The sequence below is a fragment of the Typopeltis vanoorti genome, chromosome 12, assembly GCF_054136105.1.
Source record: "Typopeltis vanoorti isolate ZY-2024b chromosome 12, IOZ_Tvanoo_1.0, whole genome shotgun sequence".
In the NCBI taxonomy this organism is placed as follows: domain Eukaryota; kingdom Metazoa; phylum Arthropoda; class Arachnida; order Uropygi; family Thelyphonidae; genus Typopeltis; species Typopeltis vanoorti.
The window spans coordinates 22,355,252-22,890,573 of record NC_143560.1 but is presented as its reverse complement, the minus strand read 5'-3'; the positions used below and the strand labels follow the sequence as shown (position 1 = coordinate 22,890,573).

Below are 535,322 nucleotides of genomic sequence, written 5' to 3'. Positions count from 1 at the left end.
TCTCTGCAGGTCAGTGTCCTTCTCATAATAGCAGCAATCCTCTGTGTTACCTTCACCACCTTTGCAATATGTCCCCTAAACTTTAGGTTTCTATCAATCATCAACCCCAGATCTCTTGTCTCCCCTACTTCCTCCAGTATAACTCCTCCCATAGAGTATGCAGCATCCCATCGATGTTTCCCAAACCTCAAGACCTTACATTTTGCTGCATTAAACTGACACCCCATTCGTTTGCCCATCTATCTAGCTTATTTAAATCCTCTTGCAGGGCTACCACATCTGCACTATTACTAATAATCCTTCCCAGCTTCGCATCATCTGCAAACAACTGAATATCCCCCTGCAATCCACTGGCTATGTCATTGATATAAAGGTTAAACAATATAGGTCCTAGTACTGAGCCCTGTGGGACCCCACTTGTAACCCTCTGCCTCCTGGAAACTGCTCCACCATACACAACTCTCTGATACCTATCAGACAGCCAATCCTGAATCCAGTTGAACAATCTGACATCCAGACCCATGTGCTGCAACTTAAATATCAGCTTATCATGTGGCACCCTGTCAAATGCCTTCGCCAAGTCTAAGAAAATTGCAGTATATGCCTTTACCTCATCTAATGTTCTTGTAACTTTATTATAAAAGGCTAGCATATTGCTAAAACAAGAGCGTCCTTTCACAAATCCATGTTGATTCTCACAGATAACATTACCCTCATCTGCCCAATGCTGTACACGGTCCCTCACTACTTTCTCCAAGATCTTAACAACTACTGATGACACACAGACTGGCCTATAATTAGACACTTTCAGTCTGTTACCACCCTTATGCAATGGCACTATCTTACCTTCCTTCCATTCCCAGGGCACGTTTGCCAAAGCCAGACTTTCATTGAAAAGCCACGTTAAAGGTACTGTCAATTCCCTAGCACATTCTCTCAAAACTCGTGGCGAAATACCATCCAGTCCCACAGCTTTACTGACATCCAGAGTACTCAGTATCTGAAACACACTCTCCTCCTGTACCTCCAGACCTCGTACCAGTCCTATCCCTCTAGCATTAAAACTGACTCCTCTAGGATGAAATACTCCAATAAAGTGTTCATTGAACAATTCCACTATGTCCTCTGCATCAGTCACTCTATTCCCATTTTTATCCCACAATATCATTCTTCCACAGTCATTTCTCCTCCTACTGGCCACATAGCTAAAAAATTCCCTAGGATTTTCTTTGGATCTTAGGGCCAATCTCCTCTCATATTCCACTTTCGCTTTCCTTACCACACTAGTCACTCTTCTGGCCTGTGTCTTATATTCCTCATGCATCTCTTCACCTATCTCCTTATATCTCTTCCATAGCCTCTTTTTCGCATGCAATTCCTGTTTAATATTGTTTGTCATCCACTTTACTCCAAATTGCGTCCTCTTCTTCATGCGTGGTATACAACTTACCATTGCTGATAACAAATATTCTTTCACAATTTCCCACGCACTGGTGATATCCCGGCCTTCCAATTCCTCCCTCCATGAAACTTCCCGAAGTTGACGTCTAAGACTATTATAATCACCTGCCTTATAATTCCACATAAGTTCCCGTCTCTTTGATACTCCTGCATGTCTATTCATTTTCCAAGTCAACACCATATGGTCACTCTCTCCAACTGGTGGGAGAGACGTCAACTCAGTTATTATCAACTCTTCTGATGCTATAACCAAATCCAAAATTTTTGAACCTCTTGTTCCCTCTGTTACATGTTGCCTAAGACATTTGTCCCTCAAGAATTCTAGAAATTCCATTCCCCTATTGCTACATGCATCTTCCTCTCTCCAATTTATACTACTGAAGTTAAAATCTCCCATAACAATCATTCTTCTTGCACTTGCCAAACTTAGCTGTCTAAACATCTCCTGGTCCCCATCCTCTGTGCTCCTGGGTCTGTAGCAACACCCCACTAAATATCCTGTCTTGCCTACCTCTACCTCACACCATACGCTCTCAAAATCATTTGTCTCACTTCCTTCCAAATTCTCCACTCTTAGAGGACATAGGTCATCACTTATCATAAGCAGTCTTCTTTTTTTTCCCCTTTTTTTTTCCAACTTCTGTTTAATGATGCTGCTCATCTGCTAATCTTTATATCTTTTTTATAAAAATATATAAAGATTAAATATATTTGCCTTAACACTCTCTATCTCACCATCTAACTCATTACTTAACTGCCTCCACTAACTCTCATATACTCCTTATATTCACAAAGTGTTGATTATTTGTTAGTCATTCTACTATTAATTTTAAAAAAGTTGACTATAGTAGCCACTCCCCATTTTTGTTTACTCTGAACTGAATACTGGATACTCTTTAATCCTTGTTTTTGAAAAAGTCTTGTTCTTAAAAACATCTATCATTTGAGACATTAAGATGTTTAAGCCAAAAATGGATTATTTGAAATTAAGTTTGTGCTTTGTGAACTGAAAGTGTAACAGTTTTGCTTCCATAATACTGTTTTATTCTGCTATATTATTAAAAAAAATCAAATGATCTATGAATTCTTATAACTCTGTACAAAAGCTGCTCACACTTCCAAAATGGGATGCCATATTTTTCTCACTCTCTCTATATACAGATATCATTTGAACTCCACTCTAATATGAACAATGATGTAATAAAGTGATATAAAATAACAGAAAGCAGAGCCCTACATTCCATGCTCTTTGTTTTGTAAAGAAATAATCCTTCTTTAAACCAGTGTTTTTAGTTTTTTATTTTAAAATTAAGTCCATATTTAATAAGCATATTGTATATATATATATATATATTGTAGCATGTATATGCACACAGAAGATAAGGCCATCCATTTCATAATTTTTAAAGCACTGCCAGAAATTTATTTTTAAGTTCTTTGGGTTTGTTTTCTTAAAGCCTACTTAGTATTTATCTGTCTTTTAAAAAAGTTTTTTTTTTTAATCCTACAAATTCCTAACTTTGTAAAGTATAATGTATTATGCTCACATAAGTTCTGTTTTTTAATTGTTGTTATTGTTGTTGTGTATTTAAATGTTATGTATATACAAAAGAACACATTTCACTGAGTTTTTTTTTTTTTTTCAATGCAGCCACCCAACATTCAAATAACATTTTACAAAATCAGTCCATCATGTAGCATTCATATGAATATATTTAATGCTAATATGTACAAATTAAACTGGTCGTGTATTGTGCAATAAAAATGTTTATGCATCTGTTAGAGCTATAGCATATGCAGCTAATTTCATAAAAGAGTAAGATTTGACCAAAAAAATGTACAATTTATTTATTTCAATTCATTTGGTAACATCATCTGCATTTGGTCTTCTACATGTCAATGTTTGCAATAAAAATATTATTAAATAATATAGTTATTACATATGTCTTTATTTAATAAACAAACATTTATAATACATTCCAAGACATTTATTGCATGTATACAAAATTTTTACTTATTAAAAGAAAATGAAATTACTGAAATTATTGTATTAAGAAATTTAAAAAAAAAAGTCATTTAAAAATCTAAAACAGTTGGAAGTGACTTGTTTTCATTTCATTAGCATTACTCAATCCAGAGAACTATTTTGTTGAACATTGAAAAGTAAAAATTGCAAACAATTGGGTCGTCCTGTGGGCTGCAGCAAGATAAATAAATTTTATATTTAAATATGTGCTGATATTGTCTAATTGTAGATTAATTATTACTGTGGGATATATGAGTGTGGAATGCAGTGTTTGGATAAATTTGTTAGATTAGATTATATTATCATAAATTCATTGTTTTTGTTAGCACACTGATATAACATGGGTGAAAGGCAAATCATTGCATAGGTCCATACAAAAGACAAATAAAGCAGATGGCATAGAGTTCTCAAAAATGATACAGTGCTGTGAATGTAATATGTATGCATGGAAAGATGTCACGGATATTTATGTAAGAAGGCTGAATAAGAGAAAAGAACGAGTGTGGGAACGTAGGAAATGAGATATTCTGATGAACCATGAGGCTTGCTTAAATATGAATTGAAATAGATTAAATACAAGTAGGAAACATGGAATTGTAACTGACAAAGCAGTTGAAGATCATGCAAATGTTCAGAGAGTGTGCAAATATGATAGCAAGAAAAAAAGTTTGATTAATGATAAAGCAGGCAATAATGATGTTGAAAAAGAGAGTAAAATTAATGATAAAGTGGGCAGTGATAACATTGAAAAACAAAGTGCAGTTAACAGTAAGTTGGCAAGCAAGGTTGATGGCAAACAAGTGTGTGTATGTATGTGACTGGCATAAAATAGCAAGAGTGTAATAAAAAAAAAAGAGTGTAAAAAAAAAAAATAGCAAGAGTGAATGATAATGAAAAAAGAAAGGATGCAAGATTTGAAAACTGAGTTGGTGAAGATGAGGCAGATGCAGAGTAAAATGAAGAGAATTGTAGATGTGTATGAGAGAGTGAAGATGAAAACAAATAATGTCAGTATGAAAAAGGTAATGAAAGATTCATGAGTGGTGCTGTATGGTGATTCGATTATTAGAGATGTGGTAAATGAGAAGATGCACAAAGTTTGTTTTCTGGCAGGTAAAATTAATAGAGTGATTGATGGGTTGGATATGATGAATAAGTGAGGAAGGAGTTGGTAGTGGTAGTAGGGACAAACGACTTGATTGGGAACAAAGAAAATGTAAAATTGAATATCTATAGAAGGATATTGAGAAGGATAAAAGATAATAGTGTGATGAGAAAGGTAATCAGTGTGTTGCCCAGACATGACAGTGATGAGATGAAGCAGAGAGCAAGAATTATGAATTATATGTTTGTAGAAATGTGTGAAGAGAAAGAAGTGCAGTTTGTTAATGTGTAGAATGAGTTTGAAGGAAGAATTGAACTGTAGTTGAACTTGGGTTCAACTACAGTATCAAAGAGGCAGAAGGTTACAAGTGGGGGTCACACAGGGCTCAGTACTGGGACCTGTATTGTTTAAACTTTATGTTAATGACATTCTCAATGGATTGCAGGGGGATATTCAGTTGTTTGTGGATGGTGTGAAACTGGGAAGGGTTATTAGTAATAGTGCAGATGTGGCAATCCTGCAAGAGGATTTGAATAAACTATAAACTATGGGCAAATACTGGGGATGTCGGTTTAATGCAGCAAAATATAAGGTCTTGAGGTTGGGGACACATTGATGGGATGCTGCATACTCTATTGGAGGAGCTATACTGGAGGAACTAGGGGAGACAAGAGATCTGGGGTTGATGATTGATAGAAACCTGAAATTCAGGGGACATATTGCAAAGGTGGTGAAGGTAACACAGAGGATTGCTGCAATAATGAGAAGGATGCTGATCTGCAGAGATAAAAGAGTTATCATTCCGTTGTATAAGATCCTGATCAGACCACACTTAGATTATTGTTCTCAAATTTGGTCCCCAGGATTTGAAGGGGATAAATTAACTGTGGAAAGGGTACAAAGGCAGATTACAAAGATGGTTTCAGGACTGTACAATGTTAGTTATGAGGATCGGCTGAGAGAATGTGGACTGCGTAGTTTGGTAGATAGAAGGAGAGGTGATATGATTGAGACTTTTAAACTGTTGAGAGGTAGTTACAGGGTTGACAGTGGGAGTTCTTTCGCTTGGTGAAACAGCAGGAAGGAGTCATTCCTGGAAGTTGCAAAAGGAAGCTGTGAGCAAGAGTGTAAAGAGTGGTTTCTTTGTATGGAGGGTGGTTGAACTGTGGAATGCATTGCCTGATAGAGTGGTGTGAACAAGAACGGTCAATGAGTTCAAGGAGTGGTATGATAGGCTTTGTGTTTTCTAGGAAGAACCTCCCATGATGAGTCTCTTTTGACTCCATGGAAGCCTGAATAATAATAATAATAAGAGTGATGGACTACATTTGAATGGCTTTGGTGTCGGTCATCTGGAAAGACTGCTGCTGCTGGAAGGGAGAGCAATGAGCACAGAAAATTAATCTGAGCAAATTAGAAATAATGTGAAAGAGCAGAAGAGTAAGGAATGAGAGATTGAAATGGGTAATGTGAGTGGTCAGAATAAGAGAACAAGTGTGTGCAAAACAAACAAGAAAACAGGGAGGTTCAGAGTGACAGGGGAACATGAGAAAGGTTGGTGCTCCAAGAGGATTTGAATGCTTGCATAGACAAAAATGGGAAGAGGGTGACCTGGGATGTAGGGAAGACAGCTGGATTTAAAGAAGGTTCTGGGATGAGTAAGGAGGAAAAAATGGCTCAAGGAAAGTATGGAGAAGTTATATCTAATAAGTAGCATCAGTGAAACTTGTTATAGATCCAGGAATGAGCTGCTAAGTTTGTACATGAATGTTAGAAGTATCATAAACAAGGGAAATGAAATAGTCACACTGATTGAGTTCGTTCATCCAAAATTTGTTAGAATAAGTGGAACATGACAGGAGGAGGAGGAGGGCATCCTGACAAAATTAGAGACAGAAGGGTATGATGTATTTCATGATGATAGAAAGCATAAAAAGATATGTGGAGTGCTATTGATGATATAGAAAGAGTTATGTCCATAATTTTGTTAGAAGGGCATCCTGACAAAATTAGAGACAGAAGGGTATGATGTATTTCATGATGATAGAAAGCATAAAAAGATATGTGGAGTGCTATTGATGATATAGAAAGTGTTATGTCCATACAAGGTAGACATGCAAGAGGGAAATAGTGGTAATGGTTTTGAGGCAGTATGGTATGAGATACATGTGAATAGAATGAAATACTTTGTTGGATGTTGCTATAGACCTGGTAAAGTGGAAAGTAGTAACCAGGAAATACATAAGCGAATTAGCCAAGAAAATTGGGAAAGGCTGATCATTATGGGTTATTTTAATTGACCAGAAGTAAAGAAAATGAATTTCTTGACTTTTGGAGGGACAACTACCTCAAGTACTATGTGACAGAGAGCACACGAGAATTGAGGGTCTTGGATTTGATCATCTCATCAGAGGATATTATTATAAATGAGGGGTTAAATCTCCCTCCAGTTGATGAGAGTGACCATGAAGTGATTACCTGGGAGGTTGCCAGCCATGTGACGACTTCTGTGAGGAAAGGGTATATTTGGAATTACAAGGCTGGTGATCATGAGAAGCTTGGGAGACAGCTTGCAGCTGTAGCATGGAATGAGGAGTTGGGTAGAAAGAAGATCAATGCTACTTGGGTGATATTCAAGAACTGTCTAGTAGAAGCAATGTCTAATTGTATTCCAAAGGTCAGAAGGTTAAATAAGGTAGGTGTGGAATGGATGAATGAAGAGATTAAGCATACAATACAGAGGTAGAAGGTGTTATGAAATTAACAAAAGATGAGTAGTAATAATCAGTTCTATTAAGAGTACAAAGAACAGGTAAGGAAGGTGACTCAGTTAAGAGTAGCAAAGATGCAATATAAGCAGCAGTTAGCTAACAAAAAAAAAAAAAAAACTTAGGGAATTTCAATGTGTAGCCAGCAGAAAAAAAGAATGATTATGTTAGGATGGCATTGATTGTAGAAAATGGTATAAGGACAACTGCTGCAGAAAATTTTCATTGCCTGAAAAGATGAAAATGCATTGGAAAAAGTTCAGAGGCGATTGACTAAGGTGGTTTCTGGTCTCTGGAATGTAGAGTATGAAGACCGATTGACAAAATGCAATTTGCAGAAATTGGTGGATAGAAGGAGGAGGGGGGGATATTATTGAGACATATAAGCTGTTAAGAGGTTATTACCAGATTAATGTCAAGGAGGTTTTGCACAGAATGGGTGAGGATAGCAGGAGAACAAGAGGTCATCCCTGGATGAGACAATTTGCATGTCTCATCCAAGTATGAGACATGCAAATTGCAGAGTCTAGTGGATAGAAGGAGTGATGTATAAGTTGGTAAGGAGCAATTGCCAGATTAATGGGGATGAGATTTTTCATAGAATAGCTGGAGACAGAGGGAGAACAAGAGGCCATCCCCAGAATCTGTATAAGGATGGTGTGAGCAAGTAGGAAAGAGGAGTATTTTTTGAATGTAGAGTGGTAGATGATTGCAATGCATTGCCTGAAAATGTAATTGCATTTAGGCCATGGTATGATGAGCTGTGTGTATGGGTGGGTGGGTGAGTGAGAGAGAGAGAGAGAGAGAGAGAGAGGTCCCACACTCTCATAGCTGTGTGTGGGTGCAAGTGGGACCTCGCATAATGATCTATTGATTCCACGGAAGTCTGATGATGATAATAATATAATAATATTCAGCCCATGGTGAAGTATGCAATTAATGCAAAACAACCATCGACAAATTCAAATCTGGCTTCATAAAGTTGGTAGCAGAAAACTAACCTCCTATTGGAATAGAATACCTTCTGATCACTTGCGAAGACCATTGGACACAACTTATCGTGCCTGCACTTCCAACTCTCTCTCTCTAATCCAGATGGTACTACTGTTACACCACCTAAAGATAAAGTTGACATCCTGGAATCACCTCTTCTCCTCCACGAGGAGAAGACGTGATTCCAGGGTGGACTGAAAAGTTCTCGGCCTAACAATGAAAAAACCAAATTTATAATTTCAAAATTCTTTTTATTTTTCAACATAATCTTCCAGCGATGCTCCAGCCTATCCCTGTAGTGGTTCTCAGTAAGATCTGGAAAATATCCCTCTACAGCTGCAATTACCAATTGATTCGAAGAAAAATGCTAACCAGCGAGAAAGAAATTTAGTTTTGGGAAGAGATAGAAGTCAGAGGGTGCCAAATCTGGGGAATAGGGTGGATGTTCCAACAATTCATAGTGCAGATCCCTTAATTTTCCCATTGCCAAAACATCTTTGTGGGCAGGTGCATTGTCCTGATGAAACATGATTTTTTTTCTTCTGCAAACCGGGTCTTTTCTCACGAATTTTTTCATCTAGTCTGGTTAAAAGATCGGAATAATATTCCCCGGTTATTGTTTTAACCTTTTCAAGATAATTAATAAACAAAATGCCTTTAGCATCCCAAATCACTGGGTCAAGTTCCAAGGGAGTGGAACGAGGGTAAAATTGTTCCAATTCATAAGGGAGGTGATAAGAGTAAGGCTTTGAATTATAGACCAGTCTGTGTATCTGGAGTTGTGGTCAAGGTATCAGAGAAGTTAGGACTAAGATTCAGAATTGGGTTGACAACAGAAAAATACTCTTTGGCAGCCAGCATGGATTTACTAAAGGAAGATCGTGCTTTAGCAATCTGCTTGCTTTTTATAATAAAGTTACAAATGCAAAATCTAAATATACAGTGGTATATTTAGATTTTGCAAAGGCGTTTGATAAATTGCCACATGACAAGCTGGTAATTAAATTGGAATGGATGGGGCTGAACAATAGATTGGTTCACTGGATTGGAGATTGGCTGTCTGATAGGTATCAGCGAGTTGTCTATGGAGGAGCGATATCCCAGAAAAGGAAAGTTACTAGTGGTATAGTACCTCAAGGGTCTCTTTTGGGTCCATTGCTGTTTAATTTGTATGTAAATGATATTTGGAGAGGTCTGAACGGTGATATGCAGTTGTTTGCAGACGATGCACAGTTAGGGAGAGTTATCAGGAGTAGTGTGGATGCTGTAGTTTTGCAAGAGGACTTGAATACACTGAACTGAATGGGTGAATGAGTGGGGATGTCAATTCAATGTTTCAAAGTGTAAGGTTTTGAAATTTGGGAAGCAGAGATGAGATGTAAAGTACACAATTGGTGGAAATATCTTGGAGGAGGTAGTGGAGATGAGAGATCTGGGAGTGATTGTAGACAAGGACCTAAAATTTCGGGGACATGTTACTAAAATTGTGAAGACAGCAGATAATGGGAATGATGCGGAGGCCATTGACTTATAGAAGTAAGGATGTTATGGTTCCTTTGTATAAGGCTTTGATCAGGCCACATATGGATTACTGTGCACAAATCTGGTCACCTGGTTTTCAAAAAGATGAAAATTCATTGGATAAAGTTCAGAGGCGGTTGACTAAGGTGGTTTCTGGTCTCTGGAATGTAGAGTATGAAGACCGATTGACAAAATGCAATTTGCAGAAATTGGTGGATAGAAGGAGGAGGGGGGGTATTATTGAGACATATAAGCTGTTAAGAGGTTATTACCAGATTAATGTCAAGGAGGTTTTGCACAGAATGGGTGAGGATAGCAGGAGAACAAGAGGTCATCCCTGGGAGCTGTATAAGGAGGGTGTGAGCAAGGGAGTGAGGAGCAGGTTTTTTGCATGGAGAGTGGTGAGTGATTGGAATGCATTGCCTGAGAGTGTGGTAAGTGCAGAGACAGTGAATATATTTAAGGCACGGCATGATAAATTGTGTGTATAACAGTGGACCTCCCATGATGAGTCTTTGACTCCATGGAAGTTTTTATAATAATAATAATAAAATCACCGATGCCATGCCCTTTCCTGCTGATGGAACCAACTTTGTCTTCTTTGGCACTGAACAACTGGCTTCTGTCCACTCTTTTGACTGCTGTTTGGATTTTGGTGTGTAATGGTGAATCCAAGTCTCGTCCATAGTAATAAATTGATGCACAAAATCAGCTTTATTCTTGTCAAAACGCTCCAAGCACTGTTCAGGGATATTCATAAGAGCATTTTTGATCTGTTGTGAGCATGCGCCACACCCATCTCATGCAAAGCCTTTTCACTTGCAATTCATGCAAAATATATCCTACACGTTCTTTTGAAATGCCTATAGTCTCAGCAATTTCACACACTTTGACTCATCAGTCATCCAATACCATATCATGCACTTGATCATTGATTTTTGGTGGTGTTTTACACTTTTTGGACGTCTTTCATGTGAATCATCTTCAAGGCTGGAATGGCCACATTTAAACCCAGCAGCCCATTTCTTAATTGTCGAAAACGAAGGAGAAGAGTGCCCATAAACTTTTATGAACTTCGGATGAATTCCTTTTGGCGTTAAACCTTCTTTTACAAAGAATTTTATAACTGCATGATATTCAATTTTATCCATTTCAAGGGATATCGACAACACTTTTGCTTCAGACAGCTGTATAAAACAAACTATTTGATAGAATGACTGGCAATTTCACATGGATGCTCATGATGTACCAACTTAGAAAAAAAAAAATCTTGCTGATAGTGTTGCTATCTATGGTCGAGGCCGGGAAATTTTCAGACCACCCTCGTATTACTGTGTGACACCTCCAGGGAGTCCAAGACCACATCATGGGAGAGCACACCGCTCTACTTCGCTAAACACATCTCATCCTCTCCACTACTACCATCAACGACATCTATTGGCCATTATCACTAACAACAGTATTTTTTGTTTGAAATTGCGTGTGTTCTGAAGGCCGATTTTACTCTACACGGGATGAAAAACCCAAGTTTTGGGGGGGGGGGGCCTGATACCACCGTATGAGATTGGCTAACTCACCTTCAGCTGAAAAAACCCATACAAGGATTCCCCTCGTCATGACGAGAATTGAACCTAAGTCTTTTCCAATCGAAGGGAGCAACGTTCTGCTATTCTTCCAATTGCGCTACGGCGGCTATTTTTTTACCCAGGAAAATATGTAAACCTTTATTTTCAGTACCAGTACCATCAAAGCAATAAGACCACTTTTTACATAAACCAAAAACCTTACCCCATTTGTTTTTTGACATTTTGATTGTTAGATCGAGTTAAATAAGGCTCTGAATGAATAATAATAGTTTTATTATGACCAACCTATAAATGTGAGTGTATATATACTATAGTGAACAAATTAATCGAAATGGTCACATTTTAAAGAAAAATTTTAATTTTGCAAGAAAATAAGTAAAAAAAGTAAACTCCGACTTTGCCAAATAATTTATATGTGCTCCTTCAGTCCCTAATAAGTTATTTAATTCGCTTAGGCATGGACTCTACCAGTTTAAAGCACATTTTTATATTTCTGCATCTCGAAACTATACTTTTATAGTGGATTGTATTAAGTTATCCATTGTATAACAATTTAATTTTCCAAGTCTCTTTTTCACTATGGCCACAAATTCCCTATTGGGTTAATGTCAGGGAGAGTTACCTGGCCACTGAAGCAATTAGATGTTATGATTTTGGAGGAACTCTCACTTTTTTTGAAGTGTGGCATGGAGCAAGATCCTATTGGACGATGAGCTGTTTGTCTTTCTGGATCTGTGGGACCACCCTTTTCATCAATATTTTTATGAATTGGTCACTTTTCGTCATAGTGTCAACAGGCACAAGTAATTTTGGATAATAATGTTGAGAACAACCCCAGAACATCTTTTCAGCTGGGTGTTGTTTAAGAACTTGTTGAAAGTGGGTGGGAGAAGTCTTTTTAACTGCTGATTTGTTAACATAGGGTACTCGCTCTCCTTGCACAAATAAATGACTCTCATCTGAAAATATGACCTTCCAGTTCTCAAGAGTACTATCTTTGTACACTTTTGTCACTGCAGCCTCTTTTTCTGCACAACATTCTTCAATAGTTGTTTCTTTCTTTCTTTCTTCTTTTTTTTTTTTTTTTTGTCTGTGGGCAGTCCTCCCTGTTTCCAACAATATTCTGCAGCCTGTCATGTCAGAAACATTAATTCCACTAGCTACCAGTTCCCTATTTAAGTCTAAACCAGACAATCTTGGATTCATTTTGCTTTTCCTAACTACTAAAGGATCTTGAATAAGAGTACTTTTCCTTTTTCGCCCACATTTTCCTTTCTGTCAGGAGAAAAGGTACCCCTCTCCCCTAAACATCTTTAAAACCGTATTAACAGTAACCAAAGTAACACACACTCATTGGCGATTTCTCTTTGAGTCATGGATGTGCAGTAGCGCACTCAGGATTTAATCGTTGGGGGGGGAGCGAGTTGAGTAGACGATTTAAGAATACACACTACGCACGCATACGACCTATGACCGAGCATCTGCAATGATCGCTAATTCATAAGTAGTGTAGAAATAGAAGACACGACACAACATAAATAAAAAAATTAATTTTAATTAGGAAAAGATTTTTTTACAATTTTCTAGTGTTTATTTTTTCCTTTTTCTTTCGGGGGATGGGCCTCCTTCCCCCCCCCCCCTCTGCGCCACTGTGGATGTGTGTTGAGAAAGAGTACAAGTTTCTGAACGCTTTCTTGGAGATGTATCCATTTACGCACTCAACCAAAATAGTGAACTAAAACCAAAATTATTGTGAAGTGAAACAAAAACCTGACGAATATTCGGCTTGTTCTGATTAATTTGTTTCGTTTTATATTAATAAGTTTACCAATCAAGTTTAATATACGAGGGACATCCAGAAAGTAAGTTCCGATGGGTTCTCAGAAAAACAAAAATACACTTACAAAAAAACTTTATTGGAAATTAAAGTAGACATCTTTCACTACTGTTCTACATAATTTCTGCCATTGTTCGGGCACTTATCATGACTGGGCACCAAGAGTTGTATACCTTCGTCGTAGAAGGTTGTCGCCTGTGGCGTAAACGTATTGACTGCTTTTATGACCTCGTCGTCGAAAGTCGCTTGGCTCGAGGTCAGGACTATCTGGAGAATGATGGAATTGTTCCCAGCCGAAAGTGGATAGAAGTTGTGTTACGCCGGCCTTTTGTTGGCAGGCGTTATCATAATCAAAACAAAGCCCCTGGAAAGCATGAGAGAAGAGAATTTTCTGTCGAATCTTCTCTTCAACTGAGCGCACCAAAAAGTTAGTCACTAAAGGTGGTCGCCCGCTCCGTTCATCATCGTGCACACCCGTCCTTCGTTCATTAAAAAGTCTTACCCATCTTTGTACCATTGAATCACTCGTTCCATGTTCTCCATAAACCTCAATAATTTGCCGATGAATTTCAGCTGCTTTAACGTTCCTCGCATTCAAGAAACAGATAACTGACCTAATTTCACATGCGGCGGGCGATTCGATTTTCTTAGACATTATAAACACATACCAAGAAGCGTACACACTGCGAGAATGTCTGAAAATGGCACCAACGCCTTGCTAAGTAACCAACAACTCAGCACGCACGCATGCGCAGCGTTGCGATCGTAGAGCTGCAGGAAAATATTTAAAAACGGAACTTACTCTCTGGACGCCCCTCGTGTGTGTGTGTGTGTGTGTGTGTGTGTGTGTGTGTGTGTGTGTGTGTGTGTGTGTGTGTGTGTGTGTGTGTGTGTGTGTGTGTGTGTGTGTGTGTGTGTGTGTGTGTGTATTGTTGTGTTGTCTTTGTGCCATAATAAATGTGTTTCTTTATATACAATCAAATGAGTTTGTCATGCTTTCTGAGGATTGAGCTACCGTTTGAAAATTTACGTGCTGCGCATTAAGGGGGAAACCAATAGTGATATAAGAATCGGGACCACGACTGCATGCCTCATGATCCCTACAATTTCTTTAAGTACTCTTGGATATTGTATCAGAGTTTAGTTACCGGCTGGCGCAGTCTTTAATCAATACAAATTTGTCGGCAAACGAATATCTGATATTAAGTGATACAAAATTTAATGGTAACTGTAAAGTTAGAGTAAAGACAGTTAGAGATATAACAATAAGGCAGTCACATAGACACACAGCACACCAGACGACGCCAATATAACAATATATATATATATTAGGGTTACCGAGTAATTTTATAAGCTTGGTTATAAAATTACTTGGTAACCCTAATATACAATATCCCCAAGTTAAAAAAAAAAAAAAAAAAAATATATATATATATATATATATATATATATATAATGTAGAAAGTATTTTACCTTGGGTATAATAAATGTTAAAGATTCCAAGCTATTTTAAAGCTGGTTTTACTCCATTTCCCAAGTAAGCAAACAGACAAACAAGTCAAGTTTGCGCCTGCAAGTGTTGCAAGTCTAACTGACCCTGCACGTAGTGCAAGACCAAGGCAACTCATGGTAAAAGTAGAATAAGCTCCGATCACTAATCTTAATATTTACTCTTAATGCAAAGCACATCTCCTGGAGGAGATGTATGATGCTTTGTATTAAAGGTAAGGGGCCACTACCCAGACCGGTTTCGACCTTTATTGAGGTCTCATAAGTTGCCTTGGTCTTGCACTACGTGCAGGGTCAGTTAAACTTGCGCAACTTGCAGGCGCAAACTTGACTTGTTTGTCTGTTTGCTTACTTGGGAAATGGAGAAAATCCAGCTTTAAAATAGCTTGGTATCTTTAACATTTATTATACCCAAGGTAAAATACTTTCTACATTTATATATCCTCCTGAGATTTTTATTTAATAAGGTTAAAACAGAACAAGTTACCTTATGGTAACTTGTTCTGGTAAAATACTTATAAGCTCTGTATTACTAAAATCTTGGTATTTCTAGCCTGGCTCCCACTGATGCGGCCTCAATAAAGGTCGAAACCGGTCTGGGTATGGGCCTCTTGCCTTTAATCCAAAGCATCATACATCTCCTGCAGGAGATGTGCTTTGCATTAAGGGTAAATATTAAGATTAGTGATCGGAGCTTATTCTACTTTTACCATAAGTTGCCTTGGTCTTGCACTATGTGCAGGGTCAGTTAGACTTGCAGGCGCAAACTTGACTTGTTTGTCTGTCTGCTTACTTGGGAAATGGAGTAAAACCAACTTTAAAATAGCTTGGAATCTTTAACTATATATATAACTATATATATATTATTATTATTATTACGTGCAACTCCGAGGTGTCGATAGACTCATTGAGGGTGGCCCTAACATCATGTCAAGAACAACTGTTCGACATTCGCACAGTATCTATATATATATGTGTGTGTGTGTGTGTGTGTCAGTGGCGTCGCGTGCCATTTTTAATAAGGGTATTGGTTTCGATCAGTTCAAACGTGTTTCTCAGCGCTCTTCATAGTTAATGCAGCACTGATAAAATTTTTTGAGATATAATACTGATGATTAGTTCACAGTTCCTTTCTACATTAAAATAGTGATTGTTTGATGTTTCTCCTGTAGCGTCAACAGCGTGCTCGATCAGCAGAGCAGATAAGACTTATTTTCATCTCCAAAAAATTTTTCGGGCACCCCTCCTGTTCCCCACTCTATGCAGCACTTGGTGGTTAAAGGGACATGGCAGGTCCTGCCCCCCACTTCAAGATTTAATTATGGATTTACCATATGATGATCTCCCATTCAAGGAACGTGTAGCTATTTTTCGGCACATCGGAAACATTTTACACACGAAATGGCAAGGAAAGGTTGAAGTCCATCAGATTATGGAGGTAGAGACAAGATCCTCAAACCTCCGAACTTTCTCCCAACCTTACACATGACAGCGTTATTTCCCCTGCTACAACACGACGTAGATTCTAATGATTACCAGGAGGTCAGCAGAAAGAAGAGAAAGAAAGAGTCTCTTGCTGCAGATCCTGAATTAGCACTTCAAATGGACACATCAGCACTATCTGTTGCAAGAACAGAGACAGATATATTGACACAGCCTAAAGAGAGGATTCCACCAGTAATCTTGAGATCTAAAGAAAAATGGTCGTCACTTGCAGAGACGATGAAGAACAATAACATCAAGTTCTCATCGGCTAAAAACACAGACGATGGAGTCCGCATACAGCCCGAAGGAGCAACGAACTACCGCCAGTTCACCAGACTTATGGATAATCAGAAAGTCCCATATTACACATACCAACTGAAAGTGAAAAAAAATCTTAAGGTAGTCATCAGAGGTTTGGTAGAAAACACAACATCTGAAGAGATAGCTACTGACCTCAGATCACAAGGCTTGGAGTCGATCAAGATTTCTCGCATGTATCGAGCAGACAAACGCCCCATGCCTCTGGTCGTAGTGGAGATCAATAAAGATCAGAGAGAAATTTATGATCTTAGAATAGTCTGCAACTTGGTCATCAAGACCGAACCACTCAGAAGAAAGGCATCGGCTGGTCAATGCCATCGCTGCCAAAAATATGGGCATGCGCAAATGTTATGTAGTGCAGACTACAAGTGTGTAAAGTGCAGTGGCAACCATCCCTTTCACACTTGCATCAAGCCAAAGACCACACCTGCTAAATGTGCGAACTGCAGTGGCCCACATCCTGCCAATTATTCTCTCCACCCATCTAACCTCCAAGTCTAGACAGGAGTTAGTCCCGCCCATTCAGAAAAATATCATGAGATCTGGGCCTGAAATCAAAGCGCGGGTAGTTACGCCAGATAAATCTTATGCTTCTGTGGTTTCCTCGCGTAACACCGAGGTACGCCCTGCAACTAGCAGTCAAAACTCCTCAGCAATTCTCGCTGCCTCATTAGGGGAGATGCTAACGGCCTTTATCAAAACAAATCCAAGCCAGGCCAACACCAACAAATTCCTTAGGAATACTCAAGTCATCTTCTCCATGATTAATGACTAATCCGGCTTCAACATCAAATTCTATGCAGATAGTATTCTGGAATGCAAATGGTCTCAACAACAAAATTATGGAATGACAGGAACTTGCAGAACATTTACAAATTAATATTCTCCTCATTAACGAGACTCACCTACGTCCCTGCGATAATCCCAAACTCAGAAAGTACTCGTTACTTATAAATGACAGACTCAATGCCAGAGGTGGAGGCACTTCCATCTTTGTCAGAAGAAACATCCGCTGTAATTAGATTAAGAAGACTAATACATCTAACCGAGAGGAGACAGGAAAAGAAATACATACCAACAATGCAGGCAGCTTAAAGATTTATTCTGTATACAACCTCCCTGGAAAACCTCTCCTACCCTCTGATCTCTCTCAGCTACTCGATACAAATGAAGCAATAATTGTGGCAGGAGATCTCAATTCCAAGCATCCTCTATGGAACAGCAAGAGTTTTAACAACAACGGAATGATCCTCTACAATTTTACCTTGAAGAGAAACATTGTTATTGCAGGCCCGATCGAGCCAACACATTACGGAGCGACCGGCAGACCTGATGTTTTGGATTTTGCTATATTTAACAACATTTCTCATCAATTCCAACTTCAAGTGGTTGACGAGCTCAGCTCAGATCACAATTCAGTACTTTTAAGTTCAGGAGGAGATCCTGAGCTCATTCCCAGCCAATCACACACTAACTTTGCAAAATTCAAGGCTAAAATGAACACTATCATAGACTCAGTACCTACTATCTCCTCCCGTGAAGAAATTGACGCGGCAGTCAGCAATCTTGAATATAAAATCCATTCTGGCTTATCCGCAGCTTGTTCTATTTCCACCTCAGCTCAAATAAAGTTACTTCCTGAAGAAATCCTTACTCTAATCAGAAACAAAAATAGACTCAGACGCCACTATCACAACATTTCTATCTCCGCAAGACCGTCGAGAACTAAATAGAGCGTCCAACCTAGTCCGTTATTCATTAAAAGATCACAGGAACCAGCAATGGGAAAAAAAAACTTTTTTTCTCTCAAAACTGAAGATAATTCTCTGTAGAAATTGACTAAAGCTCTCCGTACGGATCGCTCTAACATCCAGCCCATTCACGGAGAAAGACACCTTTGACAATTAACATTTGTCTTTAGGGGTGAAGCAAGATGCTTTACATATTCCCCGCTATCTGTTGTGGTTACAGTGAGGGTAAAATTTATGAGCAGTTTGCTCGTCCTGAATGGGCATGAAGATTATGCATCGCTATAGGAGGCTAATATAGCTTTTGGTCTTCTATATTTGAATATGTCCGTTGCCTCGTATCGTATGCTTCAGCTTGTTGAACCAAATCGTTTCTGTGTGGACGTCTTTAGGGAAAATTTGGATGTTAAGGATTGTAGAAAAAAGAAAATATAGGGAACATTTTTATCTCTATGAAGTTGATTGTTTCTAACATACCACGGAGCATTCAGAATCATTCTCAAGCACTTCTGCACTCGTTGTATCTTGATAATGTTAGTATTAGAGGTGTGGCTCCAGACTGGAGAGGCATAGGTGATTATAGGACGAATCGTCATCTAGTATAGTTGCAATTTGATTCTGTTGCTGAGTTTGCTATTTCTATTAATTAGCGGATCTGAGCTATGGGTTTAGATGCCTTTGCGCAGGCAGACTTGATGTGTTGGTTGAAAATTAGTTTTTTGTCGAGAATCACACCCAGGTAATTTGTTTCTGTCTGCCAGGAAATTTTAGTGTTGAATAGTAACACATCTCCTGCAGGAGACATTGGCTTTTTTGAGAAAAGAACGGCTGAGCTTTTCTGGTAATGAAATGGGGTCTGAGAGATCTGGTTAGTATTGCCGTATCGTCCTCATACAGGGCCAAAATGGAACTCATCAGATTGTGCGGGATGTCTGACATGTATACGGAAAACAGCAATTGAGCCAGTAGAGATCCCTGCGGCACTCCAGCAAAGATATGGCACTGGGACGATGTAGAACCGTTGATTTTAACTTGCATTGATCTATTCTGAAGATATAAGTGGATTAGATGAACCATTTTTAGTGAAGTACCGGCTGAGATAAGTTTGTGCAGGAGTCCAAAATGCCAGATTTTGTCAAATGCTTTGGATAGGTCTAGGAAAACAGCTCCTGTACACTGGCACCAGTTGTAGCTGGTGGTGATGTATTCGACAAGTGTACTACTCAGCAAATCCACATGTGTTAACGTGTGGATTTGCTGAGTAGTAGTGTTGGTGTTGCCGAAAACCAAACTGTTCTTTTGGGAGGATGTTTAGGTCATTTACTGAGGTTTGGAGTCATGAGAGGATGACCTTCTCTGTAACCTTACCCAGATTGGAGATGAGACTGATTGGACTATAATTTTGAGGTAGGTGTGGATCTTTGCTTGGTTTATGTATAGGAATTACATCAACCAGTTTCCAGGTGGAAGGAAAATAGTGAAATCTTAAAATTGCATTTATTATACTGGTCAGCTGCACTACTGCTTTTCGGGGCAAAAGTTTGATCACCTGATTAGTAATGCCATCTGGCCCAGGAGCTTTATTTGTTCTTTAATTTTTTAATAATGTCGTATATCTCAGCAGGTGATGTTGGTGCAATATGGTCAGTGCTGGTGATAGGAAGTTTGAGCGAGTGTCTGACCTTGCTGTGAATCTTATATATGTGGTCAAAGTCAAGGTTTTCATACGAAGGCTTGCATTGCTCCTCCAAATTGTATGCTATAACTTCTGCGCTATCTACATTTGTGTGAGCAAGGCCCTGGTCAAAGAATATTGGGGGAAGGGATCTGACTTTGTTTTTGATATTTTTCAGTAGTCCCCAGATGGAGTGATCAGTAGGTGAAATGGAGGCTAACTTTTCTTCCCATACTTGGTCTCTGAGCTTTGAGCGCATCTCTTACTGCCTCATTTAATCTGTTTAGACTTGTTTTATCTTGTGGCGCACACGTGTTATGGAATCTTTTCCTAGCTCTGTTTTTGTCTCTGATCAAGTTCATGATGTCTTCAGGCAAACTATCTGGCTTGCTGGCAGATTTGTAGGAGGTCGCTACCGTTATAGCAGAATTAATTTGTTGTGTGAGATTTTTAACTGCAGTTTCTACTTCTTTTGTGCGTATGCGAGGAACAGGTCTAATATAATCCTTCAGTGCTGTTGATAGTCTTTCCCATGCTATTTAGGAGTGAGAAGGAGGAGACAGGTATTCTTGTTTTCCCAGCTGTAGTAGAATTGGGTTGTGATCGAATGATAGCTCATCCATGGATATAATGCTGTATTCAAGTTTGATATCCTGCAGTATTGCTATATCCAGGATATCAGCAGTGACGAACGTACTGAGATGAGGTGGTTCGGTGGGGCCTGCCACAATAGCGTTGCTTGATCCTAAGTAATTGTAAAGGATGCAATCATTCTTGTTGGTGGTTGAGCAATTCCACGCAGGGTGCTTGGAGTTCAGATCCCCGGCTATAATGGTCGGCTCTCTGACGCATAAGATGGCATTTAGGTCAGAGTGTAGTAGAGATTTTTGGGGAGGGTTGTAAGCTGAGTAGATTTTCAATCTGCCGTGATGACTACTTCCACGCCTGTGATCTCAAGATTAGTGGTTGAAGTGTTCACAGAGTGGTGCTTGATATAATTTTAATGAAGATGGCAGTACCACTGCATTTGTAGAGTAATCTATTATTTCTGTATAGGCGATAACCCCTTATTTTAGGATTGTCTGAGGGTCTTAAATGAGTTTCACTGATTAAAAAAACATCTGGTTAATACCTATATGTGAAATATCGGAGTTCCAGAATTTTGTTTTTGAGGCTATTTGCATTCCAAGCAACGATCTGAAGAGATGCTGGAATGAGTTTATTACTATTCATTTGAGAGCTGTGAGGATGACCTGCGTTTCACGAAGAAATCTTTTAGTGGAGGTTTCAGTAGGGTTTGATAGGCTGAAATTTTGTAGCATGTTTTCTAGTGAGGCCATAATAACAGCTGTTAGATTTTTCAGCGCTGTTGGTTGATTTTGTTCTGGTATTGGTCTATTTGTGAGGGTCACATCGGCATAACTTCTTGTTTGCTTTTGGGCGTCTCTATTTTTGGAGGTCTCCGATTGTGGCCGCTGAGTCTCTGGATTTGATGCCTGGGCCTCTGGTGTTCTTATACTGTAGGAGAAGGGCTTATTGACTGCCTCCATCCGTCTGTTCTTTGGGTGCTGAGTACATCCTTTGTAGTTCGCAGGATGAGGGCCACCGCAGTTGGCACATTTGGCCGAGGTGGTCCTTAGCTTAGTGCAGGTATTGGTTGGGTGGCTGTCCCCACTTTTCAAACATCTATATTCAGCTCTACATAGATTCTGGGCATGGCCAAGCTTCTGGCACCTGTGGCACTGCCCAGAAGATAATCTTTTGTGGAGTGGTTCTGGTGTGACGATGAGACCACAGACTGTTTTTAAGTTGTAGATATCCTTGTAAATTTTGTGAATCTCTACTAGAACTAATGGCATGGGAGTCTTGTCTACTTTGTACATTTTGCTGACCTTGACTGAAGGCAGATCCTGAGAGTTCAGGTCAGCAGCTATTTCTGTTGTGTCAATGTCTTCACAGACACCACGAAGGACCACTTTTAAGTTTTTTTCGGAGCTGAGCGCAAAGGTATGATACTGGATGCCACTGTCGTCCAGTTCTTTGGTCAACCTTCTATAGTCTGTCACTGTTTCTGGCTGGATCTTTATGCCTTCATCCATGTTTTTGGCCTTAATGAAGCCAATGTACAGATTGGACATTGTGGATCTTAAAGCTGCCCACTTCTGCTTTTCTCCTTAGAGAAAAGATGATGGGAGGCACATTTTCTTTGGGAGAAATAGCGGCGTCCGAACCCTGAGAATCCCGTTCCATTTCATTATTGTCATTGTGCGGTTTTTCTGTTGTTCTTCGTTTTTTGAGTGCGCGCACTTCTACAAAGTCTGAAGGAGTAGAAGGCACCAATTCTAATTGATCTTCTGTGACAACGTCTGTGACACTTTCCGGGGGAAACGTGTCGTAAAGTTTCACTTTTCCTGGCCAATTGTTGTTAAGTAGTTCACCTAGTCTTATAAATTCTTTGTATACCTCCTCGAATATTGTCTCATTTAGCTGTTTTTCCATGATTATCAATGTGAAGTATCTTAAAAAGAAAGGGAAAAAAAAACGCTTTCCGTGCAGTTGTAGTCTTACCGGCACTGCTACAAGACTCTGTACTGTTCTGGCAAGAACACTGAATCAAAAATTGCATGATCTTCAAGACATGTGTCTTGAAGATCTTGAATATAATAAACGCACCACAATTCCAAAACTGACTGAGGACCAAAGAGGCCTTGTTTACAGAGACGATGAAAAAGCCGAAGCTCTCGCAGACGCTCTTGAACTTCAGGGCTGTCCTAATTATGCACATGCGGATTTGGTCTTCATAGAGAAAGTACACCGTCGAGTCCGTACTGAGCTTCGGCAGCCTTGTAGCCGTAAAAATATCTGTCCCACCTCGCGTACAGAGGTCTATTCAATCATTGGGAAGCTTAACAACAAAAAACCCTTGGTCCAGATGAAATTACCAACAAAACAATTAAGGCCCTCCCACACAAAGCTGTCATGCATTTAGTAGCCATTATTAATGCAATGCTGAGATTAAATTATTTCCCCTCACGTTGGAAACAAGCTGATATATTCCTTATCTCAAGCCTGGTAAGGCACCTCAAATGCCACAGAGCTATAGACCTATCAGTCTTTTATCATGCCTGGTAAAAATCGCAGAAAGAGTCATTCTCAACCGACTTAATGAGGAGGTGAATAAAAACAACATAATTCCGAAAGAACAATTTGGTTTCCGTACTGGACATAGCACTACACAGCAAATTCACAGACTGACAGAAATCATCACTACAGGCTTTAACTGGAAACAACACACAGGGGCTATCTTTTTAGATGTTGCAAAAGCTTTCTATAAGGTGTGGCACAAAAGTCTCATCTATAAATTAATTTCAGCCAACATCCCTCTTTACCTTACTAAAATTATTGACTCCTTTCTAAATGACCGTAAAATCCAGGTCAAGTTGCGCGGAATTCGATCCTCACTGAATAAAATCACTGCTAGTATCCCTTAAGACTCGCTACTCTCACCGCTGCTTTTTAACATCTTTGTTTCTGATGTTCCTAGCACATCACTAACCACTATAGCTAGTTATGCGGATGATAAAGCAATTCTTAGCAGATCTCTCAGGCCACATATAGCTACGCAGCGCTTACAAACTGCAGCAACAAATGAAGAAAACTGGTTCAGGAAATGGAGAATATCTGTAAATGCCGATAAAAGCACTGCCATTCTCTTCACAAGAAGACAAGCATCTCACTTCGGAGAAGTTAAACTTTTTAACACAGACATCCCATGGAGATCTAGCACCAAATATCTAGGCATTCAACTTGATAACCACTTAAACTTTAACTCCCACATAGTTTATGCATGCAAAAAAGCAAACCCTGCAATTGTGCAACTCTATTCTTTCCTCAATCGAAGAAGTCGAGTCAGCACTGAAAACAAACTACGGATCTACAAAACAATTATCAGACCCTCTTGAACTTACGGATCGCTGGCCTGGGGTCACACCTCCCCCACGAAACATCAAAAAGCTACAAGTTATTCAAAACAAGTGCCTCCGTATGATTTTCAATGCTCCGTGGTTTGTCAGAAATGCTCTCTTACATTGCGATGCCGATATTCCAGATATTCCTACGTTTCTCCATAATATTGCCATTGCTTATTTTGCCAAAGCAGCTGTTCATCCCAATCAACTCATTCAAGAGTCATCTAACTATGACGAACACGATAGGTGGAAACATAACCTTAAAGCACCTCTACTCATCGGTTCAGGAGCCTCCGTACAGCCCTAAATAGGGTGAGCTAGGTGCTCGCTAACCTTTAATATAAGTCTATTTCACAGCGATGAAGGAATCAGAATCCATGGGATTGATATCCATCACGCCACATCAGTTATCAGTTATCAGCATGCCATTTTCGATTGGGTGTGCTGTCTTGTGAGTTATGCAACCGCGCTACAACATTCATGTCAATTTGAGCATACGATTTCATTTTTATCGATGTATGAAAGTTTTGAGAGTGCATAGCGCATCTTAATTGGTCCAATGCAATTAATTATAGGATAACTTTGAATACTTTAATTGATCAGTTAATTGTAACCAAATCTGCATAAGAGTGAGGGGAAACAATTTGTTTACAGGGCCGTCACCAGTTTAGATCGCGCCCTGAGACAAACAATTAAATATCGCTCCTAATGGATTATAAGACAAAAAATGTACCTTCTGACATTACCTGCCAGAGAATACGAAATTTAGTATCCCCTGCTTTTGACCTCTGCTGGCTGAAGGTTTCTTTGCCTCTAGCAATTCTCATCTGCTGCATTTACCAGTCTCTAAACTCTGAAAACCACAAAGACCGACCCAACCTTGTATCCTCTGGCGCTACAAATTGGGGTGATCTCCAGAACTATGCTCTTCTTTCCCATGGCATGACTATTGCTTCTGCTCTTCTGACCCGGACTGAGTGAGTCACAGAAATCATCGACAGTGGCATGAAGGCATTCATCCCTTATTCCATCCAAAATTCCCATCCACTTTCCAAGCCCTGGTTCAAGGGAAGATATATGAAAGCGATCGAAGAAAAAACTAAGCTTACACAGGTGGCTTACATCAAGATCTCAAGCTTCATATGCAGCACATACATAAGCATGTAATAAATATAAATCAACTACAGTAAATCCAACTTTATAAAGACCAATAGTAGAAAAATCATCTCTTGACCAAATGAGAGCCATGCCTTCTGGTCCCTCGCAAAAACCACCGAACGCAACTACTGCTCACCTGTGCTACCAGATCTCTCCCATCCATATGGCACCCCTGTTACTCCATTCAAAGGAGATAACAACCTCCGAGCTTCAATCTTTTCCTTTAACTCCTAGATAGACAACGAAGACCAATCACCTCCATTATCAGAAACTGAGCACCATATACCTCCTGTGGTCTTTTGGCAAAAAGACAAGAAGAAAAGTAGACAACCTGTACACTACAAAGTCGTCTGGTCGCAATGGCATCTCGACTATTGTATTCTATTGTCTCTTCAATCTTCTTATCTGATCAGTGTCGCTACAGATAAAGTGTATGCTTGCGCACGTTATTTCTGTATACGAAAATTTTATTATTGGTGAGGGTGAAATATTTTTGGTAAATCTTATTTTATTCTGTTAAAATAACATATAATTATTTATTTATTATAGATACAAGGCTGAATTATGACGTGTCACTGTTGAAAATATGAAAAGAAATATTTTCACAATTATCGTTACACGAAACAAATGCAGTGCGATCTAACGCAGTGTCGAAATTTCTGTACTCAGCTGGCACACCTATCCAATCTCATGGAAACTAACATATATCCAGCATATTCCAAAAAATAGGGAAAAAAGCAGTGGCAGCCGGTGAAAATTTTAATATGAGGGGCGCTGCATATACAAAATAAGAAAAATAATTATTTTTTCCTAATCAGTAACCAAAGAGCCTGTGTAGCTCAGTGGATGTGGCGTTTGCCAACCACGGCGCTTGGCCGCACGAAGGAAGACTTGGTTTCGAGTCTAGTCGGCGACTAGAGGAAATTTTTCTAAGCCTTTTTTCGACCGGTTCCCGAGTTAGTCGATCTCTGGCACGGGCAAGCAGGTTTTTCCTCCAGGAAACTCGGGTTTTTCGTCCTGTAAACTCAAGAAAATCGATCGTAGAACCCACATTATTTCAGACATTAAATATATTGTGTTAGGGTTAGGGACCACGAGATGGCGGCACATTTGAGCCGTCTCTCTTCACTGAGTACCGCTTAATTAGTGATAGCCATGGGCCATCTATCTCTGATTGGTACCAGTGGAGATTGAACTGCCCACTCAGTCTCCAAAAGTTAGATAGGGCTAAATGGCCTCGCCTACTCCCCGTATACGGGAATAAAAAGGCGTTAGCTGAATCAGTAACTAATTTATTAATAAATAAATTTACATATTAAAAAATTGCTTTATTAAAAATATTTGATCATCACCTCGAATATTCACCAATAATAAAAGTTTTGAATCTCACAGAAATAAGGCAATCAAGCATACTAATTATCTGTAGCGACACTGCTTTTTGAGCAGTGTCGGATTCACTTGTTACATGCAGGGACAAGTGCAAACGAATATCGGCGAGTGTAGCAGCAATTGGCCGAACATGATAATTCCGACACTGTGTTAGATTGCACTGCATTTGTTTCGTGTAACAAAATTGAGAAAATATTTCTTTTCATATTTTCAACATGACACATCATAATTCAGCCTTGTATCTATAATAAATAAATATGTTATTTTAACAGAATAAAATAAAATTTACCAAAAATATTTCACCCTTACCAATAATAAAAGTTTCGTATGCAGAAATAATGTGCGCAAGCATACACTTTATCTGTAGCGACACTGATCAGAGAGCAGTGTCAGATTCAGTTGTTGTGTGCAATGGCAAGTGCAAACTAATATCGGCGAGTCTAGTTGCAATTGGCCGAACGTGATAAGTCTGACACTGTGTTAGATCGCAGTGCATTTGTTTCGTAATCTAAAGGGTTAATCCAACAATTCCAATTATTAAGTATTCAATCAATGTCGAAACATAATCTGTAACCTTTAACATTTTTATTGCATTTATTTATTTTTGTGAGCATTGTTATTATTTATAAACACAAACAAAATTTAATTAAGTTTTTTCTTTTTTTCTTGGGGGTGCTGTAGTGTCGCAGTGCTTATGTAAAAGCCGCCACTGGACAAAAGCCTACTAGCCAACTACCGATCCAATTGCCATCAGATCAATTTTCTCAAAAATAATGGAGAAAGTTATCGATGATCAACTTCTTCACTACCTAGAAGCTCATCAGTTAATTAGCAGAAACCAGTATGGATTCTGTCAATTTAGATCCATGACTGATATCATAGCCTACTTCACTCGCCAGTGGACATGTACCATGGAAAGCTTTGGAGAAACGTGTAGTCCTTGAGATTTCCAAGGCTTTCAATCTTGTTTGAAATCAAGGCCTACTTTGCAAACTGCCTTACTTCAGTCCACCTGCTACTATGTGAAACTGGATAGCCACCTTTCTCTCTGGTCGTTCACTGCGTGTCGTGTGGACGACACCATCTCTTTGAGCTTTGCCACCAGTGCAGGAGTGACAAAGCTCAAGGCTTCGTTCTCTCACCTACCCTCTTTCTGTTACATAAATGACCCACTCTTAATCACTACTAATCCTATTTATAGCTTTTGTCCATTCATCTTTCTCCTTTGACAGACCACGTAGTTCCCAGGCATCACTTTCATCAAGATTATATGCAAACAGTACCTTAAACACTGATCTCTATACTATCATTTAGTGGGGCAAGGATAACCTACTCATCTTCAATACAGCCAAAACGCAATTCTGCCTTTTCTTTTACAAAAGGGATCCCGATTCATTTTCCCAACTTCTCAATAATACACATATCACCTGATAGGATGAACTATCTCTCGCTATACTGACATTTACCTCCAACCTCTCTTGGCACAAACACATCTCATCAATAGCTTCCTCTGCTACACTAGGCATCCTTTTCTGCTCATTCTACTAACTCTATATAATACGAAATCCACCTATCCTTAGAATTCTGTTCACACAATTGGGACAGTTCACGTAAAGCTTCTTTTAAAATTTTTGATGCTGTCTAGAGGAGAGCAATGTTTTAGCTCTGTGTCTCTTCAAAAGGTATTTCCATGGTCACGTCCAATTGGCAAACATCATTCCTCACTTGCTGTGTTAAAACAAGAGCAGAGGTTGTCGAACATCCCTTTACAGTACAACTGCAAACACATAGAATGGGGCTGCTTCTTTTCTTCATTTATTCCATCCCAACAATTTCCCAACTGTGTTTCCCAACAATTTCATCCTACTGCTCTTTAACAAGAAAGTCGATGGATTTCTTCTTTCTCAATCGTTGTTTGCGCCTTATACAATAGGTTCTTGTACCTCTCGTATGTGGTATTAATAAAAATGGGACACATGTCATCGAAGGGTTCAGAGAAACGTGCTATCACCCTTAATATCCTATTAGAGGAGAGGTCCTCTAGTAGGATGGAGGAGATTGAGACGTTTGTCTCGTCGATGGAGCGACCTACGACAGTAGCACGCACATGGCCAATGTGGCGATGAGCCTATAGAAGACGGCGAGCCCCCCCCCCCCCCCCCCGAAGAGTAGTAGAGAGAGTAGAAAGAATAAACTTATAGAGTAAACAAAGTTGGACAGTAGGTGCCCTCCCTCGATGAGTCTTTGGACTCCCTGGAGGTGTCATATAATAATAATAATAATATTTTCATAGCGTTTGATTGTGTCTAGTATTGAGGCCTGATGAGTAAATTGTCATCCTTCAGTCTTCCTGCCGCCCTTTGAAATCGGTGGCTAACTTTCTGTCCCAGTGGATGGCTTCATTCCTGTGAGCTTTACCACCAATGTTCGAGTAACTCGGGAGTGTTTTATCACTATCCTCGTTCTCCTATACATGAATGATTTGCTGTCGATCACCACTAATCCTATCCACAACTTACTGATGATACTATCTCCATTCGTCTCATTCAGTGAACTATGCAGTGTCTGAGCACTGCACTGTTGAATAACGTTAAATGGAGTAAATAATTAGGATGCACAAGCTTCGAGATTCTGCAATCAGTGCCTTAAACAATGGTCTTCATACATTTTTCAGTAGGGACAAGGTGATGTAGTCACTTTCAATGCTACCAAACTGCAATCTTGTGTTTTCTCCCATAAGCTCACCTACCCTTGCTGTCAGTAACAGGCAAAACCCAGACAGGATCAGATCTTTCTCTCCTTGTGCTGACATTTACCTTCAGTTTCTCTTGATATAAACACACCAAATCAGTAGTTTCCTCAACCTATAAAAAACTAGGCAACATTTTATTTCTACTCGGAATGCTATTTTTCACCCATCGTGCAACTAACTCTACGGAAATTCCAAATCTGCTCATCATTAGAATACTGTTCGCATGTTTGGAATGGCACATCTAAAACTTCCTTACAAAATTCCTGATATTGTCCAGAATAGAGAATTTCTGCTCATGTGCTCATGAATGATCCCTGTCTCACAGACTCACTTTAGTCTCTATGCCACAAGGTACACTGTTTCAACCTTTCCCACACCAGCACTTCCATGATCCCTGCTCCAATGAACTGGCAATCATCATTCCTCCTCTTTCGGTTTGACTTAATAAAACAAGAACAGCAGCTGCCAATTATCCCTTTTCAGTACTACTATGAACAAATTTAACCTGTTTCTTCTCTTCCTACTTTTCTCCATCCACCTCTGTCCTCTGGAATAGTTTTCATTACGAAGTGTTCCCCTATACAACCTCCAACTTTTCCAGTTAAATGTCTGTAAAATTCTTCCTTCCCAACCTGGCATGTACTATACGTACATCAGGTTGGGAAGGAAGAATTTTATACCCACCCTGCTACTAACTCTATATATATATAAATACCAAATCCACCCATCCTTAGAACAATGTTCACACATTTGTGGTGGTGCACCTAAAATTTCCTTAAACATTTTCAGTGCCGTCCAGAAGAGAGCAAAAAAGTTCGTCTAACGCTTTTATATGAAATCAAATAATAATAATAATAATTAATAAATAAATAAACTGTGAACCGTGTGATATCACTACACACCTGACTGGTGAGACTACTCACTAGTGTAGAAGTTGTCTTATTAAAGGAATAATAACTACACTGTGATTCAAAAGGTAAAGACGAACATAATTTCTGAAGATTACAACTGCGAATTCAGAGGAATTTCCGGTTGTAATTCAACTTGTGACAATTTGTATAACTGACGATTTCGAGGAGAAAGCGGGCATACATCCAAATTTTCAATTCACGTATAAAGGGATCACGTGGTAGCACTCAACAGTACAAATGGCAAAAAGGCTGAGATAAGCGAATTATGTTTGAAGAAAGTTCTTTTCTTGAAAGAATAAATTTACAAATTTAGATGTCTTGTATTGTCGCAAACACATATCTAAGTGACTTCAAGCTGGGAAGAATTATTGAAAAGCTTGAACAAGGCCACAAAATTACAAATATTGCCAGAGAGTTTGGAATATCACAAAGCGTTGTAGCCAAGCTCTGGCCAGTGTTTCAAACTAATGGAATGTGACCCAGACGTTTGCTATGAGGTCGCCATCGCTCCGTCACGGAGCATGAAGATACATTTTTGGTTATAACAGCAAGACGTAATCGACGCACCACAGCAGATCAGCTGGCAAGTCGAGTCCATTCAAGCACAGGTACCACAGATATCTCGAGAAACTCTGGCAAGATATATGCGATAAGTAGGACTGTATTGCAGAAGACCTGTAGTCTGCATCCCTTTATCCACGGTTCATCTATAGCACGTTTTCAGTGGTGTTGTATCCACAAAAAATGGACAAGCCACCAATGGGCTAATGTACTATTTACAGATGAAAGTCATTTTAGTATTTCCTGTGGTTCTGGACAACACTTGATCTAGTGTGAAAATGGTATTGCTTACCATCACGAAAGGGAGTATATACGGCAGTGCTTGGGTTATGGCGTAGGGAGGCATTATGCTTAATTGTAACACCGAACTAGAAGTGCTGGGAAAACGACTATGACTGGTGAACGATATTGCAACGAAGTTTCTCAACGTCATGTTTGATTGCTCTGTAGTACTGTATGCGAAGAATTCATTTTTATGGATGACAGGTACTTCGGAGACCGAGGATATTAATCGAATCGAGTACCCAGTACACTCCCCAGATTTCAATCCCATAACACATATGGAAATAGGGCGATGCATTGCTGCTCAAAAATCCCCCCCCCCAGAAAACAAAGAAGGTCTTATCTTGCTCAGGAGGAGGACTGGGTCAATTTGCCTCAAGAACTTTTCGATCACGGTGATAAGCATGATACGACGTTGTAAGAGCCGAATCGCAGTTCTGGGTGTTTCATATTCCATACTGAAATATCTTTCTGCATAGTTTTCTGTAATCATTGTACATTAGTTCCTTAACTACGTCCTTAGGAAATTTCCAACTTTTGCTAAAAACGTATTCCAATTTAATTTGTACAAAATGTATAACCTTTTTTTTGTGTAAAATAATTTATCATTACGCAGGCTATAAATTTATATCCACATTTCGTGTAGTCATAAAATTTTTTTCATAAATTTCGTGTAGTCATAAAATTTTTTTCATATACAGGTAAAAATGTATTTCGTTTTTAGTTTTGGACATCACTGTACATAATCTTTCTTGTCTATATTTTCTTTGACATCGAGAACAGTTCAAAGAACCCGGTTTGGCAGATTCATGTTGAAGGGAAGAAAGAAATAAAGGATGTACGAATTGGTCGCCAACACGCGAAATCACGTCCTTTATATGTAAAATTTCCCAACTGTTATACAAACAAAATAGTTAGCACTTTGAAAACTACCATATTCATAAAATAGTTACCACTTTTAAAACTACCATGTTCATAAAAGAAGTTAATTTTTCGACGTGTAATAATAAACAACTCATCCCACAAGACGGATTGATTACCCTATATTCGGAATGGATTCTCCTTCTGCTGACATGCGCAGAAGTGTCGAAGGGTCTAGTATCTCTGGACGTGTAGTATAATGAACAATTTTTCAATATGCCCTCTAAACTTCAACTCCCTGTCCATAATCGCCTTCAAGTCATCAGTATCCAACATCCCAGTTTCAAGAAGACACACTGTGTTCTATAAATTAAGGAACAAAGAGAAAAATCACAATAACTATATATCTATATGATGAATTTTTATACAATTCGTGAAAAGCAGTATGACCTGACATGGGAAAGAAGCATCTACAAAAATTGTAAACGTATAGACTCAACGACGAATGAATACATGAAGATAATGGTCAAAAGTTAGAGCACGAAATGAGATTGTCAAAGTGCCTCAATAAGGAATTTCGTCACTCCCCCTCAGCCATCCAGTGCTCACAGTGATTTTTAATACTGGTTATAATTGTGTCCAGGAGCTCAGTTGGTAATAACAGCCAGTGCTCTTGCAAAGCTCTCCAATGCCTCTAATGGTTTGGGGGAGGAAGAATCAAGCAGCAACATGTCTACTCTCAGCATCCCAGATATTCTCAATAGGAGTGAGGTCAGACCTAGCTGGCTAATCTCTACATGTGATAGTCTCTCCTTGAAGATATTGGGCCATGAGCTCAGCTCAGTTGGGATAAGCATTGTCACCTTGTATGATAAATGTCTTCACTATCGCACCCACATACGGATGAAGACGGGGGTCCAGGACCTCGTCTCTGTGACAGCATTCACAGTTCTGATAGGAAGCACAGTTAGTGCGTCTGCCCAATGAGATGTTTCCCCTAACCATTGCACTGCCCCACCGTAAAATGTCTCTTTCATGGATATTAGAGGGATGATAACATGTCCTGGGTTCTCTCTACAAAGTGATACCAGACATGCTCTGATCTGGAGAGGACTATGAACACGTTATTACCCATTTAATATCCATGAAAGGGACACTTATGGTGGAGGCAGGGTGATAATTTGGAAAGTCATCTTAGGTGGATGCACTGACCTGTATATGCTTCCTAGTGAAACCATAAATTTTGCAACTTATGGAGATGAGGTCATAGACGGCCATGTTCTTCCGTATGCAGATGAGATAAGCCATTTATCTTTCAAGAAGGGATCATCACACGCATGAACTGTCCAGCTAAGTTTCGTGACATTAATCCTGACTATATCTGGAATGCTCTAGGTAGAGTGTTGCTGTGCTCAATTCCCCCCCCACACACACACACACAATCTTGAGGAACTTTGGAGAGCTTTTGCAGGAGCAATGGTTATTATTAACAACTGAGCTCTTGGACGCCATTATAAACAATACGGAAGAACTTTCTGAACAATGTACTGCTGTAAGGGATAACAACATTCCTTATTGAAATAATATGATAATCTCATTTTGACTCTTGTTTTTGACCATTCTCTTCACGTGCCCATTTGTCACTGAATTAAACTATTTATTTACAATTTTGTGGGGGTATCTTTTGCATCTCATATCATACTGCTTTTCACCGAACTGAAGGAAAATTCATCATAGAGTTTTTGGGTGATACGAATTTTCTCTTCGTTCCTTAATTTATGAAAACCAGTGTAATACACCTTGTGATCTCTGCATCTAAAAGTGCCTTATGCTTTATCACATTAAACTAGCAGCCATTTTCCATTCCCTTAATCTCAGGCTGGCAGGATCTCTGTATCATGTTAAGTGACTTTTGCTATAATCAAATTTGCATCATTAGCCAACAAGAAGAGATTTTAACTGAATCATTTCCTATATGAGATGTATAATTATTCCAGACTTCTATGGAATCATATGACTCATCATGTGAAATCCAGCTTAGACAATACAAAGTCTATCATACAGCCCTTAAATTTGTTCACCGTCTGTACTCTCACTACCACCTCAAGAAATTCATTCCACGCTCTTACCATTCTCCATGTAAAAAGCTTAATTCTACTCTCTTACTCTGTGCTTCCTTTTGCACTTTCCAGAAATGACCTACTGTTCTTGTTCTTTCATTTCATTCCACATATGAAAAACCTCCCCAGTGTGATCTGATAAATACCTCTCAACTGCCTAAATATCTCGATTATATCATTCCTTTGTCTCCTTAACTCAGACTGCAGATTACACTCATTCTATTCTCATAACCAATGTTCTGTAGTCTAGATATAATCTTTTTATCAACCGCTGCGCTCAATACAATTATTTAATCACCTTCAAATCCCAGTGACCAGATCTGAGCACATTAAACCAGATGTTATCTAATCAAGGCTCCATGCAATGGAATTATCACCTTTTTTGTGTGCTGGTTAATGTCCTCGTCAATACTTCACAACCTTTACACTGTGTCCTCTGAACTTTGCATTTCTACCTACTATCACCCAAAATCCATTGCTTCTTCCAGTATAGCTCCACCAAGAGAATATTCAGGCTTCTGTGGATTCCCATTTCAAAGCTTCACATTTAGCAGTATTAAACCATTATCCCTAATCTTTACCAGGATACCTAAATGTTTAGTCGCTGTACTGCATCATCTGCATGAGTCACCTGACAACCATCACTATCATGCAAGGTCATTCATCCACAGTCATTTTTGCTCTTGCTGACTAAATAACAAAAGAACTCATTGAAATTCTCTTTGGATCACATTCTCTTTGGATCACAGTGCTAGTCTCTTTTCATATTCTTTTCTCTTCTCATTACACCAGTCTCATTATGTACTTGAATCTTATGTTTCTCATGTAGTACTTGTTCTCTCTCTGTTTAGATGTCTTTCAAAACCTTTCCTTCATCAGCAATTTCTGTTTGATTTCTATGGTCATCCATTTCACTCCAAAGTGCTTTATATATTTATCGCTTCTGACTTCAGATCTGTGTCATTGGTACTAACTTTTTTAACTAGCTCCATGCATTTCTGACCTGTCTTCTTTCAAATTCTTTCCTTATTTTACTGTCCCAAGGCAGTTTCTAAGTCGATTATAATCACATGTCTCATAATGATATAGGAAATAATCCGAAAGGATATATTCAGTTGTTTGCTGATGATTCAAAGTTAGGTAGAATAATAGTGAATCAAAGCGATGTGGAGAGCTTGCAGGACAATTTAAATAGATTGTCATTATCGCAAAATATAATGGGTGTCATGTGGAGGAATATAAAGTTATGCATTTTGGGATAAATAGATAAGCTTTGTACCACATTGATGAAACTGTACTCCAGGAAATAGACGAAGCTAGGGATTTACGGTGGTTTAAGATAGAGTGAGGACATATTGCTAAGGTAGGTCATAAGATCACTTTGGCTATTGAAGAACACACTAACAAGTAGAGACAAGAAAGTTATTCCTCTTTGGCCTTGATAAGGCCACATCTGGATTACTGTGCTCAAGTCTAGCCTCATGGATTTCTTGGAGAAGAGAAAGTGGTGAAGAGGATTCAGAGGTTCGCAACCAAGATGGTGAGTGGTCTCCACTCACCATCTCGGTTTGTGGAGTGCAGTGCAGAAGTTGGTTGATAGGCGAAAAAGAGAAGATAAGTATAGAACATTTAAGTTACTTAAAGGGTTTTATAGGATTGACACATGGTAATTGCTTCAGCATTTTGCTAGAAAACAGAACATGGGTCATCCCTCGAAGTTGAGTAAAGTGTGGTTATTAGGGGCGTAAGGACTCAATTTTTCATTTGGAGAGTTGTGAATGAGTGGAATGGGTTGCCAGTGTCATTTGTTATCTCACAGTCTGTTAATGGGTTCGAGGAGAGGTATGGTAGATTGGTGAATAAATGGGGTCTCCTGTGATATGGCTTAGAACCCCATGGAGATGACCATCTAATAATAATAATAATTCCAGATAAATTTCTTCCCTTTTTGAGACGTCTGAATAACTATTCGTTCTCCTAGTTCAGGCCAATATGATCACTCGCACAACTGGAAACAAATGAGATCTTAGTCACAATTCGAATTCTTTTAAAAAAATCGGCTAACGGCTTTTTATTCCCGTATAAGGAGTAGGCGAGGCCATTTAGCACTATCTAACTTTTGGAGACTGAGTGGGCAGTTCAATCTCCACTGGTACCCAATCAGAGATAGCTGGCCCAAGGCTATCACTAATTAAGCAGCACACAGTGAAGTGGCGGCTCAACAAGTACCGCCATCTCGCAGTCCCTAACCCTAACAGAATATATTTAACGTCTGAAATTATGTGGGTTCTACGGTAATTTTTCTTGAGTTTATGGGACAAAAAACCCAAGTTTCCAGGAGAAAAAACCCGCTTGCCCGTGCAAGAGATCGACTAACTCGGGATCCGGTCGAAAAAAGGCTTAGAAAATTTTCTAGTCACTGACTAGATTCGAAACACCAAGTCTTCATTCGTATGGTCAAGCACCGTGGTGTGCAAACACTACATCTACTGAGCTACACAGGCTGTAGAATTCTTTAATGCTATGACCAAAATCTAAAACCCTTGATCCTTGTGCTCCACTTGCTACCTAAGATATGTATCCTGCAAGAATTACAGAAATTCATTTACTTTATTACTGAATGTTTGTACTCTGTCCAGTTTACATTGCTAAGGTAGGTCATAAGTCCCCCATAATGATCACTCATTTTGTACCTGTCAAAGAAATTTGTCTGAGCTTCTCCCTCTCATCAATCCCTGACCAAAAGCAGAATCTAAGTGTCATACCCTGTCTACCTCTGCTTTATGCCATATGCATTCTTTGGATTTTTTTTCTTCTTTTAATAATAATCAGCTAACATCTTTTATTCCCTTATACGGAGTAGGCAAAGCCTTTTAACTCTATCTAGTTTTTGGAGACTGAGTGGGCAGTTCAATCTCCACCGGTAGCCAATCAGAGATAGCTGGCCCATGTCTATCACTTATTACATGTAACCACCAATGAAGAGACGAGCAAGCAAGTGCTGTCATTCACCATTACACACCACACTCCAAACAGTGGACAAAAGTGTTGTTCATTGCCAAAGAAGACAAAAGTCGATTCCACCAGCAAGAAAGGTCATGGCCAGTGGCACACTCAGGATTTAATCTTTGGGGGGGGGGGGGGAATGCTGAGTAGATGATTTGAGAATATACACTTTACGTATTACACATGACCTATGACTGAGCATCTGCAATGATCACTAACTCATAAGTAGTATAGAAATAGAAGACCGGACACAACATAAATAAAAAAATGAATTTTAATTAGGAAAAGATTTTTTGGAAAATTTTTTTTTTTGGCGGGGGAGGGTTGGCCTTCATCCTTTTCTAAATCCATTCTGTACTTCTAAAATAAAGTTTTTGGAATATTTCATTAGTTTGCTATTTAAAATTCTGGTATATTTTGTAACAGGAATTTAGTGTGCTTATACCTCTATAATTTTTAAGGTCATCTCTCTATTACCGTTTTTAAAGATAGGAATCACAATTGCTTTTTACCATTCTATTGGGGGATTACCAGTTGAATAAATTTTATTTAAAAATAATAGGAGTCTTTCTTTGAATCTTTTTCCTGCATATTTATACAGTTCTGAACCTAGTTTATCTTCTCCAGGTGATTTTCCATTTCTTGTTTCTTTCAGGCTGATTTCTAATTCTTCTTTAGTTATTTCCTTTTCATTAAATGTTTGCCAGTTGTCTTTTTTAAAAGATTTATCTGTCCACAATTCTGTGTAGAAATTCTTCTAATTTCAATTTGGTGTTTAATTTTATGTTTTCTTTAGTATCTGCATTTAAGTGTTTCAAAATCTTATATACACTGGGTCTTATTTTATATAAATCATGTTCTAAATTAGAAACAAATTTGTTCCATGATTCTCTATGTCTTTTTCTGACTTCTCTTAGCTATGGCTCTTATTCTTTTATATTCTAATTTATCTTTTAATCTTTTACTGCTTAACCATTTATGATAGGAGTCTTTTTTCATTTTGATTATTTATTTGATTGTATCATCCCAAATCTTCAGTTTTTTCTTTTATTGAATTTTTTTATCTTTCCTAAGCTTTCATTTGCTGCTGCATTTAGTATCGTTTTTATACTAAGCCATTCCGTTTCTGTTTCTTCATTTTGTTTTATTTTATCTGGATATTGGTTAATTCTTTGTTCATATAGCCATTGTATATTTGTGTCATTTAATAGCCGTTTTATAAACAAATGTTTTAAATTTTCTTTCTGTTCTTGTTACTTGTAGTGATTTAGGTGGTAATCTTAATTTTATTTTAAGGAGAAAGTGGTCACTGCTTATTTCATATCCTCTCTGAACTCTTGAACTCTAACGAAAACTTTGTCTTTTCATTTAAGATAAAATAATCTAATATTGATTTCTATCCTCTTGCTGCCCAAGTATATTTATGTATGTTTATAGAAAGAATTCATTAATTTTAGGTTATTATAAACTACAAAGTGCATCAATGTTTTACCATTCCTGTTTAGAGTATGTTCTCCATGTATTCCTATATTATTATTAATTTTCGTGTTTCCAAGTCTTGCATTTAAGTCTCCTGCTAAAATTACATAATCATTATATATATTTTGTAGTTGATTATAAAATTCAATATTATCCTGTTCTCTTCCTTCTTCTGGGGCATATAAACCAATTATTGTTAAATAACCTCTATTTTTATTCTAGCTTCTATTATTCTTTCATTCCATAATTTATAATGTTTTAACTGTTTTATCCCACATTATGTATGGTTGATAAACCTGAATTTCTGGCAGAAAAAATACACTTGCCCATGACAGATGGGAAGTGGTCAGAGAAAGGCTTAGAAAATGCTCCTCTAGTCAACTACTAGATTTGAACCTAGGTCTTCCTTAGATGGATAAGGGCCGTGGAATGCCAATGCCACTTCCACTGAGCTACATGGGAACCAAATTCTCATTCACTGACTTTATTCTTTGGAAGTCTTCCCCATAGCATTTTCCCAATTATTTCAACATCCCTCCCAGTTATTCATAAAATACATTCAGATTCCTTTCTTCTCTCTGACCATGCCCATACGTGACACTGTGTCATGTTATAAGTGTTAGTCTCTTGTGTTCATGTACTTTATATGTAAAATATATACTGTTTGATATATAATATATATAAAATATATATAGTATATATAGTATATATATATAAAATATATACTTTATATATAATGTTTAATGTCTGTCCATCTTATCCATATTACCAGCTTCATAATCCATTTGCTACAATTTGTATACGTTTTATGTAATTTCCTGTCGAATGTCTTCGCAAAGTAAGTCCAGCATCATCCTCATGTAGCCATTCCTTTAAGCTGTGGCAGTTGTCACCATCCTATAAAAATGAGCAAATTACTGAAGCTTTATCCCCTCACAAAATCATGCTGACTTCCATAGAGTATCATGTTTGTTTCTACCCAATTCTGCATTCAGCCTGATACCAACTTCTCCAAAACCTTAGCTATTACTTCTGAGGTATTGGCTGGTCTATATTTTGTTAGCTGTCTTGAAGCTGCCTTTATACAATGAAACTATTTTGCCCTTTTCCCATTCTGCTGCTATCTTATCCAACACTTGTACTGGCAAGTTGCAGTTAGAGATGGTGTTCATCAGAACATGGCTAGGTTAGGAAGGTTGAGATTTACTGTTATGGGCTATGTAAAGGTCCCAAGAAATAGGAATGATCGTCATAATTCCTATTCAGGTTAGTTAACTTAATGACAACATCTGAGTATTCTTTAAATATATGAAGTTGAATCAAATTCTGTTTCTTACATCAGTGCTTCCCAAACTTATGAATGTAAAGGTCCGCTTAGAAAAATTAAAATATTTCACGGTCCCCATTGAAAAAAAAAAAAAAAAAATCGTAATACAGACATATCATTATAATATTTATTGTATTTATATTCAATACAAAACATGCACAGTGAATACTGCAAAAATCAAATGCAAATATTAATTTTTAGCATCTTACATACACATTTGATATGGCACACTTAGTCTTAAAACATTTTAAAATTTGTTTTCATTATTTCACGCCCCCCCCCCCCTCAACAAAACTAACGGCCCACAGTTTGTCTGTTTTACTATCGACCACTGTATTCTATTAGATTAAATTCCATTCATTCATGAACCACTTGAATCAGTTCATTCTTTGTTGATTCTGTTGTCTATTTACATATTTAATTTACCGTCTTCACTAAAAGTTGTGCCTAAGTAGCTGATGTTTTACTTGTTCTATAGGTTCTCAATTCATGATGCAGTTGCTGATTTTCATATCAAATTTATTACACCAGTTATTCACTTTTAGTCAGGGAATCTTGCAGACTTGTGCTGGATTTATTTAAAAGTATAACATCATCTGCATCAAGTAAAGAGCTGATATTAACATCTCCAATTTTGATGTAAGGTTTAATACCACTTTCCTTCATAATGCAATCCATACAGATAATGAATAACAAAAGGGATAATGAACTCCTTGTCTGACACCTTAAACCATCTTCCAGTACTTCCTTCAATTTTAACTGCTGACTTAAACTGAAATAAAGACTAAATATCTTGGTATAATGCCCCATTGACACCATATAACTGTAGCATTTTGAATAGCTCTTCTCTTGGCACCTTGTCATATGCCTCTTACAGGCCTACAAAACTTAAATACAGATCTTTGTTATATTATCACGATTCCTCAACTATTTGTCACAAAGTGAAAATCTGATCCTGTCAGCCTCTATTTGGTCTGAATCCAGCTTGTTCTTCATGACATCCCTTCTACAATCTTTTCTTAACCATTTCCCAAGTATACCTGCGTAAATCTTATCAGGAACACTCAGTCGAGAAATACCTCTGTAATTCTCACATTCGGTTTTATTTCACTTTTTGTATATGGGTACTATGAGAGCTCTACTCCAATCATCTGGAATTCGTCCCTCTGAACTATGCTGTGCAGCCACTGCAAGACTTTTATACCTCTATACTTGATCATTTCTGGTCGAATATCATCTACTCAAGCTGCCATTCACATTTCAGGATTTTGATGGCTTTTTCTACTTCAAGTATGGATATGTATTCCTGATTGCATGCCTGGTCAGTGTTTTCTTACCACTGTGCTGTCACTGCTTGTTTCATATAGCAATTTTTCGAAGTAATCGCTCCATATATCAAGGATATCTTTTTTTTTCTCCAGTTTTCATGTCACCTTTATCATCTCTAATTCCTTTTACAGCACTCTTTCCTCCATTACTGAGTTTTTTCAACAGCTTCCAGAATATTTTCCCGCCCTCCTGATATTTATTTTTTATGTTCTTGCCAGACTTCCCATGACTTTTGTTTATGTAGTTTTACACAGTGTTTAGCTTTCTTACATTTGTCCCTGTATTCTCTAAGAGCATAAGCGGGTTTATTTCCCAAGAACTTTCGATATTATTATTATTACGTGACACCTTCAGGGAGTCCAAGGACTCATCAAGGGAGGGCTCCTACTCTACAGCTGTCCCCACCTCTCAAATCCACCAACTACATCAAACCACAACCACACCAACGCCATCTACTGCAAACCATCACTATTATTTTCACAGGTAATCACAAACATTCATGCCCATGGCAGAATTCGAACCCGCAGCCTTTTGGCTGGAGAGTGGACATGCTAACTACTCGGCCAACCAAGCTGGCATATGCTTTCTTCTTTTCCTTCACTGCCTCTTTAACCTCCTGTGTCCACCATCGAGTTCTGAATTTTCTATCCTTGCAGATAATCGCACCACATGTTTCTCTGAAAGAATCAATCAATGTTTTCTTCAGGTCTTGCCACTGAATTGCCTAGGTTTGGTTGCAATTTTCAAACTCTTTCTTTTTTTCTTGAATACTGTTTATATATTTTAGTCTACAGTTCACATCTGAGAGCTGCTCAACTTTTATTTGCTTTAAAACTATCTTACATGTTCTTTTCAATATGATATTCAATTTTATCCTGCTCATGACTAAATGGCATAATACTCTAGTGCCCTGCACCCGGGAGAAAACATTACTATCAACAATAACATAGTCAATAAGAGTTATCTTATTCCTTGCCTCCCCTCTCCATGTGAATTTGTGCACATCTTCATGTTGGAACATTGTGTTAGTAATAACTAGTCCATGTCCTGAGCAGAAACCCAACAGATTTTTGCTGTTCTTTCTGGTTCCTTGCCATTATTATTAGCTTTCACTTTTTCTCCAAACTTTCCCAAAATATTTTTGTATGTCTGACAATCATTTCCTATTCTGCTATTTACATCCCATAAGGACCAACATTTCCTTTTTCATTGTGTCAGTTGCTTTCTCTAAAGCCTCAAAAAATTCCTCCACTTCTACCTTAGTAGAACCTACTGTGGAACTATAGGCACATATAAGTCTCATTGTCCAGTTCCCCATTCTCATATTTGTCCACACCACTCTACTTGAGACTACCTGCCATTCAAGATTAGCCTTGTATTTTGTGTTGAATACTATGGCTACTCCTTCTTTTCCTTGATTGTCATTGCCTGAATATAACATTTTGTATTTATTGCTCAGAAAGATCTCACGAGTTTTGCCTTTTTTGTTTCTATCACCCCCTATTATATCGATCTGGTACTTATTCAATTCCTCAGCCAGCTCCATTTCTTTGCCATTCAGGCTTCATATGTTGATAGTACCTATCTTAAACTCTGTTGATGTTGAGTTGTGGAGTGTTTCAGGACTTGTTCCAGCCCAACTTTTTTGCTGTTCTTCCTGGTTCCTTGCCGAAAATAACAGGGGTCTTGTTTAATCGGGCTACGGCCCAACCGGCATGAAATTTTGTCACGTTGTACCATCATTTTATTTGTGGTTTAAGCCAATAAGAATACAATTTTGTTTGGCTAAATCCCAATTTGCTAGCCCATCCTCATTCGTTCAGTATCCAGGTAGATACCTAACAGGGTGCACCACAAGGTGAGGATTGCACATTAGGTCAGAAGCCCTTGTCGGTTCTCTGCATTTTTTAAAGGCTATGTGGAGGTCTCCTCTCTGCTTTGACCCTTAAGCAGCCCAATCTTCTTTATTGTAATATAAAATTGTTAAGTTTTGAGATATTTGATGTTTTGTTTAGACATTCTGTTTGCACTAACAAGTCATGTCAGTGATTATATAAATTCTTAATTGATATTTACATGGAGTGCGCATGCTCATGGAGTCTGATGGGTGATTGACAGCTGACAGAGACAGCATTCAGTATTGGAGTACTGAGAAAAACAAGTAAAGAGTTGATGGAAATTTGAGATCAGGAACTGGACAATTTCATTCTTATGAAGTTTTTAAGTTTACATGACAGTCGGGTGAATATTAATAGCAGATTCCAAAAAGGAATTTTAGAACTGTGAGTCTTTAAACTGGAAGAGCTGAGACTGTCAACAAGTATTTTGTACATAAAATATTGCAGTTGATGTACTAATTGAATTGGAAGTTTTTCCCCTTGTTAATACTATTAATTAATGATACCAAGAAATTATATACTCGGTTTAATCCTTTATCCAAATGTAAGCAAACAAAGTTTGCCCATGAAGTATTTTCAGGACTGGGGCAACAACACTTACGTAGAAGTTAATGACTTCACATCACTTGCCTTAGTATCCCATAATGCAAAGCACATATTCTTCCTGTTTTTGCAATCATAGCTTCCTCCTTAGCTCAGACATGTCATATCTTTGCAATAGATTACAATCTCGATTCTCTAACTCCATGTTTCATTTCATGCATTTGAAATTAGAGTGAATTTATTGACCCTGATTTATTCTTTTTGGCAGAAAAGCATAAAGGATAAAATGAATTCATCAGTTTTACATCAGTTTAACTAATTATATGTCATCAACATCAAATTCATCACATGTACCCTCAAGGGGTGTACGAGATATGATAGTACTACATGAAAAATTTACATCATTATTAACTTCCTATCTACAATATTCCTCCAAATCAGTCTGTTACTTGTCAGGACTCCAACATTATCAGATCTTATATTTCTCTCGTCTAAGGCACTTTGTACCGCATCAATCCACCTATATCTTGGTCTTCCTCTGAGTCGTTTTCCTGCCAACCTGGCAGAGAACAATTGCTTTGCTAATCTTTCCTCGCCCATTATGTTTAAGTGACCATTCCACCTAAGATTAGCTCTGCTAACACATTCCTGGATGCTGACAATGTCTAGTTCTTTCCTAATATCCTCGTTTTTAATATGATATTGCCATTGATGCAATCTGTTCATGCCTCTAATCTTTCTCAGGACTCTCATATTTACGGTCTCTAGTGTCTTTGGTCAAGTGTTTTACTTCTGACCCAGCTCTCAGATCCATCAGTTAAAACTGGTTTGAACACCGTCTTGTATACAGCTAATTTAGTGTTCTGACTAATTTCTCTCTTATTCCATATGAATTTATTCAATTGACTTCCTACCATACCAGCTTTCTTGATTCTGTTGTCTATTTCCATATTTAATTTACTAACCATCTTCAGTAAAAATCGTGCCTAAGTAGATGAAATGTTTTACTTGTTCCACAGGTTCCCCATTCAAAACACAGTTGACATTTTCAATGATTCTACCTATTTTCATTGTCTTTGTCTTTTTAATGCTGACCTTCATACCATATATATTATACAACAGTTATTTAATTTAGTCAGGGAAACTTGCAAACTTGTAGCGGATTTGTCATAAAGCAAAGAGCTGACATTAACATCTCCAATTCTGATATCATGTTTAATACCACTTTCCTTCATAATGTGATCCATATAGATAATGAATGACAGAGGGGATAATGTACATCCTTGTCTCACACCAGATGTAACATTAAACCATCTTCCTGTATTTCCTTCAATTCTAACTGTTGAATTGCAACTCAATTAAAGACTAAGCATTGCTGATATAATGCCCCATTGACACCATATAACAGTAGTGTATTGAATTGCTTCTCTCTTGGCACCTTGTCGTATGCCTTTTCCAGATCGATAAAACTTAAATACAGATCTTTGTTATATTCCCATGCTTTCTCAACTATTTGTCGCAAAGTGAAGATCTGATCCTGACAGCCTCTATTTGGCCTGAATCCAGCTTGTTCTTCACCAAGCTTCGCTTACACAATCCTTCTCAACCGTTTCTCAAGTATACTTACATAAATCTTACCAGGAACACTCAGTAGGGAAATACCTCTGTAATTCTCACATTCAGTTTTATTTTCCTTTTTATATATGGATACTATTAGAGCTCTACTCCAATCATCAGGAATTCGTCCCTCTGTCCAGGCCTTCTGAACTATGCAGTGCAGCCACTGTAAGACTTTTATACCACTATACTTCAGCATTTCTGGTCGAATACCATCTACTCCTGCTGCTTTTCCACATTTCAAGCCTTCGATGATTTTTATACTTCAAGTATGGATATGTATTCCTGACTGAATGCCAGTTGAGTGTTTTTTACCACTGTGCTATCACTGCTTGTTTTATTTAGCAATTTTTCGAAGTAATTACTCCATACTTCAAGGATATCTTTTTTTCTCCCATTTTCATGTCACCTTTATCATCTCTAACTCGTTTTACAGAACTCTTTCCTCTATTTCTAAGCTTCTTCAACGACCTGCAGAATATCTTACCACCTTCTTGATATTTATTTTCTATGTTCTTGCCAAAGTCCTCCCATGACTTTTGTTTAGCTAGTTTTACACAGGGTTTAGCTTTCTTACATTTGTCTCTGTATTCTCTAAGAGCACAAGCTGACTTATTTGCCAGGAACTTTTGATATGCTTTCTTCTTTTCCTTCACTGCCTCTTTAACTTCCTGTGTCCACCATGGAGTTCTAAATTTTCTATCCTTACAGACACCCTCACCACATGCCTCTCTGGCTGAATCAATTAGGGTTTTCTTGAAGGTTTGGTTCTTGTTCTCAAACTCTCATTTTTTTTTCAATAAACTTTGTGTATTTTAGTCTACAGTTCACATCTGAGAGTTGCTCAACTTTTATTTGCTTTAAAACTTTCTTACATGTTATTCTTTTCAGTATGAAATGCAATTTTATCCTGCTCAAGACTAAACAGTGATCGCTTCCAATTTCAAATCCTCAGTACGCTCTGGTGTCCTGCATCAGGGAGAAAACATCACTATCAACAATAACATAGTCAATGAGACTTTTCTTATTCCTTGCCTCCTCTCTCCATGTGAATTTGTGCACATTTTTATGTTGGAACATGGTGTTAGTAATAACCAGTCCATGTCCTGAGCAGAAATCCAACAGGTATTTGCCATTATTATTAGCTTTGCTCTTTTCTCCAAATTTTCCCAAAACATTTTTGTATGTCTAACAATCATTTCCTACTCTGCTATTTAGATCCCCAACAAGGACCAACTTTTCCTTTTTCATTATGTCAGAAGCTTTCCCTAGAGCCTTCTCCACTTCTACCTTAGTAGAGCCTTCTGTGGGACCATAGGCACAAATAAGTCTCATTGTCGAGTTCCCCATTCTGATATTTGCCTACATCACTCTACTTGAGACTGCCTGCCATTCAAGAAGATTTGCCTCATATTTAGTGTTGAATAGTATGGCTACTCCTTCTTTTCCTTGATTGTCATTTCCTGAATATAACATTTTGTATTTATTGCTCAGAAAGATCTCACCAGTTTTGGTCTTTTTTGTTTCAGTTATCCCTATTATGTTGATCTGGTACTTATCTAATTTTTCAGCTAGCTCCATTTCTTTGCCATTCAGGCTTCTTATTATGTTGATAGTACCGATCTTTAACTCTGGTGATGTTGAGTTGGAGTGTGCTTTCAGATTTGTTCCAGTAGCTGACTTTTCACTGTTCACTCTGGTTCCTTGCCAAAAACAATGGGGACCTTGTTTAACTGGGTGACGCCCCAGCCAACATGAAATTTTGTCATTTTGTACCATCATTTTCTATATTGGTTTAAGCCAATAAGAATACAATTTGTTCGGCTAAATCCCAAATTGCCAGCCCATCCTCGTTCGTTCAGTATCCAGGTAGATATCCAACAGGGTGCACCACGAGAAGATGAGGATTGGACATTAGGTCAGAAGACCTGGTCAGTTCTCCACATTTCTTGAAAGGCTATGTGGAGGTCTCATATCAATTATACAGCTTTGATCATTAAGCACCCCACTAAATATATGTTAAAATGTATATTTAGCTGAGAACTGATGTTGAAAGTTTTTTCACTTGGTTATAATATAAAATTAAAGTTGCCAAGAAAGTATATTCTTGGTAAATTTAATTTTCTGTAGAGAATTATGCCATCATATATTCGTCTTCTTCAACCTCTTGGTTCTGTCCACTGCCAGACAAAGGTCTCTCCAATGGTTTTCCAGGCCATTCAGGTTTTCAGGCTCACCCATTCATTTCACTCCTGTAAATTGTTCCAATTCATCTCTCCATCTTCTTCTCAGTCTTCCTCTTACCTTCATCCATTGATCTCCACTCTGTTGTTTTTTTAGTCCATGTTGTGCAATTGTATCTGGCAATATGGTCACCCCATCTCCATTTAGCCTGTTAATGTATTGTATGATATCCGTGACACCTGTTTGAGATCTTATACAGATATTTGTCTTCCTATCTCTTAATGTTATTTTTAGTATACTTCTCTCCAGTCAATGTTGTGTTGTTCTCAGTTTTTTTGTTTAGGGCTTCTGTTAAAGTCATGATAACATGTATGTTACTGATTGATATTCATGAATAGAACCTGACATGCAGAGTCATTATTACACAAATTAGTATTACTAGATATATACAAAAATCGTTAACAGCATGTTCTATTTTATTTCTCTGTAATATTTTACAATTACTAGACATCCGTAATGTAGAATATTTTGTCAGCAAATGTACTGGTAAAGTTTCAACTGCTGTATAAATTTATACAAATCTGCAAATAACCTGATGTTTGATCAAATAGAGGGGAATATCCAAAACAGGCCTCCTTTCTGAAGCTGTTGATGAAGGGTGGGAGAAAAAAGCTGTGGTGACCTGAACACTACCAGGTGTATAAAGAATGAATGTTTTTCGTTTTTAATTAATTGTTCATGATCATATTTGTACCTATTTCAAGCTAGGCTAGTCTCTTCTTTCTTACCACATTTGGCACAGATATCCATAGCAAGCACGCACTCTTTGCATACTATATGATATGCTTCTTTCACAGTCTTTCTTTGACATCTTGTACTAAAAAAATAAAATAAAATAAAAAACACATGCACAACATAAATAAACTTGAAGTATCTTATATAAACATCATTGTAAGTGGTGTAAAATATGCAAATTATTATAAAATGATTAAAAATTATCAATAGAACAGTACTTCACAAGTTCTTTCCTCTTCCCAACTAACCAACAAAAACAAAGTCCAAACATGCTGCTTGACAACAGTACCGATACGCTATAGGTCTTGTAACCTTTCATGAATGGGTGATATACACACACACAAACAAATACTAAGTCAAGTATCATTAGCAAGAGTAAATAAAAATAAACATACAAGCATCAGTTTTAATAAAAGAAAACTCTTGATATTAATGATTAGGGATGTTAACATAAATTTCTAGTTAGTTAATCATGACTGAGTGTTCATAGTTTGCAAGTTTTTTCTGATATACTGCATGTGAGTATTGTATTGTTTTCTTTTGTTTCAATTATGGTGGCTGCCACACCTATACCTCAAGTTCACTAATATAATGCTGTCCAATGTGCCACCATTTAAGGATTACATTTTGTACAGTATCATACAAGATTTTGTAGAATGCTAAGCTTGTAGTAGGTACACTTTTCATCAATTGAAAATGTGGCAAACAAGAAACAGGAGTGTGCATGAAATATAAACAATGGGAAATGTTGGGTGATTTTGATGTTAGTATCAAAGGTTTTAGTGGCAGCATTAGTAGTGCATTGGAAATAAGATGGCGAGTGCTAGCAAAGAGAGATGCAAGTAGCTTGAATGAGGTTGAGGAAGGGAAATGCAAATTGCTGATAGATTTAACTTTACACAGTGTGACCAAAAATGTAGTAGTTCTGAGGGATGATCCTCTGCATGTTGGTGAATGTCAAGCAATGTTAAGATGAGAGAGAGCAAGAAAGAGAGAAGAAGAAGACAGAGGTAAAGAAGAAGCATGAAAATTTAGTTGATGAGGATGTGAGAGATAATTTGAAGGACTAACCGACGTGAAGCAAAAAAAGAACAGACAAGATAAAAAAGTTATGGGAATGAGAGAACAAGGCAAAGAAAGGAAATGAGAAGTCAAGGGAATAAGGTGAAAGAGAGAGGGAGACAGGAATGAATGGAGTTGTGAGGAGAGATTCGATGATTCATGTTCTGCAAAAATTGCTTGTTTTGAGGAACAGAGTGTAACCATAAGTGAGGTGAGAATGTCAAAGAGAGTGATTGTTGATGTGCAAATTACATGAAAGGCAGAATGAACAGGATGGCAACAGTCAGTGTTAGAGAATGTTCAGAAGATACAGATATATGTTTTGCCAATGCTACTAGTTCTCATTAATGCAAAATGTTCCACAAATGCATGTCAATGCATTCATCACTAGCGTGCTAATGGGACTATCATTTATAATACCAAGAATATATTTGAAAATAAAATAGTTATTCTAAGAATGGTTCGCTCATCATTTTGTGCCAGATGTTAAGGCACAGGAGGCAAGTGCTGGACTTTGTTTAGACTTTCAACCAACATTATCAGTTTTATTAAAATATTAGGAAACTGCCATTGTCATCAAGTCATGCTCATTGAAATGCATTTACATATAAAACAGTAGTCACAGTTTTGTATTAAAAAAAGAAGCACCTTCCTTAAAGGAAATTTTGTATTACAAAAAAATAAACATTTTATGTATTTATTTTCTGTTGTTCATTTTCAGATTGCTTTAAAATCATTATCCTGTTTAAATTTCTATGGAAATCTCTTAATTATTTGCAACTTAACAATAGAGTGCAGGTTCTCAATATGCAAAATAGCCTATATTTGCTTAAATGAAAGTATATTAATAATTATAAAGTAACACATACTTAACTATTAAGAAGTGTTTGCAAAGTAAATAAAACCTGTAAGTACTGATGCTGATTGCTACAATTTTATGAAAAAACTAAAACAATACTGATTAGGCATTTAATGCCAGTCAACAATAATATAAATTTTCACTAGCTACTGTGAAACCAATCTTATTATAGGACAAACTTTTGTATGCTGTTATTTGCTTTTTGAGGTGAAAGGGCCAAAGCTGGATAACAGAAGTGGGTGGGGGAACCTCCATGTATCCCTATTAACAGGGTGCACCATATGTAAAAGTACAACCCATTAATAGGTATCTACCTAGATACTGAACAAATGAGAATGAGCTGGCAACTTGGGATTTAGCTGAACAAATAGTATTCTCAATGGCTTAAACAATATAACACGATCATACATGAGAAAATTTTATGCAGGCTGGGGAGTTGTCAAGTTAAACAAGGACCACATTATTTTTGTCAAGTAATGCTAGCCTGGTTAGCCGAGTGGATAGCATATCCGCTCTCCAGCCAAAAGGCTGCGGGGTTCAAATCCCACCGTGGGCATGGATGTTTCTGATTATTGTCTGTGGAAATACTAGTGGTAGTGGTCGGCAGTAGATGGAGTTGGTGTAGTTGCAGTCAGTTGGTGATCGAATCGTGGAGACGGAGTTGTAGAGCAGGTGCCCTCCCTCGATGAGGCCTTGGACTCCCTGGAGGTGTCAAATAATAAAATAAAAATTAGGGAGAACAGCAAAAAGTCAGCTACCGGAAAACACTTCAACTCGATATATCAGCAGAGTCCAAGATTAAGCACCATCAATGGAAAAGAAATGGATTTAGCAGAACTGGATAAATACCAGACTGACATATAAGTAACAAATACAAGATGTTATATTCAAGCAATAATAATAACTCGGAAAAAGAAGCTATAGTATACAACACTAAATACGAGGATAATCTTGAACGGCAGACAACATGAAGTATGTGCCCAATCATCAGAATTGGAAATTGAACAATAACACATTTGTACTTATGGTCAAAAATGAAGGATCTAATTAGGAAGAGGTGGAGGAATTTTGAGGCATTAGAGAAGGAAACAAACAAAGAAAAAGGTAAAGTAGGTCTATGTTGGAGATTTAAACAGTAGAGTAAGAAATTATTACCTACACGAAATATTTTGGAAAAATTCGGAGAAAAGAGCAAAGCTAATAACAATGGTAAGCACCTGCCAAATTTCTGTTCAGGACATGGACTAGTTATTACTAACACTATGCTTTAACATAAAGATGTGCACAAATTCACATACAGAGAAGATACATGAAATAAGAAGTGGTCTCACTGACTATGTTATTGTTGAAAGTGATATCTTCACACTAGCTCAGGAAACAAGACTATACAAAGGATTTGAAATAAGAGGTGATCACCATTTAGTTTTGAGTAGGATACAATTAACTATCATACTAAAAAGAAAAGCGTGTACAAAAGTTTTAAAACAAATCAAAGTTCATCAGCTTTCAGAGAGTGGACTCATGTGCAAATACATTATTCAAGAAAACAATCAGTCTGAAAACAAGAACTAAACCTTGGTTATTCAGCCTGAGAGGTATGTGATGAACTTGCTTGCAAGGCTAGAAAAATGGAAAGACTTTTTTGGTAAGCACATAGGAAATAAATATCAGGAAGATGCCAAAATATTCTGAAAGTTATTGAAAAGGAAAGGAGGAAATAAAAAAAGAATCAGAAATGATAAATGTGACATAAAAATTAAATATAAAGATATCCTACGTCTGGAGTGATCACTTTGAAAGATTGCTAAATGAAACAAGCAGTGACAGCACAGTGATAGAAAACAATCAACAGGTATGCCAATCAATAGTCGAAGTATCAAAAACCTGAAATATGGAAAGGCAGCTGGAATAGATGATATTCAACCAGGAAGGCTCATTTTTTTTTTTATGTTGCTCCCACGAAAGATTATTTGCTAACCTATAGTACATTTTGTACTTGAGAATGGGCTAAGGATTTTCTATTTTTTTATATTAATTTTATATTTTTTTTGTACAGTTGATCCTTGAACAACACAGTGGGTTTAAGGGTGCCGACACCCTGCATTGTTTGAAAATCTGTGTATAAGTTTTGGCTCCCAAACACTTAACTACTAATAACCTACTGTTGACCGGAAGCCTTACCGACAACATAAACAGTCGACTAATACATATTTTGTATGGCATGTATGTATTATATACTATATTCTTACAATAAAATTATTGTAAGAATATAGTTGGTTCAGTTATAGAATATAGTTAACCAGCCTGGCTGACCAAGTGGTTAACGTATCCACTCTCCAGCCAAAAGGCTGCAAGTTCGAATCCCACCATGGGCATGGATGTTTGTGGTTGTCTTTGGAAATGCTAGTGGCGGTCAGCGGTAGATGCTATTGGTGTAGTTGTGATCAGTTGGCGGACTGAGTTGTGGAGAGAGTTGTAGAGCAGGTGCCCTCCCTCGATGAGTCTTTGGACTCGCTGGAGGTGTCAAATAATAATAATAATAAAATAAGCTTAAGGGTCAAAGCTGTATAACTGAGAGGAGACCTCCACATAGCCTTTAAAGGAATGAGGAGTACCGACCAGGATTTCTGACCTAATGTCCAATCCTCACCTTCTCGTGGTGCACCCTATTGGGTATCTACCTGGATACTGAACGAATGAGGATGGGCTGGCAATTTGGGATTAAGCCAACCAAATTGTATTCTTATTGGCTTAAACCAATATAGAAAATGATGGTACAAAATGACAAAATTTCATGTCGGCTGGGGCGTCGCCCAGTTAAACAAGGTCCCCATTGTTTTCGGCAGGGAACCAGAGTGAACAGCGAAGAGTCAGCTACTGGAACAAATCTGAAAGTACACTCCAACTCAACATCACCAGAGTTAAAGATCGGCACTATCAACATAAGAAGCCTGAATGGCAAAGAAATGGAGCTACCTGAAGAATTAGATAAGTACAAGATCGACATAATAGGGATGACTGAAACAAAAAAGACAAAACTGGTGAGATCGTCCTGAGCAATAAGTAAAAAATGTTATATTCAGGAAATGACAATCAAGGAAAAGAAGGAGAAGCCATAGTATTCAACACAAAATACGAGGCTAATCTTCTTGAATGACAGGCAGTCTCAAGTAGAGTGATGTAGGCAAATATCAGAATGGGGAATTGAACAATGAGACTTATTTGTGCCTATGGTCCCACAAAAGGTTCTACTAAGGTAGAAGTGGAGGAATTTTTTGATGTGTAAGAAAAAGCAACTGACACAATGAAAAAGGAAAAGTTGGTCCTTGTTGAGGATCTAAATAGCAGAGTAAGAAATGATTGTCAGACATACAAAAATGTTTTGGGAAAATTTGGAGAAAAGAGCAAAGCTAATAATAATGGCAAATACCTTTCTGCTCAGGACATGGACTGGTTATTACTAACACCATGTTCCAACATACAAATGTGCACAAATTCACATGGAGAGAAGAGGCAAGGAATAAGAAAAGTCTTGTTGACTATGTTATTGTTGATAGTGATGTTTTCTACCTGATGCAGGACACCAGAGCGTACAGAGGATTTGAAATTGGAAGCGATCACTATTTAGTCTTGAGCAGGATAAAATTGAATTTCATACTGAAAAGAATAACATGTAAGAAAGTTTTAAAGCAAATAAAAGTTGAGCAGCTCTCAGATGTGTATTTTAGTCTACAGTTCTACAAAGATTATTGAAGAAAAAATGAAAGTGTTTGAGAACAGCAACCAAACCTTGGAGATTCAGTGGCAAGCCTTGAAGAAAACCCTGATTGATTCAGCCAGAGAGGCATGTGGTGAGGTTGTCTGCAAGGATAGAAAAATCAGTACTCCATGCTGGACACAGGAAGTTAAAGAGGCAGTGAAGGAAAAGAAGAAAGCATATCAAAAGTTCCATGACTTTTGTTTTTGCTTTAAGAAAGCAAAACAAAAGTCATGGGAGGACTTTGGCAAGAACACAAAAAATAAATATCAAGAAGATGGTAAGATATTCTGGAGGTTGTTGAAGAAGCTCAGAAATGGAGGAAAGAGTGCTGTAAAAGGAGTTAGAGATAATAAAGGTGACATGAAAACAGAAGAAAAAGATATCCTTGAAGTATGGAGTAATCACTTCAAAAAATTGCTAAATGAAACAAGCAGTGATAGCACAGTGGTAAAAAACACTGACCAGGCATGCAGGCAGGAATACATATCCATACTTGAAGTAGAAAAAGCCATCAAAGGCTTGAAATGTGGAAAGGCAACAGGAGTAGATGATATTCGACAAGAAATGCTGAAATATGGTGATATAAAAGTCTTGCAGTAGCTGCACTGCATAGTTCAGAAAGCCTGGACAGAGGGATGAAATCACGATGATTGGAGTAGAGCTCTCATAGTACCCATATATAAAAAGGGAAATAAAATTGAATGTGAAAATTACAGAGGTATTTTCCTGCTGAGTGTTCCTGAGAAGATATATGCAAGTATACTTGAAAAACAGGTGAGAAGAATTGTGGAAGAAAAGTTTGAAGAACAAGCTGGATTCAGGACAAATAGAGGCTGTCAGGATCAGAACTTCACTTTATGATAAATAGTTGAGAAAGCATGGGAATATAACAAAGAACTGTATTTAAGTTTTGTCGATCTGGAAAAGGCACATGACAAGGTGCCAAGAGATATTCAATACGATACAGTTATATGGTGTCAATGGGGCATTATATCAAGCAATACTTAGTCTTTATTTGAGTTGCAAGTCAGCAGTAGAATTGAAGGAAGTACAGGAAGATTGTTTAATGTTAAATCTGGTTTGAGACAAGTATGTACATTATCCCCTCTGGTATTCATTATCTATATGGATCACATTATGAAGAAAAGTGGTATTAAACATGATGTCAGCTCTTTGCTTTATGCAAACGATGTTATACTTCTAAATAAATCCGCTGCAAGTTTGCAAGATTACCTAACTAAATTGAATAACTGTTGTAATAGATATGGTATGAAGGTCAGCATTAAAAAGACAAAGACAATGAAAATAGGTAGAATTGTTGAAAATGTCAACTGTGTTGTGAACGGGGAACCTGTGGAACAAGTAAAACATTTCAGCTACTTAGGCACGATTTTTACTGAAGATGGTTGGTAAATTAAATATGGAAATAGACAACAGAATCAACATAGCTGGTTGGTAGGCAGTCAATTGAATAAATTCATATGGGATAAGAGAGAAATTAGTCGGAACACTAAATTAGTCGGAAAAGCTGTATACAAGACAGTGTTCAAACTAGTTTTAACTTATGGATCTGAGAGCTGGGTCAGAAATAAAACACTTGACCAAAGACTAGAGACCACAGATATGAGAGTCCTGAGAAAGATTAGAGGCGTGAACAGATTGCATCAATGGCAATATCATATTAAAAACGAGGATATTAGGAAAGAACTAGACATTGTCAGCATCCAGGAATGTGTTAGCAGAGCTAATCTTAGGTGGAATGGTCACTTAAACATAATGGGTGAGGAAAGATTAGCAAAGCAATTGTTCTCTGCCAGGTTGGCAGGAAAACGACTCAGAGGAAGACCAAGATATAGGTGGATTGATGCGGTACAAAGTGCCTTAGACGATAGAAATATAAGATCTGATAATGTTGGAGTCTTGACAAGTAACAGACTGATTTGGAGGAAAATTGTAGATAGATAGTTAGTAATGATGTAAATTTTTCATGTAGTACTATCATATCCTGTACACCCTTTGAGGGTACATGTCAAGAATTTGATGATGATGATGATAAAATAAGCTAGAGAAAAGAAAATGTTATTACAGAAAATCATATGGAAGTGAAAATACATTTACAGTACCGTGCTGTATTTATCGATAACGTAAGTTTACGTCATCTGCATTACGTCATTTACATCCTATTCAACTGTTTATAAGTTGAGTATGTCTGTCACTACCTACATCAATATTATTTTATATGATAACGAACACTGTAGATGTTCATACATATTACTAACACTAGACATCAAAAATGAAAAGATAATGTAAAAGAAATTATTCATATTTATTTACAGTAATAACGATTCATTAATTGATAATGAAGCAGTAGCAATATGACTGCTTTATCGTAGCCTAGTACAATCGATACAATCACTTCGCAGTAGTCTAGCTTACACTAATGAATAAATGGTTATAATTTTTTTATTTTATGCTAGTTAATTTAACTAATTAATAAGTTATTTTATGCAGTTATGATTTAATACTGCATCTTTAAGTTTGTTTACATTTCTCTAGAAATTTAAATGTACAGTCTGTAAAGTGTTTGTGTGAGTAAGTTTTGATAAATGAACTTTATTTTATAATAGATTTGTATATATTTTATGGTAGTAAATGATAAAATAGACTAGTATCTACATATATTTTATGCATTCATGCCATACCTAACTTTTTAATTTTTTCAATATTTCTAAGCTACGCGGTTTGTCTGTGAGTTTCTTCAAATTGTCGAAATCTCTAAAAAAATTTCCAATATATTTATTTAAAAAAAACTACTTATAAGTGAACCTGCATTCTTCAAGGATCAAATGTGTTACAAGTTAAGTTGTTACAAGTCTCTAGTAGGGCTTCCAGACTATGTAACACATAGTCTGGAAGCCCTACTAGAGACCAAACATGGAACTTTTTCAATCCTTTTCAGGTCTCCAATAAGCAGTGCAGTGGTCTCACACTGGGCAATGAAATTCATCTGCCACCTAAACACTATCACAAACATCCATGGCAGAATTCAAACTTGGAGCCTGCTGGATGGAGAGCAGGCACAGTAACAACTTAGCCAATGAGGCCAACTTTTACTGTATCTACACTGCATAATTCTCAAGACCTGGTCAAAGAGTTGAATTTCAGATGATGGGAGTAGTTCTCAATAGTATCCACCTTAAAAAGGAAAATAAAACAAAATGTGAGAATTAGAGGAATTTACCTACTTGGTGCTGCTAGTGTAAAACTCAATGTAGCTTGGAAATACCAAAGTGCTTTACATCGATTTTTACAGAGGTCAAGTCTCATGAGAACTGTTACAAAAATAACCTTGTTTGTCTCTATGTATATTATGTTAAATTTTAATGTAAATAACCCTATGGGAATTGATTGTATTTACTGTTTTTAACTAAAGTTTCTAGAATGTCAAAAACAAAGGCAATGCTTTGCCATCAGAAGTTTTGTATAATAGCTATGTATAAGAGCACAAGAAAGTTGTTTACGATTAAGTGTGTGAGAAAGTTGTTTGCGAGCTCTGTGCATGAACACCTTCAAAGTTAGTATCAAAGAGATCTGCTAGTTTCAGAGAAGTTTCCGCTGCCGACAAGACAAGGAAAAAGAGTGCACGGAGGAGATGAAAGAATTGGCCGGCCTTAACAAAAAAGATCAAGGAGAACTGCTGATTTCTTCAGGGTTTACAACCCTTGGTGCAAGGTCCCAAGAAGGCAAAAATAAAAGGTGGCTGAGTTGAACATCGACAGGAGAGTCCAGGTCCAGTTGCTGACAGAGGGGAGGCGAGGTCCAGTTGCTGGCAGAAGAACCGAGGTCCAGTTACTGAAGAAAGGAGAGGTGAGGTGCAGTTATCAAGAAGGGAGGCAAGCCGCAATTACTAAGAAGAGAGAGGCGAAGCACTGTTACTGAAGAGAGTCAGAGGCATTCGGCGGAAAACCAGAAGCAGTCGGACCCAGAGGATCAGACTTTACAGCGAACCCACGACAGAGGAAAAATTGAGAGAACAGCCTAAGCCAAGTGCCATACCCTATGGGAATTGATTGTATTTTCTGTTTTTAACTAAAGTTTCTAGAATGTCAAAAACAAAGGCAATGCTTTGCCATCAGAAGTTTTGTATAATAGCTATGTATAAGAGCACAAGAAAGTTGTTTACGATTAAGTGTGTGAGAAAGTTGTTTGGAAACTCTGCGCATGAACACCTTCAAAGAGTTAGTATCAAAGAGATCTGCTAGTTTCAGAGAAGTTTCCGCTGCCGACAAGACAAGGAAAAAAGAGTGCACGGAGGAGATGAAAGAATCGGTCAGCCTTAACAAAAAAGATCAAGGAGAACTGCCGATTTCTTCAGGGTTTACAACCCTTGGTGCAAGGTCCCAAGAAGGCAAAAATAAAAGGTGGCTGAGTTGAACATCGACAGGAGAGTCCAGGTCCAGTTGCTGACAGAGGGGAGGCGAGGTCCAGTTGCTGGCAGAAGAACCGAGGTCCAGTTACTGAAGAAAGGAGAGGTGAGGTGCAGTTATCAAGAAGGGAGGCAAGCCGCAATTACTAAGAAGAGAGAGGCGAAGCACTGTTACTGAAGAGAGTCAGAGGCATTCGGCGGAAAACCAGAAGCAGTCGGACCCAGAGGATCAGACTTTACAGCGAACCCACGACAGAGGAAAAATTGAGAGAACAGCCTAAGCCAAGTGCCATACCCTATGGGAATTGATTGTATTTTCTGTTTTTAACTAAAGTTTCTAGAATGTCAAAAACAAAGGCAATGCTTTGCCATCAGAAGTTTTGTATAATAGCTATGTATAAGAGCACAAGAAAGTTGTTTACGATTAAGTGTGTGAGAAAGTTGTTTGGAAACTCTGCGCATGAACACCTTCAAAGAGTTAGTATCAAAGAGATCTGCTAGTTTCAGAGAAGTTTCCGCTGCCGACAAGACAAGGAAAAAAGAGTGCACGGAGGAGATGAAAGAATCGGTCAGCCTTAACAAAAAAGATCAAGGAGAACTGCCGATTTCTTCAGGGTTTACAACCCTTGGTGCAAGGTCCCAAGAAGGCAAAAATAAAAGGTGGCTGAGTTGAACATCGACAGGAGAGTCCAGGTCCAGTTGCTGACAGAGGGGAGGCGAGGTCCAGTTGCTGGCAGAAGAACCGAGGTCCAGTTACTGAAGAAAGGAGAGGTGAGGTGCAGTTATCAAGAAGGGAGGCAAGCCGCAATTACTAAGAAGAGAGAGGCGAAGCACTGTTACTGAAGAGAGTCAGAGGCATTCGGCGGAAAACCAGAAGCAGTCGGACCCAGAGGATCAGACTTTACAGCGAACCCACGACAGAGGAAAAATTGAGAGAACAGCCTAAGCCAAGTGCCATACCCTATGGGAATTGATTGTATTTTCTGTTTTTAACTAAAGTTTCTAGAATGTCAAAAACAAAGGCAATGCTTTGCCATCAGAAGTTTTGTATAATAGCTATGTATAAGAGCACAAGAAAGTTGTTTACGATTAAGTGTGTGAGAAAGTTGTTTGGAAACTCTGCGCATGAACACCTTCAAAGAGTTAGTATCAAAGAGATCTGCTAGTTTCAGAGAAGTTTCCGCTGCCGACAAGACAAGGAAAAAAGAGTGCACGGAGGAGATGAAAGAATCGGTCAGCCTTAACAAAAAAGATCAAGGAGAACTGCCGATTTCTTCAGGGTTTACAACCCTTGGTGCAAGGTCCCGAGAAGGCAAAAATAAAAGGGGGCTGAGCTGAACATCGACAGGAGAGTCCAGGTCCGGTTACTGACAGAGGGGAGGCGAGGTCCAGTTGCTGGCAGAAGAACTGAGGTCCAGTTACTGAAGAAAGGAGAGGTGAGGTGCAGTTATCAAGAAGGGATGCAAGCCGCAATTACTAAGAAGAGAGGCAAAGCACTGTTACTGAAGAGAGCCAGAGGCAGTCGGTGGAAAACCAGAAGCAGTCGGACCCAGAGGATCAGGCTTTACAGCGAACCCACGACAGAGGAAAAATTGAGAGAACAGCCTAAGCCAAGTGCCATTCGGACGTCCTAGTGCTGCGGGAAGTCGACCAAAGCCAAAAGCTGCAGAGTGATCTTCAAGCCTGTATGCTGAAACTTCTTGCTGAACTTTTGAGTACCGGGAAGATTACAGTCCAAGATCTGCCAAATATTCCAATGAAGTGCCCCCTGAAACAAGACTCTCCGGACAGAAACCTAAGGCCTGTGATGATAGAAAAACCATAGTGACTTTGATGCAGGATCTTTGAAAGGTGTCATGACAAAGAGCCTCTGTAAGTGTATTACATCCTTTTAAGTACATTATTTTTGTAATCTAAGAGATATGTCATAGATGGACTGATAAGAAATATCTATAAGAGAGTCCTCTGATTTGTTGTTAACTGGAATATAAATTGTAAGATAACTTGCCATAGCTAGCTAATCTCTTTATGAGTAAATTAGTCTCGGCAATCTGATTTTCTTAAGCAGAGAAGTAACAGAGTAATTATATTGTATAGGCATTTAATATTGAAAAGGGAAAGTTTGTTTCTTTATACCAAAAGTATAAGGATAGGTAGAGAGAGAGAGAGTAACCTTCCTATCACTTATTTAATGTACTTTGTTTTTATTGTAAATAAAATGTGTTTTAATTATATGTCAATAGAGTGCCGCCTGATTGTTTATTTTACAATGCACTGTTCCTAAATAATGTGAACTTAAGAGTGGGAAATCAAGTAAGATAGCCAAAGTGTATAGTTAAGTGAAAATAGACCATGACTGTTTGTGTACAGTTTTACTGTGTTAGAGAAAGAGAGAGAAGTCAATCAGCTGTATTACTGAGTTTTATGTCAATTAAAAGATACTGGTGGCACAGTCTTATCAAATAAATTTTCTAGTATCCATAGGCATAAAACTTGTAGTGCGAAAGGTAGATAAAATAAGTATGCAATAGTAAGAAGGAATAGTGAGAATAAGAAAGGAATAAACATAAATAACAAGTAATAGCACACAGTTTACACTAGTAAGATTTATACAAGTATATCCGAAAGAGGCCAAGAAAGTTGTAAGACTTGGAGATAGACGGAGGTGACATTCTGATGACCTCTATTCCCAAATAGAAGTCATCAGAATAAGAGTTTCATTTTAAGACAAATAGTTCAGACATCATGGGAACATCAAGGATCTATATTTAAGTTTCATAAATCAGAAAAAAACATATGAATAAGTGCCAAAAGGAAAGATGTTCGAAATGCTACAATTATATGGTATAAATGGGACATTACATTGGGCGATACATTGTCCATATTCCAGTTGTAAATCAACAGAATTGAAGAAGACAGAAAGATGGTTTGATGTTAAATGCAGACAAGGGCACACATTACCTCCACTGTTATTCTTCATAATATATAGATCGCATTATGAAGTGGCATTAAACCAGATATCAAAACTGAAGATGTCAATTCTCAGCTCTTTACTTTATGCAGATGATGTTATACTCCTAAAGAAATCTAGTAAAAATCTGCATGCAGATTCCCTAACTAAATTGAATAACTGATGAATAGCTGTGCAACTGAGGTGCTTGGTGAAACATCCGAAAAGATTAGAGAGCAGAAGGAGGGTTGGTGGTGGAATAATAATTTACAAGAAGCAGTGACGGCTAAGAGGAAGGCAAAGCAGAAGTGGGACAAGTCGAGAGTGGAAGAGGACAGAGAGCAGTACAGAGAGAAAAAGCGAGAAGCCAAGAGAGTTGTTGCACAGGCGAAGGCCACGGCATATCAAGACCTTTATGATCAATTACAAACAAAGGAAGGACAGACAAAGATTTATCGATTGGCAAAATGTAGAAATAAGGCATCAAAGGACATCGTACATGTGAGGCAGATCAAAGACTCTGGAGGAAGGATATTAAGGAGGGTTGTGGATATAAGAAACAGATGGAGAATATACTTTGAAAGGCTTTTGAATGAAGAAAATGCAAGGACTCACAGAGAAGATGGGGGGGGGAGCCTAATGAGGGAATGGTGCAGAACATTAGTAGAGTGGAAGTGAAGGAAGCCATAAAGAGGATGAAGAATGGAAAATCGGTAGGCCCAGACAGGATCCCAGTGGAGGCATGGAAGGTATTGGGGGAAGAGGGAATTGACCTGCTGTGGAACCTGTTAATAAAAGTTTTTCAACAGGAAAATATACCTGAGGAATGGAGAGAAAGAAAGTACTCTTGTTCCCATCTAGAAGAGTAAAGGGGATGCCCAAGACTGTAAGAATTACAGAGGAATAAAATTGATGTCCCACACAATGAAAATTCTAGAGAGGTTTCTTGATGGAAGACTGAGGAAGGAGGTGGAGATTGCAAAGGAGCAATTTGGCTTCATGCCTGGTCGATCGACGACAGATGCTATCTTTAGGTTACGACAGATGATGGAAAAGTTTCAAGAGAAGCAACAGGAGCTACATCTGGTATTTATTGATCTGGAGAAAGTGTATGATAGAGTACCAAGACAAGAAGTCTGGAGGTGTCTGAGGGAGAAGAAGGTACCAGAGAAATATGTCAGGTTGGTGCAGGAGATGTACAGAAATGTGAAGACAAGAGTTCAAACCTGCCTGGGAGAGACAGAAAGTTTTCCAGTGACAGTTGGCTTGCATCAAGGGTCAGCATTAAGTCTGTTCCTGTTTAATATTGTGATGGAAATGGTGACAGAGGAGCTGAGAGAAGATGCGCCTTGGACTATGTTGTATGCAGATGACATCATGCTGTGTGCAGAATCAAGAGAAGTGGCAGCTAAACTGAAAGTTGGAGGAAAGTACTAGGAGAGAGAGAGAGAAAGAGAGAGGTATGAGACTGAGCAGAAGTAAGACAGAGTATATGTGTTGCAAAGTGGATGGCAGCCAGGAGACAGATCTGGAGCTGGAAGGAAATGTCATCAGGAAGGTCAGTGACTTTAGATAACTTAGGTTCAATAATGAAAAAGGATGGTGAGGCTGAAAAGGAAGTGGGATGCAGGATACAAGCAGGATGGAGGAATTGGAGAGAGATGGCTGGAGTGCTATGCAATAATAGGGTGCCGATCAATCTAAAAGGCAAAATCTACAGGACAGTAGTGAGACCAGCTATGATATATGCTATGGAAACTGTGGATCTTAGGAAAAGTAACATCAGCAGGATGGCGGTAACAGAGATGAGAATGCTTAGGTGGATGTACAGTGTGACTAGAAAGGATGGTCTGAGAAATGACTATGTAAGGGGAACGGTGAAAGTTACGAACTTAGGAGCAAAGATACTGGAGGCAAGGTTGAGATGGTTTGGTCATGTGATGAGGAAGGAGGAAGAGTATGTGGGAAGAAAGGTCATGCAGATGGATGTGCAGGGGAGGAAGCGCGGGCGGCTAAAGAAGAGATCGAGGGAGATGGTGGAGGAGGACTTGAGGATGAAGAACTTGGATGTGGCTACAGCCCAAGACAGGAGGTTGTGAAGGAGACTCACCACAAACAGCAACCCTACTTAAGTGGAAAAAGTTGCAGAAGAAAAAGAAGTAATAAATTTGGCATGAAAATCAGCAATAAAAAGACAGACATTGAAAACATCAACTGCAATGGAGAAAAGACAAACAAGTAAAACATTTCAGCTATTAAAGCAGAATTTTCAGTGAAGATGGTAAATTAAATATGGAAATAAACAATAGAATTAGCAAACTGGTCTGGGAGGAAGTCAACTGAATAAATTTATATGGAACAAAAGCAAAATTAGTCAAAATGCTAAACTAGCTGTATACATGACAGTGTTAAAACCAATTTTAACTTACGGATCTGAGCGCTGGATTAAAAGTAAAGCACTTGATCAAAGATTACAGACCACAGATATGAGAATTCTGAGAAAGATGGAATGAACAGATGCAAACAATGGCAATATCATATTAAAAATGAAGATCCTGGGAAAGAACTTGACATTGTTAGCAGAGTTGATCTCAGGTGGTATGGTCACTTAAACAAATTGGAGAGGAATGGCTTGAAAATAAGTTTTTTGGCAGGAAAAAGAGCCCAAGGAAGAATTAAAGTCGAGGTGGATTGATACAGTAAGCAGTGCCTTAGAAGACAAAAACATAAGATCAGATAATATTGGAGTTTTGAGAGAGAGAGAGAATTTGTATTCATTTAGAGACAAACAGTTAGTAGGAAGTTAGTAATGATGTAACATTTTCATTTAGTACTATCATAATATACTGTAACTCCCTCAGGGTACATATCAGGAATTTGATGATGACTTCTTTTTTATAAACTATTCCATTTATTTATAAAAATGAAGAAATTAAACACATTTATATGTAATTTTTTTTTGTCATTTGTGGAATCACTATGGAAAGGGAAGTAAAGTTTCATATTGCAAACTTTTCTAGTTGTTACTTGGCTAAAAGTAAAAGGTATGTGTATGTGTGGCAAAGAGTAACAGGATTTTACTTTTCTTTGACCATCCCATGATTGGTATCTTTAGAAATCTATTATAGATTACATAATTACTAATATAAATATAAAAATAAAATAAATAAAATAAAAAATATACATTAAGAAAAATAATAATAATAAAAATATAAATTCACTTGCACTATCAGCAATCACAATGCTTTCTGCTGAGTTATTCAGTATATTCAATTACCAGGTGTGGTATATATATTTTTCAAGGTCAGCTAACAATGGAAATATATTCACAAGTTTGGAATCAACTACTGTATTTTCATGGTGCAAAGAAATTATCATCATAGCTCATTCAGGAAAACCAAGGACTCAGAAGGTAACCCCCCCTTCCCTCAGAAGGGGGGGAAGTACCTTTCATACTCATGCCTAAAATACCTATCATATCTTTCTTTGAATACATTATAACCACCAAAGATATTCTTCCACCTCTTCCTATGACTCTACAGCCCAAATTAAGCCTTTGGCCTCCTGGGTTTGTTGCCTTCAAACCCTGTGTGTCCAGGACCTTACTTCTGCAACGTGGACACTACAATATGATGTTACTAACTTGACTAATGGTATTTATCCATAAGTTAAGGAGATAAAAATCCCCCCCCCTTAACTTATATCAACCTTGCCAGAAAAAAATAGCCGTTTGGCTTTTCTTCTTAGGTATTTATCCATCTTTTTCTTGGTTTTCCTTTTGGTCTTTTACCAAGAATATTAATATTTATAGTCTTCTTAAGAACACTCATTTTCTATATAAAAAACATGCCCTGGCAGCTGCAACTTTTCAAACTTGATTATACTAGATACTGTTGTAGGTTCTTTATAGAATTGATATAATTCACGGTTGTATCTGATCCTCCAGAAACCATTATTCAACGGGCCAAATATTTTTCTAAGGATTTAACTTTCAAAAGATGAAATCAAATTCTCTACCCTTGTTGTAAATATCCAGATTTCACATTCATGGGTAACAGTTGGACGAATTATTGATTTTTATATTTGTACTGGAGTCTTACAGTGAGTGATCATCTTCTGGGCTGAATACATATGAGAGAGAGAGAGAGAGAGAATAAAAAGCCTGATTATCCCTCTTCATCCAATTCTGGACTTCTACCATTTCAATTTTGTTCACTTGTAATCATTACATTACACTGTTGTTTTTATATTAATGTTTATTATAAATATTTTATATTTATATAATAATTAAATAATGATTAATACTAGGCAGAATCAGTTAACTGATTCTGCCTAGTATTAATCATTATTTTAGTTTTTGTTGATTAATTTTAGCCCTATCTCATATGCTGATTTTTCTAATTCCAAATATGTTTCTTCTGCTTTCTATTTGGTTCTTGGGATGATGTTAATGTCATATGCATATGCCACCAAAGACACGCTCAACATTTAATGGTAGCCCATTCCACACATTCACAACATGCTATGAGAAAACTTGGACCCCTATGTTTCCTAGTCACATCTTCCAGCTTTCAGGAATGACTCAGTTCTACTCCATCTGTGATATGGTGCAAAACAGTCTGTCATATGCATAACTGCACAAACTAGTTAACATCTTGGTTATCTGGTGGTAGATCTTTTCAAATGTCTCCCCATCCTTTTTTTTAACCCATATGACCATATTTCATGTGGATGAAATACTGCAAGATGTCCTGGTTGGCCGAGTGGCCACCCGACATGATTGACCAAGCGATTAGCGTATCCGCTCTCCAATCAAACGGCTGTGAGTTCGAATCCCGCTAAGCAGGAACGTTTGTGATTGTCTCTGAAAATACTAGTGGTGGTGGTGGTGGTGGCGGGTGGTAGATGGCATTGGTGTAGTTGCAGTTCGTGAATTGGTGGATTGAGTGGTGGAGACAGAGTTGCAGAGTAGGTGCCCTCCCTCAATGAGTCTTTGGACTCCCTGGAGGCGTCACATAATAATAATAATATTATTATTATTATTATTACCTTATTAACTTCAATGTTTCTAACATATGTCCTCTTCTCTATCTATTCCTCAAATTCTGAAGACCATGTTCTCTCAGTCTGTCATATGCATAATTGCACAAACCAGTTAACATCTTGGTTATCTGGTGGTAGATCTTTTAAAATGTCTCCCCATCCTTTTTAACCCATATGACCATATCTGTACACAGCAGTCCAGATATAGTCTTGTTTAACTTTTGTACAGTGGGAGAATAACTTTCTTAATCCTCTCTTCAGCACTGCAGTTATCTGAAGTGAAGACTTAACTACCTCAGCAATGACATTTCTAAACTCACTATCTACTATCGTCACGAGGTTCATCAGTCACTTGCAGATCAATGTTAAACTGACACTCATTAACATATGACCTGAGAACTAGTCCGTTCAACTGAGCCTACTCTACAGAGATTCCATATCAGGTTTATCTCTTATGACTCGTTCCAACTTAGAATCAGCAAATAACTAGATATCAAAATCTTAAACCTTCCCCAATATCACTAACATAGTAGTTAAACAAGAATCACTCAAACATAAAACATTCTGGAATACTACTGTTCATCCTCCTCTTAGACTCAGTACTGTCACATATCAGTTTGTGATATGAAGAATCATCAAAAGGTGCAAAAACTACTCAAGTTATTATTACCATTAAATTAATGAATTAAATGTCCCTTATTAGTATTATTATATAATCTCATTTTCCTTCTTTCTCGTCTTCCCTTTCTTCCCTCTCAACTTCTACCACCCTGAGACCTGATGTTCAGCTTTTTTTAGAAGCACATATTCATAGCTATGATTTGTTTGTAGTTGATTTGTGAATATTAAAAATATCTGAAGACTACTCTTTTGTTTATTTTCATGAGGGAGGAAAAAAAAGTATGCATATTTTATTTTTATTTATTTATTTTTTTGTAAGAAGATCAACATGAGAGGCTGGTCAATCTATAGTACATTAGTATTGTGGATGGAGAAGAAGAAACTTGTTCACATTTTATTTGAATTGTGGAATATATTTCCTGGGAAACACACACAATGGGAGAAATTTCAAGAGGCCAGAAACAGAACAAATTAGTGGATGTGGAGTTGACATGTGGAGTGGTCAATAGCTGCCACAAGTTTTAATGGATTTTAGTAGAGAATGGAAGAGTTATTAATGCAAATTTAGATGAACAGCTGGTGTAGGAGTATTTGTAAAAGATGCAAGCAGCAGAAACTGAACACCTGTGTGAAAGTGAGGTCATTAATCATACTAAATGCTCTTTTGCTGGAAGTTTTTCCACTTGGTTGTAGTATAAATTAAAGATACCAAGAAATTATATACTTGGTTAAATCCTTTATCCAAGTGTAAGCAAACAAGTTTGTGCCTGAACTATTTTCAGAACTGGGGCAACTCGTATAAAGAAGCTAAGACTTCACATCACTTGCCTTAGTATCCCATAATGCAAAACTCATCTCCTTGTGGACATGTATAATGCTATGCATTATGGGAAGGGTCACTACCCAGGCGGTTTCAACCTTTATTGAGGTCTCATCAGTGGGAGCCAGATCTAGAGGTGATACTAAGGTTGAAGTAATGCAGAAGTCATATTTTCATATGAGTAGCCAAAAGGTGGCTACTCGTATTTTATACCACAACCAAGTGGAAAAACTTCCAGCAACTTTCTCTAATCCAGAGTATTTTAATAATAAGGTGTGACATCTTTTGGCTACTTGTATATGAAAATATGACTTCTACATTAGTATCACCTCTGGGTCTGGCTCCCACTGATGAGACCTCAATAAAGGTTGAAACCGGTCTGGGTAGTGACCCTTCCCATAATGCATAGCATTATACATGTTCACAAGGAGATGCACTTTGCATTATGAGATACTAAGTCAAGTGATGTGAAGTCTTAGCTTCTTTATATGAGTTGCCCCAGTGCTGAAAATAATTCAGGTGCAAACTTGCTTGCTTACACTTGGATAAAGGATTAAACCAAGTATATAATATTCTTGGTATCTTTAATTTAAATGCTCTTTTCTGTACTGAATCAAGTATTTTTAGGGAGCTCAAAAGGATACAATAACAGACTGTTTGGTAATAAAATAATACATTGAGTGAAAGACAAATCCTAATTTTTTGGATGCTGTAAAGGCAACAACTGTAATACATTTATGCCAAAACTATACATAATAAATAACGGAAAAACTCACGTAGAAATATTTCTACGCGAGTTTTTCCGTTATTTATTATGTATAGTTATGTCTACTCACGGTTTACCTCTTTTAAAACTTATTTATGCCAAAAGAGATGGGGTTAGGGTAATTCCAAGAAGAAAAATTTTTTTTGGTTTTTTTTTCCAGAGATGTCTGTGTTGTCGAAAGTAAGTTTATGAGAATAAGGTTCTTTTTTTTTCTGATGAATAATATGCTTTGCCTGCAATGAAATGGACAAGGTTACACAAGCCCTAGTGAAGAATGAAAGAACAGAATTTAGAGTAACAGAGGTGGATGTTTTGAAGGTTACGATTTGTTCATTGCAATGAGGTATGCAATGTGACATCAACAACCGTGCATTGGATCAGTAGTCAGCTGGAATAGATCACTGATATATAAAAGGGAGAGAGAGAGAAAATGAAGCCTTGCAGAACAAGGCTCCTGCATAACATAAGGTACCCGTTATTACACATAGTGCATATGAAGCCAGAATGATAACTCAGTTGCAGAAGTTTTGTGACAGACCAAATGATGGCAACTTGCTTAAGACACTTTTGTCACTGATCTGGTCAAAGGCCTTGGAGATTAAAAAGAGCAAAAAAAAATTGAGATTTGTCACATTCTTCCTGGCTCTGAAAAAATACCATAGAAAAATTTGACAAATCTCGAGTGGTTGACTGTCAACTAATATCGTGATTGATTAGTTGTGCTGATGGTTCTTTCCATTACTTTAGAAAGAATTGAAGTGAGAGAAACTGACTGCAGTTTGAAGTTAAAGATTTGTTACCTTCTCAGGAATGGATTTAATGTGGGCTAATTTCCAGCCTGCATGATGCATACATTGGAATAAGATAGTATAAAAAGGCCGCATAGTGCAGAAGTCAAATTTGTAACAAACGAACTATTACAATAATCAGAGAAATGTCATCAGGACTAGGAGATTTTTTGATATCCATTGGACAACTGTTCTGAGTGCAATGAATAGTAGGTGCTTGGAATGGTTGGTGATACCAAGACTGTGTACGAATTTTAAGAGAAGTCAGGAAGTTAGTTTTTTCTGTGGGTGATGATATGATGAAACCATTCAAGTGTAACAAGGATAAGAGCAATGTTGGACACATTACAACAAAGACAAAAGTTAATTTTAATCAATTTATATTCTTTTAGAAGTAGGATACTTTTAGATATTCTTTTAATAACTGCTCTAAGCTTTAATCCATTAAAATAACTGGTTAAATTATATATATACTAGGGGGGGGCTCTTCCCCCCCCTCCTGATATAAGAGATTTTGGGACTTTTTAGATGTTAGATAGAAATTTATGTTCAAATAATGAACATCAGAATGATCAATTTTTGTATGCGATGTAGGATGTAACGTAACACTTCACACATGGTTATAACAATTATGCATTTGCAAGGAAATATGGCATAGCTCCTCCCATTTTATACTATAGACTTTAAAGCAACAAAGATTATTAACATAATAATTAAGAATTTAAACAATAGTTCATATATATTCAGGAAGTCAACAATATAAAAGTATCTTCCAAGCTTACCATCTGCGAAGAACAGTAAGGGGCTTGTATTTTTTAAACTTAATTTTCCACTCCAAGATATTCTTGCATCTTTGACACACTGAAGAAAAGTGCATGTCATTAAGAATCTTTGTCTGTTTACTGGTGTCATGTAAAGTATTCTTGAATTCTGTGCTATTTTGATGTTTCTGGGATCTGTTTCTAGAACTGTTACCTTTTTGTGTACTCATCTAGAATGCAAAGATTGTACTACCATGAATAGTTAATAACACAATTTCAAATTATCAGTAAAACAAATATATATATTCCAACAAATAAAATTATTTAATAAATTCAAATAAATGGCAATTTAGCAAATAATTAATGCATTTTTTAAATCTTTTATATTTTTTTCAAGCTTCCTTTTTTCTCTGAAGCCTTCTGGTTTCTAGTCCTGATGGTATTTTACTGGCTATGCTCAAGAGATGTACTCTTGAAATAATATATATTCCTGATCATCAATACATTATATTATATTACACAACTGGTATCCATCCTATAGCATAGACCAATCCCATAAACAGTTATTTCCAATGAAAGGTAATAAGTTTCTAACATCAAACTATTAATCTATTGATCTCACCTCAGTGTTGGGTAAAGTAATGGAGAAGGTCACTGACAGTCAACTTCTTATCCACCTGGAGAACTGTCTAATAAGTGACCAGTGTGAATTTTACTTCTTAAGATTCACAGCAAATATCCTCATTTATATCACCCTATCAGCAGACAAGTGACGAAAAGGTTTGGAGAAACCTATGCTGTTGCACATTTCAAGCCATCTGACTGGTTTCTGCATCAAGAGCTTATTAGCAAATTGTCAGGTGCATTGTGCCTCCTCCCCTTTGTAACTGGATTGTCAGCTTTCTCTCAGGTCATTCACTATAAGTAATGTAGAGGTTTTCTTTTCTTTTTTCATATTTTATGGCTAGAAGGTGTTCCTTAGGGTTGTTATTTCACCTATCCTCTTCCTCATTAACTTCTCTAACTGACCTCAAATCCTATTCATGGTTTTTCTGTCATCAGCAAAACCATGAATAAATTTTGGAAATTTTGTAGTGCTCAAACATCTCAGGCTTCAAGATCATCTACAATAAGTGTAACCAACAATGATCACTATAACATTCTTCAATGGACAATAACAACCTAGTCACCTTCAATGCTTCCAAGACTTTGTTTTTTTGAGGGGGGGGGACCCTTAGTCTTAGTTTACCTTTGATCTCACCAGATCTCACACACTCTCTCTCTCTCTGGACAGATTCTCACTCCTAGTCTTTCCTTGTGTGATCACATCACTTCTATGGTTCAAGACATTGGTTCCATTTGTCCAGCTATTAAATCTGGATGGGTCCCAGATGCATCCAGCCTTAGGTGGTGCACCTAAAGCTATCTAAAAATTCTTGATGCTGTTCAGAAGAGGGTAGTTCAATTGACTGAAATGTTCTTTTGCAGACTCTCATAGATGGCCAGTTCAGTTTCTGCATTGCGTGTTTTCTGAAAATATTTCCATGAGTACTGTTCAGCAGAACCAGCATCCATCATGCTCATCATTTCTGCTAAACCTACAAGCAATATGAGCAACAACTGCCCATATCCTTTTACAGAAGTGCTGTTGACTCACCAAACCTGCTACTTTCATTCATCTATCTCACTTCTGTGGAACAGACCTTGTCATGAAGTATTTCTCAAACTACAACTCTTCAAAAATAATATCAACAAATTATTTTTCTCTTAACTTAAGCTTACACACAGATTTAGCTTGAGGACTGTTTTTTTTTTTTAGTCAAACATCATCTTCATTTTAGCTGGAAACTTGTATTCAAGAAGAGACTAATAAAAAGGGAAAAGAGAATAAGAAAAATTGTGGAAGGGAAACTGGGAGAAAAATAAGGTAGGTTGAGCAGAAAAAAAGATGGTTGTTAAGATCAGATTTTCACTTTCAGACAAATAGCTGAAAACTCAAGAGAATATAACAAGAATTTGTATTTGAGTTTGGTAGACCTGGAAAAGCTGTTCAAAATGCTACTATTATTTGATATAAATGTTACATTATACTAAGCAATACATAGTCCATATCCAAGTTGTGAGTCAGCAGTTTGAACTGAAGAAGGTGCAGGAAAACAATTTGATGTTAAATAAGGCATAAGACAAAGATGCATATTATCTTCACTGTTATTCATCATATATAGATACTTTATGAAGGAAAGTGGCATTAGACCTGATACTGAAATTGGAAATATTCAACTCTGTTCTTTACTTTATGCAAATAATTTACTCCTAAACAAATCCAGTAAAAGTCTGCAGGATTTCCTAATTAAATTGAATAACAGCTGTAATAAATCTGGTGTGAAAATCAGCAATAAAAAGACGATATGTAAATAGGCAGGAAGACCAAAAAACTGGAGAACCTATAGAACAAGTAAAATATTTCTAGTTATTCAGACACAATTTTTAATGAAGATGGCAAACTAAATATGGAAAAAGAAAACAGAATTAGCAAAACTGATATGGTAGGGAGTCAAATGAATAATTTATATGGAATAAGAGAAATTAGTCAAACACTAAATTAGCTGTATATAACATAGTATTCAAACCAATTTTAACTTATGGATCTGAGAGCTGGGCTAGAAATAAAACACTTGATCAGAGACTGAAGGCCATACACATGGGAGTTCTCAGAAAGATTAGGGGAGAAAACACATGGCACCAATGGCAGAACCATATTAAAAAAGAGGATATTAAGGAAACTACTTGACATTGTCACTTAACCAGAATGGGAGAGGGAAGGTTAGGAAAACAATCTTTTTTTTTCCTTTGCCAGGATGGCAGGAAGAAGACCAAGATCAGGTGGACTGATTACAGTAAGAAGTGAATATAAAATGATGTAATGACAATGGAGTCTTGACAGATAACACATTAATTTGGAGGGAAAAAAACTGTCAATAGAAGCAAAGTGGATATTAGATGCAGCATTATTTCAAAGCTGAAAGTACAAACTATGAAAGTTTTGTTGGGTGAGTTTGACCAGAGAGCTTACGGGAATACACTTCCCCAGCATTCCCGAGTTGCCTTAGTGCAGATTACTTAGAAGACATAGGCCCTGTCCAAGTGTCTATATATTTGTCTTTTATCAGTCCATTTTGATAAAGTTTCACTGGCCTGACAGCAGAAACCTCAAGAGAGCAAAAACTCTCGTTCAATACTAAGGAACTTGAAATGTCTTCTAAATAGTCCACACTAAGGCAACTCATGAATGCCTAGGAGTGTATTCCCGTAAGCTCTATGGTCAACTTACCTTACGAAACTTTCATAGTTTCTACATTCAGCTTTGAAATAATGCTGGATCTAATATCTGCTTTCCTTATACAATTTTGCATCACCAAACTGAAGCCTTCTGGCTCTTTATTTTAGTAATTGCCAATAGAATATTTGTAATGATGTAAATTGTACATGTAGTGTTATCATTATATCCTATACACCCTTTGAGTGTATAGGATATAACTTTGAGAATGAATTTGACTGTGACTTCTATATTACAGTACAAAAAAAATTTCAGTATTAGTTGGCCAAGTAAAATGAAGATGATCCTAATGGGAGATTTTAATTATAGGAATGTGGACAGAAGACAGAATTTGTTGAGTTTCTGTAGGATAACTATCTAAAGAAGCATGTGATGGAAGGAACATGAGGTTCATCAGTATTAGATTTGGTGATATTCTCACAGGTTATGGTTGTGAATGGGTTTTCAATGCTGCCACCTGTTGGTGAAAGTGATCACGAAGTACTGGTTTGGAAGGTAGTCAAACAGAAAAGAGTTATCAAGGTCTATGTGTAAAACTATAAGGTGAGTGATATGAGAAGCTCCGTAGTCAATTAGCATCAATATTTGGGTTGATAAATTGTGTAGAAAGATGTTGACGGTGCATGGGAAATAAGGCAGTATCTAACACAAGCAATGCATAACTGTTAAGGAAACAGAGGAATGAGATGGATGAACAGTGAAATCAAGTAAGCAGTGTTACAAAAGAAGTTACGGAGGAAGTACAAAACAGTGTACAGTGAACAGATGCATGAAGAATATAAACTGCAGGCCAGAAAAGTGACAAGCATGGTTAAAAAACAAAACAAAACAGTAGAATATAAGAGGAGATTGGCCGGTCAGGTCAAAGCCAATCCAAAGGAATTTTTCTGCTATGTGGCAAGCAAGAGAAAAAAAATAATTATGGCAAGTTGACACTGGTGGATAGTTATGGTAGCAGAGTAGTGGAATTATTTAATGAACACTTCATCTGTGTATATCATAATGGTGTGAATGATGCTGTGCAACATGTGGAAATAAGGCTGTGGAAATTGATGACATATCACCATGTATTTTTAAAGAATGTGCAAAAGAGTTAGCCATGTCCTTGCCCTGGTTATTTAATGAAAGTCATGTAGTAGGGAAGGTTCCTAAGGAAAGTGGAAAGAAGGCAAAATAATATCTCTCTACAAGCATGGTTTGAGAACAGAAGTTTCCAATTATAGACTGGTGTGTATATCTGCAAATTGCAATCAAAGTGTTGGAAAAATTGGTTAGAAATAGAATACAGGACTGGGTTGACAGACATAAGATTCGCTATGATGGTCAGTATGGGTTTGTGCAAGGCAGATCTTGTTTTAGCAATCTGCTTATGTTTTATGATAAGATGGTGAATCTGTTAGATAAGGGAGAATCATATACAGTGATATTCTTGAACTCCTCAAAAGCGTTTGATAGATTACCATATGATAAGTTGGTGTATAACCTGCAGAGAATAGGAATAGATAGTATATTAGATGGAATGGAGATTGGCTCTCTAAATGATACCAGCAAGTTGTGTATGATAGAGGAGTGTCTCAGAAAAGGAAGATGACCAGTGCTGTGCTTCAGAGTTCTGTTCTTGGGCCCTTACTGTTTAACTTATTTGTTACTGATATTTCAAGTGGATTGACAGGGGATCTTCAAATGTTTGCCAATGGTGCAAGGTTAGGTAGAATTATCAGGAGTAGTGATGTGTTAATTCTCCCTAGGAAGATCTGAATAGACTTTTAGCTTGGACAAATGAGTGTGAGTGTGTGTGGGGGGGGGGGGGATGCAGTTTTAATAAATTAATAAATGGTTTCTCTGTATCCCAAAGTGTAACACTTTGGGATACAGAGATATAAGGTCACATACTATATTGGTGGAGCTTCACCCCCAATTCAGGATCTTGGAGTGATGGTAGACATTGGACTGAAGTTCCGAGGGCACATCACAAGTGTTGCAAGGACTGTACATCGCATTGCTGTTATGATAAAAAGTACACTGACATGTAGGGATAAGGAGGTGGTGGTGGTGCTTCTATATAAGCCATTGGTGAGACCACATGTGGACTATTGTGCTCAGATTTGGTTACCTAGTTTGTGGTGTGGAAACACTAGAGAGAGTTCAAAGATGATTGAACCAAGTGATATCAAAACTCTGGAAGGTTGGTTATGAAGAGCATTTGAGGTAATGTGGATTACAGAGGTTGGTGAACAAGAGGAAATATGATAGAGACCTTCAAGCTAGTTAAGGGATTCTATCAGATTAATACAGAAGGAATTATAAAGAAAAAAAAAATGGATGTTAAGATGGGAAGAACGAGAGGCCATTTCTGGAAGTTGTATAAAGATGTGTTAAAGAAGGCAGTGAGGAGTAGTGAGCAGAATGCATTGTTGGAGTGCATTGTGAATGCAGGTAGCATAAATTTCAAAGCAAAACTTCAAAGCTCATTATGATAGTTATATTGCTAGTTACATAAGCAACCTGTGGTGACTTTAACTCCATGAAGGATGCCAAAATATAATATTAAAAAAACTCAAACTTGTTCAAAAAATTTATAACTCTCATCTTCATTATATCCTCTTTTACCTTGCGGTGTCGAGGGTTTATTAATCATCGGACCTCAAACCGTTCACAGGATAAGGTGGTCAGCCCTACACCCTAAAAATTTATAACTGATTATTAATAATGAATTTAATTAAATACAAGAATAAATGTTCATTCTGGGTTATTCTGATATTAAGTAAACTTACTGTTTCAAATATATAACAGCATGTGTGTCTATATACAATGCTTTTTTTGGGGGGGGGGGGGATAGGTGCCAGTACTCATTCTTTAATTTTGAAATCTCATATTAAAAAAAGGAAGTGCTAACACAGACTTTATGGAGAACCTGTGAGAATTACAGGGATTTACTATCTTTCTGCTTACTTCAATCTATGCAGCCACACTTAAAAGAAACTACTGTACTGTGCTGTACTGTGAATTATTATAGATGGAAATGGCTTTTGACACAAGCTACATGAACTCTCTTAAGTAAGGAATAGAATGTACTGCAGCTGTTGACGGCTAGAATTTTGGAATAATACAAGAAGACAGCTTAAATATGAACAGTCAACCTTCGTCTGAAAAGAGACTAAGGTCAATAAAGGTAGAAACCAGTTTGTGTAGTGGCCCATTCCATAATGCATAGTATTATACACACTCGAAAGGATGTGTGCTTTGTATTATGAGCTACTAAGGCAATTGATGTGAAGTCATCAGCCTCTATATACAAGCAGCCCAGTCGTGAAGATAGTTCATGTACAAACTTTGTTTGCTTACACTTCAATAAAGGATTAATCCAGGAATATAATTTCTTAGCATTTTTAATTATAGATACTATTTTATCCTTCTTCCTTTCTTGAAAGTTTGTTATTTAAGCATACTCAAGGCTCTTATCTCCCTAGAACATTACTTTACCACATGCAATGTTATATCATCAAGACATTTATTCACATCGAGTTCACTTAACACCTCAAATATCTTTCACAAACTCCTTTGTAGTTAATTACTTTTAAGAGAATGGAATACCAAATGAAATGCATACTGAAGTATTTCAAGTATCATAAGAAAGATTCTGGTAATTTGACCACATGTTTATTAAGTTAAAAACAATAAAAAAATAAAAATAAAATAACTCTACAAGTTTTGTAAGTCATTTGACTTACATCTTCAGGGGTCAAAAGTAACTAAAAGTTTAAACACAAGAAATGAGAAATTACTCAAAATAGTTCATTCTATGCAGTTGTAGCCGTCTAACTGTTCATTAAATTAAATATCCGAATGCAGATTTAGTGCAATGCTAAGTTTGAATAATGCTGGATGCTGTCACGTTCACCTTGTCCGAGATCTGGCTTGGGCATATTTTTTATCAATGATGACCAAATTTGGTGTAGAGGATATACTTCAAGTATATCCTCTACAGAAACAAACTGAGTAGCATTCCCATAAGATACCATTCTACTAGCCACAAACCTAACACACTGCTGAAGTGCAAAAACAAGACCTCTCCTTCAGCACCTAAATGCCAATTCATTTTCACTGCATATACAGTACATTTCTATCCTCATTTCTTTCTTATAAAGCAAAAGGAATATTATGTTGGTGAAATTTCGTTAAAAATGAGTTTGCACTGAATCCAGAGCAACAATTATATTAAGAAAATAAGATATCTTTTTATGTTTGCAATTTAAAGCAATAAGATAAAACCATTTTGATTTTTAATCAATTTGGAAGTTACAGAAAGAGGATGAGAAAATTCACTTTTCTGTTTGCATTAAAAAAGCCAGAACCAAGACTTCAGATGTTTTTTTGTTCAAGACAAGAACTCATTTTTGGGGGAGGGGATTATGAATAATTATTATTATTACATGGGAATCTCCATGGAGTTTGAAGAGTTAATACAGAAAGCTCATTCAATGTTTCACACATATAACTGTTATAATATTCTCTTTGAACTCATTCACCAATAAAGCATTCATGATTGACTCTTCAACCTATTCACCACTCTCCAAGCAAAAATCTAGTCTTCATGCCCTTGCTAAAAATTTCTGTTTAATTTCCAGGAATAACCATTGTTCTCCTCACCAATAGCCAGAAAAATTTCCCTTTATCAATCCTATTAAACCCTTTAAATAACTTATGTCTTTATCATATTCCCCCCGCCCCACCACCACCTTTGCTGCCTATCAACCAATTTCTGTAAAAATCTAGAAATCTTCAATCAAGTCTCATAATGAACATTTGACCTGCTATCATCTTGGTCACTTGTTTCTGAATCCATTACATCTTACCCCCTCAGTGTGTTCTTCACTAACCAAGTAATCCAATGAGCTATTTCAGCAACTTTTGCAACCAACTATCTATCAATCCCCAAATTCTTACAGTCCACATTCCATCAAAGGAGTATAAACAACTGGCAATATTTTCATCACAAAATGCATAACCTTACACACTCCCACATAAGGCTGACAGACATTCTTCAATGACCATATTGCCAGTCTGTATCATTACTCCTACAAGATCTTTATTAACTAATACTCTATCCTGTTTTAAAAAATATCAAGTTGACTGCTGATGATTAAGCAATCAATTTAATATTTTCCCTGGGATCATTTCCTATATCATTAATGTACAAATTAAATAGCAACAATTTGAGTACAGGGTCCCACAGCATACTCATAGTCACTTCTTTTCCCTGGACTCTACTCTTCCAAATGACAACACTCTGATGTCAGTTCCCTGTTATACATATCACCAGAATCATAACCATCTCCATCTGTAAAGACCAGCAGTATCATTGTACAGTGATGATATTGCTAGACTTTGCACTAGCAGTATTGTGTAGCAATCTCCTTTATTATTAATGTGACACCTCAAGGAGTCATCGAGGGAGGACACACCACTCTACAACTTAAACCGCCAACTACCATCATCATCATCTACTGCCCACCACCACCACCACTAGTACTTTTTGTCTGCAAGTTGCATGTGTTCTCTTGGCCGATTTGTCTGTATGTGAGAAGAAAATGAGTTTCTGGGAGAAAAAAAAACAATTGAGGGGTGAAATGTACTGTCATTCTTCCAATTGTGCTATGGAGGAAACAGCTTTATCCAACACAGTATTATTATAAAAAAGTGAATAAATTAATGAGGCAGGCATTACCTTCATAAACCATATTGTCACCCACACAATATCATATTCCTTTCCACCAATTCTTGAATTTTGTCCTTAACCAACTTCTCCAGTACTTTGTCCACTATTCTTTATGTGCTGATCAATCAGTAATTTGCTACCTTTATCTCAACTTTGGTAGGGTCCCAAGGAACCCTACCAGAATTGAGACAGTCTGGCCAAAAGCGCTGCCAGTCGCCTAATATTGGCATTGCTGAAGCCGAGATTAACACGCTTGAAATTTATGTTATTTTCGACCACAAAACTAATGTAATAAAAATAACTAACACTGGGTTTATTGGTCATATAAAGGTTTGAACCTTTACGACCAATAAACCCAGTGTTAGTTATTTCTATTACGCTTGAAATTTCTTCTCGCACTCTGAACTTTAATTTACCATGCTGGTCATCCCGCTTCCAGTGCTTTTTGGCGCTGATTACCCACTTAATTTCATTTCACCAGAAAGTGTGTGTGTATATATATATATATATATTATATATATATTATCTGCAAATACACGTGTATGACATGCGTTCAGATTAACATAGTTCAAAATTCTACCGCCCCCTCCCAACGCGCACACACAAATTTAATTTGTTAGTTACAAACGACAGCAGTCATGAAGCACTTACCTATAATGTTTTTATACCACTTTCTATCGAGAATTATCATGAATTAGTACTTTTTTTTTTTTTTTTGCTTTTAAGTGCTTAGCAATGGGAATGCAAAGCACAAACCTTTCATGCCCAGTTCACGAGAAAATACTAACAACGGCATGCAATATCGCAATTAATCTCAACATCAGACTACAAACCACATCTCTGGGAATGTAATTAGTTTGTAGTCATTGTGACGATTTCACTTGAGCTATACTTCAATGACAGCGTAAGCATCTCGCCGTAGCATTGTGTGGATTCCAGGGTCTTACCGTATCCTGAATGTACGGCACATGACCATCGATATGCCATGAAATATTATTATTATTATTCCTGATACCTCCAAGGAGTCCGAAGACTCATCGCGGGAGGACACCTACAACTGTCTCTACACCTAACCTCTACTACGAATCATCTCCATCAACGCCATCTACCGCCCACCTCCAACACCACCACAACTATTCTACATATACTATATACTACATATACTACATATACTATACTACATATTCTACACGTTCAGTGTCATGCTGTAAAAACAATCAGTTGAGTAAGAAATTTTCGGTTTAGACCATATTATGATATAAATAAAGAGTTTAATAAAAATAAGCAATTAAATCCAGTCAAGTTTCGTAAGACTTACCGTATTTTTCGGACGATAAGACGTACCCCAAATTTGAGACGATTTTTAGAAAAAAATATTTTATTATATAAAGGTATTTACAAATTCTTACTTAATTTTTATTTATTGTTACAATCATTTGTATTAGCAATATTCAGTTCATCTTCACTCTCGGTACTATCACTGGTCTCGTTAACACGTTCATTGCCAATCGCGCGATGCGAGTTCTCACCAAACGGCCGATCACGCGTTATCGCGTGGACGTCGTTAACTAAATAAAAAATAAATAAAAAAAATTTGCCCACCACACGAAATTCCAATTTTCAGCTTGGCAATGAAAGTGTTAATGTCACCGTTCGTATTACTTTCGTCGGAACTATTGTACTCCCTTCAAAAACTGCGTCATCTTCGGTACCATCCATCGCATTACTTATCCCGCATTTCTTAAATGACTTTATAATCGTCTCTTCTTTTCACAGCTTCCCATGAATTTTTCACCCAGGTACACACTTCTGAAATTGTTGACCGTTTCATACGTCCTGTTGCTGTAACATCGTGATTTGGCTTTGCCATCCATTTGTTCCACTCCTCCCGCATAAATTTTCAGAAAAAAAAAAAAAATCAGCTGACTCCTTTTTATTCCCTTATACGGGGAGTAGGCGAGGCCATTTAGCCCTATCTAACTTTTGGAGACTAAGTGGGCAGTTCAATCTCCACTGGTACCCAATCAGAGACAGATGGCCCAAGGCTATCACTAATTAAGCGGTACGCAGTGAAGAGAGACGGCTCAAATGTGCCGCCATCTCGTGGTCCCTAAACCTAACACAATATATTTAATGTCTGAAATAATGTGGGTTCTACGGTCGATTTTCTTGAGTTTACAGGACGAAAAACCCGAGTTTCCGGGAGGAAAAACCTGCTTGCCCGTGCCAGAGATCGACTAACTCGGGAACCGGTCGAAAAAAGGCTTAGAAAAATTTCCTCTAGTCGCCGACTAGACTCGAAACCAAGTCTTCCTTCGTGCGGCCAAGTGCGGTGGTGTGCAAACGCCACATCCACTGAGCTACACAGGCTCCGCATTTTTGAATGGTTTATTAAGAGATCCATCCAAGGGTTGTAATTGACTTGTAAGGCCCCCAGGAATGAACAGCTAAGTCTGTATTCATTTCTTTTAGAAGCTTCTTGGTTGATTCTGTTTTATGCGCTCTGAATTGATCCCACACATCGCAGGCTTTTTAAACAACGCACCTGGACGTTTTGCCCATATCTTTTGTGTCCATAATTTCATTCCTGTATTGACCACTCAGCCTTTATCTTGAACGTGGATAATAATGCCACGAGGAATTTCATCTCTCGGTAACGTTTTTCTCTTGAAGATTAACATGGGGCGTAGTTTTGTTCCGTCAGCGCAACAAGCTAAAACTGCAGTGTAGTGAGTTTTTTTAGTGACCTGTTGTTTTGATCACTATTGATTTGGTGCCTTTTGAATCTACTGTCCGATTTGAAGGAACATCAAAAGTTAGAGGCATGTTCGCAATTTGATTAAGCTCAAAGTTAAATTTCCTTCTCACTGATATGACAAATCTATGGAATTCTATAATTTTAGCTTCATAGTCAGCCGGCATTTTTTGGGCTAGAGTGGTTTATGTACGCATGCATAACCCGTGTCTTTTCATACATCTAAAGCACCAAGACGGTGATCCGGTAAAATCTAAAATTCCATTAGCAGTTGCCCATCGTTTTGCTTCAAAAATTGCCATTTTCGTAGAAACAGATATTCCCATATTTTAAATTAAGGGGATATAAAATCCACAATGTTTCAAAACCGAATAAGAAACTCAAAGATTGGAATCGAATCAGAGAGTTTCATGCCGAATAAATATAAAGAGCTACGAGTTCCAACGAGTTGTCCGATATTGTACTACGTACTAGAGTTACTGCATTAGCTCACGCTAGTGTTTGCCGATACTATAGTTTTCTATATTCGGCATGAAACTCTCTAATTCGATTCCAATCTTTGAGTTTCTTATTCGGTTTTGAAACAATGTGGATTTTATATCCCCTTAATTTAAAATATTGTTTATATCGCAGAAATGAAACTTATTAGCTCTTTATATTTAAGATATTCTCATGTTTCGATGATTTGTTACCCAATTTTTCATTTATACTTCTAATTCTGGGCATTTTTCTAGGTGCGAACGGAATGTTTTCTTCTGTTTACACAACAGTTTTAATTGTTCCTCTTGTTTTCTCCACTCGCGAACTATTTTTCCTATTGGTGGTGGATCAAAATGTCCTTCTGCTGCTCTGTTTCCATATTGTTTAGCATAATTTATCACATTTAATTTATAACTAACGTTATATGAAAGTCTTTTTTGTTTTACACTCATTTTTTCTAATTTTAAGATAAAAATTTTAACGACTTATAAAAAATAATTCAAATGAACCATACAAAAGCGCATATGTTTACACACTAATGACTGTTGACGCTCTAAATCGGTGATTCACCGACATGCAGCGAGATAAAATGATAGAAAGGAGATAAAATGTAAATGATAGAGGACCTGAATGAATTGTTTGAGGTAGCAAAAGAAAAGAGTGAGAGAGTTAGGATGATTAGTCTTTCCTGCGATATGACAGTGAACAGTTTAGAAGGCGGGCCATAATTGCAAATGACTTTATGGGTGGGTTATGCATGACGAGTGTGGTGGAATTTGTGGAGTGAGTTCGATGGACGAACTCACTCCACACGAAGATGAATGGTTTGCATTTGAATGGATTTGGAGTAAGGAGGCTTGAAAAAGTGTTGTTGATTGAGGTGGATGTGCAGAATCAGGGAAAATAGATTTGTTAAGGGATGGGGGAAGTAGATATTCAGACCATAGGGAGGCAGTTGAGTGTATGAATGAGTATAATATGCCCGAGCGAATAAGGTCAACAAATCAGAATGGGATAGTTAGTATAAGGCATCAAGGTAGGAATGGGGCCAACGGAAGTCTGCAATTCATGTATACTAATGCTAGGAGTATTAGGAACCAGAAGGAAGAATTTTTGGCCTTGGTTGGCACTTCCAGACCACAGGTTATTGGCATTAGTGAAACATGGCTGACTAAAGATGATATAGCTGGTGGATTGAATATCAGGGGTATAGTGTGTTCAGGAACGAGAGGGAGAATAAAATGGGGGGAGGAGTATTACTGATGATAGCTGATGAGCTGCAGCCAAGGAGAATAGAAGTTGAATTGCAGGATAGAGAAAAGAGCACATTTGAGGCCATTTGGTGTGAGATTGTGGCTAGCAGAACAAAATATACAATTGGGTGCTGCTATAGCCCAGGCGATGGAAAAGATGGTGGAGATAGTATGCATTAGCAAATAGAAGAAATGAGTGGAAGGAGGGTAATTATTATGGGAGATTTCAACTATGGTACCATTCATTGGAGGGAGGAGAGGACGCATGGGAAGAAGGAATTGGATTTTATGCGGTTATTGAGGGATAACTATCTGCGACACCATGTAATTAAAAATACTAGGGGTCAGAGAGTGCTTGACCTAGTAATTGCATCTGAGGATCTGACTGTAACGAATATGACCACATTGCCACCAATTGGTGAGAGTGATCATAGGGTCTTAACTTGGCAGGTGGCTAAAGGTGTGGAATTTACAATTAGGACAGGGTACATATGGAATTATCGGTCTGGTAAGTATGACAAGCTTAGGAGTTTGATTGGTTCAGTGCCATGATATGTAAAACTGCAAGGGCTGGATGTTGATAGTGCATTTTTTTGCAATAGCTGACTGTATATCTAGAGTCCGAATAATAAATCAAGTAGGGATTAAATGGATTAATAACACCATTAAGCCTGAGCTGCAAAAAAAGGAACAACTGTGGAGGGAATTTAAGGAGAAAGGTGACCTGCAGGCACATGAACAGTATAACGCCCAGGCCAGAATGGCAACAGGTGTGGTAAGAAAAGCAAAAGTGGATTATGAAAGAACATTAGCCATGCAGGCTAAAGAGAATCCCAAACAGTTTCTTCGATATGTTGCAAGTAAAAGAAAAAATGTAATGGCAGAATGATTTTAAAGAATGACGATGGTAGCTACGTAACCGAATCAGTTGATATAGTAGAATAACTGAGTGAGCACTTTTCAAAAGTATATCATCCTGGCGGTGACACTGCAGAAATGGAAGAACCAACAGCTTATACGGAAATCGTGGTGAATGAAGTGGAGGTGAATAGTCAATTACAAAACCTCAATGCCAATTCATCTGCGGGACTGGATGGTATTCCATCTCGTGTCGTACGAGAAGCAGCTCAAGAATTGTCAGAGCCTTTGACCATTTTGTTTAATTTGAGTCTCGGGTCTGGGTTAGTCCCAAGGTGGTGGAAAGAGGGGGAAATAGTTCCACAGCATAAAGGAGGTTCCAAGACTGCTGTTGAAAATTACCTCAGATCAGAATATCAGGAATTGTTGTCAAGATCTTAGAAAAAATAGTCAAGAAAAAAATACAGGATTGGATAGATGAAATGGGATACTGTATGGGGGACAACATGGTTTTGTGAAGGGTAGATCATGCCTCAGTAACTTTCTCACGTTTTTTAACACAGTGACCACTGAACTAGATAAGGGTAATGGGTTTATAGTGATTCTACTGACCTTGCTAAGGCCTTTCACAGAATACCACATGGAATTCTAATCAGTAAACTGCACAATATGGGGATGGATATAGGGTTGGTGATGTCGATAGGAGGGGTGGTTGATGGAGAGATATCAGAGAGTGGTTTATTCAGGAGTAGAGTTCAAAAGACGGCCTGTGACTAGTGGTGTGACACAGGGTTCTGTTCTTGGACCACTACTTTTCAATTTGTTCATTAACGATATAGGAAATGATCTGAGACGAAGTGTTTACTTCTTTGGTGATGATGCAAAGTTGGGTAGGGCAATAGTGAGTGCACAGAATATCAAAATTTTGTAAGATGATTTGGATAGTTTGGAGGAAGGACTAAACTAAGGAAAATGGATGACAATTTAATGTGGCAAAGTGCAAGTTTATCATTTTGGGGTGAAAAGATTAGCAGCAGTATATCACTTTGGTGGAACTGTACTCCAGGAGATTGATGAGGCTAGGGATTTGGGAGTGTTGGTGGAGAGGGAGTTGAAGTTTAGGGGGACACATTGCAAAAGTGGCTAAATCAGCTCATCAAATCACTTGGCTGCTGAAAAATGCTTTAACAAGCAGAGACAAACAGGTTATTGTTCCTCTGTATCGAGCCTTGATAAGACCCCATCCAAACTAATGTGTCCATATATGGGCGCCAGGGTTTCTTCTCGATGGGGAGGAAGTGGAGAGGATCCAGTGACGAGTGACCAAGATAATAGCAGGACTATGGAATGAACCTTAGGAGAACAGGTTTAAGATTTGTGGGCTGCAGAAATTGGTTAATAGGCGAAAAAGGGGTGATATGATTGAGACATTGAAATTACTGAAGGGTTTCTATAAGATTAATTCAGAAGATATTTTTGAGAATAGGACTGGTAGTGGAGGGACTAGGGGCCATCCATGGAAGCTTGGTAAGAGTGTGGTTAGCAAGGGTGTTAGAGCTAGGTTTTTTACTCGGAGAGTGGTAAATGAGTGGAGTATGCTGCCGGAGTCTGTTGTGGGTGCCATGATTGTAAATGAGTTCAAGGTGAAGTATGATAGATACTGTGTGAATGTTGAATAGTTGGTCTTGACAAGATGTTGGGCCTCCCTCGATGAATCTAAGGACTGCTTGGAGCTGCCCGTAATAATAATAATAATAACTTAGGTACCTACCTTCAGTGGCGTACTTGCTAATTTTTTTAACATATTGCGCCAGTAATTGAACTTCCAGTTTCGGTACAGTGCGTCTTATGGTCCGGAAAATACGGTAATCATCTGGGGCTACTGGTACACAATAATAAATACACATATTAGAAGGTTTCTCAGTTGTATGTAACGGTTGTGAAGTTATCATAACGTCTAAATGCGTAATTAATTATTTATTGTAATTTGTTGTGTAAAACGTTTTGTAACGGTTCTCCTGATTAGGTACGACTTACGAAACATGTTGGGTTTTAATTGCTTATTTTTATTAAAATCTTTATTTACATCATAATGTGATCTCAATACCGAAACTTTCCACAGAACTGCTAAACCACAGAAACTTACGTTTTAAAGTCTTTTTACAAGTGTATCTGTGTATGTACTTGGGTTCAAGTCACTATCATTGGCGTTTTGAATTTGAATATTAAAGTGACGTTGTGCCTCAGCAGAAAAACTATTTCAGAAGTACCCAGTACTTCTAAACAGTCGTTTCATTTTTCGCTCATTAAAAAACGAATTAAAATAAAGGAGAACATTAAAATATACTATTAAAACTGATATAACGCAGAATAAAAACAGGTTAAATACCAATAAACGGATAACAATTTTAAAAAGGAAAATTTGGCGAAACCCTGGTCCGGGAGTAAAAGCGGTAAAAGGCTGGGCCATTCGATGTTGGAATTCCCAGCTCAGGTTTATTCAGGCGAACCGCTTCACACACATATTTGAATAAAATCAAATTAGAGTAAATTAAATTAATCATAATGATATGAAAATCTAAATTTCAAGGTACTGAAATCAATGGTCACACAGATGCCAACGTCTTCACCCAAGAGACATCTTTCGTGCTCCAAGAATCGAGAAAGATGGGCAAAGAAGCAGTTCTTACTTCAACCATAAATTAGGTCTTTCAGCTGTGGTATTTTAAAAAGTTTATTAAAAAATGACATAATTATTCCTCATCAGAGAGGAAATTCTATCAGGATCACCAAAGAGAAAGTTGGCACTGGAATACTGAGAACGTCAGCTGACTTCCGCATAACGCCCTGGCTGATGGACACTAGTAGACGAGGTGCACTGCAGTTTCAATACCACGGCATACGTCACGGAATGAATCACAATGTTAGAGCACTATTGAGATTTCGCCAGTTTCAGTGGAGATCCTCAGTAGGCGATCCGTCAAGCCAAACCTCAGTGAAAACAATGCATTCATCTGTTTTTGATATTTGAAGAGAGTACATCTTCATTCGTACCCAGATTAAGCGTTTCAAAATAGAAAAAATCAAATTTCTAATATAATTTTTGGGAATTAGTTGAAATATCCCTGAACCCAATTTGCTAGAAGTGTTTTTAGTATTGCATAAGGAGCAATACCACTTTTTCATCGTCTTCGATATATATATATATATATATATATATATATATATATATATATATATAGCAGGCAACGATGCCAAACATGTCAAAATAATGATACTATTGAGTGAAAAAAAATTACTGATTAATCGTATTAATACTGATGAATGTCATCCATTACTCTATTAGCACAGAAATAAAAGCTACGGCACATTGCTGCAGGCTTTGTCCTACTTATTGTAATTTAATATATATCCCCTCCATGGTAACTGATAATTTCACACATTATCTACGTCCCAGACTACGAATGTATGATTACTTTCACCAATTGGCAGTAATGTAGTCATTCTCATTACACACCAATCCTCTCACGGAATTACTAAATACAGCACCTTCAAACATTTGGTATTCTCTCTCTCTCTCTCTCACATGCTGCCTCAGGTAAGTATTCCTTGGCAATTGAATAAATTAATTTTCTTCCTACCACGTGTCCTTTCCTCCTTTTAACCAATGAGAGCATTGTTTGCTATTTCCCATAATAATCACTTAGGAGGAAAAACCCGCTTGCCCGTGCCAGAGATCGACTAACTCGGGAACCGGTCGAAAAAAGGCTTAGAAAAATTTCCTCTAGTCGCCGACTAGACTCAAAACCAAGACTTCCTTCGTGCGGCCAAGCGCGCTGGTATGCAAACGCCACATCCACTGAGCTACACAGGCTTAGACATATATATATATATATACTGTATATATAATGTAGAAAGTATTTTACCTTGGGTATAATAAATGTTAAAGATTCCAAGCTATTTTAAAGCTGGTTTTACACCATTATTATTATTATTATTATTATTATTTTATTTATTTTTTTTATTTATTTATTTATTTTTTTTATAATAATAATTTATTGATTGCTAAAATATTTATACATACAATAAACATCTTGTGTGACATTGCACCTTATAATTTTACAGAGTTCAGCACTAAGTGCTGCAATTCCTACATTGGATTTCAATTAAAATTTTTAATAATACTTTTTTGCCTTTATATTATGTATTTACAACACATGTTTTACCAGTCCAATTTTACCAGCGAACTCTACGCAATAATTAAAGCACTAGAAGCCTACTTAAATCTATCATCATCTCAACAATCTGAAGGAATTATAATTTACAGTGACTCAAGATCAGCTATGGAGGCAATCAAAAATGGCAATACCAAGCTCACACAAGACATCCATAAACTCTTAAATCATCTAAAGTGTTTAGGTAAAAGTTGCATTCTACAATGGATTCCTGCTCATGTAGGCATTGATCACAACGAAGCAGCTGATAAATTAGCAAAAGAGGCCAGAGAACTCAACCAAGAAACTCATATGATAACTCTTGCTGATGCCAATGCACTAGCAAAAGCTAAACTAATTCCATTGAAATCAGTGATACAACATCAAATTCCCGAGATCAATGCTGACAGAAGGACCTCCACTACGATAGCAAGACTACGAACAGGACATTATAGAGGAATGAAGATCAATACAGATGATACGAGAACATATAGAAACTGCAACAACTGCCCCAATACGGAACTGACACCCACTCACATCTTTACCTGTCCAGCAATTACAGCAGCCTTGCAAGAAATAGATCCTAATCCTGAACAACAGCTCTATACAAACAAAATCACAGACATAGCCAAAGCAGTACAAAGAGCGCACGGAAACATCTAAGACTCTTCAAAGGACAAGACAACAACAACAACAACACATGTTTTTTTTGTTTTTTTTTTTGAAGATTGAGAAAGAGTGATTATACATACAAATTTCTGCATTTGCTTATAAGGATTACTTGTAGATGAGTGAGGCAAGTTAATCCCACCTACTTCGAAGCTAGGGTTAGCTTTTATGAAGAGAGTGGGATTTAGCCTTTACTATTTGTGTTGTTGCTACTGTTTATGTTTGGGATGTAGGTATTGGATGCTAGTGATTTGTGATGTGTATATTAGTGTTAATGGTTTCTTAACTTTGTTGGTATATTTTCCAGAGTTCGTTTTTTAATGTTCTGTAGTTATCTACGTGTTCTAACTTTCTTGGTAGGTTGTTGAGTTGCGTGGGTATCTGATGTGATCTCACAAAAGAACCGTATGAGTTGTTGAAGGGTGTGGGGATGTAGAGAGTTGTTGTAGGTCGTGTTATACGATATGTGTCTCTGTTGTTTCGATAGGTGATGTTGAAGTAATTCCTTGTTAATGTCATGTAGTGTTTCAGGTTTTTAATGCTCAGAATTTTGTGTATCGCCATGTGCTTGTCGTATATTGTTGCCGATAAGGTGTCCAGATCACTGTTGACACGATTTTTCTGTGTAGTGTTTCTAATTTTGTTAGGTAGCTGTTTGATGTATTTGCATAGACTGTTATTCCGTATCTGAGTAGGGATTCGCAGATACCGTGATATAGGAGTTTTTTTATGTTGGGTGTAATAATGTCTTTAACTTGGAAGAGTTTTGCTGTGATGATCCGGAGTTTGGTGTTTAGGTATTCTATATGTTTTGTCCATTTAAGTGGGAATCTATATAGAGACGGAGGTATTTTGCGTGTGTTACAGGTTTGATTTCGGAACATTGGCAGGTATTTTTGTTGTTAATGCAGCGGTATGTGTGACAATGTATCGATAGTGATGTAGGGCGTATGATTCTTGGGTTGTGTTGATTAGAATTGCGTTTTGGTGGAAGTATGTTATGTTTAGGTCTTGTTGTGCTTTGCAGAGAGCTGTGTTAATGTCTCTGTGGATTGCTAGTAGTGCAGTGTCATCTGCCTATTGACATATTTGACTTCTTATGGATATGTTATGAACATCGTTAATGTATATGTTGAATAGAGTAGGTGATAATATTGCACCTTGAGGTACAACGTGTTTTACTTGTATGCTCCGACTGTGACATGTACCTATTTTTGTTACTTTTGTACTGTTTGAGAGGTAGTTCTTGAACCATGTATGCAATGTTCCTCTTATACCTATTGAGTATAGTTTAGTGAGTAGTATGTCATGTTCAAGTGTGTCAAATGCTTTGGTTAGGTCCAGCAGTATAAGGACAGCGTACTTGTTTTTGTCGAGAGCTTTGTTTATTGTGTCAGCGATGTCTTCTAATAAAGTAATGGGGCTTTTTGTTTTCTGAAAGCCATATTGGTTTTGTGAGATGATGTTGTACTTCTGTAAACAGTTCTGTAGTCTGGTGTGTGTTATTTTTTCTAGAAATTTTGAGATGACTGGTAGTGTAGCTATTGGTCTGTAGTTCTGAGTATCGTTTTTTTGCCGTGTTTGTATATTGGCGTAATTACTGCAGTTTTTAGTTGTTGTGGAATAATGCCTGTTTCGAATATTATGTTCACGAGTTTCAAAATTATTGGATTTATTTATTCAAAGTGTGTTATAAGGTCTGTGAGTCTTATTTTGTCTATTCCTGGAGTGGTCTTTGGTTTTAGTTGTAGGATTGCTTCTTTCAGTTCCTGTTTTGTTATGGGCAGAAAATACATCGTTTGTTGTTGACTTCAGCTAAAGTGAAGTCAACAACAAACGATGTATTTTCTGCCCATAACAAAACAGGAACTGAAAGAAGCAATCCTACAACTAAAACCAAAGACCACTCCAGGAATAGACAAAATAAGATTTTTTTTTTTGTTGTTGTTGTTGACTTTGTGTCGGTAGTTTTTTGTTGATCCTTGGTAGTTTGTCCTTTTTGAGTTGTGTGATGTTGTTTGTAAAAGCATGGTTGAATGCGTCTGCTAGTTCCTCTTGGTTTATGTCCTGACAGAAACTTTTTGCAATAAAATCTTGTGCTAAAGTTTTCTTTTTCGGGTTACTAATTCGTTGAGTGTAGCCCATATTTGCTTAATATTGTCGTTATATTCCATGAATTTTTGCAAGTAGTAGCGTCTTTTTGCCCTAGAATTTTTGTTGTTAGTTTCTTATGTTTTTGTATAAGGTTTGTAAATGTGTGTTACTGGGTGACTTTTTAAGTTTTTTCCATAGATTTTGTTTTACAGTAATAGTATTTAGCATGTCATCATTTATCCATGGATTGTTGTCTGTTTGTCTCCTCGTTTGTGTAGGTTTTGTTGCTTATTTTATATTTCTGTGAACTTTAGTTGAAAATTCTCGTATAATGTTACAGGATCGTTTATTTTAAGTAGGGTATTCCAGTCTGTATTTTTTACTTGGTTATCGACAATGCTCTTTAGTATGATCGAGTTTTGTCGACTTTTGTGGTGGTGCGAGGGGGGGGTAGGAAACGTAATAAAACGCAGGTGAGACAAACTAGTGATCGGCAATTTTTACGTTAATTATTGATGATGTATATGTATGGGCGGGAGCCCGTATGTTGATATGATCAATGCATGATTGTGTTAGTGAGTTACTGAGTATTTCTTCTCTTGTTGGGGAGTTAATGATAGGGTTTATGTTGTACTGACTTAGTATATCAAGATATGTGTTAGTGGTTGAAGAAGCGTGGTAAATAGTATTTATGTTAATATCTCCTATTAGGATGAGCCTGTGTGTTTTACGCGGTTGGATGCCGCTTAGCCATTTTTCTTAACTCGTGAAGAAAACTGAGTGGATTATTATCTGGGGGTCTGTATATTGTGTTTATTGTGTATTTGATACTGTTGTGGCTATTTGTGTGTTCCAAAATTAGTGTTTCCGCATGTTCGAAGTGAGTTTGTTTTTCTGTCACGTTGTATTTTTCTTTGATAAATACCACAATGCTACCTCCTCTTTTGTTTGGTCTACATAAGTTGTAGGTTTGGTAATTATTTATGTTGTATGCGTAAATTTCTGTGTCGTTTATTGCAACTTCGGTTAGTATTAGCGCATCTATATTTATCATGGTATAATTGACCTGTGTTATCAATGTAAGCCAGTGTTTTTTTTATGCTTCTTATGTTTGTGTGTATGATAGTGAAGTTGGTGTTGGTAGAAATGTTTTCTGACCATTTCTTCAAAGAGTCAAAGACATTGAAGTTTATGTTGTCTGACTGGAAATGTTCACCTATGTTTGAGATCTCCATTATATAGTTTTTAAATGAGTTCTAATCTTATTCTTAATGGTGTGAAAAGTTAGTGTTTTATATTGGTAGGCTGTGTAAGTCGGATTCACTTGTAATTATGTATACTCGAGTGTTTTCATTCTTTCTCAAAAATATCTGGAATTCTTTGTCCACAGGAACTCGTAGTTTTTCTCTGTTTTTGCCTTCCTTGCTTGGTATAGAAGATTTTTGAAGTATGGAGTCCAGTCTTCCGTTATATAGATTGGTGTTGGAAGTTTCTTATCAGTTAGAATCGTTGTTGTCGGCATTGTTTTCTTGCTTGCTTAAGAATGGAGTCTCTCAGATTTCTGTTAGTAAAACGAACGATGATTGGTGGCGGTCTCTCTTTATTTTTTTGTGGGCCTCGGTTGATATAGGTGATATCTGTGGTTGCGATTTGAATTCAAAAATTTGCTGACGATCAGTTGCATTATGTTGCTTAAGTCCTCTGTATTTTCTTTCGTTATTCCCTCAATTTGAAGTTCTTTTAATAATAATAATAATAATAATAACATTTTACAGTGCTTCAACTCTGACTGTGTATATACGTGTATTGAAGTATTTGTATACTTTCACTGCAAAACATTCAATATCAACTGGTAAACATTCGACAGCACACTGGAGATAATTGAGTACAATGTGTGCCCCACAACCAATACCGATAATCTGCCCTATTCAGTTCAGTTTCAAGTTTTTGCCATACATTATTTTTGCCAAGTCCTTTGCAACCACAAAAATTAGTGTTCGTGTTATCCTCACAAAGTAACAATTTCATTTTCCAAGGCAAATTTGTCACTTACTTCCTTTAATATAGCACACTGTAGGTCGGATGTTTCGCCACGAGAGGAAATAAAGTCTATAATTTTGTCTTAAACTCCCCACAATATATGAATAAGTATCACACAACGATTGGAAAACGCATGTCTTTTTTGTTTGATGCATCTAAACTGACTGTAATGCTTTTCGTTTTATTCAAATCATCAGTTACTTCGCCCAGAATGTATGGTGATAAAACGGTGGCAATTATTGCTTCTGCTTTGGTACGTGCTGAAGAAAATTTTGGTTCATAAATTTTATTTATCAATGTCGACAAGCAGTCATTTGCGCGAAAATTTTGGCCGCGACGCACAGTATAATAAGCAACAAGAGCTTCACTTGCTGCAGTTTTATCGCTTTCACTATCACCATAAACGAGCTGATGTTTTTATCTGAAGCCAGAGTCTTTTCAGCATCTTTGTGGTTCTGGCTACGTAGATGTTAGCTGATGTCGCTTCTGCCTCAACGAGCAACGGAAAAATGGATATTGCAATGTTGGCTCACCATTTTTGTTTCATCGCGACACAGCTTGTGCAGTTTAATAAATTTGAATGCTTTCTGGAGTTCGTCATTAAAACTGCAGTTTTGCCTCTTTGACATTGCAAGAATAGACTTAAAAAATATGAAATTTAAACCGCCGGCGTTGAATAACAAAGCCATTGGTTACCATACAAGTAAAACAAAATCTAACACTACAGCAGAACAGGCGCCGCGTCTGAGACGCACAAGTGCTGCCAACATGTATTTCTTTTTTTTTTTCTCTGAATAAATCATTGCAGATATTGGTATTTTGTATCGAACATAGCGACTCTATGGTGATACAAATTACTGGTATCCATGATATCTATATACGATTATAGGTTATGAATAATAATTAATGACTGACAAATATTAAACTATATTTACAGTTTTCATTAAAAACCGGGCGAAATTGACATTTTTATTACAACGACGGAACTGCCGGGAAATATGAAAAAAATAAATAAATAAATAAAACGGAACTGTCCCGTTCAAAACGGTACGTATGGTCAGCCTAGATTAAAGGCCTCACCTGCTCCCTATAAAAGAATAAAAGGCGTTAGCTGATTATTTATTATTTTTTATAATTTTCTTCTTGAGAGTTGTATATCCTTCACATTCTGTTTCATTAACTATTATACATCATATTCTATCAACATGTATCTTTCCTGACATAAGGATACATAGCGTTGTATCCTTATGAATGGTGAAGTGGAAATAACCAAATGCCAAAATAACTTCCTGCTTGTTTTGAATACTCCTGGAATTCGTGTGACATTGCTATTAGGCCCAGATATTCTTATGCTTTTGCACTTATACTATCGCTACTAAGTTAGGCATTTGTTGTGCATTCTCACACTCACTTGCCCACAGTTATGTATGGACTGAATGAACAGCTTCCCCTAACAGTCCTAGTTTTTCTAATTTTTCATTTGCAATCTGAATTTATCCCACAACACCTTTCCCAACTCCAAACACAATTTCCATTCAAGGGCAAATCGTACATGTAATATAAATCTTTTTTCTCTTTCAAGTACAGCCTACAACATCATAAATTCCACATTAGTTCTCCTACATAATCTTCACATTCAATCATTTGCTATTATTGCTATCCTTCTCAACTCACCTCTGACATATTGTGGAAACAGACCATTATCTTATCTTTCTCACTTTTCTCTTATGTTACTTTTAGTAGCTTTTACCTTTCCTCACATATACCATACTATTCTGTTTTCAAATCATTTGTTCCTTCCTGCCAAAACAATCAAATCAATCACATTTTCTCACTATTTGTCCTACATCCTAATAGCCATCCTAAAATTATTAATCTTCGCATCCAGAAAGTACCATTTCGCCACTTTCTAATCACGCACATCTATGTATAAAGAAACACCATACAGGATGTTTCTCTTCTTTGTGTTTCTCACTTAGTCAGGTATTCATTTATCTTTTCTCTGATCACATTGTTTCTGTTTCTCATCTGAGCCACACACCTGACATTTGTTCTAGCTCACGCTTTTTCCTGGAAATGACTCGACGTAATCAAACTATATATATCTAGTATTATATTATATACTGTAGTATTTTTAAACCTCTGAGAAGGCGTGACTAGGCGAGCTAACATTTTGAACTCACTCAGTACATGGCGTCTGTGATTGGTTATTGTGTCACCCAATCCAATTGAACGTTGTCACCTGTCATGAGTTGAGAGCTTTCTGTATGATGGCTGTATTACAAACAGCTGTTACATATGTTTCTGGAACTGAAAATTTGAAAGTGGATGCTAGGAGAAAAAAATCTAAATGTTTCTCTTGCTATGCGGTATAGCATCTGTTGAGGTTACAATTTTTTTTTAACGGTATATAGTCATTTTTATTCTAGTCTTCGGAAACAACAGATAGCAAAAAATATCTCTTCCTGAATAAAAATGAATATTCTATGTATTATAAGACATTGATCTACAACAAAATACAAGCAATGTGAGATTGATGAGACAGAACTGCTGATACTAAAAAAAATGAATATAGGATTTCTGAAAGTGATAATTCCGATAATGATCGGATGTTATGTATTCTCAGTAAACAAAAGAAAATTCTTGGAAAACGGAGCATATACACTAACCAGAGAAATACACATAACATGGGAAACAAATTTTACGAAATTATTGGGTGCTCCATCAAACCATATTTATTCCTGCTATACTCTTTGTCTCCTTGTAAGTTTTTTTTTTTAATTATGCCATCATAAATTCACTTATTCATGTCTAGACTTGATAGGCTCATGCTATTCGCTCTACCCAGCAACTTATAGGACACACATATCACAAATGTTAATTATTAATAATTCGTTTAGCATTAATGAAAGTATTTCTACTCACACTTATTCTTTCCTTTCATTTTCTATTCTCACATGTGTTATAAATGATGGTTCACATATTTTCATCTTTGAGCATTTTAAATATACTAACCAAATATAACATTCTCCTTCATTGTTGTTTTCTAATAAATCCGATTGTTCCCCTACTACAGAAGTATTCAAAGTTATCCTACAATTAATTGCACTGGACCAATTAATATGAGCGTTAATGTGCTATACACTCTAAAAATTTTCATACATTGATAAAAATGCAATCATATGGTCATGTGCGTCCTCAGAGCGGAGAACAACAGGGAACTCCCCACGGGATCGAGCAAAAAATTCCACAAATTATAATCATAAAAGCGATTGCGATATGTAACCTTAAATCCTCTACCATGAAACGCTCTTTCTGTCTTAAAATTTTATTATGGGTTGGCCTGCTTTGGCCCATGGCCGGGTAGCCATAGAACACATGTTTTATTGCAACAATAAAGCACATGTTCCTGTTTTTGGTTCGTAGTTCTCTGTGTCTAGGGAATCGCTGAGTGAAATGTGAATTGTAAATTTATAGTGAAACAAATTTAAACAGAAAAATACATTTTTAAAAGGTAAGTGTATGTAATTCAATATTATTTTACTGTTAGTTTTATGATTTTTTTGGTTTTAAACTGAAATAATTTGATTTAGGATTTGGGGATTAATTACTTGATTTTGAATAAAATATGTCGGTCAATTTTTTTATATATGAAATTGTGCTAAAAACTGTATTAATTCCAAATACTTTTTTCGTCCAAGAATTAAAGATCATTAAGTCGATGTAAAATGAAAATAATGTATTTATAGTTTACATCGACAAATAATTACATAAAAAATTCTAAAAGACGTTCATCGATATAATCATTAAAAAAAGGCGTTAATTGATTTAGGTTTGGTATCGTTATATATATATATATATATATATATATATATATATATATATATAGAGAGAGAGAGAGAGAGAGAGAGAGAGAGAGGGAGAGAGACTTTTGGACTAGTTTGCTACTTAGTTGTTGTCCGGCAGGGGCAATCAAGATTTTTCTTCCTGTAACTCAGGATTTTCGTCTCGTGAACTAAAGAAAATCGACTAGAGAACCCACAATATGTCAGATATTAAAAAGATTGTATTACGGTTAGGGACCAGAGATGATGGCATTTGTTAGCCGTCTCTTCACTGTGTGGCAAGTAACTTAGTGATAGCCATGGGACAGTTATATCTAATTGACTGCTGGTGGCAATTGAACTGCTCACTGTGCTCCCAAAAGCGAGATAGAGCTAAAACGACTCCCCTGGGAATAGAAGGCATTAGATGATTTATATATACAGGGTGTTCGGGATAAATTTGACAGTTTCGTAAGGAAAAAGAAAATCTTCTTTGTATCTATTAAATTTAATGAATTGACAAAAAAACATTACAGGCAGAGTTAATTACAATACTATCAACAAGATTTACTCAAAATAACCACCATTAGCATCGATCACAGCTTCAATTCTGCTTCGGAACCTCGAACAAGCTGATGCTACAGTCTCCCTGGGAAGGGCCGCAAAAACTGTTTTAATTTTATCCATTAACTGGGCTTTTGTATTACTGGAAGTGCGATTGGTGTCTTTTTCAACTGCGCCCCATACAAAATAATCCATGGGGTTAAGGTCTGGGGAGTTTGGAGGCCAAACATTTGGACTGGTGAAGTCGTAGAAATTTTCAGACAACCATTTTTGACTTTTCCCAGAGGTGTGGCAAGGGGCCGAATCCTGCTGCCATACATACGGCCTACCATTGGCTACCCTTGTTATCCAGGGCTTGACTACAGTTAGCAACTCCACGAACAAAGCCCGAATTCCAATGCCAGGGTTCTTCAACACCTGTTCCTGCAGATTTGCGAGGAATTCTGCTGTACGAACTCAATCAGATCGTCTGCTAGGGATCTTTCTTCTTGCTACATCCTCGTAGTCACCATTGCAAGTCTCTAGTTCATGCCTGATTGTTTTTACTGTATTCAGGGAGCATTGGGCAGCAGTCGTAATATCCTTATTTTGATGGTGGGCACGAATCATCATGATACAAGTTATTCTCTTCCATGATTCAGGTGGGTTCCAGCTATCCATCCTTTCTGACATCTTGTATATGAATGAAGAAGGGTCCAAACTTTTAAATGAAGAGAAGTGTGTGTTAATACATGTAACTTATGGAAAAATATAATTAATTATAAATATGTCAAATTTATCCCGAACACCCTGTATATGTAGAAAGTTTTTTACCTTGGGTATAATATATGTTAAAGATGACAAGCTATTTTAAATCTAGTTTTACTCCATTTCCCAAGTAAGCTAACAGTTGGGAAATGGAGTTAAACCAGGTATAAAATAGATTGGCATCTTTAACATATATTATGTTCAAGGTAAAGAACATTCTATATCTATCTCTCATCCTGAGATTTTTATTTAATAAGGTCAAAGCACCTTATGGTAACTTGGGTTGGTAAAATACTTATAAACTCTGTGTTCATTACCCTTGGTATTTCTATCCTGGTATTTCTATATATATGTATATGTATATATATATATATGTGTATATATATATATATATACATATGGGAATAAATTTTTAACTTGGGTATATTGTATATTAGGATAACCAAGCAATTTTATATGCTTGGTTATTTTAGCTCCTAATCCCAAGTATGCAAACAATTAAGTTTGCGCCTGAAACAAAGTTCAAGTCTAAAGATGGTACAACACCTGTGCAACTCATTGTAAAGGTGGGTAAAGCTCTGATCACTATTCTTAGTATTTTCCCATAATGTAAAGCACATCTCACTAGAAGATGTATACTGCAATGCATTATGGGTGGGGTCACTACCCAGACCGGTTTCAACCTTTTTTGAGGTCTCTTCAGTGAGTAGCTAGACCCTAAATACCAAGGTTTTAGTAATACAAAGCCTTATCAACTTTACCTATATAAGTTGCAACAAGGTGTATTAAGTTTTAATAAAAATCTCTGGAGGAGATATTGATGGGAATAAATTTTTAACTTGGGTATATTGTATATTAGGATAACCAAGCAATTTTATATGCTTGGTTATTTTAGCTCCTAATCCCAAGTATGCAAACAATTAAGTTTGCGCCTGAAACAAAGTTCAAGTCTAAAGATGGTACAACACCTGTGCAACTCATTGTAAAGGTGGGTAAAGCTCTGATCACTATTCTTAGTATTTTCCCATAATGTAAAGCACATCTCACTAGAAGATGTATACTGCAATGCATTATGGGTGGGGTCACTACCCAGACCGGTTTCAACCTTTTTTGAGGTCTCTTCAGTGAGTAGCTAGACCCTAAATACCAAGGTTTTAGTAATACAAAGCCTTATCAACTTTACCTATATAAGTTGCAACAAGGTGTATTAAGTTTTAATAAAAATCTCTGGAGGAGATATTGATGGGAATAAATTTTTAACTTGGGTATATTGTATATTAGGATAACCAAGCAATTTTATATGCTTGGTTATTAACCAAGTTATTAATAACCTTGGTTATTAATAACCAAGCATATAAAATTGCTTGGTTATCCTAATATACAATATACCCAAGTTAAAAATTTATTCCCATCAATATCTCCTCCAGAGATTTTTATTAAAACTTAATACACCTTGTTGCAACTTATATAGGTAAAGTTGATAAGGCTTTGTATTACTAAAACCTTGGTATTTAGGGTCTAGCTACTCACTGAAGAGACCTCAAAAAAGGTTGAAACCGGTCTGGGTAGTGACCCCACCCATAATGCATTGCAGTATACATCTTCTAGTGAGATGTGCTTTACATTATGGGAAAATACTAAGAATAGTGATCAGAGCTTTACCCACCTTTACAATGAGTTGCACAGGTGTTGTACCATCTTTAGACTTGAACTTTGTTTCAGGCGCAAACTTAATTGTTTGCATACTTGGGATTAGGAGCTAAAATAACCAAGCATATAAAATTGCTTGGTTATCCTAATATACAATATACCCAAGTTAAAAATTTATTCCCATCAATATCTCCTCCAGAGATTTCTATTAAAACTTAATACACCTTGTTGCAACTTATATAGGTAAAGTTGATAAGGCTTTGTATTACTAAAACCTTGGTATTTAGGGTCTAGCTACTCACTGAAGAGACCTCAAAAAAGGTTGAAACCGGTCTGGGTAGTGACCCCACCCATAATGCATTGCAGTATACATCTTCTAGTGAGATGTGCTTTACATTATGGGAAAATACTAAGAATAGTGATCAGAGCTTTACCCACCTTTACAATGAGTTGCACAGGTGTTGTACCATCTTTAGACTTGAACTTTGTTTCAGGCGCAAACTTAATTGTTTGCATACTTGGGATTAGGAGCTAAAATAACCAAGCATATAAAATTGCTTGGTTATCCTAATATACAATATACCCAAGTTAAAAATTTATTCCCATCAATATCTCCTCCAGAGATTTTTATTAAAACTTAATACACCTTGTTGCAACTTATATAGGTAAAGTTGATAAGGCTTTGTATTACTAAAACCTTGGTATTTAGGGTCTAGCTACTCACTGAAGAGACCTCAAAAAAGGTTGAAACCGGTCTGGGTAGTGACCCCACCCATAATGCATTGCAGTATACATCTTCTAGTGAGATGTGCTTTACATTATGGGAAAATACTAAGAATAGTGATCAGAGCTTTACCCACCTTTACAATGAGTTGCACAGGTGTTGTACCATCTTTAGACTTGAACTTTGTTTCAGGCGCAAACTTAATTGTTTGCATACTTGGGATTAGGAGCTAAAATAACCAAGCATATAAAATTGCTTGGTTATCCTAATATATATACATATATATATATACATATATATATATGTGTATATATATATATATATATAATAATTATAAATGTTTATAATTGTAATATTTATAATTATAATAATTAAAAATATATCATCATCATCAACATCATGCGTATCAAGTATTTTGGTGTAGCATGGCCTGTTGCAGCCTTAGAAATCACTATTTAAGAAGACATCCTGGTTTTCTTTTTCCTAATGGCTTGTACTTTAAGGGGTGGTTTTTAAATCTTTCTGTTTTAATTCTTTGAACGTGTTCCATCCATTTATATTTATATTTTTTAATTTTTTCCATTACTGGTTCTTGGTTTACTTCTTTCATAATTTCTTCATTTCTTTTGTGATTAAATAGGTTAACCTTTGCAGTTTTCCTCATAAACTTCATTTCTGCTGTTGTTAATCTTTTGTTTGTCTTTTTGTTTTATTGTTCAGATTTCACTTCCATACATTAAGACTGGTAGGGCTAATGTATTGTATACTTTTAGCCTGGTTTGTTTTTGAACTAGGTTTTGTTTAAAAATAGAGTTAATTACACCTGTTATTTTTAAATATTTTGCAATTTTTACCTTTATATCTTTTTCATTTTCATATGTGATCATACAACCTAGGTAGTTAAATGAATTCACTTGTTCTAAGATCTTGTTATCTATTACTATCTTAGTTCTTGCTGGATCTTGTCCTTTAAAGGCCATAGCGTTTGCTTTTTCTGTTGATATTATCATACCATAATCTTTGAATATCTCATTTAGATCTAAAATAGCTTTCTGTAAGTTATCTTCATAATTTGCAATAATTATTTAGTCGTCAGCGAAGAGGAGAAAGTTTAATTCCTTGATGTAAATTTTTATTCCATTTTATTATTATTTCATTTAAGTAGATATTAAAAAGAGTTGCTCAGAAGGGACATCCCTGTCGGACCCCTTGGTTTATCTCTATCCTATATGATAGCTCGTGATTTAATATTATTTCTATTTGATTATTTTCATATATACCTGTGATAGCTTTTAGGATATTATTTTGTATTTGTCTTTCTTTTAATATGTTAAATAATATTTCTTTTAACTGTGTCAAATGCTTTTTCAAAGTCAATAAATGCAATATGTGTTTCTAAATTGTATTCTCTTCTTTTCTCTATTATTAATTTTAGGCAAAAGGCTGGGTTTGCTACCTTAAGGCTTCTGAACTAGCCTTCTTCTGAATTTAAACCCACAGGAGGAATAGGGTATATTGAAGGGGGAAAGTGTAGATTATAGAAGAATTATAGTAAGATTTATTGAGAGGGCATAGTTGTAAGGCCAGAAATGAAAAGACCCCATGGCCCTCGTGTACTGTAATAGCATAAGGATCATAAAATAAGAAGAGTTGGCTGATAAGGCCTAATAGGAAAGATTTAAAGTAAGTAGATCTTCCTCAAAGTAGAAGAAGGAGAAGATAGATCCAGCTAGGTATTCATGGGAGTGCCGCTTCCCTTACAATCAAGGTGATTGCCCCTTATGGCTCTGTTGATCCACGAGTCCTTACTCACTATATTTGGACCACCCCACCACACACACACACACACACACACACGCACATGGTGGGCTCCCCTATCTGCCATCCAGGGGATGCGCTTTCTAGGGGTAACTGTGAATCAACATGCATGTTGATTCACTTGATTTTATCTGTACACTACGATACCTTTTTTCTACAGCAATCTTTTTAAGAGTTTTAGTAACATGTTGGTTTCAAATATCTAATGTCTCTCTGTAAAATAGCTAAATTCTAACAGTATTGTGACTTTTCAGGTGAAATTTTCTCCACTAAAATTCTGGCTATTAATTTAATGCCCGAGAGGTGACAATTTCTTGAAATATTTGAGGGCTTGCACGAACAAATAAGACTTTTAATTCACTGAGTCAAAAAAAAGTCTGGTTAGTTTGTGGAATGAAATTTCACAAGAAAAAAATGTTATGGTCTTCCTTAAATTTGTATAACACATCAGTGACACCCAATTTGTTCATTTAAATTTACACATTTCATTTGAGTGAAATATTATTTACAAATTGTATTTACTAAATCTAACATACAGAAAATAAATAAAGTGAAAAATACAATCTATTTTTTGTTCGTTAAATTTGCACTGTAGTTCAACGGTTCTTCCCATGTTTGTGGAATTGCCATTATGTGGTTTTTGACAACATGAATCCCATCTGAAAGTTAATTTTCATTTGGTGATCATTGGGAATTTATTACTGTAGTAAAATTAAGGGTTGCATATTTATTTTTTTGAAACCAATACATATATTTCTGAGCATTATTAAAAGCACAGAATCTTTTGTTATGTTTCCACAAACATTTAAAAGTACATGTTATGTTTTTATGTTTTGGACATCCAATTTCATTTAAATTAAGAACAGGCCTCCCTATTAACCTCATCAATATTTTTGATTTTTCTCCTCCTTTGGCGAGTAACATTTGATATTTGCATGTTGATTCCATCATCCAATTTCTTAGTTTGTCCAGTGATAGAGAACCAATTTCCCACTTCAGCCGATGGTTATATTTTATTAACCATCAGCTGAAGATGGTTAATGTTTTTTAACTCTTTCAGGTAATTCTTTCCAACTACAAGGTGATTTTGTCAATGCATACCTTACAATAATTCCATCAGAAATACAAATTTTTTAGGAAATAAATTTGTGGTCTTATTCAAAGGAAATTGTACATCAATTATAGCAATGATAACCGAAAATTTGTATTTTTCATCCAATGTAGATTTTGCATGTTCGTTTTCCTTCATTCTTCTTTTTACATTTCTTCTTTGGGCACCACAAATAAATCATTATTTATTATAATTATTATTATCCTTTCACTGATTATTAGGTGTGATCTTATATTTTATGTTAACTTTCTGTTACCAAATTCTGAACAATTAGAACTTTTCACAAAGAAACTTTCAAAGAATTTTGTGGCTCACCCATTATTTTTACATTACCGAACACAAAACACCACAACACAATACAGCAGCTGCAGTGGATGAACGATTACCTTAAGTCCAAAGTCACTCGACTCTATGGTTTTTCTTATAATACTGTTTACCCTGACTATGCCCTACCTTGACTGTTCCTTCAAAAATGAACCTTTTGCGCTGATGACTCAACAACATGTTTTTGCATGCTGTTGGATATAGTATTGGTGTGTTTTTATTTTACTTTGTATGGGAAAAGGTAAAATATGTATTTACGTTATCTGGAGAGTACAAACATTTTTTCTATACCAAACTTTAAGAGTTTAAGTCACGTTTATGGGTTAATTATCTGCTGTCTCTCTGTAAAACAACCAAATTCTAACAGTTCGGATTTTCGGTGAAAACGAATTATTTTCAGATAACTCAAACAATGTCAATAGGTAGCATTAGACAATTTCTAAAAAAATCAATTACATGGATATCAGTTTTTCAACACTTTTCCCCCATTCTTGGCATTAATTTCACAGTAGTGATTTTTTTTACAATAATTAAACAGAATTGCAGTAAGGTATAAAGTTGTGGATTCAAAGATCAATTTCTAATCAGAATAACTGAGTAAAAAATTCGCTGTGGAAAAACACAACAACAAATGCGCACATCTTTGTTCATTTAAGTTTACAAATGCATATTTTATTTTACTGAAATACTCTTTACAAGTATATTCACAGAGAAAAATTCAAAACATGTAATTACCTGAAAATATTTCACAATATTTAGTTTACACTCTTAACATTTTCCAAAGAGTTCAATGAATAAAATTTTTGTTACTCACTGTTTCTTGGTTACATTACATCAAAATAGCTGGTCATGCAAAACAGTTTTTAAATCTGATACCATGGTAAGCACAGCTCCACACATTTGATATTGTGTCAGTCTGGAAATGACACTATGCCTCCCTAAACATTCTTTGTATTCTTTTCTCACCAAATATACACAAACAGTTTTTGTAAAATGTTTGTAAATGTCCCAAAACAAAGAATCTTTATCGAATTGAATAAAATCTTGAAAATGTAATTTTAACATTGATGAATTTAAATAATTAGCGATAATTTTCCCCATGATACGAATAGCTGGTCATTCAGTTTTCAAAAATAGTAAATGATTATCAATGTCATACATTTTTGGTGAAAATCTCTGAGTTTCTTCATAACTAATAGAAAAAACTTTACTTCCATCAGCTCGTGTATCATCAAGTATTACTTCGCCATCTTGGCTTTTCAGAATATAACACTCACTGAGGTCCATTTCGTAGTCAACTCTTCTTTGTAACTAACCGAGAATATCAGACCATTTCCTGCATAACTTTTCCCAAGTGGTCCTGGATGAATACATCACAATGTATGTGTCTTCTAAAATAATAATCGGTTTCCATCCCTTTAAAGCTATGTGAAGAGTTTTGTCTCGTGCTATTTTCCTTTAGATAGAAAATTTCAATGACTTCTGTGGCTTTCCCATTATTTTTCTTTACTTTCCTGAACACAGAACACCACAACAAAATACAATAACTGCACTGGATAAACGAATTGCCATAACTGGGAAGACATGACTCGTTTGTTTTTCCTTATAGTACTGTTTACCTGACCCTTAACCCTGACCGTTCCTTCCAAAATGAAACTTTCAAGTAAATGATTCACAGACATGTTTCTACATGCTGTTGGATATGATGTTGATGTAAGATTATCTTACTTTGAGACATCAAAGGGCAAATCTTATCTCTGTGGCTGGAAGTGTACTCTATATTAGTTGTCTTATTATGTTAAGTATTTTATCCTCAAAAATTGTTTTAGATGTTAGACTATGTGACTAGTTCTCTTACTCATATGTCTGAAATTGTTAGGATGGGAAAAAATAGCATTAGGTGGTGGAAGTGAAAAGTTAGTCAAGAGGGTGACAGAGGTCATCCCTGCAATGCTCCCCACCCCCCTAACCCCATCATCTCCTATTCTTCCCCTCTCCTGCAGAAGATGTCTGCTCAGGCTAGTGGAGATGAGCGAGCTCATCATTTGCAGATATCTTTTAGTGATGTCACCTCCAAATGATACTGATAATTTTGGAGGGGGAAAAATTCCAACTGATACTGATAAATGCAGATTGAAAAAAAGAAAGAAACGCTTCCCTGTAATGCTACCCTACTCCATACTCTAACCCCTCATCCCTTCTCCTCTAGAAAATGTCTGCTCAGCCTAGTGGAGATGAGTGAGCTCCTCATTTTCAGATATCTTTTAGTGATGTCATCTCCAAATGATAATAATAATTTTGGAGGTAAAAAAACACGTTTTTCCCCTCCAACGCATCACGCAAATGCTAGTATTTCATTGTAGCACAATGACAGTATGAAAGGTTGTAACTGTGGTTGTCGTTGAGATATAGGGGTTGAGCATTGGCAGCTCATGGCTTGAAATCTTGGTGGTGCTGCAACTTTTGAAATATACATACACACTGTAAGTACAGTGTACATGCGTTTGGATAAAATATCAAAATTATGCTAAAAATTAAAAAAAAATGAAATATGAAACAATATTGATTATTTTTGATAAAATTATATAGGTTAGTATAATTAAAAATTACTTAAAAATAAAATCCATTATCATACCCCAAATAATATTCTGAAATAAAAACTATAACAAATGTTATGTCTTTAATTGTAATGTCAAAATATTTAAAGAGATGGAGTAAACATGATAAGCACTAGGAACATTCTACTACTGGCGCAAACTGCATATAAACAATAGTGGAACTGTGCGATAGACAGTGCCGCATTATGCTAATAGCTCGCATCTGACTATGACGTGCTTATGCTTACATGCATAGCAATATAACACTGTGTAAACACAGTGCTGCTAGCATCCTTCACTCTCCTAAGTTCTACAAGATAAATTTTTGTTATTTTTCATACAAAATAAGAGAATTGTTTAGGATTGTTGATGATAAAATTAAATATTACAAGCAAATATATAATAAATTATTAAATATATTTATATATCGAGAAAAATTAGGGGTGCTGCAGTTCTTCAGTGCCTATGCACGAGCTGCCCCTGGGGTTGAGAATGATTTCTTTTGATTCTGTTATCTTTCTTTCTAATTCGTTATGGCAAAGGAAAATGTTATTAGACTTGTCCCAACTGTATGGCTAAGGTATTCTTCATTAGAATCAGTCTAGAACAGAACATGAATAGACAAAGTACTGGCTCGCATTCTCCTGTAATTGACTTCTCTCTTATGTTCTTCAATGCGTAACTGGATCGATTTCTCTGTTTGGCCAAAGTATGGTATATCACTCTTGCACCAAATCTGGTTAACACTGAGATATTTAAGGTTGTGAGATCTAGGTTTTGGATAACTCACTAAGGTGCGGATTTTTTTGGAACAGGAGTAAATAAAGTTCTTACATAGTATATCCTAAGAACCTTGGCCAGTTTGGGTGAGACAGAGCATATCTATGGTATAGAAATATTACCTTTCACCCTATTAGTCTCTCTTCATTATTGAGAGCTGGTGGATTTAATAGGAATTTGTAAATTGTTTTTTGTGAATAACCATTTAGTTGAAAAGTAGACCTGAGAAAATTGAGTTCTTTCTTAAGTTCTAACTCCTCATCAAGAAGAGGTCGAGCACGATATGCTAGGGTAGAAATGATTCCAAACTTTTGAGGAGGATAATGATGGAGTTGACCATGGAATTCACGGCCATGTCTCCAAATCATGAGAATGTCATCAATATATCTTTTCCAAATTCTTGGTTTTAAAGGATAAGAAGAGATGGCTTTAACTTCCAGATCTTCTAAATAGATGTTCGCAAGTATAAGTGACAGCGTATTTCCCATTGCAAAGACATAATTTTGTTTATAGATGGTGTCCTGAAAATTAAAGTATCCTGAGTGGATGCAATGAGTAAGGCCATTAACTTTTTAGATAATTTATCTTTGAGTAGTACAAGAACTTCGTCTCTAGGAACATTGGTAACTAAGGAGACTATATCAAAACTAGTCATGATTTCATCTTCCTTAATAATAATATATTTTATACATGAAACAAAATCTACAGAGTTTTTAATAAAAGATGATTTACCAGAAAAACATTTGAGAGATTTAGACAGATATTTTGAAAGGTAATATGTCGGAGAATCAATCCATTACGATAGGTCGAAGTGGGGTATTTTCCTTATGAATTTTAGGTAGTCCATATAATCGTGGTATAAGCAGATGGAGAGAACGAAAAGAATGGCGTATTTTCTAGGTAGTTCAGAGGTAGTTCTCATAGATTGTTGGTCCGGTTGTGGAGTTCACGGGAGGGATCTCTTTCTCTCGAGGATCGAATAAGTGTCACTCCGTAACAATTCCATCATCTTGTTATGATATTAATCAATGTTAAGAACAACTTTGGCGTTGTCTTTATCCGGGGGGAAGAATAATTATATTCTTGTAGTTTTGTAACTTCTTAATAGCCTGCGTTCCGATGAAGAGATATTGTCTGTAGGGGGTTTGGCGTTATTGATGAGAAAATGGATTCATTGCGGAGCAGGTTTGCCTCCTGGGTAGGAAGAAAGCAGGTAGCTTTTGCGATCTTTGTAAGTAATAATTCTTTAGAAATAGATCGAGAAGATAAAACAAAATTAGGCCTTTACTGAGGACACTTTTCTCTGCATCGGAAAGATTATAACTTGATTTTTTAATAACAACTTTGTCGGGATGGATGTGTGGTTTCGAAGAAGTTGAGTTTCTTTGTATTTGTTTAAGGTCTTCGAATTTTCTAATAAGTTTCAGTTTATTCTCATTTTGAATCCTGGCGGCTTGAGATTCACTCCTCACTTTAAGAAGATTCCAATTGTCACTATCTAGTGATTGTTCAATTTTTCGAGATAACGTGTTTTTTTTTTACTAAATAAAAAAGCCAGAGTGCGTTTAGTATCAGATATCCTCTCGGTGAGATCTAACCTTGCTCTATGGTTAATCCTTCTAGCCCGTTCCATTTTGATGTTTTCTTTAAAGGAGATAAACTTAGGAAAGATGGCATGCAATTTACAGTGCTTGAGAAACACTAACCTGATGATATTCAGGCCTATCCTTCATGTCATAAGCTTGAAATTTGGTGTTAAATACGTTTTTTTAAATAACTTTAAAAGAAAAAAAGCGTTTTAGTTAGTTTGCTTTTTAAAGCCTTCAAGATTATTTTCGGACTGTTTTGAATCCTAAAAGGCTTTGGCTAGTGAAACAAACAAACAAACAAAAACATAAATCCAGCAAACACTAGTTCCTGACCAGCAGAGCCCTTGTCTTAATGGTTCAATGTCGAAGGTTGTTAGCTCATAAACTCTCTGGTCTCTTTATGAAACTTTCTTCTGTTTGTATATTCGATTATGAAATAAAGATAGATTTATAATATACTCTATTTCTGTTATTAGACTTAATAAAATGAAATATAAAGGTATTATTTCTGGGAAAATTCCCATGTTACTCCTCAAAAATAAACTAATCAAATTATTTTGATTATTTTTAATGGTTAATATTGCCTACTGTTGTTTAGGAATTCCCCCTTTTTTACTATGTGATTGTCTCTTTACCCAAAAAACTAGGGCATTACTGAAGTGTTATAAAACTAATATATGAAGAATAAAAAAATACAGGAGAAATTTTGGACATACCCTTTTGGATATTGTCTTCTGTTTCCTTATTTTGGTGATGTGCCTTCATATGCTGTTAAAAGAAGGTTTTTTTTTCTGGAGAATTGGGGGTAAAGCAATGTGGGAAAATTATTTGAAAGAAAACGGGTTTTTGATATATCTATAATAATATTATTATTATTAAGGGTGGGTAACGTTTTGGTAGGGGGGTGACAGAAGGATCTGAAGATAGAAATTATTTTTTTGGGGGAAAGAAGAGGGATTTAAGTTAAAAAGTCGGGGTGGGAATTATCTCCACTTCTCTCACGAGTTTCGAAACATTTGTTGAAACGGCTCACATAATTAAATCCCAAATACTGTGTGCTAAGTTGCCTGAAGATAGGAGTTAAGTTCAAGTCTAGTCTGTGACTGGAGGAACTTTTACTTCCTTTTTCCACCGGGGTTCGCTTGAGATAATCGATCTCTGCCATTGGTAAGTGGTTTTTCCTCCCTGTAATCAGGATTTTCGTCCTGTCAACTTAAGAAAAACATTATTAACTTTATTTCAGACAATAACATATCCTATAATGGCTAGATATCAAGAGATGGTACTATTTGTATGGCGGTCTCTTCATCAGTTGTCGCTTATAATGAGTGGTAATCATGGGCCACCTATTTCTGATTGGCACCCGGTGGAGATTGAAGTGCCCACTCAATTTAAAAAAAGACAGATATGGTTAAACGTAGGCGATCATATTTCCTCGAGACAAAAACCGGACATTGGGATGCCAAAAACGGGATGGAGGTTATGTTTGGGACTCTAAATTGTTTACAATATATTCGATGTTCATGGCTAATTCTGTAACTGAAATATTATCTTTTTCAATTAAGCTAATGCATACTTGGAATGTAGACACTTCATCTCTTGCAAATGACAGCCACAATTTCAAACAGGGATCTTCAAACAATTTTGGCAACATAACAGGAATTTTTTTTTTTTGAAAAAGAAAATAACAACGAAGCCCATCAAACATGCTTAAAATTCTTTCAATTGATGGAACCAAGGACAAAAATCTTGTATTTCACTCTTTAACAATGCGTAATTCAAACTCACAAAGGTTTTTTAGTTCTTCAACTCTGGCTGTGAATATATTGAAGTATTTGTATACTTTCACTGCAAAACATTCAATATCAATCGGTAAACAGTCGACAGCACACTGGACACAATTGTGTATAATGTGTGCCCCACAACCAATACTGATAATTTTCCTCTTCATTTAGGTTTCAAGTTTATGCCGCACATTATTTTTGCCAAGTCTTTTGCAACCACCCAAATTGGTGTTCGTGTTCTCTGCACATAAAGCAACAATTTTGTTTTGTAATGCAGATTTGCCATTTACTTCCTTCAACATAGCACACTGTAGATCGGATGTTTCACCAGGTAAGGAAATAAATTCTGTAATTTTGTCTTGAACACCACAATTTGGCAAAACGTACCGCATAACGAGTGGAAAAAGTTTGATGTATTTTTTGTTTCACTCATCTGAACCGACTATAATGCGTTTTGTTTTATTCCAATCCTCTATGACTTCTCCCAATACGTATGGTGATAAAACGTTGGTAATTCTTACTTCTGATTTGGTATACATGCTGAATAAAATTTTGGTTCATAAATTTTATTTATCAATGTTTACAAGCGATCATTTGCGCGAAAACTTTGACCGTGATGCACAGTATGATAAGCAACAAGAGCTTCACTTGCTGCAATTTTATCGCTTTTACTATCACCATCGCATCTCACCATAAACTAGCTGATGTTTTTAACTGAAGCCAGAGCCTTTTCAGCATCCGTATGTTTCTGGCTACGTAGATGTTAGTTGATGTCGCTTCTGTCTCAGCAAGCAACGGAAAAATGGACATTACAATGTTGGCATACCACTTTTGTTCCATTACTACACAGATTGTCCAGTTTAATAAATTAGAATTCTTTCTGGAGATCGTTATTAAAACTTCAGTTTTGTCTCTTTGACATTGCAAGGATAGAATTAAAGCTGTAAAAAACACAAAACTTTAAAAAATAAGACTAAAAAGTTTATAAAATATGAAATATAAATCACTGGCATTGAATAACAAAGCCACCAGTTAGCATACAGGTAAAACAAAAACTAACGCTACAACTAAAACTAAAGCAGAACAGACGTCGCATCTGAGACGCGCAAGTGTTGCCAACCGATATTTTTTATTTTCTCTGAATAAATCACTGCAGATATCGATATTTAATATCGAATAATGCGACTCCATGGTTATACAAATTACCGTTATCCTTGATATTGATATATGATTATAGGTTGTGAATAATAATTTATGATTGACCAATATTAAAGTATATTTAGAGTTTTTATTAAAAACGGGACAAAATTATTATTATTATTATTCCTGATACCTCCAAGGAGTCCGAAGACTCATCGTGGGAGGACATCTACAACTGTCTCTGCACCTAACCTCTACTACGAATCATCTCTATCAACGCCATCTGCCGCCCACCTCCAACACCACCACAACTAGTAATTTTTGTCTGTAAATTGCGTGTGTTCTAAAGGGCCGATTTGTATGTATGCGGGATGAAAAACCCGAGTTTCCGGGAGAAAAAACCCTGCTACCTCCGTATGAGATCGGCTAACTCACCTTCGATTGAAATCGACCAGATAAAGTTTTATTAAAAATTGACATTTTTAATAAAACGACGGGACAGCTCCGAAATATGAAAAAAAAAAACGGTACTGCCCCGTTCAAAACGGTACGTTTGGTCACCCCAGCTAAACGACTTTGCGTATTCATTCTAATTTAAGGGATAAAAGGTGTTAGCTGATTATTTTTATTATTATAAAAAAAATCAGCTTATGTGCTTCTTCACATAAGCTGATTATTTCATATGGAAAATGGTTAGCAATTTTCGATGTCCTGTTGGAATTCATCTCAGATGGCGCTGTATACAACTGCTTTTGTGAAATTTTCGAAAAGGGTGATGTTTGAGTAGCCGTGATGCTTTCTATTTGTTTGTTGTGTATGGTTTGTGGTAGTCGTGTTGTCATGCTGTTTTTTTGAAATGGAATGTCCCCATTTGAATAGATGTTTAAAATTTTTAAAGCCTCTTTATAAGAAAGAGCATTCAGTGTTTGAGTGGACGTGCTCAGGTATGTTGTACAGCTGTAATTGTTGGAAAGGGTATGATAATTTTCTTCGATAGTTAACTAGTGATCAAGAGATTCATCACACTGAAGTGTTTTATTTGAAAAAAAAAAAAAACCCAAAAAACTATATGTCTTTGTTATAGTCGTATTAGACGTTTTCTGCTGCAACTAGTCTTTTTCGTTCAAGTAATTCGATTCTTAACACCCGTATTACTTATTGGGGGTTAACCAATGGAAAGTTATCCAGCTTTCTGAAAAAGATGTGACCAACAAAATCTACATTTAAATGTGTCTCTATGCAACAGTCTTTCACTATCAAATCATGCTAATTATCGTCTTAGGCACTATATCTACATTGTTCGAATTTACTGTCAACATGTAACTCCTTTAAACTTGAATAATAAAGGATACGTGGTTTTCTTTTTTATCTTTCTTGTCAATTATTAATGTAATGAACGTTCCATTGCTTCGTGATCATTTTTAAATCAAAATAATAACACTTGCAAGCTTTTTTAAGAATTGATACGTTGGATATTCAGATAAAGATTATATGGCATCTCCACAGAGTCAGAGGACTCATCGCTGGAGGCTTGAAATTACAGTTCGCGATATTTTGAGGGGATCAATCTACATATAAGTATTGGGCTTACATTAAAATTTTTTTGTACTCAAATGCTAGGAGGTACCATATAAACATGTTTCAACAGGGAATAAAACAGGCTTGTAAATTACTCTGCAAAATTTTTTCTTTCTCTTAATCCAGCATATAAGTATCGTTATTATATGAATTTGCATTCATGCTTTGAAGATATTGCTAGTTAAAATGCAAGTAAAATACTATTTTTTCCAATTTCATAAATTTCTACCATATAATTCTACCATTATACTTTTTTGTGTGAGTGAATAGTACAATTCTAAAAAGTGGGATGGCAAAGTACTACATTTGCCTACCTATTTAACAGATGTATACCAACAAATGCACAATGGCATACCATTGTACCTTTGTTGGTATATTTCTGTTAAAAAGATTGATGTCAGATCTGTTCAACAGGTATTTTGCATACCCCCCCCTCCACACACACATACAATTGTTCTTTGATTTGTGATGTGACAGTCATCCTATTATCTTCACCAAAAGCCACTTCGCTCTTGTGAGATGTGGACCAGGGTATTGCTACCATTAAGGCTTTTTATGTTAATCTGTCATACATTCATACTCTGGGTGGGCTAAGGATTTTTCTATTTCCTTTATACATATATAAATTTTGTTTTTATTTATTTTTACATAGTTTTAAAACCTTGCTGTAAAGATGAAAAATTGAACTTTTTCAAGCCACTTATAGAGCTAGAAGCACAGAAAATTGAAGAAGAAGAAAAAGCAGAACAAGAAAATAAAGAAGTTGCCCCCCCCTCATGAAAAGTTTATAGGGGAAAAAACTGACAGTCATTTTCTTTTGTTAATAAAAATGGATTTCTGGAAATTGACCCTAACACACAGCAAGAGAGAGATTTAGCAAAGTAGACAGAATGATACACGCTGCAATTGCTTGTTGCAGAAAAAAGAAAAGCAAAATGTTCAGATTTTTAAAGAAGCCCATTCTCGCTCTCACCTCATTCTCCTGAAGATGAACCCAGATCATTCACAAATTCTGCATGTGGTGAACCATTCTCAGAATGCTTTGTTCCAATTCTTGAATTTGAAGATTTTTAATGTGGTTCCTGCCCATGAAATGTGTTGTTAGTAACTTATATAGGTTGGCTAAGGATTTTTTCTTCCATTTTTATCAATTATATATATATATATATATATATATATATATATATAAAATTTATTTTATTAATTATTTTTTTATTTATTACATAGTTAGGAAATCTTGCTCTAGAGACCAAGCACGGAACTTTTTTCAAGCCATTTCAGGCCTCCAATAAGTGGGATGGTGTTCTCACACCAGATGATGAAATTCATCATTCACCTAAAGGCTATCAAACATCCATATCCAAAGCCGGATTCAAACCTGCAGCCTGTTGGTTGGAGAGTGAGTATGCTTACCACCCAGCCAACCCCAGTTAATAATGCTGCAATTTGAAGAGTTACTCTTGTTCCTTGTGTTTCTAGATGGTTATTTTATATAAATATAAAGAACTACTACACACTCATGCTTCATTCCTTATTATACTTTCTATAAAGTAATTTTATGTTATGATTTGTACATTGTATTATTTCACTATACATAGAGTAAAACCAGTTAAAATATAACAAAGAAATTCATGTAAGTCAAGAACTGATTGTATATGAAAAGTATCCATCCACATACAAGTCCTGACTGACTTCCATAAGTCAGGACTGGTATGTGTGTGTATTATATACACTGGAATATCCTGTCTAGCCACTACTTTATAGTTGCTAGACAGGGTATTCCGAATGAACCATGGCAGATCATCCATCTGCTTTAACTGCCTGGAATGGTCCACTGCAAAACTTCTGCCAGGCATTTTCTAAATTTCAGCATAAGTAGATAACTCGCACTTCATTATTTTTGCTCTGCTATATAATTGTAGTTGTATTCTTCATATAATAACGTATTCCACAAGATATAAAAGTCCATTTGTAATCAGTATTTTTCATTTTGGTAATTTTGATCATGCATATATATATATATATATATATATATATATATGCATGATCAAAATTACATCAAAATATATATATATATATATTAGGAAAGGGATGAGTTTAATTCAGGCAATGCACTCACTGTATTTTATATTAATTTCTTTGGTCTGTTTGGAATCTTCTGATTAGTCTTAAGTTTGCTTTTGGTTTCCTTTCATAGTTACATGGTGATGCATTCAGTATGGTAAAGTTATGGAGATGACAGTTGTGGAGGAATAATTTTAATATAAACCAATATAATTACCTGACATTTTTGTTTTAATTAACGTTTTCTCTAGCCATATAGATAGCAGCACTCTAGCTTTGATGTTTTTTTTTCCTTTACCAGCAGTCAAGGAAAAAAACATTTGGTACAGTTGACAAATTAGTGATAATTTGGCATAGCATGCCTATTGTCTTATGTGTACTCCAGATAATATGACAGTCAAAACACTGAGTAATTATGCTTATCAATGCAAACCATAATTGGATAATTATGGTTTCTTAATTACTTTAACATGGTTGTCTCCATAATTTTACTGTAATGATTGTTTTTGGTTTAAGAACTAGAGTTCATCATTTGAGAAAAAACTTCTGCCACCATCTGAAAACCACCTCAGCTGAATGAAAACTCCTGGAAATAGTTGTATATTTAAATAATAATTTTTACCCAAGGCTTTTACACTTATTAACATAATTATTATTGACCATTTAATGATGTTCATTTTTACATAAACTTATCCACATCAGGGGTATTTTGATGTCAGTCAGTAAAAGCTGGTAATGTCTGAAAAATTAGATAATTATCAGAACTTTACATTGATTTTAAACAGTATGCTTTGTTCTTTTTGACCAATTACCTTGGAACCAGTTTTGTTAAAAATACTATCTATCTATACTATTTTAATATTTAGACACAAGAAACATTAATACTTTACAAATATTTCAGCTTGAAACCAACAAGCCATCATCGGTGTAGAAATAGTTATACAAGATAGAATGCTAACAGTGAATTATTTAAAATATTAGCTGTGTGTACATAAGATGTGACTACATCTAGATTATAATATTTAAAAAAAATAGTGATGACTAAGCAGAATGAGACTTCCATTATTTTTAGTAAAGACATACATACATACAGTCATTTTGATTTAAGTTCAGGAAGTGTAGTAAGACCTCGGCTCTTCCTTAAAGTAACATTGATGACAAGTTCATGACCAGAAGATTCTGTGTTCAGTATCTGCAACTTGCTAAGCTGAACTGACTTCTCAGCTTTAATATGAGCAATGCATGACTGATGTGCCTTATTTGTTTTTCTACAGAATGACCGGATTGTCCAAAATAAAGATTACAATGCTTGCAATAATGATAAATGTTTATAATGCATCAATACTTGGTAAATGTCTATAAGGGAAATAGGAGGCCATCTGTCCTTAAGAGAAAGGTAGGCAACATCAGAGTTTGAGAGGAAAGACCGTTGGTATCGAGTTATATTTCTTGGGGATTCTTGAAACAGATTCAGAGACACCACATGTTAGAAACTGGGACTTCGTGTATAGTTTCATGGAGTTGGTATATAGGAATCGGATCATGATATTCTGGTTGTTATGAATTTCTAGTTGATAAGTTTTGAGTATTGGAACATACAAACAGTATGCACAGGTTTTAGTAGATTTTTTATAATGTTGAGCTTTTGGGAAGGATGATGAGCTTGCTTAGGTAGAATGTAATGGCTATTGAAGGTTGGTTTTGGTATACAGAAGTAGTAAGTTCACCAGAAAGCAAAATTTCCAAAATAGGCCAGTTTACCTTCTATTTCAACTTCCAATATGAATTTTGCACAAGGATGTAGACCATTTATCTTTCTAGGAACATGAGGAGCATAATAATGCCAGATTGCAAATATATCATCAATGTAACGTACCCAGAATGATGGTTAGAGTTGCATTGAAGAGAATAAGATATCCTCAGAATGTTTCCACATAGAAATTAGCCAATGCAGAAGAGAGCGGACTGCCCATTTTCACCTGGAACATTTTAATTATATCTTATTCTCTTCAATACAACCCCAGCCATCCTTCTGGGTATGTCACACTGATGATATATTTGCAACCTGGCCTCATTCTCAAGAATGAACTCTGTGTTCCTAGAATAGATAAATTGCTACATCCTTGTATAAAACTCAAACTGTAAGTTGAAAAGGAGGGTAAACTGGCCTTTTTTTATCAGTTTGCTTTCTCCTTCTGGTGAATTTACTACTTTCATTCTGCACAAATCAGCTCATAATTTCCAAAAGCTGTACATCACAAAGAATCTCTAAACCCTGTGCATGTTGTTATTGTTGTTTGTTCCTGTCCTCAAACACCTTCAACTAGAAATTCATAACATCCAGAATATCATGCTCAAAAATGACTTCTTTAAAAACCAAATCCATGCTTTTTATACATCAGCTCAAAGAAACTAAAGAGCTGCAGTTCCTGACATCTCTAAACCTGCTTCAAGAATCTTAAAAAGATATAACTTGATATCAACGTTCTCTCTAATCAATAAACTCTGATGTTGACTACCTTCTTCTAAGCATTTTACCAAGTTTCATGTGATTGTAATCTTCCTTATTTTGATCAATCCAGGCATTCTGTAGAAAAACAATCGCTGGAGCATCAGTCCTATTTTGCTTATAAACCTGAGAAGCTTTGCATAATATGCTGTAGATGGCCCCTTTGTAGTGCATTTGGAAGAACAACAGTATGTTGCACCCTTTGGTTGGAAAAGACCTAAGTTCGATTCTCGTTGTGACAGGAGGAATCTTCATATGGGTTTTTTCAATTGAAGGTGAGTTAGCCAATCTCATACGGAGGTAACAGGGTTCCCTCCCCGAAACTCGGATTTTCATCCTGCATACAAGCAAATCAGCCTTCAGGACATACTCAGTTTACAGACAAAATACTAGTGGTGGTGGGCAGTAGATGGAAGTAACAGAGATAGTTGTAGAGTAGTTGCATTTCTATTGATGAGTCTTTGGATTCCTTGGAGGTATCATGAAATAATAATAAATACTGAGCATAGAATCTTCTGGTGTCACAAACCTAATTACTTCATTAATGTTGCTTTAAATATGAATGTTTATTTAAGGAACATGCTGAAGCCTAATTAATTCACTGCTCGAAGTTTAAAAATTGTATGTCTTTACTAAGATGTGGGAAAGTCTCATTCTTCTTAGTCATTACTGATTTATTTGTTTATTTATTATTATTTTTTTATATAAAGTATTATACCTGAGTGATTTAGAAATAGAGTAATTGTTGCCAAAAATCCCCTATTTTTTGAATATACATGGTTGAATCTCTACCTGAGTTGTGGATATTATTGACTGCTAGGCAAGAAAATGCTAGTCTCTGTAGAAATCCCCAGAGCTCATGCCACTTGGCACTATTTTAGTGCCTTAGGATATGAGGCTGGGAGGAGATTGAACTTTAAAAAAGGAGACTTGGATGAGGTTATAATCAGGGTCCTGTAAGTTCTGTTAATAATTTTCACCAGTCCTGTAGTTTTTTTTTTTTTCTATTTGTTGTGCACTGAATAGGCCTGTCTGGGAGTAAGTTACAGTATAAAGATGTTTTCTCTATCTTCAAATTTGCATTTGCTTGAACAGGATTTATTTGAAACCTTGAATGTGATTATCTCAGGTGATTTTTCATTTGCATAATTTCCTTAGAAATTTCTGTGATTTAAAGAAATAGGTTCTAATTTTGGCAGAAAGAGAGATGAGATCTTATAGATCTGTCTTTAGATATTTAATATATCTTATTCTTAGAGAATCATCTTGAAGACAATGACAAAAAAAAAAAAAGCCAGTATTACTTTATTTTTCCTGTGCTAAATTAGTCATGCAGCTTAGTTTTAAAATGGCAAATGAGATTTAAGTTATAGCAAGTAAATTATACTTGACAAGAATTTGTTTTATTCCCATATGAGTAAACAAAAGTTACATGTGAAGTAATTTTACAGCCAAGCTACTTATAGAGAGAGGTGACTCCACATCATATTTCTTTTTTAACTGAGATTTAAGTTATGTATAAATTAGTTTCAAATATTTAAATAAAGGCATATTCTAGTTTCCATGCAAAATAAGATCAGCAAGCATGTATTTTTTAAATCCCTACAATGATAGTTTTTGACAAAAATTCAAATTTTTTAAATTAGTTAGCAGTTTATTCACAAATATTCACTCTGCACATTATTAAAATTTACTAATGCTTTATGCACTAGTATAAAGCAAACATTAAATAATTAACATCTAAATGTGTTAAGTGCTGAATAAATCTAATCTAAATCTCAACCATAAAAACAGTGTATCCGCCCAGAAGACATTCCATTCCAATTTTGATTCTTGAATATGTTTATTTTACAGTGCTCTGATATGCATCTAGAACAAAGGGCAGATTTTGTATTTTGAATGGGGGGGGGGCTTAAATTTGAAATAAGAAAATATAAATTTGATTACTTGAAAAAAGAATTCATTCTTTTTACATATTTTTCATTGGTAATTTTGATTAGTGTTTGTCTTTAATACATGTCATGGAGGTAATCATGGAGCATAATCACAAGGTGAAGCTAGAACAAGGAATGTTAATCCTATTTACAGAGCTGAGCTATGTGTCGAATACCATCTGGTGGGTGGTTATTACAATAAAATAACATTGCAGTGGCCCAAATTATGTGATTTGAATTTAAATTAAATTTATTTAAATAAAGAAATGACAAGCATTATATTAAAATAATTAATTAGGATGAAACTCCCAATGGGCAAAAAAAAAAAAAGGAAAAAAAATTGTCTGTTTTTAAAGTTAGTTTGCATTCAACAAATTATAATTGTCTGACTCACATACACCCATAGTATAGTTTTTTTGTTACCATCTGATAGACTTACATGTAGGCCCACATTGTATTGTTGCTATCATCTTTTAATCACCCACATTCTATCGTCTTTTAATCCAACAGAAAAGCTTAGATGTAAATGGTTATTCATGACTTACTTTTAATGATGTTAACAACACCAAACAATTTTATCAAAAGATGTTTTATTAACTGCTTATACCTTGCTGAATTTCAAATCAGCATCATCAGAGCACAACACAGCTTGTATATGCAACAGTAAGTGAAACAATACAGTTGTAATGGACAGAAGATCTGAAGCCCTAATTTTGGTATACCCTCTAATGTTGTTAAAAAAAAAAAAACATTACTGCTATGTGGTAGTTGCTCTTAAGATAAGTGTCCCAAATTTTTTGGCAAATTAAGGCAACTATATTTATTCAGGTTAGGAGAATTCTTCAATGCCAAGGCTGACTCAAAAAATAATCTTTCAGATCAGTAATGACTTCTAAATAACACATTAGTTTTCTTCCATTTAATCCTGTGTGAAGGGGTGTCCAAAGCATGGTATGCCAGTCCTGACTTGTCATAATAATAGTAGCGAAAGTATTTTTTATGTTCTTCCAGGTGGATGTTAACTGATCATCCTGTTTGTCCGTAGTAGGCCAAGACACAGGGTACTTCATACACTCCAGGGTGTACTAGAGGGTGAAGTTTATCCTTAGGCGAGCGGATCAGAGTTGCAAGTTTAACATGAGGTTTGAATGTGGTGTGATGGTCATGTTTCATTATTACTTTGGCTATCTTTTCTGATGTATCTTTCACATAGGGAATAGAAATAGTAATGTTGTGTTCCTGGGTAATGGGGCTATGTAGTATTTTATCTATTTTGTAGGAATTGTAGCCGTTGGCCAAGAATGCATGGCACAGGCATTTTAATTCTGTGTACAGAGCTGTATTGTTAGAACAAATGGCTCTGTGTGTAAGTGTTTTTAAAATGCCATAATGTTAATGTAAATGGAAAAAGATAGTGATCCATCTGAAAGGCGGGTGACTAATGTGTCAAGAAATGCTCGTAGAAAGACTTATACATTGGTTATACATGATTACTAAATAACTTAAGGAATTCACAACGTGCGCTAGAATACCAAACCTAGTTCAAAAACAAACCAGACTAAAAGTATACAATACATTAGCCCTACCAGTCTTAATGTATGGAAGCGAAATCTGGACAATAAAAACAAAAAGACAAACAATGATTAACAACAGCAGAAATGAAGTTTATGAGAAAAACTGCAAAGTATACCCTATTTGATCACAAAAGAAACGAAGAAATTATGAAAGAATTAAACCAAGAGCCAGTAATAGAAAAAATTAAAAAATATAAACATAAATGGATGGAACACGTTCAAAGAATGAAAACAGAAAGATTACCAAACCATGCATTAAAATACAAGCCATTAGGGAAAAGAAAACCAGGACGTCCTCTTAAACGATTCAGTGATGACTTCTAAGGCCGGAACAGGCCATGCTAGGCCTAAATCCTTGATATGCATGATGATGAACTTTAATATATATTTCCAATATTTCGGCAACATCACGTTGCCATCTTCAAAGGAACTTAAGATAAAGACACATACATGCAGGCACTAAACACAGTAAATGAGGATGAAGCGAGGAAGCTATTGTTTCTCCTGAAAGTCCTGATGGTGCCCCCTAGCAGACTATGTAGGTATTCTTGGCCATTGGGCTGAAGGTCTCCTGATGTACGTCTCCCAAATTTGGGGCAGTCTCATGCAACCAAATTTGTTGAGGTTTGGCATGTTTCTTAGGGCTGAGGCTGACTCTATGAATAGTCTTTCAAATTTGAACTTGCTACAGTGTATTACTGTGGCTTTCTTGCACCATATTCTGTGGCGTGTATCCAGAGCATGGTCTGCAAGACCATGAATTCTGGTGAAACCAGATGTAGTTCTTGTGGTCTGATATTTGCTGTCCTGCTTGTTTGGCCAAAGTAGGACAGCTTACAGCTGTAAGGGGACCTGGTATACACCAGGTCGGTCTAGGAAGTGGTTGGTCTTTCGTGGAGCAGATAAGGGATGCCAGTTTTTTATATGGTCTGTAACAAGAGGCAAAGTCATGTTTTTTTAAGATTTTGGTAATTTTTTCCGAGGTGCCTTGGACATAGGTAATGGTGATGGATTTAGAGTAATCCATGTTGTGAAGGGGGGGGGGGGTTGTGGTTTACTGGTTTCAATATTTTTTGGATTTTTTTGGAAACCTTACTTTAAAGACCAAACATTGAAATTCATATCTATGCTTAGAGCAGGATTTGATCCTGCATCCTGTTGCTATAGAGTGAGCGTGCTATCCATTCAGCCAACTAGGCTGGAAATTTAAAAAGTGCACGAGTAAGTTTGCACTATGCAAACTTACTCGTGCACATTTCTGTTTTACCAATCCCATATGTGAGTTTGCAAAACCCACAACAGCATCTTGTGAAGTGATTAGGGAGAAAAAAAGAATTGGATGCTTTCTTGACCAGCTGGAGGTCACAGTCTTTGGCTGTCCCAAAGAACAGAGGAATATGGAATGAAAGCAGAGGATGAGAAGTTGGTTCAGTAAATTTGAAGCTGGACTGTGTATGAATGGACCAACAGTTGCTCAAGTTTTTATGTTTTGGAGGAATGATAGTAGCCAGTCTGAGTAGTTGTAGCGAGTTGTCCCAGTCCTGAAGATACTTCAGGCACAAACTTTGTTTGCTTACACTTGGAAAAAGGATCGTCTTTCTCTAATCCATAGTAATGTAATAATAAGGTGTGACACCTTTTGGCAACTTGTATAGGTAAATATGACTTCTACATTTCTTCAACCTTGGTATCACCTCTGGGTCTGGCTCCCACTGAAGAGACCTCTATAAAGGTCAAAACCAGTCTGGGTAGTGACCCTTCCCATAATGCATAGCATTATACACAGTGAGCTATGAAAATTTTAACAAAGGGCTCATATCGTCAAGCCAAAAAAAAAAAAAAAAACCTAATTTAGCCCTTATAATATTTATATTGCGACTTTGTAGAGTTGCTGACAGATATGATAATGCCTGTAGAATATCAATCATTAATGCTAGATCTTTTAAAAATTGAGAAGTCAATTTAAAAAGCTTTTATATTTATTGTTCGATGCAAAATGCTTGCATAAAGCTGGGTAATTTCTCCACAAAGCAAGAGCCATTTGGAAACTCCAAGCTGCCCATCGTGGTCTAAATACACAGCCGATCTTTAAAATTTCTATACCAAGGTCTTTTGCAATAGTATTTAATTCTCATTGATTTTTTGGTGATTGATGATATAAAGCATATAATTTATCTATAAATATTTCAAAACGATTTTTTTCTTTAATGTTTTTTTTTATCAAATCATCTAATGCTAAGTGTAAACAATGAGCTCAATGCCAAATCACAACGTTGGGAAATTTTTGTAGAAGTTTGCAACATCTGATTTGTTTCTTAACATTACGCTAGTTCCATCAGAACAAAATGCAATGAAATGATTTTTTATATAGTTATCAGAAAATCCATATGAATTTAAAGTAGCAATTATAGTAGCATGTATACATTCCATGGTAGTATTTTCTAGTTCTACAAGATTATTAAACAAGAAGAACATGGGGCTCTCAAATTTAACAAAGGGCATGTGCGAGCCCCTTATAGCTCACCATTGATTATACATGTCTGCAAGGAGATGTGTTTTGCATTATGGTATACTAAGGCAAGTGATGTGAAGTTTTTGTCCACCTTTGCCATGAGTTGCCCCAGTCCTGAATGTACTTCAGGTGCAAACTTTGTTTGCTTACTCTTGGATAAAGGATTAAACTAAATATATAATTTATAGTCTAACCAAGTGAAAAAAACTTCCAACATTTTGCAACTGCAAGGGATCTGGTAGTTCTAGGGAATGTGGCTGATCTTTGGTGGAATGGATTAAGGATGTGAATATTTTTTATATGGTCTGTAAGTGGTTGTAAGATTGTATTTCCTTAGGATTGTTAATTTTTCAGATGTGCTCTGGATATATGGAATGGTGATAAATTTTGTGTAATCTCTGCTCTGAAGAGGAAGGGGAGATGCAGTTTCAGGGTTTTAATATTTTGGGGGGATTTTAGCCATTGGCTAAGAAAGTGTTGAGAATATGGTCAAGTTCAGAATGCCTTCTGAACCCAAAAATTCTTAGGCCATAATCTTAAGACTTGGCATAACATTATTCTCATTAATATGAAATACACTTAAGTCATCATTCAATTTCTCTAATAGTATCTAATCCCTCTCTAATAGATTCTTATATTTCACAAACTTATCTGATACACTTTCAGTGACTAATTTCAAGATTAATTCTTATGGCTTAATGTTAAAGGATTTTATTTTCGTCCATTATAACCAAATCGTACTTATTTTTTTGCGATTCACTACAAGTAGATTTGCTTGATCAATAAATATTAGGTTTTTAACTTGTATACAAATATTTATTTTTACTAGATGTATTTCTTCTACATGTTTCACTGTTTCTTTGGCTAATAGCATCATTGGGAAGTAGCTTAATATAAATAAAAAATGACAAAATATTAAACGATTTCTAACAGCAGTTAATATCTAAGTTGAAAAGACTGGAATGATAGTGTAATCACTAGTTTCATTAGGTTTGTTATGTGCAGTGTCTCCATTATTTGTGTAAACTTTGTGATTGCTGGCATAAGACAGGTCTTTAATGTTATGTATATGTATAATTAATGACTTCCATTTCAGTCCAGATGTCATGAAGGATTATTCCTTCATTTCTATTTAGCATACCTTTTGAGCATATGACCTTGGAGGACTTGATGGACTCATGGCACACATCCTCAAAGAACATTACACAGTAAATTGGGAAGCATCCTCCATGTCTTATTTAGAAGAGAATTACTTTGACAGATTGTTCAAGGAGACTTCCTCTGTCATTTTCTTCAATGGCACACTAAATGTGAAAGATCAAGGAATTTCACCAGATGTGAAAGATCAAGGAATTTCACCAGATGTGAAAGATCAAGGAATTTCACCAGATGTGAAAGATCAAGGAATTTCACCAGATGTGAAAGATCAAGGAATGATCTTTCACATCTGGAAGTCACAAATTAACATACATAACATGGCTAATGATACTCGTGATTAGACTATTATTCCAGTTACAGATGTTAACTGCTATTTGAAATCATTTACTTTTTTTGTAATTTTATTTATGTTAAGCTACCTCCCAATGATGCTGTTAGCCATATAGACAGCAAAACATATAGAGGAAATGCATCTAGTATAAATGCTCATTTGTATATGAGTTAAAAACTTGGCATTTATCAATCAAACTGTAATTAATTCACTCATCTTAAGCCACTCTTCATTGTATTTTATCTGCTATTGTTTGATTTATTAGCTTTTTCAGCAATCTTCTGACAATTTATAATGTCTTGTTACATAATGGAAATAATAATTAAAAAACCAGCTCATTTCAGTGAGCCATTAATGTGGCAGAAACTGTTCGGTATGAAGAAATGCAAAAATTTTTCTTAGCTTTTGTCCTTATACTAGTATCAAATGAAGATTATCTGAAGGTTTTAATGTAATTGTACTTTGCTTGTTTTTAATTACTATATTTTCCAGTGTAATTATCTTGTTTTTCAGTCTGCAAGACAAAGAAGAGTCCATGGATATGTATTTATTGCGGTGTTGTCAACTGTGGCAGGTAGAGTATTAAAAATAATTTTCCCAATTTTGTATAATTGTAAATCTAGTGTATCAGTGTCTCTGAACTTTCAGATATACCATAAAAAGTTGAGAATTAAATCATATAAAATGTCAAAGTGACTTGTTTTATAAGCAGTAATTTTTCTGATAAAAATTGATAAGTGCAGTTGCTTTTATATCTATAGTTTAAAAAAAAAAAAAAAAAAGTAGAAATTTGTGAGATCCACTTTCAACAATAATAAAGTCAAACTCTAAGTTGTATCAACCAAAATTTATCACAAATTTCTTTGCAGTGTGAGAAACATATCAGCTTTTCCAAATTTGGATTTTTCAAAGTTGAGTTGCTGATCTCATACAGGTGGAAGTTTTTTTTTCTCCTAGAACAGTGCTCTGAGAACATTCTGAGAACAATTTATTCCTCATTGGAATAAATAACAATTTATTCCAATGAGGTTTATTCCAATTGTTATATATTCCAGTGTATTGTTATAAAAAACCTCATTGGAATAAATGTACTCATGGGAAGTCTCATTCCATGAACATGTCATGTTGAATCTTCATCTCATTCACACTCTTAGCATTCAAAAGCATATTCTGCCAATCATTCCACCCATTTATCAATTTTCATCTAAAATCCTCTCACTTCCCTCTTCACCACACGTTGACACAACTTCTAATGATCTTTCATGCTCCCCCTCTCATCCTTTGCTTTATATAATCCCTTCTTTCTTAATTTGGAATTCCCTTTTAAGATATTTATACAACATTAATACAATTTACATTTCCTCAGCCTCTTCCCATAACCAGCATTTCAGGACTCCTCAAATGCTTGTTAGGATCTAACGGAAACAAGGTAACCAAATTTGAGTTGTAATCTCACCAGTGCACAACCACTTCCTTAATTGTACTTGCCAATTAGTTCTTATTATAATAGCAACATGCTATGCAGTTCACAACACTTGCATATGCCTTTTGAACTTGGGCATCTGCTATCCCCAAGGTTCCATATCACATTTCCACCTCCTGAAGCATAGTTCTACCAGTACAGTGTGTCATTTATCAGATTCCTGATATATGCCCTCATGGAAGTATATGTACAGAACATTATGAACAGTATGATAGTATTACATGATTAAGTTTGTGCTTTTTGTGAACAATTTTCTTCCAAATTATCAGATTTATTTATTAGGTCTTCATTATATTCGTATCAAACATTTTGGTCTTATAAGACACTGCATAAATTCATCTTTAATCATCCATTGTCTTTTTTCTAGTAGTAAGGCTTATACGTTGGTCATACATAACTGGTAATTAGTTTACGGAATTAACAATGCATATAAAGTATATTAATTAAAGGTAACTTTAATAAATAACTTCTATATTTTGGCAACGTCACGTTGCCATCTTCAGGAACATAAAGATATGGTATGTGCATGCAGGCACTAACAAAAGCAAATGAGGAAGAAAGCAAGAAATTAATATTGTTCCTAAAGTCCTAATGGTGCCCTCTGGTGGGCTAATTTGGTTGACTTGGCAGTTGGGCTGAAGTTCTCAAAATGTAAGTCTCCCAAATTTGGGGTAGTTTCATGCACCCAAATTTGTTGAGGTTAGGAACGTTTTTTAGAGCTGCTGAAGATTCCTTTAATAATCTTTCGTATTTAAACTTGCTGCGGTGTATTATTTTTGTTTTCTTCCAGCGAATTCTATGGTGGGTATCTAAGGCATGGTCTGCCAGCCCAGACCGGCTGTACTGGTGAAACCGGATGCAGTCTTTGTGTTCTGAAATCCTGATATTTGTTGTTCTGCCTGTTTGGCCAAAGTAGGACAATTTGCAGCTGCAAGGGACCTGGTATACACCAGGTAGGTCTAGGGGAAGTGGTTGGTCTTTGGCAGAGCGGATAAGGGATGCCAACTTTTTATATGGTCTGTAACAAGAAGTAAGGTCATATTTTCTGAGGATATTGGTTATTTTCTCAGAGGTGCCCTGGGTGTAGGGGATGGTGATAGATTTGGTGTAATCTTTATTGTGGAGGGGGAGAGGGGGGGGGGTTGTGGTTTACTGGTTTGAGTATTTTTTGGACTTTTTTGGGGTTATAGCCATTGGCTAAGAAAGTGTTGTGGATGTGGTTTAGTTCAGTAGTTAGGGCCTTGTCATCTGAGCAGATTAATTTTGCCCTGTTATATAGTGTTTTTATAACCCCATATTGTTGTGGGGGGTGGATTGCTAGTGAATGTATCTGCCAGTATGGGTGGGTTTTCTGTAAACAGAGAAAACCAAAGACCCATCAAGCTGGTGGGTGATTAAAGTGTCTAGGAAGGGGAGGGTGTTGTTTTCCTCTTTTTTTAAGGTGAATTGGACTCTGGGGTGTTGGTTGTTTAAGTGTGTTAGGAAGGAGTGGAGTGAGTCTGAGCCATGTGGCCAAATAGCGAACACATCATCCATGTAATGAAGCCAAATAGTGGGTTTTTGTGGGGCGGAGTTTAAGGCTTTCTCTTCAAAGGTCTCCATAAAGAAATTGGCCAAAGGTGGGGAAAGTAGTGCATCCGGTTTCACCAGTACAGCAGCTCTGGACTGGCAGACCATGCCTTAGATACCCACCATAGAATTCGTTGGAAGAAAACAAAAATAATACACCGCAGCAAGTTTAAATATGAAAGATTATTCAAGGAATCTTCAGCAGCTCTAAAAAACGTTCCTAACCTCAACAAATTTGGGTGCATGAAACTACCCCAAATTTGGGAGACTTACATTTTGAGAACTTCAGCCCAACTGCCAAGTCAATCAAATTAGTCCACCACAGGGCACCATTAGAACTTCCTCATTTGCTTTTGTTAGTGCCTGCATGCACATACCATATCTTTATGTTCCTGAAGATGGCAACGTGATGTTGCCGAAATATAGAAGTTATTTATTAAAGTTACCTTTAATTAATATACTTTATATGCGTTGTTAATTCCGTAAACTAATTACCAGTTATTGTCTTTTTTTCTGGCATCATAAACCTCTTTTGTCAGTATTTCCTCTCTCATTCTGTTTATGTGGCTATTAAATTTTTTTTTTTGCTAACAATGAATGCTAGTAATTCAGGCTCCATCTTTATATCTTCATCTTTCATATGATTTTGCCATTGAAATTTTTCTTAAAAGTCTGTGGTCTCCAGCCTTTGATCAGTTGTTTTTTGTCTATTTCTCAGATCCATAAGTTAAAATTTGTTCTAACACTCTTATTTAAACACATGCTCCCAGATTACTTTCTTCTGGATCTTATGTAGAATTTTGGCATTGATAGTGGTTCTCTCTATTCCTGTATTCTGTAAAAGTAATATATTCCTTGCATTCTTGTTCCCATAAGTATATATTCATTCTAAGTGTCTTGCTAATGCTGATACTTTCTGAAGATATTCTCATCAAAGCAGCAAATTCTTCTTCATTCTTTATATTTATCATTAATGAACAAGCCTAATGACCAACCTTATAACTTATAGGTATTATTGCATCCTCTGCAGATTGCCTGATACTTATCAGCAATTTTCAGTTTAGATTTTATCTCCTGACTCACTTCTACAGTTGTCCTTATTTGTATGTTTGTGTGTGACTGGATGCGCACACATTCTCATGTTTCCATCCTCACAGTTTCTAATTCTTCACATCCATCCTCTTTAACTAACACTCTCTCCAGATTTTAATATCAGAGATAATTGAAATGTCTTCTGTAGTTCAGTTTGTAGCTGTCGTTTTGGTTAGAAAGACTGAGGTTTGAATCTTATTTAAGATGCAAAGAATCTTAAGTGCCTTCATTTGAAAGTATGTTGGCCAGTTTCATAGAGGAAGCAAGATCTTGCTTTCCAGAAAACGTTGAACAAGACAAACTGGACATAGAATTCCCTGCTGTAGCATTTAGCATTGCAAATCTAATAAGGAAGGGTTAGATGAGCTATTAGAGATAAAAGGCTGGTTGAGACACTGGAGATTTTACAGACCCAAGAAGTGGTTTGTCTCTGATGCATTTTAAATAATGTTATTTGTTCAGGCCCGGGGCAGAGCTGACTACTACCGGGTGCGTCCCCAGGTGGCGGATCGGGGAACAGCCTTCAGATATGGAGGCTAGCTGCGATATAAGCAGAGCAATCTGGCGAATAAGCAGCCGTGGACTAACAGCGACTGAGCTATCAGGGCGTGGGGGAGCAGAAGTGGCAACTCTGTTTCACTTAAAACCTCACAAAGCCCAATGACAACTCGGTGACATGGCGAGTAGTGCCGCCATTAAATAAGCACCTGCTGGGGTCACTGCCCCTGACATTGGGAAGCAGCATTGTCAGTACTGACACAAGGTTGAAGCCAAATGATGACAGAAAAGCTTGTGATCAGAGATTTGCAGATGGCAATATGATTATATTGTGTACATCTGTAATACTGCAGAGCAGAAAGCAAACAGAGAAACTACTGCTCTACCTTATCTCCAGAACAACCACCATGGCGAGCAAACCCTTACAATTGGCCCCAAGCTCCCGGCGTCCCTTAAATGGGACGGGTGCGAAGAATCTCCGGGCTCAAAATGGTGTCCACTTTTAAAATTGCAACTTGGAATGTCAGAACTCTGTATGAAGCTGGCAAATTAAGAAATGCCACAAGAGAAATGAAGAGGTTGGGCATCCGGATTTTGGGAATTTGCGAGACAAGATGGCCAGGATCTGGAAAGTGTCAACAAGATAATACGACAATGTATTACTCTGGGAATGATGAGAACAAACATCGACATGGTGTAGCTGTAATAGTAGATGAAGAAATCAATAAATCAGTAATAAATTGGATTCCATTTTCTGAAAGGATAATGCTGTTACAACTTAAGGGAAACCCAATTAACATAAATATCATCCAAGCTTATGCACCCACAGCTGACAAAAGTAAAGAAGATGTTGAAGAGTTTTATGAACACCTAAAAGAGATTAAAAACCTAACAAAGAAATATGATATAAACATAGTGATGGGTGACTTCAATGCAAAAGTGGGAAGAGGGGGTGATGGAGAAATTGTTGGCGAACATGGCTTAGGCACCAGAAACGACAGAGGAGACTGTCTAGTCCAGTTCTGTCAGGAAGAAGATCTAACAATAGCAAATACCTGGTTTAAACTTCCACTCAGAAGACTGTACACTTGGAAATCGCCTCAAGTTAACCAACATAACATTGTCAGAAATCAAATTGATTATATACTGATAAATAAAAGATTCCACAGTAGTATAAAGAGTGCAAAGACTTATCCTGGAGCAGATATCTCTTCAGACCACAATCCCATAGTTGCAGAAGTACGTCTTAGATTAAAATCAGCTAAAAATCACAAAAGAAGAAAAAGAAAATTGATGTAGAAAAACTGAAAGACCCGAACATAAATAAAAGTGCCAAGACACAGCTTAACCTGCGATTACAACAGATTAACATAGAAGAAAATAAAAGTGTGGAATCTCTTTGGAATAGCTTAAAGAATGCCATCGTAACAACAAGTATTGAAGAAGTAGGTTATGTGAATAATATAAAACAACAGGAATGGATGACAGATGAGATTCTTTCTCTTATTGATACAAGAAGAATGTACAAAAACAAAGACCTTGCCAGGTATACAGAAACACATAACATCATCAAGAAAAAAATAAAAGAAGCCAAGGAAAATTGGATGAAAAATTTATGTACTGAAATTGAACTGCTTCAGAAGAAACATGATAATTTCAGTCTGTATAAGAAAATCAACGAAATTTCTGGAAAACTGAGGAAAAAGCAAATAGTGTCTCTAAGAGACAAAAATGGAAAAATAGTTCTAGAAGAAGAGAATAAAGCACAGATTTGGGTAAAATATGTAACAGAACTTTTCAATGATACTAGACAGAAGCCTATAAATATAAAAGATAACATTCAAGGAGCAGCAATCATGAAAAGTGAAATAGAGAATGCTATATGAACAAGTAAAACAGGAAAAGCCAGTGGACCAGATGGTGTGCAAACAGAATTTTTAAAATTAATAGAACCAGATAACATCAAACTTCTTGAAAAACTATTTAATAAAACTTAAGTATAAAGAGCTAATAAGCTTCATTTCGGCAATGAAAACATTACTTAAATTAAGGAGATATTAAATCCCACATAGTTTTAAAACCGAATAAGAAACTCAAAGATTGGAATCAGAGAGTTTCTTGCCGAATATAGTAAACTATAAAGTATCGGCGACACTAGCGTTAGCCAATGCAAGTGATCCTAGTACGTAGTACAATACCAGGGCAACTCATTGCAAAGGTGGGGGAAGTTCAGATCGCTCTTCTTAGGTATTTTCCATAATGTAAAAACACATTTCCTAGGAAATGTATGCTGTTATTACATTATGGAGGCAGGTCACTACCCAGACTGGTTTCAGCCTTTTTTTGAGGCTTCATCAGTGAGTAGCTAGACCTAATACCAAAGTGTATAGCGAAAAGAACTTATGTACTCTGCGAAAGAGTTTTCCAAACAGGTGCAACCATTAAGTTACTTAAGTATAAAGAGCTAATAAGCTTCATTTTGGCAATGAAAACATTACTTAAATTAAGGGGATATTAAATCCCACATAGTTTTAAAACTGAATAAGAAACTCAAAGATTGGAATCAGAGAGTTTCTTGCTGAATATGGTAAGCTATAAAGTATCGGCGACACTAGCATTAGCCAATGCAAGTGATCCTAGTACGTAGTACAATACCAAGGCAACTCGTTGCAAAACTATGTGGGATTTAATATCCCCTTAATTTAAGTAATGTTTTCATTGCCGAAATGAAGCTTATTAGCTCTTTATACTTAAGTAACTTAATGGTTGCACCTGTTTGGAAAACTTGTTCGCAGAGTACATAAGTTCTTTTTGCTATACACTTTGGTATTAGGTCTAGCTACTCACTGATGAAGCCTCAAAAAAGGCCGAAACCGGTCTGGGTAGTGACCTCCCTCCATAATGTAATAACAACATACATTTCCTAGGAAATGTGTTTTTACATTATGGAAAATACCTAAGAATAGCGATCTGAACTTCCCCCACCTTTGCAACGAGTTGCCCTGGTATTGTACTATGTACTAGGATCACTTGCATTGGCTAACACTAGTGTCACCGATACTTTATAGTTTACTATATTCGGCAAGAAACTCTCTGATTCCAATCTTTGAGTTTCTTATTCGGTTTTAAAACTATGTGGGATTTAATATCCCCTTAATTTAAGTAATATTTAATAAAATATATGAAAGTGATGAATTTCCATCAGATTGGCTCAAATCTACATTTATCACTGTCCCAAAGAAACCCAAAGCGAATTCCTGTGGTGACTTCCGACTTATTAGTCTAATGAGCCAAACATTAAAAATATTTTTGAAAGTGATTCAGAATCGTATTTATAGAAAAAGTGAAGAAACTCTAAGTGAAACACAATTTGGCTTTCGGAATGGTTTTGGTACTAGAGAGGCCCTTTTCTGTACCCAAATATTGATACAAAAATGCATAGAAAAACAGAAATCTGTCTTTATGTGTTTCATAGATTTTGAAAAAGCATTCGACAAAGTCAGACACACTAACTTAATAGAAGTCCTTCAACAAAAAAGGCTAGACGAACAAGACATAAGACTAATAACAAATCTGTATTGGAATCAGTCAGCTACCGTTCAATTAGACAACATTACCACCAGTGATATTAACATCAAAAGAGGAGTGAGACAAGGATGTGTGCTCTCGCCACTCCTGGTCAACATATATGCAGAGGTAATCTTTAAAAAAGCATTGGAAGAATGTTCAGAGGGAATCGCAATAAATGGAAAGATTGTTAACAACCTTCAATATGCAGATGAGACCGTGCTAATTGCAGATAATATTATGGATCTCCAAAAACTCGTTGACAGAGTATACATAGAAAGCCAAAAAATGGGAATAAATATAAACATCAACAAGACAAAATACATGATCATCAGCAAACATCCAGCCTCATCAATGAAACTGACACTCAATGGGAAAAATATTGATCAAGTGTCAAGATATAAATATCTTGGTTGCTGGCTTAATGAACGGTGGGATCCAGAAATAGATATAAAGACAAGGATTGAAGTTGCACGGCAGTCCTTCATGAAAATGAGAACATTATTCTGCAATAAAGACCTAAACATGGAAGTCAGATGCTGAATGCTGAAATGCTACGTGTGGTCTATTCTGCTCTATGGAGTTGAAACATCGACATTGAAGGCGACAACCATCAAGAAAATCGAAGCCTTTGAGATGTGGCTATACAGAAGAATGTTAAAGATATCATGGACAGAAAAAATTACCAATGAAGATGTCTTAAAATCCATTGGCAAAGCTAAACATCTTGTACAAATAATCAAGAAACGAAAAACATCATATCTTGGCCACATCATGAGAAACAGCAAATACCAACTTCTGCAAACTATTTTGATAGGAAGAATTGGTGGCAAAGGAACCAGAGGAAGAAAAAGAATATCATGGTTTGACAACATCAAGACGTGGACAGGAAAGAGCAGTGCACAACTGCTCAGATTAGCACAAGAGTGCAGTTTGTTCATAAGATGGTCGCTGACCTTCGATAGAAGATAGCACAATAAGAAGAAGATTTGTTCAGGCAAAATGGATCAGGAAATGAGGAGAAAATATAGTATTTACACTATTTACAAAAATAAACTTCTTGAGCATGTAACAATCTCCAGTGCTGGCAACTTTGAATACAAATTGAAAAAAAAAAAAAAATTATAATTCTTGTATTTATTAGAAGGAAAAATCTGATATAAGAAAGAAAGAACTAATTCTTGTTAAAGACAATCAGCAGATGTGGAAATGAATCCCAGTAAATGTTTTGGGAATATTTGTAAGTAATTAATAAAAATAGCATAGCTAATAATAAAATTACACAATAACCACAGTAATAAACTTTAATGAAAGTACAAATATTTCATACCGAAAATAACAATACATCATTATGTGTGGAAGCAATCAAATTGAAGAACAGGAATACAAGGTACATATAGTAGTCCGTTTAAACAATTAAAAACTTATGTGCTAGTAATATTAAAAATTAATATTAAATCTTTTTGATATTTACATAAGATGAGAATCTCCCAAACTTTTTTTTTGGGATGGGGGGGTGGGGAGAGAATCATTTGGATTGAGGTTACCAATGTAAAGTGGATTCACAACTTTCTTTGAGAAGGAATTCATATTTAAAACTGTTTCAATTGAGAAAATGAGCATCTCCCCCACAGAGTACCTTGTTTAGTGTCAATACTGTACTGTGCCAGACCAAACTTTTGAGATTTCACATATTCAGTGCATTTTTGATGTTTATTAATTCTTTTTTCCACAGAATGGCCTGTCTCCCCAAAGTATGTCAAATTACATTTGCAAGGGATGTGGTAAATGCCAGCTAAAGATAGAGGCGACGGTCTCTTTTGTAGATGGTAACACATGAGAAATTTTGTTGATAGGACAATATGTGGGATTAAGGTGAAACTTTAAAATTCTTTCAATAGGTTCAGAGATATCAGAAATATAAGGAATTGGAACCCGGCAGTCTGTCAAAGAATCCTTAGGTGTTGGAATGTAGGAGTCAGTTATCTGTTGGATCTGATGCAAGTTGTAACCATTTAATTCCATTCCAGTTTTGTTAGTGAGAAGTTCTTATTGTAAGCTTGAGTGAGAGATGCACATATTATGTACTCTATTAATTAATTATTTGATAATATTAATTTTTTGGGAGGTGTGATGAACACACTTTTGATGAATGTATTTGCCAGTAAAGGTAAGTTTCCAATAAACACTGGTTGACAAAGTAACAGAGGCTGAGCAAGTTAGAAGGATGTCTAAGCATAGTAAACTACCAGCATCTTTTTCCATGGTGAATTGAATGCATGGGTGAAGGCTATCAATCTGACATAGAAAGATGATAAGTTCATTTTCAGAATGAGGCCAAACAGCAAAAACGTCATCAGTGTAACAAAGCCAAAAAGAGGGTTGGATGAGAACAAGTGTCTTCCAGATGGTTCAAAAAATAGTTTACCGAAGCTGAAGACAGAGGCCTACCCATGGCTGCCTTCAATATGTTTATGGATCTTGTTTTTCCAGCTGAAATATCCTAATTGTATAACAAATTCAAAAATCTTCACAACATTATGAGGGTAATCATCATACAGTAAACTAATAGTTTCAGATAACGGAATTAGTTGATTTCCCTCGTGATGTGAAGATTTTTGAATTTGTTATGCAATTAGGATATTTCAACTGAAAAAACAAGATCTATACACAAACTATAAAAGAAAATCTGGACCCACATTATGCAGTTATATTCAAGATGCAGTTATTTTCACTGTTTTTGCCTATTTTCATTTTTTGTCTTTTTACTGCTGATTCTATACCAAATTTATTATGACAGTTATTCAATTTAGTCAGAGATCTTGTAGACTTGTATTGGATTTATTTAAAAATATAACATCTGCATAAAGTAAATAACTGATATTAGCATCTCCAGTTTTCATATCCAGTTTAATACCACTTTCCTTCTTAATGTAATCCTTCTTAAACTTCTTTTCCACAGTTTTTCTTAGCCTTTTCTCAGATATACTTGTGTAAATCTTATCATGAACACTCAACACAGAAATTCCTCTGTAATTCTCACATTCAGTTTTATTTTCCCTTTTTATGAAATGGTACCATGAGAGCTGTACTCTCATAGTACCCATGTTTGACTCTGTGACCAGGACTTCTGAATTATGCAGTAGAGGCGACTAGGAAACTTTTATACCTCTATACTTGAGCATTTCTTGTTGAATATTATCTATTCTAGCTACCTTTCCACATTTTAGACATCTGATAGCTTTTCTTATTTCAGCTATTGATATGTATTCTTGTTAAGTGTTTTCTACCACTGGCTATCACTGCTCATTTCATTTTTAGCAATCTTTCAGAGTAATCACTCTAGACATCTAGAATATCTTAAATATCTTTATAGTATGTTAAATTGTGAATGAAGAATTTTATGATTTATTAATACTTCATTCATGATTTAATGAATTGCATTTCCTAGGCTAAGTTTGCTCCTAAATAAATTGTAATTTAAACACTTACTGTTATTTGTTCATTGAAATAATAATTGTAATTTTTTTAGTTATTTTATCTTGTATAAATTATTAATGTAACTTGTAAATGTATCCTAAGTGAACTGTAATATATGCATTTTATTTGTTGTTACGGAAAGTGAAAGTATTTCTAATGGACTCTGCTAATGTGATTTGATTGGCTGCTGTCAGAAAACTAAATTATTTCATGATAGCATGTGCCTTAGCATTGAGAACTGTACAACGATCATGTGATAATTTCGTGGTTTGGGTGGGAAAAAGAGAGAGGATTTTATGAGATAGAGGAAGAAGGAACCAGAAGGAAAATGGAGTGAGTGCAGATAGGTAGTTAGACGTGACCTAACCTGAGATTGAACGTCATAACAAAGATTTGGAAGCTTGTTCCGATTTTAATGAATCTTACTTCGAACTCATAATTATTTATAGTTTCCTGTCACATTGTAAAGGAATTTACCTGAGTGAATGGATAATAATGATATGATTGAGATTTATCATAAGACAAGTTATTACGAGCAAGAAAATATCTTTTCCAGTCTTGGCAAATAAGTTGTTGAACTCAGGAATACTACAAGTTTTGTGTCGTCTAAAGTGGAAGATTATCGAGTGCCTAGAAGTGATGTAAGAATTTTCCATAATGTACAAGCTATGATGATCATACCAGTAAGAATATCTATTCTATAACTAACGTGTATTAGTGTTGCTTGTGTCCAGAAAACTTGGTAAAATTTTGTGTTGCTGAAGCCAGCTAGTCCAGCTTGATTGAGTGATATTATAAAACATTTCCTTGTGAAACAAAATTTGAGAAACTTCATTTTGTGTTTGAATGTGTGATCTCACAATGTATATGTATATTTAAGACTGAACCTTTTAAGAACTATTTTAATCCTCTGATAGATATTGAAGTTACCAGTTAAGTGTTTGATAAATTGAAGTTTATGAATATTTCTCTGGGACTAAAAAGAATTAACTTTTAAATGATTTGCTGAATATTGATGTTGTTTAAAGTGAAACTAAGTTGAAATCATAACGGATGAGAATTGTGAAGGGCTTATACATAAGTCGTCATCATCAAATTCCTGCCATGTATACCCTCAAGGAGTGTACAGGATATGATAGTACTACATGAAAAAAATTACATCAATACTAACTTCCTATCTACAATTTTCCTCTAAATCAGTCTGTTACTTGTCAACACTCCAATATTATTAGATCTTATATTTCTGTCGTCTAAGGTACTTTGTACCATATCAATCCACCTATATCTTGGTCTTCCTCTGGGTTGTTTTGCTGCTACCCAGAGGAAGACCAAGATATCGGTTCTAGCAGTAAATGATATACTCAGCTGAGTAGAAACTAATTTCTTTATAGAATGCATAAATTGTTTTCTAATTGTATTGATCTTAATAGAGTTCTTGTTTCTTATGTAAGAATAATTTTGTGAGAGAATTAAATATCTTGTTTAACTTGATTCTTATGCTTGCCTAATTTCAGTTTCATTGCACCGCTCATTAAAATACGAATCTTGCAGAAAACCCTATATATGAGTAAGACAATTTCGGCCTGTAGTAAGTTCTTATAGCTGTAGTGCTAATTGGTGCTTGGTTCCCTCACAAAAATTGTGTGATTTCAAACATAGAGTGGCACAGTATAATAAAAATTTTCTTTATGTTTGAAAGTGGGGTCAAACAACAGCTAGCAAATATAAGGTTGGACAAAAGACAGACACAACACAGAGTAATCACTCTAGACATCTAGAATATCTTAAATATCTTTACAGTACTCTTTCTTCCATTTTGGAGGCTATTGAGTCTCCAGAATATTTTGCCCCCTTCCTGATATCTTCTATGCTCTTACCTAATTCTTTCCATTGTTCTTGTTTACCTAGTTTTATGTAGTGCTTTGCTTTCTTACATTTTTCTCTGTATTCCCTAAAAGCACAAGGTGACTTACTTGCTAGAAATTGTTGAAGTCAATTGTGTTGTGAACGGTGAACCTGTGGAACAAGTAAAACATATTGGCTACTTAGGCATGATTTTTAGTGAAGATGGTAAATTAAATATGGAAATAGACAACAGAATCAACAAAGCTGGTATGGTAGGAAGTCAATTGAATAAATTCATATGGAATAAGAGAGAAATTAGTCGGAACACCAAATTAGCTGTATACAACACAATGTTCAAACGAGTTTTAACTTATGGATCTGAGAGCTGGGTCAGAAGTAAAACACTTGACCAAAGACTAGAGACCCCAGATATGAGAGTCCTGAGAAAGATTAGAGGTGTGAACAGATGGCATCAATGGCAATATCATATTAAAAACAAGGATATTAAGAAAGAACTTGACATTGTTGGCATCCAGGAATGCATTAGCAGAGCTAATCTCAGGTAATATGGTCACTTAAACAGAATGGGTGAGGAAAGATTAGCAAAACAAGTGTTCTCTGCCAGGTTGGCAGGAAAACGACCCAGAGGAAGACCAAGATATAGGTAGATTGATATGGTACAATGTGCCTTAGACGATAGAAATATAAGATCTGATAATGAAATTATTGGAGTCTTGACAAGTAACAGACTGATTTGGAGGAAAATTGTAGATAGGAAGTTAGTAATGATGTAAATTTTTCATGTAGTACTATCATATCCTGTACACCACTTGAGTGTACATGTCAGGAATTCGATGATGATGAACTTTCTATATGCTTTCTTCTTTTACTTGACCTCTTTAACTTAATGAGTCCACCATGCAGTTCTGATTTTTCTATCCTAACAGACAATCTCACCACTGTTTTCTTTAACTGAATCAATGTTTTCTTCACGATTTGCCACTGAATTTCCAAGGTTGGGTTTCTTGTTTTCAATCTTTCATTTTTTTCTTGAATAATGTATATGTATTTGAGTCTACAGTTCACCTATGAAATCTGCTCAACTTTCATTCATTTTAAAACTTTCATAAACACTTCTTTTCAATAAGAAATTCAGTTTTACCCTGCTCAGAACTAAGTGGTGATCGCCACCGATTTCAAATCCTCTATACTCTTGCGTTCTGAACCAGTGGGAAAACAGAAAATGTTGCTGTCAATAATAACATAGTCAATGAGACCTTTCTTGTTTCTTGCTTCTTCTCCATGTGAATTTATGCAAATTTTTAAGTGTTTTTTACACACCAGCTATCACTGCTTGTTTCATTTTTAGCAATCTTTCAAAGTAATCACTCTAGACATCTAGAATATCTTAACATTCAGTTTTTACTGAATGGTAAGATATTATTAAGATTGTTACCATTATTAGCTTTTCTCCACATTTTCCCAAAACATTTCTATATATATCTGATAATCATTTTCTACTTTGCTGTTTAGATCCCCAGCAATGATCAACTTTTCCTTTTTTATTTTCAACTGATTCTCCTTAGCAGAATCTTCTGTGGGACCATATGCATAAATAAGTCTTTGTCCAGTTTCTCCCACTCTAATATTTGCTCCCATCACTCTAGTTGTTAATGCCTGCCTTTCAAGAAGATTATCTTCATATTTAGTAATGTTAAATACCTCCTTTTCCCTGATTGTTATTCCTGAATATAACATTTTGTATTTGTTGCTTAGAAAGATCTCACCTGTTTTTTGTCTTCTTTGTTTCATTCACACTTATTATGTACTTTTCCAATTCTTCTGCTAGTTTTATTTTTTTCCCATTAATGCTTCTTATGTTGATAATACCAGTCTTGCTGATGTTGAATTGGGATGTGTTCCAGGATTTGCTCCAGTAAGTTACTATTTGCAGTTTGCCCTGTTTCCCTGACAAAAATCATGGGCTTTTAACTGTGCAACATCCCAGCCAGCACGAAACATGTTGTACCATTATTTTGTATTATTATTTAAGCCAATAAGAATACAATTTGGTCTGCTAAATTACAATTAGCCATCCCATTTTCGTTCATTCATTATCTGGGTAGATACCTAACAGGGTGCACTCGTGAGAAGGTAAGGATTGGATATTAGGTCAGAAGCCTTTGTTGGTTTTCTACATTCCCGAAAAGGCTATGTGGAGGTCTCCTAGTTATACAGCTTTGGCCTTTAAGCAACTCCTTTTAAGAGAACCATTAGTTTGAAACAGAGCTCTCTGATAGTGAAGTCTTGGATATGAACTAACTAAAATAAAAGGCAGTTATACAGGATTATATGGACTGATTAGTTTTTGAAAGTGCCTGTGATCTCAGTGCCACAAACTTTGTTCCTTATGCTTTTGTTTTAAAGTGAAACCTGCAAATATCCATTGAAGGTTGTAGGATCTCATGTAGAATAAATGTATTATAATTTTTTAAAAAAAAATTTACCATAATGATGTGATAGGAATATAATGTATTCAATTTTTTTCATGTCCTTATTTTGTTAGTTTTCCTATAGATTTTGACTTCTGATGCTACTAATATTATATTCTTAGCCACTACTAAAGAGAATGAATGAGTAGGTTTGAAAAATTCACTCTCTGATAGTGGAACCTTTAAAATTAGCTAATAAAAGGCAAGTATTCACATTCTTTTGAATACTTGCCTTTTGTCTTTCTGTTGCTTCAGAAAGACAAAGACAAAACTGAAAATGCTTATTTTTCAGGTTGTAAGAACTTAACATCAAGATTGCAAAGTGTAATGTACAATATCATTTCACTTTATGCTTTTGCATTCCATTCCTTAAAATCATAAAATTTGCAACTTTTTGTGATTTTCTAGGATCAGTTTCATACTTCTTGATTAAAAGAAGATATTCATCATCATCATCATCATCAAATTCCTGCCATGTACCCTCAAGGGGTGTACAGGATATGACAGTACTACATGAAAAAATTACATCATTACTAACTTCCTATCTACAATTTTCCTCCAAATCAGTCTGTTACTTGTCAAGACTCCAACATTATCAGATCTTATATTTCTATCGTCTAAGGCACTTTGTACCGTATCAATCCACCTATATCTTGGTCTTCCTCTGGGTCGTTTTCCTGCCAACCTGGCAGAGAACACTTGTTTTGCTAATCTTTCCTCTCCCATTCTATTTAAGTGACCATACCATCTGAGATTAGCTCTGCTAACGCATTCCTGGATGCTGACAATGTCAAGTTCTTTCCTAATATCCTCATTTTTAATATGATATTGCCATTGATGCCATCTGTTCACGCCTCTAATTTTTCTCAGGACTCTCATATCTGCGGTCTCTAGTCTTTGGTCAAGTGTTTTACTTCTGACCCAGCTCTCAGATCCATAAGTTAAAACTCGTTTTAACTTATGGATCTGAGAGCTGGGTCAGAACTTTGTCTTTTTATTGCTGACCTTCATACCATATCTATTACAACAGCTATTCAATTTAGTCCGAGAATCTTGCAGACTTGTAGCGGATTTATTTAGAAGTATAACATCATCCGCATAAAGCAAAGAGCTGATATTAACATCTCCAATTTTGATATCAGGTTTAATACCACATTCCTTCATAATGTGATCCATATAGATAATGAATAACGAATAACAGAGGGGATAATGTACATCCTTGTCTCACACCAGATTTAACATTAAACCATCTTCCTGTACTTCCTTCAATTCTAACTGCTGACTCACAACTCAAATAAAGACTAAGTATTGCTTGATATAATGCCCCATTGACACCATATAACTGCAGCTTATTGAATAGCTTCTCTCTTGGCACCTTGTCATATGCCTTTTCCAAATCGACAAAACTTAAATACAGATCTTTGTTATATTCCCATGCTTTCTCGACTATTTGTCGTAAAGTGAAGATCTGATCCTGACAGCCTCTATTTGGCCTGAATCCAGCTTGTTCTTCACCAAGCTTTTCTTCCACAATTCTTCTCAACCGTTTCTCAAGTATACTTGCATAGATCTTGCCAGGAACACTCAGTAGGGAAATACCTCTGATATTCTCACATTCAGTTTTATTTCCCTTTTTATATATGGGTACTATGAGAGCTCTACTCCAATCATCGGGAATTCGTCCCTCTGTCCAGGCTTTCTGAACTATGCAGTGCAGCCACTGTAAGACTCTTATACCACCATACTTCAGCATTTCTGGTCGAATATCATCTACTCCTGCTGCCTTTCCACATTTCAAGCCTTTGATGGCTTTTTCTTCAAGTATGGATATGTATTCCTGACTGCATGCCTGGTCAGTGTTTTTTATCACTGTGCTGTCATCACTGTTTGTTTCATTTAGCAGTTTGTCAAAGTAATTACTCCATACTTCGAGGATATCTTTTTCTCCTGTTTTCATTTCACCTTTATCATCTCTAATTCCTTTTACAGCACTCTTTCCTCCATTCCTAAGCTTCTTCAACAATCTCCAGAATATTTTGCCACCTTCTTGATATTTATTTTCTATATTCTTGCCAAAGTCCTCCCATGACTTTTGTTTAGCTAGTTTTACACACTGTTTAGCTTTCTTACATTTGTCTCTGTATTCTGTAAGAGTAAAAGCTGACTTATTTGCCAGGAACTTTTGATATGCTTTCTTCTTTTCCTTCACTGCCTCTTTAACTTCCTGTGTCCACCAGGGAGTTCTGATTTTTTTATCCTTGCACACAACCTCACCACATGCCTCTCTGGCAGAATCAATCAATGTTTCCTTCAGAGTTTGCCACTGAATCTCCAAGGTTTGATTCCTGTTCTCAAACTCTTTCATTTTCTTTTCAATAATATTTCTGTATTTTAGTCTACAGTTCACATCTGAGAGCTGCTCAACTTTTATTCGCTTTAAAACTTTCTTACATGTTATTCTTTTCAATATGAAATTCAATTTTATCCTGCTCAAGACTAAATAGTGATCACTTCCAATTTCAAATCCTCTGTACACTCTGGTGTCCTGCACCAGGGAGAAAACATCACTATCAACAATAACATAGTCAATGAGACTTTTCTTATTCCTAGCCTCTTCTCTCCATGTGAATTTGTGCACATTTTTATGTTGGAACATGGTGTTAGTAATAACCAGTCCATGTCCTGAGCAGAAATCCAACAGATATTTGCCATTATTATTAGCTTTGCTCTTTTCTCCAAATTTTCCCAAAATATTTTTGTATGTCTCACAATCATTTCCTACTCTACTATTTAGATCCCCAACAAGGACCAACTTTTCCTTTTTCATTGTGTCAGTTGCTTTTTCTAAAGCCTCAAAAAATTCCTCCACTTCTACCTTAGTAGAACCTTCTGTGGGACCATAGGCACAAATAAGTCTCATTGTCCAGTTCCCCATTCTCATATTTGCCCACATTACTCTACTTGAGACTGACTGCCATTCAAGAAGATTAGCCTCGTATTTTGTTTTGAATACTATGGCTACTCCTTCTTTTCCTTGATTGTCATTGCCTGAATATAACATTTTGTATTTATTGCTCAGAAAGATCTCACCAGTTTTGGTCTTTTTTGTTTCAGTGACCCCTATTATGTCGATCTGGTACTTATCTAATTCCTCAGCTAGCTCCATTTCTTTGCCATTCAGGCTTCTTACGTTGATAGTACCGATCTTTAACTCTGGTGATGTAGAGTTGGGGTTTGTTTTCAGATTTGTTCCAGTAGCTGACTTTTCGCTGTTCGCCCTGGTTCCCTGGCGAAAACAACGGGGCCTTGTTTAACCTTGCGACGCCCCAGCCGACATGAAATTTTGTCATGTTGTACCATCATTTTTTATTTTGGTTTAACCAATAAGAATACAATTTGGTCGGCTAAATCCCAAATTGCCAGCCCATCCTCGTTCGTTCAGTATCAAAGTAGATACCCAACAGGGTGCACCACGAGAAGGTGAGGATTGGACATTAGGTCAGAAGCCCTGGTCGGTTCTCCGCATTCCTTTAAAGGCTATGTGGAGGTCTCCTCTCAGTTATACAGCTTTGACCCTTAAGCACCCCTATTTAAAAGAAGAACTTTAAAAGAAGATATTTTAAAGTGTAATTTGAAAAATGGAAATATACAGTGGAGAGTATATTATGTATATCATCATTAAATGTATACAAAACTGGTAATATTCAGTACCAATTTGCTAAATTCCCATTTATTACAAATACAGCCATTGTATTAGAGAAAATATATTTATGAAACTTGTGTGTGTGTATGTATGTATATATATATATATATAAATTATTACTATTAAAGAAACAGAGTAGCTTCTGTTTTACTTCTAATTATATGGACATTATGCAGTCCAGGAGCAAGTGGAAATGTTATTTTTTCTAAGAGACTGAAAAACTTGTCAAGTAATAAAACAAATATTGACATTTTGTAATTGTTACTTAATTAAGCAATGGATACTGCATTTTTGTTCTGAATAAATATTTGTTTAAGAAAACACTTAAATTGTTCATGACTCAATAAGTGGACTATATGCTTTACTTCCATGTTGAGAAGTAAAGAAAAAAAAAAGAGAAGCAAAATTAAGAGGAATGAAACTAAGTAAAACAGCATCAGAATATACATTTTCGGACAGTATAGCAAAACTTGTCATAGTAATCTTCACATGCTCTTCAAAGTTCAGATTCATATTTATCTGCTTGAATGGACAGAATTTTTTTTTTTTTTTTAAAGTCCATTCCTTTGCATTGAGAATGACAGAATCCTATGAATAAGTTTTTATACTGGGGGGGGGGGGGTATAAAAGAAATTTCTGCATTAAAGTAGACAGTTTCAGCCATTTTCTATATATCTCTGATTGAGTTGAACATGTGTACATGGCCACAGAGCTGAGATTTCTGCTTTAATCTTTTACGTATGCTTTATTTTAGTTTAGTTTTGTTGCCATTAAATGTTTACAATTATATTAAATTAACACATTTAAATTTCTTGATTTTTATTGCTTCACAAGGTTACATTAAGGTTTTAATAAGATAAGTAAAATTAAATTTTTTTAATGAAAGTTGAAATTTTTAGTAAGTTGAAATTTAATGAAAAATTTTATTTATTTATAAAAATATTCTAATTCTATCACTTAAACTTCACAATTTATAATTGTGTGATTTTTCAGTGAGACAAAATATCATAATGAGAGGAAAACTAATATCAGCCAACCAGTAAATTGTGTGGAAGCAATATGTGTAATTTTCTTATTCCATATAAGAAATTCAAGACTGTCTCTCATGTTGTTAGTGACATTCAAAGGTGTATTACCTTTGTGTCACTGTCATTGACCTACATAATTCTGATGTAACTAGCATTATGCACAAGTGAAGAGCATTTTAATCTTTTTAGCATGTATTTAAAAAAAAAAAAAAACATTTTATTTTATAAAGTATCTTTCAATAATTATTTACTTTTATATAGAAAGTCACGATTTAAAAAAATGGTATAGGGCACATTGCTTCCATACAATTCCACACTAGGTCAAATACAGGACTAATTAGTGTTTTAGTCCTGTATGCATGTAAACTCAGTTTGTATGCATGTAAACATCAATTATCTCTGTATTTACAATAATGATGCTTACCATTTGCTTTATTAACTGACGTAGTTGATAAATTATATAGAAATTATTTTCATCTCTAAGCATATTCCTCCTATTTGAAGAATCAACTATTAAAAATTGCCCATGCAAGTCAAAAGAGTTATTTCAGCTTGTCTTTGGTTTGTTTGATTACTTGAGAAATTATTTTTCTGTACTGAAAAATAATTTCTCAAGTGATTACTTTTTCTGATTTCTGTACATATTATATATAATTTAAAATTTAATATAAAAGAAAAGTTAATATAAAATATAATTTAAATTATATTTTATATTTTTATTATTATAATTATGGCTATTATAGCCTGTTTTTGTTTACGAGTATCCCTTATTTTAAATACATTGGCTATTATTACTCAAAAAAGAGTATATATATTTTAGGGCATTATGGGTGAGTATAGAAGGCAATTATAGCAGAATAAAAGAGGTGGAAAAATTTTGTACATACCTTGTTTTGATACTAGGATGTCTTACAATGTCATGGTCCTGCTGAAGGTTGTTTATAACAAGGGGGGAAGGGAGCATGGGGGGTGTTTTGATGCGGGGGAAAAATAAATTTGGAAACCCGGGTTTTGTATTAATAATATATATATATTATTGTGTTTAAGGGCGCTTTGGGGAGGAGAAGAGAAGGGAATGGGTTTACTTATGGGGGAAACTGGGGCAGGTAAACCCTTCCCCTTCACCCCCCCCCCCTTAAACACAATAATATATATATATATATATTATTAATACAAAACCAGAGTTTCCAAATTTATTTTTCCTGCATCAAACCCCCCCCCCCCCCCATTATAAACAACCTTCAGCAGGATCATGACATTAGAAGACATTCTAGTATCAAAACAAGGTACGTACAAAATTTTTCCACCTCTTTTATTCTGCTGTAATTGCCTTCTATGCTCACCCATAATACCCTAAAATATATATGCCCTTTTTTTGAGTAATAATAGCCAATGTATTTAAAATAAGGGACACTCCTAAACAAAAACAGGCTATAATAGCTGTAATTATAATAATAGTGTTTAAGAGGAGTAGCATGGGAATTTTCCCAGAAACTATACTTAATTATAAAAACTATACTCAAATTATACTTAATTTATATTTTTATATAAAAATTCAAATATATGTCCCACTCTAGTATTTGCCAATGATATTCTCATCTAATCTCATCACAAAGCATAAACGCTTTGTGCTTCTCATGTAAATGCTGCATGTGAACCATAGCTATTGTTTATTTGACCTTTGTGCTTTCCATATTTAAATTTATATGAATTGATAAATGAAAGTATTCAAAGTTGTCCTACAATTAATTGCATTGGACCAATTAAGATGAATGCTGATGCACTATACACTTAAAAAACTTTAACTTTCATACATCAATAAAAATGCAATGATGCGATCAAATTGGCGTGAATTTTGTAGTGCAGGTTGAATATATTTTATATAAATATATCTATATGTATTTTATTTTAATGGACCTCTGCATAACATGCAACTAAAGTAATATTAAAAGATGTCCTAATTAATGTCATTGTTCAGCTGGTGCAAAAATAGTAAAAAAAAGAATCTTCTGCACTTTGTTTCAAAAAAATAGAAGCCATTGTGAACAAAACCTGATTCTGTAAAGATCATGTTTCATTAAGAAAATACTGCATGTTATTTGAAAAGTAAATACATTTATGGTAAATATTTGTTAGTAGTTTTGATATGTTAGCATTTTTGAAGTAATTTTTACTATTGTTTTATATGCGGATGGAGTAGGGTGGCCAGACGTACCCCATTTACTGAGTTAAATTTATAAAATACCCCTTTTGTAAAATCTTAAATGGGGTACGAAAAATACCCCTTTTTGGTGTTTCGGACATGATATCCATTTTTCAGTTTTCTGTACTAAATAAATAAATATTGACTATTGCATTTACTGTGAATGCCACCAAGTAAGCAAAATGTAAACACTACAAGTCATATAATACCAAGTTTAGTTGATTATATAAGAAGAAAACTAGCTGCAGGTAAATATTTTGTTTAAAAGCATTCTCAAAGACTCGAAAAACAACTTTGTAGCCTACTTATGTAGATCGTTATAGGATATTTATATTATGTTTACTTTGTAATGCTTGGCACCTGTCACAGGCCCGATACGAAGTGGGGGGGTGGAGTATGGGCTCCCCTGGTCACTACTTGAGATATTTTTTATTTCATTGTATTAATGTAAGGCAATAAATTCTATAAATACTACTTTAACGCTTTTCACAGAATGTCCTTTTCATCGTCATCAAATACGGAAGAAGAAACAATAGAGGTTAAATCAAGAGAAAAAAAAGGAGATAAAACATCAGAATTATTTCAACGAGGAGTGGCAGAAAACTTATGCCTGGGTGATTAAAGCAAGAACTGTTGATAAAGTGAGATGTTTATGGTGCAATTGTGAATTTTCCATAATAAATGGAGGTGTTTAGGACCTTAAAAAGCATATGCTAATAATAAGCATAAAAAAGGGAAAGTATTAGCTAGTAATCCAACTTTAAATTAATTTTTTATTTCTTCGACGGTGTCATTAGTTTCGACTGAAGAACAAAAGACTTGCTGCCGAAGCTATCCACAGTGAAACATGTGCATAGCTATCAATCATCAGATTGCATGAGTTCATTATTCAAAACATTATTTAGTGATTCAAAAATCTCTTCTCAATTGACATGCATGCGAACAAAAATATCTTAAATAATAACAAATGTTTTAGCAAAAGACCGTGTATCTACAGTTGTCGAGAATTTAGGAGAAAACCGGCCATTTTCAATTGCAACAGATTCATCAAATAAAGGAAACATTAAAATGTTTTTCTTTAATGTGTAGATATTTTTCTAAATCTAGTAGAGGAGTTCAAACAAAACTTTTGAGTTTCTTTAACAGCCAGTCAGAAACTTCAAAGGATATTTCACTTTGCTTACTTCAAAAGTTGAAGGAGCTGAATTTAAATCCCGAGAACATTGTTAGTTTTTGCGTTGATAATGCTAATATAAATTTTGGTAATAATCAGAGTGTATTTACAGAATTAAAGAAATTTAATAAGGATTTAATAGATATGGGGTGTCTTTGCCATATCTTTCACAATGCAACAAGAAAAAAAGCTACAAGCTGTTTAAAAGTTGATATAGAATGTGTAATTTTAAAAACATATAAATGAATTTAGTTCACATAGTAAAAGGTTAGAAAATATAAGAACATTATGAATTTTGTGACATAGAATATTCGGATCTAATGCATCATGTTCCTGCAAGATGGTTGTCACTCCTTCCAGCAGTAGATAGGCTAAACAAAAATTTTGAGCCAGTGAAAAACTATTTTCTATCTTTGGAAAAATGTCCACCTATTTTACAAGATTTTTTTTTCGAACGAATTAACTAAAGTCTACCTTTCTTTTCAAATGCAGCAACCTGTGTCCATAATGTAATTTGTAATCTAGAGCAGGATGGTCCAATTATAATAGAACTATTTAACCTAATGGTCAATCTAAGAAACTCTCTACTTTCTAAATTAAATGATCATTTTTATGGATTCGTTGCTATACAAAAATTGAAATCTTGTCGCAGACCAGTAGAGATAAATTTGTTTAAGAAAAGGGCAGACGATTTTCTGAAAACTTTAATTCGGTATATTGAAAAAAGATTTAGTTTGAAAATAATAAGTATGAGTATGAAATGGCACATTTTGATCTTTTCTTAAAAGTTATAGATTTATTTGAAAATTCCAATATTAATATTGATTTGCTATATGAAGAGTACGTCCTGTTAAAATCGTTCCATAAAAATATTGACACAAAAGAACTCAAAAATATCACAGATATTTGGATAAAATTTTTAAATGCATACAATGTACCTAATATTGAAAAAATTATTAATTTTGTTTTCGCTTTGCCTCACTCAAATGCAATGAGTGAGCGAGTATTTAGTTTAATGTTCATCTCTTGGAAAAAGGATAGGAACAGATTAGACCTAAAAACTATTGTTATGTTGTTGTTTCTTATATATTTTACCTCTATTGTTCTCCTTGTGTCTACTGAGATCTGGCTTCTAAACTGACTTTCTGGGGCCGTTTCTCTCTTCAAGTTCTGACGAAATTTATTTGTTAATGCTGTGCCAGTCAGAATTCTAGGATAGAAATTCTTATCCGAAGAAACTTTCCCAGAATTCAAATAATACCTTATATAGATTAAGTAGTTAGGTAGATTGAGTTCTCAGTATACAGTCATGGCCTTGACAATCTTAAATTCCCCCTTTTTCCTCTAAACATAGGTTCGATATTTTCGTGAGTGGTAAAATTCAATCTCTTACTCAGACAAACTCAGGTATACATGGGAAAACATTTATTATTTATCTAAGAACATTACAATTTAAATAGCACATATAATCAAGCAAATCAAGGTTAATACTAAAATACAAGTAAAGCAGGGTAATAATAATCAAATAGACAGGATATTCAAAAACACACTTATGTTCATCTATATCACAAACATGGATGTTGGTATTAAACTAGAATACTGCTACTAATGACTCATACACATTAAACTTGGTCTAGACAACTTATGAACGTAGACTACCAGTCCAATTCGATTAACATAACTCAGGAAACTGTCTCAAAAATCTCTCTTCTTTTCTAAACTCTGTCCATTTTACACCTTCATTGCCAATAGATAACACATAAAAGGGAAGATTTGTACATTACCACCTTGTTAAATATTCTCTAGATCCTTCTGTCTGTTCTTTGTTATAGATTGTCCCTCTGCACGATGGATTGCCGCCACGTGGGAGTCACGTGCTCATTCCAAATTAGCCACTGGTTTCTTCTGGGCTTACGAACTTTTCGCATCACTGCTTCTAACACGATTTACCTTTAAAGGAATCCTTTGCTGCTTTCTCATCAGATAGATCCACACTGATGGTCTAAAACTCAAACACTGCCATCATCTTGTGCTATATTTTCTTTGATTCGTGTCGCTCAGCAACAGGAAACATGCTGCCGCTTTGCCGTCTTCACATGTCTTGTTGGGTATCAGGCATGCTGATCTGCTTGGGAACTTTGAGCAGGAGACCCACGGGGAGGGCACATGCGACTGGGGAACATCACAGGAACCAAGAGAAAAATGTAAAAGGAAACAAAAAAACCTCCCTCAACGATGTGAATCCATTTTAAACCCCATTATAGCTCCCTCTTTCCGCACTCCAAACTCGTCTACAACGCTCTCCCATTTGCTGTCACCAAGTGATGTTAGCTTCTTGCTGTACGCACATTGCTTTTTTCAGGGAATGCGAATTTCTTGCCCCTTCCACGAATGCCTACTCCTCGCTCATTACGTCATCTTTGGTGGTCAGGCTGCAACCTTTGAACTTTTGTTTGCATGATGATACACGACTTTATACATGGCATATTTTTGACAAATTAAGATTCCATCTATTTTAGGCAATAATCTTAAACATAGTACAATTTAATATTTATTTCCTCTCTTGATTTCATTTTAATTTAAGATTCAACCTCTTCTTTTATATTTTAATTCCTTTTTAAGCAAAGTTAATATCTGCATCTTCGCATATTATGTCTGCTTTGCTAAGAGTACAAATGTGCTTTTACTTGATATTGTTCTCTTGTTAAATCTTGAATGGAGCAGTTCTATTCTTGATAGAGCCATCATTCAAGATCTAACACTGTTGAGGGAGAATTACTGGTGAAAACCAATTACAGTATGTCATGCAAAGAATTTTATGCAGTTGTATTAAAGAAATGAAAAATTGCTAAAAGAAATTCGCTTGAATAAAAAATATTGTTAGGTAAAATACTTCTCTTTTGATAAAATAAATCAGATTTACTGAATTTATATTGTAAATGATTATGCAAAGCATATCATGAGAATATTTCTAAAAGTTTACATTAGTATTCATAACTGCCAAAATAAAATATTTAAATTTTGTTTAAAGACTTGCTAATCTGAGGTACGCTGATGATACAGTACTCCTTTGTAATGACATGGAAGAACTAGGACTAATTCTTGACAAAGTTAACAAGATCAGTAATAACAGAGGACTTCAACTCAATTCTAGCAAGACGAAGATCATGGTTCTCAAAGGAAAAACAAACAGAGAAGCTCTTGAGAAACAAATGTATCTTAATGGAGAAAGAATTGAGGAAGTCAGCAAGTTTGAGTACCTGGGATCCATTATTAATGTGAAGAATTGCTGTTCAGAAGATGTCAGAAAAAGTTTAGGAATGGCTAAAACAACAGTCAGAGACCTGTCTAAAATCTGGAAGGATGGATCTATCTCCACGGGAACAAAGCTGAGGATTTTAGATGCAGTTGTTTTTCCAAGAGCAACTTATTGATGCGAGACTTGGAACCTAAAGAAGTCAGATAAGAAACAGATCTGCTTTTGAGATGTGGTGTTATAGAAGGCTGTTGAGGATATCATATACTGAAAGGCATATAAATGAATGGGTGTTAGAAAAGATTAGTAGAGCTTTAAGGCTCCTTAAGGATATTGACAGAAGAAAGTTAAATTATTTTGGACACATTGGAAGGAGGACTTCTCAGAACAGTAATAGAAGGTAAAGTTCCTGGAAAAAGAGGCAGGGGGTAGACCATCAATGAGATGGATGGATGGCATGTGTGGAGTGACTGATCTTCAGAGAGTTGAGGCTGCCAGAAAAGCAAACGACAGGACTACATGGCAAGGCCTGGTGTGGAACATCATCGAGCATCGGAGTGACCATACGGCATCTGTAGATACCCAGTGAACATAGAGAGAGAGAGACTTGCTATGAATTTGACTATTTGTACCAAAATTTGACCAACTCTGTTTCATGCATCTGTATATTGTGAAAATCTACAAATATAGAAATAAAATCTTATTATAATTGTTCATTCTTTGTTTGATAGTGCGATTATCCCTAAGGCCAATAATGAATACCCCAAAATCTACATATATGATATGATACCCCCAAAACCAAATTTTTAATCTGGTCACGTTAATTCTCTTGTAAACAGTATGAAAATAAGATATATACTGAAGTGCTTAATAGATACAAGAAGTGACCACAGACTAGTAAAGGCAAAAGTGTGGATCATCAAAAAATGAGAACGAAATAAGCTCATAAGAAAAAAGTCCAATTTAGTGAATCTACAAAACCTCTACCACAATAAAAGCTGTTAGAGAATCACTCAAAAATGAACTAAAAAAGTTCATTTTTGAGTATCACACAGCTACTACCATCGATGATGCTAATGAAATCTTAACAAAATCTATCTTGAATTGTGCACTAGAAATAGGAAGTGTAAAAAAGGCACCAAAGAGAGGAAAAACTAAGACAGGAAACCTTAAATCTAATGAAGAAAAGAAGAGACATGAAAAGAGATTTGAATGACACCAGTAAAATAGAATATGCAGAAATTTGTAAAACTATACGTAAAAGGATGAAACATGAAATTAGATCGTATACTAGGAAAATTAAAGGAACAATAGGAATATGAGGGTCTAAGACGAACATTATCAGTTAGAATAAAGGAAATAGCTGCTGTAAGAGGAAAAAATGATGAACTTACAAAAAAAATAGAGATGCAATAATGAAAAGAATTCAGGAATTTATACTGAACTCTAGGAAGACAAAGATCAAGACATCCAAGAATCATCTATGGACAACTCGAGTGAGGAAGAACACGATACACCTGAGATTTTACAAGGTGAAGTGGAAATGGCACTGCAGGAAATGAAGAATGGAAAAGGCTCCAGGAGAAGATGGAATTATGGTAGACTTCTTAAAACTGGGAGGAAGCCCTGTCATCAAACAGCTGACTAAACTCTTTAACGAATGCCTAAAACAGAGAAAAATTCCAAAAAATTGGAACAGTTCACTTCTTTAAAAAGGGCAATAAGGATGAAATTAAAAACTACAGACCTATAAGTCCTACTCCCCACCATATCCTGTGAACAAGCTGGATTTAGAAAGAATTGCAATACTTTGGACCATATTTGTACATTAAGACAGCTAATTGAAAAATCAGTTGAATACAAATAAAACCTTATATCTGGCCAATAGACAATGGAAAAGCATTTGATTCAGTTAAAACATTTGCAACACTAAAAGCACTTGCAACCCAAGGAACTGATAAGCCATATATTTAAACACTAAAACATATTTACAATAATGCAACTTCTGTAATTAAATTATACAAAAACAGTGAAAAGTTCCCAATACAAAAAGGCATCTGGCAAGGTGACACCAAATCTCCCAAATTATCACCCTGCACTAGAGGAAGTCTTTAGAAGCCTTGATTGGGAAACAGAAGGAATAAACATAAATGAAGAAAGACTGCATCATCTGAAATTTGCGGATGATATTGTCCTAATAGCAGATAATCTTGAAGATCTGGAAGAAAGGCTAAATCAGCTAAATGAAGCCTCCAGAGTAATTGGATTAAAAATAAATAGAGAAAAAACAAAAATAATGATGAATAAATACATAAACCATAGAACTGTCAAAGTTGAAAACCATGAAATAGAACAAGTTAGTTCATATGTATATTTGGGCCAATTGTTATCCTTTGAGGATTGCCAGAGAAAAGAGATTGAACGAAGAATTCATCTTGGATGGATGGCTTATGGGAAAATGAGACACATATTCAGAAGTAACATCCCTATGAGTCTAAAAAGGAAAACTTTCGACCAGTGCATTACTTCCTGTCCTAACATACAGAGGAGAAACATGGACTTTAACAGAAGCCCTAAACAAAAAGCTGAGAACAACACAACATCGCATGGAGAGAAGTATGCTAAAAATAACATTAAGAGATAGGAAAACAAATACCTAAATAAGATCTCAAACAGGTGTAATGGATATTGTAAAATACATTAAAGGCTAAATGCAGATGGGCTGGCCAGATGCAGTGATGGGAGATGGACTAGAAAAACAACAGAATGGAGACTAATGGATGGAGTAAGACAAAGAGGAAGACTGAGAAGAAAGTGGAGGGATGAACTGGAACAAATTGAAGGAGTGAGATGGATGGGAGAGGCAGAAAACCGAGTGGTCTGGAAAATCATGGGGGAGACCTTCATCCAACAGTGGTATGAAAATAAACTGTAATCAAAAAATTTAGTTTGAATAGTTGGCTAAACATGGTTGTGCCACTGTTTAAAGCACTGGTCAGCCACAACTGCACACTTATTTTAAATAAATCTTTACAAGAAGAGTACTTTTTTTTTTTTGATAATAAAACTGAGGCTGTGATTATTATAAAACAATGCCCTACAGTGTACTTTCTGGGAAGTGTTTTTTTTTTTTTTATGTATAAGAAAATATAACAAGAAATCTATTTCAAAAAATCAGAATAATTTGAACTTTTTATAATATCCTAAAACTAATGCTAGGAAAGAACTTGACATTGTCAGCATCCAGGAATGCGTTAGCAGAGCTAATCTCAGATGGTATGGTCACTTAAATAGAATGGGAGAGGAAAGATTAGCAAAACAAGTGTTCTCTGCCAGGTTGGCAGGAAAATGACCAAGATATAGGTGGATTGATACGGTACAAAGTGCCTTAGACGATAGAAATGTAAGATCTGATAATGTTGGAGTCTTGACAAGTAACAGACTGATTTGGAGGAAAATTGTAGATAGGAAGTTAGTAATGATGTAATTTTTTCATGTAGTACTGTCATATCCTGTACACCCCTTGAGGGTACATGGCAGGAATTTGATGATAAAACTAATGCAGCAACTAAGAAGGAAAAAAGGTGGCTAGAATAATAATGATAAAAAAAAAAGAGAAAAATCCAGTTTCATAGGCACCAACTTCAGTTAGTATGGCAGTGTTATTTTATTTCTGTTCTCAAAACAGAAAAATGAAGTGATATATTTTGATGCTAAAATGTGAAAAATTTCAGACAAGTTATTTATAGCTGAGGTCTTTGTGAAAAGAGAGAATAAATATAATTGAAATATCTCAAAAATAAACAAATTTTGAATTGATCTGTGTATGTACCAAAGACATTTTCAGCAGATATTTACAGTTAAGAATTGGATACTATCACTAAAATGAGCACCCCCACCGCTCCCAAATTGCATTTTTAAGCTAAAACATCCCAGTCCTTTTGAAATATTAGAATAAAATGTTCTATTTTACTAATTTGAAAGAACAAAGATTAATTTTTTATCTTCACACATGTGAAGTTCAGTTTTATCTCTTGCAAACCAACAAAATAAAGCAAAATCTTGCAATATTGAAAGACAGTTTTTCCTGCAGGAAAGTCCACGAAAAACAGTTCTTTTAATCAGGTGATTTCAATGGTTGCATCTCCATTATACCTAATCAGTTAATGGCTGATCATTATACCTAATCAGTAAAGGATTAATTGCAGAGCAAGATAATTACAAGATGAAAGACAGAAAGCTACTTATGTTTTGAAAACACGATTGGTTTCACGCATTTGACTCACTTCAGCCTTTAGGGAGGTTTAGTGTTTTTAAATATAATTAAACTTTTTTTGAAACTAAATAAATATAATACAGTAGTCCAGTTTGAATTATTTATACATGAAGGATTTTTTTTATACTAATTCTTATAAATTTTCTCTTGTGTGCAAATATAGATATGTTAATGGACATGCTAAAGCTCATCATGAAGAAAAAGAAGAGCACATGATTTGTGTGGATTGCAATAGTTATGCTGCATATTGGTGAGTTTTAGTACTGCATACATAATAGTTACATTTTAATGTTATATATTGATTGGAAAACACAACACTAGAAGGTACCAAGGATTGGTAGAAGGAAAAAAAATTCACCCATGTCTGTGATTTTACTATTCACATGATTACTGAATGAAACATTTATAACTCATAATACACAAAGTTATCTTGCATATTGACAAGATAACCAGACATGAAATCATTCTATCTCACTTCTGTCTTGACCTCAAAAGCAGTGGAACAGATTATCAAAGTGTGTGTGTGTGTGTGTGTCACTCATAAAAAAAAAAAAAACAAATAGGCTATTCTTTGTCTTTTGTGCTGTGAATGTAATATAATGCCCTTTGTCATTCTTTTGTGTCATATATGCTAGTTTTTTTTTTTTTTCCCCTCTGTAATGGCATTAAGGATTTTTTAGGTTTTAATTTTTTTTCAAGAATTCAAATTATCCAAAAGTCTTTGCACCCAGTTGTAGATTGCTTAAAGCAGGCATGGGCAACCTTTCCTAGTTCGGGGGCCAAATTATCATTCTGTCTCTGAGTCAAGGGCCGGACCAAATTATTACATAAAATAAATTAATATTAAATGGATTAAAACAAGTTGCTACTTCATATTTCATTTATTTATAATATAATGCTTTGGTATAAAGCTGTACATAAATTTTATAATATAATGAACGACTTAACAATTTAATGGGAAGATATAAGGAATATTTTTATGAGTTGCTAGAGTAGGAAAATGGTAACAATTTTTAGCTCATATCTGACTTTCCAACAATCTTAGTTTATTACAAAAAGCTTTGACATGTCCATGCAGTTCATGAACCAATTGTCCTTGTTTTTGCAATTTAAGATTCAGTTCGTTTAGTTATCTGGTGACATCTATAAGGAATGCTAAATCACAAACCCACTCATCATCTTTTACTTGGTTAATTGTGTTTCCTTTTATGTCCATAAAATCTGCAATGTCTTATCTCAGATCATAAAATCGTTTTAACATTTTACCTTTACTCAACCACCTCACTTCACAATAATAAGACACATCTTCATAATCCAAAAATAGATCTGCCAAATACTCCTTAAATTGGTGGTGATTAAGTGCATGTGACTTAATAAAGTTAATGGCTACTACAACTTCCATAACATTTGTGAATTTAATCGATTTTGCACACAGATTTTGTTAGTGGATAATGCAGTGAAAATTTGTTAAATTTTCTGGATGGATCTGTAGTTCTATTGCTCTTTCATGAACTATTCCAATTATTCCACATATGGGGGGATTGTCCATATGTGGCTTAAAGTATGATGTATTTTTCATGTGAATCCCATTCATAAAAGTTCGTTTTTCATTTTGATAAAGACATCAACTGTGCCAGGACACAGGTCACAGCAGTATCATAATTGGTTAGGAGGACAATCACAAACATCCATGCCCTTGGCAGGTTCACTTGCAGGTTTCGCCATACATTTTCACATTATGCAATGCAAAACAGTGATTGAATCTTATGAACCAACTGAAAGAAGCAGTTGGTTCATAAGATTAAAGACACCTTTGACCTAGTGCTAAGGGTATCACTTTTGGTTCAGGTCCTCTATCCATATTAGAATAGTCTAGACTTAATTAACAGTCTAGAAGGATAGATCCATCACCTTCTGAAAAAACTGAGTATTCTAGATGCAGTTGTTAAAATGTAAATTAAACTCCTGTCAGGAGATGGGAGGTTGTGCAGGAAAATAGACTAGCAGAGGGAATAGAACTTTGACTTCTTAAGCATACTGAAAGGGGTGCTTAAGGGACAAAGCTGTATAACTGAGAGGAGACCTCCACATAGCCTTTAAAGGAATGCGGAGAACCGACCAGGGCTTCTGACCTGCGGAGAACCGACCAGGGCTTCTGACCTAATGTCCAATCCTCACCTTCTCATGGTACACCATGTTGGGTATATCTGGATGCTGAACGAACGAGGATGGGCTAGCAATTTGGGATTTAGCCGACCAAATTGTATTCTTATTGGCTTAAATCAATATACAAAATGATGGTACAAACATGACAAAATTTCATGCTGGCTGGGGCGTCACCCAGTTAAACAAAGCCCACATTGCTTTAGCAGGGAACCAGGGCGAACAGCAAAAAGTCAGCTACTGGAACAAATCTGAACGCACACACCAACTCAACATCACCAGAGTTAAAGATTGGTACTATCAACACAAGAAGCCTGAATGGCAAAGAAATAGAGCTAGCTGAGGAATTAGACAAGTACCAGATCGACATAATAGTGTTGACTGAAACAAAAAAAGACAAAAAATGGTGAGATCTTTCTGAGCAATAAATACAAAATGTTATATTCAGGAAATGACAATCAAGGAAAAGGAGTAGCCATAGTATCCAACACAAAATACAAGTTTAATCTTCTTGAATGGCAGACACTCAGGTAGAGTGATGTGGGCTAATATCAGAATGGGGAATTGGGCACTGAGACTTATTTGTGCCTATGGTCCCATAGAAGGTTTTACTAAGGTAGAAGTGGAGAAATTTTTTGATGCTTTAGAAAAAGCAACTGACACAATGAAAAAGGAAAAGTTGGTCTTTTTTGGGGATCTAAATAGTAGAGTAGGAAATGATTGTGAGACATACAAAAATATTTTGGGAAAATTTGGAGAAAAGAGCAAAGCTAATAATAATGGCAAATATTTGTTGGATTTCAGCTCAGGACATGGACTGGTTATTACTAATACCATGTTTCAACATAAAAATGAGCACAAATTCACATGGAGAGAAGAGGCAAGGAATAAGAAAAGTCTCATTGACTGTTATTGTTGATAATGATGTTTTCTCCCTTGTGCAGGACACCAAAGTGTACAGAGGATTTGAAATTACAAGTGATCACTATTTATTCTTGAGCAGGATAAAATTGAATTTCATATTGAAAAGAATAACATGTAAGAAAATTTTAAAGCGAATAAAAGTTGAGCAGCTCTCAGATGTGAACTGTAGACTAAAATACACAAATATTATTGAAGAAAAAATGAAAGAGTTTGAGAACAGCAACCAAACCTTGGAGATTCAGTGGCAGGCCTTGAAGAAAACACTGATTGATTCTGCCAGAGAGGCATGTGGTGAGGTTGTGTGCAAGGATAAAAAAATCAGAACTCCCTGGTGGACACAGGAAGTTAAAGAGGCAGTGAAGGAAAAGAAGAAAGCATATCAAAAGTTCCTGGCAAATAAGTCAGCTTTTACTCTTACAGAATACAGAGACAAATGTAAGAAAGCTAAACAGTGTGTAAAACTAGCTAAACAAAAGTCATGGGAGGACTTTGGCAAGAATATAGAAAATAAATATCAAGAAGGTGGCAAAATATTCTGGAGGTTGTTGAAGAAGCTTAGGAATGGAGGAAAGAGTGCTGTAAAAGGAGTTAGAGATGATAAAGGTGACATGAAAACAGGAGAAAAAAATATCCTTGAAGTATGGAGTAATTACTTTGAAAAACTGCTAAATGAAACAAGCAGTGATGACAGCACAGTGGTAAAAAACAGTGACTAGGCATGTAGTCAGGAATACATATCCATACTTGAAGTAGAATAAGCCATCAAAGGCTTGAAATGTGGAATGGCAACAGGAGTAGATGATATTTGACAAGAAATGCTGAAGTATGGTGATATAAAAGTCTTGCAGTCGCTGCACTGCATAGTTCAGAAGGGCTGGACAGAGGGATGAAATCCCGATGATTGGAGTAGAGCTCTCATAGTACCCATATATAAAAAGGGAAATAAAACTGAATGTGAAAATTACAGAGGTATTTTCCTGCTGAGTGTTCCTGAGAAGATATATGCAAGTATACTTGAGAAACGGGTGAGAAGAATTGTGGAAGAAAAGTTTGAAGAACAAGCTGGATTCAGGACAAAAAGAGGCTGTCAGGATCAGATCTTCACTTTACAACAAATAGTTGAGAAAGCATGAGAATATAACAAAGATCTGTATTTAAGTTTTGTCGATCCGGAAAAGGCATATGACAAGGTGCCAAGAGAGAAGCTATTCAATACAATACAGTTACATGTCTATGGGGCATTATGTCAGGCAATACTTAGTCTTTATTTGAGTTGTAAGTCAGCAGTTAGAATTGAAGGGAGTACAGGAAGATGGTTTAATGTTAAATCTGGTGTGAGACAAGGATGTACATTATCCCCTCTGTTATTCATTATCTATATGGATCACATTACGAAGGAAGTGGTATTAAACATGATATCAAAATTGGAGATGTTAATGTCAGATCTTTGCTTTATGCGGACGATGTTATACTTCTAAATAAATCTGCTACAAGTTTGCAAGATTCCCTGACTAAATTGAATAACTGTTGTTATAGATATGGTATGAAGGTCAGCATTAAAAAGACAAAGACAATGAAAATAAGTAGAATTGTTGAAAATGTCAACTGTGTTGTGAACGTGGAACCTGTGGAACAAGTGAAACATTTCAGCTACTTAGGCATGATTTTTAGTGAAGATGGGAAATTAAATATGGAAGTAGACAACAGAATCAACAAAGCTGGTATGGTTGGAAGTCAATTGAATAAATTCATATGGAATAAGAGAGAAATTAGTCGGAACACTAAATTAGCTTTATACAAGACAGTGTTCAAACCAGTTTTAACTTATGGATCTGAGAGCTGGGTTAGAAGTAAAACGCTTGACCAAAGACTAGAGACCTCAGATATGAGAGTCCTGAGAAAGATTAGAGGTGTAAACAGATGTCACCAATAGCAATATCATATTAAAAACGAGGATATTAGGAAAGAACTTGACATCGTCGGCATACAGGAATGTGTTAGCAGAGCTAATCTCAGGTGGTATTGTCACTTAAATAGAATGGGAGAGGAAAGATTAGCAAAACAAATGTTCTTTGCCAGGTTGGCAGAAAAATGACCCAGAGGAAGACCAAGATATAGGTGGATTGTTACGGTACAAAGTGCCTTAGACAATAGAAATATAAGATCTAATAATGTTGGAGTCCTGACAAGTAACAGACTGATTTGGAGGAAAATTGTAGATAGGAAGTTAGTAATGATGTAAATTTTTCATGTGGTTCTAGCATATCCTGTACACCCCTTGAGGATACATGGCAGGAATTTGATGATATATATTACATCTGATATATAATCAATATCACTATTGAGGCATATCCTATTACTAAGTTTTCTTGGAACATAAATGAATGGATTTCACTGGGCTGACAATTTTGAATTTGACCAAAGTGTATACTGTATTGGCTAGGACTAAAACATGCACTATGATGCCACAATATAATAAAAAATTAGGCTGGTGGAGAGGTGCATTAAACAAGACCCCTGCAAGTTTTGTTTTTTGACCAAATTTCTTCCTCCATACACATTTCTTCAAAAGTTAGGAAGAAATGTGTAGGGAGATTTTGTAATTGTATTGGATTTTTTTTTTTAATTTCATAGCACATTGGTAGATATTAGTAGAAAGTTAATTATAAAAAAGTTCGACTCTGTTCTGAAAATCTTGTTTATGCTACTGTAGGGTACAAAAGCTTTCTACATTATGTCTGAAATTGCAAATCAGCTGATATATATAAAATTCCCATTTTATCATAATTTGTATTAAATTTATGCAACATTTTTCATGTTCTGATTTTTTTTTTTCTAGTTATATCTGTGATGACTTTGTAGTAAATGATACAAAAGATCTCAATCAGTTGAGAGAGAGATTGCAAGAATTGAATGAGTAAGTTCTTTTGCTTTTTTGTTAAATTTTACTGTGGATTTTTATTATTTATAAAATAATAACTAAGAATTTATTAAATCTTTCTTTCTTGATACAAGAACGTCATCAGGGAGAGAAGGGATAGGTTGATAGCATTCAGAACATATCACAAGACATGAAGCATTTACCATGTGTTTACTTACTCATATTTGAGTAAATAGGAGAATGTACACTTTTACAATTCAAGGAATACAATGGTTAGTTTTTGCAATTCAAACAGATGGTTACATAACTTGCTCATTATTTAAAAAAAAAACGACTAGTTAATTGTGATTACCTTCCAAAACTTGGAGCCAAGCATGCAGTCAGTTGGATTTAGATGATGTCATAAAGTTTTAAGGAAAAGACAAAGTTAGAATGGAATGCACAATCTTGCATTGATTCCATAGGATTCTGTGGCTATTGTCTGGCATGGGAAGCAACCCACACTTATCTAGCAGTCCTTTGATTCTAATCTCTGCAGAATGGTCTGTCTGTATAAAATAACAGTTGCTATGAACAGGATACATGACAGTACTGCTAGCATAGAAAGAAAGAATTTGGGAAAAACCTAATACTTGAATAAGCCTGACTAAAGTGTGTCATTAGCCTCACACATAAAGCATTTTCAAAAATGATGTGCACTGCATGGATGCTGAGGTAATTATGCTGCTACTCTTAATTGTTCATAGCATACCGAAAATGATATATGTATGAAAGAAAGAGATTTTCTGAATGCTTCAAGTAGAAATTGGCTATGGCAAGAGAAAGCTCTTCATGGTAGTAGTCTGCTTGTAAAGTTAGTTTTACAGACAAAATAACAAAAGTGAGTGATGAAATCAAACAATTTGACGTGTCTGGAGGAATTGCCTCTGACAGCTGAAGATTTTCAGCAAGTGATGTCTTCATAAATAAAGAGTGAATGACAAACTGCGTTTTCATTGGCAGTAAAGATAATTTTTTTTATTTTGGTCAAGAATTTTTTTTTTTTAATACAAAAAAAGAACAGCCAATAACACTTAATTTTGTTAGTAAGTAGGAGAGTCAGTACAGTCAATGATGGATTTAAGAGGAACACCTTTATATATTTTTGGGTGACTAGAAATGAGGAATTTTACTAAAATGTCTTCAGTTTTTTGATGGTATTCCTTTCCCAGCTGACAACCTCATTTAGTAGAGACTTTAGTTTGTTGATCTGGCTGTTAGTATGGTTATGATTAGTGGGATGGTTCTGTTGCATGAAAGAAGGGATTTAATTTAATTGTACTATTGAATATATGTCACTGTGTTCTGAGCATGAAATTGTTTATTTGATCATCTGATTTCTTTAGAAGTAATTATATCACTGAGCTTAGTTTCAATAAAGAGCAAGGGTTATATTCTTTTCTTTGATAATGTGAAAGAAATGAATCTCTCTTATTAAATATTGTGTACTTCGATTACAAATGATATCAGTTTGAATGGAGCAGCTAAGGCTGTCTGTGGAAGCAAGTGTATTATCTCAATTGTGTTCATTGTCTGGCAGGTTTGCCTCTTTTGCAGAATGAGAAACTAATGTTTCTTGGAGGAAGAACCTGCCATTTCTGTAATAGGACTGGCTTAGTCATCTTCAACTGAAAAGTCCTTATAAAGCTTTTTCACATCATTAATAATCTAGGAGACAATCTGCTTTACAATGAAGCATTTTGAAATGAAAGATAAAATGCTATTCTAAAGAAAATTCCTACAGCAAATTATTTCTGTGGTTCTTCTAATGAGTTCTCTATAGTAAGAGTGCTATAGTTGTTTTTTCTTTTACTTTGATCTTACGCAGTCCAATTTTAAACTTAAATTTAAAACATGATAATAAAAATTTAAAGGCAGTGAAATGTGTACAAGTATAAAGATAGCAAAGAAGAGGAAGAAAAGACCAATGAGGAAAATATATGATTTTGGTAGTAAGACTTATATGTTGGTTATTTGTAATGGTATTGCTTACGCACCTACAATGTACACCATATATTAATTAGAAAAAAACTTGATTAATATTTTCAATATTTCAGCAAAGTCAAATTACAATCATCAGGGAACAGGTAACAGATATGTAGTGCATGTGTGCATATAAGATAAGTATAACTGAAGTAGAACAATAAAAGGCAAGTTGAAAGTCCTAAATAGTGCCCCATAGTGGGCTGGGATAGGTGTTCTTAGCTGTTGTGCTGACATTTAAGGATGATTGCTTTCCAGATTTCAGGTAGTTTCCCACATTTGAGGAGGTATCCAAATCTCAAATTTGGTTGTATTAAACTACCTAACCCAAACCTATCAGGCCACCTGTAGTTAGGAAGGCCTTATCAAAAGGAATGGAAACAAACCCAGAAAAAGAAACCTTAAATTGGAACTTAGAATGGAAGGTGCCCAGATAACCAATTGGGATGAGAAGCATCAACCTAGAGTATACAGGATTGATAACTTTTTCAAAATAGATAAGCTGTCTTGTTTATAGAAATTAAAGATGAAAACAGAAACTTATGTGGAATTAAATTTAATAGATATAAAATTTTTGTCTAAATATCCAAGGTATTCTCACTATGTTAACAATGGAACACAAAATGCAGTAAAAGAATTAATTTTAAAAGTGTCACTACAGCATAAGTAAGACAGCAGATTGTTAGTAAATTCCTATTTAAAAAAAAAAAAAAGGTAATAATCAGAAATTTACATAAGATTGATACAATAATATTTTCCATAAAGGGGATAACCAAGGCCATCATATCTGTTTAAGTTCGGTTATTCTAGAAAGATCTCACTCAGAGGTTATTGTATAACCAGTCTACAAGGAATATGCTTTTATGTGAGTTCTAGTTTTTTTCCCCAAGAACCCTATTAAGTCATGTTCTGCTAGGCCATATTGCACAGGTTTTTGATACAAGATATATGATTGTGTTCCTTATGATAGACAGCTGCAGATCTGCCAGACTGCCTAAAGTAGCACAAAACACAAGAGCAAGGGATCTGGTAGACAGCTGGAAAGCTGAGTGGAGAAAGCTTGTTTTTAGGTGAGGAATGGAAAGTAGAAATCTTCTTGACAGGATGAAAGGACACTACAATATTAAAGAGGTCTTAGAATTTTAGCAATATGTTCAGAAATTCCTTTAATATGCTGAAATGGAATCAGAGAGATCTTCAGATCTAGACTGGTAGCCTAAAGCCGTGAAAAGCTTTCTTGATAAAAGGACTTGTTAAAACCATTTTTCATAAAGACAGATTTGATATAATTCAATTTTTGTTGCGGAAGGTCTTCACAACATTATGAGAATTGTTATGTGAATTCTTGATTATTATTTTGTATTAATTTAAAAAAAAAAGTTAAAAAGAATTTACTGACAGTTTGCTGTCTTACACTGTGGTGGCACTTTTAAAATTCATTGTTATTGAATGTGTGGAAAGGCTTATGTGTTCGTCGTACATGTTGATTGAATTTTAACGGTATAGATGCGAACACAGATTGATAAGAAAATAACTATTTATTGACTTAATTGCTAATATTTCGCTGGTATTCTATCCAGCATCTTCAGAGCACACAAAGTTTGTTACAGTAGTGAGACAACCACAATTCAGTATAACAATGAGACTAGTATGAACAATTGTAGCGTGCAACACAAAGACTAAAGTCCTAATTAGGTGCCATCTAAGATTTGGGGGGGGGGGGAAACGAGAGAGAAAGCTGGTATTAATTTGGTCTTAGGATGACTGTCTCCCAAATCTTTGGTAGATTTATACAGCCATACTTATTGAGATTTGGAGTATGTTTCAAGGCTTCTTTTTATTCTAGGAACAACCTCTCTGACTTGTAAAAGCTTCTGTGTTCATTGAAGAAGGTGTCCACACTGGATATATGATTGTGTTCAGACAGGGAGAACTGTGGACATCCACCTCAGTGAACACAAAAAATATATCAGGCACTTTCGCTATTGGCAAGTCGGGTCTAGCAGACTATGCTTTTGATACTCCTGCACACAGGATCGATTGGAAAATTGGAAAAAAACAGAAGTGCTGCACAGAAGCTTTTACAAGTCAGAGAGGTTGTTCCTGAAATCAACAGAAGCCTTGAAACATACTCCAAACCTCAACAAGTATGGCTGTATAAATCTACCAAAGATTTAGGAGACAGTCATCCTAAGACCAAATTAATACCTGCTTTCTCTCTCGTTTTTTTTTTTTTTCCCCTCAACTTAGATGGTGCCTAATTAGGACTTTAGTCTGTGTTGCACGCTACAATTGCTCATACTAGTCCCATTGTTATACTGGATTGTGGTTGGGTTGCTACTGTAACAAACTTTGTTTGTGTGCTCTGAAGATGCTGGGTAGAATACCAGCAAAATATTAGCAATTAAGTCAATAAATAGTTATTTTCTTATCAATCTGTACTCGCATCTATACCGTTTAAAATTCAATCAACATGCACGATGAACACAAGCCTTTTGATACGTTCAAGTGGCAGTGAGCAGGTCATGTTACAAGAAGTAACACTGAAAAAATGACAGATGATATATGAATGGCATCCTGGAAATGGAGAGAGCTATAGGGAGACTAAAGAGATGTTAGGAGAATGAGATTGAGATGGCTATAACTCCATGGCACAGAAAATTTCAATTGTTCAAGATCTGATAGAATAGGACCTGGGAGGAGGCCTTCAGCTTTCATCCAGCAGTGGACAGAAAATAGAAAAAAGTTGTCTCACTTGAAGAGCACTGAAACCCTAGATTGGTCAGTTTCAATTCTTTATTTGTGGCTTGGTTATTTAAAAGATATGTTATCTTTTGTCTGGTGAACCATCTGTTATGTAGGTTGTAAATAGGCCATCCACAGCTTGCAGATTCTAAGTCCATTGTTCCAAATCTCAACAAAAATGATGGCAAGTATATTTAAATCTCAGAAAGAGTGTGTATATCAAAATTAACTCATAAATCTTTGCTGTTGAGTGTCATGTTTTTAATTTTGTTTACAAAGTATAAATAAAATTAAGAAAAAATTATGTAGGAGGATGATGGTCTCCTTGCATGTCTTTGGTGGTTTCTTGGTTAGGTGATGATATATTTGATATTTTTGGCAGACAGTAAATTCTAGAAGTGGCATAATGGGTAATTGCTTTTTAACTGCATCTACCAGACACTAGATGACTAACTTAAATAACTTTTTTTGTTTTGTCTTTTTTATGCATTCTGATTAATATACAAGAAAAATTTGGAAACAACTCTAGATGGCTATGAAACATGAAGTTTGGCTCAGATATGTTGACAATATATTTATTTGGCTTCTGAAGTTTGGTGAAGGTAACTGGAGTTTGGTGGCTCCACAGCCACCAAACTTCAGTTACCTTCCATAGCCACCTGAACAAATAACATCCTTGCACTTCCATTTCTGTACACCTGTCGCATCTTTTTCCTCAGGCTGTCTGTCCTTCACCATATTGTAAGCTTACACATACACATGCTTGCCATTACATGCATACTCCTACTTCTATCCAACATAAATTGTGTTATCAGTAGCTTCAAAAAAAGTAACCTAAACAATCTACTTAGTCTTCAAAGAATGAATATCAAATAATTAAAGCATTTATAAAGAATGGCTATATAGTAGCAGAAAGATTAATTACAATAAGGCCCCAACTATAAGTTAAAGGAATATTAGAAGAAAAACAGAATACTGCACAAGTGCAACTTTTATACTACATTTAAACCATCCACAAAATTGAACACCTATTCAATCCGTCAAAAAAAAACAACAAAAGCCTGAGATGGTAATTGCCCAGATCTCAAAAAGAGTGATGGCCTTAGAATCTCCATAACATCTGCATCAAGAGAAAAAAAAAAGATATCATAGTTTATATGTCAAACAAGCTACCACTGAACAAATATGTAGAGCACTGGAACCCTGTACATCAACAGGGTTCCAGTGCTCTTCAAGCATAACAGCTGGAAATTTAAACTCCAGCCAGTAATTAGATGTGGTTTCATTTAATTTTTATTCATTTATTATTGATTCTTTGTGCATTTGTATGCATGCACAAAGAGTAAATAATGAATAAATGCATATTAACTTTTGATTTTGATTTGACTTTTAATTTTATTTGTTTCTCACCAGAGGGCAAGAAAGGATCAAATGTTGGAGGAAGTAGTAATGCTGTAGCATATTAGAATGAACTACAATGTATATCTGTGTAATGTAATGCATTCCTCTTTGTGTATTATGTGTACTGCACTCCCAGTGATGACCTTGATATGAAAGTGTTCAACAACAAAAAATTGTTTTATTTCAAGTTAAAGTTATTATTTCAACATGGTAATTTTCTTCATAGTTTTGTAACAGTGAAGCAATTAATTAGTTGGGAATATGTGGTTTCAAATTCTTACTATTTTGTATTGTATGCTAATATTTTCCTTCAGTACCAGGATAAGTATCAAGGTAAATGCCATATCATCATAATAGCTTGTTACTGAAACAAAGAAGATAAAAATAAGTGAGATTTTGCTAAGCAACAAATACAGGATGTTATATTCAGGCATTTCCAATCATGAGAAAAGGAGTAGTTATAGTATTCATTACTAAATAGGAAATTCTTGAATGTCGGACTGGGGAACTTATAGTGAAACTTATTTCTGCCCGTGGTCCCACAGAAGATTCTACTAAGGAAGAAGTGGAGAAATTTTTTTGAGGCAATTATGGAATGCAGCTGACACAAAAGACAGTCCTTGTTGGAGATCTAAACAGCAAAGTAGGAAACCAGACATATTGGGAAATTTAGAGAAAGATGAAAGCTAATAATAATGGTAATTGCATGCTGGATTTCTGTTCAGGACATAGACTAGTTATACTAATGACACATTTTTACATAAAAATGTGCACTTCTTCACATGGAGAGAAGATGCATGGAATGAAAAAAGTCTGAGTGTTATTGTTGATAGCAATATCTTCATGCTGATTAAGGACACAAAAGTATGCAGAGGATCTGAAATTGATCACTATTTATTGTTGAGCAGGATAAAATTGAATTTCATATTGAAAAGGAAGCATCTAAGAGAGTTTTAAAATGAATTATAGTTTGAGCATCTTTCAGAGGTGAAATGTAGATTCAAATATTTTCTTGAAAAAAACCATTTTTCAAGGAAAAAAGGAAAGAGTTTAAAAACAAGAACCAAACCTTGGAGATTCATTGGCAAACCCTGAAGAAAATGTTGAATTCAGCCAGAGAGGCATATGGTGAGGTTGATTGCAAGATAGAAAATTCAGACCTCCATGATGGACTCAGGAAGTTAGATGCAGCAAATGAAAGAAGTCAGTCAGCTTGTGCCCACAGAGAATAGAGAAAAAAAAAAATGTAAGCAAGTGAAGCATTGTGTAAAACTAGCATGACTATGTTGAGTGTTTCATTTTCAAACTGTTCCATATAGAAGTTAACCAGAAAGGAGGAAAGAGGGCAACTAATAGCAGTCCCATCCAGCTGTTTGTATATTTTTCCTTTCAATAGCAAATAACCTGCGTATATAGTGAATTTGATTAATTCATTTATGTCAGGAGTGAAATTTGACTTAATGAGGTTAAGGGTCTCTGTCAAATGTATACTAGTGAATAGTGAAGTAATACTAAAACTAACCACGTCAGAATCTGTCAGAGTTAGATTTTTATTAATGTTTTAAAGTGCAGAGACTTTTTAATAGATAAGGGAGAGTTGCCTGTAAGAGAGGAAAGTTATTTGAATAAATGCGTGGATAGGCTTTGTGTTCATCACACATGTTGAATTGAATTTAAATGGTATTGAATCGAACACAGATTGATAAGAAAATAACTATTTATTAACTTAAAAGGTAATATTTCGCTGGTATTATATCCAGCATCTTCAGAGCACACAAACAAAGTTTGTTACAAATGCGAGACAACCATAATTCGGTGTAACAGTGGGGCTAGTATAAGTAATTGCAGCATGCAACACAAGACTAAAGTCCAAATACGGTGCCATCTAAGTTTAAAAAAAAAAAAAAACAGTAATTCAAAGTTTTGAAAAAAATATAGTAGTTTAAATAGTAGTCCTTGAAAGTTTTGAAAAATAGTAGCCCAAAGTTTTGAATAAAATTAAAATTAATATTAATTTGGTCTTAGGATGACAGTCTCCTAAATATTTGGTAGATTTATACAGCCATACCTGTTAAGGTTTGGAGTATGTTTTAAGACCTGTTGATTCCAGGAACAACCTCTCTGACTTGTAGAAGCTTCTATGCAGTATACGTTGGTTTTTTTTTCCAATTGATACTGTCTGCTGGGGTATCCAAAGCATGGTCTGCCAGACCCGACGTGCCATAGTGAAAGTGCCAGATATATTTTTGTGTTCACTGAGGCTGATGTCCTCAGTTCTTCCTGTCTGTCCGTAGTATTCTTGTCATCGAGCCTACTATGGACAGACAGGAAGAACTTTCTCACCTCTGCCACGCCTTCCTAACCAATGGCTATAATCCCCATAAAATAGATAAAATATTAAATGCTACCCAGAAATCCCCACTATCTACCACAGAAGACTACAACAAAACTATCACCATCCCATACATTAAAGACACATCTGAAAAGATATCTAGGGTGCTTAACCAACACCAACTGCGCACCGTATATTTAAATCTTATATGAAATTGTCAATTCTTATCCGTTCACCTAAGGACAGATTCACTTCTTTATCACTTCATAGACTTCTGGATGTGATAAAGGAGTGAATCTGTCCTTAGGTGAGCAGATGAGAATTGACAATTTCACATAAGATTTAAATATGGTGCACAGCTGGTGTTTGTTAAGCACCCTAGATATCTTTTCAGATGTGCCTTTAATGTATGGGATGGTGATAGTTTTGTTGTAGTCTTCTGTGGTAGATAGTGGGGATTTCTGGGTAGCATTTAATATTTTATCTATTTTATGGGGATTATAGCCATTGATTAGGAAGGCGTGGAACAGGTGAGAAAGTTCAGCAGTGAGAGCAATGTCATTGGAACAGATTGCTCTAGCTCTGTGGGTTAGTGTTTTTAAGATACCATATTGTTGAGAAGGGTGATGGTGTGATTGTGTAAATATCTCCCTGTATGTGTGGGTTTTCTATAAACTGAAAATGATAAGGAACCTTCTGGAAGACGTGTGATCAGTGTGTCTAGTAAGGGCAGGCAGTCATTAGCTTCTAGTTCCATTGTAAAGTTGATTTTAGGGTGCTGGCTATTTAGATACACTAAAAATGCATTCAATGTGTTTAGGCCATGTGGGCAAATAGCAAACACATCATCAACATAGTGTAGCCAGAGACTAGGTTTGAGAGTGACTGTGTTGATAGCTAGCTTTTCTATGAGTGCTGTTCAATAAGTAAGATGACTAATTTTACTGTCGCAAAACCACTCATCACAATATTAATTTCTGTGGAATGAAGAAATGTTCTTGTCTGTATTAACAAAAGAGGTTGATAGATGGCGTATACAGGCTGATGTGCCAGAGTGTTACGTGACTAAACGCAAGCTTGTTTTGGCATGCCTAAGAGCCGCGACCAGTCGTTGAAATGGAAGCGTTCTTGGAACAGCGTTATGTGATTAAATTTTGTGTGCATTTGCAAAAATCGGCATCGGACACTTTTAACATGATACGCGAAGCTTTCCACGATGAAGCAATGTCGAGGGCAAGTGTTTTTCACTGGCATAAAACTTTTAAGGAAGGAAGGCAAAATGTGGAAGATCTTGAATGTGAAGGAAGACCTTCAACGTCCATCACAGAGACAATGATCAACACAGCAGCGATTATCATCAAGGAGGATCGCAGAATTACAGCACGCCAGCTGCATGTTGTCCTGAATATTTCTGTGAGAAGTGTTCACTCAATCATGGCTGACATTTGGGACTGAAACGTGTTTGCGCCCGATGGATTCCCAAACTCTTGACACCGGAGCAAATGCATCATCGAGTGGATGTGTGCACAGAATGGAAAGAAGACTGAAACAAGAAGGCGACAACTTCTTAAAATGCATCATTACAGCAGATGAAGCTTGGTTGTATCACTATGAACCTACAATGAAACAAAGCAGTGAATGGAAGAAACCCCCAAGAAAGCAAAAACTGTAAAATTGGCTGGTAAAGTTATGACCATAATGTTTTTTGACTATGAAGGCATTGTTTACCAACGTGCTGTAGAACCCGGGAATACTGTAAATGGCTCATACTATGCGGATGTTTTACGGACAATGGTACAGCACGTCAAATGGAAGCATCCATTGCTGAAGAATGGCTTCTTATTGCATCACAATAATGCAAGGCCACATATTGCTGGTTGTGTAGTGGACATTTTGCAGAAGAACAACATAGATATCTTACCACACCCTCCATACAGTCCTGATCTCACACCGTGTGATTTCTGGCTGTTTCCTCAGCTCAAGAAACCACTAAGAGGCCGCCATTTCGAAAGCATTAAAGCATGTGTAAAAGCTACGGAGGTGGTTTTGAAAGAACTCTCAAAAAACGGACTTTCACATGTGTTTAAGAAGTGGATGCAACGTTGGGACAAATGCATTGCATCTCACGGTAGTTAATTCGAAAAAGACCATGTAAATGATGACGATTAAAGGTAATCTGTTTTCTGTATAAATATAGTCATAACTTATTGAACAGCCTCCGTAGATGTTCTATGTAGAAGTTGGCTTGGGGGAGAGATCCCATAGCTGTCCCATCTAATTGTTTGTATATTTTCCCTTTCCATGTAAAATAACCTGCTTTTACCGTGAATTTAAATAGCTGAAATATATCAGGGGAAATTGTGAATTTAGTAAGTTAAGTGTTTCAGTCAATGTGAATAATGAAGTGATATCAAAACTCATCATTAGGTCTGAACTATTTAAGGTGCAGTTTTCTAAAATACTTTTTAAGTGGGTAGAATTTTTAACAAAAGAGGGAGAATTGTTTGTGCAAGTGGCTAGTTTATATGTAGGACTGTTTATACTATCTACAATAGGGCGTAAAGGTGTACCTTGTTTGTGAATTTTTGGAGCTCCATATATTTTGGGTGTTTTAACGTGAAAGAGTTTGAGTTTGTTGACTGTTTCTTTTTTCCAGGAAGTGACTTTGTTCAATAACTTGCACACCTTATTCTTTTGTGAGTTGGTGGGATCTCGATCTATAATTAGATATGTTGACTGGTTTTGGAGAAGTGTGTGCATTTTGCTTTCATATTCTGTTGTATCCATTACTACAGTTGCATTTCCTTTGTCTGATTTCGTTATTGTAATGTGGTTATTATTATTGTGTAGCTCTTTTAGAGCTATTATTTCTTTATGTGGGATATTATTTTTGGGAGGCTTAGAATGGATTAGGATATTGGCCACGTCTAACCTAATATTACTGGCTATTGCTGGAGGATGGTCGTATATTCACATTATTTTGGTTTTTGGAACTTCTTTAGGAGTAACGGCAAAATTGTGTCCACGACTTAATGCAATGGTGGCTTCTTTGGTTAAGGTTAATGATGATAAGTTCACAATGACAGCATTTTCATATAATTACAGCCGCTGCATAGCACTGCATTGCTAGAGGATTTAAAATTTCTTCTTGTGGCAGTTTTTAACTTCAGCGAATTCTTTATTGGCTGTAGAGTCGGAGATTCTTTCCAGCATATCCCATAGCTTCGGGTTCAAAATGTGAGTTAGTATACAACATGGTGCACTGCTCAAAGAATCATCATCATAATTGTCAAATTCCTGCCATGTACCCTCAAGAGCTGTACAGGATATGATAGTACTATATGAAAAATTTACATCATTACTAACTTCCTATCTACAATTTTCCTCCAGATCAGACTGTTACTTGTCAAGACTCCAATATTATCAGATCTTATATTTCTGTCTTCTAAGGCACTTTGTACCGTATCACTCCACCTATATCTTGGTCTTCTTCTGGGTAGTTTTGCTGCCAACCTGGCAGAGAACACTTGTTTTGCTAATCTTTCTTTACCCATTCTGTTTAAATGGCCATACCACCCGAGATTAGCTCTGCTAATGTATTCCTGGATGCTGTAGTCAAGGAATCTTGCAGATTCGTAGTGGATTTATTGATAAGTATTATATCGTCTGCATAAAGCAAAGAGCTGACATTAACATCTCCAATTTTGATATTATGTTTAATACCACTTTCCTTCATAATGTAATCCATATAGATAATGAATAACAGAGGGGATAATGTACATCCTTGTCTTACACCAGATTTAACATTAAACCATCTTCCTGTACTTCCATCAAATCTAACTGCTGACTTACAGCTCAAATAAAGACTGAGTATTGCTTGATATAATGCCCCATTGACACCATATAACTGTAGCGTATTGAATAGCTTCTCTCTTGGCACATTATCATATGCCTTTTCCAGATATACAAAACTCAAATGAAGATCTTTATTATATTCCCATGCTTTCTCAACTATTTCTGAAGTAAAGTGAAGATCTGATCCTGACAGCCTCTATTTGGCCTAAATCCAGCTTGTTCTTCACCAAGCTTCTCTTCCACAATCCTTCTAAACCGTTTCTCAAGTATACTTGCATATATCTTGTCAGGAACACTCAGCAGGGAAATACCTCTGTAATTCTCACATTCAGTTTTATTTCCCTTTTTATATACTGTATTATGGGTATTATGAGAGCTCTACTCCAATCATCAGGATTTCATCCCTCTGTCCATGCCTTCTGAACTATGCAGTACAGAAGGCCTGGACAGAGACTATGCAGTGCAGAAGGCCTGGACCACTGCAAGACGTCTATACCACCATACTTCAGCATTTCTGGTCGAATATAATCTACTCCTGCTGCCTTTCCACATTTTAAGCCTTTGATGGCTTTTTTTATTTCAAGTATGGATATGTATTCCTGACTGCATGCCTGGTCAGTGTTTTTTACCACTGTGCTGTCATCACTGCTTGTTTCATTTAGCAATTTCTCAAAGTAATTACTCCATACTTAAAGGATATCTTTTTCTCCCGTTTTCATGTCACCTTTATCATCTCTAACCTCCTTTTACAGCACTCTTTCCTTCATTTCTAAGCTTCTTCAACAACCTCCAAAATATTTTGCCACCTTCTTGATATTTATTTTCTATGTTCTTGCCAGTCCTCACATGATTTTGTTTGGCTAGTTTTACACAGTGTTTAGCTTTCTTACATTTGTCTCTGTATTCTCTAAGAGCACAAGCTGACTTATTTGCCAGGAAATTTTGATATGCTCTCTTCTTTTCCTTCACTGCCTCTTTAACTTCCTGTGTCCCCCACATGCCTCTCTGGCTGAATCAATCAAGGTTTTCTTCAAGGCTTGCCATTGAATCTCTAAAGTTTGGTTCCTGTTCTTAAACTCTTTCATTTTTTCTTCAATAATCTTTGTGTATTTTAGTCTACAGTTCACATCTGAGAGCTTCTCAATTTTTATTCACTTTAAAACTTTCTTACATGTTATTCTTTTCAATATGAAATTCAATTTTATCCTGCTCAAGACTAAATAGTGATCACTTGTAATTTCAAATCCTCTGTACACTTTGGTGTCCTCCTCAACAATAACATAGTCAATGAGACTTTTCTTATTTCTTGCCTCTTCTCTCCATGTGAATTTGTGCTCATTTTTATGTTGAAACATGGTATTAGTAATAACTAGTCCATGTCCTGAGCTGAAATCCAACAAATATTTGCCATTATTATTAGCTTTGCTCTTTTCTCCAAATTTTCCCAAAGTATTTTTGTATGTCTGACAATCATTTCCTACTCTGCTATTTAGATCCCCAACAAGGACCAACTTTTCCTTTTTCATTGTGTCAGTTGCTTTTTCTAAAGCATCAAAAAATTCCTCTACTTCTACCTTAGTAAAACCTTCTGTGGGACCATAGGCACAAATTAGTCTCATTGTCCAATTCCCCATTCTGATATTAGCCCATATCGCTCTACTTGAGACTGCTTGCCATTCAAGAAGATTAGCCTTGTATCTAGTGTTCAATACTATGGCTACTCCTTCTTTTCCTTGATTGTCATTGTTTGAATATATCATTTTATATTTATTGCTCAGAAAGATCTCACCATTTTTTGTCTTTTTTGTTTCAGTCAACCCTATTAGGTTGATCTGATACTTATCTAATTCCTCAGCTAGCTCCATTTCTTTGCCATTCAGGCTTCTTATTTTGATAGTACCAATCTTTAACTCTGGTGATGTTGAGTTGGGGTGTTTTTTCAGATTTGTTCCAGTAGCTAACTTTTCGCTGTTCACCCTGGTTCCCTGGTGAAAACAATGTGGGACTTGTTTAACCGGGCGACGCTCCAGCTGCATGAAATTTTGTCACGTTGTACCATCATTTTGTAATTTGGTTTAAGCCAATAAGAATTACAATTTGGTCGGCTAAATCCCAAATTGCCGGCCCATCCTCGTTCGTTCAGTATCCAGGTAGATACCCAACAGGGCGCACCACGAGAAGGTGAGGATTGGACATTAGGTCAGTAGCCCTGGTCGGTTCTCCACATTCCTTTAAAGGCTATGTGGAGGTCTCCTCTCAGTTATACAGCTTTAACCCTTAAGCACCTATGATGATCAAAGAATTTATTTTTGAAAGTTCTCAGCAAGTAGCATATATCTGTTCTTATAATAGTGCTAAATTTGCTCGTTTATAAATACGTTGGGCTTTGGCCGAGTGAAATTTGTTCTTAATTTTTATACAGTTTGGTATCAAATTGATATCTCAGCACCTTTTAAGAAGACTAACCTGTTCAGCTGCCACGGCAATTTTACTTTTCACTTACTGTATTGTCTTGCCTTGTGTACGATATTATCTCCGTGAAGAATATTTAAATGCATGGATAGGCATATATGTTCTTCACACGTTGAATTGAATTTAAACGGTATTGAATCAAACACAGATCGATAAGAAAATAACTATTTTTAACTTAAATGCTAATATTTTGCTGGTATTATATCTAGCATCTTCAGATCACACAAACAAAGTTTGTTACAAATGCTAGACAACCACAATTCGGTGTAACACTGGGGCTAGTATAAGTAATTGCAGTGTGCAACACAAGACTTAAGTCCTAATATGGTGCCATCTAAGTTTTTTTTAAAAAAAAAAAAACAGTAGTCCAAAGTTTTGAAAAAAATATCTACCACAGAAGACTACAACAAACCTATCACCATCGCATACATTAAAGGCACATCTGAAAAGATATCTAGGGTGCTTAACAAACACCAACTGCTCGCCGTATTTAAACCTTATGTGAAATTGGCAACTCTCATCCGTTCACCTAAGAACAGATTCACTCCTTTATAACATCCAGAAGTCTTTGAAGTGCCCAGTTCTTGTCATCAAGCCTACTACGGACAGACAGGAAGAACTGTGGACATCACCCTCTGTGAACACAAAAATATATCCGGCACTTTCGCTATGGCAAATCAGGTCTGGCAGACCATGCTTTGGATACCCCAGCACACTGGATCAATTGAAAAAAATCAAAAATACTGCACAGAAGCTTCTACAAGTCTGAGAGGTTGTTCCTGGAATCAACAGAAGCCTTAAAACATACTCCAAACCTTAACAAGTATGGCTGTATAAATCTACCAAAGATTTGGGAGGCTGTCATCCTAAGACCAAATTAATATTTATTTTAATTTTATTTATTTTTTTCAAAACTTTGGACTACTGTTTTTTTTTTTTTTTTTAAACTTAGATGGTGCCATATTAGGACTTTAGTCTTGTGTTGAAAGCTGCAATTACTTATACTAGCCCCACTGTTACACCGAATTGTGGTTGTTCTCGCATTCATAACAAACTTTGTTTATGTGCTCTGAAGATGCTGGATATACTACCAGCGAAATATTAGCTTTTAAGTTAATAAATAGTTATTTTCTTATCAATCTGTGTTCGATTCAATACTGTTTAAATTCAATTCAACATATTTGAATAAATGTTTAGCCAGTTTGTTGGCAGGATTGTCTGTACTGTCTACTATAAGATGAAGGGGGATATTAGGTCTGTGAATTTTAGGGCTAAGATATAACTTTTTTTTTTTTTTTTTTAAATAATTTATACACTTTTTTCTTTTGAAATTTTGTAGGATCCTAATCTGTGATCTGATAAGTAGAGGGGTCTTTGAGAAGATGATTCATTTTTCTGCTGTAATCTACTGTGTTCGTAATAACTAGCATTTTCTTTATTGGCTTTAGTTATAATAAATTGTTTATTCCTATATTTTTTTTTTGAGCTGATATTTCTTTAGGTGGAATGTTTATTCTTGGAAAGCTTGGATTTTGTTAGAATACTAGCAACATCCAGACAAATGTTATTTAAAACTGTGGGTGTAAGATCGTAGATACAATGTTCTCTGCTGGTCATAATTCCAGAATTGGTACTTCTGGCCACAATGGTGGGATTATGCCCATGATTAAGTGTGTTTTCAGAGAGTGTTTGCAATGATAGATTCACCACTACACATTCTTTTCATAGCTGTGGTAGGGAATAGCTTTGCTGCTGGTGATTGTTAACCTTTTCAAATTCTTTACTGCCAGCATTTTCAGAGATGGTGATTGGAATAGATCACGGTTTTGGATTAAGTATTTCCAAACGCTCCTCAAGTAGTGTGGTGATAGTGAACCCAACATGAGTGCTACTGATCTATTCCCAAATTAGTGCCAAGCTTGCTCACATATAAATACACTTAGCTTTTGCAGAATTAAACTTCTGTCATAATTCATCAGTTAGAAATGGTGTTTGTGCTCTGACATCTCTTTAGGGAAAGCTAACTGATTGAGTTGTCGGGACAATTTTAGTTTTCACTTACTGAGTTGGCATTACTTTATGTGCAATTTCTTTATGGTTATCCAACCTATAGAGGGTGCCATGTAAGGACATGGGACAGGTATGTTGTCAGTTACAGTTTAAATTGTTTTCCTCAATTATGTAGTTTAGTGCTATGTGCCTATCACAGTTGTAATTGTGTTCTAGTGATGCCGGGTAGAAAACCAACAAAACATTAGTGTGTTTAATAAACTGGTGGTGTTTATACCATAAAGCATTATTATGAATATCTTGAAAGGTTCTTGTTCTAGATGAGATTTGAGCTCATTCCTATCCAACTGTTGGGGATCATCTATGCCAGCTTAGCTACAGAGGGGAATGTTAACTATCTGTTGAGGAACAGACAGTTAACAGAAATAATGCTCATGAGCATTAGTTGCTTTGGATTCAAGCTCTGTAAGAACTACATTACATGTAACCATTGTTCTTTCTGTTCATTATATATGTTTTCAATTTGTTTGTAGAATAACAACCTTGAGTGATCTGGGAGGAGAAATGCTGTATTTCCCTGTGTTATTATGTACTTCTGCAGAACAATGCAAATGTTTTAAAACTGGTAAATGCAAAGTTGCATACAGTGAAGGCAACACTTTTCACCCCACAAAACTGTCCAACTAGTCAGAGACCAAATGAAAATTGACAGTTATAACATACTAGCCTTATTGATATAAAGAGATAAGTTGTCATATATAGGTTATTTTTCTACCTCTGCTATACTTTTGGGAATAATGTTCTTTGAAATTTGGAGTGGAGATTGCAGATGCTAATGAACAAATATATTAGTGAATTGAAAGCATAAAAGTAATAGGATACTATTAAAAGATAAGAATAAATTTGGTAATGAATGATGTGATATTAATAGTTAAATACATTATAAAACTTGCAAACTCTAAAAATTAAAAATATTAAAAGATTAAAATTCAGAACTTAAAAGTGCAAAGGATAAGAAAAGAACAGTGTAAAGGTCTCAAAAATGAAACATAAAAATATATGAGGAAAAATAAAAGCAATATGAAAGATGAAATTGATTTTAATTAATGTTGCTAAGTTATTTTGATTGGTTGAAGGTTTTTTTTTTTTTTTTTTGTTGGGGAGTTGCTAAACCTTAGATATAATTTAGGAATAGTAGACATTGATACTGTTGCAGTGTGTTTTTATTTCAATGGCTTCTGATGTTCTTGAAGTTGAGAATGGTCACCCCTTTTATGAAAAATTCGGATATGGGTATATGACAATCCTGATAATGCTCATACAAGTGGGAAAGAAGTGATCTGATCATAAATCCCAATATAGGTGGCCTTGCAATTTGGTTGACAAGGGAAGTGATGAACGTTGCAACACTGTAGAATGCCATGAATTATTTTCTTTTCTGTTATTTTTAGTTGATTTGATAATTTAGTCACTGGTGGAAACAATTTTTATAATCAGAATGCTTGAATATGTGTTTTATATCTTTATGTATGTTCTGCATATGTGGAAATTTTAAGATTATATAATAGGAAATATTTATTTTCTCCTGAGGGTTGGCAGCTCTTATTTTAGCTGTTAAATGAACATAGTTGATAAATTGTTGAGGGTAAGCATGGTTTAAGAAAATCTACTGTAGATGGGTAATTTTCCAATTTAAATCTTTGTGAACTGTTGTATATTTATATTTGTTGATCAATTGAGAAAGTGCTACTGATTTTTTAACATGTAGGAGTGGTAGGAATCAAAGTGTAGATTTTCCTACATTTCTCGGTTTATGATAAATTTTTGTATGAATGCCATTTCCCGATCAAGTAAACATTAGGTGTAAGAAATTTATTCAACTGTTTTTATGTTCATATTCTATTGTGAAGTGCAGTCTATTACTGTAGTTAAGGGATGTATTGGGGAAAAACAAAACATGGCATAATCAACATAACATCAGTAAAAAAAAAAAACAAAAAAAAAACATGCTGAAGTATTGGGATTAATAAGTTGGACTTGAAGTGGGCCAAAAATAAGTCAAAAAGCTGACTGCTGATATTTTGACCCATTGGGAGCAATATAATTCTTGTTGAAAGGCTTATACGCTGTTAAACATGATAACTAATAATTAAGGAATTGACAGCGTACACTAGAAATATAAATGAAAAACAACTTTAATAAATACTTTCTGATATTTCGGCAACGTCATGTTGCCATCTTCTTGGGAACTTAAAATAAAGAACGGGTGCTTGCAAGTGCTACATAACAGCAAATGAGAAACGAAGCGAGGAAGCTACTGTTTTCCTAACGTCCTGATGGTGCCCACCTGGCAGGCTATATTGGTAATTATTGGCCTTTGGGCTGAAGTTCTTCTGATATATGTTTCCCAAATTTGGGGCAGTCTTATGCACCCAAATTTGTTGCGGTTTGGCATGTTCCTAAGGGCTGATTCCATGAATAGTCTTTCATATTTGAACTTGCTACGGTATATTACTGTGGCTTTCTTCCACCTTATTCTGTGGCAGGTATCCAGAGCATGGTCTGCAAGCCCAGAGTGGTTGTACTGGTGAAATCGGATGTAGTCCTTGTGTTCTGAGATTCTGATATTTGCTGTCCTGCCTGTTTGGCCAAAGTAGGACAATTTACAGCTCCAAGGGACACCTTGTATACACCAGGTAGGTCTAGGGGAAGTGGTTGGTCTTTAGTGGAGCAGATAAGGGATGCCAATTTTCTATGTGGTCTGTAACAGGTGGTTAAGTCATGTTTTTTTAGGATTTTGTTGATTTTTTCCGAGGTGCCTCGGATGTAGAGGACAGTGATGGATTTAGAGTAATCTTTTTTGTGAAGGGGGGAGGCGAGTTGTGGATAACTGGCTTAAGTATTTTTGGGATTTTGGGGGGGGGGGGTAGCCATTGGCTGAGAAAGTGTTAAGGATGTCATTTAGTTCAGTGGTTAGGGTTTGATCATTTGAACAGATAAGTTTTGCCCTGTTGAATAATGTCTTAATAACTCCATATTGTTGTGGGGGGGGGGGGATTGTTGGTGAATGTATCTGCCTGTATGGGTGGATTTTCTATAAACTGAGAAAACCAAGGTTCCATCAGGCTACCACCCCCCCCCCCCCCCAAAAAAAATCCAAAAAATACTTAAACCAGTTATCCATACCCCCCCCCCCCCCCCCCAAAAAAAATCCAAAAAATACTTAAACCAGTTATCCATACCCCCCCCCCCCTTTTCACAAAAAAGATTACTCTAAATCCATCGCCATCCCCTACATGCGAGGCACCTTGGAAAAAATGAACAAAATCCTAAAAAAACCTGACTTAACCTGTCACAGACCATATAGAAAATTGCCATCCCTTATCCGCTCCACTAAAAGACCTACCTGGTGTATACCAGGTCCCTTGCAGCTGTAAATTGTCCTACTTTGGCCAAACAGGCAGGACAGCAAATATCAGAATCTCAGAACACAAGGACTACATCCGATTTCACCAGTACAGCCACTCTGTGCTTGCAGACCATGCTCTGGATAACCACCACAGTATAAGGTGGAAGAAAGCCACAGTAATATACCGCAGCAAGTTCAAATATGAAAGACTATTCATGGAATCAGCCTCAGCCCTTAGGAACATGCCAAACCTCGACAAATTTGGGTGCATAAGACTGTCCCAAATTTGGGAAACATATATCAGAAGAACTTCAGCCCAAAGGCCAATAATTACCAATATAGCCCACCAGGGGGCACCATCAGGACTTTAGGAAAACGGTAGCTTCCTCGCTTCGTTTCTCATTTGCTGTTATGTAGCACTTGCGTGCACCTGTTCTTTATTTTAAGTTCCCAAGAAGATGGCAACGTGACGTTGCTGAAATATCAGAAAGTATTTATTAAAGTTGTTTTTAATTTATATTTTTAGTGTACACTGTTAATTATTCCTTAATTATTAGTTATTATGGGAGCAATATAAAGTCCTCATATTATCCTCATTGTTTTATTTAGTTGCCTTACCCATGATAGCAGTCAAACCAAGCTAGTAGGGAAAATGTAGAAAATAAACTAATATTGGTTTGCCACATTTGGTTTGTGTTGTACTTTGAAAGATATTTCAAACAGTGCAAAGTGGTGTGGTCTGGCTAAGAGGAGAGTATTTGCTCTTAAATATAGAAAAAGAAATTTTAATCCAGGAGGTGGGTGGGGAGCATTCAAATGTACAAAGAAACTTATCCAGTGAGTTACGATATCCCACCTCATGCCAACTGACTTTCTCTATCGACTATTGAAAGTTTTATTGTTATTGTTTTTATCCATTTATTTGATGATTATATACAGGATCATAATTATAAAAGAATCTACTACATACATTCTTTCATGTTTACATGTCTGGAGTTAAAAGAATTTTTGAGTAAGAATTGAAGTATTGAAATTTTATTTGTGAGATAGAAAAGATTGATTCTCCAGTAAATTTTTGCACCTTCTTTATTTAGGCTGTAACATCTTGTGACTGCTGATGATATAAGTATTAAATTACATTACCTTCTAAAACTACTCTATGGATTGGAATTCTGAGTAGTTTGAAAGAAACCAAATGCAGGTGAATGAAGTTTTTGTAATGATGATGAAAGGCATCATCACAAAGAAGGTAGCTTAAGGAATGATAATAATACACAAATGCCACAAACTTCATTATGCCAAAGAAAATATACAACATGGTACAAATAGAGAAGAAAAGTTTTAAAACTGACATTTCAAGGGAAAATGCTTGAAAGGTGAGATTTGAAACAAATAAGCTGGAATAGGCAAATAAATGCCCAGTTGAAGAATGGATTCAAATGTACAAAGAAACTGATACAGTGAGTTACGATATCCCACCTCATGCCAACTGACTTTCTCTGCTGACTATTGAAAGTATTATTGTTTATGTGATATTTTTTCTTCATCTAAGTGATAAACGTTGTTCTGTACTTGGAATGTCAAATGAAATACAAGTTAACAAAACATACAGTATAATAATGGAAAATCTATTTAATCCATAGTCAAAAATATCCCAAGTATTGAGCAACAATAATGATATAGCTAAATTTTGTGTTTCATTAACAGAATATCATTGAGCATATCATTCAGGTTTTGATATTTTTAATCCATTTCAATAGATAATTTCATGAATTGTCATAATTTTTTAAAAATATGCAGAGTACTGGTATTTCATGATGTTCCTACTGTTTTGCATGTGAAAGCAATTTGTCATTCATTTTTCATTCACTGAGCTACTCTGCATGCACTGAATGATTTTTAAATACTGTTTTTTATAGACAATTAAGTGATATTTGACTTCCTAGCATAAGAAGAGTTTTAAATCTTTTAATCGATTCTTCTTCTTTTTTTTTTTTTTTTCATTTAGCCCTAATTACCAACACAAACATCAGAAGAAACGAAATAGTTTAACAGGAGGAACAGAAAATTCGAGGAGAAAGAGGCATAAAAAGGTAAGTAAATACAATCAGCCCTGACTAGAGCAAGCCATTATTACAAACTTGCCCACTAAAAAAAAGTCCTGGACACAGTCCCGTACCACAATGACGATTTAAAGTATGTATATTTGTTTGGTATAGTGAGAGTTGATCAGAATTGCATATCTAAAATTTGCAAGTGTATTAACTGACCTTTTATTAAGAGCTATCTTATTATTTATGTGCACTTTAGTAAATGAAATTATTACATCATCCTGACTCATCCAAGAGTAAGAACCCATACAAAGGATCTGGAAAGCTTCCAGGATGATTTAAATAGTCTGTCAATATGTGCAAAAGATAATGGGTATCAGTTTAATATGGAGAAATGTAAAGTTATGCATTTTGGGAAAAATAATTACAAGTTGTGTATCATGGTGCTGTACTCCAAGTAATAGATGAAGTTTAGAGGGCATATTGCTAAGGTAGCTCATAAGATTACTTGGCCATTGAAGACAACACTAACAAGAAGAGCTAAGGAAGATTGTTATTCCCCTTTATCCACATCTGGATTACTATGCTCAGGTTTGGTCATCTAGATTACATGGGGGATAACAAAATGGTGGAGAGGATTCAGAAGCTAGTGACCAGGGTGGTGAATGGTCTGCGTAATGTTCCCTACAAGGATAGATTGAGGTATGTGGACTGCAGAAGTTGGTTGGTAAGCGAAAAGAGGGGATATGATATAAACATTTAAGTTATGTTGAATTTTTTCTTGACAATTATTCATAAGACTATTACACTTTTTTTATAATCTTTGTCAAGTAGCTTTATTTTATCCTCCTACATGTTTCGCCAGTCCTTTTCTATTGGCATCCTCAAGGAATACAAACTAGTAAGCTAAAATGAAGATTACAGACTAGGTTATAACTGATAATTCTAATTCATACAAAAAATTGGTATTGTGTGTGACAATGTGCGTGTCTCGTTAATGTGATTTATTCGTTATGGTTCATTACGTAATTGTTACGAAAGTTCATTTCTTTGATGTTTAATGATCTGATAAAAGTTTTCCAAATTTCTGGTAAAATTAGACCTTGATTCTTTTTTAGGTTTTCAGTTTTACGGGCGACTGTAGCTGTTCTTTAAAGGTTCTTGAATGGTAGTTATCTTCTATGTATGGCATAAGGCTCTTATCCCACTCAATATGATGGTTAGTAGAGGCAAAATGGCATGAAAGGCCTGAAATGTCTTGTCTGTTATTTCTGACATATCCTATGTGTTCTTTCTTTCTCGTTTCAAAGCTTCTAGAGGTCTGACCTACGTAACTAATACCACATGAGCAAGGTATATTATATACTCCAGAGTACTTGTAGAATGGGTGAGGATCTTTCGGTGATCTTAAAAATTTCCGAATAGTGTTGATTGGTTTGAATGCCACTCTGATCTTATGCGGTTTTAAAAGGTTAGCTAATTTTTTTGAAAGGTTGCTGACAAAAGGAATCGTAATTGTACTGATGTATTGGACGTCATCATGTTGTTGATATGGTATATCAGTAAAGAGAATCTTGTTATAGAGTCTTTTTGGGTAACCATTTAAAGAAAGTTCTCTGGATATTGTGGTTAATTCCATTAGTAGGTCATCCTTGTCTGTCGTATACTGTATAGCTCTTTTCTTGAGACTATGGATAATGCTAAGTTTCTGAGCTATGTGATGAGCTGAGTTGAAATGGAGGTAACGTCCAGTATTTGTAGGTTTTCGGTATACAGATAGGTTGATACTATTATTGGATTGTTTCTTTATTAAAATGTCAAGGAATGGCAATTTTTTATCTTTTTCCATTTCTAATGTGAATTTGATGGTATTGTGGAAACTATTGATTTGGTTGAGGTAATTCATTAGTTCTTCTTTCGTATGATCCCAAATGATAAAGATGTCATCTACATATCTGTACCAAATTTTCGGTTTTGGAATGATCTGGGTTAAGATTTTTTTCTCTAGATCTTCCATGAATAAGTCAGCACAAGCAGGTGATAGGGGGCTGCCCATAGCTAATCCAGTGAGTTGTTTGTAGATCGTTTTTTGCCAAATAAAATAGAAGTTAAACAGTGATTGAACAAAGTAGTGATGTTTTTTGGGAATAAGTTGTCTAAGATGTTGATGACTTCAAACACTGGAATGTTAGTAAACAGAGAAGTAATGTCTAAGCTTGCTAGTATATCTTCTTCAAAAATGGGGATGTTTTTTATTTTATCTATAAAATGTTTTGAGTTTTTAATATAAGTATCAGAGACGTGAATGTGTTGTTGTAAAATCTTCGCAAGATTTTACAACAACACTTTGACAGTTGGTAAGTGGGAGAATAGATTCCATCAACTATTGGGCATAATGGTATACCTTCTTTATGAATTTTTGGAAGCCCATACAATCTAGGAGTAAGTGGGTGCATAGATTTTAGTTTTTTTATAATTTCTATAGGCCAGTTATTCATTCCACGTAATAATTCGTTGGTGTCATTATGGTTTTTAGTGGTAGGATCTCTACTGAGAACTTCATATACAGACCTGTCAGATAATAGATTTTTAATTTTTTCTTCATAATCTGAAGTATTTAAAATAACTGTATTATTACCTTTGTCGGCTTTGAGTATGATGATGTCTTTATTATTCCTTAATTTGAGAAGTGTTCTTCTTTCCATTTGGTTAGAGTTGGTGTTAGGAGATCTTGACTGAGCTGAAAGCATTATGCTACTTTTTAATCGTAAGTCATTAGCTATTGGAACTGGTAGTAATGAGAAGGCTTTTTCTAAGTTGCAGATGAACTTCATTTAAGGAATGACAGTGGGTTTTAAAGCAAAGTTGATTCCTTTTTTGAGGATAGAGATCTCAGGTTTACTTAAAACGTGTTTAGATAGGTTAATTATCACTTGGTTATCTGGTAGAGACGGTTTGCAGTTGCTATGATTATCATACAGTATATTGAATTTATCAATTTGTGTCTTTTTGCTTTGATTAAATGTTTTGGTAAAACTGTTGCTAATCATATTGTCTAATAGTTGCCATGTCTCAGCGTCAAGATTATTAGAGATATCTGTGAATACATTATAGCACTGTGAGTCTATTTTGCTAAGCATGAATCTCATATGGCGAATTCTTTCTCTAAGAAGAGCATACGAAGTTTGTTGGTAAATCAAGTTGGCATGTCTAGTTTTATAATATTGTTTCAAACAAAGAAATTTTGGGATCACGCTATTGTCTCTACATCTTTTTAAAAAAGTCAGATGGTTTAAATACCTAGCTTTTTTGCATTTTAAACCTTCAAGATTGCGTACCTTTTGTTTGGTGAACTCGTTGATCCTGTTCGTTGTGTTGAATTTTTTCTTGACAATTATTCATAAGACTTACACTTTTTTTATAATCTTTGTCAAGTAGCTTTATTTTATCCTCCTACATGTTTCGCCAATCCTTTTCTATTGGCATCCTCAGGGAATACAAACTAGTAAGCTAAAATGAAGGTTACAGACTAGGTTATAACTGATAATTCTAATTCATACAACAAATTGGTATTGTGCATGACAATGTGCGTGTCTCGTTAACGTGATTTATTCGTTATTTATTTATTCAAAGAAATGAACTTTCATAACAATTACGTAATGAACCATAACGAATAAATCACGTTAACGAGACACGCACAATATCAATTTTTTGGATGAATTAGAATTATCAGTTATAACCTAGTCTGTAACCTTCATTTTAGCTTACTAGTTTGTATTCCCTGAGGATGCCAATAGAAAAGGATTGGCGAAACATGTAGGAGGATAAAATTAAAGCTACTTGACAAAGATTATAAAAAAAGTGTAATAGTCTTAACATTTAAGTTACTTAGAAGGTTTTATAGGATTGATGTAGGAGAAATGTTTTAGTACTTAGCTAGAAGGAGTGGAACATGAGGTCATCTACTGTTAATTCATTTCATGCTCACCACATGCCATGGACTTCACATGCTTTCATAATTATTAGATCCTTGTTTGGTTTTGAGTGATGATTCTCCTTTCTCTCCTACTTGCTATGAGCTGTAAAAATCTCATTTATGTCCATGCTATAAGATTCTTGTACCAGCTTATGTTTTTATCTTCTCTCCTCTCTTCCATCTATTACTCAAACCTTGAAGGGCCCTATTCCTTGCTTTCTCCATATATGAACAATTCTATAAGCCAGGTATTATATTGGTTATCCTTTGCTCGATCTTTTCAGTTGTCTTCTCCTCTCTTTTGCACTCATGTGATCATATATGAGCACATTAATCGAGGTAAGATTATCAAAATTCATGCCAGTTATTGTTCTCTTCATTGCAGTCATGCTGTGTGGCTCCTAAACTTTAACTGAATTTTACCATCCAACCCAGGTCTTTAGCTACATTGACCACTGTAGCAACTTTCTATTTATAATACTCTGTTTGCTATTGCAAAGAAAATTTATAACATTGAACCAATATTATCATTTGTCCATAGAACCAGTTTGATTAGATCAGTCTGAAGGAGGATTCTGTAGTAGAAACATCCCCTGTCACCCATCCTAATTTTTTATCATTAGCAAATACCGTATTTGCTTGCGTATAAGACGCGTCACACATTTTTTAGGAAAAAACTTTATCACTGAATATTATAATGAATTTACAGTATTTCAAATATAAAGTAATAAGTAGGTCTCCTTTCAATAAATACCTAATCTAACTAGGAAAGAGTACCCACCTTTTAATCTCCAGTGCATTACTAATGCCACATTTCTTGAATGATTTAACCACTGTCTCAGTTTTCACAGCATCTCATGAAGCTTTGACCCACTCACAAACTTGCAAAATGCTAGGCCTCTTCCTTCTTCCTGATGGTGTAACCTCAAAATCTGAAGACTGCATCACTGTTCCGCTTCTCCTTCATAAATTCCTTAAATGGTTTATTAAAACAGACATCTAAAAGTTGAAGCTAACTAGTTAGACCTCCTGGAATTACAGCTAACTGATTTTTCAATTCCTTGAGTTTATTTTTAACATCTTCTGTTCTGTGAGAACGAAACTGATTGTATACTAGCAGGGCAGGCTTATTCAACAGGGCGCCTAGGCCAAATTTTATCTATCCATAACTTCATTCCTCCTCCATCGATCCAGCCTTTTGCGTGAACATGTACAAACACTCCTTTAAGCAGTTTTTCTTTTGGTATCGTCTTCCTTTTAAAAATCAATAGTGGTGGCAGTTTTATCCCATGAGCACAACAGGATAAAACAACCATGTAGTGAGTTTTTTCATGCCCCGAAATTTTAACAGCAACACCTTTTGTGCCCTTGGAATCTACAGTTTTGTTTGAGGGCATGTCAAAAGGCAGTGGAACCTTGTCCATGTTTCCTATTTGTGCAAGTTCAAAATTTTATCGTTTCCTTGCGTTAATGAAATTCAGTCATTTTTTCTTCATATTTAGCTGGCATCTTTTGTGATATTTTTGTTTTAGTTCGCATACATAACTGGTTCCTCTTCATGAATCTTGAACACCATGATGTTGATCCAGTAAAGTTGGCGATACCTCTGTTAGTGGCTATCGCTTTCGCTTGATAAATAATCATTTTTGTAGACTAAAAGTCCCTTTTCTGTGGTCTAAAATCCAAATATTCAGTTCTGCCTCAAGTTCTGGCCATTTTGCAGTTCCACTTCATAGGTTATGTTTACTGTGAGTTGCTTTTTTTAGATCCCCTTCCTGATTCCATCAAGTTCTTATCATTTTCTAAGTTTGGGTGGCCTGAAATGCCTCTCTGCAGTGCTGTTTCCATGTTCTTTAGCATACGCAATCACACTTAGCTTGTATACAATATTGTAGCAACCGACATTTTTCAGCCATAATTTGGCAAGAAATTTAGCGGCAGAAATTTATCACTGTTCACAATAACCGCGACAACATGCACATCCACTGAACTGTACGTAACTGGAATGCTCTCACACACCGCAAGAAGCAAGAAAGAAATCGTGTAACTCGAAACAGAAAATTTCCAGAAATGAAAGTAATAAAAAACCGAGTATCAGCGTATAAGACGCACCCTGTTTTTCAGACCTATTTTCAAAGGAAAAAAGTGCATTTTATACGCCGGCAAATACGGTAATTGTATATTGCTATCCAGACTAATCTTAATATCATTAATACACAAGTTAAACAACAATGGCCAAGTAAGTGCAGAACCTTGTGGTTACCTCACTGGTCAACCTCCTCCTTTTAAACTCAGCCCCTCATACATTTATCTCTGATACCGCTCACCCTGCCACTCTATTTGTCACAAGTCACAATTTTGCATATCCTTCCTTTTGAGTTTATGTAACAACCTCCAGTGTGGAATCCTGTCAGAAACCTTAGAAAATCAGAAGTGGATGTTCTCCTTATCCAGAAGTTGGATAAGGGGGATATCTTTTCCCTTATTGAACTCTGTACTTACTCTTTTATAAAACATGGGAAAATCTATAGCAAACTACTTTTAACAGAGGTGTGCTGTCCTCTAGTGCTAAGGTGCTACTGTCAGCCTATACAGATTCTAATTAGCCTCACCAAAACCCTAATAACCACTCCAGAATCTTGATACATCTCTCCTAGCTCTACCCTTGATAATGGGAATTATTTTGCCTTCCTTCTACTCATTAGGAATTGTACTCACATTGAGATTCAAGTGGAATAACCAGGTCAAGGTGCTGCTAATTATTTGTACTTCCTTTACACCTTTGCCAATATCTCATCCATTGTTATCTTTGATTAAGCTTTTGCAATAACTTTAGTATCTAACTTGTCCTTGCATTCTAGTTTCACATCAGCATCCAGATATTGTCCCATTGCTCTCACCTCAGTACTCTCAAAAGTGATGGAGGTCAACAAATAGCTTCTACGCTACCTGGTGATCCATCAATTAATTAACAATCACCAATATAGATTTTATCATTCTTGTTCTACAGCAGACTAACCTTATGCACTTTTGGACATGGGCTATGAAAAAATTTTGAAAAACCTTATGCATTCAAAGCTTCCAGCTTTGAATGCATAAGTGTCTCAAGTGTTCAAATGTATATGGATCTCAAGTCAGTATTCATGTTGTTACTGGTGCTTTGTGCACATAACCTGTTGCAAGCTTTTTTATGCTCAAGCAAATGAACTAACTCTATCACTAAGAATGAGAAGAAGCCATCCACAGTGACATGCAGTAATTGATCAGTGAGAATGGTGGGTGGTTGGTTATGTGTTTATTGGCATAAGGACAGCAAAGATCACATGCATCAATATAACTATGAATGCTGGAGTCCTTTAGGATTTTGTACTCTCACAATGCTCTTTTCCTTGTATTTTCTTCTCTTATCAACAGCTTATCCTGGTACAAACATATTAGCTTCCTCATCCTTTAAAAAACTGGTTCTCTTTCATTCAAAGCATTACTTGTCTTCTATTCAACTCCAAACACTTCATAAGTCTCAGATCTAACCAACCTTAGAATATTTTTTCTGTAGAAGAGGGCAATCTACTTAAAGAGGTGAGCCTGCTCTCACAGACTCACTTTTTAGTTGCTCTGTTTGTGCCCTATGCCTTTTCTGTAGGTGGGCACTGCTATGCTGAACTAGACGCTACCATTCCTCTAATTTTTTTTAATGATGTCGGAGACATGCAATTGTACAACTTCAAACATACTGAACAAACTTCTCATCTTTTCTTCCATCTACCTATGCAGCGTTCTCCTCCATATTGTTTTTCCCATCCCCAAATGTATGGGTAAGCAGTTAAGGAGAAACATACCGATAGAACATTTCTTTCTTCTTAATCACTTGCCTATACATGGTGCTGTTGTTATAGGTCTTGTGACCTTTCATGTGTGTAATTACAAAAAATAAAAAATAGTTAATGGGTCTGCCATGGATGAATATTAAAGTGATCACGTAACTCAGCTATTTCGGAAACATTACTTTCCTATTTTCCCCATTCAATAGAGTCATTTATTTTTTTACTTGCCATGTAGTGTGTGTGTGGCTGTTTTATAAGTCCAGTTTCACCTATCTTACCATGACTCCCTCTTTTAACTTGCCTTTTATACTGTTCCTGTCTCTGGTCATTAGCATTCTCCTGATAATGAGAATGCTAATGACCAGAGACAGGAACAGTATAAAAGGATATTGGATTCGGATTGCTTATCCTGCATAAATCATATGGGAATTAATTGTATAAATTGCTTATTTATGCAATTAATTCCCATATGATTTATTCTACTGACTCTGGGGATGCGGTTTCCTTCAAATTACTTTTCTGCACTTGCAGATTCCTCTGTCATGTAGTTTTTCATAATATAGCACTACTTCCAGCTGCATTATAGTTTTACATATATCCCTTTTTTTTTAATTCAAAGCTCTCACATGATTTGCTGCTTCCAAATTAAAACTGCATAATTATTCTAACTGGAAGCAAAACGGCTATCTGTATATAAATAGCTCATTTATATACAGATTCTCAGTTGCTGTTACTAGATCCAGTACTCTTACACCATGGGTCCCTTCCATCACCTGCTGCTTAAGGTAGTTATCCATTAGTAAATCTATATTATTTCCTCCATCATGCATATATTATCCTTTCTCTATTCTGTATCCTCATAGTTGAAATAACTCAGTGATAATCTCTTAGATATATATTATGTATATCTTTCTCTCCCTATGCAGTTCATAGCCCATTTCAGATGATGCTAGCTGTACATCATTCAGCTGTGTACTTGGTCCTTTTAATGTCTACCTCACACCAAACAGTGTTAAACTCATTGCCAATATTATTCACACTACATTCAACTCTCAGTGTAGCAAATGACATTATAATAAATTTTGCTCACCTTAAACTATAAGAAAGTTCCATCTGAAATCCAATAATTCAGTACTGTGTTAAAGGAAATTCACTGTAGCAAATTACCTACTATTACAAATTATTCCTGTGGTCCCTATGAATTCACTGTAGTGAGAATTAGTTATACCTCCACGATTTAGTATCTTTATATTGATTGGATTTAATTCCTCTGCAGTCATTAGTAATATTCCCACTTTCTATTCTATTTGTCTTTACTGAATATAGTCATTCCTCGACTTATGACCTTATGTACACTTATGATGGCCATCCTAGCAACACATTCACCGAATATTACCTCATTATAGAACCCATGGACCATGAGATTATTTCTGTCTTCAAGGCAAATTATTTATCATCATCAAATTCCTGATATGTACCCTCAGGGGATATATAAGTTAATTATGATAGTACTACATGAAAACATTACACCATTACTAACTTCAAATCAATAATTTTCTTCCAAATTAATCTGTTACTGTCAAGACTCCAATATTATCAGATCTTGTATTTCTTTTAAGGTCCTTTTTTACTGTATCAATCCATCTACATCTTGGTCTTCTTCTGTGTCTTTTTCTTGCCAACCTGGTAAAGAACACTTGTTTTGCTAATCTTTCTTCTCCCATTCTATTTAAGTGACCATACCAACTGAGATTAGCTCTACTAACTCATTCTTGAATGCTAAAAATGGCAAGTTCCTTCCTAATATCTTCATTTTTTGATGTGATACCACCATTGATGCCATCTGTTCACTCCACTAATCTTTCTCAGAACTCTCATATCAGGGGTCTCTAGTCTTTGGATCAAGTGTTTTATTTCTAACCCAGCTCTCAGAACCATAAGTTAAAATTGGTTTGAACACTGTCTTGTATACAATTAATTTAGAGTTGATTTCTTTCTTATTCCATATAAATTTATTCAGCTGACTTCCTACTCTACCAGCTTTACTAATTCTGTTGTCTATTTCCACATTTAATTTACCATCTTCACTAGATATTGTGCCTAAATAGCTGAAATGTTTTACTTGTTCTATAGGTTCATCATTCGTGATATAGTTGATGTTTTCAATGCTTCTACCTATTTTCTATTGTTATTGTCTTTTTATTGCTGATTTTCATACCAATTACAACAGTTATTCAATTTAGTCAGGGAATCTTGTAGGCTTGCATTGGATTTATTCAGAAGTATAACATCTGCATAAAGTAAAGAGCTAAGATTAACATCACCAGTTTTAATTTCAGATTTAATACCACTTTCCTTCATAATGTGATCCATATAGATAATGAATAACAGTGGAGATAATGTGCACACCTGATTTTACTTCAAACCATTTTTCTGCGCCTCTTTCAAATCTAACCAGACTTACAGCCTATGTATTACTTGATATAATGTTTTACACATGCCACCTTATATGCCTTTTCCAGATCCACAAAACTTAAATACAAATCCTTGTTATATTCCAAGATTTCTCAAATATTTGTCTTAATGTGGAAATCTGATCCTGAAACCTGTTTGGTCTGAATCCTGCTTGTTTTCACTAAGCTTCCCTTCTGCAATTTTTCTTACTTGTTTCTCAAGTATACTTGCATAAATCTTACCAGGAATACTCAGTAGGAAAATACTTCTATAATTCTCACATTCAGTTTCCCTTTTTATAGTTGGATACTATGAGAACAAACTTTGCTCCAAACCCCTGAAATTCGGCCCTCTGACCAGTCCTAATGAATTATGCAATGCAACTACTGTAAAACTTCTATACGTCCATTATTTGAGCATTTCTGTCCTATTTTTGTATATCCAGCTGCGTTTTCAAATTTCAGGTTTTGATGACTTTTTCTACTTATGTAATCCTGGCTGCATTCCTGTTGGCAGTTTTCTTCCATCGTGCTGACACTGCTTGTTTCATTTTGCAATCTTTCAAAGTAATTATTCCAGACATCTAGAATATCTTTATCTTCAGTTTTCATGTCGCCTTTATCATCTCAGATTCTTTTACAGTACATTTTCTTCCATTCTCAGCTTTTTCAATAGCCTCCAGAATATTTTGCCACCTTCCTGATATTTATTTCTATGTTCTTACCATAGTCGTCTCATGACTTTGGTTTAGCTAGTTTTACACAGTGCTTTGCTTTCTTACATTTTTCTTCGTATTCCCTAAGAGCACAAGCTTGACTTACTTGGTAGGTACTTTCTATATGCTTTCTTCTTTTCCTTGACCTCTTTAGCTTCCTGAGTCCACGATGGAGTTCTGATTTTTCTATGCTAACACACAATCTAACCACATGCTCCTCTGACTGAATCAGTGTTTTCTTTAGGATTTGCCATTGAATCACCGAAGTTCTTGTTTTCAGATTCTTACATTTTTTTTCTTTTCGATGATGTTTGTGTATTTGAGTCTATAATTCACATCTGAGAGCTGCTTAACTTTTATTTGCTTTAAAACTTTCTTACATGTTCTTCTTTTCAATATGAAATTCAATTTTATCCTGCTCAAGACTAAATGGTGATCACTTCCAATTTCAAATCCTCTCTACACTCTAGTATCCTGCACCAGTGAGAAAACATCACTATCAACAATAACATAGTCAATGAACTTTTCTTGCTTCTTGCATCTTCTACAGTATGTGGATTTGTGCACTTTTTTATGTTGGAACACGGTGTTAGTAATAACTAATCCATGTCTTGAACAGAAATCCAGCAGGCATTTACCATTATTATTAACTCTGCACTTTTCTCCAAATTTTTCCAAAGCATTTCTATATGTCTGATAACCATTTCCTATTGAAATGATTAGTGTTTAGATCTCCAATAAGGACCAACTTTTCCTTTTTTATTGTACTATCTGCACTCTAATGCCCTCCATTTTTTCCTTGGTAGCACCTTCTGAGGCCATAAGCACAGATAAGTCTCATTGTCCAATTTCCCATTCTGATATTTGCCCACATCACTCTACTTGATATTGCCCGCCATTCAAGAAGATTATCTTCATATTTAGTTTTGAATACTATAGTGTTACGTCTTGGGGTGTTTGTATTTACTTTAATGTTTATATTCTCTTTATTCCTTATTCTGTTTTTACTTCTTACTTGTACCAGGAGTTATTTCCAGCAAATTTATTTAATTTTAAATGACTGTGCCAGCCGGTGATTAATTCCTGATTCTTAGGTCTACTTCAATAACTATCATTATCATAATACTTAGTAACAGGAACACGTGGTATACAGTCATGGCTCCCCTCCCCCCTTTTTCTTACACAAATGTTTCCCCCTTCACTTACACAGGTTCATAATTTTAACAAGTGGTAGGTCAGTCTCACTTAACAGAACACACAAATTTTGATATAAAACAATGCATTTTAATACTGCTAATTAGAATATACATGAAATCAAGCAAAGGTATTAATATACAATAAATACATTTCTGCACACATGCACTGAGCTCATTCAATCTCTTATGTACTTCTTATAATACAAGGTTATATAATCATAGCTCAGGAGCATTATTCAATCATCGTTATTCCATTGGTTTGCTTTAGGATTGAGTGATGCTCCTGTTATTATGTTAGTTCTGGCAATACAAAGTTATTCAAAATTCATACATGATATTTCGCTTAATCTTATTTATCACAAATCTCATGAGAGTCAACTTCCTTGCTATTAGATTTAGGCAATTCATAGGTCCAATGTACAAAGCTGTATTTTCAATCAATGTTTTTCATAACATTTCATTTCTTAAACTGTCTTATTAAAAGTTCTTGCATACATATTTTATAAGTCACAGCAGGAAGGTCACACCTAAACGTTCAGTCCAAAAGGATCTACGAGTTGAGTCTAGTAGGGCCATGCCTAAGATTTTCTTTTCCTTTTCTTCCACAATTCTTCTCAACCGTTTCTCAAGTATACTTGCATAGATCTTGCCATCAACACTCAGTAGAGAAATACCTCTGTAATTCTCACATGCAGTTTTATTTCCCTTTTTATATATGGGTACTATGAGAGCTCTACTCCAATCATCAGGAATTCGTCCCTCTATCCAGGCTTTCTGAACTATTCAGTGCAGCCACTATAAGACTCTTATACCACCATACTTCAGCATTTCTGGTCGAATATCATCTACTCCTGCTGCCTTTCCACATTTCAAGCCTTTGATGGCTTTTTCTACTTCAAGTATGGATGTGTATTCCTGACTGCATGCCTGGTCACTGTTTTTTACCACTGTGCTGTCATCACTGCTTGTTTCATTTAGCAGTTTTTCAAAGTAATTACTCCATACTTCAAGGATATCTTTTTTCTTCCGTTTTCATGTCACCTTTACCATCTCTAATTCCTTTTATAGCACTCTTTCCTCCATTCTTAAGCTTCTTCAACAACCTCCAGAATATTTTGCCACCTTCTTGATATTTATTTTCTATATTCTTGCCAAAGTCCTCCCATGACTTTTGTTTAGCTAGTTTTACACAGTGTTTAGCATTCTTGCATTTGTCTCTATATTCTCTAAGAGCACAAGCTGACTTATTTGACAGGAACTTTTGGTATGCTTTCTTTTCCTTCACTGCCTCTTTAACTTCCTGTGTCCACCAGGGAGTTCTGATTTTTTTATCCTTACAGACAACCTCACCACATGCCTCTCTCGCTGAATCAATCAAGGTTTTCTTTGAGGCTTGCCACTGAATCTCTTAAGTTTGGTTCCTGTTCTCAAACGCTTTCATTTTTTTCTTCAATAATTCTTGTGTATTTTAGTCTACAGCTCACATCTGTGAGAACTGCTCAACTTTTATTCACTTTAAAATTTTCTTACATGTTATTCTTTTCAATATGAAATTCAATTTTATCCTGCTCAAGACTAAATAGTGATCACTTGTAATTTCAAATCCTCTGTACACTTTGGTGTCCTGCACAAGGGAGAAAACATCATTATCAACAATAACATAGTCAATGAGACTTTTCTTATTCCTAGCCTCTTCTCTCCATGTGAATTTGTGCTCATTTTTATGTTGAAACATGGTGTTAGTAATAACCAGTCCATGTCCTGAGTTGAAATCCAACAAATATTTGCCATTATTATTAGCTTTGCTCTTTTCTCCAAATTTTCCCAAAATATTTTTGTATGTCTGAAAATCATTTCCTACTCTGTAATTAGATTCCCTAAAAAGACCAACGGGGTGCTTAAGGGTCAAAGCTGTATAACTGAGAGGAGACCTCCACATAGCCTTTAAAGGAATGCGGAGAACCGACCAGGGCTTTTGACCTAATGTCCAATCCTCACCTTCTCGTGGTGCACCCTGTTGGGTATCTACTTTGATACTGAACGAACGAGGATGGGCTGGCAATTTGGGATTTAGCCGACCAAATTGTATTCTTATTGGTTAAACCAAAATAAAAAATGATGGTACAACATGACAAAATTTCATGCCGACTGGGGCGTCGCCCGGTTAAACAAGGCCCCCGTTGTTTTCGCCAGGGAACCAGGGCGAACAGCGAAAAGTCAGCTACTGGAACAAATCTGAAAACAAACCCCAACTCAACATCACCAGAGTTAAAGATCGGTACTTTCAACGTAAGAAGCCTGAATGGCAAAGAAATGGAGCTAGCTGAGGAATTAGATAAGTACCAGATCGACATAATAGGGGTGACTGAAACAAAAAAGACCAAAACTGGTGAGATCTTTCTGAGCAATAAATACAAAATGTTATATTCAGGCAATGACAATCAAGGAAAAGAAGGAGTAGCCATAGTATTCAACACAAAATACGAGGCTAATCTTCTTGAATGGCAGTCAGTCTCAAGTAGAGTAATGTGGGCAAATATGAGATTGGGGAACTGGACAATGAGACTTATTTGTGCCTATGGTCCCACAGAAGGTTCTACTAAGGTAGAAGTGGAGGAATTTTTTGAGGCTTTAGAAAAAGCAACTGACACAATGAAAAAGGAAAAGTTGGTCCTTGTTGGGGATCTAAATAGTAGAGTAGGAAATGATTGTGAGACATACAAAAATATTTTGGGAAAATTTGGAGAAAAGAGCAAAGCTAATAATAATGGCAAATATCTGTTGGATTTCTGCTCAGGACATGGGCTGGTTATTACTAACACCATGTTCCAACATAAAAATGTGCACAAATTCACATGGAGAGAAGAGGCTAGGAATAAGAAAAGTCTCATTGACTATGTTATTGTTGATAGTGATGTTTTCTCCCTGGTGCAGGACACCAGAGTGTACAGAGGATTTGAAATTGGAAGTGATCACTATTTAGTCTTGAGCAGGATAAAATTGAATTTCATATTGAAAAGAATAACATGTAAGAAAGTTTTAAAGCGAATAAAAGTTGAGCAGCTCTCAGATGTGAACTGTAGACTAAAATACAGAAATATTATTGAAAAGAAAATGAAAGAGTTTGAGAACAGGAATCAAACCTTGGAGATTCAGTGGCAAACTCTGAAGGAAACATTGATTGATTCTGCCAGAGAGGCATGTGGTGAGGTTGTGTGCAAGGATAAAAAAATCAGAACTCCCTGGCGGACACAGGAAGTTAAAGAGGCAGTGAAGGAAAAGAAGAAAGCATATGAAAAGTTCCTGGCAAATAAGTCAGCTTTTACTCTTACAGAATACAGAGACAAATGTAAGAAAGCTAAACAGTGTGTAAAACTAGCTAAACAAAAGTCATGGGAGGACTTTGGCAAGAATATAGAAAATAAATATCAAGAAGGTGGCAAAATATTCTGGAGGTTGTTGAAGAAGCTTAGGAATGGAGGAAAGAGTGCTGTAAAAGGAATTAGAGATGATAAAGGTGAAATGAAAACAGGAGAAAAAGATATCCTTGAAGTATGGAGTAATTACTTTGAAAAACTGCTAAATGAAACAAGCAGTGATGACAGCACAGTGATAAAAAACACTGACCAGGCATGCAGTCAGGAATACATATCCATACTTGAAGTAGAAAAAACCATCAAAGGCTTGAAATGTGGAAAGGCAGCAGGAGTAGATGATATTCGACCAGAAATGCTGAAGTATGGTGGTATAAGAGTCTTACAGTGGCTGCACTGCATAGTTCAGAAAGCCTGGACAGAGGGACGAATTCCCGATGATTGGAGTAGAGCTCTCATAGTACCCATATATAAAAAGGGAAATAAAACTGAATGTGAGAATTACAGAGGTATTTCCCTACTGAGTGTTCCTGGCAAGATCTATGCAAGTATACTTGAGAAACGGTTGAGAAGAATTGTGGAAGAAAAGCTTGGTGAAGAACAAGCTGGATTCAGGCCAAATAGAGGCTGTCAGGATCAGATCTTCACTTTACGACAAATAGTCGAGAAAGCATGGGAATATAACAAAGGTCTGTATTTAAGTTTTGTCGATTTGGAAAAGGCATATGACAAGGTGCCAAGAGAGAAGCTATTCAATACGCTGCAGTTATATGGCGTCAATGGGGCATTATATCAAGCAATACTTAGTCTTTATTTGAGTTGTGAGTCAGCAGTTAGAATTGAAGGAAGTACAGGAAGATGGTTTAATGTTAAATCTGGTGTGAGACAAGGATGTACATTATCCCCTCTGTTATTCATTATCTATATGGATCACATTATGAAGGAATGTGGTATTAAACCTGATATCAAAATTGGATGTGTTAATGTCAGCTCTTTGCTTTATGCGGATGATGTTATACTTCTAAATAAATCCGCTACAAGTCTGCAAGATTCTCTGACTAAATTGAATAGCTGTTGTAATAGATATGGTATGAAGGTCAGCAATAAAAAGACAAAGAGAATGAAAATAGGCAGAATCATTGAAAATGTCAACTGTGTTGTGAATGGAGAACCTGTGGAACAAGTAAAACATTTCAGCTACTTAGGCACAATTTTTACTGAAGATGGTAAACTAAATATAGAAATAGACAACCGAATCAGCAAAGCTGGTATCGTGGGAAGTCAATTGAATAAATTCATATGGAATAAGAAAGAAATTAGTCGGAACACTAAATTAGCTGTATACAAGACTGTGTTCAAACCAATTTTAACTTATGGTTCTGAGAGCTGGGTCAGAAGTAAAACACTTGACCAAAGACTAGAGACCGCAGATATGAGAGTCCTGAGAAAGATTAGAGGCGTGAACAGATGGCATCAATGGCAATATCATATTAAAAATGAGGATATTAGGAAAGAACTTGACATTGTCAGCATCCAGGAATGCGTTAGCAGTGCTAATCTCAGATGGTATGGTCACTTAAATAGAATGGGAGAGGAAAGATTAGCAAAACAAGTGTTCTCTGCCAGGTTGGCAGGAAAACGACCCAGAGGAAGACCAAGATATAGGTGGATTGATATGGTACAAAGTGCCTTAGACGATAGAAATATAAGATCTGATAATGTTGGAGTCTTGACAAGTAACAGACTGATTTGGAGGAAAATTGTAAATAGGAAGTTGGTAATGATGTAATTTTCTCATGTAGTACTGTCATATCCTGTACACCCCTTGAGGGTACATGGCAGGAATTTGATGATGATGATGAAAAAGACCAACTTTTCCTTTTTCATTGTGTCAGTTGCTTTTTCTAAAGCATCAAAAAATTTCTCCACTTCTACCTTAGTAAAACCTTCTATGGGACCATAGGTATAAATAAGTCTCATTGTCCAGTTCCCCATTCTCATATTTGCCCACATTACTCTACTTGAGACTGACTGCCATTCAAGAAGATTAGCCTCGTATTTTGTGTTGAATACTATGGCTACTCCTTGTTTTCTTTGATTGTCATTGCCTGAATATAACATTTTGTATTTATTGCTCAGAAAGATCTCACCAGTTTTGGTCTTTTTTGTTTCAGTCACCCCTATTATGTCGATCTGGTACTTATCTAATTCCTCAGCTAGCTCCATTTCTTTGCCATTCAGGCTTCTTACGTTGATAGTACCGATCTTTAACTCTGGTGATGTTGAGTTGGCGTTTATTTTCATATTTGTTCCAGTAGCTGACTTTTCACTGTTTACCCTAGTTCCCTGGCGAAAACAACGGGGGGCCTTGTTTAACCGGGTGAAGCCCCAGCCGGCATGAAATTTTGTCATGTTGTACCATCATTCTATATTTTGGTTTAACCAATAAGAATACAATTTGGTCGGCTAAATCCCAAATTTGCCAGCCCATCCTAGTCCGTTCAGTATCCAAGTAGATACCCAACTGGGTGTCTACTTGGATACTGATTCTCGGTTCTCTGCATTCCTTTAAAGGCTATGTGGAGGTCTCCTCTCAGTTATACAGCTTTGACCCTTAAGCACCCCCTTAAAAAAAAAAAAACCTTAAAACTTCTCTTTAGTGTGAATAGAATTTATCAGCCAGATAGCTTGCTATGCAGTCTTTTTTGTATGATCAAACCAATCTCACCTAATGGTCATCACTTCCATTTTTCCATTTCATTCTTTCATAACAATGTCTCACCTTAATGCATGTATCAAAGCTTTCTTACATTCACTCTCTGATCTAGTTTCTCTGACTACTTGTATATTCACTCTTTCACTGAAGAATACTTTCTTCAAACCCCTAATTGCAAGTCCATTTAAGTGTAATCCATCCTGCAAGTTCAAATCCTTTCTACCATCAGAAACATATTGCAACAACTTTTCCTGCAGATATGCATTTGATATTAATTTCCTCTGCCTCTGTTTAAATCTTCAATATGGAGATTTTGGAGTGGGGATTAAAATTAATCATATCTTATTTCCAGAATTCCTTATTTTGCTGTCATATTAATGCTCAGGGTGTGTACTTTCATTTCTTTTTTGCATTTTTCAGACAAAGCAATTTTTTTTTTCAAGATTTGTTGTCACTTGCTTTATTTTATACCCTACCTTGTGTAGGCCTTAGGATCAATTCACAAGTCTGATTTTTTTGTGTGTTATGCATGCATGTATGTAATGGAATATGTATTTAAAAAAATTAATTTTATTGAAGTGCTTCTTCTATGAAAAAAATTGCCTCAAAGTATGCGAATAATTTAAAAATGGTGACTTTGAAGCCCAAGAAAAAAAACAGTTGGGTGGCAGCAGATAACAGTTTATAATTTTTATGAGAGATACACATGATGGTTGGCTAGAAAGTAAAATTGGTCTCAGTTGTGTTATTTTTCATCCCTTCAATTTTGACAGCCTTTGGAAATTGAAGGAAACCATGACCACCTGAATAGTGTGAGGTAAGAAAATTATATGTGAAGAATTTTATATACCACCAGCATTCATGTAAAAGTGGAATAAGACAGTAAAAAAAGAAATAGCTAATATTTTATTCCACTTTTACATGAATGGAATAAACCATTAAAAAAAGTCTTTTTACTTTTCTTCTAGTAACTTAGCTATGTGGGAATGGAATTTCATATTGCTAGGGTTTGCAATGCACAGGTGCACTACAGTTTTGAAGTGCTGATTAAAATTTTATTTTATGTTAACTAATTTAGCTGGGTATTAAAAATAACTTTTACTCACCACTTAAATGTGATTTATTTTCCCAAAGGATGTTGTCTTGTTAGTTTTAATGATTATCATTCTAGTCAAAAGACATAATCATTCTGTCATGGTATAACCTTTAATTCTCTAGTAACTGCAACAAAAGGTCTTTGAAACAGAACAGTGGTGGAAAATATTTTTCTCGTCGATTGGGACATAGCTGTGATACATTCTTGTTATCAATTTTTCTGTTTTTTTAAGCCTTTCTTTAATCAGGTTGCTTTCATGTTCAGTATCCTTTACTGGATACTAAAAGGAATTTTTATACCAGAAATGTTGCTAGAATAGAAGTTGAACATGGTTTGGTAATAGTGTAGTTTCTCCAGCACCATGACATGGGCTCTTGTCATGACATTGCAAAAAATGCCGCTTTGCAAATAAACCAAAATCATCTATGTGGTTAGCCATTAACAGTTTCTGTTCTTATACTGATTGGATAAACCATCACTCGTAAAAAAAAAAAAAAGAAAAAAGTACACTTTTTTTTTTTCAAATGATTTGTTGCATAGAATTATGGACACTGTTAGAGCACTTATTTTAATTACAGTAAGATAACTATATATTTTGACCTTTATATCAAGGTCACACACACATTGGCTCAGTTTTAATTCTAAATATTCTTCACATGTTCCAAAATCCCAAAACTTATCTGTATGTGTTTGTGAAAACAACCTCGTGATGCATTACTGCAGAATATTTTCTTGCATCTGTTTTCCAAAATAGTGCTACCTGTTCAATATATCTTGCTATCTGGCATAAGGTTAGATGAAGAATTGAAAGTCTGTTCTTTTTCTCTGACTAATTAAAACAAAAAAAAGTCATTTAACCTATATAAGTGGCATCACGGCATGTGCCTATTTAGGTTGGGTGTGCTGTCGTGTGGCTTATGCAGCCCACTCCACAAAATTCACATCGATTTGACCATATGATAGCATTTTTTTATTGATGTATGAATTAAGAGTACATAGTGCACCAGTGCTCATCTTAATTGGTCCAATGCAATTAATTGTAAAATAACTTTCAATACTTTAATTTATCAATTAAAATAAATTTTAAATATGGAAAGCATAAAGGTAAAATGAACAATCTTCATGCATGTTATTTATGTGAGAAGCACAAAGGGTTTACATTTCATGGTGAAATTAGATTATCATACAATGTATACAACATTGGACAGATGAGGATAATGTTATCTGTGGGAGTCAACATGGATTTGTGAGGGGATGCTCTTGTTTTAGCAATATGCTAGCCTTTTATAATAAAGTTACAAGAGCAGTAGATGAGGGAAAGGCATATACTGCCATTTTCTTGGATTTAGCGAAGGCATTTAAGTTGCAGCACATGGGTTTGGATGTCAGGTTGGTCAACTGGATACAGGATTGGCTGTCTGATAGGTTTTAAGGAGTTGTGTATGGTGGGGCAGTTTCAAGGAGCAGAGGGTTACAAGTGGGGTCCCATAGGGCTCAGTACTGGGACCTATATTGTTTAACTTTTATATCAATGACATTGTCAGTGGATTGCAGGGGGATATTCAGTTCTTTGCAGATGATGTGAGGCTGGGAAGGGTTATTAGTAATAGTGCAGAAGTGCTAGTCCTGCAAGAGGATTTGAATAAGCTAGACAGATGGGCAAATGAATGGGGGTGTCGGTTTAATGCAGCAAAATATAAGGTCTTGAGGTTTGGGACACATCCATGGGAAGCTGCATACTCTATTGGAGGAGATATACTGGAGGAAGTATGGAAGATGAGGTCTGGGGTTGATGATTGATAGAAACCTGAAATTCAAGGGACATATTGTGAAGGTAACACAGAGGATTGCTGCAATAATAAGGACGCTGACCTGCAGAGATGAAAGAGTTATCATTCCTTTGTATAAGATCCTGATCAGACCACACTTGGACTATTGTTCTCAGATTTGGTCCCCAGGATTTGAAGGGGATAAATTAACTGTGAAAAGGATACAGAGGCATATAACAAGGATGGTTTCAGGACTGTACAATGTTAGTTATGAGGATCAGCTGAGGGAATGTGGACTGCAGAGTTTGGTACATAGAAGAAGGAGAGGTGATATGATTGAGACTTTTAAACTGTTGAGAGGTAGTTACAGGGTTGACACTTGGGAGTTCTTTCGCTTGGTTGAACAGTGGGAAGGAATGATGACAAGGGGCCATCCCTGGGAGTTACGAAAAAAACTGTTTCTTTGCATGGAGGGTGGTTGAACTGTGGAATGCATTGCCTGATAGAGTGGTGAGAGCGAGATCAATGGGTTTAAGGAGGGTTATAATAGACTTTGTTTCCTAGGAGGGACCTCCTGCGATGAGTCTTTTGACTCCTTGGAGGCCTAAATAATAATAATAATAATCATTGGCAAATGCTAGAGTGAGACATGGATAATTTGAATTTTGGTATGATTTTTAAATACAGCCATATAATATGCACAGAAATCAGAAAAAGTGATCACTTGGGTAATTAATATTTTTCTGCATTGAACCAAAGAAAGGCTGAAATAACTCATTTTTCTTACACAAGTTCCAACCTCCTTTGACTATAATCATAGTCATACAATCTGCAAAAGGGCATTCAGTAGATCATCAACACTGTTTCCCATTATAAATATGGACAAAAAAGTTATCAGTGCACATAGAAAATTATATGTTAAAAACATGTCTATATTGGTGTCCTAAACACATCAGTTCACACTTCATGCATTCAAAACAAATGAAAATCAGAAAACAAAAACAGCAACTTATGACAAATTACAATGATCAATTGTAATTTTCAAATTGCAATGTTCAATTGTTCAAATCACAGCCATTGATTTTGGGATGCTACCATCTCAGCACATCCCCTGCCTCACTTTCTAGGTCGTTTAAAACTGCTAGAATGTTAAGAATTATACTTGCAGCACTATCTATATGTCTGTTCAAAGGCCCGAAAGATATCTGTATTTGTTACCACACATGCGCACGCGCGCACACACACAATTAACCCGAATGTAATGTAATGTTTACGCGTCAAAGTGTCCTCTACATAAAGCATTAGTATATTGTTTGATTTCTGCTGAAAAACTTCTTTTCACCAGAAGCGGTGTGGTGTCTGGTTAGTCTTAAAGAGGTGGCAGGGTTTTTCTATCTATAATTTTTCTTATTTTATTTTTTGTTTCAATTATTACTATTACTATTATTAAATTTTATTACGGGCAACTCCAGGGAGTCATTAGACTCATCGAGGGAGGCCCCAAATCATATTCATCACAACTATTTGACATTCATACAGTATCTATCATACCTCGCCTTAAACTCATTCACTGTCACAGCATCCACCACAGACTCAGGGAGCGCATTCCACTCATTCACTACTCTAAAAGTAAAGAACCCAGCTCTAACACCTTTACTAACCACACTTTTGCCCAGTTTCCATGGATGTCCCCTAGTCCTCCCACAACCAGCCCTGTTCTCAAAAATATCTTCTGAATTAATTTTATAGAAACCCTTCAGTAATTTGAATGTCTCAATCATATCTCCCCTCCTCCGCCTATCAACCAATTTTTGCAACCCACAAATCCTCAACCTCATAATTTATTTTAATTATGAGGTTCACGCTAATAGTAGCTGTTCATAAAGAAAGAAAAGCATTTACAAAGTTTTTAGTTGTGTTACAAAGATAATTAGAATCTATGGAAACAGGTGGAAAGAAATTAAAGAAACTTTGAAACTTCATATAGACATGAAACATTTTTTTTTTTTTTCATATAGAAGGAGAAATGTTTATTGGATGTTAAGTTCTATTAGAACAGTAATGACTGTGTGTGACTTGTGTTTTTTAGCAAATGGATACAGAAGCAGACGTTTTAAATGGTTGAACATTTTTCCTTGGAAATATGTAATAGAGGAAAAAACAGTTGTGCATCTTGAAAATAAAAGCACAAATAAGAAATGCTTTGTGACTTTCCTAGAAGCCATTAAGGAGGATTACTGGAGTATTTGAAATTTAGCATTTATTATCCAAGTCTGAACTTGCCTATCTCTTACGTAAATAGTAATTTTACAGTTAACAAGATTTTCCAAGAAAATCATTGTTTCTGCCAAAGAGTTGCTTCAGTCAACTTTTATTTGAAGTGCAGAATTCAAGAGAGAGAGGTTCATTTTTAGCCACCATAGTTAGGGCCCAAATATAATGTGACTTATTTAATTCCTTTTTTCTTTTTTAAGTCCTTAAGATGCATTTCTGTTAAATTCTCTATGTTGTATATATTTTATTTATGTATCTTAGTATTATTAAACTGTTCTCATTTTTGTATATGGAAGTATGAAGATTCATTATTCTGGAAGTTAAGATTGCTTTTTAAGAATAGGAGAGAATTATCATAACAGTATACATATATCTAGGATCAAACATGTGTATCTAAATTTCATCATAGAAATCTGATACCACTTAGCCAATAGAATATTGCAGCCAAAAGAAAAATACGCATATGTGTATTCATATATAATTTTTTTTTTATAATTGCCTACTGTGTATATAATAAACCTTTTTTTACAATGGCTAATTTATCATTTATCTCAGAACGTTGTGTGTGTGTGTATGCATGAAACATGTGCTTTTATACAGTTCAGCTGAATAAATTCTTATAGAATAAGAGATAAATTAATGAAAAAGCTCCCCATCAAACTAGCATTATATAAGACAGTGTTCCAACCAATTTAACTTATAGATCTGAGATTTGGGTTAGAAATAACACACTTGATCAGAGTGGACTGGAGACTGCAAATATAAAAGTTCTGAGAATGATCTGGTATCAATGGCAGAATCTTATTAAAATTTTCTAACAGTTTTTAATATGATTATCATTCATAAATATGTAAACAGAGCTAATCTCAAGTGATATGGTGACTTAAAAGAATGTGAAAGGAAAGGTTAGCATAACAGGTATTTGTTGCCAAGAAGACCAAGATCTAAATGGATTGATACAATAAGAAGTGTGATAGAAATCCAAAATGTATGATTTGGCAGTATTGGAGTCCTGAAAGATAACAGATTATGGAGGAAAATTGTCAGTAGGAAGTTAGTATCGATGTAAACGTTTCATGTATCATTATTTCCTGTAACCACACCCACCCACCCACCCACACACACACACAAGGGTCGGGGGGGGGGTAAATATCAACAATTCACTGGTGACTGTTTCATTCTAATTTCACATTTCTTATTTTTTGGACTTTTTATAATGGCAATTTTTTTTTTTTTTTTTTTTTTGATTTTAAGTATTTTTGTTAAAGCAGAGCTTTTGTTTTAATGTTCCTACTACGGTGTGGCTCCCAACAAAACTTGTGGAATTTACTTAAATAATAAGTGCTAGGAACCACCAAATTCGATGTTTCTTAAATTGAAAGTGCTCTAGAAAATTCATTGGCCTTTTAACACCCAAGTCCCCCCCCCCCCCACCCGAAATTCACCACCTAATCTGTGCATAAGAACTAGAGCACCTAATTTGATACATAGCTTTCTCTCGTATAACTTAATAAGTGTTCTTTGACTTACCCCGCCACTTGAGTTTTGTTAAGAACCTAGATATGGCTGTCCAGTTTAAACCCTTGTGGTTTTATCTAATCAGCAAACTATCACATCACATTTTATATCTGGTGTCCATTTTATCATAGCTTAAAGCACCACAAGAATGTGCTTGTTTCCTCTACATTTGGTAGGCTGCAACGAAACTCTTGTATATTTTATCTAAATGGTAGTGAGCTGTTGTACGAGGATGGTCTGAAAAGTTCTCGGCCTAGCAATGAAAAAACTAATTTATAATTTCAAAATTATTTTTATTTTTCAACATAATCTCCCTTAAGACTAATATATTTATTCCAGCGATGCTCCACTGCCATTATCCCATCCCTGTAGTGGTTCTCAGTAAGATCTGCAAAATACTCCTCTACAGCTGCAATCACCTCTTGATTTGAAGAAAAATACTGACCAGCGAAAAAGAGTTTTAGTTTTGGGAAGGGTAGAAGTCAGAGGGAGCCCAATCTGGGGAATAAGGTGGATGTTCCAACAATTCATAGTGCAGATCCCTTAATTTTCCCATTGCCAAAACATCTTTGTTGGCAGGTGCATTGTCCTGATAAAAGATGATTTTTTTCTTCTGCAAAGTCTGGTTAAAAGATCGAATAATATTTCCTGGTTATTGTTTTACCCTTTTCAAGATAATAAGCAAATTGCCTTTATCATCTCAAAACACTGATGCCATGACCTTTTCTGCTGATGGAACTGACTTTCTCTTCTTTATCGCTGAACAATCAGCTTCCGTCCACTGTTTTGACTGCTGTTTGGATTCTGGTGTGTAATGGTGAATCCAAGTCTCATCCATAGTAATAAATTGATGTACAAAATCAGTTTTATTCTTGGTAAAATGCTCCAAGCACTGTTCAGAAATTTTCATGCGAGTGAGTTTTTGAGCAAGTGCAGCACCCATCTTGCACAAAACTTTTTCATATACAATCATGCAAAATATCCTACACGTTCTTTTGAAATGCCTATAGTCTCAGCAGTTTCATGCACTTTGACTCGCCAATCATTTAATACCATATCGTGCACTTGATCAATGATTTCTGGTGGTGTTTCACTTTTAGGACGTCCTCCACGTGGATCATCTTCAAAGTTGGTACGGCCATGTTTAAACCGAGCAGCCCATTTTTTAATTGTCAAAAATGAAGGAGAAGTGTGCCTATAAACTTTTATGAACTTCGAATGAATTTCTTTTTGTGTTAAACCTTCATTTACAAAGAATTTTATAACCGCATGATACTCAATTTTATCCATTTCAAGGGATACTGACAACACTTTTGCTTCAGACAGCTGTTTAAAAAAACTACTTGATAAAATGACTTGCAATTTCACATGGATGCTTATGACAGATGTACCAACTTCCAAAAAAAAAAATCTTTTCAGAACTTTTCACGAGAACTTTTCAGACCACCCTTGTATGTTTAATTCTGACAAATTTTTTTTTTTGTGAGATATTTAACCATATTTTTTAGTTTCTAGTTTTAAAACTTCATTAAATTTCTAGTTTTCATTTGGTAATACTTCCCAATGGTTTTTAACATTTAATTGCAGTGATTTGCACAGCATCCAAATCTCTTTCTTTTCTGGGAGTGTGCATAAATAGATCGTTAGTTGGGAGTGGAGTGGATGATACGAAGATAATCAGTAAAACTGAAAATAATGGACATCAGAATGATTGATTTTGTATTTTTCCAATAGTAATTTATTGTTGATAAAATCAGGAAAAAAATAAATCTGCAAATAAGACTTGAAAATGATGGAATTTTGTATGTCAGACTGAAGTTTGAAAAAGATAGATGTTTGGAGGTTAGATGTCATGAAATATATATTCATAGTTGTTTACCAGCTTTCAGTGTCATACCACAAAGATTAGATGAGGCTAACCATCCCATCTAAGGCATGACTTTCCACATTTGTTGTCATACATGTAAAATAAATTTAATAAGTTTAATGGAAGTAAAAAAAGATGCATTTTTATTTTTGCATCATAATTTTCCACTGTCTGCTCAGTTAGCTTAGTGGCTATGTGCTTTGCAACCATATGCCTGGGAAAGGATTATTCTGGGTTCGATTCCCATTGCTGACATGAGGAGCTTAAGGATCTTTCTCAGACATAGCCAAGTTAGCCAGTCTTGGGTGTGGACTGCAGGGTTTTTCTCCCTAGTTTAACTTGGGTTTTTCCTCCTACAAGCAGGTAAACCGGCCCTGTGAACACACACATCTACAGACATAGGACACACTGGGAGGTATAGGGCTAGCCACCTTATCCTCAGGAAGAGTACGGCTTAGAAGAGCTAAGGATAGCCTTGTAGCGGGGCCACTATGCCTAATATGTGAAGGGAAGAAGAATTTTCCACTGAAATATATTTGACTTTTATGCTGTTTCAAGCTTAATGTTTGTTTATTCTAATTATATCAAATAACTTTTTCTTTCTGTTTTTTAGAGTTTACTCTTCATAGATAGCTGTTAAGTTTTATTATTATTATATATTTTTTTAATAATGTTTTCATGCAACTAGTTAAAATTAAAATAATCTTAATTTCAGATCAGTGTTATATTAAGCTGTAATGTATGCATGAACTTATTTTTACTTTGAGTAATTTTTTTTGCTGGTAATTTCAGAATGAAAGAAACAAAAATTTCTGTAAAGCAAAGATATCAGGTTTGCGCAATCTCGGCAACACATGTTTCATGAATGCAGTGTTACAGTCTCTCAGGTAAAGCATTTGTACCTTGCATTTCAATTATGTTAAATTTAGTCTCCTTCCCCCCCTCTTAAAATTTAAATGATCTTATTTCTACACTTCTCCTATTTAGTAAAGAATATTTAATTGATTTTGGAAAGTTCCTAGATTCAGCACTCATCATAGAAATGCTTTAGGAATTTTTTGCAGATGTGGTATCATTGTCTGTTATTAGTCTTCCACCAAGAGTCCACCTAGGTTGGCAACAGTATGAACTCCACAAATTATGAACTCTCATTGGCTGTATTTTGTGATATCATTAGTGTGGAAATTAGTTTACTACTGAAGATTTGGTGCTTTTACTGTTTTCAATGGTGAACTGAAAACAGTATTGATTCTATGCAACTTAGTCTAGGACTTTTCTGCAGTTCATCGTAGCTAGCTGTTATATTACATCATTTCCTTATAATGGTGTTTTCTATAGTGTATATCTACTGTATTTGAAACTTTAGAATGAATGCAAGAAAATAAACTGCATTATGCTGGCCATTACATTTCATAAGTTATGTAACCAAAATTGTCACTTTTGGTGTTGTATTTGTGAGATTTTTCTCTGTATTTTAGCAGAGATCTGACATGATCCACACTTAACAGTAACCGATATATTTGTCAGTCTAAAAGGGGAGGGATCTTGATACCCTCTTGCCAGATAATTGCAGAGAAGTAACATGGATCCAACAGTTACTATCCAAGCCTAGATATGGTATCCCTGTTTACTCATATCTTAACTGTTTCCATATACAATCCTCTTCCCACTAGACATGGTTAATTCTATAAACATTGCCTTCATTTTTTTTTTTTTTTTAAATGGGAAAAGTCTAACAGTCATTAGTATGATTTGCAATAAGATTACCATTATTCTCATGTTTTGTTGATCCACTATAGCAAGCACTGTTATAACATACTCACCCACGTAATAACAGTCTGCTAGAAAGTTCCAAAAAGACCCATAGGCACATTATTTTGCTAAAGGAAATTCACCACACCAAACCCTATAACTATCGTTTATTGTCCCTACCAGTTGCTATAGTGAACATAAGCTATATTTAAATCATTCACGTGGTCGGGTGTGTGTAGCTATATATATACATGGAGCTATATCGATACCTAATTGTTTGCCCAAGTACAGACACCAGAGGATTTGAAAAACTTATTTTCATCTACATCAGTACAAAATTGCATTTCTTGAATTAGAAGAGAATAATCAGCTCTCTCCTTCAATTTCATGATTCATAAACAAAGTAGCATTTCATTTAATAGCAAAGAGAATGATGGTGCCTGAATGGCAAAGAAATGGAGCTAGCTGAGGAATTAGATAAGTACTAGGTTAACTAATATTTAAGGAATTGACAGCGTATACTAGAAATATAGATTAAATAAACTTTAATTTATACTTTCCGATATTTCGGCGAACGTCACATTGCCATCTTCTTGGGAACTTACTACTAAGACACGTGCACACAAGTACTAATAACAGCAAATGAGACTAAAGCTAGAAAGCTAGTGTTTTCCTAAAGTCCTGATGGTGCCCCCTGGTGGGCTATATTGGTAGTTCTTGGCCTTTGGGCTGAAGTTCTTCTGATGAACGTTTCCCAAATTTGGGGCAGTCTCATGCATCCAAATTTGTTGAGGTTTGGCATGTTTCTAAGGGCCGAGGCTGATTCCATGAATAGTCTTTCATACTTGAACTTGCTGCGGTATATTACTGTGGCTTTCTTCCATCTTATTCTGTGGCGAGTATCCAGAGTGTGGTCTGCAAGTCCAGAGTGGCTGTACTGGTGAAATCGGATGCAATCCTAGTGTTCTGAGATTCTGATATTTGCTGTCCTGCCTGTTTGGCCAAAGTAGGACAGTTTACAGCTGCAAGGGCCCTGGTATACACCAGGTAGGTCTAGGGGGAGTGGTTGGTCTTTGGTGGAGCGGATAAGGGATGCCAGTTTTCTATGTGGTCTGTAACAAGTGATCAAGTCATGTTTTTTTAGGATTTTATTGATTTTTTCCGAGGTGCCTCGGATGTAGGGAATGGTGATGGATTTAGAGTAATCTTTATTGTGAAGAGGAGGGGGTGGTGGGTTGTGGATAACTGGGTTAAGTATTTTTTGGATTTTTTGGAGGGGGTAGCCGTTGGCTGAGAAAGTGTCACGGATGTGATTTAGTTCTGTGGTTAGGGCTTGATCATTAGAACAGATTATTTTTGCCCTGTTGAATAATGTTTTAATAACTCCATATTGTTTTGAGAGGGGGGGGGGATTGTTGGTGAATGTATCTGCCTGTATGGGTGGGTTTTCTATAAACTGAGAAAACCAAGGTTCCATCAGGTTGGCGGGTGACTAGTGTGTCTAGGAAGGGGAGGTTATTGTTTTCCTCTTTTTCCAGGGTGAATTTGATTCTAGGGTGTTGGTTGTTTAAGTGTGTTAGGAAGGAGAGGAGTGAATCCGGACCATGTGGCCAAATAGCGAAGACATCATCAACGTAGCAAAGCCATATGGTAGGTTTTTGTGGGGCTGAGTTTAAGGCTTTCTCTTCAAACGTCTCCATGAAGAAGTTGGCCAAGGGTGGGGAAAGTGGTGAACCCATGGCTGTCCCCTCTATCTGTTTGTAGAATTTTTCCTGCCAAACGAAATAGCCTGAGTTCATTGTAAACTGAAATAGGGCTGAGATATCGGGAGGAAATTTAGCTTGGATTAGCTCTAAGGTTTCTTTGAGGGGGACATTCGTGAATAGGGAGGAGACATCAAAACTGACCATTAAGTCATTATGTTGGAGTGTAAGGTTTTCTCTACTGGCTTTGAAGTGGGCTGAGTTTTTTATGTGTGATGGTGTATAGCCAGTATAGTGTGAGAGCGCTTTGGCTAAATGCTTGGCTAGTTTGTAAGTGGGGAAATCAATGCCATCCACTATGGGACGTAATGGCACATTTTCTTTGTGTATTTTTGGGAGCCCATATATGCGGGGGGGTCTAGAGTTATAGGGTTTTAGTCTGTTGGTAATCTCCACAGGCCAAGAAGTGACCTTCTTAAGGAGCCTATGGAGTTTTCTAATTTGTGAGTTGGTGGGATTGTAATCAATGGGGAGGTAAGTGGAACGATCTACTAATAAAGCCTTGAGCTTACCTGTGTAGTCTTTAAGATTGAGTACCACAGTGGCGTTCCCCTTATCCGCTGTGGTGATCACTATTTTTTTGTTTCTCTTCAATTCTTGTAGTGCCTTGTATTCACTAATGGATATGTTGGATTTTGGAGGTTTTGCTTTATTGAGAACACAGGCTACATCCAATCTAATATCGTTGGCGATGAGGTTTGGAAGTTGGCGAATCCCGCGTTCAATTTGGATCATTAATTCCTCGGCTGGTAATTTCTTAGGAGCAATGGCGAAGTTGTGACCACGTGACAGAGCGTGGAGTGCTTCTGGCTTTAAGGTAGCTGACGAAAGGTTAACAACAGTGTTGGTTTGTAGTTTAGGTTTGGACGCCGAGTTCTTTATTAATTTATCAAACTTGTTGATATGTCGGCTCCGTACTCGTTCAAATTCTTTTTTAGCTGCCGTACACGAGACGTCATGTAGGATCGACCAAAGCTCGTGATTCAGCGTAAGTGAAAGCTCATTTTCTAGCGTTGAAATAGCTCTGTTTATGTCGGCTAGGGAACCGCGTGCAGCGGTAATTTGCTCCCGAAGTAATGCCTGGCTAGCGCAGTTGTAAATACGGAGAGCTTTCTGTGAGATGAAGCAGTGTTTAAATTTAACACAGTTCAGGATGACATGATTATCCCGGCAGCGTTTTAGGAATGCCAGATGGTTAAGTTGTCTGGATAATTTCAGCTTCAGTTTGCCGTAATGGCGGGCCTTGCGTGCGAAGAGATCTCCGTGGATGATCATTATTCTTGTTGAGAGGCTTATACGCTGGTTAAACATGATAACTAATATTTAAGGAATTGACAGCGTATACTAGAAATATAGATTAAATAAACTTTAATTTATACTTTCCGATATTTCGGCGAACATCACGTTGCCATCTTCTTGGGAACTTACTACTAAGACACGTGCACACAAGAACTAATAACAGCAAATGAGACTAAAGCTTGTATGCACGTGTCTTAGTAGTAAGTTCCCAAGAAGATGGCAACGTGACGTTCGCCGAAAAAAAAGCAAAACCTCCACAATCCAACATATCCATTAGTGAATACAAGCCACTACAAGAATTGAAGAGAAACAAAAAAATAGTGATCACCAAAGCGGATAAGGGGAACACCACATCTTAAAGACTACACAGGTAAGCTCAAGGCTTTATTATTAGATCGTTCCACTTACCTCCCCATTGATTACAATCCCACCAACTCACAAATTAGAAAACTCCATAGGCTCCTTAGGAAGGTCACTTCTTGGCCTGTGGAGATTACCAACAGACTAAAACCCTATAACTCTAGACCCCCCCCCCCCCCCCCCGCATATATGGGCTCCCAAAAATACACAAAGAAAATGTGCCATTACGTCCCATAGTGGATGACATTGATTTCCCCACTTACAAACTAGCCAAGCATTTAGCCAAAGCGCTCTCACACTATACTGGCAATACACCATCACACATAAAAAAACTCAGCCCACTTCAAAGCCAGTATAGAAAACCTTACACTCCAACATAATGACATAATGGTCAGTTTTGATGTCTCCTCCCTATTCACGAATGTCCCCCTCAAAGAAACCTTAGAGCTAATCCAAGCTAAATTTCCTCCCGATATCTCAGCCCTATTTCAGTTTACAATGAACTCAGGCTATTTCGTTTGGCAGGAAAAATTCTACAAACAGATAGAGGGGACAGCCATGGGTTCACCACTTTCCCCACCCTTGGCCAACTTCTTCATGGAGACGTTTGAAGAGAAAGCCTTAAACTCAGCCCCACAAAAACCTACCATATGGCTTTGCTACGTTGATGATGTCTTCGCTATTTGGCCACATGGCCCGGATTCACTCCTCTCCTTCCTAACACACTTAAACAACCAACACCCTAGAATCAAATTCACCCTGGAAAAAGAGGTAAACAATAACCTCCCCTTCCTAGACACACTAGTCACCCACCAACCTGATGGAACCTTGGTTTTCTCAGTTTATAGAAAACCCACCCATACAGGCAGATACATTCACCAACAATCTCCCCCCCCCCTCCCCCCCTCACAACAATATGGAGTTATTAAAACATTATTCAACAGGGCAAAAATAATCTGTTCTAATGATCAAGCCCTAACCACTGAACTAAATCACATCCGTGACACTTTCTCAGCCAACGGCTACCCCCTCCAAAAAATCCAAAAAATACTTAACCCAGTTATCCACAACCCACCACCCCCTACCCTTCACAATAAAGATTACTCTAAATCCATCACCATTCCCTACATCCGAGGCACCTCGGAAAAAATCAATAAAATCCTAAAAAAAACATGACTTGACCACTTGTTACAGACCACATAGAAAACTGGCATCCCTTATCCACTCCACCAAAGACCAACCACTCTCCCTAGACCTACCTGGTGTATACTAGGTCCCTTGCAGCTGTAAACTGTCCTACTTTAGCCAAACAGGCAGGACAGCAAATATCAGAATCTCAGAGCACAAGGATTACATCCGATTTCACCAGTACAGCCACTCTGGGCTTGCAGACCACGCCCCGGATACTCGCCAAAGAATAAAATGGAAGAAAGCCACAGTAATACACCGCAGCAAGTTCAAGTATGAAAGACTATTCATGGAATCAGCCTCGGCCCTTAGAAACATGCCAAACCTCAACAAATTTGGATGCATGAGACTGCCCCAAATTTGGGAAACGTTCATCAGAAGAACTTCAGCCCAAAGGCCAAGAACTACCAATATAGCCCGCCAAAGGGCACCATCAGGACTTTAGGAAAATGCTAGCTTCCTAGCTTTAGTCTCATTTGCTGTTATTAGTACTTGTGTGCACGTGTCTTAGTAGTAAGTTCCCAAGAAGATGGCAACGTGACGTTCGCTGAAATATTGGAAAGTATAAATTAAAGTTTATTTAATCTTTTTTTCTAGTATACGCTGTCGATTCCTTAAATATTAGTTATCATGTTTAACCAGCGTATAAGCCTCTCAACAAGAATAAGATAAGTACCAGATCGACATAATAGGGGTCACTGAAACAAAAAAGACCAAAACTGGTGAGATCTTTCTGAGCAATAAATACAAAATGTTATATTCAGGCAATGACAATCAAGGAAAACAAGGAGTAGCCATAGTATTCAACACAAAATACGAGGCTAATCTTCTTGAATGGCAGTCAGTCTCAAGCAGAGTAATGTGGGCAAATATGAGAATGGGGAACTGGACAATGAGACTTATTTGTGCCTATGGTCCCACAGAAGTTTCTACTAAGGTAGAAGTGGAGGAATTTTTTGAGGCTTTAGAAAAAGCAACTGACACAATGAAAAAGGAAAAGTTAGTCCTTGTTGGGGATCTAAATAGCAGAGTAAGAAATGATTGTGAGACATATAAAAAATATTTTGGGAAAATTTGGAGAAAAGAGCAAAGTTAATAATAATGGCAAATATCTGTTGGATTTCTGCTCAGGACATGGACTGGTTATTACTAACAATATGTTCCAACATAAAAATGTGCACAAATTCACATGGAGAGAAGAGGCTAGGAATAAGAAAAGTCTCATTGACTAAGTTATTGTTGATAGTGATGTTTTCTCCCTGGTGCAGGACACCAGAGTGTACAGAGGATTTGAAATTGGAAGTGATCACTATTTAGTCTTGAGTAGGATAAAATTGAATTTCATATTGAAAAGAATAACATGTAAGAAAGTTTTAAAGCGAATAAAAGTTGAGCAGCTCTCAGATGTGAACTGTAGACTAAAATACAGAAATATTATTGAAAAGAAAATGAAAGAGTTTGAGAACAGGAATCAAATCTTGGAGATTCAGTGGCAAACTCTGAAGAAAACATCGATTGATTCTGCCAGAGAGGCATGTGGTGAGGTTGTGTGCAAGGATAAAAAAAATCAGAACTCCCTGGTGGACACAGGAAGTTAAAGAGGCAGTGAAGGAAAAGAAGAAAGCATATCAAAAGTTCCTGGCAAATAAGTCAGCTTTTACTCTTACAGAATACAGAGACAAATGTAAGAAAGCTAAACAGTGTGTAAAACTAGCTGAACAAAAGTCATGGGAGGACTTTGGCAAGAATATAGAAAATAAATATCAAGAAGGTGGCAAAATATTCTGGAGGTTATTGAAGAAGCTTAGGAATGGAGGAAAGAGTGCTGTAAAAGGAGTTAGAGATGATAAAGGTGACATGAAAACGGGAGAAAAAGATATCCTTTAAGTATGGAGTAATTACTTTGAAAAACTGCTAAATGAAACAAGCAGTGATGACAGCACAGTGATAAAAAAACACTGACCATGCATGCAGTCAGGAATACATATCCATATTTGAAGTAGAAAAGGCCATCAAGGGCTTGAAATGTGGAAAGGCAGCAGGAGTAGATGATATTCGACCAGAAATGCTTAAGTATGGTGGTATAAAAGTCTTACAGTGGCTGCACTGCATAGTTCAGAAAGCCTGGACAGAGGGACGAATTTCCCGATGACTGGAGTAGAGCTCTCATAGTACCCATATATAAAAAGGGAAATAAAACTGAATGTGAGAATTATAGAGGTATTTCCCTACTGAGTGTTCCTGGCAAGATCTATGCAAGTATACTTGAGAAACGGTTGAGAAGAATTGTGGAAGAAAAGCTTGGTGAAGAACAAGCTGGATTCAGGCCAAATAGAGGCTGTCAGGATCAGATCTTCACTTTACGACAAATAGTCGAGAAAGCATAGGAATACAACAAAGATCTGTATTTAAGTTTTGTCGATTTGGAAAAGGCATATGACAAGGTGCCAAGAGAGAAGCTATTCAATACGCTGCAGTTATATGGTGTGAATGGGGCAATTATATCAAGCAATACTTAGTCTTTATTTGAGTTGTAAGTCAGTAGTTAGAATTGAAGGAAGTACGGGAAGATGGTTTAATGTTAAATCTGGTGTGAGACAAGGATGTACATTATCCCCTCTGTTATTCATTATCTATATCGATCACATTATGAAGGAATGTGGTATTAAACCTGATATCAAAATTGGAGATGTTAATGTCAGCTTTATGTGGATGATGTTATACTTCTAAATAAATCTGCTACAAGTCTGCAAGATTCTCTGACTAAATTGAATAGCTGTTGTAATAGAGATGGTATGATGGTCAGCAATAAAAAGACAAAGACAATGAAAATAGGCAGAATCATTGAAAATGTCAACTGTGTTGTGAATGGAGAACCTCTGGAACAAGTAAAACAATTCAGCTACTTAGGCACGATTTTTACTGAAGATGGTAAATTAAATATAGAAATAGACAACAGAATCAGCAAAGCTGGTATGGTGGGAAGTCAATTGAATAAATTCATATGGAATAAGAAAGAAATTAGTCGGAACACTAAATTAGCTGTATACAAGACAGTGTTCAAACCAGTTTTAACCTATGGATCTGAGAGCTGGGTCAGAAATAAAACACTTGACCAAAGACTAGAGACCGCATATATGAGAGTCCTGAGAAAGATTAGAGGCGTGAACAGATGGCATCAATGGCAATATCATATTAAAAATGAGGATATTAGGAAAGAACTTGACATTGTCAGCATCCAGGAATGCGTTAGCAGAGCTAATATCAGGTGGTATGGTCACTTAAATAGAATGGGAGAGGAAAGATTAGCAAAACAAGTGTTCTCTGCCAGGTTGGCAGCAAAACGACCCAGAGGAAGACCAAGATATAGGTGGATTGATACGGTACAAAGTGCCTTAGACGATAGAAATATAAGATCTGATAATGTTGGAGTCTTGACAAGTAATAGACTGATTTGGAGGAAAATTGTAGATAGGAAGTTATTAATGATGTAATTTTTTTATGTAGTACTGTCATATCCTGTACACCCCTTGAGGGTACATGGCAGGAATTTGATGATGATGATGAGAATGATGGTGAACTCACTATAACTTTACTATCTTCAAGTCCAATCCACTTTCTCTTACTTTAGCTGATAATTCTGTGTCATAAGCGCAAATCATAAACCTATCATTGTGTATATTATGTTGAAGGAAACACAGTAGAAGAATTTGGTTGTGAGTAGTCATGGTGAATTTGATCTTTTATACAAACATCTTTGTAGTGCAATTTGAAAATACATGAAAGAAGTTATTTGTAGATCACAGCTGCAATTATGTGAAGCACAGTTTGAATGCAATATCTCTGACCTGATTGCATGTTGTGGGAAATCACATGTGTATGAGCTCTTGCCTGCATGCAGTATTTGCAAGAAACTTTCCATATTTAACTTAGAGATGTACACTCATGAGCAGTTGAATTAAAGATACCTGCCTAGTAGTGGGTAGCATCCCCTTTCACCTTGATGACGGCGGCGATGCGGCATGGCGTGAACTCAACAAGGCACCAGAAGTGTTGGGGAGCCAAACTTATCCATGACCGCTGCACAGCCTCCCACAATGCACGGAGAAGGGTCCAGGGCACATATCTCTCTCTCGGCAGCATCCCAGATGTGTTCAATAGGATTGAGATCAGGGGACCTTGGGGGGCCAGCCAAGCATCCTCATGTCCATGGAGAGTTCATTCACCCACTCAGCTACAATTCGGGAGTGGTGGGCCGATGCATTGCCTTGCTGTAGGTACAGGTCTCCTGCAGGGTGCTGTAGGTGCAGAAATGGGTGCACATGATCTGATAGCAGGGCCCTGTATCATTCGCCAGTGAGGGACGATGGTAGATGTACTAGGGGGACCCATTTCATCCCACGTAAAGTCCCCACCACATGGCCTGAACTGTACCCTGCCATCGTCATGTACCTCGACTCATCAGTCCAGACGACCTTTTTCCATGCGTCAAGGGTCCAATGGCGATGTTCCTGCACCCATGCTAATCATTGCACCTTGTGACATGCGGTGAGCAGAGGTACCCCATAGCGAGGAGATGGTTCTGGATGGTGTGGCTGCTCACACGTTGTTGTTCAGCATTGAATTGGTAATTGATCTGCGACACTGTGGCCCGTCTATCCTCTGTTATCATCCGAGATAGCCGACAGCGCCCCTGTCATCGACTCGTTGTACACCGTGGCAGTTTTCCCTGGCAGCGGTGGTTTTACCTGATTCCATGTACTCACAGTATACTCTTGACACAGTAGCCCGTGAAAAGCCCAGTGCCTGCATGACTTCAGAGATGGAGTTCCCCATACGTCTGGCCGCAATCTAATTCGCTGAGATCTTCGGTCTTTCCCATTCTGTGCTCGACTATTACTCAGATGGTCAGTACAAGGTCTGACGACATCCCCGTCATGCAGCACGTGGCACTATTCCATTCGCCGGGGAGACCACTGAACCACATTTCGCCAACACAGCAGGTACCTCTAATTCAACTGCTCATGAGTGTATTATGGACTACAGCAGTCATACTCTCTTGTTAGTACCCTAATTAGGATTCAAGACTTGTTTTGAATCATGAATTCAAATCAAGGATCCACTTTTCATCCAACAGGCTGTGCATTTGAATTTCACTAGCATGGATGTATGTGGTTATCTTCATATGGGAAATGAATTTCTTCATGTGCTGTGAGACCACTCACCCACTTATTTGGAAGCTTGAAGTGTCTTGAAAAAGTTACGTGTGCCAACTGTAGAGTAGGTTTCTGGACCAGGTAAAAATGAATAAGACATCATCAATTTCGTGACATGTACCTTCAAGGGGTGTTCAGGTTACAATGACAGCACTACATAAGTTTACATTATTATTAATCTCCTATCAACAATTTTCTTCCAATTCAATCTATTACTTGTGAGCACTCCGACTGAATCCAGCCACCTAGACCTTGGTCTTCCTTTGGATCTCTTTCCTGCAATCTTGACATCAAGCACATGTTTTTCTAACCTTTCTTCACCCATTCTATTTAAGTGGCCAATACCACCTTAGGTCAGCTGTGCTTATACATTCTTCTTGAATGCTAACGATGTCAGATTCTTATCTAATACCTTCATTTTAATATGATTCTGCCATTGATGCGATTGGTTCACTCCCCTAATTTTTCTTAGAACTCTGACTGGTCTCTAGTCTTTGATCAAGTGCTTTATTTCTAACCCAAATCCCAGATCCATAAGTTAAAATTGTTTTGAACACAGTCTTGTATATTAATAGTTTGTTGTTTTGGCTAATTTCTCTCTTATTCCATATTAATTTATTCAGCTGGCTACCTACCATACCATCTTTGCTTATTCAGTTGTCTAATTCCAGATTTAACCTACCATCTTCACTAAAAACTGTGCACAGACTGATTTCGACATTTATTGAGATCTCCTCAGTAGGAGCCACACCCAGAAGAGATACAAAGGTTTAAGTAATGCAGAAGTTATGTTTCCTATACATGTTTAGTGAAAAGGTGTATTACCTTCTTATTAAAATAAGAAAAGTATTATGTTAACTTAGTATTAAGAGACAGAATTAAAACAGGTATGATACTATTAGTTAATTACTAAGGTGTTATATTTGGGCAATAGTAATCAAGAAAAGTAAGGACTAGTGATAATATTCAACACTGTGCAGAGCTTAGCTTCTTGAATTGGTAGACAATTTCAAATGAACTGGGAAAATTTTAAAATGAGAAATTAGACGTTGAGGCTTATTTGATCCTGTGGTCCCACAAGCTGGTTTTCATGGAGATTTGAATTGCAGAGTAGGAAATTAATACCAGATATGGTTTGGGGAAAAGTGAAAAGCTAATAATGGTATAAATGTTGGATTTCTGTTCAGGACGTGGGCTAGTCGTTATACTAAGCCTGTTCAGACATAAAGATAGATACAAATGCACTTACAGAGAACACAAGAAATGAAGTCTTAGGTTGATGACTTATTTCTTGTATTTCGTATTGTTGTTGATAATGATATCTTCACTGAGGTTCAGGGTAGTACGAGAGTATACAGGAATTTGAAATGATATCTAATCATCTTTTAGTTTTAAAACTAATTTAGAAAAATAATATTATATTGAAAAGAAAAATGTGAAGTTTTAAAGAATATTAAGCAGCTTTCAGTGGGGAACTATAGATTCAAATAAAAAATATTATTTTTGAAAAAGGAGTTTGTAAACAGGAATCAAACCCCACAGTCCCAATAGCAAAATCTCAGAATACTGATTCTAATATTAGACAGTGAGGCATGTTATCTTGTCTGCAAAGGGAAAGGTCCACCAATGGATCTGAGAGCTGGGTTAGAAATAAAACTCTTGACCAAAGACTAGAGACTGCAGATATGAGAGTCCTGAGAAAGATTAGGAGCATGAACAGATGGCATCAGTGGGAATATTATATTAAAAACAAGGATATTAGGAAAGAACTTGACATTGTCAGCATCCAGGAATCCATTAGCAGAGCTAATCTCATGTGGTATGGTCACTTAAACAGAATGGTGGACTTAAGTTATAGTCAAACTTCACAGTGGACTTAAGATGTTATATTCAAAATAATGTAAGTTATGGGACAAGTAAATTAGCAAGTTCCTTCAAGGGAAAAAAAATAATAATAAGAGCAATGTAAGACACCTGTCTTGAAGTTATGGGAAGACTTTGGCCAGACTATATATAGAACATAAATATCGTGAAGGTGAGAAACTTTTGAATAATAAAAATTTTGAAGAAATAAAAGCTTATAAATTGAAAAGTGTGCAAAAGGAATCAGATGATACACATAATATTAAAATTTAAGACTTACCGTATTTGTCGGCGTATAAGACGCACAACCTTTTTCGTACAAATTTTTTAGGAAAAAAACTTTATCACTGAATATTATAATGAATTTACAGTATTTCAAATATAAAGTAATAAGTAGGTCTCCTTTCAATAAATACCTAATCTAACTAGGAAAGAGTACCCACCTTTTAATCTTCTTCATCAAAACCCAGAAATTCATCTCCAGAGCTAAATGAAGAGACACTTGAAACCTCTTGTAAATCAGAATCTGAGTCCTCATACAACAAATTGTCCTCTCTACCATCCAGTGCATTACTAATGCCACACTTCTTGAATGATTTAACAGCTGTTTCAGTTTTCACAGCATCTCATGAAGCTTTGACCCACTCACAAACTTGCAAAATGCTAGGCTTCTTCCTGATGGTGTAACCTCAAAATCTGAAGACTGCATCCAGCAGTCTTCTGGATGCAGTGTTCCACTTCTCCTTCATAAATCATGTAATTTCAGGAGTTAGACCTCCTGGAATTACAGCTAACTGAGTTTTCAATTCCTTGGGTTTATTTTTGACATCTTCTGTTCTGTTAAAGATACCAAGCTATTTTAAACCTGGTTTTACTCCATTTCCCAAGTAAGCAAACAGACAAACAAGTCAAGTTTGCATCTGCAAGTGTTGCAGGTCTAGCTGACCCTGCACATAGTGCAAGACCAAGGCAACTCATGGTAAAAGTAGAATAAGCTCTGATCACTGATCTTAATATTTACCCTTAATGCAAAGCACATCTCCTGGAGGAGATGTATGATGCTTTGTATTAAAGGGGCCACTACCCAGACTGGTTTCGACCTTTATTGAGGTCTCATCAGTGGGAGCCAGGCTAGAAATACCAAGATTTTAGTAATACACAGCTTATAAGTATTTTACCAGAACAAGTTACCATGAGGTGTTTTAACCTTATTAAATAAAAATCTCAGGAGAAGATATAAATGTAGAAAGTATTTTACCTTGGGTATAATAAATGTTAAAGATACCAAGCTATTTTAAACCTGGTTTTACTCCATTTCCCAAGTAAGCAAACAGACAAACAAGTCAAGTTTGTGCCTGCAAGTGTTGCAAGTCTAGCTGACCCTGCATGTAGTTCAAGACCAAGGCAACTCATGGTAAAAGTAGAATAAGCTCTGATCACTAATCTTAATATTTACCCTTAATGTAAAGTACATCTCCTGATATTCAGGGTCAGCTAGACTTGCAACGCTTGCAGGCATAAACTTGACTTGTTTGTCTGTTTGCTTACTTGGGAAATAGAGTAAAACCAGGTTTAAAATAGCTTGGTATCTTTAACATTTATTATACTCAAGGTAAAATACTTTCCACATTTATATCTCCTCCTGAGATTTTTATTTAATAAGGTTAAAACAGCTTATGGTAACTTGTTCTGGTAAAATGCATATGACAAGGTGCCAAAAGAGAAGCTATTCAAAAACACTAGAGTTATATGGTGTCAATGGGGCATTATATCAAGCAATACTTGGTTTTTATTTCAGTTGTAAGTCTGCAGTTAGAATTGAAGGAAGTACAGGAAGATGGTTTAATGTTAAATCTGGTGTGAGACAAGGATGTACATTATCCCCTCTGTTGTTCATTATCTATAGGGATCACATTGTGAGCTCTTTGCTTTATGCGGATGATGTTATACCTCTAAATAAATCCACTGCAAGTCTGCAAGATTCCCTGACTAAATTGAATAACTGTTGTAATAGATATGGTATGAAGGTCAGCATTAAAAAGACAAAGACAATAAAAATAGGCAGAAGCAGTTGAAAATATCAACTGCACGGTGAATGGAGAACCTATAGAACAAGTAAAACCTTTCAGCTACTTAGGCACGATTTTTAGTGAAGATGGAAATAGACAACAGAATTAACAAAGCTGGTATGGTAGGAAGTCAACTGAATAAATTTATATGGAATAAGAGAGAAATTAGCCAAAACACTTAATTAGCTGTATATAAGATAGTTTTCAAACCAGTTTTAACTTATGGATCTGAGAGCTGGGTTAGAAATAAAACTCTTGACCAAAGACTAGAGACTGCAGATATGAGAGTCCTGAGAAAGATTAGGGGCATGAACAGATGGCATCAGTGGCGATATCATATTAAAAACAAGGATATTAGGAAAGAACTTGACATTGTCAGCATCAGAATGCATTAGCAGAGCTAATCTCATTTGGTATGGTCACTTAAACAGAATAGGCAAGGAAAGATTAGCAAAACAAGTGTTCTCGGCCAGGTTGGCAGGAAAAAGACCCAGAGTAAGACCAAAATATAGGTGAATTGATATGGTGAAAAGTGCCTTAAAAGATAGAAATATGAGATCTGACAATGTTGAAGCCTTGACAGGTAATAGATTGATTTGGAGGAAAATTGTAGCTAGCAAGTTGTAAATGTGTAAATTTTTCATGTAGTACTATCATATCTTGTACACCCCTTGAGGGTATATCAGGAATTTGATGATGATGAAGAAATTGTGGTATGAAGAACAGCAATAAGATGAAAATTATTCAAAATGAAAATCATCAGCTGTATTCTCGTTGGAAACAAATAGGAAAACAAATAAGGTACTTCAGCTATTTAGCTATAATGCAAATGAAATTTGAATGAATGGAATATGTAATAAAAGAGAAATAAGCCAAAACACTAGCAATGTAAGATAAGTGTTCAAATCAATTTTAATTTGTAGATCTGAGTGTTGGGTTAGAAATAAAATAGTTGATAAAAGGCCAGACACCTTAGACGTGAAGTTCCGAAAAAAAAGAAAGGAATGAACATGGTGACAAAATCCTATAAAAAAAATGAAGATATTAGGAAGGAAAAGAACATGACGATCTTTGTGCACAGCTAATCTAACATGTTGCAGTCATTCACCTAACAGGGAGGAAATGCTAACAAAACAGTGTTAGGTGTCATGAGGACAAAAAAGGTCTCAGGGGAAGATCTAGGTGGAAGGATGCAATTAATAGTGTTTCATAAGACAAAAGTATAAGATTGACATTTTGAGAGCCCTGAAAATTAGCAAGATTAATTTGGATTAATCACATTAATAATAGTATGTAATACAATGTAATAGTATCCCGGGGACTGCTTGATGATATTGTCCTCGTAATATACTCCAGTGTCATTATAGTATTGTCAATTTGTTTGAATGACTGATGTAAATAATGCATTGCTGTCATTTGTCTGTTGGAATGCCATAGCTTGTTTGGCAGCGATTGCCCTTTGGTTGACAAGACCAAAAGGCATCATTATCAAGACTAATCAGTCATTAATGACATTTGAAAATACTCTAGGATGAAAAACTTAGGAATCAATGAAAAAGTTACATAATCTGAAAATAGCAATCCTTGTTATCACTCATATTTAATATCTATATAGATTAAATAGTAAAGAAATGGAAATAAAATAAAAATATAAAACATGTATAGTTTCATGATCCAGTATTTAAACTGGATCATGAAACTATACATGATACCATTTTGTTTGCAGATGACCAAATAATCATAGCAAGAAGTGAACTCCAGAGATTAATATACTCCTTAAACATTGCTAAAAAAATTTGGAATGCAAAAATCAACAGCAGAACAAAAATCATACTTTTAATGGATCATCTTCAGTCAGAAGTGAAATCAATCATGATTGAAAATAAAATTTTAGAACAAATTAACTGCTTCAAATTCCTCACGTGTTGTATCATATACAAATGAAACTGACATTGATATTAAAATTTCAAACTTCCTAAAGATAACAGAGATGATCAATAATGTTTTCCAACCTAATCAAGTTCAAAAGCATACAAGAATAAGAGTTTATAAAGTTTTGGCAAGATCCTTTTATTTACTGCTTGGAAGTGAATTATGAACTATAAAAACGACTGCTAAAAAATAGAAATTGGCTATAATCTCTGGGACAAAAAAAAAAAAAAAGCATAGAAATATGTAAAGAACTAAAAATTGACTCCGCATTGAACATAGCATACAAATATTAAAAGAGTGGACAGTTCAAGACTACCCTGGAAGATACCACATCATTCAAAAATTGTGGAGACAACTACCGTGTTAGAGCAAAACTTTAATTTGATATAAACCAAAATGAACACTCGACATTTCGACCTTCATATCAAGGTCATCATCTGGAGCATACACATATATTCAGAGAAACAAGCTGCACTACAATCTACATAGTTTACTAAAGTTACTGATCAAATGTTACAACAATTATTGGCCTGACCTCTGGTGAAAAAAAAAAACTTTACTACATCAAAGCTAGTCTTATTATCTATTAGGTTACAAAATTAAATTGGTCTGGAGAGCAGCATGTTTATATATATATATAAATAAAAAACTGTGATTATACATATAAATTTCGACCAATTGGTATGGAATAGTTTCCAATAAAAGCTGAAAATTGTTTCAAGTCCTAAAGTATGCTAGATACTAAGTAGGCTGAATATGTGCCATCCAAATTCTTGGAATTTTTATGCCACTATTATTGTTGAGATTAGGGTGGTTAATCAGAATTTCACAGGCTTCTTTAAATTTTCTTTCATACCAGGTTTTTGTATGATGTAAAGAGCAGGTACTTTTCCAATCAATTGGTGTAGGGTGTTGAGAGCATGATCTGAGAGGCCTGCTTCACCAAAATTGTCATATTTAATGTCTTTTGTGTTCTTTTTTACGTATAGGGATTGTACTTCCAGTTTCACCAATATGAGGTAAGTTACAGGTGCAGTAGATGCAATAAACTCCAGGATGTGCCAATGGGAGGAGAGGAACCTTAGAGGAGTTGAATATGTTTTTTAATTTTATAGCTGGTTTAAAAGTGACATTGAGATTATAATGGTGTAGGATTCTATTGATTTTTTCTGATAACTTTTAATGTATGGGATGGCTATGGTTTTACTGTAATCTATATTCTTTTTTGATGAAGTTTTATGAAGAACTTTATTAATGGTATTTTTGTTATAGCCATTATTTATAAATGTGTTGCTAATAATCTTTAATTCTTGTTTAAGAGCTTGTCGATTAGAGCAAATTGTTAGAGCTCTGTTTTTTAAGGATATTAAACTCCAAATTTTTGTGATTGGTGGTGACATGAGTTTATATATTGGGCAGTATGTATCGGTTTGCGGTAAATCATGAAGGATAGACTGCCTGAAGGAAGACGTGGGACCAGTGTATCCAGCAATGGGAGCGAGTTCTGATTTTCAATTTCGATAGTAAATTGTATGCGTTCACGTTTGTTCAGGTGGCAGAGGAATGTGTTTAAAGTTTATTGACCGTGTGGCCAGATAACGAAAACATCGTCAACATATCTAAGCCACAATATAGGTTTTAGAGTAAAGGAATCGAGAGCACTTTGCTCAAAAGCTTCCATATAAAAGTTAGCAATTGGGGGTGATAGTGGTGAGCCCATGGCCACACCTTCTTTTTGTAGGTAAAATTTATTTTGCCACGTGAAGTAACTGGAACGTAGTACTTGGACAAAGAGGGCCGTAATGTTGGGCAGAAATTTGTTCTGTAGGAGAAGAATTGTGTCACCGATTGGGATATTTGTGGAAAAGGCAGAAATGTCAAAACTGACTAATAAATCATCTTTGCCGAGTGTTATGTTTTTAATTTTGTTTATAAAATGTTGTGTGTTCTTTATTTGGAGGGGAAATGACCTACTAACTCCTTGAGTGTTGACGCTAATTTCTTGGCTAGATGATAATTAGGGCTATCTATTTCTTCAATTATCAGCCGAAGTGGAATGCTTTGTTTGTGTACTTTAGGAACACCATATATTCTGGGAGAACGGGCGTAATGGGGTATAAGTTTTTTCATAGTATCTGAAGGCCAAGAGGTGATGGACTGAAATAATTTTTCAGTTTTTTTTCTTTATTCTGTTAGTTGGATTATAGTTTACAAGCTGATAGGTGCTGTTATCAGAGATTAGTTGATTCATGTGATGAATGTAAGTTGATACAGAACACAAAAGACACGTTAAATATAACAGTTTTGGTGAAGCAGGCCTCTCAGATCACGCTCTCAACACCCTACACTAATTGATTGGAAAAGTACCTGCTCTTTACATCATACAAAAACCTGTGTTATGAAAGAAAATTTAAAGAAGCCTATGAAATCCTGATTAACCACCCTAATCTCAACAATAATGGTGGAATAAAAATTCCAAGAATTTGGATGGCACATATTCAGCCTACTTAGTATGTAGCTTTAGGACTTTAAGCAATTTTCAGCTTTTATTAGAACGTATTCCATACCAATTGGTTGAAATTTATATGTATAATCACAGTTTATATATATATACAGGGTGTTCGGGATAAATTTGACATATTTATAATTAATTATATTTTTCCGTAAGTTACATGTATTAACACACACTTCTCTTCATTTAAAAGTTTGGACCCTTCTTCATTCATATACAAGATGTCAGAAAGGATGGATAGCTGGAACCCACCTGAATCATGGAAGAGAATAACTTGTATCATGATGATTCGTGCCCGCCATCAAAATAAGGATATTACGACTGCTGCCCAATGCTCCCTGAATACAGTAAAAACAATCAGGCATGAACTAGAGACTTGCAATGGTGACTACGAGGATGTAGCAAGAAGAAAGATCCCTAGCAGACGATCTGATTGCGTTCGTACAGCAGAATTCCTCGCAAATCTGCAGGAACAGGTGTTGAAGAACCCTGGCATTGGAATTCGGGCTTTGTTCGTGGAGTTGCTAACTGTAGTCAAGCCCTGGATAACAAGGGTAGCCAATGGTAGGCCGTATGTATGGCAGCAGGATTCGGCCCCTTGCCACACCTCTGGGAAAAGTCAAAAATGGTTGTCTGAAAATTTCTACGACTTCACCAGTCCAAATGTTTGGCCTCCAAACTCCCCAGACCTTAACCCCATGGATTATTTTGTATGGGGCGCAGTTGAAAAAGACACCAATCGCACTTCCAGTAATACAAAAGCCCAGTTAATGGATAAAATTAAAACAGTTTTTGCGGCCCTTCCCAGGGAGACTGTAGCATCAGCTTGTTCGAGGTTCCGAAGCAGAATTGAAGCTGTGATCGATGCTAATGGTGGTTATTTTGAGTAAATCTTGTTGATAGTATTGTAATTAACTCTGCCTGTAATGTTTTTTTGTCAATTCATTAAATTTAATAGATACAAAGAAGATTTTCTTTTTCCTTACGAAACTGTCAAATTTATCCCGAACACCCTGTATATATATATATATATATATATATATATATATATATATACCCCCGATGCCTAGGATCATAGAAAACTTCAACTGCATTCTGAATGGAGATCCATATATAAGTAAAATAATTCAGCTATTTAGCCCAGCCACTGGGGAGGGCAAGTTAGCCCATCTCTGTGCCAGTCCCAAGCCCGGATAAATGGGAAGGGGGTTGGTATCAGGAAGGGCATCCAGCCATAAAAAAACATGCCAAAACCAGGGATGAAATGTCGAATAACGGAGAAAGGACAACAGCTAGAGCAGCCCCCGTAAGCGATGCGCAGTTCTGTCGCCCGAGGACAGTGAGAAGTGGGCTTGGGCTACCAAACCAAGGACGTGTTCGACTAAAGAAGCGAGTCCAACAGAAAGAGAGTGTGTAAAGTAAGAATCGGGTCGCTGAATGTGGGTACAATGAATGAGAAGAGTAGAGAGAGAGAGATAGTAAACATGATGAGAAGAAGGAAGCTGAAGATCTTGTGCATGCAGGAGACAAGGTGGAAGGACAATAAAGCAAAGGAGCTGGCGGAAGGATATAAACTTTTACAGCGGGGTGAATGAGAATGGAAGAAACGGAGTTGTAATCATCATCGACAAGGAGCTGAAGGGTGGAGTCTGCGAGGTGTGCTGGAAGAACGATCGGATTATGAGTGTTAAGCTTGAGATTGGAGGAATCGTGGCTGTGATAGTGTGTGGAAACTCTCCACAAGTGGGTTGTGATGAGGAAGAGAAAGAGGCATTCTGTAGAGAACTAGACCAGGTGGTAATGGTGAGAGAGTGATCATCGGAGCAGACCTGAATGGGCATGTAGGATGGCAACGAAGTGGTGAAGAAAGAGTGCACGGGGGTTGGAGTAGTGGTGAAAGAAATGAAGAAGGTAAAAGAATCGTAGAGCATGCTGTGGCCTTCGACCTGACTATAGCTAACACATGGTTTAAGAAGAGAGTTGGACACCTGATAACTTATAAGAGCAGGGATAGGATTAGTCAGATTGACTATATTATGTGCCATAAGAAACATCTGAAGGAGGTGAAAAACTGTAAAGTGATTAACGGAGGAAGTGTAGTGGCACAGCACAGGTTGGTTGTGGTAGACTGTGATATAAACGGGGAAAAGCAGAATAGACAAAAGTAGCAGAAAGATAGGAAAATAAAGTGGTGGAAATTGGAAGAGAAAGGTCCAAGGAATGAGTTTAAAGAAAAGGTTTTGGAAGGAATGAAGTTACCAAAGGATGTGGAAGAATGGTGGGATGTAAATAGTTGGAATATTAGAAAAATTGGAGAAGAGGTGCTCGGTATAACATCAGGAAAGGGGCCGCCCGAGGATAAGGAGGCATGGTGGTGGAATGAGGAGGTACCGTTGGATCAGGGAAAAGAAAGAGGCAAAGAAAAAATGGGACATGACTGGAACCAGAGCCTACAAGGAGGCATATAGATTAGCGAAGAAAAATGCAAAGAGAGCTGTGGCGAAGGCGAGGGCAGTTGAAGAAGTTTATGAAGTACTGGAAAAAAACGGTGGTGAAGCTAAGTTGTTGAGAATAGCGAAAGCTAGAGATAATGCCTCGAAAGACATAACATAAGTTAAGCAGATAAAGGACACCACAGGAGTAGTACTACAAGAGGACAAAATCAGAGGAAGATGGGAAGAATATTTTTGTAATCTACTAAATGAGCAGAATCCAAGAGAGAGGTGTAAGGATGGAGAGGCAAACGAAGGATCGGTGCAGGACATAAGCAGAGAGGAAGTGTATTGTGCACTGAGAAAAACAAAGAATAGGAGGTGTATGAGGAAGAAGGGGGTGTCGGAAAATCACATGAGGTTGGTGAAGGAGATGTATGAGGGAGTGAAAACTCAGGTCAGGCTAGTGTCAGCATGACAGAGGAGTTCTCCATTGTCGTAGGGCTCCATCAGGGATCAGCTCTGAACCCCTACCTCTTTGATCTGGTCATGGATGTACTAGTGGAGGACGTCAAGAAGGAGGTGCCATGGAGTATGATGTTTGCCGATGATATTGTTCTCTGTGAATCATGCCGAGAGAAGCTTGAAAAGATCCTGGAAGAGTGGCGAAAGGTATTAGAGGAGAGAGGCATGAAAATTAACCGGGTAAAGACCAAATATATATCAACATGGGGTGACGAGGATATGATCATACAATTCCAGGGTGAAAGGTTAACTTCAGGGAAGAAATTCAAGTACCTTGGTCGGTCGTCGAGAGGAATGGTGACCTGGATGAGGAAATACAGCACATAATAACATGCAGCTGGATGAACTGGAGGAAGATGAGTGGGGTCCTGTGTGACAAGAGAGTGAGTTGTAAGATGAAAGGAAAGCTGTATAAGATGGTGGTGAGCTGGTGATGCTCCATGGCATGGAGACGTGGCCTATAACAAAGGCACAGGAGAGGAAGATGGAGGTGGCAGAGATGTGTATGTTGAGGTGGATGAGTGGTGTGACAAAGGAGGACAGGATAAGGAATGACTACATCAGAGGGACGATCAAGGTGAGACCGATTGGTAAGAAGGTACAAGAAAGCAAGCTGAGCTGGTTCGGTCATGTAGAGAGAAGGAGTGAAGAGCATGTTGGTAAACAAGTGGAGTGTATGGAAGTGGAGGGAAGGAGGAAAAGAGGCAGGCCCAAACTCAGATGGAGGGATAAGGTGGGAGAGGATCTTAGGGAGAAAGGATGGAGTCGGGAAGATGCCCTGCACCAGAGAATCTGGAAGAAGATAAAGATGGGAATGCTGACCCCGTTTAGCATGGGATAAGGCATAGCGAAAGAAGAAGACGACACAGTTTTTAGACAACCGAATAAGCAAAACTGGTATGGTGGGTACCCAGCTGAATAAATTTATATGGAATAAGAGAGAAATTAGCCAAAACACCAAACTATTAGTATACAAGACAGTGTTCAAACCAATTTTAAGTTATGGATCTGAGAGTTGGATTAGAAATAAAGCACGTGATCAAAGACTAGAGACCACATGAGGGTTCTAAGAAAAATTAGGGGAGTGAACTGATCGCATCAATGGCAAAATTATATTAAAATGAATATATTAGATAGGAACTTGACATCGTTGGCATTCAAGAAGAATGTATAAGCATAGCTAACCTAAGGTGGTATTGGCCACTTAAATAAAATAGGTGAGGAAAGGTTAGCGAAACAGGTGTTTAATTCTAGAATAGCAGGGAAAGAGATCCAGAGGAAAAGCAAGGTCAAGGTGGATTAATTTAGTCCAAAGTGCCTTAGAAGCACAAATTGTTAGATATGACAGTATTTGAGTGTGCTGATAAGTAATAGACTAATTTGGAGGAAAATTCTGGATAGGAGATGTAAACTTAATCATTTAGTGCTGTTATAGCAGCTTGAACATCCCTTGAGGATACGTATCAGGAAAATGATGATAAATGATTTCCTTATGAGCTTCTGATATTTTGGTCAGCTTTAACGTTGTCTCTATTCTCTAACATCTTCTTGGCTGCCAATATTTCTCTTCTTTTTGATGTGAAGATATTTGTAATATGTCCTAGTTATGGAAAATGCCAGCTAGACCCACTGGGCCGTAAAGGATTTTAACCTGTGAACTCCCCACTATATTGGTGTCCTGAATTTGCAAATCTGTGTTTTGCCTCTATTAGTATACAGATAGAGCACAGATTCTGGTTTTTGTTCTACCATTAAATTGTAATTAAATGCATGTAATTAAATGATAATATTTGTAATACAGTTGAGATATTTTAGCTGGAAAAATGAGATCTATAAATAGATAATGAGAATAGGCCCATAGGTAGGAGCCCTATGTCATTAACTTTGGTTAATGATTATTTAAATCATCTAGAAGATACTTGATTTTTCAATCATTAATCATAAACTCTTCCTGGGTTCACTATATAGAAGATGTATTTGCCTGCATTTAGAAAATTAACTAACCACATTTCTACACAGTCACGAGCCTACATTCATGTAGGCTCTTGGTTTGATATTCATTTCACTGTAACAGGAGAGCTCTGGATTTTACCAGTCTTGGACATCCCACTTATCTGTATCTACCTTCACTGTTACTTCAAAGTTCAGTGCATCATACCTCCCGAAATACTTCCTGCTGCAATAGAATATTGTCCTAGTTAAAGAAATGCCAGCTAGACCCACTGGCTGGTAGATGACTTTCATCACCTGGGGAACACCCCACCACCTTACTTATTGGTATCCTGAATTTGCTAATCTATATTTTGCCTCTAGAGCACAGATTCTGTTTTTGTCCTCCCATTGGCTCCATGCAATGTGAATGATAATCTTCAAGGGTTCCAGATATACTTAGACACTTGAAACTTCCACTTTGACTGTAGAGCAATAAAAATGGTGGTGCTGCTATCCAGCCACCAGATGGTATAGAGGGCCTCCAGAACCTGTCACTATCAAGTCAGGAAGCTTCCTGGTGCATAATCCCTTTTGCCACATACTCTTTGAGCAGCTGTGCCAGGAGTGGAAGTCTGAGTAGTGGTATTTTGGAGGCTGTTGAGGCCATATAGGGACATGCAGGGAGATACTCTTGAACATGATACCCATACAATCTCATTTCATGTCCTTATTCTGTCCTTTTTTATCTCTGAATCAAAAATGAAATCTACAGTAAACAATTGACAGTATCACTGCAATTGAAATAAACAATCCTCAAGAACTAATTTCAACAAAAAAGGCCAAAGTAAGCACAGTATACAAATTATGCCAAAATCTCTTAAAAGAAAAAAAAATAGCATTCATGTTACCAACATCATAAATGCCAACATAAATTTTATACCACTTAGATCTTAATTTAGTTCTTAGAATATAGAACTAAATTCTATATTCTTCACTCAGGACCTCGTAAGATTTTTCCTAAGGTAAGGTCCTGATTATTTATTCTTTAAAGTTGCCTTATATGTGAGGGAGGGGGGGGGTCTGGAAATTTCTGATAAACACTAGAACAAAAATGAATTCATTTTGTCTTTTTATATATCCTATCCTAAAAGAAAAGGAACAAATATTATAATTTGATGAAACATGGGGGTTAAAGGGTTTTAAGATATGTGCTAGGTGTTTATCAGAACTTTTCAGACTCCCCATCGTATACTCACCTTTTATGCTTGAGTTTATATATTTCTCAAATGGGTTTTACTTTTCAATTAGATTACTTATCAAAATTTTGATATTATTTAAACTACATAAGTTACTTGAAGGTCTCTCATACCCCTGTCATTTCCTAATTTTTAATTTTGATAAGATGCTTTTATTTGACCAATTTATTTTAAAACAATATTTTATGCCTTAAAAAAATAACCAAAAAGTAGGTTAAGTAATGTGCTCCATTATAAGCTTGCTATATATTCTTATGTATTATTTCCAAGGAATAACCCAAACCTGAGGTTCAAGATACTTTTTGGCCATCCTGAAGCATTGATGAAGAAATTTCTCTAATTCTCATTCTTGTTTATTTCTCATTTTGGTAAGTTGGTATAGTGAGATCTACTCCTAATTTGGGATTCAACTTTGTCCTAACCTTCTAAATTGCAACATGGACACTGCAAAAGTTTTATACATCATATTTCAGGTTGAATATCATTCACTCCAGTTTTCTGTCTCAGGTATGGATATATATTTATGATTGTTTTCATTTGGGTATTTTCTGCATTTTACTATCATTTGCCAACTTATTTTATAATTTTTCAAAGTTAGGTATCCCAGAATTTTCTTTTCTTATATTTTTATTACAGTGTTAATCTTTGATTCCTTTTCTCCATTTTTAAGATTTTGAGATATCCTGTAAAACATTTTTCATCTTTGTGATATTTAGTTTCTATATTTCTAAAATCTTCCCTTGACTTTTCTTTAACTTCTTTACATATACCTTTTGGCTTGCCTACATTTTTCTCTGTTGTCTAACAACTCTTGTTGATTAGCTTGGAACTTTTATATTGTCCTTGTATTTTGATCTACTGCTTCTAACTTCTAGTTTCTACGACATAACAGAGTTCTTATTTTTCTGCCTTTGCAGATACCTTCATTACATACTTCTATTGAATCAGTCAGTTTTCTTCAGATTTTTCTACTCACCCTAAAGTTTGTTACCGGTTTTCAAATGCCTTTACTTTTCTTCAGTAACACTTGTATATTTGCATCTGCAGTTCGTATTTTTCAGTTTAATTTTACTAAAGTATAATAGCCAAAAGACTTCAATTTGCCATAATTAAGATATTAAAATGAAGGCTATTATGGATCCATTCATATTTTATAGCCAAGTATAGAAAGAAATTTAAAAGTTTAAAAATTTAGCAGAGCTTATGATAGCATAACACTTAGCATTGGTGCTACCTTGGTATTCACTGCTTAAGAGACAAGCTCTACTCATATGTGCCTTTGATTCCCCCCCCCCCCCCATTTCAGTATGTTTTCCATTGTTCTTTTTAATAGGATATTCATTTATAGTCTGCTCTGCACTATTTGAGTTACCAGATAACTTCACTTTGTGCTTCCCTCGGCTAAATCAATATTTCTTAGATTTTTTCCCCAATGTCCTCCCCTCACTTCCAGACTTATTCTTTTTAAAATTACACTTCATTCTTTTCAGTTTGACACTCATTTTCATCACTAAGCACTAATTCATCAGTTCATTTCAGATATCCTGATTTCTCTTATCTTGAACAATCTGAAGATATCACTGTGATTTGCCAACTGGTTGGCCGAGTGGTTAGCATATTTGCTTTTCAAACACTATGCTACATTAATATAGTAGTTGTAACAGGATATAAGGTGCTAATCGTAATCATGGTGGAGGTTTAATGGCACTGGGAATATTTATAGCACTGGGAAAGGATTAAAATTAATTTTAATGCTTCCAATATTTTGTCTCTGTCACTGATTTCAGTCACTGAGACATCTTTAGGGATTACAAATAACTTGTAACACACTCAAATACAACACAATACTAAGTGACTAAAGTCCTATGTAGGTGGGATGCCCTCTATGGGCATTTGTAGGTGGTGTAGGATGTAAAGTGGGACCTTGGATAATTAATGTTTCCCAAATTTTGGAAGTTTTATGCAACCATATTTATTTAAATTCAGCTGATTTTTGAGTGCTGCCACAGATTCTAAAAACAGTCTTTCTTTTTTGAATTTACTGTGGTGGAGCATGGTAGTTTTTCTCCAGGAGATCTTGTGGATTGTATCCAAAACATGGTCTGCAAGACCAGATTGGCCATAGTCATGATTAAAGATGTATGATTTGTGTTCTTCTAAATGGATGGTTGCTGATCTACTTGTCTGTCTGAAATAATCCAATTTGCAGGAACAGGGTACTCTATATATTCCAGGTACTGAGAGAGGAGGGAGCTGATGTTTGGTAGAATGGATAAGGGTAGCAAGTTTAGTAGAGGTTGTACTTTATTAAGGACTTGGCTATTTTTTCTGATGTGCCACAAATGTTGGTGATGGCATTTCTGAAAGCTTTCTGAAGAGATAGCTGGGGAATGGGGGTGGAACTGATTATTATTTTTTTAATTCTGTAATCGCTGTAGGCATTGGAAAGGAAGGTGTGTATGTGTGTTGAGTTTGGTTGAAAGGGAGGTTCCACTGGAACATAAGATTGTGGGTGCTGTTGGTTTAGTTTTAATAATGCCATATCGTTGAGAGCAGTGGTGATGGGAGAGTTTGTGAATTTATCTGCTTGTGTGAGTGGGTTTTCTATATACAGTGAAGGAAAGGTTATCACTAGGAAGGTGTGTTACTAAGGTGTCTGGGAAGGGTAAACTACTGTTATTTTCCTTTTCCATCATAAACTGGATTCTTGGATATAGGCTATTGAGGTGACTGAGGAAGAAGTCTAATGTGTCTGGGCCATGAGGCCAAATAGAGAACACATCATCTACATATCTTAGCCAGGTAGAAGGTGTGAGAGGGGCTGAGTCTATGGCTCATTTTTCAAAATTTTCCATGTAACATTATTCCATTATAATAAATTTAGTTTAATCCTTTATCCAAGTGTAAGCAAACAAAGTTTGTGCCTGAAAATATCTTCAGGACTGAGGTAAGTTGGTGCAACACCAGGCAACTCCGAGCAAAGTCAGACTAAGCTCTCATCACTCCTTGTCTCAGTATCTCCCATAATGCAAAGCACTTCTTGCAGACATGTATAGCAGTATACATGTTCGCAAGCCACAAGGACATGTATAGCAGTATATATAGTCGAAATCGGTCTGGCCACTACCCAGACCAGTTTCGACCTTTATTGAAGCAGACCCAAACGTGGAGATACTAAGGCAGAAGCAATAGGAGAGGTCATATTTACCTATACAAGTTGCCAACAGGTGTATACCACCTTATTATTGAATTACTCTGGATTTAGAGAAAGATGTTGGAAGTTTATTTTGCACTTGGTATTGCACCACCTTACCTCAGTCCTGAAGATATTTTCAGGCACAAACTTTGTTTGCTTACACTTGGATAAATGATTAAACTAAATTTATTATAGTCTAACCAAGTGCAAAATAAACTTCCAATTATTCCATTATTTCAAATATTCCATTAAACCTCCAACATGATGTCCTCCCAGCACTTAAGCCTTAACATACACCAATTTTGATAACCTTTTTTTTGTTTGCTCTCATGATCCAAGTACCTGCTGACCAAATAACTGAAATTATTCTTGCAGGAATTGAGGACATTTATGCTATGCTTCACTCCATTCCAAATTGCTGACCCCCTATCCAACCCTTAGTTCTCTAATAAATGTGCCAAAGCAGTCCAAGACAAAAATTAAGCATACTTTACCTTCACTCAATTTACATTATATCCCATAACTGTTAATAAAAAATCTCAAGTAAACTTTGTAGGGGCAAAAGTACAAAAGGCTGTTGGATGCAACTCCTGTCCTTCCATGTTTCTTCTTGCATTCTTATTATACAATGGTAATGTCACCTAGAGAAGGGCTGAACTTAGCATCAGTCTTTTCTTCCAAATCTTGTTTAGACGACAATTCAGATATCCTCTTACTGTACCATATATAGTACTACTCACAACATGCCTCCTCTGATCTTTTGCCAAAAGGACATTAGAAAAGTGCTCAAACTTTTAACTAGTAATATAAATATACAAGCTCTGAAAATACGTTAGTAAACATGTTTGAAAACACCTCTGATGCTGCGATTTTTGTATTTATTTTACAAATGTCTTGTGTTACTTCCTTTATTCCTTTGAAAAAATATTTAGTTCAGTCTTACTATAATTACTCTGTACACCAATCTTCCCATTCTTCCATTTTGAAATACTTGCATCAGCTATGGATTATCTTACAGTCGATGACACACATTTCAGTATGATGAATATTAGAACTTGTAGCCAGCGGTCAACATGTTAAGAAATATTAATCTCCGTACTGTTTTCTCAAGTGGTATGAAGATAATCTAGTGAATTTCAGTATTACCAAAACACAGTCTTACCTCTTGGGAAAAAAAAAACCTTGCTTGTTTTTTCCATGTTTTTTGATATTTCAGTTGTCTCCTGATTAGTTTTCTCTTTTGGGCTGACTCACATTTAGCCTATTCTTGCACAAATGTATCATCATCAATCCTGCCATGTACCCTCAAGGGGTGTACAGGATATGATAGTACTACATGAAAAATTTACATCATTGCTAACTTCTTATCTACAATTTTTCTCCAAATCATTCTGTTACTTGTCAAGACTCCAACATTATCAGATCTCATATTTCTATTGTCTAAGGCACTTTGTACCGTATCAATCCGCCTATATCTTGGTCTTCCTCTGGGTCGTTTTTCCTGCCAACCTGGCAGAGAACACTTGTTTTTCTAATCTTTCCTCACCCATTCTGTTTAGGTGGCCATACCACCTGAGTTCATTATTAGCATCCAGGAATTCATTAGCTCTGCTAATGAATTCCTGGATGCTAATAATGTCAAGTTCTTTCCTAATATCCTTGTTTTTGATATGATATTGCCATTGATGGCATCTGTTCACACCTCTAATCTTTCTCAGGATTCTCATAACTGCGGTCTCTAGTCTTTGGTCAAGCATTTTACTTCTGACCCAGCTCTCAGATTCATAAGTTAAAAACTGGTTTGAACACTGTCTTGTATACAACTAATTTAGTGTTCCGACTAATTTCTCTCTTATTCCACATGAATTTATTCAGTAGACCTCCTACCATACCAGCTTTGTTGAATCTGTTTTCTATTTCCTTATTTAATTTACCATCTTCACTAAAAATCGTGCCTAAGTAGCTGACACGTTTTACTTGTTCCACTGGTTCTCCGTTCACAATGCAGTTGACATTTTCAATGATTCTGCCTGTTTTCATTGTCTTTGTCTTTTTATTGCTGACCTTCATACCATATCTATTACAACAGTCATTCAATTTAGAGAATCTTGCAGACTTGTAGTGGATTTATTTAGAAGTATAACATCGTCTGCATAAAGCAAAGAGCTGACATTAACATCTCCAATTTTGATATCATGTTTAATATTACTTTCTTTCACAATGTGATCCATATAGATAATGAATGACAGAGGGGATAATGTACATCCTTGTCTCACACCTGATTTAACATTAAACATCTTCCTGTACTTCCTTCAATTCTAACTGCTGACTTACAACTGAAATAAAGACTAAGTATTGCTTGATATAATGCCCCATTGACACAATATAACTGTAATGTATTGAATAGCTTCTCCCTTGGCACCTTGTCATGCATTTTCCAGATCGACAAAACCACAGATCTTTGTTATATTTCCATGATTTCTCCACCATTTGTCGTAAAGTGAAGATGTGAACCTGACAGCCTCTAATTGGTCTGAATCCAGCTTGTTCTTCACTAAGCTTTTTTTCTACAATTCTTTTCAACCGTTTCTCAAGTATACTTGCATAAATGTTAGCAGGAACACTCAGTAATGAAACACCTCTGTAATTCTCACATTCAGTTTTATTTCCCTTTTTATATATGGGTACTATGAGAGCTCTACTCCAATCATCTGGAATTCATTCCTCTGTCCAGGCTTTCTGAACTATGCAGTGCAGCCACAGTAAGACTCCAAACATTTCTGGTCGAACATCGTCTACTCCAGCTGACTTTCCACATTTCAGGCGTTTGATGGCTTTTTCTACTTCAAGTATGGATATGTATTCCCGACTACATGCCTGTTGAGTGTTTTTTACCACTGTGTTATCACTGCTTGTTTCATTTATCAATTTTTCGAAGTATTTATGCACAAATGTATTTATTGGTATTCTTTTTTGTTCTTAAACATGGCTGCTTACTTAACACTAAAAATCCCAAATCTCTATTTAGATGGTCTTTCTACCTGATTCCCTTCATTTGCTCTTTCGTACATGCCCAATTTTTCTAACCTTCAATACGCCAACTGTACTAATGTCAATAGGTCTACAACCATTTGTGTGTGTGGATTTATGTTAAAAATAAAAAATAAATAAAATATGGTACCTTGTGCACCACTCAAGAGAATATACCAGAAGATGATAAACAATCATAGAGGATGTAAATGTTGTGTGTGTTGTGAATATTACATATAATGTATAATTTTTTATGGTAAGTTCATCACTGGTTTCACTTGTTGGAAATTTCATGTACAAAATATTAATATATTATTTTAATTTGAAGAATTAATTACTGTTATTTTTTGGCTGATATTTTAGCAATATACAACAGTTTTCTTGCTACTTTAAGCAGCTTCCATCTCTCGAACCAAAGGTACCCCGTAACGGAAAGAAGAATCATCATACAAAAAAATGCAATGATGGAGACGATGCGTAAGATTTAAAGTTTTGTTGTTTTAAACTTAAGCAGATCTTTGAAATGTGGTCAGACTTTTTTTTTGAAAGAAATTTGTGATGATGCATCTGAAAAAAAATCACAAATATTCACTCTCACTAAAATATATATATATATATATATATATATATATATTTGGGGGGGGGGGATATCTTGATGTGAAACTGCTCTGTATGCAAAGCAAATAGCTTGCTTGCAGAGATATTTCATGTAGAAACTTTTGCTTATGCACATGTCCAAAAAAATAATATAATTTCTTATGTATAATTCACATATTTCATTTGAATATTCAGATTTTGTTTTGCATTAGGGCAAATTAAAATCAAATGCTCTGAAATGAATATGTTCAATTTAGATTCTGAGGAAGCAAATTATAATGAAGTCATTATAAACACGCACACACCAAACAATGCCTAAAATAAGTATTTTCTTTTAATTTTTAGGACAAACCAGCCATTAGAACACTACATATACACTGGCATCATAGCCTGTTTGTTTGACCATAAATCTAAATGAACCTTTTTTAGCACTTATGTTGAACAAGGGATGTTCGACATAAACAAACCATAAAAGAAGGCCATAAAGCTTTAGGAATGATTTAATAAAAGCCCCTGTGAAAGTGGGCTCAATTTCATGAGGCACCTAAAGTGTATCAAAACATACCATAAGAGCTTTTCAAATAAAGACAAGTCAGCAGTTTGATGCAGAGCCAGCAGAGTTATCCTTCCCACACAAAAAAAAAGGTTGGGGGTTAGAGAACAGAGTTAACAAACATAATGCACTAGAATCAATCTTATTTGCTTTTTCTGTAATTCCAAAACAACACCATTATGAAGGAAAAAATGGGTAATTTACTCATTCCAGCTGTAAAACTTGGAGCCTTCTTAGGAAACTAGGTGGTAGTGCTCTATTGATTAAAGAACAACCAAGAATCTCCCCAGATCAGTAGCCATTTGGCTTCAATCATGTTAATATATAATGACATCATGGTTCTCTTTTTTATCATCATGTTTTTGCCATGAGCTATGTATGTATGCAGTAACAACATTATGACATTCAACTCTCTGATTTATGAGGAAGTGAGTGTCTCTATAAGAACTTCAAAAGGCTGATAATTAAACCATAATATATATATATATATATATATATATATATATATTGTCTGATATAAGTATCCAACAAATGTTATCCTCTTACACCTTTCCTCTGTTTTAGAGATATCCTCAACACTTGCTGATCATGTAACATATCCATGCTGCTCTACGTTTCCAGTTCTATCTAAAATTCTTGATATTTTTCTTTTTGGACTTCTTTTTTATATACAGGAATACCTCGATTATCGCGGTTATTGTTGCTATGAAAAATATCATGATAATCGGGATAAATAATGCGTGTAAAATGGGTGATCATTGCCAAGGATTTTTCAAATCTATTAATTAAATTTTATATATGAAGTAAAAAAGAAATGTGTTAAACGTTAAGTAAAAAATGAAGGTTCATTTAGAAAAACAAGTTATTCTTTCTTGGATAACAATTGGTGTAGAGTTGTCTGGTGGAATTTTTTCTTCATATAAAACTCTGTAGCAATGGATGGAATTTTAATTTTCCTGATGAACTTTCATTGATTGCTCGAGATTAGGATCACTGTTCAAGATTTTTTCTTTAAAATTTTCAACAATTCTAAACATTTCATCCATTTCTTTGAGGGTAAATTCCTTCAATGCCACGTCAATTTGTTCGTCATTATCGATTTGAGCATCGTAAGCACGTTTTATCTCTCAAGGTTAATTAGGTCTTCATCATCCAGCTCCTTATCATGTGACTGAAGCAGGTCCTGAACATCACCTTTTTCAATTTCTTTTAGTCCTAGATCGAAGCCAAGCTTAGTTATGTCATTGATAACATGGTTTACTTCATTTTCAAATCTTTTAAAATAATTTGCACAATGAGGAATAATCTTTTGCCATGCCGCTCTCAGGTTGCTAGACGTTACTTCACTCCATGCTTCCTTGACATTCTCAATGCAATTTTTGATATTGAATGCCTTCCAGAATTCTGTCAAAGTCATAGCTTCATCTCCTGTAGTATTTTCTATTGCTTGTGAAAAAGTTCTTCATAGTTAATATGCCTTAAAGGATGCGATTACACCTTGATCCGTTGGCTGGATGATGGAAGTGGTATTAGGTGGTAAATAAACAACTTTTACATTTTTGCACAAATCATTCAGTGCTGTTGGATGACTAGGTGCATTATCTATCAACAAGATTTTAAAATCAAGATTTAATGACTTGCAGTGCCTTTCAGCTTCAGGACAAAACTAGTTTTTAAACCAATCCTCAAAAATTGTTTTTGTCATTGAAGCTTTTCTATTGAATCTCCAATGAACAGGGAGAAAATTTTTATCTAAACTTCTAAGCGGGTGAGGATTTTGTGAATGATAAATAAAGAGAGGCTTCATCTTGTAATCTCCAGTAGCATTGCCACATAGTAAAAGTGTTCCACGCTCCTTGGAAACCTTGTAGCCAGGCTGTGATTTTTCATTTTTTGCTAAAAATGTTTTAGTGGGCATTTTCATCTTTGATTATCATTTTCATCATCTTCAATGATCTGTTGCAATTCACCAGAAAAACTAGCTGCTGCTTTTTTCATCTGCACTTGCAATTTCACCTTGTACACAAACGCTATGAATGCTCGATCGCTTTTTGAACTGATCAAACCACCCTGAACTTGCAGAGAAAGTTTCTTCCACTACTGATGCCGAATCATTTTTGCTTTCTAATTGTTTTCTTTTTAAAGTTTCAAACAAATTCAGTGCGTTTGTTTTTATAGTCATTTGACTAAGAGGAATTCTCTTTTGGTTACAATCTTCTATCCACACTGACAATAGCGTTTCCATTTCATTCGTAAGATGGCTTCTGTTTCTTGTAGTTTGGGATGCAGACGAGGTCGATGCATTTTGTCCTAGTTGCTTATAGTTTGCATCATCATCTAAAATATGGCGAACAGTTGATTCATTTAGACTGTACTCTCTTGCAATTTTGGCTTTGGTTATGCTTGCTTCATACTTATCATATGCAACTTGTCTTCTAAGCTGATCACTCTACGTTTCTTCTTGATATCTGTAAACTTGATATCATCCGTGTTTCTTTTAGCATTCATTGTAGGGGTAAATAAGAAGAGAAATAAATATCCACATGTACTTTAGGCAAAGGCGGACAGTTACTGATGAGTGGTGAGCAGGTGCCGTCAGATAAAAACGAAAGCACTACAAGATAGCTATACCTGGAGACTGGTGACTCGAACTGGTTGCATATGTAGTGGGCTACATCTCGCGATCGCGATAATTCGAATTTGGAGCTCAATAATTGGAATTTTGGTATCAAATTATAAACCGCGATAAACGGGGTATTCCTGTGTGTGTGTGTGTGTGTGTGTGTGTGTGTGTGTGTGTGTGTGTGTGTGTGTGTGTGTGTGTGTGTGGTCTGAAAAGTTCTCAGCCTAACAATGAAAAAACGAATTTATAATTTCAAAATTATTTTTATTTTTCAACATAATCTCCCTTAAGACTAATACATTTATTCCAGCGATGCTCCAGTGCCATTATCCCATTCTTGTATTGGTTCTCAGTAAGATCTACAAAATATCTCTCTACAGCTGCAATCACCTCTTGATTTGAAGAAAAATGCTGACTAGCAAGGAAGATTTTTAGTTTTGGGATGAGATAGATGTCAGAAGGAGCCAAATCTGTGGATGTTTCAACAATTCATAGTTCAGATCCCTTAATTTTCCCATTACCAAAAACACCTTTGTGGGTAGGTGCATTGTCCTGATGAAAGATGATTTTTTTCTTCTGCAAACCGGATCTTTTCTCATGAATTTTTTCATCTAGTCTGGTTAAAATATCGAAATAATATTCCATGATTATTGTTTTACCCTTTTCAAGATAATTAATAAACAAAATGCCTTTAGCATCCCAAAACACTGATTGCATGACCCTTCCTGCTGATGGAACCGACTTTGTCTTCTTTGGCACTGAACAACTGGCTTCTGTCCACTGTTTGGATTCTGGTTTGTACTAGTCCTTCACGTGGATCATCTTAGAGGCTGATCCACGTTTAAACTCGGCAGCTCATTTCATAATTGTTGAAAACGAAGGAGAAGAGTGCCCATAAAACTTTTATGAACTTCGGATGAATTTCTTTTGGTATTAAACTTTCTTTTACAAAGAATTTTATTTTCTTTTTTTTATTCAGACAGCTATATAAAAAAACTACTTGATAAAATGACTTGCAATGCTTACGACATCTGTACCAACTTGGGAAAAAAAAATCTTGCCAATAGTGTTGCCATCTATGGTTGAGGCCGAGAACTTTTCAGACCACCATATACATATATATATAAGACCTGGATTTTGCTTTTGAACATCAGCTCAAGTTCATATTTATTAGTGTTGGTATATAGGTAGGTGGGGATGTTTAATTCTTTTTTAATTGAGATTATTATTGGGATGTCTGAGATGGTTGACGGAAGATGATATACAGGAATAGAAGTAAAAGGGTACAGCATTTTTTGGCAGGATAGGAAGGGAAAACGCAGTGGTTGAGTACTGCTTATGATAAGTGATGATTTATGTCCTCTAAGCGTGGAGGCTTTGGAAGCCAGTGACACAGATTTGAAAGCATATGAGGTGAGTTAGAGGTGGTCAAGACAGGATATTTAGTGGCATTTTGTTACAAGCCAAGGAGCATAAAGGGTGGGGAGCAGGAGATGTTTAGGCAGTTGAGCTTGGCAAGTGCAAGAAGAATGATTGTTATGGGAGATTTTAACTATAACAGTATAAGTTTGGAAGAGGAAAATTCATGTAGTAATAAGAATTTCTGGAATTCTTGAGGGATAGATGTCTTAGACAACATGTATTAGAGGGAACAAGAGGTTCAAGAGTTTTTGGATTTGGTCATAGCATCAGAGGAGCTGATAATAACTGAGATGACATCTCTTCCTCCAGTTGGAGAAAGTGACCATGGAAGATGAATTGACATGCAGGAGTATCAAAGAAAAGGAAATGTATGTGAAATTATAAGGCAGGTGATTATAATAGTCTTAGATATCAACTTAGGGCAGTTCCATGGAGGGCAGAATAGGAAGGCCAGGATGTCATTAGTGTATGAGATATTGTGAAGGAATATTTGTTGGCAGTAATAGTAAGCTGTATTCCACAAGTGAAGAAGAAGACACAATTTGGTGTAAAGTGGATGACAAACAATATCAAACAGGAACTGCAGCTGAAAAAGAAGTTATGCAAGAGATATAAGGAGAGGGGAGAGTGACTAATATAGTAAGGAAGGCCAAACTGGAATATAAAAAGAGACTGACACTAAGATCCAAAGATAATCCTAGGGAATTTTTTAGCTATGTGGCCAGTAGGAGGAGAAATGATTGTGGAAAAATGACATTGTGGGATAAAAATGGGAATAGAGTGACTGATGCAGAGGACATAGTGGAGTTGTTCAATGAACATCTTATTGGAATATTCATCCTGGAGAAGTAAGATTTAATACTAGAGGAATAGGGCAGTTTAGAGGTGCAAGAGGAGTGTGTGTTCCAAATACTTAGTACCCTGAATGCCAGTAAAGCTGTGGGACTGGATGGTATTTCACTACGGAATTTGAGAGAATGTGCTCAAGAACTGACAGCTCCTTTGACCTGGCTTTTCAATGAAAGTCTGGTTACGGGAAAGGTGCCCATGGAATGGGAGGAAAGTAAGATAGTGCCATTGCATAAGTGTGGTAGCAGACTGGAAGTGTCTAACTATAGGCCAGTTTGTGTTTCATCAGTAGTTAAGATCTTGGAAAAATTAGTAATTGAGGGTAATGTTATCTGTGAGAATCAACATGGATTTGTTAAGGGGTGCCCTTGATTAAGTAATATGATTGCCTTTTATAATAAAGCGATGAGCAGTTGATGAGAGAAATGCATATATTGCAATTTTTTTTGGATTTTGCAAAAGCATTTGACAGGGTGCCACATGATAAGCTGATATTTAAGTTGCAGCACATGGGTTTAGGTGTCGGGTTAGTCAACTGGATTCAGAATTTGCTGTCTGATAGGTATCAGAGAGTTGTGTATGGTGGGGCAGTATCAAGGAGGCAGAAGGTTACAAGTGGAGTCCCATGGGGCTCAGTACTGGGACCTGTATTGTTTAACCTTTATATCAATGACATTGTCAATGGATTGCAGTGGGATAATCGGGTGTTTGCAGATGTGAAGCTGGAAAGGGTTATTAGTAATAGTGCAGATGCAGCAGCCCTGCAAGAGGATTTGTATAAAGTAGACTGGTTGGCTAATGAGTGGGGAATGTTGGTTTAATGCAGCGAAATGTAAAGTCTTGAAGTTTGGGATACATCGATGGGAGGCTGCATACTTGATTGGAGGAGCTGTACTGGAGGAAGTAGGGGAGATGAGATATGGGGGTGATGATTGATAGAAAACTGAAATTCAGGGAACATATTGCAAAGACGGTGAAGGTAACCCAGAGGATTGCTGCAATACTGAGAAGGACGCTGACCTGCAGAGATAGAAGAGTTATCATGCCATTGTATAAGACCCTGATCAGACCGCACTTAGACTATTGTTCTCAGATTTGGTCACCAGGATTTGAAGGGGATAAATTAACTGTGAAAAGGGCACAGAGGCAGATAACAAGGATGGTTTCAGGACTGTACAATGTTAGTTTTGAGGATTGGCTGAGGGAATGTGGACTGCAGAGTTTGGTGGATAGAAGGAGAGGTGATATGATTGAGATTTTTAAAGTGTTGAGAGGTGATTACAGGATTGACACTATGGAGTTCTTTTCTTGGTGGAACAGTACAAAGGAGCGATGAGAAGGGGCCATCGCTGGAAGTTGCAAAAGGAAACTGTGAGCAAGAGGGTAAGGAGTGGTTTCTTTGCATGGAGGGTAGTTGAACCGTGGAATACATTTCCTGATAGAGTGGTGAAAGCAAGAACAGTCAAGGAGTGTATGTGATAGACTTTGTTTCCTAGGAAGCATCTCCCACGATGCATTTTGACTCCATGGAGGCCTGAATGATGATGATGATAATTAATATGTAAATTTAAAGGAAAATATTGTAATTTGTTCGAGTTTTTCAGGTTACTAAGTATATCTGAGTAGATGGTGTTTAATTTGAATTGTCTCATTTAATTACCATATCCACTCACCACAATTTATATAATTATAGTTGGTTTCTCAATTTTTTTCATTTCTTCTTTCAAGATTGTTATTTATCATCCTCATTTAATTTCATATTGTTTTTATACCCATGCCCCCCCCCACGCCCTTTACACACACACACACACACACACTACAATCTTAGATTTCCATTTCCAATAGAGACATTCATTGAATCTCTCTGTATTTTTGATTTATTCCTTTTTAAATAATTTATCTTTACTTTAATAATTTCTGATTACCAGAAATTTATTCTTATATTAATTTATATGCTTTCCCATATTTTCTCTACTATTGCAACTTGCAAGTATGGTACTTATCTTGATTTTCAAACTGAGTTTAAAATAGTAGCCTATTTTAAATAGTTTGTTATCTGATTGATACTGTTTTTTTTGGGGGGGGGGGGGTCAGGTTTGGAAGAATATGATTTATATAAACACAGTTATTATGCAACCTTTTCTGTTAATACATTACACATATTACCAGCTTCTGAAGGAATCTGCTAATATAATTAATAGATTCCTTATATGAAAGGCTGTGGGCAAAATGCTTCCTCTTTGATAAACAAAACCATCAGTATTTTATTTTATTACTGTAAATCTTGCTTATGAAAGATTATAAACTTATAGAACATTAATATTCTGGGATGGCAAGGGATTAGACAATTCAAAAAAAATAGCTTCCACCCGGAAGACTGAGGAAAAGCATTATTACTAGCTTTCCATTAATTTTATTCTAAATAAAGCTGTTATTTGTCAGGTCTTCATTATTGTTAGTTTACATTTTGGACATCCTCAGATTTTTCCTGTACTCAGACACCTTTCCTCTCACATTTTAAGTTGACCATACCATCTGAAATTAACTCTACTGATGTAATCTCATCTATTTACTCCCTAATGTTTCCTCAGAATTGTTATATCTGTACTCTTTAGTCTGTGATCAACCATTTTATTTCTAGCTCTTCTTTCAGATTAAGATGGTAAAATTAGTTTTAACACGTTATGTTTTCCATTCCATGTGAATTTAGTCATCTGACTGCACAGTAACTGTTTCTTATTCTGTTATTTTCCATGTGTATGCCATCTTTGATAAAAAAAAAATAAATAAATAAAATAAAATAAAAAATAAATAAATAAAATTGAATAGTTAAAATATGTGATCCCTATTGAGAACAGTTGATGTTTTTATGCTTCTCTTTTCAGAATTTATTGCTAATTTTCATACCACATTCACAGGAATTATTTAATTAGTGTAAAGACCTAAGTTTTACAGAAGATTTAAGATGTAATTACAAGAAAGTTATTATGAGAAAAGTGCAAGAGAATTAGCAACACCCTTGACCAGGCTTTTGTCTCAGCACTGATATGATACTAGATAATTTTAAATTAATATTAACTTTAAATTAATTTATTAATTTTAGAATAATAATAAATTAGTGAGGTGCTTAAGGATCAAAGCTGTATAACTGGGAGGAGACCTCTTCATAGCCTTTACGAGGAATACAGAGAACTGAGCAGGGATTCTGGCCTAGTGTCCAATCGTCACTTTCTCATGAGTGCATCCTGTTAGGTATTTACATGAATACTGAATGAACGAGAATGGGCAGGCAGTTTGGGATTTATCAAACCAAATTATGTATTATTGGCTTAAACCACAATGTAAAATTATGGTACAGTACATTAGAATTTCATTCTGGTTAGGGTGTCACCCACTTAAACAAGTTTCCTGTTGTTTTCATCAGGGATCCAGAGTGAGCAGTGCAAAGACAGCTACTGAAACAAATCCCAGAACACATCCCAACTCAACATCAACAGAGTTCGAGATTTGTACTATCAGTGAAGAAGCATCAATGGAATAGAAATGGAACTAGCAGAAGAATTGAATAAGTACCAGATCAACATAATATGCAACATAAAAGGCAAAAACAGGTGATTTTTATAAGCAACAGATGGAAAATGTTATATTCAGGCAATAAAAATCAGAAAAAAGGAGTAGCTATAGTATTCAACATTAAATATGAAAATAATCTTCTTGAATGGCAGGCAATATCAAGCAGAGTGAATGCAGACAAATATCAGAATTGAGAACTGGACAATGAGGCTTATTTGTGCATATAGTCACACAGAAGGTTTTACTAAGGAAGAAATGGAGGAATTTTTCGAAGTATTAGAGAAGTCAGCTGACAATGAAAAGAGGAAAGTTGGTCCTTGTTGCAGATAGTAATTACTAAAGTGGATAAGGGAAATGCCATTGTAGTTCTAAACCAATGAGATTACAGAGGTAAGGTTGCCTCTTTACTTTTAGATCAGTCTACCTACCTCCCTATAGAATATGATTCTGCCAGCACCCAAATCAGAACACTCCACAGGCTCCTTAAGAAGGTTACCTCTTGGCCTGTGGAAGTGATTAACAGACCTTTTAATTCTAGACACTCATGGATATATGGACTGCCAAAAATCCAGAAGCATGATGTACCATTACGTCCTATTGTGATTTTGATTCCCCCACATACAAATTAGCCAAAGAGTGTTCACACAGCATTCTGGCAACAACACACCTTCACACATAAAAATACTCTGCACACTTTAAAGCCAGTATAGAAAACCTCACACTCCAGTATACTGACATAATGATCAGTTTTGATGTCTTATCCTTATTTACCAATGTCCTACTCAGATACCTTAGACTTCATCCAAGCCAAATTTCCTCTCAATATCTTAGCCCTATTTAAGTTCACAATGATATGATTGAGTTCAGTAGTTAGGGTACCACCCCTCTCCCCTACCCCTTCATAGCAATACCCCTTCATAGTATAGAAAACCTCACACTCCAGTGTACTGACATAATGATCAGTTTTGATGTCTTATCCTTATTTACCAATGTCCTACTCAGATACCTTAGACTTCATCCAAGCCAAATTTCCTCTCAATATCTTAGCCCTATTTAAGTTCACAATGATATGATTGAGTTCAGTAGTTAGGGTATCATCCCTCTCCCCTACCCCTTCATAGCAGTGATTATTCTAAATCTATCACCATCGGGGTACACCTATAAAACTAACAAAAATCCTAAGAAAATATGATCTCACAATTGTTACAAACCACATAAGAAATTGGCATCTCTTATTCACTCCACCAAAGACCAGCCACTTCCCCTAAACCTACCTGGAATATACCACGTCCCTTTGCAGTTACAAACAGGCAGGACAGCCATTATTAAGATATCCGAACACAAGGACTACAACCAGTTCCACCAATACAGCGACGCAGGACTTGCTCACCATGCATTGGACACCCACCACAGAATATGCTGGACGAAGGCCAGTTTATTACACTGCAGCAAGTACAAAAGATTATTCCTTGATCATCCTCAGCTCTGAAAAACTTCCAAAACCTCAACAAATTCGGCTGCATGACACTGCCCCAAATTTGGGAATCTTACATTCTAAGATTGTCAGCCCAACAGTCAAGACAACCCTATTTAGCTCACTAGGGAGCACCTTTTAGGACCGACTTCATTTGGCTTTCTTCATATCAATGCTTTGTGATCCCTGAAGATGGCAATGTAACACTGCTAAAATATAGGTAATTATTAAAGTTTTTATAATTAATAATTTAGTTTATGATTTCATTTCCTAAAAAATTAGAAATAGTCTAACCAACATATAGGCTTATCTACAAGAAACACAAGTAGGAAATGAATCCTGCCAGGCATATAGGAATGTTTGGGAAAAATTTGAAGAGAAGTGCGAAGCTAATAATAATGGTAAGTGCCTGCTGGCTTTTTGTTCAGGGCATGGACTAGTTATTTAACTAACACCATATTCCAACATAAAAAAAGAAAAGAAAAGTTCATACTGAAAAGAAGAGCATGTAAAGAAAGTTTTAAAATGAATCAAAGTTGAGCAGTTTTCAGTGGTAAACTGTAGACTGAAATACACAAACATCATTAAAAAAAAAAAATTACAGTTTGAAAACAAGAACCAAACCTTGAAGATTCATTCGCCAGTGAGGCAGGTGGTTGAGGTTGTCTGCAAGGAAAGAAAAATCAGAACTCCATGGTGGACTCTGGAAGTTAAAGAAAAAGAAGAAATCATATCAAAAGTTCCTGGCAAGTAAGTCAGCTTGTTCTCTTAGAGAATACAGAGAAAAATGTAAGAAAGTGAAGTACTGTGTAAAATTAGCTAAACAAAACTCATGGGAAGAATATATTAAGAACATAGAAAATAAATATCAGGAAGGCTATATTTGAATTATTGAAAAAGAAATGGAAGAAAGAATCAGATGATAAAGGTGATATGAAAACTGGAGATAAAGATATCCTTGATGTTTGTAATAATTACTTTGAAAGAGCAGTTACAGCATAGTGGTAGAAAACACTCATCATGCATTTAATGAGGAATACATATCAGTACTTAAAATGGGAAAAAGCCATCAAAAACCTGGAATGAGGCAGCTGGAGTAGATATTAAGACCTGCTTAGGTCAAATATCAGGTGATTGGAGTAAAGCTCTCATAGTACACATCTATAAAAAAGGGAAACAAAACGAATTATTTCCCTACTGTGATTGTCCCTGGTAAGATTTATGCAAGTGTATTTGAGAAACTGCTAAGGAAAATTTTAGAAGAGAAGCTTGGTGAAGAACAAGCTTGATTCAGGCCAAATAGAGGTGTACTTTATGCAGATGTTATGCTTCTGAATAAATCCAGTACAAGTCTGCATCATTGAATAACTGTTCTAATAAATTTGGTATGAAAATTAGCAGTAAAAAGACAATGAAAAAATAGGCAGAAACACTGAAAATATCAAGTGCATTCTGAATAGTGAACCTATAGAATAAGTAGAACATTTCAGCTACCTAGGCACAATTTTTTTTTAGTAAAGATAGCAAATTAAATATGGAAATGGTATGGTAGGAAGTCAGCTGAATAAATTTATATGGAATAAGAGAGAAATTAGTTGAAACACTAAATTAGCTGTATATACAAGACAGTATTCAATCCAATTATAACTTATGGATCTGAGACCTAGGTTAGAAATAAAACACTTGATTCAAGACTGAAGACCAGCTATGAGAGCTCTGAGAAAGATTAAGCAGAGTGAAAACAGGTATCAGGGGTAGTATTTTAGATTTGCTCTTGCAAACAATGAAAATTGAATTGAATTTCCTAGCAAATGATCTTGCAATTCAATTTGCTAGATAGCTGAAATGTTCTACTTATTCTATAGGTTCACTATTAGTAGGATTTGTCAAATTGTAAAAAATAGTCATTGACAGCCTTGATGACATCCTCTTTTGAAGAAAATTTTTAAGTTTGGGAACAAGAAGTAGTCACACGGGGCCAGGTCTGGAGAATATGGTAGATGTGGAACCTCAATTCGTGTAATTTTGCCATTGTGACAGCTGATGTGTGGTATGGTGCATTGTCTTGATGAAAGAGCACTTTTTATTGTGCTAATCTTTGCTGTTTTTTCTTCAGTTCTTCTTTTAAACGGTCCAACAATGATGCATAATAGACCCCTGTTATTTCTTACCCTTTCCCAAATAGTCTATCATGATAATTCCTTGGGAAACAAAACAGTGGCCATCACCCTCCCAGGTGACTAAACGGTCTTCGCTTTTTTCAGTTTTTACCAGTATTATCCACTGCTTGACTACTGCTTGGACTCAGGTGTGTAGTGGTGGATCCAAGTTTCATCTACAGAACCGATGCAAAAAAATCCTGCGAATTGTGATTAAATATCGCCAAAACACTAGGTTGAAATGTCTTTTTGCATGCGCTTTTGATCAACAGTCAACAATCGCGGTATCCATCACGCACACAATTTCATGTGCAATTTTTCATGCAGGATATTATACATCTGCTCAGCTGAGATGTCTACATCTCAACAATTTCGTGCACTTTCACTCGCGGTCTTCCATAATGATACCATGGATTTTGTCAATCATTTCCTTCATAGTGACCTCGGTTGGGCATCTGGTGCGTGCTTCATCTTTGATGGAATTACCACATTTAAATGCATTTATCCAAAAATAAATAGTCTTTAATGCTGGTGCAGAGTCCCCATAAACTGCAACTGACTTGGCTTTGATCTGCATGGCTGTCCACTTCTTCAAATAAAAGTGTTTTATAAACACTGCATAAAACTCATTTTTCTCCATTTTTATGAAAAATGTGAACATGGTCATTTTAAATGTTTGTCAAACGAGAACTACAAGTTGCATGTGGCTAAAATTTTGCCAGGGATCATGAAAAAGATATGTGCTGACACTGGTATGAATGAATGAATTGTGTCTCCATCTATTGGAAATTTTACGAAACTTTTCAAACAACCCTTGTACCACTTGTATTATTTCAGGTTTAAAAAAAATTTTTTTTTTTTTTTTTTAAGTGGGGACTCATAGTAAACACATATGCAGTAGCTTACACATTTTTGACTACTACAGTTTTCCAGTGCAGTTGCTTCTGTGTATTGGGAGGAAGCTTTCTTTTACATGATTCCTACCTGCAAAACTGTTTAGTGGAGATAACATGCTCTGAAAGTCCTGATTGTTCTAGATCATAGAATTTAATGTAGGTTTCATGCTCCTCATGATGAACAGTTGTATGTCTACTAGTTTAGCTGATAAACTGCAGGTTCAGAAATAAAAATTTGGATAGGAAATGGAGGAAATTTTTCCTATGCAAAATCTAGAAAGTAAGCAGTATTGTTGAATAACTAGTCCTTGCCGATTATTTTATGGAGCGTATAGTAAAAGAACTTTTTGACACTATATTCCCTCAGCCTTGTATATGGTTGTTTAGTTGATGTTGCAGTCTGGTCCCACACTGAGTCAGAAATTACTTCAGTTCCTAGAGAAAATAAACTGTTTCTACTCCTGTTTCAAGTTCACTGTTGAATGTGAATCCAGTAACCAATGACCTTTTTTTGGATACCTTAATAATTCGTAATCCCACAGTTTATGTTGAATTTTCAGTTCATCGGAAGCCAACTTTTACTGGTAGTCCCACCATCATTCATCACTAAAAATGGATGTTATCAAGAGTTGTACATGAAGCTCATAAGAACTGCTCTTCTGATCTTTAGACAAACTGAATAAAATTAAAAGCAATCTGATATGTAATGGATACAACAAACTACCATTCAAAACTTATTGATAATTATCATCCTTCTACTGACTACAATCCAATGTGAAAAGAATTTCAATGCACTACCGTAAAGGACCTTCGGAACAAATAGCAAAAATTCTTCATAAATTCAATCCATATGCTTCCTTCAAACCAAATCGGAAACTATCTTCTTTCTTACCATCAACAAAAGATACATTACCATCTCTTTCCATACCAGGTGTCTATCAAGTACCCTGCATATGTCATCTTTTCTATTTTGGACAGACTATTCCATTCTGCCTTAATTAGAATTGAAGAACATCAAGACTATATTACATTTTTGGAATCTGACAAGTCTGGCCTTGCTTCTCATGCTGTTGACACTAGGCACAGAGTTCTTTGGAACCAGATAGAACTTCTTCATTCCAGCAAGTTCAGATTCAATTGTCCTTTCCTTGGAAACATGTCAAACGCTACGAAATCATCCAAACCTGAATCAATCAAACTGTATGCCAATATCCAAGTTTTGTGATCACTATTAATTATTCATAAATTTGTTATCTTTTTTTAATAATTATTTTAAATAATTTTTTTATCCATGCAGCTTACTACAGTTGTTTTTTTTTTTGAACTCTAATGTAATATCATATACTTCAGCTGCGATCAAGACACAAGCTAATATATACATGATTTATGACTCAATATTTTGATTCATGTTTTGAATGTAGTTAATTGGCATCTCCCTGATGATGTCCATGTAACATTGGATAAAATATATTGCAGGTTATAGAATAAATTCTATGCAATTTTTGTTGCATGTGTAAGTTATTTAAATATGTATAGTGCACATGTTCCATTAAAACTATTAATTAACCTTAAATAAACATGTTTTCCTTCCATAGAAGTCTTACTATCCTTACAAAGTGGGCATTATAATTTTTTTATCATGCCCACTTTGTAAGGATAGTAAGACTATCCTTACAAATTGTATTTTTGTCATGAGCTGCAAAGGCACATTTTTCAGAGAATTGGGGCTTGTGAGGGATTTATAGTGGAGCAGAAAATGAAGAAAGACTTCATTATAGTATATTTTAGTAATTTGGTCAGAGCAAATATTTAGATTGGGAAGAATAGTGAGAGATCCTCAGGCTATGGAAAGTCAGAAATCCTAGAGGTTATCATATTTGGAAATGTAGTGGCCATAGAGTGTGAGAGGCTCAGATTGGCTAGGTGAAGATAAATCTGTAGGAAAGGAGATATGAGGTTATGGTCAAAGTTCACAAGAAACAAGCAAACATCTACATCTTAAGCTAGTGCTGATAGAAAAGCAGGCATCTCAGGGTTGATAGCATTTAGTAAGGAATGTCTAATTTCACAAAATTATTGCAGTCTCCTCTCTTTTATATATATATATATAGCCGTAAATATTGTTACAACTTGAACAGTGCATAAACCTTTAATCTATCAGCAATCATTTCCGGCTTTCAGCACATACAACCCACATGTATAATGTGCATATAGCAGTGCCCAGTATTCAAAATATCCCCTTTTGCCTTTACGCACACCCAAGTCTGTAAGGCCACATATCGATGGTAGTACACAACATCCAATGGAAATACTACCACTGTTCACTTCAAATCCCTCCAGACTGGCAATGCTGGGATACTGTTTCATGCAGGCTACTCTCCCAAGCTCTTACCACATTTGAAGTATGGATCCAGATTGGGACTTTCAGACAGCCAGTCAAATGGTGATATGGTCAGACACATTTGCCACCAACCACTATTGTGTGGTCCTTGCCTTGTGTGCGGGAGGCTGAGACCTGTTTGAAGGTCCATTGCCTTCCATGAAAAGGTGTTCATAAGCCATACAGGTTCCAGCACAGTGTCTTGATATACTTTGGAGGTTTTGATCCCTTTCTTGCAGAAATGCAACTTGGATACCTCCTAATACACCTCCCCCCCACACACACACCCAATTGTTTTGGCAGTTAAATGACACTTCAGTGGTGAAAAATCTCATCTGTGAAGAGGATGTCTCTGTGTCTGTTGTTTACATACTGCCAGAGAAGTGCCTTTGATTTTATCACCCTCTGCTGCATAAGTTGTGGTGTTAGGAAATGTCCAATAGAACAACAACAGGCTCGTCCCCAGGTTATCAGATCAGTTAGTGCACGTTACATTGTTCTCTGTGAAACGTTTATCTCTCACAATATCACTTTCTGCATTCTCACAAAATTATGGTGGAGGCATGCCTTCACAGCCCTCACAAGCTGTTGCATCCTAATACAGTGGGGTCAATCTGTTCTTTGGCAGTCAGATATGTCTTCTGTACTGTTATAACAGTTAATAGTCCAATACACAAACATTTTACAGTTCCTGGGTGTTTTATGCATGTTGATACACGAGATACAGCCATAGGATATACCAGGAGGCATAGGGCTAGTCACCTTATCCTCGGGACGAGTATAACTTAGAAAAGCTCAAGTCAGCTCTGTAACAGGCCAGTAGGCCTAATACATAGTAGGAAGAAGAAGAAGAAGAAAAAGATGGAAAATAACATAATACAAGGTTGCTGCATTCCAACCTTGTGAAGTGCTGTTACAGCTACATGGTTCTCATAATCTTCCAACTGCATCTTAAACTGTACCACTAGGCCTGTCTCTACTGATAAACATGCAATTTTGGCTGCATGCAGTGCCACTGACAGAACTGGGCTCATGCAATTCTGTGAATAGCACTGGGGGTGTGCAGAAGTTGTAACAGTATTTATGGAAAGTTATATGTTATATAGTATCATGCAAGAGATATAGTTGGGGATAGCAGAGGTAGATTGCTTGTGGAGAACAAGTGTTTGGTTAGCAATAGAGTAGTTTTCAATGTCTGTGATTAACGATGCCGGTGCATTGTTAATGTTGGTACTGATGCCTCAGATGGTGAAACAGATCTGGAAGTGCTTTTTGTTGGATGAAAGTTTTGCATGCAGTGCCACTGACAGAACTGGGCTCATGCAATTCTGTGGATAGCACTGGGGGTGTGCAGAAGTTGTAACAGTATATTTTTATATTTTGATAAAAATATACTGTTACAACTTCTGCACCTATAGATATATTTTTGCATTTTTTTTGTTGTATTGTTTATATTTTTGTTTTTATGGGAGATTTTTTTATATATCTGTAGTGGCATTAGTGTTTATATGTGCTAGTGATTTCATGCTTGAATTATTGCAGGATATTTATAGAGCAAGGACATTCAACAGCATTGAGGGACTTACTCTTACTTTCCATAAAGAAAGTGTCCAAACTTCAGGTGTGGCTTTGACAGTCTCTCGTTACACTGTTGTACTCACTCCCTCCATGCATAACCCAACAGATTAAACAGTATTAGGATTATTATTATTATGTGACACTTCCAGGGAGTCCAAAGCCTCATCGAGGGAGAGTGTGCCAACGGCATCGGATGATTGATCCCCTTCCAACTACTAATCGCGCTCAAACTTGCTTAAGTTTTTGCGAGCCATTAGTAGCAGAGGCTCTACCAATAGGAAGCCTACAGACTCATTACCATTAGGTTCAGTCCTATGTACTATCTAGCAGTCAGCCTGCAGAAAGGACTTTACTGCTATACCCTAAATGGAGGAGGTGCTGTGTCCCTGCTTTATTAATAACAGTGCACTGAGCATGTTCAATGAGGCTATCACTCACATTGTATGTGAAAAGGGGAGTTGATGGAAACAAGAGATCCTGCTTTGGAAACAAAATATAGCAACTCATGGTGGTGTTTCACTAAGTATGCTCATGGAATAAGTATTTACATTTACCTTAGAATAAGTATATTTTCTATGGATCATGCACTATTTTATACAACTGTGAAAAGAATCATATAACCATGATAGGTTATTCACTTGATTTGATAGGCACCACAGTAATAGTGTATCGCTAAAATGAGAAATCTGGTTCAACTTATCATGCTGTTCATAATGACATGGTTATCATTGAATGAGGTTGTGCTTATTTCATACCTGTTTGACAAAAAATTTAAAAAAAACAATGTTTAAAAGCCTGTAATTTGGGTAGGAATGCTGGTTAACTCTACATAGTATAGCGGTCTTTTTAATTAAAATTAAGTGATTGATAATATTAATAAAATGTCTTACTTTTTTTTTTTAGAAGCTATGTGAACTTTTAGAGCAGATTTTTGCTAGAAAGTGAGTTCTATGGATTTATGTAATTCTCAGTCATGGTAAATTTAAAACAGTAATGAAACAAGTATTATGTAGAAACAGTAGTAAAATAAGTATTAAATCCATTTATAATACAAATTTTGATGGCTTAATAAATATCCATGCTGTTTATAAAAAAAAAAAAAAAAAAAAATTAAATGTGTTTTTTATAAAGTTTTTTTAAACTAAATTTAAACTTTATAAAAATAAAGCTTATTTTCTTGTACGTGAAAGTTTAATTATTTTCTTGTGAAAATTATATAATTATGATTCTATTACTTAATCTTATTTTTGCTATGCATTGAATTGCTGTAATTTTTAAGAGTAATTGGGATATGTAGTATACAATTTAAGAACAGTTGCATTATATATAAAATAAAAATGAGTACTTTTACAGGCTTCTTGCTGAAGAACTTAGGAAGACATTAATATCTCTTTGGCAGGGAAGCAAAACAGCAATATCACCAGAATCTCTCTTTGCTGTTATATGGAAAGTTGTGCCAAGATTTAGGTTTGTTTGGCATTTTTATATGTTGTAAATACATATTCCGTGCTTGTTTTTATTGAAGAGTTTGTTTAATTTGTTCCTTTTTGTGTAAAATACTGAAATGTTCACAAACAGTCAAATTACTTTCAGATATTTCAAGATTCAGATGATGAACACTTTGCTTTAACTGCACTTAACTGAGACATGCATCTGCTTCCATGGTGTGAGAAAAATTCTCCACAAAAAATCGACACCAATGATTATCAATGTAATTTCCTTTCAGTTTTGATGGATTGATCAAATTTTCTTCTCCCCCCCCCCCATCAGGATATATTATTCTAATAGTTTTCTGGTATATGGATTTGAATAGGCTAACATGTATTTAAACTTAGGTGTGATTTAAGCTCATCTTCATATTTAATAGAATGAAAACAGCACAACAAAATACTAAAACATGGGTTTAAATAATTCCAATATTTTGTCTCTATCACAAAAACATTATCAGGATACAATATAAAAATGGTAATAACATACAAAAATACAACAAACAATAAGTGGAGGACGCTAGACTTAGAGGCCTAAAATCCTATGAAGGATGTCCCATGCAAGTACTTGTAGCTAGTCTAAGATGTTGGGGTAGAAGTTTTAGAATTACTGCTTACCAAATCTTGAAGTTTTCACATAACCATATTTATTGAGATTTTGGTTAGCTTTTTTTTAAATAACTGTTGCTGGTTATAAAAAAAAAAAATTCAAGTTTGTATTTGCTGCCGTGAAGCATAGTAGTTTTTTTCCCATTTGATTCTGGACAGTGTGTTCAAGGCATGTTCATCCAGACATGACTGAACATAGTTGTTACAGCAGGTATATTTCTTGTATTCCTCAAGATAGTTGTTGTCAGATCCACCGGTTTGTCCATAATACCACAGCTTACAAGAACACGTAACCTTGTACACCCCTGCAACAGATAGGAGAAATAGTTGATCAATAGTAGAATGGGTAAGGACAGCCAACATTCATATGTGGTTTAAATGCAATTCAGGGAGTATTTTTTTTTGGGTGGGGGTCACCAAATTATTAAAAAAAATCTTAAGAATATGGTTGCGTGAAATTTTCCATGATTTGGGAAATAGTAATTGTTAGACCTCATGCTCAACAGCTTAAGCTGGTTATCAGTGCTGATAGGACTTCAGGCTTCCAGATTAGCACCTTCCACTTGTTGTGTGTGTGTTATTTTTTTTTTTTATTATATCCCATGTGATGTCTCTGAGACAGACAGAATGTTGGAACTATTAAACCTGTGTTTATTTGGTTGTTTTGTTTTCAAAACCTGAAAATGAGCTTCATTGGGCTAGTTCTCTGGGCAGATAAATTTTTTTTTATCCCCTTGGCTAACTAGTTCAGCACTAGGTCAGCACAGGCAGATAATGGATGTCAGTTCAGTGTTCTCAAATGCAAAGTTATACCTTTTGGATTGAAGATACTCAGGATGGTATATTATTACATATTCATCTTAGAATAATGATAAACAGTGGTTTTAAGTTAAGGGATCAGTTACAAAGGTGGCATAACAGTACAGATTAACATTTATCCTGATATTAAGAAAGAAATAATTTTATGTATCATTTTCTGATGTCATCTCCACGGTTTTGAGGGAAGGCAGGGGAAACTGCTGAAGTTGAGTGCAGAAGCAAGTAACTAAGATGTGATATTAGGACTAGTGGAATGTTGAATATAGGAATAAATTAAGGGAACAGGGGTTCCTTTAATTTATTCCTAACCATAACCCTTGCTAACAGTTACCAGAAAAGTTAGTTAATGGGGGGGGAAGCATGTCAAGGGACTTTGTAGAATAAAAGTGGATAAATCTTTTAGTAGTAGGGGGAAAGAGAACTAGGGATCATCCTTAGAAACTGAGTATGAAAGTAATTAGGTTAGCAAGAGTGTCATAGCCAAATGTCTTTTGTGGTGAATGGTGAAATGTGATTTTTTTCCTGCCACTGCACCAATTATCTACTTTAGTAACTATTCTTTTCCTATTATGTTTAAATGATCACCACCTTACATTGGGTCTGCTTTCACATTGCTAAATGCCAACAATATTAAGTACCAAATGTCATTATTTTTAATATGATCTTACCATAGATCCCGTGTGCTCACTCCCTAGTTTTTCTCAGAACTTGCATCTTTAGTCTCTAGTCTGATCAGCTGTTTTAATTCTCACCTAGCTCCCAGTGATAAATTAAAATTGGTTTGAATAGGTCTTGGTCAGAAAGAACTGGGTTCGATTCCTGTCATGATGCGAGAAACCTTTTTCAGGTCTTTTTCGACTAAAGGTGACTTAGCTGATCTTCTCATATGGAGGTAGAGGATTTTTTTCATCCTTCAGAACAGGCAAACCAGTCCTGTGAACACACATCTGCAGTCATAAATACTTAGGGCAAGGAAGGCAACCGGAAATCACCTTGTTTCATAATTATTATTCCCTGATAAAATAGCATATTGTTATTCAGCTAACCATATGGTTGAAGACTAAACAACAAACAAGATGTCCTCAAAGGCAGAAATTAAGATATTTTAGTCAGAGACTCAGAAGTAAACTGTTTCTGGCACCTGTGTATTCAACAGGTGCCAGAAACAGTTTACTTCATAAAATACTGCTATTCAACACTGAAACAGATAACATCTGTATCAAATGTTCCAACATTTTCACTTCACAAATTGTCAGTTCCACAAAAAGAGAATAGTTTTCCATCTAATCTTCACTCAAAAAAAAAAAAAAAAAAACTTTTAACGCTTAAAGATACATAAAGTTCTCAATAGGAACGTGAATGAATGAAGGAATCCAAAATGTGCAGCTATTCATTCCTTATATTTTTCTTTATTTCTTATGGGGGAGTTGAAAATAATTCTTTATATTCTTCTATCTGTTTTTTTTTTGTGTGTGTTCTCTCTCATATCCATCAGTTGTTTGTTTTATATCACAGTAGAGCATACACTATATTCTCTCAATTGCAACTCTGCAAACTGATGCTACAACAGCCAGGTATCACAAACAGCAAAGAGGAGTTTTTCCAGTAATGGTGGACTGGGTACGTTTGTTTGCAGTGTGATGAAGTTTATTTTCCACTTGATTATTTTGCACTTAGTATATTAATAATAAAAAGCTATTTACAGTAGGGTGACCAGATGTTCCTTTTATAGACTCTGGTCCCGTTGTCCCAACAAAACCTTAATGGGATGCTAATTGTCCCTTTTTGAATTCATGGCATGACTTCATTCTTGTATGTTCGAATATGGAAAGGATAATGTCTCTGCTGGTGATGTGATCGCTTGAGATCAAAAACATGCATGCTATGATGATTATCAACCATTATGAATGCACTCTCTCTGCAATAGGACAAAAATGCTGCAACCAGTGGCAGCACTGCTGCATCCGGGTGGTAACAAGGTTACTTTGTCTTCCATACCATTGTTTTGTGCTTCTTATGCCTGTCTGTTAGTAATTGTGAAAGTTAAAGCAAGCATATATCATGAGTGGTGATATTTCATCCAGATTCTTTCTTGAAAGACGACAAAACAACAAACAAGTTGCAATGTACTGTGTGTTGTTCAGTTTTTTCAATTGAAAATGGAGGCTGTTCCAATATAAAACAGCATTTGACAAAGCAAAAACATTAATTGGCAGCTGCTGCTTGCAGTTCAAGTCAAGATGTTACATCATTTTTCACAAAAAATTCAAAAGGGAAAGATGAAAGTAAATGTCTTTCAGCTCAAGAAGATTTGTTTGCGTTTTATGCAGCAAAACATAATCTTTCTTTGAGGTCAATGGACTGCACCTCTGCAGTAGTGAGGAATTTATTTCAAAAGAAATTTACATGTGGGCGAACAAAGTGCCAATGAATTTTAGTGAATGTCCCTGGAACTTTATGCAATGCTAGAAATAGCAATTGAATTGAAACAAGCCAAATATGTCATTATTGGTAGACTCATCAAACCACAGAAATTTGAAGTTGGTGCCTGTCCTTGTTAGGTACTTCATCCTGAATAAAGATATTCGGGTTAAAGTGATAGATGTTCAGATCATAACAGGAGAAATAGCAGAACTGCTTGCAAATCATATATTGGATATTTTGCAGAAACACCAGCTGACTGAGAAAATTATTGCATTTTCTGCAAATAACTGCAACACCAACTTCGGTGGATACAAATGAGGTGGTTCCAACAATGTATTTTCAATACTCAACAAAGGGTTAAAAATGAACATTCATACTATTGACTGTGCTGCTCATATTATAATAGTGTACAGACAAGTGCTGATATTTTGCCTATTGATATCAAAACAATTGTAAATATTTCAGCATTTCCACGTTTACACCGTTGAGAGTAGAGGAATTGAAGAATTTTTGTGCATTTACAGAAATTGAATACAAGTGTGTTCTAGGTAGTGTGCAAACAAGATGGTCATCATTACTACCAGCTGTGGAATAGGATTATTGACATGTATGATGGACTCGGATCTTATTTTTATCACAAGATAAATGCCCTACATTGTTGAAATCATTTTTCGGTAACCAACAATCAATACTTTAGCTCCATTTCATAAATTGAAGCACCGTTTTGTTTCGCAAAAAGCGCTCCGTATATACAACCGCGCTAGCTACACGTTACTTTGCGAACAAATCACCGCCACATGGTTAGGCTTAGCCAAAATTAACGAAGCTATTCGTACCCTCGAAGAGGAACTTTCGTGCACTTTGAATCAAGAACTGTGGATAATTTTACATGACGTCTCGTGTACCTCCACAGACAAAGAGTTTGAAAAGATACGAAGCCGACAGATGAAGAAATTTGATAAATTAATAAAAAAGAATTCCACCGTCAATCCTGAACTTGCTACCAACACCGTAATCAACCTTTCTTCAGTCACCCTGAAGCCTGAAGCTCTCAACGTGCTTTCATGTGGCCACAACTTCGCCATTGCTCCCAAAAAAATACCAAGTGAGGATATTATGATCCAGATTGAAAGAGGAATCCGCCACCTTCCACATCAAATCGCCAACAGTGTAAGACTGGATGTAGCTTGTGTCCTTTCCATAGCAAAACCACCCAAAACCAATATATCCAACAAGGAATTTGAAGCCCTACAGGAATTGAGAAATAATAAAGAATTAGTTATCACCAAAGCGGATAAAGGAAATGCAACTGTAGTACTTAACCAAAAGCACTACAAAGGTAAGCTGAATGCTCTCCTATTAGATCGGGTTACTTACCTCCCCATCAATTACAATCCCACCAACTCGCAAATTAGAAAACTTCACAGCCTCCTTAAGAAAGTCACTTCTTGGCCTGTAGAAGTTACCAACAGATTAAAACCGTTTAACTCTACACCCCCCCGTATTTACGGACTCCCAAAAATACATAAAGAAAATGTGCCATTACGTCCCATAGTGGATGGCATTGATTCCCCCACATACAAATTAGCTAAATATTTGGCCAAAGAGCTCACACACTATACTGGCAACACACCATCACACATAAAAAAACTCAGCCCACTTCAAAGCCAGCATAGAAAACCTTACACTCCAACATAATGAAATAATGGTCAGCTTCGACGTCTCCTCCTTATTCACCAATGTCCCACTCAAGGAAACTTTAGAGCTAATCCAAGCTAAATTTTCTCCCGATATCTCAGCCCTATTTCAGTTCACAATGAACTCGGGCTATTTCGTTTGGCAGGGAAAATTCTACAAACAAATAGAGGGGACAGCCATGGGCTCACCACTCTCCCCACCCTTAGCCAATTTCTTTATGGAGACCTTTGAGGAAAAAGCCTTAGCCTCTGCCCCACAAAAACCAACCATATGGCTTCGCTACGTTGATGATGTGTTCGCTATTTGGCCACATGGCTCTGAAACACTCCTCTCCTTCCTCACACACTTAAACAACCAACACGCCAGAATCAAGTTCACCCTGGAAAAAGAGGAAAACAACTGCCTCCCCTTCATAGACACACTAGTCACCTGCCAGCTTGATGGAACTTTGGTTTTCTCAGTTTACAGAAAACCCACCCATACAGGCAGATACATCCACCAACAATCTCACCACCTCCCCTCACAACAATATGGAGTGGTAAAAACACTATACAACAGGGCTAAACTAATCTGTTCTAACGACATAGCCCTTAACACTGAACTAAATCACATCCTAAACACTTTCTCAGCCAATGGCTCCCCCCCCCCCCAAAAAAATCCAAAAAATATTAAAACCTACAAACCACAGCCCCCCTCCTCCCCCCTCCACAAAAAAGATTACTCTAAATCCATCATCATTCCCTACATCCGAGGCACCTCAGAAAAAATTACCAAAATTCTAAAAAAAACATGACCTCACCTCTTGTTACAGGCCTTACAGAAAATTGGCATCCCTTATCCGCTCTACCAAAGACCAGCCACTTCCCCTAGACCTACCTGGTGCATACCAGGTCCCTTGCAGTTGTAAACTATCGTACTTTGGCCAAACAGGCAGGACAGCGAATATCAGAATTTCTGAACACAAGGACTACATCTGGTTTTACAAATATAGCCATTCTGGTCTTGCAGACCATGCTCTGGATACTCGCCACAGAATACGGTGGAAGAAAGCAAAAATAATACACCGGAGCAAATATAAATTCGAAAGATTATTTATGGAATCAGCCTCTGCCCTAAGAAACTCTCCAAACCTCAACAAATTTGGTTGTATGCGACTGCCCCAAATTTGGGAGGCATACATCAGCAGACCTTCAGCCCAACGGCCAAGAACGCCTACTTAGCCTGCCAGAGGGCACCATCAGGACTTCTAGGAGAAAGATAGCTTCATATCTTCATTTCCAGTTACTATATTGTTAGGGCCTGTTGTGCTCCTGCCTTTTGTAAGTTCCTTTAGAAAATGGCAATGAGACATTGCCGAAATATCGGAAATATCTATTAAAGTATTATTTAATTTATATTCGGATCTACGTTGTTTCAATTCCCTAAGTTATTTAGAAATTCATACAAAGCCAGCTGAAAATATTCTCAGCAACTGAAGTGATAGAAGAATTGGAATTGCTCAGACAGAAAATTGGAAAGCTGAGAACTTTCAAACATTTAAGATGTCATTAATTAGTTCTGAGTTCAAAGATGAGGGTGTCTTTGATGGAAAAAGAATTTTTAGACACTACAAAATTATTTTATGATGCTTTCCTTGAATATTTAGGCAAATTTTTCTAAATTGAAAGCATTTCACTGGATTAAGTTGCAAACTCCACTAACTTGGGCTGAAGTTGCAAGCAGCCTAAAAGCAATCAGTGATATTAACAGCAAAATATTCAATATTGTTGATGATGATTAATTATTTGATGAAGCCAGCCATATAAATAATCTGGAACTCCAAGATGGAAGAATAGAAGGACAGAAACATTGAAGTGGACAAAAAGTGGTGTGATGTGTTTAAGGTGCTCCAAGAAAAAAACATCCCCTACAAAAACATATTGCCTGTTGCATTTGTTGGCAATCCCAGGAATAAACGCAGCTGTAGAGAGAATTTTTTCTCTCATGAGTTCTTTGTGGTCTGATGAAAAGAACTGCTTCAACACAAAGACTGTGAAAACAATAATTGTGATCAAGACACACTTTGACATTTGATGTATTGACTTTTATGAGTGCATCTTGAAAGAACCAACACTTGTGGATGAAATAATGTCTTCATATAAATATAATATTGATAATGTAAATATTATTTGTCGGCTGCAAATATCGTAAAATTTATGTTAGCTGTGCCATTGTAATATTCTAAGATTCTGTTATCAATATTTTAATTTGTTATCAACCGCACCTTTTATTCCCTTACACGTGCACTTTAGGCCTAACTTATTTCTTCTACCTTACTCAGATAAAGCCAAGTTATTTAGCCGGTCTTGGGTGTGGACAGCAAGGTTTCCCCCCTCAGTTTATCTAGGGTTTTTCATCCCACAAGCAGGCAAACCGACCCTGTGAACACACGGATCTACAGCCATAAATACTTAACCCCCCCCCCATGAGGGGGCTCAACTCGCCCCAATAGGGACAGGGGAGAAAAGAGAGGAAACTCCATGAATAAATGACTCAAAACTATAATCTGCTTGAGATAGACCTCACTATTAATCCCTTGTAATCTTCTATATGTTTATACCACTAGTGAATGGCCTTTGTTATTAGTCTATCCATGATAAACAGGTTAGTTACCAACTCTCAAACTATGCAATTTAGAAAAATTTATTTGTTTAACAACTGTGCCACTCTAAATCATGTATATAGCTTGAGAATTTAAGTATGGAACATACGCAAGATCAAATTTAACATACACAGTCCTTTACAGCTACTCATGGCAATTCTTAAACAGGCTCGCAGGTTTGCTAATTTTTTTTTGAGACAGCGCATTGGCAAATAGATCAGGCCAATATTTTATTTTAACGTAGTAAAAATAGTACAATGCACAACCAAATATGAAACATTAACTCTCTAAGGCCTATTACATTCACATTATGCAAAATATGCGACTGAACATTATGCACACAATACTTAGTTAACCCTCTCACAATGCTTAGATATCTTAGACATGTAGGTGCTTTTTATGTTACACTTATCTAAACTTCGTTCACTACATATCAATGTTAACATTCGTTTTTTCCTTTCACTGCCTCACTTTATTAACTAACTAAATACTAACAATTTCCTGTAAGCACATATACAATTTTCAAGTGCAGGCTTTTAAGACATTAACAAAGTAGTGCTTACTTGCATTTTACTTTTACAAACACAGCTCAGTCAATTTGAACAAACCTCAGCTAATTTAGCTTGACATTTTGTCTTCTTCCTGGGTACTGGTGTAGCCTGGATGATCCTGACTGTTCTGCTGTAGAAGTTTCCGAGAAAGCTTAGATTGATTTTCTGTCAGAAAACTGGAATGGAACTGCCAAAGTCACCACGATTTCTAACGGGTAACCGCACTCTCATAGCATGTCCTTACATCCACAGGAAATTCATCCAAATAACGGCCTCCCCCCACACACACCTGGGGTCATGTACCTGGAACCAAAATCTGGAGACGAAAAAAACCTAGAGCCCTCTTCTTATATCATCACTAATCCTTTGTTCTTCTGATGTCGTTTCCAGGATTACCTGCAAGCATGATGACGTTACTTCGACTCCCTCCGTTCCTAGCTGCATATTTCTATATTCGCATGACCTTGTGAACTTTTATTTTTACTTCATCCATGTTAATCTCTTGCTTTCTGTTTTACATATACTTCAATATACATTACTTTATGCATTTTAACAATAGAGGCATAATATTCATTTTAATATGTTTCTAATTTCTATATGTTCGGAAACCTCTGTAAAATTGATCTCGGAAATTTAATAAAAAATTTATCGCAAGAGATTTTAAAATAATGCTGATACTCCATAATTATAATGCACACTTCAGTCCTGTGTACTGTAATTATATGTTATTCCATTTTTATGTAGTGCATACCAGAAGTGTCCCATTTTTGTCCCTTTTTTTTTTGTTTTGAAAATCTGCTGAACAATAAGTTGTTTCCATTGATAACATAGCCAGGATGCACAGTTAGGCTTAATGCCCTCACTAGTCAACCACTAATAACAAACCACAAGCACTATTGCTATATTCTTCATAGTAAAATATTATTTTAACAAATATTTTATCAACATAACAATATTTAATACATCTTATTTCATTTTCAATTACTTAAACTAACAGTAATATTTTCCATAAACATGTTATTTAAAATATCTTAATCATGTTAAGATATTTTAAATATCTTTTCATGGTATACTTTCTTATTTTTTATGACTGCCTCTTTAACTTCCCAAGTGCACTGTTGATTTTTATATCTTTACAGACTTCATACCTCTCTGGCTGAATCTATCAATGTTTTCTTCAATCTATCATTGAGTCTATGAGCCTTGTAGAACCGTTATTTTGTTTTTGAAACTTTCTTGCATACTTTTCTTTTCAGTATCTGTTTAGTTTAATCTCAAATTGTTAATGGTGATTCACTTCATATTTCAAATCTTCCATATATCCTTGTGTGCTGAACCAGTGTGAAGTTATTGCATTCAGCAATAATGTAGTCAATGGGACTTTGATTTCATGTCTTTCTTCTCTCCTTATGAATTTGTACACATCTTTATGTTGGAGCATGGGTAGGGAATGAATTACATCATCATATAAACTAGTAATGCGTGTGCAAATCCGTGAATGGATTTTTTTTGGGGGGGGGGAGATGGATTTATTTTGCTGTTTAACTTGTAAGATAATGACATTGGGGATGGTCTGCAGGGGACTACATTTATGTGCTGATGGTATATAACAGGGTCGCCACAACGTGGCATGTAGCTCGCATTCACTCTTCACAATCTACCATGAAAAAATAAACAAAAAGAGAAGAGGAGACAACAAAAAAGAGGATCAAAATTTAAAAAAAAAATAAGAGGAGAGAGAGAAAAACAGAATTAATAAAAATTACTGCAATAAAAAAGTTTAATTCAAAATACATTAAATGCAGTTTACTTTGAATGATTAGAATAAGTTTCAAGTCGAAACACAATAATTTTAGTTACTTATTTACTAGTAGAGGCCTTCCTTGTATCCATTTTCTTAACAAGCTCCTTAAAATTAGGTGTGTGATTAATCAAAACAGTTCTTACAAGCTCATTATAACCTCGCCATGCTCACACTCACTTAGTCCCATACCATTGCATCAGTCAAAGGTTGCAGCTCTTCTAAGTCTTACAGGAATTATTTTGGCTCCAAAAGGATGCATAGTAGGCTGTTGACTTTACTCTCTTTGCAGCAGAATAAGCTGCTTCTTATCTCATATTTAAGTTAGAGACTGCTATACTCAGCTTCAATTAGAAGCACAGATCCCTGGTATATAATCAACAGATTTATTTGGCTTGAAAGAAGGTTTGATGCCAAAAGAAATTCATTCGAAGTTCATAAAAGTTTATGGGCACTCTTCTTCATTTTCAACAATTAAGAAATGGGCTGCCGAGTTTGAACATGGGCGGTGTACCAGCCTTGAAGATGAGCCACATGAAGGACATCCAAAAAAATGTAACAACACCAGAAATTATTGATCAAGTGCACAATATGGTATTGGATGCTGGTGAGTCAAATTGCGTGAAATTGCTGAGACTATAAGCATTTTAAAAGAACGTGTAGGATGTATTTTGCATGAAGAATTGTAAATGAAAGAGCTTTGCATAAGATGGTGCCACGCTTGCTCATAGCAGATCAAAAGCGCACTCGCATGAAAATCTCTGAACAGTTCTTGGAGCATTTCAAGAATAAAACTGATTTTGCTTCTCAATTTATTACTATGGATGAGACTTAGATTCGCCATTACACAGTAGTCAAAACAGTGAACAGAATCTGATTGTTCAGCATCAAAGAAGACAAAAGTCAGTTCCATCAGCAGGAAAGGTCATGGCATTGGTGTTTTGGGATACTAAAGGCATTTTATTTATTAATTATCTTGAAAAGGGTAAAACAGTAACCAGGGAATATTATTTCGATCTTTTAACCAGCGTACACGAAAAAAATTGTGAGAAAAGACCCAGTTTGCAGAAGGGAAAAAAAAATCATCTTTCATCAGAACAATGCACCTGCCCACAAAGGTGTTTTTGCAGTGGTAAAATTAAGAGATCTGCGCTATGAATTGCTGGAACACCCACCCTATTCCCCAGATTTAGCTCCCTCTAACTTCTATCTCTTCCCAAAACTAAAACTCTTCCTCGTGGTCAGCATTTTTGTCAAATTGAGAGATGATTGCAGCTGTAGAGGGGTATTTTGCAGATCTTACTGAGAACCACTACAGGGATGGGATAATGGAGCATCACTGGAATAAATGTTATTACAAAATGTTATTAATAAATTAGTCTTAAGGGAGATTATGTTAAAAAATAAAAATAATTTTGAAATTATAAATTTGTTTTTTCATTGTTAGGTCGAACTTTTCAAACCACCCCCATATATTTTTTTAATTTTAATATGCAGTCTTAAAATTTAATGTAAGGAAATTATAATTTCTGTAGTCATATCTTTTTTTTTTAAATTTCATATCATCAAATAGAGTACTCGAGAATTTTTCAAATGATTGTTATTTTTATCTACTAAAATAAATGCATGTGTTATTGTGTAAAATATAACGATATAATCAATATCTTATTAATTGTATCCGTGTTATCAACTTGATTTGATAAGTTTGTATTTTTTTTTTTTTATCATAATTGTCACTCAATTTAAATTTCTCTCATGAACTGGGTGGACCTCTGAAACCATCATGTAGGTTACCAAATGGATACCTATCCTATTTATGTAGTTTTCATTATTGATATTGCATGTGCATCATACCCTTCCATTTCTACACTGAAATAAAATCCATGTTTTAGTTGGAGGTTCTTTTAATTGCCAAAAGAATTTAAATTATATATATTATTGTATCCAGGATGATCACATTGAAATTATATTTATAATCAACAGTAATCTTTGACTTACTTAAACAATTTTCGTTATTTATATTTAATTCAGCTGCCAAGAAATCGCTATAAGAGTAGAGTAATTTATCAACTTTTAAAACTGACATGATCTTTTGTTTGATATTCATCATTATTTATCCTTGGTCAAATCCTAAATTTAAATATCAAACATTTTGGTTTGATCATTTTCTGTTTCTTTATATTGTGGAATAAGAAATATTCTTTTATCTTCAGATATTATTCATTTTTTTTTTTTTAAATTTATAAATTATGGACTGTACAACCGTTTTATAAAAAACTATTTTTAATTTCCCGACGTTTCGACCTCCATATTGATGTCATCATGTAGTATATACAAAAGACAAGCTGAGTTATATTTCACACAGTATACTAAAGAAACCATGATTTGATCAACAGTTATTCTACCTCTAGTAAAAATATAATACAATATAAAAAAAATAATTATTTAGAAACTACATCAACGCTAAATTCTATTTAAGATAACATAAGAGAAACATTCTTTCATATAGATAGTTTTCTTACAGTAACAAAGCCCTGTTTATAGTTGACTCTTAGGGAGAAAGGTTCCATGAGTAGAATATGTGCCTTTCATATGCTTGGGATTTTTAGACCATCATTATTGTTAAGATTAGGGTGGTTGATAAGAATCTCACAGGCTTCCTTAAATTTACATTCATACCATGTTTTGGTGTGATGTAAACAATGCCCTGAACACTTGACATAGAATTGACTTTTCCGGCCAATTCTATGTAAAATGTTTTGGGCATGATCAGAAAGGGCTTTTTATCATAATTGTCACTCAATTTAAATTTCTCTCATGAACTGGGTGGAACTCTTAAGGTCATCATCTGGAGTATATACAAAGGACAAGCTGAGTTATAAGGAAAGTGTACAGTGAAGCTGGAAAAACGCCAACTTCACCATAGTTATTATATTTAATGCGTCGTTTATGTTCCTTTTGTCTGATAGGAATTGTGCATCCTGTTTCCCCTATATATATGTTAATTACAGGGGCAATAAATACAGTATACTCTAGGGTGGACCAGTGGAGGAAGTGGGCTTTGAATGAGTTGAGTAAGCTTTTTAATTTTGCAGGAGGTTTAAAGGTGGCTTTGAGGTTGTATTTCTGTAGTATTCTGTTTATTTTATCTGATGTCCCTTTAATGTAAGGAATGGTTATAGTTTTATTGTAGTCTGGTTTATCTTTGTTTTTTATTGAGGTCTTGTAGAGAATTTTTTAATAGTGTTTTCTAGTGACCTTGTGCTTCACAACCATATGACTGGGGAAGGAGTGTCCCAGGTTTGATTCCCGTTGAAGACATGAAGAATTTGAGGATCTTCCTCAGCCATAGCCAAGTTAGCCGGTCTTGGCGCAGGCAGTAGGTTTTTTATGCCAAAAATATTTCATCCGTTTTTCATCCCCCAAGTATGCAAACCGGCCCCGTGAACATACGCTACTATATACATAGCCAAAAATATATCCCATCCAGTGGCATGCTAGGTGACAGGTCGGTTGGAAGTGGTACTAACAAGAATTGCATCTAAGTAACACGCAGACCCTGCATAGTAAGCAGGAATAATGCGTAGTGAAAGAAAGAAGTGTTTTGGCTGTAACCATTTTTTAGAAAAGTATTGCTGATAACTTTAAATTAGTCTTTCAGTGCTTGTTCATTGGAGCAAATCGTCAAAGCCCTGTTAATTAGAGTATTAATGATACCTAGTTTTTGTGTTATGTGGCGGTAGGAGTTTGTGTATATATTAGCCAGTATGTATTGGTTTTCGGTAAACAGTGAAGGAAAGACTGCCAGAAGGAAGATGTGACGAGTGTATCTAGTAACTGAAATGGGTTCTGATTTTCAATCTCAATTTTGAACTGTATGTGTTTGTGTTTGTTTAAGTGGCTAAGGAAAGTATCTAGTGTCTGATGGCCATGGGGCCAGATCACAAAAACATCGTCAACGTACCTAAGCCAGACTTTGGGTTTTAAAGGAAAGGAATCTAGAGCATGTTGCTCAAAATGTTCCATATAAAAGTTAGCAATTGTGTGTGGGGGGGGGGGGGGACGGATAATGGCAACCCTATGACTGTGCCTTCTTTTTCTAGGTAGAAAGCATTTTGCCATACAAAATAACCAGAACGTAATACATGCACAAAGAGCACCTTGATATCTGGAGGGAATTTGTCCTGTAAAAGGATTGTCATTGATTGACATTTATAAAGCGTGCAGAGATGTCAAAACTGACTAATAAATCATCTTTTTCTAATGTAATGTCTTTGATTATGTTTATGAAGTGTTGTGTGTTTCTAATATAATGAAAGAAAGGCTTCAGATATTATATTTACATCTTATTAGAAACAGATGAGGCAGTTCAAATAATGAATGCTCATTCACCAAATCTATCAACCCGGTGTGTATATAACAGCGCACAGTGCTACTATTACATTGGATGAAGAGATAAAGATGTATGAGAATGAGGTTGAAGAGCTGTTGCATAACCTGGATAAGAATTCAGCAATTCTAAAGGCCTATGTGCTGATATTCCATCTCAAGTCATGTTCGTTCAACTGAATTAGTGAGGCCTTTGACATGTTTGTATAACTTAAGTCTCAGCTCAGGAAGATACCATGGGAATAGAATGAATGTATAATAGTTCCGTTGTTCAAGGTTTGTGCAAAAACCAATGTGTCTGCCAGCCTATCAGTATCACTGGTGTGGTGATGAAGATTTTAGAGAATTTGGGAAGAACTTGCATACAGAAATGGGTAGACAGACAAGCTATACTAAGGGAGGTAACGTTTAAGCAATTTGCCCATATTTTATAACATTGTTATGGCCGAGTCGGATAAAGGAAATGGATACGCTATGATGATGTTGAATTTTTCTAAGGCATTTGATAGGATAGGCTGTTGCATAAACTGAAGAATATGGGATTGGAATATAAAGTCTTGACTTAGATCAGGGGGATGGTTGACAGACAGATATCAAGAAGTGGTATACAGTGGTGTGAATCTGGCAGATTTAAGGTGACCAGTGGCGTAACCCAGGGTTCAGTCCTTGGACCGTTATTGTTCAATCTTTACATTAGTGACATTAGGAAGGATCTAGCAGTAAATATTCAATAGTTTGCTGATGACACAATGAAGCAGGGCAATCAGGGATGCTACTGATATACAGCACTTACAGGATGATTTGAATAGGCTAGAAATTGGCAAATGAAAATGGCTGTCAGTTTAATGTAAGTAATTATAAAGCTAGACACTTTGGCATGATGAGATTTTCAGTATATTATATTAACATGGTTAGTTATGCTACAAGAAACTGAGACTTGGGATCCTGGCATAATTGTGGATAGGAATTTGAAGTTCGAAGGTCACATAGCAAAAATTACAAGTACAACTCAGAGGATAATTGCACTCTTGAAGTGAACCTTGACATGTAATGATAAGGAAGTCATTTTGCCTCTTTATTAGACTACATCTGGCCTACTGTGTGTAGATTTGATCTCCTAGGTTCCAAGAGGGTAAAGAAGCTGTAGAAAGGGTGCAAAGATTATACTGGGATTATGAAAGTTAGATTATGAGGACAAATTGTGTGTGGATTAGACAAACGAATAGTTTGCCTGTTGAAGTAGTGACTGCATCTAGTGTGAATGAGTAAGGGAAGGTATGACAGCTGGTTTGATGTGTAGCCTACCTTGATGATTCCTTGATTCCCTGGAGGTCTCAGATAACAATAATAATATTCTAAATTTTCAATTTCATTATTATAATTTGATACATTAGTTACATCACAAATCTTTTTCATTTATAAAGATGAAAATTTCTTTGTTCCAGTCCCATGGTAACTTTTATTTAAGGTAGTTTTCATGGTTGCCTTTTTTTGATAATATTTTATCTGACTTACTTTGAATAGGCTTTATCTTTTATCAGCTGTGTAGTGGATTTACTACCTAAACATTCTAATTTCTTATCAATTACTTCGAAGACATCTATAAATATACCACCATAAAATTTCCTACCATGATCATACAAGCTGCTTGGCATAATTGATTTATTCAGTATATATAATTAAATGGTATTCAGCTCTAAGTTAATCAAATTATTATCCTGATTTTTTATTTAAATTCTATAGATGTATTCACTTCTTAATATCTACAAAACACGGGATTGATTTCCGTTTTTATTAAGCTTTCAGGTGGATGATTAGGAGTAAAGCTATATAAAATATCTGTTGTTATTTCTTCCAATTCCACTGATTACCTCACAATGAATATGTATATCATCTTTCCAAGTTGAAATATTTACAATGTATTTTACCAGTCTGGTCATACTTTTTTGCTCAAATCCTAATAACTTGTATAGTTCCCTTGAACTTAAAGAATTCAGTTTTATTTACTAAAAATTCCTAATTATTACTAATGAATTCTAAACCTAGATGTGACAAATTGAATTCCAAATTTAATTACTAGTGTTTACTCCTCCAAATAGCCTCATTAACAAATTATGTAATTCTTATAGAGTATAAGTGCCATTTTCTATTTTTACCCTCTTCCATTTGGTTCATCCTGTACAAGTATTGGTTCTTGCATTCGATTGTGAAATTTTCAGATTTCTCAGCATTTTTGGAATCTAAAACTATTAATTCATTTATTTAATATAAATTTTTCATTATAACGACTTAGTTCCTTGATGATTTGTTCCAGTAGCATCTGAAAACACACCCCAACTCAACATCACCAGAATTAAAGATCGGTACTGTCAACATAAGAAGCCTGAATGGCAAAGAAATGGAGCTAGCTGAGGAATTAGATAAGTACCAGATCGACATAATAGAAGTGATTGAAACAAAAAAGACAAAAACTGCTGACATCTTTCTGAGCAGTGCTTAAGGGTCAAAGCAGTATAACTGAGAGGAGACCTCCATATTACCTTTAAAGGAATGAGGTGAACCGACCAGGGCTTCTGACCTAATGTCCGATTATTACCTTCTCGTGGTACACCCTGTTGGGTATCTACTTGGATATTGAACAAACAAGGATGGGCTGGCAATTTTGGATTTTGCCGACCAAATTGTATTCTTATTGGTTAAACCAAAATAATAAAAAAAAATGATGATACAACATGACAAAATTTCATGCCGGCTGGGGCGTCACCCGGTTAAACAAGGCCTCCATTGTTTTCGCAAGGGAACCAGGGCGAACAGCGAAAACTCAGCTACTGGAACAAATCTGAAAACACACCCCAACTCAACATCACCAGAGTTAAAGATCGGTACTATCAACATAAGAAGCCTGAATGGCAAAGAAATGGAGCTAGCTGAGGAATTAGATAAGTACCAGATAGACATAAATAGGGGTGTCTGAAAGAAAAAAGACAAAAACTGGTGAGATCTTTCTGAGCAATAAATACAAAATGTTATATTCAGGCAATGACAATTAAGGAAAAGGAGGAGTAGCCATAGTATTCGACACAAAATACGAGGCTAATCTTCTTGAATGGCAGGCAGTCTCAAGTAGAGTAATGTGGGCAAATATGAGAATGAGGAACTGGACAATGAGACTTGGTCCCACAGTAGATTCTACTGAAGTAGAAGTGGAGGGATTTTTTGAGGCTTTAGAAAAAGCAACTGACACAATGAAAAATGAAAAGTTGGTCCTTGTTGGGGATCTAAATAGCAGAGTAGGAAAATTGTGAGACATTCAAAAATATTTTGGGAAAATTTGGAGAAAAGAGCAAAGCTAATAATAATGGCAAATATCTGTTGGATTTGTGCTCAGGACATGGACTGGTTATTACCAACACCATGTTCCAACATAAAAAAAAGTGCACAAATTCACATAGAGAGAAGAGACAAGGAATAAGAAAAGTCTGACTATGTTATTGTTGATAGTGATGTTTTCTCCCTGGTGCAGGACACCAGAGTGTACAGAGGATTTGAAATTGGAAGCGATGACTATTTAGTCTTGAGCAAGATAAAATTGAATTTCATATTGAAAATAATACCATGTAAGAAAGTTTTAAAGCGAATAAAAGTTGAGCAGCTCTCAGATGCGAACTGTAGACTAACATACACAAAGATTATTGAAGTAAAAATGAAAGAGTTTCGGAACAGGAACCAAACCTTGGAGATTCAGTGGCAACCCTTGAAGAAAACCCTGATGGATTCAGCCAGAGAGGCATGTGGTGAGGTTGTCTGCAAGGATAGAAAATCAGTACTCCATGGGGAACACAGGAGGTTAAAGAGGCAGTGAAGGAAAAGAAGAAATCATATCAAAAGTTTCTGGCAAATAAGTCAGCTTTTAAGAGAATACAGAGACAAATGTAAGAAAGCGAAACACTGTGTAAAACTAGCTAAACAGAAGTCATGGGAGGACTTTTGCAAGAACATAGAAAATAAATATCAAGATGGTGGTAAGATATTCTGGAGATTGTTGAAGAAGCTTAGAAATGAAGGAAAGAGGCTGTGAAAGGAGATAGAGATGATAAAGGTGACATGAAAACAGGACAAAAAGATATCCTTGAAGTATGGAGTAATTACTTCAAAAAATTGCTAAATGAAACAAGCAGTGATAGCACAGTGGGGAAAAACACTCAACAGGCATATAGTCAGGAATATATATATATATTCTTGAAGTAGAAAAAGCCATCAAAGGCTTGAAATATGGAAAGGCAGCAGGAGTAGATGATATTCGACCAGAAATGCTGAAGTATGGTGGTATAAAAGTCTTACAGTGGCTACACTGCATAGTTCAGAAAGCCTGGACACAGGGACGAATTCCCGATGACTGGAGTAGAGCTCTAATAGTGCCCATATATAAAAAGGGAAATAAAACTGAATGTGAGAATTACAGAGGTAATTCCCTACTGAGTGTTCCTGGTAAGATGCATACAAGTATACTTGAGAAACGGTTGATAAGAATTGTGGAAGAAAAGCTTGGTGAAGAACGAGCTGGATTCAAGCGAAATAGAGGCTATCAGGATCAGATCTTCACTTTATGACAAATAGTCAAGAAAGCATGGGAATATAACAAAGATCTGTAGTTTTGTCGATCTTGAAAAGACATATGACAAGGTGCCAAGAGAGAAGTTATTCAATACGCTACAGTTACATGGTGTGAATGGGGCATTATATCAAGCAATACTTGGTCTGTATTTGAGTTGTAAGTCGGCACTTAGAATTGAAGGATGTACAGGACGATGGTTTAATGTTAAATCTGGTGTGAGACAAGGATGTACATTTTCCCCTCTGTTATTCATTATCTATATGGATCACATTATGAAGGAAAGTGGTATTAAACATGATATCAGAATTGGAGATGTTAATGTCAGCTCTTTGCTTTATGCGGATGATGTTATACTTCTAAATAAATCCGCTACAAGTCTGCAAGATTCTCTGACTAAATTGAATAGCTGTTGTAATAGATATGGTATGAAGGTCAGCAATAAAAAGACAAAGACAATGAAAATAGATAGAATTGTTGAAAATGTCAACTGTGTTGTGAATGGGGAACCTGTGGAACAAGTAAAACATTTCAGCTACTTAGGCACGATTTTTAGTGAAGATGGTAAATTAAATAGGAAATAGACAACAGAATCAACAAAGCTTGTATGGTAGGAGGTCAGTTGAATAAATTCATATGGAATAAGAGAGGCAGTGTTCAAACCAGTTTTAACTTATGGATCTGAGAGCTGGGTCAGAAGTAAAACACTAGACCAAAGACTAGAGACCACAGATATAAGAGTCCTAAGAAAGATTAGCGGCGTGAACATATGACATCAATGGCAATATCATATTGAAAACGAGGATATTAGGAAAGAACTTGACATTGTCGGCATCCAGGAATGCATTAGCAGAGCTAATCTCAGGTGGTGTGGTCACTTAATAGAATGTGCGAGGAAAGATTAGCAAAATAAGTGTTCTCAGCCAGGTTGGCAGGAAAACGACCCAGAGGAAGACCACGATATAAGTGGATTGATACGGTACAATGTGTCTTAGGCGATAGAAATATAAGATCTGATAATGATAATATTGGAGTCTTGACAAGTAATAGACTGATTTGGAGGAAAATTTTAGATAGGAAGTTAGTAATTATGTAAATTTTTCATGTAGTACTATCATATCCTGTATACACCCCTCAAGGGGGGTGTACAGGATACATGTCAGGAATTTGATGATGAATGATGACGATGAGTTCTTTGATTAATGAATACAATACTGCTATTGAAGATTTACCATTATTTCTTTCAACAATAATACATTTCACCAATAGTACAGTCTAAAAAGACTCCACTATCTCTGTTGTATTGGTTTGTTCTGAAATACTTGATTTCTTTTGATATCTCAGTATTGTTATATTCATTATGTATATTCACCAAATGAGTTACAATATTCAACAAAATTGGGAATGAGATTGTTGAAGTAATAAATCTGAGTCCCACTTAGTTGATGCCTCAAAATGTTTGCTATTTTCAAATTTTCTTATCTTTTTAGGCAATAGGGAAAATAATATGAAATATATTATTTCACATTCTTTTCTAGAGTCTGGATATTCCAGTTCTGAAGTGCTTTCCTTTCTTTAATACTCATAACCAGATATTTGATACTTTTTTTTTTGTTTAATATCCCTGCCAGTAATACCAGTCAGGGTACATATTCCTAATCTACCTGAAATAGGAATAAAGAATGGTGATTTTCCATTGTTTTTCTTAATATCTGTTTTACTAATTTGTAATTTTCCTTATTATTGATCTGAGTTCTATTCAGATACATTTCTTGATTTGTAGATTTTAAATATATTAATATTTAGTGTTACCTCTTCTTGATTTTTACATTCTGATTAAAGTTTAGCTTTCTGAGAATCACTCACATTCACTTCTAGAAAAAACTGTCAGTGTTTTGGTCATCTAGCTATGTATAAACTGAATTTGTATAACTAGTTATTTATTAGGAATTTAAAAATTAAATGAATAATATATTTTAACATGATCATTAGTAAAGGCTCCTCCATGTAATAACAAATCTAATATCTGTGGTTATATGGTTTCTTTGTTTTATGTAATTTATCCAAATCAGACCATAGCTCTTCTCCAATGATTTCGGATGCTGATATACTTCCTTTTAAAACTTCATTTCTCTCTTCTTTTTATTCCCCCCCCCTTCCCCTTTAACTTTTAATAGCCTGATATTTTATTTTTCTACTTTCTTTCACTATTAAAAAATTATGGAAACAACTACCATGCCATAGTAAAACTTCAGTTTAATATAAACCAAAATAATCACTTTGTTTCTATTGTACCAACATTTCATCAGTCTCCAGATTTCTTGGCCAACTGTGATAGCAGTTTTAATTCCTTTTGTATCAAGTGATCAGTATCGTATCCTGAATCTAGATCAGTGTTAATTTTTTTTTTTTTTTTAGTTAGATATTCTATTATGTTATTTAAAACATCTTAAATTGCTATTAAGTTTTATTTTTTGTCTTTTTTCAGTAATTGGATGATGAAACTCTGAAAAAAGCTTCATTTGTTCTGCACAGCTATCAATAAGAAAACTTGCATGTCACCAGTTTTATTAAGCATGAAATCAGCCATAACTAAAATTTTGTTATAAATAAATTATTAAAATTAAGGAGTATACAGAACTAGATACATTTGAGGATTCCAATTGAGGATCCCGCTTATATACCTTCAGGCTCTTAATGAGATGACCAAGTTGTGGTAAATCACATATGTTATTGAATCTGATATGTGACTTTAAATATCAATACCTTACATGTCTGTACTAAAGATATCAATGAACCAAAATATGTAAACTAAAAAGCTGCTCAATGATATTGAAGAAGACATCTCAGTTGTCAATTAAATGTAATCAAATTGTCCAAAAGTTTAAACAGCAATTGCTATTCTGTTCAAATGTAAAAGAAACTGACAGCTTTGATTCTGCAAAAAAAAAAAAAAAAATTCTTGAGTATTTTGGTATTTAAGACAACATAAGACTTAGTAGGCAGGGAGCAACTTTTTATTAGTACTATACTTCTCTAATAGTTTCTTGCAATTTTCTGACACTTCTTGGGAAATTTTTTTTTAGGTATAGCTTAAATTCCAGGCAATCTTTACTGTAAAAGTTAATAGGAATCTCAAATCAACAGTTGAGAAATGGCTTAACAGTGGACATGTGATGCATATGTACTTATCTGGAACTATTACATTTCAAAACAGTGTGTAGGTGTGCATAACTTTTCTGAAGCTTCCTTGTATTTTTTGATAAAGCAGTTGCATTCTATATATGATATCCATTTCTTGCCATAGTATGTGAACTTTTGTTGTATGATATGCTAATCTGAATTTGTGTTGTATTTTCCTTTCTGTGTCTTTAATATGTTCTAACATATGGATCTCTTCAGATCTTCCTATTTATCTTACATAATGTATGCCACATGAACAGCAGCCAACTACAGTAGACTCTCGACTATCTGGCCTAATGTGACAAGGGCAGGCCAGATAACACAAAAGCCGGATAGGCCGGAGTTCTAGCCCTACCTTTTCACATTTGTGTGAAAAGGTAGGCCTAAGATGAAAGAGTCAAAGCTTAGTTTTTAGTTTTTGAAAAAGTCCTTGATAGATGACTTCTTCACCCTTTTAGCCCTCTTCCACAACGCAATGTCCATCCACTTACACAAGCAGATGATATCAGCTGCTGTCGCTTCCTCCTGCTCACTAATGTACTGCAGCGCTGCCTCAATCATCTTGAATCCTTCTGAATGTGGGATGAGATTTTTCCTGTCATCTAAGGATGCCTCCTCCTCCTCCTCTTCTTCTTCCCCTGTCACCATTTCCACAATATCGTTGTCAGTTATTTCATCAACTTCGTCGTTTGACATCCATTCTGTGTAATGTCCACTGCATTGACATCGGCTCGGTACATTTTTGAGCAACGAAACAAGTTTATCATTTTCATCTTCCACTTTGGTTTCACACACGGGTTCAAGGTTGAAATGTCCACCTTCATGGTTCCAAAAGAATTTTCCAAGACTTTACAAGTGATACGTTTCGAATCTCTTCCCATGCTTCGTCCAACCACCTTATGACATCTAGCAAGTCAATCTTTTTCAGAGTAGTTACGCAGTCTTCATTATTATCAATCGCTGATATCAACGATACTTTGTGTTATGCACATGGCACGTAGGAGGATTGTAGCAGATGCCTGCTTGCAATGCCTTGGCAAAGTAAATTACAGTACGTATTCCTCATTTTATCATGGATAATTACTGTATTATTATAATTCTCCGTGATAAAATCCAGTCTCTGGATAGTCGAGAGTCTACTGTATAACTGTATTTTTTATTAATGGACTAATATTAACTATAATACATTTAATTAATATTCCCAATATTTTGGCAAAGTCAAATTGCCATCAAATTATTTTGTTTCCTGATGATGACAATTTGACTACCAGAATATTGGAAGTAGTAATTAAATTTTTTTAGTTGGTATTAGTTTACATTGTAATTTTCTTAAAAAATAGTTATGAATAGCCAACGTATAAGCCTTCCTAGTTTCTATTTTTAAATCTTTTAAGAATTTTAAAATCTTGCATGGTGGGATGAATGCTACTCTTGTATTATCCAGTCATATTACAAAGTGTTTTAGAAATTTTATCTGTATGTGTGAATGAAAGGAAGGGTTACTACACCCTTACATTTTTGTTTATTTATTGTTGTCTGGGAGGAGTTTGCAAGATCTTGTTGATCATTTTGTAGCCATATCAATTTTGGAATAGGATGTAGCTGAGGTTTCCAAGTTCTTGATTCCTTTACTCTATTTCTAGAAGTGTATACTGTATCCCTTAGTGTTTTAATCATTCCTATCTTTTTGTGAGGAGTGGTGATGAGATCTATCATGGAGGTCTTTCTGTATATCAAGTAAATTAGTTTTCTTCTCTTCAAAGACCTATGGGAGCTTGTAAAGAAATGGGCCTGCTTTTCAGTTCATGAGGGAAATTTGTGTGGGTATGAGTTCAGGTAGACTGAATTATTTTAGTTATGAACTTATCCTGATGAAAAAAAATATCAACTGTATGATGCATCCATATTTTTGGTTAATGGTACTTTTCTCAAGCTTTCTTTTCAAATTATTACATGAATAAATCCACTGGTAAAAAATTTTTGAAGTAGTTGTAAAATTTATTCTCTGGGGGACATTTATAAACAAATTTGCGACATGCAAGGTCAGGATGTATACTTTGCATTGTAGGATATTAAGGCAATTAATGATAGCCTTATTCATTAATTCATAAATATGTAAGAGTTTATAAGGCAGGACACCAGAATAAGATGGTAATTATTTTAATTTGTTTCATTCTAACTACATAGGATTTCTTCAGATGTAAAGATACTAGTAGACAAACAGTAATGACTAACAAAGTTGACAACCAGTATGTAGTTATAGAAGAGACTAATGGTTTTTAATTATTTCTAATTGTGCTTTGCATGTTTATGCATTTGCATGTACGTTTGACTAATGATGATTAGAATGTATTCATATAAGTTGATACTTGGGTTTATATTTAGGATCTGATGCCATTTCCAAGGATTCCCCAATTCTTCTCTTGGTTATGTCATTAACAGTAGTGTAATAGTTAAGACTTATCTCGCTACACTTAATATTTCATTGCCAGAGCATCTTGGTGGTCAGCTGAAGAGATCACGTGTGATGACAAAGCTAATGCCTCACTTCTACATTATTCAGTATTTCAGATGTGTTCAATACATTGCTCAATCGATTTTTCTTGGCATAATTATATATGTATATAACTTTTGATATAGTAACCTCCTATGTTTATCTAGAGCAAAAGATCACAGTAGAGGGAGGCTGTGAAGAAGAAATTATACGTAGAATTCAACTTGGTTGGATAGAATTTGGAAAACTCCATTAAGCACTAAAAGGAAACATCTGAATCTGCCTTAAGAGAAAAATATTTGATATTTGTGTACTTCCAGTCATGATATATTGAAGTGAAATATGGGCTTTGACTTAAGAACTTGACCAGCAAATTGAGGATTACCCAGAAGAAAATGGAAAGATCATTACTCAGATTACCATTTACCATTCTGGAGAAAGTGCAGTACTTGGATCAGAGCCCAGAGTAGGGGTGAGAGACATTATACAGTCATTAAAAGATCTAAATGGCAATAGGTAAGTAATATTGCAAGAAGTAACACTCAAAATTGGACAAAATTGATATCTGAATAGTGTCCCAGAGATGGAAAGAGAGCTACAGGAAAACCAAAGAGATGGTGGGAGGATGAGGTTAAAGAGATGGCAGGAACTCAGTAGCATAGAAAGGTCAGGGTAGAAATGAATGGAGGACTTCATCCTTTGGTTTGAGAACAAAAGCTGTATATATTGGGACAGATAACATAGCACAGACATCACTAAATGCAACACCACCATGCAGCTTTTCTTTCTGCAGGCCATTCAAATTTTCTGTCCCTCTTGTTGTCTACTAGCAACTCTTTCAAGATCACAGAATCAAATACTATAATTTCATACCTCTTTACACTAACTGTTCAAAATCTGAGCCCTAGTGGGTGTCTTCAGAATGTCTTCCTTTGCAGCATATCTGCCCAGGTCTCACTAGAATATAATAGCTTTACTGCTGAACTTTATGTGATAGAGCTTGCATTAAAATACATATGATTTCTCAGAATCCAATGGTGGCAAACTTTACACCATACAACCTGCCACTTAGTATTGCCCTTGCTGATGTTAATCTTGTTGTGTGTGGCTATGTTACCATGGAAACCCAACTTCTTTGGCTCCCAGTGAACAGTTATGGTGTTGGTGTTACATACAAAGGCATTTTAGAACTGTATTAGGTATTTCAACCAGGGACAGGTGATTTTTTTTTTTTTTCATATTAGGTTTCAGTCCCATTCTCTGATTTTGTGGTCTACCAGGTTGCTATTGTACTGTTGTTGCTGTTCATAGGTATTTCCACTTCACAATAACATTGCTTACAGTTGATCAGGGATGCTTCAGCAGGACAGGAAATTTCCCAAACTGAGTTATTGCAAAGGTGGCATCGTATGATAGTGTGCTACATCAAAGTCACTGAGTTCTTTGGTATGGCTAATTTTATTGTTAATGTTTGTCTATGAAGGTTACAAGACCACATCTTCCTATTATACTGTGAGCTATGATTATGATGTATCTAGTCATATCCACTACTATGAAGGAGTCTGAATATTTTTGATTAGATAGTGTAAATCAGTGTGTATTGTTGCTTATTAGATGTTCAACATGTCAAGAACTAAACAGAAAGTAGGTGAAACTTATAATTAAATAAATTTGCACACGAGAGGTCTAAAAATCAAGATAAAGGAGAAAAAGAATAGAAAAAACATAATATGAGGCAGAATCAGTTATTGAAGTGAAAAGTGGAACAATTTAAAATATGTAGGAGTAGGGATTATATGCCATTCAAGTTTAGTGGAAAAAGAGTAGAATTTAAGAAAGGTAGTCAGATCTTTTGTTCTGTCATCTGTATTTAGGTCTAAAGATATTCATGAGAAAACTGAGTACAAGTATATAAATTAATTTTCCTGCTTGTTACCTGCAGATATGAAACCTGATATTTGTACTCTGAGTAGATGATTTGATTTCATCTTTTGAAAGGAAAATCCTTAGAAAAATATTTGGTCCATTGAATGATAACATTTCTGAAGGTCTGATACCACTATGAGTTATACCAATTTCTTTACAGAATTGGTATAATCATAGCCAATATCTAGTTTGGTCGTATTAACAAAGTTGCAGTATGCTGAACTTCTTAGCAACACCATATTATAGTGCCTAAACTGAAGGTTTTGGGTAGTCAGAGATGATGACAAATCCAGGTGGCTGAAGCTCATTTTGGGTTTTTAAAACCAGAGGAAGTAGTAGTTGCAGTCCTGAAGACAAATTCAGGGTAACGCCATTATTATTAGCTTTGCACTTTTCTCCAAATTTTCTTGAAATATTTCCTATTCTGCTGTTTAGACAGCAAGGACATGCTTTTTCTTTTGCCAACCATCTTTTCTGATGACTGAAAATTCTTCCACTTCTTTCTTAGAACTTTCAGTAGGATGAACTGTAGGACCCAAATGTCTTATGGTCCAGGTTCCCATTTCTCCTTGTTTGGCACTGAATTCTATATCTACTCCTTCCTTTACCCAATCACTATTGCTGAATATAACATCCTATAGTTAGTAATATTCCACCTACTTTAGCCAAGTGGATCATTTCAGTAAAATGAATTACATTGACATGATATGTGTCTAATTCTTCTACAATTTCCACTTTTTTTTATTGGTACTTGTATGTTGATGTCTTATATTATGTCCCTCTCCATATCAATTTCCTGTCAAACTAGAATAAGTACTTCAGATGGAACTCTTCTCCTGCAGCATCATATGTTAATAATTTTATTACACAGGTGTAAATGTTCTTTTCTACTTTGTTTGTTATTCTATCCAGGAAACCTAGTTGTAGAACACATCAATCCTGGCCAGGATCAACTATTGCATATCGAAAGTTCCAACAAGTAAGTCGGGATGTATGCTAAGGGAATACAGAAAAAAATCTAAGAAAGTAAAGTAATGTGTAAAAATAGCTAAGAAAAAGTCATGGGAAGACTTCTTTGGTAATAACAGAAGATAAATATCAGGAAGGTGACAATGTTCTGCTATTGAAAAAGCTTAGAAAATTGATGAAAGAGTACTATAAAAGGAATCAAACGACAAAGGTGACATAAAAACTAAAGATAAAGATAATCTAGATGTCTGCAGTAATTGCTTTGAAAGATTGCTAAATGTTAAAACCAAAGTGCATAGCTTTGTGTTTTACTTACATTGAACTGATAGCCATTTTCACATGCCCACAATTCCAGGTTTGTTCAATTCATTTTGCAAGTACTACATGTCAGTTACATTTCTGATTATCCTGCCTTTCTTTGCATCATCAGCAAATACCTGTGTCACCTGTTAAATTCTTCCCAGTATCATTAATGTAAAGATCGAATAACAATGGACCAAGGAACTGATCTCTGGTATACTGCTTGTCACCTTAAATTTTGTAGGCTTGCATCCCCCATACACCACTTTTATTGATATATCACTCAGTCAACCTCTTCTTCAGACTAGTAATTTATAATCCAATCCCATATCCTCTGACTTATGCAACAGCCTTCTGTATTTGAATCCTGTCAAAAGCTTTAGTATAGTCCAAAAGTATCATATTGTAACCATTCCCCCTTGTTTAACTCAGTCATGATATTATTATAAAATAAACAAGTTACTCAAACATAGCTTTCCCTTAGTAAACTCATGTTGTTCATTGAAAGTGTAGATTATCTGTTAACCCATTTCTGTATGCTTTCTCTTAACTTTTCCACCACTTCAGAGATACTAATAGGTTGATAGTTAGACATGTTAATGGGATTATTTTATATTCTTTCACTCCTGTGGAATCTTTCATGTGCTGAGACTCAAACTGGCTGTTCCAGGTCAAAGGAACAGCCAGTTCAGCTGAACACTCGTTTGATATCCCATCAGTCCCTACTGCCAAATCCATATTTAGTTTATGCAACAGCTTTGGTACCTCCTCCATGCACACTTGAGTTTCTTCATCTAGTATAGAGCTAGCTTTGAGGTCATTGTTACATACACCAGATTGATAGCTTTTAATAAAATGAGAACTTGTTCCTTGAGCAATCTTACTATCTTTTCTGCATCTGGAGGATATAGGGAGTGCTACTTTTGTAATAATTTTGAATACTCCTCATACCTCACTCCTCAATGCAGTAATCATGAAATGAGGTGACAAAAACTTTTTCCCATGGTCTCCCCTCCCTTCTTGAATAGTGTCTTTCATGTGCTGGGATTTTTTTGAGAAATTTCTTAACTTTGGTTTATTGCCTTTTTTTTTTTTCTGGTAAATTACTTTTTTTGAATAAGTTTCTCTAAAGTTCAACCTATATCTGATAATGAAGCTCTTTTTTTTATGAATAATCTTTTTCACCTTAAAAAAACAAACAGGACTTACGTACACGCGTGTTCATTCCATCAAATTCATTTTGATATCTGAGATTAAGCTGTACAAAATGACTCTGCTCATTGTTTCCGTTTGTTTTCCTTTTCCCAGCTCCAGTAAACCTGTAATAACTTGTTCACCTGTTATGGCCCTTCATTTTCTAATACATACTTTCTTGTCCTATGTTCCTATGTTATGCATTAACATGAGGAAAGAATGCGATAATTAACTTATTAGTTGCAAAGAAATTGTACTGATGCAGCTATCTCAGTGACTAACAATAATTAAAAGTGACTAGTCACATGCATCCATTGGCATCTTTTATCTCTCATAAAATATAAAAGTTTATATCAAATCAGTTTTTATTATTGTATAAAGCATCAAAATTGAGATTTTGCTGTTGATCATTTCATTTCGTAACAAGTATTTTAATGTGAGTAAACTTAATTACCATTAAATGAAGATTTTCCACCACTAAATTCCTAATAAGCTGCAGTGCCCACACTAGCACCATCATTTTCAGGATCAAGTGTATTAAGTTGCATGATTTATGCTATAACACAACTCTTGAAGTTGAGTGTAAAAGCATTGTGTTCAGCCTTGAACAAAGCATGCTTATCCTGGCTGGAGACCATTTTAGCAACTTAACACAAGCAACACTAGTAAATAATTCAGCCTGAAGATGAAATGAGATAAAATACTCTATAGCCACACGGCTTCGTTATTTTTGGTGTGCACAAGTGACACTGTTTTGCCATTTTTTGAACTTAACCAGGTTTTCCCTGAAACAGAGATAATGGTTATGAAAAAAATCAATTCTTGAAATCTGTCCTCAGAAGGTGTGCATAATTAAGGAATCACTATTAGAAATTCATTACTCTTCATTGCCATCAGAATCATGCATTTAATTATTTAGAAACTATGTGAAAATTTTGGTATTGGTTTGATTTGATATTTTGATAAGTATCTTTGTCTGGGTAGTGGGTCGTTTTAAAGCTTATTGGTACAGAAACATTTAACTGTTCCTTTCATTTAAAAATACACTTAACTGTCAAAGTTTTACCTTCAAAAAAAAAGTATGAGTTAATAAACATTTGAACTTAGCCTCGTATTTTGTGTTGAATAGCCATAGTATTCAACACAAAATACGAGGCTAATCTTCTTGAATGGCAGTCAGTCTCAAGTAGAGTAATGTGGGCAAATATGAGAATGGGGAACTGGATAATGAGACTTATTTGTGCCTATGGTCCCACTGAAGGTTCTACTAAGGTAGAAGTGGAGGAATTTTTTGAGGCTTTAGAAAAAGCAACTAACACAATGAAAAATGAAAAGTTGGTCTTTGTTGGGGATCTTAATAGCAGAGTAGGAAATGATTGTGAGACATACAAAAATATTTTGGGAAAATTTGGAGAAAAGAGCAAAGCTAATAATAATGGCAAATATCTGTTGGATTTCTGCTCAGGACATGGACTGGTTATTACTAACACCGTGTTCCAACATAAAAATGTGCACAAATTCACATGGAGAGAAGAGGCTAGGAATAAGAAAAGTCTCATTGACTATGTTATTGTTGATAGTGATGTTTTCTCCCAGGTGCAGGACACCAGAGTGTACAGAGGATTTGAAATTGGAAGTGATCACTATTTAGTCTTGAGCAGGATAAAATTAAATTTCATATCGAAAAGAATAACATGTAAGAAAGTTTTAAAGCGAATAAAAGTTGAGCAGCTCTCAGATGTGAGCTGTAGACTAAAATACACAAAGATTATTGAAGGAAAAATGAAAGAGTTTGAGAACAGGAATCAAACCTTGGAGATTCATTGGCAAACTCTGAAGAAAACATTGATTGATTCTGCCAGAGAGGCATGTGGTGAGGTTGTTTCTAAGGATAAAAAAATCAGAACTCCCTGGTGGACACAGGAGGTTAAAGAGGCAGTGAAGGAAAAGAAGAAAGCATACCAAAAGTTCCTGTCAAATAAGTCAGCTTGTGCTCTTAGAGAATATAGAGACAAATGCAAGAATTTTAAACACTGTGTAAAACTAGCTAAACAAAAGTCATGGGAGGACTTTGGCAAGAATATAGAAAATAAATATCAAGAAGGTGGCAAAATATTCTGGAGGTTGTTGAAGAAGCTTAAGAATGGAGGAAAGAGTGCTATAAAAGGAATTAGAGATGATAAAGGTGACATGAAAACGGGAGAAAAAGATATCCTTGAAGTATGGAGTAATTACTTTGAAAAACTGCTAAATGAAACCAGCAGTGATGACAGCACAGTGGTAAAAAAACACTGACCAGGCATGCAGTCAGGAATCCATATCCATACTTGAAGTAGAAAAAGCCATCAAAGGCTTGAAATGTGGAAAGGCAGCAGGAGTAGATGATATTCGACCAGAAATGCTGAAGTATGGTAGTATAAGAGTCTTACAGTGGCTGCACTGCATAGTTCAGAAAGCCTGGACAGAGGGACGAATTCCCGATGATTGGAGTAGAGCTCTCATAGTACCCATATATAAAAAGGGAAATAAAACTGAATGTGAGAATTACAGAGGTATTTCCCTACTGAGTGTTCCTGGCAAGATCTATGCAAGTATACTTGAGAAACGGTTGAGAAGAATTGTGGAAGAAAAGCTTGGTGAAGAACAAGCTGGATTCAGGCCAAATAGAGGCTGTCAGGATCAGATCTTCACTTTACAACAAATAGTCGAGAAAGCATGGGAATATAACAAAGATCTGTATTTAAGTTTTGTCGATTTGGAAAAGGCATATGACAAGGTGCCAAGAGAGAAGCTATTCAATACGCTGCAGTTATATGGTGTCAATGGGGCATTATATCAATCAATACTTAGTGTTTATTTGAGTTGTAAGTCAGCAGTTAGAATTGAAGGAAGTACAGGAAGATGGTTTAATGTTAAATCTGGTGTGAGACAAGGATGTACATTATCCCCTCTGTTATTCATTATCTATATGGATCGCATTATGAAGGAAAGTGGTATTAAACATGATATCGAAATTGGAGATGCTAATGTCAGCTCTTTGCTTTATGCGGATGATGTTATACTTCTAAATAAATCCGCTACAAGTCTGCAAGATTCTCTGACTAAATTGAATAGCTCTTGTAATAGATATGGTATGAAGGTCAGCAATAAAAAGACAAAGACAATGAAAATAGGCAGAATCATTGAAAATGTCCACTGTGTTGTGAATGGAGAACCTGTGGAACAAGTAAAACAGTTCAGCTATTTAGGCACGATTTTTTTTGAAGATGGTAAATTAAATATAGAAATAGACAACAGAATCAGCAAAGCTGGTATGGTGGGAAGTCAATTGAATAAATTCATATGGAATAAGAGAGAAATTAGTCGCAACACCAAATTAGCCGTATACAATACAGTGTTCAAACCAGTTTTAACTTATGGATCTGAGAGCTGGGTCAGAAGTAAAACACTAGACCAAAGACTAGAGACTTCAGATATGAGAGTCCTGAGAAAGATTAGAGGCGTGAACATATGACATTAATGGCAATATCATATTGAAAACGAGGATATTAGGAAAGAACTTGACATTGTCGGCATCCAGGAATGCATTAGCAGAGCTAATCTCAGGTGGTGTGGTCACTTAAACAGAATGGGCGAGGAAAGATTAGCAAAACAAGTGTTCTCTGCCAGGTTGGCAGGAAAACGACCGAGAGGAAGACCAAGATATAGATGGATTGATACGGTACAAAGTGCTTTAGACGATAGAAATATAAGAGCTGATAATATTGGAGTGTTGACAAGTAACAGACTGATTTGGAGGAAAATTGTAGATAGGAAATTAATAATGATGTAATTTTTTTCATGTAGTACTGTCATATCCTGTACACCCCTTGAGGGTACATGGCAGGAATTTGATGATGACTTAACCTGCTTGTACATCAGGTGTAACCGAGGGCTATGTTTCCATGGCTAAATAAGAGGTTACCTTCTAGGTGGAAAATAGCTCTTGCATTGAATGGCAATTGAAAATCAGCTCAGAAGAAGACAGCTGACCTTTATAGTAGTTATGGCAACTTCTCCAGATAGTTATAATCATTTAAAAGGAAAATAAAGGTTTAAAAAGTCTAACAAACTAGAAATTAACACATCATATTATGCATTGTCAACTCTGGAGTCCTATAGTTGAGGGCTTAGGCTTAGAAATTTGATGAGCAACATTCTTACCATTTGATAGTATCTGCTAGTTTCCCTTCTCCACAGGATATATTGATGGTTTTATATCCAGTAACATTGATTTTTTGTTATGATAAGAGGAAGCTGTATATGTAAATCTACCAGTGTGGCTTTTGCCATTTAGGTAAAATCCATTAAAGTTCAGGTGCTCAGTGGTGGGAAGACTCAAACACATGTTTCTATTGCATTAATAAGATTGCATCTTTAACACATAAAAGAAATAATTACAATGTAAAAACGCAAGAATCAGAGTAAAATTTAATGTTTAACATTAATATAAAATATATCATTAAAAAATCTGTAAGCTGCAAATGCACTATTCAGAAAATAACTATCTTCTTAAGACAGGCCTAAAATACCAAGACATTTCCTATTAAAATCAGCAGTTCTGGGTATTAGAGTTAAGGTTATACAGTACAGTTTAATACAACTGTCATTGAATAACTAGTAGAGCAGTATTATAAGCCATTTAGTAAGGATTGCATTGTTCCTGTGCTGTTTTAATGCATAAGTATATTCTGACACTCTCATTTTATAATCTGTTCAGCTGAATCATCACTACAAATTGTTTTCATACCAAGTTTATAACAATTATGTAATTTAGTTAAAGACTACGTCTGTCTGATCAAGAACTATTAAGTGATGGTAGTAGAATCACCAAATTTGCTAATCAGCTTCCTTTTATCCTAACTTTGCTAACTTCTGACTTATAGGTTGGATTTTACCTTAAGACAGCGATGTTGGATTTTACTCTAAGAGTGCATCTATATTAAGAAGTTGCACAAAAATTAAAAGGTCAGTATGCAACTATAATCTATAAATATGCCATGAGTGTTATTATTGTAGCACTGGGTTTCTGGCAAATAACAGATTGATAGAGAAATATACTTAAGAATTTTAGATGTAATACATTGTAATTTTTTAAAATTTATTTTAAGGGCTTACTTATGTAATCAGATGTAGTATGTAATCTTGTGTAATTTATATTATATTCATAATATAAATTATGATAAAATGTGAATCTCTTATTCTGCTACCTGATTTCTACATTTAAGTTTTCTGCATTAAAAATTAAAAACTTTTTAAATATTAAGTATATTTTGTTTTAATTTTTAGGGGATATCAACAACAAGATGCCCATGAATTTTTACGCTATATGTTGGATCGTTTACACATGGAACTATTAAATATTTTATCATATAATGCCAATAATAGCAGTATTTTTATTGGTCCCAAAGGTAAAGCCACAATTGTAACTACTATTTTTGGTGGCATTTTGCAAAATGAGGTTACCTGTTTAGTATGTGGTACTGAGTCAAAGAAGCATGATCCCTTCCTAGGTATATTTTTGTTTTTATATACTTTTTTTTATATATATATATATATATATATATATATATAATTCACAGTAAATGAACATAGGTTGAAAATTAAAATTATCAGATTGACTACTCTTTTTTTTCCTATACATTACAGAGAACAAATTGTGAATTTTATTGAAAACGTGCAATTCAAAAAAAAAAAAGGTTTCTATGAATATTAATAGCAGAAAACACAATACACATACACAATAGACAGCTAGCTTATGTCATCAATCCTATGTATAATTATATATATATGATTATACATAGGACTGATGACATATTTTGAAGAAATTTAATGACTAAAAGCAGTGGGATAACAGAATATAAAAAACTATTATTTGAATGGATAACTAGTTTTGTCTTAGAAGACTTCATCGGGTGCATAACATGAAAAGAGAAAAACAAAAAAAAAATACATTAAAAGAGAACAGCAGCTATAAATTAAGTTTGAAACAGATTGCTAATATTTATAGGTGTTCTGGATGCCAGTTGTTGAGCACATTCACATGGGTCTTACGTATGGCAGAGTTGGATACTGAGGAGTGAGAGAGAGGTTATAGCTGAAGTTAGTAGTAAGATAGACTAGATTGGGGATAATTTCTGTGATTCAGTAATTTTTCTCTCAAGCTCATCATAGCATCTAAAAACCTTTTCTGGTTTGTTCCAGATTACTGGATGAGTGGTAGAATCTTCATCATCAGGGTTAGCATAATTAAGGATGTGATTAGATAATGTGCTGGCTATAGTTCTGCCATATGTGATGTCTCACATGTTCTTCCATGTGCAGTTCAATGGATTTCTCCATCTGACCCAAATTAGGCACATTGCAATTATATACCAAAAATGATAAATTTCTGGATACTTTAGGCTGTCATGTTTCAGTTTAGGGTTCTGATTAAAGAATGGAGTTTGGTTAGAGGAGTAACAGAAGTGTGCATTTAATGAAATGGAACTTATGTATGGTAGATATATAAAAACTTTTATGCCATTACTATCTTCAATATGGTGAGCAGAAAGCTTACGAATAGTCTGCTTATGATAATCATTCTTCTGAAAGGTTGTAAGAAGAGACTGTAGTTCTTTGGTAATTCCTTCTTCATTGAGAAGGGAGCAAGCCCGTTTATCACCATCATCAAATTCCTGCATTTACCCTCAAGGGGTATAGAGAATGTGATAGTACTACATGAAAAATTTACATCATTACTAACTTCCTATCTCCAATTTTCCTCCAAATTAGTCTGTTACCTGTCAAGACTCCAACATTATCAGATCTTATATTTTTATCTTCTAAGGCACTTTTTACTGTATCAATCCACCTATATCTTGGTTTTCTTCTGGGTCTTTTTTCTGCTAACTTGACAGAGAACACTTGTTTTGCTAATCTTTCCTCTCCCATTTGTTTAAGTGACCATACTGCCTGAGGTTAGCTCTCCTAATGCATTCCTGGATGCCGACAATGTCAAGTTCTTTCCTAATATCCCCATTTTCAATATGATATTGCCATTGATGTCATCTGTTCACACCTCTAATCTTTCTCAGGACTCTCATGTCTGCGGTCTCTTGTCTTTGGTCTAGTGTTTTACTTCTGACCCAGCTCTCAGATCCATAAGTTAAAATTGGTTTGAACACTGTCTTGTATACAGCTAATTTAGTGTTTTGACTAAATTCTTTCTTATTCCATATAAATTTATTGTTATATACCTTGTCATATGCCTTTTCCAGATCGACAAAACTTAAATACAGATCTTTGTTATATTCCCATGATTTCTTCACTATTTGTTGTAAAGTGAAGATCTGATCCTGACAGCCCCTATCTGACCTGAATTCAGCTTGTTCTTCACCAAGATTTTCTTCCACAATTCTTATCAACCGTTTCTCAAGTATATTTGCATAGATCTTTCCAGGAACACTCAGTAGGGAAATACCTCTGTAATTCTCACATCCAGTTTTATTTCCCTTTTTATATATGAGCACTATTAGAGCTCTACGGCAATCATCGGGAATTCGTCCATGTGTCCAGGCTTTCTGAACTATGCAGTGCAGCAACTGTAAGACTTTTATACCACCATACTTCAGCATTTCTGGTCGAATATCATCTACTCCTACTGCCTTTCCACATTTCAAACCTTTGATGGCTTTTTCTACTTCAAGTATGGATATGTATTCCTGACTGTATGCCTGTTGAGTGTTTTTTACCAGTGTGCTATCACTGCTTTCATTTAGCAATTTTTCGAAGTAATTACTCCATACTTCAAGGATATCTTTTTCTCCTGTTTTCATTTCACCTTTATCATCTCTAATTCCTTTTACAGCACTCTTTCCTCTATTTCTAAGCTTCTTCAACAACCTCCAGAATATCTTACCACCTTCTTGATATTTATTTTCTATGTTCTTGCTCAAAGTCCTCCCATGACTTTTGTTTAGCTAGTTTTACATAATGTATCACCGTCTCTAAAGCTAGAGTCCTATTATTATCTATTGGGTTACAAAATTAAATGGGGCTGGAGAGCAACATTGTTCGTTGTCCCCTCCCCCATTTATCATGCACATGTATGTTCAAAGCTTGATCTTAGGTCCCGGGTTTACAGTTCTGCAAGGAAGAGCACATTCCAGTGACTGGACCTAGTCCATCATGGGAAATGACATTGCAGATATAGCTGAAACTTATCTAGCCAAGCCCTATACACTCAGTGTTCACGAGATCAGTTTGCTTGTTCTGGGGGATGAAAACCCGGGTCTCCATGTGAAAAAGCCCCCCCCCCCCCACCTCTGTGTGAGACCTGCTAACTCATCTTTTGTTGAAAGAGACCAGATAAAGGTTCCTCATGCCGCTGATGGAATCGAACCCAGGGCTTTCTGACCAAAGGGCTTTGTCTGTAACAACAGCTACTAGAGGCTTATATATTTTATACTATTCACTATTTTATCTCCTTGTAACTATTTATTAATTTACCTACCAACACTCTGTGTCATGTAACTCATGTCCTGGCACAGTATGACCTTTGCTGTCCTTGTGCCATAAAACCCAAAACACTCAATCAGTCAGTCAAATCCTAGAAGATAGAAATATAAGATAATACAATCTTGGAATGCTGACTAATGGTAGATTAATAATTTGGAGGAAAATTGATGGGACATTCACATTATTATTAATGTCCCAATCATATGTATTACTGTCATAGTATCCCCTTGAGGATTCATATTGGCAAAAGATGACTGTGATGATGATTACATAAGTATCAGATCATACTATTTCTCAAATTGGCTTGAGTTTTACAAAATTCTTCTCTTGTCAGTGATCTGATGGATCATTTTGAATACATATTATCATGCCTCTCTTACATTTCTTTTGTCTGAAGATATTAATTATAGAAATTTATCAAAAGGAGCACATCTAACATGAAACTCTTGATTTTCTTTTTAATTTGTTTTTTAGTTGATTGTCTTATTGCATACATTGAACTAATGAAACATTGGATTGTAAATATTTAGCTTTGGTAAGTATCATCGTCATATATGTAGCTTTTTTCCCCACTGGAAAAGTCTCTGTCATCATTTTAGGTTGGTTGGTTGGTTCTGAGGAACAATCTGTTATTGATTCAGGGTGCAGATATATTTGTACTTAATCCTCTCGGGCATAAGGGCGTATGAAGACATATATATTTTCCCTCATAATAATTATTCATTCATAATTTAGTGCTACTGTATGCATGTAGTCCTCATCTGGGAAGGCCAAAGTGTTTTTAGAAACCACACCAGATGGCAGGTGTTTCAACAGAGTTACAGGAATACCAATCTCTCTGCAGTGCATGGTGGTATCAAGGAGGAAGTGAAAAGATGCTGTTTTGTTGATTTGAATTTGGTGATTTTATGAATCTTCTGGAAAGGTTAGTATAGTGTTATATATTGTTATATAGTTCGCCCACCGATTAGAGATCCTTCGACACTTCTGTGCATCTTAGAAAAAGGAGAATCCATTCCGATAATACGGTAGTCAGTCCGTATTGTGGGATGAGTTGTTTATTATTACACGTTGGAAAATTAACTTCTCTTTTATGATTATTGTAGTTAACAATATGTTGCTTGTATAACATTTGGAAAATTTTACCTATAAAGCACGTGATTTCGCGTGTTGGCGATCAATTCGGACGTCCTTCATTTCTTTCTCCCCTTCAGCATGAATCGACTATTCTTGGAAAGACGCGAAGCAGAGACCTACAAACGGTGGGCGAACTATATCTTGTAGATGAAGTGTGAATATTTAATTTGTTCATGTTTATTACCATATTTATAAACCGAACTTGAGGACAATATGTTTGTAAGGTATTCTATGCGGCAAATAGTTTGAGGTTAGAAAGTTCTTATACAATATTTTTTTAATTTTATTTATTTTATTTTTGCAAACATAAATGAATAGTGTGCTATTTGGCATTATCATCTCTTTTACAGATGGATAACCAAAAACCATATCAGTCATGCATAAAAAAAAGGCCTATTACCAAAAGAGATTTACTGAAGAGGAGACTGAAAAACTGTTGGAGGAATCTGAAGATGGTTTGGAGCTGAGTGATTCTGATGATGATCCTACATATCAGCAGCCACAAAATGATCCTACAGATAGTGTCAGTTCAAGTGAAGACACTGATGTTCAGTGTCCTTCCCCTGTTGGTCAGACTCACAACATTCAGAGTCCAGCTAGTGTGCAAAATACAGCTGTTGCTGGTCATTTGCCATTGCGGAGACAACTAGTGTGGTTTAGTGATAAAGATAATCCCTTTGCTGGTACTGAACCACAGTTTAGAGGAAAATACCAAGTAAATATTCATAGAGAGAGCCCTGTAATTCTTTATTTTTCACAGCTGTTTCCAAATGAATTGATGGATGAACTCAATAGTACATGCGGTATCTAGCTACTTAGGGAAGGAGCCTGTCAGAGGTTTAGCCAGAAAGAAAAAAAGTATGTTGAAATTCCACTACCTTGCAGCATAGCTGTTTATAACAAACATATGGCTGGAGTGGACCTTATGGACTTTCTTGTGGCTTTGTATTGAAATGATACCAGGAACAAACGATGGTATATGAGAATTTTTTTACCATATGTTGAACATACTTGTTTGTAATGCACAGATCATTTCGAAATGGGAAGAAAAAGAAAAATTGGATTTGTTGTAATTCAAATCAAGAGTGGCAACTGCTTTGATATATCAAGGTTTAGCTCAGCTAGGTACAAAGACACGAGGATGCCCTTCAAGTCAAACACCACCAGCACTAAAGAAACACAAAACTCGCTCTGTGCTACATGAGAAACGTTTTGACAGCGATGGACACTTCCCAAAGAAGACAACAGGTGCTAATGCCAATCGTTGCAGAGATTTACACTGCAAGAGTAAAACAAGATACATCTGTGGTAGACGTGAGGTTCCAATCTGTCCAAAATGTTTTCAGTTTTTCCATACAAGATGAGGCAAAGAGCAATGTCTGCCTCATGTGCCAGCCTGGTGACTTCTGTTAGGCTGGCCAATAAATGTTATTTGATTAACTATTTTATTATATTTATATCTAACTTCATAAAGAATGTCCTTTATAAACTTCATGTCCAGCTTTTTTTTCTTACCTTATTAGAAAGAATGTGCTATGAACTTTAAGTCAATAAGACTGTTCTTGATTTACATAGCTCTACTGTAAATTCTAATTGTTCTACTTTTTTGTATGTGCTAAGTAATCCAAATTTTGATCATTCATGCAGTTTCAGCAAAATATAAATTGTTTATCTGTTTGTCATACTCGCAATGTCTTTCAATGAAAATAAATTCCTTAGTCTAAGTCATTTCCATAGAAATATGTCTGTTGGCATTAGTGCATGATGCTCAGATGATGATATCATTTTTTACATATACAGGACATAAATTTAGCAAATTAATGAATTCCTGGTAATACTGTAAGATTAAATGGTATCATGCCATTATAATTTTTTATAAATGAATATAAAAATTCATGCATGAGAGGGTTAACTGTGTTGAAATCCTCTGCTATTGCTAAAAGTTAAATTCAATCTTCATCTTCTGAAGATTAAATTTAGCTTTGATAAGTATTACCATCTTATTTCATGTGGCTTTTTTTTTAACCATCAGAAAAGTCCATGTCATCATTTTGGATTGGTTCTTCTGTGGAATAATGTGTGTTACAGTGGGTGCAGGTATATTTGTACTTACTTTGTTTGAAATCCTCTGCTATTGAAGTTAATCTTCTGAAGATTAAATTTAGCTTTTAGTTTTATCATCAGTCATGATCGAAAGGTAAATATTCCATTGATGGAAGATTTTTCACTTGGCTATGCTACCAATTATATATTTGGTTTAATCCTTTATATCCAAGTATAAGCAAACAAAGTTTGCACCTGAAGTATTTTCAGGACAGGGGAAACTTGTGGCAAAGGTAGTACAAGTTCTCATCACTTGCCCTAGTATCCCACAATGCAAAGCACATATCCTTGTGGACATGTATAATGCTATGCATTAAGGGAAAGGTCAGAAACTACCCAGACCAGTTTTGACCTTTATTGAGGTCTCATCAGTGGGAGCCAGATCCAGAGGTGGTGATACTAATGTGGAAGTAATGGAGAAGTCATATTTCCATATGCCAGTTACCAAAAGGTGTCACACCTTATTAAAATTCTCTGAATTAGAAATGAGTTGTCCCTGTCCTGAAAATACTTCAGTGCAAACTTTGTTTGCTTACACTTGGATAAAGGATTAAACCAAATATACAATTGGTAAATATTCTATATAAAAAAGAGTGACATACCACAAATAGCTACATCCATCTTTCAACTCCACCTATGTAAGATATGCCTTATTCTGAACCATATCAGCACTTCATGAGAAATTTAAACAGCACTTTCATTACTAGAGCATATATTTTTTTACTTCTGTGTAACAGTTTTGAAAACATACATATTTAATAATTTCATTAAAATATTCAAATATGGTTTTAGATATAGTCTAATTTCATTACACATTATATGCAGTGCAAAAAATAACTTCAAAAAATTGAAGAAGCAAACTCAGAAACAGTAAATTTATTTTTCTTGCAGACTTATCACTTGACATTCCACAGCAGTTCATTAGTAAGCTGCCCAAACCAAAAGAGGAAGAAATCCCATGCGTACAACTTTTAGGTAGGATATATTGTTTTTATTTTCAAATTTATTCTATTTCGAAGAACATATACAACTATTCTTTTTCTGGACACATGTGAACATACATGAAAACATATCCAGAAAATGTATCAACAGTTCATCCAGTTGGTATGCTCATAATATGCACTGATGTTACAAAATTATATGTGACAATATTCCATTTTCTTGAATGTTGTATACCAGTGACAAGCTACATGGTAACATTATACAAGCATTCTCTTGCTTGTTGGTAACTATACAGTCAAGAGAATGCATATGGAATTTTTATTACTTTATATGTTTAGTATTTCTCCATTTTTTGGCACTTGGAATTCTTTAATGAACTTGCTCATCCCATAACACCCTCCCCTCCCCCAACACACACACACACAAATGCCATTCTATAGCTTTTCCTGATCTGGTAGCATGGTAAGTCACTTTCTAGCATTTCTAGATGTATGCTTAATGCAGGTATCAAATTTTTATATTATCTGGATTGTGTGATACTAAATGAAATGTTTTATTTATTATTATTATTACATGATGCCTCCAAGGACTCATTGAGGGAGGGCACTTTACAACTCTCAGTCTCCACGACCACTTATTATTATTGTATTATTATCTACCAGTTCTAGGAAGTCGAGGACTCATTGAGAGAGGCCATACATTGCCCAGTTGTCATACCTTCTCCCAAACTCATTCTCACTAGATGAATTACGTTAACAGGCTGACTGTTCCATTAACTCTCTTCTCAATAGATTCTTCTAGAGGAGAATCTAGCTCTCACCTCTTTCCTCTCCCACCTTTCGCATTAAAAAATTTCATTGTGATACCAATAACATTCTTTCAGAATTTCATAGACCAATCATATCATCCCTCTTTCTTTCCTGTTTATCAGTGTCCGCAGTCCACATATCTTCAATCTGTTCTTGTAACCTACATTCCATAATCCTGATATTATATTTAATAACTTGAAAAATTGGAATGTAAGCCATGATTGATAACTAATAAACTATAGAATGTAGTTTTTTAATTAAAATAATATAACTATTTTATAATATAATTATTAATCTAATGTGGATCTAATGCTAATTTAAAAAATTTGTAAGTAAAATCTATATTATGTTTAATTAGATATCATCTTTCTAACTCTTTTTTGCATCCTTTCCATGGGTGGAAAGGGTAAACTCTTTTGTAAACTCATACTCATACTTTTGTAAGCTATACTTCTTTCAAAGTATAGCTTAAAAATATAGCCAACCCATTTGTGTATGTGAGTCCTTACCTACTTATCTAAAATCTTCATAGCAACTCCAGAGATACTAATAGGTCAACTATATACTTGGTTTAATCCTTTATCCAAGTGTAAGCAAACAAGTTTGTACCTGAACTATTTTCAGGACTGGGGCAACTTGTCTAAAGAAGCTAAGACTTCACATCACTTGCCTTAGTATCCCATAATGCAAAACACATCTCCTTGCAGACCTGTATAATGCTATGCATTATTAGTGACCCTTCCCATAATGCATTATATATGTCCACAAAGAGATTTGCTTTTCATTGTGGGATACTAAGGCAAGTAATGTGAAGTCTTAGCTTCTTTAAATGAGTTGCACTAGTCCTGAAAATAGTTAAAGTGCAAACTACTTTGCTTACACTTGGATAAAGGATTAAACCAAGTATATAATTTCTTGTATAGCCTGTGTAGCTCAGTGGATGTGGCGTTTGCACACCACGGCGCTTGGTCGCACAAAAGAAGACTTGGTTTCGAGCCTAGTCGGCGACTAGAGGAAATTTTTCTAAGCCTTTTTTCGACCAGTTCCTGAGTTAGTCGATCTCTGGCACGGGCAAGCGGGTTTTTCCTCCCGGAAACTCGGGTTTTTCGTCCTGTAAACTCAAGAAAATCGACCGTAGAACCCACGTTATTTCAGACATTAAATATATTGTGTTGGGGTTAGGGACCACGAGATGGCGGCACATTTGAGCCGTCTCTCTTCACTGTGCACCACTTAATTAGTGATCGCCTTGGGCCATCTATCTCTGATTGGTACCAGTGGAGATTGAACTGCCCACTCAGTCTCCAAAAGTTAGATAGGGCTAAATGGCCTTGCCTACTCCCGTATACGGGAATAAAAAGGCATTAGCTGATTTTTTTTTTTTTTTTTTTTTAATTATAATTTCTTGTTATCTTTAATTTAATTTAAAATAGGTCAACAGTTGTACTCATCAGTTCTTGTGCTACCCTTATGCAATTGGATTATCATGCATTCATTCCCTGCCTATGGGATCTTACCTGAGCTGAGGCACAAATTATACACATATGTTAAGGGCTTAGCCAGTATGGCTAAAAATTGCTTTAGCAGATGTGACGATTCCTAATCTCTCCCTATTGCCAAATTCTTATCCATCTTATGCAACAGCTAGAATCTCCTCCTCAAGCACCTCTATCTCCTCATCCAGTGTAATAGTAGCATGTGCTCTGTTACATACCCTAGTTTGATAGATCTTAGCAAGGTGAGCACCCATTATGGGAATGGTGCCATCTGCTTCTGACACACAGGCATCATCTGCATTCAGTGAAGCAATTCTTCTATAATGATAAAATTCTGTTGGGTGGCCAAAGAAATTGGCTCAAAGAAATTTTGCATTTCTTTTCACACTTAGAGATTTAGTTTTCTGTACAATACTTGTAACTTTTCCAGCTTGTACCTTATATATTTCATAACTTCTCTCACTCTCAAAATATTCCTTCCATATCGGCTTTTTATGGATCTCATGCTTAAGGTTGCACATGCATTTCTATCCCACCTTATTTATTCTTTGAACTCTAAAGATACATTCAGACACTGCCTCATTTAGCCATTTTTCAAACACATTTTTCAAAGCTTCTCATGCATTGCTAATATCCTTTTCATTCTGTAACTGGTACCATGGGACCAAAGATGGAATTTTCCTAAGTTTGTAATAATTTTAAGTTTTGTAATTGAACACGTAACCAGTATGGCATGCTCACTATCACTAACTTGATAAAAATTGTCACATGCTTAAGTGAGACTCCCTTTCTGACACTGCGATCAAATCTAACACTCTCTGACATAGTTCCTTCTTTTACATGGTGGTTGAGAAAGTTGTCTCACAGTAGCTCTAATTTTTCTTCATTTTCATTATGCGATTTCTGTTCTACCCAATCAGTCAGATAATTTGTCACCCATAACGATTACTCTTTTAATACCCTTTAAGGTAATTTAGTGATGCATTTCATTGTCTCCAGCAAATGAATCACTGGATCTGTAGCAATCCCCCAACGATATATTTGATCTCATTAGCCTCAAACTCATTCTTACATAGGACGTTATTAACTGCTGCTTTCATGAGTTTCTACCTTAACTAGACTCAAATCATCAGATGTCATTAGTAGTAGTACTTCCTTCCTGTTTCTTCTGTCATTATTCCTGAGTGTAACATCTGAGAACTAGGTTTCACTAATGCCAATAATCATAGGCTAAACTGTATTCACCAAAGCCGCAAACTAAATCCCCTTTGTTCCTGCTGCTCCTTGCATTTGTGTATAGATGTAAAAAGTTACCTCCTGGCTTTTTTCATACACTTACAACTGCAATCTGCATGGCCTTGTTGGGTAACTTACTCTTTTCTATCCCCAGAGAGCCAAACAAACTCTGAACCTAAAGTATGTTTCTATTCCCTTCACTAGTTTCATAACAGTGTTCAATGACATTCATATCATTGTCATGTTTAAATACAGCAGCTGAACTTAACATTTTCACTGTTCTTCTTTTCCCTTAGCTCCTTGCATTAGATCTCACATGAATAAATAATTTCTCCAGGCTCTGATCCCAAAGCCATTCAAGTGCAGGCAATCCCTCTTATGTAAGACTCTATTATAAAAGTTCTTTTCTACCATCAAACTCACTTTATGCATCCATAAACTCATGCGCATTTCTTCTGCACAGCTTGCACATTGAATCATTTGCTATTATAGTCCTCATTAACACAGTACTGTTGTATCTTGGTAATAAGCTAACAATTTTCACTCTCTCTCTCTTTTCTTTCTTGCTTCTTCCAGCAATCCTTTCACATCTTCTTCAATACTATATTTATCACTACTTAAATTCATTAGTTCTGATATGCATCACCACCTCCTCTTTTACTTTTCTTGTCTGTTTTTCAGTTACATTTTTCACATCTTTAATTTTCACTCCATTCCAAGCACTGACTCTGACATTCATAAATTTCATAAGTAAACCACCATACCATTTCATGTGACTAATTGACTTGACTTACATTGTGTCCTTGTTAACTCATCTCTATTGTGCTTCTTGTTCTGCTAATTTCTCTTATCCTGTCTGAGTTTCTTTTAATTTCTCAACTTTTTTTCTCATTCTCTGGTCCATTGTTGAATAATTTTTTTAATATGGATATTTCAAATGTTAGGCTATCCTCACTTATATCATCAACAACAGTGCTGCAAGGCTTCTTAGTGGAACAAAGATTTTCATCTCTAGTGTCTGCTTGAGATGAGAACTTTTTTAAGACTATCTAAAATTAAAAGTATATCTACTATTGTGTCTAAATGCACTCATACAATAAACCCACTATATGGTATTATTAAGTATATAAAGTATGGTTGGGGTGCTAAAGAGTCAAAGATGTATAGCTGAGAGGATACCTCTCAGCTATACCTTTTAAAGGAATGCAGAGAACTAACCAGGGATTCTGACCTTAATGTCCAATCCTCACCTTCTCGTGGTGTACCCCGTTAGGTATCTACCTGGATACTGAATGAACGAGGATGGGCTGGCAATTTGGGATTTAGCTGACTAAATTGTATTCTTATTGGCTTAAACCAAAATATAAAATGATGGTACAGTATGACAGAATTTCATGCTGGTTATGACGTTGCCCGGTTAAACAATGCCCCCATTGTTTTTGCCAGGGTGAACAGCAAAAGGTCAGCTACTGGAACAAATCCTGAAACACACTCCGACTCCACATCACCAGAATTCCAGATCGGTATTATTAACATAGGAAGCCTTGAATGACAATGAAATGGAGCTAGCTGAGGAATTGGATAAGTATCAGATCAACATAATAGGGAGTGACTGAAACCAAAAGGCAAAATCTGGTGAGATTTTTCTGAGTAAAAAATACAAAATGTTATATTCAGGCAATGACAATCAAGGAAAAGGAGTAGCTATAGTATTCAACACTAAATATGAGGCTAATCTTCTTAAATGTCAGGCAATTTCAAGTAGAGTGATGTGAGCAAATATGAGAATGGGTAACTGGACAATGAGACTTATATCTGCCTATGGTCCCATAGTAGATTCTACTAAAGTAGAAGCGGAGGGATTTTTTGAGGCTTTAGAAAAAGCAACTGACACAATGAAAAAGGAAAAGTTGGTCCTTGTTGGGGATCTAAATAGCAGAGTAGGAAATGAATGTCAGACATACAAAAATGTTTTGGGAAATTTTGGAGAAAAGAGCAAAGCTGATAATAATGGCAAATACTTGTTGGATTTCTGCTCAGGACATGGACTGGTTATTACTAACACAATGTTCCAACATAAAAATGTGCACAAATTCACATGGAGAGAAGAGGCAAGGAATAAGAAAAGTCTCATTGACTATGTTTTTGTTGATAGTGATGTTTTCTCCCTGGTGCAGGACACCAGAGTGTACAGAGGCTTTGAAATTGTAAGTGATTACCATTTATTCTTGAGCAGAATAAAATTGAATTTCATATTGAAAAGAAGAACATGTCAGAAAGTTTTAAAGTGAATCAAAGTTGAGCAACTCTCAGATTTGAACTGTAGATTAAAATACACGAACATTATTCAAGAAAAAATGAAAGAGTTTGAGAACAGGAAGAAAATGTTGGAGATTCAGTGGCAAATCCTGAAGAAAACATTGATTGATTCAGCCGAAGAGGCATGTGGTAAGGTTGTCTTCAAGGATACAAAAATAAGAACACCATGGTGGCACACGAAGTTAAAGAGGCTGTGAAGGAAAAGAAGAAAACATATCAAAAGTTCCTGTCAAATAAGTCAGCTTGTGCTCTTAGAGAATATAGAGACAAATGCAAGAATTTTAAACACTGTGTAAAACTAGCTAAACAAAAGTCATGGGAGGACTTTGGTAAGAACATAGAAAATAAATATCAAGAATGTGCAAAATATTCTGGAGCAAAATTATGTTGAAAAAGCTCAGAAATGGAAGAAAAAGTGCTGTAAAAAGAATTAGAGATAAAGGTGACATGAAAACTGGAGGAAAAGATATCCTTGATGTATGGAGCAATTACTTCAAAAAATTGCTAAATGTGACAGCACAGTGGTAAAAAACACTTAACAGGCATGCAATCAGGAATACATATCCATACTTGAAGTAGAAAAAGCCATCAAAAGTGTGAAGTGTGGTAAGGCAGCTTGAGTAGATAATATTCAACCAGAAATGCTCAGGTATGGAGGTATAAAAGTCTTACAGTAGCTGCACTGCATAGTCCAGATGATTGGAGTAGAGCTCTCATAGTACCCATATATAAAAAGGCAAATAAAACTGAATGTGAGAATTACAGAGGTGTTTCATTACTAAGTGTTCTGGGAAAGTTGCAGGAGTACTAACTACATACAGTATTACATGTTCTTAATGATATATAATACTGTTTTAGTTTTCTTGCATATGCTTTTATATTTATGTATTCGACAGGATACTGAATAAACTTTCATTTTCCCAGTTTTCTTTTCATAAACACAATATTGTAGCTTTAATTAATCTTTGAATTGAACATATTTCTTAAAAATGCATTGTATTTAAGCACAATTCCACTTGCACGGATTTTCAACTTGCACAGGAATCTTCAGAACAAAATAACCACGCAAGTCAAAGACTTAACTGTATTAATGCTTGTTCAGTGTTCCTTGTTCTGTAAGAGCACAGTGACTAATTTTTTCTGCAGTTTGATTTATTGTATGCAGTCAATCTGAAGATCATGATTAAGTACTGCATGTTTATATCTGATTCACAGTTTTTCTTGTGTAAAAAAATCAACTTTGATTTATCCATTGATCTAAAATGGATTCATTAATGATAATGCTTTGTGGTATTTAGATTAGGAAACAGTTCTTAGAGTCCAAAATTTTAATGGTTCAACATTAAACTTGTCTTTACTAGACTTTTCTGTTTTTCATCTTATGGATGGCATTTTCATCAGTGCTGATGTCTGGTACAGGTTTCTTGGATTATCTAACAAGAAACCTACAACACTAAGAGTTCGTTTTTTAATTACTTGATACAACTCTTGCATGTCCATTGTCAGAAAATAAACTGATATTTTTCAGATTAACATGCAACAATAGCATTCTGCATGTTCATTCTAATCTTCTTTATGAGTGTGTTCAATCATATTTTTCAAGATATGTATTTCAGCCAACTAGTGGTTCTGCATGTTGTCAGATGTTTGTTGAAAAAATACTGCTCAGGCTGCTCATCATTATACTGTATACTGCTAATAAAGATAAAGGGTGTATAAAACATTAATAGTTAAAATTGTAGCATGCAAAATGCTATGATTATATTGAAAAAGCATTGCATATATTTGAGTTTTAAGTCAGAATTAAAAAGGGTACAGGAAACTGACTTGATGTTAAATGAGGTGTGAGACAAGGATACACGTTATGAAGGAAAATGGCATTAAACCTAATATCAAAATAGCAGATGCTAATCCCAGCTTTTTACTTTATGCAGATGATGCAACTCTAAATAAATCTAGTACAAGTCTGCAAGATTCTGTAACTAAATTGAACAATTGTTGTAATATGTGAAAATAGGCAGGAACATTGAAAACATTGTTAACATCCTGAATGGAGAACTTGTAGAACTAGGAAACATTTCAACTATTGAGGCACAGTGAAGATGGCAAATTAAATATGAAAATAGGCAACAGAATTAGCAAAATTGGCATTGTAGGAAGTCAACTAATTAAGTTTTTATGGAATATAAAGGTTTTTCAGATCACTAAACTAGCTGTTATGCAAGACAGTATTGAACCAGTTTTATGATACAGATCTTGGGAACTGGATTAGAAATAAAACACTATTTCAAAGATTGGAGAATAACAGATATGAGAGTTCTGAAAAAGAAAGTAAATAGATGAACAGTGGCAGAATCATCAAAAAATAAGGATATTAGGAAGGAAGTTGGCATTGTTTAGTATCTTCAGTTTAAATTTAAGTATTTCATGAGTGTAACAGTGAGCAGAAAATTTGTTTTGCAAGTACAGGAATACCTTGTGTAGCGCAGTTTTGAACAACGTGGGCTTTGGTCTAACGCGGTTTTTATTATTACACTAACATTGTTAACACTGACCGGCTACTCCGCGCACCGCAAGTGACAGTCGAGAGCCATGTTTATGCAGTAGTTATTTGATTGGTTCTCACGTAGACACGTTCTTTCCCCACGGCATTTTATTATTTACGTTAATATTAGTATTTAATATTTTTTTATTAATTAAGTATGAGTAAAAAGAGACAAAACAAAAAAAAAAAAGACTGTTGGAGTAACAAAAAAACGCAAGTGGTTGACATTAGAGAAGAAACTTGAAATTATAAAATGTCACAACAATGCCGCTTCGTTTGCTAAAACAGCACGTGAGAATTCAATGAATGAGTCATCTGTACGAACAATTATTCAGGGCAAAGAAAAGATTAAACAACATGGAATGAGCACCGCTTCTTATATGTCAAAAGTGATCATGAGAAATCGATCTTCTACGATGGAAAACATGGAACGCCTTCTAATGATCTGGATTGAAGATTGTAATCTGAAAAAAGATTCCTTTGAGTCTTTTTTGAAAAAAGATGATAATCCAGGCAAAAGCAACAAGTCTATATGACAAAATAAAAGAAAATGAAAGCGAAAATGAAGGAGGTACAACCAGTGAAACGTTTATAGCAAGTTGCGGGTGGTTCTACAATTTCAAAAAGCGTATGGGACTCCATACGCTTTTTGAAATCCAAGGTGGAAGCGCAAGTGCTGACACTAAAACTGCAGAATTATTTCCCAATGAATTGAAGGAGCTTATTGAGAAGGAACGCTATACAGATGATCAAATTTTTAACGCTGACGAGACTGGCTTGTTCTGGAAAAGAATGCCACCGTGCACGTTTCTAGCAGAGAAGGAAAAAACACAAGCTGGGTATAAAGTGTCAAAAGACCGATTGACACTTTTACTAGGAGGTAATGCATCAGGTGATTTAAAATTGAGGCCACTGTTAACGTACAGAGCGGAAAACCCAAGAGCTCTTAAGGGCTTCACAAAGAACAATTTACCCGTTCATTGGCATTTGAATAAAAAATGTGGGTGACTCGTTCAATTTTCGAAGACTGGTTTAAAACTTGTTTTTGCCCTGAAGTTAAAAGCTATTGTAAAAAGAGTAATATTCCTTTAAAAATTTCGCTTTTATTAGACAATGAGCCAGGCCATCCAACTCTATTGACTTACAGATGAAAATGTCAGTATTCATTTTTTCCCTCCAAACACAACATCAATTCTGCAGCCGATGGATCAAGGTGTTATCTCCACTTTCAAGGCTTACTATTTAAGACGAACTTTTGCTCAAGCTATTAAAGCTGCAGCAGAAGAAGATTCTTGGACTTTGAGTGAATTTTGGAAGAAATTTAACATAAAAGATGCCATTCAAAATATTTATGAATCTTGGCAAGAGGTGACTCAAAGCATCATGAGAGCCTTATGGCATAATATCTTGCCACATTGTTCAAAGGACTTTGTTGCCTTTGCAACACAGAAAGAGAAAATCTCTAGATTTTCTCTTTCTGTGTTGCAAGAATAAATAAATAAAATAAATTTTGCATCATCAGCATACAACTAAATATTTCCTTTCAGGTTATTTTCTATATCATTTATGTACAAATTAAACCACAATGGTCCCAGCACTGAACTGTGTGACACTACTAGTCACCTGTTTTCACCTTGATTCTGCCCCTCCATATATCACTTTGTGATATCTTTCCAGCAGCCACCTTCTTAACCAGTGTCATATTCATCCCCACTTGTTCTAATTTGTGTAACAGAGTACCATGTGGTATTCTGCAAATGCCTTTGCAAAATCCCTGTGTAGCCATTTCCTTTATCCAACTCGGCTGTTACTCTGTTATAAAAAGTTAGTAAATTGCTAATGCATGGCCAGCCCTTTACAAAGCTATATTTACCCTCATACAGTATTATGCTTTTATCTACCCATCTTTTTGACCAATTTTTCTAGTACTTTTACCACCATGCCTGAGATACTGATTGGTCTTTAATTTGCTACTACAGTCTGAACCTCCTTTATGCAAATTATTTTGCCCTCTTTCCACTGCCTTGGAACTCTACCAGAGCTGCAACTTAAATTAAAGAGCCTAGTCACAGATATTGCCAGTTCCCTTGCAAATTCTCACAAAACCCTATCTGATATCCCATCTAATCCCACAGCTGTATTCACATTGAGATTCTGCAATATTCTAAGAACCTCCAATTCATCCACCTCTCTTCACACATTGGTGTGTGTCACACAGGTTAAAGCAGTAATCTCACTCGGATGATATACCCCAGAAAAGTGGTCACTCAGTAACTCGACTATTTTATCCACTTCTGTCTACTCGTGACCATCATCACTTATTAAAGTTAATCTTTCATAGTCATTCTTCTTCTTACTTGCCACATAATGAAAAAACTCTTTCGGATTTCCTGTGGCCTGCTTGGCTAGATTCTTCTAATAATCTGGTTTTTTGCCTCCCTTGCCATGCTGGTCACCTTTCTCTTTATATATACTCCACAGCATTTTCTTCTGCAGCTCATGCTTAATGATATTACTCATCTAACTCCTACCTGATTAACCCTCCTTACCCTAGGTGTACAATTTAATGCTGCCACCTCTAGATGACCCCTATCTCCCATGCACTACTAACATCCTTACCCTGCAGTGTTATTTTATGCCATGGCACAGTTTTGAGCTTCTCATAATCATCTGCCTTGTAGTTCCACATATACCCCTTTATGATAGAATGTTCCTCGTGTTTTACAATGAATGTCTCACTTTCACCAATTGGAGGCAGTGTGGTCACCTTGGTTATGGATAGCTCTTCTGATCTTTGACCAGGTCCAGTACTTTCCCACCCCTAGTTCCTCTCTGTCACTTGCTGCCTTAAGTAATTATCTCTTAGCAGGTGTATAAATTCTATTTCCTTCCTGCCATGTGATCTTTCTTCCTTCCAGTCTGCACTATCTACCAATAATTGTCTTGGACACTTTATCAATTTACAGTAAATACCAACAGGCAAACCCTAATATCAGGTATGTCCACCTTTGGATTTGATCATCTCCTGTACTCTTTGAGGGAGGCTTTCCACCAATGTGCAGCAGACATGTGGAATTTGTCCCCATTCCTCCATCAAAGCAACGCTAAGTTCAGCAATAGATCTAGGATGTGCTGCTCTACATCTCACTTGCCACTCTAATTCATCCCACAGGTGTTCAGTGGGGTTGAGGTCAGGACTCTGCACAGGCCAGAGCAGTCAATTAACACCCGTTCCTTCATTGTCATCTTGATAATTAGTAACACTGGTCCGTTGTATAAAACCCATACAGTGTAGGTAGCACCTGATTATCCAGAATATCAAGGTAGTAATATCAGCTCAAGGTTCCATGAGCTGCCTTCATGGAACCATGGACAACAACCAGTGGTCCCACTCCAAACTATCTAAATGCACCCCACACCATTACTCCTCCACCACCAAACTTTACTGTGGGTACAACACACTGTGACAACAAGCATTCACCGGGCTGCCTACACACCCTGCCACCAGACTAGAAACAGGTGAACCTTGATTCATCGCTCAAGAATGTCATTTTCCACTGGTCAGTTGTCCAGTTCACTTACTCTTTGCACCAGGCCAGATGAGCTACCTTGTTAGTTGTTATGATGTTCGGCTTGTGTGCTGCTGCTCTTCCATGGAAACTCTGTAAATGGAATTTCATACAGTATTAGTTCTCACCAGGGTGTTACTGGCTCTCTGGAGCTCGTCACGGATGGTCAGTGCCGCTTGTAGCCGGTTTTTGCATGCTGCCTGTTTTAATACCTTCCTGTCCCTGTCAGTCATTTTTGGTGACCACACTGGGTGTTTTCTTGCACTAGTGATACCAAGACATCTCCTTTTGTTGATCATATTGCCCAGCCATTGATTTTGAAATGCTCCAGTTGAGTGGCAATGCCGTGTATGGACATGATGCCAATGTGACAGTCCGTCATGATACCTCTCTCGAATTTACTAAGTTCATGTCATGTTGCCATACCATCTGCATTCAATTGCTACGATGAAATGCTGCTTCCTACTATCTATACACAGGTTTTTATGTTATTAACAAACCTGGAATGTTCCATAACTTCAAACAATAGGGGTGTCTGGACAATTATTGTCTGGAGTGCTTATTAAATAGTGTATATCTCTTTAGCTGAAGTCCTCTATAATAATCACTCAACCTGTGCTTGTAGTACTAATTTGGTAATACATGTTTTCCAGATCATCTGTAGAACTCCCTGGCCTATAGCTACAACCAACTGTATATTTTGTCTTACTGGCCTTCATAAAACAGATAAAAATCCAATATGAATCTGCTATTGATGCATGATTTTTCTCAGAACTCTTATTATATTTCCAAGTTTTTGGTTGATTGGTTTATTTCTAATCCAGCTCTCAGATTCTTAACTTGAAAACTAATTCTTAGTTTGAACACTGTCTTGTATGCTGCTGGGCTTGTAGGCTAGATTCTCTTATTCAATATAAATTTCTTTGCTAGTTCCCCACCATACCAACTTTGCTTATTCTGTTGTCTATTTTCTTATTTAATTTGTCTTCTTCACTAAGAATTGTGCCTAAGCACCTTAAATATTTCACTTGTTCTATGTTCTTAATTGAGGATGCAGTTGATGTTTTATATGTTCGTACTTTTATTTTATATGTTCGTATTTTTAGAGCTTTGGTCTTTTTTATTGCTGATTTTCATACCAGATTTGTTACAGCTATATTCAGTTACTTAAAGAATCTTAGAAACTTGCACTGGTTTGTTTAGGAATACATCATGTGCATAAAGCAAAGACCTGGGTTTAATAGTTACTGATCTTGACATCAAGTTCAATTCCACTTTCTTTCGTAAAATGATCCATATACACATACACATGTTGTGAACCCCCTTTAGCCCAAAATACAGCATATATGTAGTTTGGCATAGTTCCCCAAGGTTTTGGATTGCATCTAAATCTACAATATACCAAGCATTTACCAGACAGTCCTTTAACTGTTTGGAATGCAAGAGGACTTAGATCTTAGATCGGTTTTTTTAACTTGTTCCATACATTTTCAATGGGGGTTCAGATCGGGGCTTTGTGGTGGCCAAGAAAACTGGTGGAACTCACTGTCATGTTCTGAACCACTATTGAACTTCAGGGACCACCTGCTGGATAAAAAGTCAACATTGCAGAATGGACTTGATCGGCAAGAATGTTCAGATATTCCTTGAAGGACACCCATCCTTCCAGCAACATCAGAGAACCCATTCTGTACCAGCAGAATATGTCCCACACCATCTCCAGAATTTGGAGTTGTGTTTACAAGCAAGCTGGATTCATTGCTTCTTGGAGTTCCTGCCAAATTCTGTGCATACCTACTAAATCGAAGTAGATGTTCTTATTATATTCTCATGATATCTCATCTGTTTGTCTTAAAGTGAAATTCTGATCCTATCAACCTCTATTTGGCTTGAACCCAGTTGATTTTTCGCCATGTTTTTCTTAGTCTCAGAAGTGTGCTTGTGTAAATTTTTCCTGGAACACTTAGTAGGGATATTCTTTTGATTTGTGCATTCAATTTTATTTCCCCTTTTTTAGATGGGAACTGAGCTGTATTTCAATCATCTGGAATTCAACCTGAAAATTGTGTAATGTAGCTGGCCTGGTTAGCCGCATGGTTAGTGTATCTGCTCTCCAGCCAAAAGGCTGCAGGTTCGAATCCTGCCATGGGCATGGATGTTTGTGATTGTGTGTGAAAATGCTAGCGGTGGTAGCTGGCATTGGTGTAGTTGCGGTTCGTTGTAGTTGGTGGAGACATAGTTGTAGAGTAGGAGCCCTCCCTCGATGAGTCCTTGGACTCCCTGGAGGTGTCATATAATAATAATATTTGAGCATTTCTGGTCTGCTATCATGCATTTGCCTTTCTCTCTCAATTAATACAGGATGATCAAAATTAAAGTATCCTTGTTTTAAGGCCTTGCGCCATTCAGTGGGCCAGATGCTGCAAAAGTTTGCAGGAATACATTGTGTGGCATGTAGAAGCAATATCGGGGGGGGGGGGGGGGGTAGTTTCAAAATTCACCACCCAAGTGCATGGTGTTTGCAACACTAGCTACCAGGATGGTTTAAAAAGATCGACATGGGATTATTTTTCTCTTAATTCTGGTTGTTAATACTGTCCACAGTGATAGTGCTTATCTTGCTCCAACATGTTTTGCTCATGAAACTACTACATAAATAGTTGCAATGCTGTTGCTGCATTCCATGAATGCATCGCCTGAATAAATGTTGATGAGGTCCACTATCTCCATGTGCTCTGTGATCAGACAATTTCATAGCGTTTCAAGGGAAAGATCAGATTGAAACATGAAACACTACAAAATCATCCTAACCTGAACCGATAAGACCGTATGCCAATATCCAAGTTTTAGGAAGTGATCACCATTAATTGTTCATAAGTTTTTTTAATTAATCATCATCATCATGCGTATCAAGGATTTAGGCCTAGCATGGCCTGTTCCGGCCTTAGAAGTCATTGTTTAAGAGGACGTCCTGGTTTTCTTTTTCCTAATGGCTTGTTTTGGTAATCTTTCTGTTTTCATTCTTTGAACATGTTGCATCCATTTATCTTTATATTTTTTAATTTTTTCTATTACTGGCTCTTGGTTTAATTCTTTTATAATATCTTCATTTCTTTTGTGATCAAATAGGGTATAATTTGCAGTTTTTCTCATAAACTTCATTTCTGCTGTTGTTAATCTTTGTGTTTTTTGTTTTATTGTCCAGATTTTGCTTCCATACATTAAGACTGGTAGGGCTAATGTATTGTATACTTTTAGCCTGGTTTGTTTTTGAACTAGGTTTGGTTTAAATGTAGAGTTAATTACACCTTTTATTTTTAAATATTTTGCAATTTTTACATTTATATCTTTTATAAATGTATTAAATCATTTACATTTATATTTTTTTTTTACATTTATATCTGGGGTGCTTAAGGGTCAAAGCTGTATAACTGAGAGGAGACCTCCACATAGCCTTTAAAGGAATGCGGAGAACCGACCAGGGCTTCTGACCTAATGTCCAATCCTCACCTTCTCGTGGTGCACCCTGTTGGGTATCTACTTTGATACTGAACGAACGAGGATGGGCTGGCAATTTGGGATTTAGCCGACCAAATTGTATTCTTATTGGTTAAACCAAAATAAAAAATGATGGTACAACATGACAAAATTTCATGCCGGCGTCGCCCGGTTAAACAAGGCCCCCGTTGTTTTCGCCAGGGAACCAGGGCGAACAGCGAAAAGTCAGCTACTGGAACAAATCTGAAAACAAACCCCAACTCAACATCACCAGAGTTAAAGATCGGTACTATCAACGTAAGAAGCCTGAATGGCAAAGAAATGGAGCTAGCTGAGGAATTAGATAAGTACCAGATCGACATAATAGGGGTGACTGAAACAAAAAAGACCAAAACTGGTGAGATCTTTCTGAGCAATAAATACAAAATGTTATATTCAGGCAATAACAATCAAGGAAAAGAAGGAGTAGCCATAGTATTCAACACAAAATACGAGGCTAATCTTCTTGAATGGCAGTCAGTCTCAAGTAGAGTAATGTGGGCAAATATGAGAATGGGGAACTGGACAATGAGACTTATTTGTGCCTATGGTCCCACAGAAGGTTCTACTAAGGTAGAAGTGGAGGAATTTTTTGAGGCTTTAGAAAAAGCAACTGACACAATGAAAAAGGAAAAGTTGGTCCTTGTTGGGGATCTAAATAGTAGAGTAGGAAATGATTGTGAGACATACAAAAATATTTTGGGAAAATTTGGAGAAAAGAGCAAAGCTAATAATAATGGCAAATATCTGTTGGATTTCTGCTCAGGACATGGACTGGTTATTACTAACACCATGTTCCAACATAAAAATGTGCACAAATTCACATGGAGAGAAGAGGCTAGGAATAAGAAAAGTCTCATTGACTATGTTATTGTTGATAGTGATGTTTTCTCCCTGGTGCAGGACACCAGAGTGTACAGAGGATTTGAAATTGGAAGTGATCACTATTTAGTCTTGAGCAGGATAAAATTGAATTTCATATTGAAAAGAATAACATGTAAGAAAGTTTTAAAGCGAATAAAAGTTGAGCAGCTCTCAGATGTAAACTGTAGACTAAAATACAGAAATATTATTGAAAAGAAAATGAAAGAGGTTGAGAACAGGAATCAAACCTTGGAGATTCAGTGGCAATCTCTGAAGGAAACATTGATTGATTCTGCCAGAGAGGCATGTGGTGAAGTTGTGTGCAAAGATAAAAAAATCAGAACTCCCTGGTGGACACAGGAAGTTAAAGAGGCAGTGAAGGAAAAGAAGAAAGCATACCAAAAGTTCCTGTCAAATAAGTCAGCTTGTGCTCTTAGAGAATATATAGAGACAAATGCAAGAATGCTAAACACTGTGTAAAACTAGCTAAACAAAAGTCATGGGAGGACTTTGGCAAGAATATAGAAAATAAATATCAAGAAGGTGGCAAAATATTCTGGAGATTGTTGAAGAAGCTTAGGAATGGAGGAAAGAGTGCTGTAAAAGGAATTAGAGATGATAAAGGTGAAATGAAAACAGGAGAAAAAGATATTCTTGAAGTATGGAGTAATTACTTTGAAAAACTGCTAAATGAAACAAGCAGTGATGACAGCACAGTGATAAAAAACACTGACCAGGCATGCAGTCAGGAATACATATCCATACTTGAAGTAGAAAAAGCCATCAAAGGCTTGAAATGTGGAAAGGCAGCAGGAGTAGATGATATTCGACCAGAAATGCTGAAGTATGGTGGTATAAGAGTCTTACAGTGGCTGCACTGCATAGTTCAGAAAGCCTGGACAGAGGGACGAATTCCCGATGATTGGAGTAGAGCTCTCATAGTACCCATATATAAAAAGGGAAATAAAACTGAATGTGAGAATTACAGAGGTATTTCCCTACTGAGTGTTCCTGGCAAGATCTATGCAAGTATACTTGAGAAACGGTTGAGAAGAATTGTGGAAGAAAAGCTTGGTGAAGAACAAGCTGGATTCAGGCCAAATAGAGGCTGTCAGGATCAGATCTTCACTTTACGACAAATAGTCGAGAAAGCATGGGAATATAACAAAGATCTGTATTTAAGTTTTGTCGATTTGGAAAAGGCATATGACAAGGTGCCAAGAGAGAAGCTATTCAATACGCTGCAGTTATATGGTGTCAATGGGGCATTATATCAATCAATACTTAGTGTTTATTTGAGTTGTGAGTCAGCAGTTAGAATTGAAGGAAGTACAGGAAGATGGTTTAATGTTAAATCTGGTGTGAGACAAGGATGTACATTATCCCCTCTGTTATTCATTATCTATATGGATCACAGTATGAAGGAATGTGGTATTAAACCTGATATCAAAATTGGAGATGTTAATGTCAGCTTTGCTTTATGCGGATGATGTTATACTTCTAAATAAATCCGCTACAAGTCTGCAAGATTCTCTGACTAAATTGAATAGCTGTTGTAATAGATATGGTATGAAGGTCAGCAATAAAAAGACAAAGACAATGAAAATAGGCAGAATCATTGAAAATGTCAACTGTGTTGTGAATGGAGAACCTGTGGAACAAGTAAAACATTTCAGCTACTTAGGCACAATTTTTACTGAAGATGGTAAACTAAATATAGAAATAGACAACAGAATCAGCAAAGCTGGTATCGTGGGAAGTCAATTGAATAAATTCATATGGAATAAGAAAGAAATTAGTCGGAACACTAAATTAGCTGTATACAAGACTGTGTTCAAACCAATTTTAACTTATGGATCTGAGAGCTGGGTCAGAAGTAAAACACTTGACCAAAGACTAGAGACCGCAGATATGAGAGTCCTGAGAAAGATTAGAGGCGTGAACAGATGGCATCAATGGCAATATCATATTAAAAATGAGGATATTAGGAAAGAACTTGACATTGTCAGCATCCAGGAATGCGTTAGCAGAGCTAATCTCAGATGGTATGGTCACTTAAATAGAATGGGAGAGGAAAGATTAGCAAAACAAGTGTTCTCTGCCAGGTTGGCAGGAAAACGACCCAGAGGAAGACGAAGATATAGGTGGATTGATACGGTACAAAGTGCCTTAGACGATAGAAATATAAGATCTGATAATGTTGGAGTCTTGACAAGTAACAGACTGATTTGGAGGAAAATTGTAGATAGGAAGTTAGTAATGATGTAATTTTTCATGTAGTACTGTCATTTCCTGTACACCCCTTGAGGGTACATGGCAGGAATTTGATGATGATGATGACATTTATATCTTTTTCATTTTCATATGTGATCATACATCCTAGGTAGTTAAATGAATTCACCTGTTCTAAGATCTTGTTCTCTATTACTATTTTAGTTCTTGCTGGATCTTGTCCTTTAAAGGCCATAGTTTTTGATTTTTCCATTGATATTATCATACCATAATCTTTGGGTATCTCATTTAGATCTAAAATAGCTTTCTGTAAGTTATCTTCAGAATTTGTAATTATTGTTTGGTCGTCGGCAAAGAGGAGAGTGTTTAAGTTAACTGTAGGAGAAAGTTTAATTCCTTGATGTAAATTTTTATTCAATTTTATTATTATTTCATTTAAGTAGATGTTAAAAAGAGTTGCTGAGAGGGGATATCCCTGTTGGACCCCTTGGTTTATCTCTCTCGTATATATGATAACTCATGATTTAATCTTATTTGTATTTGATTATTTTCATATATACTTGTGATAGCTTTTAGAATATTATTTGGTATTTGTCTTTCTTTTAATATGTTAAATAATAGGTTTCTTTTAACTTTGTCAAATGCTTTTTCAAAGTCAATAAATGCAATATGTATTTCTAAATTATATTCTCTTCTTTTCTCTATTATTAATTTTAGGCAAAAGGCTGGGTCTATGCATGATCGTCCTTTTCTAAATCCATTCTGTATTTCTAGAATAAAGTTTTCGGAATATTTCGTTAATTTGTTATTTAAGATTCTGCTATATATTTTGTAACAGGAATTTAGTATACTGATAACTCTATAGTTTTTAGGGTCACCTCTATTACCTTTCTTAAAGATAGGAATCACAATTGCTTTTTTCCATTCTATTGGGAGGATACCAGTTGAGTAAATTTTATTTAAAAATTATAAGAGTCTTTCTTTGAATCTTGTTCCTGCGTATTTATATAGTTCTGAACCTAGCTTATCTTCTCCAGGTGATTTTCCGTTTCTTGTTTCTTTCAGGCTGATTTCTAATTCTTCTTCGGTTATTTCCTTTTCATTTTCGTTAATTGTTTGCCAGTTGTCTTTTTAAAATATTTGTCTGTCCGCAGTTCTGTGTAGTAATTTAGAAATTCTTTTAATTTCAATTCATTGTTTAATTTTATGTTTTCTTTGGTATCTGCATTTAAGTGTTTCAAAATTTTATATACATTGGGGCTTATTTTATATAAATCATGTTCTAAATTAGAAACAAATTTATTCCATGATTCTCTGTCTTTTTCTGACTTCTCTTTTAGCTATGGCTCTTATTCTTTTATATTCTATTTCATCTTCTAATCTTTTACTGCTTAACCATTTGTGATAGTTTCTTTTTGATTATTTCTTTGATTGTATCATCCCAGATCATCAGTTTTTTTCTTTTATTGAATTTTTTGGTCTTTCCTAAGCTTTCATTTGCTGCTACATTTAGTATTGTTTTTATATTAAGCCATTCAATTTCTATTTCTTCATTTTGTTTTATTTTATTCTAGATATTGGTTAATTCTTTGTTCATATAGCCATTGTACATTTGTGTCATTCAATAGTCTAGTTTTATAAACAAATGTTTCAATTTTTCTTTCTGTTCTTGTTACTTGCAGCCATTTAGGTGGTAATCTTAATTTTATTTTAACAAGGAAGTGGTCACTGCTTATTTCATATCCTCTGAGAACTCTAACATCTAGTGAAAATTTTGATGTCTTTTCATTTAATATGAAGTAAGATTTCCGTCCTCTTGCTGCCCAAGTATATTTATGTATGTCTTTATGTTTATAGAAAGAATTCATTATTTTTAGGTTATTATAAACTACAAAGTCGGTCAATTTTTTACCATTTTGGTTTAGAGCGTGTTCTCCATGTATTCCTATATTATTATTAATTTTCGTGTTTCCAGTTCTTGCGTTTAAGTCTCCTGCTAAAATTATGTAATCATTTTTATTTATTTTATTATATATGTTTTGTAGCTGATTATAAAAATCAATATTATCCTGTTCTCTTCCTTCTTCGGCATATAAACCAATTATTGTTAAATAGCCTCTATCTATTTTTTTTTTTTAGCTTCTATTATTCTTTCATTTCATAATTTATAATATTTTAACTGTTTTGAAAGGGAGTTATGAATCCAAATCATGACTCCTGCTTGTGCTCTTTGGTCTCTGTCGACTCCATTGTATATCACATTAAAATTTTCGGTTCTTATAGTTCCTTTTAATTTCTTTTTTGTTTCAGTGATTACTGCTATTTTAAAATTTCTTTCATTTAATAGTTGGTCTAATTCTATTTCTTTATATGCTATTCCTCTTGCATTCCAGTTTGCTATGTGTATTATATTTTGTCGTTTCCATTTTTGTTTTACCTTTTCCATTCCAGGGTCATTTCCCATAGATTCAATCCAATTATCTTTTTCTCTCAGCTTACAAGTAGGATTATGTTCTCCATGTCAGGGGACGACGGAATAGTTCAGTGGTAGGGCTTTTGAACTAGCCTTCTTCCAAATTTAAACCCATAGGAGGAATAGTTTATATTGAAGGGGAAAGAGTAGATTATAGAAGAATTATAGTAAGGTTTATAGAGAGGGCATAGTTGTAAGGCCAGAAATGAAAAGACCCCATGGCCCTCGAGTACTCTAATAGCATAAGGGTCATAAAATAAGAAGAGTTGGCTGATAAGGCCTTATAGGAAAGATTAAAGTAAGTGGATCTTCCTCAAAGTAGAAGAAGGAGAGAATTGATCCAGCTAGGGATCCATGGGAGCGCCACTTCCCTTACAATCAAGATGATGGCCCTGTTGGTCCACGAGTCCTTATTCAGTATATTCAGACCACCCCACCATATATATACACATGCGCGCGTGCGCACGCACACACACACACACACACACATATGGTGGGCTCCCCTGTCTGCCACCCAGGGGACATGCTCTCTAGGGGTTACAGGGTCCCCCAAGAGGGTGACCCTGTAATTAATGATTATCTTAAGCAATTTTTATCTACTTAACTTACTACAATTGTTCTTTTGAACTCTAACAGTGTAATATCATGTACTTTATCTGTGACCAAGACATGATCTAATATATGCATGATTTATGACGACTCATTATTTTGGTTCATCTTTTGAATGTAGTTAATGGTCTATCCCTGAAGTCCACTTACCATTGGGTGAAATATATTGGGAATTTTGAATAAATTCTGTATAATTTTTTTACATATATAAGCTGTCAAAATTATTTAACATGTTCATTGCCAATCAAGCGATATCGCATGATGCGAGTTCTCACCAAACAGCCGATCACGCGTTATCGCGTGGACATCGCTAACTAAATAAAAAATAAATAAAAAATTTAGCCACCACACGAAATTCCAATTTTCAGCTTGGCAATGAAAGTGTTAAACAGGACTGTATTGCAGGTGGATGAAGAAAATTTAAGGCCAGTAACTCATCTTACTAAGAAGCTTAGTGCTTCAGGAAAGAATTTTTCTATGATAGAAAAGGAGGCCTTAGCTATAATTTATCCTTTAAGACAGTTGAAATATTTATTGTATTTTGCTGTATATGGTTATGATATTCGAGTTACATCTGATCAAAAACAATTTTTCTGAACAATGTTGAAGATAAGAATGAAATGATTATCAGATGAACATTAAAAGTACAAGAGTAAAAATTTAAAGATTTCTTATGTTCTTGGAACTAAAAATGTTATATCAGGTAGCTTGTCTCAATTTGCCACAATAGAAGACTCAGTGGAAAACCCAATTAAGAACCCTGAGAATGGCACTCCTAATGTGCCATTCTCAGGGTTCAACAAATTTAATTCATTAAAGCAAATTAAAAAAAAAAATGTGAAAAGGCTGGTGATGTTAATTGGAGTCAAAAGTATAATAATAATGAGCAGCATGATAAAAGAAATCAAAATTACAGTTTACAAAGCTCTGAGAGTGATTCCAATAAAGATTATGATCTAGACCAGTGTTTCTCAATCCTGTGGTCCATGACGATGGGACAGGTGGTCTGCAGGCAGACTTAAAATAATTAAATAAATATATATTTTTTAATTATCCAAACAAATTATAATTGAAGAAATAAGTAAAAATTATTGAAATCAAATGGAGACTTAAAAAAAAACAACAAATAGCATCAGAATGTTCAAAGGCAGAAGCAATAAAACTGTTGTTCACTTCACCCCTCTTTTATTACTTTTCATTCTGGCACTACAGTGATTTGTAGTGGCAGAATGACAAATAATAAGAGGGGTGAAGTGAGCAACAAGATAGTTTTATTGCTTCCACCTTCCCTTGCTGTTTTGTCAGATTTGAAGTGAACATGTGTTATCCACATTTCAACCAATTGCTTGTTGTTTATTGATTTTTATCACTGAAGGTTTTGCTCCTTCAACCAAGGCTCAGTATACCTTCAGAAGTGCTAAATGATACGTAGACAAAGTGTGTCGTGAGTTAACCTCTGTATGTATATATTTTTTCGGAAATGTTTTTTAATAATGGAAAAGTGGCTTAGAACTAGGACGTTGAAAAGAAGAGCAAATGAAACAAGTGATGCTAACCCTAATTGTGATACATATGTTGTAAGGCCGAGTAAATCTGATACTATTTATTAAAGTAGAAGAAACAAGCAGTTCAAAGAAAAAATACAGTAGGAAATATAATAGTTCATATTTGGAATCTGAGTTTACTTGTTGTGGAGATGAAAGTGAACAGAAACCTCAATGTGTTTTGTGTTATGAAGTGTTGTCGAATGAGTGCATGAAACCTGCGAAACTCAGAAAATATTTAGAAACTAAACTTTGTGATGTGAAAAATAAGCAAATTGGAAAGGGGAAAAAAAGCTAATTTCAGCAACGCTTAGCGACATTAAATCATGGGAAAGATGTAGTTTCAGTCATGGGTTCGATTAATAGCAAGGCACTGGATGCGTCTATCTCTTAAGTTTGCACTTAGCGAAAAAACCGGGAAACCTCATTCTATTGGGGGAAATTTACTACTTCCAGCTATAAAAGATGTGGTAAAAAGTATCTTTGGCAACAAGTTACTAAAAGATGTTGATTCGACTCCTCTTTCAATGACACTGTCAGTCGCAGAATTAATGATATGGCAGGTGACATAGAATTTCAGTTAATCAAAAGAATTAAGAAGAGCCCTTATTATGCATTACAAGTAGATAAGACTACTGATGTTGCAGATGCACAGTTAATATGCTACATAAGATATGTGCATAATAACAACATTCATGATGATATTCTGTTTTGTAGAACTTTGTCATCCTGGAAAACTGGAGAAGAAATATTTCACACTCTCAATAATTACATAATACACAAAGTGATCCAGTGGGAAAAATGCATGGGCTTCTGTTTGGATGGAACTTGTACCTTTATAGGCAGGCATAGTTGAGGGTTGTTTCTATGGTCAAGGAAATGACTCTGGATATGAATCAGGTATATTGTTTCATACATAGGGAAAGGTTGGACTCCAAAGAAATGCCAACAGAATTTAAAACTGTGCTATACAGTGCTGTAAAGCTTTGTATAGCACAGTTTTAAATTTTATTAAGGCTCGACTGCTAAATAACAGGTTATTTTCAGTATTCTGTGATGAAATGGACAGTGAATATATACAGCTTTTACTTCATTCTGAAATTCTCTGGATTTCCAGGGGCAAAGTACTAACAAGCTTATTTCAATTAAGGCACAAAGTTTTATTGTTTATAAATGAATGTAATTCTACTTTTGCATCACTCTTTGTTGAGGAAGCATGGTTATCAACGCTATTCTATCTTTCAGACATTTTTTTCGAAATTAAATGAATTAAATCTCTCCCTTCAGGGAAATTCTTTAACTGTTCTTGATGCCTACTACAAAATAAAGTTCATTCGAGAAACTATATTCGAGAAAAATAAAAAAAAACTGGTGTTGCGCATTAGTTATGTAAAAGACAGATAATTTGCACCTTTTCCAACATTGGAATCCTTTTTAATGGAAAATGATCTTTTTGTTGATTCTGAGTTTCTGGAAAGGGTTTGTTGACCACCTCAAAACTCTGAAACAGAATTTTGAAACATATTTTCCGAATAACTTTTATAAGAAATTTCTGTGGGTTCGAGATCTATTTCAGGCTTATAGCCACAAGAGCAACCTTTCATTATCGAAAAAAGAACAGTTAATTGAGCTTTCAAGTGACAGTGGGCTTAAAATGCAATTCAGTGATCTTGGTTTGACTCGATTCTGGATTTTGCCTTCAGTGAGAAGTGAATTTCTCGAATTATCTGAAGAAGCACTGAAAATCGGCATGCAGTTTTCTACAACCTATCTCTGTGAGAAAGAATTTTCATCGCTCCTTCAAATAAAAACAAAATACAGAAATCGTTTTAGTGTGTGTGTGCGCCGATCTTCAACTGAAGTTGACCAATATTGAGCCAGATATCCAGCAACTCTGCAAAGGCCATAAAGAAGCTGAGCCATCTCATTAAAAGTAAGTAGTAACATAATTATATCATATTATTTATTTGGACTAGTTTCCAATTATTCTCGTTACTGTCTTTAAATTCCTTGTCATCTTCTGAATTAAACGCTGCCAATATGGACCAAATTCGTATTCTAGCATTGCTTGAGTGTGGTAATTTATACCACACTTCTTTGAATTTGCTATTTCTTGTTGCTGCCTTTATTGTATATTTTGCATGAAATTCCTGGAGTGTCCCATGAAAATCGACAGGGTTTCTTAAATAATTCTTTCTGTACAAGTGTTTCAAGCTTCTGATTTTTCATTGATCCATTTGACACTATCTTTGGGTGGTAGAGAGATTTGAACACTTCCTGGAATATCTGTTTCGTCATCAGTGCATTTTCTCTGGCTTCTGTAGATGACAGGGAGAGATATTCCTGCAAGTGCTTGCAGATGAATTTTTTGAAATCATTGGCACAGTACAAAAGATTAACCTCCTCTTTGCTTTGTTTATATCTGGCTAATGAGTCTTGTTTGCTGTCATGTGCTTTGTTTATATCTGGCTAATGAGTCTTGTTTGCTGTCATGTGCCATAGTTGATGTGGACAACCATGAAACAAGAAATTGTTCAAGATAAGTTATATGCTGCATTATACACTTGTTCAGCAGATAACTTATCATGAACAATTTCTGGGAAAACTATTACAAACTCTTCTGTAATAGTTTTCGAAATTTCTGTAATAGGTTCGAAATCCAATGATTGCTTTTCCACAAATTACTAAATGCCTGATTCTGTGAGCTTAAATCTGTACATCCCTCTCCACACACATATTATACGTGCAATTTGAACATATGTTAATTTTTTCATGGAAGTGTTTTGCATTTTCTTTAATCAACCAACCTAGCATGAAAATCTTCCTTTTTTGATTGCTGCTTGTACCATTGCTTTTGTCATTGTCTTTCACTTACTTAATGTCTTAGAAGATTCAATGGAGATTTTAAAAAAAACTTTAAACAGATTTCTTTTCTTGCTAAAATATCTATCACAGTAGTTTTCCCAGTGAGTATTGCACTCATTGCAAATTTGAAATCTCGGCACTTCCACTTCATCTTTTTTTAATTTCAGTTTCCTGTTGAGTGTTTAATACCACCTGTTTTTCCATTCTTGCTAGGTAATGAATTAGATGTTATTTCACTATTGTTTTCAATAAAACCAAAATTACAAATTAAATAATAAAAATTAAAAGAACAGTATTATGTTGCAAAGAAAAATTGATGCCACACACACACACACACACACACACACAGGTATATTATTCTCTAACTAGTGCATACATTTAATAAGCAATACATTTATTTATCATCATCAGATTCCTGACACGTATCTTCAAGGGGTGTACAGGATATGATAGTACTACATGAAAAAGTTACATCATTATTAACTTCCTATCTACAATTTTCCTCCAGTCTGTTACCTCTCAAGGTTTCAACATTGTCAAATCTCATATTTCTATCTTCTAAGGCACTTTTCATATCAATCCACCTATATCTTGGTCTTCCTCTGGATCTTTTTCTGCCACCTTGGTAGAGAACACTTGTTTTGCTAATCTTTCCTCTCCCATTCTGCTTAAATGACCATACCACCTGAGATTAGCTCTGCTAATGCATTCCTGGATGCTGACAATGTCAAGTTCTTTCCTAATATCGTCGTTTTTAATATGATATTGCCATTGATGCCATCTATTCATGCTCATAATCTTTCTCAGGACTCTCATATCTGTGGTCTCTAGTCTTTGGTCGAGTGTTCTACTTCTAAAACAGCTCTAAGATCCATAAGTTAAAATTGGTTTGAACACTATCTTTTATACAGCTAATTTAGTGTTTTGAATAATTTCTTTCGTATTCCATATAAATTTATTCAGTTGAACTTCCTACCATACTAGTTTTGTTGATTCTGTTGTCTTTTTCCATATTAAAATTTACCATCTTTTGCTAAAAATTGTGTAGCTGAAATATTTTACTTGTTCTATAGATTCTTCATTCACAATGCAGTTGATATTTTCAATGTTTCTGCCTATTTTCATTGTCTTTGTCTTGTTATTGCTGACCTTCATACCATATCTATTACAAGTTATTCAGTTTAGTCACGGAAAATTTCACGCTTGTACTGGATTTATTTAGAAGTATAACACCATTGGCATAAAGTAAAGAGCTGAGCTCAACATTTCCAAATTTTGATATCAGCTTTAATACCACTTTTCTTCATTATTTGATCCATATAGATAATGAATAACATAGGGGATAATGTTCATCCTTGCCTGACACCAGATTTAACATAAAGCCATCTTCCTGTACTTCCTTCAAATCTGTGTACTTACAACTCAAACAAAGACTAAGTATTGCTTGATATAATGCCCCATTGACACAATATAACTGTAGCGTTTTGAATAGCTTTTCTTTTGGCACCTTGTCATACCTTTTGCAGGACTACAAAACTTAAATACAGATCTTTATTATATTCCCACAATTTCTCAATTATTTGTCGCAAAGTGAAAATCTGATCCTGACAGCCTCTATTTGGTCTGAATTTAGTTTGTTCTTCATGAAGCTTTCCTACTACAATCCTGCTCAACCGTTTCTGAAGTATACTGGCATAAATCCTACCAGGAACACTCAGTAGAGAAATACCTCTGTAATTCTCGCATTCAAATTTTATTTCTGTTTTTTCATAGGTACTATGAGAGCTATTCCAATCATCTGGAATTTGTTCCTCTGTCCAGGCCTTTTGAACTATGCTGTGCAGCCACTGCAAGATTTTTGTACATCCATGCTTGAGCATTTGTGGTCAAATATCATCTATTCAAGCTGCCTTTCCACAGTTGAGGCTTTTGATGGCTTTTTCTATTTCAAGTATGGATATATATTCCTGAATGCATGCCTGGTCAGTGTTTTTTACAACTGTGCTGTCATAACTTTGTTTCATTTAGAAATTTTTCGTACATCAAGGTTATCTTTTTTCTCCATTTTTCATGTCTCCTTTATCATCATCTGATTCCTTTTACAGTACTGTTTCTTCTATTTCTTTTTCAATAATCATTTTGTCACCTTCCTGTTTTTTTTTTATACAATGAGACCTCTGGTGAATTCATCACTAAAAAAACATACTAACCACAGTGATAAGTTTTAATACGTAAATATTTCATCCCAAGTATCTTGGGACATCCTAAATACAGTAATTCAAATAATAATAGGGAATAACATACAGTTAGGGTGCATGATTACAATGGAATCTCAATATGCATGCAGTAGCGTGTTATAGAATTAAATTAAAATATAACTGGAAAAAATAAATAAATAACATATATAAAGAGACTAAAGCTAAGATTATTTTACACAATTTTGTATGACAATTTCCCATACTTTAGGAATAGCAAGAACATCATTGCAGTTAAATTTGGTCTGTGTAGTAGGGCTTCAGCACTATCTTTATATAAACGTTCATGTTTATATAAAGATCTATGTAAAAGTTTTGTCTTTTCCCAATGGATCCTATGCGCCCTAACTGTGTGTTATTCCTAGCATTGTTTGAATTACTGTACTGAGGATGTCCCAAGATACTTGGGATGAAATATTTACGTATTAAAACTTATCACTCAGGTTAGTATATGTTTTTTTTTTTTTTTTTTTTTAGTGATGAATTCACTACAGGTTTCATTGTATAAAAAAGTCTTATTCCTTCACTGGGAACTGACAGCACAGAAGACTGGCTTACTATGACAACTTCAATTGAAACAGGGTAAGCTACGTGCTAGAATCTCTTTTTTTAAAAAAATGTAGATGCGATAAACTCATTCAACGTTTGCAAAACCAGAAGTCATCAAATCTCCAGGTGCTCATAAAATCTATCAGAAAGAAGTCATTCCTTAATTCTTAATCAGTTACAAGTTCCTAAACATGAATTGCAACAAATAATTTAAAAATTATGGAACTAGAAGCAGAATTATCAAATGTGTTAAATCAAGAACTGCTACAATTGATTATCAGTGTCTCAAAAAATTCGGGGATAAAAGTATTTGATAAAAGTAATATTAATCTACATAAAAAATACCTTAACTTGCTAAATCGATCTAAGAAAATTACTAACAAATAACTGGCAGAAAAATGGGTGGTCAACTTATCTAACCGTCCACTAACAACAGATGAATTAAATGTTCTAGCAAGAGATCATAAATTTGCAATTTCACCTAAATGTTTTCCATATTTAGATTTTATACATAACATTGAGAGAAATATCGGCCATCTTTCAAGTACTGAAGCCAACATAATTTGTTTTGAAGTAGCAAAAATAATATATGATGCCAAGCCTTCGGACTTAAATATCCCACCATCAGAATTGAAAGCTCTTGCCTCCTTAAAACATAATCATCACCAAAGCTGACAAAGGAAATATCACTGTGGTTCTAGATACCAGCTTATGCCAAACTGGATCCTACAAAAAGACAACTCGGGAAACTAAATAAGTTACTTGATGAAACCTCTTCCTTAGACAAAGAAACAATTAAAAATCTCAAGCCATACCATGCTAGACCTCCTAGAATATACGGCCTGCCTAAACGTCACAAGAATAACATTCCACTCAGACCCGTCGTAGATTCTATTAGCAGCCCGACTTACAAGTTATCAAGAGTCTTATCTAACCTTCTCCGTCCTCACATAGGCAACTCAGCTTCATCAATTAAAAATTCCACACAGTTTCATGCAAAAATAAAAGACATTCAACTGTTAAAAACTGACATGTTAATTAGCTTCAACATTGTCTCCCTCTTCACTAACATTCCCCATAAAGAAACAGGTTATTAACTCAAAAATTTCCATCTGATATTGTTGAATTATTCAAATTTATTACATCTGGTTACTTCACTTGGAAAGGTAAAATTTACAAGCAAGAGGAAGGAACAGCAATGGGGTCTCACTTATCGCCAAACTTAGCAAACCTGTTTCTAGCATACCTTGAAGAAAAAATTTTCACATTTGAACCCAAACCAAAAATTTGGCTACGATATGTTGACGACGTCTTTGCAGTCTGGGATCATTCCGAACAAGAATTACACCTGTTTTTTCTAGATAAAATAAACCTCCTTCACCTTGCATCAACTTTGTGCTAGAAAAAGAATCTCCACAGGGTATCTCCTTTCTGGATTTACACATTCAAAGAAAAGATGATGGTTCCATTGCCACGTCTGTCTATCACAAGCCTACATTTTCAGGTCGCTACATTTACATTTGTCTGTGTATTCTCTAAGAACACAAGCTGATTTATTTGCCAGGAACTTTTGATATGCTTTCTTCTTTTCCTTCACTGCCTCTTTAACTTCCTTTGTCCAACATTGAATCAATCAATGTTTTCTTCAGGGATTGCCACTGAATCTTCGAGGTTTGGTTCCTGTTCTCAAACTCTTTCATTTTTTCCTAAATAATGTATGTTTATTTTAGTCTACAGTTCACATTTGAAATCTGCTCAAATTTTATTTGCTTTAAAACTTTCTTACATGTTTTTCTTTTCAATATGAAATTCCATTTTATCATGCTCAAAACTAAATGGTGATCACTTCCAACTTCAAATCCTCTGTACACTCTCATGTCTTGCACCAGTGAGAAAACATCACTATCAACAATAACATAGTCAATAAGACTTTTCTTATTCCTAGCCTCTTCTCTCCATGTGAATTTGTGCACATTTTTATGTTGGAACATTGTGTTAGTAATAACCAGTCCATGTCCTGAGCAGAAATCCAAGTATTTGTGATTATTATTGGCTTTGCTCTTTTCTCCAAATTTTCTCTAAATATTTTTGTATATCTGACAATCATTTCCTACTTTGTTATTTAAATCCCCAATTTATTTATTAATGATTTATTTTTTTTTACTACTGCATTTATTATTTACTGCCAATATTTATCTTTTATTCTTCAAATCAGTGCAGCGAACTGAGTATTGAGGTATTTTCATTTTGTTGAAAATATTGCAGAAATTATTGGGCTATTTTCAAATGCTTGCACAAAAACTAATTACAAAATATATATGAAAAACAATTGTTTCAAATAAAATTTATTGAAATATATGAACTTTTTTTTTCCCATGTAAAATTCCAGCATGCTTTGTGATCATTCTTATAGTCACATTATTGTTAATCATAACAATTTAATCAAAATTTATAGGCATGTATTTGTTTTTTTTTTCTTACTTTTTATGTAATGAATGTTTTTTACATTTCCTGTTTGCCCACTTCAGAAAACATTGCTTACAAAATTGGATTCAAATATGTAAGCTTAAAAAAATTATGATGTAAGTGATGGAAACAAAATTCACAAGGACATTGCCTGCTAATATAAGAAAGAAATGCCTGAAAGTGAACAGCCAAGGGAGTCAGAAGCTTGAATGAATAGAGGTTAAGGCCTCAATGTTTTGGTCAACTTAAAAAGATGGAGAAAAATTGAGTTTCATGATGAAATTGTAAATTAAATAAAAGCATGCATGTGTGTGTGTGTGTGCGTGCACACGTATGCAATATTGCAGCAAACCACAATAGAAGAAAGTGTAAGGGGGAGAGAGGACTGTGTAGGAAGAACTTGAAAGAACTTGTACGCCACTTTTACTGGCAAATTGGAATGGGAACCTACATCCAGAATATGTGGTTTTAATTGTAAACCAAGTATATCAGACCATTAATAATAACTTATTACAATATGAGGTTTTCCACCATTACTTCTTCAGATTTTTAAGATTATTTGATGGAAAATTACATTTGTGTGAAGATGTTTGCATTGTTTTAACTTTTTACAAATTTATTGTATATGTATGTATGTAATTTTCATTTTTCATGTAGACTGTCTAAATAGCTTTACAGAACTAGAGGAATTAGCAGATAGTGAACTATACCTCTGTCATAGTTGTAAAAGAAAACAACATTCTACAAAACGGTTTTGGATTAGGCGGTTACCGAATGTGAGTATGCTGCAAGAAAAATTTTATAAAATTTCAAATGTTAATATTTTGGAAAGTTCTGATGGTTTAAGTGAAATTGTAAATTACGTCAATTAAATGTCAGCTGCGCCATCGTACAAATTAATTTATGTATTTTATTTTGTTTTCATCTTAACTCGTCTTGTCTTAACTTTACTTGGTATATGCTTTACTTCATTCAGATTCACTAAGTTAAGACTTTCATCTTAACTTAGTGAAGTGAAAATTATGCTAACATAAACTTCTCAAAGCTAATCCTACAGTGACCAATTCCCCCCCCCCCCCCCCCGCTGTTAAACAACCTTTGTGTGGTAAGTTTATTTAATGTGTGCAGTTCCCCACTCTCATACAAATCAATTAGAAAATTTATTTTATTTTCAACTGCGCTATCTAATTGAATAAATATTGTTTGAAAGTTAGGGTGAGGAAAAACAGGAATTAATCACTAACTATACCCAAATTCTCTACTTGTAAGTCGTGACTATTCGTACATTGCTGTGCCCACAGGTTTGCTATTTTTTTGGAGATAGTGCATTAGCTAAAGAACAGGCCAAGTAGTTACAAAACATTTATTTTAAACTAAACAAGAGATAAAATACACATGAGATATTGTAAATTTATCTCGCTCAACTGCCCTTTTTTTTTTCAAACAGGGAATGCAATTTATATAAACAAAACTCACAATGCACACAATTTCTTGGTTAACTCGTTCGACTTAACTGGCCATACCACCTGAGATTAGCTCAGGCAGTATGGTCACTTCCCATTCTGCTTAAGTGACCATACCACCTTAGCTAATCTAAGTTTAAATTAAATGACCATACCTCAGGTGGTATGGTCATTTAAGCAGAATAGGAGAGGAAAGATTAGCAAAACAAGTATTTTCTGCCAGGTTCGCAGGAAAAAGACCTAGAGGAAGACCAAGCTATATGTGGATTGATACAGTAAAAATTGCCTTAGAAGATAGAAATATAAGATCTGATAATATTGGCGTCTTAACGGGTAACAGACTGATCTGGAAGAAAATTATAGAAAGGAAGTTAGTAATGGTGTAAATTTTTCGTGTAGCACTATCATATCCTGTACATTCCCTTGAGGGTATATAGCAGGAATTTGATGATGATGATGACTCATTAGACTTGTAACTGTTCATCATCATCACATTCCTGAATTTTTCTCCAAATCAGTCTGTTACTTGTCAAGACTCCAACATTCCCAGATCTTATATTTCTATCGTCTAAGGCACTTTGTACCCTATCAATCCACCTATATCTTGGTCTTCCTCTGGGTCGTTTTCCTGCCAACTTGGCAGAGAACACTTGTTTTGCTAATCTTTCCTCGCCCATTCTGTTTAAGTGACAATACCACTTGAGATTAGCTCTGCTAATGCATTCCTGGATGTTTGACAATTTCAAGTTCTTTCCTAATATCCTCATTTTTAATATGATATTACCCTTGATGCCATATGTTCACGCCTCTAATCTTTCTCAGGACTCTCATATCTGTGGTCTCTAGTCAAGTGTTTTACTTCTGACCCAGCTCTCAGATCCATAAGTTAAAACTGGTTTGAACACTGTCTTGTATACAGCTAATTTAGTGTTCCGACTATTTCTCTCTTATTCCATATGAATTTATTCAATTGACCTCCTACCATACCAGCTTTGTTGATTCTGTTGTCTATTTCCTATTTAATTTACCATCTTCACTAAAAATCTGCCTAAGTAGCTGAAATGTTTTACTTGTTCCACAGGTTCTCCATTCACAACACAGTTGACATTTTCAATAATTCTGCCTATTTTCATTGTCTTTGTCTTTTTATTGCTGACCTTCATACCATATCTATTACAAGAGCTATTCAATTTAGTCAGAGAATCTTGCAGACTTGTAGCGGATTTATTTAGAAGTATAACATCGTCCGCATAAAGCAAAGAGCTGACATTAACATCTCCAATTTTGACATCATGTTTAATACCACTTTCTTTCATAATGTGATCCATATAGATAATGAATAACAGTGGGAAAATGTGCATCCTTGTCTCACACCAGATTTAACATTAAACCATCTTCCTGTACTGCCTTCAATTCTAACTGATGACTTACAACTCAAATAGAGGCTAAGTATTGCTTAATATAATGCCCCATTGACACCATATAACTGTAGCATTTTGAATAGCTTCTCTGTAACTGTTTCATATGATATAATCATGCGCATAAATGTTTATGCTCACTGCATAAACAAGTTAACAAAATCCTTCCCTTAAAGACTGTGACTTAATAATTGCCGAGCTACATACAATTTCTTAATAGCACTGTTCCCCATATTACAACTATAATAAATTTAGTTTAATCCTTTATCCAAGTGTGAGCAAACAAAGTTTGCGCCTGAAAGTATCTTTAGGACTGGGGTAGGTGGTACAACACCAGGGCAACTCGTTTCAGAGGTGGAGCAAGCTACCAACACTCCTGTCTCAGTATCTCCTATAATGCAAAACACATCTCCTTGCAGATATGTCTAATGTTATGCATTAAGGGAAGGGCCACTACCCAGACTAGTTTCGACCTTTATTGAGGTCTCTTCAGTGGGAGCCAGGCCCAAGTTGAGATACCAGGCAGAAGCATTAGCAGGTCATCTCTACCTATTGGAGTTGCCAAATGGTGTGCCACCCTTTTTTAATAAATTACTCTGGATTTAGAGAAAGATGTTGAAAGTTTATTTTTCACTTGGTTAGAGTATAATAAATTTAGTTTAATCCTTTATCCAAGTGTGAGCATACAAAGTTTGCCTCTGAAAGTATCTTCAGGACTGGGGTAAGGTGGTACAACACCAGGGCAACTCGTTTTATTTAAAAAAAGGGTGGCACACCCTTTGGCAACTCCTATAGGTAGAGATGACCTGCTAATGCTTCTGCCTGGTATCTCAACTTGGGCCTGGCTCCCACTGAAGAGACCTCAATAAAGGTCGAAACTAGTCTGGGTAGTCGCCCTTCCCTTAATGCATAACATTAGACATATCCGCAAGGAGATGTGTTTTGCATTATAGGAGATACTGAGACAGGAGTGTTGGTAGCTTGCTCCACCTCTGTAACGAGTTGCCCTGGTGTTATACCACCTTACCCCAGTCCTGAAGATACTTTCAGGCACAAACTTTGTTTGCTCACACTTGGATAAAGGACTAAACTAAATTTATTATACTCTAACCAAATGAAAAATAAACTTTCAACATATTACAACTAAGTACACATTCGTTATCTAAATAAACAAGTCAATAAATAATCTCCCCACAAAACTTGTGACTTAGTTACCATCTGTTTACAAACTATTTCTTGTAAGCACATTCACAATTCTGAGATACACTTTCTTAACAAATGCAAAAACTGTGCTACTTACATTTTTACCATGAATAAAGAGTCCAAACAAATTACAGCATACTTCAATAAGATTGTAGAGTCTTCTTTCTGGCTAACTTGCTGCTTGGACATCACAGGTGGCTTCTTGTAGAACTTTCCTCTGTCAGAAATTTCGATAGAGAATCTGCCATAGTTACCGCGAGGCTTGCACGCAACTGCTCTCACTACATTGGAAACTTACAGACCGGAAGACGCGAGTTACTATCTCGAGGGGGGGGGATTTGAGTCTGCAAATTTGATGGTAACTAGTGGTGTACCACAAGGATCAATAATTGGTCCACTGTTATTCAATCTGCTCCTTAATGGCATTGGGAAAGATTTGACATGCAACATACAGCTGTTTGCTGATGATGCAAAGATAGTAGGGTAATCATGAATGTGAGTGATATGCAGTACTTGCAGAATGATTTGAATAGGCTGCAAGTATGGGCATCGGGGAAATGGATGTCAGTTCAGTGTCAGTAAATGTAAAGTCATGCACTTTGGCATGATTAGATATCCAATATCATATTATATTGGTGGGATTATGCTAGAAGAAACTGATGAGGCTCAGGATCTTGAAGTGTTAGTAGATAGAGGCAAAATAATGCATAATTTTGTCCCTTTATCAGGCCTTGATAAGATTGGACTATTGTGTGCAGGTCTGGTTTCCATTAAGATTCTGATACAGTGGAGAGAGAGTGCAAAAGAGAGGTTAAAAATGTTATATCAAGATTGTGGAATTACTGATTACAAAAACAAATTGAGAATTTGCAGACACTGGCAAATAGGAGAAAGAGGGGTGATATAATCAAGACTTTCAAACTTCTCAAAGGGTCATGCAGGAGTTCAGTTGATGAAATTTTTTTATTTATGGATGGGAGTCTTGGAAGCTGAGAATGAATACATTTTGCTAAGAAGGGGTGAGATCTAGATTTTACTCAGAGTGGATTGGAATGGATTGCCATTGGATGTTGTGTACACAAGCAGTCTGAATGAATTCAAGAACAAGTATCTGCATGATGAGTTTCTCTTAATAATAAAACAGCCAAAATAATCAATTTCCAAAAAATTAAAATTACTAGAACAGTTGCTGTAAGGATCTGTCCTCGTCCCAAGTCTGTTGAACCTGTACACAAGCGACATCCATCCAACAACTAGTCAAAAGTTTATCTATGCTATTACAGCAATTGTGACCCAAAACAGTACTTTCCAAAGCCTTGAGGAAACACTGAGCAAAGATCTTTGCTAATTGCAAAACTATTTTGAAAGCTGGGGACTGTCTCCTAACCCCAGTGAAACTGTTGTTTCAGCTCTCCACCTAAATAACCATGAAGTCCATAGAAAACAAAAAAACTTTGCAATAGAACTTGAATCCATGAAAGTAACCCCTTCTATCTTGGTGTCATACTTGACCTTAGTCTAACATACTGAAAACATTTGGAAAAAACTAAGTTAAAGATATCTTCCAGGAACATTGTCATAAACAAGCCCATGGGCACAGCTTGGGTTATAATGCCTTGATTCCCTTAAAACGACAGCCCTGGCTCTGGTCTTCCCTGTGGCAGAGTATCGTTCTCCAGTTTAGAGTCAGTCACCCTATGGCTCTCATGGACACGCAACATAACAATGAGAATGATATCTGGTACCTTAAGATCTACTCCTCTCCCATGATTGCCTGTTCTTTTCCTACATCATTCCTTCATTCTTCAGAAGAGAAGAAGCTACTGTTATTTATTTGTCATTTTTTTTTTCTCTGTAAAGAGATTGTTTTACACTGAGTGTTTAGTATACACAAGAGTTCAATTCCGATTGTTGCAGTGACTTTTAAGTCTATTTCTTATAGAATCCAGAAAATTATTGACTGAAAACCAAATAAAAAATACATATACACTTAATGAAACTTAAACACTATATACATTTTAAATAAAATTAAATAACAAAATTAATTGGATCCAAGGCCTTCTAAAATAAGTTATCCTAAAAAAATAAAATTATTCATTCTCTGACTCATTCTGTTACTGGATTGTTTAAATGTACTTACAGTAGACATGACTGCATATATATATATATAGAGAAGAGAGAGAGAGAGAGAGACGTTGTTTAACGTATACTTAATCATGTCTTCCACACTAAACACCTTGTTTTCACAGCAATGCCCTTTCTGAAAATATAAAATTTACTTCTTCTTTTCCATGGGATCCTTTTTTTATCTCAGCATTTAGCATACACCTACTCTTATCATCCTCTCTGTCTCACTGAGTACAAATATTCTTGCTTCATATAGTTCAGTATGATGCAGAAATTACCAAATTTTTTACGAGAGGGGAAAAAAAAAAGTTTCTTTTGCTATTTCATCAGTAACATATCTAAAGTTATTTAGAGGTCTTCATGTTGAGTCACTTTACGGTTTCAGATTTCACCAATTCCATTGTTTTTTTCCCCATAGAATAATAAATAGATCTGGCATCCATAAGACAGAAGATGAAACTTTTCATTCGGCATTTCCTCGAACATTGAATTAGAACAATGTTACTAAACACTTGTTGACAGTCAATGCTTCCAGTTTAAAGATTCCCCATGCTATGATTTCTTTGCAGAATCTTCTATTAATATTCTCCCAAGTGTCATGTTTTCTTAAAAACTTCCTAAAAACAAAATTCTCTGGTTGCTGTTCTCAAATTTCCATTCCCTCCCTCTACTTGGATACCAAATACTCTCTCTCAGCTGTCAATCACCCATCACTATTCTCGGTGAGCATGTGCACTTCCTGTAAATAGCAGGTGAGAAGTTAGGTAGTAATGGCTGACACATTGTCATCATTAGCATAAATCGTCTTCACAAAGGAGAAAAGATATCTCAACACATAACAAATATGAATTACAATAAAGAAGACTGAAATTATTACAACTATCAGAATATAGTAAGTACATCAAATCTGAAATGCTTTACATTTCATTTTAACAATATTAATATCAATAATGGGCACTTCACAAGTGCCAGTTTTATATGTTACGAAACCAAAACTAATAATATAATAACAGAGAAAAAATTGTAGAAAGATTTTCAGAATTGTAAATTATGACTCTTTTTGCACTACCATTAAAGAAATAAATAAAATCAGAAATAATGTGAATCTTCCTATACATCAAGATCTCTCCTTCTCCAGCTTCTTGTCTTAGATCTCCTATCTGGCTTGTAGAAATACCAGATAGCCCCCACCTGATCACAGATCCAACTCGCAAACCTCCAAGATTGAATATACGTCAATAAATCTGGATCCAGCTGAACAGATTTAGGAGCGGACAAGGCTGCTGTGCAGACTATGCATCATATCACTAATGAACTCTCCCTTGCTCCTTCCTTCCCTGGAGGCTTCAGGAACTTGCATTTATCCCCATATAGTGCCATCAATTGGTTAACCGAACTTTAATATATAGTTTTGCTCATTAATTTTTGAATTTTTATCCATACACTAAATAAATAGGTAGAAGAGTTTTTCATCCTGTGAAACAGACAAACCGGCCATAGGATCACATGCAATTTGCAGACTTATGATGGCCTCATAGCCTTAGTTGCATCATCATCATCATCATCAAATTCCTGCCATGTACCCTCAAGGGGTATATAGGATAATGATAGTACTACATGAAAAATTTACATCATTACTAACTTCCTATCTACAATTTTTCTCCAAATCAGTCTGTTACTTGTCAAGACTCCAACACTATCAGATCTTATATTTCTATCATCTAAGGCACTTAGTACCGTATCAATCCACCTATATCTGGGTCGTTTTCCTGCCAACCTGCCAGAGAACATTTGTTTTGCTAATCTTTCCTTCCCCATTCTGTTTATGTGACCATACCACTTGAGATTAGCTCTGCTAACACATTCCTGGATTCTGACAATGTGATATTGCCATTGATGCCATCTGTTCATGCCTCTAATCTTTTTCAGGACTCTCATATCTGCAGTCTCTAGCCTTTGGTCAAGTGTTTTACTTAGTTGCTTCAGTTGTAAATCCAAAATAACCAACGACCCATCCCCAAGATATGTGAAATGCTGTTATGAACTTACTGTAGATACTTGATTTACCACTTAATTCATGTACGATACACAACTCATTTGGGGTGGGGTGAGAAGAACATGATATGTGCCAAAATAATTCCTTTATTGCTACAGTGAGAGTGCGGTGTGATTAATGAATATAATGTTGGATCAAATCCAGTGGTGTGCTGGACCTGGCTCGCATGGGCCAGTTTTTACATTTTCAAGAATTTTGCAAGTAGGTTGCTAAACCTGCAGTTGCTATAAACATTATAGCAGCATACATACTTCAATCCACAATGGCTAGCTGTATTTGGGCAGTAAACTTATATATGATGACCTGAAAAAAATCCAGTTGAGATAAGCTTATTTCAGTACACTTTGAATCTCCTTTCCCACATTTCCCTATGTAGCAGCCTGTGTAGGGATTATTTCCACTAGAAATTTTACAGTAATATTATTTTTAACAAACACATCTGCTTAATTACATAAATTAAGTGGATATTAAACCCAACATCATTTCCAAGTCAAATATAGAACTATAAAAGTTTTGTGCGAAAATTGACCAGAGAGCATGCAGGAATACTCACCACCATACTACCAGTTGCCCTAGCGGAACCTTATAGAAGCGGCAAAAACTCAAAGTGCCCGTATATTTTCCTCCTATTGTTTTTTTTTTTTTTTTCCCAGCTCGTAGTATGGCGGTGAATGTATTCCCGCAAGCTCTCTGGTCAATTTTCGCATGAAATAATGTTAGATTTAATATCCACTTAATTTATGTAATTTTGCATCGCCGAAGTGAAGCCTTTTGGCTCTTTATTTTAGTAAACATTGTTTAATTTTCCTGGACCACTTCTTAATATTTTCATTCTCAATGTCTGTCAAAGATTTCACATTTCTAGAATTGTCTTGAACATAATAAGGTCATAACCATAAGAAGCAGCCCAGACAAAATTGAGTGGATGTTTGCTGATAATGGAATTAGTTTATACTTGTAGGGTGGGGTGGGGCAGGATGGGGGTTGTAATTCTTGCAGCGGGAAATTCTCCTGATCATATCATATTATTTATAGAATTTAGTCTTAACTTTTAGTGAAGACTGAATTTTAGGTCATCATCATGTGTGAATAATGGTTGGATTGGCCTACCTGCAATGAGCCTTCAGACTCTGTGGAAATACCTAGATAAGAATAATAATAAATACTTGACATGAAATGATATTCTTGTTCATTTTACCATACCAATTTTGCTGTTTGTAAATAAGTTTGTACATGAATTATCTTTAGTTCTTGAATTCTTAGCAGTTTCTATTATCTTTAGTAGTTATAGGTATCTGTTTATGTACATATCAGGGTAGGGTTTAGAGAAGACTAAGATATTGAACAGTTGATATAGGAGAGTGCTTTAGAAGATGAAACATGACTTCAAGTGTTTCACAAATAAGACTGGGTTTTTTTTGGGGGGGAAACTAATCATCAGTAATAGTTTGTTGGACTCGCAGCAGTATTTGGTGCACTACTGCTTGAGGTTGAGGATATACATAAAAAACTGATTGTGGATAATGTTTTTGGGTGGAGTGGGGAAGAAAGAGAGAGAAGATATATAGTTACTCAGATTGGTAAACAATGACAACAATTGCAATGGTAATCACTCATGGTAATCAGTTTTTAAAGACCAACTGTGGAACAGTGAAAATTTAGTGGTGGGGGGTTAAGTATCCAAGTTGCATTTCTACAAGAAAGGGGTCAAAACCTTTGCCTAAGGATATCAAGACACTGTGCTGAAACCTGTGGTACAGGACGTCTAAACAACACCTTGTTTCATGGTGAGCAGTGGATCTTCAAACAGGACTCGGCCCCTGCACACAAAGCGAGAACCACACAAGTGGTTGGAGGCAAATGTGCCCAACCACATATTACCATCTGATTTGCTGTCTTGATCTGAATCCACTGGACTTCAAATTGTAGTCGGAGCTTAACAGAATAGCCTGCAAAAAAGCGACCTCCCATCATCGCTAGCCTGAAGGTGAATTTAGAGCGAGCAGTGGCAGCTTTTCCATTGGACGTTGTGTGTGTGTCGCCATCGATATGCAAACTCGCAGACTTTGGGTGTTTGTGAAGGCAAAAGAGCAACATTTCGCTCTATACATATTGCTGCTATATGCACGTTATACATGTGTTTTGTGTGTGCTGAAAGCTGTAAATGATTTATTGATAGATTAAAGGTTTATGCACTCTTCAAGTTGAAATAGTATTTATGGCTAGACCTAGGCATTTTGAAATACACAAACCAGATTTGCTGATGCTCCTCTGCACTGTTTGAAAAAAAAAGTTATTGTGTTGGTGCACTTCATTCTTTTAACCAAAGTTTTCTTAATAGGGATGTTTTTTTAGGTATAACCTCTCTATGAAGAACACAGATGATGAAAAATAAAGATATAAGCAGAAGATATGAGAAAACTCATTTTTAAAAAATGGAAAAAGTATTTTTATTGATTGAAAAGTTTTTCTGATGTTTAATCTCTAGAGCAGGAAATCTGGCCTGTCTTCTCTCCCCTTAAAGTTTCATGTAATGTGAGTGATGTGAATGTTGTTATGCCCTTGAAAGGCATTTCTAAACTGTTCTGAACTTTGATTTCCTCTCTTTAAATGTTGATTCTTTGTAGTCCATTTATCTACTAGTAAAACCATATCTTCTTGAGATTTTATTTCATTTGCAACTTTCTTTGATTTAATAGTTTCTCTTCTGCATATTCATAAATGGTGAAAGAGTTGAGCAATTTTTTTCATTTAAAGCCTGTTTTGTTGAACAAAGGCTGACTTTTGTACAGAAATGCTGATCACTCCTAATTTTTTGGCATTGGGATGGTGACGATGGGATTTTATGCTTGCTTGCATATGATAAAAATGAGTTTGCCAGGGGAGAGAGTTTGTGATGAGAAGGTTTAAAAAGAATATCAGATATGGTTGTCTTGCTTTTCTATTGGCTGTGTGTGGCCATAATAGTGTACATGACAATCTCTTTCAAGATCAGTCTATCTTGGGTGATTTGGGGGTAAATCACTTTGCTAATCTGAAAACTTATTAGTGCTTTTTGCCTCAAAATATTCCCAAAGTAATTAGCAAAGATGGGTGAGAGCAGTGCTCTAAAATCTGTTGTTCTTGCAGCTTAAAAAAAGCAATACGCTGAAGCCTGACTTGCAAAACTTGATGAAAAGAACTCGTGGATAGACTTATATGTTCGTCATACATGTTGAATTGGATTTAAATGGTATTGATGCGAACACAGATTGATAAGAAAAATAACTATTAACTTAATCAATTGATCCTGTGTACCCTGGCACACAGGATCAATTGAAAAAACAAAGTACTGCACAGAAGCTGCTACAAGTCAGAGAGGTTGTTCCTGGAATCAACAGAAGCCTTAAAACATGCTCCAAACCTTGACAAGTATGGCTGTATAAATCTACCAAAGATTTGGGAGACAGTCATCCTAAGATCAAATTAATATTTATTTATTTTTATTTTATTTTTTTCAAAACTTTGGACTACTGTTTTTTTTTTAAACTTAAATGACGCCATATTAGGACTTTAGTCTTGTGTTGCACGCTGCAATGACTTATACTAGTCACACCGGATTATGGTGGTTTCACATTTGTAACAAACTTTGTTTGTATGCTCTGAAGATGCTGGATATAATACCAGCAAAATATTAGCTTTTAAGTTAATAAATAGTTATTTTCTTATCAATCTGTGTTTGAAAAGAAGTAGGATGTTCAATGAAAATTTATTTCCTAATAAAGAAATTAATAAGAGCATTTATAAAAAGGATAGGAGAAACATTATCTTAAGTTTAAAGAGTAATACTGTAAGAAAATTTAATTTTTTTTATATGGAAAAGTTTGACCCAACAGTTAAGTTTAGTAGCTAGTTTGATAAAACTGAAAAATCATTTCCATGTTACCCATCCCACAATTTAGTCACCAAAACATTTTCTGTTTGGAGAACCTGGAAAAGCAACTTATCATGCTCAGCAAAACCTTCTCCCAGAAAATCAACACAGTAAAAAAAAACTCAATGCAATCAGTCTCAAAGTTAACATACCTGCCACAGACAATGCCAGCAAGCTTTGCAACCTCATTGCTCAAGATATACTCAAAGCAGCAAATAAAAAGTAATGCTCTCACCCTAAATTTCCATTTGGAAACTGATGTAATGCTAAATGACTACATTTGCAGCCTCACTAAACAATGCAACTTCATCCCCAAGAAAATTGTCAGGTGTCACTGCTTCTGTGCCCACAGTTACATGGAGAGATGAAATGAACCTCCCATGCTTAATAAAAGTGACCTGCAATACCCCAACAAGATCTGCTCGTATTGGCAGAACAGCAAGTCAGAAGGCTCTACAGCATCATGTGTACAAGTCTGGCCAGATCTGACCTACATTCAGCACAAAAAAAAAGCGGCAATTACAAAAAGAACAGACTATTAAATTATTTAAGGAATTTACAACGTATACTGGAACATTAATTAAAAGAAACTTTAATGAACACTTCCTATATTTCGGCAATGTTACATTACCATCTTCATGGGAACATACAAATATGGCATGTGCATTCAGGCACTACAAAAAGCAAATGAGGCAGAAGATAAACTACTGTTGTTCCTAAAGTCCTAATGGTGTCCCCTAGCGGGCTATATTGGGTTGTGTTGGCTGTTGAGCTGATGTTCTCATGGCGTAAGTCTCCCAAATTTGGGGCAGTCTCATGCACCCAAATTTGTTGAGGTTTGGAATGTTTTTAGAGCTGAGGCTGATTCTATGAATAATCTTTCGTACTTAAATTTGCTGTGGTGTATTACTTTGGCTTTCTTCCAATGTATTCTGTGGCAGGTATCTAGAGCATTGTCTGCAAGCTTAGAGTGACTGTACTGGTGAACCCGGATATAGTCATTGTGTTCTGAAATCCTGATATTCGCTGTCCTGCCTGTTTGGCCAAAGTAGGACAGTTTACAGCTGCAAGGGACCTGGTATACCCCAGGTAGGTCTAGGGGAAGTGGTTGGTCTTTGGTAGAGCGGATAAGTATATGTTCAAGTCATTTGTAATGACTTGAACCAGAAAAATGATGGTACAGCCTGATGAAATGTCATGCCAGTTGGGAATTGAACAAAGTCCCTGTTGTTTTCATCAGGAAACCGACAAAAGTCATCCTCAGAAGAATTGATTATAGGCATCGTCAACATAAGAAATATCAAGTGAAATTAAGTGGAACTAGCAGAAGAATTACAGAAGGAGGATGCCAACATAATTATTGCTACCAAGGAGGTTTTTTTTAAGCGACATGTTACTAAATAAAAGCTGTAAGATAATAGAAAACACAAAGATAATCTTTATGGATGGTAAGCAATTCAAAAAGACTTGTTTAAGTATTTCAAAATGGGAAATTGGATACTGAGATTTGAATCTATAGCCATAGAAATTTCTACTGAGAAAGAATAGAATATTTTGAATTACTAGAGAAGAGCTGCAGGGATTTTGTGACATCTAAATTGCAGAGTTAGGAAATTAATACCAGACATATAGAAATGTTTAAGGGAAATGTGTATTGTGGGGGGTGGGGGGGGGGAAAGCTAATAATAATGGTATGCACCTCTGATGGATTTCTGTTCAGGCAGAAACTGGTCATTTCTAACACAATGTTCCAATGTACAGATGTGCATAAATATACATGGAGACAGTAAACAAGAAATAAGTCAATTATTGTTGGTGGTGAGATACCTTCACAGTGGTTCAGGATACAAGACTATACATAAACAGTGGATTTGAAACAGGAAGTCATTTCCATTTAGTTTTAAGCAGAATAAAAATTAATATAATCATCATAATCAAATGCCTAATAGGTATCATCAGAGGGTGTAGGATATTATGGTAGTACGACATGAAAAAGTTAAATCATTAAGTTACAACTTCCTATCAACAGTTTTACTTCAAATTAATCTTATGTGTCAACTTTCCAATATTATCAGATCTTATATTTCTATTATCTAAAGCAATTGACAATCTTTACTGTATCAGACCATCTGAATCTTGATTTTCCTTTGGATCGTTTTCTTTCCATCCTGGCAAAAAAACACTTGCTTTGCTACCTAACTGAGATTAGCTCTGCTCACACATTCCTGAATGCTAGCAGTGTCATAGTCAGGTCAGTGGAGCCTTGTTTGATTTAAGCCAATAAAAATACAATTTGGTTGGCTAAATCCCAAATTGCCAGCCCATCCTTGTTTATTTTAGTATCCGGGTTGATTGCTCCTAACAGGGTGCATCACCACAAGAACATAAGGATTGGTCACTTCTCTGCATTTCCTTAAAATACTGTGTCATGGTCCTCTTCCAGTTATCTGGTTTGGATCCTTGAACAACCCTTTAATATATCAACCCATTGTATCATTGGGGGGGGGGAGATAGAAAATTTTAAAATGAATTAATCAAGTAGCTTACTGTAGTGAGCTGTGGACCTAAATATACAAATACTAAAGAAATATGAAAGAGTTGGAAAGCATGTATATAAAGAAAGATAATATATATATATATATATATATATATATAATGGTAGAAAATATTGAAGGTAGAAAAAGTTATTAGAAACCGAAAAATATGTAAAGGTGGCTGGAGTAGATTTGACTAAATTATAAGTTACTGTGGTGGCACAACATAATTCTGAAGTATTGCTCAGAAGGTCAAATTCCATATGAATGGAGTAGTGTATCATAGTACTCATCTATAAAAAGGGAAAAATGAAACTGAATGGGAATTTATAGAGGAATTTTCTTATTGTGTGTTTCAAGTAATATTTATGCAAGCATACTTGAAGCTAAGGAAAAATATGGAAGAGAAAGTTGGACTTAGATCAAATAAGATTTGTTAGGAAGAGATGTTTATTTAAACCATATAGTCAAGAAATCATCATGTGAATACAAGCAGCAGTATCAAATAATGTGGACATGGAAATGTGAAATTAAGGTGCCAAGGGCATAGCCATATGAAATTATTTAATTATATAGTGTGAAAATGGGTAATTATTGATGGATATACAAGAACATGGTTTGATGTAAAATCAACATAAGACAAGGGTGCTTGCTAATTCTTCTGGTTTTTATCTATATGGACTTCATTCTAAAGGAAAACCTGATATATATTACTCAACTGTGTGTGTGTGTGTGTGTGTGTGTGTGTGTGTGTGTGTGTGTGTGTGTGTGTGTGTGTGTGTGTGTGTGTGTGTGTGTGTGTGTGTGTCCATCCCTAAATAAATTTATTACAAGTAATTAATAATTAGAGGTGGCACATAATACTTAGGAAAAAGTCATGTGACTTAAATTAGATAAAAATTGTGGATATTAAAGATGTAATTTACTTTGCCAAAATGAAGCCAGTTGTCAGAACTTGAATTTTTGTACCCAATTTTATATGAAAATAGGAATAAAAATAAATGAAACATTTTTAGGAATGTTGAATTATCAGCATGTCCTTGTAGAACAAGTAATATTGCAACAATTTAGGCACTGATTTTTAAGGCAGATGGCAAATTAAATTCAGTTAACTCTACAAAGATATGCTTGAGTCAATCAAATAAATTTCTGTGGAATAAGGAAAATTATCCAGTACTCCAAAATAACAATATCCAAAACATTATTCAAATCGCTTATAGAACTGAAAGTTAAATTGGAAATAAAATTTTGATGGAAAACTAATTTCACATATCAGAGTTCTGTAAAATATTAGTGATCTGATGTCATCAGTGGAAGAAGCATATTAAAAAAATGAAGATATTAGAAAAGGAACTTGACATTGTTAGCAATCAGGAACATGTTGACAGAGTTAATCTGAGTGGTTATCATGCATAGAATGAGATAGGAAAGTTATCCAAAGAGGGTGTTCGATGTCAAGGTAGCAGGAGAAAGAACCATCAGTTCACCAAGGTTGTGACATAGCTAGCTGCATCTGTCCACTTCGATGGATCGGTGCAATCAGCAGTACCCTAGCAATTCTTATGTGATAATGTAATTATCACATAAGAATTGTTTATTATTATTATTATACAGGACCCTCCATGGAGTCCAAAGACTCATCGTGGGAGATCCAATCGATCCACACAATCTACCATACCTTTTCTTGAACCCATTAACAGACAAAGCACTGGCCATTCCACTCATTCACAACTCCCCAAGCAAAAATTCTAATCCTCACACACCTGCTAACCACACCTTTATTCAACTTCCAGGAATGACCACTTGTTCTGGTCCCTCTAGCCAAGTGCTGAAACATTTCCCCCCTGCATCTATCTTATAAAACCTTTTAAGAAACTTAAATGTTTCTATCATATCCTCTCTTTTTCTCCTATCGACCAACTGCAATCCACACATCTTCAATCTACCCTCATAGGAAACATTACACAGGCAACTCACCATCTTGGTCACTTGCCTCTGAATCGTCTCCACAGCTTCCTCATCCCCGAGAAACCCAGGGGACTAGAGTTGAGCACAGTAATCCATTATAGGCAAATAATATTGTAAACTTAATCTTGTACTATTATCATAGCATTCTATGCATCCCTTGAGGATATATAATAGCAAACATATTTCCATCCTAGCTTAAATCTCTGTATACTTATTTGATGGCATAAATTTAAATCTACATTCCAGAATGTTGTTTTTTTTAATATAAACCCCATGTTTATCTATTTGGAAGTATATATACTTAATTAAATTAGTATTAAGTTACAGTAAACCCCATCCTGAAGTGACACAGTGTACAGTATACTCTATATAAACAGTACGCTCATATAGCAAACACCACAAACTGCTGGGAATCTTGACTAATACTGCAGAGGTATAGTGCTGTGTTAAAAGAAATTGATTATACCAAACTACCCACTATAACTCTTCCTCTAGTCTCTACATATTTACTTTTGTGGCAGATAGACAACTGTATATAATATTGAGATTATTTATCAAACTTCATCATTCATAGTGAAGAATTTATGGAGACACAACACGTGTTAGAATAATTACGTTACTTAAATTAGGAAAGTAACATTCAACATTTCGACCTCTGTATTGAGGTATCATCAGGAAAAATACATATGTATAAGATACAAGCTACATGACACTGCACTATACCAAAGTAAAATGAATCTAAATGTTTGTCAATCTTTTAACCTGGCCTGGCCTCTTGTGGGAAAAATAAAATAAATAAAAGAAAAGATTAAAATACAAATAAATTAATAACAGAATTACATTAAATATTTCTAACATCCTCTCGTATTGAGATTTTCTTCTGGACTTGTTCTGGTTGTTATAAGGGTTGCAATGGGTCCTCCACATTCTTGGAATGATTAATCCATCATTTTTGTTCAGGTTTGGATAATGTTTTAACATTTCACAAGCTTCTTTGAATTTTCTCTCAGACCAGTAGAGAAAATTCAAAGTTTTACCATAGCAGAGATATTTAATGTGTCATTTGTGTTCGTCTTTTCTGATTGGGGTAGTGCATCCTGTTTCCCCCTATGTAAGGTAGGTTGCAGGTACATTGGATTTTGTAAACTCCAGGGTGGGTAGGTATGGAAGAGCTAAGTAGATTTCTCAATTTTATCGGGGGGGGGGGTGAAGGTAGTCTTAATGTTGTATTTAAGTAGTGTTCTGTCTATTTTTTCCAAAATTCCTCTAATATAGGGTATGGCTTTGGCATTCTTGTAATCTTTTTTTTGTTTTTAGTGGCATTTTTATTGAGGATCTTGTGAAGTGTTTTTTTTTTTTTTTTTTTTTTTTTATTGTAGCCATTTTTTACAAATGTTTGGTTAATGATTTTGAATTCTTGGTTCAGAGCTTGTTCATTAGAGCAAATTGTTCGGGCTCTCTGTTGGAGGGTGCTTATGACTCCTAGTTTTTGTGTTGGATGGTGGTATTAATTTTTATGTATGTATTGACCTGTATGTATGTGTAGGTTTGCGGTAGACTGTGAAGGAGAGACAGCCTGAGGGAAGACGTGACGAGTGTGTCTAGAAAAGGAAGAGAAGTGTTTTCGATTTTGATGATGAATTGGATACGTTTGTGTTTGTTCAGGTGGCTTAGGAATGTATTTAATGTTTTGCAGCCTTGGGGCCAAATGGCAAAAATATCAACATGTCTGAGCCAGACTTTGGGCTTTAAGTTGTCTGAATATAGCTCGTTGCTCGAAGTCTTCCATGTAGCCCTAAAATGGAAGACTATAAAATGTATATGGTAGAGTGATTTTAAGGAATGCTGATGGAAGGTAACTAAATCAATCGAAATAATAGAATTTCTAAGTGAACACTTTGCAAGAGTATATCATCCAGGTGGTGATATTGCAGGAATGAGGGAACTGGAGAGAATAGCACATTGCAGAACCTTGATGTTAATACATCTGTGGGATTGGATGGTATAATAGCTCGAGTCTTACGTGAAGCGGCAGAGGAATTGTCAGTGCCCTTTACCATATTGTTTAATCTAAGTCTCAGCTCTGGGTTAGCCCTGAGAGGATGGAAAGAGGGGGAAATGTTCCATTGCATAAAGGAGGCTCCAAGACTGCTGTTTGCAAATTACCGACCGATCAGGAGTCAAAGTATTGGAGAAGTTGGTCAACAGCGAAATACAGGGATGGATAGATAGAAATGGGATACTGTATGGGGGGGGGGGGGGAGCATGGTTTTGTGAAGGGTATCATGCCTCAGTAACTTGCTCAATTTTTATAACACAGTGACAGCTGAATTGGATAAGGGTAATGGGTTTAAAGTGATACTGCTAGGCTTTGCAAAGGCCTTTGACAGGATACCACATGGAATTCTAATCAGTAAACTGCAGTACATGGGAATGGATAGGAGGGTGATTGATGGAGAGATATCAGAGAGTAGTTTATTCAGAAGTAGAGTCCAAAAGAAGACCTGTGACTAGTTGTGTGCTGCAGAGTTATGTTCTTGGACCACTGCTATTTAATTTGTTCATTAATGATATAGGAAAGGATCTGAGAGGAACTGTTCAGTTATTTGCTGATGATGCAAAGTTGGGTAGAGCAATAGTAAATACACATGATGTCAAAATTTTGCAGGATTTGGATAGATTGGCAGACTGGGCTAAGGAGAATGGATGTCCGTTTAATGTGGCAAAGTGTAAAGTTATGCATTTTGGGGTGAAAAGATTATCAGTAGTATACCACATTAGCAGAACCGTACTCCAGGAAATTCCTGGAGTAGTACGGTTAAATAGGGGGTACATAGCAAAAGTGGTTAAATCAGCTCATCAGATAACTTGGTTACCGAAGAATACTTTGACAATCAGAAACAAGCGGGCTATTGTTCCTCTTTATCAAGCCTTGATAAGATCCCATCTTAACTACTGGGTGCCCAGTTTCTTAGTGATGGGGAGGAGGTAGAGAGGATCCAGAGGTGAGTGACCAAGATGGTAGCTGGTCTATGGAATGAACCTTGGAAGAACGGGTTGAAGATTTGTGGGTTACAGAAACTAGTTGATAGGCAGAAAAGAGGTGATATGATTTAGACATTCAAATTGCTGAGGGGTTTTTACAAGATTAATTCAGAGAAAATTTTCCAGAACAGGTGTGGTGGTGGGAGAACTAGGGACCGACCATCCATGGAAACTGAGCAAGGGTGTTAGAACCAGGTTTTTTGCTTGGAGAGTGGTGATAAGCTACCAGAGTATTGTTTTGTGTGCCATGAATGTGAATAAGTTCAAAGCATAGTATGATAGATACTGTGTGAATGCTGAATAGTTCTTGACATGATGTTTAGGGCCTCCCCTCGATGACTCTAAGGACTTAGAGTTGCCTGTAATAATAATAATATTACCCTTCTTTAGTGAAATCATATGTTAATGTCATTTATGAAATCAATGAAAAAGAAAATATAAATTATATGCATAAATTAATTGTGAGAATTTGGAGAGATGTAATATTTTTAGCTCATAATGTTCATTTCTAGAAGTCTTACAATTAAAAAAGGACTATCTTTGTATCTAGAAAAGAAATTTAAAGGTTACTGATATGTGCAGATTTATAATCACTTTTTGTAGTTTTGTAATGAATATGATGCTACTTCTGATACGTTAGAAGGATAAAGACATAGCTTCATATTCAGTAATGTATCTACTGTATATAAAACACAGAGACTTTTAAAAGCTAATACAAACAAATGTATAATGTTTTTAATAGCTGTGTTTCTCTTATTGGTTTTCATCATATTGATTTTGAAGTCAATGTACCATCTAGCATATGACTGAAATATATTCACCAACCAATAAACAAGATTTGATTATAGTTTAACTATATTTTCATGATTTATAATTGAAATTAGCAGTCTATTACTATTAGTTATCCTTTATTTGGTCCAAATATTAAAGGCATAGACACTCTGAAGTATCTATAACTACTGTCCTTTTACATTAGTTCAGTTTACATTTTTAACATCATTGAAATATTTGTAAACAAAAACTAAAAAAAAGATATAAAATTAATAATAATAAAAAAACCACCTGCAGTACTAGTTTACTATTATACGTTTACGACCTTTTGTGGGTTGAGAGTATTAAAAAAAAAATCAATCTGCTTGTTAAATTACCTTTTATGTAAGTACAGTACTTTATTAAAATAGGATTCCAGGTTCTATATGTGCTCTTAAAAATAAAATAAATTTAACACTCATACTGTGCATTTTTACAACCATTTCTTAGGTACTTTGTTTACATCTGAAACGTTTTCGATGGAGCAATTATTTTAGGACAAAACTGGATAATTATGTGGAGTTTCCTGTTAAAGGACTTGATATGAGCAAATTCATGCTTTCAAACATGGTAAAATGAGTAACAAAATTCATTTAAAAAAAAAACTATCTTGAATGTGTACACACTGCTTGGAAAAAGTCAGTGGACATCTCCCCCACCCCCCCCACCCACACACACAGGCAAGGTGCATCATGCCATATAGCAAGTCACGCTTTTATAGCTGGTATAAATTAGAGGAATATGATGCTCCCAGGTCATTGTAACTCTGTCTCGGTGAAATGGCTGTGAGAAGGGAACTGATGAAATTTAAAAGAGGCATTGTGATTATTAGGATGTCATGTTGCATGCCTACCTGTTTAACAAATTGTTGAAAAATTGGGCAATTTTTCCACAATCAGTGATACCATAATGAGATGGATGTGCAAGGAGCCAACTGCAAGTGCTACCCACAATGGACGATCCGCCAGATTTACTGAATGTGACTGTAGGGTGCTATGAAAGATATGTAAAAAGCACAATTTGTCACTGACACATTGAATGCAGAGTTCTGGGTATAGACTAGAGCCAAACACGTTCAGAACCGAAGTTCACAAAATGAGTTTCCATGGTAGGATTGCAAACTCCATATTATCCAAACCAATATGTAACTTAATCCCAAGCAGTGTGGCATTGTCTTCAGGGTGCAAAGAGCATGTACAGTGGAACATGGAAGCTTGAAAAGCTGTGTTATTGAGCGACAACATCATGCTACGGTCTTTATCGAGCAAATGGTTGGGTGTGGCAAATTCCTAGTGAAAGTCTCTTACCCAAATGCTTAATCCCAACTATGAAATTCGGAGGTGGTGGTGTGATAGTATAGTCTCATTTTGGCTTCAGACCTCTGTTTGTGGTGCCATGAACATTGAACTCTGAGAGGTATCTGAACATTCTAGACCATGTACGGCTTCGTGTTGTTTCTATGGAACTGACCATTCTCTCTTTCAGCAAGACCATGCATCATTTCATAAGGCTGCTATAACTGCGTGGTTTGTGGATGTGAATGTCACCACACCTGACTGGCCTTTACAGAGCGCTAATCTCAACCCTATTGAATATCTGTGGGATGAACTGGAGCATTTGGTGAGGTCAAGGGATCTCATTACAAGCTTACAGGAAGAATGATCCAAAATTCCCATTGATCGCTATTGTACACTTGTGGAAAGTATGCCCCTTAGAATTGCTGTAGTCATCGTAGTAAATTGAGGTTCTACATCTTAAGGAGGGCACCATGCTGTTTGTTCTTCACACAATGGTATCCATTAACTTCATTCCAAGCAGTGTGTGTGTATCCATTAATATAATAGTTCTGTTTTTATTTTACAAAAACTTTTTCATGTATAGCTGTATATCCTTATTTCATAAATTTATTTAAAGAAACATGTTTCTCCCATAATATAAGCTTACCTTCGGCAGCTTATAAACAAATTGTCACTTTTTTCCAACCACTCAAATTTAAATGAATATGCAATTCTTATCCAATTTTAGTTATCTGAGAGTATAAATCACTTAAAAACCACTTATGTAATATTTCTTATGTTAATGTTGCCCTTTTTTTCTTCTGACTGTAATCTAAAATTGCAAGCACTAAATTAATTCACTTAAATCTGCTTAGCTGCAAAAATCTGCCACCATGTGTAAGAGTTCAAGATTATATTGTAGATTATATTATATTCAATTATATATATTATATTCAAGATTATATTATATTGTCTAGACACTAAACAAACAAACATACCTCTGCAACTTGCTGATATCAGCATCAGTTTGCCCACATGGTGCAAGCTAAAAGTACCTAATTAGAGTGTATTAAGTCAGTGATGTTGAAACTTTTAGGCTCAGCATGTCAAAAATTTGGAAAATGCCCAACTTGATGCTCCTGGCATGCCTTCTCCCCCTTCCCCCAAACAAAAGAGAAACAATTCTTTACTATTTTAAAAAATACAATCTAATCATGTGTAGTGATACATTATATATTGAAATGTCAAAGAATTGCAAAAATCAAATGAGTAAAACAAACTCAGACACGTGTAAAATAATAATAATGAAAAATCAGTGATTTACAATAGAAAACGATATGCACGCTGATAATTGGGCTTAAAAAAGTTGGGGGCATTTGAACTTTGGTGCTGGAGAAAGATGATGAAAATCAGTTGGACAGAAAGGAAAAGTAATGAAGAATTTCTAAATATAGTTCATGAAGAGCAGTCATTAATGAAACACATCAGTAAGAGAAGAAAAAGCTAATTGGACACCATTTGAGGCTTGGGGGACTGTAGAAGGAAAGAGGCTCGAGGCAGACCAAGAATTTCATATATAAACAACATAATGATGCTAACTGGTGCTAAGAGTTATTGAAGAGATAAAAAGAAGGTCACAAGACAGGATGTTGTGATGTGCTGCTATAATTACCAATCTTCAGATTGATGCATCAAAGAAGAATTGGACTTAAAAAGAGTGCACTAAAAATTACTCTACTTTTAATAGTAATTTTGAATTGAACTGAAAAAATAATAATAATAAAATATGGAACACATTGTATTTGATTTGATTCTATCTATTTCTCCCATAGTCCTTAACGGACCATTGGGTCACTCATGGCTGAGCCATGAATGTCTGATGAGCAGTGAATTAAGACAGATGACGCACATCTCCTCTTCTGTCTTCATCTATACGTCCTATGGCTGTATCCTGTATGTTCACGGGTCCGGTTTGCTTGCATGCGGGATGAAAAACCCCAGGATAAACTGGTGGGAAAACCCTACTGTCTGCTCCCAAGACCGGCTAACTTGGCTATGACTGAGGAAGATCCTTCAGCTCCTCACGTCTCCGACAGGAATCGAACTTAGGACATTCCTTCCCCAGGCATATGGTTGCGAAGTGCACAGCCACTAGGCTAACTGTGCAGACTTTGATTTGATTAACACCAGTTAATGACTTATTTTTATTGCTGAGTCTTAATGGATAAGTCTGAAATTAAAGATAGGTACTTTGTCCACTTCAGGCCTAAGCAAAGAGCACTAACGTCATCTGTCAGTCGGTTTCTTTTGTCCGTTTTAATGTTGTTTAACGCCGAGAATAAGGTCTCGCAAGAGTGTGGAAGAAAAACTTCTGAGTAAAGCCATTGCTAGATTTTTAAGAGTGCTTCAAGTTTCTGGTATTCACTTCCAAGCATTCAAAAAATTCTTGTTCATAGTAGCACTCTTCATCCTGCAGGTGATTTCTTTCCAGATCCTCAAGTTGAGACCTCAGGGTGGACAAACACTTCAGTCCAGATGCTGGCCTGGAACTCTGCTAACTACAGCTGTAATCCTTAGTATCCAGATAGTAATATACACTGCTTAATTCCAAAGCAGTGTATATTACTATCTGGATACTTAATTATTTTAATTGTCTGTTCTGAATTTCTAAATTGATTAAATCTTTTGCCATATTGATCATTTATTGAATTTAAAATCTGCCAGTACTTTATATGCAAGGGCTCCATTTCATTTTTCACATCCGAGCTGACCTTCTCGAAATATTTTTTTAGTTGAAGAAAATACTTAAATTTTAGTCCCCACATCTTGTTTGAAAATTTTGAAGTTTAGTATTCCATGCATCCAAACATAACATCGAAATTTTGCAAGAACCTTGTAAGTTCAGTTGATTCATGTGAACTGAGAGGGTTGTAAAAAAAAATAATAATAATAATAATAATAAAAAAATTGTGCTGACCGATGTACAATCACTGAGCTGAGGAAACTGTTCCACATTTTTATTCTCAGCATATAACTTAATTTATTCATAGCACTCCACAAATCTTGCAAATACTTTTCATCAGCTCAACACCTCACATTGTTGTGCATCAGCAGTCTTCTGTAAATTGATTCAACTTCCTACAATAGTGCAGAAAATTCTCGCTTGTGAAGCAGTCGAGTAGCTATTAAATTCACTTTGTTACAAGTTCCTTATATCATGCAGCTCTGTGAATCCTTCCTTGGCACACAACACCTCCTGGTGGATAATGCAATGAAACAGCACAACTAGATGTCCAATAGCTTTCATGAACAGTTTCACAAATCTGACCTTTTTTCCCACCATATTAGATGCTCCCCATTTGTCGTCACAGACACAACTTTAGCCAAATCGATGCTTGATCACGGACCATTTTTAGAACAATGTTGCATATTTCATTCCATGATGTACTTATTGGGACTGTTTCTAACTTTACCAGATCTTCTCTCATTGTCTGACCATCGGAAAATCTAGTAATGATGGCCAACTGAGCCAATGAGATGGCATCAGTAGTTTTGTCAAGACAAATCGAAAAATATTTACAATTATTTAAGTGTCCTTTTATTTGGTGTTGTATGTTGGAGATCATTGTCATCACTTAATGACATTCAAATATTTAATGGTATTTCTGCTGACTAGGAAAACAGAAACATGCTTAATAACTGTTTTGTTTTTATGCTACATTCGAATATTATTGACTCAAAATTAGAAATTCTGAAAGCAAAAATTTTGTCTGTGCAGTTACTGGGGGTGTATGCTCCCTTTTTTGATCATTGCACAGTTTAGAGGAACATTGCCTGCTACCATGTTTGCATGCAGCAACCCATAGACATCCAGAAATATGGAGGATCTGAAAGTCCTTTCATTATTTTTGCCCCTACTTCAGCAGAATGGGCAATCTTGGATGGATGGCTGGATCAGTCAGCTAGTGGGCTTACCTGCAGTTGCCAGTGTTGTTGCAGTAAGTCTCCCTCACCATTGTCCAAGGACAGAACCAAAGTCTTGCTGCACTGTTGGTATAGCATCCAGAGTAACCTTGGCATTCCATTTTGTGTATGTATTTATTCCTTGTCAGATAAATAACAGACATTCATTTGTGGCTTTGGCAGGTAGAGACGCTGGTGTTAAACCAAAAAATTCCTTTGAGCTTGAATTGTTCAATCTCAAATTTTTCAGAGGTCCTCATTAGGTTCTAACCAAATGGATACCATAAATACATCATCTGATAATAGAAATAGGAAATAAGACGTTTGACACACATAAATATACCATTGTTTCACATCATGTAACAGGTGAAAAGCCAATAGGGAAAATGTCACCCTTCTTTATTCGAAAGGGTTAGAACTGGCAAAATCTTCCAAAACAGTTGAACTACATTCTGATGATATTCTTGTTGAAATCACTCTGAAAAACTGCTGCAAACACCATCATTGGTTGGGGTTACACTGTGATCTGATAAAACACCAAACCGTTCTAGAGGTGATATCAGAATGACATCTCCTTGATGTTCCAGATAAGGAGATGTGTTGAAAGCTTAAAGATATCAAGTAGTGACACCCATGAGGTGCATCCTGATATGCAGGGATGATCACCTTTTTCAGACAAGCAATCATCCTTAATTTTGACACACCTAAATTTCTAGCATTGGTAAAAGCAGGATATCTCAAATGTCCTGTTAGGTTATGCACTCATAATCCACTAGAACTTTAAAATCATAAATATGGGCATGACCAAACTGCTTATCTCTATCATCTGTGTCTGATGAGGTAGTAAAAAGCATGATAATAAATTCTACTCTGGAGAGAAACCTAAATGTGTCAATTATCAGAGAGGCAGAGGGGCAGATTTACAACAGATAAACTAGACAATCTGTAGCTTAGGATCCTTGCATTACAAGTACCTCATCTCAGTATAGATGACCTAAAATTTACTCAGTAGAGGGGGACTTTTTAAGTTATATCTTAGGGTCATCACAACCATTGTTCCCTCTAAGCTGTGCATATGTATGCACATGCACGCATTTTAAAAAGGGAGTGCACATGCCTTGTAGCTTGCACATACACAAAATTTTTGCTTTCTGGAAGCACAAATACCATAAATCATACTTGTCACTTATTTTATTTAATAATTTCTTCTCTTGTGTCTGCACTCCAGTAACCCATGCCAACTTTTAATATCCTAATTAGTTACTTTTAGCCTGTGTTCTGTGTGCAAACTGACACTAATATCAAGTTTGCAGAGGCACATTTGTTTAGTGTCGACTGCTTAGAAACTACAGTCACTTGAACTCATGCAAATAGTGATGGATTTTTATAGCTTCACAGATTTAAGCAAATTAATTTAGTGTTCACAATTTTGCAGGTTATAAGGTAGATGAAAAAAAAAGTAATATTAATATGAGAAATATTACTTCAGCAGTTTTAGTGCATTAAAACCTCAGTGTTGACGAAATTAAAACAGGAAAGAAAACTGCAAGTTCATTTAAATTTGAGTGGCTGGAAAAATGTGACAATTTTTTTTAATAAACTGCTTGTTTTTTCAGTATTTCAGTAGCTGAAGGAGTAAGCATTTAGGTTGCTCTTAATCAAATATTTAGCTTGTGACATTCAGATCTTTTTTTAGCCAAGATGGATGCTACACATACACATTGAGACTGGAAACTTGCACACATGAGCCAGCAAAAATTAGTCACAGGAACCTTAAGTTAAGCCCTGAGGATACTGTTCAGCCTATTCTTGTGCATGCCAAAGGATGAAAAGAAATACAAAAGATGAAAATCAAACAAAATATCTCATATCAGGATGCAAAGGGGAAACTAGTCACCACAACACCTGTACTGAAATCTGTAGACCAAGAAGAGTAGATTGCACTTGAGCACTACATCAAAGACTTCCATACCATTTTCTCTCATTCTCATATATGGTTTTGTTTCATTGATGATGCCTTTGCAGTCTGGTTACCACACAGACAGAATTATTTTGATTGCTAGAAAAAAATACTCAGTGTACTCCCATATGAAGTTCACTGTTGAATGTGAATCCAACATCTTGCCCTTTTTGAATACCTTAATAAATTCGAAATATTTCAGGTCATGTTGAATTTTCAGTTTATCAAAAACGAACCTTTGGTTGGTTTTCGATAAACCATCATTCATTGCAGAAATTAGGTATTATTAAAAGTCTTGTACGTAGAGCTCATGCCGATCTGCTCTTCTGATTCCCTTCTGTTAGATGAATTAAATAAAATTAAAAGAACTCTGATGTTGTAATGGTTACAACAAAACTACCATTTGAACATTATCAATGGTAATCATGCGTCGACCAGACTACAATCCAGTATGAAAAAAATTTTGATACCCTACCATAAAGTAATTTCTGAACAAATAGCACGAATTCTTTGCAAATTGAATCTATATATTTCCTTCAAACCAGTTTGGAAACTCTTCTTTCTTACTGTCTACAAAAGATACATTACTTCCTCTGTCATTACCAGGTGTCTATCAAGTACCCTATTCATTATCCTTTCTTTTAGTGTTACACGGTGATCAGCATTCATTTTAGAAATTATGGACTTGACAACCGTGTTATAAATAACTATTTTAATTTCTCAATGTTTTGACCTTCATATTGAGATCATCTGGAGTATATACAAGGACAAGCTGAGTTACAGTTTGTTACTCCCAGGTAACAAACATAAGAATGTTTGTTACCTGGGAGTAACAAACATTCTTTTGTTACTCCCAGGTGGTGCGAGTCTGTGTAAGAGAGCACGATTTATTTCCATATTTATTCTTTTCAACATTGCACAAGAGCTGTGAAAGAATGGCAGCTAAGCATATTATGAGATCTATTTCTGAATTTGAGTAGGCAAGCAATCTGAAAAAATGTAATGCATTTATTAAGAAGAGACTGCTATTGTCAAGCATATGCTAACAATTCGGCACTGCCCATTCATGTGTAGTATTCCTCACAGAATACTACATCCATTAAAGTAATGGATGTAGAAATGAATCATGCTCTCCTACACAGACTCCCACCACCTGGAAGTTGACCAGGCTGATTGGAATACATTTTCCCATCTAACAAAATTTAATGTTGGCACAGTTGGCCAAACACTTGTCAGTGAAGTAGTGCCATTATGTTACCATTATGCAACAGATTCTGCTGTCTAGGCAGCAACAACTGCAGTTAGAAAAACCTCATCTTGATTCTTGATATCCGCAGTATCTAAATCCATGGTTGAATCCCGAGTATCAAGCAGCCAAAAAAAATATATATATATATATTGGAGATACCTTATTACATCAAATCTCAAGCTTTCAAACATGTTCTAGCAAAGCACATTATGTTAGATGTTGGAGTAAAACAAAAAAAAAAAAAGTCTTGGATCCATCTTACATCATATGTCAATCATGCAACCAATCAGCATTTTGAAATCTATACTAGAATCTCAGCAACAGCTTTGTATTCTCCCGAATTTTTGATATTGAAAGAACAACACAAAAAAAGTGCCTTAGCTTTTTACAAATTGGCTAGAGGTACAATCAGTCATTCTTTAAAGAGGAACTAGAAAGAGTATTTTCTCATGTACCTTAGGGCCTGATGACATCCATTATGAGATGATAGAACCTCTTCAAGATGTTCTGTGGATCTTCTTTTAATATATAACAGAATACTTACAGATGAAGCATTTCTGGATTCATGGCAAATTAGTTAGCATTCATCATCATCAAATTTCTGATATATACCTTCAGGGGATATACAGGATCTTATGATAGTACTACATGAAAAGTTACATCATTACTAACTTCCTGTCAACAATTTTCCTCCAGATTAGCCTGTTATCTGTTAACATTCCAATATATTTCTGTCTTCTAAGGCAGTGCTTCCCAAACTGTGGGCCGCGGCCCCCTTGGGGGCTGTAGGTTTTGTTGAGGGGGGCCGTGAAATAATGAAAACAAATTTAAAATGTTTTAAGACTAAGTAGATTTTTTTTATTTTAAAAGAAACGTATTTAACTTTTATTATTTATTATTTCTTTTTTGTTATTTTTTATATTTTAATGCAAAAATTCACACATTGGTGTTGGTTCACAAACTTTGCTTCCTGCGTATTTCGGCGCTTAATGAATACTAGTAAATATTGTTTATTCATATGTTTCATTTCAAAGCCGTGGTTAATTGTATTTACTTTGAATGCTCTCCAGGGAAGCTCCAAATCTTCCTGTCCCTTTCATCACGTGTTCGTAATCAGGGACTGTTGATATTGACTTTATATACATATCAAAACTCGTTTTATATTATCACTGTCATCCGAGCTAGTTTTCTGTTACCAGTAAAAGTTTCGCATATACTTCACACGTGAAAAAAAGCTTAAACAAGTTCATGTGGGGAGATAGTAACTCCCTTGCAGTAATAAACAACACCCCTCCCTAACAACCACTATACTGCAGAGGCAATAAAAACAAGTACTTTTATTATGCCAGTGAATAAGGTATGAGGAGTCTATGTAATATATTTCTCAACAAATAGTGCAATTGGAGACAACTGGGATAAAAACACACTAATTAATGAATCACATGTCCCCCTCATACAGAAACTATGCTGTATAGACTGAAACAAAACCATATGTTGCATGGGCAAACACGGTATATAACTAAAAACTATTGTTATTATTTAGATGTGTGCGAGTTCGATTTCCCAAGGCAGCAATAATAAAATTCAACCGACCATGTTAAAATTCGTAAAAGTGTTAAAACTAAGTAATATATATATATATATATATATGTGGCGATCAGCTTTTACTCGGTTGTTATACATTTGAAAAAATAGATTTAATGACTCCAAGACCGAGATAACATATAAAGATTTTAATGATAAATACTACTAGTTTCGGCATATAGCACCTTCTTCAGGTATTTATAAAGGAAAGGAATACTAATAAACATTGAATTATTTAAACAAACTGGAAATTACAGGTACAAATTGCCTCACATAATCGATACATAAAAACGTTGTATTTTTCAAGTTGTTCCAACTGGCGTGCTATTGTTTGTTGCAATTGTGTGTGCAAGTTCACGTGAACGCCAATATTGAATAACTGCAGCATGGCTATCTGGGATGTTATAACTTAAATTATTATTTAAGTGGACCGGGTTCAGTAGGATTTCCCTTGATTCTATGATTTTCCTTTCAAAACTCATCTTCACAGCGAAAAATATTTTCTGATCTATTCCAGCATACAGAGTGGCTTTGTTGGTCATCATTAGGATTATTTGAAAAAAGAACATGACTGGATAATGCAGTTGCATGAGATCTTTTGTATGAGATGTCTCTCTTATGCTCTTCTATGCGTTGTTCAATAGATTTGTTAGTTTGACCAAAGTATGGGATATTGCAATCACACCACAATTTATATACTCCAGGGTACTTAAGGTTGTGATGAGTAGGTTTTGGATGGCTGATTAGAGAGCGGGTTTTTGGAAGTGTGGTGAAGAAGGTCCTGATATTATATTTTTTAAGGACTTTAGCTATTTTCTTAGAGACTGTGCTAATGTATGGAATGGAGATGCTACCTTTAAAATTAATAGTCTCTGTTGTGCACTGCTTAGGAGGGTTCAGAAAAAATTTCTTAATTGTTTTTTCAGAGTATCCATTTTGTTTAAAAATAAGAGTGAGGTGATTCATTTCTTTTTGTAGTTCATCTTGTTCATTTAAGAGAGAACGTGCTCTGTGTCCTAAGGTAGATATAATTCCAAGTTTTTGTGGTGGAAAATGATGAGAAAGATTATGCAGATATCTATTGGTATGCGTAGGTTTTCTGTACATAGAGATTTTTAATCTTTCAGAGCATCGTGTAAGCATAACATCCAAAAAAAGGTAAAGAGTTATTATTTTCTATATCAGCAGTAAATTTTATATTAAGATGTTGGATGTTTAGATGACGAAGAAAATCTGTGAGAGCTGTGTGCCTGCGATTCCAAATAATGAATATATCATCAACATATCTTTTCCAAACTTTTGGTTTAAATGAGAAGGAAGATATGGCTTTCTTTTCAAAGTCTTCAAGGAAGATGTTAGCTAGCACTGGGGACAAAGGGTTGCCCATTGCCAGGCCTTGTTTTTGTTGGTAAATGGAGTCCTTATATCTGAAGTAACCAGAATGAATGCAGTGCTTTAATAAAGTGAACATTTTTTGGATAATTTGTCCTGTAGTAATGTAAGTACCTCGTCCGTAGGAACGTTAGTAAATAAAGATATAATGTCAAAACTAGCTAGAATATCATTATCATCGATGGGAATATCTTTAATATGAGAAACAAAATCTGTGGTGTTTTTGATGAAAGATGAAGATTTATTGGAGAAACACTTGAGGTACTTTGCTAAATATTTTGAAAGTTTATATGTAGGTGAATCAATTCCTTCCACAATTGGGCGAAGAGGGATGTTTTCTTTATGAATTTTTGGAACTCCATAGATGCGTGGGATAAGAGGATGTAGAGAGCGTAATGAGAGGCGAATATTATGAGGAAGTTCACTCGCAGTCTTTAACAAGTTGTTTGTACGGTTTTGTAATTCTCTTGTAGGATCTTCTAAAACAGAACAGTAACATTATTATTTTACCTGCAGATAAAGGCAACTCTACGGTCATCCTCAACTCTGAAGATTACCACAACAAAATGCTTCAATTACTTGAAGATAGTTCAATATATTCAATGAACTACATATATTCAATGAACTAATGAACTACAAAAAGAAATGAATCACCTCACTCTTATTTTTAAACAAAATGGATACTCTGAAAAAACAATTAAGAAATTTCTTCTGAACCCTCCTAAGCAGTGCACAACAGAGACTATTAATTTTAAAGGTAGCATCTCCATTCCATACATTAGCACAGTCTCTAAGAAAATAATTTATCCTAAAGTCCTTAAAAAATATAATATCAGGACCTTCTTCACCACACTTCCAAAAATCTGCTCTCTAATCAGCCATCCAAAACCTACTCATCACAACCTTAAGTACCCTGGAGTATATAAATTGTGGTGTGATTGCAATATCCCATACTTTGGTCAAACTAACAAATCTATTGAACAACGCATAGAAGAGTAAGAGAGACATCTCATACAAAAGATCTCATGCAACTGCATTATCCAGTCATGTTCTTTTTTCAAATAATCCTAATGATGACCAACAAAGCCACTCTGTATGCTGGAATAGATCAGAAAATATTTTTCGCTGTGAAGATGAGTTTGAAAGGAAAATCGTAGAATCAAGGGAAGTCCTACTGAACCCGGTCCACTTAAATAATAATTTAAGTTATAACATCCCAAATAGCCATGCTGCAGTTATCCAATATTGGCGTTCACGTGAACTTGCACGCACAATTGCAACAAACAATGGCACGCCAGTTGGAACAACTTGAAAAATACAACGTTTTTTTTTTATGTATCGATTATGTGAGGCAATTTGTACCTGTAATTTCCAGTTTGTTTAAATAATTCAATGTTTATTAGTATTCCTTTCCTTTATAAATACCTGAAGAAGGCTGCTATATGCCGAAACTCGTAGTATTTATCATTAAAATCTTTATATGTTATCTCGGTCTTAGAGTCATTAAATCTATTTTTTCAAATATATATATATATATATATATATATATATATATATATATATATATAATGAATGTTATGGCAGTTTCACATATGGAATTCGGTTGAAGAGAGTTAGCTTTTCAACTCAATTGTCAGCTATGCTTTTATCTTTCGGTTACGCAATCTTTTGTTAATACCGCACCAATCACATGCACATCTTAATAACCTGCCTTTGGTGTCTGTTTCACGTTAGGCTTAATTACCGTAAAGGGAGAAAAGTCGCAAAAGAGAAAAATGTTCCTCGTCTGGGGATTCCCTTATTCAGGTAATATTCACTAATTTCATGTTATCAGTCTGTGGTGTGCCAGTATCGGTAAGTGGTGATATTATTTGATCTATTCTACATTAAAAAATTTAACCCTGAGATGGATAAGTGGCTGATAAAAAAATTTTAAAAAAATCCCGCGAACAATCAGAAGAAGCAGAAACAGATTCAAAAAAAAAAAAGGGACAGTATTTCATATTTTACCAGAACAGCCCGCATCGTCTTCAGAAACAAACGGTAAGAGGCAAAAAATGTAATATATGCATTTGATTTTTGCAATATTCGCTGTGTATGTTTTGTATTGAATATAAATACAATAAATATTATAATAATATATGTCTCTATTATGATTTTTTTTCGAGGGGGGGCCGTGAAATATTTTAATTTTTGCAAAGGGGGCCCTGACATCTAGAAGTTTGGGAAGCTGTGTTCTAAGGCACTTTTTACTATATCAATCCACTTATATCTTGGTCTTCTTCTGGGTATTTTTCCTGCCATTCTGCTTAAGTGTTTGCGCATTTTTTTATGTTGGAACATGGTGTTAGTAATAACTAGTCCATGTCCTGAGAGCCAAAATCTAGCAGGTACTTACCATTATTAGCTTTTCTCTTTTCTCCAAATTTTCCCAAGACATTCTTATACATCCCCTAATCTTTCTCAGGACTCTCATATCTGTGGTCTCCAGTCTCTGATCCAGTGTTTTTTTTCTAACCCAGCTCTTACCCAGATAAATGCTTATCTCCCTTAAGTATTTATTTATTAATACCCTTACTCTGTGTACTGCTGTGGCCTTTGTTCTAGCACAGTGTGACCTTGCTATTCTTGTTCCATAGGACCACAAATCTAACTATTCGATTATTCTTGATTTTATAGCTACCTTCCTGTAGCTGGATTACAACTTAAATATATATGTGTTACTCAGTATAATGTCTCATTTAAAATATATATAAAGTGTTTCAAATGGTGTGCACTTGACACCTACAAAAACATACACAGCTCTTTGTTGTATTTTCATGATTATTTCTTGACTATTTGTCTTAAAATAAAAATCTGTTCCTCACAAAGTTTATTAGGTCTGAGTGCGGCTTGTCTGCATGAAACACTGAGGAGAGAAATTTCTCTGTAATTCTCATTCAGTTTCATTTCCCTTTTTAATTACTATGATAGTTCTACTTCACTCATCTGAAATTTCACCTTCTGAGCAAGCTTTCTGAAAATTGTGCAGTTTATCTGCTGTAAAGAGGCTACTTAAGAGTAAAAGGCTGATTAACTAGGAGATCTTGACATAGCTCTTTCCTTAAAGGGCTATGTCAAGATCAGAACTGACAAGACTTCTGACCTAATGTCTAATCCTCACATTCCCACAATGTATCCCATTAATAGGTATCTTCTTGAATACTGAACAAATGGGGATGGACTGGCAATATGGGATTTAGCCAGCCAAATTGTATTCTTATTGACTTAAACCAAAATAACATGATGGTACAACTTGATATACCCAGTTAAACAAAGCCTCCATTGTTTTCGTCCAGGAAACGAGGGAAAACAGTGAAAAGTCAACTACTGGAAAAAATTCCAAATCAGAATCATTAGAGTTCAAGATTGGCATCCTCAGCATAAGAAGTATTAATGGAAAAGAAATGAAACTAGCAGAAGAACTGGAAAACTACCAGATCAACATAACTGGCGTTACTGAAACAAAGATAACAAAAACAGGAGATCTTTCTAAGCAACAGATACAAGTTGTTATATTCCGGCAGTAATGATCATCGAAAACGAGTAGCAATAGTATTCATTACTAAATACAAGGATAATCATGAATGGCAAGCAATATCGAATAGTGATGTGAGCAAGTATTGGAAATATTGGTCATTGCAGGTGATGTAAACAGCAGAGTAGGAAATTATTACCATAGTCATATAAAAATGTTTGGGAAAATTTAGAGAAAGGAGCGAAGCTAATAATAATAAGTGCCTGCTGAATTTCTGTTCAAGACATGGACTAGTCATCACTAATACCATGTTCAAGCATAAAGATATGCACAAATTCACATAAAGAGAGGACACCAGAAATAACATTATGAAATAACAAAAGTTAGCATTATGATATCATCATCATCATCAAATTCCTGCCATGTACCCTCAAGGGGTGTACAGGATATGACAGTACTACATGAAAAATTTACATCATTACTAACTTTCTATCTACAATTTTCCTCCAAATCAGTCTGTTACTTGTCAAGACTCCAACATTATCAGATCTTATATTTCTATCGTCTAAGGCATTTTGTACCGTATCAATCCACCTATATCTTGGTCTTCCTCTGGGTCGTTTTCCTGCCAACCTGGCAGAGAACACTTGTTTTGCTAATCTTTCCTCTCCCATTCTATTTAAGTGACCATACCATCTGAGATTAGCTCTGCTAACGCATTCCTGGATGCTGAGAATGTCAAGTTCTTTCCTAATATCCTCATTTTTAATATGATATTGCCATTGATGCCATCTGTTCACGCCTCTAATCTTTCTCAGGGCTCTCATATCTGCAGTCTATAGTCTTTGGTCAAGTGTTTAACTTCTGACCCAGCTCTCAGATCCATAGGTTAAAACTGGTTTGAACACTGTCTTGTATATATACAGCTAATTTAGTGTTCCGACTAATTTTTCTCTTATTCCATATGAATTTATTCAATTGACTTCCCACCATACCTGGTTTGCTGATTCTGTTGTCTATTTCTATATTTAATTTACCATCTTCAGTAAAAATCGTGCCTAAGTAGCTGAAATGTTTTACTTGTTCCACAGGTTCTCCATTCACAACACAGTTGACATTTTCAATGATTCTGCCTATTTTCATTGTCTTTGTCGTTTTATTGCTGACCTTCATACCATATCTATTACAACAGCTATTCAATTTAGTCAGAGAATCTTGCAGACTTGTAGCTTATTTATTTAGAAGTATAACATCATCTGCATAAAGCAAAGAGCTGACATTAACATCTCCAATTTTGATATCAGGTTTAATGCCACTTTCCTTCATAATGTGATCCATATAGATAATGAATAACAGAGGGGATAATGTTCATCCTTGTCTCACACCAGATTTAACATTAACCCATCTTCCTGAACTTCCTTCAATTCTAACTGCTGACTTACAATTCAAATAAAGACTAAGTATTTCTTGATATAATGCCCCATTGACACCATATAACTGCAGCGTATTGAATAGCTTCTCTCTTGGCACCTTGTCATATGCCTTTTCCAGGTCGACAAAACTTAAATACAGATCTTTGTTATATTCCCATGCTTTCTCGACTATTTGTCGTAAAGTGAAGATCTGATCCTGACAGCCTCCATTTGGCTGAATCCAGCTTGTTCTTCACCAAGCTTTTCTTCCCCAATTCTTATCAACCGTTTCTCAAGTATACTTGCATAGATCTTGCCAGGAACACTCAGTAGGGAAATACCTCTGTAATTCTCACATTCAGTTTTATTTCCCTTTTTATATATGGGTACTATGAGAGCTCTACTCCAATCATCAGGAATTCATCCCTCTGTCCAGGCTTTCTGAACTATGCAGTGCAGCCACTGTAAGACTTTTATACCACCATACTTCAGCATTTCTGGTCGAATATCATCTACTCCTGCTGCCTTTCCACATTTCAGGCCTTTGATGGCTTTTTCTACTTCAAGTATGGATATGTATTCCTGACTGCATGCCTGGTCAGTGTTTTTTATCACTGTGCTGTCATCACTGCTTGTTTCATTTAGCAGTTTTTCAAAGTAATTACTCCATACTTCAAGGATATCTTTTTCTCCTGTTTTCATTTCACCTTTATCATCTCTAATTCCTTTTACAGCACTCTTTCCTCCATTCCTAAGCTTCTTCAACAACCTCCAGAATATTTTGCCACCTTCTTGATATTTATTTTCTATATTCTTGCCAAAGTCCTCCCATGACTTTTGTTTAGCTAGTTTTACACACTGTTTAGCTTTCTTACATTTGTCTCTGTATTCTGTAAGAGTAAAAGCTGACTTATTTGCCAGGAACTTTTGATATGCTTTCTTCTTTTCCTTCACTGCCTGTTTAACTTACTGTGTCCACCAGGGAGTTCTAATTTTTTTTATCCTTGCACACAACCTCACCACATGCCTCTCTGGCAGAATCAATCAATGTTTCCTTCAGAGTTTGCCACTAAATCTCCAAGGTTTGATTCCTGTTCTCAAACTCTTTCATTTTCTTTTCAATAATCTTTCTGTATTTTAGTCTCCAGTTCACATCTGAGAGCTGCTCAACTTTTATTCGCTTTAAAACTTTCTTACATGTTATTCTTTTCAATATGAAATTCAATTTTATCCTGCTCAAGACTAAATAGTGATCGCTTCCAATTTCAAATCCTCTGTACATTCTGGTGTCTTGCACCAGGGAGAAAACATCACTATCAACAATAACATAGTCAATGAGACTTTTCTTATTCCTTGCCTCTTCTCTTCATCTGAATTTGTGCACATTTTTATGTTGGAACATGGTGTTAGTAATAACCAGTCCATGTCCTGAGCAGAAATCCAACAGATATTTGCCATTATTATTAGCTTTGCTCTTTTCTCCAAATTTTCCCAAAATATTTTTGTATGTCTCACAATCATTTCCTACTCTGCTAGTTAGATCCCCAACAAGGACCAACTTTTCCTTTTTCATTGTGTCAGTTGCTTTTTCTAAAGCATCAAAATATTCCTCCACTTCTACCTTAGTAGAACCTTCTGTGGGACCATAGGCACAAATAAGTCTCATTGTCCAGTTCCCCATTCTCATATTTGCCCACATTACTCTACTTGAGACTGACTGCCATTCAAGAAGATTAGCCTCATATTTTGTGTTGAATACTATGGCTGCTCCTTCTTTTCCTTGATTGTCATTGCCTGAATATAACATTTTATATTTATTGCTCAGAAAGATCTCACCAGTTTTGGTCTTTTTTGTTTCAGTCACCCCTGTTATGTCGATCTGGTACTTATCTAATTCCTCAGCTAGCTCCATTTCTTTGCCATTCAGGCTTCTTACATTGATAGTACCAATCTTTAACTCTGGAGATGTTGAGTTGGGGTTTGTTTTCAGATTTGTTCCAGTAGCTGACTTTTCGCTGTTCGCTCTGGTTCCCTGGCGAAAACAACGGGGGCCTTGTTTAACCGGTCGACGCCCCAGCTGGCATAAAATTTTGTCATGTTGTACCATCATTTTTTATTTTGGTTTAACCAATAAGAATACAATTTGGTCGGCTAAATCCCAAATTGTCAGTCCATCCTCGTTCGTTCAGTATCAAAGTAGATACCAACAGGGTGCACCATGAGAACGTGAGGGTTGGACATTAGGTCGGAAGCCCTGGTCGGTTCTCCGCATTCCTTTAAAGGCTATGTGGAGGTCTCCTCTCAGTTATACAGCTTTGACTCTTAAGCACTCTCATGATATTATTGATAGTGATATCTCCATGCTAGTTCAGGAAAGAAGAGTACAGAGATGTGAAATCAGAAGCAATCATAATTTAATTTTGAGCAGAATAAAATTAAAAATTATATTGAAAAGAAAAGTATGTAAGAAAGTTTTAAAATTAAAAGTTGAGCAGCTTTCAGATGTCAGCTGTAGACTTGAATGCACAGATATTATTCAGGGAAAAAATAAGAGTTTGAAAACAAAAATCAAACCTTGGAGATTCACTGGAAGATCCTGAAGTAAACATTGATTCTGCCAGAGGTATGAAGAAGTTGTCTGCAGGAATAGAAAATTCATAACTTTTCATAACCTCTAACTTTCGCATCTGTGGTGGACGCGAAAGCTAGAGGCTTTCAAGGAAATGAATATGAGATATCAAAAGTTTCTGGCAAGTAAATCATCTTTTGCTATGAGAGAACAGAGAAAAATGTAATAAAGCAGAGTACTGTGTAAAACTAGCTAAACAAAAGTCATGGAATGACTTTGATAAGAACATAGAAATTAAATATCAGGAAGGGGCAAAATATTCTTTAGACTACTGAAAAACCGTAGAAATGATGGAAAAAGTACTAACAAAATAAAGATAGAACAGTGACAGGAAATCTTTCAAAGTAATTATTCTAGATCTCTGGAGTAATTACTTTAAAATATCGCTAATGAAAAAAGAAGTGTCAGCATGATGGTAGAAAAATTCACGAATGCGGTTAGGAGCACATATATATATCAACACATGAGAGAGTAAAAGCTATTATAAACCTGAAATGTGGAAAATCAGCTTAAGTAAATAATATTCGACTAGAAGTGCTAATAAAAAGGTATAGAAGTTTTATAGTTGGTCACTTAAACCAAATAGGAAAGGAAAGATTGGCAAAAACAAGTCATCATCATCAAATTTCTGCCATGACCAAGCACATCCAAGTACAGGATATGATAGTACTACATGAAAAATTTACATCATTACTAACTTTCTATCTACAATTTTCCTCCAAATCAGCCTGTTACTTGTCAAGACTCCAACATTATCAGATCTTATATTTCTATCGTCTAAGGTACTTTGTACCATATCAATCCACCTTTATCTATGTCTTCCTCTGGGTCGTTTTCCTGGCAGACAACACTTGTTTTGCTAATCTTTCCTCGCCCATTCTGTTTAAGTGACCATACTACCTGAGATTAGCTCTGCTAACGCATTCCTGGATGCTGACAATGTCAAGTTCTTTCTCAGGACTCTCATATCTGTGGTCTCTAATCTTTGGTTAAGTGTTCTACTTCTTACCCAGCTCTCAGATCCATAAGTTAAAACTGGTTTGAACACTGTCTTGTATACAGCTCATTTAGTGTTCTGACTAAATCATTGTCTTTGTCTTTTCATTGCTGACCTTTATACCATATCTGTCACAACAGTTATTCAATTTAGTCAGGGATGCAGACTTGTAGTGGGTTTATTTAGAAGTATAACATGATCCGCATAAAGCAAAGAGCTGACATTAACATCTCCAATTCTGATATCATGTTTAATACCACTTTCCTTCATAATGTGATCCATATAGATAATGAATAACAGAGGGGATAGTGTACATCCTTGTCTCACACCAGATTTAACATTAAACCATCTTCCTGTACTCCATCAAATCTAACTGCTGACTTACAACTCAAATAGAGGCTAAGTATTGCTTGATATAATGCCCCACTGACACCATATAACTGTAGGGTATTGCATATCTTCTCTCTGGGAACCTTGTCACATGCCTTTATCAGATTGACAAAACTTAAATACAGATCTTTGTTATATTCCCATGATTTTTCAACTATGTCGTAAAATGAAGATCTGATCCTGACAGCCTCTATTTGGCCTGAATCCAGCTTGTTCTTCACCATTTCTCTCGTTTTTTTATACTTGCATAAATCTTACCAGGAACACTCAGTAGGGAAATTCCTCTGTAATTCTCATATTCAGTTTTATTTCCCTTTTTATATATGGGTACTATTAGAGCCCTATTCCAATCATTGGGAATTCGTTCCTCTGTCCAGCACTTCTGAACTATGCAGTGCAGCGACTGTAAGACTTTTATACCACCATACTTCAGCATTTCTGGTCGAATATCATCTGCCCCTGCTACCTTTCCACATTTCAAGCCTTTGATAGCTCTTTCTACTTGAAGTATGGATATGTATTCCTGACTGTATGCCTGTTGAGTGTTTACCACTGTGCTATCACTGCTTGTTTCATTTAGCAATTTTTTGGTGTAATTACTCCATACTTCAAGGATATCTTTTTCTCCCATTTTCATGTCACCTTTATCATCTCTAAGTCCTTTTATAGCACTCTTTCCTCCACTTCTAATCTTCTTCAACAACCTCCAGAATATTTTGCTACCTTCTTGTGTAAGACAGAAATATAAGATCTGATAATATTAGTCCTGTCAGATAAAAATTAATTTAGAGGAAAATTATTGGTCAGAAGTAAGTAATGGTGTAACTTTTTCATGTAGTACTATCAGAATTATCTATGTCTAGAGGATACATATCAGGAATTCGATGATGATGAAGTTTTATAGTGGCTACACTGCATAATTCAGGACTGGATTGGAAGATTAGAAGAGCTCTCATAGTACCATCTGTAAAATAATGTACATCCTTGTCTCACACCAGATTTAACATTAAACCATCTTCCATAAACCATCTGTAAAAAGTGAAATAAAACTGAATGTGAGGATTAGAGGAATTTCCCTACTCAGTTTTCCTGGTAAGATTAGCTTGCATAAGATTTATCCATGCAAACTTATAAAAGGTTAAGAAAGATTATGGAAGGGAAGTTTGAAGAACAAGTTGGTACAGACCAAATACAATTTGTAAATTTAACTTTAAGACACAGTCAAGAAATCATGGGAATATAGCAAAGTTGCTAAAAGAAATGCTGTTTAAAATGCTACAGTTGTGTGGTGTAAATGGGACATTATATTGAGTAATACATAGTCTATATTTGATTTATAAACCAGCAGTTAAATTGAAGGAGGATGAATTTTGAAAATGTTGATCATCATGTAAATACAAAAGAAATACACATTACTAATAAATCTCTGCTATTCTTTGAATCTGCTTGGACAGTGAAACATTCCCTTGTTCACAACAAATATGACTGCATCTTCTTCTACAGCTTGTCCCACTTAAGTGGGGTCGCTGCTTTTGGTGAGTCTCCTCCACATCCTCCTGTCTTGGGCTGTAAACACATCCAAGTTCTTCATCCTCAAATCCTCCTCCATCTCTTCTTTGGCCACCCATGCTTTCTCCTCCCCTGACATCCATCTGCATGATCTTTCTTCCCACATATTCGTCCTCCCTCCTCATCACATGACCAAACCATCTCAACCTTGCCTCCTGTATCTTCACTCCTAAGTTCGTAACTTTCACCATTCCCCTCACATAGTCATTTCTCGGGCAATCCTTTCTGGTCACACTGCACATCCACCTAAGCATTCTCATCTCTGCTACCTCCATCCTGCTGATGTTATTTTTCCTCAGGGCCACAGTTTACATAGCATAAGTCTTAGTTGGTCTCGCTACTGTCCTATAGATTTTGCCTTTTAGATTGATCGGCATCCTTATCACATAGCATTCCAGCCATCTCTCTCTCTCTCTCTCCATCCTCGTCCACTGTTGAACCTAAGTATCTAAAGTCCCTAACCTTCCTGATGACATTTCCTTCCAGCTCCAGATCTGTCATCTGGCTACCATCCACTTTGCAACACATACTCTGTCTTATTTCTGCTCAGTGTCTCATACCTCTCTCTTGCAGTACTCTTCTCTATCTTTCCAGTTTAGCTGCCGCTTCTCTTGATTCTGCACACAGCAAGATGTCATCTGCATACAACATTGTCCAAGGCGAGTCTTCTCTCACCTCCTCCATCACAATATTAAACAAAGAACGGACTTAAACCCTTGATGCAAGCTAACTGTCACTTGAAAACTTTGTCTCTCCCAGGGAGGTCTGAACTTTTGTCTTCACATTTCTGTACATCTCGTACACCAACCTGACATATTTCTCCTGTACCTTCTTCTCCCTCAGACACCTCCAGACTTCTTGCCTTGGCACTATCGTACGCTATTTGATTTTCACCTGATGTCTGAAATACAATTAAAAAAAGAAAAATGTTTTGAAAAGCATTTGGAATTAAGGTTTTTCCAATGGTGCATTATTGAAAGATTGCAATTCTTTTTGCTCTCAGTAATATTTTCAATATCAGAAACATCATTTTCTTATTGAATATTTCCAATATTCAATAAGAAAATGACCAATATTCACTGATTGGTCTGTTATATTAAGTACACCACTTAATTAACAAGTCCTTTCTAGAACAGTATCATCTCATCAGGGTATGAGCTTCATGAGGTGCTACAAGTGTTTGACAGGGATGCTTACCAATGAAAACTCAATTACATCATACAGTTTCCTCAAGTAAGTTCTATCATATGTGGCTGTACTACACAGATAGTTTGGTTGGCCAAATGATTAGCATATCTACTCCCCATCCATGCTGTGGGTTCAAATAGTTGGGTTTCTGGACTCTGAAAAATCACTATGCTCATCCATGGTACCATAGGTTTGCAGCCTTTCATGTGTGGGAGTTAGTTACAATTAAAAAAAAAAAAAAAAAAAAAAAAAGCTTTGTTGCAAACAGCTTATGTCATCTTAAGATCTAAGGACTGAACAGATTAGTGAAATATGGTAAAATAGTTTTCCATATTCTTAAGAAATTATTTTAGACTTATTTGGAATGTTGCACTTTTTTGTTACTCCCACTCACAAAAGATTATAAATCTATATTAAGTGATACTGTGGATGGACTAAGTATATTTTTTTCTTTAATTATATATTGTATTTTTTATATAATCTTAGAAACTTTGGTCCAAAGTTCCAAACAGGAACTTTTCAAGCCACTTCAGGCCTCCAATAAGAGGTAGTCTCACACTGGGCATTGAAATTCATCTCACACCTAAAGATAATTGCAAACATCCATGCCCACAGTGAAACCTGCAGTCTGTTGGTTGGTTGGAGAGCAGATACAAATCTGCAAACCTTGCTAGCTTCTGAAGTAACAAAAGTAACTGTTATTACCAGATGAGCATGATAATATTCACCTAGCATCAGCGATGTTTAAGTAGACTGTGGCTGTCACTTCACTGGAACATGGGCTAGTAAAATAATATCAGCTACTGTCAGGATGCGGGATTGGCATCTACCATGATTGGATCATTGATTTAATTTGCTTTATCCATACCATGACCCTGCAGTTAGTATAAAATATGAAACTAGATTCATCAGACCAGATATTTTTTTCCACTTCTCATATCTCCTCCATCAGTATTCCTGTGCCTACTGTTGTCACTATTTTACAGGAGTGGAACTTACAGGTTCTCTATGGCTGCTGTACTCCATATCTGACACAAAATTAGATACACTGTGCATTTGTCCCTAGACAGAGAAATGTTTTATTATACAGGCTGGTTCAAAATTCCGCATGCGAACTTTGAGGGGAGGTAGAGAACATCAAAATCAACCATATTCACATAGGAAAGCATGACTGGATATGCCACCCGAAAGTGATAGGTGCTGCTGTTCGCTAGCACTCAGGTGAGCAATTGGGACTTCCTCATTCAAGCTTTCGACGTCGTACAAAGAGCATGCGTCATTTTACGAATGCTGAGATCACAGACATGCACCTCATTTATGGGTTAGCTGACGGTAATGGACGAGCCGCTGTACAAGTGTATCTTGAAAGGTACCCAAACAGACGTGTACCGCATCACCAAATGTTTGCATATTTACATCAGAATTTGTGTGACTATGGAACATTCAAGGATCACAGGCATGATAGTAGGCGGCCATGATTGGCACAAGTTCCTTTGTCTCTGCTATAGGAGTATCTCGATCCAGTGTATTGCACATTTTGCACTCTTAAGTCGTTATATCCATTTCATCTGCAATGGGTCCAGTTAATGATGGCCGAAGATTATCCTCGACATGTCGAATTCGCACAGTGGTTTCTGCATAAAAGTGTTATAGACCTGGATTTTCCAACTTGTGCTTTGTTCATGGATGAAGCTTCATTTATTTGCGAAGGGGGTCTTCAATCACCACAATGCTCGTGTGGGCCCATGAGAACCCACATGCTGTGCGATCACATACTGCACAACAAGCTTTGCCATTAATGTATGGGCAGGTATCGTTGCTGACTGTTTAGTCGGCCCATATCTGTTATCGCCCTGACTGAACTCCCAGAAGTATTGGCCCTTTCGGAAGAAGTTCTGCCAGATTTACTGAACAATGTTCTAATGACTGTGCATTGGCAGGTGTGGTTCCAACACGACTGGGCTCCAGCCCATTTTGATATTTCTGTGCTTCAGTATTTGAACAGGTCCTTTGGACTCGATAGATTGGGCATGGGGGATCCGTCTCATGGCCCCCATGCTCACCTGATTTATCGAGCATTGATTTCTTTCTGTGTGGGACCCTTAAAGCCATGGAGTATGAAATGGTTGTTGCCTCTGACATGGACCTCGTGGCAAGAATTGTCGCTGCTAATATCTGGGAAACTCCAGGTATTTTCGAAAATGTACAGCGCTCAATGCGTCAGTGTCAGCCATGCATCGCTGCTAATGGTCGTAACTTTGAGCACCTGATGTGAAACCATATTATGTATCCAACTAGTATTGAACTGTTCGCAGTTACGCTTATATAAAGTTTTTTACACTACTTACTGCCTTGTGTTATTTCTGTATCTATGTGTGCCTGTTCATTTACGGTCATGCTTTCCTATGTGAATATGGTTGATTTTGATGTTCTCTACCTCTCCTCAAAGTTTGTACATGGAATTTCGAACCGCCCTGTATTGGTTACATTGCTTGTAGAGTTGGACTCCATTATTCTTTCAGGTTTTTGCGCAAGTCTTCCAGTGGTTGAATGCTTCTTGTCCTGGCATTGTGCTATGTGTAAACATATCTGTCACTGGTTATATCATACTTTTCTCATAGTTGCACTATTATTGCATTGAACTGCATTCACTGTCCTCATTATCTGCCTGTCTGATATATGCAATTGATAAAATGGACTTGACGCTGTCTGACCAGGTGTTGGCTTCCATAGAGGATTGAGGTATATTATTTAATAAACCACTACTTACATAAATTTGAGTGATCATACTGATATTTAAATGATCCTTTGACCCACAGTTTGAAGCTAGGATGATTTCAAAATTAATTCTGCAACACCTTTATTTTATAATACAGGCATATCCCACTCTTGTCCTTGTTGGGTTTTAGACTACCATCGTATAGTGAATCACTTCACCTCCTCCTCCTCCCCCCCCCCCCCTTTTTTTTTTTTTTAACTTGTAGATGTGTTATGGCTTGATAACATCTTTAAGGTCACATATGTGCATTAATTTATGTCAGATATGCAAACAAAAAATTTAGAATAATATTTGCAAACAAAAAAAAAAGTTATTCTGAATTGCTTGGCTTAACGGAGCATGCCAACCAGCTTGGTCATCAATCTATACCATTAATTTTTTTTTTTTTTTTTTCCCAACAATAAGACTGCCATGTTTATGGATAAATGTAGTAATAACTAGTGCTACACTTTTCACTTCACTCAGAACTTTATCTTTGTTTTAAATAGCTGTAACAGTAGTGCAAGGTAGTTTAGCCTTCAGCATATCTCAGTGTTTCATATGCCATCATCACTAAATTTCATAATTTTAATCTTAGTGTTCAATGGAATAGATTTATGCATCTACTTCTTTTTCACCAGAAGAAGATGCATAAATTTCATTTGCTATTATTAACAATAAAATAAAAAAAGTAATTATAAATAGTGTATAATTCACACTAAAACGCAAAGAGGTATAGTTAGCTGGCATTGTAAGCAAACAGCTCATGAAAACTCCACATCAGTTGATTCATGCGAGTGTCATGTTGCTAAACCATCATATGAGTGAATGCAACATCATATAAAAGGGCATTTGTCATAATTGAAAAGTGTCATATGAACAGATCATCATAAAGTGAAGCATTATATGTGGATTTTATGTTGGAGGTTTAATGGATTTTTTACAACACTCAAAAAGAATTAAAATAGAATTTAATACTTCCTATATTTCGTCCTAGTCACTAGGACATCTGCGGGGATTACAAAAACAATTAATGTAACATGCACACAAAAACTTACAATACTAAGCCCAACCATGTGGGTGACACTAAAGTCCTATCTAGGTGGAGCGCCCTCTAAGGGCGGTAGTAGGTGGCCTGGAATGTAAGGTGGGACCTCTGGTGATGAGTGTTTCCCAAATCTTTGGAAGCTTAATGCAACTGTATTTGTTAAGATTTGGTTGGTTTCTGAGAGCTGCTGCTGCTTCTAAGAAAAGTCTCTCTTTCTTGAATTTGCTGTGGTGGAGCATGGTGGTTTTCTTCCATGATACTCTGTGGGTGGTGTCCAAAACATGGTCAGCCAAGCCTGAATGGCCATAGTTGTGTTTAACGATGTACGACTTGTGTTCCTCCAGGCAGATGGATGCTGATCAGCCTGTCTGTCCAAAGTACGCAAGCTTACAGGAATAGGGTACTTTGTAAACTCCAGGCAGAGAGAGAGGAGGGAGCTGATCTATCGTAGAACGGATAAGGGTAGCAAGTTTGCAGTAGGGCTTATATGCTGTGTGTAGGTTATACTTTTTTAGTATCTTGGCTATTTTTTCCGAAGTGCCTCGGATGTAGGGTATGGTGATGGCATTTTTAAAATCTTGTTGACGAGAGGGACGGGGAATGGGGGAGGAATTGATTATTTTTTTGATACTGTGTTTGCTGTAGCCATTGGAGAGGAAAGTTCTGTGTATGTGGTTAAGCTCAGTAGTGAGGGCGGTTCCACTGGAGCAAAGATTGTGGGCTCTCTTGGTAAGGGTTTTAATGATCCCATATTGTTGTTAGGGGTGGTGGTGGGAGAGTTTGTGAATGTATCTGCCTGTGTGTGTGTGGGTTTTCTGTATACAGTGAAGGCAAGTGTATCATTAGGCAGACGCGTGACTAAGGTGTCTAGGAAGGGTAAACAGTTCTTTTCTTTTTCCATAGTAAACTGGATTCTTGGATGTAGGCTATTGAGATGACCGAGGAAGGAGTCTAACGTGTCTGGGCCATGAGGCCAAATAGAGAACACATCATCTACATATCTTAGCCAGATAGAAGGTTTGAGTGGGGCTGAGTCTATGGCTTCGAAAAAATTGTTCAAATTTTTTTTTCGAAAAAACCTTCTATCTGGCTAAGATATGTAGATGATGTGTTCTCTGTTTGGCCTCATGGCCCAGACACGTTAGACTCCTTCCTCGGTCATCTCAATAGCCTACATCCAAGAATCCAGTTTACTATGGAAAAGGAAAAGAACAATTGTTTACCCTTCCTAGACACCTTAGTCATGCGCCTGCCTAATGATACACTTGCCTTAACTGTATACAGAAAACCCACACACACAGGCAGATACATTCACAAACTCTCCCACCACCACCCTTCACAACAATATGACATCATTAAAACCCTTACCAAGAGAGCCCACAATCTTTGCTCCAGTGGAACCGCCCTCACTACTGAGCTTAACCACATACACAGAACTTTCCTCTCCAATGGCTACAGCAAACACAGTATCAAAAAAATAATCAATTCCTCCCCCATTCCCCGTCCCTCTCGTCAACAAGATTTTAAAAATGCCATCACCATACCCTACATCCGAGGCACTTCGGAAAAAATAGCCAAGATACTAAAAAAGTATAACCTACACACAGCATATAAGCCCTACTGCAAACTTGCTACCCTTATCCGTTCTACGAAAGATCAGCTCCCTCCTCTCTCTCTGCCTGGAGTTTACAAAGTATCCTATTCCTGTAAGCTTGCGTACTTTGGACAGACAGGCAGATCAGCATCCATCTGCCTGGAGGAACACAAGTCGTACATCGTTAAACACAATTATGGCCATTCAGGCTTGGCTGACCATGTTTTGGACACCACCCACAGAGTAGCATGGAAGAAAACCACCATGCTCCACCACAGCAAATTCAAGAAAGAGAGACTTTTCTTAGAAGCAGCAGCAGCTCTCAGAAACCAACCAAATCTTAACAAATACAGTTGCATTAAGCTTCCGAAGATTTGGGAAACACTCATCACCAGAGGGCACTCCACCTAGATAGGACTTTAGTGTCACCCACGTGGTTGGGCTTAGTATTGTAAGTTTTTGTGTGCATGTTACGTTAATTGTTTTTGTAATCCCCGTAGATGTCCTAGTGACTAGGACGAAATATAGGAAGTATTAAATTCTATTTTAATTCTTTTTGAGTGTTGGAAAAAATCCATTAAACCTCCAACATAATGTCCTCACAGCACTTAAGCCTCTACACATGTATGTGGATTATTACTGTAACGAAGTACATTTAATTATTTTGGTTTTACAATAAATTATTCTTGTGACAATAACAAATGATATTTTTTCATAAATAAGCCAAGTTCCCCCTCTCCATTGTTTTAGCATATTCAGAATAATCACATTAAATTATGAAGATATAATAAGAATTTTATTCTTCGTATATCTTTTAATTTAATGTATGTTCATATTTTTGGTTTATAGTGCATTTACTGCTTTTTGTTTCATGGAATAAGCTGTTTCTCCTTCCCCCCCCCCCCCCTAATCATTCATTTTAATGTGGAAATCCACTTCTGACTTCATGTTTCAGAAAATTTGGGAATATTTGTACAACTGAATTTTTTATTTAATTTATTTTTTTTTAAAATTAGCATGAGACTCGAGGAACCTCAGGTGGAAGCACATTGTATGATCTTGCTGCTGTGATAGTCCACCATGGCTCAGGGTTAGTTTAATTTATAAATCTTTCTACTAATTCTTCTTCCTCACTTATAATTTAGTTCATCTTGTTTTTATGTACAAGTGTATAATATTAAGATATTTGCATGTTTACTTATCATTCTGAGTTGGGAAGGGTCAAGAACTGTTTATGGATCTAAAATGTTGATCCCAGCTGTACATCCTTTGTAATTTCCATTTGTTCTGAAATTCTTTTATAAAATATTGATTACTTGTATGTTTAAGCATAGTAATTTTCAGAATCACTTTAGATGTAGGTATTATTTCTGGGAAAATTCCCATGTTACTCCTCTTGAAACTATTACTTTTATGACTATTATAGCCTGTTTTTGTTTAGGAGTGTCCTTTATTTTAAATACATTGGCTTTTTTACTCAAGAAAATTTTTAGGGCATTATAAGTGTATTTTAAAGGAAAATATGGCAGAATAATTCAGGAAGAAAATTTTGTTCATGCCTTGTTTAGATGCTAGGATGACTTCATTCTCCATATTTCTGTTAGGCTGTTAAAAAAGGGGGGGAACGTGGGAGAAGTGTTTGACGCAAGGCGGGAACATAAGTTTGAAAACCTGGGTTTTTTTTCTAAAATAATATGTATATATATATATATATATGTATTATTATTATTATTATACTTAAAGGCGCTTCTTTGGGGAAGGGTTTTATGGGAAAACTGGGGTTGGGGAGAACACTCTCAGTGCCCCAGTTTTCCTAAAACCCTTCCCCAAAGAAGTATAATGATAATATAATAATATATATATAGTATAATAATATATATGTATTATTTTAGGAAAAAACCCGGGTTTTCAAAATTATCTTCCCGTTTGTCAAATACCCCTCCATCTTCTCCCTCCCTCCCCTTTTTTTTTTAACAGCATAACAGCAGAAATATGGAGAATGAAGTCATCCTAGCATTTAAACAAGGTATGTACAAAATTTTCTTCCTCGATTATTCTGCCATATTTTCCCCTTTAAAATACACTTTAAATGTAATTATACTGCTAAAATGGTAGTTGCAGGAGTATCATTATAAAAATAAAAGCAGCTTAGTGGATATGATATTTAATTAATGTATAGAGGCATAAATGGTGTACAAAATCTTTGAATCTTGTGAATATAAGTTGCATTCCAATTTCTGAACTTAGAATAAAATATATGGTAACACACAAAAAATAATGTAATAATATTCACTAAGTCAGAACATTTTTTTCAGGTACAAATCTGTACTCTGTCTTATATTCAGCAGCCACCTGTGGCATGTGTAATTTGCACAGTTGGAAACATCATACAAAGGATGATTGTTTTGTTTTGTTTTCATGCTTTCTTGTGAATTTATTTATTTTAACTTGGGAAATAAAGTGCAGCTCATATTTAAAAAAAAATGGTCATATCCAAGAAGTTAAGACATGAATTTTTGCATTTCAAGACTTTTTAATTATTTATTTATTTTTATTCAGACATGTGATGTGAGTATTTTCACGTTCTCTTGCACTTTGGCTATGTCCTCTTCTCCCCTCCCTCCCACTATTATTGCAGTGATAAAGGAGGATTATGGTCTCTAAGTTGCTCCATTTATGATCTTATATTTTCAGTTCTGTCAACCATTGTACCAGAATCTCTTGCCTATTTCCTCTGTCTCACTTGTATTTATGTGAAATTCCTTTTGAATGTACAATAAGTAGAAGAATGAAAAATTTATACCTACCTACCTATCTATCTATCTATCTAGAACTTAATGGCTTGTCAGGGTTAGCAGCTTAACATTAATTCCATTTATATAAACTATGACTTGGTTCTTAATCCTATCTGTATAGTTACTGCATTTTTATTATATGTTTACTGGCAGGATGAAAAGCTGGAACGTTCCTTACATCCTAGATAAGATTCATATTCACTTTTTCCATTGAAATGGGATCATTTTCACTGATTCAGATGTGATTTTTGTATATATAATGAAATGAGCCCCATTGCTCAGTCAATAATGACAGTATGCTTTAGTTGGAATGACCAAGTATTGAATCCCATCTAGGATGTCAAGAACTTAAGAGCTTTTCAATCAAAGGCGAGTTAGTTTGTCTCATAAGAAGCTTCCAAAGAAAACACAATTGACAGGCATAATATGCTATTCAGATAGGATTAATTGCCTTATCAGAACATGATAAGGCAATTAATCCTATTTCTCAGATTCTATTTCTGAGAATCTAAGTTACTTGACTGACAGACCATTGAGCCAAATATATGTAAATGAGATGACATACACACAACCTTATGAAGTTAATATTTTTACAAAAAAAAAAAAAATATATGGAAGCTATTGTAGATGCTACTTTTCCATGATTGCTTTAACACTGTTAATACCTAATGAAAGATGAAGTGCTATAAAAGTGCAAAAATGTGCAAAACTGGGTGCTGATGCTAAGCAAGCAACCCACGAAAGATCGTGGAATTTGAACATGGTAGTGAATGAATGAATGAATGCACAGATGAAAAATAATTCTACTTAGAGTCCAAGTGAGTGATGAAACCATTTATTTGTGTTAACTGAGAAGGTTATTCTCTCCGAATATGACAAATGGTTCCACTTAAATTATAGCTGATAACAAACTTCTGAAACTGTCAATTTGCTTGTTGCTGCTTGCTCATTTTTGAATTTGATGTGCATGAAAAATGGGTTTATGTACAGCCACCAGATAATCAGATCATTCATCATCCAGTGAAATTTTATTACACACAGCAAAGCCCACCATTCATGAATAGATTTTGCTGTATGTCTGATGAGATGCAGTTAGTATCTTTTGAAAGTCTCTGTCCACCCAGTCATACTCAGCACAGCTTCAGTACATTTATGATGGCTGCTCCAGAAACAAAATATGACCCTTTTTAACGATTATATACAATTATTTCCTTATTTTATGTAAGTGAACACAATATAGTCTACTCTCACTATAGTAAATGCTGCTATAACAAACTATCAAAAATCTCTGACCAAAGCATGTGTAATACTGTGCTAAACAAAATTTATTATAGCAAATTATCCACTATAATGAACTACTCTTGTGGCCCTTACTACTCTTGTGTTTTTTTGAAGTATTTTTTTCTTTTTAAATTATTGACACGTCTAAGAAATATAGATAAAAATTTTACAACTACCATTGAAAATAGTTTGTGTTGTTAGCAAAAATATACATGTAATTATTTTCAGGTAAGTGAATGTTAAGTCCTGTTTTCTATTGAGAAGGATTCATTGTAACCCTTATGAACAAAACCCACCCAAACTTTTTTGTTTTAGTTGAGTATAAGCCAATGTGCTTTTTGCCTGTAGGAGTCATACCTTCAAGTGCCATCGAAGATCCTTCATTATGGAATGTTGCCATTCTTGTGGGTAACCATATCTTCCCTCCATGGTGCATATACTGTGGGTGTGCTAGGTGTGATGCACACCCAGGGAATAGCAATTTCACTGATATTATATTTTTGCATTTATTCCTGTTAAAGTCTCTACTAACTGTTTCCCTTCTTCACGTGATTCCTAAAATTAAACCCAATACTATTGCTTCATGAAGAGAACACTTTTCAACCTGTAATCATTGCATCACATTCACATGAATAGCTCAGATATGCAGTCACACCTTTGAACAGATGTAGAGATGGTGTGGTGGGTCAAATTCTTAATGTTCCAGTGATTTTAAACTACCCAGAAGGCAAGGGAGGGTGTGCACTGAGAAAATAGCACCAGTCTGTGATGAGTTATTGTGTCAACCAATCCAATTGAACATTGTCATGAGGTGCTCTTTTTGTTTTCTGAGTTTCATCTGTTTTGCTTGCGTGACGTTAACTGAGTATGTGAACTGACGTGTTTAGGACACTGTTTAATATATAATTTTCTATAAATAATTTATAGAAAACTATAAATTTCTGGCAGAAAACGGGAGTTTTTGTAGATTGTATGATTATAGTCGAAGGAAGCTGGAATTTGTGTATAAATAAAATGAGTTATTTCATCATTTCTTTGGTTTCAGTCTGGAAAAATAATAATTTCCCAAGTTATTGCTTTTTCTGATTTCTGTGCGTATTATATGGCTGTATTTAAAAATCATATCAAAATTCTAATTATCCATGTTTCACTCTAGTATTTGCCAAATGATCTAATCTCACTATGAAGCGGTACACAAGAAGCATAATAAAAACACTTTTTATATAAAAAGAAGCATAGTATTGTTCATCTCATCTTCCTTCCCCTCTTTTATCTTGTGGTGTCAAGGGTTTATTAATCATTGGACCTCAAACCGTTCACAGGATAAGGTGGTCAGCCCTATGCCCTGGTGTTACCTGTGTCTGTAGTGTTGAGTTCTCATGGCCGGTTTGCCTGCTTTGTGGGATGAAAAACCCCAGGATATACTGGGGAAAAACTCCCAAGACTGGCTAACTTGGCTGTTGCTGAGGAAAATCCTTCAGTTCCTCACATCACCGATGGGAATCGAACCTAGGACACTCCTTCCTGAGCCATATGGTTGCGAAGCACATAGCCACTAGGCTAACCACGTGGAATTATCTTGGTTTCCTTTTACTCATTACAAAATATGTTCATTATGAGACGCTTCAAACAACCTCATCAGAGGCACTGCTAATTCTCTTTCAAATTCTTTCAGTTATTCTGCTGCCATTGTTGGCCAAATGGTTAAAATACCTGTTCTCCAATCAAGACTGTAGGTTCAAATCATGCTTCAGGCATGGATGTTTGCACATAGGTGGTAGATGAATTTCATCACCAGCTTACTGAAGGTGTGAAGTGGTTTAAAAAAGTTCCATGTTTGATCTCTACAGCAGAGTTTCTGGATCATGTAAAAAACAAAAAATAGTAATAAAAATGTAACAATCTCTAAGCCTACCTATGGATAATGTACTATAGGTTTACAACATTTCATACATGGAAGTCGCATAAAAATCCCAATACTATGCCTTATTCCATTTAAAAAGATTGCACAAATCTTTTTAAAGATTTGTTGCACAGCACCTGCTTCAGATTCCAATCTATGCATTCCTCCTCGTCTGAAAGTTTATTGCTCCATAACCTGATTTGATACAATAGAACTACACACATTTGTAGATCAACAACATACATTTAAAGATATGATTTACATTTGAATAGGAAGTAGACACAGACCTCTGCTTAAATCAACTGACTATAAGACAGACATATATCATCTGTTAACTGTATATCTAGCTGGTCTGCCTGTTTTGTAGGGAAAAAAATCTCATTTACGAGAGAGAGAGAAACAACGATTACAGTCCAAAATCAGAAGTTAAAATAGGAACCTAAACATAAGATTATTTAACAAGATATATTATTAACAAGACAAACAAAGGCAAACTTACTGATATCTTTGCATCCAAAGCTGCCTTTGGTTCAGTATATAAGCTAATATCTATACTTGCATTAAGAAAACAGCACATGCACACCTCAAAAACAACAGGAGTGAATAAAATTTGTTGTGCATATGCATTATCAAATTTTGTTGTCTTATTAATCATGTAGGTCAGACAAACAGGAGAAATAAGGCAGCTGTGCCATATATACTAAAAAAATTCACTAACATAATTAACCTTTTAACTGCTGAGATACTAAGTATTGTTCATTTGACCTTTAATTATTTAAAATTATATTAATTCATAAAGTATTCAAAGTTATCCTACAATTAATTAATTGCATTGGACCAATTAAGATAAGCACAGATGTGCTATGCACTCTTAAACCTTTCATACATCAATAAAAATGCAATCATCGGTCAAATTGACATGAATTTTGTAGCATGAGTTGCATAAGCCACACAATAGCACACCCAACCTAAATGATCATGTGAAGCCACTGCTCCCCTTCAAGTCCCATTCAACTCAACTTAGAGGCAACTGCCATCTCCCCAATGCAGATAGTTCTTGGGGTGACCTTTATGACTGTATTGTAGTTGCTTTCCCTATTTATAATGGAAGATTTAAATGGGAGATAATGCTCATACTAACACCAGGGACTGGATTGTAGAACATGTACTTCACAATAATAATCTCTTCCTTTTAAATGCAGGAAGCAACACCTACTTCCACACATCTTGCTGAATATTCAATGCCATTGTCCTAACTCTCTGCTGACCCACTGTTTCTCTTCCCACTATTTGAGTGAGAAATTGATGACATGGAATGATCATTTTCGATGAAATCATCCACCCTTTTATCGGGGCAACTATGCATGCTATCTTGGATATCACAATGAAAAATAGAATCAGGCAACTGGCTCACCTTGTCTTAGCAGAATTTAATACTGCACCAGTTAGTATCATGGTTTAGTGAAAGGTGGAAAAACTATGTGGTATGCTTCCCACAGATTCCCCCCCTCCCACACACACACACAACAAACTTTCAAATGTGCTCAGGGTTGAGCATGCATCTGTTGTCCAAGCCAGAAAAGACTTAGATCCAATACATGTCTTTTATAACCAGCACCAGAGTGGTCTGGAATAAAATCTGAAAATGAAGGGCAGATATACTGTATGTCTGCTTTGAATCCTGGAATGCTATATATGTACAATTGCTGCCCAAAAACAGATACTCTTGGGGAGAAATTTGTCAAAGCATCAGCAATATTTATATTTCCCCCTCCCCTCAAGTTCCTGGTCCTACAAAAGTAGAAAAACATCATTCTATTCACTTCAAAGGTTGTGAAAGCTTACAATAAGCCATTCAATAGATCATCTGCTCTGCCTCTTTAACAGAATTTGTTGAGATTTTAAGTTCCTGGCTCATTTGAGCAATTGTTTTCATCTTTCCAAAGCTAAGCAAGGATCCAAAATTTCTTACAAAATATTGTCCAATAGCTCTGACTTGCAGTTGTCTGTGTATGATCCTGGAAAAACATAGTTAACTTGCATTTTTTATGGTCTCTTTTTCCCATGACATAATCTGGATTCCTAAAACATTCCGTGCTTAATCATTTTGTTAGAAGTGGAAGCATCTATTAGAGATTCTTTGCTTTAAAATAAGCACCTGGTATCAGTTACACGAATGCATATGATACAGTTTGGGGGTTCAGCATACTGAAAGACATATACGATTTTGGTTTTAGAGGAAATCTCCTTGCAAAAAGCTTTGATGTGACTCAAATCTCGGGTTTGAGTGGGAACCAAGCTCTTTTGATCTTTTTCTGAAAGGAAAAAATCCCAATGAGAGTTAGTTTCAAGTATCATACTGTTTGCAGTCAGTCTAAACTCCTGTGTAGATGACTTACATCTTTTCTCATTCTTTCAATATCAGGGACATAGACAATTTCAGCAAGTGTAGTAAACCACAGTTTTATTTAGGCAATTGCAGATGGTTTCAGATCTCCACTAAAGGCTATTTGTGTGTAATTTTGTTGCAAACACTCTTTTCTAATCCATAGCTGAGACTGGTAATAAAGATAATCTCATTTGTGATGGGGACAAAATTTTTAGGAGCTTGTATTCAGTTATATATGTAATTTTTTTAAAAAAATATTCCTACCTCACATCAGTTGTGTGGTATGTTCTAGAAAGCAATAAATATCCTTCATGCCCTGTCTTCCACCTTCTAGGATATGGATTGATGTTCTTCACTCAGTCTTTACCATGCACTTATCTGATCAGGACATCATTATGGATCCCATCTCCCATCAAATTGCTTGATGGTGGATAGGATCCAACTACCAAGGCACATTCTGTTCCTAGTCTTTACATCTAAGCATGTGAACCCCACGCTTGTTTCATTGACAGTATCTTTGCAATCATCATCATTCTCAGTGATTGTTCATCCACTGCTGGATGAAGGCCTTTCCAAGATTACTCCAAAACTGTCTGTCCATGGCTCTCCTTTCCCATGTCATGTTGGAGGCTTAATGGATATTTTTACAACACTTAAAAAGAATTAAAATAGACTTTAATGCTTCCTATATTTCGTCCTAGTCACTAGGACATCTACGGGGATTACAAAAAAATTAATGTAACATATGCACAAATAACAAACAATACTAAGCCCAACCACGTGGGTGACACTAAAGTCCTATCTAGGTAGAGCGCCCTCTAAGGGCAGTAGCAGGTGGCCTGGAATGTAAGGTGGGAACTCTGGTGATGAGTGTTTCCTGTTTGTGTTCTCTATTTGGCCTCATGGCCCAGACACGTTAGACTCCTTCCTCAGTCATCTCAATAGTCTACATCCAAGAATCCAGTTCACTATGGAAAAGGAAAAGAACAATTGTTTACCCTTCCTAGACACCTTAGTCACACGCCTGCCTAATGATACACTTACCTTCACCGTATACAGAAAACCCACACACACAGGCAGATGCATTCACAAACTCTCCCACCACCACCCCTCTCAACAATATGGCATTATTAAAACTCTTACCAAGAGAGCCCACAATCTTTGTTCCAGTGGAACCGCCCTCACTAATGAGCTTAACCACATACACAGCACTTTCCTCTCCAATGGCTACAGCGATCACAGTATCAAAAAAATAATCAACTCCTCCCCCATTCCCCTTCCTTCTCGTCAACAAGATTTTAAAAATGCCATCACCATACCCTACATCCGTGGCACATCTGAAAAAATAGCCAAGATACTAAAACAATACAATCTACACACAGCATACAAGCCCCACCGCAAACTGGCTACCCTTATCCGTTCTACGAAAGATCAGCTCCCTCCTCTCTCTCTGCCTGGAGTTTACAAAGTACCCTGTTCCTGTAAGCTGGCGTACTTCGGACAGACAGGCAGATCAGCATCCATCCGTCTAGAGGAACACAAGTCTTACATCTTCAAATACAACTATGGCCATTCAGGCTTGGCTGACCATGTTTTGAACACCACCCACAGAGTAGCATGGAAGAAAACCACCATGCTCCACCACAGCAAATTCAAGAAAGAGAGACTTTTCTTAGAAGCAGCAGCTCTCAAAAACCAACCAAATCTCAATAAATATGGGTGCATTAAGCTTCCGAAGATTTGGGAAACACTCATCACCAGAGTTCCCACCTTACATTCCAGGCCACCTGCTACTGCCCTTAGAGGGCGCTCTACCTAGATAGGACTTTAGTGTCACCCACGTGGTTGGGCTTAGTATTGTTTGTTATTTGTGCATATGTTACATTAATTTTTTTGTAATCCCTGTAGATGTCCTAGTGACTAGGACGAAATATAGGAAGCATTAAAGTCTATTTTAATTCTTTTTAAGTGTTGTAAAAATATCCATTAAGCCTCCAACATGATGTCCTCACAGCACTTAAGCCTCTACACACGCTTTCCCATGTCATTCCTGCAAATCTGATATTGTCAATCCACCGTGATTTAGGTCGGCGTTGTGGTCGTTTTTCCTCTTGTGGAATCCAATCCAGTACTTCTTTTGTCCATCGTCGACCTTGTCTTCAGCCCACTGCCATTTTGGTTTGGTTTTTTATCCATGTATTCCTTTTGTGATCTGCTTGTGATACCAAGCATACTTCTTTCCATACTAAATTGTGTTATTCTTAATTTCTGAATTTCCTTTGCATTTAGTGTCTATGTTTCACAGCCATATGTCAATGTAGGAAGAACACACTGGTTAAAAACTTTTCTCTTCAGGCATAATGGTAGTTGGCTTTTGAATATTGAATGCAATTTTCCAAATGCTTCTCACCCAAGCATCATGCGCCTTTTAATTTCGTCCATGATATTTTGCTCCATTGATATCTGTTCCTAAGTATATGTAATGATCTACTTCTTTAATTTCCTCATTATTGATTTTTATTATTTCTAGTTGGACATAGCAATTGAACATAACTTGGGTCTTCTTTAGGTCAGCTGTTTTGCTAGCAATTTGGAGTTCATGGATACAAGTTTGTAATTCATGCACAGTTGAAGTAAAGATAACTATGTCATCTGCAAAGCGTAAATCGCTTAAATGTCTTCCATTTATCTTCAGACATTTCCCTTCCCAATCAAGAAGTTTGAATATTTCTTCTAGGCACACTGTGAATAATTTCGGATATACTGTGTCATGTCATCCTGTCTTATTCCTCTCTGTATTTCCACAGTAGAGATGTTCCTATTGAAATGAATTGCTGCTGTGGCATTGGTGTTTGCTGATTTGATGGTCCTGATGTATGGCTCCTCCGCTTGTTGGTTTCGTAATGCTTTAAATATTGCACAAGTTTCAAGTGAATCAAAGGCTTTCTCATAGTCATTAAAACCAAGACATAGTGGTATTTGATATTCATTACACTGTTCAATAAACTGCTGTACAACTTGAATATGGTCGATTGTACTAAATCCCCTTCGAAAGCCTACCTGTTCCTTTGGTTGTGCTAGGTCTGGAGTCACACAAAGCCTATGAGTTAAGACTTTTGTAAACACTTTGTAAACCACTGATAGGTTGGTAGTTCATCAAGTCTTCTACCTCACCTTTTTTATGTATCAGAATATGCAATCAAAATAAATACAGTAAATAAAAATCTTCCTAGTTCATCCCACATGGGCAGATATTTTTTATGCATTGGGAAAACATAATATCCTACAGACTGCCACATTCCCCTTGGGCTGCACATAAAAGAGCTAATACAAGCTCTAGACATTACATTAGTATAGACAATATTGCACAAGTTCCTCTTAACATATATTGCCTCTTGGCAACTGCATTCTGTCATACAGCTTCTTCATGCAAGTTAGGGTAACATTCCACCTCTCCCTCTGCAGCAGTTCTTTCCAATGCACAGAGCAGAATACTCTGATTTTGTTCTAATCCCATACAGATGGCTCAATCATTGTTTAGGATCTTCTGTTATCTTTCCAGGCAGCATAATATCTAATCAGATCCAATGGGAATTTAGCATATAAACTACTTAAACTGTGCCATGGAGCTTGCATTGCATTATATAAAGGTGAAATGTTACTAGAGGTGCATCATTTGCACAAACTGCAGGCTTTAAAAAGTCTGATATGCCTTTCAAACAATGTGTTCTCAGATTCAACATATCTTCCATCGAATCTGTAGGCAACACTTCAACATCCCCTTGCATTGGATTCCAAATCATGCTGGGACCAAGGGAAATTAAACTTGCAACACTGTAACTAGGTCAGCTCATTTCCTAAGATATCATGGAAGATATAACATTTGATAGAAGATATAACATATCTTCCATCAAATCTGTAGGCAACACTTCAACATCCCCTTGCATTGGATTCCAAATCATGCTGGGACCAAGGGAAATTAAACTTGCAACACTGCAACTAGGTCAGCTCATTTCCTAAGATATCATCATCATCATCTGCCCTATACAGATTACAGACAGATTATAAGATAAGTTACTACTTCTCTGCACAGTTAGCTAAGTGGCTGGGGAAGGGGTGTCCTAGGTTTGATTCCCATCAACGATGTGAGGAATCTGAGGATCTTCCTCAGCCATAACCAAGTTAGCCAGTCTTAGGCATGGACAGCAGTTTTTTTCCCCCAGTTTATCTGGGGTTTTTCATCCCGCAAGCAGGCAAACTGGCCCCGTGAACACACAGACTACAGTCAAAAAATACATAATTAATCCCTCATTAGGAGGGCTGAGCCAGTCCTGAGGGGCGGTCAAGGAACAGGAGGATCCCCACAAATGAATAAATAAAAGTTACTATTCCAGTGGTAAACATCATGGCATAGAGAGAACAACAACAAGTTATACTAGATTAAACCTGAAATTAAGCTTCGGCCATTTCTGCACAGGGTTCACAGATTGGAAGTTGTTCTTGTTCAGCATGGTGTAGGTCACATTCATGTCACACCCCTTCCTCTTTAGGAATGATGATATATCCGAGTTGGTCATTTGTTCTAAGCATTCATCATATTTTAATCAACTGCCCTCATTATTTTAATGAGCATAGTCATATTTTATTGCTTTTAGTAATTTCCTTGAGCTCTAAACGCTTGGTAATATTTTATCTGACTCGACATCTCACATATTAAAGTTTAATGGAATGAAAACAGCACAAAGAAAGAATTAAACACAGGTTTAATATTTCCAGTATTTCATTTGTCACAAAGACATCACTCCTCTTTTCTTCAGCCATTTTTTTTTCATATAAAAAAGATACTTATTAATTGGCTTATATTTACTGGATTTCAAACCAGCATCTTCAGAGCATAAAACAGCATGTTATAGTTTATGTGCAACAATGAGTAAGTGAAACAATTCGAATTGTAACAGATAAAAGATCTAAAGTCTTAATTTGGTGCCCTGTAATGTAAAAAAAAAAAAAAAAAGTATTACTATGTAGGAGTTGATCTTAGAATAATAGTCTGCCAAATTTTTGGCAAATTAATGCAGCCATACTTGTTCAGGTTAGGAGGATGCTTCATAGCCATGGCTGAAGTCTAAAAATAATCTTTCTGATCTCTGATGACTTCTGGTTTTCTTCCATCTAATCCTGTGTGAAAGGGTGTCCAAAGTGTGGTCTGCCAGTCCTGACTTGCCATAATAATGTAGTGAATGTGTTTGTTCTCCAAGTCAGATGTTAACTGATCTTCCTATCTACCAAGTCACAAGGAACTTCATACACTCCAAGATATGGTAGATGATTGAGTTTATCCTTAGGAGAGTGGATCAGAGTTGCTAATTTAATGTAAGGTTTGAATGTGGTGTTGAAAGCCACATTCATGTTTTATTAGTACTTGGGCTATCTTTTCTGGTGTACTGCTGACATTGGAATAGTGATGTTTTGTTCTTGTATGTTAGAGGAGGGGAAAAGTAATGGGGCTATGTAGTATTTATCTGTTTTGTAGGAATTGTAGCCATTGACCAAGAAAATATGGTGCAGATATTTTAGTTCTGTGGAAAGAGCTATATCATTAGAACAGATCACTCTGGCTCTGTAAGCATTTTTAAAATACCATAGTGTTGGGCTAGATGATGATGTGATTGTTTATGTAGATATATTCCTGTATGTGTTGGCTTTCTGTAAATGGAAAAAAAGATAATGATCTATTTGAAAAGCAGGTGACTAATGTGTCATGAAAAGGCAAACAGCTATTAGATTATTTTTCTACTGTGAAGTGAATTTTAGGGTTGGCTGTTTAGGTAAGTAGCAAAAGCATCCAAAGTGTCTTGTCCATGGGGTCAAATGACAAATGAATTGTCAACAAAGTGTAACCATGCTAGGGGCTTGTATTGTAGCCGTGGTAAGTATTTTGTTTTCAAAGTGTTAAATGTAAAAGTTAAAGGGTGGATGGGGGGGGGGGGACCATAGCAGTACCATTGATCTGTTTGTAGATTTTTCCTCCTTGTGTAAAATAACTTGCATACATTGTAAATTTGGGTAATTCAAATATATCGGGGGGGGGGGGGGGGGATGCCTATTAGTGGTACATTAGTAAATAAAAAAAGTGACATCGAAACTAACCATTATGTCTGAATTTTTAAGGATATGATTTTTAACTAATGATTTGAAATAATAGGCTGAATTGTTTATAGAAGTAGAGGAGTTGCCAGTAAGGAGGGGGGGGGGGGGGGTTAAGAGACTTAACTGTTGTAAAGTTTATAAGTAGGACTATCTATGCTATCAACTATAGGACATAGGGGAAATATCAGATTTGTGGATTTTAGGTACTCCATAAACACAGGGTAGTTTAACAAGAATTGGTTTTATTTTGTTGATAATTTCTTTGGTCTAATAAGTCACTTTTTTCAATGATTTGCAGACTTTTTTCCTTTGAGAAATAATGGGATCTCGATCTATAATTTGGCAAGTTGAACTGTCACATAAAAGATCTTGCTTTTTTTTTTTTTACTGTAATCCACTTGATTCTTAATAACAGTTGCATTATCCTTATCAGCTTTAGTAATGACAGTATTTTAATTCTTATATAACATTTTTAAGGTAGCTATTTCATTCTGTGGTATATTACTTTTTGGTGGTTTAGCCTTTTTTAGAATGCTTGCTATGAATGTGGAAGATTGTAGATGCCCTTCGACATTCATCATGATATTTCTAGTTTTGGTACTTGTTTGGATGTAATGGCAATGTTATGATCCACACTGAGAGCGTTCTTAGCTGCTTCTGTAAGCACCTGTAACAATAAATTTATAACCAACCATGTGATCTCATTGAAGTTGCAGTTGGAATGTTGTACATTGGTGCTGTTGTAGTACAGTCATACCCCGACTTACGTTATGCAGTTATGCATAATGTAAGTCGGGGTATGACTTACATTCCTGTCCCACTTCACGCCTCACCACTAGTCGTATCTTTCAGGCGCTGGCCGCATTTGCCAGTGTTGCACATGCTGTGAACAAGCACTGACATGTTTCGTGCAGTCTCCATTCATACGCGATTTTTATAGTCTACAAACCTTGCGATTGTTTAATGTTATGTTCTTGATAAAAATTTTATCACATAAAAAATAACAATGTCATCCAAAAGAAGCAAGTCTGATTCTTCTACTGCTAGCAAGAAAAGAAAAACATTGACTTTGGTAACAAAACTCAACGTTATTAATGATTTTTAAGGCGGAATGAAAATTTGTGAGCTAGCAAAGAAGTTCAATCTACAGGAATCCACAGTAAGAACAATCATAAAAGAAAGGTTTACAGATTTTGGAAGACATAGATTCTAACGAGGAATGAATTGTAGCCACAAGGCAAGGAATAAAAAAATCATTAGCTTGCTATGAAGAAATTTTGCGTTACAAGTAAAAAAAAAATACAGTCAGGCGAATCTATTAGATTTTATGAAACCATCGACATCAAAATAACTTTCTTTTTCTTTATGTACGAAAACTACAATTATGATTATGTTTCTTAAAAAATATAGGTGTTTTTGTAAACCTTTCGTCCCACTTGTATGTTTGTATATATAAATTACATGCAAAATTATACCCGGAGTTACGCGAATTCGACTTGTGCACTTTTTGTTGGTCCCACCTACCGCGTAACTTTGGGGTTTTACTGTATTTCAAATTTCTTCAAGTGCCTGCTTTTAACTTTTGTGGATTCCTTTTTTGTCAAAACATCTTTTTAAAAAAAAATAGTTCATTTGGTGGTGTCCATACCATTAATAAGTTATGAATAATATTCAACACCCAAGCTTCACTATTAGATTCCATCTTTGGGTTACCAATCAGATATCACCTTTTCCCATTTTTTATTATTTCTTGCAACATTACCTTGTCCATACCACTTGGATCCAAAGAAACCTAACCAGAATGAATTCCATGTATAACTTCTTCAGAGCCTCCCTCTGTTGTGATCTTTTGTAGTAAGTTACTATATCAGTTTCCCAGCATTTGTCTGTACTGGATTTTTGGTTATATATTTATTGTACATCCTTGTGTTCATATTTAATCTTTTCCACATTGATTATTTTTTGAAATTCCTGAGTTGTCTAAAAGAATATTGTCATCAGCAAATTGTGTTGTTTGTAAGCATCATTACAATTCTTATGGTATTCCTGATGGTCTCCATGACAGATGAAATATTGGAACCATTAAACTTGTATTTAATTCTTTGTACTGTTTTCACTCTTGAGCTTTAACTCCCAAAGCCTAAATACACAGAAGTTGTACCACATTCATCAATTTTTACAGAAATCAGTTATATACAAGATTATGCGACTTGTTATAACAATTTTATCTTTATATTATTGCATCATATGTTATATTTTATATATTATTTGCAGTTGAATTTTAATTTTCTGAACCTTGACTTAGCACATTATAACCTCGGTTGCAATTTGCGATAATATCTCAAACTATCAAAGTTTAGTCTTTATTGCTGATCATGCCAAATTCATTGTGCCTTTATTTCAATAAAAAGACTTATAGATTTGCTTGGTGTCAAATGAAAATCATTTACTGTTCAAAACCATATTATAAGTATTCATTCCACAGTGGATTTGAACCTTGTGTAGATTGAAAAACAGAGATGCTGTCCAGTAGGCCAAGATTGACTAAATCATTTTATCCAAATTGCTCCACATTGAATTTCAAAATTTATTTAATACCTGACATCAGTACTTCATTATAAGAGTGTAATGTAATATGAGTACCTAAAGGACTTTTATAGGTTTGCAGATTTATGTTAGGAAAATATTTAAAATTTAAGTTAATTTGTTTTGAAAACAGAGTCCAACAGTAGCTATGACTTGACTAGAGATCCACAAACCTGTTTTATCTTTTTTCTCTCTAGTGCTGGCTCAGGACATTATACTGCTTATGCTACTCATGAAGGTAAGCAACAGTTTTATTTAATATTTAGAATTTAAAAATATATTAATGAATTTAATGAAGTATATAAAGGTGCCTGTGTAGCCCTGTGGAAACAGTTAACCATGCTCAAAAAATTGACCATGGAACTTGCACTATTTCAGACATAATATATACCTGTAGAGTTGAATCAATGTAGTTTCTCTTCCTAGATTTGCTAGGAAGAGAAAAAATTGTCTAAAACACAGTCTGAATTCTACGGGGTTTTTTTCAGTTGCATGGTTAAAAATATGTTTCCAAGTGGAAAAAATCTAATAGCCTGTGTCAAAGAGAGAGAGAGAGAGAGAGAGAGACTAAAATTGGGTATCAGCTGAAAGCAAGCCTAGAAAAGTCCCTCTAGGCAATAACTAGAATTAGGTTTAACAGGCTTTCTTCTGGCTGTATGACATTATATAATCAGAAATGTTGTCACACTGCAGCACAACAACTTTGTACAAATGTAATTCAAATAATTAAGTTAAATGAAAACCCTGTTGATATATGCAATACAATGGCAATCCCTCGATTAGTGCACCTAATGTGTTCTTTAAAATAGGTGCATTAATCGAAAACGCACTAATCGAATATAATAACCTATGGGAAAAAGTATAATTCGTTCCTCAAATTTCTTTTTTTAACCTTAATTTTTTTATAAAAGAATTAACGTATGTCTCAGGGCCTAGTTAAAGGAAAACCATGAAGCTGCAAGATAATAAAACATATTCAGAATATAAATTTTATTATTTTACTTAACAAAGAATTCAGCTAACATAGTTTGGCAGGCATTTTGTTTCTTTTTTTTCATACAACCCTATTGCCTCTTCTACTCTTCTGCAAATTTTACTGCTTTTCTCTTCATCAGGGTTAGTCTCTAAGCATTGCTGCTTAAAAACTTCGATTGTACGAAAAATATTTTCAAATTGTTTCTGTGAAATCTCTTTTGGTTGACTATCAGTGGTTAAATTTTCTTCATATTCTTCAGGATCTTCCTGCTGTGCATCTAAATTTAGTAAGTCTGAATCACTCAATTCTTCAGAATGAGATTTAATTAACTCTTGGACGTTATCATTGAAGGGGAGAAAGAAATGAAGGACATACGAATTGGTCACCAACATGCGAAATCGTGTACTTTATAGATAAAATTTCCCAACTGTTATACAAGCAAAATAGTTACCACTTTAAAAACTACAATGATCATAAAAGAAAAGTTAATTTTCCGACGTAATAATAAACAACCATCATTCTATATTAAAGCGAATAAAAGTTGAGCAGCTCTCAAATGTGAGCTGTAGACTAAAATACAAAAAGATTATTGAAGAAAAAATGAAAGAGTTTGAGAACAGGAATCAAACCTTGGAGATTCAGTGGCAAACTCTGAAGAAAACATTGATTGATTCAGCCAGAGAGGCATGTGGTGAGGTTGTCTGTAAGGATAAAAAAATCAGAACTCCCTGGTGGACACAGGAAGTTAAAGAGGCAGTGAAGGAAAAGAAGAAAGCATACCAAAAGTTCCTGTCAAATAAGTCAGCTTGTGCTCTTAGAGAATATAGAGACAAATGCAAGAATGCTAAACACTGTGTAAAACTAGCTAAACAAAAGTCATGGGAGGACTTTGGCAAGAATATAGAAAATAAATATCAAGAAGGTGGCAAAATATTCTGGAGATTGTTGAAGAAGCTTAAGAATGGAGGAAAGAGTGCTATAAAAGGAATTAGAGATGATAAAGGTGACATGAAAACGGGAGAAAAAGATATCCTTGAAGTATGGAGTAATTACTTTGAAAAACTGCTAAATGAAACAAGCAGTGATGTCAGCACAGTGGTAAAAGACATTGACTAGGCATGCAGTCAGGAATACATATCCATACTTGAAGTAGAAAAAGCCATCAAAGGCTTGAAATGTAGAAAGGCAGCAGGAGTAGATGATATTTGACCAGAAATGCTGAAGTATGGTGGTATAAGAGTCTTACAGTGGCTGCACTGCATAGTTCAGAAAGCGGACAGAGGGACGAATTCCCGATGATTGGAGTAGAGCTCTCATAGTACCCATATATAAAAAGGGAAATAAAACTGAATGTGAGAATTACAGAGGTATTTCCCTACTGAGTGTTCCTGGCAAGATCTATGCAAGTATACCTGAGAAACGGTTGAGAAGAATTGTGGAAAAAAAGCTTGGTGAAGAACAAGCTGGATTCAGGCCAAATAGAGGCTGTCAGGATCAGATCTTCACTTTACGACAAATTGTCGAGAAAGCATGGTAATATAACAAAGATCTGTATTTAAGTTTTGTCGATCTGGAAAAGGCATATGACAAGGTGCCAAGAGAGAAGCTATTCAATACGCTGCAGTTATATGGTGTCAATGGGGCATTATATCAAGCAATACTTAGTCTTTATTTGAGTTGTAAGTCAGCAGTTAGAATTGAAGGAAGTACAGGAAGATGGTTTAATGTTAAATCTGGTGTGAGACAAGGATGTACATCATCCCCTCTGTTATTCATTATCTATATGGATCACATTATGAAGGAAAGTGGTATTAAACATGATATCAAAATTGGAGATGTTAATGTCAGCTCTTTGCTTTCTGCAGATTATGTTATACTTCTAAATAAATCCGCTACAAGTTTGCAAGATTCTCTGACTAAATTGAATAGCTGTTGTAATAGATATGGTATGAAGGTCAGCAATAAAAAGACAAAGACAATGAAAATAGGCAGAATCATTGAAAATGTCAACTGTGTTGTGAATGGAGAACCTGTGGAACAAGTAAAACATTTCAGCTATTTATGCACGATTTTTAGTGAAGATGGTAAATTAAATATAGAAATAGACAACAGAATCAGCAAAGCTGGTATGGTGGGAAGTCAATTGAATAAATTCATATGGAATAAGAGAGAAATTAGTCGGAACCCTAAATTAGCTGTATACAAGACAGTGTTCAAACCAGTTTTAACTTATGGATCTGAGAGCTGGGTCAGAAGTAAAACACTTGACCAAAGACTAGAGACCACAGATATGAGAGTCCTGAGAAAGATTATAGGCGTGAACAGATGGCATCAATGGCAGTATCATATTAAAAACGAGGATATTAGGAAAGAATTTACTTGGCATTGTCAGCATCCAGGAATGTGTTAGCAGAGCTAATCTCAGGTGGTATGGTCACTTAAACAGAATGGGCGAGGAAAGATTAGCAAAACAAGTGTTCTCTGCCAGGCTGGCAGCAAAACGACCCAGAGGAAGACCAAGATATAGGTGGATTGATACGGTACAAAGTGCCTTAGATGATAGAAATATAAGATCTGATAATGTTGGAGTGATGACAAGTAACAGGCTGATTTGGAGGAAAATTGTAGATAGGAAATTAATAATGATGTAATTTTTGTTTTCATGTAGTACTATCATATCCTGTACACCCCTTGAGGGTACATGGCAGGAATTTGATGATGATGATAATAATAATAAACAACTCATCCCAGATGGATTGATTACCCTATTATTGGAATGGATTCTCCTTTTTGTGACATGCGCAGAAGTGTCGAAGGGTCTCGAATCTGTGAGCGTACTATAGCAGACGACATAAATTTAGGCGGTAAAAATTTGGAACATAGTGTACATGGAAGTAGTGTAGTATGCCATTAAAAATAACTTTGTAAAATGTTTTAAATTGATAACTAAATTATTTCATTCTGGCGAGTGATTTTCTTAAAATAGTTTGCCATAAAATGGTATAGATAGAAAATTTTTAAAATCTGTAACGTTTATTTTTAAGATGTATACAGGCACACTAATTGAGGGATTACTGTATATAAATGGAAAAATCCATATTGTTAACTATTTATTATTGGTTGTTGGAATTACTGTTGAAGCAACTAAATCTTTCAGTGTATAGTCAAGGTAGTGTAGTGTAGAAATTGACAGTTAATGGATTATTCTATTACTTAGAAAATGACTAATGAAAACAGACAGAGTGTAGATATTGATCATCGCTAGTTGTAGAAAAACCAAAGGCCAGAAGACTGTTCTTTGGCATTGATGCAATTGAATCATTTGCTGGTTGGTTAGTTACTCATATTTGGCATCACTGGACGCTGTAAGGTCACAGATTCCCTTTCCACTCAGAGTTAGTAGGACAATCACAAACAATCCCTACTAACGTTGGGACTTAATCCACAGCCTTTTGGCTGGAGAGCAGATATGCTAACCACTTGAGCAACCAAGTCTGCTTATTTGCTGGAGAAGCAAAATAAGTTGCCATGTTCAGATTTCTGTAGCTATTGCATTGATTCATGCCAAAATTTCTGGAAAAAAATTATGTAAAACTTGAATGAAAATAATTTATTAACTACATCATTTACGTGCAGATGTCTTACCAGTTCAAGCTAGCATTATCAAAGAGTGGTGCACACTCAATGAAGAATTTAGAATGAAAAGATCTTGAGACCAAGGACAGTCATATGCATGGAGGGTGACTTCTTCATGGTAATCTTTTGTGATTAATGCTGACAGGAAGATAGAGCACTGCACTAATTATGGTGTGATCTTATGTAGAACTTGCACTGTTTCAGACCATCATTGGTGTGCTGCCAATGGTGATGTGAGAACAGTCTCTGTGGTTTGAATTAAGATTTGTGTAGTAGCCAGGCTTTCTTCCATTTGATGAAATGGCCTTTATCCTAGGTATGTTGTGTCACGCTTTGGTTGCCTAATGTTCTTTTTTTTTTTTTTTAACCAAGGTAATTTTGTCTGAAATACTGGGTATCAAATTGACAGAGAATAGCTGTAGGTGATTAGCAAGGAGAAGAGTTCTGACAGTCTGTCTGAAAATTTGTTCCGAGGCTTGTAGATTATTCTGATTGTATGTTTTAGGAATGAGCCCAGTTTATCCATTGTATCTTTAGTTTAGCATAGAGATGTGATGCATATGTAGAGTCTGATTGAGCATAGTGCTCTTTTTAAGGTTGGTGGAGTTTTTGTGTTGTATCCAGAATGATGTAAACAAAACTTGTTCCAGATGCAGTGCTGACCCTTTGGACCATATTCACTATGCCTTGGAGTTTTGAAAATTCCAAGTTTCTTGGAATGATGATGGTGGCATATAGGATTCTGCTCCACCCCCCCCCCCCTCTCTCTCTCTTTCTCTCTCTCTGTGTGTGGGGGGGGGGGTATGGTAAGCTGAAGTTATGGTCAAATTATCTGCTATGAATGCATACTGTTGGTTAGTGGAAAAAATGCATGTCTAGAAGTAATAACTAACTAAAAAAAAGAAAGAAAGAAAAACATTGTGAAGGATATGTATAAGGAGAAAGGCATTTGGCAAGCTCACAAGTAATAAAAAGCACAGACAAGAAAAGTGATGAAACATGATAAGGAAAACAAAATCAGATTATGAGAAGAAATTAGCCAAGCAGACCAAAGGAAATCCCAGAAAGTTCTTTCACTATGTAAAGGAAAGAAAGAAGAGACTGTGGAAGGATAACTTTTAAGAGTGCTGAAGGTAGGGAGGTAAGTGAAACAGACAGATAGTTAAGTTACTGAGTGACCACTTTGCAAAGGCCGCCTTCCAAGTGTGAAAATATTGTTGTGAGAGATGTGACAGGAACTGATGTGAGAATAGAGGTTGATGAATTTGAAGTACTTGGGATATTTTAGAATCTTAGTGCAAGTACTGCCATGGGAAAAATGGGATATCAGCTTGTGTATTATGAGAATGAGAATGTAATCAGAGGCAATTCCAAAGAATTGGCATTGCCTCTGATTAGGCTGTTTAAGTTAGCTCTAGTAAAATCTTAAGGAAATGGAAAGAAGCTAAAATAATTCTATAATAAATAAATACAGGCTATTATATCCATGCAGAATCATACCATCCTAAAAAAAAAAAAAAAAAAATTAAAAAAAAAGTGGGATTATCATGACTTTAATATATCTGACCATTCTTAATGTTCTTTGGAGAAACTTCTATATAGAAAGAATTACAGAACATTAAGTCAACTTTTTCATCAAATGGTTTTAGTGATGTCTTTATCAAAAAAAAAAAAAAAAGCATTTTTCATTTATAGGATCCCTGCCTCTTCTGCTCAAGATAAAATAACTAATTTTATCTTCTGCTCAAGATAAAATCCATTCTGTCACGTGCAAGGCATTTCCAGATGTATAGTAAAAATTTTAAAACCACGGAACATTTTTATTACCTATCATACATATACATGTCAGCGTATCCGCTCTCCAGCCAAAAGGCTGGGTTCGAATCTTGCCATGGGCACGGATGTTTGTGATTGTCTCTGAAAATACTAGTGATGATGATGGGTGGTAGATGGCGTTGGTGTAGATGATGATGGTAGTTGCAGTTCATTGTAGTTGGTGGGTTGAGTGGTGGAGACAGAGAGTTGTAGAGTAGGTGCCCTCCCTCAATGAGTCTTTGGACTCCCTGGAGATGTTACATAATAATAATAATCCTGTCAGAAAAATCTCAACTTTTCTCAAATCTTTCTCCTAAGTTTCCTAGGTGTTTTTACCAGATTCCTTGTTCTTCTTGTGGGTTATTAAATTACAAACAATCTGGAAGATCTGCTTTTATTCATCATGAAGTACAAGTTGCATAACAAACATCATGAATCTGAACAGTTTAGACTTGTTAAAACTTGTCATCTCCATGAAGAGTTTACTGGAATAAGGCAAGAATCCTTCATAAAAACAGATTTCATGTAGAAATTCTTTATAAAGAAACTTGTGAAACATTGCTCTGTTGTGCTAACCTAAATAGATCTGTTGGTCTACATTTATTATCTTGATGGAAGAGCACTTTTTAAATCATCTGATCTGCACTAACTTTGAATTATATATAATTGCATTTTTTTAGTTAGGCAGATATTGACTGTGGTGATGCATTTTAGAATTTTCTGTTATTGTTCAGTTGCCATTCCATTTTTATACTGAAGAGACCTGTGAAGCATACACTGCTTGGAAAGAAGTCCATGTGCAAGGTGTATCATGCCATGTAATGAGTCGGGTATTTGTATCCAATAGTCAGTGCAACTGTGTCTGGGTGAAATGGTTGTAAGAAGGGAACTGATAGAGTTTAAAGAGGCATTATGATAGGATGGCATGTTGCAGGTCTTATCTGTTTGGCAAATTGTTGATATAAATCAGTGATACCATATTGAGATGGAAGCACAGGAGTCAAGCGCTACCCACAATAGATGACCCACCACTCACCAAATGTAACCATAGGGTGCTAAAAAGTATATGTAAAAACCAACATTTGTCAGCCAACATGTTGAATGCAGAGTTCTGGCATTGACCGGAACACAAATCTGCACAAAAGCATTCAGAAAACTGAAGCTCACAGCATAAGTTTCCATGGCAGGACTGCAATATTCAAGCTCCACAGTACCCAAATTGATATGCAGCATCATCTTCAGTGATGCAAAGAGCATGTACAATGGGACATGGAAACTTAAAAAACTCTATTAAGGAGTGATGAAACATTCTTCACCCTCTATGAAGCAGATGGATGAATGTGGTGGTGGATGCCTGGTGAATGTCTCTTACCAGAGTGGGTAATCCCAACTCTGAAATTCAGAGGTGGTGTGATAGTGGTATGGTCCTATTTTTCCTGATTTGGCCTTGGACCTCTATTTGTGGTGTCATGAAGATTGAACTCAGTGAAGTAGCTGAACATTCTTGAGAATGCAATGCTTCATACTTTGTGGTGTTTCTGTGGAACAGACCATTGTCTTTTTCAGCAAGACACTGCACCATGTCATGAGGCTACTGCTGACAGGCCTCTGCAATCTCAACTCTATTGAACATCTATGGGATGAACTGGAGCATTAGGTGAGGTCAAAGGACACCCTATCCACAACAGTCCAGGACCTCATTACATGTCTACAGAAAGAAAGGTCCAAAATTCTCATTAATTGCTATCATATGCTTGTGGAAAGTATGACCCTTAGGATTCCTGCAGTCATCACAGTGAAAGGAAGTTCTACATCTTAAGGTTTACACCATGGCTGTTTGTTCCTCACATTATAGTGTCTGTTGACTTCTTTCCAGGAAGTGTAGGTGTAAATTTTACTAATCAAGTTTTTCCATATGAATTTTCTCTTTTGTATTTTATTCTTAATAAACTTTATTTTAACAATGTTTAATAATATATATGTGTGTGTGTGTGTGTGTATATATATATATATATATATATTTTTTTTTTTTTTTTTCTGATGTGTTTTTATTTATATATATTTAGGTTGTTGGCATCATTTCAATGATAGTACAGTGACAGTTACTGATGAAATTACTGTGTCAAAATCTAAGGCCTACATCCTGTTTTACATTCGACGAGAACTGAATTTAACTCCTTTCAGTTTGTAAAACTGGTAATACCAGAAAAGCAGTATTCAGGTTGAACATTTTTTAACTTGCAAGTTGAAGATTGTACAGTAAGACTTGGTTCATTTATTGAGCTAATAGGTCTGTGAACTTGGTGATGGTGAAAATGAACCTTTTTGGGTGGGAAGGGAGGGGAGTTTTTTTATGGAATTTTCATACTTACTAAAGAAGAGCTGCAGTGCTGATTTGTTGACTGTACAAATTCATTAACCCACATAGTATGAAGAATAGAAAGCCAGAACCTCCTTTCAATCTTTATGCGACTCAAATGATCAATAGTCTTGGTATGACAATGGACATAATTGTTTATTGTCATAGTATCAACTGGATCAGTGATTTTATGTGCAGACCATACCAAATATAAGTTTAATGTTGTATTTCTTGCTGTTCCCCAGTTTTATTAGCATTTTCATTAAACAAGCAGTTTAGCTGCATTATGACTATGAGTTAATGTTTATAGATCCAAGTGATGTATAGAAACTTAATTCTATCATATGTCATTAATTACTTATCTTTAGAATAAATATACGTACATAAAAATATTACAGATTAGATCACCAGTTGGCAGGGTTGTGCAGGGGAATGGAGGTACAGATACTCAGGGTGGCCCTTACTTGATCAGGTTTCTAAGCATTTGTTTGGTATAGCATAGTTGAGAAGAAGAAAAATAAATAAATAAATAAAATTATAGTGAACTCTTCCCTAGAAAACCAACCACTTATTCTCCAAGATACCAAAGCACAGCCCTGTTAGACAAAGCTTGATTATGGCTTGCTTGACCTTCATTTGAAATGAATGTAATAGAACTCAGCATAAAATAGTGTACATTATCTTAGGCTGCATTTCATCTATGCATGCAGAATGTTTTTTATTATTATTACTACTATTACGTGTATTATCCTTTCCTATAAACACCCATCTCGTTTCAGTATTTGAATTATTGCAACAAACTTTCGGTTTTGAGCTGCTGTTATTTTTTTTATTTTTCCCTCTAAGCCATATAAGTTAGTTGCAAATAAACAAATTTCTCCGAGTTTTATGGGGGGGTTTATATATATATATAAATAAAATATGCTATGTATATGAAGAAAATCTACATTTGTTTACTATGTCAAATGTGTATAAATACTGTGTAAATAGCCCCAAATTTTGATTCACTCATATGAGTGTCTTAAATAAAATGGGGGAATTAATGTATTTGTCTTGTTTCATTTTGCCAAATTCACATACATTGAACAGCAAATTAAAAATGAATATTGTGGAAAGTTTTTTTTTTTTGTTATACAGTCAACTCCCACTGTAACAAACTCATAGGGATCACAGAAATAGTTTGTAACAGTGCATTGTTTCCCAAATGATGTGGTCTGCAGACTGAGACCAATCCTAGGAAAAAATTTACCACTCCTCAGAAAATATAAAAATTTGAATATGGTATATAAGCTGTCAATAAAGAAAAATCAAGCTATAAATGATAAAAAATAAAATTAAACATCAGAAACATATAAACATACAGAAAACGTATGTTTTAAAAATATAAAATATCCACAGTTCCACAAGAACTGTGGAACTGGAATGAAAATTAATTATTTGTATGTCAGCATTTTGCCAGCTCAAGCTAACATTGTCAAAGGCTTTAAAAATGCACACTCAGTAAAGAACACTCCTCAGTCTTCTTTGTGTGGGATGTATGTGTGTCTATGAAGCGGCTTTATGTCACCCTTATTTTTTTTTTTTAATATTTATTATTTTTTTTATCACCTATCATTTGTTTCATGTTATTGCCAAAGTATTTTTTATATGTTACATAAACATTTTGAAAACTAATTTTGACTTTCTGTTTATGCCTTCATGCATTACTATTGAAGATCTTTATTTTGGTCTCATGATATTTGAATGATTTTCATATATTACTCAATCACCTAAAAACAATTTTGTGTGTGTGTGTGCAAGTCTTTGAGCTTGTGCTTGTGAGTTCTATTTTTGTTATCAATATTGGCTCAAAGGTATGTAAAATATTTAACCTTGATGCCTTGATGATCTACGTAAAGGATGTTCAAAAAGTGTAATAACACCAGAAATCATTGATCAAGTGCACGATATAGTAATGGATGACCAGCAAGTCAAAGTACATGAATAATTTCAAATGAAAAAGCTTTGCACAAGATGGGTGCCATGATCAAAAATGCAACTTGCATGAAAATCTCTGAACAGTGCTTGGAGTGTTTTAACGAATAAAACTGCTTTTGTGTGTCAATTTATTACTATGGATGAGACTTGGATTCACCATTACACACCAGAATCCAAACAGCTGTCAAAACTGTGGACAAAAGCCGGTTGTTCTGCGCCAAAGAAGACAAAGTTGGTTCCATCATCAGGAAAGGTCATGGCATCAGTGTTTTGGGATGCTAAAGACATTTTGTTGATTAATTATCTTGAAAAGGGAAAAACAATAACCATGTAATATTATTGCAATCTTTTAACCAGACTAGACAGAAAAAATTCGTGAGAAAAGACACTGTTTGCTGAAGAGAAAAAAAAATCATCTTTTTTTTTACATCAGCCCAGTATGGACTTGTAAAGTCAACAGCTACTATATGCAAGACAGCTAGTTGTGTAGATACTTCACATCTAAATTTTGTTTGCATATTCTTAGGTAACGGATTTAAACAGGAATATAATTTCTGTCAAGTATAATCCATCAAAAGCTGTAAAATTTTAGGCATAAGCAGGTTTTAAATTCTGTACACTGAAGAGGATACAGAATTTCCTTAAAAAAAAAAAAAAAAAAAGTATGATATATAGTATTTCTATCTGTTCTCAAACCAAGGTTACGTTTTCAATGTGCAAAAATTCTTTTTATTGCAAAACCTCCTCGTCCTAATCTTTCTTACTCTGAATATAAAGCACTGAAATCACTGAAGAATAATAATAATTTAATTATTACAAAAGCTGACAAAGGGAAGGCTGTAGTTATTCAAGATGGAAAGGAATATGAGGGAAAAATGTCTCTATTACTCCACAACTATTCAACTTATAGGCCTCTTACATTGGATCCTACCGGGAGTCAATTGAAGACTTAATTCTCTTATAGATAATGTATCTACATGGGATGAAGATCAAAAGAAAAAACAAACTTTCTTCGGTCGTCCACCTGGATTGTATGGTCTTCTTATAGTTCATAAACCAGGCATTCCGTTAAGGCCACTTGTAGATTATATAGGTTGTCCTACTTGCAAAATTTCAAAATTTTTATCAAATTTACTCACTTCTTCAACTAGAAGAACTGATACTTATATATAGGGTGTCCCAAAATTCATGCAAGATTTAAATTTAGTGCCATTTGTGCGATAAAGTGTTGCCAACGAGGAAAAAAAAAGACAGCGTGACAGCTGACAGTTCAGGGTTATTAAAAATGGAGCGCTACATGAAAGAATAACGCATTTTCATTGTTGAGCAATATTTTAAAAATAATGAAGGTTTGGCAGCTACAGTTCGCAATTTTCATACAAAATATGGTCGGAATAGTGATTTAACTTCATCAACTGTGAAAAGATTAATTAAAAAATTCAAGGAAACTGGATCAATTAGTGATCTTATACACTCTGGCCATCCTTCAACAAGTTGTTCAATAGAAAACATCGAAGCAGTTCGTGAGAGTGTTGCTGAGAGTCCAGGAACATCAATTTGGCATCGTGGTTTTGAATTGGGCATTTCGAGAACCTCTCTAGAGCGTATTCTCACAAAAGATTTGCATCTTTATGCTTACAAAGTTCAATTTACTCGAGAACTGAAGCCGACTGACCACACACAGCGAAGAGAGTTCGTTGAATGGATTATGAAACAACAAGTGGATGCTTATTTTTCGAACAAAATCATCTTCAGCGATGAGGCTCATTTTCATCTTGATGGCTTCGTTAATCAACAAAATTGTCACATTTGGGATTCAGAAAATCCACGAGTGATTGTTGAGAAACAAATGCATCCGCAACGTGTCACTGTTTGGTGCGGATTTTGGGCTGGAGGCATCATCAGTCCCATTCTTCTTCGAAAATGCGGCTGCTAAGGTAATAACAGTTAATGGTGCTCGCTATTGCAACATGATAATCCAGTTTTTTGTGCCTAAATTGCAAGATATGGATGTGGACGACATGTGGTTTCAACAAGACAGTGCCACATGCCATACAGCCCGAGAAACAATTCAATTACTGCATGAGTCATTTCCTGGTCGTGTAATTTTCCGTTTTGGTGATCAGAATTGGCTGCCCAGGTCATGTGACTTAATGCCGTTGGACTTTTTTCTTTGGGGTTTTTTGAAGTCTAAGGTTTATGCCAACAAACCCACGACCACCCGAAGGAGGAAATTGAGCACTTTATCAACGAAATTCAGCCACATTTATGCAAAACGGTCATGGAAAAATTTGACAAAAAAGTGCGTATGTACCAGCAAAGCCGTGGAGGCCATTTACCCGATATGCTATTCCATGCATAACCCTATACCGTTCACTTTATGAATCAATAAGAAATTACAATTTTTAATTAAAAACCTGTGTTTTCTATCAAAATTACTTCTTGCGTGAATTTTGGGACACCCTGTGTATGCCTTGGATTTCAAAAATAAAATTTCAGATCATTTGGACATTTTGGATATCATGATTAGTTTAGATGTTTCTTTATTTACAAATGTTCCTTTATCTGAAAGCATTGAATTACTGCAACAGGAATTTCCTTCAGACATTGTAAAAATATTTGATTTTGTAATACATTCTGGTTATTTTTCCTTTAAAAATAAATTGTACCAACAAATCGAAGAAATAGCAATGGGCAATCCTTTTTCTCCTGCTATTGCCAACTTCTTTATGGAACATTTTGAACAATGTATCTTTGACAACATTTCTCCCAGGCCTACTCATTGATTCAGATATGTCGATGACATTTTTGCTATATGGAATGGCTCTTCTGACGAACTTCAACAGTTTCTCTCTAAGTTAAATGCACTTCATCCAAGGATCCAGTTTACCCTAGAAGTAGAATCAAATAAACAGTTAGCCTTTTTAGATCTTTTAATTCTTCACCAACCAGATGGTAACCTACATTTCTCAGAAATGTAGTCAGGATATAATTTCTCAGAAATTATATCCATGCTGAATCTCATCACCATCCCAGTCAAAAGGCAGGAACTATTAAAACACCGATTCATCAGGCCCACTCCTTTTGTTCTTCAGACGATCTATTACAGAAAGAACTGCAATATATTATTTCTTCCTTTCTATCTAATGGATATAAGAATTCCTTCATCAAAAGAGCTTTGATGTTTTCCTCTTCAAATACAGAAGAAATAACACTCATTCCTATCCCTTATGTACAAGGCATTAGTGAATGTATAGCAAAAATTTTAAAACCACTGAATATTTTTGTTACCTTTCGACCGTTGAGAAAAATCTCCACCTTTCTCACTTCTCCTAAGGACAGGCTTCCACATCTTAATTATCCACGTGTCTACCAGGACAAACAGAAAGATCTGCCTCCATTTGACTAGAAGAACACCAGTCTTATATTCAATACCTTGAAACTGAACAGTTGGACTTGCAGAACATGCCATCATCACTACACATAGAGTTCATTTGGAAGAAGACAGGAGTCTTTCACAAAAGTCGGTTCTTCATGGAACGGCTTTATAAAGAAACATGTGAAACTTTACTTCACTTTCCTAACTTAAACAGATCTGATGGTTTACGTCTATCCCCTTTACGGGAGATAGTACTTTATAAATCAACTAATCTTTCCTTACTTTTTATTGTATATATAATATTTTTTTTTTAGTTAGAAAATCTATTGATCTTTTTAGTTATCTTACTTTAGCTACTTAAGTGGTGCTTTTTGGAACTGTCAGTTATTGTTTAATTTTAGCTTAAAATGTACTGAAGATGCCTGTGATGCGTAGGCAAAAATTATACTGTTAAATAATCTTTTTACATAAGTTTTTCCAAGTAAACATTTAAAACAATTTCATTGGTTTTAAATGTTTACTTGGATCTTCATTTTGAATGATTAATTCTCAGTTTTTGAAAAAATAAATAAAAATCCTGATCCATGTACGTGCATAAGTCATCTTCCAACAGCAAGTCACATGGTCAGCTTAGTGCCATTTAGAAAAGCATCACTTATGGTGGTCATGAATATGCATACAAATCTGTTTTTCATACTATTATAAAGATATGTGTTTGTTTGGGATAAAGAAAAATCATGAAAGGGTTAAACACTGGTTTAATAAACTCAGAAAATTTTAAACTGGTTCATGTTAATATATGTGAACTGGCTAAATCCCATTATATAAATCCAATCCCAATAGTTTGATTGCTGATTACCACTTCTATAGCAAATGGGGATGGATGTTGGAAAATCTGTATGATAATATACCTTCAACTGAAGACTAAGTAGCCAGTAACATCATGGTTGTAGGATTTTCCTCTTGCAAAGAGACAAGAACATTGGATTGCATAATAGGTCCACCACAGGTGGCCTGAATGCAAGGAATAGTCTGAAGGATAGTAGGACTGGAAGTGTGCTAGGAGTTGGCCAGGTAAGACATGAACTATGGATAGCATATTAGAAACTTGAAATAGGAAGGAATCTAGGTAATCTAACAGGGAGACTATTTCAGAACCAACTCTCTCCATCCTTTTCCTATACAGTAAACCAGCAACTTTCATTTCCTAAACTGATCCTAAGGACATGTTGAGTAATTGCTTCATTATTAGACACATATTCATAGAATTGAATTCGGCATTCTAAAGCATTTCTTGAGTCTTCGACTGAATGGATGTCATAATGTACAACAGTTTCTGTTTTATGTAATATAATCAGACTATCACTATAGCAAAGTCCACACCTAGTGATACATATCTGATATCACTGTTCAGCTAACTGCATGAAAAATATAAAATTTGAAGAATTATTGGACATAACTTAAATGTCTCAAATTTGATTTAGCAAACTTCAAAATGCTGGAGCTCTCTTTAGTGACCACATTTATATAGCTAAGTAAATCAATGTCAGTGGAAACTTTGCATAATTGCAATATTATGCAAAGAAATGTTAATTTACAAGTGGAAATGAGGAGAATCAATTACAATATAGTGGATAGCTTATATGTTGTGCACTCTGAGAATACCATCTAGATAGAGCAAAAAAAGAAAGAAAGAAAAGGAAATGTAGTTACCCTTCATATGCTTTTTATTCTACTGCTAGCAAATTGCATGTAATGTTTTGAAAATAAAGTAAATTTTTAGACCACTTGGAGATCTAAAAGTCATTACATGGACTACTGATGTTATATATAAAATCATCATGCATCTTGCTTGACAAGCCTTCAGAAAACTGCATAAATATCTATGGCTTAGTGTTTTTGTAGTGGCAGTGTTATGAATAATGTATTATGGAAGTAAAACTGGTAAATGGCATGTAATATAATATAATTGATGAAATCATTGTTGAGCACACTGTTATCATTATTTTGTAAATAGACATGTTCTTATATCAATTGGCAGTATTCTAGTGAGGTATACTTGGGGATTAAAAGAAATTCGAGTTACCACATGAAATTTGGTACACATGTTGAACAGTTAGAAACAGAATCCTGAACATGTTAACATGAATCATAAAGCCAAAGAGAAGATCACCAGAATTGTTTTGTGTTTGCTTCAACCATTTCAAAGTATGATGTCAGTATAAATAATGAAAGTTGTACCAAAAGTCCTTAGATTGAGTTAACAGCCTTCTTGTGTTAGGGGTTTCATTTTCTTAATACAGCAGTTGTGATAATTAGTTTTTACCATATTTTTTGCAGGTAGGTAGGTAGGTTGACCATTCTATTGCAATGACATTTCTTGACATGTAATTAGTTTAGGTGCGTAATGTGTATGATCCAGGTGAATTGAAAGAACTTACTGACAGTATTTTTACTGCTATCTGTCATCCATTCTGTTTGCTTTTGACTTATGAAAATTTTGAACTACTTCTTCATAAAGGGAACATATGGTTATTTTATACAGATTTGAAAGGCTTTGTCTATGCTTGTGGGACAACAGAGCATGTAATCAGTACTGGATTTAAAAAAAAAAAAAAAAATCTGGCTGAGGAAGGAAATTTTCAGACAAAAGAACATGATTATCACAATGATTTCATATACGGTTATGGACAACAGCCAAATTTATACTTGTTCAGCTTAGTTGATCCACTTAAATGGTATTTCTTCTTCCCAGCCTACAGAGTATGCTTTTGATTCCAACTGTAGCATTGAATGTATGTGAATATCTTTAGATAGCAGATGATTTTAATTACCTGATATAAGGTCTACTCTGCTTATTAGAGGCCTGAAGTGACTGAATATAGAAAAACATAAAATTCTATATTTGGTCCTTGGTCTTTTCTCTAAATTGTTCAAAAGAACAATGATTACAACTGAAAAAAATAAGTGTTGATTAGCTTCAAGAATGTAGTAGCAAAAATTCATTATCTTGATTCCAAAAGCATAGCTAAAAATACTCAGATTTTAAAAATGAGGTAATAAATATGAGTTCATTTTTTCATTCTCATTTACTCAGAGTACTTTCCTGAGCATCTTGGTGCAAAGAGTAGGGAGAAATTTTTCAAATGTTATAAAAAAATAGATGGACAGGAAGAACCAGGATTGCTTAATGTCAGTATGATGGTAAATTGTTAATGACCACAAAACAGTCGTTTTTCTTCAGGAGAAAAAAAAAAAAATTGGGAATTCTCAATTGGATTATTAGCAGTGGTGAGCTATGGAAATTTTAACAAAGGTTTGCATCTTCGAGCAAAAAAAAAAAAAAGCCTTATTTCACAAAAACTTTTATTAATATAGCTTGTGTACTCCTTAATCAAAAAGTATGAGGGGGACAATCAACCTGTAAAGGCTATCATTTTTAAACAAATATTTCATGATCTAAACATGAAATATTTGCACACAATCATCTGTGTTAATTTATCTTACATAAGAAAAACATTTTTTATCTATCAAAATATATAAGAAAATCTTTTATAATATGCAATAGTCTGCATTTTTTATAAACAATAAATTTGTTTTGTTTGCAATAGAAGTTTTATGACAATCTATAAATAATAACATCTAAACACAATAATATTGAAATACATTATATTTCTCTTTTGTTTTTATACTTCAAGTGATAATCAACGGTACCAATCAAGAGCATTATATTATTATTCAGGCCTCCATGGAGTCAAAAGACTCATCAAGGGGAGGTCCCCCCTCCCTAAGAAACACAAAGTCTATCATACCACTCCTTAAACTCATTGACCATTCTCGCTCTCATCACTCCTTCCTGTTGTTCAACCAAGTGAAAGAACTCCCCAATGTCAATCCTGTAACCACCTCTCAACAGTTTAAAAGTCTCAATCATATCACCTATCCTCCTCCTATCCACCAAACTCTGCAGTCCACATTCCCTCAGCCGATCCTCATAACCAAAATTGTACAGTCCTGAAACCATCTTTGTCATCTGTCTTTGTACCCTTTTCACAGTTGATTTATCCTCTTCAAAATCCTGGGGCTGTCTAAGTGTGGTCTGATCAGAGACTTATACAATGGAATAATAACTGTTTTATCTCTGCAGGTCAGTGTCCTTCTCAAAATTGACGCAATTCTCTGTGTTACCTTCACCACCTTTGCAATATGTCCCCTAAATTTCAGGTTTCTATCAATCATCAACCCCAGATCTCTTGTCTCCCCTACTTCTATGGGAGGAGTTATTCCAGTATAACTCCTTCCATAGAGTATGCAGCATCCCATCGATGTTTCCCAACCCTCAAGACCTTACATTTTGCTGCATAAAACTGATATCCCCATTCATTTGCCCAATCTATCTAGCTTATTCAAATCCTCTTGCAGGGCTACCACATCTGCACTATTACTAATAATCCTTCCCAGCTTCGCATCATCCACAAACAACTGAACATCCCCCTGCAATCCACTGACAATGTCATTGATATAAAGGTTAAACAATATAGGTCCCGGTACTGAGTCCTGTGGGATCCCACTTGTAACCTTCTACCTCCTTGAAACTGCCCCATCATACACAACTCTCTGATACCTATCAGACAGCCAATCCTGAATCCAGTTGACCAATCTGACATCCAGACCCATGTGCTGCAACTTAAATATCAGCTTATCATGTGGCACCCTGTCAAATGCCTTCACTAAGTCTAAGAAAATTGCAGTATATTCCTTCCCCTCATCTAATGTTGTAATTTTATCATAAAAGGCTAGCATATTACTAAAACAAGAGCCCTTTTCACAAATCCATGTTGACTTTACTCTCACAGATAACATTACCCTCATATGCCCAATGCTGTATATGGTCCCTCACTACTTTCTCCAAGATCTTAACAACTACTGATGACACACAAACTGGCCTATAATTAGAACTTCCAGTTTGCTACCGCCCTTATGCAATGGTACTATCTTACATTCTTTCCATTCCCTGGGCACCTTTCCCACAGCCAGACTTTCATTGAAAAGCCAGGTTAAAGGCACCATCAGTTCCCTAGCACGTTCTCTCAAAACTTGTGAAATACCACCCAGTCCCAAAGCTTTACTGACATCCAGAGTACTCAGTATCTGAAACACAATCTCTTCCTTTACCTTGAACCTGCCCTATCCCTCTAGGATGAAATACTCCAATAAAGTGTTCATTGAACAATTCCACTGTCCTCCTTATAGTCCTATTTATTTATGTGCGATTACCAAAAGTGAATTGTTATTTGCAAAATGGTGGTAACAGTAACTATAATATTTTATTTAATAAAATCACTTTGTTAGGTTACTGTGTGAGTTTGTTGCTTGATATATTTAATTTTTTTTTTTTTTAATAAAAAAGTAAACAATAAGAACAAGGGACTCACAAATTTGAGAAAAATTTAACAAAGGGCTCGAGCGAGCCCCTTATAACACACCACTGGTTATTAGGTCAGTAAACAGGAGATTGTATAATATCAGTCCATCTAGAACCTAATTTGAGGTGTTTATCAGAATTTTTCAGCCCCTCCCTATATATATATATCATATGCAAAGAATTGCAGAAGTTACAGCACGTTAAATGCTGTGTGGCAAAGGTTAAGAGATCACCTACTGAGATTGTTTTTAAATGTCCAAAACTTTTAATACAGAAGGCTGTTCTAGTGTAAATGGAATGAAAGAAGATGAGAAAATTTGGTGGTTTTGCATTTGGCTTTTTTGAATAGGTGTTAAGTAGCTGATGCTCATGTAATGTAATAATAATGTAGGTTTAGCAGGAAGTAGAGGAATGATTTTCAGTGGAGCAGAGCAACACTCCTAGTAAGACCTTCTAGAAAAGAATGAGGCAAAAACAGGCTTCTATGAAATAGGAGTATCACTAAAGATATGTCTGCTATATATTTTCCCAGTTGGTAAAAAATCTTGGTGACCCAATAACCACTGTCCTGGTTGGCCAAGTGATTAGCGTATCCGCTCTCCAGCCAAAAGGCTGCGGGTTCGAATCCTGCCGTGGGCATGGATGTTTGTGATTGTCTGTGAAAATGTGAAAATACTAGTGGTGGTGGTCGGCTGTAGATGGTGTTGGTAATTAAAATAGATGTCACATTTAGAATCGGTGTAGCAAACATGGGAACAGTAAGTTATTGAAATGTAAATCCCGTTTCAACATGTGTTGGTGCAATTGGAAGAATGGCCTATCTCCTTCAGTTGGAAAGGGCTATGTTGGATCCTTTCTGGAAAGATAATTTATAAGTTTTTTAGCTGAAGGTTATAGCCAGTCACGTGCAGAAGTTATAGAGTTCCTCTGTTGGAAACTTTGCACTTCTGTCACAAACCATTTGAGAATATATACATTTCATAGACATTAGTTGTTAGTTGCACTGGAAAAATACTAAATGGTATCATTACAGATACCATTTTCTCTCATTCATTCTTCATAAGAAGAAATTTCCACCTTATGTTGCTAGTTTATTCCTCAAAGTATTACAGTGATATCTTGAATGGTAAGGGAAATTCCACATGCAAAATGAAGATATAGTCAAGGTCCTCCCCCTTCACTCTCTCATTTCTTCTCTACTTACCATTTTTAAGAACTATATTGAAACCCACTCAGCAGTTTGCCTCTCCTTTATATGCTTAGTGTAACAAACTCAGGAAGTTTCTTTTGCTGTTTACAGAAGGTCCATACATACAGTTTTCCATTAAGTAATGAGACAGTTGTTATATCAAAACAAAGAATTATACTTGGAATTGTCAATTACACAGATTCAAAATAATCCAATTCCATGCAACATATCTGTCATACAAGTGTACAAAGGGACAGTGGAAGTCCTGAACAGGAACCTCCTTCAGTGCCTGGATCACACTGCATTGGATGTTCTCATTGTCAAGACACACTGTTGTGTCCCAATTTATGATTTTTATTCCAATTAGAGAAATTCTGCTCAGCTATGTTCAACTATTATCTACGCACGAGATATCACCAAAATTTTTACTAATACTTAAGTTATTTCTCCCCTTAGTACCCCTAATATTTGTATTTATACTGCGCCTTTTGGGATATTTAGTTTGAGATATTATATACAAAAACAAGGAGAAAGAACTAAAATATGTCTAAAAGTGAAACAATGCTGCAGTCGTGACACTTTATCTCGTTTCTTAACACATTAATTTCCCGCGTGATTAGGTTCGTATTTTTCAAGTGGTGCATTGGACAGCAATTTCAGACAACTCTTTTATCATTGAACAAAGGTTTATTAAATTCCTTAACATGGTACAATTCAATTTTTGTGATTACTCAATTTAATGCTAAACTAAATACTTACAAACTAACATTAGCTTATTACAAGTAATTAGGCTATGATCCTATAATGGGTATTACGATCATGCCGCCATAACAATTCAACACATAAATTCACTTGACATGGACAAATTAGATTAATTCACACTATTTAACTATTCAAACTTAAGTAGATTAACTAAACCTTTTTCTGCACTAACACAACTATGACATTTTAACTTTCCTATACATTACAATAGACATGCAAAATTCTCAGGACACTTAATTATTCACATAACATTAACACTAGCCAGCTTACTTTTAATATATTCTGTCAGATACTAAAGTCCTAGTATAAATTTTCCTTGGTCACTTCAACAGTTCCGTATTAGAGTAATGATACTTATTACAGACAAATTTTAGTTAACATTAGATATATTTTACAGTATAGTAAAATATATCTAATTTTACTATACTGTAAAATTAGATATATTTTACCCATATGTTTTTCATATGGGCCTTTACCTTTTTCTGATTGAACTAGCTTGGTATCTCTCCGATAATCTGCTACTCCTACGTTCCTTTTGGAGTTGAACTATGCTTACACGGTCTTAAACTTTCGTAATTCAGGACACACTTTGAATCATCTATATTATTATTATTATTATTATTATTATTATTATTATTATTGTTCCGGGAAACTCCAAGGAGTCGACAGACTCATCGAGGGAGGCCCTAACATCATGTCTGGAACAACTATTCAACATTCACACAGTATCTGTCATATCTTGCCTTGAACTCATTCACGGTTGTAGCACCCACAACAGACTCTGGAAGCTTATTCCACTCATTCACCACTCTCCAAGTAAAAAACCTAGCTCTAACACCCTTGTCAACCACACTCTTGCCCAGCTTCCATGCATGGCCCCTAGTCCTACCACCAGTCATATTTTCAAAAATATCTTCTGGATCAATCTTATAAAAACCCTTCAGTAATTTGAATGTCTCAATCATATCACCCCTCCTTCGCCTATCGTCCAATTTCTGCAACCCACAAATCCTATTCTCATAAGGTTCATTCCACAGACCTGCTATCATCTTGGTCACTCGTCTCTGGACCCTCTCCACTTCCTCCCCATCACGAAGAAACCCTGGTGCCCATAGCTGGGCACAGAAGTCCAGATGGGGTCTTATCAAGGCTCGATACAGAGGAACAACAACTTGCTTCTCTCTGCATGTTAAAGTATTTTTCATAAGCCAAGTGATTTGGTGAGCTGTTTTAGTTACTTTTGCAATGTACTCCCTAAACTTCAACTCTCTATCCACCAGCACTCCCAAATCCCTGGCCTCATCAATCTCCTTGAGTACGGTTCCACCTATGCGATATACTGCTGCTATTCTTTTCACCCCAAAGTGCATAACCTTACACTTTGCCACATTAAACTGACATCCATTTTTCCTAGCCCAGTCCTCCAAACTATCCAAATCATCCTGTAAAATTTTGACACCCTGTGTACTCACAATTGCTCTACCCAACTTTGCATCATCAGCAAACAAGTGAACACTTCCTCTCAAATCCTTTCCAATATCATTGATGAACAAATTGAAAAGCAGTGGTCCAAGAACAGAGCCCTGCGGCACTCCACTAGTCGCACGGCGTCTTTTTGACTCCACTCCTGAATAAACCACTCTCTGGTATCTCTCCTCCAACCACCCTCCTATCCATCTTACCCACCCTATATCTATCCCCATCTGCTCCTGTTTACTGATTAGGGTTCCATGTGGTATACTGTCAAAGGCCTTGGCAAGGTCCAGTAGTATCACTGTAAACCCATTACCCCTATCCAGTTCAGCTGTCACTGTGTTATAAAACGTGAGCAAGTTACTGAGGCATGATCTATCCTTCACAAAACCATGTTGTCCCCCATACAATATCCCATTTTCATCTATCCAATCCTGTATTCTTTTCTTGACTAATTTCTCTAAGACCTTGACAGTGATTGGTGACAATTCACCTGATATGCTAATTGGTCGGTAATTTACAACAGCGGTCTTGGAACCACCTTTATGCAGTGGAACTATTTTCCCCTCCTTCCACCCGCTCGGGACTAACCCAGACCCGAGACTCAAATTAAACAAAATGGTCAAGTGTACTGACAATTCATTAGCTGCTTCTCGTATGACACGAGCTGGTATACCATCCAATCCCACGGATGTATTGACATTGAGGTTATGCAATAGACTACTCACCTCCACTTCCCACAATTCCCGTATAATCTACTGGTTTATTCGTTTCTGCAATGTCACCACCTGGATGATATATTCTTGCAAAGTGCTCACTCAGTAACTCAGCTATCTCAACTGATTCAGTTACCTCCCTACCGTCGGCATTCTTTAAAATCATTCTGCCATGTACATTTTTCCTTTTACTTGCTACATATCTAAAAAAACTGTTTAGGATTCTCTTTAGCCTGCATGGCCAATGTTCTTTCCTAATCCTTTTTTGCTTTTCTTACCACACTCGTCACCCTTCTGGGCTGCGCTTTATACCGTTCATGCGCCTGCCGGTCACCTTTCTCCTTAAATTCCTTCCATAGTTGTTTCTTTTTTTGCAGCTCAAACTTAATGGTGTTATTCATCCATTTAACCCCTACTTGATTTATTATTCGGACTCTAGGTATACAGTCAGCCATTCCTTCATGCAAGCACTTCTTAACCACCTCCCATGCACTATCAACTTCTAGTCCTTGCAGTTGTACATGCCATGGCACTGAGCCAATCAAACTCCTAAGCTTGTCATACTTTCCAGTCCGGTATGACGGCTGTGCGACTCGCGACGTGGATATCGATATTTTTATAGCTTTCTCTTTCTCGTGGTTGTCACTGAAGTTGAAACATAAAGAATATGTTTCCTTTTCTTTGACTCTATGGCATTCTTTGCTTCTTACATAGGAAATCCGGAATCGAAATCCCGCTCACTTTTGTTTCCATCTTGTGACGATGGAGATATAACCCCAATCTCCACTCAGGAAAACCGCGTGAAACCTATGCCACGGAGCTCGTAGAGAACTCCTCGGGAACAGAACCAAAACAAAAACCAAAAAAGCCTTATGGGGGGGGGGTTTCCAACCCTTTTGTACTTGCTCTCCTAACGGCACCCTCTTTAACTTCTTTTCTCTGCCCCCTACTTGTTTTTACTTCACCGACCAATTAGGGTGGAGTTTTTTTTTTTTTTCTGTCAAACGTCCTTTGGTCGGCGAGCCAAATGATGTCTCAATATGGGAATCGGCCCTGAGCGATAGTCTGTTGTTTTTCTTCCGCTAGCCTCTAACTTAATCCCCTTTCCAAAATTTTTCTATGAATTCACTTAATATTTTAATCTCTAGCCTCTCACATACCATCTCTTATTTAGTTAAATTTTCTCTTTTATATCATATTACAACATTAATATATTCTTTCTTTTTGTTAGTTAGTTCAACAAACACCTTTATATTTTATATATTGTATTGGATGCAAGAATCTTTCTTTTTCTTTTAATTAATTCAACTATTATCTTTTATGCAGGGTTTTTAATTTATTTTATTTATTCTTCATGTTACACCATGATAACTGAGAATTCTACATTCTTAAGGTATCAGGCGGGGGGGGGTTCGATCACACAGGTTGGCTTCGAAGCCAGAAACTGCTTCACAGACGGCGTCGATGTGCGGGTACAATGTTGTGGAACAGTTCTTTCCTGACACATTGCATGTGAGCTTATAGATATTGTATTCTAAATAATACTGCCGTTCACTGTGGTGCCCTCAGGAACAAATTTGCGGTAGATAATTCCAGCCACGTTGAAATAAACGATCGTTGCCCTGACTCATGATTTTTTGCAACCTGACTTCTGTAGCAGTTTTTCCTAATTTACAGTAAAGTTTTATCACAGCCCTTTGCTCCATGACTCAACTTCTGACACGTCCCACTCACACTCTTACTTCAACAGTTCTCACACAAAAACTGCTTTGTCACTCGACTCAAAAGTTACAAGTGTGATTACAGCACACTAGTGGTCAAAACTGTAAACACATTTTTTCCTGTTATTCAAAGGGCTGTCCTGTAATCAGTCTCATTACTTAACAGGCACACTGTGTATCTGATGAAAAATTAAGAATACTTAATTCAAAAAAGCACTTCTTTAATTCATAAAATTGATAAAGCGGGTGAACTTCAATTCATAAAACCTCGACATGGCCCACTAAAATATTCAGGTCTTTACTTACTATGATGCAAATACAGTGCATGTCATCTTACCATGGACAGATCTGTTTTTGAGCAATACATTAAAGAACACATCAGATATTGAATACCAAAGAAGGGAGACCTCAGCTTTGCATCACATATATTCTCTTTGTCTGGCCCACAAGACATCTTGGCAATGAGACATCAAGTATTATTGGATAAATCTGAGCTATTGCTATAACTCAGAAGGATTTGGGAATTCTTAGAAATGGCTTTGGATCCAAAACCACTAAATATAAACCCCCACTATCAACTTGTCCGAATACATCTTAGCCATACTAACTTAACATATGCATGTGTAAACACTCACAATGTGCTCAACAATTCAACACTTGATTTGCAACGTCTTTAAAAGCCATCAGATTCTTTTATAACTAAATAGTGGTTGTCATCTTTGTTAGTCTTTACAAGTTTTTGTGTTTATGCCAGAAGAATCCTATGTAATTAGGATGAAACTTGTTTTTTTTAATTCTTTTAATGTTATTTCTGCCTTATGAATTGTTACTTTTATATCTACTCTATAATATAAAATGATAAGCTTTTTTTAGAAGCGGAGATCTAGTTGGCGAACATGGACTGGGCACAAGAAATGAGAGAGGTGACTGTCTTATTCAATTCTGCCAGGAAGAGGAGCTAATAATCACAAACACATGGTTTAAGCTACCACCTCGAAGATTGTATACTTGGCGATCACCACAGGATAATAATGGGAATATAGTCAGAAACCAAATTGATAACTTGCTAATTAATCAACGATTTCGAAGTTCTATAAAGAGTACAAAAACCTATCCTAGTGCAGATATTGCTTCTGATCATAACCTACTGGTGGCAGAGCTACAACTTAGACTGAAAGCTATACTTAAGAAACATCAACAAAAAAGGTTTGATTTGGGAAAATTAAAAACACAGAGATAAGAAGCAAATTGAGTCAGGATCTGAATCAAGAGTTAGCACTTACCAAGAATGATGACATCATGAGGGTTGATGAATCGTGGGACAAATTGAAATCTGTCTTCATAGAGAAATGTACCAATACTTTATATCCTAATAGAGCAGTAAAAAAAGAAAGATTGGATGACTGATGAAATTCTTTCTCTCGTGGATCAACGCAGATCATATAAAAATCATAATCCAACAAAATATACAGAGGTTCAGAAAATTATTAAACACAAGATCAAAGAAGCAAAAGAAATATGAATGAATGAAAAATGTAAAGAAATAAAAATTCTACAGGAAAAGCATGATAATTTTAATCTACACAAAAAGATGAAAGAGACCTCAGGTATGTGCAAGAAAAAACAATTCTGTATCCTTCGAAACAAAAAGGGAGAAATTATATCCAAAAAGGATGACAAAATACAAGAATGGGTGAAATATATAGAACTCTTTACTGATAACAGACACAACCCAGAAAATACTTATGAATATATGGAAGGTCCATGCATTCTAAGATCAGAGGTAGAATGTGCACTAAACTCAGCTAAAAATGGTAAAGCCCTAAACCAGATAGAATACCAGCAGAAATAGTAAAGTTATTAAAAGGTGACAACATTAACATATTAGTAAAGCTATTTAATAAGATCTATGATACAGGTATAATCCCTCAAGACTGGTTACAGTCGACTTTCATCATGCTACCTAAAAAAGTAAATGCGAAAACTTGTAATGACTATAGAATGATCAGCCTAATGAGTCACGTTCTCAAAATGTTTCTGAAAATAATTCAAAAAAGAATATACAGAAAATGTGAAGACACCATCAGTGATACCCAATTCGGCTTTAGAAACGGTTTGGGAATAAGAGAGAGGCCGTTTTCTGTTCTCAGATCTTATTTCAAAAATGTATTGACCAAAACAAGGAAATATTCATTTGCTTCATCGACTTCGAGAAAGCATTTGACAAAGTCCAACATGCTAAAATGATTGTACTATTAAAAATAATTGGATTAGATGGTAAAGACACCAGGATCATTGAAAACTTAATAATATTGGAACCAAAAGGCATCTGGTCAAGTTGATGACATTATTACAGACTCCATTAACATCAAACGAGGAGTGAGGCCTGTGTGCTGTCACCTCTTCTTTTTAACATATACACAGAAGCCATATTTCAAAACGTCTTGGAAGGAAGAAAGGGAGGGATTAGTGTAAATGATGAAATTATCAGTAACATACGATATGCCGATGATACAGCTCTTCTGGCTGACAATATTCAGGATCTTCAAAATCTTTTGGAACTAATAAATGAAGAGAGTGAAAAAATGGGATTAAAAATAAATATCACCAAAACTAAATTCATGGTCATAAGTAAGAAACCAATTCTTAATTTAGCACTTTCTTTAAATAGGATACAAATAGAAAGAGTGGCAAAGTTTAAATATCTCGGATGCTGGTTAAATGAAGATTGCAATCCAGAAATGGAAATAAAAGTTAGAATTGAAATGGCAAGAAAAAATTTTCTCTTGATGAAATCAACACTGTGTAACCGCAGTTTAAACTTAGAGCTTAGAGTATGCATAGTTAAATGCTATGTATGGTCTGTACTGCTGTACGGTGCAGAAACTTGGACCTTAAAAACAACATCAATAAAAAGACTTGAAGCCTTTGGGATGTGGTTATACAGACGAATGTTAAAAATCCCATGGACAGTAAAAACGTCCAATCAGGAAGTACTGGAACAAATGGGGAAATCACATGAACTTTTATATACCATAAAAAGAAGGAGAACTGCATATCTTGGTCACTTACTTCGTAATGAAAAATATAAGATACTTCAATTGATTATAAAAGGGAAGATAAATGGAAGAAGAGGACAAGGAAGACGAAGAAAATCTTGGCTGGCAGACATCAGACACTGGACTGGTATGAACTCTGAGAGACTGCTCAGAGTAGCTGAGGATCGCTCAAAATTTGCCAAGGTGGTCGTCGACCTCCGATAGGAGATGGCACTCAAAGAAGTAGAACCTTTTTTGTAACGTTTTTGTGTCACGTTTTTTTGTCAAGTTATTTGAAACACGTTTTGAAACTCAGGAGCTACCTAAGTGTTGAGTCATCTGAATTCAAGGAAAACTGGCCTACCAGTCCGCAACTCGGGGGTTGGCTACCAGGGGGAACCCCTTTCGAGTATTCAAAATTCAAATCATCAGAATTCAAGGAGAACCGGCCTACCAGTCCGGAACTCGGGGGGGGGGGCGTCAGGGAGGAGGAGACCCCCCTAGTACACATATATAAAACCTCCCCCCCACACACACAAAGGGCACAGAACTTAAAACACAGTGTCCTGTTTATGTGTAGACCAGAAGTTAAAGGGAAAGTAGGAATCTCTGTGTTTCTCTTCCAAAGAAATGGAGATGGATGAGGAGGGAGAAAATTGGTTCACCATATTTGAAGCTAGAAAGTAAATAATTCTGATTTCATTCTGCGAGAGAGGGTTGTCAATTAGGTTGCCGTATTTTAAAGGAAAGAAATAGAAGAGGAATGAGATCTTGTTTTGAAGGTATTATCAAATATAAGATGAAGAGAAGGAAGATCTTTCTTGAAGAAATAAGATAGGATTATGCATAAGATTGAAGTTCTTGAAATTAGGAATAATTGTGTATAGTACAATATTCTTCAAATGAAGAGGAATGCAGTGTACTGTCATCATGTAAAGCTATAAATAGGATTTTGAGATCAGTGAAGATGGTCATTACTGTATAGAGCTAGTGAACATACAGAATCCTAAGATAATTCCAAGGAGAAGGAACCATTATGATGCACAGTGAAAATAACCACAGATGAAATTAATAATCGATTACAAAGGGTATCTTTAACTTATGAGGGTGGTCATAAAAGTTGTGGAGTGAGTTTGATGGGCAAAAGGACATACAAGATGGATGGTTTGCATCTGAACGGATTTGATGTGCAGAGACTGGAAAAAGTTGCTGAATGAAGTGAAAGTGGATGTGCAGAATCAGGAAAACTAGAGCTATTAGGAGGGAGGGGAGTGGATATGCAGACATCAGATCAACAAATCAGAATGGGATAGTTAGTATAAGGCATCAAGGTAGGGGTGGGACTAATGGGCTTCTGCACTTCATGAAGGACGAATTTTTAGCCTTGGTTGGCTCTTCCTGGCCACAGGTTATTGGCATTAGTGAGACATGGCTGACAGAAGATGACACAACTAGTGGGATAGAATGTGAAGGGTATAGTGTGTTCAGGAGGGACAGGGAGAAAAAATGGGAGAGGAGTGTTATTAATAATAGCTGATGAACTGCAGATACTGAAAAGAGCATATTTGAGGCTATTTGGTGTAAGATTGAGACTAGCAGAACAAAATATACAGTTAGGTGCTGCTATAGCAGGTGATGGAATAGATGGTGGAGATAGTATGCATAAGCAAATATATGCAATGAGTGAAAGGAGGGTAATTATTATGGGGATTTCAACTATGGTAACATTGGAAGGAGGAGAGGACACATGGGAGGAAGGAATTGGATTTTATGCAGTTATTAAGGGATAACTACATGAAACAGCATGTAATGGAATATACTAGAGGTTCCAGAGTGCTTGACCTAGTAATTGCATCTGAGAATTTGATTGTAATGAATATGACCACGTTGCCACCAATTGGTGAGAATGATCATCTGAGAAGTGGCTAAATGCGTTGAATTTTCAATTAAGACAGGGTACATGGGAAATTACCGGGCTGGTAAGTATGACAAGCTTAGGAGATTGCTTGGTTCAGTGCCATGCATTGTAAAACTGCAAGGGCTGAAGGTTCATAGTGCAAGGGAAGCGGGAAAGTAGCGTTTGAAGAAGGTAATGGTATACTATTAATGTAATTAAGGTAATGGTATAATAGAGGTAACTGTATACCTACAGTCCGGATTATAAATCAAGTAGGGATTAAATAGATGAATAACACCTTGAGCTGCAAAAAAGAAACAACTGTGGAGGGAATTTAAGGAGAAGGGTGACCTGCAGGCCCATGAACAGTATAAAGCACAGGCCAGAAGGATAATTAGTATGGTAAGAAAAGCAAAAGCAGATTATGAAAGGAAATTAGCCACGCAAGCTAAAGAGAATCCAATACAGTTTTTTCGATATGCTGCAAGTAAAAGAAAAAATGTATACGGCGGAATGATTTTAAGGAATGCCGATGGTAGGGAGGTTACTGAATCAGTGGATATAGTGGAATTACTGAGCGAGCACTTTGCAAGAGTATATCATCCAGGTGGTGATATTGCAGGAATGAAGGAACCAATGGCTTATACGGGAATTGAGGTGAATATTATATTACAAAACCTTAATGTGAATAAATCTGTGGGATTGAATGGTATAACAGCTCGGGTCTTACGCGAAGCGGCTAAAGAATTGTCAGTGCCCTTGACCATTTTGTTTAATTTGAGTCTTGTGTCTGGGTTAGTGCCGAGGGGTTGGAAAGAGGGGACAATAGTTCCACTGCATAAAGGAGGTTCCAAGACTACTGTTGCAAATTACCGACCGATCAGTATATCAGGAGTCAAGATTTTGGAGAAAGTAGTCAAAAGAAAAAAAATACAGGAATGGATAGATGAAAATGGGATACTGTATGGAAGTCAGCATGATTTTGTGAAGGGTAGATCATGCCTCAGTAACTTGCTCAAGTTTTATAACACAGTGACGGTTCAACAGGGTAAGGGTAATGGGTAAACAGTGATACTGCTGTTGGACCTTGCTAAGGCCTTTGACAGGATACCACATGGAATTCTAATCAGTAAATTGCAGCATATGGGAATGGATATAGGGTTGGTGAGATGGATAGGAGGGTGGTTGATGGAGAGATATTAGAGAGTAGAGTCCAAAAGATGGCCTGTGACTTGTGGTTTGCCACAGGATTCTGTTCTTGGACCACTACTATTTAATTTGTTCATTAACGATATAGGAAAGGATCTAAGAGGAACAGTTCATTTGTTCGCTGATGATGCAAAGTTGGGTAGTGCAATAGTGAATGCACATGATGTCAAAATTTTGCAGAATGATTTGGATAGATTGGAGGACTGGGCTAAGGAGAATGGATGTCAATTTAATGTGGCAAAGTGTAAGGTTATGCATTTTGGGGCGAAAAGATTAGCAGCAGTATACCACATTGGTGGAACTACTCCAAGAGATTGATGAGGGCAGGGATTTGGGAGTGTTGGTGGATAGGGAGATGAAGTTTAGGGGGAACATTGCAAAAGTGGCTAAATCAGCTCATCAATTCACTTGGTTGTTGAAAAATACTTTGACGAGCAGAGACAAGCAAGTTATTATTCCTCTGTACTGAGCCTTGATAAGACCTCATCTTGACTACTGTGCCCAGATCTAGGCGCGAGGGTTTCTTCTTTATGGGGAGGAGGTGAAGAGGATTCAGTGGCGAGTGACCAAGATGATAGCAGGTCTATGGAATGAACCTTATGAGAACAGGTTGAATATTTGTGGTTTGCAGAAGTTGGTTGATAGGCGGAAAAGATGTGATATGATTGAGACATTCTAATTACTGAAGGGTTTCTATAAGATTAACTCAGATGATATTTTTTAGAACAGGACTGGTGGTGGGAGGACTATGGGCCTCCCACCACCACCAGAGTGAAAGAGTGGAATAAGCTGCCAGTGTTGTGGGTGCCATGACTGTGAATGAGTTCAAGGCAAAGTATGATAGATACTGTGTGGATGTTGAAAAGTTGTCTTAACATTATGTTTAGGGCCTCCCTCGATGAGTCTAAGGACTCCTTGGAGTTGCCCATAATAATAATAATAAATGCCTTTAGCATCCCAAAGACTGATGCTATGACCTTTCCTGCTGATGAAACCGACTTTGTCTTCTTTGGCGCTGAACAACCGGCTTCTGTTCACTGTTTTGACTGCTGTTTGGATTCTGGTGTGTAATGGTGAATCAAAGTCTCATCCACAGTAATAAATCGACGCATAAAATCAGTTTTATTCTTGTTAAAATTCTCCAAGCACTGTTCAGAGATTTTCATGAACGTGCGTTTTTGATCTGCTGTAATCAAGCAAGGCAAGCATCTTGCACAAAGCTTTTTGATTTGAAATACTTCAGGCAAAATATATCCTACACATTCTTTGGAAATGCCTATAGTCTCGGCAATTTCACTCGCTTTGACTCGCCGGTCATCTAATACCGTATCGTGCACTTGATCAATGATTTCTGGTGGTGTTACACTTTTTGGATGTCATTCACGTGGATCCTCTTCAAGGCTGGTACGGCCACGTTTAAACTCGGCAGCCCATTTCTTAATTGTCGAAAACGAAAGAGAAGAGTACCCATAAACTTATGAATTTCTTTTGGTAAAACTTATGGCACTTCTTTTAAACCTTTTACAAAGAATTTTATAACCGCACGATACTCAATTTTATCAATTTCAAGGGATACAAACAACACTTTGGCTTCAGACAGCTTTATAAAACAAACTGCTTGATAGAACGATTTGTAATTTAACATGGATGCTTAAGACAGACGTACCAACTTAGAAAAAAAAAATCTTTTCAGATAGTGTTGCCATCTATGGACGAGAACGAGAACTTTTCAGACTACCCTCTTATAGTATTTATTTCTTGGTATCTTTAACTTATAGTATATGACCAAGTTGAAAAACTTCCAACAATTATAAAGCGGTGGATTAAATCCATCAAAACTGCTGCTGAACACACGATATGAAAGTGAGTGAATTCTTGAGATATAATTAAATTAATTTAATTTATTTTTGTACTGAATTGAGTGTTTTTATGAGTGCCACCCTAACTGAAAACAGTGTTCAATGAATGCAGAGACTTGTGATTTATATAGAGTTAATAGCACTTCAGAGATAAATTTACAAACTTTGAGGGGAGGTAGAGAAATCAACCATATTCACATAGGAAAGCATGACCGGAAACGCCACCAGAAGGTACTAACAGGGACACAAGATACAGAAATAGCACAATGCAGTAAGTAGTGTAAAAAACTTTATTAGGCGTAACTGAACAGTTCAATTGCAGTTGGATACATAACATGGTTTCACATCAGGTGGTCAAAGTTACGACCATTAGCAGTGATGCATGTCTGACACCGACGACATATTGATTATCATACATTTTCGAAAATATCTGGAGTTTCCGGATATTAGCAGCGGCGATGGCGATTCTTGCCACGAGGTCCATGTCAGAGGTAACAGCCGTTTCGTACACCATGGCTTTAAGGGTTCCCCCCACAGAAAGAAATCAATGCTCGATAAATCATGTGAGCGTGGGGCCATGCGGTGGGTCCACCACTCCCAATCCATCGAGCCCCAAAGGACCAGTCCAAATACTGACGCACAGAAATTCCATGCAACATCTCCTCTTACAAAGAAATTCCGATGTTCCAATGACCGTGCATCTGCCGACGCACAGTCATTGGAACATTGTTCAGTAAATCCAGCAGAACTTATTCCAGAAAGGTAATAGGTATGGGCCGACTAAACAGTCAGCAACGATAACTGCTCATACATTAATGGTGAAGCATTGTTGTACAGCATGTGATCGCACAGCATGTGGGTTCTCATGGGCCCACACGAACATTGTGGTGATTGAAGACACCTTCGCAAATAAATGAAGCTTCATCCGTGAACAAAACACAAGTTGGAAAATCCGGGTCTATGGCACTTTTCTGCAGAAAGCACTGCCCGAATTCCGAACGTCAAGGATAATCTTCAGCCATCAGTAACTGGACCCATTGCAGATGAAATGGATGTAAGGACTTAGAGTGCAAAACGCATAATACACTGGATCGAGATACTTCTATAGCAGAGGCAACGGCACTTGTGCTTCTCCCTGGATTATTGTCCATCTCATGCAACACCTCCTCTTACATGGCGGAATTTCGCGTCGATCGTGGCAGTCCACTATCATGCCTGCGATCAATGAATGATCCATAGTAACAAATTCTGATGCAAATACGCAAACATTTGGTGATGTGGTACACGTCTGTTTGGATATTTCGTCCATTACCGTCAGCTAACCAGTAAACAGCATGTCTGCCATCTCAGCGTTCGTAAAACGACACATGTTCTTCGTATGATGTCGAAAACGTCACCTATCACTTTCGGTTGGCGTTTGCGATCATGCTTTCCTGTGATGTTCTCTACCTCGCCTCAAAGTTTGTAAGTGGAATTTGATACACACACACACACACACACACACACACACACACACACACACACACACACACACACACACACACACACACATGTACATATACCATGGGGTACCCAAAAATAACCGGAATCTGAACTTAGCACACTCGCATTTTCTAGTTACGTGTCATGCAGCTAAGCGTCGTTGAGTATGCAGTTTTCCGTGCCAGTCTGACAAGTAGTGATATCCTGTGTGAACTGGTTCATTGTTCTGGCTCCTATTTTTAGTGCTTACAAGCAAGTTTGGCAATGTTGTAATGGCTGATCACACAGAACAAAATGCGTGAAATTTTGAGAAGACTGTGCGATAGTGAGTGACGAAAACAGCCAGAAACGTGGAGTAGCAGAGATTGGTTGCTGCTCCACAACAATGCCCCAGCCCACATGCCTTGTCCGTCCAACAGTTCTTGATGAACAACAACATGGTGGTTGTTCTCTACTTGCCCAATCTCTCTCCATGTAACTGTTTTTTATTATTCCCACAGATAAAGAAAACCATCAGGGCAGTGATTTATTGACGTGAAAGAAAAGTCGCTGGAAGCTATAAACAGTATTCCAGTTGAACTGTTTCCAGCAGTGAAAAAAAAAAAAAAAAAACATTGGAACAAATTCATTGAAACACATGGAGAGTACTTTGAAGGAGACTAGAATATAGTATTATAAACTTTAATAAAACTCTTTAAAAAAATAATTCCAGTTATTTTGGGGTACCCCTCTTCTGTGTGTTTTCTCAGGAAGCCGATAGTTATGTTTATGCCAAGAGAGATCTGGGGTTAGAGTAATTCGAAGAATAGAAATCTCATCTTGTCTGGTGATTTGGTTGTCATCTAAAATAAAATGGCGAATGATTTTTATCTCTGGGAAATGAGTTGAGATGTTTTACTACCATCAGTATTGTTCTTAATTCCATTGATGATTGGTTTGGATACCAACATTTAAGTAGTGGAGGTTGATGTTCTAGAGCAGTGGTTGTCAACCCTATGCCCACTGCCTCATTTTCACCTGGAGCTATTTGCATGCACCTGCTGTCAATTATTAAATAAGGAAAAAAATAAAACTGGAAAATGTATCTTCTTCTAGCAATAATATTTATTTAAATGGCAAAAAATGTTTGATTTATGATGAAAGTTATATTTGGTCTTTTTTTTAAGATTAACACATACTATTTGGATTAAAAGACCATAGGTTTTAATACACATATATACAAAAAAAAAAAAAAAAACGTCTACTTGTTTCTCTATCTGTAAGTGACTAACTTTGTCCAGATGAGAGGGTAAAAAACTACTAGTAAATGCAAAAAAAAACAACCAAAGGAATGCAGTAACGGTTAACAACAGTTAGACAAAATTGGAAGGCTCGCATGAAATGATACGCATGAAGCGAGAAGAGTCAGTCAATGTTACAAAGTCGCGTTACATAATTTTTGTCGTAATGTAGCTCCGCTAATCTTAATGAGTTAATCATATTTTTCCACATATCGTTTAATATAACCCCTTGGTTACGATTAAGGTTACGTCCCGTTCGTAGGCCTACTGCAGCTTCTTTAAACGTTCGCAACTGTAATCCTCTTCTATATATGGCATGGAGCTGTTATCCCAATCTAGTGCATGGTTTTTTACGATCTCCTAAAGACAACGTAGCTTTCTTCAAATATGCAGATTTTTATAGCATACCATGCACGTGTGGACTATCCTACATAGACCAAACTTCGAGAAGCCTAGAAATTAGAAAGAACGAACATGTAGGAGATGTCAATCACAACAGAACAGACACCTCAGGTTTGGCACATCATTTCTCAACTTCAAACCACGCAATAGATTGGGATAACAGCTCCATTTCATATATAGAAGAGGATTACAGTTGTCGAACGTTTAAAGACGTGGCAGTAGTCCTACGAACAGGATGTAACCTTAATCGTAACCAAGGGGGTTATATTAAAGGATATGTGGAAAAATGTGATTAACTCATTAAGTTTAGCGGAGCTACATTACGCCAAAATTTATGTAATAACGCGACTTTGTAACATTGACTGACTCTTCACGCTTCATGCGTATCATGCCACGCGAGCCTTCCAGTTTTGTCTAGCTGTTAGTTTTTTACCCTCTCGTCTTGACAAAGCTAGTCAGTTACAGCTAGCGAAACTAGTAGACGTTTTTTGTATATAAACCAATGGTCTTGTGATCCAAATAGTATGTGTGTTAATATTTGATTTATGTTATATTACGAATATTTTGTAATTCTTATTGTGCAATGATTTAATTTAATTTAATTTAGTTGTATAATAAATGTTGCATGTGTATTTAATCTGCTTTCATAGTTAATTAACTTGTTAATCTTTATCATTTGATACGATAAGCAAGTATAAATTTTCATAGAAAAAAAAATATTGGTGCCTGCCACTCTCTTCCCAATCTCGAATGCACCTGTGACCAGAACCAGGTTGAGAACTCCTGTTCTAGAGAGTGTAGTGTAGAACAGGATATGTCAAATGAGGAGTGCAGAATTCTTTCACCATTAAAACTGTATTAGACTGATAGTGAACTGGAGTAGGTCATCGGAATATAGAATAAACGATGGGGGGAGAGAACAATCTAATGGATCCTGACATTTTCATCAAAGAATTTCCATTCAGAAAGCTTGTGACTCAGTTGCAGAAATGAGGAGACAGGCAGACCAAATGATGTGAGCTTGCTATAGACCTTTATTCCAGACTTAGTGAACATCCTTGGAAATATCAAGACCAACCACTTCAAGACTTGGCAAACTTTTTTGTTAGTATTTATCCAAAGATATGTGATGTCAGTAAGCAGGTAATTCTCTTCAATGGAGAGAGAGAGAGAAAGAGAAGGTGAGGAAAATTGAACAGAAATATGATAGGAAGGATTTGTCACCCTTCATAAAATGCATTATATACAGTATATATACAGGGTGGCCATAAAATAACTTTCCCTCTTTGGAGGCATCTGTAGCTAAAACCAATAAACGGAATGAGAACAAATTTTATATTGAGACTTTTGAAGGCATGGGGAGAAGATTTCCGCGAAAAAAAGATTTAGTACCAAAAGTCGCCGATAGGGGAACAAGCGGTAATTACATTAAGGCACATAAAATGGAATAATAACATTTCGACAGTGTAAGCGACAGCCACGTCACTCATTCCAGTTGAATATGTGGCGCGTTACAATGATAATAATAATTATTAAACTAAAACAACTTGTTAGAGACAGAAATTAATGCAGTGATTGAACTCACAGGAAATAATGTTTTATTCATCAGAATCAAGGTGCCCTGGACCACATACACGATTTTGAATGTGCTGACTTTCTTATGTATAACAAATTGCATCCGGTGTGTGACATGCTCTACAGCTGAGCGTAAGGAGTCGGATTGGATGTTCATGACAGCCCGTTTTATGTTCTCTTTCAAGATATGCAATTTGGGACTTGCATGTCTTGAAACCAACATACACAACGGATTTCAAATACCCCCCCCCCCCCAGCCAAAAGTCACATGAAGTGATGTCCGGGGGATCGAGGCGGCCATGCCGTCGGAAAGAACTGACTGATAACCCTCTCAGTGAAATGCTGGCATAAAAGGCACTATACTGATCGTTGAACATGTGGGCGTGCTCCATCCTGCATAAAAATTATGGAGTCCAAACATTGTCTTTGCTGCAATGAAGGAATGACAAAATTTTCTAGCATTCGTCAATAAATCTCTCCAGTAATGGAGCAGGTTACAGGACCTGTAGGGATAATATGCTCAAAAAGTATGGTCCTATTATGAAATCTGCTGTGAAGCCACACCACACGGTTACTTTTGGAGAATGCAGTGGTACTTACTGGATCGCTTGGGGATATTCAGATGTCCAAATTCTGCAGTCGTGAGTGTTGACCAAACCTATTCAGATAAAAATGAGCCTCATCACTCCACAATATTCTCCAAGGCCAGTCATTGCCGACCTCCATTCGGGTAAGAAACATTAGCGCGAAGGTCATGCGCTTATCATAATCTGCGATAGTTAGTGCTTGCACACGACTGAACTTATACGGATAGAAGTGAAGCATTTTCCGTAAGATTTTCCAGACTGTACCATAAGCCATATCAAGTTTGCGAGCTATAGCACGAGCGCTTAGACCAGTACTGGTCCCTATTTCGTCGAACACCGCAGTAGCAACGTCTGGTACTGTCTCTTCTTGCACTGCTTTCTGTCCTCTGCCAGGTTTAACTCCTAGTGATCCAGTTTCTTCAAACTTCTTAATCATAGCTCAGTGCTACAGCTGATATAGGACCTGTATGTAGGTTATGAAGCTTTCTAAATTCCCGAAGGACCGCTACGACATTACACTGTTTAAGGTAAAACAACTTAACAAGTAAAGCACACTGAGGCAAGGTAGGACAGATATTGAGCACAATTCGTCAGTCATTCGAATAACTGTGTGAACATTCCCAATCTCTTTTTAAGTGGAATTGGTGGCGCTGTTCCCACGTACACACAGTAAAATTTGCATAATCTTTTTACCTGCGTTTACTGTAAATATTTGACTGCTTTCAGTTCCGCCAGTGCCAAAATTTCCCCTATCGGCGACTTTTGGTACTAAATCTTTTTTTTTCGCGGAAATCGTCTCCTCAAGCCTTGAAAAGTCTCAAGATAAAATTTGGTCTCATTCCGTTTATTGGTTTTAGCTACAGATGCCTCCAAAGAGGGAAAGTTATTTTATGGCCACCCTGTATATATGACGCTGCAGGACAGATAGCAGTGGAATAAACATATTTAAAAAGGTACATAGAACATAATCAACTCTAGAGTTCAAACCTTCAGAACAATCAAAGAAATGCCAACAGAACCAGGAGAGTTTTTGATATCCAATTTGGTTCATATTCTTCTGATAAAAGGTTGTGGTTGGGGGAGATTTGTTAAATGGTTATGATGGCTGGAGAGCATTTACCAAGATCAAAACAAATTGAGTGAAAACAGAAGATTGGCTTTGAAAATCAGCTCCTTCAAAATCAGTTCTGGATCTGTTGATAGGTTTCTATCAACAGATCAAGAACATTGGATGAAGCAATGCTTGCATGGAGCAGCACTCAGACAGTCACCCTTATTTATATATTGCCTGATTCTTCTCCTGTACAGTTTAGCACACCTTACGGAGAACCAAGATTTTGGTAGGAAAATAAAGATAGAAAATAAGAATTGTGTTGCTGCATATGTTTAGATCACTAGTTGCAAACAATAGTCCTACTAGAGGATGAGGCATAAAAGTTGGGATCATTCCAGGAAACACATTTGTGAGGGTGGCTGTATGAGTGTTGTTCTATGAGAGAAGAGATCGACACTCACTTGTGGTCTGAATTATCTAGAGGACAAACATCCTTCAGAGTGTATTTAGAAGAGGATACTAGTGAGGAAATGACCCAGGGTGTTTGAAGAGTTGTAAGGTTATCTGGTATTCTGGTATGCATATAAACAGTTTGTGTAAAGAAACATTGGTGATTGGTTGCATCATATGTGCTAGATTGGTGCTACTGGAAAGAGAAAGTCAGTTATTGTGAACATTAAACTCTCCAAGAAGATGACCTCACTATTAGGAAACTTGGACTGAAAAAAAAATAAACATTAATGAAAGGAAATCAAAAAGTGTTCAGAATGAATCAGTACCGTCGACAGGGTGTAGCATAGAGGCTGCCTGCCTCACGGCGCAGTTTAATAAGGGCGCTCGTTCAGCCATATTGCGGTAGGCGCCGTCGCTGTACTAACAATTTCTGTTAGCGTAGCTAATGCGAAAAGACGTTTTTCGAAGCTTAAACTGATTAAAATTATTTGCGAACAGCAATGAACCAAGATTGGTCAGTCTAGCAACTATATCAATAGAGGCGGACATAGCTTATAATTTAAATTTAGACCTTATAAACAGTTTTATTGTGTGATATCCTCATAGAGCAAACATTTAATTAATAAAATCAGCTAACACCTTTTTATTCCCTTATAGTGAGTAGGCGAGGCCGTTTAGTCGTATCTAACTTTTGGAGACTGAGTAGGCAGTTCAATCTCCACTGGCAGCGAATCAGAGATAGCTGGCCCAGGGCTATTACTAATTAAGGGGCACACAGTGAAGAGAGACGGTTCAACAAGTGCTGCCATCTCGCGGTCCCTAACCCTAATACAATATATTTAATGTCTGAAATAATGTGGGTTCTACGGGTCGAAAGTTCTTGAGTTTACCAGAGGAAAAAACCCGCTTGCCTGTGCCAGAGATCGACTAACTCGGAAACCGGCCGAAAAAATGCTTAGAAAAATTTCCTCTAGCCGACGACTAGATTCGAAAAAAGTCCTCCTTCGTGCGGTCAAGCGCCGTGGTGTGCAAACGCCACCTCCACTGAGCTACACAGGCTCTGTGTAGCTCATTTAATTAATATTATTATATAATCGTTTTGCATTAATGTTTCTCTTTTTAACCCTTAACATACAAAGAAAAGACTTCTGTGACAGGTCTTTTGTTTATTGCACCAAAATTGATTTTGAATTTTGGTTTCACATATAAATAGAACCGAATATAGACGCTAGACAATCTTGTGCCTATTTCCTTTCAGCTGAGAAAAGTTGGCAACGGCGTGTATTGGCTATTTCGTTTGCACAAATTCATCATTATTTTTCAAATAATGATGAATTTGATCCAGCAAATCACCCTCGCCCAAAACATTGGCAGAAAAACGACCGCTTTCTGATTTTTAATTGGTACATTAAGGGGTTAATAAAAACAAAAATATAACAATTGGAGATTTTCTTATATTTTTAATTGGTAATTAAGGGTTAATAAAAACAAAGAAATAGCAATTGGAGATTTTCTTATATTTTTGTGTTATAATCCACCATGGGCAATATTTAAATGTTTGCCTCAGGGCGTAATCTAATCTGGTGCCGACCCTGGAATGAATGGGTTGTGACATTAGGAGAGTGAATAGAGATAAATTAATATGGTAGAATGAGACAGATTTTTAGCCAAAAGTCAGTCGTCAACTAGAGGAAATTTCTCTAAGCCTTTTTTCGACCGGTTCCCGAGTTAGCCGATCTCTGGCACGGGAAAGTGGGTTTTATCTCTCGGAAACTCGGGTTTTTCGTCCCGTAAAATGAAGAAAATCGACCGTATAACCCACATTATTTCAGACATTAAATATATTGTGTTAGGGACCGCGAGATGGCGGCACTTGTTGAGCCATCTCTCTTCACTGCACGCCGCTTAATTAGTGATGGCCTTGGGCAGGCTATCTCTGATTGGCTGCCAGTGGAGATTGAACTGACCACTCAGTCTCCTAAAGTTAGATAGGGCTAAACGGCTACACTTACTTTCTATACGGGAATAAAAAGGCATTAGCTGATTCTTTTTTTAAGTAAAAAAAATAGAGCTAAATTGGATATTCTCTGACATGGTACATCTAAGGTGAGCATATGCACAAATGCTACATTTGAGACAAGTGTAATTTGGAAGGCTTCGATGAATAGTACTTGAAGTTCATTGTGGGCTACTCAGGAAAAGAAGATAAGCTTTTGTGGACTGGAGATGGAAATGAATATTGAGGTTGGAACTGAGACTGGGTATAGTTGTAAGGTATGTTCCAACAAATATTATTTGACACCTCCAGGAAGTTCAACTAATCGAAGGGTACCTGCTCTACAACTCTGTCTCCACCATTCAATCACCGGTGTAATTGCTGTCAGTTGTCAATGTGCCATCAATCACAAACATCCATGCCCATGGCAGGATTTGAACCCACAGCCTTTTGGCTGAAGAGCGGATATGCTATCTACTCAGCCAACCAGGCCAGTTGTGGCGCACTTGTTGGAATACATGTTTGGATAAAGGATTTTGAGTGCAATTGGTGATAAATTTCTCATAATTTTGTGAGGAGTTTGAATCAGGAGAAACAGTAATCTGAGACCTTGGAAAGAGGTAGGAATCAGGTCATCCTGTTTGGCATTATAATACAAAAGGAATGCCATATGAAAAATTTGAAGCAGAACATATCAAAAAGAAGTGATTCTGGGTTTGGTATTATCAGATCTGAAAGACATTATTATTACATTACATGACACCTTCTTGTAGTCCAGAAACACATTGCAGGATGGAACCACACATCTACCATCTATACCACTTAATCCACTGCCGACTTTTATAGCATAAAAAATCCACACTGTGTCATCTGCTTGTGTACTTCACTGAAGTGTTACATAATCCATAGTGTATATTAATCCCAACAGTGGTAAGATTTTACTCTGGACACAATCCTACACCAAGCTGGACATATTACAGAAGTATTTGTTATAAGCAGTGACCTAACATATTATACATCTACCTACACAAATTTCTGATAATCCTCTCCACTCTCCCAATACCTTGATTTTTTTTAAACAGTTATCCTTCCAGATTAATTGTAGAAAGTATCTTTTTTTCTCAATAACTTGACTTACAATCTTGTCCAAGTTTCCCCTTACACCCTCTGTCCAAAAAGAAACTTTTGATAGAATAAAACACATGCCATTTATTATTATTCAAATCGTTTATTTTAATCAATATACTCTCCCTAAGCATCTATACAGCGTTTGGCACGGTCAATAAGTCGTTAAATCAGTTTTTTATATCGGTTTTTGGGATACTGTTAAGGATCGTGGTTACTGCCCCTTGAACATTTTCAATGGTGTGGTATCGCTTTCCTTTCATTGCCAAATGAAGTCGGAGGAAGAGAAAGAAGTCACAGTATGCTATAGCAGGTGAATATACAGCGACTGATCCAACACAAAAACTTGGATTTTGCACAAAAACTCTCCAATGTTCGAACGATGAGATGGTGCATTATCGTGCAAAGGTGACCATCTGCATGCATCACGATATTCATGCCGTATGCTACGAATTATCGCTATCAACCGCTTCAAAACTTCGATATAAAACTCAGAATTGACTGTTTGGCCAAGCAGAACGAATTCTTTGTGGATAATGCTCTTGGAATCGCAGAAATAAATCAGCATTGTCTTTACTTTTGACTTCTCCAAACGACTTCTTTTCGGAAGCCCCTCTTCTGGTGGCCTCCACTCAGCACCTTGTTTCGGGCTCATACTCAAAACACCACGTTTCGTCACCAGTAACGATCGTTTCAAGGAAGTTTGAGTCCTTACGAGCGGTTTTAATGAGGTCTTTGCAGTGTTCGATTCGATACTTTTTTTGTCGTCGATCAACTTGTGGGGAACAAATCGCGAATTCAATTTACGAAGGCCCAAACGCTTGGTCAAAATGTTACGCACAGTTGATTTTGGAATCCCCAATTCATCTTCAATCAATATCATGGACGATTTCGGGCTTTCTTCGATGAAATCGCGCACTTTTTGGATGTTAAATTCGCTCAGTCCAGTTTCTGGACGGCTCAGGTTTTCGTCGTCCTCAAGCGTCTCACGACCATTCTGAAATCGCTTAAACCACTCGTAAACTTGAGTACGGGATAAGCATTCGTCACCGTATGCTTTTTGAAGAATTTGATGTGTTTCGGTAAAACGTTTACCAAGTTTAACACAAAAGTCAATCGCAGCTCTCTGTTTGAAACTTATTTTCCGACCGTTTGTCAAAACACTGTCACTCTGGGCACTATAACTCAGCTTCTTATGAACCAAATGTCATAAACAGTTGAAACAACACTAATGAAGGTTGCCGCTTTCGACAACAAAAAGATATAACAGGTGGCGCCGATAGTTTCTTTTATTTTCGAAAAGTTCGGTCTTTTTTTTTTTTTTTGGACAGAGGGTGTACCCAGAACATCCTCCCTCCAAATGTTCCCAACGTTTGGCACTCTAAAGTGGGATGATCTCTAGACCTACACTTCCTTTACAAGGTCTGATTATTGCTCCTGCTCAACCCACACACCTGATCTGAGAAACTTACAAAAATGATCCGCACCGGCATTTGAAGGCCTTCGTTTCCCATTCCACCTTACTGTAAATGATGATTGGATAGCTGAGATGGGCAATAATCAATTTTGACAATTTGGTTTCCATTAGGAATAATGGATCAGGTTTAGATGCCTGCATTCACATACAGTCAAAGCAAAATATTCTGGAGGAGAATCCCACATATTCTGAGGAATGTGGAAAATCAACAAAGGTTTGTGGCCCATTGTCACAAATTGCACTTAGCTTACCTAACTGTATTCTATGTTGGCTTCATCTCACGTGTTTAGAGTTAAGTTGATCCAATACAATCAAATGCATTGTACATTTGTGTTACTTAATTGTAAAAAGGATCAAATGAAAAATAAGTGGGGCTAGAAGAGGATATATGGAAATGACATAATTGGTGTTACAGAGACAAAGATAAAATCAGATGAGATACTTTAAAATAACATGCAGACAATGGTCATCAAGGAAAGGAAAGAATAGCTATAGTATTCAGCAACAAAAACGATCTTGAATGGCAGGCACTTTCAAATAGTGATGCAATTAAATTTCATCTCTGGTTTCTCTCCCCACCCAAAAAAGGGGAAATACATAATGGGAAGCTGAGGATTGGATACAGATTCAAAGTCTAGGTTTCTACATGTATGTATCTTGTTGATTTCACATTAATCTAGAGCAGGGGATCTCAAACTTTTTAAATTTTGTACCTCATAAATAAGCATCAAAAAATATATGTACCACCATAAAAGCATTTCCCGATTAAAAATCAATACATCCCAAATGGAGTGTTTATAATCAAAGAATTAAACATTTTAAATTTATATTATTTATTTATATTCGTAAATGAAACTTTTACATTATAATGAAATATGGTAAATGGTGGGTAATAATACATGAGCAAATATTAAGATTTATTATTGGTGAGGATTAATGCGACGAATGAGCCTGTTTCATTGTAACCAATTTCGATATGTCGGCCTTTATCTTCATTAATTTCAAACGTAAGTCAGGTTCAAGTTGCAACCATGTCCTATATTTATTTTTAATTAATAGCATGGCTGAAAACCCAGTTTCGCAAAGATATGTGTTGAAAGGCATTAAAAATTTTATCGCTTTGTCGGAAACATATATTCATCTCTTCTTTTTAACCAAAAATTGCACACGTTATCTTTTTTGAACTCATTCATGATATTTCTGCCACATGAAATATCTATGAGTTGATCTCTTTCTTGAATTGAAAAATTATCTAGCACAGTATCCGAAAAAGAAAACGGATCTCTTATCCAACTTTCATTTTCTAAATTTTCAGGAAAGTAGGAATGAAAATTATTAACAAGTCCTATGCAGTGTTTTTCTATATCTTCAATTAGTTGTTCATTCAGTGACAGATCATTTTCCTGGAGATACTCTTCTAATATTGATAATGTAGCAATTTTCTTCCTTTTCACGTCCATAATTATGTATTCTAGTTTTTTCACAGCTGCATTTATTTTGTCATGTACAGTAAAGACAGTTATATTGGAACCTTGTAAACTAGAATTCAGTTCGTTCAGTTTTCCGAAAATATCGGCTAAATACGCTAAAGATGATAGCCAGAGTTCGTCAGTTAAACAGTGGCAGAGTTCAAATTTGAATTCTGACAGGAATATTTGGACCTCTGAAAGTAATTCGAAGAGTCGTGTTAAAACTTTTCCCCTTGACAACCACAGCACTTCTGTGTGTAAAAGGAGCTTATTGTGGTTACTGCCCATTTCATTGCACAAAATTGTAAACAGTTGTGAATTTAAGGAACGACATTTAATAAAATTCACTACCTTCACAGATTGATCTAAAACAGTCTTTAGTTCTGTGGGCATTGCTTTGGTAGCAAGTGCTTCACGATGTATGCTGCAATGTGTAAACTTGGCATCTGGTGCAACTTCTTTAATTTTGGCGAAAACACCACCACGACAACCTGTTATTGAACGTGCGCCATCAGCACACACTCCTACACATTTTTTCCAATTTATTTCATGGCCAGTGATAAACTCATTAATTTTCTTAAAAATCTCATCCGCTGTGATATGATTTGGAAGAGGCTCACAAAACAAGAATTCTACATCTGACTTGTTCTCTTTCATATCGAATATAAGCCATCAACTGTGCAAAGTTGTTTACGTCTGTACTTTCATCGAACTGAATTGCAAATATTTGCTTTGCTTTATATTTTCGATTAGTGTTTGTTTTACTTGAGCTGCCATTTCGTTAATTCATCGCGAAACAGTGTCATCTGACAAAGAAACAACATTCAACTTGGCTGCTGCTGTAGGGCCAAGAATAGACATCACAATGTCTTTGGCTACAGGTAATATTAAAGTTTCTCCAATAGTATGTGGTTTTGCAGTTTGAGCAATTCTCAAACTAACCAAATATGGTGCGTCCTCTGCTCGTTCGTTAATTGTAGTAAAAGAATGAAATTTACGTTTGTTAGTTTTCATTTAGGTTCGTTTTCTTTTAAAAGGTTACCTTTTAAACAGGCGTGTTTGTTTTGAAAATGCCGTAGCAGAAGCGATGGTTTCATCGAGTGATTCGAAAATTGTTCGTAACAAATAACGCACTGGTGGGGTCGTTTTCATCCTCGTTCCACAAAAATCCATATTCCAAATAATTTTCATTATACTTTCTTGTAGCAGTAGCATTTCGTTTTCTAAATGCTTCGTGAGATTCAGTATTAAAACTAGAAGTGCTAGCTGTGTCAGTGTCGTCTGCCAGCCGTTTCCTCTTCGATTGTTCAATTCCTAACCATTTGTCCATTATAACGAGGATATTGTCATTATGATGACATTACATTATATTTTATTTAACATTATAATGTCAAATAGAGTGACCTATTGTTATTATATTCTGTATACTTTGCTAGTGATCTCATTCATACACAAAATTCAGCACATTCCCGGGCGTTCGCAAGAACATCACATCTCAGTAGTGGTAGTGTCTTAACAGTGATGTCAGCATAAATCAAAAACGCCACTCCACATTCATACGAATATAAACATATATTTTTTTTAATATCATTTATGTTAAATAATAACTTTCCTTTATTTTTTTAACGGAATATCATATAATTATCTTAATAAAATACATTTTCACGTAAAATAATATATTACTCTTAAACTTGCAACAATCTATTGCTTTTGTTTTTCATGTTATATGTACTTTATTTATTATAATTTTTTTACATATAAAAATACTGTTTTAAAATAAATATTAAATATGAAAACCCTTATGATACGCTAATGAGACTTCGCATCCGAAAATTCACATAAAACTGCAATAAAATTTATTTCTTCGTTTTATTCGATTCGTCAAGCTAAATTCTTGGAACAGTCTACTCGTTAAAATATTAAAATACATTTTCCTGAACATTTATTATTATTATGATTATTATTATTATTATTTGACACCTCCAGGGAGTCCAAAGACTCATCGAGGAAGAGTGTGCCAACAGCATCGAACGATTGGTCCCCTTCCAACTACTAACTGCGCTCAAAGTTACTTAACTGAGCCATTAGTAGCAGAGGCTCTATTTATTTAAATATTTTGTGTAAAAATTGTACCACCAAAAATAACGTAATGTACCACAGTTTGAGAAACGATGATCTAGAGGAATTGCTCTCCTCCAGTAGATGTTTAAAAAATGAAATAAAGAAATTAGAGGTATTTCCCTCCTGAGTATTTCTGGTAAAATATATGCAAGCATACTTGAAAATGATAAAAAAATTGAACAGAAACTTGGAAGTAAAAGCTGGGTTCAGGCCATGTTATCATGACCCAGTTTTTAGTCTATAAATCATGGGAATAAAATGGATTTGTAGTTCTGCAAAATGCATGTAAAGTACTGAGTGAGAGAGAGAGAGAGAGAGAGAAGCAGTTCAAAACACCAAAACTACATTATGTAAATTTTTATTTATTCGTATAGGGTTCCCCCACCCTGTCCCTAGGGCTGGTTGAATTCTCTTAGTGAGAGAGGGGGTTCAACCAGTCTAATTAAGTGTGTATTTATGAGTGTATATGATTCGTGTGCCTGTTCTGAGGGCCAAAAAAACCAGAGTTTCCAGGTTAAAAAAAAAACCCTATACCTCTATATGAGACCAGCTAACTCACCTTAATTGAAAGAGACCAGATAAAGGTTCTCCACTCATAGACGGGAATCGAACCCATGTTTTTCCAACCACAGGGCTTCATCTATACTGACTGAGCTACAGAGGCTCTATATTATCCAAATAGAACATTATTATTAAATAGACTGTCTCCCTAGATACTTCCAGAGTCGGGGACTCATCAACGGAGGCCAAATACCACACACACACCAGTTATCACAGTAATTCTTGAATTCATTCACACTGCTTGCACTCGCAATATCCAATGGAAATCCATTCCAATCACACTGCCCTATGAGGGAAAAATTTAGCCCTCCCCTTCTTAGAGGCATTCATTCTCGGCTTTCAAAGATGTCCTCTTGTCCTTTCCCCACCCTCCATAAATTAAAAAATTCCATCAACTAAAATTTTGTATGATCCTTTCAGAAGTTGTCTCAATAATATCACCCCTCTTTCTCCTGTTTGCTATTGTCTGCAATCTATAAATTCTGTCTTCATAATCAGTATTCTACAATCCTGATATTTTTATTTTTACAGAATCACAATGGAAACCAGGAGACCAGACCTGGTTTCCTTTGTAAAGAGGCAAAATGACATTATCTTTACATGTGAATGTTTGTTTCAGCATTGCAATTATCCTTTGAGTTCTATTTGCAATCTTTGTTACATGGCCCCATAACTTCTTTCAACTTGCTATCTAGTAACACTCCAAGATCCCAAGCCGCATCAGTTTCTTCTAGCATAATCCCACCAATATAATACGACACTGGATATCTCATCATCCCAAAGTGAATGCCTCTACATTCATTTTCCCATGCCCACAGTTCCAGCTCATTCAAATAATTTGCAAATACTGCATATCAGCAGCATTCCTGAATACTTTACCTATCTTTGCATCATCAGCAAATAGCTGTATGTCGCTTGTCAAATCCTTCCCAATATCATTAATGTATAGATTGAATATAACAGTGAACCAAGCACTGATACTTGTGATACACCACTAGTTACCTTAAATCTTGCAGACTCGCATCCCCCCCCATATACTTTTTGATGTCAGTCAGTCATCCTCTTATTCATGCTAATATTCTATAATCCAAACCCATATTCTACAATTTATGTAACAATCTACCATGCTGTATTTTGTCAAAAGTTTTAACAAAATCCAAAAGTATCATGGTGTATCCATTCCCCTTGTCTAGTTCAATGGTAACATTATTATAGAATGTGAACAAGTTGCTAAAACATGACCTTTCCTTAGTAAAAACCCATGTTGCTCATTACAGAGTAGAGATTCACTGTCATTTCTGAATGCAAGCCCTGACCAATTTTTATAAAATCTTCACCACTCCTGAGATACTAATTAGTCGATAATTGGATACATCGGTCTTTGCACCACCTTTGTGCAATGGAATTGCAATACATTCTTTCCATTCCTACAGAATCTTTCCTGTTCTGAGACTCATTAAACAGTGTGATTAAAGGAATAGCCAGTTCAGCTGAACACTCATTTAGCACACATCCTGATATCTCATCAATCCCTATTGCTGAATTCTTATTCAGTTTGTGCAACAGCTCTAATACCTCATCCTCATATACCTGAGTTTCATCATCCAGTAAAGAAGTAGAAGTGAGTCCCATGTTGCATACACCTGTTGATAGCTTTTAACATAATGGACACTCATTAGTTGAACAATCTCTTCTGCATCTGTTCCCCTCATGTTGCCATCTGCATATAGAAAAGTTCTTTCTTTTACTTGTAGCATATCGATCGAATTCCTTTGGGTTGTCTTTAGCACAAAGAGCCAATTTCTTTTCATATTCAGACTTTGCTTCCCATACAACAGTTGACTATGCTAGCTTGCTGCTTATAATTTTCATAATGGACATCATCCTTATGCACACAGTATTCCTTTCACATTACCCTTTTTTTACTAACCTTTTGCTTAATAAGATTACATATCCATTTGACTCCTACCGTATTTATTCTTCAATCTCGGGACACATTCCGATATCGCATCATTTGTTGTTTAAATGCTTCCTATGCACTTTCGATATTCTTCCCATCCAGCAACTGATCCCATTCCATTGAACTCAGTTTGTCATAATTTCCTGCTTCGTAGTTCAGCTTGTAACCTTTTCTAAATGGAACATTCATAAACTTAGTCATTTCCCAAGTGAGTACTGCATGACCACTGTCACCAAAATAGTTACATCTTTATCTTTAACTGAAACACCCTCGGACACTATAATCAAATCTAACACACTCTGACCACGAGTTCCTTCTGTCACATGCTGCTTGAGGAAGTTGTCCTGCAACAGCTCAATAAACTCATTTTTATTCTTCTCATGAGATTCTACTCTACCCAATCAATAACTGGATAATTCAAGTCTCCTGTTATGATTACTCTTTTCACACTCATCTTTTCTATTTGGTAATACATTTCTTCATCATTAGCAACCGATCCACCCGATCTGTAACAATACCCTACTGTGTCATTGATCTTATTAGATTCCATCTCACACCAGATGGCTTGAAACTCACTGCCACATGAAATTTTGTTAGTAGTAGGCACTACTACAATCATAGATCTCAACTCTAACTTATTCAAGTCACCCGATATTATTAGCAGCATGGCCCTTGCTCTCTTAACCTATCTCCTTCCGAAAAATGTATAATTACAATAAAATTATACATCAATATTCTATTCTCTGGAATATGGTGATGTGGAACATAATTAAAATTTAACGTTATAAACAAATATTTCTCAGATTTTTTTAACTTCTGTTAATTTCCTACTATCAATATTCATTAAAGTTATGCCATAGTCATTACCCCTTTGACTTGTCAATGTAGCAGAATGACTGCATGCTTAATTTCCCATTACCTGATTTTGCCTTTCTGACCATGCTGGTCACTGAACTTGTCTGTGCTTTGTACTGCTCATGAACCTGCTGGTTGTTATTTTCATTATGCACTCTCTGTCCAAAAAGAAACCGAACTTTCGATAGAAAATAAAATACAGGGCAATTATAATTATTCAAATCATTTATTTCAATCAATATACTCTCCCTCAGCTTCAATATAGCTTTTGGTATGGTCAATTTATTCGTTAAATGAGTTTTTTTTTATTTTTAAATCGGTTTCTGGGATACTGTGGAGGATCGTGGTTGCTGCCACTTGAACGTTTTCAATGGTGTAGTATCGCTTTCCTTTCATTGCCAAATGAAGTCGGAGGAAGAGAAAGAAATCACAGGGTGCGAAATCAGGTGAATACGGCGAGTGATCCAACACACAAACTCGGTTTTTACACAAGAACTCTCCAATGTTCGAACGATGATATGGTGCATTATTGTGCAAAAGTGACCATCTGCCTGCATCACGATATTTATACCGTACGCTACGAATTCTCGCTATCAATCGCTTCAAAACTTCGAGATAAATAAAACCCACCATTCACCGTTTGGCCAGACGGAACGAATGCTTGGAATCGTAGAAACAAAACAGAAAAAAAGAAATTGAAAACGTTTCGCATATACCTCGCACACTAAAAGTTTTTAAAAAAAAACTTTTAGAAATAGATAGTGAGTTGTTATGGCAGTTTCAGATGTGTTGCAATTCGGTTGAAGAGAATCAATATTTAAACTTAATGATCACCAGCTTGCCTTTGTTGGTGATTAGCGCGAATACTGCACTAGTCATATGCGAGACCAGAAGTAGCGATAGCGAATAATTTTTTGTAAAATACCCATTTTCAGTTTTTTTTTAAATCGTGATCTTATGATTCCGAAATGATAAAATTAAATCAGCTAATGCCTTTTATTCCCTTATACGAATAACATTTCTGGCTAGATGGGTGAAGCAAAATTGCTTTTCATTTCAAATTCCCCTTTGTCTGTAATGAAAGAACTTTGGAGTATTTGTAAGCTATATGCTCGCCCATTGAGGACACTGAAATTAGCTGTGTTCAGCTGAACTTATATGCTCGCCCATTGAGGACACTGAAATTAGCTGTGTTCAGCTGAACTTAAGATAGACTTTGGTCTTTTATATTTGTAAGTTTCCGCTTCATTATAATCCGAAGCTTCCGTGATTAACGGGTTCGGATGGTTGCTTGTCTTGGTAAAGAACTTCTCAGCTAGATCTAGGAGAAGGGAAGAGATATAATATAAGGGATATTAACTTCTCTATGGATCTGGGAGTTTCTAATAAACCAAGGGCTATCCAGAATCATCCTCAGGCACTTATTCTACAATCTCCGAAGTTTCAGAATGTTTGTATTCGCGGTGTGGCTCCATGCGGGGGTTGCATAACTGATGACTCGTCGCATTACCATCTTGTAAATTGTTCATTTTGTTTGTGTCCAGTTTACTTTGTCTGTTGATCATAGAGTACATCTGTGCTAAGATTTTGGATGTCTTTGAACTAATGTAACTTATCTGTTTGCTGAATAGGAGTTGACTATCTAGAATCACTCCAAGATATTTAACTTTACTCTGCCATGGAATCTTTACTCCCAATAAATAAATGTCCTCCATGCTATGGATTTTCTTTCTAGTAAACAGTATGGCTGAGCTTTTCTGGGGATTAACTTTGACCATCCGCTTTTCTAAAATGTGTATGCTGGTTTGAAGTCTTCTAGTTGCCATTTTTGGGCTCAGAGATCTTGCCATTAGTGCAGTATTATCTGCATATAATGCAGTGAATGTTGTTCTCAGGTTCAGAGGGATGTCTGCTACGTACATTGAGAACAGGAGAGGGGCTAGAAGAGATCCCCGAGGTATGCCTGCCGAGACCCTGCTCTATTCGAAACCGTTTCGCCGACCCTGACCTGCATATATCTGTAATTCAGGTAAGAGTGATTATTTTTATTAACTTGATTGGTGAGTTAAATTTTATCACTTTGTAAAGGCCTTGATGCCGTACTTTGTCAAACACCTTCTCTGCATCAATGAAGATGGCAGCTGTATTGAGTTTCCAGTTACAGCCTTTAGTAATGATTTCTACCAGCCAGTGTACTTGTTGAGCTGTACTATGGGCCTTGCGGAAGCCAAACTGTTCATTAGGCAAAATTCCTAACTTATCTGTTTCTGCTTGGAATCTTGAGAGGATCACTTTCTCTGTCACCTTTCCGAGGCTGGACAACAGGCTTATGGGTCTAACTTTTGGGAAGGTGAGGATTTTTTCCTGGTTTCTTCAATCACATGATGGTGGCTATTTTCCATGTAGTAGGAAGGAAAATGCTGGAATCTAAAAATGGCATTTGTAATGTTGACGAGATGTACTATGGCCTTTCTTGGAAGTAGTTCCAATCAATAACTATTGTGTTAGTTATGCCACCTGCTCCTGGAGCTTTTTTACTGTTTAGATGGGTGATGATATTTATCATTTCTGCCGGATTTGTAGGAGTGATATGTTCAAAGTTAACAGTGATGTCATAAGGTTGTCTTAACATGACGGTGAATCTTGAATATATAATGTTGATATTTAGATTTGTATAAGATGGATTGCACTGAGATTCAAGGTTACCTACTTCTACTAGTGCTTCAACTTTCTCTTCATCTTTGTAAACTGTCCCTTTCTTGGTTTGTATAGGGGTATGAGTTGCTCTTTGGTGTGGATCGCTCTTAAGAATTTCCAGACAGAATGATCTTCAGTATTGATGTTAGTCAATGTGGTTTCCCATTGATGGTTTTGGTGTTTTTCAAGAGCTTCTCGGACTTGTCTGTTTAGGTTGTTCAATACTGTTTTGTCTTGTGAGGCTCTGGTATTATGGTATCTCTTTCTGGCTCTGATTAGCTCTATGATTTCTTCTGGGATATGGTTGGTTGGGTGGAAGACAGTGGATTGCCTGACTGATTCTACTGCTTTCCGAATTTGTAGAGTTAGGTTATTTACTGCTGCGTCTATTTCTTCCTTTTTACTAATGTTGGGCACTGAAACAATATGATCTGGAAGAACCTTGACTAACTTGTCCCCTGGTATGAATGTGTGCAGAGGAGAGAATTGATCTGATGAACCTAGATTAAGCACTATGGGACTAGTCAGAAGATAATTCGTTAACTGATTCCAATTTGAATTGGTATCTTATATTTTTAAAGATACCGATGCCTAGTATATCTGAGCTACCTGAAAGGCTGAAGTGGGTGGGCTTGGTAGGACCAGCCACAACAGCAGTGTTGAGCATTGCAAAGTTGAATAGTGTGTGGCCTTTGGTGTTAACTGATAACCAAGCTGTGTTCAGTTGAGGTCTCCTGTTATTATGGAGTCATTTGGACCAAGTATGGAGTCCAGATCTGTTGTCAGCAGAGGAATGCTCAGAGGATTATAACCAGCATAGATCTTGTACCTCCACACCAGACACCTCCAAGTTTACTGTTAGGGGCTTGGCTATGTATTATGATTCAAGTAACTCTTACTATATATGACTGTGCCTCCACCTCTTGTGCCAATTCTGTCGTTTCTGTACATAGTATATCCACAGATTTTTGGGTTATTAGGTATTTCACCAATCAAGGTATCAGCACTGAGACGAGTCGCAAATTCTTGAAGTTCCAAGACCTTGTTCATCAATCTATTTGCATTCCATGCCATTATGTTAAGAGCTTTTGATTTGAATTTTTTTACTTATGGGCTGTTATAATGTTTGAGTGCCTTGCAGAAAGATTGTGAGGGGCATGTCTTGCTGAATTCCTGCATGGTGGCAAGTGAGGCTGTTAAAACTGACGTTATGTTGGAGCTTTCTTAGTTCTTGCAGCCTCAGCATATGTTTTAGTCATGGTCGTTCCTTCCTGTACGGTTGACGGCGAGGTGTTTCGGACTGGGAGAAGACCTGCTTGGTTGCTTAAAACGTTGGAGGAGCAAGATTGACTTTTACTGATCCTCGATTTTTTGGATTAGAAAGGCATCCCTTGTAGTTGGCAGGGTGCAGTCCTCTGCAATTTGCACAGCAGGCTGGAGTAGAGCATGGCGTGGTGTATGTGATGGTCTGGTGTTCCTCGCCGCAATTCAAGCACCTGAAGGCTACATAATTTTTGGGCATGCCCAAACCTTTGGCATCTATGACACTGTCCTGCAGATGTTGATATTTTGAGTCCACATACTACTGTCAGTTCATAGATCTGCTTTTGTGTAATGCTGATTTCCACCAAAGGCATTGGTCTTTTATCCAACCTGAGCATCCCGCTGACTTTAACCAGGGACAGGCTGTCTTGTGAGGTCAGTGATCACTTCTTCAGGATACCTTTGGCTACCCCATGAAGAACCACCTTCAGGTTCTTTTCACTGGGTAAAATGGTGTGGTATGGAAGATTCTATTGTCCATAAATCTGGTCATTTGTCTATAATCCATGACTGTAGCAGGTTGAAATTTAACTCCCTCATCAGAATTTTTGGTCCATGAGAATGTGATGTTTTGTTCCCTGAGGGCTGATGAGACAGGAATCCATTTATTCTTATCCCTTAATCCTTTAAGATAACTGGTGGTACCTTTTCTTTAGATACATTGGTGCTTCTATCCCTGGTGTTTTGATGTTGGGGATTTTCCTCTTCTTCTTGACTGTTTGGAATTCTGTATTTGTTTCCAAGGTCTGATAGATGCTGTCTTGGGGATGTATATTCTTCTAAATTTGGGGTGTACAAGGTGTGATTGCATCTGAGTAGTGTGTTTGTCACTTAAAACATCCAGTCTTCTGTGACTGCTGGGGGGGGGGGGGATGCATCAAAAAGCTTAAATTTTCCCCTGCCAGTTGTCACTCAGCAGCTTTACCAATCTGAGGAATTCCTTGTACACCTCAAATATGGCCTCATTCGGAGGTTTTGCCATGACAATAGGTGATAAATATATAAAGGCACAGATAGAGAAAGAATTGAGATTGCTCAGGTATCCAGAGCAGGTTACAGATAATCCTGTGGACTTTTGAGGGTCCACTAGCAAATCCTGTATACACAGGTGTCTACCAGCAACAAAATATAGATATAACTGCTCTAAAATAGGGAAAAGGAGTGTCAAGAATCTACTTGGCTACAGATTGAGATCCTACCTCCAATAAATCCACCACTGGCCCTCGTAACGGGTGGGGCCTGCCAGCCATTAGACCTCTTGTATATTTCACGCAGAGGAGACAGTAGGAATCAAACTGTATCAGTGCAATGCGAGATTCCTGAAAAACCTTATATGCAATCTAATCAGGATCAATCTAAAATGCCTCCGTTCTCGTCAGTCAAAAACTCGAATCCACATATTTCCTTATAGGGAGTAAGCAAGGCCTTTTATACCCTATCTAGCATTTGGAGACTGAGTGGGTAGTTCAATCTCCTCCGGTAGCCAATCACAGATAGCTGGGCCATGTCTATCACTAATTATAGCAGCCACCGCTGAAGAGCTGGCAAGCAAGTGCTGCTATCTCTTGGGACCTAACCTTAACAAGATATATTACTGTCTGAAATGTGGGTACTGCAGCCGACGGGATAAAAAAAACCCACTTGTATATTACTGTCTGAAATGTGGGTACTGCAGCCGATTTTCTTGAGTTTACGGGATAAAAAACCCGCTTGCCCATGCCAGACATCAACTCAGGATTCGCTCAAAGAAAGGCTTAGAAAAAGTTTCTCCAGTCAAGGAGGAGCAATAATGAACCTATTCAATTACAGAAGCATTGTCGTTAAATATTCAAATATATCACGTGATGAAATGGAACTGCCAATCACATAAATAACGAAGATAATTAAAATTCGTTTCATAAATATATGAGCGATTATAAATTATAACGAATACTGAGAATTTAATAATAAACGTCAATTGAATTTTTTCCTGAAAAACTAGTTTCCGAAAAATCCCTGCATGCATCTCGCCCAACGATTTTAACTTTACTTTTGCGGAAAAGAGCAAAGTTATATTCGAATGAATACGATAAGTAATTTTGATTGATTATATAGATTGGAACAGAGATGTCAGAGGTGCAAATAATTTCTGGAGTTTGATGGAACAATCTTATTCAATACCTAACAGAGTATCTTGAATTTAATCATCAAATCAGATGAGGTGTCAAATCTTCCATTTAGTAAAAATTACAACAACGTCACCTAGTGGCCAGCCATATGAGTACTTCAATGAGAAAGGGATATACATGAAACTATAAAGCAGGTGTTTGCAACAAACTCAGAAGATGGCTTGCAGCAATATAATGGGATGAGGACTTGGATGCAAAGGAGATCAATGTTGCTCGAGTCCTACTAACTGGTCGAAGCCATCTCTTAATTTATTCAGAAGCTTAAAAAATGTAGGTATGGAAAATAGGCCTGTGTAGCTGCTGGAAGTGGCTTTTGTTTCCTCACTGTTAATATTCTTTGAATATGCTGAACTTGGTGCTATTAATACAAAAAATGTTAAGAATCCAAATCAGTCAGATTCTCACACTGGCAGCTATCACCCTGTTAAAAAACTTTTCTAATCATCCCAGCCAAAAATTCAGCATCATAATTTCTCTAAATACATCATTATTCATTATCAAAAATAACAAAGAGAAACAATCTGATTTTATATAATCAACCCATCTCAGTAGTTTAACTTAACATATATAAACTGTTATACAGGGTGTTCGGGATAAATTTGACATATTTATAATTAATTATATTTTTCCGTAAGTTACATGTATTAACACACACTTCTCTTCATTTAAAAGTTTGGACCCTTCTTCATTCATATACAAGATGTCAGAAAGGATGGATAGCTGGAACCCACCTGAATCATGGAAGAGAATAACTTGTATCATGATGATTCGTGCCCGCCATCAAAATAAGGATATTACGACTGCTGCCCAATGCTCCCTGAATACAGTAAAAACAATCAGGCATGAACTAGAGACTTGCAATGGTGACTACGAGGATGTAGCAAGAAGAAAGATCCCTAGCAGACGATCTGATTGCGTTCGTACAGCAGAATTCCTCGCAAATCTGCAGGAACAGGTGTTGAAGAACCCTGGCATTGGAATTCGGGCTTTGTTCGTGGAGTTGCTAACTGTAGTCAAGCCCTGGATAACAAGGGTAGCCAATGGTAGGCCGTATGTATGGCAGCAGGATTCGGCCCCTTGCCACACCTCTGGGAAAAGTCAAAAATGGTTGTCTGAAAATTTCTACGACTTCACCAGTCCAAATGTTTGGCCTCCAAACTCCCCAGACCTTAACCCCATGGATTATTTTGTATGGGGCGCAGTTGAAAAAGACACCAATCGCACTTCCAGTAATACAAAAGCCCAGTTAATGGATAAAATTAAAACAGTTTTTGCGGCCCTTCCCAGGGAGACTGTAGCATCAGCTTGTTCTAGGTTCCGAAGCAGAATTGAAGCTGTGATCGATGCTAATGGTGGTTATTTTGAGTAAATCTTGTTGATAGTATTGTAATTAACTCTGCCTGTAATGTTTTTTGTCAATTCATTAAATTTAATAGATACAAAGAAGATTTTCTTTTTCCTTACGAAACTGTCAAATTTATCCCGAACACCCTGTATATACACAAAAGCCACCCCATTTAAACATGAAACACTTAATATGCAGATTTTGTGTAACCATACCATGATAAACATTCCACTCATTTCTTTTCTACTAAAAAAGTGTAAAAGTTAAACTTATCAGATCAGACAAGTCAGCTTTCTAGGATTCAAAATTTCTTTTCAAAAATACCAAGGTATTTGCAAGTTTACTTGGCCAGTAATCAATATTAAACTCCTACAAACTGACAAACATTATAGAAATACAACTGTTCATTTAACATCAACCATTCCAGATTAGTTTATATACAAGAAATGGTTGGTGTTACACGAGTGGTTATTGTTAAATAAGCCCATTAGTTCATTAGTAAGAATTTCTTGGCATGCAATTTTAAAGATTAAACACTGATCTGCATTAAATTAATGCAGATCAGGGTTTAATAAATGCATTAAACCCCTCATACCACAACCATTCCAACAATCATTAAGCAATGCAAGAAGCAGAAATGACATATGCAGCACATGAACAGAAGTCATTCATTGTTCCATTTATCAGTAATTCATATACTGAATTTATATATTCTGAGTTTAAGCTTGGTTAGACAAGAAAATGTAGTCTTGTCTTAATCCTTTATCCAAACATAAGCAAACAAGGTTTGCATGCAAATATCTTCGCAACTAGGCTACTTGTATAGACTTGGCTTTGCATCGTCAACCATCTTGATATCCCATAATGCAGACCACACTTACTTTCCAAAGTGTATAATGCTATGCATTACTGCAAGGGTGACTACCCAGTTTCAACCTTTTGAGATCTCATCAGTGGGAGCTGTGAATATACTGAAAGCTAAATCAATGCAGAAGTTATTGTTTTCCATATCCAATCAGCAAAATGGTGTGTCACTATATTATTAAAACTTTGGATCAGGGAGTTGTAGAAAGTTTGCTTGGATAAAGAAAAACAAGAATATCATTTCTTGGTTATAAAGTAAGTTATAATAGACAAGTGAAAAAACTTCCTACAGCTTTGATGTCTCTTAATAGTATGGTGGTCCACCATTTTGCTGTTTGCATATGGATAATGTATATAGAAAATCTTAAACTGATTTAGCTTTTAAACTCCATAGAAACAAATATTCCCTATATTTTCTCTTTTCTACAATCCTTAGCAACCAAGTTTTTCCTAAAGACGTCCACACATACCAACGATTTGGTTCAGCAAGCTGCAGCATACGATCCAACGGACATATTCAAATATAGAAGACCAAAAGCTATATCAGCCTCCTTTAGTGATGCATAATCTCCATGCCCATTCAGGGCGAGCAATCTGCTCATAAATTTTACCTTCACTGTAACCACAACAGATAGCGGGGAATATGAAAAGCATCTTGCTTCACCCCTAAAGACATAAATGTCAATTGTCAATTTAGCTTTTAATCTCTCTGCATGTCTAGCTCCTACTGATGAGATTTCAAAAGGTTAAAAATGATCTGGGTAGTGGCTTTTATTACAATTTTGATGCAAGTAAGCCTCTATATTCAAATAGCAGTATAATTGAAGGTTATGTTTATTTATGAGTGGACAAAGGATTAAAACAAGAATATACTATATTCAGAAAGGTACTAAGTATAGATAGCAAAACCCACCAGGAATCTAACCTATATTAAAAATATTACCAACAAATCACAAAACATTCTAACTTTAGCTTACTTTCCCATTACAGGATTAATACTTCACATTATAAAAGATCATTTGAGAATTTCCCCATTCACAATCAATGTGTGTGTGTGTGTGTAAATTCAATCCGACTTTTCTTCCTCTTACCTCATTCACTGCCAATGCTTTAGAACTGCATGTGTATTACATACAATATCAGTATTTATAGATGTCCAATTACACTTGGTCGTCGACTTACGACCGACTTCTGTTCTGGCTGACAGGTCATAAGTCGATCTGGTCGTATGTCGGCCATATATTTATTAACAGTATTCTTTAACCTTTCTAATCTTTTTATCTTTACAATTTATTTTTATAATCTTTTAAATTTATAATTACGTATATTGTGCATAATGCGAAAAATAATACTGTACTGCAAATAAACACAAAAATACAATCTAAAATTAATGTAAAAATTAATACAAATGAAATTTAAAAAATCAATTTTTAATCTTTGCTTGTGCTGGGTTGTGGATCATCAGGGTCATGTTCTTGGGTTGAGGTAGGAGATATTCTCTCTTGATGAGGAATGTGCTGAGCTTTGTTTGAACAGTTTGTTTCTTTTTTTCTTCATATATCTCACGATAACAACGCACAGCATCTTGAATGATACGTTCAACCTTTGTGAATCGTTCGACATTACTTCAAAACTGGCGAGCGCTTTATTCAGTTGCGAAAAAGAATCTGATAAACTCTTTGCAGTGAATTTCTTTTCTGGCTCTTCTTCCTCTCGCTTTCTTCTGACACTCTCTGTGCTTCCAATTCAATCAACTCTTCATGCGAAAGTTCTTTTATTTCACAATCTAGCAAATCCTCTACGTCTTCTATTTCACATTCTAATTTAAGATTTTTTGCAAGTGTAACTATTTTTTCTGTAATCACTTCCAGTTCCTCTCCTTTTTCAAATCCTTCAAATGTATTCGCATAACATTTTAGACACTTTCCCAAATTCCAGACATACAATTCTTTGTTACACAATCTCATGTGGTCGAAATCTTCTCGATACACTGAAGAATGTTGTACTGCTTCCAAAGATAAATCAACATCAGAATCTATCGCTTCGATGGCTTGTGCGAATGTTGTTCTGAGGTAGCGAGTCTTGAATGCTGAAATAGCACCCTGATCCATGGGTTGAATGAGAGCGGTTGTGTTAGGTGGCATAAAAACCACTAACATTATATTGAAGGTCATCCAGATGAGGAGGGTGGCCAGGGGCATTGTCCATAATCAATAAAATCTTGAAAGGGATACCTCTCTCCGCACAATATTCACAAGCCTGGATAATAATGTAGTTCATGAACCAGTTTTCGAACAGTGTCTGAGTCATCCAAGTTTTAGGGTTTGAACGGTAGTAAATGGGCTTTTAAGCTGAAGCCTTTTCTCATTTATCGTTCGGAAAACCCTTGTGCATTTAAACACATCAACAAGCACAAATGCACAAGGGTTTTCTGAATGATAAATGAGAAAAGGCTTCAGCTTAAAACCCACGGCATTCCCACCAAGCAACAAAGTCAACCGATCCTTAAAAGCTTTGAATCCTGGCATCTTTTTTGCTTCTTGGTGTATTTACGTACTATTAGGCATGCGTTTCCATCTACGTTAAATATTTGTTCCGGTAGATAACCTTCTTCTTTGATTAAAGAGTCGAAACTAACGAATTTTGGGGCTTCATCTGCACTTCCTGCTTCTCCTGTGACACGTACATTATGCAAAGCAAATCTTTTTTTAAAAATGCTTAAACCATCCAGTACTAGCCTGAAAATCTTCTGTGTAATCGTCTCCAGCGCGTGATTAAACTCTGAAACAGACTTCTAGCCTTCGCTTGCACTGTGCAAAGGCTCATGGGTGAATTTTTCTGTATTAAATCTTCTATCCACATAAACAATTTTTCCATTTCATGGATGGGTCCCTGTCGTTGTTTGGTTAAAATTGTAGACTTCATAGGTGCGGAACTTTTCAGCTTCCCAAATTCTTTCTTTGTCCTTAAGTATTGTCGACACCGTGGAATGCGATAACTTCAAGTCACGTGCTATCGTATTCACTTCCTTTCTGCCTTCATACTTCTGGATAACTTTCATTTTACACTCAAAATCAATATTTTTCCTCGACTTCTTAGCTGGCAGATCTGTAGATGAAGGCATTTTCCTTTTACTAGACATTTTATGTCTGGTCAAAGGGTTATCGTATGTGCAGCTGCCTAATTTATTATTAATTTAATCATTAATTTTTTTTTATTTTTTTTTGTGGTCTTAAGTCGCCGACCATGTGTGTTAGTTTTTTTTTTTTTTTCCCTTCTGAAATCTTATACCTTGTGTACTAATGCACTTTCAGTAACCTACGATGTTAGATATTTTCATTCTATAAGCACATCTGCAGGCCATTTTTCACGACATGAATTACTTCCATTATAAAAAAAAAGATTTCATTCGCAAATTAGAAATCTTACCACTGTTTTCAATTCAGAAAACAAATGATTGATCAGATACAGTAATGCTACAATCATATCAAAAAATCATTGTGCAAGTCTGAGGGGAGGGGGGGGGAGCATCATAATACCCAGTGTTCTGGGATTATACAAATAATTCACTTTTGGTTAGTACAAGCATTATACAATGCAAACATTTTATAAGAGCTTAGTTTATTGTAAAATTAAGGAAAAATGTTCAAAATTTAACTAAAAATTATACTAGAAAATTTCAATGGAGCTTACAAAGAGGCTATAAATTTCATATATCTCTTAATGTGAATTTTTTTATAATTTTCACTACATTTTAAAAAGAAAATGCCACCAGTTTTAATACTCAGCTGGTACATTAATAAAGTAATTATCTCTTAAGTTATGGCAAACTAAAATTCCAAAACAAATAAAAATAAAAAAAAGAATTTAGAAAGAAAATTTTTGGTATATTGCTAATGTAAACCATTTGCCTAGCAACTTAGAAAGTCCAAGTTACATTACTCAAAGCATCATGCAAATATACAGATTTAGTATACATCAAAGTGAAACTGCATCGAAAACAAATATTTTAAAGTATGGCCTTGCCCAATATTCAGTAATATGACAATATTAAATCAAGTTCCATAATTAAATTTAACAGTGCTATAAAAATATTTAAATCTTAATAACTTATTCAAAAATTGCATAGAAAGGTAGATATTTTATTTTTTAAAAACAAGAAATGAATTAAATTTCAGAATTATACTAACACGTAAAGAAACATCCATGTTATAAAAATGATTCATGTTTTTTTTTTTTTATTTCTGGGAGGGAAAAAAAAAATTCCACCTGCTTATTATTAAGCAAATTTAATTTAGAATTATTCACAGATCTGATTTGTGTTGTTTTGAAAATATGAAAAAATACAGTGCTACAATTGTACGTTGTTTGTTTTTCCCCTTTTTTACATAAGGCAGTAAAATAGAAGCAGTTCCCTTTCTTACAACTCACCAGAAATCCAAACTTTTTTTTTTAAATCCTCGTTAAGTCTCAATATGCATAAAACTGACCTTATGCCCATTCTACATGGAAGGAAAAAAAAAAAAAAAAATTCAATGTAGCTACAAATTTCACATTTTAGAAGACTCAGATTTGTTTCTAAAAGAAACGGGGGGGGGGGGGTGTAGATAACACATAAATATGTAAATATTACAAAATTTTATACAGGGTATAGACTCATGATGGAACAGCCAATGAAAACATTATAAAATGTCTAGTCAGTCTAATAGATTGGTATGGGGCAAGCACCAAGCAATTATGGATACAAAAAACTATGGAATAATAATGGTGGAATTCCTATTACTCACACATGATGCACATGGAAAAAGAATAAAATTACTGCTTTATAAAATACACTCCAAGAAAAAGATCAAAAGTGCCGGTTTGTTTTTATCTTGTATTACATAAATATCCACGAGTCATTCCTGCTTTTCAGGTGAACTTAAAGTTTGGATTTTTTTTTTTTTTTTTTTTTTCAATCATTTAAATGATAACCGATGAATCAATTTACAAGTTCCATTGATACAAATTGTTTTAGTCGCTCCAAATACTGACCATAAAGTTCAACATCATTATGACCAGCACCCTCAACCCACAACGGCTCTACAGCACGGGGACAACTTTCATAAATTGCTAGTCCATGAGAGAAATCAATTACTTCATCTTCTGTACCATGGATAACCAAAACAGGAGATGTTACTTTTGGAACCTTGTCAATACTAAAAAAAAAAAAAAAAGAAAAGAAAAGTTAGCTTTTTTTTATTTTTATATGTGATGAATAAATACATGCTTTTGGACATTTATAGCAGACTCAAAAAAAAAAAAGGTTTTATTCTGTCCTATAATGAATGCACTGTTCTTACTAAGAACTGCTATAAATGAACTCTATAAACTTCATAAAATAACCAGAAAAATTATAAAGATACAAAGAAGGAATAATCATAGTTGAAGTGAAAGAAAATAAATTCAAGTATTTCTAAAAACAGGTGTGCCTCAGGAATGAAGGAAAGTGTGTTAAGCTTAAATCAAATATTTTTCGAAACCTTTTATCTTCAAGCAGAGTGTACAATTATTAAATTGGCATATCTTTACCTCCATGGTGTTACTATTTATTGCAGAAAGTTTTTGAATTTATAATTTAAATTATAACTTGCCCATCATACTCTTGTTTAATCCAAGTGTAAGCAAACAAAGTTTGTAAATAAAATATCTTCACAACAATGCTTATACATGGAGACTAATGGCTTTGCATCAATTACCTTAGTTTCCCGTAGTGCACAGCACACCCACCCCTTTTGAATGTGTATAATGTTTTACAATATGGGAATGGGACCCACAACTCAGAAGAGATGAAGGTTGAATTAATGCAGGAGTCTTATTTTCTCCATATACCTTATTTCCCAAAATGCATAGCATCATACACATCCAAAAGTGTGTGCTTTGCATTATGGAATACTAAGGCAACTGATGTGAAGTCATTAGCCTCTATATACAAATAGCCTTGTCATGCAAGTTTTGTTTACTTATACTTGGATAAAGGATTAAACATGGATTTCTTGGAAAGTTTAATTCCACTTAATCTCACCAATTTCTGTAATCACTGTGGCAATGCAAAGAATTTTCACACTTTTATACAGCTTGCAGGGATGACCTGTACTCCCAATCACACTGCACTTTTAATTTTTCCTATGAAAATCTGATAAGCTATGCTTAACAATTATACTTAAACTCTTATCAACTCAACTGCAAAGTTCTGAAACCCACTCTTTCAATCTCACTTTCGACAGCCACATCCCTGCCCTGTTTATTATAAAAATGGTGCAATCACATTCCCAACTCAATTTGCAGCATCCTTCTGAATACTGCAGCAATCCTCTACGTAACTTTCACAAATGCTTGAACAAATTTCTTAAACTTCAGCTTTTTATCAATGCTCACATCCTGCTTGCTTTAAATTTTCTGGAGCACACCTATAAACAAAGTGCAAAACATTGTGCTGTCAATTCCTGATAGGCATCCTGAGGAGGTATACAGAATACTGCAATAGTACTACATAGTTAAAGCTGACTTATTTGTCACTCTATGTTGTCCAGCTTATATTTCATTCAGTCTTCTAAGTGCACTAAATCATTGCACCTAGAGCTTGGTCTTCCTTTAAATCTTTTCCATATCATCTCAAAACCTGTTCTACTAATCATGTTTAATAGACCATAACACCCCATATACAATCTACTCATAAATAATAAAGATTAATTCTACTCATAGTATTCTACAATTCAATGTGAAATTCTTTTCTAAATATTATCATTTTTATAAAGATTCTGCTAGTGAGACCATTGGTTTTTTGTTTCATGTTCCTGGGTTTTTTTTTTCTCAGAAGTGTTCTGTGGTCAAGTCTGATCAACTGATTTTCAGATTCACAAGTTAAAAACAAGTTTGGATACTTTTTTTTTTTTTTTTGTACTGCTAGTCCATGTTTTGGCTAATTTCTCTCATTTCCTTTAAGTTTATTCAATATTTCCAAATTTAAGTTATCATCTTCACTAAAAATTATATCTAAATAGCTGAAATATTCCACTCTTTCTAGTCTTTGCAAAGATTATAGAAAGGAGTTAAGCATTTCCTGTTATTGCCTAAAATTTTCATATTTTCTTTCTGTTGCTGGATTTCTATATCCAATTTAGTCAGAGGCTTGAAAACAGACTTCTATATAAATCAGTACAATACATCCATAAAAAATATGAAATCAAGTATAATATCTACTATTTTGATATCAGGTTTAATGCCCCTTTCCATGAGTGATGAAGAGGTCGAAAACACCTTTGTTTTACATCTGACTTTATGTTGAACCATTTTCCTGTACATACTTCAATTTTACCTACAGATTTACAACTTACTTATAGGCTATATACTGATCTGTATAATGTCCTATTTACATAAATCTTGTGTTTCGAAAAACTTCTCACTTTACATTACTGAAATAACATTCTATTTTACCATAGCACCAACTTATTCAAATTCTCTTCACAAACATCACCCGAGTTCTCTACTATTACTATTCCAAATTTTTCAATGCTTCCAAAAATTGTTTTCATATGAACAGTACCCAACTGTTATGTAGTTAAAAGGCTGCAGGCTTGAATCTTCCTGTGTGCATGGATGTTACCATGGAATTTCATTGCTCAGCATCAGACCACTGCCTCACTTATTGGAGGCCTAAAGTGGCTTAAAAAAGTTCCATATTTGGTCTGCAGGGATGTTTCCCCCAACTTAAAAAAAAAAAAAAATATATATATAATAAAAAAAATCCTTAGCCTACTACAGTACAAATGTACTATAGGTCACCAAAATCTTTCTTAGGTGAGAGATACATAAAAAATTAATTTAATTTTTGTAATAAAAGTAGCAATAACTTAAGCTACATATTAAAGATGTTGGCAGTTGTGATCTGTATTTTTATTCTACTATGTAATTAAGCTATTGTAAATTGTTAGAATGCTCCTACTGAGAGCAAGAAATGCTCTATTTCAGAATTTCTGAGGACTTACATAATCAAGTCTGAATATGAATAACTTTCTAGATATTTTAATATATTCAATACAAATAATAAACCTATGATGCAATTATTTTCTTTCAGAACACTATTAAATTCTTGCAATCATACCTTTACTGGTTGTTATTAACATTAGATAGATCTTCAAGGAATCTAAAGACTCGCTTGCAGGAGATAAACTGTGAAAATATAAACCCATTCAGTTTCTAAACTCCACTTTCAAAGAAATACATTCCAATCACTCTTGTTGCAAAGATCCTGCTCCCCACTGCTTATACTCCACTAAGATATTCTCCTAGTGACTTTCCTCTTCTAGGATACCTCTCTCTAAATACAAAGCTGCTGATGTTAAATCTTGAATGAAGAGATATTTACTAAGAAATATTTCATTCGGGATTTAACAAGTTTAACACACCAACAAAGATATACTTGCATATAAGTAGAATTGTAAATTACTGGAAAGCCTTAAAGAGATTGTATCTTGACATTGAATGATTCTATGTAAAGGAATATCACCTATCTTTGTATGTTTAACAAGGGAAGAATAATTTGTGATATATATGTTAGTGTATAAAATTACGAGTTCAAGGTATGCGAGCGAGACACTGATTAGCAGCAGAACCTACAGCAGTCGCGTACGCACGGAGCTTCCCAGAAGACGCTAAGAGAGAATGGAACCGTGCAGAAGAATAGTGACAAGTGAAAAGGTGTGACACAGAAGGGCTGCTGCTAAAGGTGTAATAAATGAAAAGGCTTGGCTCCCCCAGTTCGACGACTTTTTTTCCAGTTCTTCCTCGTGCTCTCTTCAGCATCGGCGCCCGTTACTCGAGGGCATCAGCTTGAGTTGTTCCTGGAGATGTGTAGGTGAACCCGGCCAACAGAACGATGTCTCGACGGAGATAAGCAGCCAAGTAGCGAGCCAGGTGTGGGCATTTTGTCAGCGTACAGAGGAAATCTACGCAAGCTGACCGTCATGCTAGACCACATGGACCAACTTAAGCAGAGCTGTTTCTCGTCCACATCGAAGAGGATAATCATGATAGCGCACGCTCCAAACCAGGCCTAGGTGAGACGATCGTCAGGATAAAGAATAAGTAAGCTGTAAAAGGAATTGAAGATTGAGGGACAGACCTGAAGAAGTCTTAAAGATCTGGTAATATACAAACCTTAGTCTCTTTTGCTGTGGAAGAAAGAATTATCGTATAATAGTGAACAGGAACATTCATTAGTAGAGCTCATATTATGTTACAGCTCCAGGAACATAATCTAATGTATTGTAAACGTCGATCACGCTTAGCATATTATAGTATGATCGCACACTAAGTTAATTGAATTAATGCCCGGAAGAAATTTTAGATCGAAGAATACAAAAGGACAATCAATTAATTTGATAGCATCGTCATTTTACAAGATTCAGCTAAATAAATTATAGTTTGTTATATTAAGTTCTGTAACTTAAGAAAGTGATTATTCTAGCTGAGTGTATATTTGGTGGAAGTGTATTGCATGAATTTAATATATGAACCTTTGTAATTTTACCTAACTAGTTGCCTGATAAATGAATCCAATGCACCACTTATTAATTAGAACCTGAGCAGAATTTAACTGTTTAACAGAGACCACGACTGCAAACTAGAGTTGGTACAGGAAATTTAGCTAATTTGAACTAAGTATTTTAATAGAATGATTAACCGTGTGTCTGAGAGTTAACTCCTTGATTAAGAAGCTTTTCTAATCTAAGGGTTCTGGATGGCGCAGCAATAACAAATAAATTCTCCAGAACCTAACGAGGAGGTATCTCCAGATATTTGTAATGAGGGAATTGGCTCTAGCCAAAGGCAATCCCCTTGTTAATAATCTAATTCATACACGTGATCAATCTAAGTGACAGCCACAGAGCACAAAGGAGATTAAGCACTGAATAGGCATACAAGGAGAGGTATAAGTAGTGTTTCCACTACAACTAAAGAAGCACAATTTAAGGATAATTACAGAACAAGAATTCAGATACCTCACATGTACATCAAACAATAAAAAGAACACATAAGAAATACATGTAACACTGATACCGATCAGACATCCAATCAGCTTCCAGGAATGGCCTCTATGAGAAATATTAATCTGCTAACAATTCCTCACCAACCACTGTTACATCTCAGTCATATCTCCCCCCCCCCCTTCCTATTCACAAGGCTCTGCCAATTGAATTCCATCAATCTGTCTTCATATCCCACATTCCATAGACCTGATACAGAGGGTCTAGAGAAGATTGAGATATCTTCATCCCTTTGAGAACCAGGGGACGACCAGATCTGCACACAGTAATCTATATGGAATGTGATTAAGGTCTGGGAATATAACCTCTTTGTTTTATTGCACAATCCATTATGATGTTCTCACAATATTAGCAATGTAATCCATAAACTTCAAGTCTTCCTTCATCAATCCCGAGATCTGTCATCTCCTCCTCCTCCAATAATTGTATACTCTGCGTTCCATCCTTATCTACCAAATTTTAAGACCTTACACTTGGCAACATTAAACTGATAGCTGCATTCACTTGCCCATTCAGTCTAATGAGATCTGCTTGTAAGGCCACATCTGTTCTACTCCTCATAGTTCTTCCAAACTTTGTATCATCTGCAAATCTATAGCTAATCTTGTCTCAATATCATTAACACAAATTAAACAATAACTCCACTGAAACAGATCTCTTGTAATCTGCTAGTGATTTTCCTCTTCTGGGATACTATTCTCCAAATGCACAACACAACACAACACTGTAAAATCTCTCATGATATGCAACTTGTGTTCACTTTTACATGCATTTCTAAAGAGACTGCACTTAAAGAAATGTCAAATTTTGTCTGTAATAATCTTGCATTTATAATAACTTAACCATGAGCCTTTGTTAAAATAATGTGGTGCACGACATCACTATGCAATACTGTTAACTCACGTTCATATATCTTCTAGTTTTAGCTTGCAAAATATTTTTAGCCATTCTTTTCTATGCAATATTCTTCCAATTCTTAACTTTTAAAGTTGCAAGATCTTTTTATACATCATCAATCCATCTTTTTCTTGGTCTATTTTTCTTCTTTTGTCCTAATAATTTCCATTCAAATATTTAACTCTTCTCATGTCCATATATGGAAATTTCAAAAGACGTGAAGTATGACATCATGTTTGGATGTCCGTACATGGAAGTTTTGAGAGACGCATGCATACAATGCAAGTCCGGGCCTTTATAAGGCAAAACGTTGAGAAGGACTGTCTTAGGAGTCTCATTCTTCTCTTACCTGGGTCCACTGCCACATGAGGTCCGATGTCAGTAATCAAAAGCGAAGCATCATAACTCTTAAGTTCCTCAATCATCTCTTGCCTGGGTCCACCACCATGAAAAATATTCTGTCGATCATCAGGATGTCTCACTAGGAACATTGCAGAGTTAACTGCACATTGCTGCCATGTTAAGGGCCCTAAATCGAATAATTAGTGACTCAGACAAAGAAGAAATATGGTGGGAAACCAAGAACGAGCCAGCAGAAGGAAAGAAAAAAAAAAAAAAAAAAGGTGCACTTTCATGTGAACAAAAGATTCATGTAAAAGGCAGTACTGAACAAGAATTATAAGTACTTGCATGCGATATTTTTGAGCAAGAATGTACATCAAGTGTGTCTGCTTATGGATACAATAATACTGCAAGCTAACTGAAACAAGTTCACTCAAGGTGAGTCTTAATCTCAACTGTGTATATTAATTATTGTAAGAGCAAGAAGAGCAATATATAATTTATATTGTACTCAATATAAATGAATATTGATTTAAGCTTACTCAAGGTATGCATTATTTTCAGTTTGTGTATGTATGACTAGCAGGATATTCTAGATTGTAATTTAACTTTAAGGGAAGAAACATAGAACTAAGCCTGAATCAGGAAGAACTGAAACTGACAAAGACTTGTAATGCAATTGTATGTGTTAATGTGGACCAGATTGTAAATATTCCTTTTTGATTTAATTTAATGGTTTCTGAACAACACATTGGACACTGTTTCTGTCAATACAGTATCCTGAAATTTTTGAACCTGCAAAAGATAAAGTTTAAGTGATCAGTAATTAAGCCACGAATAATTAAAGGTAAAAGATTAACATAAGCAGGGAATTAAGTTAAGGGGATAATAAATCCCTCATTATTTTAAAACCGGATACAAAACTCCGAGATCAAAATCTAAGTTTCATGCCGAAGAACTATCGGCGAGTCCAAGCACAAGTCAACACCTTGGTAGAACAACACTAGGGTGACTCTGAGCAAAAAGGTGGAGCAAGCTCTGTCACTATCTTTAATATTTTCTCATAATATAAAACGCAGCTCCTAGGAGATGTATTACTGTTTTACATTATGAGGAGAGGTCACTACCCAGACTGGTTTCGACCTTTATTGAGGGCTCATCAGTGAGTAGGTAGACCTGGAATAAGTAGGGAATGCTAACAATATCTGCTTTGTCTTTAGTTTCAAGTCTTATAATCTCTCACTCAATACACAGTCTAACTGCGTATTGAGCTCCATAGTCTAACAAACAAATTTGTTAGACTATGGAGCATGAGAACATAAGATATAGTAGAAATAAATAAATGGCAGCAGTTGATAGTTAAAGCAGCTGCCCATTCATGACATTTCACAAAGTTTTAAGTAAAGAACAAATAAAGACAAAGCAGGGTAACAGAAATATACAACATTATAACAACACAACCCTGCCGATACTTATCTGATAGCCAATCAGCCATCCAACTCGCTAATCTTGTATCTCAGTTTTAATTTAATTACCAGCATGTCATGTAGCAATCTATAGACAAAATACAGACAAATCGGCCCTTCAGAACACACACAATTTACAGACAAAAAATACTAGTTGTGGTGATGGAGGTGGACGGTAGATGGCGTTGATTCATAGTAGAGGTTCCGTGTAGTGGTTGAGACAGTTGTAAGTGTCCTCCCGCGATGAGTCTTCGGACTCCTTGGAGGTATCAGGAATAATAATAATAATCTACTAAAGACCTTTGAAAAATTGAAGTATACACATCTCCCTTATCCAGTAAAATCTTTATTTTGTTGGAATGCATAAGCAAACTGATACAACATGCCTTCCCTTTACCCCCCCCCCCACTATGCCAAATATTGAATAGTATTACTACTATTATCAACCTAATTCTGAATCATTAGTCCTCACCAGCCTCTTTAACACCTGACCCCCCCCCCCCACAGATTGGCCTAGAATTTGTGGCTCAGTCCCCCCCCACACACATACCACTTTTATGAAGTGAAACAAATAAACCCTCTTTACACTCCTTTGAGATTTTCTTTGTTGCAAAACTCATGTTAAACAAGGATGCCACTATTTTCCTGGAGTATTTCTACAAGACATAACTGAAGTTCTACTGGACTATGAACATCAAGTTTACTTAATTCCTCATCTGCTCACCTTAATATCAGTCCTTCCTCAACTATACTTTCTATAGAATCAAGCTTCATGTCACACACATCCATGAGGATGAAATACTGATTAACTGCTCACTGAAAACTTGAACTATCCACTGCAGCAGTTACCAATTTCTATTGTCATTTGCTAACATTCTCCCTATGGTAATTTCTTCTTATCTTCCAATATGAAAAGAACTCTACGATTTTCTTGTCTTCATTAGACAATTTCTGCTTATATTGCAAATTTGTGGTGGTTCCTGGCCAGCTCTTTGTACTTTTCATGCAACTAGTTATCAATATTCATCTTGTGTTTTGCCTCCACAGAGCTACTTCCGACATTTCATGCTTAATCCTTTCATTCGTCCATTTTACTCCAGTCTTGTGTAATCTTTTCACATTTGCAACACACTCAAGTGTTACTGCTATCAAATATCTCTTGATCAGTGCCCAAGTAGAATCTGTCCTGTCTATCAAACTATCCCTTACATCATAGCATGGAAAGAGTTGCACAGACAGGACTTTTTGCACCCTTCTATTGCACACTACCTAAGATAGTTATCCCTTAAGAAGAAATTCATTCTTCTTATTCTCTTATATTATCTCTTCATTCCAATCAGTATTACCATAATTAATTAGATATATTTTGACTGGCAAGATCTCTGATTGATTAATATAAGTTATTACATTGGAAGACAAAGTTGGAAATAATAATAAATTGAAGTATACACATTTCCCTTATCCAGTAAAATCATTACTTTGTTGGAATGCTAAGCAAACTGATAAAACATGCCTTCCCTTTATTCCCCCACTATGCCAAATATTGAATAGTACTACTATTATCAACCTACTTGTCCTACTTTGGCCAAACAGGCAGGACAACGAATATCAGGATTTCAGAACACAAAGACTACATCCGGTTTTACCAGTACAGCCACTCTGTGCTGGCAGAACATTGCCTTAGATACCCGCCATAGAATTCGTTGGAAGAAAACTAAAATAATACACCGCAGCAAGTTCAAGTACAAAACATTATTCATGGAATCATCAGCAGCTCTAAAAAACATTCTAAACCTCAACAAATTTGGGTGCATGAAACTACCCCAAATTTGGGAAGTCTACATTATGAGAATTTCAGCCCAACGGCCAAGATAACCCAATTAGCCCGATAGGGGACACCATTAGGATTTTAGGAACAATATTAGTTTCTTGCCTTCTTCCTCATTTGCTTTTGTTAGTGCCTACGTGCACATACCATATTTGTATGTTCCTGAAGATGGCAACGTGACGTTGCTAAAATATTGAAGGTATTCATTAAAGTTTGCTTTAATTAATATCCGTTATATGCGTTGTTAATTCCTTAAGCTAATTACCAGTTATGTATGACCAACGTATAAGCCTTACTACAAGAATTATTATCAACCTAATTTGGAATAATAGTCCTCACCAACCTCTTTAACACCTTAACCCCCCCCCCCCCCCCATTGGGATTCTCTTTAGCTTGCATAGCTAGTTTCCTTTCATAATCCACTTTTGCTTTTTTTTTTTTTTTTACCACACTCGTTACCCTTCTGGCCTGCACTTTATACTGTTCGTGTGCCTGCAGGTAACCCCTTTCTTTAAATTCCCTCCACAGTTGTTTCTTTTTTTGCAGCTCAAGCTTAATGGTGTTATTCATCCATTTAATCCCTACTTGTTTTACTATTCGAACCCTAGGTATACAATCAGCCATACCCTCCTGTAAATGCTCCTTGACCACTTCCCATGCTCTATCGACATCCAGCCCTTGCAGTTGTACATGCCATGGCACTGATCCAAGCAATCTCCTAAGCTTGTCATACTTGCCAGCATGGTAATTCCACATATACCCTGTCTTAATCAAAAATTCCACACCTTTAGCCACCTCCCAGGTCAAGACCTTATGATCACTCTCACCAATAGGTGGCAACATAGTCATATTCATTACAGTCAAATTCTGAGATACTATTACCAGGTCAAGCACTCTCACACCCCTAGTATTTTCAATTACATGCTGTCTCAGATAGTTATCCCTTAATAATTGAATAAAATCCATTTCCTTCCTCACACGTGTCCTCTCCTCCTTCCAATCAATGTTACCATAGTTGAAATCCCCCATAATAATTATCCTCCTTCCATTCATTTCATCAACTTGTTTATGCATACTATCTCCACCATCTATTCCATCACCTGGTTGATAGCAGCACCCAACTGTATATTTTATTCTGCCAGTCTCAATCTCACACCAAATAGCCTCAAATGATTCCTTTTCACTATCCTGCAATATGACTTCTATTCTCCTTGGCTGCAGTTCATCAGCTATCATCAATAATACCCCTCCCCCCATTTTATTCTCTCTGTCCCTCCTAAACGCACTATAACCTACACATTCTATCCCACTAACTATATCATCTTCTGTCAGCCATGTTTCACTAAAGCCAATAACCTGTGGCCAGGAAGAGCCAATCCCAAAAATTCTTCCTTCTTGTTCCTAATACTCCTGGCATTAGTATACATGAAATGCAGTGATCCCTTTGTCCCACCCCTATCTTGGTGCATTATTCTAAATATCCCATTCCCATTTTTTATCCTTAGTACTGGCTCCGGTACATTATATACATTCTTACACTCAACTGTCTCACTGATGTCCGCATATCCACTCCCCCTCCTCTTTGGTAGTTCTAGTTTCCCTGGTTCTGCACATCCATCTTGTATAAATCCTTTCGCCCATCAAACTCATTCCACACCGTCTGCATAACCTGCACATAATGTCATTTGCGATTATGGCCCTCCTTCTAAACTCCTCTCTGTCATAATGCAGCAACAGACTCACCATTCTAACTCTGTCACGCTTTTCTTATGCTACCTTTAACAATACTTTCAAGTCCTCTCTCATAAAAAATTTATCTCCTTTCAATTCACTCATACCTGAATTCGTAGATGACTGACTTATCTCTCTCTTTTTGGATACAGGATGGATGTGGGCTTGCTTCTACTCTATACTATCCAATGGGTCAAGAACATTCTGGTCACCTTCAAATGACACCAAAATGTAGTCTTACCTTTTCACTCACTAAAGGGATCTATTCTTTAAGTAATACACATCACCACATAAGATTGGAAATTTCTATCCTGTGAGGTGTCTTCTCCCTCCAGGAGATTGACTACCATGCGTCTCCACCATGTCCTATTCTGTGCCTCTCTGCGGCATTCCTCATATGAGAGACAGGTCCAGTCTTCTATATTTTTCATCCACTCCAGTCTTTGTCTTCCTCTTTCCCTCAACAGTTCCTTCGAGAAGTGTGCTTTGTAGGCAGTTATGTCTCAGAATATGTCAAAAATAGCTGACTTTTGTCTTTTTAATTTCTTTCATCAGGCTCCTGTTTACACCTACCATCTCTAGTACCTCTTCATTCCTCTTTCCATGATATCCTCATAATTCTTCGCAGCATCCACATTTTAAAGGCCTCCAGTTTTTTCACACTCGGATTGGAAAGTGTCCATGTCTCTACTCCATATAATAATGTAGACCATATGTAGCATTTGGAGATTGTTAGTCTTGTTTTCAGATTTAATTCTCTAGATGTTAGTAGATTTTTCATACTGTTGAAAGTTGACCTTGCAATTTCAATCCTTTTTCTAATTTCATCTTCTGTCCTGCCATTCTCTGTGATCGGCATTTACCTTCAGCCAAAACTAGGCACTCTTCTCTTTCAGATGCTATTTTTCATCTACTCAGATACTACAAATTACAAAAGAATACTGCTCATATGTTTGGGATGATGCACCTAAAACCTACCTAAGAATTCTTTCTGTCTAGAAGAGAGCAATTTGGTTCACAAATGATCCTTCCCTCAAAGACTTGCTTCAACCTCTATCTAAAATGGCACAATGTTTTGGCTATCTGGTCTACAGGCACTTCCACAACTGCTTCACAGAACTGACAACTGCTATTCATTCACTTTGTTGAGTCTTAGAACAAAAAAAGCAGCTGCCCAGCATCCCTTTTCAATGAAACTACAAAGACACTGAATCTGCTTCTTGCTTTAATATAATTTTTGTTCTAGGTGTTTATCAAAACTTTCCAGACTCCTTCCTTGTAAAATCACTGATACAGATTAGATTTGCCTTTTTTAAGATCTTCCTAGACTAAAAATCATTGCATTGTTGTTGCTGTATCAGCAATAAGGAGATTGCTTTTTTTTTTATCTGTCGATTCTTATAAAAGATGGCAATTTTCTTTTTCATTCATTACTTTTGCTGGAATCTTGTGGAATAGTTTCTCCACATGTATCTCTTAAAGAGTATGATCTATCCAGAGGTCTTTAAATTCAAAAAAAGTTTGTTTCTCCTAAACTTTCTATATACATGCAGTATAACTGTGTTTCACTTTTCCAAAAAGTGAAATAAGATGCTAATAGCAACTGAGTATGACATGTAAGCTAAATGGCATCGAGTACCCAGATCATTCAAAAATAGATCAATGATGTACTTGATATTCAAAATGTATCATGATGCCTAGCATTGTATTTCCAATTTGTGCATTTTCTTTTCCTCTCCATGCCACCATGTGTACTCCCTCTCCCAACCAGCCCGTTTGTACTATGTAGCATATTCCACACAAACAAAGGATTTCATATGCCCAATCTTCAAGTCTTCTTGAGTGGTTAATGGGAGTAAAAGTACTGGCGGATGAACAAGACTTGTTTGAAAAGGGGAAGACTATTATCATCCTCCTTTATCCGTTAAAATAAAGCAGTGGTCTATCTTTTTTTTTTTTTTTCTGTTTGTATTCTTAAAAAAGTCAGGACAAACAGGCCAGTCAAGAGATATCTATATCTGAACATATCAAAAAGGTATGAAGAAGACAAGAAAATTCAGGGACTAATCTGAAAATCAGGAACAGTGGCAGTGAGTATAGGAATAGCCTATACTGATGATTTGTCAGGAATCAATAGAAGTTTAACGATATAGCAATACCAACCAATACAGTATAAAATTAAAATATATCAGGTTTGCCTGTTTCAAAAACCTGGGACAAGTGAACTCCAGACATTGAACCTGCTCTCTCTCTCTCTCTCTCTCTCGGATCTCCTCATGTCTGAGGACTTGTGACCTTCCCTGAAGATGCTTCATTTCTTTCTCCCCTGTGCTTTTCTTATTGCTTGTTCTAGTTTTTAAACCCAGTGATTCTTGATATTTGATCAATCCACCTGTTGGGGGGGGGGGGGGATTCCCTCTTTCTTTTCCCACTTAGTTTACCCTGGATGATTATTTTTTCCAGGTAGTTGCCTTCCCTTCTATATATGCCCAAAATATTGCACTATTCTCTTGCCAATTATGTTTATCAGTCTTTGTGTGGATATTCAGTTCTAGGATACTTTTGTTTGTTTTTCTGTCCAAGACACTCTTAACAATCTTCTCCAACACCTGAGCTCGAGCGCCTTAATTCTTCTGCCATCTTTTGTCCCTGTCCAAGACTCAGAAGCATAGAGAAAAATCGAAAAAACTAAAGCTTTATACATTTTGGTCTTTTTTGGAGATGTGCCCGTCTTTCCAGATCTTAGTTAAATCAGTCATCACTTTTTTAGCTAGTGCTATTCTTCTCATCTCTTTTTTACTTCCATCTTTTTTGTTATTATCACTCCAAGGTAGTTGAAATTGTTGACAATTTCAATTCCTCTATTTCTTCTGCATTGTTTAAAATCATTCTGGTTTTATCTTTATTTATTCGTTAAGCTTTCCCATTCTAATTGATTTAGGATGGATTTTAATTCCTGTTTGTTTGTTGCTATTATCACTGTTTCATCTGCATATTGTAGGTTAGGGTTGTTCGGCAACCTAATTTAATGCCTCCATTCCAATTTTCTAGAGATCTTTTCATTATAGTTTCACTGTAAACGTTAAATAGTAATGGTGAGAGTATGCATCCTTGTCTTGATCCTTTTTCAAATTGGAATGCAGGGGGACACTCAGTTTTCAATTCTTACTGTTGCTCGATTTCCTTGATATAAGTTCTTTATGAGGGTTATTGGATGGTTTGGTGTTGCTGATTCTTGCATGATATCCTATAAAATATGCCACCTCATGCAGTCAAATGCCTTGGAGTAAGCTATAAAGCATAGATAAAGGCTTAAGTTGAATTCCCTTGCTTTTTTGATTATTTGTCTGATGATGGATATATGATCTCTGGTTACTCAGCCTTTTCTGAATCCTGCTTGTTCTTCTGTGATCTGATGGTCTATAAAACTTTGTAATCTTCCTTTAATGTGTAGCAAAATCTTGCTGGTATGCAAGATAAGGGCAATAGTGCGGTAGTTTTTCTTGTTGAATAGCTGGGTCCTTGTAAAGCTCGGTGCAATACTCTTTCCATTTTCTGGCTATGTCATTAGTGTCATTTAAGATCTTGTCATTTTCCTCTGCTATTAAGTTCTGGTTTGAATTTTTTAGTTATACCCTTAACCTTCTTGAACAAATCTATGGTTTCATTAGAGTTGGAGTGTATTTCTTTGTAGATGTTTTGGATATAGCTATTTTTATCTTTTTTGAAAAGGCTTTATTCGAGTAATTTGGGTTTTACCAATCTGTTGTTTTGTTTCTTTTTTTTTTTTTTTCAATTAGTTCTAGGGTTTCTTTTGTAATCCATGAACTACCACTCTTTTTTATTGGGATGTTTTTGGCTGCAGATTTTGCAATGGGTCATATCTTTTGTTGTTGTTATTCTTGTTTGCTTTCAGATGGATCTTTAAATTAGAGATTAATTGATGGTCTGATCCACAGTCTGCACCTGGCAGTGTTTTGGTGTTACTGATTAGTGTTTTCCATCTACTGTCCATAAAAATGTATTCAATTTGATTCTTACATTGATTCCGAGGTGCTACCCATGTGTATAGTCTCCTCTTATGCTGTTTGTACGTAGTGTTAGTGATGGCTAATTCCCTTTCAATGATGCAGAACTCCAACACTTTTCCTCCTCGTTTGTTTCTAATTCCCAGTCTGTATTTTCCAATGATTCCATTTAAGTGATCATCATCATGTGCACTGAATCCCACCTTAACATCAAAGTCTCCTAGAACTATTAGAATATCCTTTCTTGGTATTGTAACCATAGTTTCATTTAGGTCTTTGTAGAATTTCTCACTTACTTCTGCATTTAATGTAGATGCATAAACTTGTATCAGCATTGATGGAATTGGGTTGGTGTTTAATCTTACTGTTATGATTCTGTCAGTGACTGGGTTGTATCCTTTTACTTATGTTGTTATTAACAATGATGGCAACTCCCTTTTCACTGTTATGGTCTGGACCAGAGAAAAACACCTTGTTTCCCCTTATGTGTTGTAAACACATAAGGGAAACAAGAAACAAACTACATTCTTTCCAGTGAGTTTCAACCAACCCTAAGATTAGTATCTTATTGTCTTCCATTTTGTTCTGTATTATGTCTAGTTTCCCAAGTTGCAAGAGTCCTCTGATGTTCCATGTTCCTATCTTGAAGGTTTTTCTGAGAGTTATTTTATGATGATCTGATTGGTAATTTTGTGGGCTTGGATTGTCATTAGTCTTGTTGACGTCATTATTCCTCAGCCTAATCAAATTTGGTCTTTGTTGCACATTCCTTTCCCCTCTGTGCTTAGAGGTGCTGCCTTGGTGTGCCGGACTGCGGCTGCCCCTCTGTTATAAGTCTGCATCATCATGAAGGTTATCATGGGATTACAGTAGAGTGGTTTCCTGTTGCCTTCTCAACTGCAGTATCCTGGCCAAAGATGAACAATTCATCATAGCCCAAGGTTATCATGTTGGAGCCAAGTCAGTCCTCTGGATATCTGCCACTTGTAGCATGTATACTAGTAGTGCTGCTGCCCACTACTAGGTATGTTAGTGGTTAGTTGAAAGAGAAGGAAACACCCCCAGCCGTCGAATACTCTAATGGCTCCAGGGAGAATGGAGGACCTCCTCCTGGGGGTTAGTATGAAAGACAAGGGATAGATAAATAGAAAGCTGAAAGTAAAGAACCCTCGTTAGGAGAAATGTTAGTATATGGGTAGAAGCAATAAGTGGAAAAATAAGAGAAAAGTATAACTAAAAACTTGAAATAGATCATACTTGGCTCTGGGACCCCAGGTTAATCATGCTGGTGCCTGCTAGCCATGTTGTACTGAGTTTATGGCATGCAAAACCATTTAGTTTACATGTCAAACTCAGTTCTTATAATATCAAGTAACTTCATTATTTCACTCTCCTTTTATGTGTATTATAATACTTAAGGAGAATTAAGAAGTATTATAATTAAGGTGACCATTTTTACTCAAGCCAGCCCCAGACCAATTTTCAAATAAACAAAAATTACTGACAATGGATTTCTTCCCCCCCCCCCCAACTAAAAACTTCAACCAATGCTTTCTTAGAATCTTCACATGACTTTTCAAAATTACATTTTGCAATTATTATAGCTTTTAAAGTTCAAGAGGTTCAAATGCGATTTTGCAGAGGTCCAGAATTGGTGATTGAAAATACTTGTTAAATTACAGCATTATCCATACAGGTACTATTGTGCTATAGGTTGATCAACCAACCTCTTTTGTATGGGGCTCAACATAAAAAAAAAAAATTCATTCCCAACAATGCAACTTAATCCAACATTTTTTTTCCTTCAAAGTTCTTAAAAAGGAACATAATCGCTTGTAAAATGTCAAAAAATGTTTCTTAGAAAGACATTACGTATTATTTAAAAAAATGACTTAACTTTTTTAATTTAGAAATCTCTAAAACATTGAGAGCACACAGAATGTCATTTTAAACATTTCAGCAACTTTGAATGAGATTAATAAAATATAATTTAAACATTTATTTACTATTTAGCTGATCAACTGTTTTCTATTAAACACAAATAGAATACTATTTGCCTTTGTAAATACTGCCACCAAGAGGAGGAGACTTAATTCAAATTATAATTTATGAAAAACACTAATCATGCATACTGCAAACTGACAAGCATAATTGGTGTTGAAATTTGTGCATGTTTTTTTATTTATTTATTTTTTTTTTAAATATATTGGAATTTTACAAACAGGAGTATTTTCAAAAGTACATGACACTTTCCGGGACATTTTCTAATGCAGAATAGTATACTAGAATCCAGGATGGTTGGTTTCCCTAATTATAATGTACATGAAACAACTAGCAGAGATCTTAAATAATAAATTTAAATTTTGTTCATTCAAGCCCATTTAGTACATATATACACATACATAGTTTATTCACAATATGATACAATGTGAAAAGGGAAAAGAGATTTAAATTAAAAATTAAATATTGCAAATTATGGTCTTCCAAGTCTCTATCTTGAGCTAACTGGTAGATGTCAGATGGAGTTTTGCAGTTCAGCCTACTGATGGTTTCACATATGTATTGCCAAAATTGTTTGCATGGCCTTCCTCTACTGCATTTGCCATCTTCTGGTTTGTACAGGATGAGGGATTCCAAAAAGGGCGAGACTTCAGGATGTCTGAGTGGATGCCCAAGCCATCTGAGTTGTAGTTTTTTGAATATACTGACAAGTGGTTCTTGCTTAACCAGATTTAGCACAGCAGAGTTAGTGACGCGGTCCATCCAAGGATCAGTCTGAGACACGTAGTTCCAAAGGAGTTAAATCTGTAGTTTTTTTGGTGCTTATTGTCCAGGTTTAAGAACTATACAAGATGGATCTACTGGTTGCATAGTATAGTCTTAATTTAGTCTTTAATGATACTAAATGATGGTTTCCAGATGGGGCGGAGCTTGTTATAGATGACTAAAGCCAGTTGTTTACGTTTTCTGATATCATTTTCTGTATTGCTGATGTACGATCCATGGTATTGAAAGTCCTTTACTCTTTCTAAGGGTTTATTGTTGATATGAAGTATAAAGTTTTCACAACCTATTGACAATACTTTGGATGTTGATCTGCAGACCAACAAGTTTAGCCTGTTGTTGGTTCTGTATCAACAAGTACATCATCAGCAACGTTAAGATCAGTTATTTGCATGGTGTGGGTGGATGTTTTAATGTTAAAACCAAGATCTTCTGTGTTGATGGTCCAGAAGATGTAGTCCAAGCATATTAAAAACAAATAAGGTGGTAGTACATATACTAGGCATTAATATAACATTTCCCCACAGAAGTCTGAACAACTTAACATGTGGTGCTTCTCAATTCCAGTTTCACTGTCCATTTTGTGAGTTACCATCATGTCCAAGACCTATTACATAGTATTACTTTTTTAAAAACAAATCTGTCAAGTGTTTGAAATTATAGCATATTTATGAATTATGATTGCCTTATTATTATGTGACACCTCTAGGGAGTCCAAAGACTCCCTTTGTGTGAGCCATTAGTAGCAGAGGCTCTATCAATCGACCATCCTTCATTTCCCTATTTGTCTAGTCTTTCAGAGAAGGCAGATTTAGGACAGAAATGGTACAGAAGAAAATTTTAAATATATTGTAAAATTTAGCACACTAATTTTAACCATCTAACCACTCACACACACACACCTATAGTATATCAGTGTCATTCATGGACAATAAGATGGTGATACATTTCAGAGGAGTCTGTTGATTTTTGCAATTTTTGTTTGTTTTTTTGGTCAATAGTACTAATGAATTTTCTTATGCTGTCTTTCATGGTTATTTAAAAAAGGTATTTCCATCTACATTCTAATATGCCTAACTCCCTCCAGCCATGATCCAGTAGAGAAAGTAACAGCAGGATTTTTTGCTAACTGATAAGGAAGCTTCCTGTTGCATTACTATTGGGTTCAAGTCCATGTACCATCTAGCAGCCAGCTTGCAAAACCATATTACTGCTGTACCCTCAAATGGAAAAGGACAAGTTCCTACAGTGTTCAGCATACGCACAAGGCTGTCACCCACATCGTGTACATGAAAGAAAGAAGGAAGCAGAACTAAAAATGTTCATGTGGGAACCAAAACATGTCAACAATCGCTTCTGACACTAATAAGCAAGGTGGTAGTCTCACCAAGCAATAATGGTCATCTACCACCAAAGGGTTCAGCTGGCATTTCTTAATAAATGCTTATGCATTTTTGTTAATCACACCTACTTGAATAATTCCTATTCAGAACAAAGTGCCAAGAGAAACTGTTCAAAACATAATTAAATTATACAGTGTGAAATATCATAGAGGAATATATAATCACATCTGAAGGCACTTGTGGTTATTGCTAGTAGACCTCCAGACACATGACGTTGTAATGCTCCTTGAGATGCGTGATAGTGGGGGATCTCATGAGCAATCTGTCATTTCAAAATGTGCCTTAAACTCATTCAATATTTCCAAACTGTCAGATAATGCAGTCATGCAAAGAACCTGTTCTTCACTCCCTACATGGAGGGTATGAACAAGGGTTTTCAGTGATGACTTTTTGTTCTAATCACCTCCATTCTATGAAAAATTCCTGTATCAGTTTGAGACAGGTTTGTAAGAGATTGTTACCAATCAGGTTTGAGACACAAATACCATTTATGTCTCAATACCCCCCCCCCCATAATCATGAGGCTGTTGAATATGAAGGGAAGTACATGTGCAAATTTCACTTCAACCTGTCCTCATATCCCATAGACTGATTTATAAGTTTATCTTAACATTCATCTTTGCATAAATGTGTATTATAAAGGCATTATATATATAGAAACCACCTTAGTTATCTCCTCTAGACACTCTGCAACATATTCTCATCCATATGAAAACTAGGTGACAATCTATATCAATAACGATGAACCCATAACCTCCTGCACATCAAAGTATTTCTTTATGCAAAAGAATCAAATGAATTATATACTGTATATTAAATTATAAAAAACTAAAATGACAAATATTGAAAACCAGATAATGGAAGAACAGCAGTAATAAAAGTAACAAGTTCAACAATACATGTGCCATGGAAGAACTTCCACATTAGGAAAAACCATATTAGGAAATAAAAAATTCAACTAGGCTGAATGGCTTTTGGCAAAAGTGAAAAAATTCCCATGTAATAAGATAAAACCTGAAAATAGAGCTAAACTTTTCAACCAAATATATCATCACATGATATATGGATCAGAGATATGGTCAATAAAAATTTGGACAATGAGAAAAATAAAATAAAACAATGCTTTATTTTATTTGTTTTTCAGATCCCTCCATGGATATGGCTCTTTGTAAATCCAGATGAGCTTGTATAGTTCAAGTTTGTAAGGCTTGTCTTATCTTACAAAAAGATATTAGGTATGAAGAGGATTGTAACATTAAAATGGAAATAAGCAGGACATACTGCATGGATGAAAAGTGATAGACAATCTGGTGGCATCCATATTTAAAGATGACCTAGTGGAATGGCTGAATGGTTATGAGAAGCCTTCGACAAGGAAAGTTGGAGACAAATGAAGAATGTCTATATAACCAAAAGTGGCTAAAAAAAAAAGCTTAGAAGGCTAGTTTCTTGCATTCTATGATATTGCTTCAGTTGAGTATTTAGGCCCATGTGCTGGTTTAAGTTCATTAGATTTAATGGAATGGATACAGAACAGAGAAACTAAACATGTTAAACTGTTTCTCTGTGCTGTATTCAATCCATTAAATCTAAGGAGCGATAACAGTGCTTCAAGAATAATGGAAATTAGCACAAGAACAAAACTGCATCTTAAAGACTAAACATTAACAGAATCTACAGTTGGTTTGCATATTGTGTGCAATAACACATTCACTTAACTATGCAATGATGTACAATATATAAATATATCATACATATGTTTAGATATTGTATGTTGAAGTGTACTGGTATTGTATATTATGATATTATACATTGAATACACATACTAATAACAGCATGATGTCTGTTATAATTCAACATTAATTCTATTAATGTTTTCATCTTTATAAAATGCAGTTTGCTCCTGTTTTTGTCTAATGTCTTATGTAACACCTCAGTTATTTCTGAGAAAATATGAGAAACAAGATTTTCCTGTGGTGATACTGTAAAATTAATCTGAAGCTTTAAGTGAGCAGGCAAAACTTAAGGATGTACATAATCGTATGATGTAAGATACAAGGAGAAAAAAAAATAAAAGAAAAAAGAAAGAAAAAAAAAGGTGCCCCATTTCCTCTTATCAAATTCCTGATATATACCCTCAAAGGGTGTGAGGGATATGATAGTACTACATGAAAAATTACATCATTACTAACTTGCTATCTACAATTTTCCTCCAAATCAGTCTGTTACCTGTCAAGACTGCAATATTATCAGGTCTTATATTTCTTTCTTCTAAGGCACTTTTTACTATATTGATCCACCTATATCTCGGTCTTCCTCTGGGTCTTTCCCTGCCAACCTGGCAGAGAACACTTATTTTGCTAATCTTTCCTCTCCCATTCTGTTTAAGTGACCATACCACCTGAGATTAGCTCTGCTAATGCATTCCTGGATGCTGACAATGTCAAGTTCTTTCCTAATATCCTCATGCCATTCATGCCCCTAATCTTTCTCAGGACTCTCATATCTGCAGTCTTCTCTAGTCTTTGGTCAAGTGTTTTGCTTCTGACCCAGCTCTCAGATCCACAAGTTAAAATTGGCTTGAATACTGTCTTGTATACAGCTAATTTAGTGTTTTGGCTAATTTTACTCTTATTCCATATAAATTTATTCAATTGACTTCCTACCATACCAGCTTTGTTGATTCTGTTGTTTATTTCCATATTTAATTTACCATCTTCATTAAAAATCATGCCTAAGTAGCCAAAATGTTTTACTTGTTCTATAGCAGGGGTGTCAAACTGGCAGCCCATGATGCCTCAAGGAAAGATGAAAAAAAAAAAAAGGATGTTTTTTTTTTTTTTTCATAATAAAACAGAAATACCGTATTTACTCAAATATAACTCTCCCTCGCATCTCTGATTTTACTTAAAAAAAAAAAAGTTGTTTTGCATATACATCTCGCATGAAAATATAAAGTTTAAACACTTTCAAGTCGGGACGATAACTCGCTCCCCGTGGTAAATAACATGCCCTCCCAACTGCCACTGTATTGCAGATGCAAGGAAAACAATTAGTTTTATTGTACTACTGAATAAAGTACAGAAACATTTGCTGTCTGTGTAATATATTTCTTTAGTGCAATTAGAGACAACTGGGATAAAGTTGGCACTAACTATTGAATCACATGTCTGATCCCACATTAACCATGCTGTTTAGACTCGAGCAAAACCATATGTTGCACTGGCAAACACAGTATCTAACTAAAAACTATTGTTTTTAGTTAGATGTGTGTGAGTGCACCCATTAACTCAAACGCAGAGCAGCAATAAAATTAATTTTGGTTTAAATACCATCTATTGTAAATATTAATAAAAAAAATTCAGCTAACACCTTTTATTCCCATAATATAAATATAATAATAATATTCTTTAAATTGTACACATTTGGTCTGATGTATTAAAATAAAGAACTTTTATTATTAAAAGACCAGAAGATAAATGATAATATACACAAAGAGCCAACAAGTTTCACTAGCCACTGTCTAGCATTTTCAAGGCTGAACTGGTGTGAAAACAAATGCATTAAGTTACATTTAAAACATACACTTTAGTAACTCTTAGGCCATTACATTTGATCATTTGTGTTTGATGGCATGCATGTGTTCGAATGCTTCAGTCAGAATCTGGTACATGACCACATGTTGTGTAGTTTTTTGCATATTGTAGTTCTGTTGAACTGAGAGATGAGATTTTTCCATATGTCTTTAAGAATAATACGCACAGGCAATAATTTAAATAGAAATCAAGGTATTATTCTTAAAGACATATAGAAAAATCTCATCTCTCTCAGTTCAACAGAACTACAATATGCAAAAAACTACACAACGTGGTCATGTACCGGATTCTGACTGAAGCATTCGAACACATGCATGCCATCAAACACGAATGATCAAATGTAATGGCCTAACAGTTACTAAAGTGTGTTTTAAATGTAACTTAATGCATTTGTTTTCACACCAGTTCAGCCTTGAAAATGCTAGACAGTGGCTAGTGAAACTTGTTGGCTCTTCGTATATTTTATCATTTATCTTTGGTCTTTTAATAATAAAAGTTCTTTATTTTTATAATAATATTCTTTATTTTTCTTTAGTTGTCATAATCATTATACTATTATTTTATGTCTTGTAATGACTTAGAATAAATGAAATTTTTCTTATTAATTTTCTAAATTTATTTATTCTCATTCTTTCACTTCCCTTCGATTCTAATTAGTGAAGATTTTTTTAGTCGAAAATTTTTTGCGGCCCACTTGAGATACACTTTTATAGAAAATGGCCCATGACCCAATTGAGTTTGATACTCCTGTTCTATAGGTTCTCTATTTGCAATGCAGTTGATATTTTCAATGTTTCTGCCTATTTTCATTGTCTTTGTCTTTTTAATGCTGCCCTTCATACCATATCTGTTACAACAGTTATTCACTTTAGTCAGGGAATCTCGAAGAAGACTTGTAGTGGATTTATTTAGAAGTATAACATCATCCGCATTAAGCAAAGAGCTGAGATTAACATCTCCAAGTTTGATATCAGGTTTAATACCACCTTCCTGTACTCTCTTCAATTCTAAGTGCTGATTTACAACTCAAATAAAGACTAAGTATTGCTTGATATAATGCCCAATTGACACCATATAACTGTAGTGTTTCGAATAGCTTCTCTCTTGGCACCTTGTCATATGCCAAGACTTTGCAATTCTCATAGAAGGAATGCAAGTTCTGTTCGCTACAAACTTGGTATTAACTAGGTCTACCTACTCACTGATGAGACCTCAATAAAGGTTGAAACCGGTCTGGGTAGTGACCTTCTCTCATAATGTAGAACAGTAATACAGCTCCTAGGAGCTAAGTTCACATAAATACCAAGAATAGTGATCGGAGCTTGCTCCACCCTTACTATGAGTTGCCTCAGTTTGCACTACCAAATGGGTAAGGTGTTGCACTATCCAGGTATTTGCTTACGCTTGGAATCGTCGAACGTTATATAGTTTCTATATTCGGCATGAAACTCTTTGAGTTTCTTATTCTAAGAAACAACATAGGATGTAATATTGCTTAACTTAAATAACTTTTTACAATGTACAAAGGATATAAATTAAATTAAACTTTAATCTATATTTCCAATATTTCGGCAATGTCAAGTTGCCATCTTCACAGGAACTTAAAATAAAGACACATGCACGCAGGCACTACACACATTAAATGAGGATAAAGCAGGAAGCTATTGTTTCTCCTAAAAGTCCTGATTGTGCCCCTTACATCATCATGATGTAAGGGACACAATCAGCACAACAAGTTTCACTAGAGACTTACATCAGAAGACCTACATAGCAGGCTATGTAGGTCTTCTGATGTAAGTCTCCAAATTTGTGGCAGTCTCATGCAACCAAATTTGTTGAGGTTTGGCACGTTTCTTAGGGCTGAGGCTGATTCCATGAATCAGCCTTTCAAATTTGAATTTACTATGGTGTATTACCACTGTGGCTTTCTTCCAAAGTATTCTGTGGCATGTATCCAGAGCATGGTCTGCAAGACCAGACTGGCTGTACTGGTGAAACCGGATGTTGTTCTTGTGTTCTGAAATTCTGATAATCGCTGTCCTACTTTGCAAAACAGGCAGGACATTTATGAACTATAAAAAAGGTAATGTTGAAAAAAGCAACTTGAAGTCTGCAAGTGAGTAGTTCTTAAGACTGCTTTCTAGACAGCATGAAGTGTTTCTTTTTAAGATGGAAGAATCAGTGAAAACAAAATTAAGATACTTGAGGTCATAAAATGTAAGAGAACAGATTTGATGTTAGGAAAGATTACCAATGGAGGATCAAGAAAAAAAATAAAAAAATAGGTGGATTGAGAGTTAGATTTAGAAGGCAGAAATCTAAAATCTGATAGTATTGCAGACATCACAAATAAGATTAATATGGAAGAAAATTATTCGTAGGACACTATTAATGTAATTTTAATTGTATGTTATCAATTGTATGTTATCTAGTACACTTGAGGATACACATTAAAGAAATGTGACAATAGTGAAATAATTAGCCTTAAACATGCATTTTGAAATATTAGTTTAAAAATTACATTTGTTAATTAATATTCTTCACTGAGCTTAAGAGATGCTGCTTTAGATGAATTAGTTTGGAAATTAAAAATAATAGTTAATGCAAATTTAAGAACTCTACACTCTTATTCCTTCATTTATAGCCTATATATGTTTTCTTTTGTAGAATGAAAAAGATGCAAAATATATAAATATTAATATAAACAAAATTTATTACATCAATATTTGCACTAGTCACATGCTTTTCAAATTTTGGAATCCTCCCTAGGATTGTTATTAAAATAAGTCAGATAAAAATTAAATAAGATAACATAGTATAAGTCCTTTAAGTGATATTGTCATGAGATTAAAGATAAACAGCACAGAATCTATAACTAAGTGAATAATATCTCTGTTGCAGCTTAATCTATTGAACCCTTAAGAGATTAGAAGTTGAGATATTCAATGAGATTAAAAGAAGTCTAGACAATGTACATTATACATTACACCTATAAAAACAGTTAACTGTTGAAGTTTATCAGTAGTAGAAATCTTAAGTTAAAATTTACAGGCAAAATTTTACTTTTACACTTCACTTATAGTATTCTGTACCAGAAATAGTGTTATCAATTTCCATGCCCATGGAAATGGATGAGAACACTTTAAGAATATCAATTTCTGAGAGAAATAAAGCAATTGAGATACATGTAAAAAATCACGTGACAAGTACACAAAATTGACCTCTGATAAGACATAGCTAAAAGCCTGTATTTGTCAGTAAAGACAAATTTTAATTGATCAATTATATTTCTTATTTTTACTCTTCATCCTAACTTTATAATTGACTTCACTCATACTTCTCATACTGACTGCATATACTGTAGTTAAATCCAGATGAAAAATTAAGGTAAATCAAGAATTGATAATTCATAGCTCATGATATTTACAAATGGCCCTGCAAAAGCATTGCCAGGTAATTTTCCAGATATACTTCTGGGTTGTGTAATCCAGATGATTTGATTCGGTGTCTTCAGCTAGTCACTCTAAATGAAGGCTCTTGGACACAATGAGAAATGCTGAAAGTTCTTAAAAATAAAAAAAAAATAATAAAAAAAGGTTTTTGGAATGGCTAAATTCTTTTTTAAAAAAATTATTCTGTTATTTTTATTAATTAATGCCTTTACTTAATAAGGGTTTAAATTCTGTTTGAGTATTTTAACCAAGGAAAGTAATTGAGTTTTAAATTAAAATATTTTATGGAACTGATTGGGGAAAAAAAAAAAAAAGCATAGCTAGCATAACACATCAATAGTATTGTCGACAGCACCAAAAAGTGCTGCACTCCATCTTCAGAACCAAATTGATGAAAAATTAATGTTACAGAGAAATCCATGAGAGATTTTTCCTGAATTCTGTTATGGCTGCACAATATTCTTTCAGACACAGGCAAATAGGTTGACTTCAGACCAAGCATCAGGTCTTTTGTGTCCATGAAAATATTTTTCATTGGTCACTGCAGGTAATAGTTTATTGCACTTTGATATGATGAGACTTTGAACTGCATATTATATTGGGGATTACAATACAAGAAACTAATAAGGATCTTTGAGTTATGGTGCATAGGAATATGAAGCTCAATGGTCACACTGAAAAACTGCAAATACAATGTTGAAACAAACACTGACATAAGGATAAGGAAGTCATTTGGTCTCCTTACAAATACTTGATACAACCATAGCTGGACTATCATTCACAGATTCACTTGGGTTAGGGAGATATTACAAGCAACTCCAAAGAGTCCTTAACTCAGAGGCAGGCCCTAAACATGTCAAGAAATATTCAGCATTTGCACAGTATCTATCATTCTTTCCATAGATGACCCCTATGGAATAGGGGTCATCTATGGAAAGAATGAATTTCCTCTGAATTAATCTTGTAAAAACCCCTGGAGTTATTGGAATGTCTCAATCATATCACCCCTTTTCCACCTATCAAACCAGTTTCTGTAACCCACAAATCTTCAACCTGTTCTCATAAGGTTCATTCCATAGACAAGTTACCATCTTGGTCACTTGCCTCAGAATCCTCTCTACCTCCTCTCCATCACCAAGGAAATCCAGATCTGTGCATAGTAATCGAGGTGGGGTCTTATCAAGGCTCAAGAAAGAGGAACAATAACCTGCTTGTCTCTGCTCATCAAAGTATTCTTCAGTAACCAAGTGATCTAATGAGCTGCTTTAGCCACTTTTGCTATGTGCCCCCTAAACTTTAACCCCCTATCCACTAACACTCCCACGTCTCTGGCTTTGTCAATTTCCTGGAGTATGGTTCCCAATGTGGTATACGCTGATAATCTTTTCACCCCAAAATGCATAACCTTACACTTTGCCACATTAAACTGACATCCATTCATCTTAGCCTAGTCTGCCAATCTATTCAAATCATCCTGCAAAATTTTGAAATCATGTGCATTCACTATTGCTCTACCCAACTTTGCATCATCAGCAAATAACTGAACAGTCCTTTCCTAATCATTAATGAACAAATTAAATAGCACTGGAAAAAAGGAGAATAAGGGATGATATGAGAAAGGTTTATAGACTTCTGAATGGGTATGATGGGATGTTATCTGATGAAATTCTTCGTTATGCAAGTCACTCATTTGCGGTTTCTGATAACATAAGTTTACATCTACTGTGCATGTTCTGCACTATAAGATTACTATGCATACTCCAGTAAATTAAATAAGAATACTTACCAGAGTATTTATATTCAATTTGCCATTTTTGCATAGTGATCTCACAGCACACAGCATGAAGCAAGGTAGCTGCAAACTTTGTCTAGTATAAACATACCTAAGAAATTATATTGTTTGCTTTTAATTCCCTTTATCAAGCATAAGCAAACAAAGTACGAGTTTGTGCAACTTGTCTATACATGTAGGCTGTTGACTTCACGACTGCCTCAGTATCCCATAATGAAAAGCACACTTCCTTTCAAACGTGCATATTATCATTAGGCATTATGAGACTAATTAATACTCAGACTGGTTTGAACCTTTGAGGTCTCATCAGTGGGAGCTAGATCCCAGAAGATACAAAAGTTTAAATTAATGGAAATTAATTTTCCATATACAAGTAATAAAATGGCATATCACCATTTAGCTAAAAACACTCTAGATCAGAGATATAGTTGTAGACAGAGTATTTTTTTTTCCTTGCTTGGTTACAAAGTATATTGTAAGTGATAAGAAATTATATTTTTATTTTAATACTTTACCAAAGCATATTGGATTTGTCTAAACTTCTAAAACAGACTTGCATTAGAAGTTTAGACAAATCCAATATGCTTTGGTAAAGTATTAAAATAAAAATATAATTTCTTATCACTTACAATATACTTTGTAACCAAGCAAGGAAAAAAAAAATACTCTGTCTATGCTTAATTCTTAGAATCCTGCTTAATGAGTGAACTCATTAAGCAAAAATAAATGCCTGTAAGTAAACAAATACCTGTTTAAAAATTTATAGAAACAGCAAAGTTTTATTGCAAGTTTCTTTGTTCTTTAAAATTTGTTTAGCTTTCAACTTCAAAATCCACAATGCAATTAATTATCATCTTTGTTATTGGTTCTATTCATGTTCCATTTTGGTTATTCGACTATACTCACATATTTGCCCTTCATCCTCAATATTTCTCCAAATTATACATTTTCAGTCTGGCACCAAATACCATGTCATCCCTTCCTTCAAAAGATACAGGTTATGTTTTAAATATTCATAATATATAAAAATTTTAATCATAACTTGAATTTTAGCTTTACATTGGAACAGAAAGACAACTATTATCATAGAAGCTTTGCTTTTTTTTTTTTTTTTGGTTCATTGCCTAAAATAGTAGCCACGTCTTTGGACTCCCTGGAAGTGTCACATAATAATAATTATTATTATTATTATAGAACAGCAATGGTGAATCCATGTGCTTCCACATAAAACAGACTAGTCTTTTTTTTTTTTTTTTTTTTTTGCTGACTTGATCTGATTTGAGCTACTACTAGAGACCATTAATCAAGTAACGTTCCCCTCTAAGTTATGCATGTGTACACTAAAAAAGGAGACATGCAAAATTGGTTTTCTGAATTTCTAATTTAGAGTCAATTTTTGAATCTACTATAAAAATGAATTATGATTAAACCACTCTTCACTTATTTTATTTAGTAAGTTCTCCAATGTCTCCACTTCACTATTACCCTAACCCATTCCAACCTAATATACTAATTACTTACTTTTAGCCTGTACCATGTGGGTGAACCAATGCTGACATCAGCAAAGCCATATCTGTTTAGAGTGTACTGTCTAGACAGTACAGTCCCCTGAAGTTATGCAAATTGTAATGGATTTTTGTAGTTGTGCTGATTTAAGCAAATCAATTTTTTTTCCCATTGCAATTTTACAGGTTATAGCTAGACAAGAAAAAAGGGCTAATTAATATGAGAAATATTACTTTAATGGTTTTAGTGCATTAAACCTTAAATGTCATTGTCAAAGTTAAAGAAGAAAAGAACTGAAAATTTGAATGGCTGGAGAAATGTGTTAAAACAGCAATACAAACATGAAAGAACAAAAATTGCACTTAGTGAAATATTTAGATATGACAGGGATGGAGTTGTGTGCTTGTACCTGTAAAGATGCTAATGAACCAAGAAAATTTTCAAAAGGTAAAGTGTTTGATGATGTGTGGAAGCTCGATTTTATTTTAAGCATCATTTGTTGAATAAGTCACATTTGGACAGTGCAGCAACACTAAGAAAAAAAAAATCCATTCCATCAAATGAAGAGTTTTGTGGTTTGTGACTTAGGGCTACTGCACATAATTTGCAGTAGCCTAAGACTTAAACTCACAAAATATGTGAGTTTGAGAATGGTAAACTTGCACACATGGACTGGCAAAAACATTAGGGAACAGTAGAGTCAAGGTCTCATTAAGAGAAGCTGTATACTACCCAAACCAGATGTCTTACCTTTTCCTGGAATGAATTCATTCACAGTGCCTGCACTTATCACCTGCAAAGGCAATCAATCCATTCTGATCATGCATCACTCAGAAAAATTTAATTGTCACCCTTTTGACTGCATCCATTCTCAACTTCCATGAATGCCCTCTCATCCTATCCCTACTCTCCATAAAATTACAAAAAAATTCTCTATTCGAATATGCATGACCCTTTCAGAAGTTTGTAGGTCTATCACATCATCCCTCTTTCTCCCGTTTGCTAGTGTCTACAGCCAAATTCTCAATCTGTCCTCATAATCTACATTCCAGTCCTGATATCTTTAATGCTTCTTTGCACCTCTCTACTGTATATGCATCAAATACATATACAGTATTTGATGCATATACAGAAACCAGAACAGATCTGTACACAAATCCAGATAAAGCTGGATCATGACTTTGTAAAGACAGAGGCAAAATTACTGATCCATAAGTGTGAATGCTTATTTCAGCATTGCAATTATCCTCAGTTGTATTTGCAATTTCTGCTATTTTCTCCTTGAACTTCAGATTGCTATCTATTAAAACCCAAAGATCTGTAACCCAATCAGCATAATTCCACAAACATAACAGGACACTGGATCTCATTACACCAAAGTGCATAACTTTGATAATATTGAACTGAGCCATTTTCACATGCCACCATTTTGACCTACTTAAAATCATTCTATACGTGCTACTTAGTTGCATTTCCTGATTACTGTTTATCACAGATGTCACCATACTTCTATCTACTGTAAGTCTGCACAATTTTACTGACTTACAATTCAAATATAGACTATTATTCAATATAACATCCTATTTACACTATATAATTCTAGCATTTTGAGCAAATTCTCTTGACACTTTGTCATATGCTTTTCCATATTGATAAAGAAATAAAAATCCTTGATATACTCTCATGATTTCAACTATTTGTCTTAAAGTGAAAATCTAATAATGACAACCTGTATTTGGCCTGAACCCAGGCTTGTAATTCACCAAGTTTCCCCTTCCACAAATTTTCCTTAGCCTCTTCTCAGGTATGCTCACATAAATCTTCCTGAAACAATCAGTACAGAAGTTCCCAAGTTTTACATTAATTACCATCTATAAGAAAAAACTAGGAGTTCTACACCAATCATCTGGAATTTGAGCTTCTGACCAGGCCTTCTGAATTATGTAGTTCGGCCACTAAAATGCTTTATACTTCCACATTTCAGCATGAGTATGAGGAAAGATTGAGAAGCTGTAATTTGCAGAGTCTGGTGGAGAGAAGGAAGAGGAGAGATATGATAGAGACCTACAAGTTGGTAAGGGGTTGTTATAAGATCAACGGTGAAGAAGTTCTACAGAGAATAGTGGGAGATCAGGGGAGAACCAGAGGTCATCCCTGGAAACTGTATAAAGAGGGTGTGAGTAGGGGAGTGAGAGGCAGGTTTTTTTCATGCAGGGTTGTGAATGATTGGAATGCCTTGCCTGAGAGTGTGTTTATGACACGGTATGATGAGATGTGTGTGTGTGATAAAAGGACCTCAAAGATGAGTCTTTGACTCCATGAGGTCTTGGGAAATAATAATAATTACTCCAGCTGCCTTCCCACACTACAAGTTTTTGGATTTTTCCCATCAAGCATTGATATGTACTCCTAACTGCATTCCTGTTGGACATATATCACTGTTTTGGCAGAGCTTGTTTCATTTAACAGTTTTTCCCAAAGTAATTACTCCAGATAATTAGAATATCACAGATGTTTATCTGTGTCAGCCTGGGTTGGCCGAATGGTCAGCATATCCGCTCTCCAGCTAAAAGGTTGTGGGTTCGAATCCCGCCATGGGAATGGATGTTTGTGATTGTCTTGAAAATACCAGTGGTGATGATGGGCGGTAGATGGCGTTGGTGTAGATGATGATGGTAGTTGCGGTTCGTTGTAGTTGGTGGATTGAGTGGTGGAGACAGAGTTGTAGAGTAGGTGCCCTCCCTTGATGAGTCTTTGGACTCCCTGGAGGTGTTACGTAATAATAATAATAATAATAATATCTACCTTCAGTTTTTATGTTACTTTTATCATGCCTCATTCCTTTCACACCACTTTTTTCTCCATTTCTATGCTTTTCAATAGCCACTGCTTTCCTGAAATTTCTCATATTCTTACTAGTCCTCCCCTGACTTTTGTTAAGCTGTCTTTTATGCAGGAATTTGCATTCTTTATTTATATTTTCTCAGAGTACATACTGGATTTACTTGTTAGGAATTTGACACCTTCACATGAGTGCCTCTAACTTCCAGAGTCCACCACAGAGTTCTCATTTTTATATATCTTTCTATCGATATACTTTAGCTAAATGACTAGCTTAATATCTTCTTCCATCAGTCACTGGATCTTCAAGGGTTGGATCTTATTCTAAATTTTTTCTTGACACCTAAAACTTCATTTCTTTTTTTTCTAATATGACATGCAATTTAATTTTGCTCAAAAATAAACAGTGAACACTTTATCTAAAAGACTATATACACTCTTGTGTCCTGGACATGTAAAGATATTACTAAACAAACTTATTTCTTGTCTTCTCTAGATGTAAATTTGTGCACATCCTGCAAGTAATTAATATCATTAGCATTGCTATTTTCTCCAAATTTGTCCAAAACATTTCTATATGTCTGGTATTAATTTTCTACTCTGCTGTTTAGTTATCCAACAGTTGATTATCCAAAAGCTGTTTAGTTATTTGACACTGAACGTCAACCTTTGGTTGATCCTTTCTGACGTCTCAAACATTTCAGCACACAAAAAATTCCAAAGAATATGAAGTCAGCACAAAGAAATATGAAAATATAAAAAAAATTCAGTTTCCAAGCCTCATTTATCTCCTAACACAGTAAACCTATCATCCTTCACCCTAAAGCAACTAGCATGTGCCCATAACTATGCACTAGCATCCAAAAAAAATTCCTACAGAAGAAATGATCCAAGCAGAACAAGGTATCCTCAGCCTTCCCAACCATATTGCCAACATCAGACTGGATGTAGCCAATATGCTCACTTCTGCTAAAGCAAAATGCAACCAACCAAAAAATAATTTGAAGTTCTGCAAGAAATTAAAAACAATGGAATAGCAATTACCAAAGCAAATAAGGGAAATGCCACTGTGATTTTAAACCAAATCAGATTACACAGAAAAGCTTGTCTCCTTACTTCTAGATTGTTTTACCTATCTCCCTATATACTATGATCCCTAGTACACAGATCAGTACACCCCATAGGCTTCTTAAAAAGGTTATCTCTTGGCTTATGGAAGTCAAACTAAAACTTTAGAACTGTGGACCCTCCCCAATATATGGACTACCAAAAATTCATAAACAAAATGTGCCATTACATCCCATTGTAGATGGCAATGATTTACCCACATACAAATTAGTCAAACATTTAGTCAAGGTGCTCACATAATATACTGGCAACACACCTTGACACAAAAAAAAATTCATCTCACTTTAAAGCCAGTATGGGAAACCTCACACTCCAACACATAATAGTTTTGATGTCTCCTCTTTATTCACTAATGTCCCACTCAAAGATACCTTAGACCTCATCCAAACCATATTTCCTACCAACATCTCAGCCCTGTTTCACTTCACTATGAACTCTGGCTATTTTGTTTGGCAAGGAAAATTCTACAAGCCATGGATTCTCCACTTTTGCCATCCCTGGCCAACTTCTTCATGGAGATCTTTGAAGAAAAATTCCTAAATCCACCACCACATAAACCCTCTGTCTGGCTACGTTACATAGATATGTTCTCCATTTCGTCACAGGGCCTGGATACGCTCCACAATTTAACACATCTAAACAATCAACAACCCAGGATCCAGTTTACGTTAGAAAAGGAAAACACGTCTCCCTTTCGTACACTGATTACACACCAGTCTGGTGGATCCCTGGCATTCTCCGTTTACAAAAAAAACCACACATCTCTATATAACAGGGCAAAATTAAACAGTTCAGATAACAGTGCCTTAACTACTGAACTTGACCACATTCTCAACACTTTCTTAGGCAATGGCTACAACCCCAAGAAAATATTAAGATACTGTAACCACAGCCCCTTCCCCCTGCCCCTCAGGGCAGAGTAATTGCTGCTCTGAGAGGGGGGGGGGGAATTGTTGTACCACCAAACATTATCTAAAAACAATTGTCCAAATTTTCAATATACTGGTTCAATTACATTAAGAGTTTGTTCGATTGCATTTGAAATTTGATATCATTAAGACAGATAACAAATACTAATTTCAAATTAAAAATTCTACTGAAAGATTTGCAACTGCCATGCCATATAAACTTGGCATCAGTAAGCCTGCCTGATGCAGAAGCAGCACACAAAGAGTAATAAGAAGTCCCACGGGTATGATAAACGTGCGAAACACTTCCCGATGGTGGATTGTGGGTGGGTGACCACAACCCCCCCATTCAGAGCAGAGATTACTCAAGATCTATCACCACATGTATCTGGGATATATCCAAAAAATTGGAAAAAGTAATGAGGAAATAACAACCTTACAAACCATAAGAAATAGACATCTCTTATCTGCTCCACTAAAGACCAGCCACATCTGTTAGACCCATCAGGTTCCCTGCAGTTGCTAGCTGTCCTATGGCCAAACTGCAGGCCAGCCAATATCAGAATTTCTGAACACAAGGACTATATCTAGTTCTACCAACACAGCCACCACAGGATATGCTAGTAGAAAGCTACTATTATGCTGCAGTAAATACAAATATGAAAGGCTATTCCTCAAATCTGCCTCAGCCCTGAAAAACTTTCTAAACCTCAAAAAATCTGGGAAGCATTTATCCTAAGATCTTCAGCCCAAAGGCCAAGACTACCCAATTTAACCCACTAAAAGGTGCTGTTTAGGACTAGCCCAAATTATGTTGCCTTTCTTCAGCTTCATTTGTCTAATGTTTGTGCCTGCATGTACATATTGTTTTTGTGATCTCTGATGATGGTAATGTAACATTGCCAAAATATGGAAAGTATTAAAAGTTTTTATAATTAATACTTTAGTATATATTGTTATTTCCAGAAAAATTATAGTTGAGTAACCAACATATAAACCTATCTACCAAAATTATCCAACAAAGATCAACTTTGCCCGTTATGTTAGCAGCCTTTCCTAATGACAAATTTCTTCACTTCTTTATTTTACAATCTGTCATTTCACAGGCAAATAACTTATCGTCCAATCTCCCATTCCCATTCTAAGACATTTATCTGTATTTAGTGCTAAATATTACAGCTTCCTTCCTTTCCCTGATCATTATCACCTGAATATAACATACTTAATTTCTTACTTAGAAGAATCACCTGTTTTTCTTTATTATGGTAACACCAATCATGCCAATCTGCTTCTGTAATTCTGCCAGTTCTATTTCTTTTCTGTTGATACTTCTTACCTTGGTGGTGTCTATTTTTAATTGATGTTGAGCTGAAGTTTATTATAGTATTTAAATTTTCAGTGCTTTATCCTTGGTTTCCTGAAAAACAGAAGGGACTTTGTTTCATTTCAGATAGGAAAAGGCCCCATTTGGCATTGATTCATCATGTTCTAGCATCATTTGGTTTAAGCCAATAATACAATTTGGTCAGCTAAATCCCAAATTACCAACCTATTCTTGTTTGGTTAGTATCCAGATAGACACCTGCTAAAGAAGTGCATCAGGAGAAGGTGAGGATTGGATTTTTGACAGGGCTTATTATGTCCTAAGTCTCTGTTTGTTCTCCACATTCCTTAAAAAAGCCATGTGGAAGTATCTTCAAGTTATTTAACTTGAAATCTTAAGTGACACTTGTATGGGGATATACAGGCTTAAAAAGAAAGTATGCTGTGCATTTTGAGATACTAGCTATTTGATGTGAAGTTATTTGCCTCCACATGCAAGTAGCCTATTGTGAAGTCACTTTATGCACAAGTGTTTACTTGTGCCTGGGTAAAGGATAAAAACAAGAGTTTGTAGGAGTATAATTTACAAGAAAAAACTGGCTGAAACCATTCAGTTGAGGGTTATAACATATCAAACCAAACCAATTTTTCTTTTTATCCAAAGGGGGGGGGGAAGCTATCAGTATCCCCTGCTCAACTGGAGCTATCTTAACTCCCAGCAATTCTCATGGTAAATAACGTCACTAAATATCCAATAAAAGTTTTGCTATGTCAAGTTTTAATATTAAGCCTAGCATTGAAAATACCCTTAAAGGGCAAGTTTAAATACTCTTAAAAATGCTATCATTACTTGGAATACAAGCACAAATTTCAAACTTAAGATCACATTAAGAGCTCTATTTGATTCCAATCCCACAAGTTGAGACAAAAGCATGAAAACTATAGCAGATCTTAATCTATAGGCGAGGTAAGGGTTAAAAACTGACTAAGTAAGAATTTTTTTCATAACACTACAGAACCTCAAATAAAAGCAGGATAGTGGTCGCACACCAGATAATGAAAGACTAACTACCACCTGAAGCTGGCATCCAACATGACCCACCTGCTTGAAATTATTTAAAAACTCAAGCCTCACACTACCAGTTCAAAACAGGTGAACCCTAACTTAGAAACATAATTTGTTCTTAGAAAGATATTTGAATGTCAATAAGTTGAATTTATTTGTTTCATGAGATTTACTATACAGGCATCATAAAACGTTTGTAAGCAAGAGATTCTGCTTTTGTTAAATGAATTGGGATTGCAATTTATTAGCCTGCGCAATGTTCATAAATACAAACTGCTTATATCTTGAAAATGCAGTTGACCTTTTAATATTACAAAACCTAGGTGTGAACTGTCCAGACTTCCAAAATTAAAAGTTTGAACTTTCTTAACCCTTAACTATAACAAAAACTATGTTTATTGCAACTCACTTCACTGCTACTACTAAAAGCAATTACAAGTTTACTGTGTGAGAGTGTGCAGCATGCACACACCTTGCACTTTATTTTTTTTAATACTGAGTTTGTATTAACCAACATTATTAACTGAAAGAGTACCTTTGAAAGGACTACAGAACAATCAAGTTCTATTTCGCCGGTCTGGTTGGCCGAGTGGATAGCGTATCCGCTCTCCAGCCAAAAGGCTGCAGGTTTGAATCCCACCGTGGGCATGGATGTTTGTGATTGTCTGTGGAAATACCAGTGGTGGTCGGAGGTAGATGGCATTGGTGTATTTGCAGGTGGTTGATAACTGAATGGTGGAGCCGGAGTTGTAGAGCAGGTGCGCTCCCACGATAAGTCCTTGGACTCCCTGGAGATGTCAAATAATAATAATAATAATAATTTGTGGTCAGGTTACACAAGATTTCAAAAACAAACACTGGTATTTTAGTTTGAATTATATGAACATATGTTAAGATCTGCTAGTCTGTATTACACACCAGCACTTCGGTTTGTTTCTGGTTTTTGCTTTCCTATTCCCCACATGAAGTGTAGTGTGCTGCACTTATCTGATTTTATTTTTTTTTTTGAATATTCAAAAACATGTTTTTCCCGTTTTTGTGAATTATGCAAATTTGTAAATTATACTTTTGCATAATTTACAAAGCCTAACAAATCTCAAATGAAAGTAAACCAGCAGTTTTACCGTTTTTACACAAGATCATGTAGCCACATAAAGATTGCTATATTCTACACTCGTGTGCCAAAACATTATGATCGCTACCTAGTAATAGTGTGTTGGTATTCCTTGGGCTGAAAAACTGCTTGCACCCATCTTGGCAGACTCCAGACCACAGAAGGTGTCCTGGGGTATTCTGGACCAACTAGACAAAATAATGCTCCAAGGTCAGCAACAGAACAAAGACACTGAGTGGCATGATCCCACAAACGTGAAATGGGATTGAAATCAGAAGAATCAGATGCCCTGGAAAACACAATGCTTGGAATATACTCATCAAACCAGGCTTGCACCTTGTGACATGGAATATTGTCTTGCCAAAAGAGTCCAGATATACTGGACCATCCAGTCACCTACAGGGCAATACTTGGTCTGAGACGATCCCCAAGTAAAAATTGGTGGTCAGCATGTGTTCAAGGGGGGGATGAGGACCCAGTGATGTCCATGAGAACAATCCCCATAACCAAGATGCTGCTATCAGTCTGTTTCCAGTCAAGTTTGGCTGTCTAGAAACAGACTGGATGGTCATATGTTTTGGCTATTACAAGAATGAATGAATGAATGAAATGCGTATTGTTATTTTATAGCCCAACTAGGAGAAAATGTGTAATTTAGCACTGATGTTTTTAAACTTTGAAAATGATTGAGAGCTTACAAAAATACAAACTATCTACAGAAGTTGCTTCCCTCCCCCTCAACACACACCTGTTTATGCGAATTCCACTACTTAAAAAAACATGTTTGCCTTTCATTTCTGAAAATAATTTTTAGTGCTTCTGATTAAGGGTGTCCACTGGTTGAACAGCTAAACAGCTGAGAAATGTCGATTCTCATAAGATCAAGTTGAAGCGATTTGAGTTTCCTTTGAACTAACTTAAACGAAATATATAAAATTAAATGTTTAAATAACAATCTTGTACAGAACGCCACTGTGGCTTGCATTTATAATCATAATCCTATAAATAATTTGACATGTTATCTATACATTGTAAAACAGCGAATTAGGCATGTTTAATAAATAATTATTCAATGTATAATGGTTAAAACCAGTGTCTTTAAGTAACCGAGATATTTCTCCTCATGATATATTATAAAAACCCACACTATTCCAAATAATATATTTTTATTTTAACATGTGGTATAAGATTTCTTACCTTGGGAAGGCATCAAAAAACCATGTCCTTTTAGTGTTTGGAAAAGCAACACGCATTCCTGACATTAGGGGTGAATGAAGTATTACTGCTCCCACCTCATATCTGGAAGCAAGATCAACAGTAGGCACAGTTCCTATACTCTGTCCATACAATATAATATTTTCTGGACTAATTCCATAACGTGTTCTCAAAGCATGCCATGCAGCGTCTATATCTGCGTACAAATTCTTCTCCGAAGGTTTCCCAGTACTGATTCCATATCCCGAATAATCGTAACTAAATATATTACAATTGATCCTTGATCCCAGTCCTAAATAAAAACTACTCATCTGACCTAGGTCAACTGCATTTCCGTGACTAAATAAAATAGTAAACCGGGCACTTGGTGTACAACGTACAAACATACATGCAATTCTATTGCCTCTTGTCGTTCTATTATAAAACACTTCTATGCCCTCCAGTTCTCGTTGAGAATACTGCCACTCAGCTTTTTCTGAAAGATTTAAAGTGAACTTTGTGCCAGTTTCGTCAGCTACAAAAGAATATGTTGGTTCAGGAGGAAGAAATGCTAATTTTGCGGCAATGCGAGAAGGAAACGGTGGACAACAAAACAGGCAACAAAGTTCACTGAATGATAAACCATTCATTTCTCTTGGCATTGACGCAATCCCGTTTCTTAAATTAATAACTAATAATTCAAACAATTACACCATATTAAAAAGAAACTCGCAGCACGACAAAAAACGGAAGATACCGAAACAGCAGCTACGAAAACCAAAAAACTCATTTTTGACAAAAGACGTCCATATCCTTTATATAGCGTCCATTGCAAACCGATTATGACGTCATGCGAAAGGGAGAATACAAAAATGCCATACTGGTATATTAAGAAAAAAAATATTTTTTAAACTTCGCATTGAAAATATATTAATAACTGTTTACCATTTCAATGCATGGAAATTTCAGATTATGTTACAATAATCATTAATAGCGATGTGTTCAAAAGCTCTCACAGTTAGAAATAAGAAGCATGTGAATGACAGAAGAAATATTTTTATCCCCACCACCCAAAAAAAAAAGTAAACCGGAAGAACACACAGCCATAAAAACGATATATACACTGTCCTCACAGGCCTTAGCTACCTTGGACGTAATTCCGATTTAGCAGATTTATTTCTTTATTTATATTACGCTACTTATATACAGTATAGAGACATTGATTTCACATCAAATTTCGACAGTGGGACAATTTGATGTGAAGAATGTGTGTTCCACCTTCATCTCAGGTGATTCATAAGATCTTTGGCCTGCGTGCAAAGACGAAAGTTCAAGAAGAGACAAGGAAGTATGATATTCCTAAATCCTAAGCATTTTTATGAAATTAATGAAAGGTTTTTGTTCTAAGATCGATTTTTCGAAATCATGAGATTTAAAACCGAGTTTCCTGGGGAGAAAAAAAATTCCATTTATTATTTACTAAAGATCGAATAATTCAGAAACTAGCCAAAACAATACCTACAAAAAACGTTATTATACTTTATGAAGAATGGAACCTATAAAATCTTTCTTGTGATGATTTGGTATTGCAGACTTTACAACAAGGCTATGTAGGGATTGTTTTTTTTTTTTTTTTTTAAAGCACCCTTCGGAGTAAGGGTGATTTTTTCAGTTATAAAAAAGTAACTAGTCTGTTTTAGTAAATATTATTTTTGAAATATATTTCTCTGAATGCGATTGTACAATTTCACATTATGAGAATCCTACTAACAACACATTAGTATCATCGGTTATCAGGGCCGGAGGAAGCGGGCATGCAGAGCATCCGGGCGCCGCCGACAGGGCACCGTTCATAACTTGATTTTTAAGAAACAAAATTTTTGTCATGAAAACAAAAAAATCTTACAATGATCAATATTAAAATAAATAAGGCCAGATACAACGAATAAAAATTTTAAAAAATTGTATATTGCCGCCTCTTTGATCAGCCAGCTGTTTACAATTTTGCAGCAAGAGCAGGCTAAATGCTTGCCTGCAGAATATTTTGTCCACTGCAGTCTATCTAAAGTGAAATGGTGAACGGTTTTTATGTGCAGAAACGAATTTTCGTACAAAACATTTGTTTCTAGTTAACCAGTCATATGGTACGCATCTCAGTAAGCTACTCACAGTAGGGCAGTGTGGACAATTACTTCGTCTCTGTGTCGTGTTGTGTAATAATTTCTTTTGGGTATAAAATAGAAATGGAATCAAAAATTAAAAAAAAGTTATCCAGTGCACAAAATCGTAATCGTCATGCTGCGAAAGAAGCAAATGTTAAGAAACAAACTGGAGCACTTAATAAATTTGTTAAAACATTAAAATATTCTGATGCAGATTGTAACCAACTCGATACATCAGAAATCAGAGTTGAAGAACCGTACACATCATCCAGTTTGCATGAAAGTACTATTGCAACTGTTGAACAAGATAACAAGATGCATGATTTAAGTGAAAAAGAGTTAGGAAAAGACTTAGTTGTAGTTGACCACGAAACTAACACATTGTTAGTCTCTGTAAATTTAGAAGATCCAGGTGAATGGGGAAATATTGATGAAAAATTACAAGTTGTTTTAATTGAAATGGGGCCTGTTCAAAAGAAAAATATAATATATCTCATAGATACATATGGTCGTAAATTTGGCGACACGTATTATATTAGAAAAATGGAAAACAGTGACCGCGTGCCAAGAACATGGCTCATTTATTACGAAACATTAAATTTTGTTTTTTGCTTTTGTTAAACCTTTCGCACCTGCCGAATCAAGTAGTCTTGTAGAAGGTTATAACGATTGAGAAATGTAAGTACAACTTTGCATATACATGAGACTAGCTTAACTCACATGAAAAATTTCTTAAAATGGAAGGAAGTTGATAAAAATTAAAAAATCAAAACTACTATTGATTGAGAGACTCAATAGAAAAGAAACATTGGATGACTGTTTTAGAACGATTGATTGATATTATAAAATTCCTTGGCAGCCGAAATTTAGCTTATCGCGAATCATCTGATAAATGATATGAAAGGAATAACGGCATATTTTAAAATTAGTCGAACTGTTTGGGAAGTTTGATCCCGTTATGGAAAATCATGTTGAAAGAACCCTACAACAAAAAAATAGAGTACACTATTTGAGTAAAGACAGTCAAAATGAAACATTGGAAACTTTTGACGCAATCAGTGATACAATTTTATTATCAATTCGAAAATCTAAATATTATTCCATAATTTTAGACTGTACACCTGATGTAAGTAAAACAGAACAAATGACCATTATTATTCGCTTTGTTTCCTGTGACAATGGAATTGTCAAAATCAGGGAAAACTTTTTTTTAGGATTTACAGATATATCAGATTCCAGAGGACGTGGTTTATGTGCAATAATAATGGAACAACTAGAAAAATGGAACATTCCCATTGAAGACATGCAAGGTCAAGGGTATGACAATGGGACAAATATGAAAGGGGAAAAAAATGGGCTCCAAAATTTGCTTTTGAACAAAAATCCTCGAGCTTTTTACGTGCCATGTGCTGCTCATACGCTAAATTTAATCATTAACGATGCAGCCAAAGTGAATGCAGATATAATTAGATTCTTTGCGATTATTCAAGAAATATAAAATTTCTTTTCATTCTCTTACAAACGTTGGGCAATCCTTTTAAATGCTTTTAAAATGAAAATTTTAATAAAGAAACTCAGCATGAAGCACAAATATTATGTGCTAAAATAAATGACTACAAAATTATTTGCTCTCTTATAACTTGGTATGATTTACTTAACTGAATAAACCCTGTGAGTAAAATGCTCCAAGACAAAAATATGAACATTACACTTGCTTTAGAATCTACCGAAAACTTAAAAATATTCTTACGAGTATCGATCAGATACAAATTTTAAAGAAGTTCTAAAAACGGTAAAAGAACTGAGTGAAGAAGTGGATGGAGAACAAGAATTTAAAACTGGTACGGAAGTTCGACGACGAAAGAAGACACGACAATTTGACTACGAGCGTCATGACCAAACGCCACAATCGCCAGAAGATAAATTTAGAATGAATGTGTTTTATACACTTCTAGACGTTGCAATGTGTTCGTTAAATGAACATTTTGAACAACTAAAATCATATCATGATAATTTCAATTTGTTGTATAGATTACTAGAAATTAATAACGAAGATTTACGAAAAATTTGTGACGATTTACAGATTCTCTTGAAGGACTGCGATAATAAAAATGTAAATGCAATAGAACTATATGACGAGTTGTGCGTTTTCCGGGATATTTTTCGGATGGATAATTTAAATATTCAAAAGCCCTTTCGATATTCTTAATTTTATTGTGTCCAATAATTTATCTTTCCCTAACTTTTCAATTGCTTTAAGAATACTATTAACCTTACCTGTTAGTGTAGCGAGCGGTGAACGTTCCTTTTCCAAGTTGAAATTGATTAAACGTAGGTTTTAATTTAAAACCTACTTAAGAACAACAATATTACAAAAAAGGCTTGTTAGTTTGGCGTTAATTGCTATTGAAAATGATATATGTGCGGAAATAGACGTTAAGACCATTATTTCTAATTTTATGAATATGAAATCAAAAATTCTAAAATTTTAATTTTAAAAAAATCAAGTATATTTATGTAATGTAATTTATCTTCTGTTATTCTGTAAAGATGTGATATTTTGAATACTTATATTAAATGTTCTAATTATTTCTGAATTATTTTCTTATTTTCTCATCTCTCTTGAGTTTCTTTTATTTTCCTAAAAGATAGTTCCACTTATAAAAATTATTAAAAAATTTTACAAGTTACTAAGAATTTAGTAACTTGTAAAATGGAAGAATTTTTTAAACTTTTTTAAACTTTAGTTCAAATAAATTTTATCTTTAATTAAAATTCATTTTAATTTTGTTAGCAATTCCGGTCGGGTGAGAAGGCTATAATCCCTGTATCATTATATTCACCAATTAAAGTAAAGTAAAGTGGCTTTATCAAAATTTGCTTTAACTTTTGATAATTTTTTGAATATTCGGGTTTTTAACGATTATCCTGCGTAGTCAACATCCCCAGTTCGTTACATTTAGCGAACCAACGTGTTGTTGTTCTGTCAAAATTTATTTAAGAAATTTCAAATAATTTAAATTTTTATTATCGTAAAAGAACCACACACGCCCGGATCGTTATAGGGTGCGCTTAGATAGACATTGCATGCTGGCGGCTCTGTGTATTATGTCAGCTGAGGCCAGGGCCATGGTGTCACAGAGGACAATGAACAATTCCTATCATCTAAAGGTATTTGCGATTCGAACTGAGGCAACAATAGCAAAATGGAGATTATGACTGAAATATAGAGCATGCCTACATTAAGATACTAATAGAACCCACACAAAGCATACATAGAACATCAGCGAACATAGTTATTTCAAATTAAACTTTAAAACTGAGTATTTCAATATTTCACAAATTAAGAAGGAGAGCCTTGTACACGTAAACGTATGAATATATAACTGAACCAAATAAAAAACTGAGACCTTTAATTTGCCAAATATTTCCAACTGACGCTAGTAGGAACAAAGTGGAACCTCAACAATGATACATCAATCAAACTATTGATGACTGATAAGAATGAGATTTCCCCAGATTTTTTGACAAGAAAAGGCAGTCATTCCGATTTAAGTTAGGGCTACGTGGTAGGGTTTTGGCAGCTTTCTTTAAATAAATGTTCGAATAAAGAAAAGGTTGTGGAGGACGTATAAAGAAAAAGGTGATGACCGTTCCAATGAGGAATATAAGGTACAGGCAAAGAGAGTAACCTGTATGGTAAGGAAAGCCAAAGCTAATTATGAGAGGAAGCTAGCTGATGAATCCAAAAGAAACCCCGAAGAGTTCTTTCGCTATGTGGCTAGTAAAAGGAAGAATATCCATGGAAAGATTACTTTAAAAAGTCTTGATGGTAGGGAAATTACTGAAGCTAATCAAATAGTTGAGTTGCTTAGTAATCATTTCGCAAAAGTGTACAATCTTCGTAGTGATAGTGCAGTGTCAGATGCGCCATTGACTGATGAGAGTAGAGAGATAGATGAAATTGAGGTGCTTAATATATTAAAGAACCTTAATGCTAATACTGCCATTGAGTTAGATGGCATATCGGCCCATGTGTTACGAGAATGTGAAGGGGAATTAGCAACTCCTCTAACCAGAATGTTTAATTTAAACCTCAGTTCAGGTAAAGTGCCAATAGAGTGGAAAGAGTGGAAAATAGTTCCATTGCACAAGGGAGGCTCTAAGACTGAGGTTGCAAATTATAGACCAATCGATATATCTGGAGTGGTGGTTAAGATTTTTGAGAAATTGGTTAAAATTAGAATTCAGGACTGGCTGGACAGCAATATGATATTTTATAAGGGGCAACATGGTTTTGTGAAGGGTAGGTCTTGCCTAAGTAATTTGTTTACTTTCTATGATAAAGTAACAGTGGAGTTGGATAAAGGAAATCCTTACTCAGTGATACTGCTTGACTTTGCAAAGGCTTTTGACAGGATTCCACATGGAATTCTGTTAAATAAATTAGAGCAAATGAGTTTGGATCCGAAGATGGTGATTTGGATTAAAGGATGGCTGGTGGACAGATATCAAAGAGTGGTTTACGGAGGAGCTGAGTCCAGGAAAAGGAAAGTGACTAGTGGTGTATCTCAGTGCTCAGTTCTTTCTTGGTCCTCTATTGTTTAATTTGTACATCAATGATATTGGAAATACCTTGAATGGAAATATCCACTTGTTTGCTGATGATGCAAAATTGGGAAGAGCGATAATCAATTCAAATGATGTGAATATTTTAAAGGATGACTTCAATAGGCTGACGGCATGGACTGAGGTAAATGGCTGTCAGTTCAACGTGGCTAAGTGTAAGGTGATGCACTTCGGGAGGATGACATCGCATACTGTTTACTATATTAACGGAACTGAACTGCAGGAAGTTGATGAGACAAGAGACTTGTGAGTTATTGTGGACAGAGAACTTAAGTTTAAAGGGCATATTGCAAAGATTGCCAAAACATCACATCAAATTACATGGTTGTTGAGGAACACACTAACAAGCAGGGATAGGGAAGTTATTGTTCCACTCTATAAGGCATTAATAAGGCCGCATTTGTACTATTGTGCGCAGATCTGGTCGCCAGGATTTCTTGGTGATGCGGAAGTGGTGGAGAGGATTCAGAGGCGGGTTACAAATATTGTTGCAGGTCTGTGGGATGTTCCCTATGAGGATAGATTGATGATCTGTGGGCTCCAAAAACTAGCTGATAGACGTATGAGAGGAGATATGATAGAGGTATTTAAATTGTTAAAGGGATTTTACAGGATTAATATACTGATGATATTCTTAAGACCAGTGCAGGATGTGAGAGAACGAGGGGCTATCCCTGGAGCTTGTGTAAGAGTGTGGTTAACAAGGGTGTTAGGACTAGATTTTTTACGGGGAGGGTTGTGAATGGGTGGAATGCTTTGCCAGAGGTGGTTGTGAATGCTTCAACTGTGAATGAATTTAAGGAGAGGTATGACAGGTATTGTGTAAATAATGGTTAGTGTGTCAATGTTGGGTCTCCTGCGATGAGTCTTTTGACTCCATGGAGACACCGTTAAAATAATAATAATAATAATAATAATAATAATAATAATAATAATAATAATAATAATAATAATAATAATAATAATAATAATAATAATCTGAAACCACATTGGTGGAGTAAGGGCGTTCTTGAAAAATAGATTATGTGGACGGTGTCGATGCCATGCTGAACTAGATAAGATTTCTCACATTTGTAAGAACATTTACAAAAACTGGATTTTATTGGCTAAAGGATTTTAATTGATACGAAGTAACAAATACCAGGGTTTTTGATATGTGGGATAGTTCATCTTTGAGATCTTCATCAACTGGAATGATGCGAGAGGCCCTATTTTTTAGCATGTTTATACGATGCTTAGTTTTTGAGAAATGTGGTGCGAAGATGTGAAGATGAACTGTCCCGCATGCCAAAACCCTGATTGACAATGGTTATCCAAAAAAAATTGATCCATAAGATACTTTTCTGCCCCCCTCCCCCCAGAACAAGAATCTGAGGAAATACGTTACAAATCCGCCATTGCCATTATTTATGCTAGGATAGTTTCTAAAAAGATTGCTACACTCCTCAAACCATATGAAATATGAGTAACTTTTAAACCTTTAAAGACTATCCGCCATTTTTTTAGATCTCCGAAAGACAGTCATGCCTTCTTCAAATAAGCCGATGTCTATAATATCCCCTGTTCATGTGGATTAAATTACATTGGACAGAAAGAAGTTTGGAAATTAGGAAAAAAAAGACCGCGTAGGAGATGTAAACAATAACAGAGAAGACAATTTTGGGTTAGCACTTCATTGCTCGAGGACAAACCATATCATCGAATGGAACAAATGCTCCATGCTCTATCTAGAGAAAGATTTCCACTCCAGATACATAAAAGAAGCCACAACAGTCATTCGTTCTAAACACAACCTCAAAACCAAGGAATAATTCTAGCTGATATTTGGAAGACTCTCATAAGATCATTAAGCATGATAGAGTTAAATTTCGCTGCTTATAGAACGTTCCTGTATAACAACAGTTGACATCATACACGCTACATGCGTTTGATGTTCGTGTTCTTCTGTATTTGCAAAATATACAATTATATTCGGTTCATTCCCTCATGAACAGTTTAAGTGTTTAAGTTGTTTTTTTTTATTCTTTTATTCATCAAGAAGAAGTCAAACAGCTAAGTTGGCAAAACCTTTGTATTTCTTACTTAGTATCAATTAAAATCCTTCTGCCAATAAAACCCAGTTTGTATCAATTTTCTTACGTTTAGATGGTCGAAAATAACATAGAATCATTTCTCACATTTATTATCAATGGTTCACGAATTGTATTCTTGTGCTTTTTTCCTACAGTCCGTGCGATTTGTGAAAAGCAGAACGAGGAGATGGCAATCACAAAGAACTTAGAACATGCGGAAGGGAAAGAGGATTTCGTTTATCTGAAAAGAAGGTCGCTATGGGGAGAGTTTGTTGATAAATCAAAATATAGAAACTAAGTTATATCTGCTTAAAATGTAGAAATCTGTTTGGAGATGACTGGAATTATACGGGTATAATTCCAGTCATCTGACAGTCAAGGATATAACCATATCCTTGACTGTCAGATGCAGGCTTATAGGAGGAACAAATGTGTGGTATTTTTCGTTGAGAGAAGCCTTTTAGTTTTGCAATGAAGCGTTGGATATGAATTTCTAGCTAGCGGTCCTACAGGTTAGAACATATGACATGATCCCGATGTAGCAATATTTCAATAATGCCAGTTATTGTGAAATGGATGATGTGACTGTAACTGTGGGATTGTGGTAAACGAAGGTAATTCAAAAGAAAGGAGAACAGTGCAATAAGATATCTAAGAAGAGCAGTTTACCATTTAAAAAAAATCGGTAATATGAAAACTATATAACTTAGGCCTATCAATTCCGATTTCTTCAGTTCAATAAATTTGAATATTAGATAAGTAATAGTTGATGGAGTTCGTTATGATTGGAGCAAACAGCTTTAACATAGTTGGCAGCAGGTTAGTGGATGATAGTTACTTAGATTTTCACTGATGTCCTTATCCGTTATCCAAAAAGAAAAATGTAATTCTGCATATCATCTGATGTTTAAGCCTGGTTGCAACAATAATGAAAATGTTATGCCATGCGACTAAGAATACTTTGATACTTTTAAAAAAAATCGATGTAATTTGTCTCCTTGTAAGGTTGCAAGGAGACAAATTTCCTTGCAAGTAGACAATTTCATTGCACTTTACTTTTTCAGTTTTCTAGCTTTTGCACTAACCATTTTTCTAGTAATAACGATATTTTGAATTTTTCCAATTTTGATTATTTCTATATCCTTAATCTACGAATATGGGCTGTGTAGCTCAGCGGAAGTGACGTTTGCATCCTCTGCACTAGGCCGCCCGAAGATACGCTTAAATTCAAGCCTAGTTGCCGAATGGAGGAACTTTTTCTAACCCTTTCTTCGATTGGTTCCCGAGTTAGTCGATCTCTGCCATAGCAAGCTAGCTTTTTCTCCCGGAAACTCGGGTTATTCGTCGCGTAAACTCAAGAAAATCGACTGTAGAACCCAGTTGATTTTTTGTACTGGCTAAAATAATATCCACATTATTTCAGCCTGTAACATATCCGGTTAAGGTTAGGTACCAAGAGATGGCAGCACTTGCTTGCCTGTCTATCATCGGTTACTGCTTATAATTACTGACAGTCATGGGCCAGCTATCTCTGATTGGCTATGAGTGGACACTGAACTGCCCACTCGGTCTCTAAAAGCAAGATAGAGTTATAAGGCCTCGTCTACTCCCTATAAGGGAATAAAAGGCATTAGCTGATTTTGATCTAGAACTATAATTTTAGCATATTTTGTCCATTTGGCTCCTAAAATTGTCCGACTGAAATGAGAACAAAAACTTGAACAGATGAATAAATTTTTGACACGAATTTTTAAGCCTTTTCAAAAATGTACAATATTTACCTAAAATACCAACTTTCTATAAAATTTAATAAAACTGTGTGAGATGAGTAGCTATTTTCTTAAAGTTTACTGATATACTGTGTCTGAGTGCTATGCCCTTTTATTGTTTCTATTACGGTTTGGAATACATGGAGGAAAGTATATATATATATATATATATATATATATATATGTATATATATATATATATGTATAATAACAGGTAATAGATGCTTATGCATTTTACAAAATACATGCATTAACCAGGATATTTAGAGGATATCGTCTGATGAAATTTTAATTATATGAAAGATATGAGGTATCCACGGAAGTTTTGTTCATTGTTTACAAAGAGATAGGAGGAAGATTTTTCGCTCACAGAGCAGTGAGCGACTCAAGAGTTTGCCTCTTGGAGTCATTAGTGCTTCTAGTGTGAATGAATTTAAGAGATCTGACAGGTGCTTTAAGTGATGCATGGATTCCCTTGATGAGTCTTTTACTCCATGAGGGCTCAAATAATAATAATAATAATAATAATAAATTTTTTTTATTGCTCTCTCAAATATTTTACATATACTGCATACAATTATCATCTTGAGTATCATTCAGTATATTATTTCACAAGGTTCATTACTAAGTGCTACATCTAATGAAATTTCAATAACAATTTAACAATCACAGTAATAATTTACAATTATATAGTTCAGAGTTACACAACTTATATAATATTACATGTAGTTTACTTTTTTTTCCAAAGTACAAGAGTATTTATACATAAAAAAAAATCAGCTAATGCCTTTTTATTACCGTATATAGAGAGTAGGCTAGGCCGTGTTTTAGCCCTATCTAACTTTTGGAGACTGAGTGAGCAGTTCAATCTCCACTGGTATCCAATCAGAGATAGCTGGCCCAAGGCTATCACTAATTAAACGGCACGCAGTGAAGAGAGACGGCTCAACAAGTGCCGCCATCTCGTGGTGTACAACCCTAACACTCGTATTTAATGTCTGAAATAATGTGGGTTCTACGGTCGATTTTCTTGAATTTACGGGACGAAAAAACGAGTTTTCGGGAGAAAACAGCCATTTGCCCGTAACAGAGATCGACTAACTCGGGAACCGGTCGAAAAAAAGCATAGAAAAATTTCTTCTAGTTGCTGACTAGATTCCAAACCAAGAAGTCTTCCTTCGTGCGGTCAAGCGCTATGGTGTGCAAACGCCACATCCACTGAGCTACACAGGCTCTTTTATTTATGCACATGCAATTAAAATATTGTATATCCTATTTCTCACAAACATGCAATGTAAACTCATTATTTACATTTTTCTTAATAATAAGAATAGTTTGTTACATTATTTTTTTCATGTTACATAGTAATATTATATTAATGATGTCACATAATAATCAGTATCATCTTTATTGTTTTATATACTTTACTGACTGTTTTGTTACATTTCTGCATTTGATTATAAGGATTACATGTCAAATAACTATTCCCGAGCGAACCGTTATTTGTTCCTACCAAAATAATTGATAGAACTGAACTAATTGATAGAAGGGAAGAAGTTCTATCAATTGAGATTAATCATTCTCTAGAAAATTAGCATTGCTACCGACCAGCCGATATATTGAAAAGAGGAGAATAGTATATACTGTATATAAAAATGTTTATGAAAGTAAATATATAAACATAAGTTTAGAATAAAAATAATATAAATATATCTTCTAATATCTTAATCCACAAAAGGAGTGGGATTATTTTCAGCTCCAACTACAACTTTTCATACTGCTGTGAAACTGTGATTTGTCGCTCAACTTTTTTCTAAAGAAATACTTGATATTATACTTTCCATCATAAAAAAAAAAAAACATATTAGCCTCTCTTAGAGCTGAACGAAGCTAGAAATTGGCTATAAAAAAGAGCAAGCTTAGTTTATTCTTGCAGGCTAAATAACTAAATAACTAATATATAAATCCTCTAGTTTCTTTTATTTCCTATAGAGCAAACAGTGCTGCTGTGGTGCTGAGTTTTCGAAACACGGGCGGGGAATTGTTTCCATGCTTATCTCCCAGTGATAGCTGAGCAGAAGGCTATCAATTTCATACGTTAAAGGAGTGATAGCGCTAATAATTCCTACATATTTTTAGTCCAATACTCTTACAGGTATACTGAATATTAGTTTCTGAAATAATGTGAGTTTTGTAATCGATTATTTTAGGAGATTGAATTTCTCCCTCATTCTCCAAAAGTTTGATAGTATAATAAAATGGGCTCAGCTACACCATTTGGGGAATAAAACGCGTTAGCCGATTTATTTATTTTAAAAAGATGGTTGTAGACATGTGGAAAAGGTAAATGTATGTATAGAATACTACCGCCCAAAGAAAAATGTTCTAACTTTGATTCTGGTAGCTGAATAGACAAACATTTTTCTGACCATTTCTTCTATTGGCTTTTTAGTTAGTTGATCTCTGGTATGGGAAAGCTTGATTTTTTGCACTGAAATAAGGTGTTTTTCGTCCAGCAATCTTTAGAAATTAGCGTACAACAAACAAATTCAGATAATAATATATTGCATAGGGTTCACAAATAGTGGTATTTGTCTGCTTCTCTTTGCCAGATAAAATTCATAATTGGTGATAGTTTGTGGACAGCTATTTCTGACCTTTATTTCTTTTTATATTTTAAAGCACTTGTGTGGCTCAGTGGCAGCTCGAAGAATGAACTATGCTCGATTCTAGTCGCCGACTGGAAGAACCTTTCTTCTACTAGTTCCAGGTGTTAGTCGATCTCTGAAACAGACAAGTGGGTTTTTTCTCCCAGTAACTCCGTTTTTTTTGTCCCATAAACTCAAGAAAATTGATTGTAGACATCCCAACTATGTCAGACAAGTAATATAAGATTAGGATTAGGGACCATAATACGGTGGAACTTGTATAATTAGTGATAGTTTTGGACTATCTCTGAATGGGTACCAGTGGATACTGAACTATATCCTCAGTATCCAAAGTTTAGATACGGCTATAATGACTTCATTTATACCCTACTGGTGTAAACGAAGGTTGTTGCAGATATATCAAATTGTGGAGTAAAATCCTCACTTGACTTTTCCAAATATCTACAAAATAGAATACATAATATTTTGATTAGAACTATGGATATATTTCATCAATAGTCTTCATATTAATAGTGAGATATTAGCTATAATTTTTCCAAAAATTTAAAATTTACAATTCTCATATTTTAACTGTAAATATATTGTACATTGTTCCAAAGCTTCTAATAGTATAGCATTTCTGATTCACATCTGTAAAGAGAATATGCCGAGTAATTTTTCTTTTCATTTTCCTTTGTAATTTGTTGTATGTTTATAGTGATGATATGTTGACATAATATTAATGCAATTCAAGTGTTTTTGTATTTACCACCTTATTTCATTTTTTTTAAATTTAATTTATATGTAATGTCATTTCTATAAGAAATATTGAAAAAATGCTGTATGGTCATTAATTTTTTGAAAAAACTTGAATCTTGCAATAATGTGAGCATTAGAAAGCATGATGTTGAGCAGTAAGTCTGTTCAACAAGAAATAGAAACCACGAAGAATTTTTCATTAATATGGCGAACAAAAGGATTAAATGCAAATGATAAGAAGATGACAGAGCAAGAAGTAGTAGTTACCGAGTGATCACCTCGCAAGCATGTATTATTCTATAGAAATAATGCACTGACTCATATGACAGAGATTGAGAGGAGAATAGAGGTAGATGAACTGAAGGTGTTTAGGATATATGGAATTCTCAATGTGAATATAAATGCAGATATATGAGATATAAGTCCCTTGTATTTCTGGAAAGAACAATGGAAATGATCGAAAAAAAAAATCAGCGAACGCCTTTTTGTTCCGGCATAGAGTGAGGTGAGGCTGTTTAAGCCCTATCTAACTTTTGGAGACTGAGTGGGCAGTTCAATCTCCACTGGTAGCCAATCAGAGATGGCTGGCCCAAGGCTATTGCTAATTAATCAATAGTGTGGGTTACAGCCGATTTTCATAAGTTTATGGGACTAAAAGCCGAGGGAAAAAATCGTTTGCCCATGCCAAAGATCGAGTAACTCGGGGAGTGGTCGAAAAAAGGGATTGAAAAATGTTCCTCCAGTCGGCGACTGGACTCGAACTTATGTCTTTCTTCGTGCGGTCAAATGCAAATGCCACTTCCTCTAATATACACGGGCCTTGATAGTATCCAAATTTCAATTCTTGGCACTTGTAGGGTGCTAAGGAAATAGGAAACAATAGCTAATATGATTAAAAAAAAAGAGGCACAAAGACTGAGGCAACAAATTAAAGACCAGTTAATATCTCAGAAGTGAAGATCAAGGTAAAAAAATCAGCTAATGCCTTTTATTACCTTATAGGGTGTAGGCGAGTCCTTTTTACCCTATTTGAGTGTGCAGTTCAATCTCCACTGGTAGCCAATCAGAGATAGCTGTCCCATGTCTATCACTAATTATAGCAGCCACCGCTGAAGAGGCTGGCAAACAATTACTGCCATCTCTTGGTACCTAACACTAATAAGATATGATACTGTCTGAAATAATCTGGGCACTATGGTCGATTTCTTGAGTTTACAGGATAAAAAAAAAAACGAGTTTCTGGGAGGAAAAACCCGCTTGCCAATGCCAGAGATTGACTAACTCGGGAATCGGTTGAAGAAAGGTTTAGAAAAAGTTCCTCCAGTCGACGACTAGACTTGAACCTAATTCTGATTTCGAGTGACCAAGCGCCACTTCCACTGAACTACACAGGCCTAAGATCAAGGTATAGGATAGTTCAATTGATTAAGGACAAGTTAGTTGCTTAAGCACAGATTTCAAGAATGGATGAATAGGATTATGATATGATAATTAATGAGGAACAGCATGGGATTCGTGAATGGGAGCTCTTCTCTCACTAATTTACTATTTTTCTGTAATATACAGTCGAATTGCATAACTTAAAAGATATCCATAAGATATTGTAAACTGATGCTGTGCCATTGTAATCATATGGTGCTAATCTCTTTATTTTAAGTGTCTTTATTTTTTTTTCTATACCTTATATACCGTTATTCTTAAAATATTTATCTTTATACTTTATCTATTCCTGTTTCTTTATATCTTTATCTATTTCTATTCCTAATTCTTTATAGATTTACTCTGTGCTTTTTCTCTCTTATCTTTTCTCACTTACTCTACTGCGTACTATGATTATCCACCCTTCGCACTACGAGTCTTATGCCTAAGATACTAGAAAATTTATTTAATTTAGACTGCACTACTAATATAATTTAATTAGCATAAAACTCAATAATACGGCCGGCAGATTTCTGTCTAACACAAATTCCTTCAATGAAACTTTACACAAACAGTCGTGGTCTATTCTTTTACTTAACTTTACGCTTCAGCTATCTCACATAGTTTCCCTCTCACAAGTCCGATTTTTTAGGAACAGTGCAGTTGTAAAAATAAACAATCAGGTAGCACTCCTTTAACAAAAAAATCAAAACACATTTTATTTACATTACTATGAAATATACATGAATTAAACAATATGGAGATTGCTTTCTCTATCCATCTATAAAAATTCTTTAGCATAAATTAGAACCTTTTCACTTCAACATTAATCCCTTTAACTCAAAAACCCATTAACTCTCTGCTTACAAATTTGATATCAATTGCCAACATGCCAATCGATTCTCTTAATGACAATTCTTACTACTATTGAACAATCTCTTAAAAGTCCATCTACAACTTTCTATGAGAGGGAATATACAAAAGGTTTGAACTTACAAAAGACTGCATCGCACATCCAGTCAAAAGCATTTCTTTCATCTCAGATCTTGAGCTTCCTCAGGAATGTCTGGCTTGAGTAATATATCTCATCGGGAAAATAGTAGGCTGTGGACTGCGACCAGCAAAAGGATGTTCTCCCACAGCGAAAAAGAAAATCTTCTGAGCGAAATTGCTTCGGGCCATTTACATCGCCTTATTTCCTCTGCTTGGGCTCGCCGTAAGGCCTGGACGACTGGCTTTTCTAACTGCCGCCTCCAATGACCGTAATTGCAGCCAACTGACTCTCTTATGGACTCTGGAATTTGTTTCCTCTCTCTGGCTGACTGGAAGCCTTTCCTTCTTTGGCAATTGATATCAAATTTGAAAGGTTGTTTATGAAATTTTGTATGTGAAAAAGCTTACAAGCTCTGCATGTAAACACCTCCGAAGTCAGTCAGAAATGTTCAAACAACTTTTCATATGCCGCCCTGTAGATCTATTACATATAGTTTGGCAGCAAAACATTGCCTTGTTTTTTAACACTCTGATATATTCTTATTAAAGGAGTATATACAGTTAACTTCCAAAGGGTTATTTACAAAAATATCTAGTACAAAATATACAGAGACAAACAAGTTATTTTTACAGCATTCTCATGGGACTTGACCTCTGTAAATATACAATGTAAAGCGCTTTGACATTTTTAAGCAACATCGAGATTTTACAATATAGATATCTTTGCACCTGAAGTATTTTCAGGACTGGGGCAACTCGTAGCAAAGGTGCTTCTGGAATATGGAAATATGACTTTTCTATTACTTCCACCTTAGTAAAACCACCTCTGGGTCTGGCTCCCAGTGATGAGACCTCAATAAAGGTCGAAACCGGTCTGGGTATTGACCCTTCCCTTAATGCATATTATTATTATACATGTCTGCAAGGAGAAGTGCTTTGCATTATGAGATATTATGGAAGGTGATGAGAAGTTATATCCCTTTGCCACGAATTTCTCCAATCCTGAAAATACTTTAGGTGCAAACTTTGTTTGCTTACACTTGGATAAAGGATTAAACCAAATATATACTTGGTAGCATAGCCAAGTGAAAAAACTTCCATCAACTATCTCTAATCCAGAGAATTTTAATGTGTGACCAGAGCCGGCAGAAGCAGGTATGCAGAGCAAGTGGGCACCGCCGCCAGGGAACGGTTCATAAGTTAATTTTTAAGAAACAAAATTTTTATCATAAAAACAAAAAAATTCTTAGAATGATCAATATTAAAATAAAAGGCCGTATACACTGAATAAAAATTTAAAAAAAAAAAAATGTCTATTGCCGCCTCTTTGATCAGCCAGCTGTTTACAATTTTGCAGTTAGAGTAGGCTAAATGCTTGCCTGCAGAATGTCGGGTCTACCGCAGTCTATCTAAAGTGAAACGGTGAACAGTTTTTATGCGCAGAATTTGTGTACAAAACATTTGTTGCTAGTTAACCAGTCATATGGTACGCATCTCAGTAGGCTACTGACAGCGCAGTGCAGACTATTATTTCGTCTCTTTGTCGTGTTGTATAATAATTTCTTGTGGGTATAAAATACAAATGGAATCAAATATTTAAAAAAAAGTTATCCATCATAAGCGTCACGCTGCGAAAGAAGCAGATATTAAGAAACAAACTGGGGCTCTTAATAAATTTGTTAAAATATTAAAATATTCTGATGCAGATTGTAACCAACTCGATACCTCAGAAATCAGAGTTGAAGAACCGTGCACATCATCCAGTTTGCATGAAGGTACTATTGCAACTATTGAACAAGATAACAGAACATGATTTAAGTGAAAAATAGGATTTAGTCAACTACAAGATTTAGTTGTAGTTGACCACGAAACTAACACATTGTTAGTCTCTTTGAATTTAGAAGATCCAGGTGAATGGGGAAATATTGACGAAAAATTACGAGTTGTTTTAATTAAAATGGGGCTTGTTCAAAAGAATAATATAATATATCCCAGAGATACATATAGTCGTAAATTTGACACGTATTATAATAGAAAAATGGAAAACGGGAGCTCGTGCCAAGAACATGGCTCATTTATTCCGAAACTTTAAATTCTGTTTTTTTTTTCTTTTGTTGCAAATTTGTCGCACCTATTGAATCACCCATTGAGTCTTGTAGAAGGTTATAACGATTGAAGAAATGTAAGTACAACTTTACATAGACATGAGAGTAGTTTAACTCACATGAAAAATTTCTTAAAATGGAAGGAACTTGACAAAAATTTTAAAAAACAAAACTACTATTGATTTCCAGACTTAAAGCATGTATGGAATGGAAAAGAAACATTGGACGAAAGTTTTAGAACGCTTGATTGAAATTATAAAATTCCTTGGCAGCCGAAATTTAGCTTTTCGTGGATCATCTGATAAATTATATGAAAGAAATAACGGCAATTTTTTAAAATTAGTCGAACTGTTTGGGAAGTTTGATACCGTTATGGAAAATCATGTTGAAAGAGCCCTACAGTGAAACAATAGAGTACACTATTTGAGTAAAGACAGTCAAAATGAAATATTGGAAACTTTAAGTAATGCAATCAGGGATACAATTTTATTATCAATTCTAAAATCTAAATATTATTCCATAATTTTAGACTGCACACCTGATGCAAGTAAAACAGAACAAATGACCATATTATTCGCTTTGTTTCCTGTGATGTCAAGATCAGGGAAAACCTTTTAGGTTTTGCAGATATATCAGACTCCACAGGACGTGCTTTATGTGCAACAATAATGGAACAACTGAAAAAATGGAACATTCCCATTGAAGCCATGCGAGGACAATGGGGTAAATATAGGCTCCAAAATTTGTTTTTGAACAAAAATCCTCTAGCTTTTTACGTGCCATGTGCTGCTCATACTCTAAATTTAATCATTAACGATGCAGCCAAAGTGAATGCAGATGCAATTAGTTTCGTTGCAATTATTCAAGAAATATACAATTCTTTTCATTCTCTTACAAACGTTGGGCAATCCTCTTAAAGTTCGTAAAAAAAATTAACATTGAAATAGCCATCAGAAACGCAATGGGATAGTAAAATTAATGCAAGCCGCCCTCTACGATATCAGTTACGAGAAATTTATGATGCACTTTTTGAAATTTTAAATAATGAAAATTTTAATAAAGAAACTCAGCATGTAGCACAAACATTATGTGCTAAAATAAATGACTACAAATTTATTTGCTCTTATAACTTGGTATGATTTACTTAACAGAATAAACCCTGTGAGTAAAATGCTCCAAGACAAAAATATGAACATTACACTTGCTTTAGAATCTACCGAAAACTTAAAAATATTCTTACAAGAGTATCGATCAGATACAAATTTTAAAGAAGTTCTAAAAACGGCAAAAGAACTGAGTGAAGAAGTGGATGGAGAACAAGAATTTAAAACTGGTACGGAAGTTCGACGACGAAAGACACGACAATTTGACTACGAGCGTCATGACAAACGCCACAAGATAAATTTAGAGTGAATGTGTTTTATACACTTCTAGACGTTGCAATGTGTTCGTTAAATGAACGTTTTGAACAACTAAAAACATATTATGATAATTTCAATTTCTTGTATAGATTACTAGAAATTAATAACGAAGATTTACGAAAAATTTGTGACGATTTACAGATTCTCTTGAAGGACTGCGACAAGAAAAACGTAAATGCAATAGAACCATATGAGGAGTTGTGCGCTTTCCGGGATATTTATCGGATGGATAATTTAAATATTCAAAAGCCCTTTCGATATTCTTAATTTTATTGTGTCCAATAATTTATCTTTCCCCAACTTTTCAATTGCTTTAAGAATACTATTAACCTTAACTATTAGTGTAGCGCGCGGTGAACGTTCCTTTTCCAAGTTGAAATTGATTAAAACTTACTTAAGAACAAGTATGTCACAAAAAAAAGGTTTGTTAGTTTGGCGTTAATAGCTATTGAAAATGATATATGTGCGGAATTAGACATTAAGACCATTATTTCTAATTTTATGAATATGAAATCAAAAATTCTAAAATTTTAATTAAAAAAAAATCAAGTATATTTATGTAATTTAATTTATTTTCTGTTATTCTGTAAAGATGTTATATTTTGAATACTTATATTAAATGTTCTAATTATTTCTGAATTCTTTTATTATTTTCTCATCTATCTTGAGTTTCTTTTAATTTCCTAAAAGATAGTTCCACTTATAAAAATTATTACAAGTTACTAAGAATTTAGTAACTTGTAAAATGCAAGAATTTTTTAAACTTTAGTTCAAATAAATTTTAACTTTAATTAAAATTCATTTTAATTTCGTTAGCGATTCGGGTCGGTGAGAAGGCTATACTCCCCGTATCATTATATTAAACGATTAAAGTGAAGTGGCTTTATCAAAATTTGCTTCAACTTTCGAGAATTTTTTGAATATTCAGGTTTTTAACGATTATCCTGCCTAGTCAACCCTCCCGGTTCGTTACATTTAGCGAACCAACGTGTAGCTGTTCTGTCCAAATTTATTTAAGAAATTTCAAATAATTTAAATTTTTATTATTGTAAAAGAACCACACACTCCCGGATCGTTACAGGGGCGCTTAGATAGAAATTGCATGCGGACGTCAAAGACCCTAACGCCGACTCTGTGTGACACCTTTTGGCAACTGGTATATGGAAATATGACTTATCTATTACTTCCACCACATCTGGGTCTGGTTCCCACTGATGAGACCTCAATAGAGGTCAAAACTGGTCTGAGTAGTGACACTTCCCTTAATCCATAGCATTATACCTCTCCACAAGATGTGCTTTGCATTATGGGATACTAAGGCAAGTAATGAGAAGTTATACCACCTTTGCCATATAGATATCTTTTAAATAATTTTGACCAAATGGAAATGAACATGAATCAGGCAATATTTATGAGAATAAGGGGGGGGGATAGACTTTGCTGAGTAGTATTTCGATGAGCTAAGTGAAATAGAAATAATAAATAATAATAAGCTAATGCTTTTTATTCACATATAGGGAGTAGAAGGGGCTGACTAGTGATCGACTAACTTGGGAATTGGTCAAAGAATATTTAGAAAAGGTACCTCGAGTTGGTGGCTAGACATTAACTTAAGTCTGTCTTAGGGTGGCTTAGCGCTGATGATGCAAGTACCACTTCCACTGAGCTACAAAGGCCGGCAAAGGAAAAACAGGGCTGTTAAATTGTATATTAATTATAAAGGGAATGATCTGAGAGGGGACATCTAATTTTTTACTGATAATACTTAAGTGGAGATTGCTATAATGAATAAATATAATTTAAGATCCTGCAGGATGATGTACCGTATTTTCCGGTGTATAAGACGCACCCAAGAAATTTAATACAATTTTCTGGAAAAAACCTAAACTTTACCTAAACTAAAACAATGCTCACAGGCTACTTTGATTGCATGTGTATGAATCATTTTTGTTGAAATGGCAATACTATTTTGCCGATTTTCTTGCACCCATTTCAAAACTTCGGTCTCTAGTTCTGGCCTTCTTAAAAAAAATGATGACACTAGAGATTTAATGGTATTGGGAAATAAAGCATTGAAATTCTGAGTACATATTGTAAATGTGATAATATTTGAAAGGTCACTTGAATGTTAAGAAACACTTATAAGTACGAATAAGAAAGTTTGTTTTTTCTTTATAAGGATTTGATATACATGGATGGAGGTCTGGAATGTTCTGATAAACACTTAGAATAAAAATTAATTAATTTTATATCTTCTTAAAAAAATCAGCTAACACCTTTTTATTCCTGTACATAGGGATCAGGCGAGGCCATTTATCCCCATCTAACTTTTGGAGACTGAGTGAGAAGTTCAATCTCCACTAGTACCCAATCAGAGATAGCTGGCCCAAAGCTATCACTAATTAAGTGGCACACAGTGAAGAGAGAGAGATGGCTCAACAAGTGCTGCCATCTCATAGTCCATAACACTCGTATTCAATGTGTGAAATAATGTGGGTTCTATGGTCGATTTTCTTGAGTTTACGGAACGAAAAACCCGAGTTTCTGGGAGAAAAAACTCGCTTGCCTGTGCCAGAGATCGACTAACTTGGGAAAACTGTGAATCTTCTTGTATATCCTAAAATAAAATACATTTTCTGAAAATAAAATAAAAATTTGAAAAAACATTTTTATATGAAAACAAAACTTTTTATATGAAAAAACATTTTTGTTCTAGGTGTTTATCAGAACTATCCAGACTCTCCCCCCTCTTTCCTAGACATCTGAACTACTGTATGCAGATTAGGTTGCTAAGTTTTTCAGATATGTAAAAATTATCAAAATTCAGAAATCAGAGCAACTTGATTGTGAAGTACTCTCTATGAAGGGAAAGGTTTGAATGTGCAAAGTTTAGCTAATTGGTAGAAAGAAGATATGATAGAGGAAAAAACGATATGATACAAACATAATAATGGGATTTTATAAAATATATGCTTGGAGAGGGAAAAATGTGTGGAATAGGTTGTCAAAGGTTGTCATAAATGATTTGATGGGTAGAGAGATAGGGTAGGCAATGTCAATGATGTTTTGTGGAGAACTTGTATATGATGTGCCAGTACTCTATGAATTTTTGAAATTTAATTATATTTTTATCTCTTAAATATTTACACGTGTACAGTAATCAACTTGTATAACAAGGTCTATTACAATGCTTACCCTATAGGGCTGTGTATATTGTCTCTTTCTTACAATGACTAGTTTTTTTATAACTCTTTTCTGTGAATTTTATTCTGATGCTTTAAATATAATTTAAGTTAATAAGTGATTAATGAATTTAATCAAATATATCTTAATATAATGTGACCACCTGAGCAATGTGGCACCTGAATTTTAACTCATTGTCCACAATAACTGCTAAGTTTAATGTCCTCTGTCCAAAATACATAACCTTACATTTGAGAACACTGAGCTGACATTCACTGTCATTTGTCCACACAACGAATCTATTCAAGTTAACCTGCAGGTATTCTGTATCAGGTAAATCCCTTATCACACTCCCCAACTTAGCTTCCAGATCAGTGTTTCCCAAAGTGTGGTCTGCAGCCCAGCAGCAATCCTTGAGAGAGAAAAAAAATAATAAACAAATAAAATAAAACTGATTAAATAAACAAATAAAAAAACCTAGTCCTCAGAAAAATACAAAACTTCAAACACGGCAGATGACTAGTCAAAAGAGAAAATCAAGCTATAATAATAAAACCAATTATTATTAATTAAAAAATCAAGCTAAAATAACTATTGTTTCTTCTTTAGCAACAGCTGTTCCAACAGAAACTGTCGAGTATAGCAGATCCAATCTCTCCATTTCTTTCTATCCTCTCAAATTTTCACTTCATGAACACTATGTGCCAGTTAAGGTTTCTTTTTTTTTCTTCTAGATCTTCTGTTATTTTGTCTCTCCACCTTTGTGTCATCTTTCTCTTCTTGACCTCTTCCCTCAAATTTCCTTTCATACATTCTTCTCGGTATTCTAAGTTCATTCTCATTAGATGTCCAAACCACTTTTTAAGTGCGAGTTCATAAGCATTTCTTTAACACTTTTAGCCATACGCTATTCCCAGTGTTCACATTTCTTATCCTGTCTTTCTTTGTTTTTGCCAGCATTGACCTTAAAACTATTATTTCCATTGCTTGTATTCAAAAAGAGACATGAATAATGTCTCTTTTTGTTACTTATCTGTTGTTCTATGTCTCTGCTTCATAAGTCACAAGCTTACACTTAAGTGGTGTCTCACTGTCCCAAAGCAGGCTACTTACACTGTTAAAAAATAAAGTTGTTTGACCTAATGAATTCTCCTCATTATCTCCTGGTCTCTAAACTTCCATTACTATTATTCAAATATTTCCCAGATATTTGAAGTTTTCACTACTCTTCAAATCTTGCCCATTAAGTGTAACACCATTAATCTTTATATTTTCACCATGATTTAAAATATAATTAAACAGGAATGTAACTATTGTTCATTTAAATTTAATAACATGCATAAACACTTAGTCTGTGCCAGCTGCCTAACCAATATCAGATATCAGTAAAATATTAGCTATTTTTGTGATATCACAGATCTACTTGTTTATTTAATGCAGCAAATCACATACATATATACATGAGGTGGGTCACAACATTATAGTGGGGAGGAAAAGTCCCCAGGTACATAAAAGTTTGGATCATGCTGCTCTACACTACACCAATGGTCAAAGTACAGAATCGTGTAGCCACCCTCCTTCACTGACACACAACCTATAAATCACTTTGTGGAACCTGTCAGTTAGCCACTTTCCAATCCAAACCACAAATTTATTCTGTATACATTGAGAATACAGAAATCCCTTTGAGCTTGTGAAACTACTTCCATGTGGAATCCTGTCAAATGCCTTGGTAAAATCCATAAGTATCATGTTATATATCCATTCCCCTAATTCAGCTCTCTGCTGTCACTACTACTACAGAACATGAGCAAGAACTTACCGTAATAAATCACGCAGTTCTACACAGAAAAATCCTTGTCCTGTCTCCACTTACATTTGGATGGGATTCCTAATTAGCATTTCAAATACTTGGATGACTATATACCAAAAATACTAATTAGTTTATAATTTGCTACATCAGTACTAGCTCCATCCTTGTATAATGGAATTATCTTGCTCTCATTCCACTCATTAGGAATCATAAACTATCTATAAATAATTGTCCAGACACCTGTTATTTGAAGTTATGGAACATTCCAGGTTTGTTAATAACATAAAAACCAGGGTACAGATAGTAGGAAGCAGTATTTCATCGTATCCGTTGAATACAGGTGGTATGGCAACACAATGTGAACTCAGTGACTTCGAGAGATGTGTCACCCAGGGGGGTTGCCAAAAACGACTGACAGGGACAGGAAGATGTTAAAACGGGTGGCATGCAAAAACTGGCTACAACTGCTCAACTGGAGCATCAATGGTTGTCGATGTGATCAATAAATGGAGATGTTCTGCCAACACTAGTGCAGGGAAACACCCAGGGCGGTTGCCAAAAATGACTGACAGGGACAGGAAGGGTTAAAACGGGTGGCATGCAAGAACTGGCTACAAATGACACGGACATTCCGAGATGAGTTCCAGAGTGCCAGTAACGCCATGGTGAGCACTAATACTGTACGAAAAGAACTCTATTTACTGGGTTTCCATGGAAGAACAGCAGCATACAAGTCGAACACCACAACAATGAACAAGGTGGCTTGTCTGGCCTGGTACAAAGAGTGTGAGAATTGGACAATTGACGAGTGGAAAACTCTATTTTGAATGGGTTGAATCAAGGTTAACCTGTTTCCAGTCTGATGGCAGGGTGTGGAGGCAGCCTGGTGAATGCTTGTTACCAGCGTGTTGTACCCACAGTAAAGTTTTGGTGCTAGGGACATAATGTTGTGGGACCAGTAGTCGTTGTCCATGGTTCCATGAAGGCAGATCAGTACCTTGATATTCTGGATAATCAGGTGCTGCCTACACTGTGGAGTTTTTATGGAACAGATGAGTGTTACTATCAAGATGACAATGCCCCCCCCCCATGCCACAAAGCTACAGCTGTTATGGAATGGTATGAAGAGATGGGTGTTAAACACTTTCCCTGACATCAACCCCATTGGACACCTGCGGGAGAAATTGGAACAACAATTGAGGTCCAGAGCAGCACGTCCTCAATCTCTCACTGAACTCAGTGCTGCTTTGATGGAGGAATGTAGACAAATTCCATCTGATGTTTACTGCACATTGGTGGAAAGCCTCCCTCAAAGGGTGCAGGAGGTGATCAAAGCCAAAGTT

The 535,322-nt window shown here is 35.7% G+C and overlaps 4 protein-coding genes across 5 annotated transcripts; 1 reads left to right on the top strand and 3 right to left on the bottom strand.

Moving 5' to 3' along the window:
* Positions 1-47,878: 47,878 nt before the first annotated feature.
* LOC150100630 (uncharacterized protein C9orf85 homolog) lies at positions 47,879-80,207 on the bottom strand. 2 transcript variants are annotated; one of them, XM_090401908.1, is made up of 3 exons: positions 79,779-80,207; positions 70,093-70,301; positions 47,879-48,297 (listed from the first exon to the last, which is right to left on the bottom strand). In XM_090401908.1, exons 2-3 carry the CDS (start codon positions 70,299-70,301, stop codon positions 48,180-48,182), a joined length of 327 nt encoding a protein of 108 aa, XP_090258034.1. In that variant the 5' UTR covers positions 79,779-80,207; the 3' UTR covers positions 47,879-48,179. The 2 variants fall into 2 exon arrangements, with proteins under 2 accessions (XP_090258034.1, XP_090258033.1); XM_090401907.1 differs by lacking the exon at positions 79,779-80,207 and adding an exon at positions 79,137-79,278.
* Positions 80,208-112,910: 32,703 nt separating this feature from the next.
* On the top strand, positions 112,911-414,062 carry LOC150100629 (ubiquitin carboxyl-terminal hydrolase 3-like). The gene is made up of 15 exons (XM_090401701.1): positions 112,911-113,086; positions 126,316-126,376; positions 157,632-157,718; positions 163,395-163,472; positions 185,691-185,775; positions 213,305-213,399; positions 245,201-245,314; positions 264,295-264,408; positions 299,367-299,590; positions 306,708-306,791; positions 338,784-338,902; positions 359,114-359,233; positions 388,207-388,280; positions 404,492-404,532; positions 412,788-414,062. The coding sequence occupies exons 1-15, from the start codon at positions 112,999-113,001 to the stop codon at positions 412,910-412,912; spliced, it is 1,509 nt and encodes a 502-aa protein (XP_090257827.1). The 5' UTR covers positions 112,911-112,998; the 3' UTR covers positions 412,913-414,062.
* Positions 414,063-450,268: 36,206 nt separating this feature from the next.
* LOC150100628 (zinc finger BED domain-containing protein 5-like) lies at positions 450,269-451,282 on the bottom strand. The gene has a single exon (XM_090401847.1). It carries the CDS (start codon positions 451,280-451,282, stop codon positions 450,269-450,271), a length of 1,014 nt encoding a protein of 337 aa, XP_090257973.1.
* A 16,869-nt stretch (positions 451,283-468,151) lies between these two features.
* On the bottom strand, positions 468,152-509,830 carry LOC150100627 (alpha/beta hydrolase domain-containing protein 17B). The gene is made up of 2 exons (XM_090401479.1): positions 509,010-509,830; positions 468,152-469,717 (listed from the first exon to the last, which is right to left on the bottom strand). Exons 1-2 carry the CDS (start codon positions 509,666-509,668, stop codon positions 469,501-469,503), a joined length of 876 nt encoding a protein of 291 aa, XP_090257605.1. The 5' UTR covers positions 509,669-509,830; the 3' UTR covers positions 468,152-469,500.
* Between the last annotated feature and the right edge of the window lie 25,492 nt (positions 509,831-535,322).

Bases quoted from the DNA above. Each gene is read 5' to 3' on its own strand.
- LOC150100629 (XM_090401701.1), top strand. From the start codon at position 112,999: ATGGAATGTCCCCATTTGAATAGATGTTTAAAATTTTTAAAGCCTCTT. The intron at 306,792-338,783 runs GTAGGATATATT...TTTTTCATGTAG, and splicing joins CCCATGCGTACAACTTTTAG to ACTGTCTAAATAGCTTTACA. The intron at 404,533-412,787 runs GTAAGCAACAGT...ATATATATTTAG, and splicing joins TGCTTATGCTACTCATGAAG to GTTGTTGGCATCATTTCAAT.
- LOC150100630 (XM_090401907.1), bottom strand. The intron at 48,298-70,092 runs GTAAGCTTGGAA...TTATTTTTTTAG, and splicing joins CTTACTGTTCTTCGCAGATG to TACAAGATGTCAAAGAAAGA.
- LOC150100628 (XM_090401847.1), bottom strand. From the start codon at position 451,282: ATGAAAGAGAACAAGTCAGATGTAGAATTCTTGTTTTGTGAGCCTCTT.
- LOC150100627 (XM_090401479.1), bottom strand. From the start codon at position 509,668: ATGCCAAGAGAAATGAATGGTTTATCATTCAGTGAACTTTGTTGCCTG. The intron at 469,718-509,009 runs GTAAGAAATCTT...TTTTTTTTTTAG, and splicing joins TTTTTTGATGCCTTCCCAAG to TATTGACAAGGTTCCAAAAG.